General features: G+C 42.7%; 4 protein-coding genes, 1 long non-coding RNA gene, 5 other non-coding genes and 1 pseudogene across 12 annotated transcripts; 1 reads left to right on the top strand and 10 right to left on the bottom strand.

Moving 5' to 3' along the window:
• Nucleotides 1–5,871: 5,871 nt before the first annotated feature.
• Nucleotides 5,872–6,906, bottom strand: LOC141988057 (mitochondrial ubiquitin ligase activator of NFKB 1 pseudogene; annotated as a pseudogene).
• A 37,523-nt stretch (nucleotides 6,907–44,429) lies between these two features.
• DYM (dymeclin) lies at nucleotides 44,430–436,517 on the bottom strand. 3 transcript variants are annotated; one of them, XM_074952349.1, is made up of 19 exons: nucleotides 436,336–436,517; nucleotides 398,701–398,772; nucleotides 393,182–393,371; nucleotides 365,644–365,696; nucleotides 364,571–364,664; nucleotides 362,493–362,626; nucleotides 347,458–347,530; nucleotides 323,134–323,259; nucleotides 319,969–320,111; nucleotides 240,646–240,828; nucleotides 235,928–236,106; nucleotides 225,619–225,744; nucleotides 191,548–191,661; nucleotides 189,096–189,190; nucleotides 161,026–161,190; nucleotides 139,255–139,357; nucleotides 100,549–100,731; nucleotides 89,482–89,595; nucleotides 44,430–47,079 (listed from the first exon to the last, which is right to left on the bottom strand). In XM_074952349.1, the coding sequence occupies exons 3-19, from the start codon at nucleotides 393,319–393,321 to the stop codon at nucleotides 46,930–46,932; spliced, it is 2,175 nt and encodes a 724-aa protein (XP_074808450.1). In that variant the 5' UTR covers nucleotides 393,322–393,371; nucleotides 398,701–398,772; nucleotides 436,336–436,517; the 3' UTR covers nucleotides 44,430–46,929. The 3 variants fall into 3 exon arrangements, with proteins under 3 accessions (XP_074808450.1, XP_074808451.1, XP_074808452.1); XM_074952350.1 differs by lacking the exon at nucleotides 398,701–398,772; XM_074952351.1 differs by lacking the exon at nucleotides 161,026–161,190 and having other exon boundaries at nucleotides 436,336–436,515.
• Nucleotides 436,518–440,942: 4,425 nt separating this feature from the next.
• On the bottom strand, nucleotides 440,943–445,432 carry C5H18orf32 (chromosome 5 C18orf32 homolog). The gene is made up of 3 exons (XM_074953889.1): nucleotides 445,165–445,432; nucleotides 442,809–443,062; nucleotides 440,943–441,838 (listed from the first exon to the last, which is right to left on the bottom strand). Exons 2-3 carry the CDS (start codon nucleotides 443,034–443,036, stop codon nucleotides 441,764–441,766), a joined length of 303 nt encoding a protein of 100 aa, XP_074809990.1. The 5' UTR covers nucleotides 443,037–443,062; nucleotides 445,165–445,432; the 3' UTR covers nucleotides 440,943–441,763.
• A 4,368-nt stretch (nucleotides 445,433–449,800) lies between these two features.
• RPL17 (ribosomal protein L17) lies at nucleotides 449,801–456,376 on the bottom strand. The gene is made up of 7 exons (XM_074952352.1): nucleotides 456,317–456,376; nucleotides 455,122–455,174; nucleotides 454,996–455,036; nucleotides 453,044–453,178; nucleotides 452,272–452,370; nucleotides 451,107–451,298; nucleotides 449,801–449,894 (listed from the first exon to the last, which is right to left on the bottom strand). Exons 2-7 carry the CDS (start codon nucleotides 455,159–455,161, stop codon nucleotides 449,847–449,849), a joined length of 555 nt encoding a protein of 184 aa, XP_074808453.1. The 5' UTR covers nucleotides 455,162–455,174; nucleotides 456,317–456,376; the 3' UTR covers nucleotides 449,801–449,846.
• On the bottom strand, nucleotides 450,907–450,971 carry LOC141988317 (small nucleolar RNA SNORD58). The gene has a single exon (XR_012639738.1). It is a non-coding gene; the product is annotated as a small nucleolar RNA SNORD58 (small nucleolar RNA).
• Nucleotides 451,554–451,619, bottom strand: LOC141988316 (small nucleolar RNA SNORD58). The gene has a single exon (XR_012639737.1). It is a non-coding gene; the product is annotated as a small nucleolar RNA SNORD58 (small nucleolar RNA).
• LOC141988313 (small nucleolar RNA SNORD58) lies at nucleotides 452,438–452,504 on the bottom strand. The gene has a single exon (XR_012639735.1). It is a non-coding gene; the product is annotated as a small nucleolar RNA SNORD58 (small nucleolar RNA).
• LOC141988312 (small nucleolar RNA SNORD58) lies at nucleotides 453,936–454,002 on the bottom strand. Its single transcript, XR_012639734.1, has one exon. It is a non-coding gene; the product is annotated as a small nucleolar RNA SNORD58 (small nucleolar RNA).
• Nucleotides 455,276–455,342, bottom strand: LOC141988315 (small nucleolar RNA SNORD58). The gene has a single exon (XR_012639736.1). It is a non-coding gene; the product is annotated as a small nucleolar RNA SNORD58 (small nucleolar RNA).
• A 12,190-nt stretch (nucleotides 456,377–468,566) lies between the features above and the next one.
• On the bottom strand, nucleotides 468,567–476,490 carry LOC141988059 (uncharacterized). Its single transcript, XR_012639644.1, has 3 exons — nucleotides 476,139–476,490; nucleotides 475,403–475,498; nucleotides 468,567–468,826 (listed from the first exon to the last, which is right to left on the bottom strand). It is a non-coding gene; the product is annotated as an uncharacterized LOC141988059 (long non-coding RNA).
• A 13,229-nt stretch (nucleotides 476,491–489,719) lies between these two features.
• Nucleotides 489,720–505,703, top strand: LIPG (lipase G, endothelial type). Its single transcript, XM_074953890.1, has 10 exons — nucleotides 489,720–490,131; nucleotides 492,120–492,316; nucleotides 493,967–494,146; nucleotides 495,319–495,430; nucleotides 498,833–499,057; nucleotides 499,540–499,782; nucleotides 500,374–500,494; nucleotides 501,229–501,447; nucleotides 502,057–502,161; nucleotides 503,820–505,703. Exons 1-10 carry the CDS (start codon nucleotides 490,038–490,040, stop codon nucleotides 503,839–503,841), a joined length of 1,518 nt encoding a protein of 505 aa, XP_074809991.1. The 5' UTR covers nucleotides 489,720–490,037; the 3' UTR covers nucleotides 503,842–505,703.
• The last annotated feature ends 71,013 nt before the right edge of the window (nucleotides 505,704–576,716 follow it).

Here is a 576,716-nt window from a genome sequence, read left to right on the forward strand (position 1 = left end):
GTAAAAGCTAAGGGGTAGATGGGGCCTTCATCTTACATGGTGTACCCCTCCTTCCCGGTGAGACGGTGCAAGACCTCCCTGATCGCAGCTCTGGGAGTTGAGAGGAGGAAGAGTAGGGGCTATGTGACTGTTATCCCCGCCCACCCACTGGCTCTTCCCCATTACATGGCAGCCAGCAGAGCTGCCTGAGTGCCCAAGAGGGAGCATGCTACACTCTAAAAAGGACACCCCTCCAGTGGGAGAAGATTATTAATTGTAGGAGAGGCCCCAGCTGACAGAGAGGTGCTGTGCAGACCCTTAGTGAGGGACAGTCCCTGCTGCAAACAGCTCACAATCTACATAGATAAGGCAGGCAAAGGGGGGAAAGGGAAACAGAGGCAGAGAGATGGGAGGTGGCTTGCTAAGGTCACTCATCAGATCAGCAGCAAACCTAAGAGTAGAATCTAGGTCTCCTGGCTCCAGGTGCAGTGCCTAGTCACTGGACCACACAGCCTCTTGGTCCTGGAGAACAATAGTGCCTTGGAGACACAATGCCCCCGGAGCAGTTCAACTATCCACCTCCCTTACTCTGGTTTCTGCCTAATGCTATTGCCCAGCTGTAAGTAAGGCCCTGGACATTTAACCCTTGGGCTGCACAGCATGTTCCCACGGGGGTCTCTGAGTATCTCTAAAAACAATGCAAAGCGTGGAATCTAGAAACCAAGGTCTAAAGTCTTAGTTTAAGGAAGAGCCTAAGGATCCCTTTGCCAGGACAACGCTGTTAATGTTAGTTAATGTTGGAAAGGTGCCATGGAAGTGCCTCAGGATTAATAATAATACTGCAACTGCATATGCCACATTGATTCACGACAGAGAAGTACCAAATGAGGCCCAGTGCTTAGCACCCTCCCCCGGCTTTCTCTGCCCCTAGGGCCAGGGACTGTTATAAAAAGCCAGTCAGCTGCGAACCAGCTGAGCGCAAACAGCAGAGCCGCTAACAGAGGGAGTTTGCCTGGGATCTGTCTGAGAGGAGGTACACTAAGGGCTGCATTAGGGAGGCTGTGTTGGTGAGTATCTGAGTGTCTGTTGTGGAGACAGTTTGACAGTTTGACCGTGTGCTTGATTGGTTGTTTGAAAAGTGTGAATTGGGAGTGCTTTGTTCCAGGTGAGCCTTGAGTGGGCCTGACTGTTATAAAAAGCCAGTCAGCTGCGAGCCAGCTGAGCGGCGAACAGCAGAGAGGCTAACAGAGGGAGTTTGCCTGGGGAGAGCCCACTGAGGCTTACATCTTGCAGGCTTCTCTGAGTAGTTACTACAACTCCTGAGGAAGCTCGTAGAAGGAAGGTAATATGGGTGGGGAGTGTTCATCTGTTGTGACCTGCACTGGATGTGCCATGTTTGTCTTTCTTCCACAGGACAGAAGCGACTTTGTCTGTACAAAGTGCAAGCTGGTCTCCATATTGGAAGAGAAGGTTCAAGGTCTGGAGAAACAAGTATCAACCCTGCGTTGCATAAGAGAAACTGAAGATTTCCTGGACAGATGTCAGGATATGCTTCTATGGACACAATGTTCTGAAGATTCAGAGCAGGCTGCACAGCGGGGACAGGAGGACGGTGAAGAAATTTGGCAGCATGTGACCTCCAGAAGAAGAAAGGGGAGCATCCATGTACCAGCAACGCAGATACAGGTAAGCAACTGTTTTCATGTTCTCTCCACAGGTACTAGTGCGGAGAGTGGACTAGATGATACATCTGAGGGAAGGGAACAGAAGGAGACTCTGCCGATTGGAAGGTATGAGATGAACTGTCCTAGGGATGGGGGTTCCACGACCACCGCTCCCAAGAAGAGGAGGCGGGTGGTGGGGTTGGGGACTCTCTCCTCAGGGGAACTGAGTCATCTATCTGCCGCCCCGACCGGGAAAACCGAGAAGTCTACTGCTTGCCAGGAGCTAGGATTCACGATGTGACAGAGAGACTGCCAAGACTCATCAAGCCCTCGGATCGCTACCCCTTCCTGCTTCTTCATGTGGGCACCAATGATACTGCCAAGAATGACCTTGAGCAGATCACTGCAGACTACATGGCTCTGGGAAGAAGCATAAAGGAGTTTGAGGCACAAGTGGTGTTCTCATCCATCCTCCCCGGGGAAGGAAAAGGCCTGGGTAGAGACCGTCGAATCGTGGAAGTCAACAAATGGCTACGCAGGTGGCGTCGGAGAGAAGGCTTTGGATTCTTTGACCATGGGATGGTATTCCAAGAAGGAGGAGTGCGAGGCAGCGACGGGCTCCACCTAACGAAGAGAGGGAAGAGCATCTTTGCAAGCAGGCTGGCTAACCTAGTGAGGAGGGCTTTAAATTAGGTTCACCGGGGGAAGGAGACCAAAGCCCTAAGGTAAGTGGGGACGTGGGATACTGGAAGGAAGCACGAGCAGGAGAGCGAAAAAGGGGAGGGCTCCTGCCTCATACTAAGAAAGCAGGACAAACAGCAAGTTATCTCAAGTGCCTGTACACAAATGCAAGAAGCCTGGGAAACAAGCAGGGAGAACTGGAAGTCCTGACACAGTCAAGGAATTATGATGTGATTGGAATAACTCACGTGACTGGAGTACTGTCATGGATGGATATAAACTGTTCAGGAAGGACAGGCAGGGCAGAAAAGGTGTGCGAGTTGCATTGTATGTAAGAGAGCAGTGTGACTGCTCAGAGCTCCGGTATGAAACTGCAGAAAAACCTGAATGTCTCTGGATTAAGTTTAGAAGCGTGAGCAACAAGGGTGATGTCGTGGTGGGAGTCTGCTATAGACCACCGGACCAGGGGGATGAGGTGGACGAGGCTTTCTTCCGGCAACTCACGGAAGTTACTAGATCGCAGGCCCTGGTTCTTATGGGAGACGTCAATCACCCTGATATCTGCTGGGAGAGCAATACAGCGGTGCACAGACATTCCAGGAAGTTTTTGAAAAGTGTAGGGGACAATTTCCTGGTGCAAGTGCTGGAGGAAGCAACTAGGGGCAGAGCTCTTCTTGACCTGCTGCTCACAAACCAGGAAGAATTAGTAGGGGAAGCAAAAGTGGATGGGAACCTGGGAGGCAGTGACCATGAGATGGTCGAGTTCAGGATCCTGACACAGGGAAGAAAGGAGAGCAGCAGAATACGGACCCTGGACTTCAGAAAAGCAGACTTTGACTCCCTCGGGGAACTGATGGGCAGGATCCCCTGGGAGAATAACACAAGGGGGAAAGGAGTCCAGGAGAGCTGGCTGTATTTTAAAGAATCCTTACTGCGGTTACAGGGACAAACCATCCCGATGTGTAGAAATATGGCAGGCGACCAGCTTGGCTTAACAGTGAAATCCGTGCTGATCTTAAACACAAAAAAGAAGCTTACAAGAAGTGGAAGATTGGACAAATGACCAGGGAAGAGTATACAAATATTGCTCGGGCATGCAGGAGTGAAATCAGGAAGGCCAAATCACACCTGGAGTTGCAGCTAGCAAGAGATGTTAAGAGTAACAAGAAGGGTTTCTTCAGGTATGTTAGCAACAAGAAGAAAGTCAAGGAAAGTGTGGGCCCCTTACTGAATGAGGGAGGCAACCTAGTGACAGAGGATGTGGAAAAAGCTAATGTACTCAATGCTTTTTTTTGCCTCTGTCTTCACGAACAAGGTCAGCTCCCAGACTGCTGCACCGGGCAGCACAGCATGGGGAGGAGGTGACCAGCCCTCTGTGAAGAAAGAACTGGTTCGGGTCTATTTAGAAAAGTTGGACGAGCACAAGTCCATGGGGCCGGATGCGCTGCATCCGAGAGTGCTAAAGGAGTTGGTGGATGTGAATGCAGAGCCATTGGCCATTATCTTTGAAAACTCATGGCAATTGGGGGAGGTCCCGGATGACTGGAAAAAGGCTGATGTAGTGCCCATCTTTAAAAAAGGGAAGAAGGAGGATCCTGGGAACTACAGGCCAGTCAGCCTCACCTCAGTCCCTGGAAAAATCATGGAGCAGGTCCTCAAGGAATCAATCCTGAAGCACTTAGAGGAGAAGAAAGTGATCAGGAACAGTCAGCATGGATTCACCAAGGGCAAGTCATGCCTGACTAATCTAATTGCCTTCTATGCTAGATAACTGGCTCTATGGATGAGGGGAAAGCAGTGGACGTATCGTTCCTTGACTTTAGCAAAGCTTTTGACACGGCCTCCCATAGTATTCTTGCCAGCAAGTTAAAGAAGTATGGGCTGGATGAATGGACTATAAGGTGGATAGAAAGTTGGCTAGATTGTTGGGCTCAACAGTTAGTGATCAATGGCTCCACGTCTAGTTGGCAGCCGGTATCAAGTGGAGTGCCCCAAGGGTCGGTCCTCGGGCTGGTTTTGTTCAATATTTTCATTAATGATCTGGAGGATGGTGTAGATTGCACCCTCAGCAAGTTTGCAGATGACACTAAACTGGGAGGAGAGGTAGATATGCTGGAGGGTAGGGATAGGATACAGAGGGCCCTAGACAAATTAGAGGATTGGGCCAAAAGAAATCTGATGAGGTTCAACAAGGACAAGTACAGTTAGGACGGAAGAATCCCATACACCGCTACAGACTAGGGACTGAATGGCTAGGCAGCAGTTCTGCAGAAAAGGACCTAGGGGTTACAGTGGACGAGAAGCTGGATATGAGTCAACAGTGTGCCGTTGTTGCCAAGAAGGCCAATGGCATTTTGGGATGTATAAGTAGGGGCATCACCAGCAGATCGAGGGACGTGATCGTTCCCCTCTATTCGACACTGGTGAGGCCTCATCTGGAGTACTGTGTCCAGTTTTGGGCCCCACACTACAAGAAGGATGTGGATAAATTGGAGAGAGTCCAGCGAAGGGCAACAAAAATGATTAGGGGTCTAGAGCACATGACTTATGAGGAGAGGCTGAGGGAGCTGGGATTGTTTAGTCTGCAGAAGAGAAGAATGAGGGGGGATTTGATAGCTGCTTTCAACTACCTGAAAGGGGGTTCCAAAGAGGATGGCTCTAGACTGTTCTCAATGGTAGCAGATGACAGAACGAGGAGTAATGGTCTCAAGTTGCGGTGGGGGACATTTAGGTTGGATATTAGGAAAAACTTTTTCACTAGGAGGGTGGTGAAACACTGGAATGGGAGGTGGTGGAATCTCCTTCCTTTGAGGTTTTTAAGGTCAGGCTTGACAAAGCCCTGGCTGGGATGATTTAGTTGGGAATTGGTCCTGCTTTGAGGAGGGGGTTGGACTAGATGACCTCCTGAGGTCCCTTCCAACCCTGATATTCTATGATTCTATGACCCAATGCTGCAGAGAAAGGTTTAACAACCAACCCCATATGTTTTGTGGTGGTGGTAGGAGAACAAGGAGAGGACAATGTGGACATAACTGCTCACTCTAATTAAATAAAATCTTTCATGAAAATATTTCCATTCATATGAGGCTTTGTAAAAGCCCTTAAAAAATCCCTAACGCTAAATTCAGCCCTAGAACTACTTGACAGCATCACTTTAATCCTGCAGTCTACAGGCCATCTCAGACTAAAGCTTTTTCTAGCCCAGATATTTCAGACGCTGAAATCAAGTGGGATCAAACCAAATCTACAGTGACTGCAGATCCAGTTACAATAAACCAGTAACACAAAATACAAAAATCAAAAGATATGTAGATACCGACGGTAATAAACACAAGGGATTGGAAGTGCAGAAAGAGAAACATATTAACTCACCGGCCTAATAAAAACTTCATTTCTGGAGATTGCATAAACCATCCTCAACGTCTATTGGGGGTAGTCTAAAGGAAACTCAATGCACTCATTAGCTGGATTTGCTCCCTTTAGGACTAGTTCTTTGATTAAGTTATAACCTTTATGTCAGTTCTGCCTCTACAGTAAAATTTCTACTTTTGCTTTTTGGATCACAAGGCAGTCTCACCCGCTCACTCTTCTCCCAACAAATTTCACCCCCCAGGAACAGCACCTGCCCAAGTTGCCAGACAGGCCAACCAGCTGGAGGACTTGAGAAAACCCCTTAAGAGGGGAAATGTTTTTGCAAATTGCTCCAAAGCCACAATCGTTTAGCTGTTGTATAAGGGAACCACCCTAGCAATTGCCTGCCTACAAATAGGGCATTTCTTTGGGTCTGGAAGTGCCTGGTAGCACTCGTCACATGAGCAGACGTGCCCGCACTCCAGAAACACACACGACTTAATGTTACTCAGACAGACGACACAGACATTTTTTACAGTGTCCCCACCCTCAGTGTTCATGTCATGCCTTAGCTGTTCCTGAGTCTGCCTGAATTCATCTTGCATTTGTTTCAGGCGCTGCTTTTCCCGAAACTCCCGGTACTGCTTCCTCAAAATGAAGAAGAGTGTGGCGCAGGTTGCAAAGCTGAAAATGACCGTCAGGATTTTCCAGAGTTTGACATTTGATTCTGGCTTCTTCAGCAAGGAGTCAAAATCCAGGCTGCTCAGATAATACTGCAACCCTTGCTTGGGCGGCTGCAGCTTGATAGTGTTGTTGTCTAGGACCAACTCTCCCACTCCCGTTAACATTGCTCCGACCTTCAGCATCTCTTCAGTTTCTTGGATGCCTTTGGGACGTTCGCCGCTAATGTAATGGCCAATCACATCCGTGAAGGACTGAATAGAGGGATGGAACTTTTCATACACTGTCTCCAAGCTGAGTTCTGCAGATCCAGGGGCTTTACCACTCGTACTGTGACGTTGGCACCATCCTCGTGCGGCACCAAGTCAAAGGGCGTTGCATTGATTCTCTGGTGGATGATCTTTTCACAGTCATTCCAGATATGGGTTGTTCGATTCCACACCATTTTATGTTCCCGTAGTGTCAGCCTTTGAACTACCCCCTTGCAACTGTCCACAAATTGGCTGTTGAGAGTTTCCTTAACAGACCGCACAACACCTTCAATAACTGCATACGGTTGCAGTTCTGCGGAAAAGGACCTAGGGGTGACAGTGGACGAGAAGCTGGATATGAGTCAACAGTGTGCCCTTGTTGCCAAGAAGGCCAATGGCATTTTGGGATGTATAAGTAGGGGCATAGCGAGCAGATCGAGGGACGTGATCGTTCCCCTCTATTCGACACTGGTGAGGCCTCATCTGGAGTACTGTGTCCAGTTTTGGGCCCCACACTACAAGAAGGATGTGGATAAATTGGAGAGAGTCCAGCGAAGGGCAACAAAAATGATTAGGGGTCTAGAGCACATGACTTATGAAGAGAGGCTGAGGGAGCTGGGATTGTTTAGTCTGCAGAAGAGAAGAATGAGGGGGGATTTGATAGCTGCTTTCAACTACCTGAAAGGGGGTTCCAAAGAGGATGGCTCTAGACTGTTCTCAATGGTAGCAGATGACAGAACGAGGAGTAATGGTCTCAAGTTGCAATGGGGGAGGTTTAGATTGAATATTAGGAAAAACTTTTTCACTAAGAGGGTGGTGAAACACTGGAATGCGTTACCTAGGGAGGTGGTAGAATCTCCTTCCTTAGAGGTTTTTAAGGTCAGGCTTGACAAAGCCCTGGCTGGGATGATTTAACTGGGAATTGGTCCTGCTTCGAGCAGGGGGTTGGACTAGATGACCTTCTGGGGTCCCTTCCAACCCTGATATTCTATGATTCTATGATTCTATGACCCCATTCACCTTCCTCCTGTAGCTGCTCAGTTCAAGCCCAAGGGACCTGGGGCCCCCTCCCATGCACTCCATACGCCCAGCCCAGCCCAGCCCACACCCCGGCCTGGCTCCCTGCACCCTGCACCACAGCCCAGCCCAGCCCAGCCCACACCCCGGCCTGGCTCCCTGCACCCCGCACCCCAGCCCACACCCCGGTCTGGCTCCCTGCACCCCGCTCCCCAGGCCAGCCCAGCCCAGCCCAGCCCAGCCCACACCCCGGCGTGGCTCCCTGCACCCCGCGGCCCAGCCCAGCCCAGCCCAGCCCACACCCCAGCCTGGCTCCCTGCACTCTGCACCCCAGCCCAGCCCAGCCCACACCCCAGCCTGGCTCCCTGCACTCCGCACCCCAGCCCAGCCCACACCCCGGCCTGGCTCCCTGCACTCCGCACCCCAGCTCAGCCCAACCCAGCCCACACCCCAGCCTGGGTCCCTGCACCCCGCACCCCAGCCCAGCCCAACCCAGCCCACACCCCAGCCTGGCTCCCTGCACCCCGCACCCCAGCCCAGCCCAGCCTGCACTCCAGCCTGACCCCGCACACACTGCATCACTAGCCCACCCCAGCCTGCACCCCCACCTGGTCCCCTACACTCTGCACCACCAGCCCCCGCCCCCTCTACCCCCTGCCTGGTCCCCAGCAACTCCCTACCCCTCCCACACACCTTTCTGGGTGAGTTCCTGGCTGTTGAAGCATCGGCCGCGGTGCAAGTCGCGTGCAGCTGCGGCAGGGCGCCAGGGCTGGGCCCCAAGTGGCAGGTGTAGGCCGGGCACAAGCCTAGAGCCAAGTGGGTGGCTGCATTTGTGGCCTAAGGCCCAGCAGTGCAGTAGTGCCAGGAATCACGCCAAGCTGCTCAGCACCAGAGCCATAGCCAGGATCTTACCCGCAACAGGAGCGGCTGGGGAAGGGCGAAGGTGCTTCCCTGGCAGCCGGGCTGGTGGCCACTCCCGGCTCCTCAGAGCCCCTGGAGATGGTGGCTATGTAGTCTGCCTCTCTGCAAACTGTGGTGTAACTAAAATGGTACCTACAGCAGGGCGCTCTCTGCTGGTTGGCCCCCATAACCTCGTGGGTCCTGGTGTAACCGCACCACTTGTACCATTATAGCTACACCCCTGCGGCCAGGACTGTGTTCAGGGTGTTCTACCTTTCCATATCCTGCATGAATCCAAGTACAGGTTCTGTGCATCACCTGATGATGAAGGATGCCATGTGTCTTTTTTGGGAAGCAGAAGGCTGGGTACAGTGTGCCCTGTGCTAGAGTGACCAGTTAGCAAGTGTGAAAAATCGGGACGGGGGGGGCGGGGAGGGTGGGAATAGGCACCAATATAAGACAAAGCCCCAAATATTGGGACTGTCCCTATAAAATCAGGACATCTGGTCACCCTACCTGTGCTGGCTGAACTACAATCTTGTGCCAACAGCTAGTACAAACACCACATAACCCCCCAAAATAAATCTTAGTGACCTATGCCATAGACCTGATCACAGAAGGGACCACTGCGATCATCTAGTCTGACCTCCTGTGTAACACAGACCTTAGAACTTCCCCCAAATAATTCCTAGAGCAGATTTTTCAGAAAAATATCCATTCTCGATTTCAAATATTGTCATTGATGGAGAATCCACCACGACCTTTGGTAAATTGCTTCAATGGTTACTCTCCCTCACTGTCAAAATTTTACACCTCATTTCCAGTCTGAATTTGACTAGCTTCACCTTCCAGCTATTGGATCATGTTCTAACTTTCTCTGCTAGATTGAAAAGTCCATTATTAAATATTTGTTCCCCATTCAGATGCTTATAGGTCGTAATCAAGTCACCCCTTAACCTTCTCTTTGTTAAACTAAATAGATTGAGCTTCTTGAGTCTATCACTATAAGGCAGGTTTTCTAATCCTTTAATCATTCTTATGACTCTTCTCTGAACCCACTCCAATTTGTCAACCTCCCTCTTGAATTATGGGCAGAACTGGACACAGTATTCCATCAGCGGTCGCACCAATGCCGAATACTGAGGTAAAATAACCTCTATACTCCTATTTGAGGAGTTCTTGTGGCGCCTTAGAGGCTAACAAATTTATTTGGGCATAAGCTTTTGTGGGCTAAAACCCACTTCATCAGATGCATGGAGTGAAAAATACAGTAAGCAGAATATATATTATAGCACATGAAAAGATGGGAGTTGCCTTACCAAGTGTGGGGGGGTCAGTGCTAACGAGCCAATTCAATTAAGGTGGAAGTGGCCTATTCTCAACAGTTAACAAGAAGTGGTGAATACCAAGGGAGGGGAAATTACTTTTGTAGTGCTAACGAGGCCAATGCAATCAAGGTGGATGTCACCCATTTACAACAGTAGACAAGAAGGTGTAAGTATCAGCGGAGGGAAAATTACTTTTTGTAGTGACCCATCCATGCATCTGATGAAGTGGGTTTTAGCCCACAAAAGCTTATGCCCAAATAAATTGGTTAGTCTCTAAGGTGCCACAAGGACTCCTCGTTTTTGCTGAAACAGACTAACACGGATACCCCTCTGACTCCTATTTGAGATTCCTCTGGTCATGCATCCCAGGATCACATTAGCTCTTCTGGCCACAGCATCACATTGGGAGCTCGTGTGCAGCTGATTATCCACCATGACCCCAAATCTTTTTCAGAGTGCCCCATCCTATAAGTATGGCCTATGTTTGTTGTTCCTAGATGTTTACATTTACAATTAGTGGTATTAAAACATATATTGTTTGCTTGCACCCAGTTTACTAAGCAATCCAGATCGCTCTGAATGTCCTATTCATTATTTACCACTCCCCCACTTTTTGGGTCATCTGCAAACTTTATCAGTGAAGATTTTATGTTTTCTTTCAGGTCAGTCATTATTATAAACTTCCCCTTTCTTCCATTGGTTATATATTCATTTTTTATAGCTGCCTTCATTTCCCCTCTAAACTAGGTCAGCTTTTTAACCAATACAGCCTTCTTCCTAAACTAAAAAGAGAAGGAGTACTTGTGGCACCTTAGAGACTAACCAATTTATTTGAGCATAAGCTTTCGTGAGCTACAGCTTCATCCAATGAAGTGAGCTGTAGCTCACGAAAGCTTATGCTCAAATAAATTGGTTAGTCTCTAATGTGCCACAAGTACTCCTTTTCTTTTTGTGAATACAGACTAACACGGCTGCTACTCTGATTCCTAAACTAAGGTATCCTTAAATTATTCCCAAATATCATTCACATTTTTCTGATTAAATTCTTCCTCCCAGCTGATTTGGCTCATAATTGTTTTCAGCTTTGTGAAATTGGCCCTATTAAAGCAACAAGTATATATATTACTGGTCTGGACTTCATTCTGCTTGCACATTATAAGTGTGATCAAGTCATCATCACTTGTGCCTAAGCTACCATTAATTTTTAGGTCTGTGATCAGTTCCTCTTTATCTATTAGGACAAGGTCTAATATAGAATCCCCCCGTGTTCTCTGCAACACTATTTGAGTCAGGAAATTGTCATCTATAATGTTTAGAGATTCCAAGGATGTACCATATGTCACTGAAACTGAAGTCCCCCATGATCACACAGGTTTTTTCCCCCCATACTTATAGATAGGTGTGTAAGGAGACAGTCATCCTGTTCCCTAATGTGACTTGGTGGTCTATAGCAGACACCAATTAGGGCCCCATCTTGTGCTTTATCTGTTAGAACATTGATCCATAAGCATTCAAGATAATTTTCTTCCAAGTAATCAGTGATTAGGAAACAGGTAATGTCATTTTTAACAAAGAGTGCCACTCCCTCTTCTCTTTTGCGCACTGGATCCTTCCTAAATAGGTTATAACCATTGATCTTAACATTCAAATCATGTGAATCATCCCACCAGGTTTCAGTAATACCAGCTAGATTGAATTTATGCTAATAAATGAACAATTCCAATTCCTCTGTTTGTTACCCACGCTCCTAGCATTGGTGTATAAGCAATTCAAGTATTTCTTCTCTTCATGTCCTTTGGTTCCTTGATTAATTTTGTTCTCAGTGCTCATAAGTTCCCTCTTTTTACCCTCCCCTTTTGTTTAAACTAATAATTTAATACTCTTCTCACTACTCTAGCCAGCCTATCCCCAGGAGATTGGTTCTCCTTCTACTGAGATGGAGGCCATCCAAACTATATAACCCCCTCTCACTATAGAAGCCTGACCAACATTCCACAAAACCAAAACCCTCCACCACTTACCTAGCCAGTGGTTCCTTCACTTGTGGGACAGCGAGGATCTTAGAGAAGATTGCTTGTCATTCTTCTTCAGCATACTTCTGTCTTCCCTGAAGTCATCTACTATCTGCAAGATATCCCAAGAAATACTGCCATTATTACCGAAAAGAACCATCACCAATGGATCCTGGCCTGTCAACTTCAGAAGCCTATCCAATCTTAGAGTGATATCTCACGTCTTGGCTCTGAAAAGGCAGCACACCATTCTGTTGACCACCTGTCCATTGCAGAATTTCTTTTGGTTCTTCTGAATATTGAGTCTCCAAGAAGAAATGGCCATCTGCCCTGGATGCTTGGAGAACTCTTTGTGGGCAAGCTTGATTTTCTTACAGGTTGGGCTGAATTGACATCCATGCATGTCTTGTACATTTCTCCATTCCCTTGGACCTACTGGATCTTGAGAGATATCTTCCAAAGTTTCCATATTGAGGACCTGGTATCAATTTGAAACTTCTAGCTGTATGGAATTCCTCCTGGTCCTCTACTCTCTGGTGGCCACAGCATGCCAATCTGTGTCCAGCCATGTAGAATATTGCCATGATCTTTTGCCACTGGTGGTTATGAACTGCTAGGCTTCCTCTCTGACTTCCTCTTGCTCCAAATCCTCGGTGGCCAGCTCCATTCTTCCTTGAACCTGGTGTACTGGTGGTTCCTGAACCTGGCTGTATAGGAACTCCTCAGCTTCTCTGATTCACTACTTCTCCAATCCAAGAATTTTTCTTCCAGCACAGCCACTAAATTGGTACTTCAGGCACATGAAATCCCTGCAGTCTTCAGGCTGGAAAGAGTACATGGCACATCTGTTGCATGTCACCACTGTTCCATCACTAGCCATCTTTCCAATTTCACCCATTATGAACTAGACTCTTCCATTAAGAGATTAAAAAATGGACTTTCCTAGGCTCACACCTGAAATTCATATTTAGATACAGATTGATTTAGTTGGTGTTGGTCCTGCTTTGATCAGGGGTTGGACTAGATGACCTCCTGAGGTCTCTTCCAACTCTAATATTCTATGATTCTTCTATGATACATCTTTGGTCACCATCCACCTAGAACACTACACATTTTGGAGGTTTGTCTAGCAAAATTGTGCTTCTGCCAAGAACGTAGCCCTGCTATTGATGCCAGTGCTTCCTTCTTGGATGACAGACAAGAAGCACAATCTGGATCTTCACACTTCAGAAAGATGATCTCTTTCAAGCCTCCCCTAAAAATAGAAGTAGTGATGGAGAAGAACAATCAGTACTATGTTTCAGCTCTGTGGCACCAGAGTTGTGAAGAGAAGTCACTCCAAGTAATAATAACCCATCAGCAATGGGACAAATCCTTTACTGTTCTGGGGCACCATACAGGTTGATGAAAGAGCTCAAATATGATGCAGGAGTGGTCTCTTTATTTTGCTGTTAGCATCCACTGTGGACAAGATTCTCCTCTCAGAGCTGTGGTGGAAAGCAACAGCTATATTCTGCTTTCCTTACATGTGCAGGAATGGGACTTCCACACTTGGAGGGAACAGCCTAATATTAGTACAATGAGCATGCCTTATGACCCTGTGGAAGGAATTTTGACTTCTTTCTTCTTTCTGGATGCTGTAGAAAAGTCAGATTGCATCTACCACATTGGAGATACTCTTCAAGTTCACCTGTTCACTTGTGTGGAAACAGCACTCCTCACAATGTGCTTTGGTCACTTAGAGATTATGTGATTTGCTACCTATCATCAGCTGTGAAACAGTTGCTTTAAATGTATGCACCTAATTTCTCCACATTTCTTAATATTTTGAAAAGAAAAAAGCAGTGTAATATGTTCATTACATGGGCCAATTCTTCCTCTCTTAACATGCATCTCTTTATCTTACCTATAGACCACCTATCACTAAGGCTATGATTTTGGAGTGGAAATTTTTAGTAAATTTCATGACACAGGTGCAGAAAAAAGTGATAAGTCTGCGAAAGGGGAGAAGGGCATTGGAGAGTGAGCTCACCTCAGTGGCTTCGGCTAGGCTAGGTCTGGCTTCCCACTATGGGCGTTGTGACCTGGTGCATGCGGTTGCAGCACCACTCAGGTTTGGCTTATCCGCCCGTCTGTAGATAGAGACAGAAGGGCGGACAAACTGAACCTGAGTGGCTTTGTAACTCTGTGCGCTAGGTTGCAATGCCACTGGGTTTGGAGGCCTAATCAAATGTGTTTTTACAGCCATTTCCAAGATTTCACAGGCTTTACTCAAATTCATGAGTTTCATGGCACAAAGTCATAGCCTTAGCTACCTTCTCCCCTTTCCTTAACATGCACATCTCTCTATCTTGCCTAGCCCATCTGTCATCTCCCCTTTCCTTAACATCCACTTTGATCTCTCAGCCTTACCAACAGACTACCAATCACCTCAATATCTACCTACCTAGGTACATATATGACCCTATTGCCATAATAGATTACAAGTTTCCTATGGTGTTCCTATAAGCCCAGCAGACATCTCCTTACACCTGATTTATTAATGTCTCTGTATTACAGTAGCATCTCCTAGCCCTCATCAGATCAGAATCCTTGGACAAATACAGAGCAGAGGGACAGTTCCTCTTGCGATACATTTACAATCTAAAGCCATGGTCCTGCAAGCTGCTCTGTATGGACCGACCCTTGTGCCCACGCAAAGACTCACTGAAGATCCTGGGGCGTCATGTGTATGTGAGGGTCAGCCCATGCAGGGCAGTTTGAAGGATCAAGGCATGATTGAAGCCAAGGCAAGATTCGACAGTGAGGATAAGAAAGGGGAGGAAAGAACGGGAGCGGAAGGCCAAGGAAAGTGGCAATGAGAGCATGTGTTATCTTAGGCCAGTGACAATACAGCTGCTGTGAATGATGTGTGACTTTCTTTTGTTTAACTGTAAGGCTATGTCTACACTACAGCTTATGCTTATAATCTGTGTCGCTCAGCGGTGTGAATAAACCACCCTCCTGAGCGACATAAGTTACGCTGACGTAAGTGCTTGTCTGCACAGCACTATGTCAGCAGGAGAGCTTCTCCCACCGACACAGTTTCTGCCAATCGGGAAGGTGGTTTTATTATGCCGACTGGTGAACTCTCTCCCATCAGCATAGAGCATCTTCATCAGATGGGTTGCAACAGTGCAGGTGGGTCAGTATAGTCGCGCCGCTGCAGCACTGTACACGTAGACATGGCCTTAGAGTCACAACTAAGAGAAAAATTGCCAAAGGCCCAAGGTTCAATTTATATTAGATTTTCATTCAAATCTAATATAAATTTGGGAGGCCTGTGCACCAGTGGAGAGGGCACCGGACAAAGAGCCAGAAGAGCTTGTTCTAGCCTGTACTCTGCCACTGACCTGCTGTGTGACCTTGGGCAAGTCACTGCCCCTCTTCCAACCACCTTTTCCCAGCCACACCTTGTCTGGTTAGACCGTAAATTCTTTGGGCCAAGGACAGTCTCTCACTGCGTGTTTGTACAAGACCCAAGATGATGGGACCCTTGATCTTGGTAGAGGCACGAGCGGCCAGTGATCTGGCCTTTGGGGGAGGCTAGCCCCCAGCCCCTCCCCTCGTGCCCGAGACCCCTTCCCTCCCCTTACCTTTTGCCTCCCTCCCCCGCAGGAACCTAGAGAGCACCACCACTGTGGTCCCCGGCCCCAGCGCCAGGCAGCGCAGTCGCAGCACTCCCAGCCCCAGTGCGCCGGGTGATCAGTTCCGGAGCTCCAGGCAGCAGCGCCCCCAGCCCTGGAGTGCCGGGGTGGCACAGTCCAAGCGCCAGGTGAGCAGTGCAGCCCCCGTGTCAGCCGCCTGGAGTCCCTGCAGGAGGCAGGCCAGCTAGCCCCAGTCCCAGCCAGCCTGGGCCAAGGCAGAGTGCTGGGAAGTGCAGGAGGGAGCCTGGGGGCAGAGCATGGGTGGAGCCATACCAGGTTGTTTGGGGAGGCACAGCCTCCCGCAGCCTACGATACCCGCCGCCCATGGCTCCAGGCACTACAGCAATACAAATAAATACTAATGACCATCTCAGATACTCTGCGCAGAATAGAAGGGAGATAAAATCAGAGCAGTTTGCACAGAACTGTATGAAACCTATCCCCCATCCTGCTGCACAGTTTGTCTCCTTTCCTCCCCTCTGCCTGCTGAAGGGTAATCTCATGTTTGTCCTCATTATCCTGGGCAACTGCTCTTTATGCTGAGACCTTTTGCCACTGATGAGTTAATCCAGATTATTCTTGCTCCAGTCAACTCCACAACTAGCCTTAATTAACTGGAACCCCTGATGCTGTAAGCAGCTGTAACAGGCAGTAATCACCCTAAACTGATCGTGCAATCATGGCCACGCCAAAAAGATGCAAAAGGGCCTTTCTGCATTGTTCCTTTAAGCTTTTCACAACTTAATTCCTGAGTGCTTTACTCGCATTAGTAGCCCTCCCCCAAAACCACACCCATTAAGAGCCCCGGCTCCAGCAAGCCCCGCTTCACAGTGCATTGTGATAAAGAGCAGAATTGAATTCAAGTGGGAAATGATCCATTTGCTTCAGCACGTTGCTCGGAGTATTATGTGACAGGGTTGGGCCGGATGGCTACAGGAGAGTAATACAAGGCAGATATATTAGCCCCAGGTTAAGTAGGTCCCTTTTCCCTGGGTAAGGTAACAGGGAAGGTTCCAGAACAATCAGGAACCTTCTGGAGACAATTAAGACAGACAGGCTGATTAGAACACCTGCAGCTAATCAAGAAGCTGCTAGAATCAATTAAGGCAGGCTAATCAGGGCACCTGAGCTTAAAAAGGAGCTCACTTGAGTTTGCGGTGCACGTGTAAGGAGCTGGGAGCAAGAGGCGCTAGGAGCTGAGAGTGAGAACGCGGACTGTTGGAGGACTGAGGAGTACAAGCATTATCAGACACCAGGAGGAAGGTCCTATGGTGAAGATAAAGAAGGTGTTGGGAAGAGGCCATGGGGAAGTAGCCCAGGGAGTTGTAGCTGTCGCACAGCTGTTCCAGGAGGCACTCTAGACAGCTGCATTCCACAGGGCCCGGGTTCCCCCCAAACCTCCCAACTCCTGGTCAGACACAGGAGGAGTTGACCTGGACTGTGGGTTCATGAAAACGGCCAAACTGAGGGCTGCTGTGAAGCTCCAAGGTGAGCAAATCAGCCAATAAGCACAAGACCCACCAAGGTAGAGGAAGAACTTTGTCACAATTACTATGATCAAATTACAGCTAACAGGAGACTATTAATGTGCAGTGCGCACACCAGAGTTAGAGGAATTAATGTATGGATAGATTTGGTTTAGAATGGATTCAGGAACCCATGTTTGCATCAACGGATTGATTAGGCCCATCTAGCTAACCCTTGTATGTGGATTCTGTTTAGAGATTTCCACCACCTGCCCCTTTACATGGATTTCTGAGACTGGCTTTCCTTGGAGCCTGCACTTAGCTCTGCTAATACATCCCTGCTATGCCCTGTGTTTGTCTGGGGAAAAAACAAGAATGTACCTTCTAATTATAGGCAACTGGAAGAGATTTTTGGATGAATGAGAATGAAAATTATGAATATTTTGTGGTAGGGAATAGGGACTGTCCTTTCTAAATGGAGACAGAATATTGGGGGGGAGGGGGAAAGACTTTTCTAGTTACCACCAAAGAATATATTTAAATAATGCCTAGAATTTAATATAGCCCTTTAGAGTCATAGTCTATTTTACAGATAGGAATAAAATGAGGCACAGTGAGATTAAGTGACTCATCGAAGGTCACAGAGCCAGGAATAGCTATTATGATTTAAAAAATGGGTGTTTGTACACAGTACATCTCTCTGTGTAAACAGCAAAGTGATTTTCACGAGCTCTGTGTAAAGATAGTTGTACCGTATTACCTATAACAGTATAATTAAAGCAGTAGAACCCTCCTAGTGTGGACACAGTTACACCAGTGTAAATGTGCTTATGCTGGTATAGCTATTCCTATTTTGTGAGGGCAATACCCTAGACTGGCAGAAGGCACTTTTATACCGGGATGGCTGTTTCCACACTAGGGGTTGTACTGGTATAGCTATATTGGTAAAACCGAAATAGTTTACACCAGTCCAAAAACTGTGTCTAGAGGTTTTAGGGTTGGATTCTGCCTACCCCTGTTGACAGTGAGTATTACCTTATTCTGTGAGTCGTCTCTGTGAACTACCCTGGAGTAAAGTATGGCAGAATCTGGCCCTCAGGGAATCCTCAGAGAACGTTTAACATCAACAAAGTGTCTTTTCTAATCTGCCCTCATAACAGCCACTTTTTTACATAACCTTCTGGCTCACAGAGCTGAATGTATTTGTTGGCCAGACTTGGTCCTTGACACCATCTGGAAGCGTGGAGAGGACATCTGTGATGTCAGATAGCTGGGTAAAGGAACGGGTTCGCTGGGAGCATATTCTGTGAAGTCACAGATTTAGCTGTATTCCTTCTGCCTTGCTTGGCACAACACTTGAGTGGAATGGCTTTGGTTCAGTACACTTGCAAAGCCATATTGTTTCCAAGGCTGGATTAAGATGTAGGCACGTTAGGGACATGCCTTGGCCCCCCGATCCGGGAGTCATGTGACGGTGACAGAAGCGCAACAAAAAATATGTTTCTAGCTCTCCTGGTTGCAAAGAAAAGCTGGAAAACACATGCAACTAATGCAGTGACATCTGCCTAAGTCTGCAGACAGTATGAGCCTCACTCTAAAACCTGGTGGGCTCAGATGGGGTCCTGCTGACACCCCCCAGCAGCGAATCCTGGGGTTTGTTCCTCATTGCCACTACCTTAATGGATCTGCTGGGGTAGTACCAGCAGAGCTGCTCCCCCCATACCCCACACAGATCCCTCTACCATTGGCTCCGTGGGGCTGAGTCTCCCCTTCTCTTGAACAAGTAGCCTGGCTAAAGACAGAGAGAGCAGGGAGGCCCCATCTTGCCTCAAGAGGAGAGGGAGTGCTCCCCTCTCCGCCACCAGCTCAGCAGATGGCTCATGTTCGGGGGTCACTCTGTGTCTACCACCCCAGGCTGAGGCATAGCCATGATACAGAGGTGGGGCCTTCCCAAAGCAATGCCATCTGGATAGCTCTTCTAGATGTATTTTCAGCAGGACAGCAACACAGAACTCTTACACGAGAGCCTGTTTTCATGAGGTTTCCTGCCCAAGAGGTTTGGAGCTAAGGATCCAGACAGAACCATTGCACCTTTGCAGGGTTCACCAGCACAGGTTTGGGGTAGCAATGGTTTGAATTTCAACATTCTTGTAGAGGGTCGCCTGCTCTCCCCTCTCCCCCACATGGTTCTCCAGACATGCATTCGCGTTTGTGACCTGGTCCTCCAGCCAAATTGCCTTTGAGGTGCAGTCCCCTTTCGGGGGTGTGGGGGGAGGGTCACCTAGTCCTTCAACCTCTTATCGTTCCCAACTCCTCCAGCACCCACCCACGATGACTGGTACAATCATTCTTTTGCTGCCAGGCGCCTGAAATCTCGCGTTTACCCCCTCACCACTTGGGGTTCCACCTCCTTTCTGCAGTTGCCTTTGTCTCTCCCCCGGGACTACTCCCCTGGGACCACTTCCAAATAATCCTGGGCCCATCTTCCAAGGTCCTGCTGCCCAGGGTCTTCTCTTGTCCTTGCAGTCCCAATGTCCCAGTCCTTCAGCAAGGCCATCTAGCCCATGTCATAGGGTTGCCAATTTTCCAATCGCACAATACCAAACACCCTAACCCCGCCCCTTCCCTGAGGCCCAGCCCCTGGTGTCCAAAATCTGAAGCAAGATCTAGACTGAGTTTTGCAAATGGCTGGCATGGTGCAAAGAATGAAAAGTTTCTATGAAATTGTGTTAGGAACTGATGCAATTCCATGGCAGGGCAATGACAGACCTGACAGTTCTTTGAGTGTCCCTCTGTAACGTGCCCATCACGGTGGTGTCTGCTGTGTTATAAAATTGTATTAAGCAAATTGGATGTTTGCTATCTTGGCCAACACGCTAGGGATTGAACCAGGGACCTCCAGAGCTGAAAACATGATCTAGCTACAGCCTGAGCTAAAGGTTTCCAGCCGGAATGGTCAGAGACTCATGTCCCTTGTAGACTGGCTCCAAAGGGGGACCCAGTCAGGTACACAACATTCTGACACTTGGACTGTCGTCTTCACCTTCTCAGTGAAACTGTGTTTGGTACAAACTCCTTCTCACCCTGGCCCCTCCTGCCACCCGTAGGGTGATTACTGAAATGGGGGAAAGCTAATACAAAGAGAGGGCTCCTACAGTTTCTTCTGAAGGTGGAGAGATCTGTGGCAAATGCTATGAATAAAAATACTAAACATCCTCACGCCAAGATTTCAGAGAGTGCTTTTTCAAGACTCAAATCAACAGCATTTCAAAGGGCAACTTCCCGCCCTTCCTGTCAAAAGCAGCACAGTGAGTGGGTGCAGAAAGCAAGTGATGTCATCTAAGGCTAAGTCTACACTTAAAATGCTACAGTGGGACAGATGCAGCTGGGCTGCTGTAGTACTTCAACGTAGACACTCACTACAGTGACGGGAGGCGTTCTCCCATTTCTGTACATAATCCACCTCCCCAAGAGGAGGTAGGTAGGTCAACAGAAGAAATTATTCTGTCAGCCTAGTGCTGTCCACACTGGGGGTTAGGTCGGCTTAACTACTTCTGGCAGGGGCGTAGATTTGTCACTCCCCTAAGAGACATTGCCATGCCAATGTTAATTTTCAGTGTAGTAGATCAGCCCAGAGTGTAAGGACTAGAGGGTGTAGGTCTCTCTCAGGCCTGGTCTACACTAAAAAGTTTGGTCAACCCAGCTACATCGCTCAGGGGTGTGAAAAATCCATCCCCCTGAGCAGCAGAGTCAGGCCAACCTAATCCCCAGTGTAGACAGCATGAGGCTGATGGATGAATTCTTCCATTGACCTAGCTACTACCTCTCAGGGAGGAGGATTACCTACGCCAAGAGAACAATGCTTCCCATCAGCACAGGTAGTGTCTACACCGAAGCACTATGGTGACGTTTCAAGTGGACACAAGCCTTCAGTGTTTTGGGGCAATTACTGAGGAAGACTATTATGTTCTCTAATGTTTCATTAAAGCTTTCAAAGGTGGTTAGGAAATCCAGCACCACAGCTATGGAATGAGTCATGGCATTCTTTGGTTCCACAATACTTATCTATATGCAGGCCCTGTGGCTGGCAGAAGCCGGAGAGAAGCTATGTAGCCTTTGCAAAATGTAGGTCCAGATCTGAGACTTTGACCCCAAAGTGCAGGAGGTGCTTGGCTCTGGAGTTTTGGTTTGGGCCTCTCTGTAATACACAGGCTTTACTAGGTTTTCTAAGTGTTTCGAGAATACACTCTCACAATTCTCTGTTCTGACTTTCGCAGCCGAAAAGGAAGGAATACTTTGTTTTAATTTAATGGGAGGGCAGATTTATACAACAGCACAGTGGATGGTAACATCACAACAGTGAGCTCGGCAGCTGCACAAACACAACTAATCTACCGTTGTCTAATGCTTGTAGCCACAATATAAACAGACATACACAGTCATGTGCACTAGTGACTTCCTGTCCTCATCCTCCAGACTACAGCTGGAAAACTGGCTAGACTGAAAATACCATAAGGCTGCTGAAACTAGACGTGTTTCACTACATGTAAACTGAATAAGGTAGGGTACCAAACTGGGTCAGCTAGAGCTGGAATGATCAGAGTCGGGAATATCCTCTGCCTAGAAATGTGCTCTCTGTGACTCCGCTTGTACTCCTGACACAAAAGCTAGAAACGAGCCCCACAGAAGGGAGGTTTTATGTAAAAGTAATGCTTTGAATCTACATAGCACCTTGCACTCGAGGATCTCACAGCACTTTACACACATTGCTTCAGTCTCACGACTGATACTATTACACCCATATTACAGACTGGGCCAGAGAATTTAAATCACTTGTCTAAGCTAACAGTGGCAGAACCAGTAATAAAGCCTGGGAATCCTGGCTCCCAGACCAGTGGCAGAACCAGACACGACTCCAGCCTTCCTGTCTTCCAGTCCTGGGCTTTAATCACCAACACTTTACAACCCCTAAAATTGCCCCAGGTGCAACAAATCACCAAAACAGAGACCATTTGTGATATCCAGTCATGATCACCTTAATGGATTCTAGCTGCATTGATAGGAAATGTACAGTGTGAGGTCTTGATGGCCCCTAATCTGTCTGGGTTTCCCCAGCGTCAGTCACTTACTGGCTGATGTTCCATTGATACTTGTGAATTACTTGGGAAGTGCTGTTGATGAAGGTGATTTGGGGATGACTTATTTTATTGTCTTCACTGAAGCCTTCAGTTTGCTGTTGAAAATGGCATCTGGACAGTTATTAGGTTTCCCCCAGCTCTGCCTCCCCATGCAGATTAGTGTTATTAACAGTCTGACATGGATGCATCCAAATCAGCTCTCCACCCATCAGCCAAACTGTACATCTTAATGACAAACCCAGTGCTCACAACAAGCAGAGGTGGTTCCACATCACAAAGCTCAGGCAAATGCAGATTTCCCCAAGGCTTCAGGGCATTCCTGATCCCAAAACGTCATGAATTCCAATACTGTTAGCTTGTAACTCATTGTTCAGTGACATAATAGGTATTCACTATCATTACATTCACATCCCTCCTTTAGGCTCAATGCCCACAATGAGCGGATCAATAATGATCATTATATACATATAATTGCTCCACACCACAGAATCATCGACTCAGAGATGTAGGGCTGGATGGAACCTTGAGAAGTCATCAAGTCCAAACCCCTAAGCTGAAGCAGGACCAAAGAAACTCAGACCATCCCTGACAGGTGTTTGTCTAACTCGTTCCTAATAAAACCTCCAATGACAGGGATTCCACAACGTCCCTTGGAAGCCTCTTCCAGAGTTTAACTACAGTTCAAGTTAGAAAGTTTCCCCTAATATTTAGCCTAAATCTCCCTTGCTGCAAATTAAGCCCATTACTTCTTGACCTACCTTCAATGGACATAGAGAACAATTGATCATTGTCCTCTTTAAAACATCCCAACCCTAACATATTTCAAGACTGCTATCATATTCCCTCCCCAAGTCTTCTCTTCTCAAGACTAAACATGCCCAGTTTTTAACCTTTCCTCCTAGGTCAGGTTTTCTAAATCTTTCATAATTCATCCGATGAAGTGAGCTGTAGCTCACGAAAGCTCATGCTCAAATAAATTGGTTAGTCTCTAAGGTGCCACAAGTACTCCTTTTCTTTTTGCGAATACAGACTAACACGGCTGTTACTCTGAAACCTTTCATAATTTTTGTTGCTCTCCTGTGTCCAATTTGTCCACATCCTTTTTAATGTGTGGTGCCCACAACCGCACAAAATACTCCAGCTGAGACTTTTTCCAGTGCCTGTTAATATACCCAGAATGACTAGCCTTTTTGTAAATGCATCACACTGTTGACTCATATTCAATTTGTGATCCACTGTAGCCCCCAGATCCTTTTCAGCGGTACTACCATAGAATCATAGAATATCAGGGTTGGAAGGGACCTCAGGAGGTCATCTAGTGTCCAACCCCCTGCTCAAAGCAGGACCAATCCCCAGCTAAATCATCCCAGCCAGGGCTTTGTCAAGCCTGACCTTAAAAACCTCAAAGGAAGGAGACTCCACCACCTCCCTCGGTAACGCATTCCAGTGCTTCACCACCCTCCTAGTGAAAAAGTTTTTCCTAATATCCAACCTAAACCTCCCCCACCGCAACTTGAGACCATTATTCCTCGTTCTGTCATCTGCTACCACTGAGAACAGTCTAGATCCATCCTCTTTGGAACCCCCTTTCAGGTACTTGAAAGCAGCTATCAAATCCCCCCTCATTCTTCTCTTCCGCAGACTAAACTATCCCAGTTCCCTCAGCCTCTCCTCATAAGTCATGTGTTCAGTCCCCTAATCATTTTTGTTGCCCTCCGCTGGATGCTTTCCAATTTTTTCACATCCTTCTTGTAGTGTGGGGCCCAAAACTGGACACAGTACTCCAGATGAGGCCTCACCAATGCTGAATAGAGGGGAATGATCACGTCCCGTGATCTGCTGGCAATGCTCCTACTTATACAGCCAAAAATGCTGTTAGCCTTCTTGGCAACAAGGGCACACTGTTGACTCATATCCTGCTTCTCATCCACCGTAACCCCTAGGTCCTTTTCTGCAGAACTGCTGCCTAGCCATTCGGTCCCTAGTCAGTAGCGGTGCATGGGATTCTTCCGTCCTAAGTCCGTTCTTCCATCTCCCCATTCTGAAGTTCTGCATTTGATTTTTTTTTCCTTCTTAAGTTCAGTACTTTGCACTTGTCTTTACTGAATTTCTCTTGTTGATTTCAGACCAGTTCTCCAATTTATCAAGGTCATTTTAAATTCTAATCCTGTCCTCCAAAGTGCTTGCAGTCCCTCCCAGGCTGGTGTCATCTGCAAATTTTATAAGCAAACCCTATACTCCATTATCCAAGCCAGATGTGCACATGCCTAGCCCAAGTAACTACAAGATAAATTTGTCCTTCTTCAACGCATCCTTTTACTATTTGTGCTTACTCACCACTTCATATTTAATATCCGATTGTGAGCACTTTTGCATGCTATAACAATTGCATATGGCTACTTGGATATGATTGTGTGTGTTCATAAATTGCAAGTAGTAAAACAAAATATTACATGAAAATGGCTATGCATCACAAGCACACTTAATTATTGTATTGATTATACTTATGTGGCCTCCATCACTATAATATTGAGTGTTTCACAATCTTCAATGTATTTATCTTCACAACATGCCTATGAAATAGGGCAGTGCTATTATCCCCATTTAACAGATAAGGAACTTGAGGCACAGAGACAAAGTTACTTTCTCATGTTTCCCAGTCCCAGGCTACTACCTAACCACTGGACCATGCTTCTTCTCTTCTAGACCAAGATCCATAGCTGGTGTATACCAGAGTAGGACCAATTTAAACCAGAAGAGGGCCTGGCTCATAGTATTTAATGAGAATGCTCTCCATTCTATTGGATTTTTAAACCAACGTCTAGAATTTGAGAGAGAATATATCTATGAGTGATGGGCGTCAGCTAAACCTCACCCTATGGGAAAGTTCTATGGAACTCAAGAGAGAATATATCTGTATCAGCAACATTCCCAAAACACTTTCAGAAAGACAAGGTATGGTGTCTTCAGCAATGTAAGTTCTCAACAGTTCTTCCTTTTGGGGTTCGGCACTTGGGGACAGGACTCAAACTCTTTCAATTCATTGCATGTTTGGAACTAAGAACTACCAAAGCTCAAGAGAAGGTGCTGGGAGTCTAGCTGATAGGTATGCCTACTGCTGCTCTCAGCCACAGTCCAAGCAGCTTTTCATGCTTTCTGTCAAAAGAGACGACAGTTCTCAATAGCCCTTGAGTCTTTGTAATTCCCTAGTCCTAAAAACAGCTGCAGTACATAGCATGTTGCTTTGCCATTCTGACACAAATGGGAGGGGACAGAAGTAATATCCTACTCAGTCTCCTTCCCCAATCCCTAGCTCCATTTACCATCCACAGCCTATCTGGATACTTCTGCTCTGTGATCAATTAATGTTGGCATTTAAGTGATTCATCATTAGGCTTCAGAGCGTACACCTCATTGAGATGACTGGCGCAGTGGTCACCTCCCAATTTTTCCCCAGTCTGTCTGTCTGCAGACTCAGGCACACAGCCCTGCCTTGTTTCACATCTGGAAGGTTCCCCCCCGCCCCCCACCCATTAAAAAGGAATACAAACAAGCCTGAGCCAAATCTCACTAAAGTCAGTGGGAGCTTTGCCACTGACTTTAGCAAACTTTGGATCAGCCCCTATTCATTTAAGGAAAGCTTAAACTCTGTTGAATTTGCTGATGCTGCCTGAAGTGCTCTAATGATGTTCCAACCTATTTGACACATCTATTGTAACAGACAATGTATTTGGCTGGGAGACATTCCTTGATGTTTGCCGGAAGAAAAATGTTGTCTTTCCCAAGCCAGAAGGTGTAAAGGTATTGGGAAATTAAGTTCAGCCTTTCCTGGAATGGCCTATAAATATAAATTCCTTGTACAGTCCTTGCCTTCTGTTCATTAGAATTACCTCAGCTGCCTCCGTGCTCTGACAATACTTGCCTCTTGAAATATGCATCTAATAATAGTGTTTGTAAGGAAGTATCCTGGAAATTCCCGACATGTTGCCTATTCATACGGCTGGCAATGCACAGACCTGCCAGACGGGCACCTTTAATCATCAGTTACTTTTAGTGAGCAGTGTCAAGTCTGTGCCTGCGAAATACCTGTGATTAGCAATATAACTATAAAGGCCCAGTAGAGTTCAATATTAAAGGATGCAGTTGCATTTCCTTTGGTTTATTACAGGTCTGTAACAATTGTAAAAATTGATGAAATCAGCCCTCACAATTAGTCAGAGACTAACCTATGTTTGATGTATTGGGTCAACACACGCACTCTTACACATTCAGATGCATGCGGTAATGCACACCCATGCACCGCATACATATTCATAGATGGATAGCATGGATGGCCAGCTTCAGCTTTTTGTGCGTTGCTGTGATGGTTGTATGAGGATTCATGCCAAGTCCCCCGCAGGGCCCTAACAGTTAATGATGCCTATAAAGCCTCATGGTGCTTTGAGTGCTCAATAGGAAGTATGCGTGCAGACAGGGAGAAACTACAGGCCCAGACAGCTGAGGATTTGAGGGAAGGACGGATCTGAGCTCTGCTGGGGGTGAATGGTTGCCGGAAATGTCTAAGACCAGGGGTACGCATACCACTGAGCGTATGCAGAAGTCTTCCAGGGGGTACATCAGCTCATCTAGATCAGTGTTTCTCAGCCTGAGGGTCACGACTCCTGGGGGGGGCAGCAGGATGGGTTTAGGGGGTTCGCAAGTGCAGGGCCAGTGTTAGGAGATGGCAAGCAGGGCAATTGCTCAGGGCCCCGCCAAACTGTTATGTGCTGGAGGCCTGGGCAGACTCCTGAAAGGGGTAGTCAGAAAAGGTTGAGAACCACTGATCTAACAAACACTTAGCACGTGGGGGGAAATCCATCCCTGTACAGAAGTCAGTACGTGGTGTATGTAACATTTAAGTTCACCTCAAGCCTTCTAAGCGGGACTCATATCTAAAGACCATCAAGGTCTTTCCATTGTCTTTAGGGAACTTTGGATCAGGCCTTTGGTACACAGGCTTTGTGCTATTCCTCTCTGCATAGGGGTGAATGTCACCATGAAAAGCTAATTGTACTTGTAGCCCCTTTCCTTTTTGCCAGTGAGAAGAAGAAGAAGGAAGATGCTACACTACACATCAAGGGCTTGGTCCTGAATGGTGCCGGGAGGTGAGCTGAGGACTTCATTGGGAGCTGAGAACGCAAACTACTTGGCAGGATCATGAACATATTGAAGGTGAGCTGCAAAGTAGGGGGAAATGTGGCTTTGTGCCCTTTTTAGGTATTTATTTTGGATTTTCATGGTGGCTGAAGGAGGCCAGAAAGGATTTTTTCTTTTTTTTTTTAAAAGAAGATATATATTCTTAAAGTCTTGTCCTTCCTGTTTTTTCTTGGAAGACTCTATGGATGACTGGAGACTTTGTAGAATCCTGGCATCAGAGAGAGTTCAGAGGAATGGGACGTTTACTCTGATTGTTCAAAACTTAGCCTTGATTCTTCCCCTTCACCCAACCCCCACTCTGCCATTCTTCCTTGTCTGTCAGAATGTCCCTGACGGCGGCCAGTGCAGGAGAGAGTGGACAACAGTCCACCTACCTTTTTACCAGCGAAGAATTCCCTTGCACAGGGCAGAATCTCCACTGGTCTTTCCCTGCCACTTTAAGGCCACTTTGTACCACTTAGCGTGTTGCAAAGTGGCCGTAGCAGACCAGAGAATCTGGCCCTTTGTTTTTTGCTTGTGTTTAACAACAAATAATTCAGGCCAATCTAAATTAGCAAAGGTTTGCTGGTATAACCATGCTGGTTTAAGTACACCAGCAAACCCTCGTAGTGGAGAGACAGCTTGTACCAGCAAAAACATGTTTTTGCTGCTATAGCTTTGTGATAAAGTTGCCACCTGAACATGCCCCCTTCCTGGCTGGCATGGCATTGCAGCACCTTTTCCCCACCTCCCTTTGAACTGCTTCAGATGTAGGCCACTTTACAGAGTCCTATCCCTCCTGGGGCCTCAGAGTCTTTTACCAACCTCCAACAAGAATATGAACACAACCAAACCTTCAGCCTGGCTCTTTCTCACAGGTGCACCTCCACTCCTCGTCTGCCCCCATGCCTCTCCCCAGACTCTTGGGCCTCCATCACCCCCACTGTTCAGGGGCTGGCACGCTTCTCCTCTCACTCAGGGGTTCAGGCAGCCTGCCACTCATCAGGGTTCCTACCTCTGTTCAAGCTTATGGCTCACCCTGGGTGTAGCCTGTCTCCCCTTTCTGCTTCTCAACCTTCTTTCAGGCTGCTTTCCACCTCCTCTCCTCCTTCTCCAATTAGCTCATCCAGCTCTTTGGGAAAATCCCCAGCTCTTCCCTAGCTGGGTCTGATAACTAAATGGAGCCACCTGATCTCCAGCCAGTCAGGATCAGTTGTATTGAAGCTAGCTGATCCATCATAGGCAGAAACCTTAAGGGCAAAAGCCAACACTAGGGCTTTTACCAGCATAGAAATGTCACACACAAAAATCACACACCAAACTGACATTGCCATAGCAGGCAAACTTTCTAGTGCAGAACTGGCCTAAGTCAAACAGCTGTAAGAACAGTTGGGAGAAAAGCCATCTTTGGTAAACTTTCAATGCTCTTTGCAAGTAGGGATCAGGAAACCACATAAATTACCAGTGAAACCTCAAGCAAAGCCAGGGAAGAAGAGACTTGACATCCAGATGTTCCTAAGGCAAAAAACACAAGCAGCAAAACCAATGCATTTTTAAAAGACAAAAACTAAACAACATTTTTAGGTCTCCTTTCAAAGGGCCAGAAAAGGCACATACTCATTTCCTTTCATCCTGAGGCATAGAGGAAGACTCAGGCAGTCAGTCAGACAACATTATTGTCTGAAGAGATTGGAATGGAAGATTTCGCATCATGGTTTGTAATGGGCCAATTCTTATCTCAACACACTGTTCCACTATTACAGGGTGGGGTGCAAAGAAATCAGAGGGTTTTTGTTTTTTGTTTTTTTTTTGAGTCTTAAGTCATGCTAAGCTGCTCCCATTAACCATGGTGGCTGTAGCTATGCAACTGAAATGCCTTAGTCTTCGGTGTACTGCCCCTTTAAATCTTTAAAAGCTCTCCCTGTTTGCAAAACTCAGCAGCCAGGTTGCTATTCTCAGAGCTACTGCACAGAGACAAGAGGACACGGACACACACTGTATGTTCTCCAGGGGAGACTTGGGTTTTGTCCTTTCTTGATGTTGTTTTCCTTAGTAGAAAAAGAAAATGTGTTTTAGACTGAAAGCTAGTGTTCTCTCTTTGTGAATGGAACATCAACTGAAAACTTTCCTCCCACCAATAAGTAATACAAATGTACACAAAAGGATCCTGTGCAGTATTGGCCAACCCCAATCAATCAAAAATCACAAATCAGGCCCCCCAAAATCCTGAGATTGGCTCATAAATCATGAGTTTTTAAACATAATACAGCAAGGTTTCTTTTTATTTGCCTCTGCTGTTGGAAACTTTGAGGGTCATATTTTCAAGCTGCTCTCTACAACCATAAAGGCTAGAAACTTATTTTGAAAACAACAACAACCCCCCACAAGCTGAGATTCTTACATCATAATGATGACCGAAGAAGGCGGGGCTGAAAGAAAAACTCCAAACATTGTGAGCTGGAAACACTACCAGCATCATGTCTTTTTATGGTACTTACATGTAAAAAAGGATAAATCCTTTAAAATTATTCATCTAATTTGGTTTGCAGGAACACAGTCCACTCAGAACTCTGCTCTGCAGCAGAGGGAAAAAACACAAAACATGTCAGCAATTAAAATTCCACTTTTACAAACTTGATTTTAAATTGCCCAAAGGACATGGAAAATAGCGTGACTTTGAAGATGCGCACATATCTCCCCAACTGCTGTAGACACCTGCGTTTACAAGCTCCCCAGCTGCGAGATTATGCAGACTTCCATCCTCCTCATTCCCATCCCTACATGTATTCTTTAAGGCGGGGGGGAGGGGGGAGGGAGAAAAAGATAAAGACAGACTGAAGTTTATGGATGTTGTTTAGGTCAATAATTTATTGATTACAGACTTTGAGGTGGAAAGGTTGACCTTTCAAATGGCAATTGGCGCCTGCAAGATTTGATTTAGGGGAAGGAAAAGAATTTAAATTTAATTTTCACTTCATATTTTGGTTGGGAGAAACTCGCAGGAGAGCAGATGCCAAGGACTCTTCTGCTGTTTTATTTTAAAGGTGTGAGCAAACTGCCTTGCTTCAGAGAGAAAATTGCACTGTTGGTCCACCTCACTTGGTTCTGCTCTCCCTCCCAGCAGTACAAAGGAGTTTACAAAGCCCGAGCAACTAAACACAAGCAAGTGGACTATCTGTGCCCTAGTGGAATACAAACACTAGATCAAACACTGGCCCCCCCTATAACTGTTGGTCAGTACTGACCTGGGTGGGATTGAAATCAGTGACAGAAGAGAAAGATGCTTTCCCCTATTATCCAGTGCAAAGTGCTCAGATTTTTGTGTTACCAGGCAAACTATTTAATGCAGGCTCTCTTTAAAGAGTGTGTCATTATATAAACCAATGGCAAGAATCTGCCTGGAATACTGCATACAACTCTGGACATTTCGCCTCCCAAAATATACAGCAGAAATCAAAGGGATCCAGAGAGGGGTAGTAAAAGTGATTAGAGGCTTGGAGGCTTTATTAATTGGGACTCAAATGATAAAGAACTAAAGGTGGGTAATATAATTAATGCAAATCAACATGAATTTATGGCAAATAGATCCTGTCAAACTAACTTGATATCTTGTTTTGATGAGGTTACAAGTTTGGTTGATAAAAGTAATAGAGTTGCTATAATATACTTAGATTTCTGTAAGGCAGGGGTCAGCAACCTTTCAGAAGTGGTGTGCCGAGTCTTCATTTATTCACTCTAATTTAAGGTTTTGCGTGACAGTAATACATTTTAACGTTTTAGAAGTTCTCTTTCTATAAGTCTATAATATATAACTAAACTATTGTTGTATGTAAAGTAAATAAGGTTTTTAAAATGTTTAAGAAGGTTCATTTAAAATTAAATTAAAATGCAGAGCCCCCCGACAGGTGGCCAGGACCCAGGCAGCGCGAGTGCCACTGAAAATCAGCTCACATGCCGTAGGCTGCCTACCCCTGCTGTAAGGTATTTGGCTTGGTACTGTATGACATTTTGATTAACAAACTAGAGTAATATAAAATTAACAGGTTTCAGAGTAACAGCTGTGTTAGTCTGTATTCGTAAAAAGAAAAAAGAAAAGGAGTACTTGTGGCACCTTAGAGACTAACCAGTTTATTTGAGCATGAGCTTTCGTGAGCTACATCTCACTTCATCGGATGCATAGCATATCGTGGCATAATGACAGGTTTCAGAGTAACAGCCGTGTTAGTCTGTATTCGTAAAAAGAAAAAAGAAAAGGAGTACTTGTGGCACCTTAGAGACATTAAATGGATTAAAAACTGGCTAACTGATAGGTCTCAAAAATGTAAACAGAGAATTGTCATCAAGCAGGCCTATTTCTGGGGGGTCCTGCAGGGATTGGTATTTGGCCTATGCTATTTAACATTTTTATCAATGGCTTGGAAATAAACATAAAATCATCACTGATAAGGTTTGCAGATGACACAAAAATTGGGGGAGTGGTAAATAATGAAGAGAACAGGTCACTGATTCAGAGCAATCTGGATCATTTGTAATCTGGGTGCAAGCAAACAATGTATGTTTTAACATAGCTAAATTTAAATGCATACTTCTAGGAAACAAAGAACACAGGCCACACTTACAGGATGGGGGATCTATCCTGGGAAGGAGTGACTCTGAAAAAGATTTGGGGGTTGGTGGATAATGAGCTGAACACAAGCTCCCAGTGTGACACTGTGGCCAAAAGAGCTAATGCCATCCTGGGATGCATGAACAGGGGAATCTCAAGTAGCAGTAGAGAGGTTATTTTACCTCTGTCTTTGGCACTGCTGGAATACTGTGTCCAGTTCTGGTGCCCAAAATTCAAGAAGGATGTTGATAAATTTGAGAGGGTTCAGAGAAGAGCCACAAAAATGATTAAAGGATTTGAAAACATGACTTATAGTGCTAGACAGAGCTCAATCTCTTTAGCTTAACAAAGAGAAGGTTGAGGAGTGACTTGATTATAGTCTGTAAGTACATACATGGGGAACAAATATTTAATAATGAGCTCCTAAATCTAGCGGAGAAAGGTAGAACACGATCCAGTGGCTAGAAGTTGAAGCTAGACAAATTCAGACTGAGAATAAGGTGCTAATTTTTAACCGTGAGAGTAATTAACCATTGGAACAATTCACTAAGGGTCGTGGTGGATGCTCCATCATTGAACATTTTAAAATTAAGATTGAATGTTTTTCCTAAAATATCTGCTCTAAGAATTATTTTGGGGAAGTTTTATGGCCTACGTTATACAGGAGGTCAGATGATCACAGTGGTCCCTTCTGGAGTTAGGATGAGGAGAAATCATTGAACAGATAAGCAGGGATGTGATTGAGGTGTACAATATACTAAAAGGTGTAGAAAAAATAAATTATGTTCTCTTCCATACCTCTTCCATAAGATGAGAATAAGGAGAAATTCAAGAATGACAGGCAAGGGATATTAAACCAATAAAAGGAAATAGCCTGTTATAAAATGCAGTTAACCTATGGAACTCACTGCCACAAGTTATATTTAAAGCCAAGAGGATTCAAAAGAAGATCAGACATTGACATGCATGATGACTAAGGTTAAGATTTTGTCACTGCTATTTTTAGTAAAAGTCACGGACAGGTCATGGGCAATAAACAAAAATTCAAAGGAGCCCATGACCTGTTTGTGACTTTTACTAAAAATAACGGGAGGGGAGGGGTTGAGGGGAGAAGGAATGACAGTTGGAGTCCCGTGGGCGGGACTGGCAGCCCGAGACCCGCCGCAGCGGGGCGGGTATGCACAGCTCTGACTCCAGCCATGGGAGGGGCATACAGCCCCGGCTCCAGCCCCAGCTGCAGCTGCTGACAGCTGAAGCCAAATAAGTCACAGAGGTCTGGTGAAGTCACGGAACCTGTGACTTTCATGGACGAAATCATATCCTTAATGACGAGCACACCTGTGCCTCCATTATCTAGGAGGATAAAGCCTCTGGGATTCAGGGCATAAGCCAACCACGATGGAGTTTTTTTTTTTTTTTTTTGGATAATGTGGCTTCTTTTGCCTCATTATGTCAGATGCCCCTGATGCCAGGGACTGATATAAGCCCTCAAGCCCAACTTTCCTCTCCTCTCTGCAGAACTGACCCTTTCCAGAGATGAGATCTGTCATCAGGCAATGGAGGCTGTCGGGCCAAGAGGTGGTTGACACTCTGCTGGGGCAATGTAATTCAAAGAAAACTCCTTGGCTGCAGGACGGTAGACACTGAATCCAGGATAATACACTGTGTGGCTGATATAATAAACTAAAGCATGTCACTCATACCGAAGAGCCCCTGCTTCGTTGAGAACATGCCGCTCACTGTCATTGTAAAATGAGTTCAAAAACCATGAGCTGAGCCCACAAAATAGCAGGTTGGTTTTTTTTAATCACATGGTTTCTAAGCCAGAGTGCCCCTGGGGCTCTTTTTGTCTTCCGGTGTCACAGTCTTTAGGAGTCACATCTTCAAGCTTTTCTCTACAACCCTGAGAGCTTGAAACTTACTTTTTTTTTTTTTTTTTAAAGGAAAGCTGAGATTCGCACCTAATCATTGGACTGTAGGAGCTGGAAGCCTTGCAATAAAATCACGAGAGCTGGCCATGCTGCACAAATCACAGAAAACTCCTACCTAGAGACACACTGTGAAACACTGCACTAGAACGTGAGCCATTCCCACAGTTGGTTCAGGGAGCACTGGTGCTGAAAGCTGTTTTCAGCTAAGTTCCATAAAGTAATGTGTAGACAGGGGTTAGGAGCGCCCAAGTGCGCTTGGTTGGTCGACGGCGCTCTCTGGCAGCCCGACCTGAATCTACTCCTACTCGTCCCAACTAGGCAAGAGCCCTTTTAGCTGAAGTGTTAGAGTCCTGAACCGAACTGAAGGATCAGGACACAAGGTCCAGCTCCTCAGAGGCGAGAGGTGATTTAGCCAGTAAATGGGGCCTTGCCTTTTCTGCACAGCCTGTGGGTATTTAAATGCAAGAAGGACAAATTGAACAACGAACACTGACACATGAGAGCATAATGGAAACCTGCCAGGTATGGAATTCTCATTGGCCAATTTTATTTCCATCATTTCTTCAGCCTGTTTTATAAAGCCTCACACAAAGCAATGGCCTATTTATAGTCTCCCCCTCTCACCACAGGCTGTACGTATAGTTAAAGTTGGCTGAAGCTCAGGGCAAACATTCCATAAATAGTTACTATTTACCCACCTATTTTGACAACAGCTTATTTTGTACACAGAATTATTCCTAAGCTTTATTTGGAAGTCAGGAGTATTGTTCTAAAGCAACTGTGCATGGGATGGAGAAGGACTGAACAGACACACATAATAGTGAGGCTGGGCTCCTAATACTCCCCACTAGGTTTAAAATACACCGATCTGAAGGGTGGCAAGTTTTGATCAGTCAAGGCCCACCACTCAGCAGAACATTTGAGGCAGTGGTCCGAAAAGAGCAACTCCTTGTATTGTAAAACCTGAACAAAATCTCCAGAGAAACTGGAGGGTTATGGGTTCTAATCCAAAGTCCGCTGACGTCCATGGAAAGCCTCTCATTGATTTCAGTGGGCTTTGGCTCCACCCCTTGGAAACTCAGAGAAGCTGGCAATGGGAAGTGGAGTGTTCAGATCTGACCCAGCTTATTGCTTGGCTATGAAATGAGCTGGTGGATCCACACCTGAGGCAATTCAGACATGAATTGTTCACCCTTGGGGGAGTTCTAGCAGAGTGACTAAGGCCTGAGCACAAACAGAGCTACATGGCCCCTTTCAGAAGGGGTTCTCGCTAGAGCAGGGCTGAAGCCCATTAGCTAGGCAACGTATAGGAATCTTGCCTCATCAACACCTGGGCCGTGCTTGTCCTGGAAGGAGAGGACTTCAGTCTTCAGAGATGTCAGTCCAGTACTTTACACCAAAACTGTGTAAGCCAATTAAATTAGCTATTCTTCTTCCTTTGCATCCATATATCTACTCCTGTTTGTCACTGCTGCTCATTGTGACAACTTTCGTGAAGATGGGAGTGGCAGTGAACACTGAGTTTTCTAAGGCTCTGCCTACATTAAGGGCATTTCTACTGGCGTAACTATAATGGTATAGTTACAGCGCTACACAATGGAACTGCAGATGGACAGCACCAGCGTAAAGCGGGGTTTACACCATTGCTGTTCATTCCAATATGAACGTTCTTAATGTAGACAGGACCTTCTTCTTTGAAGTATCCCACACTCCTTTTGGTGCTATTAGGTAATAAAATAAACAGCAACAATAATGAATTGCCAGTACCAGAAACCTGATTCTAAGGATTACTCTCAGTTGGTCGGGAAAGAGAAAAAAAATGCCATGAGCTCAAATTTCAGAACAAATATTTGCAACAAGCTGCCACTCCCAAACCAGCTTCAGCCCAAGCAATTGTCAGGAAATCATTTCCAAGAAATAAACTCATGCTCTGAGAGCAAGAGGCAAAATTTCCGGAATGAATTAATAATAATAATAATAGCAGCTAGCACTTTTCATCGGTAGATCTCAAAGCGTTTTCCAATGGCATTGTGAATTATTCACGCAGCTCTATTTAGGAATAGCAGTAATATTGCCTGAAGCTTCCCACAGCACTTTACCGATGTCTATGTAAAGATCACTCCCCCACCCCTGAAACGCAACCAGCCGTGGGGTACACTGTGTCAGCCCCTCTGCCTCAGCAATGCTAACCAAACATAGGATCTCTTAACAAAGTGCAGGTGGAATGAATGGAGGTGGAATATAATTCCCGATGGTGGAGGGAGCTGGCCAGGATTGTGGGGCTAGTAGCACATCTCTTCTGAAAAGGCTGTAGGAGTTTTATGATGAACACAGTCAGGATCGCTGTTTTACCTCTCCCTCCAAGAGATGCCACCTCCACCAAGCACAGCATCCCCTACTGCTACTCTGGGGCATGGGGTCAATACTGAGCCAGAGGGGGAAACGCCAGAATCTGTAGCACCAACCCCTAACTCCCTGCAGCCCTCTTCAGTGTCTCCCATTGTAAAGCTCTAGCTGATGCAAATCCACCAGGTTTCAGCAATAGGCTGGAGGGAGATTATTTAGGAATGGATGGAGATTTGAAACTGGCTACCTGCTTTGCCTGGCACCTCTTCCTCATCGCATGCCCCCCCTGCCCTATCCACACCCTGCTGACAGCATGGGAGAGCTAATGACTGCCCGACACGTTCCCCCCACATCTGAGATGATTCTTGCCCTTGCTCCTCCTGGCACACGTGGCCAAAGTGAGGAGCTGATGGTATGAGCTCAGCAGAGGGGCTTGGCTCTCTGCTCAGGGCACCTGTTTCAGGCAGAATGGAGAGTGTTGAAGCTGGGTGTCTGGAGGCATGGACTCGTGGCAGAAAGCACACCCCCACATCACTGGCAGGAAGAAGGGGGCAGGGCAGGGCCAGGCCCCCCTCTTGTCTCCGTTGACTTCAGTAGACTGGAAGGTGGCTCAGCACTCCGCAGGGCCAGGCCCTGAGGTCCCATGGCTAGTGACTACAGTTTGCCTCTGAAGTGGTTTCTTCTCCTGGTGTGTGCTGTACCATAAAACAAAGGCAGGGGAAAAGTACCATATTTGTCTGAGTTCATGAGCAATAAAAACAAGAGAGGATTGGGCTCATCCCGTGTTTTCAGGGAGATGGAGTAGCCATGAGATCAACCCCGGGCATCCCAATGCATAGTTACTGTAACGACCACGCCGGCGTATGGTACGTCTGTTGCTTTTTGAGACTGGGGATCCTTTTTAAGGAGAGCAGCATCTCCAAGGATATCATGAAGCATCGGCTTATGGGATGCAAACAGCAGCAGCGGGAAGTAGACAGATGTTTCCCGTTTACATCTTCCAGTGTTTCATAGAGTTATTTTGTTCTTTGAAAAATATTTTTTGTAGTAACTTAATTTTGTAAATGAACGGAGGGGACATTCTTTTCTAACCGGGGATAAAGTTGCTGGAAACGTCACCCGTCAAGGGGCAAAATAAAAGGAAGATGTTTCCCATATCTGAGTTCCAAGCCATAATCTGGGTGCACTGTCACAAGCGAGAAATGCCCGTTCAGAAGTCCACATAACTCTCCCCTTATTGGGATGCTTGCTCACTGTCTGTCTTGTAGCTGATATTACAGGAGCAGGAACAATCCACACGAGGCAATCACATTGCTAAGCATTAAGGGGCTCTCTGCTGTAACCCCATAAGCTACATTCCCACCCACAAGAAGGGAGTGTCTCTCTCACAGGAATTCAGTATTACTCACCCAATAGGGCAGGCAGCCCCTCTCGGAAAGCAGACTGCTAAAGCTCCACCGTTGCAGCTCTGTTTATCCTTGTAAATTCGTCTTTAATGCCACAGATGGGCCAAGGGGCCGGGCAGGGCTCAGATCGCTCCCCCTGGCAGGAATACCCAGTGGAAACCCAGGAAGGATTCCAGGGGTGGGGCTTTCCTCCTACAGAATGAGCAGCAGTTCCAAGCTCCACAGACTGCCCAGACGGGTAGCATCCGCATACACCATTCCCCACAGTTTGGATCCAGGATTTTGGTTTGGGCCTGCACATAACATTGGAAGTCACAGGCCAAAACCAAGACTTTGCTGCTAATGAAGGAAAAGTCTCTTTCTAGTGACTCTGTGAACTATCTTCAATTCCCAGTGGCTTGGGAAATGACAGAGGTGATCTACTGTGTTCTCTGAATTCTCAAACCTTGGCTTCACTGGGTCCCTATATGCCGTTCCCTAGAGATACTCCAGCTCCTTATGCTGCCTAGAAGGCTGTTTTTGATGTCAACTTCTATTTTGTTCATCTGGAGCTCGATCTTCTGGCCAATATTAGGCTCAAGAATGAGTGTGTGAGGTGAGGTGATATCAGCCACCATCCATCCCGGCAACTCAGATACATCAAAGCCCCCTCTAGAGGGGCAAGGAGCTATGACTGGGGAATGGGACGACCAGAAGCAGGATGGGGAAGGCTAGGGAGGATTCACCTGGGTAGAAGGGGAGGGTCAGATTCATGGAAGTACATTAATTCTTCCAAGAACCCCGTAATGCTGGGGAGGACTCCTCTTGCTAGGGATTCCAGGGGCAGTGACTGTGGGGGTGGGGGAGAGCCCTGGCAGCCTGGTTCCCATACCCTGTACTGTCAGAGATTTGGAGGGAGCTGCCCCAGGGCCAGTGCCAAGGTACTGGACCACAATTCTTGAAGGCTGGGTTGCTCTGCTCATGGTTGTAGCTCCCTCTGGCATGCTCAGAGTCAGCCTCTGTCTCCAGAAGCCGAGCCTGGGCTGGGAGCAGGCTGCCGCCCCTCCCCAGCCAGGCTTTCTCCCAGGCAGCTGGCTATGCTGCACAGTCAGAGCAGCGACCAGGAGTGGGTCCATCCCACTCCCGGCCCGGGCCTGGCTGCATGACTGTGCCGGGGATGGGGGAGAGCCGGCACAGTGGGAGGACAGAGCCCCTTCCCCCTCTCAGGTAATGTGGGATGGGGGTCCTGGAATGGGGGCAGGGCAGGGAGGGGACATATGTGGAGGATACATGTCCTCCCCTTTAGCTAGTGTCCCCCCCCACCCAGTATGGGGAGGCACCAGTTGCCTATGGAGGCAGTTGTTTCCACCACGGCAAAAGTGACGCACACATCGGCCCTCTCCTGCCGCACGCTCCTCCCCTGTTCTATGGAAGCACACTCAGGGCACTGAAAAATGGTTACTTCCCATGTGTTGCTCATGTCCATTCCAATGGAAGTCTGTTTGCCCCAAGCACGGCCACTGGAAAGTATTTTCCTCAGTGGTATCTGTCAGGGCAGCTCTGGTGCCCCCTGGAGTCGCGCCCTCATGGTGCTGATATATAGGGTCCCACCACCCCCTCAGTTCCCTCTTACCGCCCATGCTGGTCGCTGGAACTGCTGTTTGTCCTTGTGTTTTCCTGCAAGTACCTCTCTCAGTGGACTTTGTTGATTTATCTAAAGTTTACGTTTCAGTTAGTTAGTTAGTTAGCAGTTAGTTAGACCCCGCTTACCAGAGTTAGCCCTTTCCCTGCACTGGGATATGCCTTGGTCGCCGGGGTTCAAGCCATGCGTGTCGTGTCGTAAGCCGATGCCAGTTAGTGACCTACATTCCAGTTGCCTCAAGTGTCTGGGGGAGGCCCACGTGCGGGAGCATTGCAGGATTGGCAAGAGCTTCAGACCCAGAACAAAGGAGAACAGGGACACCAGGCGCGCACACCCCTACGTTGCAATGGACACAAGTAAGAGCTTGAAAAGCTAGATAATTCAGAACGATCTAGAAAATAGGTATGGTTTTAATTCAAATAAATTCAGAACTGGATCCAGGGAAATTCAAAGAGAAAAAGCATAATTGCTGGGTGTATTTTCCAACAGCAGCCTCAGCCACCTACTTTGCTTCCCAGGAACGTGCACTGTGAATAGTAACAGGAACAGCTCCCTCACCTGCTGCTCACTCTGCTGTTTCCTTTACTGCTTCAAGTGCCCGGAATAAACTCCTTAGGTCTTCATTCCAGCCTAGACAGTCCAGATACAAACGTGCTTGACACTAGTGCAGATGTTCTCAGCCCCGCAGCCACAAACCGGTGTCAAGGGGTCAGGATTGTCCTGCCTTCCCATAGCAATAAAGGGGAGAGGGTCAGGGCCCCGGTGTGGAAAAAGGGATGCAGCACGGAAAGGTGGAGAACTACTGCACCAGTGTACGTTGGGGACAGGGGAATAATGGATGGAGGTTCCCTGCTGAACAGAAGAAGGGGGAAATCTGCAACATGTGCCAGGTGGAGCTAAGATAAAGCAGGCGGCATCCTGACTCGCCAGGGGGCTCAACATATCCCCAGCTCAGAGCTCCTACCCCACACTACACAGCATTGATGCATGAATAGGAAATGTCAGGCTAGCCTTTCAACCTATCCCTGTTGTCTTGGGGCCCAACGGCCTATGGCTGCAGGTTTGGCAGCACCGTTTGAACTGGTCCTGCTGTTCACGTGGCAAATTAGGGAAGTCCTTAGGGTGAGGTTCCTTCGCAGACCTGTGGGTAGCTGGTTTCCCAGTGTAATCTGAACTTCTAATGTGCTGAAGGCACTTCACCCCAGGAACCACAACGTAGCCAAGGAGCCGGTCTATCAGGATTTTCTGGCACCTAGGCTCTTCCCCAGGCTACTAGCTCAGAGTGCTGCAGCAGGCAAGGTCTGGACGTGTGCATGGAGAACAGGCTAGACGGCTTCCATGAGAATTTATTTCGGTCTTGCTTAGGGAACAGGTTTATCTCCCACTGTGCTGGGCTGGTTATTCTTTAAACAAACAATTGAGGCAAAGAGAAGCGTTTTTCTAGACAGAACTTCACCTGTATAAGAAGGAATGGTGTGTGTGTGTGTGTGTGTGTGTGTGTGTGTGAGTGAGAGAGAGAGAGAGAGAGAGTGAGAGTGAGACACAGATACTCTGTGTGTGTGTGTGTGACACAGATCCAACAAAAAGAGGAGGAGGACTTGTGGCACCTTAGAGACTAACCAATTTATTTGAGCATAAGCTTTCGTGAGCTACAGCACAAGAGCAGCAGGTTGTGGAATCCTCATCATTGGAGGTTTTTAAGAACAGGTTAGACAAGTAAATTAGAGCTAGAGATGGTCTAGGATTTACTTGGTCCTGCCTCAGTGCAGAGGGCTGGACTAAGCTACCTCTCAAGGTTCTTTCCAGCCCTACATGTCTATGATTCTATAAAACCAAAATACCTACACAGTACATAGACAAAACTCCTGTTCTTCCTTAAAGCTGATGGGCAAGTCAATGTGTTAATAAAATGAAGGGTGATCTTGCGGTTAAGGACTTCGGAGAGCTGGATTAAATTCCTGTCTGTGAAACAGACTTCTCTCTTTGACCTTGAACAAACCAATTACTTGCTCTGTGCCTCAATTTCCCCATCTATAAAATAGAGAAAATTCTTCCTTTCTCCCACACTTTGTCTGTTATCTACTTAAATGGTATCCATTGTGTGTATGACAATGGGGCCTCAATCCCTTTTGAGGCCTCTAAATGCTTGTATAACACATATAAATAAAAAATAAGCAGCAACCTGCACGCTTAGTAAATCTACTGAATTTGCAACCACCCCTGCAGAGTAGCAGAGGACTACAGAAACTCATACCATTAAGCAGGGGCGACACAAATGCCAAGTGGTTTCCTTCCCTGCCTTTCCTCAGTGTGGCTTCATTTCTCTCTCTCCAGTCTTCTTTAAGATTTGCTGCAGTAGGTTTGAAGTGTTCAGAGGTGGATGTTCGGGGATGTGGCTGGTCTCCTGTCCACCCCTGCTGAGGGGATGGAGCATAATGGATGTTTTTGCAATGGGGGAAAAATATACAAATTAGACTCCTGCTGCCGAGGTGTTTACAGAATGGAATGATGAACGGCTTCAAAGCAAAAAATGCAAGTTTTGTAAAAACAATGAATGGGCATGTTTAATACAGCGATGTAGATCACCTAGCACGCTAAGTGGCCTATAATATTACAGTACTGAAGAATGTGTAAACAGCCCCTGGTATTGAGAGTTTCTTAAGTGTATAAATGTTCAAGTGCCTCTTCCACAGTCAGCTCTTAGGTGACTGATTTTTAAAATTAAAGCCTCCATATGTACATAATGTAAAGGCTGGGGAGTAGGAGATCGGAGCTTTCAGACGAATACAAAAGTAAGGTCCTGCCCCCTTGTGTTGGTTGAAGGTTCCATGGCCCTCTTCCCTGTTCTGATGTTCAGTCAAGGATGAAGTGACCCCCCCAGTTTGTACATAGCTTGGTAAAACACTTTGGGATGAAAAGCACTAACAGATAAGATCATTTGCTATTATTAGGTCCCTAGTTTGAATCCAGCCCAGGTTGGTAGTGAATGAACATCATCTAACTACTCTTTGGTGCCATGAGTTGGTGGTCTTGGTCCAGGTCAAAGCGGATCAGCATCCTCATCATAGATCTGTAGCAGCCTTGCTGGCAAGTAGCGTTAAATAAGCCAAGAGATTACTGGGCATGGATAGGAGATTGAACTATCCTCTCATTGCTAGTGGAGATCTTTGTAGGGTGGAGCCGTAGCCTAGCAGTGGGGACCATGAGCATTTCATAGAGTCCTCAGAGGGGGTTTAGACAATCACACTTGAATATTCTACATGTAGTCAATCTTGTTCTGCTGTTGCTCAGTTTGAAGCTGCTCTCTGACTAAATAGAGGAGTGGTTTTCAAACTGTGGGTCGTGACCCAGATGTAAGGTACTGGGTTGTGGTGGCTCTGGTCAGCACCACCGACTGGGCTGTTAAAAGTCCCGTCAGAAGTGCTGCCCGGCTAAGACAGGCTAGTTCCTACCTGTTCTGACACCGTGCTGCGCCCCGGAAGCAGCCAGCAGCAGGTCCAGCTCCGAGGCGGCAGGGCCACGAGGCTCAGCATACTGTCCCCGCCCCGAGTGCTGTCCTCATCCCCGGCCCCACCCCAGAGCCAGCACCCCCAGCCCAGAGCCCTGACCCCCTCCCACACCCCAACCTCCTGCCCCAGCCCTGAGCCCCCCCAAACCCAGAGCCCCCTCCTTCACCCCAAACCCCTCATCCCTGCCCCCCCCAGAGACTGCATCCCCAGCCCAGAGCCCTGACCCCCTCCCGCACCCCAACCCCCTGCCCCAGCCCTTAGTTCCCTGCCACATCCTGAACCCATTCCCGGGCCCACCCTGCAGCCCTCACCCCCGCACTCCAACCCTCTGTCCCAGCCCTGAGCCCCTCCCATACCCCAACCCCCTCATTCCCAGCTCCGTTGGGTCACAAGCATCAACAGTTTTCTTCAACTGGGTCACCACAAAAAAAGTTTGAAATCCACTGAAATAGAGGACTCCCATTTTCCCCAGTGCTGTCAAATCTGGCACCTTTCAACAGCACAAATATTAACTTAAGAAAGATTGAAGTCTGCCATTGAGTTTGCCAAGCCGTTCAGTGAAAACTTCATGTACAGCTGAACATTTCACCAGCCTTGCCAAGTCTCATTCATTCCAGATTAATTTTAAGGCAGTTTTTAAAGTGATGATGAAGGATTAATGCAGTGTTTCAGCAGCATTTAAAATCTCTCTCTCTTTAAATCTTTCATTCAAATTGTCCCAGCTTGGCTATTCTGGAGTGTATTTGATTTGTGACTTGGAGCGATTGAGGGACAATAACATTTTCATTTATCTGAGTGCTTATAAGTGAATGTACAGTGCGTGGGTGGTTACAGTACGTTCCACTTTTAGGCATGATACTTGAAAGAATTCATTTGCAATGAAACCGTACCAACCTAAGACAGTGTCTGAAAAGTACCTGTCCAGCAACAGCATAACTATACGGGGAGAGGACGCTGTGCAGCCACAGCTTCACACCAGCCGTAGGAACTTCCAGACCTGTGGGCTGATTGCTCGTGGCATGCAGGAGAATGAGCATGAAAGGGACACGCAGCAGTGTGATGCTAAAGTCAAGGAGCTGAGGCAGGCGTACCAGAAGCCAAGGGAGGCCAACCGTCACTCTGACGCAGTGCTGAAGACATGCCACTTCTATAAGGAGCAGCACGCCATCCTTGGCGGCAACCCCACCGTTCCCAGAGGCAAAGGGTGACCAGTCGCACAGTGAGATAGCTACCCATGATGCAACGCTCTCTCTGTCGATGCAAGAGCCACGACTGTGGACGTGCTCAGCCGACACAAGGCGTGTTGTGTGGACATGCTCCACCGATGTTATTAATGCAACTTATGATAGTTGACAAAACTTAGCTCTCTAGTATAGATATGGCTTGAGATTCTGGTAAGAAGACAGCAAGGTGGGGGAGAGGTCATCTATTGAAATTGTGTGTCCAGGAGCAACAGGAAAGAATAAACACAATTTAATTCCTCATATTAAATGCAGGATTTAAATGATCTCCTATTTAGTAAAATTAACTCTAGTTCTCTGTATTGGAAACCACTGATAACGTTATAAAACTGCATGCATGTTAAGTCTAAAAAGAAAACCCAAACCCTCTGGGGCCAAGTGTTATGTGCAGTAAGTAATTACTATGCAAAACAAATACAACAGTCTGTGGTTTTTTGGGGTTTTTTTTTATTACTACATAATAAATCTTTCACACAAAAATAATGAAAAGGATCCCTCAGGTGGTACTTTACAGATCTGAAGGAAAACAGAGTATTTGTGAACGCGTCAGACTGCAGACTCCAAGACATTTCTATACCTGTATAATGCTCAGAAACTTGAAAGAATTAATCATACTAGGATGGATTTCATCCTACTGTTTCAACTTTGGATTCTGGCTCCCGCTGTTACAAACCTGCTGGCTTCATATGCACTGCATTTTAATTAACTGCACAAGAAAAGTATTGCACTGGAACAAGCATGCTTCTTGTTTACATTAGTGCAATGTCATTAAGGACAAACTGAAATTATTACACGTGACTCCTTCATCGATTCAGTAGTCTTGTTTGACCTATCTATATCAGATTGCTGCTTTTTACATCCCGTGCTTATATAAAGTTCTTTTAAAGAAAATCAGATTTTCTCAAAGTTGACACGCCAGCCAATAACCAGGAGGTCCTCGATGTCCCCAGCTACCCTGAAATCAATGGGGGTGGAGGATGCTCTTTACTTGCCAGGATCAGACTCTCAGTGCGGTTTAAGTGACTTGAAGAACTGAACCAGCCAGTTAGTCTCAGAATCCACACTTCAAAGTGCACTGTTAGAATGATCATTCTAAGGGCCGTGCAGCTCTCCCGGCTCACAAACACTCTAGTCCTTTATTTAAAGGTAAAATTACACATCACTACAGCAAACACAAAAGCCACTCATTCCCCTTTGACTTTTGTTCAGAGAGGTAAAAAACCAAACAACCCCAAAATGTAACACAAACATACCCATATCTTCAGTCACAGTTCAATTGTTTCCCATATTTTACACTCAGAAGAGTCGCAGCTCCTGTCTTCATGTTGCCTCTTCCCAAAATGACCTCTACTCGAAAGCACTAGGAATGCTTATGCTGTGCACGGCTCTTTGTACTTACGGTTTTAATTAAATAGGGAAAGGAGTTTTTTGAAAACCCAGCAGTTCCATTTATCCAAAAGGACTTTGCTTCCAAACAAGCAGGTTAAAAAAAAAAAAAAAAAGTACAATTCCAGCTTCTTCAGCAAAAGAAAATGAGCACAAGAAAGTCTGTTTAAAGCCACTCGAGGATTGTGTGAGAAAGCGAATGCGCACTATCCTCTGAGTCCTTAAACAGAACATGCGGGGTCAGGCAGTGAATTGAGGGATTTGCCATATATGTGTAAGCATGAACTCCTTTATCTTTATATTTTGGCATGCAGTACACTTGATTTAGTGACAGAGACTTCCACAAAGCAGCCCAAGGTGTAGCAAGAGTTTCTGTGAGCACGTGGAAGTGAACACTGTCAGGAGCTTGTCCCAGAGACAAACAGATCCTTGACATGTGGGTGGGGGAGGGGGGGGAGAAGACATTCTGTTAAAATAATGTCAACCTATTTCTTTTGGTTTTCTACCTGCAGAGAGAGTATTTTAATTATTTTCACTAAGCTAGGTACACCAGGAAAGAATACTTTAAAACATTCATTTTAAAGTGTTCCACATTCTGTTAAAACCATACCTCTGCTATAATCCCTTTAGCAGCAAAAAGGGGATTTTTAACATAAAGCTTCACTAGGGATTCCCATCAGACACTACTGAAAGTGCACAAACTGTTTACGTGACATAGCTCTACTTTTACAAACTCGAACACTCTTCTCTGGAGATTTGTTTATGTGGTCAATTTCCAGGAAAATCTTTTGTACAGAAGTACCATAATGTGAGTCTGCGAGGGACTTTCCTTTGGAAGCTAGTGATTCAAGCCCCATAAAGAGTATTAACCATCAAAAGTGTTTTGATAGCTCTTCAAAAGAAAAGTCTCCCAGTTGAAAACCACCCCCCCCACAGCACAGTATTCTCTCTGTCTAGAAACCTCATTTGATTAAAATGCAGCCTAGTTCACTCTGATGACATTAATATGGATATTTTAGAGACTGTAGACATTACAATGTCACCAAAATAAATGGCCATGAGAGGAGACGTGGTACTGGTGAGATGAACAGTCCATTGTAGAAAATGATAGTGTTCAAAGACTTTGACTCAAAGAAGTCAAAGGTAATAAAAACATAAATGCCACTTCCAAATCAACTAACACCCTTGATTTTCCCATTCCCCCGTTTTAGTTGTAAAAGCTATCAGTTTTCTTGGTGCTGGTAACATCACACTGCATGTCTAAGGCCTCATTTTCATTGGAGAAGCTCTAGGTTTTACGAAATAGAAATAAAAGTTTGCAACCAAGCTTGTCAGTTTCTCTCCCACACCACAATCTGCTTCCAGTGTGTCTGCTGTAGTCTGGTACCAAAATGTCAAAGTCGCACTGTACAATAGTAGCAAGCTTTATTCTCGCTAAGCTTCAGGTTTAGAGGACGCAAGCTGGGAGGGGTCACATATTCACACGCAGTTTCGAGTTTCTTTGCTTGTAATAAGACAGAGCAGAGCTGGCTCTGCTGTTTGGCTTCTTCTCCCTCAGCCAGAGTCCATAGTAAAAAGCTGGATGTCCTGTGGGTTCCAGTACAGGGCCACAGCAGAATTGTACACCAGGGACCAGACATAGGGGATGAAGAACTCTTCAGGCTGCTCCTCCTCCACGTACTTAAACTTCAGTTCTGGGAATTTCTACAACAAGAAACAAAAGTCTGTTGAGTGAGGGTTTGCATCAATTCGTAAACCTGTAGACTGCGTAAGAGCTCAAGTAAGTGGTGACAAAAAGAGCTCTAAGGGAACTGAACCGTCAGACCTGAAAGGAAAATACACTTAACAAGGAGGTTAAAAGACCAGCAGAGTTTTCCCTTTTAAATGTATGCTACATTGACACGTGCTATATTTAGCTCTTTGCTGTTGGTTACACACCTCACTCTGGCTGCTTCAGTAGATCTCCAGGAGTCACACACAAGATGGGCCATTAACTAACACTAAGCAGATGGAACCTTATAAACATAAAAAGTTGCGAAAAGGAAAACTGTAAGATATAGAAGCCCCAGGTCAACACTGCTGTCCATGCACATGCAGACCTGGCTATTTCAGTCAATATAAAAATGAATTATGCTATTATGGTCCATAGGTCCTTGAGAAGAGACTCATTTTGACAGGCCCTAGGAACCTGTATGACACTTTATGATTTGTTTTCAGGAATGTTATGATAAATTGACTTATTTCTCCAATTTTTAAAGATTGTTCTATACACAGATGTCTCCAGTATAGAAGCTAGCGCTCTCCTTCCAGGAAGTGTGGTCTGAGGAAAGAAGTGTGGTTAGATTAGGGCAGCTGGGTGCCTGGACTCCTGTATATTATTCCTAGCTTTCCCAATAACTCACTTTGTGGCTTTGGGCAAGTCATTAATTTCCCGTACCTCAGTTTCCCCATCTTTAAAGAGAGAACAGTACTAATCCATCTCACAGGGCTGCTGTGAGGCCTAATTAAATTGCTTGTAAAGCCATTTGAGCCCTTCAGATGAAATGCATTAAATATGTATTCCATTCTATTTAATCTAAGTTCTCACACTATTCCCCTCTGAGAGCCTTATTACCCTGTTATCCTCACACACAGATGACTCCTCCTCCCCCAAATTACTGGCCAGACTGTAGCATTTCCACAATTAGAGAAACAAGGTAGGTGAGGTAATATCTCTTATTGGACTAACTTTTGCTGGTGAGAGAGAAAGCTTTTGAGCCACACACAGCTCTTCTTCAGGTCTGGGAAAGGTACTCAGAGTCACAGTAAGTGCAAGGTGGAACAGATTGTTTAGCATAAGTAGTTAGGACACATTCTAAGGGACCATTCAAGGTAGAGTGGCCTGTTACCATCTTGCATTTAGCTGTGATGCTGAGAGTACCTTTCCTAAATTTTAAGAAGAGCTGGGTGTGGCTGGAAAGCTTGTCTCTCTCACCAACGGAAGTTGATCCAATAAAAGACATTACCTCACCCGCCTTGTCTCTCTCATATTCTGGGACTGACATAGCTACAACTACACTGCACACAATCATTTCCACAATGTCTGGTGCTCTGCTGTACCATCTGCAAGTAAAACACTTTCCAGAATTAACATAGCATGGATGTGCCATGCAGCCCGTCCCCAGTTAGCCTGTGTCCACAGTCTCCAGTCTCTTTTCTCTCTTCCCTCCTATAGTGTAATGTACAGCACAGAAAGTCAGCCCACCAGAAAGCCAGCATAGACAGTTCCTAACAAGGCACCTATTAGTTGACTATCAATAAGCACTTTTTTTTTTTTTTGGAAGAGATGGACCTATTTTTATATTGTGCAATTCATTCATTTTATCTACTTCTAAATGTTGCCTGTGTCAACAGCCTGGCAGGGATGCAGATAAAAGCCACATTACAGTAATCATTGGGGTAAGATAAAACATGGCTCATTTCATTGTTTATAAGGATGTGGCTAAGGCTAAGAATAAACTGCCATGGTGCAACATGATTAGAACAAGGATGACAATGGCTTAGAAGCCTCTGCCCATTAATAATGAAGGGATACCTTATCACCTTTCTCTAGCTCAGACTGTCAGTGCTTCCTCGTGTTGGCCCAACAGACTCCTCCCATCAGAATTTCTCTCTACAGAATGGAGTTTTCTTGGCCCCTTGGCTTTCAGGTTTATTTACATTTATTCATCTTGTTTGTTTGTGCTCTAGGGAGCAACAAAAACATAGAAATTATTATTTCAGCTATTTCCCTGTGTTGTCATCACTGTAATGTAATATAGTAGTTTGATGCAAGCAGTACCTTCCTATACTGTGAATCCAACAAGCCACAAACTAGTCTGGCCTTAGCTTGAAGCGTCTTGTATTAGGAACATTTTGTAGACGGACAGAAAAGCGAACAGCCATGCCCTTGGGCTTGTATAAGGTGTTGGGTTTAGTACATTCAAAGCAATGCCAAGCACACCTTGCTGTGCGCTGCTCTTTGTCAGAATGTGCTGACACCCTCTTCTAGACTGGCACACGATGGCTCTGCTCACAGTGGGATCAGGATGGAGAGAGCTACAATCCTAAACACAGTTCTAACTCGTTTGGTTCTGATCCTAGTATAGCCCTAAGACAGAGCTATCTTCAGTACTTTTACGGCCCCCATTACTGAGTATCTGAGCGCCCCACAGTCTTTGGTATATACTTCTCCCCAATACCCATTAGTTGGACAGGATTATTATCCCTATTTTACAGATGGGGAATCGAGCCACAGAGAGACTAAGGCCTGATCACACTACATGGTTAGGTCAACGTAAGGCAGCTTACGTCAACCTAGCTGTGGATGTTTCTACACTTAAATTTCAAGCACACTGATGTAAGTGCCCTGCTACACCGACTTAATAACACCATGTCCCCGAGTGTGTAGAGTCAGGGTTGATGTAATTAGGTCGATGTAGCAACAGAGTGGACACTGCTGTTACATATGTTGACTATTACTGGCCTGCAGGAGGTGTCCTATAATGTCCCACACGGACCGCTCTGGTATTGTTGTGAACTCTGCTGCCCAGGGGTCAGGTACACAGGAAGCTGCCCCTCCCCTTTAAAACTCCATGCATTTTTGGCATTCCTTTTCCTGGTTGCCCAGTTTGACAAGCACACCTAGCAGCTCTCTCCACTGTTGAGTGCAACTGCCCAGCTGACCCTGCCGGCTACGTGCTCCAGACTTGCTGCTGCCTGGAGTAGACAGGACGTATTGGATCTCCTGGGCCTGTGGGGAGAAGACACAGCTCTGATTCAGCCATAAAAACATGGACATCTATGAGTTGCTTGGGGGATGTAGGAGGAGGGCTACAACAGGCAGGGCCGTCCTTAGGCATATGCAGCTGCGTAGGGCACCATGAAATTTGGGGCACCAAATCTACTTATCTACTTCTAAATGTTGCCTGTGTCAACAGCCTGGCAGGGATGCAGACAAAAGCCACATTACAGTAATCATTGGGGTAAGATAAAACATGGCTCATTTCATTATTTATAAGGATGTGGCTAAGGCTAAGAATAAACTGCCATGGTGCAACATGATTAGAACAAGGATGACAATGGCTTAGAAGCCTCTGCCCATTAATAATGAAGGGATACCTTATCACCTTTCTCTAGCTCAGACTGTCAGTGCTTCCTTGTGTTGGCCCAACAGACTCCTCCCATCGGAATTTCTCTCTACAGAATGGAGTTTTCTTGGCCCCTTGGCTTTCAGGTTTATTTACATTTATTCATCTTGTTTGTTTGTGCTCTAGGGAGCAACAAAAACATAGAAATTATTATTTCAGATATTTCCCTGTGTTGTCATCACTGTAATGTAATATAGTAGTTTGACGCAAGCAGTACCTTCCTATACTGTGAATCCAACAAGCCACAAACTAGTCTGGCCTTAGCTTGAAGCATACGCGGCAGCACCAGCCCCGGTGAGCAGCCCTATCCCTCGGCCGCTCCCCCACACGGGCTGCACCCACTGCAAGAGGCAGGGCCATCCCCAGTGGGGTGTGGGGCCCCGGACAACTCCCTCTGCCCCACCTCTTACCCTTCCTCCCTGCTCCGCCCCGGCCCGCCCCCATTCCACCTCTTCTCCCAGCGACCCCACACTCATCGGCAGCGGCGGGAAGCGGAGCAACCTGGCCCAGCCTGCTCCACTCTACCAGCTCCCAGCCACGTCGCTCCACTTCTCGCTGTTTTTTTCTATGTCCCAGAGCAATCTAGCCTCCAAGGAATTGTCACGTTCCCTGCAGCTCCTCTTGCAGCTCTGCAAACGCTGCAGAATCAGGCACTGAGTGCTTGTGACCATGACAATAGTGCAGACCTGTGTGGGCTCTATGCTTCTGTCATAGATGGCAGACAGTGAGAAGGGACATGCGATTTCACAGGGATTTTGAAAAGAGGTGTGAAATATTACAGGACTCAGATGAAATTATGGGATGGAGAACACTGCCTTATGTAAAGTTGAACCCTTGCTCCCAGTCACCCCTGAACGACCTGTTTCACTCCCTTGAGGCATTGCAAAAACTTCCCAAAACACTCTGAGCTGGACGGTGGCGATTTGCACAGTGGGATACTTACCCACGGTGCACTGCACTCTGTGTTGATACAAGTGCTCCTGGTGGATGCACACTGCCAACACAAGGAGCACACACACAAGCGATATAATAACTGCGATAGTTGTATGCCGACATCACACAGGTCAACATAATTTTGTAGTGTAGACATGGCCTATGTGACCTGCTCACTCAGGAAGTCTGTGGCAGAGCAGCTTCCTCTTCAAAGCCCTCTCACAGCCTCAAACCAATCTTATTCCCTCCACCTCTTCTCCCCAACAATCTCCTCCCTTCTCTCAAATCTCCCCAATCTCTTCTCCTCCTCCCAGTCTGTTCCCCTTCCCAAATCTTTTCATCTCTCATCCTCTTCTCTCCCGTCTCCCTCCTATTTCCTCCACTCATTATCCACTCTCAATGCCATCACTATGCCCCAGAAATCTCTCCTGCTTACCAAATCCTTCCAGTCTGTGCTTACCCAACATTTGCTCCTTCCTTCTGCCAAGCATTCCAGACTTCTCCTTCCCAGTGTTTCCTCTCTCACTTCACTCTCTCCCTCCTTAATTCCAAATGCCCTGTTTTTCATCCATCATCCCCAACCCACACTCTCCTTGCTTAGAATTCTGCTCTGCATATTTTCATGTCTTCCCATAGATAACACTCCCTGAGATGTCCTGGTGAACTTCACAGTAACCGGGCATCTGCCTCACATCCCCTCTTCATCCTCCCTTGATGCTCCCCTAGGTTTCCCTTCAACTACTGGCATCCCCCATTCCTCCTCATTCCTACAGTCCTCCTGGCACTTCTCTTTTCCTTTCTACCCTCAGGATTCCCTGGGATTCCCTTCACACTCCATTGGTATCCCCAATTTTCATGCCATCCTCAGTTCCCTGAAGTGTCACTCCTTCCCCACCCACTCCCAAAACCTACTGGACTCCTGCATGACCTACAACCCCCTTAAAAATCTCTTGCCCATTAGCACCCCACACTTTTCACTAAATCCCGTGTTGCCTTCCTTCTTGGCATCCAAAATCTCAAGTCTTTCTCATCTACCTTACCCCTGGCATCCTGTATCTCAAGGATACTTCTGGTATGTTGACCTCTCATCCTAAGAATTACCTTCCTCCAAATTTCCATCCTGCTGATCCTCTGCATTCCCCCTAATTATTTCCTGATTTTGTGGTCAGTGTAGACAAGGCCAAACCATGTTCAGTTTTGCACCAGCTAACTCAATGCTTAAAACTCATATTTAAAGCATGATTAAATTTCCTAGTGTAGACAAGTCCTTAAATAGCTGCCATCTGCCATGCCAGAGGTGGTTGTGCTTCAGGGTTGAGAATGTATGTTATTAAAGTGGTTTTGGATCCTTTGGAATGAAAGGATAAAAACATAAATTATAATAAATGCTGCTACTGAGGTAAACAAAACTATATATATTATATATATATTCCTCCCCCACAAGTCATGGCTTAAGAACTATCAACAGCAATGCCTGAGACGTTCAGCTCTCCCTATACCACTTACCCTCAGTTGAAAGGAAAGTGTAGAATATTCCTGATGGTGTTAAATTTTTCTGCCAATAGCTGTTTTTTGTTGATTTTCTCATCAAGACTTTCTTCAAACTGATCAGTGCTGTCATTAACTGTGACTACGGTAGCAATTAAATAATCAATTTAAGGATTAGAAATTATAACCCATTGCAATCAAATTTGTCTCATTGTCATGCTGAACTTTTTTTCTTGAAAATTTTTCAGGTTTGGCTTGAAAATTTAGATGTCAATAATGAGATTTTAGATATCTATGTTTTATGTCAGCGTCTCTATGGTTTGTAGTTACGGCATGCAATTTCCGTTATGTCTTCACAAAATGAGTACAAGTAATGACAGATATGACCAGACTTTGATTAAATACCTAAGCAGTAGACACTGGATGGCTCACTGGGCTGATGATGAGATATGGAGCTTTTCACTTCTAGCTGACTAATTCAAATCCCGCCTCCGTAAGGGAAGTATAATTATCAATGGCTGTTTAGTGGACTGTGTCAAACTAATTGCTGGCCTAATGTGAAAAGGTATCCACAACATGCATAAAAGGCTATCGGAACTGACACCCTTTCTGGCAATTTCAACAAAGAGGCCAAGAAGTGAATGTGTGTGGAGTCTGAGCCATCTTGTTCCTAATGGTGGCCCCTCCACAGGGCTGGCCTTACCATGAGGCGAACTGAGGCAGTTGCCTCAGGTGCCAGACTGTGGGGGGGCGCCACTAGGACCCAGTGTGTAGAAAATTGTGTCTGCTGCTGGTGCATCTGTATTCTCTCTGCTCTAGATGCACAGAGATGGTGGAGTGCTGTGCTGGAGGAAGGAGGGCACAAGAGACATAACAGGCAGGCAGGAGAAAAGGTGAGAGGGAACAACAGAAAGCAGCAGGAGCTACAGGGAGAGAGAGAGAAGGAGGATCCTCTTATGTACCTCTCTAGCACCCCCAGGAGCCTGGACTGATTAAAACCAGCTACTCAGGGAGCTTCCTGTTTCCTGCTGCTTCCGTGAACCCACCTGAGGAGAACAGGCAGTCAGCTGAAGTGGTAGGAGCCAGTTAGGCCCTTAAGACGCTGGTATCTTCCTTCACTCAGGCCCTGCTACCAGCCTGCTTATTTGTCCCCTTCAATTGAGTGTTGAGAGCCACTATAGCTGGCACAGAACCGTAGTCATGAGTGAAAGAAGAAAACGCCCCTCTGGGGCAGCATTCAGAAAAAGAAAGAAAGCAAAGGAAGCTTTTCTATCTAAACAGGAAGGAGCTCTCCTGAGATACATAGACACAAATGTTCACGGTGAGACTTCCGGCCCCAGTGAGGATGTGAGTGGTGAGGAGATGCCTGATCTTCCAGTTAGTCAGAGTGCAGGTGACCTGGCAGCTACATCCATATCTCCATCTCAAATGGATGTAACCATGCACATTCCTGAAGAAAAGTGTAGATCAGAGAAGAGTGTGGTGGAGGCACAAGAAACAGCTGCTGCTGAGTTTAGTTCCCTAAGTCTAGATGATCCAGGACCCACTTGAGTAGTAGCCTGAGGGACTTCCTTGTACTGCATGGGCCACAGCAAGTGAAAAACTTCATGTTCCCCAAAGACAATGAAAATAGAAGTTTCCATCCAACACATTACTGGCTTGAAATCCCCAATGGTGACAAAGTGGAGAGGCCATGGCTTATGTACTCAAAACCCCAGAATGCAGCATACTGTTTTTGTTGCAAACTCTTACAGTCTAATGTTCTAGCCACACTGGGTTCTACAGGAACAAAGAACTGGAAAAATCTGGCTAGAAATCTGGCATGCCATGAGAAGGCAGCAAATCTCCAGAGAGCATTCCATAGGCGGAAAGAGCTTGAGATGAGACTAAGGTTAAAGGCCACCATAGATGATCAGCATCAAGAGAAGATTACATCAGAGTCTCTTTACTGGCAAAATGTTCGGAAAAGGCTCATTGCCATTGTGAGAATGCTTGCTACCCAAAACCTAGCACTGCGTAGCACTTCAGATCAGCTGTATGCGCCAAACAATGGAAACTTCCTTAAAATTGTGGAGCTGATGGCTCAGTTTGATACTGTACTCCAGGAGCATCTAAGAAGAGTCACCACCCAAGAAAAGTACACATACCACTACCTTGGAAAAACAATTCAAAATGAGACGAGAAAGTTACTCACTTTGTAATAACTGAAGTTCTTTGAGATGTGTGTCCCCGTGGGTGCTCCACTCTAGGTGAATGTGTAGCAGTACCCACTATGGTCGGTGGGACTTTGGAGATGCGGCAATGAGTACTGTAGAGAGTACTGTATGGCCTACTATGGTGTCTACTGTGGTATCTTGCGTGATAGCATAGTGCTTGGCAAATGTGTGTTCAGATGACCACGTAGCCGCTTTACAGATGTCAGGAATGGGTACGTTATGTAAGAAGGCAACGGACGTCGACGTAGCTCAGGTGGAATGAGTTCTAATGCCTTCGGGCGGCTGAATATTTTGAGTGCGGTAACAGGATCTGATGCAGTCAGAGATCCACTTGGACAGACATTGTTTAGAGATAGCCGTATCTTTCAATCTTTCAGTAATGGAGACAAAGAGTCGTGGGGACTTACGAAATGGCTTAGTTGATTGCTCGCCTGACGTCGAGAGTATGCAGGGTTGCCTTGTGCGGAGTCTTGTGAGGTTTGAGATAGAAAGTAGGTAAGTATATCAGTTGGTTAAGGTGGAAGATGGATGCCACCTTAGGGAGAAATATAGGATGTGGTCTCAGAGTGACTTTGTCTTTGGAGAAGATTGTGTAGGGAGGATAGGCCATCAGGGCGCTTATTTCTCCTACTCTCCTTGCTGATGTTATTGCAACTAAGAAAGCTACCTTCATGGACATATGAAGAAGAGATGAGGTAGCCAAGGGCTCGAATGGAGGTTTCATGAGACTGTGAAGAACGAGGTTAAGATTCCATGTAGCTGCCGTTGGGTATATTTCAGGGTAGAGATTTTGCAGGATCGTGAGAAATCGTTTTATGGTGGGGTGGGTAAAGAGTGAGTAATCTTCTAACAAGTCATGGAAGGTAGTAAGAGCCGCCAGGTGTACTTTGATGGAGTTGAGCAAGAGTTCATCCTGTTTTAATTGCAGAAGGTAGTCCAGGACACTAGGGAAGGTCACAGTATTGGGTGTTAAGTGATTACATGAGCACCAGAGGGCGAAACGCTTCTACTTCTGCAGGTAAGTTTTACGAGTGGAGTCTTTTCTACTATGCAGGAGGACGTATTGGACTTGCTTGGAACAGGCTAGTTCATGGGTTTGGAACCATGAAGGAACCAGGCTGTCAGGTGGAGCTTTCGGAGCTGGGGGTGAAGGACCCGTTCGTTGTCCTGGGAAAGGAGATCTGGCCTGCTGGGGAGAGCCTGTGGATGATGGGAGGACATGCGGAGTAGGTAAGGATACCACGTCTGTCTCGGCCAAACCGTGGCAATAAGTATGACCCGAGCCTCATCGTCTATGATCTTCCGAAGAACCCTGTGTAGCAGAGGGATTGGTGGGAAGGTGTACAAGAGAGAGTTGTTCCATGGGATGAGGAACGCGTCTCCTAGGGATGCAGTCCCGAGTCCCGCTCTGGAGCAAAACAGGCGACATTTTCAATTCTGGGTTGTGGCAAAGAGGTCTATTGATGGGGTGCCCCAGAGGGAGAAGAACTGTTGAAGTATTGAGGGGTGCAGTTCCCATTCGTGTTCTGTCGAGAAGTACCTGCTGAGTGCGTAGACAGTAGTGTTGTGGCAGCCGGGTAGGTAGGAAGCAATGATTTGTATTTGATGTTGTATGCACCAATTCCATAGACAGATGGCGTCCATGCATAGGAAATGTGATTAGGCACCCCCTTGTCTGTTGATGTAGAACATACATGCTATGTTGTCTGTTAAGACCCAAATAGATTTGTTCTTTATGAGGGGAAGAAAGTGAAGGCATGCTCACCTCACTGCTCTGAGCGCTAAGATATTTATGTGTAGGCACGTCTCTGATGTGGACCATCGGCCTTGTGCCCTGTGTCCCCCTAGATGCGCTCCCCAACCGATTAGGGAAGCATCAGTGGTGAGCATGAACATTGGGGATCGTTGCTGGAAGGAAACACCTGTACAGAGGTTTTCTGGTCTTGCCCACCAATGTAGGAAAGTTAGAACATTGGGAGGAGGAGTTAGCAGCATCCCTAAGGTGTGTCTGTTGGGTTTGAAGTTGAGCCAGCCCTGAAGACATCTCATGTGTAGCCTGGCGTACTGGACCACGAAGGTAGTGGCTGCCATGTGACCGAGGAGCTGTAGACAGATTCTTGCCTGCGTCCTGGGACGAATAGAGAGCGTGCATATAAGCTGTGTGACAGTGAGGAATCTGTGATTTGGGAGCGAGGCTCTGCTTTGGATTGAGTCCAGATGAGCTCCAACATCTATCTGTTGTGTAGAAGTCAGGGTGGATTTTTGGACGTTTATTTGGAGGCCTATGCTGTGAAAGAGGGAGATGGCGAAATGGGTAGCTTGAAGTGTCTTGCCACAGGAGTTGCCCTTGATGAGGCAACTGTCCAGGTAGGGGAAAAGCGTGATCCCATGTCTATGGAGGTGAGCGACGACCATGGCTAGAGTCTTGAAAAAGACTCTCAGCGCTGTGGAGAGTCTGAAAGGAAGAACTCTGTATTGAAAATGGTCGTGACCGATTGTGAATCGTAGGAAGCATCTGTGAGCTGGATGAACTGATATATGAAAATAAGCGTCCTGTAGGTTGAGGGCTGTGAATCAGCCCCCTTGATCCAGTGAAGGAATTATTGTGCCCAGTGTGACCATCTTGAATTTTTGTATTCTCACAAATTTGTTCAGTCGGAATAGGTCTAGTATAGGTCTCCATCCCCCGGTCTTTTTCTGGGTCAGAAAGTAATGGGAGTAGAACCCTTTCCCTCGATGTTGTGTCGGCACAGGTTTCACTGCACCTAGTCGAAGAAGGTGCACCACTTCTGCGCGAAGTAAGTGTTTGTGAGAGGGGTCCCTGAAGAGGGATGGGGTGGGTAGGAGGGTAGGATATAAATGGGATAGAGTAACCGGACTGAACTATTTCGAATACCCAGCGGTCCTGTGTAATCCGCTGCCAGGCATGTTGGAAACTCTGGAGACGGTGGCCAAATGGGCAAGTAGGTGGTGGAATCAAGGGGTGGTCGTGCAGACCCTCAACCAATGTTTCAACATTGTTTTTTATTCCCCAATGGGTGGGAGGTGGTTGCTTGAGCTTGATTTTGTCTGTGCTTAGGGGGTCTAGTGTGATTTCCTAGTTATGTTGTATAGTTTGGGTTGAGGCCGATAATACTGTTGTGTGCGTGGTCTTTGGTAGGGTTGGTATAGTTGTCTCCTGGGAAGAGATGGGTGAATGCCCAGGGTGTGCAGTGTCGCTCTAGAATCTTTCATGGTGTGAAGGAGTTAATCTTTTTTCTTTTGTGTTCTGTTTAATCTGTCTGAATACTGGAAAAACAAACATGGAGGCCAAGATTTTTCAGAAATGGCTATTGATTTTGCATGGTTCAGTTTCTGGATACCGAAGATGAATTACTTCAAAGGGCCTGGATTTTCAGAGGTTGGGTGCTCAGTGCTTTCTGAAAATCAGAGGCCGAGTCTAGGACACTTCAAGCTGTGCATCCAAAATCACTAATAACTTTTGAAAATCTTGTCCAGGGACAAATCAGCACCTAGTTCTTTCTCCTTAGCTCTATTCACTTGTGTTTTCTCTCAGCTGGCTAACAGCTACACCCTTCAACTAAGAGAAAGCATGTAGAACACACAAAAATTAATATTCACCTGCCCTTTTGCAATTAATCTTTGAACTTACTCTCCTGACCTAAACAGGTCTGGGCATTCTATGCATTTGTAGGCAGCCACTACCTCATTAAGCAAAGACAATCCAATAAACCCAAGCTAGTTTAAAACAGAAACAATCCTAAAGACATTCAGGTGCTTTCAATTTTAAAGGCTGGGGTGATGCTAGGATTTTAACTGCAGCCTTCGATCCAGACAGCAAATTTATCAGCTCAGATGAATCAACCTACCACAGTGGCCTATCTTGCTTTCTTCTGCTAGAAAAAGCAGAAGTCAGATTTAGTGGTTGGAGCAGCGGTATAACTAGACAGAGCAGGAGCTACAGACTGTCTGAGCTGTCTATCATACGACTCGATGAAAAACCACAGGAAGTCCAATGAACAGATGTAGAAATAAACTGCAATAACTTTACTACCACAAAAGTTCAACAACATTTTTCCTCCTGCACCTAAAGATGTGAAAGATAGTATCACGAGTAGCCAACTACCCCGGCATAGCTCCAGAGGGGCTAATGCCATTTAAAATTCAATACCTCCTCAGTACATTTAAAAAAAAATAAAGTTATGATTTAGGGCTCAATGTCATGTCAGTGGATGATCTCCATTTAGAAACAAAACATAAGCAATGGCAGATAGAACTGGTCTACGACTGAGTAAATTGGTATAGGTGGTCTCATAATAGCCTAGGTATTGCTTTGGATGAAAAGCTGGCCCAGTCACATGGACTGGGGCAGTAACAGGGGAAGGGCAAAGTATGAAAATATGGGGTTACCTATATGACATTAGAGACACTTCTTTTTCTCAAATATTGTATATGTATATTGTTTCTAGAAAGAAACTGCAAAGATGCAGGCTCCTAAGTCATTTAGGTGCTTTTGAAAACATTAACCTAAGTCCCATTTTAAAAAGAGACTTAGGCACTTAACAGCCAAACTCCTGTTGACTTTCAGGGAGACTGAAACTCTTAAATCAGTTTGAATATGGGACATAGGTGCTTTTGAAAATTGTACCCTTAGTCTCATTTAGCAGCCCTGTGGCATATTGTCAAATTACGGGCTTGATACTGCCTCTGCTAATAGGAGTGCTGTGTGGGGAGCAGCTGTGTGATCAGACTCTGCATTACAATTCATCAAAGTTAGCAAAAAGAATTAGCTAAAGATTCAGCATGATAGTGAAGCCTTACTGTTAATGTTATATGCATTACAATGAAAATTTATCCTTACATGGCTAATTAACGTACTGGAATGACAAAATGAGGCTTATCTATTCTTACAGCATGTCAGTCCCCCACAAATATGCCAATATACAAGGTGTTAAAGATTTCATCTGCACAAGAAGACCAGCTAAACAGCCCAGAAAAACCTAGGAGCTCTTTTCCCAGACTTTATCCCAACAGTCTCAATTTATGCCAAACTAATAGCTGACCAATCAAAGTGATGCAACAGCTGTACTTTGTACCCATTCCCTGGAATGTATAAGATGACTATGTGCTTTGGAGGTATCTGGCTTTCCATCATTTCTGGAAGGCTGTTTCTCATCTGCTGTTTTAGGCTACCAGACGATATCCCTGAAAGTGGTACTTCAGTTCTTTCTGGGGAGGCCATACTGTTCCTCTCTCTTTGGTTCCATCAGCAATATCTGCATGGCTTCTCCTTTTGCTGCTGACAGAGAGTCTATCTGACGTGGTTCAGTTAAGTGTCAGTGTGGTGTGCACCACGTCTGCCTCAGAATATTTTTTTCAGATTTACAGAATAGATACCAACTATGAAAAACTCGTGTTGCGAGAGACAGAGGAAGCCACAGGAAATGTACTAGGCAAAGCAAGATTTGTAGATTTTATTCAAGGATCTCTGTGTGTGGGCTGGGTGGGGATCATCACGGAGGGAGGGAAGCTGCAAGTGGGAAGTCTGTCTAGAGAATGAGGAAAAAAAGGGAACCTGAAGCGTGAAAAAAGGGAAGGCATGGAAAACGGCTGCATGGGTTACATTTTTTATATAGTTTAAACAATAGCATGGCCTGTACAGAAAATTAGTTTAGGAAAATGGTATTTTTGTGGGGTAACTCAATTGTCCAGGTAACCCATGCTCATCTTAAGTGAAGTGACTGTAATTATGACACATATTTACTATTAGTTCTAATAAAACATGTACATTTACACAGCCCTTTACAAATCCAGGTACAACACTCCCTGCCCTGAAGAATTTACAATCTGAAGAGACAAAATGTTTCAATAAGTTTAGGTCGCTGATACGATCCTTCCTGCAGCCGCACAGGAATGGACCAAATGACGAATGACTGCTACGGCCAACTGTTCAGCTAAGTGCTGAAGAAGCAGCTACAGTCGGAACAAGGTTGACATGTTATAAGATGATAGCCCTGGAAGAGAGGTGTAAATATCCGAAGAATGGAAATCAGTGGATTGTAAAAGAAGAACCACAGTCATAAAGAGGAAGAAAAATATTGCCAGCCATTGCAAGATCTGTTTGGGTCCAAAACAGGTTTTCCTGAAGATACAAGTGAAGTCTTTATCTTGTAATGGAGAGAAATACAATGGTGGCGCTGCAGGTGATAATGAATAACTTCATGACATATAAGTAAGAGCGCTTCATATAAGTAAGAGCGCTGAGGAAAGTTTTCAAGGCTGAAACCCTGGGACACAAGTCAGGGGACATTTTAAACCCACTGAATAAACAAGCAAGCAAACTACTGACAAAATTATATAAAAAGGTTCCAGCTTCTGACTCTGCTGGAGCACGTGATATCATTAGGCACAATAACTGATAGACTACTCAGACAGATAAGTAAAATCCTTTGGATGTTTTTGAATTTGGGGAATTAAAAACTGAAAAACAGAATAATCCCTAGACCTGTTTCTCACTGGCATTAAAATATATCGCTGCAAATCATCAGCTTTCCTACCGCACAAATGGAGATGAGCCTATTGGACAAACACAGATAACCTTTATTGACATGAAATGGATATATATTGCTTCCTAACTAGAGATTTGCAGAGAATGCACATTTCGTAATGAGTAAATGCTATTTTTGTCAGTGATAAGGAAAAGGTAAATGAGTTTACAGCTCAAACTTCTTGCTCTTCATTCAAAACTCATACAGCTGTAGAATGCTGGGTAAAGCTTTTCACAACAATGAAAAAGCAGTGTGCTTGGAGAAACTATTCTGATTATAAATCTGAACTGTTTATATCACATAAGCAACCACAGATTTACTGTTAAATATACAGACAAGATGTTGATATTTGTAACTTGATCAAGAGTACAAAAATATGGCTCCTGGTTTACAAACCCTGCAAATCTTATTCAGGCACGACCCAGACTAAAGTCAGGAAGAGCTGTGTCTGAGCGAGACTATAGAATCAGGCCCTCAGACGTGCCCGTTCGTCCGTCGACATAGCTACGGCATCTCAGACTCAGACTTGTAGACTTTAAGGTCAGAAGGGACCATCACGATAATCCAGTCTGACCTCCTGCACGTTGCAGGCCACAGAACCTTACTCCTGTAATAGATACCCATAACCTCTGGCTGAGTTACTGAAGTCCTCAAATCATGATTTAAACTCTTCAAGTTACAGACACTATACCATTTACACTAGTTTAAACCTGCAAGTGACATGGGTGGATTAACTACGCTGACGGGAGAAGCTCTCCTGTTGCCACAGTACTGTCTTCATCCGCTGCAGCCTTTTAAGTGTAGACCTGCCCTAAGGGTGAAACCCTGGCCCTATTGAAGTCACCAACCAGGATTTCACCTTAAGTCACTCCCATCCTTCAAGTGTTTTAATGTGTTCTAGTTACATTAAGTGAATTCCAGGAAGTTAACTTTATAACCAGAGGACCTGTGTGTTCTGCAGAATACACAGGAAGCAGAGTCCTTTCATAACTTTACTTTTCTGAGTAGAAATGTGTTTTAAGACCGCCCTGATCAAGATGTAGGGTGGAGTGAAGTTTTGGAATAGCCTTCCAAGGGAACCAGTGGGGGCAAAAGTCCTATCTGGCTTTAAGATTAAACTCCGTAAGTTTACGGAGGAGATGGTATGATGGGATAACATGATTTTGGCAATTAATTGATCTTTAAATATTCATGGTAAATAGGCCCAATGGCCTGGGATGCGATGTTAGATGGGGCGGGATCTGAGTTACTACAGAGAATTCTTTCCTGGGTGTCTGGCTGGTGAATCTTGCCCATATGCTCAGGGTTCAGCTGATCGCCATATTTGGGGTCGGGAAGGAATTTTCCTCCAGGGCAGATTGGAAGAGGCCCTGGAGGTTTTTCGCCTTCCTCTGTAGCATGGGGCACAGATCACTTGCTGGAGGATTCTCTGCTCCTTGAAGTCTTTAAACCATGATTTGAGGACTTCAATAGCTCAGACATAGGTGAGAGGTTTATCGCAGGAGTGGGTGGGTGAGATTCTGTGGCCTGCATTGTGCAAGAGGTCAGACTAGATGATCATAATGGTCCCTTCTGACCTTAATATCTATGAATCTCTAATAGGAATTAAAATGGAAGCCAAATAATGTAATACAGACTAGAAATTACTGTGTTTTTACGTGGTTCAAAATTAATCTTGTATCTTTAAAAAAAAAGTGATTTCTAAGACTTTCATCTCTGGCTTTGGTAAATGGATCATGTTTAAAACGTGCTCCCTTTCAAATATGCTACATCTAAACTCAAAACAAAGAAATCGACTTAAGGAAATCATGAATCCCAAATGCACAAATCAGGCTGGGTAAAGAGGGGAAAAACTCCTCAAAGGTGTAGACCTGGAATACCAACAGGATTTGTTCTGAATCCAAATTGCAACTAGATCATACTGCCAAGATAGGAAATAAAAAGAATTCCTGTATGTGTAACCCACACACCTCCTGGGTGTGGTGTTCTGCCCCATCTAGTGGCACCGAGACCACTTTGAGAGACAGATAAAATGAGTCTGCTCTACAGCCTCAGGTAACAGCCAAATGGCTTTTAGCTCATGCTGTAGAGGCTCATGCACTAAACTCCAGAGGTCCCCAGTTCGATCCCGCCCCGATGACCTGGGTCTGTTGGTGTTACACGTGGGCTTATATAAAGTGGGATTGGGGTTCCTGAGCACAGTGGATCAACACTGTTATTAGTAGCACAGGCGTTTCTGTAACTGTAGTTCAGTGCCTTGGACAAAGCTAAGAGTGCCCTCAGATTCATAGTTTCACCTGTGCAGTGCAATGGCTGCTAATACAAAACAAAAGGAATATTGGATAGTTCAGAATTTGCCAGAGGTTTCCAGGGTCTTATACAGGTATATTTCTGCTTGGTTTCAGTATTTAGTGAAAGGAGCACATTTATAGAGGAGCATGTCAGAGATAATAAAATTGGCTTGGAATCCAAGAACTTACCTATATAAATCAGGGCAAAAATCTTTTTTGGACTCCTCACACAGAAGATTTTGTATTGCGTATTCTGTGTTTGTAGCTTGCATTGACATTAATGGGAATTTGACTTGGTGAATGAGTGCAGAATACACAACACAGATTTGCACATTTAGGGGCTTCCTTGGGACTCAAGATTCCTGGTTTCAATTCCCAGTTTCACAGCAAACTTCCTGTGTAACCTTGGGCAAGTCACTTGGTGTGTCTCTCTGCCTCAGTTCCAATCTGTAATATGGAGACAAGAGGACTTTCCTACCTCAGACGAGTGTTGTGAGGATAATTGCATTAAAGATTATGAGGCACTTAGATACAATATGATGACGGGAGCCATATAAATACCTATATAGACAGACAAAGTGCAGTGCCAACATGCAACAAATGTCCAATATAACAGATGAAAAATGGGCTGGGACCATATTGCAACACTGATACCACATTCAATCCTAAGGGACTTGAGCATCCAGTATAAATTAAGGTAGATTTTTGACATAATTTTATGGCTATTAAAGCAAGTGAACATCTTTCCCCTTTAACGACAATCTAAAAAGGCACAAAGCTGCAACAGAAATATGATCTCTCCCTCCCCAGGCCAGCAGGAGGTGTGGAAGTTAGCACTTAGCATCTGGGGAAAAGCGGGAGGGGGGGGAAGGCACAACATATCAGCTCAAAACTACTCTCTTGGTCAATGAAGGGAGTGGTGATGGCTTTCTCGGGGGAGTTGCATCCAGCCCAAACAAATTACCTATTGGTACATAGGAAGAAAAAGCCAATCCTGTCCAAGCCTTGTACAACAACAAGAACTTTGAAGTTGGTGTCTCTACAAATTATGACAGTTTATAAACAGGTAAATGCTCTTTGAAGGTTGCAACTGACACCACAAAGGAAAGGGTTAAAGCAACTCTTGTGCGGGTGCTTTCATTTTGTCCTAAGTTTAATGTTTTAATCTTAGCGCGGTTACTATTACTGAGCTCAGTTTCTGGGTCTGTCATCCTGATTGCTGGGTGTGAGGACAGAGCACCCGTAGATTTTTTGGAAAACGAGCACTACACTGGATCTCCCTGCAGCAGTCTCTCTTGCTGATCTAGGAATGGCCCCAATGGACTGTGAAGGAAGTACCAGCCAATTAAGCCCTGTCTAGACTGCAGATACAGCCATGCTTTGGTAATGAGTGCATGAAACTCATCTGGCCTGGAAACAGGACTCAATCGTGTCTCCACAGCAGCTTTCCACAACACACCCATGTGTCAACTGTGTCTGCATCTGCACTTACACCAGCCACACTGTGTATCAGTGCATTCTGGGGATAGTGTTCCTGGAGGACACGTGCACAGAATGGCACCCGCAATATACAGATCTATACATGCTGGGCTATATCAGTAGAGTACTATGGATAAAATTACAGCCCTGTCTTCACTCTGTACCTCACAAAATATGCATTTTTACAATATTACAAACAATGACAAAGATATTCCAATTGTCTTGTCAGAAACAATAACATGCCAATTATCTTCTCAAAAGTTAATCACTGCTTTTATCTCTTGTTAAGCAGATTTGTTAAAAATCTTAGCTATGAAAAATTAAACTGTCTTGAAAAAGAATTGCAAAAAGTTTTAAAGGGGTCTCTAAATGTAAAACACACACAACAAGGTTCTGAGAGCAAGAAACAACTGAATAATGAATTCACTCATTATATTTAGTTGTTTATTCAGAGAAGAGGATCTAGTGCAATGTCCTGTACATAAATTTTATAGCCATCCACACGTTAGTGAAATATAGGAAATAAACTTCATATAAAGAGAGCTACTGTACTTTTATCTTTAAAGTCACAATAGCAAAGTGATGATGCTTTCACTGCTATTTTGATTTTGAAAGATGACTGGTATAAAACAGAAGGAATGTTGTTTACTAGGGAAATATTTTGTGCTAGAGATACCATCTTCTAATCTTGCTCCACCTATGTTAACATACACGCCCCATATCTAGTGCTCCCCATAACAAGAGTGATGTTCTTGTACAAGAGCAATATCAGATAAAAACCCTCATTACAAGCTGACCTACCCTCCTCTCTCCTTGTCCCAGATACTGTAATCTACCAACTGCACAAATAAAATTCAGACTGAACCAGGGAGTTCTGATCAGCAGTATAAAATAATCATACTGTATGTTTATTTCATTCCGTAGCAACAAAAGAAACAATTAAGCTTCAAGAACATGACCAGCATTTTATGTTTAAGCAATAAGCCAGAACAGGGCATGCATTACTGCTCCTGACACGTGATTCAGATGTGCTGGGAGGTAGGAATGCAAATTCCGATCTGGCTCATTATTGGAGCATTATTTACAAACATGGCAATTTGGAGCATGATTGTGTTTTCAAATTCTTTTTCTAGGTACTGATACGGCTGTAGTAGTTTTCACAAGGGAGGAAACAAGAGGAAATTTTTGTTGTCCTTGTATTAAATTGTGTCTTTTTTGTTTATCACAAAGAAGAGTCACTGATCACCCGTGAAACCTCTGGTGTTTCTTCCCCCTATTTCTGATTGGTGCCCGTAATGAAACAGAAGGGGGAAAGGGATTTGGGAGTACAAACTACACTTTAGATAACACAGTTAAGGAGGTTTTTTTGAAAGTTACCATTTAAATTGCAGCAAGGGAGGTTTAGGTTGGATATTAGGAAAAACTTTCTAACTGTTAGGGTGGTTAAGCACTGGAATAAATTGCCTAGGGAGATTGTGGAATCTCCATCATTGGGGATTTTTAAGAGCAGGTTAGACAAACACCTGTCAGGGATGGTCTAGAAAATACTTAGTCCTGCCTTGAGTGCAGGGGACTGCACTAGATGACCTCCTGAGGTCCCTTCCAGTCCTATGATTGTTTCTGAGACTTCCCCATTATCCCAGGATTTAGTTATGGAGGCTTCCCGTTTCACCCACAGAGGCAGGGAATAAAGTGGTCATCAAACTCCAGGGACTCAGTAGATGAGCTTCCCGAAAAATAAAGTGTAGGAGGTTAAAACAGAGTTTTGCAATTTTTTCTTTTTAGCTGTGTAAAAGTTGTAATGCTCCCAAGTCCTAGAGGGTGGCAAGAGGAGGAGCACAGTGATTCAGTTTGCATAGTTTTCTAGTGACGAGGTCCCAGATGTGCTTTCACTGGAAGTTGGTGAGTATCCACAAGGTTCAATCAGCCAAACGACATTGCTTTGGGCAACTATCCCTGATGTCACTCCATCCAGGTCCAAAACCCCCACTAATCTTGGTTTCACACAGTGAGTGGAGAAATATAATCTCTGTCCCCACCCCACCATGCCAGAGCCAAGTTGAACAAGTTCTCCATTTGTCTTTTTATTGCTGACTTTTACAGCCGATTTACTTCTGCATCAGAGGGCTCCGTGCAGCTCATTTTGTAGTTTTACTTTTACATAGTAGTAGCCCACAGAGATGAAGACAGAACTGATATCCTCTTCCCCCACCCCCACCCCCTAAGTATGTCGCCTGCATGGCGTGCCAAGCCTGCAACATCCTCCCCCTTAAAAAAAAAAAAAAAAACGTGTCTAGGAGAAAGCAGTGGTGTATATTTCTGAAGGAAGAAGTTCTTTTTGATTTTCTACATTTTAATCTGAAGGAGCCAGACCTGTAAATATTACAAAATGATAACAATTACTTAAGAACAGAGACAGACTTACTGTCACCAACTGTTAACTTTCTGATCAGGGCAGCCTAGGAAGTGGACCCTTATCTGTCTTAAGTTCAGGACATGCTGACTAACATCCCTGTTCAGTCTGCAGACCTTTGGCTCTGTAATCTTTGTGAACTGGAAAATGTACACTATGACTGACATACTCCCTTCTGAACTAGAGGCTCAGCAAACAGAGAACCGTGCTCTGAGATAAGCAGGGCCCCCCACTAAAATGTAAGAAATCAAATTAATTTGTATTCAGAAGAAAAATACAGAAGTGTAATGACAGCAAAGCCTCTCCAACTTTACTACATAGTGGAAAAGAGACTTTGGGTGAGAGAGTAAACCAGAGCGCGAGAGACAGACAGACAGTGAAAATATGCATTAGCTTAGGGTGGAAGGCATTTATACTTGTCTGTGTTTGGGTGACTGCATCATTTGTGAATAGCAGAGTATAGGAGGGTCTTGAGTTGGTGGCTGGGTCACTCTTATAAGTGAATTGCTCTCCATTGTATCTCCCCATACTTAGCGGTTTATATAGTGGAAGCTTATAGGGAAGCTATTTTTTTTATTGACACAATAGCCTTGCTCTAAGTGAAGGTTTCACTGGAAACAGAAAGGCTCTTTTCACATTGTAATAATACATGGGAACAATTTGGGCCTTCTATTTTGCTTCACTGTGGATGGATTTTCTCTATATCCACTCACCCTAAGTGAGTTCAGAGTCCATGTGTCCCCTATCCTATAGATGTTATATCTATGGCCTGAGGAAAGTGGTTCATAGGATGCTGTCCCCTACTGTGGCTGATTTTTAAGGCAGTTTTGGTAAAAGAATTACGGTGGCCTTTTATTACTCCACAAATCTGCTCTCTGTGTGTATGCAAGTCACATCTGCTACCTTACTGCCAACTAGTTTTTACTGCTGTTAGCACTGAAGAACAGAGCTGTGCAAACCCTAAGGAGAGACAAGGTGGGTGAGATAGTATCTTTTATTGGACCAACTTTTGTTGTCCCTCTCACCAACAGAAGTTGGTCCAATAAAAGATACTACCTCTCCCACCTTGGCTCTCTAATATCCTGGGACTGACACAGTGCCAAACATTGCAAACAAACCGTAATGAGATCAGTTAGTGAGGAGTTCATGAACAGTACCCAGTTGTTTGGTCCACAGGGCTTGGGACTACATCAGCCACCAGGGTTTTGCACGTCTCACCTTGAGTAAGAGATCGAATTTGAGGGCTGGGCTCCCTCTCCACTTGCCCTATTCTTTGGCCAGGAGATTGCCTGCCTTGATTTTTGGGTATGCCAGTTGACTGTACTTTCCAGCAGTCTCTTCAGTGAGATGAGCCCCATTATCCTACCCATAAAAGTGGCTCTGTAGAGAAGTAGTCTGCACCTTACTGCAACAAGACTTGGGAAACATTCGCTCTGCAGCATCTGGATCTTTGCTGAGCTGGAAGAGACACAGCATGTCTTAGCTTAAACTCTTGCTGTGGCACATGAACTCCCATAGATTCTCTAGCAGGGGTGTTAGTAGGAATTTGGGGATACATCCAGTGAAATTCATAGTGTTTCCCTGCTTACTCTACCACCAGTGGAAGTTTGATGGATTGTGGAATGCAGCAGCTGTCACCCCTAAAAACAATTAGACTGCCACCTGACTCAAGGGCAGAGGGACAGAAACTGGCTAATTGGGCCATCAGAATTCACAGAGTTTGTTGGGACAAGGGAGAAGTGTGTGAACATGACCAAGGACCTCAGCTCCTGTTTGCAAACCTGCACCACGGGCTGCTGCTTCAAACGTATGGACCTTAAACACAGGCTAAATTCACATGGATTCAAAGTTCACTACAACCACTTCACCTAGCTTGACTGCATAGCTAGAGGAGAGCTATGGAGCACTAAACAAACTGCCCCTAAATTCTAATTGCAGAATCTTTATTACAAATGCTGGAATAGTTGAAAAAGTGAACCTCATAGCTGGCTTAAAAAAAAAAGTCAACAAAAACAATCTTTCTCAAAAAGAACAAAATCAGCTTGATAAAAGCATTTGCAACTTGTACTGAAAGTTATTATAGAATTTAACCCATGGATTGGAATGCAGTTGAAGCAACTATCAGTCAACAAAGTACATTTGTTCCTTATTTTCATTTTTGGGTGGTTACTGTAAATATTCTAAAATTTATCTCTACTTAAGCATTCAGAGGAAAGATATTTGTATTGTTCTTAGTGGTTAAACATAAACCAAAACTGCAACAAAAGTTGTAGTCTTGCCTAGAAATCATAAGCCATATCTCAACTTTATTTTAGGCTTCCTAATTTAAACATAAACACTACAGTGAAAATTTGTCTAATCTCAGAAAAAGTCTTATAATCTTCTACTCCATTATCTAGACCATCTGTCAGTCCAGGCAGCTCTGTTCCATACATTATATTCTTCCATGTGCCACATGTTACTGGAAGTTTAATTTAAAAATGTCATAGCAGGAGAGTTAGTGAATGGCAGTTAGGATTGTGTGATGGTTTCCATTCTAACCTTGTATTCAGTTGCTTGTAACTGTGAGTTTTGCAGTTTCTGGGCTACAGCTTTCCAGACTTGGCCTCAGCCCAGTTATTAATATTATTTTTTGAAGTCTGGAAAAAAGTGATTCCGCCATTTTTAAACACAAGACTGAAAAGAAAACACTGACTTTATTATAATAAAATACAATAATGTAAATTATTATTAAAAATGAGACTCTTTTGAAAAGCTCTCCAACCCGAAAAGCTGAGGGTAAGAAGCTAACACATGGTAAGGAGGTAGCCCTCAATGAAAGGAAATGCCTTTGAGTATTCTTGTGAAATTTTCCTTTGATTTGACCCGAGTTACAAGTCCTTTGGAAATAACATGTCATGCCTGCGCAGTGCATTTGACACAGGGCTTTTCACTACACTAATAGTGTGTGTAGCTAAGGGAGGCTGCACAGTGCATGGTGAACTAGTTTAGCTAGATAGAGAAAAGTGTCATGAGGAGAAGGGATCTATGGGAGACGTCAACTTCTTCAACTGTGTGGCTCCTAAGATTTGTAAGAGAGGGGCTCTTCCCCACAGTGCTTGTAAGGGACAGGGCGTTCTGGGCTTGTTTAGACTGATAGTTTTGGATTATTGACAATTTGTTGCAAAGCCAGAGGAGCTTTGAAGTCCTGGATATTAGTGACAATCCTTTTATGCGCTCTTAAAAATGTTTGAATCATCCTTAAAAATAAACACGGCTTAAATGACACGGAGGTAAAATGGCCTGCAAAGTCAGAGCAATTTTGTGAATACCTGGGAGTTTGTTCATGCTCCATTTTCCTGTTTGAACAAAGTCCTCTAACCTCGAATCATTTACCTTAGTGTTTTCTTTTGTCCTGTATCTTACAGTATTCTTTTTGTTTTCGCATCAGTTTCTTTAAGTCAACGCCTAACCAAAGCAACATATCTAATAGAACCGGTGCCAGATAACCAAGAGACACTAAATTGCAATGGGCCACACAGCATGCTATGCTTTGTGTGTAGTATGTCAGGTCTTTTGCTCGTCACTTCATTTCTATGAATTCAGACCTTCCTATCTTTCTGCAGCGTTGAAGGAACTTTTAGGGCCCACTTAAACTAGTAGGTTGTTTTTTTTAAACTGCATAGACAAATTGATGCCAGACAAGGTAGACTGACTTACCAGCTATGCCATCCCAAGGCCTGCCTAGAAAATCAGTTTTTCTATTGCCGTACTCATTTCCAGCTGATCCTGTTGTAGCACTTCATACTACAATGAGAAGTCTAGTCTAGACTGTAGCTTGTGTAAAGAGAGAAAGAGAAACATTTGCTTTATTTCTCTTGGTCATTCAAACTCCCTTTAAAGACGGGAATTCGTATTTAATGGGCTGCCCCCTCTTCCACAAGGTTTTCAAAACATCTAATTGTAAGGTCGGGTCGCACATTCATCATGACAGCTTAAACACAAACACAGAGCCTTGGCTTTTGCTAGGACTGTTCAATCAGTGGCTGTTCTTCAATAGGGAGGAAAACAAACCTTTGTAGGTGGAAATATGAAAACACCCCCCCCCACCCCCACCCTGACAACGTCCCTGACAATGTCCCTGAAAGTCCTGCGGATCAAGCCTTCTCTCCACATCCCCTCACTTTACACCCCCGCAATGCAGCCGCCTTCTTTATGGATAAGAACTGGGCGAAGAGTCCCTCTGGAGCCAGTCAGTGACACTCAACCGAAGGAGTCATCAGACACTGAACCCTCCCTTCTCAAGGCTAAGTCTGCTACCTTTTGATTGAGGGAGGGAGAACTGATGAAATGGCTCTTCCAGTGGCAGAACAACTATTGCTAGGCCACCACAGAATAAGTTATGCATTATTCATTATTATCACTATTTACATAATCAAGTTTTGATACATGGAAATTTTCATGATATTGATTTTGCATTTGTATAGCACCCCTGACATTTGAGAACATAAACCAAATGTTAACTGCCTAGTGGTGAGGAGATAAGATCCTCCTTGGGCAAATTATTGCACGATTGCTCATTATGGGAGTTCTACAGATGGCAGAACAAGGAGTAATGGTCTCAAGTTGCAGTGCGGGAGGTTTAGATTGGTGGAATCTCCTTCCGTAGAGGTTTTTAAGGTCAGGCTTCACAAAGCCCTGGCTGGGATGATTTAGTTGGGGATTGGTCCTGCTTTGAGCAGGGGGTTGGACTGAATGACCTCCTGAGGTCCTTTCCAACCCTGATATTCTATGATTCTACTTTTTCCTCTGATGTGCCTGATACTGATCACTGTCCAAGAGAGGACACTGGGCTAGATGGACTTGGCACAGCCCTACTGGCTTTAAAATGTTGGAAATTAGCAGCTACAGTAACAGCCAATGTAGCAAGGGGCACAGCAAAACTGTAAACACTCCCAACTCCAACGTCAGTATCACAAAAGGCTCCAGAATCTCTAAAGCTAAGCAAACAGTTTGGCCACTGGATGCGGAACACTGTAAAAAGTTTTAATTGCAATTATTTGAAAAGTTAGAATTCGTTTTTATGGGCCAACCACGCGTTAGTTCATTTGCACTGTTTTTTCTATTCAATTCTATATAGGCTTTTATACGGCACTCATCACAGCAGCGTCTGAGTGCTTGTATTTCATGCTTCAACAGGTAACATGTGAAGCATCAACAGTGCTGGCCAGACCATGTTTGTCTGGAGGGAACTGACTCACACGGCTATTCCATAATAATGTGGCACTCATGGAATAAATCCCCTGGGTAGACACTCTGTTCCGGAATAAAAGTGACACATCTCATCCCTGAACTGTGGAATCACTATTACTTCAGTTAGTCACCTGAAACCTACCTCTGCCAATGCACCTCAGTGCTTTTGTGCAACAACCTACCCCACTCCAGTCTTTGGCCTCTGGATCAAGGACTGCCAATCATATCAAACTTAATTATTTGCATATCAGTAATTCCTACAATGTGCAAAGTGATGTCTTTGAACAGGAAATACACTGTCCCTGTCACAAAGAATTTACAATCAAAGAATACAAGCAGCAGCTTATGAAGGGTAGGGCAGAAGGAGAGGCAATCAAGACATATACAAGGTGGGATTTGCAAAATCACTAACTGTCAGCCAACTGACTTCCACTGAAGTCCATGAAAGTTTTACCAGTGCCTTTGAAAATCTTGACCATAATGTTTATGTATACTGTATTTATCTTGATATACTTAAATTACTATAACCTACTGCCCCTGGACCTGTCCATTCTCAACTGCTTGATATTTTGTAGGCATTAAGGCAGAACTGTATTGTGAGAAGGAGGAAAGGGCACTGTCCTTACAGATCAAACAGTGTTAAGCTCTATGGTGGTTTTATGATGGCAGGTGTCCATTTGGGATCATTATGAGCCCACCAAATATTTTTCCACTGTGAGGCAAGTCTGTATTTGAATGTTGGAGCCCCTGGGTGAAAGACTAATGATATTTGTTTTCTGGGGCACCTTTCACCATTAGTTCTTTCATTTGTAACAGGAAGGATGCCAAATGCAAGCACTTAGGGCTTTTATTTACTTTCTGGCTTGAGTATCTAGGGGGAAAAAAAAGATGAACCAAGTCTCTGTTTGAACTTTTCAGTCGTATGTTCTCTACACTGTGTATGTGTTTTAAGAATGTCGCTTGTTAGCAGGAACGTTTTGTTTATACAATCATAAGAAAAACAAAATGGCTACCTATGTAAGACTTGTCAGTACAATTTTAGCTGCAGACACAGCTTTGAAAATGTCTGATTTTTATGATTCTCAATTACATCAGTGACAAGGCTTCACTTGATGAGACAGAGTCATTCATTTATTCTCTTTTGCAACGGCCTGTCCCTTCAGGGTCCAGACTGTGAGCAAGGCCACTAGTTGGCGCCAGCCAAGGACTGGTCTTGTGACACCACGTCAATCTCAGTAGGTGGTAGACGAGACATCCAGTTCTCTGCAGCAGGTTGCTGGGTAGCTGTATTTAATAACAACTTGTTAATGAAAGAAGGATCCAAAACACTGACAAAGCCTGAGCATAAAGAACCCGAAAATATTTTCCTTGTGTCCCATTCTTAATGAAAAAGAGAAAGAGCAATAATGATGAGACTGCAAAGGATCCTGTTTACAGGATCTTGTCATAAGAACTGATGAAAATTAAATAAGGCTGGTTTTAGTTGCTACTGCCATCAATTAATGCGGGAACCACTTCCAATCATAATAATTACCACATGTGCACTGTGCTTTACCTCTGGGCCTGTTAATTCCACACATAAGAGGATACAGCTATAGACTGCATTAGAACACATTGATGTCACAACAGAAATGCTCTTATTGTAATATTCTGTTACATAAACTGAAATGATTTAGGTGATAGGGAAACAGGAGTCAGCTCTGACCACCAGACAACTTGCTGGTGATCAATCCTCTCTGTGCTCAAACACAAAAACAGTATTGCACCAGAAGAATGACAACAGCTCCCTTAGCTGTCTAGCAGACAAAGCCTTCACAGTCTTGAGAGACAGATGCTGTCTCCTACATAGTTGCAACATTGTTCCGGGTACGTTTTGTATCAATGACTCTCCCTTCTCACTGAGATCTGCCAGATTATCGATTAATGTTCACAGCAGCAGTAAGTGCCACACAGAAGTGTTATATAAACTGCTGAGCAACCCTTACATCTAAATATAATGTGATATTTCCCAGTAACTAAGTTGTATTTTAATTTTATTTTATCAATTAACTTGAATTTATAAATGTATATCTGATTTTACAGGTTTAGTATAATCTATGGAAACTATATACATAATAAAAGATTATGATACCCCAAATACCTTTAAAAATTGTTTGTAGCCAGTAGTGGTTTGTAAATAAAAGTAAAATGCAAAGTTAAAAGAAAAGTGCATCCAAAGATGACTATATCCTGTTTATACTTTTGATGGTCAGTACATCAGAATAAATTAAAAAAAAAAAAAAGACCTGGTCCAGTTCTGGCCAAGATCACACAAATTAGATTATCTACTTTAAGAGTTAAACTTCCCAGTAAACAACAAAACCTTATCTGTGTTGTTCAAATGCATGCTTCTCTCAATTTTGTTCCTTCCACTTTATGCACAAGTTGATCCATAACATGAAGAATATGCTTAACTTGCCATCACACTGAATCACAAGTTAAAACCATTCAGGTATGATAAAACTGAGAACTGGTTGAAAATCATTTCTAACTATAATGCAAAGGAACAAACCTGAATGTAAGGGTTCAAATGATCAAGTTCACTATCTTCAATAAGTTTATATAGTGAGAATGCATGTCAGCAACCTCATACAATATTTAAATGTAAAAAGGACATGAAGTCTTCTTAGCAAAGTCATAAAGAAACTAACAAGAGTAAACAGTTAATGTGTTCTTGCTTCTTCTGAAATTAGGAACAAACCAGATTTCGTCAGTGAGGTTTGGCAACGTGAGAAATCCTGTAACCAATTTCATTTCCTGATAAATGAACGGTCCACAGGGGAAAGTCAGCCAGAGGGTTTCGGAACTGTCGAGTGCTCAGACATTACTGAAAGACTCCTTGAAGGAGCCAGACAGTCTATTGCTTATCACTGCTGAGCCAAATAGCACCATGCAAACATTGGAACGGCCAGATTCCATTTAGAACTCTTACTGAAGCACAACATGATAGTACTTCATCAACATGTGGTATCCCCTTAAAAAATGAAACGGCTATAGTACACCTCCTTTATTATGCTTTAAGCCACTGAGCTGGAAACACATGATTGAATAAAACACACACTGGTATATGGCTTTTAACTGTCTTTATTGTTTATGTATTTTAAAGCCAAGCCCTAAAAGCAACTTTGTATGTAGAATGAGTTTAGATTTTTATTTTATTTATGTATTTTAACTGGAGAAATATAAGTACAGAAAATAAATAATTCAAGTATGGATATATTTTGGCAAGAGAGCGACTAGGGAAATTTTTCAAAGGAATTGACCGGCTATGTTGCTTGCAAAGTTGAGCAATCTCTAGCATTTTGGAGTTTCTGGTTTTAATCTAAGTAAACCCTCTCTGAGTGCTTTTCTTTTTTAAAGTTATCATAACTAGTATATGTGATCATTTTACAGCACAACATTAACAGTATATATCACATCTACCTGCAAAGTAACCAGAACTCTTCAACTTGCTAGACAAGCTGTGGTATGTTTTTAGATATGACAGTATATTTAAAAAACATATTTCAAAATGGAGCTAAACTGTTTGTTCATTTTTATATTATTACAAATTGATTCACAACTCAAACATTTTTTACAGGAAATTCACGTAGGTTGACATGTAGAGATTTAACTTTTAAAAGTCCAAAGCCTGAGCTTGTAAAAAAAGTATTGCCAGTCTGATGACCCCTGAAGGGAAGATAAAAGAAAAAAATAGCCCAAATAATAACTTCAGGCCTTCATTACAAAATACTGGCTAACTTTTCAAGTGGCTTGCAGGCTTAGATTAGCAGTGGAGTCTGTAGCTGATTAGCTGCACCCTCACAAACAGATGTCACAGTAACAGGGAGAAAAAGGCTATAGGTTCTAGAGTTTACAAGAAAGAGCACAATTTCACTGATGAACAACAAAATATTAAAAAAGGAAACCAGGAAAGTCAGAGAAATATTATATGCTCGCTCTTAGCCCAAATATCAGAACTCATTTTCCCTGCATCTTCTATTGCCGTAGTAACCACAGGAGAAATTCTTCACTTCAAAGGAAAATTTTGCTCATCTGATTCATTTCACACTATCATGATATAATCATACACTGATTTGCTGGGATCTAAGGTATATTGTACTTGAGGTTCAAACTGAAGGGATGGTTCTGTGTTTGATAAACCCAGGGTGGATACATTAAAAAAGGAAAGTTCTCCATGTTAAGTATTTACCATTTAAACCCTGGTTTGTAAGCAAGGTACATGAATACCAGAATGCACCTTGGAGAGAGCAGCATGGTTTAATTTTAGAATTCAGAGCTAGGAACTCCAGGAGTCATAATCCCAGTTGACACTGAGTACCTTCTGTGGCCTTAGTCAAGTAACTTAAATCCTCTGTACTTCAGATTCCCCATCTGTAAAATGGGGAAGATACTATTTACCTTACCTGGACACTGGGAGGATTAGTTATGATTGCAAAGCATTCTGAAGATAGAAAGGAGCATCTAAATGCTAAGTATTATTAATACCCTTTGGTTAAAGCAGTTAGTGCTATATACACGTTACATATATATGATTTCTCTCCCCTCCCCCCCCCCCCCCCGCCCCTGCTCCACAATTCAAGTATTAAGGTATTGAAAATAGGAAGAGTATTTTCTTCTCTCTTCAGCAACAAACATAGCTCACTGGCTGTGGTATGAGAATGAAAGGCAATACTACAGGTTATGGTGTATTGTAAACTGGGTGACTTAACTGAAAACCTCTACTGAAGGACAGAAATTTATAAATAGCTTCTGAGATTACTAGCCAAAGCAAAATGAAGACATTTCAGCACTCTCTCATTGTAAGCATAATGCAATGCAAATGAGATGATTCCTTAGGCAGGTTCTATGGAGTATGTGATTTACCAGCAACTTCAACACTCAGGCACCCAACAGTTAGATTGGGAGAGAAAAGTGGTAATATGGTACTCAAGACTCACCCACAGCTCCCTCAAGCTGAGATTTCCTCATTAGCCATGCCACTAATCCCATCTTTTCCCACCCACTCAACATTACTTTGCTTCCATAACCTCTGCTATTCAGTTCCATTAGAGTGCAGAGCAGCAAAGGGAAATTGGCAACATGTTTGAAGCACTAGGGTCTCCTAAATTCCACATTGCTGCTCCACTTACATATGCATAAGAAGAAAAACATGTTGGCGTGCTATACGAGATATACCAGTCCTGTGACCCGAATGCATGGCAAGATGGACAGAGGTGTGGATTTAAAAGTGGATACGGTAACTGAGGGAATAGCGAGTGTATACGAGTAGTGATTTGACTGGATAACCATGAAATATTTACTGATGCAAGAGTTGTCTGTGAGGGGATAAGGCCAAAGCAGTCCGGACACAAATCCAACAAGTGCTCTTTTAATCAGCCTGTTGATCACGGTGATGGATGCCTGCCTCTACTAAAGAATAAACATGATCGCTGTGCAGCATCCTCAGTCCCTGCTGATATGGGGAGTAAGACTCTGGTCACCTACATCTAGGCAACAGCAGTGCAGACTACTATTGCTAAGTTGGCTCTACAGGTGACACATGATTAGAAAAGCAACATGTATATATGTTCATTGTGAAATATTCTGGTAAAATATTGCACCAGTGCCACTATTACAAAATAGTGGTCATAATAAAAATGAACAACATATGCTTAAATAGCATCATTTATCTGAGTATCTCAAAACACTTGATAAAGAATAGGCCTGGATTTATGAAGTAGGCAAGAATTAAACTTGTTTTACAAAGAGGGAAACCAAGGGATTGAAACTCACAGTTTCACAATGAGCCAATAGAAGAGCCAAGTAAAGAACCCAGGAGACCTGAATCCCAGCCCCACAGTCAAGTCCCCATACCATTTGGGGGCCTGATCTACTCCCACTGAAGACTCCTGTTAACTTTACTAGGAGTTGGAAAAGTCCTTGTTTCCTATTATTAAACTAGTAGTAATGGTTCATAACATTTAAAACTACAGGGCAAAATCCTGGCCCCACTGACTTAATTAGGGCCAGTAGTTCAACCATGAATCTTTAAAATGCTAAGGAATAGGAATGCATGTTTTAGGAGGGAAACAGAGCTGAAGTTCTCTGTTTACTCTTGATCTACAAAGAAAAAGTTTTATGGAGTGCTCTTTCCAAGTTGAAGGCATGATTATTATTTTCTGCTGGAAAACATTCTGGCTCGTTTACAGTGAGAATCTAATATTACATGGGAAAGAGTTTAAAGAGCAGAGACTCAAGAGGTTGCTAATGCATATTTTCCTATGCTGATGCTGTAGTGATGTTTATATTACTCTTTGATAGGGAGGTGTCAGAAAAGCATTACTGTAGCTTTGACTTTGTGCCAGGAGTACAAGTAAACTAAAATTGCTGTTTCTTACTAGCCCTGGTTAGCAATGCCAATAAGTTGCTTTTTAATTCCTCCCCTCGGCACCCCACCTCCCATTTACTAGGTTTCCCCACCATCACTGCTGGAAGAATCCATAGCAGGCCCTTGAAACAAATTTAAGCGAAAATGCTGTTTTAATTCCAGAAATTACTGACAGCTGCAATATAAAAGCAAACCTAAGTTGTTTGGGTTCTCAAGAGCAGCCACATATTTGAAATGAGTTTCCTAAAGCCACTTGAGGGTTATTTTTGCACATAAGCCTATAAAAATAATTTAATAAAAATGTATATTCTAGAATTTTCATATCCAGAAGACACCTGGGGAGAGGTGGACTGCACATCCCCTTTTCAAACAGTCTTGAAAGTAATGTATAAATATGGTATCAGTTACAACATTAACTAACTCTCTTTGGGAGTGCCACACAGAGGTTGTGGATGCCATGGTATACACTACTGCTGCTAGACCTGGCAATCTTTTGACAGATAACTCGACTGTAACTAGGACCTTATGTGCAAAAGTACTTTTCTTATACCACCAAAGTAAGCCAAATCTTGGAATGTGCAACATTTAAAATTCCATATATAGGTTTAGTGGAGCAGTAATTGTATCGGGCATTTTCGTTGCTTTTTAGATTTAAAAATTCTAACACAAAAACAATCTTTTTTATATCAATATGCTTTACAAATGACTCACCATATTAAGCAAACATTTTAAAAGTCTAGAGGTTCAGTAATATGAAGCTTCTCACTTATTGAATGTTTCAAGCTGAACTACATTCCAAACAGTCACAGTATACATTTATTTCACTTTCCTTAAAGCTTCCAACTTACATGCATTTTTACAACTTATACTGGAAACATGGCTTGGAAAACAGTTTTGTTAGTAGTTGATCACTAACTCATCCCCCTCATCTACAGTATTTGCACTATATATATTGTATGGACATAGAAATAGGCCATATTTTCATCTCTTCAGAGCCTGCTGAAATACATTTTAGACGAAGAAAGTTTCAGCGATGGGTTTTTGAGAGCATCATCACAACTGAGGTCAACCCATTTTTCAAATGATTGTGGATCTCAAAACTGCTGCTGAAAAGTTATTTCCGTGAACTTAATCATAGAATATCAGGGTTGGAAGGGACCTCGGGAGGTCATCTAGTCCAACCCCCAGCTCAAAGCAGGACCAATCCCCAATTTTTGCCCCAGATCCCTAAATGGCCCCCTCAAGGATTGAACTCTCAACCCTGGGTTTAGCAGGCCAATGCTCAAGCCTCCCCCCTTACTTGCCATAGCGATGTTGATGTAGTGCTGTAGACTATGTCTATACTTACAGCACCGAGTAGAGCACACACACTGCTCGCCTCCCTAGCAAGGGTATAAAGAGCAGTGCCACAGGGAAAGACTCTAGCAGTGGGGAAAGGCTCTGATAGGCAGGAGGCAGTGGAGAAAGGCTCCAGCAGCTCCCTATGGCAGGCAGCTGACATAGCTATTTCCTGCTGCCTCCCCCTGCCAGAGCCTTTCCCTGAAGCAGAGAAAGGTTCCAGGATTTGGGAGGCAGCAGGATACTATGTTGCTAAAAACAGCAGTGTAGATGGGGGAGGCGCTGATTGTGTGTGTAGAGAGCCTTGTACGGTATATACCTTAAGGTTCTGGCGTGTCTTTGCTCCATTCACCGAAGCAGGGCCTCACCATTTACACTGTTATTCATACCTGTGCTACAGTGCTGTAGCTGTGTCGTTGTTGCACCCATATCATAGACATGGCCTGAGGCACTCTCATTCCAAAATAAGAGTGTCCACACATGGAGTTAATCAGGAATAGCTATTCCGGAATAACTCCCCTTAAACTCCCCTTTAGTTAAACTGGTGTAAATCCCTGTGTGGACTCTTATTTCAATTTAGGCTCTGTCTACACTACAGACCTTACAGCAGCACAGCTGTACCACTACAGCCACACCGCTGTAAGGTCTCCTGTGCAGCTGCTTTATGCTGACAGAAGAATGATCTCCCGCTGGCATAATTAGACCACCCCCAACCAGTGGTGGTAGCTATGTCAGTGGAGAGCGTCCCCGCCGACATAGCGCTATTTACACCGGTGCTTCTGTCGCTGAAATTTACATCGGTCAGGGGTGGGTTTTTTTTAAACCCCGACGGACAAAAGTTTTACCGACAGAAGTGCTAGTGTAAGCATAGCCTTAGTTTAAGACAATTAGGAACAGGTTTAAACTAAATGGAAATAAGCCACTATTAAATAAGAGCTTCCACACAAGGGTTTTCAACCACTTTAACTAAGGCTATTTAATTAAACCAGTGCAAGTTTGTACGTAGATAAGCCCTTGGGCACCATCCTCAATGGGGCCATCTACTGTCATAAGTCCTGTCACAACACTTCACATAATTGTTCCTGGAACACCTGACTGTCCCAAAGCATATTTGTTGAGGGACGAGCAGCACATTCTTCTCTGCCAAAAGCCTGTGAGAATATGACCTCTGGGTATGAATGCTTTCAAAAGGAACATGAATTATTATTCACTGCTTCTCAAACAGCTCCAAAGTGAGAAAGTGATGTCTCTAGGGGTATGTCTACACTATAAGCGCCACAGTGGCAAAGCTGCAGCTTCTCTACTGTAGCATAGGCACTTACTACAGCAACAGAAGGGATTTTTCTGTTGCTGCAGTAAATCTGCTCCCTCGAGAGATGGTGAGCTAAGATGACAGAAGAATTCTTCAGCCGATTTGGCTGTGTCTGCTACAGTGGGGGTTAGGTTGACTCAACTATGTCACACCGGGTATGAGAACCTAAATTTTAGCTGCAGACCAGGCCTTAGTCTCTTTCACTATGAAACAATGACATTCAGCCCAACGTCTGAGTTGCACTGCTTTGGTCTGTAGACATACACTAGAACCGTGCTTTCATTTTTAGTCATGGTCCATGCTGCCCCAATAAAACCACTACGTATTGTTTTTAGCATCAGTTCTGGAAAGCCGCAAAAGCAGTTTGCCAAAAATACATCCTACATTCCTCCTTCCAGTTTGATATTCCTCAGGTTAAGGGTTAACAGCAGCTGTGGGTTAGTAAAGGGAAGTCTGCATTACAGCTGCCTGCATAATGTCAGATCTAAGGATGTATTAGACACAGTCAGTTTCCAGTACTGTCAGATCCTTGACCTTTCAGAGCAGAAAAACATAAATATGGAGAAAAATCTGATGAATTTATTTTAGGAAGTTTTCTGTCTCCCTCACCCAGCACTACGCCCCAGAGTCCCTAGTCTCCATCATTAATCTGCCATTTTCTCCTTTGCAATGCCATGTGGCATTAATTTACATATTCTTATGCAGTGCCCAGCGTCCATGGCAGCTGGGCACTATTACAACAATTAAAACAAACATAAAACAGTCACAGGCAGAGACAACCCGTTTAAATTAGTAAACCGTATGTCTGCAATAGCTTAATTAAAGGCCTGTGTAAACAAATGTGCCTTGCATTGTGCCCTGAAACTCCTCGAAGTCTTGTTCTGGCACAGCACAGCAGCATGACCTCCAAGCACTGGGGAACTCAGTGGGGAATGCCCTGTTGCAAGGACTCCTACAATGAAACTTCATGAATCATCAAAAGAGCAATCCAGCTGATATCAACTGGTGTCATGGTTCACAGAGTGAGGGATGATCTCCCATGTAGTTGCACCCTAGACCATGTAAGGTTTTACAGATTGTAACCAACACACTCAATTACATAAGAACGGCCATACTGGATCAGACCAAAGGTCCATCTAGCCCAGTGTCCTGTCTTCCGACAGTGGCCAATGCCAGGTGCCCCAGAAGGAATGAACAGAACAGGTAATCATCAAGTGATCCATCTCCTGTTGCTCATTCCGAGCTTCGGGCAAACAGAGGCTAGGGGCACCATCCATGCCCATTCTGGGTAATAGCCACTGATGGACCTATCCTCCATGAATTTATCTAGTTCTTTTTTGAACCCTGTTGGCCTTCAAAACATCCTCTGGCAAAGAGTTCCCAGGCTGACTGTGAGTTGTGTGAAGAAATACTTCCTTTGGTTTGTTTTAAACCTGCTGCCTATTAGTTTCATGTGGTGAACCCTAGTTCTTGTGTTAGGAGGAGGAGTAAACAACACTTACTTATTTACTCTCTCCACAAAAGTCATGATTTTATAAACCTCTAACATATTCCCCCTTAGTAGTCTCTTTTCCAAGCTGAAAAGTCCCATCCTTATTAATCTCTCCTCATATGAAAGCCATTCCGTACCCCTAATAATTTGTGTTGCCCTTTTCAATTCCAATATATCTTTTTAGAGATGTGACGACCACATCTGCACGCAGTATTCGAGATGTGGGCATACTATGGATTTATATGGAAGCAATATGATATTTTCTGTCTTATCATTATCCCTTTCTTAATGATTCCCAACATTCTGTTTGCTTCTTTGACTGCCGCTGCACACTGAGTGGATGTTTTCAGAGAACTATCCACAATGACTCCAAGATCTCTTTCTTGAGTGGTAACAGCTAATTTAGACCCCATCATTTTATATGTATAGTTGGGATTATGTTTTCTAACGTGCATTACTTTGCATTTATCAACATTGAATTTCATCTGCCATTTTGTTGCCCAGTCACTTAGCTTTGAGAGATCCTTGGATCTTGGACCCAAATGCAAATAGGTGGTCAATCCAGAGCATGGAGCACTGGTTTAATGTACTCATAGTGACCCAATGTACTCAGGACCTGGGTCTTTTCATTTTGCACCAGATATACAATAAACACTGAAGAGCACATTGCAGTAATATAGTTGGAAGATAGCAAAGGCAAGCATAACCGTGGCAGTGTCTGCATTCAAACAGAGGGCCAAGCTGTCTAGCCAGCCTTAGATGAAAAAGTGTTCTACAGGCCAAGGCCAGTATCTGAGAATCCCAGTGCAATGGAAGACCGAGGATGACTCACTCTAGTATCGAACTGCAGTTGCCAATATATGTCAATTATTTGCAAGTTACACCGATGTGGGGGTTGATTTCATACTGCACAAGATTTATGAACCCAGTATTTCTTTGCTGAATGGCACTCCCCTCACTCTTCATGGGCTCAGGCAGTACCGGACTATGAGTCTCATAAAGGGGCAAGGAAGTGAACAAAAAATGCCAACGCCCTTCTGATCACCCCAGAGGAGAGAACAGAACCCTTCCAGGCTTCTGAGAAGTCAGCAGCAGGACCAGCAAATTGCCTGCCCTCTGCATTGTAAATTCAGGAGCTTCCTCCCTCCAGCTTCTGGGAGGTCAAAGGCACTTTCCTCGAAGGGTACGTCTTCGCTGCAGAGCTAACTTGAGTTATCTACATTCCAGTTACGCCTCTCAAGTTAGCTTAGCTCAAAGCGAGCCACACTGTGAAAACACACTTGAGTTGCTGCAGCCACACTAGCACCACACTCACTTGTGCATGATGCTAAGATTTCTGAGGGCACATGCTAGGATTTTTAGGACTGCAGTAAGATAAGCTGCTCTACGAATTCTTTCACACTGTATTGTGGGAGAACTTGTCTGTCCTTTCTGAGCACATGGGGGGACTTGTGGGAAAACACTGGAGAACTAGAGGCAGTTGAGTGATGCTAGCCTGTGTCGATGCTGCAGTGGTTATGTTAGCAGCAGACATGTTGTGCTCACTCTAGCTTAAGTCTATACCCCCTCTCTTGGGCCAGCCAACTTGAGTGAAAAGCACCACTGCACTCAAATTAAGGGCTTTTGTGCATGGACAAGAGTCAAGTTAGGGGCAACTCTTGAGCTATAACTCGAGTTAACTTTGCAGTGCAGACAAGCCCTACAATTTAGCGGCCAGAAGACGGAGTCCTCCATTGCCACCTTGGCCCAAAACCACGATTTATTTTAATTATAACCACAATTTCATTGTCTGTCTTCTGATGGACTAACTTTTGGGGTTGACAGTACTCCTGCAACCAGCTGGATGGTATGCCAAGGCTGTACTGCAGTTCTGGGACAGCTGTTAGGCAGCACTCAGGAACTATCTTGTCTCCAATTTCCCATTCCCTCCCTACCCCCTGCTATCTGGCGACTAAGGGCTTGCTTCCTATGTAACAAACAGGAGTTGAAGGACCTGGAACTGCTCAGCTAAGAGAGGAGCAAGCCGCAGAGGGTATGTTTACACAGGGATTCTGGAGTGAACCTCCCAGCCCAGGTCGACAGACTTGGCCTAGCAGGGCTCATGCTAGTGCCCTAAAAATAGCTGTATAGACAGTGCCTTGAAATTGAGGCATGGGTTGGAGCTCGGACTCAGAAGTGACCCGAGCTGGGAGGCTCGCTCCAAAATGCTTTGTTGACATACCCTGAGACGTGCCCGGAACACTCAAACCCTGGTTTTTTGTTCAGTCAGGGTCCAGGGATTGGACGGAGAAAGGTTTTTTTCCTTTTCCATTTTGTTGAGTGAATTTTATTGCTCGTAAAACTAGAACAAGTTCTAATGACTGTTACATGCTTGACTCATATCAGAGAGGCACAGTGTAAGAGCATAACTGCTTCTGTCGAGCACAGGGAGAAATGATAAAGAAACAGAGAAAAAAGAAGCAAATACAAATCAACGCAGTGGGAAAAATCAGGCAGGGCGGAAACCCAACTTAAGCAAGTGATTGTAAAAATAAAATGATTTTAGTTTAAATGGCTTAGCCAGTGGGGAATTTCTTTCAAAAGCATGAAATGTGGTCTCTCAAGTGTGCTCACTCCATGAACCCAAATGTCAGCTTCCAGTTAATATCTGGCATTCAGAACAAGTTTTCCCACTTATTGTAAAATAGCAGTTATCTGCTGGCTAACTCCCATTGAAAATCCTGAGATAAATCCCAGACTCCAGACACAGTCTCACTTCTCTCACGTTCCTAATCCTCAAACTATAGAGGATTCACTGAAAGGAAGAAAAGACAACTTGTGAATCTAAAAGAGAGAGCGAGACACGAAGGCCAATTTTCACCTATCACCATGATCTTTAAATTGCCCTTAATAAGCTTCTGCAATAAAAAAGGGAGCCTGGATTGTGGCCTGCTTGTCTGCAAAGGAGACAGCTCTATCTATGAGCTGTGGTTTCCACCTCAGTCCCAGGCTTATTAGCTTAATTTATCTTCTCTCTCAGGCTGAAAGAGAAATAACCAGCTCTTGATTTCAGCACCTGCCCTTTATCTCTCTGTTTATGCAGGAGTCTTCTAAAAGGCTAATTACTCAGCTTGGACTTTCCCTGACTTACACAGTGTATGGCTAAAAGCACATGATTTAAAGTAATGTTAATTACACTAGGTTTATCTTGAACAGCAGTGAGGTTGCTTCTTGTAAGGATACTAAGACACAGAGCCTCCAGTTCTTGGCATGTATTTGCCAAATTGATTCAGGGGATGATTTTTCACATATTTACCTAAAAAGGTCAATTTAATTAGCAATCTGAGATTTGCGGTTGAGTTACAGGTATGTGTTCCTGTCAGTCACATGCCACTTCCCAGTGTGAAAGTGACGAGGAGTGGCATGGAGTACAGTGAAACGCATAAGCACCACTGTGCAGATCAGGGTCATGGCTGCAAGTGCTTTTTTTTTGGTTTACATTTTTTCGTACTTCAAAAATGGCTCCAACAATATGCTCAAAATCTAAGTAAATCTAATTAATCTGAAGTTATTTCTTCCACTAAGCCCACAATAACCGAGTCAAGAATGGAGCTACCAGGATGCGCGTCTGCCTTGAGTCAGTGAGGGAAAGGACGGCTTCAGTCCTCACCCTTCCACCCCAGGGCCTGTTTACTGTTCATCAACCTCACTCAACATCAGGGATTACTGATGTTTGAGCACTCAAGATGAAACTCCCTGTAGACGGAGCTAACCATGGCATGCAGTGCCATACCCAGAGAGTCATTCACGGTATTATAGGATTAAGGCACTCTCCTTTGTCTGGTAGTTGAAGCTCTGAGATTCTTTTTATGGCGCAGTGCTGCTGCAGAAAAAGAGGGTAGATGCTCAAGCTGCCCATCAGGCATCTACTCTAGCCTTGGGCTAGGGGTTTCCCAGGTGAAAAAGTCAGGGGCTAGAGCAGGAAGAGCTATGAGGCACCATGGACAGAGAGAGAGAGAGAGAGAGGGGCACAAAATAGCTTCTTTTGAGGGACAGGGCTGAGGGGCCTGCCCTGAGGTTTCTGCAAGAGACAGTTGCTTGGGCTACTGTTTGTTACCACCCACTTGAGGAAATGGGGCTTGTGTACATTTTATAAACAAACATACAGACACACAGACACACACACACTAAGGAAAACCTTGACTCTGAATCACTGATATCTGCTCCAGACAAAAAACTGACCTGCTCTGATCTGACCTTTGGTCAGCAATGGGGCAACAATACTAAAGTCAGTATTTGGGAGCGAGTGTTGTCTAGTGATCAGAGTAGCAGACTGGCAGTCAGAATGCCTGGCCTCTCTTCCTGCCCTGTCTCTAACTTGGGTGGCTTTTGGAAAAAGGTAATGAATAAACCTCAGATCTTTGTGTACTTCAATTCACTATCTAACAATGAATTTATGTCAAGCAACACTATTAATCTTTTGATTACGTGGAGCTTTTATTTATTCATACAAGAATGCTTTTTCTCTAACAATTCCATACATGGAATGGAAATGACTCAAGATGTAGTGTTCATTTTCAGACAGTCTTTGTGGTACCAGAGGAAGTGGAACAAGGAAGATGAAGGAAACTGTAACAAAAACATGTGCTTACATAGGCTAATTACATGCACAGCTAGATGGTTTCTGGGATTTTTTTTTTAAATAAGATACAAATCAATAAAATATCAGTAGTCACAACTGGTCATTCATCCTCTGCCATGCACTGTTATCAGTCGATAGTTTCCTGAAAGTACCACACTAGAAGCGGATCTGGAGGAGGAATCTGATGAAGGACAAAGTAGTGGCTTTATAGACTAGACAGGGGAAGGAGTACAATGCGTAAGGGACAGCATGGAAGAGAGTGCAAAGGTGGTGGTGTAAGATGTAGATGAATGGGTGCTGGAAGGTGCCATTGTCAGCGGAACAGCAGTAGAGAGAAACAATGCAGTAATACAAGATTGGATACTGAGGGAGGGTTGGGCTGTGAAGAGCCTTAAATATAAGGATTACAGCATCTATTTGATGTAGTGGAGAAGGGGGAGTGTTTCAAAGACAGGAGTTACATCTACCTATCTAGGTACTTATATGGCCCTCATTTCTGTAGTATCACACAATCATTAGTGGATTTTACCATCATAACACTCCCCTGAGAGGTAGGAAAGTGCTATAATTCCCATTATACAGATGGGGAACTGAAGCTCTGGGTAGATTAAGTGGCTCGCCCAGGATGCTTGTGGCTGAGCAACATTAGGATTGCCCAGGCCCTAGGCTTGTTTCCACTAGACCACTTTGTTCCTACCCCCAAACCATGGGTCAGGAAAATGATCTTAGCAGTGTTTTGAATGGACTTGAAGGGAGCAATGTGGGTGTCTGGAAGGCCAGAGAGGATGACGATGCAGTAGTAAAAATGGGAAATGAGGAGGGCCTGGTTGAGAATGTTTAGTGTGGTCAAAGAGAAAAGACTCCATCTTTGAGACATTATGAGAAAGCCCCACCCTGGACGTGTTCTAATTTCTCTAAATCGTAGGCACCAAAATTCACTAGCAAATCAAGAAAATACATTACACACACACACACACACACACACACACACACACTCCAAACATAAGCTTACAGTCCAAACTAATGAGGTATTTTAAATTAAAACACAAGCATATTACAATCCATAATGCAGTACTGTATGACCTGACCTCAAAAGAAAAATGACATTTTGACATAATTAATTGGAACACTACATTTGAATTGACTAAGTCTTTGCCACCACTTACTCTTAGTCTGTCTTTGGGCAATGCAACAGCTCCTTGTTTGATAATTTCCAGAACTCTCTCCACTGACAGCTGGGCTCCAGCTTGCTCTAACCGTGAGCTGAAAAAGCTGATCACCTGAAATAGAAAGTGATAACATATAAACAAGTGCAAGAAAGAGATAATTTTACCAGTTTACGAATGAAACAATCATTTTCTCTCCCTCTCTTGATCAGAATATCTTTAAACTGTTCTTTTCAAAGCACTCATAATTACTTATGCCACAATCAAGAGATTTGTTGATTTATGACAAGTTAATAAAAGTTATCAGCATTCTTCAACGGTCAGTGTTGGTGGATGATTAATTTAATACAGTTTATTTAGCAATGCAATTCAGTTAATAGATTTACAATTTTTAGTGCCAGCATCAACACATCTGTTGACATTCTGTTCATATATATTATGTTGCTAATGCGCACACGTAGAAAGTTTCCTAAACAACAGAAATCTGTGCAATACCTGATTTATTTCTTCCACTATTATATATACAAGAAAACTTCTGGGTAAAATGTGACTGAAACAGGCTTATAACGAGTCAGTTTCTATTGAAACAAATTCATGGACTACCTAAGGCTTCACAGTGGATGTCACATTGCGAAAACAATTTTAAAACTAGACTGGAGAAAGGATTAGCAAAAGCACTGTTGGGAACAATCTTGCTTTGGCAATCTAACCTCTAGCATAATACAGACCATAAAATGTTATCCAATGATTCCTGCCTCAGGACCAATAACTTGTGGTTGAAGCAAAGCATCAATTTTAGAAAATGGGATAGATTAATGTTTCCATCACAGTTGGACCCAAGTATTCAGAGATGCCAACTCTCACATTCAAAGTAGTATTTTGGTGCTAGCTTGAGATTTTGCTGCTCTTGGAAAATTGGGAAATGAGCACTCTTCCCAGACCCATACACTGAGAACAATCACTGAACAAACTACTGCCCTGGTTCTCTGCCTCTCCAGCTATAAGCTGGCTGAGCCCCAAGGAGTGGGTGATTATTGGGGTTAAAGAAAAATAGAATAAACCCATCAACGTAACTAAACCAGAGGCAGAGTGAGCAGAGAAACGAGGCACCCAGGGAGCACAGGGTTTGGGACTCAGTGTTAATAAAGGTGGAGTGTGGAGGGAAGAGATCCAAAACCCACACGAATCACAGACCATAGACAGGTGGCTGGCAGTATCGCCAATCCCAAGTGTCCAAATATCATGAGTCAGGTCCCCCCAAATCAGGAAATTTTTTTTTAGTTTCATGTGTGCACCTCTACATTTTGAGCCTTTAGGGTCCAACTTTTCAAGCTTTTCTCCACAACCACGATGGCCAGAAATGTACTTTTGTTTTCAAAAATGGAAACTGAGATTTGCATGTAATCACATGACTCCCAAGGACTGGGGATTTAAAAAAATCATGAAATATGGTGCTAAAACTGCGAAAGTTGGCAACACTAGAGTGGAACTTCAGAGGTACCCAAATCACAGTGATTAAAACTAAGCATACATCCAGGTTCCCCACATGTCTACCCTGTTTGTCCCTTCCTATTGCTGCTCCCCCAAAGTTCTGAACTCCTCATGCATCCCACTGGCCATATTTTATTCTCCCTTCTCTGGTCCAGCTTGCCCTGTCAGTCAGGGGTTCAGCCCCATCATTCACCTTCAGGTTCCAGTAGAAGCAGGTGGTCCGGCCCCAGTTCCTGATTTGGAACAACATTGAACAATAATTCAGTCATCCTACATTTCTCTAGCTCCTTTCATCCCCAAAGAACCTAAAGCACTTGACATTAGTTCATCTGGAAGATGGTGGCAACCATGAAGCACAGTACAGTGTACAAGAGGGAAGAGAGGAGAAATTCTGACCAAGGACACAAGATCCTGCCTGCAGTTCTACGAAAAAGGGGGATAATTCAGAACCCAATTCCCAGAGCACAACCACATGTACTTACTGGGCCTACAGAAATACCACAAGTCTGCATGCACAAGTGAGTAGTTGGATGTCTAATTGACTATCTCCATATGCAAATACCCAAATCAGTGTACATATTCCATATGCAAATACGTCTGTGTACATGTTCCTGTAATGTGGGGATGCAGTCTAGATGGGTGAAACTGTGTGCGCCGTTTTAGAAAAGCAGTAATTCCACATTATGCATCTGAAGCTTTACAACTCTAGCACACTGAAGTAACCTTTGTTAATCATCTCCAAGTTTTTTAAAAAACGCGTACTGTATTATAAAATCTCAGCGGAGCTGCCTTTGTTCTGTTGAGTGAGACACACAGCTGGAGCCAGGAACCATTAACCTAATTATGCCTCACAACTGGGCTGCTGTTAGTAAAACAAAGACAGCTGATGGTTTGATTACTTTGGGATTCAAATTAGGTACTCCTTTACCCTGAGCCTGCAAACTCTGCCTCCTTTTAGAACAGGTAGATTTGCCAGGCTGCAGAGCAATCTTCTCTGGAAATTGCAAAGTACAAAACAAATTAAATACAAAAATATTATATTACAATCACTGCAGGGATCCTTTTCACAAGAGAATTTAAGCAATGGTTTAAAGGGCAATAATACAGTTAAAAAAGTGGTTTGAATATGTCATTATAAAGTTACAAAATCTTTTAACTTTTAGTCAGTCCCATCAAACCAACAGACATATCTTTTACACCACACATAAATATCTTGTCCTTAAGCAATGTGTTATGCAAAGGACATAAAATTATTATGTTTGAAATGTTCTGTCAAGCAAATAATGCTAACAGCTCACTGGCTAAGATGGGAGTTTAATTAAATAATGGGAAATACCCAAAAATACTGGGAGCATGTGAACACTTGATAAAGTGGATCAATATATATTTATATATTTAATCTTGATATGTCTGGCCTACATACAATAAAATGTTTTAATATGTGTATTTGTGGCTTCACTGAACAAAAAAGTTACCTCATGCATCTAACCAAGCTATATAAGATCGCTCCACTCAAAATGATTTCTGTTGAAGGAACTGTGGGCAATCTTGGTACTGTGTGCACCATTTTGTGTAAAACAATGAGGAAAAGATACCAATATATGTGTAAGTAATCTTGTATTTCATATAGAGGTAAGTGGGAGGAAGAGCTGCTGCTTTGGTCAATTTTTACTTTTATCTCCAATATTGTGTTTTCAATGTATGTCAAGGCACACAGAGCTTTGGATGGGTATTCTTTGGTGTGGAGTTTAAGACTGAAATCTAAATAAATAGATATATTAAGATAAAAATATACAATTGTTTAAGTGTTAGGACCTTATAGTTATCGATTAGATGGCATAGTTGAGTAATTCCATTTTTAACCCAAATATTAAAACCTCCCAAGTGAACCACTGGGTTTACAAAAAAAGAGATGCACTATATATGGCATAGTATACAAAGTATTTCAAGCCACATAGCTCAAGTCCGACTTTGATGGCAGCTTCTCAGAGAAATGAATAGGTATATCATGTGTTGAGGTGAATGGTTAAAAAAACAACAACAGTGGTATGGTATTGTTCAATATTCAACCAGTATGGGCGAAGAAAACCATGGTACCTACAAAACAGCTAGGAGAGAAGACCACCACCTTTCTTCCTCCAAGCCACTTCTCTACTGTAACACAAGGTAACTGATTCTATACAGTTTATTAATCCAAACAAACTTGGAGATGTATTATGGTAAGATGTTGTGGGTGGTAGTTTAGACCGGTTTTTTGTTTGTTTTAAGAAAAAAGGAAAAATCAGATACAAATAATTCATTACAGACAGAAAATCATTTTTAGAATTAGGAGTTATTCAATAAAAGCTAAGTACAGTAAAAGCCGTTTTATCCGGCACTTCACCAATCAGAAAGCTCTATAAATCAGCATTTCTGATCTTCATTGAAATTCCGGTTTATAGTCTGGTTGGCGTGGGGCCGGCAGAGGGTTGGGGTGCAGGAGGCAGTGTGGAGCGTGGGCTCTGGGAGGCAGTGTGGGTGCGGGAGGGGGCTCAGGGCAGTGCGTTGGGGCACAGGAGGGGGTGTGGGGTGCTGGATCCGGGGGGTGCGGGGTGCTGGATCCGGGGGGTGCTCACCTTGGGCAGCTCCCCACAAGCGACAACCTGTCCCAGCTGCTCCTAGACCAAGGCGCAGCAGAAAGCTCTGCGCACTGCCCCCATCACGCCCCGAGCACTAGCTCCACAACTCCCACTGGCTGGGAACCATGGCCAACGGGAGCTGCAGGGGCGGCGCCTGTGGGTGGAGGCAGTGTGCAGAGCCACCTGCCGTGCCTGCGCCCAGGAGCAGCTGGGACAGGTCGCCGCTGGTGGGGAGCTGCCCAAGGTGAGTGCACGCCCAGATCTGGCACCCCGCATCACTTCCCACATCCTGTGTCCCCTTACGCACCCAAACTCCCTCCCTCTTAGTTAACCGGCATTTTTCACTTACTGGCACCCCCCACATTCCCTGAATATGCTGGATAAAACAGCTTTTACTGTATTTTCCAGTGGTCAAGATGCTTAACTAGATCCCACTCCTAAATAACTATATTTAAATAAATCCTGATAATTAACTGAAACCTCAACTCAACCTCTTGCTTACTTAAAAGAAGGCTTGTGAAATTGAAAGTGCTTCAGTTTTATCATAGTTAAACATACATTTTTTCTACCTTTTGCAAGGAGGGTTTGAGGCCAAAAGAAGAATAGTTTCCATGTATTGAGGACCTTTATATTCCATAGTGTCCATTTTGATATCTTGGAAGTGATTGTTCTCTCTAATCATTTGAGCAACTGGTCTGATGGAAACAGTAAGTAACTTCAAAGATGACAATGGGCAACCCAGGCTAGTCCCTCTGAATTATTTAAAGCCCTACAAATTTAAATATACAAGAATCCTGTCTACAGAAGGAAGATGACCCATGGTAAAAAGTTGTTCCTCCACCCTGGCCCAACCTTTAAAAGGGATTGAATAATCTTTGGTGACCAGTGTAGTCAGGGCCAAACCGCTTCCCTCCCCTATTACAGAAAGCACTTTTCTGTAATGGGTATTCAAAGCAGTTTGGCCTGGTTGACAATAGTGCCTAAACAATTTTTGTCCCACTTTGTCAATTTCCCAGTAGAGCTGCACCTTTAGTTCCTCTTTTCATATCACACAACTAGATTGCAAGTATAATTTATGATAAAGGTGTTTTGGTGTTTTTTAAGAAATGGCAGAGAATCCAAAATGTCTATCATTTTGCCTGTCTGCTGAAGTCATTTGACATTTTGAAATAAAGAAATATTTATAAAATGCGTATTAAAAACCAAAGCTTCTAAAAACATATCCACTCATCTGCATTTCCTCAGCTTGGATTCTATTTCAGATTAAGCTGAAGTGCTGCAGAGCCTGTGAGCCTTTGCAGTGCAGCCCTGCTGTCTGCCTAACTAGCAATCTCACAACTCAACTTTCTTTCAGAGATAAAAACAACAGCAGGATTCATTGCTGCCGTCTCAGCCCACAATTTTCAAGGTTAACTCTGTGAAAGAGGAAAATAGCCTGCAATAAATACAAAAATCTTGACTTTTTTAAAATGGTGAAAACAGAAAGGCACTTGTCTATTCTGAGGTTTGATATTTTAGATTTGCAGCATGGGTCATCACACACTGAGTAACATGCCAAACCCTCAAGCAAATCAAAAGAAGAAGGGGACAAAACAAACCTCTCATGAGAGCAGACAGTAAGGATCAGCACCTCACCTAAGCAGATCCCTTAGCAAGACATCGATCAATACATACAAGTAACACATGGCTAGAGTATGGTGACTGCTGTTGGCCCCTGCTGGCCTGCAGCACAGGTGAAACAGACCCTCTGACTATCTCTTTAGCCCTAACAAAAGTGGCCTCAGGCATCAGCAATGAGAACTGTGCAAAAGGTTCAACATCAAACCCAAAGTAACAGTAAACACACCTGGCGGGACCTTAAAGCTCAGAGTAGGTTCACTGAATAATCTGAGAACCTTCTGTGGGACTCTGGGACCATTTTCAAGTGACCCTTTCACGGAAAATTATTAAATATTGTAAGAATGCTACAGTACTGGGTAAGTTTTACAAATCAAAACCAGGCAAATTATCATGAAAAATCTTTCATTGGGAATATTTCAACAGACTCTTGTAATCAGCAAGGCTGCAATTTTTCCAGCATACATTTTCAGAAAGTGGAAATGTAGTAAAAAAAAACCTAACTGAACAAAAGAAACCCCACAAGCCATTAACAGTGTTTGGTACCAAAAATAACCTTTGCATTCCATTTTTAATGCAAAAGAGTGCTCATGCGCAGTGTAAGTTCTGTAATAACAGGCCCAAAAATAAAAGCTGCCATATTAGAGCCAAGCCAAATCTCCTAATTTAGAAGTCTCTAACTGGGGAGGGAGATGGGAGCCATGAGATACACCGGGGAATTAAAGTTCTCACTAGGAAACACTGGGCTGATCATCTGCATCATGACACTGATGCTGCTGAGCTCCTGCTCTCTATCAGCCTACCTATCATACAAGGATTTTAGCAGCTCCTAATGAAGTTTGTTCAACTACTTATCACATCCATCCAACTCTCACAGCAGTCGTGAAAGTAATGAAGTCAATGACTCTCCATGACATTCCTGGCACAGGTCCAGCCCTAGCAATTACCTGTTAGGAGCCTCTACCAAACTCCAGGGACATATGAGGCTGTTTACCAAATTAGGGATCATTTGTGGAATAAAGACAGGTACACAGTCTGCAATGCGGGGTTTCAGTAGTAAGTCGGAATAGAAATCATACCATTCCTCTGTGCTAGATGAGCCAGAGCAAGAATATCCCATTTAGCTCAACAAGATACACAATATCCCAGGAAGATGACTTTCTAAATTTAAAAGTAAATTAATAGGAAATGGAAGGTATTTTGATTTCAGTCTATTGTTTACAGTATGCCCATATGTTCCCAGTCATAAGTGTGCCCCCATATGTTCCCAGTCATACTGTGATGGTGATTACTAGTTTGTTTATAAAAGATACAGAGAAGGGAAATATAATTAATGTCAAGTTAACATTGGAAAGTGCTTTTTACTCTGCTTACCCTTAAACACCTGCCATAAATATAGAGGTTACATCGGTATCTGCAACATTACCTCTAGGGAATAACTTGAATACTTCAAATACTGAGGCAAAGTTATTAGTTATCTAAGGCAGCTGAGCAAGTTTTTAACAGTGACCACTGTATGAAAAACTCTACAGATTTTTCACACTGGATAAACCATCAGCTACCTTCTGCACTGAACGCTTTCATGCTGCTTACAGTTTAAGTGGGAAAAATCCTATGTCCGGTGTAAAGGGAGAATGATTCCACTCTGTAAGCAGCATTTTGCTGATGACTCCTGATCCTGCCAGTTGTGCGAGGAGTAGCGCTACTGCACGAATTGGGGTCTGCATAAGTGATGAGTGCAGCACCCCTGCTAGCAGGAGTCCCCAGTGGCACCTGGTGTGGAGAGCTACACACGTTTGCCATGTGGTAGGGGTCAGATAGGGGTGATGATGGGTGGAGTCGGCATGTGGCATCACAATCTCTGCAGAGTTAGAAAAGTGATTTAGAAGGCATGAGGAAGATGCCCTCCCACTGCCAAATATCCCTACAAGTGGAAGCTTAGGGGCCATCATGTAGCCAGGGACTGGGCAGCTGCACCCGAAACACAAAGACTCTGAACACAGGCAGCCCTGCTGGAGAAAAGGCATGTCTGAAGGCTGGCCAGCCTTGGTGTCCCTACCACTGCCGGTCAGAGAGAGACTCCAGATGGAATCCCCCTTTGCAGTGTTGTGAAGCCATTAGATCATCCTTGGCACCAACTTTCCATGGGGGGGGGCTGTTTCCTGCTGCATGGGCGAATCCCTGCACAAAGATGGGCTTTAGATTGTGTGCCACTCCATAGGGTGGTCAGCATCCTCCCACAGGACTCCATGCACTCTGCAGCACCCTGAGAACCATATAATGGCAGGATCAAGTCCACAGAGCAGAGAAGGGAAATGTAGTGGCAAGAGCACAGTTCTGGGAGTCAGGGACACTTGGCCTCTATTCATATGCTTACGCCTTCTGTGGTCTTAACCTCATTGCCTCAGTGTTTCCATCTGTAAAATGGGGGTAATACTCCTTACTACTCTCTTGAGAGTGTTGGGAGGACTTGTCCATATGGTTTCGCAACTACAGTCTAAAAAAGACTGATTCTTTTCTCCAGGGAAGGGCAACTGTGCAGGCACTACTTCTGGACTGGGGGTGAGGAAAGGAGTCTATTGAGTCCAATCATTTATTCAGATGGGAAAGCTGACAGCTCTCACCATCTGCTAGCTGGTGACAGGTACATTTTAAAAATAAAATTTCTGACATCTTTGCTTTCCTAACAAAGAAGTTATTTAAAACTTCAAGACACTCCCTTGGAAGGCTTTAAATAGTTAGAAGGCTTCAGAACCTGCCTGGCATTATCCTATATCCTAACATTAAAGGGTTTTGTTTAAATGGTTACATTAGTAAATCCACATTTAACTGTTACATGGGGAAGAACGCCTCTGTCTTCCACAGAAGGCGTAGCCTAGTGGGCATGGGTTTGTCAGGCAGCAATGCCAGGGCTCTATTCCTGGCTCTGCCTCTGACTCGCATGGTCACAGACAAGTCAAACCTCTTGATAAAATAAGTACAGAGGCTACCCACCTCACTGGGGAACGGTGAAGGTTAGTTAGTTATTCAGTTAGTGTTTGTCTAGATGGAACATTGTTCCCATTCCCACAACCTGCAAATGAAGTACTATAGGTCACCTCTCCTAGCCAATCTGGCATCATTACATCCTCTGAACACTGTAGCTGCGAAAGACCCTGGGGCATTTTGAGGTCTGAACTCTACCCCTCAAAAATCTTTGGCAAAATGAGAACAGTGGGGGGAGGAGAAAGAACAGCAATTGAGCCACTTCAGAGAAGGATGAAAATGGCTTTGCTTATGGATCTTTAGAAGTGTGTCAAACTCCTGTGGTATTTTAAAGTAAAAGTAACCCAATACACGACTCACAAACAGGCTTTTAGTAACATCACATGAAAAATTAGCTACCCACTGCAACAAGAAATTCCACATGCTGTAGAGCTTAAAGCTCCAGCAGCTTGAATCCACTACTCTTAGTAGGACAAAATTACAGTAAATTCCTGATAATTAGGAGTCTGATCTTGGAAACCCTGCTGTGCATGTAGAATGCCTATTGAAGTCAAAGGGAGCTCCTGGAATTACTGTGGGTATTCAAATGCTGTATTTGTAATGTCTCATATAACAAGAGCTGCTTTAACAATTTTAGTGCATCTCTTCTCATTAGTGACCTCAAATGTCAAAGGAGCAACTAATAAGGACTACATGGCATGGATATCAGCATTGCACAATTAAGAGAGAAGTGGGAGAAGGAAAATATTTTGGTACACAGCAATCTGTAATTATAAAGCAGGTTAATTAAAACTGAAGGGAAAAATGAAAACAAGTTTTGTTTTATACTCAAACATTCATGGTTTTCATTTTATTTACTTTTCCACAGAAAGATAACAATTATGCTCAGGTTTAGATACGGTGCAGTTGAGGAAAAAAAGCACTTAACCGTAGCTAAAGCTTCAGCGGGTCATGTGTGTTCCCCACTGTATGCAGCAGATACAATGACATAAAAGTGGAACATTGCAGGTCCAGGGAAAAGATTGGATAGGGAAGGCGGCACACCAGCTGCTCCCTATACCACTGGCTCTGGCCTCATTTTTATGAATGCCAAGTGCTCCTGCAGAATATAAATATATTGTTTGTTTGTTTTTTAAAATCAACCAATCCTCTGTCCTCCCTTGCTATGATCAGGGCCAGAATGAATCTGTACCATTTGGCTAATCTATACCTACTCATTTGGTTACCCAAACTGAAAGAGGGCGATGGATTTGAAATGTGGTGAATTACCATCTACATTTCTAAATAAGGCTGCTAATGCTAATTTGGCTCTTCTAGTAAAGAAGAAAACAAACCATTGGTGAGATTAAATTAAAATATCAGTATATCACTCAATGAGTGTAACTAGCCAACAGTATGCCTGAACTATGGCCAGAAGAGATGGTAAAGAACTATTTGCATTTAATTACTGTATAAATATCAACTAATGAAGGCCAAAATACTGATCTACTGAACCTTAACATTTGTTATTTTCTAGTAAGTATTATCATCCAGGTCCTAAATATATGAATATTAAAGACACCATTAAATTTCATATTAGAAAATACTTAACTACCAACCCCTTTTCCTACCAAATCCCCCATCACAGCAGCCTGCTACGTATGGAGCCACATACAAGGGTCTAACATGGCTCCCTACAGAGAAAGTGAAATTCATCCTTTCTAATAACCAGCACAGGTCCACTTGAGAGTGGCAGTAGGGGCTCTTTCACCCTACAGGGCAATTAGGGCTAAGAATTCCATTTTATGCTTTTCCTAAACTCCTACTCACCAGACTCTTCTGTAGGTCAAAGCAGCACAAGTTCAGATAGGACATGCTGCCTGCCTACAGTTAGCTGAAGGAGAAACTCTCCTACACAATTTTTTCCTTCACTTCCACCACTGGAATATTGACAGATATAAAGAGTAGCTGCCACTAGCCTCCCTTAGAAAACTGAAAGGCAACTACTTGGAGGGGGTTCCTTCCAGAAGAGGATTTGTTGCAGCTTGGGGAAATCCTCATTAGTGGGCTCCCCAGATCTCATGGCACAAGTCATGGTGTCTGCCAAGTAAGGATGGAATCCAGTACAGTTCATGGTGGAGACCCTGAGACAGAAGGAAGGGAGAGGAGTTGAGAACAACCCAAGTTCCACCCCTCTCTTAGCTTCAATCATGATTTGGAAGCTCAATATTTTTAATAGAGTCTAAAAATATCTAGCAAAAGAAAGGGATATATAAATGTGAAAAAAATCACCACTTCTCTCAAAAGCATATTCAGCTAACAATGTGTTTAAGAGACTTGTTTTACTGCTTGCAACTGATTAATAAATATTACTTACCAGGTCTATATTTTGCATTATGTCCTGGAAGGAAGGGTGAGTTCGAAACTGTTCAAACAGATCCCGCTTGTAAAGCAGTGCATACACCAAATTGGGGTTATGATGGAGAGAATTTGTCAAGCAGGAATTGATAATCTCTAACATCATTCTGATCACTTCTTCAATCACATTCAGGTCTTGTGCCTTTAAGAAACAAACAAAAGGTTAGCATGCCCCTTTCCACTATATATTAGGCAGAAATGATAGTACTCAGGTATTATTACTAATGTAGCTGTTAGCTGGCTGATGTCTCATCAATATGAACAAGTCTTGCATTCTTGCTTGTCTGGTAACATAGCTATGCTTTCTCCTTTATCATCCAAACTTTTACCTTAAAGGTCAATGGACTCTAGCATCCACTTTGCAGAATGCTCCCGCCCCAAAGAATTTTAGCCACAGTAACTGCCGTGAGTTAAATTCACTGAAGTTATGTGATTTTAGTCAATTTCAACTCACAGCAGGTGCTGCAGGTAAATGCAGGTCAGTACTGGTGCACTGCATTTTATTTTCTGTTCAGCACTCATTGTGGAAAACAAAAAGGAGAAAGACAGAGAGCCAGAAAAAGTCAGCAAGAAGGAAAACAAAAGATGGCAGGGAAAAAGAGAAAGAAACAAAAAGTAGGAAGACAATCTGGACCAAAACACATTCCTCCTCCAAACTTTTCTATTGCACATTATTTTGGCACTCTACGCTACTGAAGTTGGTCTGTGAAAAAGTCGCCTACTGGTAGTGCACTAGGCCACCATACTTTAGATCAATTGCATTTGACAACCAATCCAGACAATGACCACCCATAATCCAACCTTCCATTCTGAACAAGATCACAGAGACGCTAGCAAAATTCCATCTCCAACACCACCTGACAACATCCTACACTCCTCTCACTGGGCCTTCACACCAGGATATGGCATACAGACAGTCTCTGCATTGGAGAATAGTCCTCTCTTGGTTGTGGACAATGGGCAAACCTCCCAACTCATATTGTTCAACTTCTCAGCAGCATTTGACACTGTTGATAAAGATACTTTAGAGACCTGGTAAGGGAGAGCAAAAGCACCCCAAGATGGCTTCATTGTAAGGAGAGTGATCACTTTAGATAAGCTATTACCAGCAGGAGAGTGGGGTGGGGGGAGAGAAAACCTTTTGTAGTGGTAAACACCCATTTTTTCATTTTTTCATGCTTTGTGTATATAAAAAGATCTTCTATACTTTCCACAGTATGCATCCGATGAAGTGAGCTATAGCTCACGAAAGCTTATGCTCAAATAAATTGGTTAGTCTCTAAGGTGCCACAAGTACTCCTTTTCTTTTTAAGATGGCTTCAGTCTTTCCTATTAGCCTGAACACTTGATTGAGAATATTAGCTCACGAGCCTAGCATTGGTTTTGCCTTCTACATTTCAGAAAAACCCATTAACTACCCAATAGCACTTCCCTATTTCATAATGGAACTCTGCTGAACTCTGTGTGGGGAGTGAAAATCATTCCAGTGCATTTTACTGGACTTTCAATCTGCAAATAGTGAAGTTTCTTTCCAGTATAAAGCAATACCACTTTTTAAAATCCCTTCAGATTGCAGCGATTATCACACATCAGTTAACACTGCCTCCTTTGCCAAGGCATCATGAGGGGAGGGATAGCTCAATGGTTTGAGCATTGGCTTGCTAAACCCTGGGTTTGAGTTCAATCCTTGAGGGGGCCATTTGGGGCAAAAATTGGGGATTGGCCCTGCTTTGAGCAGGGGTTGGACTAGATGACCTCCTGAGGTCCCTTCCAACCCTGATGTTCTATGACATATTGGGGGGGAGGGATAGCTCTGTGGTTTGAGCATTGGCCTGCTAAACCCAGGGTTGTGAGTTCAATTCTTGAGGGGGCCATTTAGGGATCTGGGGCAAAAATTGGGGATTGGTCCTGCTTTGAGCAGGGGGTTGGACTAGATGACCTCCTGAGGTCCCTTCCAACCCTGATATTCTATGATTCTATAAGAAAAGTTGCCACTATTCCACCTGGGGGAAGACAAGGGGACAAAAGGAATTCAGGACTTCCATTTTGCTGCAGCTACTTCCTATCCACAGTGGAGTTAGTCTCCCTGCAGCTTCTCCGTATTGGAAGTGAAGATATGTCTACCTCTTTTCCCCCACCTTCATCTCCTCCACAGCTTCAAGTTCCCTGTGCAACAATGTCCCTGCCCCCACTTTATTCTTCAGTGAAGTAAGCAATGTAGATCAGATAGACTCCAGTCTTTCATGTCCGTTTGTCTCCCATGTATACAAAGCAGGTCTAAATTATAAAGTCCTTATGAAATGCTTGTTGGAATAACATTGTACCGTGCACATGTTCTAATTCATTTTTAATTCTCAGCATGCCAGCTGTTTTGACTTTTTTATTCTAATGCAAGAGGTTTCTTTTGAAGGGGGGTTATGGTCCTCGTTCCAGTCCTGAGGATATCCCATTTTTTTACTGCTTTGGTGTCACCCATCTTGAAGGTCCTTTGTACGGTGGCCAATAGAATCCTGGCAGAAACTCACTGCAGAGATGATCACTGTGGCTATTTAATCAGCCAAAGGGATCATAGTGTTTTGTGATAGAAAGCAGTCTCGGCGTTTAGGACAAGATGTGCTCTCTCTGTAATAGTCCCAATACCTGGCTTTGAGTAACTAAGTGCATTTTAGTGAAAACATGGAATAATTACTTCAACTGAGTTATAGTGAAAAATTCAGACCTGGCTAAGCAAGGTGCATCTCCCGTGACATCAGCTGAGTTGTACCTGCTTAATTAGGTTTGAATTTGTCTCAACGTTTTTTGAATTATGGGAGGATAAATCGAATACTACGGTAGGATTTTCAAAAGCTCTCCTTGCTTGTTTAACTCTACTCCCACTGAAGTGGGGAGAAGACGAAGGATAATCCAGCAATTAGGACACTAGCTTGGGACTTGGGAGACACGAGTTCAATTCCCTGTCCCACCACAGACCCCCTGTTTGACCCTGGACAAGTCACTTAACCTCTCTGTGCCCAAGTTCCCATCTGCAAAATGGGGACAACAGCACTTCCTTACCCCATGGTGGTGTGAGAATAAATAAATTAAAGACCTTGAGGCACTCTGATACTACAGTAATAGAGGCCACATAAATTCCTAAAGCAAACAGTTTAAAGCTGATAGTAAGACTCCAATTGTCTAAGACTTTAAGAAGGTTAAAATCACTAAATGGCTATTGCATGGTAACATTAAATCACTACCAACCTGGACTGAATTCGTTAGCAAAGAGGGGAAAAGCCTTGTATCCCATTACTAAACTGATGAACTATCAAGTATTCCAAAGCAGTCATTAAAAAGTCTTCCGGGGTAAGGATTCGGTTTGCTAAGCTTTGAGTTACTAGCAAATTTTATGACAGAGTTGTAACCCTCATGCCCTCTCCAAAACACCTGCACCCTTGGTTTCACGATGGACAGAAAGCAGATCTTACTATAGCAGATATATCCTGCTGCCTAAAACCTGGATGTAGACACATACCCAATTCCCACAAGTAAATTTTTTTTTAACCAAAAATGCTCACCTAAAACATGGGAAGTAAAGCTAATTTAAACAGAAAAATATTAGTATCTAACCGGCATGATGTTTACTGAAAAACAAACCTGTTCACTGCTAAGCACACAGTCTGCATCAAACAGCTAAAAGAACATGAAGTAACTCCTCAGTAATAAGGTCTCAGGTTACTTAGCATTTAGTAGGTGGAATTTCCTTTCTCTCACATTTTAATTCCAAGTATAATTAACAAATAGGGGGAACAGTGTTAGATGTCATATTTCAGATTTCTACCTGTAACTTTCTACATATATATTATGTAGAATGAGCTATATAAATGAATGTTAAAGAAAAGAATGGTTGATAATCCTATTATTCCACACATAGCATTTGCAAATTTGCTGCTATAATTTCTGATTAAAGCATTTCTACAAACAGGGAAAAAAAACCAAGTTGAAAGCCAAGGACAGCATTTGGATTGGAGAATGCAGACATGCTGTCAGAGCTGATAAAATATTGCACTTTTGTTGCTTTGCATCACTAGTATCAAGCTAAGGCACCTCTGCATCTAGATGTGGCGTCAGGAAAGATATAAACGAGGTTATAAAAACATTTCATAGTTAAAGAAAAAAGTTTTTATCACCCTGTGTAATAACTTTCAGACCAGTTTCAACACAAGGGAAACACGGAACGTGTGTGTCTGAGATGATGGCTAGAAACAGCAAAATTTTAGGAGCTCTTTTCTTGAGTAGATTAGATGTTATCCATAAGAAAAAGAAAACAATTACGCTGATATTTTTGTGCCAACCAGTCTAGCTGTTATGTGGCAATGGTGAATCCAAACAAGACACTAGTTTGAACTAGTGAAGTTTCTACAGTGCCTAAAGGGCTGAGTGCAAATTCTGCATGTTCTTCGTAATTCAGTCTACCACCACGTTTGCTGACTGTTAATTACTCATTAAGATACCAGTATCAAAAACATCTCAGATGCATAGGGCTCAACTAGATCAGGACCCTTATTTGTGCTGTCAAATGTGCTCGGTGATATCTTGGATTTATGCAAGGCTTTTCACACAAAAAGATCAGAAAAGAGATTTGACTATTTTTAAATCTATGCATATAGAAATCACTCAATCTACCAGTAAAATGGGATTTGAAACTCTAAGAGCATCACTTTGCAACTGCTTGTGACAGGAAATTGGCACTGAAAGCAGGGCAAAGTAGGAACAACAGTTGCCATTAGCATTTGCCAACAGAGCCCACAGAGCGGTAACCTTACGTACCACAGGTTTTCCCTTCTACTCAGGATAGGAAATAACTTTGGTAACTTTGTTGGCAAATATTTACTTTTTAAATAGACCCCTGGCCTGGGGCACAATTCAGCTGGTGCTGTGCAAAGGTGGCCGAAAGATCAACTTTGGAGTCCCTTGATCCTGGTGCTGCTCTGTGCAGCCTGTTTGTTTTGTGTAGAGAGAGAGAAAGGAACAGGCAAAGGAGATTCAGAAAGAGAAGAGAATGAAAACAGAGACAACTGACAGACACAGAAATGGGCGGATAACAAAATATATGAGCAAGCTAGATAATCACTGAGGAAAAAGATACAAATGAGGGTGCAAACACTAGAAAACTGGTGGGCAAACCTAGATGGTCTAGTCTCCATCCATTCTAAATCACTGATTTCCTTATTTCTTAATATAATCCATTTCATGAATAGCAGGACAACACTCCAGGCATTGCGTTTCAGATGATTCAATGCAATCCTTAAAGCCATTTGGCCCATAAGTCTTGTTCCTTAAAACACCAGCTGCAGTATAATTGTTCAAAAGTGTACTGCTTAAAATGACATTAATACCTGCCTAAACATTCAAAACTGGGTATCCAAAGCTAGGCTCCTTAAATCCACGTTTAGACATCTAAACAAAAGTAGACTGATTTTCAGTAAGTGGAAGATACAGATGCTCAATGCATTTGGAAATTTGCTCACATTTAGTTAAGTGCCTAACTTTTGGCTTCTAAATTCTAATATTCTGGCCATAATATTTATTGATCGATCTTCTTTTTAATTTTATGTTAAACACTTAAAAAAAATACCTTAACAAGTTCTATGGTGAGTGAAAGTGAACTCCCAACCTCTAAAGTTTTTGATTCCAAAGTCAATTTCCGAGGAAAAAGATATCTCCTTTGCCAATCTAGACCTACCTTGTAGGTTTTTTATTCTTGCTTTTTCCCCACTTCAGACTACTATTAAAAATCTATCCAACAGGAACTAAGATAAACTACCGGTACTTTGTTTCTTGGTTCCTTTCCTATGATGCTAATTTAACTTTAGATGGAAAATTTTAGTCACATAAGATCAGAATTTTGGTCATTTATGAGAGTTCATTCCCTTATCCAAAGAGACACTAATTGATTAATCCGTCTCACAGGCTGAAATAAAGCTTGTGCTAAGCTCCAGAATGTGTGAGAGGGGTGTTCTTTTAAAGAATACTAGATTTCTAGACGAAACCATTCTCAGTTCATTTTCAGCCTATACCAATTTGCGAACTACATTTTTACTTCAGTTAGCCTTCAGCAGCCACTCAGGGCTTGTCTTCACTGCTGAGCTAACTTGGGCTCTTACTCAGGTGTTGCCCTTAACCCAGTTCCCATCCACACAAAAAACCCTCTTGCTCAAATGTGGTGGTGCTTCCAGCCCAGAGTAGCTAGCTCATCCTGAGGTACAGGCTAAAGAGAAGGTTACTCATCCTGTGTAGTAACTGAGGTTCCTCAAGATGTGTGTCCCTACGGTTGCTCCACACTTTAGAGGTATCTGTGACCCTGAGCCTAGGATCAGAGATTTTTAGTAGCAGTGCCTGTTTGAGCCGCACATGTGCTTTCCCCATCTCATACCATATTCGGCGGCTATATAGAGCTATGTGGCCAAACCGCCTTCAGTTTCTTCTCTACCGCAGACCTTGTGTCTAGAAACTCCGAAGTAGATGGGAGGAAGGTAGGTCGTGGAGCACCCATGGGGACACACCTCTCACAGAACCTCAGTTACTGCACAGGGTGAGTAATGAATAATAAATAATAATACTACTTCTTCTAGTAGCATCCCGATGGGTGTTGCACTTTAGGTGACTGTAGAACAGTGCTTCTTGTTGGAAAGATGTGGATTTGGAGTTGGATTCGTTACAAAGATAAAACAGTCAGTCCCAGCATTGCATCAGATGCTGAGTGATTGTGTAATGTTACATGAATGTGTGAGTGGATCCCCAGGTCATAGCTCTACAAATGTCTGTGATCGGTATATTGTTCAAGAAAGCTATAGACATGGAAAGTGATTGTGTGGAGTGTGTTCAAGTTCTTGGTGGGGGTTGCAAGTCATGTTGATGATAACAAAGGCTAATGTATTCGGAAATTGATTTAGAAAGTCTTTATTTAGATACGGCTGATCCCTTAGATCGCTCCGCAATTGAAAGGAATAGCCTTGGTAATTTCCTGAAGGGTTTGGTCCTTTTGAGATAGATGGCTCATACCTTTCTAACATCTAGTGTGTGGAACTTTGCTTCCCTTTTATTCGCATGCGGTTTGGCGAAGAACAATGGAAGATGGATCGGCTGATTCAGGTGGAAGGATGAAGGTATTTTAGGTAGGAACTTTGAATGTAGTATGAAAGTGACTATCACTGAAGAAAATTGTAAAGGGGGTTATGCCATGAGAGCCCCTATTTCCCTCACTCTTCAAGGGGATATGATGCCCACAAGAAAAGCAGTCTTCATAGAAAGATTTATGAATGAGCAGGTCACCATGGGTTCAAATGGGATCCAGAGAGGCATCTTAGAACTAGGTTAAGGTCAAAGGTGGAGTAGGATCTCAAACTTAAGGGTAGAAGTTTCGAATGTCTCTGAGAAACCTTTTTGTTATAGGATGGGTGAATACTGAGTGTCTGTTGATCTTGTGGTGGAAGGCCATAATGGCCGCAAGATGTACTCTCAGTGAACTTGAGGATAATCCTGATTTTTAAAATTCTAGTATATAGTCCAGCACCAGTGACAAGAGAGAGGATATAGCCATAATGTGTTTACTGTCACACCAGATCTGGAATCTCTGCCATTTGTTTTTCTGCTATTTAATAGTATCTCTTTTAAGTCTTCTGAACAGGTCATGTAAACATTTTGAAACCATCAAGGAACCATGCTTTCAGGTGGAGAATTTCTAGATTAAAGTAGTGAATATGGATACAAAACTTGTATCCGTATCCAATACGCGATCCCATATAAAGTGGATATCCACAGATTTTCAGGGCTCTAGTCATATACCCTAGTAGTTGTAAGCAGGTTCTGGCTGATATCTGCAGGCTGGTGTGAACTGTCGAGATCAAACTGACTGGTTGTTGTAGCACGTAGGTCTGGGGGAGGCACCGTGGAGCCTCCACCAAATTCTCAAAATTGATGTTTTGAAGTGGATAGTTGAGATTTAGATGCTTCTTACTTACAATGTCACCTGAAAGTGAGAACAGGCGCTTGCATGACACTGCTGTAGCCAGCGTTGCAAGGTATTTACGGGCCAGATGTGCTAAACATTCCTATGCCCGTGCATGCTTCGACTCGGAGGCTCTTAAGTTTTACATTGTTTTGATTTTGAGTGCCGTGATGTATTGCACTTTCACAATAACGAGATTGCACTACAGTACATGTCTGAGGTGAATTGAAAACTACTATTTCTTTTATCTTTTTTACAGTGCAAATATTTGTAAAAAAAATATACAGTGAGCACTGTGCACTCTGTATTCTGTGTTGTAATTGAAATCAATATATTTGAAAATGTAGAAAAATATCCACAAATATTTATAATAAATTTAAATTGGTATTTTATTCTTGTTAAACAGTGTGATTAAAACTGAGATTAATTGCAACTATTTTTTAAATCTACTTAATTTTTTTTGCATTAATCGCATAAAATAGAGAGAGAAAAATCAAAATAGAGAGAACAAAATCAAAAAGGATATATTATAGGAGGTGCAGTTAGCAACTTCTATACTTAAGGTCGTCTGAAGCTTTCCATTATAAGGCCCAGTTTTCAGTTGCTTATAACTTTGCCAAATATACCTGTTCAGGCTGAAATTTTCCATCTGCACTGAGCACGCTCCGTCCCTTTCCAGCTCCCATGTGCGGACCAGACTGTACATGTGCCATCCCAACAGAGTGAATAAATATGCTCCATCTTAAGGTCTGAAGATGACTTCCCCTGCAATTGCAGCTCTCGGGTGCAGTGGGTCACTCTGGTGCGAGGCACCAGAACCAAGACCAGGGACACACATTCTTCTGTGCTCTAAATTCTCCCCCCAGTCAATACCTAGCAGGTTTCCTCCATCATGATGCACAACTTGAATGCAGAAGGAACAAGAGATTGGGAGGGAGGTAGACTGACATAGAGCCTCAGGGAGAGACTGGGAATAGCTGGGCCAGGAGACTGGGAGCCAGTAGGTGAAGGGAGGGAAGGGAAGCCTGAGCTACAAGTGAAATAAATAGGAGCAGTATTTTGAATGTATAAAGTCCTATATAATGCTAAGTACTCTGAAAAATCAGGCCCAGATCAAATTGGGCATCCCAAATCAGTGGACACTTTTGACCTTCTTCTCTCTATACTGGAGGTTCTCAAACCCCCCTCACCCTCTTTTTTTTTTTTTTTTTTTTTTTTGCTGAGGCCCACTTCAACATGCTATAAAAAAGCCAAGGCCTGGCCGGGGCGGGGGGAGATGATGAAGGGAGCGCGGGCTCCAGGCTGTGGGGCAGACTCTTGGGCATAGGCATAGTTTTACTTCGGGGTGGGGGACGAAGGGCTGGCGGGGCTCAAGCCAACTCCACACAGCAGGGTCCAGGGAAGAAACGCCACCTCCACCCCCGGACTCACTCAAGAGACCACCCAGCCTGTCTGGGCTGTGGGTGGATGCAACCAAAAATATAACTCAAAGGGGGGACTAAGTTCAAAAAGTTTGAAAACTACTCAGGGTTCAGGGAGGAGGTAGCTAGGGGCTGTGTGAAGTGAGGGGAGTAGCTCAGGGTGCACGGAAGTGGTAGTTAGGAGCTGTACAGGCAGGGGGCGGTAGCTCAGGGTGCAGGTAGTGGGGTAGCTAGGGGCTGTGTGTAGGCAGGGGGGTAGCTCAGGGTGAAGGGAGGGGGTAGCTAGGGCTGTGTGCAGGCAGGGCGGTAGCTCAGGGGGTAGCTAGGGGCTGTGTATTGGCGGCGGGGGCGGGTCCCAGTGTGGCTCCCCAATTCAACTGGGGGAGGCACTGGGGTTCCTGGCTTCAGCCATCCGCTGCTCCTGGCTTGCGGGGGAGAGCCACCGGCTTCAGCCCCACACCACTCGCACCAGCTTCAGCCCCGCGCCACTCCCAGCTTCTGCGCAGGGGTTCGGGGGCTGCGGACCCCCTGTTGAGAACCACTGCATACCACAGTCTCCCATCTGTAAAATTGGAATAATAATACCCCCTCATATTATCAGGGGTGTTTTAAGCTCAGCATTTCTCTCAAGATTTAGGAAGGCCTGACTCATCCCTGTACTCCAACATCTGGGAGAGGAGGATCAGTGTCTTCTCAGCAATCACTGCCTCCTTCCGTCTCTCTTTGAGGTTCAGGACTGAGGCTTTAATCCATCCTAAATCCTTTGCCTCATTTTCCCCCGCTTGGATTCCCCCACTCTCTTGGGGTTGCTAAGCCAGCCTCCTGATCAGAGCATGATGGGGATAAATCTTCAAAGGTATTGACACCTATATCGTTTAAATACCGGTGATTAGCTACTTACAGCCATTGATTTTGGGTCCCTCATGATGTGCAAAAAATCACTCAGGACTGATTGCATGATAGTAATCAAATAGAATGAGGACTGTATAATATTCATAAAAATAATACAGCTATCTCCCATCTTTATCACACTGCCCATTAACGTTGCTGGGCTTTGAACGAGATTTTTAGTGCTCAATTTTGCAACCTTAATGTTCCTTTAACATAGCTGTCTGTGTGCAATATTGTATACAACAGGAGAGTTTTACAAAATAAAAATTTACAACTCCTATTAAACTTAAATCTGCAACCTGAACCATAATACCATGACCAGTTCCATTAATATATAGATATAGTTTTAAGTGGGTACTGCTAACAATGGAAAGTACAAGGAAATGTCCATTACATATACCAAAAGGCATATGAGTATGTTGTATTAACCAGTGATGAGCTGCCAAAATCTTAACAGCCGGTTCCCTAAAAAAAGTTCTGATTTAAGGGATGTGCCCCAGTATGTATTTTTTGTACCAACAGGGTTACCATATGTCTGTATTTTCCCGGGAGGAATTTTTAAAATTAAAAAATTCCTCCCGGATGGCGATTTAAGAACCAAAAAGCCTGACCTGTCCAGGACAATACGGGTGTGTGTTAACCCTGCCTAAAGTTCTTTTTTAAAAAGATGGGCCTGAACTAGAAATGAGTTCTGTTTCACATGTGTGGGTCCCCGCCACTCCCTGGGGGTGTGCTAGGGAGACCAGATGTCCTGATTTTATAGGGACAGTCCCGATTTTGGGGTCTTTTTCTTATATAGGCTCCTATTACCCCCAACCCCCTGTCCTGATTTTTCACACTTGCTGTCTGGTCATCCTAGGGTGTGCACATATGTGGGTCCCAGCTGCTCCCTGCCCCCCTCATTGAAGCAGGTGTGCAGGGTTACTGCCCTGGGAACTGCAGGGCACCAGTGGACGTGGGGCCAGCTGCAGACAGGGGCGTGGGGCAGGGCTAGCTGGAGGCAGGGGGTGCAGGACTGGTTGGAGACAGGAGGGTGCGGGGTTGGCTGGAGGCAAGGGGGTATGGGGCTGGCTGGAGACAGGGTAGGGGCTGGCTGAAGGCAGGGTAGGGGCTGGCTGCAGGCAGGGGGTGCAGCAGAGGCTGGTGTGGACAGGGCAGGGGGTGGCTAGAGACGGGGTGGCTGCGGGCAGAGCAGGGGGTGCGTGTGGCAGGGGCTGGCTGTGGGCAGGGGGTACAGGGGTGGCTGGAGACGGGCTGGCTGTGGGCAGGGTGTGCGGGGGTGGCTGGAGACAGGGGCTGGCTGCAAGCAGGGCAGGCAGTGCGTGCGGCACGGGTTGGTTGGGGGCAGGGGGTGCAGGGGTGGCTGGAGACAGGGGCTAGTGCGGGCGGGGGTGCCGGGGGTGCAGCAGGGGCTGGTTGCAGGCAGGTGGTGCGGGGGTGGCTGGAGACAGGGGCTGGCTGCAGGCAGGTGGTGCGGGGGTGGCTGGAGACAGGGGCTGGCTGCGGGCAGGGCAGGGCAAGGGGTGCGGCAGGGGCTGCTGGGGTGACTGGAGACGGGCTGGCTGCGGGCAGGGCAGGGGCTGTGTCAGGGGCTGGTTGCAGGCAGGGGGTGCGGGGGTGGCTGGAGGCAGGACAAGGAGTGCGGCGGGGGTGGCTGCAGGCAGAGGCTGGCTGCGGGCAGGGTGGTGGGTACTCACGGAGAGAGCAGCAGGACGCAGCCCAGACCCAGCAGAGCAGCCGGGGACCCACCTGGCATAATCGGGAGCCCCAGGGCCAGGGGAGCAGCAGCAGCAACAGGGCTCATGCCCAGGGCCAGGCGGCAGCTCACATGGCTCCCGCAGCGCAGCGCCCCCGGCGGCCAGAGGAGGAATTACATCACTTCCCGGCCGGAGCCCATCAAAGCCTCAGCACCCCCTGCAGGGAAGCGGGTTAACAACCGGTTCTAAAACTGCTTCAAAATTTAACAACCGGTTTGCGCGAACCGGTGCAAACTGGCTCCTGCTCACCACTGGTATTAATCCCAAGGTGGCAGCTGTTTCTTGAAAATAAATACAGGATTATAAGGAGCTCTGGAGCTTTTCTATTAACTATCTTCTCCTGGACCAAACTCTGCTCTCACCAGAGATGCTCGAACAGATGAAATTTGGTAATTGATAGCTAGGATCCACCTTTATCCATAGAAAACCCAGACTGATATTAGATGGATGTTCTTGGCTAATTCACCACTATGTTTTAATGCAGCTAGCTTCATAAATGCAAATGATTAGGTTTTTGGACGTTTAGCAGTTGGTTCTTCCTTGCCTACTTCTAATTTAATTACCAGAAAGTCTGGTATCAAGGCACTATTTTACATCCAATAGACAAGTTGGCACTTGGGGGAATTTTACTTCGATAACATCATTTAACAGCATCCACAATCACAGTGCTCATTATGTAAACTTCCTTTTCCTCTTTGGAGGGGAATTTATAAAGTTAACTGGTTTCAAATCATTTACTTTATTTTTAGTTACTTTAAGAGAAGCATATGTATCTTGTTTGTATTAGCTTTGGGGAGCTTCCAAGAGGGTTGTCTGAATTTCCTGCATTTTCAGCAGAAAATAAAACCTTTAACAAAATGATGTGGCTTTGCCAAAGGGGTGGGGAGTTGGGGGAAAGAAGGAAGTGCACAAGAAAGTTGCTTTTAAAGTTAATGCACAAATGGTCTTTAAAGCCAATCATTTAGTGATTCAGCTCTGTTATCTTTGTGTAGCTAATTTACTGGCATATATAATACTTTGTGGCTCTCATATCTCAAAACCTGACTAGCTTTCAGCCACAATGCTGAGTTGTTGTGGGGAGAAAGAAGGGGACTCCACTGTTAAGAGAAAAATTACATGGCTCATAAACGAATATACCATCAAAAAAGACTAAATCAGAGTGCTATGTGCATCACTCAGAATTGAAAATGGGGTTGTCACTTTGGGAGCAAAATTTATAATAATAAATCATCAGCCCCATGGATTTAATATCCCTGGGACTATGGCTCTTTCACTATTATTCGCTTTCTGTCATTCTATTATTAAAAATGAGGTTTTTAAGAAGTGATGTCCATCTGCCTTCTCCATAGTGTACGCCTGCCTATAGCCTACCATGATAAATTAGATTCTTCAACAAGCAATGTGTACTGTCACTCTCCATCATATGGAAGAACTCTTTCAGTGATGGGAGGCAGAAGCTTTTTAAAACTACAGCTGTCACTCAGAACAGCAAGGGAGAAACTGGGGGAACAGAAGACAAGCTGTGTTCCATACCAGAGAAAACAGCCAGCAACCAGCCTGACCCAAAGTAAAATATGTGCCAAATGAAAACTGGCAAGGTGATGACCCCAACAACTATGTTAACTTTGCTAACCCTTTTAGATGGTTTAACAGCAACAGATGCTGACAAGAGCCCTCAATCAAAAATTGTCTGTGAGGATTTATAGACACCCAAGTTGAACTCCCGCTCAAGTCAAGTGGGTAGTCTGCAATTAAAATGCATGTTGGAAGTCCATGCCAAAAGTCATACTCTTCCTCCAGTGCATCATAACAAATCTAAATTAGAACTGGAGTCTCCTGCAGATGACCTTTAGTGATGACAGATTATCTTAATCGATGCAGGCAGCCTTTATCGTCTCACAAAATGTATGAGTGTTTGATCTCATCATTCCTTACACGAGTAACTTTATTTCTCTATACGATAAATAGTCAAATCCCTTCTCTGAGCTGTCCATACTGCGCAAACACTGTGCATACCTCCTGTCTTCAGGACAGCACACCGCTGCAAGTCAAATGAATTGACCTGTACTTTTTATACAATTTACTATATTTTATCATCAACTGCTATGTGTCCCTTCAATTTCCAGTTAATCCATAACTTGATGCCTGGACACATCTCTGCCTTCTCCTCTTCAACCCATGCACTTTAAAACTAGTCCCAATCCTAAACAGTTGCTTTCTTTATTCATGATAAAATAGCCTCTCAAGTAATCAAAACTTTTTTGACATCCTCCTCTAAAAAGCTTCTTACAATCCACCAATTCCGTGACATACCTCACTGATGATATCCAGCTACTAGTCCATCTTTGTTCTGAACATACTCTATCCTTATTGACTCAGGCTTTTGCAACAGGAAAACTGTTATATATTTGATCCCACTTCCCTATTAAACATCAACATATAAAGCTTCTGGTGGTATATAAATAACTGACGGATTGTTTTAATGGATTAGTAAACTACATCATGGAAAGAACTAACTGCCTAGCCACTGTTGAGCCCAATAACTTAAATGACGCTACACAATGTACTGGTTTCAGATTCAAGTTGACATACATAGCTTAGCAACTGTAAAATGTCTACTGTAAAACATTTAAGACGTGAAATGTAACAGTTAGAGACCTGATGGACTATTGTTTAAACACACTTACTTGAGAAGCTAGCAAAAACACAACCATCTATCAACTTCCAGTATCCTGGACTCCTCTGAGTCAGGCTTCAGACTCTCTGGACTAGTTCCTCATTGACTGCGGAGTACAATTTTAAGATCTCTGTCCTGCTATTTGAAGTCCTTCATTGAGTTGGCCTAGGTAGCAGATACTGTCTGACCTTGCATGACAGATACATTCCATTACACAACTGAACTGTCAGCCCATTTTGAATTTTGGGGGAAAATTTATGAGTGTGGAAGATGGAAGTTTCACAGAAGCTGGACAGAGACTATGGAATGTACTCCACACAAGAGGTAAGAACAACTGTGGACCTCAACACTTTCAGGACTAATCTAAATAAAATTCATTTTTTTTTATTTAGCTTTTCTCTCAGTAAGTCACACATACATAATACTATACAGTGACTAATCAAAGTTATTTCTCATACAAAGTGAGAAAGAAGAAAGATAGTTATTATTGCTAAATGGACTAAAATACTAAGTTATTAGGATAATGGGGTCCATATAAGTAGATAAGTTAGACAGGAACACGTGCTTTTGTGATGCAGCATCTGTGTGTTTCTATAATGTGAAGTAACAACAGAAATAGCAAACAGAATATCTTATGTGAAGTACTAGTAGCTTGATAGCTACTGTCCCTTGTAATGCATGCCATCTCAGTAGCCTCAGAGACATTTGTTCTCAGACTTCACATAGCAGCCAAAAAGCCTTTAAGTGCTTTTATCTTTAGTGTGAAAATTACTTTTGAAGTGATTGCATGTGGCACAAAGAAGTTAGCCTGAGTTCACAAAACAGAAGTTTCAAACCTTTATGACATTTTTTTGATGCCAGAAAAACAAACAAAAATGTTGTTGCTTCTGAGACTGTCTAGAATCGGGGTTCTCGGGACAAATTTTTTGGTGGCCTCAGAATGCGGCCACCAACTCTTGCTGGTGGCCGCTCACACACTTTCTCCTAAAATACTGAATTAGCTTTAGGAAAACCAAATAAATATGCACATATACACATCCAACTAATTGTAATTTATTTATAGCTAGTGTGACAAAGTTCCTCCTCTGCCTTGGTGGGTCCTGCGCTTATTGGCGGATTTGCTCGCCTCAGAGATTCACGGCAGCCCTCAGTTTGGCCACTTTTGCTAGTGGCTCAAACCTGCCGTCCACTCAGCTAACCTCATCACTGGCCAGCATGGGAAAAAGGAAGGAGAACAATTCCCGCAGTCTCTGCTGGCCCACCTAGTGGGTTGGGAGACAGGCCAGGGACCTTCCCCTCTGGTGGGACCCCACAGTCCCGGTCAACTCCTCCTGTATTCAATAGGGAGTTGGGGAGAATGGGGGGAACCCAGGCCTGCCCTCTACTCCGCGTTCCAGCCCAGGGCCTTGTGGATCACAGCTTTCTACAGTGTTTCTTGTAACAGCTGTGTGACAGCTACAACTCCCTGGGCAACTCTACTTCATCATGGCCTCCTCCCAACACCTTCTTTATCCTCACCACAGGACCTTCCTCCTGATGTCTGATAACGCTTGTACTCAGTCCTCCAGCAGTACGCCTTCTCACTCTCAGCTCCTTGCACGGGCCTCACTAACTGAAGTGAGGTCCTTTTTAAACCAGGTGCCCTCATTAGCCTGCCTGTCCTAATTGATTCTAGTTGCTTCTTAATTGGTTCCAGGTGTCCTCATTAGCCTGCCTGCCATAATTGGTTCCAGCAACTTCCTGATTGTTCTGGATCAGCCCATTATCGTACTCAGGGAAAAGGGACCTGCTTAATCTAGGGCTAACATATCTACCTTCTATCGCTCTCCTGTAAACATCTAGCCTGACCCTGTCACACTAGCTAATAAGTCTATTGTGAAAAGTGATATTAAACATACAAGTATCACTTTTCACTGCAGACGTACTCACCCCGGCAAGCCTGGGGACAAATTAAGGCCTGGATGGAGGGTTGGGAGAAGCAGCAGGGGGCTAGAGCCTGAAGCCCTGCTACCATAGTCCAAAGTCTCACGGCCAGAGCCCAAAGCTGTGGTGGGCCAAGCCTGGGGCCTGCCATCATGCAGCCAGAGCCCAGGGCTGGAGTCCGAAGGCCAGAGCCCAGGGCCAGAGCCTGTCATCCCGCCACCCCAGGGCTGAAGCCTGAAGTCTGAGCCCTATCGCCCTAGGGAAAGTGGGGAACTCACTGGCTGCCTACACCTACAGCATTGTGCCCCATGTGTCTCCAGAGGGGAGCAGGGCCTAACCCCTGCTTGTGGCCCTAGTAACCAATACCAAGGTAGTGCATGCAGGTGCTATGGAGGAGAAAGGGGTGCTACTTTGCCCTCCCCCCATCCCAATCACAGCCCAGGAGACTGTGGTTGCAGAAAAAGTCCCTGGTGGCCGCGTTTGAGAAAGGCTGGTCTAGAATGTCCATATGGCAACTCCTTGCTGTAAGAACAATAGTTTGCTCAATGAGAAAGATTTCAAAGCCGATCCATTCAAAATCAATCTATGCTGAAGAAGAGACGAGTAGAACATCACCACAAAATCCAAGGAAGAAAAAAATAAATAGGCCTGCTTTCTATTTCCATTTTGTGCAGAGTTTTTATTACTTGTGTCATGGTGGCACCTAGAGACCCTAGTCAAGATCAAGGCCCTATTGTGCTAACCACTGAACACATAGTAAGTGACAGTCCCTGTCCCAAAGAGTTTACAATCTAAATAGACAAGACAGACAAACGTGGGAGGGGAAACAGACACAGAGGGCTGAAGTGACTTGGCCAAGATCACAAAGCAGTTCACATGTAAGAGCTGAGAATAGAACCCAGGTTTGCGGAGTCCCTGTCCAGAGCTCTGACCACTGGACTTCACTACCTCTTTGTTGTAGTTCAAATGACTGAGTACAGTTTACAGTTGCTTGTGATCCTGATTCCCTAAAAAGAATTTCACAAATTAAAAGTTAACTGACAAGACAAACTACCCTAAGGACTTCTTTTTCAATAGTCTCTTTTCTACCACTTTAACCTATATATCAATGTTGTAGTAGGTAAATGAATAAAGCAACATTACTGTGACGTTGCACTCCATATGTTTTATGAAAATATGGAATATGTAAATATGATGTAAATATGCTTGATGCAAAAGGTCTCTTGTAAGGTATCATAATAAAGGTTATAACCTACTGAATATATTCCTCCTATTTGTATGCATGTATCATTCTTGTATCTGAATCTAGAAATATGAAGTATAACTCTGAGGTCCCTGTAATTATGCAAAGTGTGGGCCATTAATGGTGGTTTAGAATCTTAATGGCTCCCATTGACTAGAACAGTTGGTTGTAAATGGTTTATTTACCTGCAAACCTTCCTATGTACTTGTGGGCCAGCCCATAGGGAATGGAGACTGGGGTCTTACAGTGACATGTAACCATGTCACCTGATAATGAAATCCATCTTAAATCTGGTACTTTTCCATTTAGAAGGAGGGGTGGGGACCCAGAGAGACAAAAGATTCCCGCCTTGTGCCAAAGCTATAAAAGGGGGTGGAGCAGGACAAAGGGAGTGGCCAGTCATGAGAAAACCCCTGCTTACTACCTGAGATGTCTGCTGGATCTAACAAAGACTGTACCAGGAGAAAGGATTGGGCCCAGACTAGGAAGGAGTCTAGTCTGTAGAAGAAGCTTATTGGAACATCTTTGAGGGTGTAATCAGCTTCTTAATGTATTAGGCTTAGACTTGCCTGTTTTGTCTTATTTTCCTTTGTGACTTTCTTTGTTTTCTCTGTTATTAATTGAAACCACTTAAATCCTACTTTTTATACTTAATAAAATCACTTTTGTTTATTAATAAACCCAGAGTAAGTGATTAATACCTGGTGGAGCAAACAGCTGTGCATATCTCTCTATCAGTGTTATAGAGAGAGGACAATGTATGAATTTACCCTGTATAAGCTTCATATAGAGTAAAAGGGATTTATTTAGGGTCTGGATCCCATTGGGAGCTGGGTGTCTGGGTGCTGGAGACAAGTAACCTGCTGAGCTGTTTTCAGTTAAATCTGCAGCTTTGGGGTCATGGACCAGACCCTAGGTCTGTGTTGCAGCAGGCTAGCCTGTCTGGCTCAACAAGACAGTGTTCTGGAAGTCCCAAGCTGGCAGGGAAAATGGGCTCAGAGGTAATTTCAGCACATCAGGTGACAGTCCCAAGTGGATCTCTGTGACTGAACCCATCACAATTACCTTCTGATAAAAGGCCTCCTGAAAATATTAAAGAAGACTGAAAACAGAACTATAATTTAGCCAGTTGCATTTCACATGGGAGGTGCAGTGGATACACAAGAAAGCTTTTGAATGAAGGTGCTGCACATATTAGCAATACACTACAAAGAGTTCAGGTCCAGATAATAAGCACTTGATAGGAATTATGGTACAAGACTCCCAGACTGTAAGAGCAAGAATATGCTACTTTACAGCCATCATTTTACCCTGCAACTGAAGCTAAATCATGAGACCCCGAGGAACGACAACATGGTCAGAAAATTAATTCAGAAGTGCAACACTTTATGAGAGCTATTGGCATACACACTGTACCTATCTTAATGAGTTAAGTGTTATTAAATATTTAGAAAATACAGTTGGACAGACACAGATGTTAGAAACATACTGTATTGTGAAGCAAAACTGCAATATTGGCCTTTGAAGTGGTTTGCAGCCTAAAGTGCATATAGGTAAAGCCTTTTAGAAGAATTGCCAAAGTGATTTCATTTCTATAGCTTACTTCCTCTTTAAAATGGGCCTATTGCTAATTACAGTTTTCATCATCATCCACTAATCTATCAAGGAAGAGACTAGTGTTTATATATATATATATATATATATATATATAAAAATAAAAGCAACATAAATAACAACAAGAAGAAACTACAAGAACCTCTTCACAGATTGAGGAAAGTGCAAACAGGAAGGAGACAGGAGACAGACTTTTGAGAGCTGATAGCAGGCAAGCCAAATGACCAGGGCAACTTTTAGATTAAATGTTGTTTTTTACTGCATTCCTTTTTTTTTCTTTCGTGGTGCATTCCCCTAGACACTGGATAAGAGCACTGTATGATTTCAGATAAACATAGGAGTTGATGACGCTACTCAACTTCCTGCCTAATGCACTGGGAGCACACATCAGACAGCATTATTAAATGATGCTGAAAAATGGACTTTTCAAAATACGATTCCAAAAGGCAGGATATAAGAACAACTTTCGAATGTTATTTCCATTATATCCCTATTTGCCAGGATGAAAAAATAATGAGATATTTATACATATTTATTAAAATTCTCTTCATTTAAATAAAGTTACTGCCATATCAATTAAGTGCAACAAAATATTTCTGAAGAATCATCTATTTTGGGTACAAAACTTATTCTAAGCAGTACATTTCAGAAAATATAGAACTGACAGATATAGGTAGGGTAGCAGAGTGGTGTATGTAGGAGAGAACAGAGAGGTAGATCATATATACTGCACATCCATACGGGCGTCATTTAATTGCCTGAAACAGAAACCCAGTCAGCAGTGATAATTATTTGCCTAGAAATTAAGAGCAGCAACTCAAGGGTAAGTTTTCTGATGAACAGATAATAGGAGTCAAGAGCAAGGTGAGATGATAACTTTATGATGAAAAACTGGACTTTATATTTCAGGAAAATTCAATTATGCTTTTTCCCAGGGCAATGTAACATAAGTCTCGCCATGGTTTTGATACACAGCAAGTTGAAAGAACAGTGTGGGAATGGGAAAACTCACAATCACTGGCTCAGTCAACAGTTTTTGTTTTTCTCCAGGCTGGATAAGTGCTGGCAACAGTGGGTGATCTTATGAAAAAAAAATTTTTTTTTTTTACAGGATGGGGGCAGGTTGCTGGTGAGCAACTCAAAGCCATGCCCTAAGCAACTACAATTTAAACTTTGGTGTTTACCTATAATGCAGAAAATAATTGCTACTGTAATAAAGGTTTGGAAATATAACTGGAAAGACTTTATCCCGTTCTGTAGGAGAGAAAGGGAGATTTACTTTTTGTTAAGAGCAAAGAAGAAATTCTCTAAGTTCTGATGTCTGGGTTAACATACACCGACGTGCTCATGTGGAACGGACTCTGTACACACTATCCCAGATTTGCATCAATCAAAGAGATGCAGTAAAACAGGGTGTCTTTGAAATAGATGTCATAGACTTCAATAGCAGTCTACAGCTCTCTAAGCTTCGGCTCAAGTCTAAATATGAACAGCAGCAATTCTGGAAAATCTCCACTACATTCCAGTAACATATCTGAAGGGTAATAAAAATCTTATTTGCCTCAACTCTGTTTTAAAAGTAGCATTACCAGTAGTCGGTTAATCACATACAACTCCCAAAGGTTCAGAGGAGAAGAATATGGCAGTATTAAATCACTTGAGGTAAAATAAATCTATTCTCTTTATGCATGTTTTAAAAGATCTTGGACCCGAATCTCCACTTTGTTCCATTGGTTTTATACCTGAAGTTTCACAGCATAAAACCAGTGTAAGAAAGTGAGAATCAGGATTTCAAAAGATGATTGGCCTTTCTTCTTTTCTTTCTCTCTCTCTCTTTTTTTTTTAGATTTAGAAAACTATATTTGTGCTTTTATGAAGTTTCAAGCATCCTAAGAATGAATGAGACAATGAATAGTTATTTATAATTACATGCAAAAAAATGAAGTGGAGGAAAAATTTAAGATAAAACACTCAAAAGCCAGGAAATGAGAAATTAAAGGTTGAAATCGCAACCTTAACTCTGGCCCAATGGGTATATACATCCCAATGCAGTCTAATTACATAATACTTATCAAATACGATGCTTCATTTTTCCCATAAGTAAAAAGAGGGCAATAATATTTACTTAACTTATGGGGGTGATGTGAAGAACTATTTATAGTATTTGTAACACTCTGAAAAGGTAAAGCACTATTTTAAAATTCAGCCTGGGATTTTAAATGAGCCTAAAGAAATTAGGCAAAGAGTCCTGTGGCATCCTATAGACTAACAGACGTATTGGAGCATAAGCTTTTGTGGGTGAATACCGACTTCGTAGGATGCACCTAAAGAAATTAGTTATCCATCGCCCATGGAATTTCAATGGGATCTGAGTTCACTTAGGCTGCTTTGAAAATTCCAGCTTGGGATTCTAGTTATTCTTATGAATGCAGAACATCATATTTATGTGCTTGCAGTCATTGTGGGACATTTATAATTATTATCCAGTTCCAAAAGAATTGTTTAAAATCATTACTTTGTCCCCATTTCAGGGTTGGTCAGTAGTTGCTGTATTTGCACTAATTCATTTTGCAGAAGAATTCATATTTACAAGAACTGAGCACATGAAATGCACAACTTATTCTAATAACTCATTTAGAACATAAAACCATAAAGAAATGAGAAATGAGATAGAATTTAATGAGCAAACAAACAAAACTGAACCATGTCCTTGCAATAATGTTTGGGCAAACTGTATCCTTAAGAAGGGCAGTAGGAATGAAGATTAGCTTCTCCTAAAAACGGTCCTCTCTGTAAATTTTTACATGAGTATATTGGTAGGGTTCTTTTCGGGGGTTTGTCGAAGGAAGACAAGGTCCACAGATGACTAAAAATAGAGAAACATTTTTTTAAATGTCCCATTTTCTGTTTCTTCATATTGTCCCTTGGGTCAAGTGACTTAATCCTCTGTTGGACGAGCCACTTTCCAATAAATTACTTGGCTTTCCACGTGAGGCAGCAGGGCTTGTATGTAACTGACAAGAGTACCTGGCTTTGGTGGGATGTTTTATCTTCCTGTATTTCTGCCTATCTTCTCCATTTTCCTCTTCCTTCCCCTTTCTTCTCCCACTCCTTTATTCTTTCAATCTTTTCCATTTTTTCTGATCCCTTAAGCACACTTCCCTCCCTCCGTCTCAAACCTTGGCCATAGTCCTCTAATATCTGCTCCCTTGGCCATTCACACTTCAAGCAAGTCTAGCATTTACACATTAACTATAGTTCACATGTAATGCTGCAAATCCTACTAACAACAGACGTTCATGTGAGAAGCACTACTAATAGGTCTCAATGGGACAGCGTGCAATGTTGTTCTAGGGGACAAGAATGTGCAGTGATGGACCATGTTTCCTGTAGCCTCAAATGAAACCTTTACATTTTTTTTAAACAGATTACTGCTTGGATTGAGATTTTATAAAGTTATGTGCAAACAACTATTTGACTACCAGTAAAAAGCAAACAAACCAGTGCATGTGCACTCACTGTGACGATAGTACTTAGATACTACAGTGATGGGTACCATTAAAAAAACCCTTAGAACGAATGAGTTTACAAGTATTCTTACTTTCATTTTATTTTTGAGGACATCCAACTGACTGTGAACCTCAGAGTTTAAAAAATATTTTCACACACAAAATCCTCCACCCACATGCTCTCAAACAACCTAGATATCAGGTTACTATCAAGGTGAATATATTTGCAGGCCTACCAACTGACAGAGTTTAAGGTATGGCGATAATTTTTTTCTTTAAAAGAGGCCAGGAAAAAATATAAAAGAACAGCTGAATAATTCCAGCAAAATATCTACATACTGGGTTAAGTTTCTACCCCCTGCTCTCCCAAATTTTGATAAATTGATTGCTGCTGGAAGACATGAGACCAAAACTTCCTTCACAGAGAGGAGTGCACGTTTTTCTTATGTCTCTTACTGTGCTGTTTGTACAGTGCATAGCCCTGCTGGGCCCTATTGGAAAAAGAACTATAATTTACCCAACCAATACATCTCTCTAGCCCTACAAATATTTATACCATGCCCACCATTCTTGTACCCGAGCACTGAAATCTTCAAATGGACAGACCAGCTTTAAGAGTGAGTGGTTAGTTCAGCTTCCATGTCCCAATGAATCCTTGGCATCTCTGCTTATGCAGCTAACAAGGCAATCAGATCCCTTGTATGGTTTAAATAGTGTAAATGCCCTAGAGACAGAGTTTTGCCAATTAGTGCCATTTGTGGTGCTGGTGGTTTTTGTGATGTGGGCATATATGGTTTCAGACCTAATATTTTCATGTTGACAATCAAATGGTCATCAGATTGTAACTTCTGGTCACTTCCAACCTGGGCTGGAGTTGAACAAGCAACCCAGAGGAGAAAGGCTTTATATACTCTTTTATCCATGCCCTAAGCACCCAGTCTACTACAGAATATTTTCTGTCTCTATGTTACTAACTTCCATTTACTTGCAGCTCTTTTTTATTTTCTATTTCTGGCCACTTTTTCTAGAGAGAGGTCTCTCCATTGCACACAACTTCCAGCCAAATCACTGCCCATAATACAACTCGATAGTGAAGGAAACGCCAGAGAACTTGTTTTATTCTACTTACACAACAGTATAACTTCTTTCCAATGCATACAGATATTGTTTAAAAATGCCAGTCATCCAACTAGAAGAGTTCAAAGGCCCTATTGGTTAGTCGCTATGTCATAAAACAGGGATTAAAGGAAAGCTAAGAGTAATTAGAAATAAAGGGGCCAGGTCTTTTGCGCTATGAAATTTCACCAGTATCTCAGATAGAAAAGATAATAGAATATTTCAAATTTTAAAGAATTTATTTTAACAAAAGCTTGAAAAAGCTAATATTATATTCCTTTCAGTGTCTCTGTCACCTACTTCCCCTCTCCCCATCTTTGTATGTTTATAAAGAGAAATATTTAGACATCTGTAAAATAAGGAAACATACTTTGGGCTTTCTAAAGGTTATTTTCTTTGTTCCAAACTCTGCTTTATGACTGTTAACACTCTGTTTTACTAAACTGATGCAATACACAGATGCTACAAAAATAACCTCACTCTTTCCAGAAACGTTGGAAGAATTAGGAACTGCTCCTGCAAACACTTAGACATATTTTGGAGAACTACTGAATACGGAATTTCTCACTCCCCATGGATCCTTGATAAAGCTCAACTCCACAAAGAATAATCAACCTTTCAGAAAATGTCCTGAGCAACCCATTCAGACCGAGGAATAGGTCACACCACAGACAATTAAAACATTCTCAACCAACAGCATATACTGTATTACTGGCTGTTGCATTCAGACTCTCCTACACTGATGCTTTCATCTATAGGTCTATTACTATAAATCCACTCTTGGATGGCAGCGGGGAAACTTTTCAAAGGCCAATCAACAAGTAAAAATGAGGAACAAGCTTGTTGGGGAATGTGAACATGAATACTTATATAGCATTTGTATCTAAGGAATTCAAAATTCTTTACTAACACAAATTAATCAAGTCAGAAGCTTATTAACATAGGTCAGCACCTTCATAGAATCAAAGATTATTATGGTTGGAAGAGACCTCAGGAGGTCATCTAGTCCAATCCCCTGCTCAAAGCAGGACCAACACCAACTAAATCATCCCAGCCAAGGCTTTGTCAAACTGGGCCTTAAAAACCTCTAAGGATGGAGATTCTACCACCTCCCTAGGTAACCCATTCCAGTGCCTCACCACCCTCCTAATGAAATAGTGATTCCGAATATCCAACCTAGACCTCTCGCACTGCAACTTGAGACCATTGCTTCTTGTTCTGTCATCTGCCACCGAGAACAGCCTAGCTCCATCCTCTTTGGAACCCCCCTTCACTTGCAAGCCAGCAGTAAATTGTGTTTATAAAGAGAAGGCCTATGAAGACTCTCTTCCTCCACAATGGTGGTGTCTTCTATCAAGAGTTTAAACAGAATCATCTTGGGTTTTTTAAACACTGGACTGCATCAGTGTTCTAAATCCATTTTTTTAAACCCAGGCAACTATAATATTGATGTGGAAAGCCGTGCACAAAAATGTACCTTTTAATGGGGTTTTTTTGGGGGTCCAATATGAGAGCACTCTGTAGTTTCTAAAGCTATTATTCCACAATTTATTTAGCTAACTAATCACTTTCACCTTTAATTATGTTCACATGAATTGCTTCCCCAATATATTTCTTCTGAGTGTAAATAAAAATAAAAATCTTCTAAACCCTTTTTCTCCAGAATTATGACAATGAAATCTGAGGAACAATAACCACCACATTTCAACGGAAAATGACAAATACAAATTTAGTATTTAAGTCTCTTCAAATAATTATAGAGTTGTTGCATCTTTATACTTCAATGTGTATTAATGTTATATATGTAGTCTATGGAGAGAAACTTTTGAGATGCAAATCTAATTGCTATTGCTAATTGTTCTCGCCATTTCTTGAAGTTTATTTTCATGCCTCATATGTCCAAAGGATGCAGCTCTTTTGACCAGAAGATCATGAAACATTTCTACTACACAGAATATCCTTAAAGCAAATGTAGATGCTAACATAACTCAATTTCTAGGTAACATAAGATATATCTAGTATATGAAACATAGACGATATGACACATTAGACTTTCATGAAATTCCTGGTGTTATACATCAAAAGCATTTTCTTGAACTTAAAATTGTCCAAAAATCCTTCAACTACAAACTTGTTACTAAACAAAAAACAATGTGAAGCGCAACTGCAAAAAACAAACAAAAAAATCCCCAGACAAAACATACTACAGTCTTCTGTACAAATAATCAGAAGTTTAAACAGTTTGAACCAAACCAGCATTTTGTCATATAATTTTAGGTTAATTTGTTCCTTTTGTTTAGGGGTAAATCATGCAGTCTTTACTTAGTAAAGATTCCAAATGGATTCAAGGGGAGGTGCTGAGTAAGAATTCAGAAGGAACTGCAGAATTTGGCATTTACTTAATAAAGGAGCTCATTTTGGCTCTTAAGTTAGACAGTTATTCAAGTCTGCCCAAAAATTGCTACCTTTTAATTATATAAAAATTGTGGGATTAGGTAGGAGTAATTTTCTCTCATGCTAAAACATAATTCATCTGGGGGAGAGGATGAGTAATACTTAGAAAATATATTTATAGCCTGCAGCTCAGCATTCACAGTGGAAGGAAGAGCACCCTAAAAAGAATCTGATATTAAATGGCAATTCCATTTATAAGCCAACAGTGTAGGGTTGTCAAGAATCAGACAGCAACCAGAATAGTCAGACGGGGATTAAACTGATAGCTAAAGAGAGGGTAAGAAGAGGGAAGATACAAGCACTCAGTACACAATCAAAACGCAGAGAACAACATTAATCAAGGAACCAAAGGACATGAAGAGAAGAAATACCTGAATTGCTTATACACCAATGAGAGGAGCCTGGGTAACAAACAAGAAGAACTGGAATTGCTCATTTATGAGCAGAAATTCTATCTAGTTGGTGTTATTGAAGCCTGCTAGTATGATTTGCATGATTGGAATGTTAAGATCAATGGTTATATGTTACCTATTTAGGAAGGACTGAGTGGGCAAAAGGGGAGGGGAAGTGGCACTCTATGTCAAAAATGACATTACCTGTTTCCGAGTCACTGATAACCCAGCAAGAAAATGATCCTGAATGCTTATGGATCAATGTCCTAACAGATAAAACACAAGACGGGGTACTAGTTGGTGTCTGCTACAGATCACCAAATCACACGTGGGAACAGAATGAACAGCTCCTTATGCACCGATCTATACCTGCATGATAATGGACGACTTCAATTTGAGTGACATATGCTGGAGGTTTCATGCAGCCAGTACTATAACATCCTTCGAAATTCTAATTATAATAGATGACAATTTCCTAAGTCAAGAAGTGTTGCAGTCAACACAGGAGAATTCTATAATTAAACCTCGTCTTAACCGATAAAGAGGAACTTATAGACTTTAAGGCCCGAAGGGACAATCGCGATCCTCTAGTTTGACCTCCTGCACATCGCAGGTCACAGAACCTCACCCACCCACTCCTGTAATAGACTGTCTGAGTTACTGAAGTACTCAAATCATGTTTAAAGACTTCAAGTTATAGAAAATCTACCATTTACTTCAAACCAGCAAATGACCTTTGTCCCATGCTGCAGAGGAAGGCAAAACCCCACCAGGGTCTCTACCAAATTGACGTGGGGAAAAATTATTTTCCTACCTCATAATACAACCATCAGTTAGACCCTGAGCATGTCAATGAAACCCACCAGCCAGATACCAGGGAAAGAATTCACAGTAGTACCTTAGAGTCCTCCCCATCTATTGTCCCATATCTGGCTGATGGAGATATTTGTTACTAGCAGTTACAACAGGGCCACATGCCATTGTAGGCAATCTCATCATACCATCCCCTCCATATCAAACTCAGTCCTGAAAACAGTTAGAATTTATGTCCCCTTGAAAAGCTGTTCCAGAATTTCACTCCTCTGATGGTTAGAAACCTTCATGTCATTTCAAGCCTAAACTTGTTGATGGCCAGTTTATATCCATTTGTTCTTGTGCCAACATTGGCCCTTAACTTAAATAACTCCTCTCCCTCCCTTGTGTTTATCTCGCTAATGTATTTATAGAGAGCAATCATATTCCCCCTCAGTCTTCATTTGGTTAGGCTAAACAAGCCAAGCTCCTTAAGTCTCCTCTTGTAAGGTAGGTTTTCCATTCCTCTGATCATCCTAGATGATCTCCTCTGCACCTGTTCCAGTTTGAATTCATCTTTCTAAAACATGGGAGACCAGAATTGCACAGTATTCCAGATGAGGTCTCACCAGTGCCTTGCATAATGGTACTAACACTTCCTTATCTCTAATGTAAATACCTTGCCTGATGCATCCTAGGACTGCATTACCCTTTTTTCATGGTCGCATCACATCAATGGCTCATAGTCATCCTGTGATCGCCCAATACACCCAAGTCTTTCCTCTCCTTTGTCACTTCCAATTTATATGTCCCTAGTTTACAGCAAAAATTCTTATGGTTAGTCTCTAAGTGTATTACCTTGCCTTGCACTTTGCACTATTAAATTTCATCCCATTTCTATTATTCCAGTTTTAAAGGTCATCCAAATCTTCTTGTACGATATTCTGATCCTCCTTGTTAGGATATAGATATTCAGGCCTGTCTGTAAAGGCCTATACTCTAAGAATTTAGGTATATTCTTATCACTTGGCTAGTTATAGAGATATAAAAGAATCAAAAACACTGTGAAGGTGTAAGGGCCTTCTCTTACTGTGACAGTCTGAGGCCCTGTTCTTAGGCTAAGGCCTTTGGCTAAGCAGCAGAGGAAGCCATAAGCTGGGAAGCGACCGGTCACATCCTCACATTCCAAACTAGTCACATTGAAAGAAGGTGCTATTGGGCTGTTAGGAATACAATCCTGTCCTGATAGTGCCTATCACCTCCAGAGAAAGGGAAGTGCCTAGAAGATGTAAAAGGAAACTTAGTTTGATAGCATCCTGTCTGGCATCCTCACTTATCAATAGCTGGGATGTGAAATCCTCACTTCTGTATTGTTTTGCCATTATAGTTCCCACTTCGCTGTTGTTTGTCGGTATAATCTCTGGTTTCAGAGTAGCAGCTGTGTTAGTCTGTATTCGCAAAAAGAAAAGGAGTACTTGTGGCACCTTAGAGACGAACAAATTTATTTGAGCATAAGCTTTCGTTAGCTACAGCTCACTTCATCGGATGCATAAAGTGGAAAATACAGTGAGGATATTTATATACACACAGACCATGCAAAAATGGATGTTAACCATACACATTGTAAGGAGAGTGATCACTTAAGATGAGCTATTACCAGCAGGAGAGTGGGGTGGGGGGAGAGAAAACCTTTTGAAGTGATAATCAAGGTGGGCCATTTCCAGCACATTTCCAGGAGTTAACAAGAACGCCTGAGGAACGGGGGGGGGGGGGGGGGGGAGAAATAAACAAGGGGAAATAGTTTTACTTTGTACATTGGTCAATCTGGACAGTCTCTACATAAAAGAATAAATGGACACAAATCAGATGTCAAGAATTATAACATTCATAAACCAGTCAGAGAACACTTCAATCTCTCTGGTCACTCGATTTCTGATCTAAAAGTGACTATTCTTCAACAAAAAAACTTCGAAAACAGACTCCAACGACAGACTGCTGAATTGGAATTAATTTGCAAATTGGATACAATTAACTTAGGCTTGAATAGAGACTGGGAGTGGTTGAGTCATTATACAAAGTAAAACTATTTCCCCTTGTTTATTCCTGCCCCCTGCCCCCCCCCCCCCCCCCCCCCGTTCCTCAGACGTTCTTGTTAACTCCTGGAAATGTGCTGGAAATGGCCCACCTTGATTATCACTTCAAAAGGTTTTCTCTCCCCCCACCCCACTCTCCTGCTGGTAATAGCTCATCTTAAGTGATCACTCTCCTTACAATGTGTATGGTTAACATCCATTTTTGCATGGTCTGTGTGTATATAAATCTTCTCACTGTATTTTCCACTTTATGCATCCGCTGAAGTGAGCTGTAGCTCATGAAAGCTTATGCTCAAATAAATTTGTTAGTCTCTAAGGTGCCACAAGCACTCCTTTTCTTTTTGTATAATCTCTGTCTGGTTCTGTGATTGTTCCTGTCTGTTGTATAACTAATTTTGCTGGGTGTAAACTAATTAAGGTGGTGGGATATAATTGGTTACATAATCATGCTACAATATGTTAGAATTGGTTAGTTAAATTTCAGGAAAATGATTGGTTAAGGTATAGCTAAGCAGAACTCAAGTTTTACTATACAGTCTGCAGTGAATCAGGAAGTGAGTGGGTGTGTGGGTGGGGGAAATGGGAACAGGGAATGGGGGTGGGGAAATTGGAATCATGTTTTGCTAAAGGGGGAAATGGTAAGAGGGAATGGGGGTGGGGAAATTGGAATTATGTTTGGCTAAGGGCAGGACTGGGAACAGGGACACAGGTGTAAGGCTCTGTGGTGTCAGAGCTGGGAAGGGGGACGGACACTAAGGAAGGAAACTGGAATCATGCTTGCTGGAAGTTCACCCCAATAAACATCGAATTGTTTGCACCTTTGGACTTCGGGTATTGTTGCTCTCTGTTCATGTGAGAAGGACCAGGGAAGTAAGTGGGTGAAGGAATAAGCCCCCTAACACTCCTCCGTATTGGCAATACCTCTCCATTTTGTGTCATCTGAAAATTTTATTAGCACACTCCCACTTTTGTGCTATGGCTAAAAAAACAATCTGGTTTAGGGGGGAAATAGAGGCAGCTGTACAAATTAAAAAAATAATATACAACAAATGGAAGAAAGGGGAAGTTGATAGTAATGAATATAAATCGGAAGTTAGGAACTGTAGAAAATTGACAAGGGACACAAGGAGAAATCTATGGCTAGCACATTAAAGGACAATAAGAAGGTGGTTTTAAAATATATTAGGAGCAAAAAGAATCCTGACAATAGTATTAGTCCATTACTAGATGGAAATGGTAGAATTATCAACAACAATACAGAAAAGGCAGAAATGCTGAATAAATATTTCTACTCTGTATTTGCGGAAAAACCATAATATAGTCTCATCATATGATGATGATAAGACTCCCTCCATTCCACTAGTATCTCTGGAGGATGTTAAACAGAAACTATCTAAAGTTAGACATTTTTAAAGCAGTAGGTCAAATAACTTGCATCCAAGAGTTTTAAAAGAGCTGGTTGAGAGGTCACTGGACCATTAATATTGATTTTCAATAAGTCTTGGAACATTTGGGAAGTTCCAGAAGACTGGAAGAAAGCTAACATTGTGCCAATTTTTAAAAAGGGTAAATGGGATGACCCAGGTAATTATAGGCCTGTTGGCCTGACATCAATCCTGGGCAAGAAAATAGAGCGGCTGATACAGGACTCAATTAAGGAAAAACTAAAGGAAGGTAATGTAATTCATGCAAATCAACATGTGTTTATGGAAAATAGATCCTATCAAACTAACTTGATACATTTTTTTGATGAACTTGCAAGACTGGTTGATAAAGGTGATAGTGTTGTTGTAATATACTTAGACTTCTGCAAGGTGTTAGATTTGGTATCACACATTCTGATTAAAAAGCTAAAATGATATAAAATTAACTTGGCACACATTAAATGGATTAAAAAATGACTAACTGATAGGTCTCAAAATATAACTAAATGGGGAATTGTCATTGAGCAGGTTTGTTTCCAGTGGGGTTCCACAGGCATTGGTTCTTGGCCCTATTCTGTTTAATATTTTCATCAATGACTTGGAAGAAAAATAAAATCACGACTGATAAAGTTTGCAGATAACACAAAAATTGGGGGAATGGTAAATAACGAAGAGGACAGGTCACTGATTCAGAGTAATCTGCATCGCTTGGTAAACTGGGAGCAAGCAAACAATATGCATTTTAATATGGCTAAACGTAAATGTATATCTCTACAAACAGAGAGTGTAAGGCCATACTTACAGAATGTGGGACTCTATGGTGGGAAACTGACTCTGAACAGTGAACTCCCAGTGTGATGCTGTGGCCAAAAGAGATAAAGTGATCCCTGGATGCATAAATGGGAATTTCAAGTAGGAGTACAGCGGTTATTTTACCTCTGTATTTGGCACGGGTGAGACCACTGCCGGAATACTGTGTTCAGTTCTGGTGTCAACAATTCAAGAAGGATGTTGATAAATTGGAGTGGGTTCAGAGAAGAGCCATGAGAATGATTAAAGGATTAGAAAATATGTCTTTTACTTGTAGACTCAAGGAGCTCAATCGATTTAGGTTAACAAAGAGAAGGTTAAGGAGTGACTTGATTACAGTCTATAAGTTTCAGTGGTTTGAGCATTAGCCTGCTAAACCCAGGGTTGTGAGTTCAATCCTTGAGGGGGCCATTTAGGGATCTGGGGCAAAAATTGGGGATTGGTCCTGCTTTGAGCAGGGGGTTAGACTAGATGATCTCCTGAGGTCCCTTCCAACCCTGATATTCTATGATTCTAAGTACCTAGATGTGGAACAATTTAATAATGGGCTCTTCAATCTAGCAGAGAAAGGTATAAACACAACCCAACTGCTGGAAGCTGAAGCTAGACAAATTCAGACTAAAAATAAAGTGTAAATTTTTGACAGCGAGGGTAAATTAACCATTGGAACAATTTACCAAGGGTCATTGTGCATTTTCTATCACTGACAATTTTTAAATAAAGATTGGATATTTTTCTAAAATATATTCTCTACGAATTATTTTGGAGAAGTTCCATGGCTTGTGCTATACAGGAGATCAGACTAGATGATCACAGAGGTCCCTTCTGGCCTTAGAATCTAGGAATAATTTAGTGCAAAACTGGGTCACCATCACATTAGAGGGAGCCTAAATTGCTAGATTTTGCATACCTTGAACAGACATTGCCAAGTTAAAAAATATCACAAATATTGGATATTGTTTTATATACTGCAACTTCCAATAATAACTTACTAAAACAAATAATCATTTTATTTCATAATTACACTAGAAAACCACATTAAGTGCAGCCATAAAAAGGTCTAAAATTCAAGGATAAACATTTAGGAGTAAGTGAATACTAACAATGCCATTCATTCATTAATATGATGGAACTAAATACTATCATTTTGGTAAATCAAACCCTGAAAAGCTTAAATTATGTCGGGACCTTGACAAGTAAAAATGGAAGAAGTTATACAGAAAATAATTCTGGAAAGAAGCCGACAGAGCTTCAATGGAAAGAACAGGGCTAAACAATAGATTTTAAATATGACTCTTGAGTAAACACTATGCCAGAAAGATTACTTTCTTTTTTATATTTGATGATGAGAAGCCTTTTCTCGTTCAGCAAAAAATGACTCAACTTCTACTGCTAGCATAACAAAGGATACAATTAAGGAACTCTAATGCAATACACAGTCACTATGTAATTACTGTTAGACAGTATGTCGACAGACTATTGTCTAGACCAGTGGTGGGCAACCTGTGGCCTGCCAGGGTAATCCTCTGGCGGGCCGTGAGGCAGTTTGTTTACATTGACTGTCCGCAGCTCCCAATGGCTGCAGTTCGCCGTTCCCGGACAATGGGAGCTGCAGGAAGCGGCATGGGCCGCAGGGATTGCTGGCTACCGCGTTCTGCAGCTCCCATTGGCCGGGAACGGCAAACTTCAGCCACTGGGAGCTGCGGGCGGCCGTGCCTGCGGACAGTCAATGTAAACAAACTGTCTCATGGCCACCAGCGGATTATCCTGGCGGGCCGCAGGTTGCCCACCATTGGTCTAGACATTATTAATTGTATCATAGTAGCTGGATGGCTAACTGGTTTAGTTTCACCTCTAAAACACTACTAAAGTTACCAGATTGTAGCGCAGAAGACTGTCTTCTTAGTTCTATTTCTCATTAATCAATCTATTCATTTAATGATAGGCAGCTCACCTTCGTAAGAAATGCTTATTGCCCACTGTGATGCAGTTCTTCTTTAGATGCTGAGAATATCACAAGTAAAGTCTGTTTACCTTAATATAGCTCTAAAACCAAACTTTTGTTAGGTGCAGCTGTGCCTATGGGTTGTACTTATGTAAGCATACAAGACTTTACATGGTGCCAAAACATTATGATCTCTTAGTTACAGTTTTTATATTGTCCAGATTGAGTGACTGAAATTCTTATATATTGGCACTTTGGTAGACAGATTAACAACTCATTTGTCCAGGTCACAAAAACCACCACCTCAGCTGGTACTACTGTTGGCAATCTCAGCTAACAGATCAAGTGATTGTCTAAAGAGATCACAGCTGAGAGAACATCACAGAAATTTATTCCTAAAGGACAAGGACAGGACAGGAGATATGGTGGCATGGTAGGGTGAAATAATTTATGTTATAGAGCATTAGCTTTGCTTCAGCAGTTTAACAAAACTGAGATTAAATCACACATACTGAAGATAAAGCTTGTCTAGTTCTTATATGCAGTCATTTTTTATCAACAGCAACGTCATTAAATCCTGAATAAAACATGTAGCTTTCTATATTGTTTCACCTTGTTTAAAAGATAGCTAATAATATTTCTGTTCAGAGACCTTCCTTCAGCTAGACTTTACAGATCCCAAGACATACAAGACAAATATGTAGATTTGACTTCTAACACACTGATTGTTTTAAGGAATTAAATGAAATAAGGGAACCATTTAACATCCACCCATATATGAGAGCGCAAGATTACAGATGCTTTGGTTCTCAGTTGGGGGAACTGAAACGAAGGACTATTAATAAAGTACTTTCAGCTTTGACTATAATCAACTGTAATAACAAGATAGAAGTTACAAAAAATTCTTTTTGTTGAAACCACTTTTGTAATACTGCTTTTTAATAACCCTCATAATGGCCGAATTAGAAGGACCCCAACTGAAGTCATTCATCCCACATAAAACAAACATTGCTTTTTCTTCTTAGCTTTGTTTTACAAGCTACATTATTTCCAGATGATGCTTGAGGGGCCTAAGGGTTTCAAGAATTAGATGCTTAAATAGACAGCTGCTTTCTATTTACCATATAAATCAAGGATAAATCAAAGAAGAATCTAAATGGTGGACTTCATTTATCGCCATTATAGAGCACAAGCTGAGAAAGAAAAAGAATAGAAAGAGAAAAACATCTCATCAAACAATTACAAAGTTTTATTTAGATTATTAACAAAGGAGGAGGAAATGCAGCGACATTTGTAGAATCCTGGGCTTCCAAATAACATTAGCTCTGCACAGCAGGTAAGAAATAATTCACTAGACTGGGAATTGGCCAGGAAAAATTCAGCTCTGATCAGCAGTTCTTACAAATCCATCAGGCTTTGCTACTGGACTCAAATTGCATGGCTTACTTTGCTCATATTATTTAAACTTTCCTTATTGACTATAAAAGTAGATCAATTTCTAGGCCTTAACTAATGCAGAAAAGTAACATTCTGGACTGTGCTTTGGAGGATGGATCATGAGAGCATTTTTTGTATTTAAAAAGATGGGGTCATATGCCCCACATATGAAAGATCCGTTGCAAAGGAACTTTCTTGCACATTTCATATGATTTGGTCACATGACCTTCAACATATGGCACCAGAGGGCTCTAAAAGACTAGGAATTTCTTGAGACCAACTTTAAAATGTGTCCAAGAAATAAATGTTTAGTAAAAGTATGTATTGACAACTGTGTAGTTACTCTATAGATCTTGTGGGATGAAAAAATAATATTTTGTACTTGTACAGCACCTTTCATCAGAGGGATTTCCAAATGCTATATGAATAAGCCAGAGGTTTAATTGCTAGAGGGTACTTCCGGCCACTGACAAGCTTTTAATTGCCTTTGAAATGACATTCAAGTGACATCCCCAAAGATGGGATAATTTAGAACTCCAGCACCTAACTGACAGGTTTCAGAGTAGCAGCTGTGTTAGTCTGTATCTGCAAAAAGAAAAGGAGTACTTGTGGCACCTTAGAGACTAACAAATTTATTAGAGCATAAGCTTTTGTGAGCTACAGCTCACTTCATGTGTGCAAGGATGTATTTCTAGGGTTCGCTTTGGGAAACATCCACTTTTTTCTACCTCCCAAATATAAATGTCAAATTTTAAACTCAACTGATTTCCAGAAATTTCCCCATGTGGCCAGTTACCAATTTATCTTGGCTATTTGTGGATAACCTAGCCAACTAGAAGATTGGTGGCTTAAATTCTTAGTGCTGGTAGTTGGCTAGTATGAAAATAAAGGGGTAGATTTGCAGAAGAATTCAGCAGCCAGCAACCTCTGAGTGCTCAGAACTTCTGGAAGTCTGACCCCAATTATGGGTGTTAGGCACTTCCAGAAGTCTGCTCCAAAAGGCCTTCAACTTGCCACTCAACATCTAAGACCAAATACTAGTAAGCAGCAAGTAAAGCACCTGCTGCCATAAGCCCCCTATCCCTGTGTTGCATATAATTGCAGTTAAAATTAATGTGGACACTGAACAAACCAACATGTCTAAATGTGCATTGAATATCACGTCAATTTATTAGAATAAAAAATTATTTTTAAATTTAAATTTTGTTCCTTAGTGAGTTTTTCAACTTCTACCTAAAATTAACTATTTCATAAGACTTGGGGGAGAATTCTAAAGATAAAAAAGATCTTTAATCTTAAAAACTAGATACAATCCCCCAGGCCCCTAAACATAACCATCACATTCCCCCTGTCTGAGGTGCGGGGGGGGGGAAGGGGAGAGGATGGACAGAATTCCAAGGAGAAAAGGAGGACTTGTGGCACCTTAGAGACTAACAAATTTATTCAAGGATAAGCTTTTGTGAGCTACAGCTCACTTCCGATGAAGTGAGCTGTAGCTCACGAAAGCTTATGCTCAAATAAATTTGTTAGTCTCTAAGGTGCCACAAGCACTCCTTTTCTTTTTACTTATAAAATTAGAGCACCAACCCATTGAGACTCTTGCAAAGTCTAAAGGACATCTGTTTGTTCATGCTTACCCAACTGAAAGAGCTTTTAGACTTATGTTTTATTCTCTTTTAATAAAACACATGATATGGTTCTTTCCTTATGCTAAGAGGTGACTTTTTGTTTTGTTTGTTTAACACCATGTTTTGAGTTACAAATTAGTTGATATGTTAAAGGTTAGAGTGCTACTTCTCAAAAGCACAACAGACAAATCAGAGAGCATAAAATCACTGTTGTCGTAAGAAGTTACTCTGAAATATGGCATCACAGGTGGCAAGACTAAATAGGAAAAAATGCTGATGATTGTTTACTCAAAAACTTAGCCAGCCCTCTGCTTTTGAATAGCAAAATGGCATTGTTTGTGTATTGCATATAAACAACTCTGGCCAAGACATGCGAGTCAAGAGATGTTGCTAGTTAAATTAATCATTTTGAGCCCCCAAAATATAACCTGTTAGATAAAAAGTAATAGTTTCAATAGCTATTAGCTAGTGTGTTGAGACCACAGCCTATCGTGCTGACCAATATTGTTTCCTTGTACTCCCCTATTAGTCTGTCTGTATTCATCAGTTGTCTCTTGTCTTATACTTAGGGTCTGTAGGCAGGGACTATCTTTTTTTCTATTTGTACAGTGCCTACCGTTGGGTTCTGTTCCATGACTGGAGCTCCTAGGTTATATGATAATGCAAATAATAATAATAAAAGATGTTCTAGAAGGTACATAGGCTTTTAAAAGCTTGAAATATGTGAAGATGGAGTTGTACAGTTTGTAATCCCTCAGAGTTTGGTTTCCTGAAACACTTACTAAAACTCAAGGTAAAATATGGTTATATTTCCATGGTCAAACTCATAGCAATTTATAAATGAGGAAAAACATTTTTGCACAAGTTTTATAAAATAAAATGTAACAATGTAAATCAATATAAACCAGAGACATTTGAAAAGAATATATAAATAATACCATTTAAGACCTGGGAGGAACTTTCTTTGTTGTATAAATTAACAGTACAGTAAACAAGGAGTTTTCTGACAGTCATGCTATCAATTTACAAATTATTGTCCCGTCTGAAGATATTGGCTTAGAACAGATGAGAAGCCATCCTTAGAAGTGCATGTGCGCATGCATGTTCAGAAAACACCAGTTTGGTCTACAACTTCATTCATATATTGGGCACTGCTGTTTCACAGACGAATTAGGGTTTGTTTCAATAGCAGATCTGCATAATATTTTAGGCCTTTTAAAATATTGGTAGATGCCGAAGAGTTTTTTTTTTTTAAAGTATGCTTTTAACTATCTCTCTCAAATGCATCTGATTGCAACTCTTTTGAAAACTGCAAGCTGACAGGCTATGGAAGGTTTCTTAGCTTTGAATAGCTGTGGTTTTGTTTTGCCATTTGTAAGTATATTTTTCATTTTCTTACTAAGTTTCAGACATGATGTCATTTTGAGAGGTTCCTATATTTTGGTGTTGGTGGTTGCCTCATTGTCACACACTTTGATAAACTTCTGCAGATTTAGGGATGTTGCTGCTTCTATTTTGAGAAGTTCACTAAAACATTAAGTTCAATACTCACGTAATCAGGAAGTGGAGAGTCATCTGAACTGAGGGAACCTCGCAAGGTTTGTGTGGCTTGCTCCAAAACTTTGTTGTGTTTTTTAGACAACAAAGAAAACAAACTGAAAAAGAACACAAAAATCGGAAAATGTTTACTATAATAAGAATTCACAAGCGACCCTCTACTTCCAGTAAGCTAGACTATTCAATTAGAAGAAACTCTCCATAATATTTCCTTGAATTGGGAGATTTAAAGAAAAATACAATGCACATCAATTGTATGGGTAATATATGCTTTACATCTTAGGTAAGCGAAAAAGAACTTTGAATTCCATACTACAAAATATGGAGAAAGAATGTTAAGTTTTCATGCTTAAATATTCAAAAGTCTGGGAATAACAAAGTTAAGATTGTATGTGCAACTTAAATTCTGCTCCTGTGTATCCATAACAATTAAGTCTTCAAGCTCACTATCTCAATGCAATATACTTATTTTCCACAACCTTGGATACATGTAGTATCTTGTACATTTCCCCCCACTTTTTATGTTTCAGTTTGTTAATGTTCTAGTACATTAAAAAAACCCAAGTTAATAAAGATATGTATTTTACTAATTTAGTCAGCACTCCCATACTATACGTTTTCTTTTCAAGGAGCAGCAGAGACTTCAGGTGCAATTCAGAGGATGAGGAACCAAATTACAAAGGTAATTCCTCTGTGAATTTAGAGGGGCTTTGTATGTCTGCATTGTTTTTTATTATTTTTAACTTCTTATACTTTGGGTGGAAATTTCAAAATCATCTATGTGACTTACATCCTTATAAAAAGTCTCACTAAAGACATTCCCTTATGCTCAGAAATCACTTTGGATCGTTTAAAAGTCCTGTGCTTAATCTTTACTAATTGGGGTAAGCACTGTGTATTCCCCAAATAAATTATTTTACATGCACTACCTGGCATACATAGTACTACAAGATGCTAAACAGATGTATTAAGTCTGAAGAAAAATGTAAATTAAGCAGTCCGTAACTGTACAGATTCATAGACGAGCCCAGAAAGGAACACTGTGATCATCTAATCTGACCTGCATAACAAAGGCCATAAAACTTCCCTGAATTAATTCCTATTTGCATTTGAGCCTAACTTTTAGAAAAACATCCGATCTTGATTTAAAAAGTGCTAGTGATGGAGAATCCACTATAATCCATGCCAAATTACCAATGGTTAGTTACCCTTACAGTTAAAAAAGGGGCACCTTATTTCCAGTCTGAATTTGTCTGAGCTCCTCGGCAGTGAATTTACTGGTTCAGGTTAACTACATAGATGAAAGTACTACTTTAGAAGTTATGTATTTTAAAGGGACTGCTCTTTAGTGCCACTGGTGTTCCTTTCTTGAGTGTCTTCACTGTACCCTTCACTATTTTGTACATCACCTAATCTTTCTCTTCAGGCTAAAGAACTTCAACAATCTGGCTTCATATGTAAATCCTGCGTAGCTCTAAACTGTTTTGTTGCCCTTCAAGACTTTGTTGGTCTCTGCTACTGTAAATCATTCTCTAGGTGAGGTGATCAAAGCTGAACACTGTACATAATAGAACATCAAAGTGACACAATGGCCAAGAATTATGGGGTTTTGTGTGTTTAACCTGATCTATTACATTATCATAAAAATAATTCACAGGCAGTTGACTGCTTCTTACTTTCACTTCATGCATGTAGGTCCCTTCACCAGGATATCCGTTTGTTTTAATTTTTCAGATTTTAAAACTTTACCCTACTACACCCCGCAAAAAATTAAATCAAAATTTATTTTCATTAAGGTTAATAGATGATTTACAAGTTGGGTGGTTTGATGGATAAAACACTGGCCTTTCAATCAATCAGTTTAAATCTATCCTTCAGCTCTCAGTCACATTAAACTCACAGGTTCAGCTTCGTTTTCAGACGTATGGGTATGTTCCTGGACACTGATGTTTAGGAAGAGCGTGACTATAAATCTTAACACTTTAAGCAAATTTAATGGGGAATGTAATCGTTATGCCATATATTTATTGTAAACACAAAGACATCACAATACTGTACTGCCTTGTCTAATGTTAACACAGAGATGGTGCTTTAAAGACACAGAAGGACAGGTCTCTGCCTGAGCATCGTACAATCTAAGGGAGGCAAGGCATAGGGAGACAGGATGTAGTCAAGGAAGTGGAAAAGCAAGGAATAGTGTTGCATATGTTAAACAGACAATTTCTTGGCTTTCTGTTGTGCATCACAGTGTTTGATGGAGAGATATGAAGGAGGAAAGCTGCTTGAATGATGTGGATGAGAGAGGTCATTCCAGGCATACAGGGCAGTCATGTAAGGAAGCATGGCAGTGAATGTAGGAGGACGTAAACTGAAGGTGAAGGCAGAGGGAAGGCCTTGATGTCAGTAGCAGTAGGAAATAAAAGACTAGGGTAAGTGCTCAGCACTTTCTGACAATCAGAACCCCTGTAAGGTGCCTCGAGTTGAGTATCCAAAAAATGGAGACCTCCAAAATTACTAGTCACTTTTGAAAATCTTGGCCTAGAAGAATGCAGGAGCAGAGCTGTGTACAGCCTTGAAGTGTTCAGCCTCTGGGGTTGACAAATGTTATATTGCCCTACTTATATCATACATTTACTAACTCACAAGTCATACAATTTATTACTGTCTGGATCCCTGCTTTATGAAGCTCCCCAACCTGTTTATTACAATTTCTAACTTTTCTTTTTCTCCCAGGCAGTTAGCTTACTACTTTTACCCTCAAATCCATTCACCACCTCTATTTTCGATCTCCCCATATATTATATTTTACACACAGAGACAAAGGACAGACACTTTTGCTTCTCTTTGATGGCTATAACCATTCTGAAAGTGTGATGTGCCACCAGAACAAGGTCAGAGAGAAACTCAAAAGACACTTGAAAATCAACCATGTTTTAGTTCTGGATATGGCTCACAGACAGCACTGGTCTCATTGGTCAATTATAGCCTGTCTGAGGTAATCAAATGTCCATGCAGATTCTTTGAGATCTCTCAGTTGCCTTTGATACCACTGACGACAAGGCTGCAGTTCTTGGCAAGGATAGAATAAACCATGCTTGAGTGGCTCCATTCCTTTATCTCGGAGAGAATCCACCCGGTAGCACTGCTCCAAGAATCCCTCTTTTGGAGGGTACCATAGGGCTCTTCCTGTTCAACATGCTTGTGAGACAATCAGAATATACAGTGACACAGTCTGAGGCTGCAGTGCTTTCAGTTTGCAGATAGATCGATAATTGTGTGATATCGCAACTGTTGAAATATTCTCAGTTGCTTAAACTACTAACTCCTGGATTTAAAAGGGAGGGGAACTGGAGATAAGGCACTCAGATAGTATGGTAATAGGCACAGTGTAAGTTAGATTGATTTCAGAGAGCATTTCCAGAGAATCCACCTCAGTTTTGGAACCTGCTTCCTCACACTGGTTCATCAGAACCTGAATTTGTTAAGCTCATATATTTCCCTGCCACCCCAGCATGTTTTTCTGGAATTGTAGACTGAGTGAGTTTTATCTGGATGGTTGGAGAGTTTGGACTGGTTTGTGTCCTAATTTGTATGTTTTATTATATAATTCTTCTACATGTACCCAGAGCTCTGGATGGTCATAATTGTAAAAAACTTTTTTTTCTTGGTGCAGTCAACTATATCCTAGAGGTGACATGATTTACCATAAGTAGAAGTGGTCTGCTGTTGTACATTCTTTTATCATCTCCTGCTGGCTTATTTTCAGAGCATTCATAAGGATTTAGAGCTGGTATAAGATTTCACAAAAATCACTAATATTAATTAGTCATTTATTAGAGAATATAAAAGTGGCAACACAAAACAGGGTAAATAAAAGCTAGTGACACCCACTAACAATGAAGTGGTGGTGTTAACATTGGGGAATGCTTGGCAATCTCTCTTGATGGGCACCAGGGTGCAGCAGCAGAGCCTACTCTGTTCATATGTTACATTTATATAAACAAATATATACATTTATATAGCCAGTTTCATAAAATAGTATGCAAGAGGCAGAATATTTCCTGGGTTAATATACTATAGATACAGAATCTTTTGGGGACCTGAGAGACTGTTTTAGTGCTTTGAAGAGCAGAGAGAACTCAAAACTTTTCTCTCTGCAAAAGTGTTGATCAGAGTTTGAGCAAGTCTTCTTTGCTCTTTATTTGCTTAAAATACAGTCAGTATCTTTTACAGCATGTAGAGTAAGTTGCTCACCCTAACAATATCCTGTTTCTTTATTGTTATCCAAGAACCTCTGCAAAAGGCAAGAGATTTTTGCAATATTCTTCTGAGGGAGTCAAGAGGAATGAATTAGTTTTTCAAACCCACACCTTACCTTTTCTCTTAAGAGCCAATTCAATGTCCTATCCGTTCCCAACATCTCTTCAGTCTGTGTCATCTTAGGAATAGTATTAATAGCTTGATTTCTATAACACTTTATATTCAAATTTCTTATCAGTCATTATCTAATAAATCCTCACAACTACCTTTATGATAGCTGTATATTGTCCTCCCTATGTTACAGATGGAGAAACTGAAGCAGAATAATGAAGTAACATGCCCAAGACCAGAGGGAATCAGGATCAGAGCTGATGTTAGAAATACAGCTTCCTGAGTGCTAGCCCCAGGATGAAACTATCACTGAACCACACCTCTCTCAATTAGTCTGATATACAAATAGTGTTAGATAAGAAGATTAAGAAATACTAATCCTTTGTGATAAGTATAGGTGGTGATCAATACCTACAGCATTCAGGATAATTCAATAGATCTGAAGACAGTGAAAATCTGCATCCCAGAGAAAAGATCCATCTGCAGTCTTTTATCAAGATATCTACCTGGTTAGGCCTCATATCAGCCTCCCACCAATCGACAACTGTTATAATTGGAAACACTTGGATAAGACTACTGAAAGTGAATAAGAAAACAAAAATAAGATCATCCAGGAGAGTGGCATACACAGCAGCACAGTTCCTTTTCTCTTCCCAAATCCAGTTGCTGTATTTACACAGTAAATTGCTCATTTGCAGACAGATTTTCAGCTTGTCTAAAGCTTGGCTTTGAAAACTGGTTGTTTACCTGCAATGGGGAATGCAGTGTTACTTCTGCAGTCATTAGTACTGCTAATTCAGTAGTGTCATCAGAACCATCTAGTGCTGTGCAGACAGCACCTTTGGTTAAAACTGATCTAGAGGTGTCTAGTGCAGTGAGTTCAAGGGCAGATTAAACAAAGTGTCTCAGTCTATTTTGGAAGGTACAGTTCATTTCAAGAAGAGGAAGAATGCAGCTCTGGAAAGAAGAGGGACTTCACCATAAGTAGCTTTTTGGGGAAAACCCTGTGAGCTGCTTTGGCTGCAAAGGGAATTTAAATACAAAACACAGAATAAGGCAGCAGGATTTTGAGTAATGCATTTCTTCAGCATGTGAGAATGGAAACATACACAATATTAATCCTCCTGCACAGAACTGGAAAACATATGGCAAAATGAATCCCCCTCCTCCACGATCCCCCTGGAAAATAGAGGAGGATGAGTGAGGAGAGGGGAAGGAACAGCAGAATTAGAGAGAGAAAAGAAAGGTTGCCTCATTCCCTCTTCTTGTCTGATTTTCCCTTTTCTTCCTATAATTTAAAAGGTCAGATAATTTAATTAGGAGATTAGCTGCTGAAACCTCCCCTATCAATTTCTACTTCTGAAACATTGGTGGGTGTGTGAGAAGGTGAACTAACTATTAATTTCACAGAATTCGTGGGATGCGATGAAATTAGGCAAAGGAAAATGTAGGCTGAGTATCAGGAATAACTGCTGAACACTTACATCTCAAGGAGTGTTGAACAGTGCAATGGCGAAGTCTGGGGAAGCCTCATCACTCAAGACACTTAATGGATTAGAATAATAATTTGCACTTTGTGTAGCACCCTCTCTCCGAGCATCTGAGAGCAACTGGTAAATATTAATTTAGCCTCAGAGCACCACCTAAAGGCAGTATTGTTATTCCCATTTACCCGTGGCAGTCACAAAAAGGTCTCCTAATTCCCATTCATATGCCTTAATCACACTTCTACTTCTGCCTATTTAAGACTAGACTGGACACAACAATGGAAAAACATATAGTAGGAAAAAATCCTTCATGGTCAGGGTGGATAGACTAAATGAGATGACGATAGTGTGGGATTTTCCATCATTACTTTCTGTGATATGTAATTTATATATTAACAATGTACTCAAGTTCAGAACAGTTAAAGCTCAAATACACAGGGACCTCCTTACCACATTTTCATAAGAATGCTTATGGATCAATGTTTTAATGACTCAATGGACCTCCAAAATCACACTAGAGAACAGGAAGACCAACTTCTTAAGCACATATCTATAGTGTGTAGGGGAAAAAAACCCCTGAGTTATCATGGGAGACCTCAAAGTTTCATGCTGCCAGTACTAAAGTGTCCTTAGGCAATTGTCATAAATAATTGTTAGGAATTCTAACTCGGAAGGCGTTGAATCTAACATTAGGGAACTGTATATTAGACCTGATCTTGACAGATCAATTCCTCTTTATAGCAGAACTAAAAATTAGTGGTTGAATAGCTGCGAGTGATCATGAGTTGATTATTTTGTTTATGTATAACAAATGTAAAGTCCAAAGCAGTAAAATATATATATGCTGCTTTTAAAGGATCAAAGAATTAAAACAATTATGCACCAAATCAGCTGGGATAAAGAATTTTAAAAGACAACTGTCAATGATAATTGGAAACTGTTTAAAATCATTTTACTAGACACCCAATACCACAATTAAGAAAGAAGGGAAGCCGGATTAAAAAAACAACAACAAGCTGTCTTTGAAGGGATGTGAAAGTAGCTATTTTTAAAAATATATATAACAAATAGAAAAAAAGGGGAAGTTGGTAGTAATGAATATAAATTAGAAGGTAGGAATTACAGAATATTGATAAAGGAAGCAAAAGAACACAAGCAGAAATCAATGGCTAACAGAGCTAAAGAAAATAATGAGTTTTTAAAGTATATAAAGAACAAACAAGTTCTAAAAATGATATTGGTCCCACACTAGAAATGGTAGATGAATAATAATGCAAAAAAGGCAGAAGCGGTCAATAAATATTTCAGTTCTATATTTGGTAAAAAATATATGATGTATTTATATCTTATGATGAAATACTTTCCATTACAACAGTAACTAATGAGGATGTTAAAAAGCAGCTACTAAAATTAGACACTTAATATAATATACATTTTTGATGTAATATAGCTAAGACTTCTGTAAGGCATTTGGCTTGGTTCCACATGACATTTTGATTAAGAAATCAGAACCACAGAAACTCAACATGCTATACACTAAATGGATTAAATACTGGCTAACAGATAGGCCTCAAAATGTAATTGTAAATGGAGAATAATGATCAAGTAGGTATGTTTCTATTGGTCAATCACAGGGATCAATTCTTGGCATTATACTATTTAATATTTTTATTAATGACCTGGAAAAACCCCAAAATCATTACTGATAAAATTTACCATGGAACAAAGATTGGAAGAGTGGCAAATAATGACAAGCATAGGTCACTGATATAGAACAATCTTGATCGCTTTGTAAGAGAGATACAAGCAAACAATAACCATTTCAATATGGCTAAATTTAAATGTATACATCTAGGAACAAAGAATGAAGGCATATAGTCACAAGATGGGGAACTCTATTCTGGAAAACAGTGACTTGGGGTGGGGGATCACGGTGAATAATCAGCTGAACATGGAGCTCCCTGTACAATGGTGTGGGTGAAAGGACATATGTGATCCTCAGATGTTTAAACAGGAATATTGAATAAGCATAGAGAGGTTATATTGCCTCTGTATTTGGCACTGGTACAACCATTACTAAAATACTGTGTCCAGTTCTAGTATCATACTTCAAAGAGGATGCTGAAACACTGGAGAGGGTTCAAAGAAGGGCCACAAGAGTGATTAATGGATTGGACCATGTGCATTATGGTGATGGACCTCAAGGAGTTCAGTCTATTTAGCTTATCCAAGAGAAAGTTAAGGGATGACTTGATCACAGTCTATATCTACATGAGGAACAGAAATTTGATAACAGGGGGTTCTTCAATCTATCAGATAAACACATACTAACATTCAACAGCTGGTAGTTGAAGGTAGACAAGTTCAGAGTGCAAATAAGGTGCTAATTTTTAACAGGGAGAGCAATTAACCATTGGAACAACTTACCAAGGGTTGTCGTGCATTCTCCATCACTGGAAAAGTTTTAAATCAAGACTGGATGTTTTTCTAATAGATATGCCTAGATCAAACAGGAATTAATTCAGGGAAGTTCTATGGCCTCTGTTTTGTCAGAGGTCAGATTAGATGATGACAATGGTCTCTTCTGGCCTTAAAAAAAAAAAATCTATGAATTTAAGGAACGCCCTACAACAAATACTAAATGAAAAGAAAGAGAGAGGAAAGGCTGCAGTAAAATTTGCATATATTTTTATTTTGTGGTTTGCCATCAGACATAACCTAAAGAAAGAGGCAGACAAGACAAACAAACCTTTGTGGGAGATGGGTTCTCTGGCATAAAGAAAATCAATATAATTAAAATGGGTAAACTGGCAAAGGTCTCATCAGAACTACACTCTTGCATTAGCACCCTCACAGACCCACGCAACCATACAGAAAGGCAATATTAGCATTGGATCTGTATTGCTATTATCCATGTCCCTATTTGTAATTAAAGCTGCAATGATTAATCAATATATTTAATTACATAAATCATGTATTTTCATTTGAAAATGTTTAACTGACTATTCAGGCAGGCAGTGACATTAGGCTTCAATCCTGCAGCTGCATGCATGTCAGCTGAAGGACTCCTGTGTGAATAAGACTGTAGGATTGGGGACATAATACTCTAAAGTTCCCTGCCTCCTCTGATGGTAAGAGGAAAAGTCAAAAATGACACTGAAGTTTGGAGCCTGGGTGATGAGGAAGATGGTTGTGTTAGCAAAAACAGCAGAGAAGAGAGGAAGAAGAGAAGGTATGGTAGGGAAGAGGAGCAGCTCAGAGTTCCCCAAACTGAGTTTAAACAGGTGCTAGGACGTCCAGGAAGAAGTGAGAGGTTGAAAGAAAGGGGTAAGGTCAAAGGAAGAAAGGTAAACTGAGAGTTACTGGAACAGAGAAAATAAACAAAACCATGAGAGAGAAGAAAAGGGAACCAAGGACAGAACCTCTCCCTCCCAAACACAAACACTCTCTCCCTCCCTCCCCCAATTTTCAAGGACGGTAGTTAACTTTAATTTATCAGATCAATCAAAAATAATTAGTAAAATCTCTGAGTATGGGAATACTCAAGAACTATAGCATTATTTGTAATTGGTGTGTGGAGACCCAGAGGTCTCATGTAATCCCCCTTTCAGGAAGTACATGATGATAAACTGAGCAGCAGCTAAACACACAAAAAAAGCCATGCAGCTGTAAACACAGCCTAGTGGGACAGAAATTGGATGAACATGGTGTGATATGGAATTTGGGGGACACTTTAGGATATTATGAATACCAATATTGTAAAATAGCAATGAGTTGTGCCAGATATGCCGTGTAAGGTATCTGCAAAAATGTTCTAATTTGCCAAGTATGGTAATCTTGCGAATGTGTTTGTATCACCTTTGTATTGTAAGTTATATGTATGGTATGTCTGTAGTTCCAAACTTGTGCTGTGCATCTGGGTGACATCCCCAGACAGATTGGCATCAGCACTGCCTAGACTGCTTCATGGCCCACCAAGGGGCATCAACTGTACAATGAACCCATTGAAAAGGCCAGGGGCTACACCGTATGACTCAGCAAGGCATGCAGGGGCATGCCTATGGATAGAATTCTAAGGCTTCCAGGCCATGTGCTGGGCAGCTTGTGTTTGGAACAAAGGAAATAGAAGCTGCATGGCAAAAGACTATAAAAGGCAGCTGCATCTTCTCCATTATGTCTTCATCATTCCTGCTTCTTACCTTTGGAGTAACCTTTCTACAAAGGAAGCTCTGAACAAAGGACTTCCATCCAAGCTGTGGATGTGTTCCAGAGGGACTTTCAAGCCAGCAAACTCACCAATACTGCTAAGAACCTGATATATGTAACTTTCAAGTCTCTGTATGTATGTGACTGCTTTACCATTTAACCTCTCTCTTCTTGTTCTTTCTTTTTTCTTTATAATAAACCTTTAGTTTTAGAGACTAAAGGATTGGCTGGCAGCGTGGTATTTTGGGTAAGATCCAAACCTATATTGACCTGGTAACGTGGCTGACCCTTTGGGATCAGAAGAACATTTTGTATAGTGAGCAGAGTTTTTTAAATAACTTCTCACTGTCCTGGCCCTATATACTGATTGGGAGCCAGAGAACTGGAATACAATAAAGGGGACTGAGTGATTTCTTTTTAGCTTCTTGATGACCAGTGTAGGGGATCAGAAGCACAGTTTGTGACTGGTTGAGGAGTTTAACTTTAATGTTACCCACTAGTCTTAGGAGTATCTGTTCTCCCTTTTGCAGCCTGCCCTGACCTTGGCATTTCCAGTGTGGGCTGCCCTAGGCACACCTGGGGCACACGTGGGTAGTTATGTACTCTAATATTACAGTAATATTCTCTGAATTATTGTTTCTCTTCTCTCTCATTTTCACATGCCAAATGTATTACTGTCCTCAATTTAAAAAAGTAATAAAGTTACAAAATTAAATACAGGCCATAAAGGCCACACATTATAGAACCACACCTTAAACAATGGTATTCTACAGCTTGTATTTCACCATCATAATTCCATTAGAAAAGAACCCCTTTATATAAAGACATGAGAATAGCTTAGACTCAAAATTTTACCTCTTTTAAAGTTAATATAATCTTATGGAGAACGTCCTCTATGTTGTAGCTGTACCTTTGGTTTCTGAGCTACTGTTTAATGCATCACTGAAAGAAAGATAATATCTACATAGGGTCCCATTATAAACAATAATTTATACTCCCTCTGTTGGCTCATTAGTCACAATCAAAATATTACTCCACAAGTTTTACTGTTCTAAGCTTTGTTGTTTTCTGTGTTGCTGTTGCCGCTGCCGCGTTGGTCCCAAGATATTCACGAGACAAGGTGGGTGAGGTAATAGTTTCTATTGGACCAACTTATGTTGGTGAAACAGACAAACATTAGAGCTGCACAGAGCTCTTCTTCAGGTCTGGACAAGGTAATCAGAGGATGGAAATATCACGGATGTATCTCACGGGTCCTATGCATGACTATCACAACATGTGGTGTACCTCATACAGTGCACTACATGCCCCAATAACTACTGTGTGGTTGAAACCAGACAATTGCTACTCTTTCAAATGAGCTCACAAAGCTTGTCTCTTTCACCAACAGAAGTTGGTCCAATAAAAGATATTACCTCACCCACCTCGTCTCTCTGATCTAAACTTTTGCAAACAAATGAAACACCTTCAGTTATTAGTTTAGTGCACTGGTTATTATTATTTATATTAGGGTTGGAAGAGACCTCAGGAGGTCATCTAGTCCAACCCCCTGCTCAAAGCAGGACCAACACCCACTAACTCATCCCAGCCAGGGCTTTGTCAAGCCAGGCCTTAAAAACCTCTAAGGATGGAGATTCCACCACCTCCCTAGGTAATCCATTCCAGTGCTTCACCACCCTCCTAGTAAAACAGTGTTTCCTAATATCCAACCTAGACCTCCCCCACTGCAACTTGAGACCATTGCTCCTTGTTCGGTCATCTGCCATCACTGAGAACAGTTGAGCTCCATCCTCTTTGGAACCCCCCTTAAGGTAGTTGAAGGTTGCTATCAAATCTCCCCTCACTCTTCTCTTCTGTAGACTAAATAACCCCAGTTCCCTCAGCCTGTCCTCGTAAGTCATGTGCCCCAGCCCCCTGATCATTTTCATTGCCCTCCGCTGGACTCTCTCCAATGTGTCCACATCCCTTCTGTAGTGGGGGGACCAAAACTGGATGCAATACTTCAGGTGTGGCCTCACCAGTGCTGAGTAGAGGGGAATAATCACTTCCCTCGATCTGCTGGCAATGCTCCTACTAATACAACACAATATGCCGTTGGCCTTCTTGGCAACAAGGACACACTGCTGACTCATATCCAGCTTCTCATCCACTGTAATCCCCAGGTCCTTTTCTGCTGCTTAGCCAGTCCGTCCCCAGCCTGTAGCGGTGCATGGGATTCTTTCTTCCTAAGTGCAGGACTCTGCACTTGTGATTGTTGAATCTCATCAGATTTCTTTTGGCCCAATCCTCCAATTTGTCTAGGTCACTCTGGACCCTATCCCTACCCTCCAGCATATCTACCTCTCCCACAGTTGAGTGTCACCTGCGAATTTGCTGAGGGTGCAATTAATCCCATCATCCAGATCATTAATGAAGATGTTGAACAAAACCGGTCACAGGACCGACCCCTGGGGCACACCGTTTGATACCGGCTGCAAACTAGACATGGAGCCATTGATAACTACCTGTTGAGCCCAACAATCTAGCCAGCTTTCTAACCACCTTACAGTCCATTCATCCAATCCATACTTTTTTAACTTGCTGGCAAGAATACTGTGGGAGACCGTATCAAAAGCTTTGCTAAAGTCAAGATATATCACATCCACCGCTTTCCCCATATCCACGGTGCCAGTTATCTCATCATAGAAGGCAATCAGGTTGGTCAGGCATGACTTGCCCTTAGTGAATCCATTTTGACTGTTCCTGATCACCTTCCTCTCCTCCAAGTGCTTACTTGGTATTATTTTAAATGTAAATGGGGCATCAGTGATGAATGCATTATAAGACCAATCCACGATGTATTCACTCAAGTGGATTTCAGTTCTAACAAGTAAATAAAAAAGCATACACATATATCATACACTAGTATTATGATTGATATTAGCAGATTCCAAAGGTATTGAAAACAGCTAATTAAAACTAAAAAAAAAATGATTTCCTGCTAAAATACAGCCAAATAGACACAAAAAGCATAAGAGAGCAGTGAAATAATAACTTTCATTTACTCAGCCCAAAAATATGAAGATCAGGTAATTTCAGCAGATAACCATTGCCCATATTACAAACACAACCATTCAAAGAACTTCATTACAAGACTGCCCGCTACCCAGGTTACAAACAAGGTTTCAGTCTTTGGCATAGGATGGATCTTAACATTATTTTATAACAAGAGCTAGGTCAGACCATGGTGTATTCAAGGTCTTTAAGGTGGTCATATTTCTAGTGTAGTCAGGGACTAACATTTTTCTAAAAGAACAGTTTCTTTACAGATTTCATCAGTCTTAAGATTTATAAATGCTATACAAGCAAATATCCATTAATGGGCATGCTATTAAAGGAACGAGTTGACTTTACAATAGGTAAAATATTTTAAAATTAAATTACCCTTCTAGTAGGAGAACAGTTACTAATCCATGTATACACTATCTCTGCAGCAGACTATTCATTTTATTTGTTACAATCCATGGGAATATGTATATTCTAAGAAGTCAGTAAAAGGAGTTTTTCAACAAATATATACACAAACTTCAGGATTGCTGGGAAAATCAATACAGATTTGTCTTATGATTCTTACTAACATACAGTACTTGCAGTTGTGCAAGTTTTTTCCATCTGTAAAACCACCATGGCATTCTTTTAAAAAAAAGTCTCAGGCCCCGAAGAGCACAGTAATTAAATTTACATTGTCTTCAGTTTGTATGGAAATTAACCTCATTTCCACAGAGGAAACAGGGTTTGCTCTTTGTTCCTTCACATTTTATTTCAGCATTTTAATCTTTCCTTATGCAAAAACAAACCAACCAACCAAAAAAACCCACAAAAAACAAAGAACACCCAAGCAAATAAAAAACACCAGCTTTACTACATTCTGTACCTGAAATTACTCCATTTACAAATTAAGAGGAAAATTCTATTCTCCAGATCACACTGTGTCCTCATTAAAGCCAATGGGAGTCGCAGGTACACAACTAAAGGTAGAACTGGGCATAATGATAAAGCCAGCAACTGCAGGATCCCAGATACAATACTATAAAATGTATAATGCAGCACTCTAAGTGTATGCTTTATATGTTCATGGAGAATGCTAATCCCATTGCTCTGGGGAACACATGGCAACATAGATGAACCCATCAATCACAGATCCCCATAGCATTCTCAAACGGGATGCAAAGCCTTTGCCCAGAGAATACAAGAAATATTGGTTTCTAGACCATGCTGATATGTCTCATACCGAGACATTAATTTACACAGCAGACAGCAAAATTTATGCAAATACCACAATGCTCACTTCACTGCATTAGTAATTTGGACTAATTTCTACCGCAAACTACTCTGAATACTAAACAAACTTGCAAATCTAAACTATTTACCATACATGTAGCAGAACAGCCTTCCAAAGAACAATAATTGGATTTATATTTGTATTTAATAGCATCTACCCAAGCTCTAGGTGTTTTTATAATTATAGATAATATATAAAACAAAAAGAAACAATACGCACCACCCCCAACCCCATTTTGCCTCTAGCCCAGATCCATCCCCATTCCCTCTCTAGCACCAACCCTGCTTCGTCCCCAGCTCTAGTTCCACTCCACCCCAGCTCTGCTCTCATTCCTTTTCCGCCCCCAGGCCAGCTCCTCCCCCATCCCTAGCTCCGCTGCTGTGGAAGCCTTGGCTGAGCACTAATGGGGGAAGGGGGTAGACGCAGATAGAGTCTGTTAATGGTGCAGGGGAGGGGCGCGCAACTGGAAAAGTTTGTGAACAATTGCTCTAAGGCATGTTTTCCAATCCTTTAATCGTTCTCATGGCTCTTCTCTGAACCCTCTCCAATTTTTCAACATTCTTCTTGAAATGCGGACACAGTACTCCAGCAGTGGTTGCACCAGTATCAAATACAGAGGTAATGTAACCTTTCTACTCCTATGCGAATTCCCCTGTTCATACATCCAAGGATCACATTAGCCCTTCCAGCTACACCATTGTCCAGGGAACTCATGTTCATCCTAGATGACCCCCCAAGTCTTTTTCAGTTATTGCTTCCCAGGATAGAGTTCCGCATCCCGTAAGTATATAGCCTGCATTCTTTGCTCCTAAATGCATGCCTTTATGCAAATTACCACTCCCTTACATTTGACCATATTGAAACACATATTGTTTGCTTGCATCATGCTTACCAAACAATCCAGATAGGTCTATGTCATTAATCAGTCATCTTCATTATTTACTACTCTCCCAATCTTTGTACCATCTACAAACTTGATCAGTAATAATTTTATGTTTTCTTCCAGATCATTGATAAAAATATCAAATAGCATAACAACAAGAATTGATCTTTATAGGACTCCATTGGAAACACAGCGATAATTTTCCATTTATTGTTACAATTAAATTTTGAGATCTGTTAGCCAGTTTGTAATCCATTTAACGTGCCATGTTGATTTTGTATGCAGTATTGGTGTAGCTGTGTTGGTCCCAGGATATCAGAGAGACAAGGTTGGTGAGTGTCTTTTATTGGACCAATTTCTGTTGGTGAGATCTGAAGAAGAGCTTTGTGTAAGCTCGAAAGCTTGTATCTCTCACCAACAGAAGCTGGTCCAAAAAAAGATATTACCTTACCCACTTGGTCTCTCACTTTGTATGGTTCTAATTTTGTATAGTTCAGAACGTTATGTGGTACTAAGTCAAATACTTGTGGCACCTTAGAGACTAACCAATCTATTTGAGCATGAGCTTTCGTGAGCTACAGCTCACTTCATCGGATGCATACTGTGAGCTGTAGCTCACGAAAGCTCATGCTCAAATAAATTGGTTAGTCTCTAAGGTGCCACAAGCACTCCTTTTCTTTTTGCGAATACAGACTAACACGGCTGTTACTCTGAAATAAGTCAAATACGTTACAGAAGTCTATTATAGAAAGCAAACTTGTAATCTCATCCAAAAAAGATAGTTTGACAAGATCTATTTTCCATAAACCCATGCTGATTGACATTAATTATAGTACTCTCTTAATTCTCTATTTAGTCCTGTATCAGCCATTCCATTATTTTGCTTGGGATGGAAACTTAAAATGCACACACCATTGCAACTATAACTGAAGCATTGCTACTGCAATCTTATGAGCCCAAGTTATTAGTTTATTTTATTTCTCATTTATGGCTTGATCTGCAAAATGCTGCACATTCCTGTAAAGTGTGATTTCCCTCAACTCTCAGGCAAGTCCCACTGAAGTAAAGGTGAATGCTCAGTTCCTCCCCTAACTGAGCACTTTGCACTTTAAAAAAATATACATTTTTAAATATGTCTAATGATTTTGGATGCCCAACTTGATAACTTAAAAGGACTTGATAATCAGAGGGCTGATGCAGTCTCAAGTTTGGTACCTAAAATCACTAGTCACTTTTGAAAATTTACCCCCAACTTCTTATTCCTACCATGATCATCTGACAGTTATTCTTTTTATTCTGGAGTTATATTGACTTTTCTTTCTGTTTAATTCCTTCTAATCAGACATTGGGATTGAATTCCAACAGTACAAGGCTCTGTCCTTTTTTGTCTTGATACAAATCATAGACTGCAATGACTGCACACGTGCTTAACTTTATGGAAGTGAATAATCCCCATTGACTTCAGTGGCACTGGAACTTCCCAGGTCTGTAAAGTGAAGCATATGCTTAAGTCTCTGCAGGACTTTATGAGGAAGGCTTTATGCCAGAATACCTCCAAAAAAAAAAAAAAAAGGGGGCCTACATAATCTTACTGTGTGGTTCCTGTGGTTACATAAACCTAAAATAAAATTATAAACAATATTCACAATAGCTAAGACTAAAATTTTGACAACATATTCCTTTCCTTTTCTTCCTCTAGCAAAAGCTCAACTCAAATTAATCCCAGTAATTTTTTCTTTCACTCTATTACAGTGGTTCTCAAACTTCATTGCACCGAGACCCTCTTCTGACAACAAAAATTACTACACACCCCCACCTCCCTGCCAGGCGGAAGCCGCAGCCTGAGCCCCGCTGCCCCAGGCTGAAGCCCTTGGGCTTCAGCTTCAGCCCCCGGTGGCAAGGCTCAGGCTTCTGCTTCAGCCCCGGGTCCCAGCGAGTCTAACACCAGTCCAGGGGACCCTATTAAAATGGGATTGTGACCCACTTTGGGGTCCCAACCTACAGTTTGAGAACCGCAGCTATATTACTTCATGAATTTGCTTACTCAGTTTACCAGGCTCATCAAAAACATATTTCCTGTTCGTTTTCTCTCTCTCCCTTCCTCCCACACAGAAAATAAAACTGCCCTTAATTTGTTTAGCATCCCCAAAACCATTATCTTGTTAGCTGCCTTTTGCTAATACATACTTCAAGGAGTCTGTTTGACTTTCTAGAGTTATTCTCTAGGGTTGACTGTAGCTCAAAGAGGTTTGAAATAGAAAGTGAAGTATACATGACTAATAGAACATCACACAATGAATATGTAATCCAAAAGGAAACCCTAATGGTTGAAGTGGGATAATACATTTCATTTCATGAGTTAGAAATACCATGGAAATCAATAAATAGTACAGCCACAACAGAATTATTAAGACAGTATCAAACAAATGTAGAGACTATGATCCCAGCTTCAAGTATTTAAGCTACATGAATGTATGGTATAATAAAACACCCAATACGCGTGTCCCCACAAGTCACCAGAGTGACACTGTCATTAAGACAGAGCTGAAACTGCATTCCCTTTTAAAGTGCCTCGAGAACAGGTACCACAGGCTGACAGTGCTCAGGCAATACAAGTGATAATAACCGAATACATCCATCCCCACCTTTTCTTCTTTTAAAAGCCCATTAATTTTAACCAGTGTTTGTTGTTCAACAAGTGTGGTATAAACATGTTTACAAACCCAAGAAACAACAGGCCACCAGAAGCTTTTACAAGCCACCAGTCTCAAAATGTGAAAATAGTGTTCAATAAACACCAACTAAAGTACATTTAAAAAAAGATTAAATATAACTGGCAATGAATAAGAGCAGGCATGAACTGTGTTAATTTTTATTAACTCAGTCACCTCTAAAGGTTCTCTGATGCCCTTCCTTCTCCCTTTCCTTTTTTCTTTGGTGGATGCTCTCCCTCTACCCTCCATTTAAAAAAAATTAAAATGGTATCATTGTTCACAGTACACATGCAAATAAAATGCCTGATCCCATGTGGTGCTATGGAGGGGACCACCACCTCACAGGAGCAAATACACGGCTTCAGAAGATTAACACACTATTTGTACAGTTTTTGGAGACTGATTCTATTGTCCTTACTCAGGGAAAAGTCCCATATACTTCAGTGAGAGTTCTGCTGGAATGAGGACCGCAGGGCTGTAGCGCAGTAGGAACTGTACTACAGCGCAATGGGAGTTTTGGGTTGCTGGGCTCAGGATTAGCAAACTGTTGTAATTCATTGCTTCCCATGCTCACTTCTGATTTCTGGAGTATAAATAATATTTGCAACCTCTAAGATAGGATAAAGTTATTGATAATGAATACTACTGTGATGTTTGTACAGAATGTGTGCATGAACCCACACTGTCAATAAGAACATCTAAGTTTTAGATGCTTTTCACTAACTCCTTTTATACCAACACATAGAATTTGATTTTTTTATCTACAGATTTATACAGAGTTTTACTTTTAGCTGAGAACAGCACACATACTGGTAGGTGTTTCCATTCCCAAATCATTAATTATCCATATAAAAAAGAAATAGCTAGCACAAAAAAGGCATTTGAATATTTTCATGAGCAGGGTTCTTTATTTGAAATATCTTTGGTTTTAACCACTTCAGTTTGTCTTGTAAAAAGATAGTTTTTTAAACTGAAAACCAAATCCTCAAAACTTCTTGGGCTGATATATTCTGATACCTCTCAACCAGTGTACAAGTCACATTTCGTAAAAGAATAATGGCAAGTTAGTTGATAGTTTATAAAAATTTATTTACAGTATTCCAGTACCAAAGCTGTTTCCTTCCACTACACATATACATACATGCTTTGTTATTGTAAAGCTATTTTAAGTGCTGAGCTGTTGTCACTTTTTGTATTTATTTATTTTCAAGAACATATGTTTTGTATGGGAAAAAAGTGCACACATTTTGTAAACAAAATGCAAGATTTTTTGGCCTTTCCAACACACTGTAATTCATAAGTATAATTACTGGGTAGAACCACTGATGATTTTCACAATCCCAGCACTGGATTGGATCATTTTGACTGCAACATTTTAGAAGAGCTTTACAATTGTGCTGAGTGCTGATTTAAAGGTTCTTTCTATTCTATATAGGTTTTTATATTGCCCCACACCACTGTATTATCTATTGGGTGTACGCTCCACTCTTCCACTCACTCCCGTAATTGCCAGCACAAGCATAACTAATCTTCCTACCCCTGCATCTTATTTGCAGGAGTCTTGGAAATATCCCCATGGTACTAATCTGCCTAAACCACTGCTGCAGTAATCTCTGATTCCACTTGGATATTTCCAAGTTGTAACCCTCTGGCAGAGCTACTATAGACAGGCATGAACAATAACTCAGTATTAGTGCTAGCATCATGATGATACATGCATGCATAAGCAAGGACAGGAGCAGTGTCAAGAATCGATTCCAGTGCTGTTGTCAGTGAGAACTATGAAAATATAATATGTAAGACCAGAAAATTTGAAACGGAGCAGTTTGCTATGTGGTACTTCAATAATCCTGACACAGTTATTCAACACTTTCCACCTTTATGTCTTTATGGAGGTTTGGTTCATTTTCAGCTTTACTGTGGAGACTAAGTACCATAACGATCAGTGAGCTCTGTTCTTTTGCTCTAGAAACCTGGGTTCAGACCCTTCTGTTACTAATACAAACGAGTTTGGGGATCTTAGTATTTGTCCATATCATAAAACCGACATACAAATTGGCATGGTCTTAGGAGAAGCCCCAGCTTAGAAGAGCAGGGACAAAGGAATTCAGGACTGAAGTGCTTTGGAAAACCTTTGAAAGGAGCATGCACAGAACCTGCCTATTTGATGCATGGCTCCAGCCAGTGATGTTACTAGTTCTTCACTTACACGAGCATCAAAAGTATCCAACCGGGACATAATTGCTGTTCAAGACAGCCCAAGTGTTACACAGAATGGGCATAAATGTGTTCAATTATTCTGGATTAACACTAGTGCAACTAAATACAATTTGGCTCAACAATATCCATTTTAATAGATTTTCTAGAGTTCTGCAGATTAATTAGCATTTTTAGTTCATAAACTACAGTCAGGGGCCTCAAGCCAAAATGGGCCCTTTGGGCACTACCCACAATACATATATTTACTAATAATACAGATATTTAACTAACAAGTGAATACACGGAATAATTTTATATGAAACCATGTCATTATGTGTACAGGATTTCAGTCCCTAGCACAGCATTACATTTAGTATGTGAATTTTTCTTCATTATTACTACTACTATTACTTTTAAGCAATGCCTTTGTATTCTTTAATTTTTTTTAAAACAGTGTCTTCTCTTCCTAATTAGTTGGTGATTGCTTCTGGGATAGCTAGATTTTCATTGCCTGTTAGGATTCTTTGGCATAATTCCCCATCATTATGGACTACTATAAAATTCATACAAACAGAGCTATTTCAACTTGCATGCCACAGTTTCTTCGTCCCTTGATAATCAAGCTGGTTTTACTTATGTTTACTGTGTGGTCTGTTGCTATTGTATGCTTGCTTTGCTGGGAAGCTGCATTTCCATTCTGGATTCTTTCCATGTTCTGGTAAATTTTTTCATGCAATTTTTGCCTTGTTTTCCTAAAACTCTTCGCATCTTGGATAATACATTAAATTATCTACCTAGTCAACAGAATAGTATGGGTAGAACTATTTTTATTTTATAAAAAACACCCTTATGTTTTGTCCTTCCTAGTAGAGATTTTAAAAATTTCTTTCTATTTTACTATTTTTATGTATGATCTAACAATTCTGATTAGAAAGATGTTGACTTTCTATTGTTATTTGGGATGGATGGCTATTCATTACTCGCCCCATTATGTCTAATCTAGTCTACAACTATATGTCAAAAAATGGCAGCTCTCAGGTATGAGCGATCATGAAAATGAAATGAAGTAAGTTGCAAGAAAAGAGAGAAGGCTCTATCTCCATTCCCTAAACCAACATTGCTGTACAAAATAACTGCAACAACAGGACTCAGGCTTGTGTTTAAGACAGACGCATCGCTATACCAGCTCTACAGTGCAAAGCAAATACATAATTATGCAGTAGCTTGAATATTATAGCCCATGAGTCTTATATTTTAAATATTATGGCATTTGGGAAGAATATTAACATAATTTATATCTAATGTAAAAATCTAAAGCTTCCACAAGCTACACACAACTTATGAAAGCTTGTGCTCGACTTATGGTGACAGACACTATGTTGTGTACCACAAAACCTAACCCTAGGTCCTCTATTTATACCACACTTGTTATGACGCATATCTAGGATGCCATTAGTTGTATGATATTAAAGATACAAATAACCCCCTTGACCATTTCATGTTTTACATCTGTTCACTTAAGCATGCAAAGATCAGTCACACACAGCATGCAGCATGCAATAAATGCAGAGCAGAGGTTAATAACCTGGAAGCATAGGATCTGAGAATGTGAGAACAAGTTAAAGACAAAAGTTCCTCTCCATTGTCACTGAGGGTCGAGAAGCAATGCTGCAGCGTAGAGCAGTGAGAGTGAGGAAAATACAGTTTGTCCAAGACATATACATATCTCCGCAAGTGGCGGCAGGCATAACTGAAAGACAAGGGTAAAGGGAGAAAAACAGAAAGAGGAATTTTCCTTTAAGAAAGCCAATTAATGTTTTGTCCAAAGAGGTTTTGTGCCGACACTCAGCAGAAGATGCCAAACACAGCAAAGTAGCAGTTCAAACTAAAACAACAAAAAATTAGAAAGGCAGAAAGAACTGATCATCTGTGGTCATGTGCTGGGGAGTTTGCCAAGTTTGGGGGCTTGTAAACACACAAAAAAATTAAATAAAATTGTAAGCTAACTTTTAACTTGGCTTGAAGACATGAACACATGAGACTGCGGACCTGGTTTACAATGTTATCAGAAAAAAATGAGAATATTCACAGAATTTAACTGGCTTCGTGGAAAATGACATCTTACCCCACTGGAGTGAAAAAGTCATGTAGAACTACTGAATCATTACTCTGAAGTACTCATGCACTCTAGAATTCCCGCAGTGGAGACAGCCTATCGGTTATTTGAACAGGGTTGGTCAGTCCTTCCATGAGAAACCTCTTGTAATTACTTTCAAGAAATATACACTTCTGTCTTAGAGTTGGCAGATGGCGAGAGTTCTGGGGAAATCACTCTGAGATGTCTGGCTTTAGTGTTAATAATACAACATGTAGACAGAAACCCTGAAAATACATTGATCACTGTTGAGTCAAAGTTCATACAATCTGTGTCAATGCTGCTTCACACGGTGTTCTCGCACTCATGAATTTATTGGAGGAGAAGCTGATCAGTAGAACAGTTCACCTGAAATATACTGTACTGCTGTCACACTACCATGTGCACACACTTTAGATCCACAAAAAATTTATATCATTACAGTTACTGTATAGTAAGGGAGTAGTATATGCACACAACAGATTAGATCACACACACGCAGTGACCAAAGAGACGACTCGCCAATCTACTCAGGGTACACAAAGTGGCACATTCACCAGAAAATTCCTTAAATTATCTTTAATGCTAATATTTAAAGAGAGAGGAAATGTTAGTCAGGAAAAAACCTGGCTCACCATAAAATGCTGAATGGTATTCCATGTATTCTACTGAAGATTATTTACCAAATTACTTTCCTTTTGGTTTAATGTTCTGTGGGCAAAATTCTGCCCTCTGTTATGGGGCACACTAGATGGAGAAAGAAAGCGTAACCACCGTTATTACCGCTCCCCCACCCAGCAATTCAGCACTCAAAGTTCTAGAGTGATAGATTAGTTTTCAGTCTGGACAGTAGACCACAACCTTATGGGGCTGCTAGCTTGGGTTTAAAGCACCACCAAATTCAGGAGAGGTTTGTGTGTGTGGACTGGAGAGAGGGTTAGGGACAACACCAAAGAAAGAGCCCAAGTTAACTCTGAAGTGAAGGCATACTCTCAATGTACAAACCTCCCCAGAACCAGATTGCAGTTTAGATTATAAATTCTTCAAAATATGGGCCATGTCTTTATATGTTTGTACATTTCCCGGCACAACAGAGCCTCAATTCTGATTGGGATCTCTGGGCACCACTGCAATATAAATAAATAACTAATAGATGGCTCTGGGACTCTTTTTGTGATGAGCATTGCTTTGCTATCCCCACTTCCATGGTTCCAAATAGCAAGGCAAGACTGTGCCATGTATTTGTTAGGTCTTATTTATATTCAAAGTTGAACCAGTTTAAACTATAAACTGCCACATAAACACTCATTCATATAAACCTGGCTCATACTGATTTAACTTAATTTAGCATTGAATTGATTTAAGCTATTAATACAAGTTTAAATATAAGATTAATATACATTAAACTGAATTAAAGAATGTCCACAGTGTTTTGTACCACTTTAACTAAATCAGTTTTTAAAACGACTTCAGGTTAAACTGGGCCAACTCTGTATATAACCAAGGCATAACTCTCTCCGTATAGTTGTATGTAAAGAAAAACAACAGTGAAATTTGGAAGCTAGAGCTAATACCAGTTTAAACATGGATCTTAACCAGAGTCTGAAAACTAATGGTCCAATGGGCATTCAAGCTAGAATCAAATGCTATGGGAAATTTTGTTATTTTTAATACTTTTTATTGGGTTGACTACTTTCATTTTAAAGCAAATGCCTATTTTGTATTTGCAATTTATTATTAAAATTTCTGAAAAACAAATTATTACAGCAAATGAAAAATACTGTTAAATACTGAGGGGTAGGGATATGTGCATTCACACATGTGTATGCATACTCTCTCTCTCGATATATACACACTGTACATAGATATAGATAGATATTTAATCCTAAACACAAAAAGCCCAAGCATGTATTTTATCCTTTAAAAAGAAAAAGATGCACCAGCACAGCAAATTAGATTTGTGCATTTTCCTCTTTTAAATAGTAAAACATCAAACTGAATATCTTGAGATTTGATAGCAAAATGTTAAGGAATCAATATCAACTCCCAATAGTTCAAATTTGGAACCTCTGGGTAACTGGAGCCTGGGAAATCATTAAGTGTGGTCTGGAGTTATCCCATCAAAAACAGTTGTTCTTACTTAAAAGATGAAACTTTGCCATTTTCTGAGATAATGAAAATAGTAAAACATCTCTAGTGTCTTCTCACCATATAAATATTTCTAGGGTTATATGCTGTATAAATCTGAGAAGTTATTAGTAATAAAATATTCTCATCTGCTCCATTAAATCTAAAGATATCAAATTCTTAATGATCTGGAATAACTACTACTCAGTAAGAATCAAAATAAGACACAAAACCAGGGGGTGGGGAAACTACGGCCCACGGGCTGGATCCGGCCCGTCATGGCTCCCTGCCTACCCTGGCACAGCTCCCGGAAGCGACCGGCACCATGATCCTGTGGCCCCTGGGGGAGGGGGAGCAGAGGGCTCCGTGCGCTGCCCTTGCCTGCAGGCACCGGCCCCCGCAGCCCCCATTGGCTGGGAACAGGGAACTGCGGCCAATGGGAGCTTTAGGGGAGGTACCTACAGGTGAGTGCAGTGCACAGACCCCCCTGCCTCCCCACCCAGGGGCTGCAGGGACATGGTGCCAGCCGCTTCTGGGAGTGGCGCGGGGCCAGGGCAAGCAGGGAGCCTGCCCTGGCCCCAGTGCGTGTCGCTGCCACCCCGGAGCCGCTCCAGGTAAGCAGCGCTGGGCCAGAGCCTGCACCCCAAACCCCTCCTGTACCCCACACCCCAACTCCCTGCCCTGAGACCCTGACACACCCTGCCTGCACCCCAACCCCCTGCCTTGAGCCCCCTCCCACACTCCAACCCCCTTCCCTGAGTCCCCTTGTACACCCCACACCCCTCCTCTGCCCCAACCCCTTGCCCTGAGCCCCTTCCTGCACACCGCACCCCCTCCCACACCCCGCACTCCAAACCCCTGCCCTAGCCCTACATTCATGGCCCTGCATGCAATTTCCCCACGCAGATGTGGCCCTTGGGCCAAAAAGTTTGCCCACCCCTGCCCAAGACCTTACAGTGCCAAACCAAAAGAAAATGAAATGTGCACAGAGAAAGTCATTTAAATAAGAGATTAACATTACTATTTCAGAAACCAAAGTGACAGGAACGTAAGAATGGCCATACTGGATCAGACCAATAGTCAATATAGACCAGAATCCTGTCTTTTGACAGTGGCTAATGCCAGAAGATTCAGAGGGAATGAACAGAACAGAGCAATTATCGAGTGATCCATCCCTATCATCCAGCCCCATCTTCTGGCAGTCAGAGGTTAGCGACACCCAGAGCATGGGGGTGCAGCACTGACCATCTTGGCTAGTAGCCATTGATGGACCTATCCTCCATGAACATATCTAATTCTTTTTTGAACCCAGTTATACTTTTGACCTTCACAACATCCCCTGGCAACTAGTTCCACAAGTTGTCTGTGTGTGAAGAAATACTTCCTTTTGTTTGTTTTAAATGTGCTGCCTATTAATTGGATTGGGGGTTCTTGTGTTATGTGAAGGGGTAAATAACACTTCCTTATTCATTTTCTTCACATCCATCATAATTATATAGACCTCCATCATATCCCTCCTTAGTCATCTCTTTTCTAAAATGAACAGTCCTAATCTTTTTAATCTCTCCTCATATGGAAGCTGTTCCATATGATTCATCATTTTTGTTGCCATTCCCTCCACTTTTTCTAATGCTACTATATATCTTCTTTGAGATGGTGTGACCAGAACTGCATACAATAGTCAAGGTGTGAGCTTACCAAGGATTTATATAATGACATCATGATATTTATTGTCTTATTATCTATCCCATTCCTAACATTGTTCACTTTTTCAACTGGTACTGCACACTGAGCAGATGTTTTCAGAGAACTATCCACAATGACTCCAATATCTCTTTCTTGAGTGGTAATAGCTAACTTAGATCCCATCATTTTGTCTGTATAGTTGGGATGTTTTCCAATATGCATTACTTTGCAATGATCAACACTGAATTTCATCTGCCATTTTGTTGCTCAGTCATCTAGTTTTGTGAGATCCCTTTGTAATTCTTGGCAGTCTGCTTTGGACTTAATTATCTTGAATAATTTTGTATTGTCCACAAACTTTGCCACTTCACAATTTACCCCTTTTCCCAGATCATTTATGAATATGTTAAACAGCACAAGTCCCAGTACAGATCTTTGGGGGACCCCCTCTATTTATTTCTCTCCACTGTGAAAACTGACTATTTATTCCTACCCTTTGTTTCCTATCTTTTAACTACTTACTTATTCATAACAGGACCTTCCCTCTTATCACATGACTGCTTACTTTGCTTAAGAGCCTTTAGTGAGGGACTTTATCAAAGTCTTTCTGAAAGTCCAAGTACACTATATCCACTGGATCATCCTTGTTCACATTAGTTGACACCCTCAAAGAATTCTAATAGATTGGTGAGGCATGACTTCTCTTTAGAAAAGCTGTGTTGACTCTTTCACAATATATCATGTTTATCTGTGTCTGATAATTCTGTTCTTTACAATAGTTTCAAGCATTCTGCCTGGTACTGAAGTTAGGTTTACTGGCCTGTAATTGCCAGGATTGCCCTCTGGAGCCTTATTTAAAAATCGGCATTACATTAGCTATCCTCCAGTTATCTGGTACAGAGCCTGTTTTAAGCAATAGGTTATACACCACAGTTAGTAGTTCTGCAATGCTAGAAAAAACAGAAGGAAAGGGAAGGCAGGAATCTAATAGACACTAAAATCAAGGTGAAAAGAGTTAATAATATGCTAACTGCAAAAACAGTAATTGCCTTTTAAACCAAAATGTACCTAAAAAGTTCAAGCTGCAGCAGAGTTAGGTGAAGGAATCTTCCATCACTTGGGCATGCCTGTCTGCTCTAGCTGGAGGTTTATTTACCTTCTCTGACCCACAGTTCTGACATCTACTGCAATGCTCTCTCCCCTGCTTGTGGCCTCTTCTAATCTGGCCCAGAGATATGTGTGAGATAAGGAGGAAGCCTGCAACAGCCACTGCTACTATCCACTGCCTCCCCATTCCATAAAAGCTCCACCGGAAGATTTTAGGCACCTCCCCAGCCTATCTATAATCACTAGACATGTGAGAAACATAAGTGTATTTTTACTATCCTCTTGATATCCCCCTCATCATGTCTGTGATCCTAAAAGCACCCCAATGCCAACTGGCACACAGTTATGATACTTACCCAAAGGGGGCATGTAATGTATCTCTGGAAAACTCACAATTCACTGATCATTAATATTACTGTGTGGTGTATGTGCAAAGTTACAAACGTGTGCTGACATTATGTTCTTAAAATGTCTCCCAGATAGGACACAAGGAATCCATCTCTCCCCACACAAAGGAATGTGGTGCCATCTGCTTGAATGTCTCTCCAAGGTAAATTGAGAGACACTGGACATGCATTTACTTAAAAAGTAAACAAATCCATCAAGCTAACAAGAGGAGGTTGCAACCACTCATCTATCACCAGGAGTGGGTGGGTGAGATTCTGTGCCCTGCGTTGTGCAGGAGGTCAGACTAGATGATCATAATAGTCCCTTCTGACCTAAATATCTATGAATCTATAAGCAGGAGAGGAACCAGCATGCAGTCTTCACCAGACTGCATGGCATCTCTTCCCAGCAGGAGAAAAGGAACTTTATCTACGAACACATTTCAAAGGCTTACTGTTCTATAAAGACGGAGGAGCAAACCCCTAAGTTATCCTTTTACCTGAAGAGATAAAGAAACTGAGCACTTTGGACTCCGTAAAGGATCCTAACCAGAATTAATGACCCATTGCTGGAAGAGAGACTTGGTGAGAAACGTTCCTTTTTCTGGAACAAAAGACTCCACTTTGTTAAATCAGGTTTTAATCTTATGAGCATATTTTGCTTTTGCTTGCTTGTAATCCTTTCTAACTTTATGACTTATACTTGTTTCAGAGTAGCAGCTGTGTTAGTCTGTATTCGCAAAAAGAAAAGGAGTACTTGTGGCACCTTAGAGACTAACAAATGTATTTGAGCATAAGCTTTCGTGAGCTACAACTCACTTCATCGGATGCTTGGTATCACTTAAATCTATGTCTTTCTGATTAATAAACTTGTTTTATTTTTAATACAAAACTGCTCAGGATAATTAAGTCGCAGGCAGACTGTGAAGAGCTACAAAAGGATCTCTCAAAACTTGGTGACTGGGAAACAAAATGGCAGATGAAATTCAATGTTGATAAATGCAAAGTAACACACATTGGAAAACATAATCCCAACTATACATATAAAATGACAGGCTCTACGTTAGCCGTTACCACTCAAGAAAGAGATATTGGAGTCATTGTGGATAGCAGCTGAAGTTTTATAACAAATATACAGAAGACTCAAATGCAAACTGTACTGAGCCAATGTCCTTATGAGTACACAGACCTAAACTAACGAACTGACTGAGATGTGGCACAGAAAGTGTGTTTCAGTTTGTGAATATTGTGCTTCACCCGTTCTGTTAACACAAGAAAGTCTAAAGCAGCATATCCAGACATATTCAAAAAGGAAATAATTCCAAATATTAACATTTCAGTTATTGTAGTTCATAATCTGGCTCTCAACAAATGGCAGGGAGATTTTATGAAGGCTATAAATCTTTAAAATTACTCAGAAAAAGTAAGGTTTTGATTTTAAGTCTTCAAGACATGCATGCCACACATATTAGCTCAGAGAAGCTAGATTAATCTGGAGCCATGAAAAAAAGCCAATTCTACAAAGCCTGATTAAATATTTAGGTCATATTGTTCCTGCAGCAGGGTCTGAAAAATATACACTACACAACACTGTCTGCTACATGAAGAGTTAGAAAGATCTTAAAGGTCTAATCATTTATCTTTTCAAATGACGGTCATCATATGCCATGAGACCCCCGTGGAAAAACCCAGCTAAAATTATTTGGTGAAGGAATTGTGAAAGTCCACAGTGTTTGTGAGCATCCAAACGATACACATATGTATCAAGAATGTGATCTAGTAGTGACTTACTCAGACGGTCCCAAAGAGTGACAGTAGAAATGTACACCATGTAGACCCAAGAAGGATACAGATGATGATGATGACGACCTATTAGATCATCCAGTCCATTTTCTGGGGGCAAATGCTGGATTGTTCCACATGTTCACATATTAGCTTAATGCTACATTTCATCTTAATTTGTTACATTTCTGTTTTTCAGGCTTGTCTTGTTCTCCCTTCCTCAAAATGAAGTTCTTTTATTATTAGGAAAACAAATAATCTCACATTGGCATAGACTCAAGTTTAATGATACCTGCAAGTACAAAACAGAGTCAGTTTTTCCCCTGGTTTATAAACTGTCAATTCACATAATGGTTATTTTGCTCATATACATGCTATAAACACCTTCCTCCAGCTACTGGAGTTGGCATAAAAGCATGATGGCTCAAGTTGTATATGGCGTCTTGGAAATAGGCATGTACAGTATAGTAAATAAAATTTCTGACCATAATGCTCTTTTAGATATATACTCTTCCATCTTGCAACTAATGCATATTGGCAGTGGTATCTAAGCACTGAGAATGATATAAACGTTTAGTGCATATTTGTTTGTGTATCGAGCTCCTTTTTGCTACTTTGCCTCATCAATTTCACATGCTAAGCACAGTCAGCCCAATTCAAATACTGCAAAAATTGGTGTTAAGAATTCAGTAGGTAGTAACTGTTCCTTTGGAATCAACACCAAACCAGGGCCCTGGCATGAAGCTAGGAGGCACTGCTGGAAATGCTCTCTTTTGGATGAGAAGTAAAATCAAGGCCCCGGCAGTTTGTGATCATGAAAAGATTCCACGGTACTTTCTGAATTTTTACCCCCCCTTTTTTTTGGGGGGGCAGTAAAAATGAGAGTATTAATTCCTAGTCTGCTGGCCAAACTATGGTAATTATATTCTGCTTATATACATCCTCCCTACAATTTCAGTTGCATACTGGATTTTTCTTCACTTCTTATCCTAAATTATCAGGTAATTTCCCTGTACATTGTTAAACAACTTACATACCCCACTCTATGGGAGAGCACTTTTCTGAGCTCTTGATTTTTATCTGCCATACAGGGGTGAAGTAAGGCTTAATTAATGAATGACCGGAAAGCACTGTGAAGTCCTGGAAGGGAAAGACCTATAGCACGGCAAATTATTATTTAAATTCCAGAAAAAGGAATAACTTGTGCTAATGCATAATGAGCATGAGTTCCCACACCCTTGAAGAAACACTCTGTCACAGTATCAGAAGGGTATCTGTTAGTCTGGATCTGCAAAAGCGGCAAAGAGTCCTGTGGCACCTTATAGACTAACAGACATATTGGAGCATAAGCTTTCGTGGGTGAATACCCACTTTGTTGGATGCATGTCTCTGTCACAGCAGATCCCTATTTAATGAATATAATAGGCAGCAGGTTTAAAACAAACAAAAGGAAGTACTTCTTCGCACAAGGCACAGTCAAAGGAATGTTGTTAATTCCAAAACCATAACTGGGTTCAAAAGAGAATTAGATAAGTTCCTGGAGATGGTCGATCAAGATGGTCATGGATACAACCCCATGCTCTGGATGCCCTTACATCTCCAGCTGCCAGAAGCTGGGACTGGACATACCAGATGGATCACTTGAAATTGCCCTGTTCTGTTCAGTCCCTCTGAAGCATCTGGCATTGCCATTGTCAGAGAGCGGATATTGGGCTAGATGGACCATTGTTCTGATCCAGTATGACCATTCTTATATTCTTATTTAATAATGTGACTAATGATGAAACACAAACAAAAGTCTTATCAGAAGGGTATTACTTCCATACTATTGGCATTTATTATGGAGGAATATGGAAAATGGATACAGATTTGGTGATTCATTGGCTAGACTGAAATTCTAGTTATACATTTACAAGAAAAAGGAGTCTCATTATATAGAGTCCACATTACCTTTCTGAACAAAAGGATTTCTAAATTAGAACCAGACAGAAGGAAGTGATGACCCATATGAAGAAAAATAGGAAAGAGATGAGAAGAGGTGTTTACAGGGTACCAATGTTAAAGACAAAGCACAAAAAAAGTTTAATCATGCAGATGAACCAGCTCTTTAGAAGAAATGTATCCAGGGCAGCTTAAGGAATATTACTACTGGAATGCTACCTTTGAAATGTATTTATCCGTTTATCTTTCGGTTAGACACTTGTGATAATTCACAAACTCTACAGAGGATTAAAGGAATTTCTTAGTACACTGGTATTAACACAGACACCAGCATTTTTGTGCAAAGCTGCAGTCTGTATGAACTTGAAAATCCTCAGTCATGAGAACAAGTATTTGCATGAGCCAGCTGGTTTCCGAAAGAGGGCCTTCCAACTGTAACCTGACAAGTCTTTAGAGCTGGTTTTCTAAGCCATCACCCCTTTTACCAGCATCCTCCCATCTCTGCCCTAACACACACATTGACTTTGGGGAAAGAGCCACTTGTGGACCCAAAAAGTAGTTAATGAGTCAGTAACACCTCTTCACATGACCTCATTGCAAGGTTAGTCATTCATTGCAGACTTAAGTTTATTTCCACCACACAAAGCCTGCTGTTATTTCCGATATTTACTGTAAACTATTAGCTTTAGAAATGCTGAATCATAAAAGACTTATAGAAAACTTGATGCATGCTGTAATTGTCAAATCCTACATCATTTCAAGCTTCTTTCCTCTGTAGCTACAGCTTCATCCTTCATTTAAATCTGCATTAGAGACTGTAAAAGCCAATGTTCCACCTTTGAGGACTTGGCAAGTTGAGATATAAGCATATGGAGTTAGTAGATATCTTAGATGAAGTGCTTAACTGGACAGACAGATCCAGACTTCTCTTATTTGAGATCGCTCCAAGATTCCATCCTTAGCCAGGATCCTTAGGATAAAGTTGAGGTCAGAGTCAGAATTACAGATTCTTGGGGGAAGAGTAGATCTATTTGGGATGGAAGCTATGGCACTTAGACTCTGACTGATACAGTTTATTTGGGAATGCTACCACCCTCTTTTATTTCCTCTTCAGCAGCTACTTCCTCACACATACCTATCCTGATCCTGTACTTCCCACACTCTCCATAATCCCTAGACACAGTGATTATATCACTCACTGTACTGCAATGGTGCAATAAAAATAATGCCATTAATAAAGTGTGAAGAGCAGAGAACAAATCTCACAAGACAAATCATGTTTTATAAGCAGTTGAAAATTTTACTGTGCGTTATTCTTTACACAGAAAAGTAATATAGTCTTTAATTAAGCTGGTAAGAGATCATTCCTAAATCTTCAATAGTCATTCCCTAATATAGACCAGATTTTCACTCCCAAAAAGAAAATTTATAACAGGAATCATTGTGTGTCAGACCTGAACTAAGACCACATGCACTATGTGTCAGAACTCCTACTGATGCTTGCAGAAATAGTCGACAATCAAACTACCACCCAACTGGAGATGATGGACAGGCTCAACCAAATCATCACTTATCCTGAATTTCTCTCCTTCTTTCTTTGTTACAGAATGTGGCTCATAGTTCTATAAATATGTTTAATTTAAAACAGACTGAGAAGATCTGGTCAGGAATGACTGCTGTTTCTAAGGTTCTACTGGAATAACAGAATTGTTTCTAACATTCTACTGAAATGTCTTTTTTTTTTAATTTTCTTTTTCTCATGCTCAGAGAAAACCCCATGTAAGGCAATCATTACCACACACGGTCGCCTTTATTATTTTTTTTTAAAGGAAATGATGCATTAACATGTAGGATTTACATTTTCAGAGCATTGCACTGCAGATTAGACAAATCCCAAGTAAAATAATGGGACACATGTTAACCACTTTTGAACTATGTTACTGTGCTTTCCAAAAACTGAGAAAAAGTATAGTGTCAACAGGGTGTGCATACTGCTGGTAGTTCTTCCAATCTCCTTCCTAGCACTGTTTAACAAGAGAGAAACCTAATGTCACGAGTTTTGGGGGCTCAAGAGAATACAGAATTGCTCAGCAGCAAAAACCAGAAAACAGAAGACAGTCAGTCAGTCATCTTCCTCAAGGTTTGTCCTTGAAGTTAAAAATTGAACGTTCACAACAAATAAAACAGACCATCCAGCAGAATAGAGTCAGAAGACGCCCAGGTTGGGGTTGAACTCTATGGAGTCAGGTAGTCTCTCTTCTCTGTATCCTAAGCACTCACTCTTACAGACCTAGGCCTAGGCAACCAGCGTAAGGAGAGTGGAAAGCTGAGTTGGCATTAGCCCCCTCTTCACCGAAGACCAGTGAACGCACGCTGGCACCTCACCACACATGAGATGTTAGATCTCAGATCTCCCTCAGGTTGAAAGCTGTAGATTGGATACAAGCCTAAGCTTTACTTAACCCTCTCCCAAAAGCTTACAAATAACTGGCAGTTGCTTAAATGCCAATTTTCAAAGCAAATATAATGCAAGCTATTCTATTTGGAAGTTGTTTCTTGCCATCAAAGACTGGAATATCTTGGTAAAATATTCTAGTATGATTGAGAGGGGTAGACACAAGGCTAACTACTTCTGTAAAAGGGAGAACAGAAGGAATTTGTGGATTGTTTTCTGGCTGATAGGACAATATGCAACACAGGATCAGATAAACTGTATTTGTTCTAAGAAGAAAAGGAGTACTTGTGGCACCTTAGAGACTAACCAATTTATTTGAGCATAAGCTTTCATGAGCTACAGCTCACTTCATCGGATGCTCAAATAAATTGGTTAGTCTCTAAGGTGCCACAAGTACTCCTTTTCTTTCTGCAAATACAGACTAACACGGCTGTTACTCTGAAACCTGTATTTGTTCTAGTCTTTCCTCTCTCACTAGCCAAGTCATCAGAAGAAGGAGAGATCAATGACAGTGCTACCAATGACTGTGACTGTTCTTTTGGCAACTACCACTCACCCCCAGTGATTTACAGCAAAAATAATTTCTTTAGAAGAGCACCTACTGTGCTTTCCTCCATAACAGTTACTTCTGTTGAAACAATCCATTTACATATGGTCAGACTCATACTGGCCTTAGAAGAGGTCAGAGTTCAGCTTTTATAAATATAATTTTATAAAGACATGAGAACCATCCTTTATTCCAAGAGGAAGAGTTCTGTATTTTAAGATTTGATATTGTTTCATGATCCTTATGCTCAGGGCTCAGACAGCAAGGACAGGAATAGCCAAATACATAGTTGATGTCAAGTCTCTGGACATTAGCCTGGTTAGACTTCATGAGTTACTTGCTGCTGGGTGAGTATATTGAATACATTTTATGCAATTAAACTCCATAATTTCCTTTTATCAAGAATTGAAAGATAATTCTTTAATGTATATGGGAAAATTAACCTGGAAAAAAGGTTACTTCCCTGTACAGTAACTAATGTTTTTCGAGATGTGTAGTCCAAACACATAGTCATAATTAGGTGAATGCATGTCCAATGCACACAGAGATTATCTAGTCAGCAGTATTCACCAGGGTCCTTCTTGTCCTTGTGCACTTTGGGAGGGTATAAAGGGTGGAACTGCCCTGACATACCCAGTTCCTCCGCTACTGCAAGTGTCTGTGCTCTCAGGACTCTGAAGAAGCGAGAGGCGTGTGGATTGTGGAATATGTAAATGGATTATACATCCTGAAGAGCAGCCAATAACAGCTTTTTCTTTGAGTGCTAATCTGAGCACATATTCAACATTAGGTGACTCCCTAACAACAGTTGTTACAGGGCGGTGGATACAAGGAGTCTCTGTGAAAATGGGTTGCAAAACAGATCTTCCAAATCTTGCATCATTACTGGCTCCCTGCACCAGGGCATAATGTTTTGCAAACGTGTGTGTGGAGGACCAGGTGGCTGCGCTGCAATGTCCTGAATAAGGAGGTTCACTAGAGAAACTACGTAGATGGATTTTGCTCTGGTGGAGTGAGCATATACCCATTTGGACGGTTGCATGTCTGCTAGCTGGCAACATGATCTAATTCATTGGATGATACAATTTGATATTCTGAGAGTAGAGATGGCCTGTCCTCTGACCCTCTCTGCACAAGCCAGAGAAATCCTGGGAGACTTCTGGAAAAATTGTGTTCCATCCAGGTAGAATAAAGTGGCTCTATGTATGTCGAGAGTATGCAGTCTCTGCTCCATTCCACCAGGCTTGGGAAAGAATCACATAATCATAGGACTGGAAGGGACCTCAATAGATCGTCTAGTCCAGTCCCTTGTACGTGATAACAAGACAACTCCTGATAGATGTTTGTTGAACTTGGTCATAAAAACCTCTAATGATGGTGTTTAAAACTCTGAATCTATGAATCTACAGCTGCTGGAATTTCAGCTTCTGAATTGCAGCTTCAAGTCTCTTAGAAATATTGGGTGAAATCCTGGCTCCACTGAAGTCCATGGCAAAACTCTCATTGATTTCAAAACAGTCAAGATCTCACCCATTAACTTAACACATGACATTTTTTTATTTAAGATCAAATCTTGAGCACTGATTGACAGCTTCTAAATGTATTTTGTACATTTTGCCAATCCCCATATCAGACCAGAGAAGCAGCAGTAAGTGAAGAAAATGGTCATAAAAATTCTCTCTCAAGTAGTGTGGCTCTTAAAGTAGATACAAAAAAGGGTCAGATAAGACAACAGGGTGTTTTCCAAAGCTCAGCCCATCTTCAAGTCTGCTCTCACTCTGGTCTCAGCTCTCCTTCTCAAGCAAGTGACTGTTTCTCATTATCATGTCTCAAGCACTTGCAGAGCCAAGTCATGTAACAATTTAAGGACCGCTATGCCATAATACACTGCAGGGAGCATGACTAATTGCTAGTGAAAGAAAAAAAGAAAGAAAGAAAGAACCTCCCTCTTATCTACCGCTTTTCATCAGTAGATCTCAAAGCACTTTAGAAAAGAACTCAGTATCATTATCCCCTTTTTAAAGAAGGGGAACTAAGGCACAGAGAGGTGAAATGATTTGCCAAAGGTACACAGCAGACTAATGGAAGAACTGGGAACAGAACCACGTTCCCCTAAGTCTCAGGCCAGTGTTCTATACGTTAGACAACAATGCCTCGAAGTTCTCTTCTGCCACAGTTCCAGCCTGAACTCATGGCTGTCATCATTTTCAAAGCCGGAGGAGCTATTCAGAACCTAGGTATTTGCCAGGGTATATTCTATACTGTTTCATACCCATCCAGTCCATTTCAAAATAAATCTGAGAGTCTGTCCATGTGGGTAATCTCTATAACCTATGACTGCCAGGCCTCTAGGCTCAGAACTCCCTTCTAATGAAACGTTATGTGCTTAGCCACTTACACAAGATGAACAACAAGAGTATTAATAACCCGCCAAGTGCCCACTTCTGAAACCCCAGCAGCTTCGACCAGGATTAAACCAAGGTTCAATGGTATTTCCATGTTGGAAACAGCTGATATTAGCCTAAACCTCCTCTCCATATGTTCCACACCCAGCAGACATGCCCACCACGTGTAGCACTCCTTTTTTGATGATGCAGCTAAAGCAGCAGGGATGTCACCCTAATGCATATGAGCACCACTACACTAGATGTATAGTAAACTGGACAGTAAGGGGCAATTTCATGGTTAAAACTACAGTAGAAGAGTATTTCACTCATTCACCAATCAATTTAATTAAACTTTACTTTGCAAAGACATTTGCAGGAGACATTTGTGCCCCTTTTCAATGTCTTATCTTTCCCCTATTTTAACAATAGTATCTTCATTTTTGCTACATCACTTTTTATTAATTGCAGTGACACCTCCCAATAGTGATCAGCTTATCGAACTCCCCATGGCTGAACTAGGTCAACAACCTACTAATACCGCCAGCATATGTTTCTTTTTTTGTATTATTACCTCGAGACTTTCATGTATTGTTCCTGCATTCCTCTGACACACAACACTACATGTGCATTCTTGCAACTAAGGGTATGTCTACACTGAAAACAAAGGTACATTCTTAACTCAGGCTAGCTAACCCACATTAGTTAACTTGGGCAAAAACAGCAATGAGCATCCCCATCAAGTCTATCCTCTTGCACTCTCTGTCCCTGGAGGTGGATTTATACCTTCCCTGCCTAGCCCTGTCATTTTCTCCCGTCACCATCACGGAGTTAGGGGCCAGGTGGGAGTAGAAACCCTCAAACACTTGCATGGGAGAAAAATAGCATTTCTCCTAATGCTTTGCAGTAGGGAGCAATGAAGTATGAAGTATTTCAGAGGGCCATTGTAGGCTCCAGGAGAGCCTCATTTATCAAGAGGGCTATTCTCCCTGGAGCTGATGGTTGGAGAATATCCACCAGCGTATGCATATTCTCCTGTGGGAATTCCACTTGGACACCCAAGGTAGCAGCCATATGCTTCATGACTTAAAGTCCTTGGGCACCGAGGTAGAGGAAGATGACAGCACAGTAGAGTCATCCAGGGAAGACGAGGAGGTGGTTTGCTGCACCAGTGACAGATCCTTCTCTTTTACCACAGGATCCGGTTGGAAGAGCCCCATAGGGCCAGGGGAAACAGACTCAGTGGTCACTTGCAGCTGAGATGACAGGAAAGTGGAAGCCACTGTCAGGACCAGTGATCTTGCATTGGAGTGGGACCTCAGGGACTGAGGAGTGTCCCAGGGATTGCGAAGAAGCCATAGGGCATACAAACAAGGCACAGGTGGCCAGTACACACTGGGCCAAGAGCCCTTGTCTTGACTGCAGGACACATGCCAATCTCAGTACCAACAGCAATCCAAGGACTGGTGCCTAGCCGATGAGGAGAGGGAGGGCAACTTTGAACTGGCTCTTGAGGAATCCCGGAGGTTCTGTGATGACAACAGAGGAGCCAGCCCCGATTGGGAAAACAACCAGTCAGATTCATCTGAAGCCCAGTAAGGAGGTGAAATCAGTGCTGAAGAGGAGTGGGGAATCAGCGCCAGTGGCACCGAATGAGACATTCCCACTGGGTGCCAGGAGAGGTATCAGCACCAAGGCTGGTACCAAACTCACTGATGGCATGCACGAGTGTTAAGATGGCCTTCAGTGTTGGGCCCAGCCTCGAATCCATAGTCTGCGGCCCAGATGACATGAGCTGCAGTGCTGAAGGACGCGTCAGCTCTGCGACATAGGCAGAAGATGCCAAGGGCACAACATAGGATGAGCTAGTAGAAGCTATAGCATTGGAGAACTCCTGAACCAGCAGAGAGTCTGGGATTGAGGGTCAAAGCAGATCTGATGCCACCTGGCATGCCATCAGAATGGAGACAGCATGGTGGCTGACATCATTGGTACTGGACTCAATGGACGCCCATGGCCAGAACCAGAATCAGTGGTATGGGGCCTTGTTGATCTTGGCAGTGGGAGCAGTTGGACGGACCTGCTCCATCCCACATGCCAGAGGGAGTATGGTGTTGGTCAGCACTCCTCCTAGAAGAGGAGGAGGAGTCTCTCCAAGCCCTGGAATGGTTCAAACTCATTTTATGGGACCTCTTCCTCGCCACACCAGAGGAGGGTGAATGACCTCTTCCTCTTGGGGGAAACACCAGATCCCAAATGTGGGGAGGCATCATTTGCCGGATCTGAAGGCAACTGCTGATCAGACAAGGGCCCCGGTGCCAAAGCAGGCCTCATGGCCTGCTTCAGAAGGTTCTGCTTCAACCACAAGTCTCTTGCCACCTCTTTGTAAATGAGTTGCAGAAGAAGCACTCTCTTTAATGTGTCCCTCGCCAAGACACAATAAGCACCTTATGTGGGCACTGCTGTTGGGGGGTGGCCCCCTTACACAATGGACAATGCTTGAAACCTGGTGAGGGCACCACACAGGGCAGCCAACTACTCTACTAACACTTAAACTAAACCGAAGGAACTACTATTACTATATACAAGAAACTTTCTAAGAAAACAGAGTGAAAGTGTGAAGTGGACACGCCAAAGAAAGCTCCAACTCTCGTGATGGATGGAGAGAAGGAATTGAGAGGGTCAGAGGTGGTACTGCTCTTATATGGCCAGGGGAGGGGATATGGCCACAGGTCATGAGCGCTGTCCCCAGAGGTGCAGCTAGGTAAAGTTCTCTGGCTCTGGTGTGCTTACACCCACATGCAATACATGGCTGCATTTATTTGAAGAAGAACAGAACATTTTCCTTTTAAGTTCTGCTCCCTGAAAAGTGCTGTTGTGGGTAGCCCAATTTCACTGCATTTCTGCCCTGTTTGTCCACTACTATGCCTATATGAAACAAGAAGCCATATTTTAAAAAAGTTTCCCTCTAGCATAGTGAGCATCAAAGAAAAAAATTAATAGGCAGGAAGACTGGAATGCTCACATTGGGTAAAGCAGTGTGGTATACCCATTCGTTTATCTTCCTGTGCCAGCAGCCTAATGCGTTCTGAGCTAGTAATTATGTTTTGGTAATGTCACTGCTAGGAAACTTTATTAACCAATCAGAGACTTCTAATCTCCCACCATATTTTTAGACTATTAATTTCAGGACTCTAAGTCCGACAAGGCCCCTAATACGCAGCTCAGATCACATGTATCTTGCTGCTGTACAAATGTTTTTACTTCTCGATAGAAAACATGTACTGTACTAATTGAACAAACCAAAGCTTGGCCAAGTCAAAACGTCTTCCACTTCTAAATACAAAGATCCTGTTTGAAGGCTAGGGTTTGGAGTAAAAAAAACACCCCCCCCAAAAAACACATTATTACTACAATTCACATCTGAGGAATTGGTGAGAGACATTAAGCTATCTTGAAGTTACTTTTTGCTTTAGATCCTGCAAGGTGCAGATATCCTTCAACTCCTCTTGAAAGAAATGGGAATTGGAAGTTCCAAGCACATTACAGGATTGGTCCTTATAAGACTGATTAACTTCAAAAGGCTGCTATAAATTAACAAAACCAAATGAAAATTCAAACTCTATACATACAAGTTACCCAAGGCATTAAGCTCCATTTCTCAATCTGCACCCCACCTCTTCTCTTTGTTTTCCGTTCCAGTGGGTTATTTTATCTCTAGCTGTTTAAAATATTTCACCAAGATAAACTTCTAAAAATGAAACTTCTTATTTTTATAAAATTTGCAAAGGTCACAAACAAAACAAAAAGCAGCTCATGAAACGAGATCTAAATAATACAAGCATTTGTGAGTTTCTGTACTTCTACCAAGCATAATACAGGAAGTTTGATTAATTTCATTCTTGTTTTTAACTTGCGGAGTAACTGACAACAGAGAAGAAAATATAAGCAAGGGAGTATGTTCTCTTTCTTTAGAAACAATACGCAGGTCAGAAGCTAGCAGCACATTTAATATGAATATACATAGCCTGTAAAAGAGCTAGGCAAAAGTATGAATGGCTTCAGTAGTTCAATCACTTAACTGACAATAATCACACTTACACAATTGTTTTACCGTAATCTACCAGTATAATTCTGGACACTACATTTGTCAGCGGTCTCCAAATACAAAAAGAGTTAGACAGTGGCAGATAATATCCTTTGCACATTGTGGAAAAATAGCCTGTGTGTAATTAATGAGCAATGTAACCAATGAAGAGGATCCTAACAGTTAAGAGACGGGAAGGCTCTTCACATACACAAAGCAGGACAGTCTTCAATACAGGATGTATCCAATATTAACTGAGTGCTGCCCTGGATTTTATTATCAATAATGTTATATCTATTTCCATTCCCAGCTGCTGAACATAATGAAAATATTTACACAAATCTGTCAACTCTGATGTTTGCAGGAATGTGATGTAAATTTTCTGATGTTATAAAGTTATATTTTTTTGAGATCCTAGGTGCACTGTATTAGATATTCTCAGTCTTTAATGGACAATAGTCTTCATAATTTAAAAAAAATTGGCAGTCTCTGCTCAGAAAAGAATTATGAAAAAGCTTGCATGGAAACTGAATTACTTCTCACATTAAAGAAGAAATTATTAGAGCATCTGGTGAGGCTTGAATTATGACTGACTGCATTCTGTTGTATGGCTAAGCTATTGGCTATTTTATTTTAAAACTGTATATCCTAAAATAAAAAAATATGTAGTTGTAAAGTATTATCTGCTTTTTAGGGCTTTCCTGTGGCCCTCATAGAGGGCACCTTTTTATTATGAGTACAACAGTTCCTTAATTTCCCTTCAGAGAGACATTTGTATTCTGATGGATTCAGAGTAAGAATCTAGATATAAATATAATTCTGCTTTATTCCTACAAGAGAACATGGAGCAGTTCGGGTCCACTGGGTGCTGAAACAGTTTAATCACAGTGGCTATTCGATTGTGGGGTATGAAAAGGAGGGATGAACACAAAGAGTACCCCATCGAATATTTAACACTTGACGTGTGATACTATATCATGACATACAGAGTACAGAGGGACCAGAGGATGAAGAAGAACAGGCTACTCTGCGATGAGATTACCTGCTGATCACCTTGGGCAAATGCCCCAATCCACTGAGGTCAAGAACCTATATACTGTACTGGCAACAAGAGGAGAGGAGCACCCTAAAGGTTGGGGAAAAGGAGCCACCTGCCCTGAGGCTGGGAGACTCATTGCCTCCACACTCATAAAGGAGAAGAAATAGGATATTTGTGGTTGTGGACTCCCTTCTGAGGGGAATAGAAGCATCTATGTCTTGACCTGACATGATGTCCTGGGCGGTGTGCTGCCTGTCTGGATCCCATGTCCGAGACATTACAGAAAGGTTGCCAAGGTTCATCCTTCAGACCACTACCCCATTCATGTGGGAACTAATGATACTGCCTATGACCTAGAGCATATCAGCAGTGACTACAGGGCTCTCTGAGCGAAGGTGAAGGAGTCGGGGGTGCAGGTTGTATTCTTGGCCATCCTCCCAATTAAGGTTAGGGGCCTACGCAGAAACACACACATCCTGGAGATGACATTAAGGGTCCCCGCCTTGCAGAGCACCAGAGCTTGGGCTCCAAGCCAAACCCAGTCGTCTTCACAGCAATGGTACAGCCTCACAGCTCAAGCCCCAGGAGCCCAAGCCAGCTGACCGAGCCAGCCGGGGGTGTTTAATTGCTGTGTAGATGTATTCTGAGTCACCAACCTAGTGAGGAAGGCTTTAAAATAGGTTCAAAGGGACCAGGAGACAAAAGTCCACGTGTATGTACAAAAAAGGGTGACCTTAATAGAGGGCTAGATGCTGGGGGTGGGAATGGAAAATTACAATAGAGCCACAGGAGCAGCAAGAGGGAAAACAGTGGGGGATCTCCTCAATGGTTTAGATGTCTATACAAAAATGGAAGGAGCATGAGGACTACACAGGAAGAACTGGAAGTATTAAGGCATAAGCTAAATTATGGCTTAACTGGCATCACTGAGACTTGGTGGGATAAATCTCATGACTGGAATTATTGGTATATAGGAGGATAGTTTGTTCCGGAAGTTCAGACAGGGAAAAAAGGGAGGAGGTGTTGCATTAATCATCAAGAATATATATACTTGTTCTGTGGTCCAGAGGGAGGTGAAAGGCAGACTAGTTGAACGTCTTTGGCTGAAAGTAAAAGGGGAAAAAATGTCATCATAGAAGTCTACTACAGATCACGAAATCAGGAGGAGGAGGTGGATGAGGTATTTTTAGAACAAACACACACCCAAAACACAAGACCTGGTATTAATGGGGGACTGTAACTACCCAAACATCTGTTGGAAAAGTACTCTGGGAAAATACAAAATGGTCCTTGGAATGTACTGGGAACAACTTCTTGTTTCAGAAGTGGAGCAAGTAACCGTCTTAGACTTGATTCTGACTAACAGGGAGGAATTGGTTGCAAATCTGACCTGAGGTGAAAGTCAATTTGCGTGAAAGGGAGCATGAAATGATACACTTCATGATTCTAAGGAAAGGAAAGAGTGACAGCAGCAGAATAAGGACAATGGACTTCAACAAGGAGGCTTTAACAAACTCAGAGACCTGGTAAGGTCAGGTCCCCTGAGAAAAAAATCTAAAGATAAAAGCGGTTCAGGAGAGCTGGCAGTTTCTCAAAGACATACAGTGGAGTCGCATCTTACACAAGGGTTAGGTTCTAAAGTCAGTGCGTAAAGCTAAAAATCACGTATAGTCAAAATTACCCTTGAAAATCCCTTAAATCGTCCATAAAGTACAGTATACTGTACATGGTTTTGTGTATACAACTCTATACAGTAATATGTATAAATGTATAATGTATACAGTAATGTAGAGTATATAATAAAGAGTACATATGCAAAATATAATTTTACTGTACTGTATTTCTAATTACAGGGTAATTACAGGGGGGTAATTACAGGGAGTCATCAGGGCTTGATGTCGATCCAGGAGACGGAGGTGATGGAGAGCTTGGGTGATGGAGAGCGAGTCGTAGACGAAGTGGTTGGCTCCGGTTCAGCTCGAGAAGTTGATTACGTAGGCTCATCTGCTGCTGGTTGTTTTTCCTTGAAAAACATGGTGATCGGCAACTGTCGCTGTTGTCTCTTGAGCTGCTCAAACATTTCTTGATACGGTCTCAAATCGTCCGTAATACTACGTGTGATTTTGAGGCTTTGTTTCATAGAGGGATCGTATTCAGAAATTAAATCATTCTTCCTTTGCAGATGCAGCTTCACCAGTAGTCTGCACATTTTTGAGGTTGAAGTGGTTCCTAAAACTGTTAAGCCAACCTTGGCTGGCTTTGAATTCCTTCTCATCAGAAGGCTGTCCCTCTTCCGTGAGAGGTTTGAACAGCGCATAGAGGCTAAGAGCCTTTTCTTACAACGTGTTGCCATTGATAGGCACACGTTTATGGTTCATGTCTTCCAGCCATAAGTTTAATGCTTTTTCAGTCTTCACTAAAGTCTTATCACACACCTGGCTCGTCACCTTAGCAGTTATAGGAGCACTTGATGCCATGGCTTGACAAATTCCTCTCTCTCGAATTTGATGGCACGGATGCTAGATTTGTTGCAGCCATATTTACGTGTCACGTTGGAGACCGACATATCGTCTCTCAATAAGTCCAACACAGCCAGTTTTTCCTCCAGCATTGGAACAGATCGCTGTTTCTTCGGTTGAGCACCAGATGAAGTAGTTGGCTTGCGTTTAGGGGCCATGTTGTACGAAAAATACGTATCTTTAAACACTAGACTCACACTCAGTGCGGCGAGATGCTCACACTATGAGAGGCATGCGGGAACTGAGACCGACTGAGGGAACAGCAGATTCACGTCTCCCATCTCACGCTCACTCTGGGGCGTACGCTCATTGAGTGGAATGGTGGTCAGAATCGCCTGCACTATTTACAGGTATCTTGTTATTTTTCTTTTTTTTTGCTGAGTGAGTATAGCTGAATTCGCGTAAGTTAAATGCGCGTATGATGTGGCTCACCTGTAATATTACAGATATGTAAAAGCAAACTATCCCAGTGCAAAAGAAAGATAGGAAGAATGGTAAGAGGCCAATATGGATGCATCAGGATCTCTTTAATAATGACCTGAAAACCAAAAAGAAATCCTACAAAGTGGAAACATGGACAAACTGCTAAGGAGGGATATAAAAGAACAGCACAAACATGTAGGGACAAAATCAGAAAGGCTATGGCACAAAGTGAGTTATATGTAGTAAGGGACATAAGAGGCAGTAAGAGGAGGTTCTATAAATACATTGGGAATAAGGGAAAGACAAAGGAAAGTGTAGGTCCACTATTTAGTGGGAAAGGAGAGGTAATAATGGATGACATCAAGAAGACTGAGGTGTTTTATGTCTATTTTGCATCAGTCGTCACTAAAATCGTTGCAACCAGATACATAACACAATTAATATTAACTCACACCAAATAGGGAAGGAACAGGTTAAAAAACATTTAGATGTATTCAAGTGGGCAGGGTCTGACAAAAATCACCCTAGAATACTAAAGGACCTAGCTGAAGCAATCTCGGAACAGTCAGCAACTATCTTAGAGAATTCATGGAGGATGGGTGAGGTCCCAAAGGACTGGAGAAAGGCAAACATAGTACCTATCTTTAAAATGCAGAAAAAGAGGACTCGAGGAATTACAGACCAGTCAGCCTAACTTCAATACCTGGAAAGATTCTGGAACAAATTATTAATCAATTTGTAAGCACCTAGATGATAATAGGGTAATAAGTAATAGCCAACATGGATTTTTCAATAATCATGCCAAACCAACCTAATTTCCTTCTTTGACAGGGTTACTGGCCTAGGGGATAGGGAGAAGCAGTAGAAATGATATATTTTGATGTAGTAAGGCTTTTGACACAATCCTACATGACAATCTTATAAGCAAACTAGGGAAATATGGTCTAGATGAAATACTGTTAGGTGAGTGCATCATCGGTGGAAAGACTGTACTCAAAGAATAGTTAGCAATGATTTGCTGTCAATCTGTGATGATGTATCCTTGTGGAGTCCCGCAGAACTCAGTCCTGGGTCCATTACTATTCAATATTTTCATTTTTGACTTGAATAACGGAGTGGAGAGTATGCGAATAAAATTTGCAGATGTCATTAAGTTGTGAGAGGTTGTAAGCCCTTTGGGGCACAAAATGAGAATTCAGAACCACCTTGACAAATTGAAGAATTTGTCTGAAATCAACCAGACGAAATTCAATAAAGACAAGTACAAAGTACTACGTGTGCTGAGGAAGGCAAAATCAAAAGCATAACTAAAAAATGGTGAGTAACTGGCTAGGCAGTAGTACTGAAAAGAATTTGGGAGTTATGGTGGATCACAAATTGAATATAAGCCAACAATGCAGTCGCAAAAAAAAAGTGTAATACCATTCTGGGATATGTTAACAGGAGTGTCATATGTAGGACATTGGAGGTAATTCTCCCACTCTATCTGGCACTGGTGAGGTCTCAGCTGGAGTACTGTGTCCAGTTCCGGGCACCATGCTTTAGGAATGGACAAATTGGAGTGAGTCCAGAGAAGCGTAACAAAAACGATAAAAGGTTTAGAAAACCTGACCTATGGAGAAAAGTTAGTAAAACTGGGCTTGTTTAGTTTTGAGAAAAGAAGACTAAAGGGGAACCCGATAACAGTCTTCAAATATGTGAAGAGTTGTTGTAAAGAGGATGGTGATCAATTATTTTCAATGTCCACTGAAGGAAGAACAGAAAGTGATCGGCTTAATCTGAAGCAAGGGAGATTTAGGTTAGATATTATGAAAAAGCTTTCTAACTATAAAGACAGATAAGTATATAGGTGTCTCAGGAAGGTTTTGGAATCCCCATGACTGGAGATTAACAGTTTTGACAAACACGTGTCAGTAGGGCTTAAATTCAGCTGAAGCCATCCAGAGTGGAGCTCCAGTAAATATTTTCAAACCCGTGGAAGCCCCAGCATGCTCCATGGGGCTGAAGCCCCAAGGCAGCCTGTGTGGCTGAAACCCCAATCCTGGTGCCTTCCTGTGTGGCTAAAGCCCTGAGCCCCGCCCCGCAACTGAAGCCAAGATCCCTGAATTGGGGTGGGGGATGGGGAGCTCCAGGAAATAGTCTCTGAGAAATTAAGCTCTGCCTGTCTCAGCAAATTTAGACTATAAAAACATTACATTATTACTGTTACCCTTGTCTTAATTTGTTCTTCCCTCCTAGTGTTGTTCACAGTCACTTGTTGTGTCCTGTCTTCTGTGTTTCAACCCAGCAAAGCATGGCCTCGATGCCGACAGGACCCCACGGGCACCACTGGAATAACCACCACCTTTCACTTAGCGAACAATCTGTAAATCTGTACAATCTGTAGTGAAGAATTCTGTAAATGCAATGAGTTCTCAGATTTTTCCACCTGCCCCGAAAGATTACCAACATACTGATTTTAGGCATGTTCCTGCAGTTGTTACTCAGATATAACTTCTACTGAATAAGAACTGCAAGGCCAGTCCCTAGTGGTTTTGACCTTATTGTTATTATTTGTATTGCAGTAGCACCCAAGAGCCCCAGTCTTGGACCAGGACCCCAATGTGTTAATCACTGTACAAACACAGAACAAAAAATGATTCCTGTTTCTAAGGGATTACTCTTTTGAAAAACTACAGTTTTGAATTCCAGTATTATTTTGACAGGTTTCAGAGGGTAGCCGTGTTAGTCTGTATCAGCAAAAACAATGAGGAGTCCTTGTGGCACCTTAGAGACTAACAAATGTATTTGGGCATAAGCTTTCATGGGCTATAACCCACTTCATCAGATGCACGAAAGCTTATGCCCAAATACATTTGTTAGTCTCTAAAGTGCCACAAGGACTCCTCGTTGTTTTTAGTATTATTTTGGTTGCTCCAACTCTGATTTTTATTCCAGCATGAGTAGAATTAGACATACTATTTCAAATGCGGCTTTACTAGTTCCTTATACAATGCAAGAATACTGTGCAATATGCAATTTTGTACATTTAATTTAAACATGACAGAGATTTTGCTGTTTTTTCCATCATTACGCATCATGGCTTTAAATACATAACCGTTCTATATGTGTGAGGGAGAAATACAATGCAATTTTGTATCACACCTTTCATATAAGAATACAGAGCAACTAGTCTTCACATCCAAATAAAAACAAGTAGGTTCATATATCAGAGCAGTTATATCGTGAGATGGATGCAGTGGATACAAAAAACCCAAGCTCATAGTGAATTGTTGTGTATGAAGCGCCTAACATTATTTGGTTGAGTTACATGTCCTTGCCTGGGTCTTGAGATAGGATCTGAGAAATGTCAGGGAGTCAATCTGCTGCCTAGATGGTGGGAACAGCATGCAGGAAGGATCCAGTGATCACTGTAGAGACGGTTTTGGTGGAGTGCAGTGAGAGTGACTGGTAGAGAGACAGTGACAAATGTTTGAAATGCAGAGGGATTGGAGAGTGGAAAGGGATGAAAAGAAAGGCAGGGAGGGAGGGAAGTATACCTCAGTGGTTTGAGCATTGGCCCGCTAAACCCAGGATTGTGAGTTCAATCCTTGAGGGGGCCATTTAGGGATCTGGGGCACAAATTGGGGATTGGTCCTGCTTTGAGCAGGGGGTTGGACTAGATGACCTCCTGAGGTCCCTTCCAACCCTGATATTCTATGATTCTATGAGAGAGATTGGGAATATAGGAAAGGCAATTCTCTGCAGAATGTGGAAGAGGCTGTACATATCATATTCTGAAATGGGTAAAAAGTCTGCAAGTTTTCCAAGGACTGAGGTGATATATGCTTGTTTTCAAAGGCATCCATTAGTCTCATTATTTCACATTTCACAGGTTGATACTTGGAAAGTTGGACTTAGAGACCATAAAGGGTAATATGTAAGAATGTTGGATGTAGAGACCAGGAATCAGGAAATGAATAAGAATAGCAGCACAAGAGTTATTTAGGACAATATCAAATATAGGCAACAATTAGAGTTACAGACTTAGTAAACACTGTAAGGAAGAGAGCTCAGATTTAAGTTGAACTTGTACTGTAGGCTACAGCCATTGTGCGTGAATAGAAGACTTGTGTTAAGCAGGGAGATGATGATGGCATACATAGAAGTGAGCACCTCAAGAGCAGGAAGGACCATCACAGAAATAGTCCCACAAAACCAATATTTTTAAAAAATACTGTACTTCTTGTTAGTCTAGACTTTTACAAAATACATACATACTTATCAAAGAAATATGTGATATTTTGAACTTATTTTTGGCATAAAATCTATATTTGCCAAGCACTGTAAAAATTTTCCCTCAGGATGTAATGTCATGGACCTTTTTGGTTTCCTTTGGAGCACTGAGTAGATGAGCTGCTAAAATAAACTGGACACTTCCCACATGAGTACCTGTAATTACATGGTGGCCTCTGGAACTGGTGGAACTTGGTCCTTCCCATCTTCTATAGCTAAGACTCTATGAAAGCAGTGTCCCTTTTATTAGAACACAAGCTGACATTAACTGACTTGTTACAAGAAAGGCTAGTGAACTTGACCATTCAAAAAGGCACAGAAGTAAGTAACTGCAAAAAGTGCACAATACCCCAACACAAAGGGATGGCTATGTTTTGTCTACGTTAAAAATAAAGTCCTCCGTCCTCAGCACAGGCAGAAATATAGTAAGTTGAAAGTCCAGTTAACAATGTTCTGGAGAACTATCACCCACTGCATTTTTGTCATAACAGAACAAGTGACTGAAAAATATTCCAGTTTAAAAGCAGTTGCTATGGCTGCTCTATGGAGAATAGAAAAAATCAAAAGTTTCTTTGATAAAGATTCATAATATTTTTCACTAACTCAAAATGTAACCCAGACTTCATGAAGGGAAATAAGATTTATCTGGTATAATTTAATTCCAATTTCACTTATATCTATTCAGTCATAGAAAATCAAGTCCCTTTTCCTCTGAATTTAGTTGGAAGACCAGTTTAAATATTTTTAAAAGGCTTATATTTACCTGATGATTCTCTGAGCAGCATACTGATGAAGGGAGCGGAACTGTGCTGACATATTTGCTAAGGCTGCCAGACAATTTGTATGAAGGTATTTGTCCTGTTGGAAAAGAGGGGAAAAAACACATCAAACTGTCCTTTTCACATACACTAAGACCTGTCATAAGAAACCACTCAAAGGACTAACAAACATCCGTTGCTTAACAGAGGTGGTCTTCTAATAAAGGTGGAGCAGAATTACACTTTGTATATTTAGAGATGCTTTAATAATGGTCTCTTTAGACATGAATTTGCCTAATAAGGGTGGGCTCTTGTACAGATTTCACTGTACATATATATTTTAAAATCAAAGTTGATATACAACGGGATCATGAATATAATTTGATAAATGGTAGAGAAAATAGTCTATACTGCTTTTTAATTCTCTCTCCTTTCCTTTGCCCCAATTCTCTCCAACCTTACTCAACCCTTTTTGCCCCATACTCTGACCTCCATATTAATTATTTCAAAACATTCAACTTCTCCACAACTACCACTAATGTAGTATGTCATAAGTTCTGCTCCTGTATAGTTGGAGTTTCTGAAGCCCATTTTAACTGCCATCTTTCCAGATAAATGTTTAAACATTGGCTCACTCAAAGTCAGAGAACTGCATAGCACAGACAAAACGGTGGAACCCACAATCCTATGGCTTATGCAATATTTATCTTGCTCGCAGGGGAGAGGCAAGTAAACATGGATTGTGCTATTCTTCAAGGGAAGAGAATAAATCTTAAACAGCATATTGGAGGGATTAATTTATTGTAATAGATATTAAAAGTGGTAGGGGTTGCTTATTGTATCCTCACCTTTTGCAGAAAATTAGATTCTCCACTCCCAGGCTTTATCTCTAGTCATATGTTTGACCAACCCCTCTACAACATGGAGCAATGTTTAATGATTTCCTTCATTAAGAAGTTCCTCTTCCCTACTCAGGACTAAAATGTGCATTTATTCTCCTTAAGAGTAACACAGACCCCCAATGCCACATATAAATTCCAAGTATCTTCCATTCTAATTGATGTAAACATGGAGTGGCCTCTGGCTCCTTCTACTACTTATTCTGCCAGTGCCTGGGGAATCTGTATATTATGGAAATCAGTACAGTAGGCTGAAATCAGATATATAATCAAAATTCCATTTCCTATGTCACCTGCACTTGCCTTGCCTGTAACGAGGCTAGATAGAATTCCTGTGCTCCCATGTTCAAAGTATAAAGCTCCTCTTGTGAGCAAGAAGATTCATTCAGCATTGCTGGCTAGAACTTACCCAGGACTCAAAAAAAAAGGGGGGGGGGCGAAAGAATGGGGGAGTTTCTGGTTCCAGCTGAATATTCTGTAAAGCCTCTAAGTTAAACCAGAGGGTAAATCTGATAAATATTTGGAATTTAATACCAAAATGCAGCCTATTTACAAGAAACCATTTACTGGTTAAATGGCTCGCAAACCCTTATTCCTGTTTATGAAATGTTACTTGACAAAGTACAGCTTACATTTAATCCAATATAAACTCTGCAACCAGTATCAGCTTCCTTGCCTTCCATCTCATTGTGTCTGTTATTTCATGAAACAGAAATTACAGCCAATTAATGTCTGTTTTAAGTTGTTAATAGGGGTGGTGTTAATATTATTACCATACAATTCTCTCATCTATTTTTTGGTGTGACCACAGAGATGGTGATTTTGGTTTTAAATTATTTGATCTAGTACAACTAACACCATGCTTTAGTTAATTTTATTGCAAAAACTTCTCAACATTTTCAGCAATGAAAGAAACGTACAGAAGCCTTTAATATAGTTTACATGTCTGCTACACACATTAGAGAGATACACTTGAAGTGCTCCTACTTTGAAGATCCACAACATATAACCTAATGGATTTTAGGGAAGTCAGAAGTGAAATAATGCATGATGGGGAATGTATCTAAAACAACCATGTTTTGCCACAGATCTCTCAATTATACTCGTAAGAATAAAAGTAATTTTCTTCCACCCCAATTTCCACAACTGTTTATAAAACTATACTATCAAATAACAAGGAACCCAAATCCATACTTCTGGATAATTTAATATAGGTAAAAAATCCCACACATAATTTAATGCTGATATTTTTTTCTCTCATCAGAAATCTATTACTTTTTTCAGGAACTATGCAACTACTACTACGACTGGACTTTGTATGTTAGTAATCAAAGCAGCAGACCTGAATGATATCACAGAAACTGCTTTACAAATTCAGAAGCACTTCATACTGTACCTGAGTGCTGACCTTTTTTCTGCCTCCCCCACAGTGTTTAGGTGCTCATTTGCTGCAAAAAGGTTCACTTTTGGTTTTTTTACCTCTGTTTGGAACTGAACTCCAGCTGACGGAAGACTGCAGATATACACTACATATGTAAGTTCTAAATATAACTCTTACCCTTGTCCTTGTCATGTTGTACTGAATGGTTCTTATCACCACCAGTATCAGGAGACTCCCCAGTGAAATCTCGGTTAGAACACGCTCTGAGTACCAAGTGATATTTTTCAATATCTGCAATGAGGAAAAAAAATAGGTTTCAACACCACATTTCAATTGTGAGTGAGATGACATAAAATCATGCAGTTCTCTGGGCTCTTGCTTCCCTCAAGACAAATAAATTACCCTCCAAGTTCAATACACTAAAATGTACTCTGTTCTAGAGTTTCAAAAGATATTGCAGTAGTATCCAACTTGCAGATCTCATTAACTTTGTTCTGCAGGTCATGTGGTGAAGGCACAAAGAGGAAATACGTGAATAAAAAATTACTGGTGTGCTGAACTAACTTTAATTAAGCAGTATAAGTGTACACACACACACACACACACACACACACATATATATATATACATGTACATATATACACACATATGTAGCCACACCCGCACACATATGTGTGTGGAGAAAGTAAATAAGGAAGTGTTATTTACTCCTTCTCATAACACAAGAACTAGGGGTCACCAAATGAAATTAATAGGCAGCAGGTTTAAAACAAATAAAAGTAATTATTTCTTCACACAACACACAGTCAACCTGTGGAAATGTTTGCCAGAGAATGTTGTGAAGGCCAAGACTATATAACAGGGTTCAAAAAAGAACTAGATAAGTTCATGGAGGATAGGTCCATCAGTGGCTAGGATGGGCAGGGATTGTGTCTCTAGCCTCTGTTTGCCAGAAGCTGGGAATGAGCAATAGGGAATGAATCATTTGATGATTACCTGTTCTGTTCATTCCCTCTGGGGCACCTGGCATTGGCCACTGTCAGAAGACAGGCTACTGGGCTAGATGGACCTTTGCTCTGACCGAGTATGGCCGTTCTTATGCAAAGTGAAACCTGTCTTGAAAGTCTATTTAAGAGACTAGCAAAGATCAGCTGTTTACCATGACTAGAGCTCCTAGGTTCTATGGACAATACTAATAAATTTATAATAGAGGTATCTCATTAAAGGTGGAGAAGAATTGTACTCAGTGCATTTGGGAATACTCTGGGAAAACTAGTGAAATAGGAAGTTGTCTAATAAGGGTGGTTTCACGTAGAGTAAATGAAAGATATTAGTATGAGTTAAGTTTCAATGCAATATATGAGATTTACAAAAAAATATAATAGCATAAAAATGCATGCAAAATGTATACAACGAAACCTATGCAATAGTTTAACAATTTATTAGCAAACCTCTTGTCTTGAGACCATTCAAAAATAATCTCAAAACAACAGAGTACTGTTCTGCTCCACATTTATTAAACAGCCACCCTGTTAAGGGACAGATTTGTCAGCCCTCCGAATGGTCATTTATTGCAGGTTTAAATCAACATTAGTAATAAAATGAGACAAGGAACAGCCTCTTGTTAACAAAGCCAGTTCAAAACTACAAAACCTTCGCTTAGCATGGATGAAATTTCAAAAGCCCAATTTATTTATTTACCAATAAAACTTACAGAATTTTTTAATATTGCCCTCAGAATTTTTAATTTTTTTGGTGCAGAATTTTTAATTTTTTGCACAGAATGCCCTCAGGAGTAAGTATGATAAGTAAATCCTCGTGGCAGATGTAGTTTTCAAGTCAGTCAATCAGTCTCAGATCCACTGAGTTTTCTGCATCATTTTATCTCCCCAGAAAGGGAATTCAGTCTACGTGCATCTTGACATATTTACAAGTTATGAGATAATTTACAAGTTATGAAATAAGAGTACATAGAGAGGTCTATGCCAAAGGAACAACAGAGACTATGGCTATCTTTTCCTTCTCCAGTTGTGGTTTAAAGGAATTGTTATGAATCATTTTGTTAGCTAGGTTCCCCTTCCGCATTCCTGGAACCAGACCATCTTTTACAAAGTGTTGACTAGAAAGCGTTCAGACTCAAACACACCCTTTAAAAATAACATTTTGTGCATTTGTGTTGCACCACATGCACAAGTATTCACTTCCTTCCTATAATTAAACTTCTAGTTTAAGAGTCAAATTAAAAGCAGCCCTTGGCAGAGCTCAAATTGGACTGGTACGGACCAGTACATCAGGACTAGAACATTTTGCCAACGTATCAGCACTTCAGTGACTCCTGAGTCTTCAGTTATTCTTCTAAAAAGAAAAGGAGTACTTGTGGCACCTTAGAGACTAAACAACTTATTTGAGCATAAGCTTTCATGAGCGACAGCTCACTTCATTGGATGCATACTGTGGAAAATACAGAAGATGTTATACATATCTTCTGTATTTTCCACAGTATGCATCCGATGAAGTGAGCTGTCGCTCATGAAAGCTTATGCTCAAATAAATTGGTTAATCTCTAAGGTGCCACAAGTACTCCTTTTCTTTTTGCGAATACAGACTAACACGGCTGTTACTCTGAAACGAGTTATTCTTCTGGGAGCCCAGGCTGTATCCAAGTTCCACACCCTACTTCAAAGGAGGGATACTACTACTGGCCAACTTCCCTAAAGCCAATCCAGTCTAATAACTACTTTCACTCTACTGGATGGAGCCCAACCTCAGCATAAGGAATAGGAGGGTGGGAAGATGGGAGAATATACAGAGGCAACATCCCCACTTGTCTTTCAGGGTGATTGTGTTCATCTTCTCATCTCTTCTTTGGATGTCACCAAGAAAGACCAATACTCTCTCTTTTCCAAGTAAAGGCTCTTCAGATGACAAACATATTCCAAAGAAGCAGCAATGAAAAACTGTCCTCTCGTCTGCTGACTTTTACAGCTTCTAGGGTAACAGACTGAGAGGGAAATCTTTCCTCCAGAAGAGAAAAGGATCAGGAGGTGGCAGCCACTATCCTCAGAAAGAAACAGAGACCTGAAGGGGTGGTCACTACAATACACACACAGACAAAGGGAGGAGGTGACACCTGATACTACTTCAGGTTCTGGAATCTTTACACTCACTTCCTCTCTGGGATTAATGGGGTGGATCAAGGATCTGCATATACACCCCTCCCCCTTTCGAACAGGAGTCACAGGAGGTACCTAAAGCAAGAGGGAGTCATATGGGAAAGGCTTTAAAATGTTCTATATAGAAAGTGTCCGGGTTTCACAAAATAAAATGCATTCGGTGAAACTCCAGAAAGTTTTTTAAAAAGTTACAAGATGTCTTGTGAACCAGAAGTCCTAACATATACAATTACCAGAAAAAGAGGGCAGCCTGTGTTCTGAAGTCTACAGGGGATTCTGGAGGAATGCAGCATTAAGGTTGTTAACTCTGCAAAAAATGTGCCACAACATTTGGAATGAAAGCAAAAAAGTATAGGAGGTTGTTATCAAAAAGTACACTAGGGGTGTCTTACCATTACACTTAACATTAGTATATAATGGCAATTTGGTATACTGGAAATCATGGCATTGTAATTCCACACGATTACAGGGCAAATGCATTTGAAAATAAATGCACTGGTTGTGCCTCAACAGAGAGAGCCCATTATTCTTTGGTGATATTGTAGTCCTGGGACATACGTTAGTCTGCAAGAATGTACCTCTCTAAATATGGATGTCAGAGCTCAGGGCAAATGCACCACTCAAGGGTTCAGCAAGAGTACCCAACTCTCAGGCTTCCAGCTCCCCAGCTGTTGCCTCTCTTGAGTGGAGATGCACATCTCTCCTCCTTCTGACTGGCTATACCCAGACTGCCCCATTCCCTTGCCTCTGCTGTGTAATTCCCAGCACAGACAGGTTCCCTAGGCCACCTGCTTGCTTTCTCTTCAGAGATAGATAACAGATATAATTTACCACACTGTTCTTTCTAAGCAAGCCTACTCTATTCTTAAGGTACAAAGCATTACAGAAAAACATTAAAAACAATAAAAGAACCTACATGTATGTTAATAAACTTATCAGAGTTCATACCAACTCTCACAGGGGCTCTGGCAACTGCAGTCTTTTAATAACCCATTGTAAGGTCATCCTTGTGGTAACAAGTTCATCAAAGCTTCAGCTCAGAACAAGCACAGTGTCTTATGAAGCCTCAGTAGGCCAAGTTTTTCCTATCCTCCCCTAAGGATTGGGGGCCTCTGTGGATCAGGGGTCTTGTCCATTTGCTGGATCAGGAAGAAGGCCCCAAGTCAGCTGAAAATCAAGGTTTTTACCCAAAAGTCTGTTCTTTGTCTATTGGTCTCTGGAGAATTCTGTTTGAATTAGTATATGCATATCTCTCCAGGGGAACTTCAAAAGCTAATAACAGAGGAAGTTCATTAGTGTCCCCCCCTCCCTACTAGAGAAGGTACATACAATGTCACAACAACACATATACAATTGTACTTTTAATAAAATTTAGTTCTAAAGATGTTAATTCAAACTCAGCAAGGTTTAACTTAACTCAGTAAAGTTTATCTTAATTCCATAAAGTTTCTTGAAGATACTGTCAGTCTGTCACAATGGGTATTTAAATAACAAATGAATGGCTTGATTTTTAGAGATATGTAGCACTCACACTTCTCACCGATGATAGTGGAAGCAGCTGTGGGCAGCATCTCTGATAGTCACACTATTTCCTTCTTTGACAGAGTTACTGGCCAACTGGATAGGTATAAGCAGGTAACATGACTTGTCTTGACATTAGTAAAGCTTTTGATAATCCCACATGACATTCTCATAAGCAAACTAGGGAAACATGATGTAGATGAAATTACTACAAAGTGTGTGCACAACTGGTTGAAAAATCATATTCAAAGAGCAGTTATCAATGATTCGCTGTCAAACTGGGAGAATGTATCTAGTGAAGTCCTGCGGGACTCCCACCTCCTGAACTATTCAACCTTTTCATTAATGGAATGGAAAAGACAGTTACCTTTTTGTAACTGGTGTTCTTCGAGATGTGTTGCTCATGTCCATTCCATTGTAGCTGTGCATGCTCGGTACATGCACCAGTGCCGGAAGTGTTTCCCTCAGAGGTATCTGTTGGGGACCGGCTCTGGTGCCCTCTGGAGTGGTGACTGTATGCCGCGGTATAAGGGGCGCTGCCGGTTCCCCCAACCCTCAGTTCCTTCTTGCTGGAAACTCTGACAGTGGGGAAGGAGGATGGGTCATGGAATGGACATGAGCAACACCAGTTACGAAAAGGTAAACATCTTTTCTTCTTCAAGTGCTTGCTCATGTCCATTCCAGGTGCCTCCCAAGCAGTACCACCGGAGGTGGGTAGGAGTTCATGGACGTGTCGACTGTAACACAGCTCTGCCAAATCCAGCATCATCTCTGGCCTGCTGGGTGATGGCGTAATGTGCTGTGAACATGTGCACTGAAGACCACATGGCGGCCCTGCAGATGTCTTGGATGGGTCGGTGTGCTACGAAGGCTGCTGAGGACGCTTGTGCTCTGGTTGAGTGGGCCCTTAGGTGGTGGTTCGACCGAGCTAAGTCATAACAGGTCTGGATTCAGGAGGTGATCCAGTTCAAGATCCTCTGAGAGGACACCGGACACCTTTCATCCTGTCCACTGTTGTGATGAAGAGTTGGGTCGATATGCAGAAGGACTTGGTGCGCTCCAAGTAGAACGCTAGGGCGCACTGACCAACCAAGGTGTGCAGCTGCTTCTCCTCCGCAGTTGAGTGCAGCTTTGGACAGAAAACCAGGAGAAAGATATCCTAGTTAACACAGAAGTGGAACACTACCTTAGGCAAGAATGTGGGATGGGAGGGTCGCAGCTGGATCTTGTCCTTGTAGAAAACCGTGAAAGGAGGCTCCGAAGTGAAGGCTTTAATCTTGGATACTTGCCTCGCCAAGGTAATGGCTATAAGGAAAGCAATCTTGACAGATGTGAAACGGAACACGAGACCAAGGACCCAAAGGGAGGCCCCAGGAGCCTTGAGAGGATGATGTTGAGGTCCCATTGCAGAATCAGGTCCTGGACCAGTGGGAAGAGTCACTCTAGTCCTTTTAGGAACTGGATGGACATGTCATGTGAGAACACCAATTTGCCCTGGATATGCTGGTGGAAAGCCGATATGGCTGCTAAGTGCACCTTGATGGAGAAAGCGTGAGGCCTTGATGCTTAAGGTGTAGCAGGTAATCAAGGATGGATTGCAAAGACAACCTCATTGGGGAGATGCCCCACGCTTCTCTGCCCAGCAGGAGAATCACTTCCACTTTGCCAGGTAAGTCGCTCTGCTGGAGGGTTTTCTGCTTTCCAAGAGGACTTGCTGTACCTGAGTGGAGCAGGCCCTTTCCTCTGGGTTCAGACATTCACCAAGCCGTTAGGTGAAGGGAGGGAAAGTTCGGGTGCAGGACCCATCCGTCGTCTTGCGAGAGGAGATCTGGGCGGCTGGGCAATGGCCATGTGGGAGCCACGGCCAGGTCCATGAGCATGCCGAACCAATGTTGGCAAGGCCACACTGGGGCAGTCATGAGACTCATGCTTTGTCTGTTTTGACTTTTGCTAGTATCCTGCTGACCAGTGGAATCAGCGGGAATGTGTATGTCAGATCCCCTTCCGATGACAGAAGGAAGGTGTCAGTGAGGGAGTCCCTGCTTAGGCCCTGGAGGCAACAGAACTGCTGGCACGTCCTGTTCTGTCTGGTGGTGAACAGATTCACTCGGGGAGTTTCCCACCTTCAGAAGAGGACCTGGACAACCTCCGGGTGGAGGGACCACTCGTGGTGAGAGAAGGAGGATCTGCTGAGGTGATCCGTCAGCGCATTCTGGATGCCAGGGAGGTACGATGCCTCGAGGTGGATGTCGTGCTGGATGCAGAAGTCCCACAATTGGAACGCTTCCTGACACAGAGCCAACGAGTGAGCTCCCCCTTGCCTCTTGATGTAGAATATCGAGGCCATGTTGTCTGTGAGTATCCATACCACTTGACCGGAAAGATGTGGCAGGAAGACTCAGCAGGATAGGCGGACTGCTCCGAGTTCCCTGACGTTTATGTGCAATGTCAGTTCCTCTGGGGACTATATTCCTTGGATCCGCAGCTCGCCGGATGTGCTCCCCAACCGAGGTCGGAGGCATCCAATATTAGAGTTACCAACGATTGAGGACTCTTGAAGGGAACTCCTTCTAGGACCACCCTCAAGTTGGTCCACCACTGCAGGGAGGTAAATACGTTCGGTGGGATTGTGATGACTTGTCCAGATGATCCCTGGACAGGGCATAGACTGTTGCCAGCCACCGTTGGAGGGGTCACAGTCTGAGCCTCTCGTGGTGGATGACATAAGTACACACCAGCATGTGGTCCAACAGCCTGAGGCAGACCCAGGCTGTGGTGAGGGGATATGCAGAGACACTGGCAATGAGACCTGCCATCGTCTTGAACCTGTCCTGTGGCAGAAATGCTCTGGCACGGGTAGAGTTGAGGACAGCTCTGATAAACTAAATTTTCTGTACTGGAATTAACGTTAATTTTTCCTCGTTTATCAGCAGGCCCAGGGCACAGCACATGACCTGTAGTTCTGAGACGTCACGCTGGACCTGAGACCTGGAGCGGCCCTTGATGAGTCAGTCGTTGAGGTACGGGTAAATCTGGATACCCCAACACCTGAGGTAAGCAGCCACCACAGCCATGCACTTGATAAACACCCTTGGGGCTGTAGCCAGGCCGAATGGGAACACCATAAACTGGTAAGGAGCGGACCCCACTGTGAAGCGCAGGAATTGTCTGTGTCTTTGGCATATTGATATGTGGAAGTAAGCATCCTTCAAAATAGAGGGCAGCGTACCAGTCTCCCAGATCCAGAGGGGATGATGGAGGCCAGGGAGACCATGCGAAACTTCAACTTCTTGAGGCATTTGTTGAGGTCTCGCAGGTCCAGGATGGGTCTCAGACCCGCTTTGGCCTTTGGGATTAGAAAGTACCAGGAGTAAAACCCCTTGCCTCTGTACTCTTGAGGGACTTCCTTCACAGGCCCCACTTGCAGAAGGCCTTTTACCTCCTGCGTGAGCAGGCTCTCGTGAGAAGGGTCCCTGAAGAGGGACGGGGAAGGGGTGTGTGTGTGGGGGGGGGAAGAAATAAACTGGAGGGTATAACCCTGAGCCACGGTGTTGAGGACCCAGCGGTCCAAAGTTAGGGAGGCCCAGGCAGGGACAGGAGGTTGGAAAAATGCCAGGAAGCAGGATCCGGGATACAGGCTGGGAGTGTGCCCTCTGGCGCACCCTCAAAATGCCCACTTACCACCCTGCTGGTTGCGGGTGGAGCTCGACTGAGCAGAGGACGCCAGCTGGTGGCCTTGCCAGCATTTATAGCCTTTGCCCTTCTTATGGGAGGGATCCAACCTGTTCTGGTTTCCAAACCCTTGGGGCTGCTGCGGCTTAAACCACTTTCTAGCCAGGCCTGGGGCGTAGAGGCCCAGGGTCCATAATGTTGCCTGGGAGTCCTTCAGCCTTTGCAATTTTGTGTCTGTTTGTTCAACAGAGCTTGACCATCAAATGGGAGATCCTGTATTGACTGTTCGACCTCCGTCAACAAGCCCGACGACTAGAGCCAGGATGCCCTTCTCATCGAGATGGCAGAGCTCATGGTTCTGGCCGCAGAGTCCACCACGTCTGAGGCCACCTGGAGAGCTGCTGTAGCCACTGCTTTGCCCTCATTGAGGATCACCCGGAACTCCTTCCTGGGGTCCTTGGGCTGCGAATCCTTGAACTTGGCCATAGACTGCCACATGTTAAAATTGTAGCGGCCAAGCAGGCTCTGATAGTTGACCACCCATAGCTAGAGGCGCAATGATGAATACATTTTCCTTCTGAATAAATAGAGTCTCTTTGAGTTCTTGTTTTTGGGGAGGTTGCATCTGGTTGGCCCTGCCTTTCCCGTTCATTAATGGGTGAGACCACCAGTGAGCTTGGGGCAGGGTGTTTGTACAGGTAGCAGGCACACAGTACTTTTGTTCTGCCCTTTTGGAGATGGGAGCAGTGATGAGGGAGTCTGCCACAAGGATTTTGTAATTTTTGTTACCACCTTGTGCAAGGGCGCAAGGGCTGGAGCCACCAAGCTGAGGACATCAAATAGAGAGTCTGAGGGTTCCTCCAGCTGCTCAGCATGTAACCCCAAGTTTGAGGCGACCCACTTTAGTAGCTCCTGATGGGCTCTGGAATCATCCTGTGGGACTGGACAAGGGGCCCCTGTGATCGCCTCGTCAGCCAAGGATAAGGAGAAAGCAGGCACAGGAGGATCTGTCACCTCAGATGACTGTTCAAGTGGTTCCTCAACGGGGCCTGGGTGAACCTGAGGAGTCTTTTCCCCAGTCACCTTCATATCAGGGGGCAGTCGGGAGATGGGGGCCGATGGTTTATTCGAGGCCACCAAGGCCGACCAGAGCCCTTGCAAGGGCTGCGGGAACCCCCAGGGATTTCAAGGGTGCCGGGGGTAGGCCACTGGCCCTGGGGCCACAGTGCTTCGGGCAGTACCACACACATAATGGGTACCCCGATGTGGGACCCTGGACCGCTGGTAAAGACTTCTGCTCGGGACCAGAATCTGAAGAGAACGGATTGCGTCCGGGGGGCCAGGATGGTGCAGAGGCCGACTGTTCATCCCGGTCACGTCACTGCTGATCCAGATGCAGCAACGGGGAACTGCCTGAGCGCAACAACTCCTCATGCCGAGATCACAGAGACCGGTGGCGTTCAGTGGATCAGTGACGGTAAACCAGTGATCTATACCTCATGGTTTTTGAGCAGTGCTGGTCTGTCAAATGAGAGCGGGAGGGAGTAGGGCACCGAGCTGGGGAACGTCGGTGCGGCCATGGCGACCCATACCGGCACTCAGGCGACCAGTAGTGAGGTTCCTGGGACCATCGGCAAGAGTCTCCAGAACGGTGCCAAACACTAGGGGAGTGGCTCAGGCGTTCCCGGTAGTGGGGCTGCAGGGATAGGCTCACCTCCATGGTTCTGGGTCCTGTCACCGAAGATCGGCGTTTCGAGCCCAATGAGCGGTGTCCTGAGTCTGGAAACTGGCGGCAGGAACTCCACTGGGCGGGCCGCCCCATGTCTGAAGGGTAGTAGCTCTATGTGGACAAGCATTGGCGGGACACTCCATGTGGCGAGGAGCAGTGATGGGGACCGCTGGAAAGGTCCCAGGGCAGGTTTACCACTGGAATGGGGCACTGCTGTAGCTGGTGTGGGAGGCACCTGTAGCACTAGGATGTCCTGTGCAGCCCATAGGGCCTACGGCTTTGACGGCACGTCCAGGTGCTGAGCGCCTATGCCTCTATCTGGGGTGGCAGGCGCGTCTCAGGGTGGGCTAACCCACTCCACCCGAGCTGGGGCCCAACTCCCACTCGGAGGTGAGGAGCTGCCCCTGTCAGGTCTTCGCTCTCCTCTAGCCCTGTTTTTCCCTTTAAGAGATGTAGGCAATCGTCTCCTCCAGGCCTTTCTTTGCTTTCTTGCTGGTACCGGGGAGGGGGATCGGCGTCGGTCCAAAGATGGCACCGGCAGAGCACTCCACACCGATGCCGCAGTGCTGGGAGCAGAGTTCGATCTGGACTGTTCCGGTGCTGGTGCCAGCGCTGACTCCATACGGAGTGCCCAGAGACGTATGTCCCGCTCCTTTTTTGTCCGAGGTTTGAAGCCTTTACACTTGTTGCTGATGTGGATTTCGCACAGGCACAGCAACCGTGAGGATCGTTGATGGGCATTGGCTTTTTAAGCAGTCACAGGGTTTGAAGCCTGGGGATCAGGGCATTCTCCATCCCAAGGCTGAGTCCCATCCTGGACTAACTGACTAAGGGAAACTACTAACAATTTTCAACTATTTACAGGAGAAAAGTTTGTAACAACAGTTTGAGAAAGAGAAGGGTTGCCGAAGCAAGAAGACATTCTAGCAACTTCACTGGTGGTAGGAAGGAACTGAGGGTGGGGGGGACTGGTGGCGCCCCTTATATCACGGCATACAGGTGCAAGTGATGCCCCAGTTACAGCACTATGTCCAGTTCTGGGTGCCACACTTTAGGAAAGATGTGGATAAATTGGAGAATGTCCAAAGGAGAGCAACAAAAATGATAAAAGGTTAGGAAACCAGATCTCTGAGGAAACGTTATAAACAGTGGCCATGTTTCTAAGAAAACGAGACAGAAGGGACCTGAAACAGTCTATATGAAGGGCTGTTATAAAGAGGATGGTGATCAATTGTTCTCCATATCCACTAAAGTCAGGGCAGGAAATAATCTGTAGCAACGGAGATTTAAATTAGATATGAGGAAAACCTTTCTAACTATGAGTATAGCTAAATACTGGAATAGTTAAGTTCTGAAGTAGGTTATCAAGGGATGTTGTGGAATCCCCATCACTGGATCTTCTTTAAGAACAAGTTACAGGAACACCTGTCAGGGATGATCTTCATATATTTGGTCCAGCCACGGAGTGAGTAGGTAACCTCTCAAGGACTAGATAACCTCTCAAGATCCCTTCTATCCCTACATTTCATGATTCTATGATTACTTTACAATCTAAAGTTTAACTGCACACCATACACATCAGTAAAGTGACTGGTTGGTTGCTAGCTGTTGAAAGAGTAACAGAACTGCAAGCCTAAAAGTACATCCCACATTTGTAGCTTTCCCAGACTTAATGTGTCCTTTGAAGTTCAAATGTCAAATTTAGGAGAATAATGAATGCTGTAATACACAATATTCAGGTCATTTACTGATCACATAACATTCCACATCATTACGCTCCCTTTGCTGCTACTTAAGCTCTTAAATTCCTTCTATTAAAGGATTTTAATGTCAAACGTTATTTCCTAATTAATATATGATTTAAGAAAAAATTGTTAAGCTATGTAAGGTGCCTAATGGCTTGTTTCACACTTCAATGGACTGTGCCAACTTTAATTTTTATCTGAAGAGGATGGTGGACTGTCTGGAACTATTTTGTACTTGTGTTCTTTGCCTTTCCATGCCATCCCTTCTCTGCCCTCACCCCAAACTGTCACTGGCATACTTCATCTGCAGCTGAACAAGCAAGCAAGCTACTTCCGTCTGGAGCTTCTGACTGCATCAGTCCTCCCATTAATACTAACCATACTTACATACACATTTTGAGGGAAGAGTAGAACATCAAGGACCAACTGTCCACAACATCATGTTCAGCACTCTTCTTGCAAATAACCTTTTCTTTACCTCTCTCTGAGAAGCTCCATCAGCTCAGATATGAAATCCAAAGTCAGTTTATTAACATAGCTTTCCCCATTTGGCCCATACTCTGGATCTCATATCTGTTCAGACAATTTTGAATGACATTTGCTTTAAATTAGCATTTTGGCAGATTACTAGATTTCTACAATGAATGGTAACAAGGGCAAAAGTATTTTATAACTGAGGTGGAAGAAAGCCCCTATAAGGAACAACATAATATATAGCAAGGACTGGCCATTAACTTGAATCTAGATCACTTGTGCGTCTCCTCAACATATACAGTAACTCCTCACTTAACGTTGTCCTGGTTAACGTTGTTTCGTTGTTAGATACTGATCAATTAGAGAACATGCTCGTTTAAAAATGCGCAATGCTCCCTTATAATGTTGTTTGGCAGCCACCTGCTTTGTCCACTGCTTGCAGGAAGAGCAGCCCATTGCAGCTAGCTGGTGGGGGCTTGGAACCAGGGTGGACTAGGAGCCCCCAAGCAGGCTATCAATTGCCAGGCAGTTCAGCTGTCCCTCTCCCCACTGCCATATGCTGCTCCTGCCCTCTGCCTTGGAGCTGCTCCTGGGAGCCGCCTGCTTGCTGTGCTGGGGGGGAGGGGGAGGGAGGAAGGGTGCTAATGTCAGGGTGACCCCCTCCCCCCACTCCTGTACCCCATCTCCACAGAGATGGGGAGGGGACATGACAGGGCTCAGGATGGAGGGAGCTTGCTGGCAGCAGCTGCTGTCTCAACTTGCTGATCTACTTAAAAAGGCAGTGTACTCAGAGTGGGGTCAGCGTAATTAAAGGGGCAATGCACATCTCTCTCAGACACACACAAACACGGGGTGTGTGTCTCTGTCTCTCTCACACACACATGGTGTGTGTCTGTCTCTCTCTGCCATGCTGTGTCTCCTCCCTCCATTCGTACTGCCTTGTAGAGTGTGAGGCTACATTAACAACGTGTTAACCCTTGAGGGCTCAGCCCAGTGCTAGTTCATCATTTAGCAGTAAGGCATTCCCTGGGAAATATCCCACCCTCTTCCACCCTCTGACTCCACCACCTCAACCAAGCTTCACAATCACCATTGCTGTGCACAGTATTAAATTGTCTGTTTAAAACTTATACTGTGTGTGTGTATTTTTTGTCTGGCAAAAATTTTTCCCTTGAACCTAAACCCCACATTTACATTAATTTTTATGGTGAAATTGGATTTGCTTAACATCGTTTCGCTTAAAGTAGCATTTTTCAGGAACATAGCTACAACATTAAGCAAGGAGTTACTGTAATACTGGAAGCCAGTGATTCAACTTCTATCCAGTTTGTTTCATAGCTTTACTATGGAAATTATGAATCACAGAATCGTATTAGGGATGGAAAGAAACATATTGCCCATTCTATTGCCAATACAGGATTATTCCCAAACAGTACATTCTCAAGTGCTTTGTCCAGTCCAGTTTTAAGTGACTAAAACAATTTAACTTCCCATCAATTCCCTTGGAAGATTAGTATTCTACAGCCTAAACTATCTAAATGTTAGGAAATTTTTCTTAATTTTCAGCCTATTTCTTCCTCTTTACCCAATCTCATCCCAATTCTAATTAGTTATACTCTGCTGGACTATCATGGGCATTTCCTTTCCCGCAGCATTTATGCTCTCCAAATAAATCATATATTCCTCCCTCCCCTTTCCCCGAGTTATTTTAGTCTCCACCTGACCACACTTTACATTTTTTATTCTTGTAATTTTTCCTACTTCCAATTTAAAAACTTTTTAAGTAACAAAGTGCACAGAAACGTATGGTATATTTTAGGTGCAGTCTCAACAGTGACTTCTTATAAATTTCCTGGTCCATAACACAACGCCTTTGCAGGCTGATCAAAATGGAATCAACTCCCCACCCTTCAGAAAAAATCATCCCATAGGAGGCTCGTATTCAATTTGCTGTAGATCACCACCCCAGGTCTTTCTCATTATGGTTGCTCTGCAAGTATCTCCCCCACTCCTGTTAAGCAAAACCCTTTAAGTACAATTGTTTTATTAATGTACTACTTCACTCACTCTTCCAGATGCCAAACCAAGGCATCTCCTGGCTACCTCCCCCTCTTTATTTTATACTTGCACTAGCACCAAAAACTCAGAGTTGCCAATAGTCCCAATTTAGCTAGGATAAGCCCTAGGACAAAACCTTATTCATATTTTCTGTCCAATAAAGCTAGACTTAACAAGCCACATCTTTTCAAAAAAATAAATGACTAACTTACCTAGCAGTCAAAATATTTTGTTCATAAATATATTGAAGCATCACAGATTTACAGATTCCAAGGCCAGAAGGCACCATTCTGATCATCTATTCTGACCTTCAGTTCACAGAAATTCCCCAAAACAATTCCTAGAACAGATCTTTTAAAAAATCATCCAATCTTGATTTAAAAATCCTCAATAACGGAAAAGCCACCACAACCCTGGTTAAGTTGCACCAATGGCTGGTTACTGTCACTGTTAAAAATTTATGCCTTATTTCCAGTCTGAATTTGTCTAGCTTTAACTTCCAGACACTGGATTGTGTTATACTTTTCTCTGCTAGACTGTAGAGCCCATTATTAAATATTTGTTCCCCACCTAGATACTTACAGAGTGAAATCAAGTTACCCCTTAATTTCTGCTGTGTTAAACAAAATAGAGTAAAAGAGCTCAATCTATCACTATGAGGCATGTTTTTCTAATCTTTTAATCATTCTCATGGCTCTTCTTTGAACCCTCTCCAATTTATTAACATCCTTCTTGAACTGTGGATACAAAACTGGACACAGTATTCCAGCAGTGGTAGCAGCAGTGCCAAATGCAGAGGTAAAATAACCTCTCTATTCCTACTCAAGGTTCCACTTGCATCCTAGGATTACACTAGCTGTTTCGGCCACAGTGTCACACTGGGAGCTCATGTTCAGCTGATTATCCATCATGATCCCTAAATCTTTTCCAGTCCCTGCTTCCCACAAAAGGAACCTCCCTTCCTGTAAGAATGGTCTACATTCTTTGTTCCTAAATACAGACATTTACATTTAGCCATACTAAAATGAATATTGTTTGCTTCTGCCCAGTTTACCAAGCAATGCAGATTGCTCTGAATCAATGACCTGTCCCTTTCAGGATTTACCACTCCCATAATTTGTGTGTCGTCTGCAAATTTACAAATCCAAAACACCTTTACAAACCCACTTCCTAAGCCTATCGGTACATGCATTTGCAGCATTTTCACTACTTCAAGAAAAATAAAACACTTTACCATTAATGCAGGAACACTGAGGACCATGCATGGCTGCTAAATACTATGTATTTTGCCACTACTGATTCTTTCTTTGTTTTATAAAAACAAAAAAACAACCCCCTCTCTCCTCCCCAAACAAATAAGTTGTGCATTGGTAGCATTTAATCACAATCCCAAGTTTTTAATTTTTTTTTAAAGTAATTTAAAGTAATTTTTTAAAGTCCCAAACATAGGATAGTTTTCTTGCAACAGAAGAGCAATAGGATATGTGATCAGTACTATAAAAAGATTGTCAGGGCTGTGCGGTGGTTTTAAAACCAGAGACCAAGACACACAGTAATTATTTTGTTTTTAATTTAGACACATTTCTTTGGGGAGGGACAAAGAAAAAGACTGGATTTTGTAGAAAGAATATAGTAAGAGGATGGCTCTTCTCATCCTCCCTTCTTATCCATCTTTCTGAACTTTCTGAATTCACCAATCTTCTCTTTTCTTTGTTGAATTTTCTGAAACTTCCTGGAGTGTGTGTTTGGGACATCACTAATGCCATTATGAGACAGTAGAACTCTGCTGATCAAATTCCAAACGGATGTCAAACAGCAAAGGAGTTTTATGTTTCAAAATGTATGTGTGTATTTTAAAGCATGCATCCCTTTTCCAGCCAGTGACTATAGCTTTTCCTCAGTATGTCTTTACATATACTCCCTATACTTCCACCCACGAAACTCCATGAACTAATCAAGTTACTTCTTCTACAGCCTGCAAAGGAAGAAAGATTTTTAGTGTTGCTTCTATTTTTATATACATGGGGTGCACTCAGACACCAAGAGGCCATATTAGTATATAGGACAGACAGATTAGTTTCTGATTGCTTTATGACAGCCATCCTGTGAAGTACAGAAATACTCACAAAGCAAAGGGGAAATAATCTATGTGTAAATCAGCTTCTTTGAAGATGTTGTGACAAATATGGCAATTCCCAGCAATATCCTTGAAAACCCTTATTTAATTAAATTTAAGTAGCTTTGGAGTTCATTGTATTAAAAAGACAAAGTTTATGAATAATAGTGGAAAATGTATGTAACTGGTATAGTGGGGACACATGACCAATGTAAGCCCTAGGAAATGTTAAGAGCTTCAAAGGACTATTAGAAACAATGCGCGAAACAAGAATGAACTTTTGGTTCAATCTCAAGGGGTGAGGTGACTGCAAATGTGCCACCTCCAGTTATGCAAAAAACTCAGTCTTTTGAAACTACGCCCTGAGGAGGGGACCTTTGTCTGCTGATTATTTGTTCCCAGAGTCTTAGGATCAAAGGCCCAAGCTGTATACAGGAATGGCTGACTGATTCATCATGGTGCTAGTTGTGAGCTGAGGCTGCTCCGAATTTGTAATCACAGAACAACCCCTTAGTGGGGTTTGAAGCACTGACTCCTGTCAGAACCCTTGTTGGAGTTGGGGGTGATCTCTCATAAGCTTATTAGCATGTGTGTAGGTTCTTTTATTGTTTTAATATGTTTTCTTTGTAATGCTTTCATTTTAAGAATAAACATGCTTGCTTAGAAAGGGCTGTGTGGTAGCTTTTAACTGCTGGCAGTTATGCTGTTTATAGCCTCTGAAGAGAAAGTAAAGCACAGATGCTGGTCTTTTATGCAGTCTGGATTGCTGGGAATAACACAGAGTAGGCAGGGAACTGTGCAGCACAGAAAAACCCAAGTCGGGGGAGAGAAACACGAGTCACTGCCCAAGAGAGGTGACGGCTGAGGAGCCAGGAGTCTAGAATGGGTGCTTTTGTTGGACCTTGGAGAGAGAATATAGGTGCAGTTAACCTGAACAGTGACAGAACTTGCACCCTTAAGTCTCAAACTGTAAGTACAAGTCAGGCCAGGCATCCCTTAGCAATGGGGTTTAGTCTTGTTAGCTAGGCATGGTTCCCCCTCCCTCTTTGCCTAATGCCAGTGCCTAAGCCATTAAGAATATTCTTGCCAATTCCAAACAAGAGAGAAGTAAGAGTTACCCTATGAAAGCCAAATATAAAACACCACCCCTAAAGATGTATGATATAATCACTCAAAAAGTCAACATACGACCTCCTAAGGCAAACTCCTTAAACATTTAGGAAGTGTGGGGTGAGTGAGATAGCTATAATTCTGTTGCTGTGAAGGTAAGTAATTTACTCTCTCTCTTCTTCTTCTTCTTCTTCTTTTTTTTTTTTTTAAAAGAGTAACATACCATCTCCTCCATAAACTTATTAAGCTCAGTCTTGAAGCCAGTTCATTTTTCTGCCCCCACTGCTCCCCTTGGAAGGCTGTTCCAGAATTACACTCCTCTGATGGTTAGAAACCTTCGTCGAATTTCAAGCCTAAACTTGTTGATGGCCAGTTTATATCCATTTGTTCTTGTGTTTCAAAATAGAAAAACTGCACACAATGTTAAGACAATGAACAATTCTGCTTTTGTGCCACCACTGATCTGCTTTTGTTGCACAACTGATCTCTCTATCTTCCTCCTACTACTGTATGATGCACATTGCTCTATTCACCTAACTCGTCCTGAGGTATCAACCTCCTCCAATAGAGGCCAGCCCTCTGATCCCTTACCACAGTGCCAGGTACTCCACTAATTCTACCTGTTTTATAGCCACTGAGCCACATGCTTTTGGGATTTGGTTATGAACAGGGCTCCTTTGCAGAGCATCTGAAGTGCAGCTCTGACACGTATACTAGGGGCACTAATTGGGCCACCAACACTAGTACTGACAGCACAATGTATGTAAGGATCTGAGATGAAGATCTGACACATTATATTACCCCAAACGCCTTATGGGGTACTACACAAAATTACATTACAGCTATCAAGAAGTAGGTGATCCATTTTATCTACATGTTAGTCAACAGATTCCAACTGAAAGTCCAAGCAAAAGAATCAAGTTAATAGAAATGACTGTTTAGAGGAATAATACTTTGCAAACACCAGCTCTAAAAACATTCTAATTTTTCAAGGTTCCACACAGTTTTGCACTTGCCTATCCTCTCTGCATTTATTTCCTCTTACACCACCATCTGCTTTCTGTGCTGCATTCACTGTGCTCTGTTAACTGTTTCCATGTCTCTTTGGTCTGCACCCAAATTCATGTTCTCTTTCATGCAATCCAATATGCCTGAAATAGCACTGTAATTTGGCTCTCTTCCAGACCTCCTTCAAAAATTTCTTAAAGATCCATCTCTTTCATGATGTAGTCCCACTACAAAGACTATGCACTTCCTTTGATGGCCCTATTTGTACTGTTCTGCATTGTACCATCTAATGCCTTTTAGACTAACCTCTAGGAGGCAAAAAGAATGAGGAGTACTTGTGGCACCTTAGAGACTAACAAATTTATTTGGGCATAAGCTTTCGTGACTAAAACCCACTTCATCAGATGCATTGAGAGGAAAATACAGTAGGAAGATATATATAAATACAGAGAACATCATGTGCCAGCAATGCCCCTCTGCCATGTACATTGGCCAAACTGGACAGTCTCTACTCAAAAGAATAAATGGACACAAATCAGACGTCAAGAATTATAACATTCAAAAACCAGTCGGAGAACACTTCAACCTCCCTGGACACTCAATTACAGACCTAAAAGTGGCAATTCTTCAACAAAAAAACTTCAAAAACAGACTCCAACAAGAAACCGCAGAACTGGAATTAATTTGCAAACCGGACACCATCAAATTAGGCCTGAATAAAGACTGGGAGTGGATGGGTCATTACACAAACTAAAAACTATTTCCACATGCAAATTTCCCCCCCTACTGTTACTCGCACCTTTTTGTCAACTGTTTGAAATGGGCCATCCTGATTACCACTATAAAAGTGATTTTTCCTCCTGCTGATAATAGCCCACTATAATTGATTTGTCTCGTTAGAGTTGGTAAGGCAACCCCCATCTTTTCATGTTCTCTGTTTCTATCTATCTACCTACTTACCTACTGTATTTTCCACTCCATGCATCTGATGAAGTGGGTTTTAGCCCACAAAAGCTTATGCCCAAATAAATGTGTTAGTCTCTAAGGTGCCACAAGTATTTGTTCTTTTTGCTGATACAGACTAACACCGCTATCACTCTGAAGCCTCTAGGAGGCAAACATTCTTGTCTGTTTAGCACATTTACACTTTGTAGACCACCATACAGATCAATTCAACAAGAGCCACACCATCACAGACTAGATACCAAACAAATACCATCACAGACTAGATACATTTAAAAAAGGTCTGGCCAGGGAAGGAAAACTTAGTGCTACTAATATAATTGTGGTGTGTTAATGCCTAAACGGCAGCCCTGGATATAGGAGATTCCTTTCATATATGGAGACAAAATAAGTGATTGATCATTAAAACAGGGACACATTTTCAATAACTATGTGTTGTAAAAGTCATCATGGAAATGTTAAAGAATGCTATCTGGCTAACAAATGCTGACTCTTATTGTATGGGTAAATCACAAAAAATGCGGCTCTTTATCAGTGATAGAAATTCAAGGTAAGCATAATCAATAATGAGAATAAGCTGCTCAAAGAATGAAGTGAGGAAAGTACAACACGGTTAGACTAAGCAAGAAATGGTCATCATCAGACTAATAGTAGTTCAGAACATGGAAGAGACATAGAGGAGATAGGTATCCAAGGATGAGTGAGGAGGAAGAAAAGGGGTAGACTGTAGTTTGTAAATCAGAAGTAACAATAATGCATATCCTAAAAAGGAAAGGATTTGTCACTAAGTAAGAAAAAATGAGTAAAAATATGTATTAACATGGTTCAGAAAGACTGAGTAGAACCTGAAGAAAAACCTGAAAAATAAACTTTCATAAACAGTGATACAGAACACAAAAACAAATGAAGAATGAAGTAGTAGTTAAGAGCAGGCCATCTTCTGTCAGCACGTTCTAATTTCCCACACTGGAGGAAAGGGAAGGCAACACTGGGGGAAAAGCCACATGCCCTCATGTTATGTTACACAGTTGTGTAGTGCTGGATGAAGTGATGGTGGTGCTACAGATGTGATTAAGTGTGAACATTTCCGGTAGGCATTTTACGCTGAAAGGGCTTGGAAACTCTAAAAGAGAGAGACTAAAGGGAAATTAATATTTACTGAAAGCATAAAGAAGGCTGAGGAACTCAACAGGAAGCATGAAAGTACCATAAAAAGTTTTTCAGTTGCAGTGTATATGAATGGATGAGGGAAAGGTATAATTTATGGTTTTATGTGGCCATTTCTACTAGTTTGAGATTAAATTGACAGGGGTACAAAATTAAAGCAAAGCATGCATGAAGTTTTGGAAAATTAGAACTACACATAGAAAATGAAAGCCATGGTATCTGTAGGGAAGACAAATAATGAGAGACTGAAAAAGACACTATGATAAATTGCATAAAATAGGCCTATTCAGGGCCAACCCTAGACCAAATTGCTCCCCAGGTGAGGAATGTCTTCTGCCCTCCCCCCGCCATTTGTTAAACTTTTGAATACCTTATTTTTTTTGCATTTGTAGCTCATTTCATGACTTTATGCATGATTTGCATGCATGATTTATCCCTGTCATAGAAGACGATAAATTTGCATGCTAGGATCTGTAAATCTGTATTTACTCATACCATATATAAGCAAATAAAAAATAATTTCCTCTAAGCTTATAGAAACTTCTTAATTTTAAGAATAACTGAAATGTACTAACATCAAGAAACTGAAAGATATACCAACACTGGGTGTACCAATGTTAAATAGTATTACAATAGGTGACAGCCTTATAAAGTTAACCCTAGTCCTTTAGTTCTAAAGGTCGCTTTTCTCGCCTTTGCCCTTGCAAATTGAAGCACAGCGTCACAGAGATCCAAAGACTAGCCAATGGTATTTTCAAGCAATAAAATAGCAAGTCATGTCAGTCTCTTGTTGGCTATCATTCATCGAAAATATGTTTTAACGAGCCTGAGCTTCGAAAAGCTGTGCTCACCACTCATGACTGTGACTTACAGCATGATCAGAATCCTCAAAGCTACCCACACATTAGGAAAAGTGTCCTTGAACTCTGCATCATGAATGAATTGGAGAACTTGGAGTGGAGAAAGCCTTCCTCATGCTGGGTTGCAAAATGTGACGGATGTTGTCCAATTCGACAGAGACGTCTTTATCATTGATGTCTGAACATTCCCCAGGTGTCAGCGTCTGGTGAAGGCCCATACAATTGTTCAAGAGTGTTTTCCTGTGTGCCAGCAGCTTACTAAGGTCATACAAAACCGCTCAAGGTCTTTCCTTGGTGCTTCATTTGTCTAAATCCTTCTTTGATGGACACTTGAGCAGTGTCAACGAGCGTGCAAAAAGAAAAATCCCTCTTGAATTTTTCTTCCGAGCTTCCTATCTTCTCATCTCTGTCCTCGTAGCCAAACTGTCTCTTCTTCCAATGAATACAAGTTTCCTTGAAGACAGGCTCAACTCCTAAGTTTTCCACCATTTCTTTGGCAGCAGTGATGGCATCTTCAAATCCGTTGTCTCTGTAGGCCACAATGAAATCAAGGCAGTTTCTCATGAAAGCGGTAGTGGTCACGATGTCCATTGACTGAGTCTGTAAAGGCTGGCTTACAACATTGGCTTGGAACACGATATCGTGTCAAACCACAATTGAAACCAGAAATCTGAAGTGAGTGATCTGGTTTGCCAGGCTTGGTTTGGATTCTGACCTCAGTTTTACTTGACTGCACCAGTTCCATCAGGGTGTCGTAAACCTCAGCCACTTGGTACCTCACTGGCCTTACACCGGTAATGCGGCTCTCCCAGCAAGTATCACTTAGCAGCTCCACTTAGCAGCTTCACAGTCAGATTTGTAGCATCGTCCGTGAGGATTTTCCACCTGATAGTTGATGCTGAAAACACGATGTATACACTTTGCAGTACTCCGAAGAGAAATATTGAATCTAAAGATGATGATGCTGTATCTGACACAACCAGGCTGAGGGAATGGCATCCACAAGGCATGAAGAAAACTCTTGGATTCAGTGTAAGGATACTTGCCTTGACGCCACTGTTTCTTCCCTCCTTGTTCACACTGTTGTTGTACCCTTGACTGTAACAGTCCTGAAGCTTTATTTTATTCTCATTCAAAAAGTTCATAAAGAGTTTTATTAGGCCTTTTCCAGTAGAATCATCCACAGACCGGAAACAGATAAAGTGTTCCTTTACTTGGATACAACCATCCTCGTCATCAACAAATCTTACTGTAAAAGACACTGTTTCACTGTGACTAATGTTGGGAGTGCAGTCCATTATTACAGCACAGTATTTTGCTTTGCTGAGCCACATCAGTATGTTATCAAGCACTTTCCGTGCCATAAGATCAATCAATTCATTTTGAATTGTTTTGCTGCAGTAATGGTCCACAGTTTCCTTACAAACTACTTGATGTAGGTATTCACTCATGATATTACCTTATTTCCCAAGGAGCTCTACCAAACTGAGGAAATTACCATTATGTTTAGTGAACAATTTATCTGACGAGCCCCAGAAAGCCAAATTATTCTTTGCAAAGAAGAGGGTAATTGAGAGCCGCGCTCCAGCACATTCCTCCGAAGCTGGGTTTCTGCATCAATAATGTGCTGGTTTTCTGTGTCTATGCATTTATTTAGCTTGAGCATGGACTTGACTTCCATCCATTTGGAGTAGGCCGTAAAATGTCTGGGAACTTTTAATGTCGCTTCAGAGCATCAGCTAAGTTTTGCCAATAATAGTATCAGGAAAGCGCAAGCAACGATTTGGGATTCTTGTCAAATATTTTGAAACAAAAAACAACACTTTGTCACTTGATTTCAAGTAAACTAGCCAATGCCAATTCAGTTTCTCACCATTCTCAAGCACTCTTTCGCAGTGTGACTTTGAAAAGTGTCACTTCTGCTCATTTACTGGAAACATCATATCCTCGATTTTGCCCAGCCCGTTCAAAATTGTACAATCAATAGCAGCAGAGTTTAGGATCACCGGCCAGAAACCAGGATCTGACGTATCAATCTGTGGTATGCAATTTTCCTTACTGCTGTTTCTGTCATCAAGCAAGGCTGATTCTTCTTTATCATTTCTCTCCTTTTCATGTAAACCAGGTTTTTTGTCATTACTCTCCTTTTCATGTGAGCCACATTCTTCACCATCATCACTTTCCTTTACCGCTGCAGAAAAAAAGGACGGATTTTCCATCCCTTTCCTCACATTTCCGTTCCTCATCTTCAGGTAAACCTGCTAATTCCTTAGTAACAGGACTTCCATCATTTACGCTTTGCTCCTCAATTTCTTCTGCACTGAGACAATCGCTACTGCCTAAAGCCAGGTCTATGTTGTTCTATTTCAGATATTTTCCCACTGAATTTGCCCTTTGCTGAAAACTAGATTGCAATTGAGCTTTTCGCTTCCTATACTGAGCTCCTCAAGGCTTCTTAGGGGGCATCTTTAATTTTCTACAGGCAAAAACAGCGAGCATTAGGGAAAGCAAAAGACTATATTCTGCAGTATTATAAAGTCATCAAACATTACATGTTAAGCATGGGAAAAAATAACAGTATTTCTTTTATATTGTTGCATAGATAAGGGTTTGATAGCTATCTCTGGCATCTCATTAAATATGTCCTTTATTAGTTGCTGCTTACACTTTTCAAGTCTTAAAACACAAGTACATTTTCACAATTACACAATAAAATAAGGTTCATAATATCGCAGCTGTGCTCTCACTTCACTTCAGTTCGTTCTTATATCTCCCTGACTGATTGGCGACATCCCACCCCTTATATACCCGCAGGGCACAGCTGACAACATTCTTGGAGGTTCAAGGAAAATGTAGTTCTCAGAAAGACTGGAAGGTTCCACGAGATACTACAAAGTCCAGAATATTCTAGGAGGTTAGTGAAAAATGAATCCACATATGGAATACCTGAAACATTTTACTTCAAACGTTCTATTTTCCCTTTTGTCGCTAACAACAAAAACAGCACCCTGAACCTGGCACCCCCCATGCCCAGCAGCCCAGGTGCTTGCCTGCCCCTAAATCTGGCCCTGGACCTATTGGTCCATAACACATCCGATGAATAAAGAGGATTATCTTAAATATTAATGGCAATCTACACAACAATATTTAATAATTATTTATAGGACAGTTCCTGCCCTAATTTGAGGGAGACACAGTGAAGTGCAATGATGCTGGTGATGAAGTGGCATTGTGCCAGAGCCATCCAAGTGGCACAAAACAAGAAGGCACAGGGGAGGCTACAAGCAAGTGATGTGCACACTGAAGACTGACTTCTTCTAATGCTATCCTAACTGCTATGTACGGACATTGCTCTGATGTATATGTGGAAGAGACAGGGAGGAGAGGCACCCACATGCTCTTCTCCTCACAACAGCACAGAGTAGAATTTATTCTTAAATATCTAATGGTATACAACACAGCTCCTGCCTGGGTATTTTAAACTGGTCATTGCTGAGCATTTGGCTTGGATGCTGAATGTGATTACTCAGTTGTTACGTACTATTAGTTACAAGTAGTAGTTTAACATGCAGAATGTTATCTTGAATTAGTCTGTGCAACCTTAATTCAGCCCCCTTGTTCACACGCATTATAATGCAGTCTAATCACATGATTACATACTATTTTTCCACAAGACCACTGCCTCACTCTGTGCACAGGATGAACCTGCTCTGGGGACAAATTGTCTGTTTTCTGTAGGATGCCTGTCTCACTTGTTGCAGAAGTTGGAAGACATGTAGTGAATGAGATAGAGGTCTAAGGGAAGAGAAAGGATTGCCTCATGGTTAATGCAGTTGAATGCCTTGGAGAATTGGAGAGCTTGACTTGCAACCTTAAGAATGTTCTTTTAATATAGAAATTGCAAACAAAAAACAGTTTTTTCTTAAAAAGGCGAAGTGAAAAAACAAATTCCATCATGTGACATCATATCCACATGGTTTGTCAGCAGGGTTGGAACCTTTAGATCCACAGACCTCTACCGCTTGAGCTAATGGAGGAACTGATAGGATGACAACCTACTATTGCTATATGGACCATCACTAGAGAGAGATAAGACACACTTTGCCAGTGTGTCGCAAATATTTGCTGACAGCAGGATAATGGTGACAGTCAGGAATCTCAGGTTCAATTTCAGGCTTTGGAGAGGAAAGTGTTCTGTTTGGTCACAGACAGTTCTGCATGTTCCTCCCCCAACCTTGACCCCTTTTGCCCCTTCCCTATCCATCTTGTCTCTGTCCAAGTCTGCTCTCTTCCCCACCCCTGGCTCTTCATCCCAGGCCCAATCTCCTTGCTCAAATTGTCCTTGTCTCCTAGTTTGCCCCTTCAGGCTTTCAGTCCATGTCCAGTCTCCCCACAATTCTCAATTCAAGCCAGTCACCCCTGCCAGCTCCTCATCAGATCTTCCTTCCCTCCGCCTGCCACTCCCATTTTTACACTACGCAATAGCTTCCAGTGCCAGTCTTCCTCCCAGGGTTCCAGTTCTAATCTCAGTCTCCCCGCTCCCAGGCTCCTTGTCCCAGTTTCCCCCGACACTATCTTTTTGCAGTCAGTCAAGTTATTCCCCACAACCTGGCTCCTTGTCAGATCTCTTTTTCCTCCTTTTCCTGCCTCCCTTTTCCCCCACCCCACTTAGCTCCCAGTACCAGTCTAAAAATTAATGGTAGCTTAGATACAAATGATGATGACTTGATCACATTTATAATGTGCAAACAGAAAAAAAGTCCAGACCAGTAATATAGATACTTGGTGCTTTAAAAGTGTCAATTTCACAAATCTGAAAACAACTTTCAGCCAAATCACGTGGGTGGAAGAATTTCATCAGAAAAATGTGAATGATAATTGGGAATTATTCAACAGAACTTTACTAGATGCCTGCTGGTCTGGCTCTTGTCCCCTCTGTATTCAGGTCAGTCAGATTCCTCCTCAGTGCTGCCTGGGCATCAGCAGGAGTGTCACTGACCACACAGGAGAGAGGTTCCCTGCTCTCAGTTCTGATATCCAACCTCCCATCCCAAAGCAACTGGGACAGCAATTATAAGGAAAGTCTGGCTTTGCCCCTGTAGCACTGGTCTGGTGCATGCTCAGTTGCTCTGTGCAGCTGGTGCAAGTACAGTCCAGTCAGCACTAGGAGCTGTGAGAGAATAAAGCATGCTCAGTCACTCTGTGGGGATGGCACATGTGCAGTCTGGTTTATACTAGAAGTTAATGCCCAGTGAGCATGAAATGTTTTGGACTGTTACATTCAAAGATCTCAGAAGTCTCTACTGAGCATGTGCAAATGGAGATTTTTCAAAAGTTTATATCTTAGCCAAATTCAGGCAGTTTTTCACCGGATCAGAGGGATGGGATGTCTATCCTACATTAGCACAAAAAAAGTTATCAGGAGCTAAAGAGCTCAATTAAGATACTGGCCACACCTGGAGGATGTGCCAGCCCCAGTTACTGATGAATTCCATCTCGGGAAGGAGCTGGGGGCTAGTGTAAAGAGAAGAAGTTTGCAGCAAAAAGGGTCTGCAGTAGAGAGAGGGAAGGAACTCTGCAGTCACCTTCTGGGATCAGAGCATGGAAAGAGCCCAGAGAGGCAGTTGAGGGCCCAGCATGTGATGAAAGATCAAGCCTGAGGATGACAGAAGGAGGTTTAAATTCATACTTTTACACTGGGATTTATAGGAGGATTCCAGGGAAGAGCCCTTTGAGTCCTAGCCCTGCAAGAAGGGCGAGTTTACAGAGGCTTTAGAGAGGCCTGCTGATAGGCTCAGATAGAAGGAAGCCCTAGAAGTTAGCAGGGAGTGGGTTTGAATATAGACAGACCTTGCTTGCTAACTACAGGGTCCCTGGGCTAGAACCCAGAGGAGAGGGAGGGTCCGAGTTCCCCTACTAGCTACTGGGGAAGGTGGTGGGAAAGCTCCCCTGAAAGAACAGGATAAGGATAATAAAACCCTGAGAGAAGGGTGTGGACAATGGGGCCCAGCGTCAGAGACAGAAAATCTGACATAAGGGCATTGGACATTCTGCTAATCTGGAAGTGATGGATTTAAACGCAATGGGGCTGGAAGGCTGAGTTGCGAGAGTAGCAGCAGCTCAGGTCTGGTCTACACTACAGATCTATATTGGTATAATTACATCACTCAAGGATGTGGAAAATCCACCCCCCGGAACGACGTAGTTATACTGACCTAACCCTCTGTGAAGACACAGCTTCTCCCGCTGACATAACTAATCCATCTCCCTGAGGGGCGGCAGCTATGCCAATGGGAGAGCTTTCTCCTGTCAGTGTAGAGTGCCTTCATTAAAGCACTGCAGCAGCGCCAATGCAGCGTTTGAAGTGTAGACTTGCCCTCAGTCTTCTCTAGTGCCCTTGGTCAACAGTTGCTCCAGTCCTTTGGTGTTCTATCATGCCCATCCCCAAGGAGGGGCTCTTGTGATGAGTCCACTCTTCCACAAACAGCAAAAGACACATCCTTGACGCAAAGGCCACCCCATGGTCCAAAGTATGGAGCTTCTCAAAGAAAAGGTCACCCAAATTTTTAACATGTCCTAAACAACATGCTTTTCCCTGTCCTCATTCTGGAAATTGCTAATCCATTTCAGTTAAAACTTTCCAAAATATTCAGCCTGAGGTGGACACCCAGAGAATTTCAGGCCCAATGGTTAAAGTTTGCCAAAGCGGTAGAACTGAAAATAGAGTCTTATAATGGAAGTGTCAAGCAACCTTAATAATAGGCTTACTAGCCACACCTATAATATAATTTCCCACTCATCGGCGTTTAATAGCACTGTGTAGAGCTATGTTCAGTCCTGACCTACAAGATACTCGGGTACTCTACTTTTAAGACTCTTATAATAATTACCTAACTATATACTCAGCTGACTCTTCAGCTCTAGTAACTTCCTAGTGTCAAATCAAAAGGCATACGAATAATCACACACACACAAAGAGTAAAGGATGTGGAACTCTCCTTTCTACTGACTCTGAGAACACACATTTGAAGTTCTATCACTGCTACATGAATCTTTAGGAAGGAGGAACTAGTGATATTACAGGTACAGTTCAGGTGAAGATAGATAATAAACCAAGTCAGTTCTGATGGCTAAGATGACCGATTATACTTTTAATGAGCCTAGAAGGGGGAAAAGTAACCTGGATACCATGAAACCAAAACCAGCACAGTTGACTGTAAGGCTGAGTGCTATATACGCACACAGAGATTTCACTGAAACAGAACACATCAAAATAATAGCCTGCATTCCAGAGTAGCCCCAGAACACACTAATATGACTTTATTCCGCAAGAAAAAATGTTTCAGAAATTTTGACTGAATCATGGTGGTCAAAAGAACAAACCTCTAACTCCTGTATGTCATGCCTACAACTCTTTCATTTCATATTTCGGTTTACACCAATTAGGCCTTTAAGATACAAAAAATTCCCAAGAAAGAACGCTTGGTTTCTGAAACAATAGTAGTATACAAGTGCATTAAAAACATGTCACCAACTAACAAAGAAGCACAGAATTCGGCAGTGTCAAATGTTGTCTCTTGTCCTATACTTAGACTGTAAGCGAACTGGGGCAGGGACTATCTTTTTGTTCTATGTTTGTACAGTACCTAGCACAACGGGGTCCTGGCCCGTGACTAGGGCTCTGATGCGCTGTGGTAGTACAAATAAATAATGATAATAATAATAATAATAAGTCATCTTATAAGGGGACTGGTAGTCAGGAGATCTTGGTTACCAACTCTGCCAGAGACTCATTAGGTCATTAAGTAAATAACCTGTGGCTGATTTTAGAGGTGCTGAGCACCACAATTCCAGCTGAAGTTAAAGGGAAATGAGAATACTCAGTTCCTCTGGAAACAGGGAACCAACACCTGACTCTCATAATCAACATTTTTTTTAAACAAATGGGGAAAATGAAACTTCTGTCTTTGTAAAGTGCTTTTAAATGCTTGACAAAATGTGTTATTTTCACACACAATAAAATTTCATTACATGACTGTTCAGCTTCAAAGTAGCTTCATAAAAAAAAATCCATAAACTCTCAGTAAAAAACAGGAACTTTAAATTAAGGTTTAATTAGAGAAATTGTGACATTTCTGCCTCTATATTCTCACTGAAGCTTACAAATTAATGGGTATAAAGAGTAGTCATAACAGAAAATACATTTCTTATCAAAATGACAATGAGCTACAAAACAGAAGCAATTACTAGCCCAACCGTGTATGTTTTCTTGCATTGTTCAACTATTCTACAGCAAACAATCTCACAAAAAGCAACATGACTAAGTAAGCAGCATAAAATGCTCACAACAAAACCCCAAAACACATTCAATTTATCAGGTTTTAAGGTTTCATAAATTCAAAATTTAGTTAAGGTTTTAAGAAAGTTTTGCTAAGGGTCAAACATTTTGAGACAGAATGCGGACCCAGTTTCAAACAAATCTGGTACGATTTATGGATTTGCACTGAAAATGAAAATAAAACCTAAAGCTTTGCACACAATACCCAGAGAAAAGTCTGCAAATTTTGACTTGAGTTTTGCTCTGAATTCTCAAAGTGAAACCAGGGCTGTAGACCCAAGAGAACAGTACTTCGAAAATGTGTTTGCATGAAACTCTGAGAACTGAAACCTCAGAATTTCCCACAGCTCTGATTATGAGGCACTTCTTCAGAATCTGAGGAAGACTGACTCAGTGTTAAAATTTTAAACTGCAACATACACAACATATTTCCAGTTATTATTATTTGATAACAGCGTCATAGCACCACTGAGGTTTGGCCCAGCCCCCATGGCGGGGTTGGGGGCAGAGGAGAGGGGTGTGTCTGGGTCAAATTTGAGTGAGTGGCATTGCAAACCCCATGCACCAGAGGCCAGGTCACAATGCAGAGAGCGGAGAGCCCAGCCCAGCCAGCCTGCGGGACAGGAGCCAGCTCAATTGGGACCTATTCTGGCTTTCTTGTGGTTTCTTTATTTCCCCCAATGTCTCACAACTCCCCTGAGGTCACAACCCACAGTTTGGGGAACGCTAATTTAGAGAGCTATAAGAAGGTGTTCGTTAGTATTTGTACAGTGCTATGAAGAGTTACAGAAGCATTTGCTAATGGGCAGCACGAAGTCACTGAAGAGCTCATTTTAAGCATACTGTTGCAATCTGGAAACAAAATAACATTTAGAAATAAATATAGCTGTCTGTAGGAAAATAGTACCATAAAACTTTGTGACACTGCATCTCATTTGAAGATCTCAATTAAATTATGGTTTCATGTTGCTGGGGGGTGGGGATGGGTGGGAGGGAATCAATTCACCAAAGACCCATCCGTTTACTCCATTGTTACTACTGAATTAAAGTGGGTTCTGTGCGAGTCCCAGGGGTCTGCCCGCACGGAGTCAATTGCAGAAACAAGATCTATGTTTTGATCACCTCTTCCATGCAGCTAAGACCACATTTATTTTAAATAAAAACCCTTTAGCAGTTAGAAGAGTTTCTGTGGTTTCCTGGGCTCTTTACCAGTCTGTATAATCACAGAGATTTATAAAACTGTGCTTACTAAAATTGATCTTAAAAATCAATCAATAAATAAATGTGGGTGTAATACCACAAAGGAAAATATGCCCATAAATGGATCACACAGTAATGACTGTTATAAGAACATTACAGGATATGCATCAGCACAGAGAAAAACAGGTCGACTCAAAATACATTAAATTATTCTCTTATTTTCTCTGACTTCGGCCAAGTGATGGAAGAAGCTTCCTGCTGAAATTGCTAAAATGCAATAAATACTTACAGTGAATAAGAGCTTCATTCAGGTTGTATGACTGGTGCTAGACATTCACATTTTACAGACAGATTTAGATAGCTCCCTTCTCTTCATTGATAAGTTTTTTTCTTCCCTATGAGAGCCTCTCAGCATTTCGGGAGTTGTGTGTTTGAGATTTAAGACATTTAATCAAACTAATTAACACTATACAAAATCTATTTGGAAGCTAGTCCCACACCTTTCACACTGAGAATACACACCTAAAAACATTGAAAAGGATGTAAACTGGTGTCAGATGCACCAATGCATTCTTACACCTGATTTCTAGAGGAAAAGAAAAAACATGGCTTTATCTGTCCTTTTATTTTCTTCTGACAGCCATATACAGGTGAGTGGGTCCTCAGGAACTGGCATCAGGAAGATCCTTTCACAAACTGTCCATCAGAACAGGGTTGGGCTTAACCTGCAATATTCATATCTGGATTTTGAAATCCTCCTTCTCTTCCCCTCTTCCACAAAGTTCAGTGATGTTCAGAATTAGGAACGAAACAAGAGAATCAGAAAATGCTGCTTGCCCAGGGTCGTGGGTAAAGCAAATGACTGGAGGGGAATTTTCTTGAAACACAAGAATCCTGGGGCCTCAGGGTCATAGTCTTTGACCCACTTCTAGTCAAGTATGTCATGGCTGCTAAGGCAATGTTGTAGTGTCATGGCTGCTAAGGCAATAGGAACTTGCCTGCACACCCATAGCTGAATTCTCTGGGTGAGGGCAGGAGATAACCAACCTCTCCTCTTCATTGCACCCGTCCATCTCTGTGACAAAGTTTTGGATTGCACGGGGAAACAAAAGCCCTGGAGTTCAATGTAAGCAATGCTACAGAAGTAGCAAAGGTGCATTTTGTTTGACTTTAGGCCTTATGCACAGAGGGGAGTACAGACCATTCATGGGGTCTGAAAGAAGGGATAGAAAAGAGGACTGCACAGAGGAAAGGAACAGAGGAGGGTCGAAAAGGTTGGATGATGCCCAGGTCTGCCCTCTAACTCAATGCCAATGTGTTCCTTCAGCTGTCGATAGAGCAGCATGCAACTCCTTGAAAGTCATCCATTTTTGGCCCTCTTCCCAGATGCAGCGAGAAGCTGGTCACATGAGCAGTTCACATGTACAGGACTATGGGCTCAGGTAGCAGCCCACAGGCCCAGGATTCTCTCCCCCATTCCCATAGTACTCATTTAAGGAACAAAAAGATGTATGTCCTGGCTGCCTGGAGCCACCAAAGGATATCCTACCAAGCATCCTCAGCTGAAGAGGGAAACAGAGGCATAAGATAAGGCAGCAAAGAAAATAGTGAAAGAGAAGATATGGAAAAGAAAAGAGAACAGAGGCAGAGAAGGGGAAGCATGTGAAAACTGGCAGGAAAAAGGAGGGCAAATACTTGTTTTAATTAAAGAGAGATAGTAAATATCACTCACATTATAAAGCCACCATTACACCAATGTTGGCAATCTCAGCAGTGATTACAAGGATTAAATGGACATAGAAAGCGAATTATGCTCTCACCCCCTGGCTTAACCTACACTGGCCATTTTAGGAAAATCTGCCATGTTTGCCAAAACAATGAGAGATCTGTTGACAGAGCATGTTTAAAGCCTTTAAAATAAATGAAGAAAGATGAGGCAAGGAAGTGATGGCAAGGTGGTGGCGTACTGTATCTCAATAGTTCAATAAACTCAATTCATGAGCAAAAAACTTGAATGTTAAGGAGATACTAAATCTATAGACACTGCATCCAAATATATACACCCATGCTGTGTGGGGCGGAAGGAAAAGTCTCCAGAGAAATGTTGGCCTCAGCAGTTTGCATATTTGCCGTCTGTTTTCATCCCAAAAGTTGCTTATTAGTCCCAAGAAATTTCACATACACACAAAGTCCTCCTGTTTTCTACATATAGATCTACATAATCTCCTATGAGGCTACAGAAATTTGTGACCAAAATTCTCTCTCTCGGGTTTTTATAAACCTCTATCATGTTGATAACCTGGGGAAAAAGTCACATTCCTGCTAAGACAGGACAAACTTACCTGTGAGAAAGATTCTGTTTAACTACCTGAACACTTGCTTTCAGCTTTTCACATCTCCTTTATGAATCAATGCATCACATAATCCCAAGAGATACTTTGCATGTCCGAGCCAAAAATCAGATAAAATTAGATAAAACTTCTTCTACATTGTGATAGTTTTACAAGCTAGGAAACTAGAACGACCATCCCAGTCAGTCTCTAGCACAGTTGGTCAAGGCCAATGAAATCTATGCAGAATTTGGACCATGTTATATGGCTAATATAAAAAAGATATTAATCTGGACGAAAGACAGACCGGAGATGCCAAGTAAGGAAGTTACATCCAGTTTGGGAAATAAAAACTCCCACTAAAGTCCCTTCAGTTGAAATATAAGCTGCTTAAGTAAGGTTGCTGTGAAAGCATAGGACAGTTTACCCATCATTCTATTTCTTTTTCTTCCTTGGCAGTATTCTTGAGGCAACCTGCCTGCCTACTTCCATGCTCAGTTGGAAAGAGGAAAACCAGAGAAGAACAAAGTTATCCTAGTGGCAGGAAAATCATTTGTACACATCACTAAACAAAGATTATTGAAAGGAAACTTGTAACCCTCTTTTAATTAGTCCTGTAGGAAATGAGTATATATCCTCAAATCTTGAAGAGCAAATTTAATCTGTAAACCAGTTCTACTGAGGAGACAATTATTGTCCTGAAATGTGCAAGCTTATTTCTATTCAGATAAACATCTAAATGATTTTTATTTTCTAAGAGTTATTTACCATAACAGTAACTCACCACTTCATGAATAGATCGATTGAAGCCATCATCCTCTGTAAGGATCAACAAAATTATAAGAGCCATGTAGACATGGTGTGAATTCCTTTCTTCAACTTGATAGAGAATCTCAAGAATTGGCAAAACCTTGAGGGGGAAAATAAGAATGCATTAGTTTAGCCTTTCAATCATCACAAACAATAAACACAGAAGGTTTTAAACCCTCCTTGTGTCATCCTGTCCTTCATAATATCACAGCATCCTTTACCTCCTGAAATAGCCACCCCTAACTACTGATGTAAAATGCTCAAAGGCCTTCCATCTGCTTTTTATGTCTCCGTCAGAGTCATTAACAGTCTAAACATATTCTTTCTTGTAGTGAGACATTGAATTTTAATTCCTAATCAATGGAATTCCTAGCCACACCAATTACTATAAGGCTCTGAAAATTCCATCTCCCATCTGATAGAAAAACTGTTTGCTGAACCAAATTTATACCAGTCCACAGCTAACTCAGTTGAAACACAGTTTGCCTGGCTACAATACACGGGGCCCAATCATCTTCCTCACAACATTTTACAAAGGTTTAGTCAACACAGAACTATGGTTTGAAATGGTTTTGTCCCATCCATCATAGCTAGACAGTGTTTGAACTGCACTATTCAGAACCATTGTACAACCAGAGGAGGGCAAAAACTGGCACCTTAATCCAAACCTCTTGGAATTTAAAGGGGTGGAGGTGACCAAATTAGAATCCCCAGATCTGAAAAACAATTTGGGTTGGATCCAAAACCAATAAAAGCCTGTTTTTCCAATTCTAATTCATATACTGCCAGTGTTTCAGTGTTCCCATTCTTATGGGAGTTCAGCCCAAGGTCTTGCAACATTTCCACAAGATGGCCAGCTTGAGCCAAAGTCTTGAAAGAAGGGCTGTCAGGATTTCATTGCCACAGAATTAGTACCTAAACTCTAGTCTTGATTTGTCCTCAAACTCCAGCCTAAACTTAATACTGTCTCCTCACCATTTCTTTGAATATTAGCTTTACATTGGCTCAGTATAATTTCCCCTTCCCATGATTCCTAAATCTCAAAATAATATAGTAAAAGGACTTCAGAAGATTCTTATTTCCAAGAGTGAATGAGGCACAGAGAACTCTTCCTAAGAGATTATAGATGCTTAAAGACTTAGCTTGATGTTTTAAAAAATAAACCGAACATAGCAGGATGAATCATGTGAAACCTTTTCTGGTGACCAGCCAGTACTCTGAATGCATCATATGCCTCTAAAATTACCAGAAATGTTCTGTTATAATCACCAAGTTCCAAAACAGTTTGTTTTGGCTCGACACATTAAAGACATTTTTACAGTTTCTTATAAAACCAGTGGGTTTGTCTTTATGGGCTTCTGGCACATACCTTTTCTGGGGCACATTAACCAGGATGAAGATAACACCACAGGAAAGAATGAGACTTTTTTAAAAACACGTTTTTCCCATCATTAGAACTAAACATCTTTCTCTACAAATTCAAAAGTTAGGGATTTCAAACAGTCACTTCTTTGCTGTTAAAAACAGTTCATTTTTCTACATCCTGCAATAGTAGGGATTGAGATTTTTTTTCTCTGAACTACATGATCATTGAAACGAAGACAACATTGTTATAACATTTGTATTGCAGACAGCACAATATCAGTGCTAAAAATAAAATATATTTACTTCCCCATCCCTCAGTGGGAAGCAGTTTTCCCCATATCCTTGAGCAAACAGCTCTTCATTTCTATCTATCCCTAAATATAACAAGTACCATTGTTATGGCTGAAATGGACAACTCTCACCAGCGTTAGATGCCACTACAATTCCTTCATTAGAAACTCAGCATTTCTGTTAAAGAATACGAGACACTCATCTCCCAGCTCCAATCAGAATCAATGTGTGCTCACTCGCTCTCTGTTGCATTCCCAGGAACTCCTGCCTTGAGGCGAGGAGAACAAGTTTAGAGAAGGACTCAGTTCTCCTGGATGGTAGCACAGAACACTGCCATCTAGATCACCCCTTCTTTGATATTTTTAAGCATAAGAAAAGCAGATAATGACTAAAGACATTTGTTTTTCTGACATGAAGCCTAGAACTCTTTAGTGTTATTACTGGCTTGTTCTGTCTTTCACAAGTTTTTCAACTGAAAAAGAAAAAAATTCAAAACTACCTCACACAAGGCTTACTGCCTGAGCTCACAGCTCCAATTGCTTCCAACTAAAATACAGTAGAACCTCAGAGTTATGAACAGGTTGGAATGGAGGTTGTTCGTAACTCTGAAATGTTCGTTACTCTGAACAAAACATTATGGCTGTTCTTTCAAAAGTTTACAACTGAACAATGACTTAATACAGCTTTAAAACTTTACAATGCAGAAGAAAAATGCTGATGTTAACCATCCTAATTTAAATGAAACAACCACAGAAACAGTTTCTTTACCTTGTCAAAAAAAAATTTAAACTTTTAAACTTCCAGATCCCAACGAGAGACTGCTGAATTGGAATTAATTTGCAAACTGGATACAGTTAACTTAGGCTTCAATAGAGCCTGGGAGTGGATGGGTCATTACACAAAGTAAAACTATTTCCCCATGTTTATTCCCCACCCCCCACCGTTCCTCAGATGGTCTTGTCAACTGCTGGAAATGGCCCACCTTGATTATCACTACAAAAGGTCGTCTCCTCCCCGCCCCCGCTGGTAATAGCTCACCTTAAGTGATCACTCTCCTTACAGTGTGTATGGTAACACCCATTGTTTCATGTTCTCTATGTATATAAATCTCCCCACTGTATTTTCCACTGAATGCATCCGATGAAGTGAGCTCTAGCTCACGAAAGCTTATGCTCAAATAAATTTGTAAGTCTCTAAGGTGCCACAAGTCCTCCATTTCTTTTTGTGAATACAGACCAACACGGCTGCTACTCTGAAACCTTTATTCTTGTAGTAGTTACATTTAACATAGTACTGTGCTATACAGTATTTGCATTTGTTTTTGTTTCTGCAGCCTGATTGTGTAAGTCTGGTTCCAAATGAGGTGTGTGGCGACAGGTCAGTTCGTAACTCTGGTGCTTGTAACTCTGAGGTTCTACTATATGTATACTGCACATGGCTTTGCATTGCATACGTTCAAAATCCAAATCCTTTCCTAGTGCTAGTACAGTTATAAATTCCAATAGAGGATAATTCTCTTTGCACAACATAAAGTAATATAAAAGTACTGCAGAGTTTCATTTACAATTTGCAGTGAAAACAACAAAAAGCTTTTTGAAGTTTTCCCCAAGGTAAATAGTGAGGTAAATACTTAGTTTCTTGGATGGCTGCTAAGTGGAGAAATATAGGAACATCAGCTTTTTAGTCCTGTAGGATTTATTACAGTAAAATACTAATATTTATTAAAAGAAAAGGAGGACTTGTGGCACCTTACGAAGTGAGCTGTAGCTCACGAAAGCTTATGCTCAAATAAATTTGTTAGTCTCTAAGGTGCCACAAGTCCTCCTTTTCTTTTTGCGGATACAGACTAACACGGCTGTTACTCTGAAACCTGTTAATATTTATTACTAATCAAAATTTAATATGTTGCCATGCAAGTTATAGGGCCTTGTAATAATTGTCAAGCAGACTTGTTAGTGCTGAATAACACTGAACCAAGCACATCTGGGACACATGTTGCTTCAGAACCGCCCAAGATACATATTATCTTTATTTGAAAGGATGTTAGTTAATAAACCATAGCTGGAGAAGTGTATTCATGTTCAAGAAGCACCCACGGCACTAAAGGTGCAGGGATAACTGAACTAAAAGCACCCTTATTGGCATTGAGTGAAATATTGTATATCAGCTCAATCAGCAGTAATTTGGAAATAAACCAGACACCCCTGTTTCCACCTTACACTCCATTTATAACACAGCTTCTAAAATTAGATTTCTTCATTATCATTCCGATCATGTCACCTTCTCTTTGAAGCCCTCCACAGGTTCCCCAATTCATTGCAAATTTAACTTCCTTGTCCTCACCTTCAAGGCCTTTCATATCTGTGCCCCTCCCTACTTATATATCCTTATCTCTCAGCATTTTGCCCAAGCCTCCTCTGCTCTGGGAATTAGGCCAGACTTAACACCCATTTGCTTCCCTAACAACTGTTATTGTGCCCTCTTCCATGCTGCCCTTTGCATATTGAACCTGAAATGATTCATAAGTGGAACCATCTGAACCTTAAGATTTCTGGTTCACTGCAAATTTAGATATTTTTAAATTTCCTGTGAACCAGAAATTCTGAAACATTTTTGTTTCTGAAACACTGACACATGGCCTTTGCAAAACTAAATATATTCCCCCAGGACCCTGCCAGTTGCTACTGAAATTAACATGCATCTGATCAGTATCACTGCTGCAGTTGTGAAATTGACAAGAATCGTATCAGTTTCAGTCAGCAGCTTCTAGGGCTCCTAAGGTCTGCAGTTCTGGGGCAGCCCAGCCCTGCAGACTGCTTGGGGCTAGGGATCCAGGATTCCACAGTCCCCATCCTGAGGCAGGGCTGGCCTGGAGCCACAGAACCTGGAAGCCCGGTGTCCCCAGCAGCCTACCAGGAAGCAGGCAGGGCTGTGACAAAAATCTGCATGTGATTAGATGAAAGTTCATGAACCAAGAGGTTTCCACAAAACATTTTGGATTTGATGAATCAGTATCTTCCAATTAAGCTTTGTTTTGTTGGAAAATTCCCAACCAGCTCTATTCATACCTTTTCCTTCTCCAAACTCTCTTCAAGGCCCAGTCCTGCTATAATTTTATAAGAAATTAGCCAACAAATTTTGGTTAGGTTGCAGGTATTAAATGGGGATTAATGTGGTAATTAAAATACATATTTTTGTCTCTCTCTTTTTCCTCCTTCATGTACTATATCTTGTGTTAGTTTGTAAGCACTTCAGGGAAGTGACAGTCTTTATATGTGTGCCTCTGTGTGTGTGGACAGCACCGGGCACACAGTGGATAGTACCGAAATATTATTAATTATCATTAATAAAAAAATTGCTAAATCACTATATACACCAGGGCTTGGTCACAGACAAAATATTTTAAGTGCAGTTGAGATCTCTTGCATTTAAGCATAACCAAAATTCTTACTTCCAGACTTCTCAATAAATGCATTTTCACATACTAGAGTTAATAAAAATATTTCTATATGAAATATATTTATGCTTATAAATCCATTATTTAAAAATAAGATATTAACATGCTCCTTTCATTCAAAGATCTTGCCTTATACTACTCTACTGCATATGTGGTACTGATATTCATTGAATAAACTCTTTTACTTCTACAAAACATGAAATAAACTGCAAAAACATGTAATAAACCATTTATTCTGCACAATGGGCCCACCTTACACACACTAACTCACCTCTACTGGGTCTACTTCTTCTTTCCTTGTCGCTGAGTGGTCTTTAATCAGCCGACATTTTTACAAAAAGAATTCACCATTAAAAAATTACTTCTAGTCCCCCAAATGTGGGCCAAATAAAAACAGACACCGAAAATTATAGATACTATAGTCGGTCCAGGGCCAGAGACTATTTAACCAGGAAAAAAAAAAGTTTTTATATACATCTTATCTAAAGTACATGACAAAATATACAATGGTGTGAATATTTATGATCAATATGCTCATACCAAATTTTTGCCAATGAAAATTATAACAAAACATCATATTCTATAATAATACATCATCTCATCCATTCCTTAAATACAATCATTTCTGGGAGGAGAGAGGCAACTAATGAATAGTCCATAGCAACACCGCACAACTGTACAGGACCCAAAACAAAGAATTACTGCATCCATTAGAAACTACATTTAGCATACTTAATATTGATTTGCAATTACCCAACTAATATTTAGCCTTGAAAACAGGGTTAACAATCCATATCCTTACAGAAGGAGTCAACATTTTTCATGAACACAAGTAATACACAGCTTGTTTTTATATCTGAAAAGCTGTTCCATGACACCATGTTGGGGCACTGGCTTTGCAAAGTGCCACCTACTGCAACACCAGCATCACTTCTTGCAACAATTTGAGAGTATTTCCCAGTGATCTCCTTTCCAAATATGAACTAGGGATGCCCCTTACTAAATTTATGTGCTTTATTACCCTGACAGCGAGAAAGTTTTTCCTAATGTCCCTTGCCGCAATTTAATCACATTGCTTCTTGTCCTAACCAAAGAGGTTAACAAAAACAATTTTTCACCCTCCTCCTTGTAAAAACCTTTTATGTTACCATATTCCCCCTGCCTCCGCCTTGCCCCCCCGTCTTCTCTTCTCCAGACAAAACCACCCAACTTTTTTCAATCTTCCCTCATAGGTCATGTTTTCTAGACCTTTAATCATTTTTGTCGCTCTCCTCTGGACTTTCTCCAGTTTGGCCAAATCTTTCGTGAAATGTGGCACCCAGAACTGGGCAAAATGCTCCAGTTGAGGCCTTATCAGTGCACAGTAGAGTGGAAGAATTATTTCTCGTATCTTGCATACAACACTCCTCCTAATTAATGCCAGAATGATGTTTGCTTTTTTTGCAACAGTGTTGCACTGTTGACTCATATTTAGCTTGTTGTCCACTATAAGCCCCAGATCCCTTTCCGCAGTACTCCTGTCTAGGCAGCCATTTCCCATTTTGTATGTGTATAATTGATTGTTCCTTCCTAAGTGGAGTACTTTACATTTGTCCTTATTGAATTTCATCCTATTTATTTCAGACCATTTCTCCAGTTTGTCCAATTATTTTTCATTTTAATCCTATCCTCCTAAGCATTTGCAACCCCTCTCAGCTTGGTATTGTCCACAAACTTTATAAATGTCCTCTCTATGCCATTATCTAAATCACAGATGAAGATATTGAACAGAAACGGACCTAGGACCAATCCCCGCAGGACCCCACTCAATACGCCCTTCCAGTTTGACTCTGAACCACTGATAACTACTCTCTGGAAACTGTTTTCCAACCAGTTATGCACCCACCCTATAGTAGCTCTATCGAGGCTATATTTCACTAGTTTGTTTGTGAGAAGGTCATGCCAAGATAGTATCAAAACCCTTACTAAAGTCAAGATATACCACATCTACTGCTACCCTGCTATCCACAAGGTTTGTTACCCTGCCAAAGAAAGCTATTAGGTTAGTTTGACATGATTTGTTCTTGACACATCCATGTTGACTGTTACTAAAACCTTATTATCTTCTAGTTGTTTGCAAATTGATTGCTTGATTATTTGCTCCATTATCTTTCCAGCTACAGTATGCAAGTTAAACTGACTGGTCTGTAATTCCTTGAATTGCCCTTATTCCCCTTCTTATAGATTGGCATCATATTTGCTCTCTTCCAGCCCTCTGGAATCTCTCCCATCTTCCATGAGTTTTCAAAGATAATCGCTAATGGCTCAGATATCTCCGCAGTCAGCTCTTTGAGTATTTTATTTCATCAGACCCTGCCGATTTGAAGACACCTAACCCATCTAAGCAATTTTTTACTTGTACTTGTTATAGGGCAGAACAGGCAGTTCCATACCCTGGTACATATATAAATATATATGATTATTCAGTGATGTTTTCTTCCATTCTGTCAGCTTTTCAGAAAGCAAGACGTTTTCCTTTGCATGTTATTTCTGGGCTTTCAAGCAGCTTTTTGGCAGCTGACTTTATTGGGAGAGGGAGGAAGGAAGGAGGATAGTACACCATGAGATTCTATATCACAGAATAAAAGATCTGGAGTAGTTCTGACATATAATCCCTAAGGTAACCTCCAAATTCCACAGTATATCAATTAAAATAATTTAAAAAAACTAGCAAAAAGTAGCAAAAACCCCCAAACTTATGAATATTTTTCCATCGAGACAGAAAACTAGTACACTTAGTGCCTGTCACATTGACAGCCTGGAAACTTAATGCCGCTATTGATCCACAGAACTGATCCACCAGAGTGACTCAGCCCTGACCTAGACTGTTCAAGTAAGGGGGGATAGAGAGTCTTCAGTCTTCATTGGTAGTTCAGTAGCTGGCTTCCTTTCTGAATTTGCCAACAAGTGTGCCTATGAGTGCTAATTTTCATCATGTCCTTATCTGTCCACTAGGAATCAGACCGAGACCAAACACATTCCATACAGGTCCCCAAACAGCCTTCAGATGCTCACTGAAATCCAGCCTAGGTTGTTAGGCTCTCTTTTCTTTTACCAACCCCTGAGACATCCAATTCCATCCTTACAAGAATTTTTATAAAATAAGATTTGCATAAAAGATTGCCAGCACGTCTGCACTATATAGAAAAGTGATGTTCTATAAACTGCCATACTACAGAACCACAGATCAGGTAGGATCACACTGGCCATTAGCTGCAGCTAGCGCTGCTGGAAAACAAAAAATTAATTTAACAAAAAAATTCAAGGTTTGAACATTTGTTTCAGCTTTGCATTGGAATGAGACAGACCTGTTGAAATTTTTCATGAAAAAATAAAGAGAGAGGAGCCACACACCTCCTCAACCCCAGAATAGCCAATAGCCGAATCAAGCAGAGCAGGAACTTGAATCTAGGTCTCTCCAACATCTCCGGTTAGTGTCCTAATCACCAGACTATTGGGTATTCTGGGGAAGGTCTTTCTTTTAACCCTCACCCTGACAAGAAACCTCCCCAGCAAAATGTTTCCACAAAATATTTCAGTTTTGACACAGCATTTTCCTGAATAAAAAAAGTTTAGTTGAAAAAAGTTCCGGACCAGTCCAAGTCATGACCTCAATTCAAAGCAGTTTTTGCTACCATAACATTTCTAACTAAACTTTGACAGCCTCCCTCCCAGAACCTTTAGAATTGCCTGTTTTATTTCTGTACTCCAGAACAGGTCAACTTTCATTACATTAATAAGCCAAGTAGTTACACTCTGCAGTTAAAACTTACTTAGCTTTGCGGTCTGAGTATAATTAACTGGAAATAATAAAACTGATTAAGTTTCTTGAGCATATCCTGAAGGTCAACAGATTTGGGCTATATCAAACCAACTGTAGTATGTGAAGGGGAAATGAGAAATTGTCCAGTAAGGATCATTAGGGAGGAAGAGTTTAAGAGCCAGAAATGAAGATCACAGCATTTTGCTCACTACTGATCCTTAACAGAGAGGGGGGGAAAAGCAGCACAAGAGGTCTGTTCCTAGTATTTTAAATGTGGGGTATGTGCATGCACAAACAGGGCAGCGGAGGGAAGAGCAGAAGAGAAAAGATGGTGATCTTAGAATAGCTGTTCTGGGTGGACACCACCTCTCGTGCTCCTCTATTTAGGACACCTGAAAACAGGAAAGGGGTAAAGCTAGTAAATGGCTTCAGAAGATGCTGCCCAATTTGAGCAGAAGTGGCTTTACCATGGTCAGGAGAGGCTATCCCAGTTAAATAACAACTCAGGAACAGTTTGGAGGACACTGTCGAAGCTGTGCTCCTTATTCTAGGAAATACCATAAGAAGTGTGGACAATTCATCACACCTTTAACTAATAGTCACAAATTTTTACCTGTTGACACTCTAACACATTTAGATCTGTGTTGACTAATAGTTTCCTGGCTAATGAAAGCTTGAAACACAGTTTATTTATATGAATTCAAAGTTTTCCTTTTGATTTCTCCTCACATTATTCATTAAAGAATACCAACTAATGATATTTATATCTAAAACAAATGGAAGACCATCATGTCACTAAGGACCAAATTTATATAGGCCTATTACAACATGTCACATTATACAAGCACATGCGGAGCTGCATGCTGATACTGAATCTGTCTGTGCAAATACAGGTTTCTGCACATGCAAGTTTGCAAATGCATTTTTTGAATCCTGTTAAAAATATCAGAGTCATAGAGTTTAAGTCGCAAAGGGACCACCAGATCATGTAGCCTGACCTCCTGTATATCACAGGCCACTAAACACCTATGGTCTTAACTCTCCTGCCATCTTGGCCCATCCATGCCATTCTTATTTTATGCAATCTCCCCCCTGCATTTTAAACATATTAAATTTCCCTATCAATTTTGCTTACATTCCAGAGATTTATACTTTTATCAGTGCTATCTCTTAATCCAGTCACATGCTGAGCATAATAATATGAACAAGACATGATGAATCATGGACAAGTAATTCACAATCCATTGTCCTATAGAGGTTCTCTCTACCCCCAGAGTATTGAGTAACATCACACAACCATACACAAACCTCCACAAATCAACCCCAATTGCCAAATATTAAGTATTAAATATGCAGTACAATACTTACAAGATTTTCCATATCAGTGCGGGCCAACATATATGTCCGAACATTGCTGTTCTGATGCAGTAATATGTATAAAAGGAGAGTTGCTTGATCAGATTTCTGCTGTTCACACAAAGCTGTGTACAAACTGTTAAAATTAATCTGGAAAGCATGTGGACTTGGTGAAGGAAAAGCAGTGCTATCTGGAATAAAGAAACCAAAAACATATTTAAAAAAAAAATTTACCACCTCGGCTTCTGTTTGTTTTACAGACACTTTCATGTCTGACACAGGCACCACAGAAAGAACTGGAGCTAAATACCTGCAGAAATAATCTTCAGTCAGTCTTGGTTCAACTTTTACTGGTGACCATAAACCTTAGCCAAGTCTCATAAAACTTTAGTTATGTCAAAGTTACAACTGTTTTCACACATGAAAATTGGTGAACCTTCCTTATACCCATATTAGTCTTTCTTGCTCCTCCCTCCAACTCACAGTCAGTCATGCCTGTAACAAAGCAGCCTTGTCACCCTTTATTTCCCTTCCTGATTCTCAAGGTAAGAAAAGAAGGCACCTCAGGAAATGCTGGGTAATGGTGAAGCTACAGGGCTTTTCTTAAGAGCTAGAATTCCAAGGGAACATGAAGGAGTAGGTTTGTTTCTAGTTCCAAAATGATCCAACTTCAGGGTTTAGTTTACAGTGCTCTAGGAGTATCACATCTGTATTTACTGGTATGTATTAATCCTTCTAAGGGCTAGTCTACATTGAAAACTTAAATTGGCTTAGTTACGTCTCTCAGAGTTGTGAAAAATCCATACCCCAAAGAGACTGAGCTATGCCAACCTAACCCTCCATGCAGACAGTGCTAGGTCAGCAGAAGAATTCTCTCAATTTAGCGACTATCTCTTAGGGAGGTGGATTAACTACAGCAATGGGAGAACCCCTCCCATTGCTGTGGTGAGTGTCTACACTGAAGCATTACAGTATTGCAGCTGTAGAATTTTAAGTGTAGACATACCCTAAGTAATCTATGTTCAATGGCCATAATATAGGCCTTGGTTAGACTAGAAAGAAAGGTGTGTGCTGTTTTAAATTAGATTAGCTAATGTGATTTGAAACATCACTTGGCACAGTTTAACTCCTTGAAAATTGTGTCAGGTGGTTGTGGTGTGTATGGCATAACTTAGGGTGAAGGTGGAGATGGAAACAGAACAGAATATTATGAAAGTAACAGTAAAAAAGGTTGAAAACTGGTTTCTGTGTGTTTCTATGATGTTTGTGGAACTATGTGACTTTTCAACTATATCTGAGATATAAGCAGCTCAGAAATGTCCATTTAAAATAAAAAAACTTGTAAGTGGATACATGGAAAAAGATATTTCTTGCTATATGAGCTTCCAGAATGCTGCACTAAGTCAACTGGACATAGCTTTATTTTCAGAGAAGGTGAGCTGTCTGGAGCACCAGGAAAAATTAAAGCAGCCTTTCAAGATAACACTTGCTCTCTTGCCCAGAGTAATTTTTAAGATAGAATGGAAAACCTAGCGGGTGGTTTTGTTTATTTTTGTTGTGGTTTTTTTAAAATTGTGATCACCATGGTGAAGGTAGGCAAGCATATGTGTGTGTGTCTGAGCTGATTTGCTGATTACTTTCCATACCAAGCTTTCAAAAGCTGAAAATTGGACTAAGCAGTTTTAACGTTGTTTAACGTAACAGCGTCAGCTATAGAGTTTCCAAAGCGATCAGAACTTCAGAATCTACTCTTAATCTCCCCAGGACTTGAATTAGCATATTAGGGGTGCTGGAGAACAGCTAATACTTTGCATGTGAATCCTCTATTTTTCATAAAAGCAAGATAATGATCAAATATTACACATTATACCACCATGAAAACAGTAGTGACTTCAACATTCTCACCAGCTATGCTGCTATGGAAAAGAACTGCAAGCCAATATGAATTTAATCTTCAAATGAGCAGTCCTTCTCTACTTCTCAAATGAGCAGCACTTCTCTACTATGCTTTTCAACTTTTCTTAATAAACCTTTTCATCTGTGCAGCGTATGCATCAAAAACACTCCCGTTTTTAAAAAAGCCACTACTTTTCTCTTCCTTTTCCTTCCATATTCCCAGAATAAACTATTGTCAGGTTGTATTCCATTAATCCAAAACAACTGCTACTTTGTGAAAATATTTTTATTAAAATTTAAAATGTAAGTGTAGCTAGAGATGACGAAGCAGATTAATTCAACACACTTTACTAAAGGAGCACTTAGATGCTATTGTCAGCTGAGAATTCTACATGTCTCAAGGCTCAAGCTGTGTGAATTACTAAACAAAACACTAACAGTTGCAACTTTTCTTTACCAGTTTTGTTATAGAGACACTTACAAACCTTTTTAAAAATTGCCAAAAACTACCAAAAGAATCTTTTAAAAACATTATGGAAGAAGAGTCCTAAAGAATTTAATAAAGACAGATAATCTTTCCAAGCCTATTTATGGACTTCAATAGCAGGGATATAATCTGTATTATATTCCATAGAATGGTTTTAAAAATTCTATAGAAAAGATGTAGTTACTCTTTATTAAATTCCACAGGTTTCAGAGTAATTTCTCTAGAACACTATTGGTTTCATCCCCAATAAATTAGACAGGATATCTTCATAATGAAAAAAGATAATTCTTGTATTATATTCATACCCTTTATATAGTTAAAGTTGCAACAAGGCTTCCATTATGATTCTTGTTAAGAACATAAGAACAGCCACATTGGGTCAGACCAAAGGTCCATCTAGCCCAGTATCCTGTCTTCAGACAGTGGCCAATGCCAGGTGCCTCAAAGGGAATGAACAGAACAGGTAATCATCAAGTGATCCATCCCCTGTCGCCCATTCCCAGCTTTTGGCAAACAGAGACTAGGGACACCACCCCTGCCCATCCTGGCTAATAGCCATTGATGGACCGATCCTCCATGAATTTATCTAGTGCTTTTTTGAACCCTGTTATAGTCTTGGCCTTCACAACATCATCCGGCAAGGAGTTCCACAGGCTGACTGTGTGTTGTGTGAAAAAATACTTCCTTTTGTTTTGTTTTAAACCTGCTGCCTATTAATTGTATTTGGTGACCCCTAGTTCTTGTGTTATGAGAAGGAGTAAATAACACTTCCTTATTTACTTTCTTCACACCAGTCATGATTTTATAGACCTCTAACATATCCCCCCCACAGTCGTCTCTTTTCCAAGCTGAAAAGTCACAGTCTTATTAATCTGTCCTCAGATGGAAGCCGTTCCATACTCCTAATAATTTTTGTTGCCCTTTTCTGAACCTTTTCCAAGTCCAGTAGATCTTTTTTGAGATGGGGTGACCACATCTGCATGCAATATTCAAGATATGGGCACACCATGGATTTATATACAGGCAATATGATATTTTCTGTCTTATTATATATCCCTTTCTTAATGATTCCCAACATTCTATTCACTTTTTTAACTGTCGCAGTACATTGAATTGATGTTTTCAGAAAACTAGCCACAATGACTCCAATATCTCTTTCTTGAGTGGTAACAGCTAATTTAGACCCCATCATTCTACATGTATAGTTGGGATTATGTTTTTCAGTGTACATTATTTTTGCATTTATCAACACTGAATTTCATCTGCCATTGTGTTGCCCAGACACCCAGTTTTGTGAAATCCTTTTGCAGCTCTTTGCAGTTTGCTTGGGACTTAACTATCTTGAGTAGTTTTACGTCATCTTCAAATTTTGCCACCTCACTGTTTACCCTTTTTCCAGATCATTTAGGAATATGTTGACTAGGTGATCTGGAAAAAGGGGCAAACACTGTTGTTATGCACGTTTGTTTTCCCTGCCTCCCAGTTTTTCCAGAGGAATAAATCTGATCTGAAGAATTGTCTGGTTATCGTTGGGAGGAGCAGAATTAGTTTTTTCTAATTGTTCAATGCAGATACAATGTTTCCCAACACTTAAAATGAGTCTAAATAAATTACACAAACACTGCAAGTAGTCAGCACGTCATTTAAAACAGCAACACCAAGAATAACATTATGAAATGAGGGCCACGGTAGCCCAAGGACCCTGTGAGGACTAAGAGCTTTTCTGGATAATGAAAGCAGCTCCGGATCATGCTGAACTGATTAAAATTTCCTGCTTAAATAAGCGAACTAGTTTAAAGGAGTATAAAACTTTAAGTGTCAAACCAGCTCAGCTACAAACAAGTTCACATCTATGCATATAAAACTAACCAATGAAATATGGTCCAGGGTGCCCAGATCTCCCAATGCCCTATAGCGTTCCTAAGGCCAACAGGATCCTTCTGGCTACCTGACTTGCCCCCCACCACCCACCCCCTCACCTTCCCATTTCTATTTCTGTCTTGTGAAGTTGCAGAGCTATGCAGAAGAGAAAAGGTCTTAAAAACTTTGCAAGAAAGCAAGCTATAGGAACTCCATTTTCCAAAACTGAATTGCACAGTACCTTTCAGTGTTTAAACACCCTTCCCCCCCGCCACAGTGTCTTTTAAGTTTCATGGGCTGAGACATGCTGGCTCAGGAACTTCACAGGACCTATGGAAGAGAAACTCCCTTTCTGTACATTTCCTGGGTTTACAGGACAGAACCTGTATTATAGCACACCTTGGTAAGAAAAATGGTTTAGAAGCCAGGATAACACAATGCCTCAGTTGCTTCTATTCACACTAGAAGATTAAGAAAAGGTACAAACCTTGTGTGTTCTTGAAGGACATAATAGCTTGTCTGTATGGGTTTGGTGTATCTGGAGCATCAGTCAAATTAGCTAGCACAAGCAGAAGCAGAAGGCTCTGATTAGCTAAAGGTGATGACTGTTCCTGCTGTGGTGCTGGTTTACTTCCTACTCCACCCAACGTGAATACTGTCCACAGGCCAGCTAAAGGGAGGAATTGAAGAAGACAGTCCTCTTAGTGAATGTTATTAAATATTTATGGTGTGCTTTAAGGGGCACACCCGTCTTTACAAATGAGTAAGAGGTTTCTTTTGGTGTACCCCAAAGTACAGCTACAATACAGAGAAAAACAATTCATCCTGAGACAATAAAGGGACAACATTGATCATGAATTTGATGGTGGAAGAATCATGAAAGCACATTTCAAAGGAGTAGGGGGAGAGCATTTGGCAGATGAGAAAAGTGTAAGAGGTAATAGTGCAGGAGGAGATGAAAGATGTGATTAGGAGAAAGAGGCAGCGCCACAATGGTGCAAGTCTCTGAAGGTAAAGAGATTAAACCTGATGTGATAGAAGACACAAAGCGTATGAGGGGATTCAAGAAAGGGGCGCTGACATAGTTGGTGCACAGGAAGAGGAAGACGAATTTGTTCAGTATTTTTGCAATCAGATAATCTCCTTTAAAAACGCAAATAGATTCCAACATGATGCATTTCTTAATGTGCTTTTTTATTAAAACCAGAATGTTATAATAGATTCCAAGGCCAGAAGGCCCACTGTGATCATCCAGTCTGACCTCTTGTATAACACAGGCCATAGAACTTCCCCAAAAAAATTCCTAGTGAAGATCTTTTAGAAAAGAACCCAATCTTGATTTTAAAATGTTTAGTGATGGAGAATCTACCATGACCCTTGGTAAGTTGTTCCAATGGTTAATTACTCTCACTGTTAAGAATGTATGCCTTATTTCCAGTCTGAATTTGTCTAGCTTCAACTTCCAGCTAGTGGAATGTATTATACCCTTCCCTGCTAGACTGAAGAGCCCATTATTAAATATCTGTTCCCCATGCAGGTACTTATAGACTGTAATCAAGATAAGCTTAGGAGGTTTTTCATGCAGGTCCCCACATCTGTACCCTAGAGTTCAGAGTGGGGGAGGAACCTTGACATGAAAAACCTCCTAAGCTTATCTTTACCAGCTTAGGTCAAAACTTCCCCAAGGTACAAAATATTCCACCCTTTGTCCTTGGATTGGCCGCTACCACCACCAAACAAATACTGGTTACTGGGGAAGAGCTGTTTGGACACGTCTTTCCCCCCAAAATACTTCCCAAAACCTTGCACCCCACTTCCTGGACAAGGTTTGGTAAAAAGCCTCACCAATTTGCCTAGGTGACTACAGACCCAGACCCTTGGATCTTAAGAACAATGAACAATCCTCCCAACACTTGCACCCTCCCTTTCCAGGGAAATGTTGGATAAAAAGCCTCACCAATTTGCATAGGTGACCACAGACCCAAACCCTTGGATCTGAGAACAATGAAAAAGCATTCAGTTTTCTTACAAAAAGACTTTTAATAGAAATAGAAGTAAATAGAAATAAAAAAAAATCCCCCCTGTAAAGTCAGGATGGTAGATACCTTACAGGGTAATTAGATTCAAAACATAGAGAACCCCTCTAGGCAAAAACCTTAAGTTACAAAAAAGATACACAGACAGAAATAGTTATTCTATTCAGCACAATTCTTTTCTCAGCCATTTAAAGAAATCATAATCTAACACGTACCTAGCTAGATTACTTACTAAAAGTTCTAAGGCTTCATTCCTGGTCTATCCCCGGCAAAGACAAAATATAGACAGACACACAGACCCTTTGTTTCTCTCCCTCCTCCCAGCTTTTGAAAGTATCTTGTCTCCTCATTGGTCATTTTGGTCAGGTGCCAGCGAGGTTACCTTTAGCTTCTTAACCCTTTACAGGTGAGAGGAGATTTCCTCTGGCCAGGAGGGATTTTAAAGGGGTTTACCCTTCCCTTTATATTTATGACAAGCCCTTTACTCATTCTCATGGATCTTCTCTGAAACCCCTCCAACATATCAACATCCTTCGTGAATTGGAGACACCAGAACTGGACGCGGTATTCCAGAAGAGGTCACACCAGTGCCAAATCCAGAGAAGTAAAATAACCTCTCTACTCCTACTCAAGCTTCCAGTTTTTCCATCCAAGGATTGCATTAGCCCTTTCAGTTACAGCATCACACTGGGAGCTCACATTTAGCTGATTATCCACCACAACACACCAACTTTTTCAGAGTCACTGCTTCCCAGGATAGAATGCCCCATTCTTTGTTCCCAGACGCATACAATTTACATTTAGCCACATTAAAATGCATATTGCTTGCTTGCGCCCAGAACACCAAGTAATGCAGATCATTCTGTATCAGTGACTGGTTCTCTTCGTTATTTACCACTCCCCCTATTTTGGTGTCACTGTGACAGGATCCCCAGGGTACAACCTGGAACTGGCCAACTGCTGTGCCCCCTTAACTCTCCAGCCTGGGCTTTCTCTCACAATGCTTTGCTAGTGACATGCAACAAACCCTTTCAGGTGCTGTTATCACTCAGCACAACAGCATGTGGAGCCCCACACTCAGCTAGATTGCATGAATGCTGCTTGAGCCACTCACGAATCACACAGAGAAAGGCACCAGAAAATCTCCCAAGCCCCTAGCTTTGGACCCCACAACTGTACTTTCTTTCCCTGGTCAGAAGCCTGACCAGTGTAAGTTCATTACCTAGTGTGCCCCTCCCTCCATGTGGAGAGTGCACACATTATCCTTTGTAACCTGAGCTGATATTTACCAACCACCTCATCGAAAACACACAGTTTTAGGTAAAATATAAAACAGATTTATTAACTACAGAAAGATAGATTTTAAATTATTATAAGTGGTAGGCACAATAGGTCAGAGATAGAAAATAAAAGGTAAGCACACAGTCTAAATCTTAAACCTTATTAGACTAGGCAGTATTTGGATCAAGCAGTTTTGTCACCCCACTAGGTGCTACAGTTCTTAGTACACAGGCTTGCCCTTTAAGCCTGGGACCAGTCTCCTCAGTTCAAGTCTTTGTCTTCCCAGCATTCTTGTTGCTTCCAGTGTAGGTGTGGGAGGAGAAAGGCCCAAAGCATGACATCACCGTCCCCTATTTTATATCCTCAGTCCATGTACCAGGAAGACACTAGCTCAGGCATGCCTGGTGGGCCTTGTTAAGTCACAGCATTGAGCCCCCCCCCGCCCCCCGGTGTGGTCTTGTACAATTTAGTCATAGAGTTGAGCAGTCCCCATTGTGTGGTGCTTGCACAACTGTCATTAAATTGTAAATCCTTTGTTTACTATTCTGCTGGTCAATGGCTGGCGACGATCGTTCAATGACCACCCAGCTGATATTGATTGGTATTAATTATACTATCCTCCTTTAATTCTTTATTAATCGAGTCCCGTATCAGCCACTCCATTATTTTGCCTGAGATCAATGTCAGTCTGACAAACCTATATTTACCCAGGCCATCCCGTTTAATCCCTATTACCCTTTATAAATATTGGCACAACATTAGCTTTCTTCCAGTCTTCTGGAACTTCCCCAGTGTTCCAGGACTTATTGAAAATATTAACAGTGTAGCAAGCTCCTCAGCCAGCTCTTTTAAAACTCTCATACGCAAGTTATCCAGATCTACTGATTTTAAAATGTCTAACTTTAGTAGCTACTGTTTAACATCCGCCTGAGATACTAGTGGAATGGAAAGTGTGTTATCACATGATATGACTACATCACATTCCGCCCCCCCCCAATACAGAACAGAATTTTTTTGCGTTATTTATGACAATTTTACCATTTCCATCTAGTAATGGACCAAAACAATTGTTAGGAATTTTTTTTGTTCCTAATATACTTATAAAATGACATCTTATTGTCCTTAACTCTGATTGCCTAAGCAGTTTTCTTCAATTCCTAGCTTCTAATTTATATTTATTACTATCAACTTTCCCTTTCTTCCATTAAAAAATTTTTTTTTATAACTTTCTTCACTTCCTCTCTAAACCAGGTCGTGTTTTTATCCAATACAGCCTTCTTCCTTGATAGTGGGTTTTGGGGCATCTAATAAGATGTTCTTAAACAATTCACAAGTTTTAGGAGAAGCACAGTTAGCTCATGACCAGGGAACATAATAATTGCTAGTATTTGTTAAACTTTAATAGCCAGATTTACAGTTATGCAAAAGACAGTAACACTGTACACTTCATTGTGGAGGAATGTCATGTCTTTCAAATTCCATACAATGTTCTTAATGGGGACAAGGCAAAACTAATAACGATCAACCTCAGTTCTGTTTTAATCAGATCCACCCTTTGATTTTTAAGTTAGGATTTAGAATAAATGAATGAAACTTGAGACAGTGGGAGGCACTTATGCTACCTGTTAGACTTTTTTAATGGATTACATAGAACACATGCAGTTATGGAAATACAAATTTAGCCTGCAAAACTAGCAGACAATAGTTTACCTTTGACCAATTGGCTTCTGCTAAGCTTAAAGTACACAATTTACTAATAATTCTGTTGGGAACCAGTCACCTTTCTTGATTGATGCCTCTTAGTAAAGTGGTAGCTTCCCCACACAACCCCCCCCTCCCGCCGCCAAAGTAATTACACCTCTACCCCGATATAACGCAGTCCTCAGGAGCCAAAAAATCTTACCGCATTATAGGTGAAACCACATTATATTGAACTTGTTTTGGCCTCGAGCATTTCCGTTATTAATAGTCAGCAAATCATTTTTGTTAGAACTAACACGGTGTATGCAGTAAATAAATCTGTTCTACAATGGTTAAATTGTATCTCCTTTCTTTAATTACAACAATTATTTTATAAGCTTACTTAAAAGATACAGTGTATTAACAACACAGGTACTAAACACTATTAAATGCAACTATGTGTGCTAGGTGGACTGCGTGTAATGCTTAGGAAAATGCAAAATTCACATAAAATATCAGAAAACAATTTTAATTACACATCCTTACAACTTGTTGTAAAAAAGGATTTTAGCAAATAGGAGCATGGGCCACTTTGTCACTTAGCCAACTATGTTATATGTAGATTATTAAATAATATGAACTGTTAACTATTAAATAGTTTGAAAACATTTTGGAGATGGGAGTTTTTACTTATAGAAAAGATTAAAATGAAGCTAAAAAAGGTAAAGTCATCAAGTTCTAGAGACATTGATAAAATGGTAAATACCTTTTTTTGGTGTACAAGATGCTTTCTTATTTAAGCTGCACCTCTTAAAATTTTTTTAATTAAAAAAAAAAACTTGTTACACTTTGTTGCTTCATGCTACTGCGAGCCTTCTTCTTCACCAGGTCAATTATGGATTTTAACTGCAGTATTTGCAGTCTATCCACATCCTGGCTTTCTAGCCACTTAAGACCAATGTCTAACCCTACAACTGCATCAGCAGCTTTGGGGGTGTCTCCGAGGGTTCTTCGTCACTATTGACAGGGTTAAACACATTTTCTGAGGCACCAGGTGGTTGAAGGGCAACATTATGAATTATATCTACATCTGTAAGTCGTTCATAGGTTGGACACATAGCATCCACCTCCATCCACTCTTGATCATCAGCTATCCCACTTTGAGCCATAAGTTCCCTGTAGACTCGTTCTGCCTCCATGGCCTCTTCTTCCATAAAACCTTCAAAGTTGTTCTCATCTTCGTCTTCTTCCTCATCTTGGTTGTCATTGCTTTCAGTGACAAAAGCACTTTTGAGACCACGATGCCAACATTTCTTTATCATTGAAGGAATGACTCCTAGCCAGGCTGTCTCGCCTAAGTTAAATACATCCAGCAAATTCAATTTCTTGATTACATCCGTTATGCTACTGTTGCCCTTAACAATTTTCTTTACTAAGGCTTTACGATAGTTCATTTTAAATGTGGCTATAATGCCTTGATCGAGGGGCTGTATTTTGGACGTTGTGTTCTTAGGAAGGTAGCTCATCTTTATCTTCCCATCTTCGCTGGTTACGGTCTCAAGTGGGGGGTGGGCAGGACAGTTGTCAAGTAGGAGCAATGCCTTTGGCTCCAGGTTTTGTCTGCGTGGGTGGGTCCGGACAGCTGGTACAAAATATTTATTAAACCATTCCTCGAAAATATCCGATGTCATCCAGGCATTTTTTGAATGGCGATAAATGAATGAAAGCGAATCCATGTTCTTATGGTGGAAAGCCCTAGGTGACCTGGATTGGTCTATGCACAGAGGTTTAAGTTTATGTGAACCGGTTTTATTCATGCAGAAAAGTATTGTCACTCTCTCTTTTATCACCTTAAAACCTTCGACCTTTTGTTCTTCGGTCCTAGAAGCAAGTGTTCTATCTGGCAGCATACGGTAACATAAGCCGGTTTCATCAGCTTTATAGATCTGCTCCGGAGCATAGTCACCCTCAATGATAATTTCTTGTAGCTTTAGCGGGTATTCATTGCAAGCTTTTATATCTGCAGAGTGTGAACGCCATGACGTTTTAAAAAATGATTAAGCCATCCACTGCTAGCTTTAAATTCGTTACCTTGATGTGCAGAAGCGTCCTCGCCCAAGCATCTAAAATCAAGATCCTTCTTCAATTTCTCCGCTTGTTTCCTTATAATGTCACCGGAAATTGGCGTACTGTCAGCATGTCTTGGGTAAACCACATAAATACTGCTCTATCTAGTTGGTTATCCTGGGCAGTTTTTAGGCGCTTCCTTTCCAGGCCTTCGCTTTCATCCAGTTCAACTAGCGTTGGTTGTAATTTTTCCTCATCTTTGATCCACTCCTCTTAATGTTGATTCCCCCACTCCTAGTTCTTTTGAGACCTTCACTTGGCTCATTCCTGATTTCAGTCTGTCCAAAGCTTCCAATTTTTCTTTGACTGTCCATGCCTTTCGTTTCCGTGGCTGTGAACTACTTGCCATCACGTCAATGGTATTTTAATATTGATGCTAACAATTTTTTTAATTGTTTAGAAAATGTCAGCGCAGTGTTACAATCTTTCCAAAACACAACTAGTGAGACAATTTAAGCTTAGTCTATACTGCACACAATTTAGAAACGAGATTAAAATAGGCGGGAGAGATGAGAACGCCTAATGGGACCATGGGCAGGCAACATACATTTACCCCTGCCTTCTCATTGTTGCATATTCGTTCCACCACTTTGATACATGCACATTTGTAAAGACAATGTACTGTATGTACGTAATTTGATACAAGCCACATTTTAAGAGCCGAGGCGCCGACCACGTATGGTTTTGTAACAACTTTAAACTGACAAGGAGGCAGCAGGTTAGTCAACGACGAAGTTAGACCGAACTCTCCTTTTTGATAAATTAGTCATGGTTATAAATACAAAGGCTGTTTTTATTATAATGGCCACTGAAAATTAGCTACCACCTCGCACATGGGTTTGTTGTCCGCAAAACGAATTTAAACTTTCAGTGGTTTTAAACTATCAATGGATTTAAACTGTCAGCATTATAACTTTAATTAAGACTTGCAGACAAGACTGTTTTTTATGCAATGAAGATCGGAGTGAAAGTTTAAAAATGCTGTAAATGCGCTCGGCTTTGAATTTTGACTTTTGATCCAAGAAAGGCTTGTAAAAACATACATACTGAATATGTACGCAGTAATCATTAACTGTATAAACTGGGATTAAACAGAATAAAAGTACTGTATGTTGTAGACGAGACAGAAAACCATTTTTGCTTTACCGCATTATATCTGAATTCATGTTATATCGGATCGCGTTATATCGGGGTAGAGGTGTAATTACAAAAAATTACATTATGCAATGCTATGGTTGCACAATTAAGCACTCAAAAGAAAGGAAAAGCAAAGGACCTTAACTCTAGCCCCTTACTTTAAGCCATTATGATACAGTCTTTAATTACACAATCACGTTATTATAAATATACATGTATATCTAAGATAATTTCTACTATTTTATATGAAATAGTATGTCGTCATGTAGCTGAAGAGTTTCTGTGAAAGAGTTAAGATTATGCATTAAACTTAATTTCCATATTTTCCAAGCTTTGGATGATCAAGAGTGCTAATTTGCATATTATAGGTTCATTTTAAGTTAAATGTGTTAATATCGTAAAACATCATACTTGAAATGCCCACTTCTTATTAAAATACTGATGATTAACTAAGTTGATCAGCTACATTTCTGTTTAGCACTCAATACATCTCCCAGCACAGCCCTGTTTCCCCACATTGTATGACAGAAACTGACCATTTCTTCATAAGGATTAAAACGCTGCTTGACCAGCAAAATCTTGAAACTCATAGCTCAGGATCATGAAATGAACAATCCCAGCATTAGAAATTCTTACTCATCACCTGTAAACTAAAATTTTGATTTACAATAAATACAATGTATTTCTCCAATGTAAAAGAAACAATTGAGGCAATTTAGTCTTCTTTGAGACTCTAGACACATTGGACATGAGAGCTCATACAGATCCTTCTGAATTTAAAGCAGAAATATACTCTACCCGATAGAATCATAGAACAACAGGTTTAGAAGGGACCACAAGGGTCAGCTTGTTTAACCCCCTGCAAAGATGCAGGATTTGTCGTGTCTAAACCATCCAAGACAGATGGCTATCCAGCCTCTTTTTGAAATCCTCCAGTGAAGGAGATTCCATGACTACCATAGGCAGTTGTTCCATTGTCCTACTATTCTTACAGTAAGGAACTTTTTCCTGAGATTTTTATCTGGTATGCTGTTGTTTGAACCCATTGCCTCTTGTCCTGCCTTTTACGGCAAGAGAACAATTTTTCTCCATCTTTTTTATGGCAGCCATTCAAGTATTTGAAGACACTATCATGACCCCCATTCTCCTCTTTTTCAAACTAAACATACCCAGTTTCTTCAGCCTTTGCTCATATGGCTTGCATTCCATCTCTTTGATCATCTTTGTCACTCACCTATGGATCCTTTCCAGTTTTTCTACACCCTTTTTATACATTGGTGACCAAAATTGGACACAATACTCCGGCTGAGGCCTAACCAGTGTCGACTGAAGCAGTACTATCACCTCCTGTGACTTGCATGCTATGTCTCCGTTAATGCAACCAAAAATGCATTTGCTTTTTTTGCAACAACATTGCATTGTTGACTGCTGTTGAGGTTGTGACCCACCACAACTCCCAGATCCTTCACAGCAGTGCTAGTGCTAAGCCAGTTATCCCCCATCCTGTATCTGTGTATTTGATTTTTCTTCCCTGAGAGTAGCACCTTACATTTGTCTTTGTTGAATTTCATTTTCCTGTCTATAGCCCAGTTCTCCAATTTATCAAGATCCATTTGAATTTTAGCTCTATCTGCCAAAGTGTTTGCAACTCTCCAACTTTGTGTCATTTGAAAATTTGATCAGTATGCTCTCTACTCCTACATCCAGATCATTAATAATAAGTTAAACGCCACCAGACCTAGAACAGATCCCTGTGGAACTCCACTTTTGAGACCTCCTTCCAATCTGACATCATTCCATTAATAGTTATTCTTTGTTTGCAGTTGTTTAACTAATTATGTATCCCTTTAATGGTAGTTCCACCAAGCCCACATTTCGCCATCTTACTTATCAGAATGTCATGTGGGACTATGTACAAAAACAGCTTAAACTATAGTTGGCCTTGTATAAACTCAAGCCACCGGAATGGCACTTTTCTTTAAACACAGTTATACATTCAGATTCTGTAATAAACCAACACTCACTTCCTCAAGCTCACTGCAAAGAAATTATTACAATGCCAAAAGAAAGATAAATAATTCCATTCAACATTAATTAGTTTGAAGGAGATCCCTTAATGAAGAGCTATTATAATTAGATACTTCACAAAAACAATCATGTTACATGCATCAGCCTTTATCAGTAAATTTTTGATCAGCTGCTCCCAAATTGAAACAATGCAGCTGAATAAAAATGCTGCTCATCCTCAACACTGAAGTGTCCCTTTAACTCACATTAGAGCCATTTGGAAGTGTAATTTGGCTGGCCACATTTTGCAAAGAAGGTTAAAAAAAACGGAGATAATCATTTATTTTATCTTCACTCATTAAACAAATCAGATTGTAATACATTTCCCCCCTTTTAAACCACAACTATTATGTATTTATTATTCTCAGCTAAATCAGAATTTTTATTTTCCACCATCCCCTCCCTTCTGTAATAGTATCTGCAATTACTACACCTTTCCTCTGAATTTAGGAAAAGAGGTACACAGCCAAACTCATGACAGTGATATATGACCCAACTATCCTCCTGAAGCTCTGTCTCTCAGTTGGCAACTTTCTCACTTTGGAAGAGCAATATCATCCTAAAAGAGACATATAACATTCACTTCAGATCCATAGGGCATCTCAAAATTTGGCACTGAATGTTATGAGTGGTTGCTCCCAATGTCCTCAAACCAGCAGAAATTCTTAAACTATTCCTTCCCGATTACCAGGAACTCAAAATACTGAAACAAATAGTCGGAGAGGCTGGAAAAAGCAGATTCAGGAGCTATATAAAATTAAATATAAGAACAAAACCAGTCTCATATCCACCTTAAACACCTTAAGCATCTGTCATGAGAGTGACAGACATACAGGGTGCACATCAAGAACGCTACATTTGGTGAAAAAGAAAAGGTTGTCAAGACCCAATAAAAAATGGAGAGTACCCTATTAATGTGTGGGCTGTCAAGAGAATGAATGGTATGTAATACTTATATGCTGTAACTGACATTCTCAAAACATTGGCTGGCAAGATATGTCACTCAAAGGTTTAATAGTTCTTTACACCCGTTGTCAACATTTTAAGAGAAAACAATAACTAGCAAGTTCTGGTTCTTAAAACTAATCTGGTCCTACAAGTAAAATAAAGATATTTAAGGTACATTCCATATCCTCAAATCATCAAAATATCAAATTGTAACATTGTCTTTGTCTTTTTTATTTAGTGTCAGGTAATAAGTTAATAATTTTAAACAACAAAGTTTTCAGATCAAAAATTTGTTAAACTGGAATTAAAATTGAGCGGTGTGTGTGTGTGTATACACACACATATATCAGTAAGTGAATGTAAAAGCGGCAAAGAGTCCTGTTGCATCTTGTAGACTAACAGACGTATTGGAGCATAAGCTTTCTGGGTGTCACAGGACTCTTTGCTGCTTTTACAGATCCAGACTAACACAGCTACCCCTCTGATACTTGACAGTAAGTTAAAGGTAAAACTACAAAGGGATGTTGCAATTATCCCCAAATAAGCATTGCAAACCCAAGAAACTCAAAGCCAAGGTTAAATTTAAAAGAAATCCAAACATTAAAGGTACAGAAATGCACAACTAAGGCACCCACACAGCCTTAAATCTGCCCTATACTGACAATCAGCAAAAAAAAAAAAAAAAAAAAAAAAAAAAGGGAAAAAATGCCTCTTTAAAAAAAGAGTTGAATCTATTTGGGACCATAAATATAATTATTCACTATTCAGAATTGTATTGTTATTGGATTGTCACTGTGCCACAATTTTTGTACACTCTTCATGCAGTCTTTGGTTTCCCAGTTACCCATTCCTGCTGGGCAGAAACAAGAAAGCCCAGGACAGGGAAGTCCCAGGCTGCAGATACACAGAGCAGTAGAAAGTTTGTTATATTATTCCATATTTAGTTCTGTTCATAATAAAGGGTTTATCTGGATATCGGTCTGTTCATGAGTAAGATATTACACTCACTACAGCAGAGAGTGAAAGTTGTTTGGATGACTTAACTGTGCATTTTCATACCATGTTTGGATTTCTTTTCAAATGTAACCTTCACTTTCAATTTTATTTGCTATTAGTTGTTTTATGAAGATCCAGAATGTGAGAATTAAATAGAAGTTTTCTTAAAGGCCGTTTCCATCCCAGAAGATGACAAACACTAGCTGCGACTCCTAGCCTCTAAAATACCTCTTTCCTGTTGAAGATTTCTATATTAGTTAACACAAAAGGCTTTGCTTCAACTACCCTAGTTGTCAGTATATAAAAGCAACAAACCCATAGCCATAAAAAATTATTTCTCCATGTGTTTTCAATAAGCATATTTTTGGGTGTTTTATTTACATTTATGCCTTAATGTTGCATGTAAGAATATTTGCAGTGAATTCTATAATTGAAATTCTCTCATATGATTCTACTGATGCATTCGACAACAGGGTACCCTATTACTTGTGTTTTTTTCCCCTCTAACTATAAAATTGCCAACAAATTTCTAAAAAAATGATTTTGTTTTGGCAAATACACAGAAGAGTCTGGAGAGAACATTTTGTTTTGATCTTAAACACTAATCATTTTTTTCCTCTGGCAGCTCAGAGAATGGAAAATTTCTTACTGATAATTTCATTTCTGCAAACAGCATCTCCCATAATTCTGGACTTCTGGGCTACCCTCCTCTCTCTGCAGCTTCCTGGAGGCAGATTAGTGCTTTGGCTCCGCACATTCAGGCCATGCCCCCTCTGCTCCCACTTGCCACCAGATGAGTTATTCCCAAAATGTAAAACCTGCATAATATCAGTACTTACAAAATATTCCAGATAATGAAATAACTATGTACATGAGACCAAGGAAAAACTATCCTATGGTAACAATTCCACTTAATGTTTGACCTTTGGCTCACAAGCCATTTAGGTGGGAAGAATTTTGGGAGATGCTGCTGGCAGAAAGGAAATTATCAGTAAGAAATTTTCCATTCTATAGCCCAGCTTCTCCCTCAATTCTGGATATTGGGGAAGTATTGAGCAGAGAGCAGATGTTTTCATAACCATCCCTAAAAGAGTTCAATAGATAAGAAGTACTCCCCTTTAATATAGACTGCTCAAACTTCTATATTATTTCTGGACTGCCACCTCAGCACCTTCCTGCCAAAGGAGGCCTCTGCAGAAGACAAAATTCCACTTTGTAGTGCTTAATGAAGATGTTAGCTATAGAACAAGGGACCAGTTTGCAAATTTCTGAGGTGAATGAACTTGCTCGTGCCACTGCTAAGGATCTCATGGAGTGAGCCTTGATCCCTTTTGGGGCAGGAACCTCTGATGATCTGTCTAATCCACCTTGCGGAGGAGGTTTTGGAAACTCCACATCCCTAGCACTTTGGGTGGAAGGACACAAATGGGAAGTCCGATCTTCTCATGGATTTTGCACACTTGAAAAAGATTTTCAACACTCTTCCAAAATCTAAGGTGAGCTATGCCTTTTCAGTTGGCTATTGTGGTTTTGGACAAAATGAAGGAAGCACAACCTCTTGGAAGGAAGAATTCACCTTAGAAAGGACTCTGGTGCCCTAAGAACCACCTTGTCCTCCCGGAATATACAGCAAGGCTTCTGTATAGATAAGGCTGCCAACTCAGACATTCGCCTGGTGGATGTGACAGCTACTAAGAAACAAGTCTTAATGGATAAATAAAGAGCCAACACTGAAAGCAAAGGTTCACAGGGATGGTTTGTCAGTGCCCTCAAAACTAGAGGTAGGTCCCATTTTGGAAAGTAGCCTGACCACTGATCTGGCTAGTCAGACTGCTCAAAGGAATCTGGCTACCTGTGGACTGTACACCTGGATGCTCGAAAATCCTACAAATAGCACACTAAAAGTGGACCTTACATGCAATGGTGCTGGGATGAAGGCCTCTGTTTAGGCCTTCTTGGAGAAAATCCAGAATGGCTAGAATTCCAGGATCTCTGGGATCAGCACTGTATTCTTGGCATCAGTTACAGAATGTGGTCCAGATAAAGGAATATGCTTTTAGTGTTGATACCCTCTTAGATGAAAGCAATGTCTTGATGACTGTGGAGGACATACCTCCTAGTGATTCCCTCTCAATAGTCAGGCTGTTAGTTGAAGCAGTTTCAGTTCCGGATGAAAAAGAGGACCTTTCAAGAGAATGCCCAGTCTCCATGGAAGCTGGGGTGGGGATTCCAGTTTCAGCTCTATCAGGTCTGAAAACCAAGGTCTTCTTGGCCAATGAGGAATTATAAGAATTACAGTTGCCTGTTCTTGTCTGATTTTCTGAACCACTTTCCGCAGTAGCGGAAAGCATGGAAACGGGCAAAATAGGTCTTGTGTGCAACTGTGTGATAAGGCACACAGGGATCTGCCTCCCTTGTGAAGTATATCAGCCTCTTTGTGTTTGTGTGATTTACAAACGGGTCAGTTGAAAGGAGAGTAACCATCTGACAGATGAGACTGAAACCTCTTGATTCAGGAACAACTGTGAGTTGTCAACCCTGAGCCTTCTGAACCAGTCTGCCTTTTGGTCCAGATCCCCTTTGATGTGGATCATTCTGAGGGAAAGGAGGAACTGTTCCACGCACTTCAGTATTTCCAGGGCTTCTGAGTGTAGTGTCAGACTCATTGTTCCCCCTTGATCATTTAAATACGTAACCACAATACTAGTATATGACTGAATCAGGACATAGTTCAACCTTAGGGTGGGCTGGAACCTTTGCAGAGCTAATTCGACCACTCTCAACACTAGAGGTTTATGTTGTCAGACTTTTCCTCCTGGCTCTAGAGACCCTAGGTCTCCAAGTGAGCTCCCCAGCCCTCCAGACTGGCACTAGTTGTGAGGACTAACTAATGTGGAAGGCAGATGGGCATGATTTTGCAAACGTCATGGATTGACCAACACTGTAAGGAGCTGATTTTTCCTGCATTCCTAGGAGTGTTCCCATAACTTTAAAATGAAGGCTTGAAGACATCTGATGAGTGACTGTGCCCATGAAGCGATCCCTATGCACGACTCCAGGAGTCATAGCAGTTGGTAATGCTATGGTAGAGTCTCCTGTGGCTCTTGAGCAAGATGATAAATTTCAGAATTTTCTGAAACCTTTCTTATGATAGGTATATCCTTGCTACCAATGTGTCTATTTCTGCCCCCAGGTGGATTATTCTGGTGGATAGAACCAAGGAACTTTTCTTGGCATTGGTGATGAAGCCGTGCACCTAAAGGAGATTCAACATCCAAGATATGGCCCTGTGCGATGGAGCTCTGATCAGAATGTCGACTAAGAAAGGGTATAGGATGGGCTCTCTGTGACCTGAGTCTGGCAATTATCATTACCAACACCTTGTAAAAACCCTGGAGACCAGAACAGAAGTGTGCAGTACTGATAAAGGTTCCCATCATGAGCAAACCTCAGAAATCTGTGGTAGCACGATCTGATGGGGATATGAAGATATGCATCTGGTAGACCTACAAAAGTCAAAAAGTCCTCCCTTGACAGAGATGACACCATTAAGACCAGGGCCAAGAATGAGACTTTTGAAGTCAAGAATTTTGCACAATGGAAAAAGATGGAGCAGAACCCAGAGAACCTTTCTTCTGAGGGAACATTCTCCACTACTACCATATCCAGATTAGTTAATTCATTCTGGATCAGACTGTGTTTTACAGGGTACTGGGAACTGGGTGACTGGATGAAAAATGGATGGGATGGAGCCCTCAGCTCAAGGGAGTACCCCTGGCTGACTACCTCCCTGGTCCATTTGTCTGTGGTTGATGAAAACCATTCCTCTAGAAAATGAGAAATTTTGCCTCCTAGCTTCAGTTCTGGGTAGATGTGATCTTTGTCATCAACTAAATTTGGGGGGTGGAGGAGTGAGGTCCCTCTAGATTGTCTCTCTGCACCTCAATGCCACTGTTTTCCCTCAGATAATCTGTTATCCCTTTGCTGATGTCTCTGTAAGGGCGAGTGAAAGGACTGTCTCTGTCTGAAAGCGGTCTGTACCCTCTCCTAGGGATACTTACTGGGGCAGGGAGAGACTGTTTGGATTTTTCCACATCATCTGCCACAACATTCTCCAGCTCTTCTCCAAAGAGAAAAGAACTTGTAAAGTTGGCCGATCATAGGACCTGCTTAGAGTGAGTGTCCACCTTTCAGGGATGGAACCATAGGTGGCACCTGGCTACTGAACTGGAAGCCACGGCTTGGCCTGAGAACCTCAGTGCATCCACTGAGGCGCCAGCTACAAACACTGTTCCTTGGGAGACTTCTTTAAAATTGAACCAGAGGCTGCATGATTTCTGACCTTAAGGGCTTTGAGATCTTCCAGTCAGGAAAGAGTTACTCTTCCAAAACATGTAGCTGCTTAGGATGCTCAGAGGGTGACAGAGGAGGCTTTAAAGGCCTTTTTGAGCATGGCCTCCATCTTTCTACCCGTCGGGTCCTTAAAGTAGAACTCCCCATCTGAGTGAATATCCATAACCCTGGCAAGAGATGCTATAACGATATCCACCTTCTATATCTTAATAATAGAGCCCTTTGGCTCTTGAATATTATAGAGCCTGAGGTTGCTCTGGTTAACGTGCTTGCCCTTATCAGGCTTGTTCCATTCATCCCTAATCACATCCTTAAAGGAGGAATGAAAGAGCATTGCCACCTCCAGGGAGGATTGTGAGGCAAGGAATTTACTCTGAGGCTAACTCTCAGGAGCCTGCTCAGGTGGGATTTGAATAATGGAAACAACCTTATTGCACACAGCTTGAAATTTTCCAAGGGGAAAAAACCTTTGCTGTATTTTTCCCCACCCTGTTTAGATTCAAAGCCAGACTGCTCAGCTTACTCAGTGGAGAATGGGGAGGATAACAAGTCAGAGAATTCATCTCTCCTGGATTTTTCGTGCTTTTTCTTTCCTCTTTTGACTATTTAGCACATCAAGAGTGCAAAGGTTCTGCTGCAGCTCTAGGGAGGACTCTTGCGGCTGCCTTCCTTAGGGCCTGGAGCCCTCTCAAGATGTCTGACAGAATCCTCTCCCCATGGGTCCTATTCCCCCTAGGAGGGAAGAATTTGTTGTCAGAATCCTCTTGATGAACTTGGGAAGGAGGAGGGATGATTAGAAGCTTTGCTTCTTCCCCAGGTGCTCATGACCCACTTTAAAATGTTGGGAGAGGGGGAATGTGCGGCCCCGCAAAGCTCCCCTCTTTCTTCTGCAGGGATCTCCTGTGACTTATTCCTTGAGTCAACTGGTCAGGGTCCTCCTCACTTTTAGAACCTCTCCCTGCTCTGGACTGGGATTCCTAGTTCGCTTTTTACCATTGAAGTCACTGTGAGTAGGATATCCCACCCCATCTGACTCGAAGCCTGAGGTCCTAACAGAATGAGGAATGGAAGGCTAGGTGCAGGCTGGGCACAACACACCATCTGCCAAGCCTGGGAAGGCTGCTGCACAGATAGAGCACTGCTTGGATTTAGCCCTGTGCTTTCCTTGCTGCTGTGTCATGCGTGCAACGGATAGAGTTGCTGGCAGGCAAACACTGCAGCAAAGGCTTCAGGGAGGGTTAAACCTCCAATAAGTTAACTGACCCAGAGAGAAGAAGGAATGTCAGACAGAGAGAACATTGTTCCTCATTGCCCAAAAGGTGGGACGAAACAGCTCAATTTTCAAAGTAAGGGCAGGAGCAACAGAAACCATCCATCTGCTGCTGCAAAGGTAGAGAATTTGCAGTAAGTCGGAGCGGAGGGGGCGTGGCCAGAGTGTGCGAACCCAAAATGCTCAACTGTCTCCGTGAAGCTGCAAAGAGAGAAAAGCAGCCTAGAAGTTTAGAACTGTGGGAGACACTAGGTTGCAAAATTCTGTCCCCTCTTGTAATAATGGTTTAATGTCAAACATAGCATGTAATCAAACATTTTTTCCTTGCTATGTTCCAGTGTTTCAAGCAGCCATTTTATGTTTAAATCGAAAATACTGATGAGAGTTTTGCTTACAAACCCAACAAGGTCATACCTTCTGATTCCCTCACGATAACATACAATCATAGAACAGGAAGGGACCTCAAGAGATCCAGTTCCCTGCACTCATGGCAGGACTAAGTAATATCTAGACCATCCCTGACAGGTGTTTGTCCAACCTGTTCTTAAAAACCTCCAATGATGGAGATTCCACAACCCCCCTTGGCAATTTATTCTAGTGCATAACTACCCTGACAGTTAGGAAGTTTTTCCTAATGTTCAACCTAAACCGCCCTTGCCACAATTTAAGTCCACCGCTTCTTGTCCTATCCTCAAAGGTTAAGGGAACAAATTTTCTCCCTCCTCCTTGTAACAACCTTTTATGTACTTGAAAACTGTCATGTCCCCCCTCAGTTTTCTCTACTCCAGACTAAACAAACCCATTTTTTTCCAATCTCATAGATCCTGTTTTCTAGACCTTTAATCATTTTTGTTGCTCTCTTCTGGACTTTCTCCAATTTGTCCACATCCTTCCTGAAATGTGGTGCCCAGAACCAGACACAATACTCCAGTTGAGGTCTTATCAGCACGGAGTAAAGCAGAAGAATTACAAAGAGTCTTGCTTACAACACTCCTGCTAATACATATCAGAATGATGTTTGCTTTTTTTTATAACAGTGTTAACACTGCTGACTCATATTTAGCTTGTGATCCACTGTGCCCGTGCCCTCCCCCACCCCAATCCCTTTCTGCAGTACTCCTTCCTAGGCAGTCATTTCCCATTTTCATAGAATCATAGAATATCAGGGTTGGAAGGGACCTCAGGTCATCTAGTCCAATCCCCTGCTCAAAGCAGGACCGATCCCCAATTAAATCATCCCAGCCAGGGCTTTGTCAAGCCTGACCTTAAAAACTTCTAAGGAAGGAGATTCCACCACCTCCCTAGGTAACACATTCCAGTGTTTCACCACCCTCCTAGTGAAAAAGTTTTTCCTAATATCCAACCTAAATCTCCCCCACTGCAACTTGAGACTATTACTTCTTGTTCTGTCATCTGCTACCACTGAGAACAGTCTAGAGCCATCCTCTTTGGAACATTTTGTACATGTACAACTGATTGTTCCTTCCTAAGTGGAGTACTTTACATTTGTCATTATTAAATTTCATCCTATTTACTTCAGACCATTTCTCCCGCTTGTCCAGATCATTTTGAATTTTAATCCTATCCTCCAAAGCACTTGCAACCCCTCTCAGCTTGGTATCGTCCACAAATTTTATAAGTGTCCTCTCTATGCCATTATCTAAATCATTGATGAGATATTGAACAGCACCGGATCCAGAACTGATACCTGCGGGACACCAATCGTTATGCCCTTCCAGCTTGACTGTGAACCAATGATAACTACTCTCTGGAAACTGTTTTCTAACCAGTTATGCCCCCACTTTATAAATGCTCCATCTAGGCTCTATTTCACTAGTTTGTTTATGAGGTGTAGCGAGGCGTAAGCTGGGCCCCTCTGGTTTCTGCCCCTGCTTCCCTTGCAAATCAGTCAGGGACACCTCAGGTTGATGCAAACGCCAGTGTTCTTTATTTACAGCTGTTTCCCCCACCCCTCTTTTACCATCTATGTACAGGTTTTTCACAGCCAAACTCTGCCAGCAGCAGGCCTGGCCAGCACCAGACTAGAGGGCCCCACCCCAATTCGTGACTGGCCTTTCTCTTCTCTACTCCTACTCTAGCTTCCTTCCTCACAAACTTTATAGTCTGCGGCTAATTAGGCTGGCAGCTGTTCCTCATTGCCAGGCAGGCACAGGGCCATTCAACCAGCTCCAGTCCATTTCCCTTGATTGGGGCTGGAGTGGCAGAGGGCTGATTAAGCCCTCCTTATCAGCATCCTGTCACAGAAGGTCACGTGAAATCGTATCAAAAGCCTTACTAAAGTCAAGTTATACCACATCTACTGCTACCCTGCTATCCACAAGGCTTGTTACCCTATCAAAGAAAGCTATTTGGTTGGTTTGACACGATTTGTTCTTGACAAATCCATGCTGTTACTTATCACCTTATTACAGGGGTTGGCAACCTTCGGCATGCGGCCCATCAGGGTAATCCGCTGGTGGGCCGCGAGACATTTTGTTTACATTGGCCATCCGCAGGCACAGCCCCCTGGAGTTCCCAGTGGCCATGGTTTGCTGTTCCCGGCCAATGGGAGCTGCGGGAAGCAGCAGCCAGCACATCCCTGCAGCCTGTGCCACTTCCCGCAGCTCCCATTGGCCAGCAACAGCAGACTGTGGCCACTGGGAGCTACAGGGAGGCCGTGCCTGTGGACGGGCAACATAAACAAAATGTCTCATGGCCCGCCAGCGGATTACCCTGATGGGCCGTGTGCCGAAGGTTGCCGACCCCTGCCTTATTATCTTCTGGTATTTGCAAATTGACTGCTTAATTATTTGCTCCTACTAAAACCTTGTCCCTATTGCTTCAATTCCTGTCTTCAGGATCATCAACTTTCTGTAATAAAAGAATCTGAAGCTCCATCTCTGTGTGGTTATGCTTTGAATAAGAAGGGAAGAAACCTTCTGGATGCAGGGTACATTTGTTCAGCAGAGAATTTCAGGGCTTTTATGAAGTGATTGGAAACATTTTCTCTATCAGTAAACACAAACTTGGGATTTTAATTTAGCTTGACAATTTGTGGAACAGTATCAAATGCATGAAATGAGATTTTATGACAATAAGGAACCTCCATTCACTATCCTACATAGTCCTTTATATAAGGAGAAAACTAAAGAAATTCAGTGCTAAAGATTGTATTTCCATTATCCAGGAAAAATAGGACACATCTGGGTGATGTTCATGTTTGGGCTTCCACTCAGATAAGTTTTAAACTTTGCTGCACACATTTATGCTTTCATGTGATTAAACAAAATTTTTAATGGCTTGGTTTCAAGGTGAAAGATTTTACGTTTGAATGGGGGATGGGAGAACGGAGAGCCTACTTAAAAATATTTAGATTCAATAGAAAATGTTGCACTGATTTAATTTTTGCTGACTCTCATGTTAGAACCATACATTATTTAGACATACACAATATTTCCAAGAGTTTTGCCCCTCTGGAAATTAGTGGCTTCATTGCAACGGTTCTATTGAGTTTGGGGCTTTTCCTGGGATACTTATTAAAATCAGGTTTCAGAGTAACAGCCATGTTAGTCTGTATTCACAAAAAGAAAAGGAGTACTTGTGGCACCTTAGAGACTAACCAATTTATTTGAGCATAAGCTTTCGTGAGCTACAGCATCCGATGAAGTGAGCTGTAGCTCACGAAAGCTTATGCTCAAATAAATTGGTTAGTCTCTAAGGTGCCACAAGTACTCCTTTTCTTTTATTAAAATCAGTAGTTAATGGTCTCAGAATGAATGTTTTGTTCTATTTCATGACCTTTAGTTTAGTAGGGGATAAAATGGCCACTTCTGAGCCTTCTTCCTGGAATAAGAACTAATTCAGCATGAATTCCCTTTGTTGCTTATTTCATGTTTCTGACTGGAAAAGAAAAATGGAAGGGGAATTTAAAAATTCTTTCAGAAATTTTTTTTCCTATTTGCTGCAAGAATCCATTACTGTTCCAACATCTACTGCTACCTTCAAGATTTAAGTTCTAGCACCATCTTACTTTGCTATTAGAATCTTACAAAGCAGGATCCTGTATCATTCAGCCACACATTATCAGTCTCCACATTTATGACAGAATGCAAGACAAACTTTCAATGAACTTTCATGGGTCAGTCAACTACACATTTTCCCAAGTCTCAAACAATTTTCCATTAAACTGACTATCCATCATTTTAAGTCTAAGCTTAACATTTTATTTTAATTCATGCTGACATAATCTTTTTGGACTGCTCATGTTTCTCATCACCAGAGCCTAATAGTACAGCACATCCATTTTTCCCAGCAGCCTCAACCTCTACTATACATTCTCTACTCTGCCATTGAGTTTATTGATTTAAAAAAATTGACACTAAGTGCCAGCTGCTGGCCATCAGACTTTTTCTGAGAGCCTTCATTAGAGCCTTGCATGAAGCAGATTTATTTGGCAGCCTCTAGCCACTTTTTGGCTGAAGGAGAAGATGTAGGCATTTTAGAGACAGTAGGGCCTAGACATCCTGGTAACTTGTTTTGGTCTCATTTTAAACATTTCCAGTCTGACAATCATATCCCAAGCTACCAACTAGAAAAAAAAATACTTACAGATTGGATTTCAGGGGAAAAAAATGAACATACATCTAGTTGCACATGTGAACTCAGCTCAAGAACTAGCTCCATGTCAAGTCCCAACATTTGGTGAAACTTTTGGAATACAGGCAGTTGTTTTCTGCTGCATCCCAAAAAGCTTACTGTGAAAGTAAAAGTTGACTGTGAAGGACAACAGCACAAAAAAGTTTCTTCAAACACCCACCTAATGCTATCAAGTCCTTCTTCCACCAAGAACAATGACTAACTGTTCTTAAAAAAAAAAAAAAAAAAAAACAACAACAACAGAACTAATATTTAATTATTATGTCCAGACAGCAGCTTTAGGAACTTCAGGGTATTTATTTAATATTCAGCAGGCATACCAAATTTCTTAAATCAATGGTTCTCAAATTGTGGTCTTAGAAGAACTTGCTCATGGCCTGTGGAGAGCTGGCTGTTCACATGGTGCTCTCATTCTTGTTCCCAGCTGCTATATTGTATTAGACGAAAGCTAAACATACATAAATATTTTCCTAATATTACTTTTCCCTGTAAGCAATTTCGCTAGTTGCCACGGGGATGTTATGTGATAATAAATGGGAAAGGAAAAAGTGGTCCATGGAATCATTAATGAGAGAGGACAGATCCACAAGGCCATCTCTGTATCAAATTGTGATTCCCATAATGAAAAGGTTTGAGAACCCCTGTCTTACATCAAAGAACGTTTTTATAATTTCTTAGCAATTTTTTTTAAATCCTGAGACAGATTTTAAAGAACTAAAATAAAGCTAAAATTGGGGATCACCAGCCTAGCCCTGTCCTGTTGATTAATGACTTGGATACCATTGCAGCTAAATACACTTAGGAAATTCCCATTACAAGTCTCTGAAAGACTCAGCACAGAGAGAAACTGGCAAAGCTGAAACAAAGGAAACATGGGGTAATTTCATCTGGACAGTGATCTTTTAGGTCAAAAATCTTTCATCCTCAAAATTATCCTACTGCTCTTAAAAAGTTTAACACACTGTTATACAAACTACACAGAGGGATCACTTCATCCAATGAATCAAAGTAACTAAGAGCAAGGCCTCATAAATTAGGACAGGAGTAGTTATATCCTTCATGCATTGTAGTTTTGAGGCAGTGAAATTATAAAACTTCAGAGGGACAACAGTTTTTTAAAATATTTAGAATACTATCTACAGTAGACACAAGTTTTAACAGAATAACATATCTTAAAAATCTGACAATATATGTGGTACTATATAACACAAATAATAATAAAATCATAATAATAGCAACAGAATTTCTAATTTTCAGCAATATTTAACATGCTTTGTGCAATCATAAGTGTTTAGCTAATCCACTGCCTGGCATTTGGATAAGATAATTAACCAAAACTAGCTTGCAACATAAAAGAAAGAACATTTAAAAACTAATTATGAAAGGCTAGTTTCTAGCATACACAGAGTCTGGTAAAAAATGTTCAGTTTTTAAATACTTGTAGACTGGCTTATTTTTAAGACATTAGCACAGCATGACAAGAATGAATGCAAGAGAAATACCGAATTTAAAGAAATTTGTGCAATGTTTTAAATGTTTTGAGATGAAAGCTAAATAGCAGCAAATCTTTATTTTGTTTTTACCTTTTGGAATATAAACATGCACAATAACTGTACATATCAATGTAAGTGCATACCAGATGGAGGCATTAGGACCATTAATAAGCAGAATCATATCAAGCAAACATTTACTCCGAAATCTTATGTACTGTGCATGCAATATTTTAGTCTCATGATTTTCATGAACTTTAATAGGAGACTCTCATAAGATTTTAATAAGGGTGGCATTACTAAATCTGCACACACCATTGGAAAAATATAATTCTCTGGGTCTAGACTAATTAAAAAAAATCTCCCTTCAAGTACACATTAAGGGAGTTGTTTTTTTAAAGGGACAGTTTGCAGAGAAGCTACTTTTCACAGTATGTGTCCATCTTTTGATCAAATCAACATAACAAGTCCATTAATATTGGGTCACATGCCAATATTTGACTGTCAACAGGACATTTGGTTATTGGTACAGAAGATTTTTCTTGGGTCAGAGTTCTTTAACACATAATACTACTCTAAAGCAGAAAAGTACTCTCTCCCTGCTGCCAAGGGAAACAAACTAAAAACTTCTAATCGGTCAAACTGTGAAGTGAGAAATCTACTCCACTTTTGATCATAGCTTTCCTGGGAACAGCACAGTAAAAGTCACCTGATTCACTGCTATCCACATGGTTCCCAATAACCCAATGTAGTTGCAGCATGGGAAAGCTGTGAAGCTTTCTGAACAAGGCCAAAGAGCATCAATTTACACTTAATTTACAACTGGAAGATTCTCTCAGTCACAATGGCCAGAAAATTTAACATTTTTTCAATGAGAGTTCAGATTATACAGAAATTATGGCACACACCAGAGATCCTTGGATGAGTAGATTTTTCAAAGCGTGCGTATATTACCACCACTGTTCCCTCTAAGCTGTGCTCATGTGCACGCGCACACAAAGATCCTAAATCCTGCGCGCACGGCGCAACACTGCGCTCACAAAAAATGAAATACTACATCGGAACCAGGCCGAAATATCATTTATGGGCGACTTTTGATATTGTTTGCCCACCATCTATCAACACAGCCAGATTCTACTAGCTGGCAAGGGGAGGGGGGAAGGGATAATGTATAATGTATAAGCATTTTCTTGCTTGGGTGCATTTGCCTCATGGCGCACAAATTTGCCTGTCAAAGATTAGAGGGAACATTGATTTCCACTGAAAAAGGTGTTACTAAGAAGGATGAATGTGTTTGAGGAGGCCAAGGCTCTGGTGTCATTAACAATCTGGAAGCAGCTTTTCAATAAATTATCTTTCCCCTTCCCAATGCAGGAGTCTTCCTTACAGTACATTCTGCTATTCTGTCCAGTCTAATTTTTAGTAACCAACAACGAAGTTTGAATAACTTTAAGAAGAAAGTTCCATGATCTAATAAACTTCAACTGTTCCACTTTATCCATTTACTCCTACAGGTAATTCTTTCTATGTAATACCATAACACCCCTGGCCCCCCCTTGGTGTTCAGACCCCTTAAATAAAGGCAGACAGTCATTGTCTCTTTTGTTGTTTAGCCAAACTACACATATAGGGTTTTCCTTTAAATCATTTCTTTTGAAGTCACTTTTCACTTTTGTTTCCTGTGATTAATCCTAGCTCCAGCACTCTGTGACCTCAAACATCACAATGAAAAAATATTAAAAATAAATTGCTAGCATGTAGAGATCACTGCGTATCACGCTGACCTATACTGCCTCATTGTTTACTTGTACTCCTTTGTCTGTTTATATCCATCTGTTGTCTTTTGTCTTGTACTTACATTGTAAACCCCCTGGGGCAGGGAGAGTCCATTTGTTCCGTGTTTATACAGCACCTTGCACAATGGGGTCCTGGTCAATGGCAAGGGCTCCTAGGTGCTATAGTAATACAAATAATAAACAGCAATACATTTGACAAAACAAATGAACATAATTATATGTAAAGAGTACACTCTCAATAGCTGTATTTGTTTTCCTTCATCCTCTACCTTTTCTCCTTTCTCACTGTCCTCAATGATTAGTCCCTGTTTCATTACAACACCTAATTTAAAATAGGCTTTTTAAGACAGGAATCTTCGCTTTGTCTTTAAAGACTCAAACATCTTTTTTCCACTAAATGCATAATGATAAATAATTGGTCAGTCCTTCCCAGCCCAGTAATAATTTTTAATCATGTCTGAGTTCCCTCCAAATGGTCAACCTCTTCCTGGATACACTCAATTATACATATTCCAGGTGCAGCCTCATCAATGTCAAATAGCACATTTTAACAAAAACTAGGGATGTCAAGCTATTAAAAAAATTAATCATGATTAATTGTGCTGTTAATAATAGAATATCATTTATTTAAATATTTTGGATGTTTTCTACATTTTCAAATATATTGATTTCAATGACAACACAATACAAAGCGTACAGTGCTCACTTTATTTTTTTTTGCACTGTAAAAAACAAAATAAATAGTATTTCTCAATTCACCTAATACAAGTACTGTAGTGCAATCTCTTTATCATGAAAGTTGAACTTACAAATGTAGAATTATGTAAAAAAAAAAAAACAACCTGCATTCAAAAATAAAATAATGTAAACTTTAGAACCTACAAGTCCAATCAGTCCTACTTCTTGTTCAGCAATCGCTCAAAGAAGTTTGTTTACATTTGCAGAAGATAATGCTGCCTGCTTCTTGTTTACTATGTCACCTGAAAGTGACAACAGGTGTTTGCATGACACTGTTGTAGCCGGCACCGCAAGATATTTACATGCCAGATGCACTAAAGAGTCATATGTCCCTTCATGCTCAACCACTATTCCAGAGGACATGCGTCCAAGCTGATGACGGGTTCTGCTTGATAACGAACCAAAGCAGTGTGGACTGATGCATGTTCATTTTCATCATGTGAGTCAGATGCCACCAGCAGAAGGTTGATTTTCTTTTTTGGTGGTTTGCATTCTGTAGTTTCCGCATCAGAACGTTGCCCTTTTAAGACTTCTGGAAACATGCGCCACACTTCATCCCTCTCAGATTTTGGAAGGCACTTCAAATTCTTAAATCTTCGGTCGAGTGCTATAGCTATCTTTAGAAATTTCACATTGGTATCTTCTTTGCATTTTGTCACATTTGCAGTAAAAGCGTTCTTAAAACGAACAACATGTACTAGGTCATCATCCGAGACTGCTATAACATGAAATATATAGTAGAATGCGGGTAAAATAGAGCAGGAGATATACAATTCTCCCTCAAGGAGTTCAGTCACAAATTTAATTAACGCATGAAGAGGCATATGAATCTTTAACATATCTGGCACGTAAATATATTGCGACGCCAGTTACAACAGTGCCATGCGAATGCCTGTTCTCACTTTCATGTGACGTTGTAAATAAGAAGTGGGCAGCATTATCTCCCATAAATATAAACAAACTTGTTTCTCTTAGCGATTGGCTGAACAAGAAGTAGGACCAAGTGGACTTGTAGGCTCTAAAGTTGTACATTGTTTTGTTTTTGAGTGCAGTTATGTAAAAACAAATCTACATTTGTAAGTTGCATTTTCATGACAAAGAGATTGCACTAGAGTACTTGTATGAGGTGAACTGAAAAAATACTATTTTATTGATCATTTTTACAGTACAAAATTAATATAAAGTGAGCACTGTACACTTTGTATTCTTTGTTGCAACTGAAATCGATATATTTGAAAATGTAGAAAAACACCCACAAATACTTAATAAATTTCAATTGGTATTCTATTGTTTAACAGTGCGATTAATTATGATTAATTTTTTAAATCACAATTAATTTTTTGAGTTAATCACGTGTCATAACTGCGATTAATCTACAGTCCTAACAAAAACATTTTTAAACATTATTGTATTTAACTCCTGTGGAACAGTGTTAGCTGGTCACAGCTAGGGAGAAGGCAACAGGATGTGCTAAGAAATGAACTATTGGACTGGAGGGAGCTTACTAGTGGAGTTTCTCAAGGATCAGTCTTGGGTCCAATTTTATTCAATATTTTTATTAATGACCTTGGCACAAAAAGTAGGAGTGTACTAATGAAATTTGCTGGTGACACAACATTGGAAGTCATCATTACTAAAGAGAAGGATCAGAATATTAAAATGGAACATCTGAATGAACTTGAAGACTGGAATGACAGAAATGGGATGAAATTCATTAGTACAAAGTTTAAGGTAATGCACGTAGGGTCTAATAATAAGAATTTCTGCTATAAGGTGGGGGCTCATTAGCTGGAAGTGAGAGAAACCTGGGTGTTTGGGTCAATCACAAAATGACTATAAACCACCACTGTAATGTGATTCCGAAAAAGACACGAAGTCCTAGAATCTATTAGGCCAGGCATTTCCAGGAGAGATAAAGAAGTATTAATGCTTTTCTAGAAGGCACTAGTAAGACCACATCTGAAATACTGTGTACAATTCTGGTCATCCATGCTCAAAACAAATTTAAACTGGAACCGGTGCAAAGAACAGCTACTAGGATGACCAGGGGAATGGAGAGCCTATCTTTTGATAGGAGACTGGAAGACATTGGCTTTAGTCTAACAAAAAGAAGGCTAAGAGGGGATATGATTGTTCTCTCTCTAGATTCATTAGGGGGCTGAATACCAGGGAGGATGAAGAGCTATTTAAGCTAAATAACAATGATGGCACAAAAACAAATGGATATAAACTGGCCATGAACAAATTCAGGGTGGAAATTAGAAGAAGTTTAGAAGAGTGGGATTCTGGAACAACCTCCCAATAGGAGTTGAGAGGATTAACAACTTAATCAGAGCTGGACATATTTATGAGTGTGATTGTATGACAGGGTTGTTTGTGATGGTAGGGGGCAGGGTTTCGCAGCCCTGGGTTCACTTTCCCTTCAGCTCTCAGAACTCAACTTCAGAGTTTCAGAATACCACCTGCAAGGGCCAGGAAGGGATTTCCCATCTTCTCCAACTAATGCATTGTGGGTATTTTTCAAATATCCTTCCTCTGAAGCATCAGGCATGGCCATGGCTGAGATGGGACATTGGATGGGGAGGGCCAGGGCCCTTAGGTAGCACCAAGCATTCATTCTCTCTCTCTCTCCCCCCCTCTCCCTTTCTCAAGTGCTTGGCTGGCTAGTTCTTTCTCTGATGCTTAGGGTCTAACTGATTGCCATATGTGGGGTTGGGATAAATTTTCCCCCAGGTCAAACTGGCAGTGACCTTGTGGGGTTTTCGTCTTCCTTTGCAGTATGTGGGTGTTGGTCACTTGCCAGGATTATCTGGGTATATCTCACTTAATCATTTCCCTGGCATTTTGGGGGCCTCAGAAACTGGTGTACCTTGGTCCTTCCTGTTCTCTGCATGTAGCACATACTAGTCTAGTCTCTTGTGGGCTGTAATTCTTTGGTCCAATTTCACTTGTTGGGAGAAGGCCTTCAGGCCAACCCAGGACACGCTGGAGGGATTATATCTCTGGCTGGCCTGGGAACGCTTGGGAATCCCCCAGGAGGAGCTGGAACCTGTTACAGAGGAAAGGGAGGTCTGATCTTCCCTACTCTCCATGCTGCCACTGTGGCCCTCACCAGGAGAAGTGGCATAACGGAAAAAGAAGAAAAAAGAAGGTTTAGTGCATGGGTGCTGGGTAGTGTTGTGGGCCTATGATATACAGGAGATCAGACGAGATGATAGGCCTTAACTCTGACTATATTAGTGCTTAAAGATGTCACTTAAAACATGTTAGTTAACCCATTTTTAAACATGATCTATATCCCTGGTTTACACATAGCCTCAGAGAAGGATAATCCTGTTTCTAGTTGTAATGTTATGCAAGAGATACCATAACAACTCCAAACCCCAACATGTTTCCTACCTAGAGCATGCTTCAGAGTAGTGGGCATATCATGAGATACCCATCTGAAAAAACTGCATCGGACAGGCAAACTGTATGACAAACTCCAATTCAAAAAGTTTTAAAACTACCAAATTATAAAACTGAATATGGAACAAACAGTGAAACCATCAACTCACTCTCAATCAGTGTAGCCAAAATGACAACAGGATGAGTAAGAACAGCTGTTCTTTCCAAAAAAGGACCTAATTCATCAATGTAGGCACTATGCACATGCTTGTGTGTCTTTGCTGAACTGGGCCTAAATTAGTTTCGTTTTTTTGTATCTTAGTTTACAATTAATAGTAACAGGAAGAAAAACACAACAAAGGTTAAACAGCTAATGTGCTAGACCATTGCTTATCACACCACACAATCCTGTCATTGTTTACTTGTGCTCCCCCTTTCTGTTCATTGGATCCACCTATTGTCTCTCATTTTATACGAAGATTGTAAGATCTTTGGGAAAGGGACCATCTTTTTGTTACACATTTGTACAATGCCTAGCACAGAGATCCCTAACTGAGGCCCACAGCTACTAACAAAATACAAATAATAAAGAAAGTTTTACAACATTACACAAAAACATAGTATCACCACATTAAGGCTGCTTTTAAACCTTAGAAACCTGGGAAGGTGCTGCTGCTGATCGAGATTAAAAGTCTATGAGAAGTGTGGGAAAGACTGCAATCCACCTAGTTTGGGATTCAATTACATAATAACTGACTCAATCAGCTATCAGGTCTCAGAACAGTAAACCCCAAGCCAAAACGAAAACCACAAAATGAGACATAAGAAAGAGGAAATTTTATAGAAAACTCCCCTGGTTTCTATGCACTGTCCTACTTTGTGACTCTTCCTTTTCGGTTTATTGTTTGGTTTCGGAGGGGCAGGGAGGGAGAGCACATTGTAGCTATGTGTAACTACATTTAGAATCAATAATATGATCTGTCAATGGTTATCAGACAGAAACAAGAAAGAGAAACATAGCATGTCCTGGCAAAAGACAGCAACATTTATTTGCAGTATTGACTGTGAAAACAATATGATCCAGCTGGTCTGATGGAGAAAAATACTACCAAAAACAACACATGCTTCAGAGACTGGACAAAGGAGGAAAAGTACAGACAACAAATTTACAAGAAAAAGGATCCAAACATGTAAACTGACTATATAAAAACATATAAATAACTGTTGTTTCCCAGTAAATCATCAGGAAATGTTTGTATAATAGGTTCTTGATATCTAAAATTTGCAAGTCTTTTACCTTCCAAATTCACCTTTACCAATTTGTGTTTAAAGCAGAGTCAAGGGGAAGGACAGAATAAAATCCATCTATATTTAAAAAGGTTCTTTTGCAGAGTTTTCTGGCAAAAATGAGAAATATTGGCACTCAAGTCAAATCCAGCTTTTTCACATTTACTTTCATTTTAGAAGGTGTTTAAAGTAACAGATCAAGTGGATTGGATTGCTACAGAAACATTTTTAAATGATTTCATGACCAAAGTGTAGATATATTTTAAATGAATGTAGATAACTTCAACCCTACTATTGGCATTTTAAAAATTCAAAGGAAAATTTTAACTTAATCTATGAACACCAGAGAAATTTTTGGTTAAAACAAAAAATAGCAAGCCAAATTTCTCTCCGTTACATTATGTTTTATTATTTGCAGTGAAATCTAGGAACTGGAGCCCCAGTGCTAGGCAATCTATACACATGTAATAAAGAAAAAAGCTAATGTCTGCCCTAGCGAGCTTACAATCTTAGCATATGACAAAAGACTCCAGGTGGGGGGGGGGGGGAAGAGAGGAGGAAAGAGTTAAAAGTATAATAAACCTGTTTCACTAAGGGTATGTCTACATTACGAAATTAGGTCGAATTTATAGAAGTCGGTTTTTTAGAAATCGGTTTTATATATTCAAGTGTGTGTCCCCCCAGAGAAAATGCTCTAAGTGCATTAAGTGCATTAACTCGGCGGAGTGCTTCCACAGTACCGAGGCTAGAGTCGACTTCCGGAGTGTTGCACTGTGGGTAGCTATCCCACAGTTCCTGCAGTCTCCGCTGCCCATTGGAATTCTGGGTTGAGATTCCCAGTGCCTGATGGGGCTAAAACATTGTCGCGGGTGGTTCTGGGTACATATCGTCAGGCCCCCTTCCCTCCCTCCCTCCGTGAAAGCAAGGGCAGACAATCGTTTCACGCCTTTTTTCCCGAGTTACCTGTGCAGACGCCATACCACGGCAAGCATGGAGCCCGCTCAGCTCACTGTCACCGTATGTCTCCTGGGTGCTGGCAGACGCGGTACTGCATTGCTACACAGCAGCAGCAACCCATTGCCTTGTGGCAGCAGACGGTGCAACAGGACTGGTAGCCGTCATCGTCATGTCCGAGGTGCTCCTGGTCGCCTCTGTGGGGTCGATCAGAAGCGCCTGGGTAGACATGGGCGCAGGGACTAAATTTGGAGTGACTTGATCAGGTCATTCTCTTTAGTCCTGCAGTCAGTCCTATTGAACCATCTTATGGTGAACAGGCAGGTGATACGGATTGCTAGCAGTCCTATTGCATCATCTTCTGCCGGGCCGGCAAGAGATGAGGATGGCTAGCAGTCCTATTGTACCATCTTCTGCCAAGCAGCCATGAGATGTGGATGGCATGCAGTCCTTCTGCACCGTCTGCTGCCAGCCAAAGATGTAAAAGATAGATGGAGTGTATCAAAACAAGAAATAGACCAGATTTGTTTTGTACTCATTTGCAAACCCCAGCCCACCCCGCCCCCCGGTAGGAGACTCATTCCTCTAGGTCACACTGCAGTCACTCACAGAGAAGGTGCAGCGAGGTAAATCTAGCCATGTATCAATCAGAGGCCAGACTAACCTCCTTGTTCCAATAAGAACAATAACTTAGGTGCATCATTTCTTATTGGAAGCCTCCGTGAAGTCCTGCCTGAGATACTCCTTGATGTAAAGCCACCCCCTTTGTTGATTTTAATTCCCTGTAAGCCAACCCTGTAAGCCGTGTCGTCAGTCGCCCCTCCCTGCGTCAGAGCAACGGCAAACAATCGTGCATCTGAGTTGAGAGTGCTGTCCAGAGCAGTCACAATGGAGCACTCTGGGATAGCTCCCGGAGGCCAATACTGTCGAATTGTGTCCACAGTACCCCAAATTCGACCCGGCAAGGCCGATTTAAGCACTAATCCACTTGTCAGGGGTGGAGTAAGGAAATCGATTTTAAGAGCCCTTTAAGTCGAAATAAAGGGCTTCATTGTGTGGACGGGTGCAGGTTTACATCGATTTAACGCTACTAAATTCAACCTAAAGTCCTAGTGTAGACCAGGGCTAAGTAGCACTCAAGAAAAGAAGGGCTATGGAAAGCAGAATACAATTGTCCTAGGTGATTTTACTACACTAAAGCAGCTACAAATACTGTAGCTTGATAATTATGAGAGAGATAATAGACTAATCTGAAGCTGTCGAGGACATAGCCACAGTGATCATGTTATGCTACACCCAACAATAATTTCAGTGTAACCACGTCAAAGATAGCTAGAGAAATGTGATGAATTGAAATCAGGTACCGAGGTTTTATGTTTTGAAATAACTTGGCTTCCTAAAGTTAAGGGAATATTTTGAATCTTTGGGTCTAGATTTTCAAAAGTGCTCAGCATCCACAAGTGGGACCAGATTTCAAGAGCAAGCAGTCCTTGTTTAGGTACCTAAGTGAAGAGGCTGGATTTTCAAGCAATCATCTTCCTAAAATTTGCACTAGAACAACAAGAGCTGCTGGATACTGAGCACTACTGAAAGTCTGCTCTCTTGTTATTAAATTACACACAGGTAAAAGTTTTAGAACTTTGTCTTACTTCAGAGGATGTTCTGGATTTATCCCAATTCCCTTGCCCCCAAATTATTTATGGTACAATGTGGGTCTACAGTGCTCCAAGCATGTGTTATCCAAATCACAAATTCACAGAGAACTGTGTCAGTTCCCATTTGAGAGGGCAGGTGGAAAGTCTTTTAATGACCACCACTAGTTACTGTCAATGCACAGGTTGATTCAGGATATTCTAGAAGTAGGGTAAGTCAGCATGCTTTCCTCAGCAAAAGCCTTCCCCTCAGCAAAAGCTCTAGTCTGCACTAATAAAGAAAGCAGGATTCCTGAAGTACTGCCACAGGCTTCCCACCAAGCAAGTATAACTTATTAAAGAGACACGGTGGGTGAGGTAATATCTTTTATTGAACCAACTTCTGTGGATGAAAGAGACGAGCTTTTGACCTACACAGAGCTCTTTTTCTGGACTGGGAAAGGTACTTGCCTCTCTCACCAAACACAAGTTGGCACAAACAAGCTATTACCTCACCCACCTTGTCTCGCTAACATCCTGCGACCAACATGGCTACAACAACACTGCAAAAAACTTTTAAAAGGCAGACAGAAAATTGAAGAAGTCAGCCTACAACCAAAATAATTTGTGGCTAATCTTTTTTCACAAGGTTTATGATTCCTAGAATGTCAGCAAGAGGAAGACACTGAGAAACTATGTTGACCTCCACAGGCAAATGAATGGATGAATTTCACTATAGCAGTCCTTGCTTGACAGCCTGGGATGCACCAATAGTTGCTTCAAACAGTGATGCTCTCTCACATCACTGGACAGAAAAGCTGGAAATGAAACACAGTACCTTTGAAAGCCATCCCAAGGGCATCCAAGTGCAATACCAGTAGAAAGGCTTCCTGTACAAGCAATTTTGCTCACTAGGAAGTCCAACTCACTGAAAGTGAATTCTGCCTCGGAAAAATTATTTGATCCTATGCAAGAATTTTATGGATTTCCCTAAGATTAAAGACACAGCTGAAAACAAATCTGCACAACCCTCTCTTTCCCTTACGCAGCAGTGCCTATCCATTACAAAATACCTATACTAAAAGAGGTTAAGGTGCCACAGTCAAGTACTCGGAAGTTAGGAAATGCCAAAATTAAGAATGCTTGTGCAGCCTTAATTGTCCTGCCCCTATTCCCCTTCTCCTCCTCACCCCTCTATATTCCACTCAGGCAACTTCCTCTTCCGTTATGCCAAGTATCAGCAGGGGGAATTAAGAGTACAGAAAAGACAGTCTCCATGGTCTCAGTTCTGCTGCTTGGAGTCACAGGTCCCCAGCTAACCATAAAGAGCAATTACTAAGCTCCTGCAGCCCTGCAGGGTTGGAGCATGCTCGGTGAACTCTAGGGGCGCACGTATGTTCAGTGTGGTTGTCATGGTGCTTTGTAGGGGTGGGACACATTCCGTTTTCATGAAGTGTTCAGACTATTTTTCTCCCAGCTCCCTCTACTGAGCATGTGCAAACAGCTATTTTTCAGAAGCTTATAACTTTGCCAAGTTTGGGTAGATTTTTGTGGGGATAGCAAATGGTACATCCTTGTCCCCAGGGGGGCCCTGATATGCCAAATCTCAAGTGCAGTTCCAAATCATGCAGGCACCAGAGCTTCTCAACAAAAACAGTTGCTTTCCAATGTTAAATTGTTAAAACATTTTTCCTTAACCTTATTCTCAGAAATGGCAGAACCATTTTTGTTCAAACTATCCCCAAAAATTTAGTCTGAGGCAGACACCCAGCATGGAAAATTTCAGCTCAAATAGTTAAAGTTTGGCAAAGTTATACACAACTGAAAATGGAGTCTCATTATATAAAGTATCAGGTAACCCTGCCCATGGAAATCACTACTAGCTCTGCCTATAATACAAATAATAAGTTGATGGGAATGGCACTTGTGTGAGAGATTTTGGTTCTGACAATGGTGCTACAGTGACTGGCCTGCAGATTGAAGTCCTATTCCTAAAACAGGTGTATCATGGTCAAAGGAGTAAAATCTTCACCACAACTTGCCTCAACCTTGACTGCATGGGACTACCTCTAAGGCTGAGTGAGTCTAGTCCTTGGTCTCCCTGTTCTTTCTTCAAGAACTTAAATGATTGCCAGTGCTGACAGGTTGTTTTCTATTCACGGCTGCCTCTTGCTTGGCTCTAAGAACTGAAATCAACGCCACAGACATCAGATGGTAACAACTTTCTGTCACTAGTCACCCAGGCTGGATTGAAACCAGTGACATGGAGATGTAAAACATGATACCCCATTATCAATCCTCTGATCCATCTAATCCAGGGGTGGCCAACCTGTGGCTCCGGAGCCACATGTGGCTCATCAGAAGTTAATATGTCGCTCCTTGTATAGGCACCAAGTCCAGGGCTGGAGCTACAGGTACTTTCCAATGTACCGGGGGGTGCTCACTGCTCAACCTCTGGCTCTGCCACAGGCCCTGCCCCCACTCCACCCCTTCCCGCCACCTCCCCAAGCCGCCATGCCCTCACTTCTCCCCCCACACCCTCAGAGCCTCCTGCATGCCATGAAAGAGATGACTGGGAGGTACGGGGAGGAAGGGGGAGGCGCTAATCGGTGGAGCTGCCGGTGGGTGGGAGGCGCTGGGAGCGGGTGGGGGGGGAGCGGATCAGGGGCTGATGATGTATTACTGTGGCTCTTTGGCAATGTACATTGATAAATTCTGGCTCCTTCTTAGGCTCAGGTTGGCCTCCCCTGATCTAATTCCTATTAAATCCCTTCTTTTTTGGGGGGGGGGAGGGGGGTGTAGGGAGGTCACGTTCAATGGATTTGCAGCAGCATATTTAAATATGTAAAACTTAATAGGGTACAGACCCTTAGACAAAATGGAATCTGATTCCAAGCATTATTTTTATACATATTTTACACAAACAAAAATACAGACGAAAAATAGCACAACACTGAAAACATGGAAAGTGCGTGCCAACTTTCACCAACTTCGGCAGTTAAACCTTGAATTAGAAAATAATACAAAGAAAGTTTTGGTTCTGGGCAATGATTTGATATTTGCCAATTGCACTTAAATATATTAATCAAGGGTAAGGTCTGACTGTATACAAGGATTTGCATTTTCCCCATAGGACAGTGTTGAAATCATATTTGTCTTAACATTTTTTCATGTACATTCTCAGACCTTAAGACCTCCTAAAGGTCTTGTCTTTCCTTCACTGTCCACAAATTGTTACCACAGGGCAAGGGATCCCTTTGGCTTCTTCTCTTCATAAACATTTCATAATGATGGTTGTCATTAAAGGTCTGGTGTCAGCTCTCTGTGAGAGATGTTTGGAAGTACATATGGGGTATTTTCTATGACTCAGTCTTAGATTATACTGTTTACGGTATTTCTAAGCCTACACTTAGAGAAACAGAAATTACTAGCTTACCACAATTTTGATTCCCCACCAGACTAGATCAGGCACTGGATGTTGCTTCAAGTTACATTATCGTCTTCAAGACTGAAAGACTGCACACTGCTCTCCTACCTACCTGATCCACTTTCTTTTCATAAACTGAATGTGTCAGTTTCTAGCTAAGCTCTATCTTGTGCCAGAACTGTTTTGAAAGCCCGTGCATACAAACCCTTTAGTATATTACACAAAACCTTTGTAGGCCTTCAAAATCTGTGGCTGTCGCTTTTATAGAGAACTGATTTTTAATGAATAAATGGTTTTGTGTAGATGGATATGAATATTTTAATATTTGTGAAAATACTGCATTTTTTCCTAGTGTTCACTTATTATTTGTGCAATTGTCAGTTTCAGTTAACTTCATGAAAAACAGACAAACTGGTATCAGTGCCAAGCTCTTCAAGTACTTACATCCTCTGTCTAATAAGCTATCTCCAGCTGCAGTGTACAGAACTGACAGGGTGAGTTAAGATAGCAAGGTCTTGTGACCGACCCCTGTACATCACTGGCACCAGAGAGACTAGACCAAGGCTCCAGCCTCCAAGTCTTGGCATGACTACTTCCTGACTGACTGGACACACTTCCAAAGCTTCCAGCTCCTCTTTCATTCTCTCTTCTTCTTGGCTGGTCCCTTTTACCTCCTGTAATCACATTTACTGAGGTTGGTTGTTTATTTAGTCACTTTTGACAAACAACTTAAACTCCATATATTTAAACAGTGTGATAAAGTTCCTCCTCTGCCTCCGTGGGTCCTGTGCTTATTGGCGGATTTGCTTGTCTCAGAGATTCACGGCAGCCCTCAGTTTGGCCACTCGTGCTAGTGGCTCAAACCTGCTGTCCACTCAGCTAACCTCATCACTGGCCAGCATGGGGGGAACGGAGAACAATCCCCACAGTCTCTGTGTCCCACCTTTCCAATTTAGACCTTCCCTTCTGGTGTTTCTCACAGTCCAGGTCATCTCCTCCTGTGTCCGATCAGGAGTTGGGGGGATGGGAGGGAACCCGGGCCCACCCTCTACGCCGGGTTCCAGCCCAGGGCCCTGTGGATAGCAGCTGTCCACAATGTTCCCTGTATCAGCTGCGTGACAGCTACAACTCCCTGGGCTACTTCCCCATGGCTTTTCCCCCAGCACCATTTTTATCCTCACTGCAGGATCTTCCTCCTGAAGCCTGATCACGCTTGAACTCTTCACTCCTCCAGCAGCACGCCTTCTCACTCCCTGCTCCTGGCGCGCCCCCCACTAACTGATGGGAGGTCCTTTTTAAACCAGGTGTCCTGATTAGTGAGGAGGGCTTTAAACCTAGTGAGGAGGGCTTTAAACTAGGTTCACTGGGGGAAGGAGACCAAAGCCCTCAGGTAAGTGGGGAAGTGGGATATCGGGAGGAAGCAGGAGCGCGCGAGAGGGCAGGGCTCCTGCCTCATACTGAGAAAGAGGGACGATCAGCGAGTTATCTCAAGTGCCTTTACACAAATGCAAGAAGCCTGGGAAACAAGCAGGGAGAACTGGAAGTCCTGGCACAGTCAAGGAATTATGATGTGATTGGAATAATAGAGACTTGGTGGGATAACTCAGATGACTGGAGTACTGTCATAGATGGATATAAACTGTTCAGGAAGGACAGGCAGGGCAGAAAAGGTGGGGGAGTTGCACTGTATGTAAGGGAGCAGTATGACAGCTCAGAGCTCAAGTATGAAACTGCAGAAAAACCCTGAGTGTCTCTGGATTAAGTTTAGAAGCGTGAGCAACAAGGGTGATGTCGTGGTGGGAGTCTGGTATAGACCACCAGACCAGGGGGATGAAGTGGATGAGGCTTTCTTCCGGCAACTCACGGACGTTACTAGATCGCAGGCCCTGGTTCTCATGGGGGACTTCAATCACCCTGATATCTGCTGGGAGAGCAATACAGCGGTGCACAGACAATCCAAGAAGTTTTTGGAAAGGGTAGGGGACAATTTCCTGGTGCAAGTGCTGGAGGAACCAACTAGGGGCAGACCTGTTCTTAACCTGCTGTTCACAAACCGGGAAGAATTAGTAGGGGAAGCTAAAGTGGATGGGAACCTGGGAGGCAGTGACCATGAGATGGTTGAGTTCAGGAGCCTGACATAGGGAAGAAAGAAGAGCAGCAGAATACGGACCCTGGACTTCAGAAAAGTAGACTTTGACTCCCTCAGGGAACTGATGGGCAGGATCCCCTGGGAGAATAACATGAGGGGGAAAGGAGTCCAGGAGAGCTGGCTGTATTTTAAAGAATCTTTATTGAGATTACAGGGACAAACCATCCCGATGTGTAGAAAGAATAGTAAATATGGCAGGCGACCAGCTTGGCTTAACAGTGAAATCCTTGCTGATCTTAAACACAAAAAAGAAGCTCACAAGAAGTGGAAGATTGGACAAATGACCAGGGAAGAGTATAAAAATATTGCTCGGGGACGCAGGAGTGAAATCGGAAGGCCAAATCACACTTGGAGTTGCAGCTAGCAAGAGATGTTAAGAGTAACAAGAAGGGTTTCTTCAGGTATGTTAGCAACAAGAAGAAAGTCAAGGAAAGTGTGGGCCCCTTACTGAATGAGGGAGGCAACCTAGTGACAGAGGATGTGGAAAAAGCTAATGTACTCAATGCTTTTTTTGCCTCTGTCTTCACGAACAAGGTCAGCTCCCAGACTACTGCACTGGGCAGCACAGCACGGGGAGGAGGTGACCAGCCCTCTGTGGAGAAAGAAGTGGTTCGGGACTATTTAGAAAAGCTGGACGAGCACCAGTCCATGGGGCCGGATGAGCTGCATCCGAGAGTGCTAAGGGAGATGGCGGATGTGATTGCAGAACCATTGGCCATTATCTGTGAAAACTCACGGCAATCGGGGGGAAAAGGCTAATGTAGTGCCTATCTTTAAAAAAGGGAAGGAGGATGATCCTGGGAACTACAGGCCAGTCAGCCTCACCTCAGTCCCTGGAAAAATCATGGAGCAGGTCCTCAAGGAATCAATTCTGAAGCACTTCGAGGAGAGGAAAGTGATCAGGAACAGTCAGCATGGATTCACCAAGGGCAAGTCATGCCTCACTAATCTAATTGCCTTCTATGACGAGATAACTGGCTCTGTGGATGAGGGGAAAGCAGTGGATGTGTTGTTCCCTGACTTTAGCAAACCTTTTGACACGGTCTCCCACAGTATTCTTGCCAGCAAGTTAAAGAAGTATGGGCTGGATGAATGGACTATAAGGTGGATAGAAAGCTGGCTAGATTGTCGGGCTCAACAGGTAGTGATCAATGGCTCCCTGTCTAGCTGGCAGCCGGTATCAAGTGGAGTGCCCCAAGGGTCGGTCCTGGGGCCGGTTTTGTTCCATATCTTCATAAATGATCTGGAGGATGGTGTGGATTGCACCCTCAGCAAGTTTGCAATGACACTAAACTGGGAGGAGAGGTAGATACGCTGGAGAGTAGGGATAGGATACAGAGGGACCTAGACAAATTAGAGGATAGGGCCAAAAGAAATCTGATGAGGTTCAACAAGGACAAGTGCAGAGTCCTGCACTTAGGACGGAAGAACCCCATGCACCGCTACAGACTAGGGACCGAATGGTTCGGCAGCAGTTCTGCAGAAAAGGACCTAGGGGTTACAGTGGACGAGAAGCTGGATATGAGTCAACAGTGTGCCCTTGTTGCCAAGAAGGCCAATGGCATTTTGGGATGTATACGTAGGGACATTGCCAGCAGATCGAGGGACGTGATCGTTCCCCTCTATTCAACATTGGTGAGGCCTCATCTGGAGTACTGTGTCCAGTTTTGGGCCCCACACTACAACAAGGATGTGGATAAATTGGAAAGAGTCCAGCGGAGGGCAACAAAAATGATTAGGGGACTGGAACACATGACTTATGAGGAGAGGCTGAGGGAACTAGGATTGTTTAGTCTGCGGAAGAGAAGAATGAGGGGGGATTTGACAGCTGCTTTCAACTACCTGAAAGGCAGTTCCAAAGAGGATGGATCTAGAGTTGTTCTCCGTGGTCCCAGATGACAGAACAAGGAGTAATGGTCTCAAGTTGCAGTGGGGGAAGTTTAGGTTGGATATTAGGAAAAACTTTTTCACTAGGAGGGTGGTGAAACACTGGAATGCGTTACCTAGGGAGGTGGTGGAATCTCCTTCCTTAGATATTTTTAAGGTCAGGCTTGACGAAGCCCTGGCTGGGATGATTCAGTTGGGGATTGGTCCTGCTTTGAGCAGGGGGTTGGACTAGATGACCTCCTGAGGTCCCTTTCAGCCCTGATATTCTATGATTCTATGATTAGCTTGCCTGGCATAATTGAATCTAGAAAGTTCTTAATTGGCTCCAGGTATCTTGATTAGCTTGCCTATCTTAATTGGTTCTAGCAGGTTCCTGATTGCTCTAGGGCAGCCCCTGCTCTGGTCACTCAGGGAACAGAAAACTGTTCATCCACTGGCCAATATATTTGCCTTCTACCAGACCCCTATATCCCACAGGTCTGGGTCTGTCACAATAGCTATACACTAAAATACTTAATTGTATTTTTATCAATTAGAATTACATTTGACATGATTGTTTTTTACACCTCATAATAAAGGTTATTCTGAGACAGTAATGTTACCAACATCCTTGAAGGGAAAAAAATGACATTGATTACCCAAGTATTATACGGCACTTAAAACATAAAATATTACCCTTGCAAAGAATAGGTACTGTACAGCTACAGACCCATCCTTACAAGTTAACCATTTTAGTTCTTGAAACAGGGACCTTATATAGTAAGTTATTACACACACAGCAGTAAGTTTTATAGATCCTGAAATAAGGTCTAATGGTTACAACATGGCACTAGCAGTCAGGACTCTGGGATTCTGGTTCTAAAGCCTGTGTAATCTTAGTCAGGTCACAACCTTTTCGTTTCCTCTCTTTCCCCACCATCTATAAAAGGAGAGTAAAACCTAAATACACTTGTTGGATAATCTGTAAAACATCTGGATGCCCTCGGATTGAAGGTGCTATATTTGGTCTTGTGGTTTAAGGCACTGGACTGACATTCAGGAGCTATGGATTAATTTTCTGGTTCTGAGACTTTCTGTGCAACCTTAGGCAAGTCACTTAGTCAACAGAGCAATAAACAATACCATGAGTCTTCTTCATCGAAGCCATAATTCAGCAAGGTACTTGATCACATGCATTACTTCAAGCACTGAACAGTCCCTTTGGCCCTAATGGGACTACTCCCGTGCATAGTTCTGCACTTGCTAACATACCTTGCTGAACTGGGGCCTGAAAGAGTATTTCTGAACATAAAACTGGTTTCCAGAAATAATTCCTGAATTAAGACTAAGGAACAGAGGCCATGTAAAGTAAATTGTCCAAGTCACCTGATTACTATTTATATAAACAAAAGCAGAGAGTTGCATGAGGCTATGGTACAGGTCACCTGACAGACTAACCTTGCTGAAGCTACAGACAGCTACTATGTATATATGATTCCAATTTGCTTTAAGAATCTGTAATGATTCTAGAGAAGCATTAGAGAAAGAATGAGTGAGTTCCAGTCCCAATTTATGGATGGATGCACAAGAGTAGAAGAGACCTACATTTTGGAGAATAACTCCACCGTGGATATGGAAACTTTCAATGACAATGATTTTGAGAACTGGCTCTGAAGCAGAAACGAACGCAAGCATGAAAATCCAACAAAAAGATGGATCATATTAACAGAAATATTATAATCAGCAAGGCACCAAAATAATCAGCACCATAAAATAGCCAGCGTCCAATTTAGAGGTAATTTGTGAATTGTATGAACAACTGTGAAGCCAGGATGGAAACTGCACAAACCAAAAAATAGTTTTCAGTCCTACTAAAAATCCTCTCTCCTTTCAGACTCTTGTCACATATAATTTCATTAGCTCTCAAGATGCCACAAGATCTTCCAAGACAAGACCTGATTGTTCAATAATAAAAATTATAGTTTCCCCAAAAGGCAAGTAAATAAGCCACATCTTCCAGTCAGTATTGAAAAATTAATGAAAAGACCCATAGGCTTCATATTGAATAGCTCATGTCTTTATTTTCAACACAAGATCTCATTTTCCAAAAGCTTTTTTTTTTTTTTTTAAAGGGACTTGCCACTGACTTTCATAAAAGTGTACATTAGAAGCTTATAATCAAACCCAAACCTGTCTGACAAACTTACAAGTTATTTATTGGTCAAGCAGTCAAATAATTTATTTCAAAGTATTTATAGATATGCCTTTCAGAAGTTTTAGGTACATTTGTTTTAAAAAGAAGAATTAAACTGATCCACTGCAACATCTGTGGTGCCTGGAAACTTCTCCATCCATGGCAGGAATAATTTGTCTCAGACTGCTCTCCCCCTGCAGACTACAAATTTTGTACACGTGAAGTCTTGCCACAACCAATTTCTCTCTGTTTCAGAAGCAGAAAATCCCTACTCCAGAACAGGATCTGGTATCCTTCCTTCCTTTCTTTTTTACACACAAATCCACTTGCACCAATATTATATAATTAAAATGTGAATTAATCCAAGGAACAAAAGGTTTATCCAGCCCCGAAGCATCCTGTTATATTGTAATTGAGTGTTTTTATAGTGCGCCCAAAACTGACTTGATATACTTCCATAACATTATACATGTATGATGTGGAAAAAAAATACAATAAAAGATTGTGAGATACTCAGATGCTACAGTACTGACTCTTTGTAAATCACTTATTGATCCAGCAAGATAAACTAAAGATGATGTAATACTAACAATACAGGTATAATCATTAATTTCTATTAGTGTAGCATCTATAAGCCCTAGTCATGAACCAGGACCCCACAACACTTCAAGAATAGACATGGGTATAGCTGTATAAGGGTGTTTACACTGTTACAGCTTATTTCCTTAAGGGAAAGATGATAAACTACAATATTAGTTGTGACAAAAAGAAAAGGAGTACTTGTGGTACCTTAGAGACTAACAAATTTATTTGAGCATAAGCTTTCATGAGCTACAGCTTACTTCATCGGATGTTCACGAAAGCTTATGCTCAAATAAATTTGTTAATCTCTAAGGTGCCAAAAGTACTCCTTTTCTTTTTGCGAATACAGACTAACACAGCCGCTACTCTGAAAGTTGTGACAAAGTTCCTCCTCTACCTTGGTGGGTATTGTGCTTATTGGCGGATTTGCTCGCTTTGGAGCTTCACGGCAGCCCTCAGTTTGGCCGTTGTCGTGAACCCACAGTCCAGGTCAACTCCTCCTGTGTCTGACCAGGAGCTGGGAGGTTTGGGGGGAACCCGGGCCTGCCTCTACTCCAGGTTCCAGCCCAGGGCCCTGTGGAATGCAGCTGTCTAGAGTGCCTCCTGGAAAAGCTGTGCGACAGCTACAACTCTCTGGGCTACTTCCCCATGGCCTCCTCCCAACACCTTCTTTATCCTCACCATAGGACCTTCCTCCTGGTGTCTGATAATGCTCGTACTCCTCAGTCCTCCAACAGTATGCGTTCTCACTCTCAGCTCCTAGCACCTCTTGCTCCCAGCTCCTTACACGCACACCACAAACTGAAATGAGCTCTGTTTTAAACCCAGGTGCCCTGATTAGCCTGCCTTAATTGTCTCCAGAAGGTTTCTGATTGTTCTGGAACCTTCCCTGTTCCCTTACCCAGGGGAAAGGGACCTACTTAACCTGGGGCTAATATATCTGCCTTCTATTACTCTCCTGTAGCCATCTGGCCCGACCCTGTCACACAGCATAAAACATCTTTATACCAATATGACTACATCACAGTCAGGATTCCCAATTCATCTACTTCAGTAGAAAGTCTCACGTCCCTAATGAAAATAATTAAATTGGTACCAAAACCATGTGTAAACCAGCTTAGATGCTCAAGCAGTTTCTATAAGCCTCTCTAGCTAGACTGATCGGTATTAGGTGCAGACATGCATGAGAGAAATAAATGCTGTAATGTTTAATTGCTGCTCCATTAACTGATTAAGTAAAATCTTCATTTAAGACATCAGTGCTGTAGTTAAAAGGGACCCCAAAATAAATTCAGAACAAATTTCTGAACACACATATTCAATATATTAACCATTATGGCGCAAGCTTTTATTACCTCCCACACTTCTCACACACAGACATTAGAGTTTAACGATAAGTCGCCCACATGCATGTATGATTATAATTTATGGATGATGGACCATGTTCAATTCTGGCCAAAAGCATTTGGCATTCTAGCAGATTATTATGTCCCTTCCTACGCTTAAGAAAGGATACAATAATGATTTACATAATGAACACCACACTTCATAAGGAATTATGTCTAGCACTACACCCACACTACCAGAGAGAAATATAAATTACCTTTTATAAAGTCTTTCTTCCTTTTCTGCAATCTGCCTCCTAATGAGAAGAAATTGTTAGCAAAAATGTCAAGCCTACAAAATGCAGGGATTGTCAAAATCTAACGTTATACAGTGTGTGCAATAATTACACATTTGAATTTGAAGGTTGCCATCTGTAGTGGTTGGCATGTGTTTATTCTAAAGCACTCTTCAATTCTTAGTGAAAATTAAATTTCAAATCCACTAAGTTTATGGGTCAAAACGTACTCAGAAGCAAGCATTTCCATAGATCAGATGCTCCATGAACACAACTTCAATTTTCAGCTATGCCAGTTTATAGCACATAGAGATGATCCTGAGAATGGTATGAGTGATCTAAACATCAGAGAAAGTCACAATGCAAAGTTTAAAAGGTCTATGATTGGGTAGGAAGAAAGAAGGCTGAAGAAGAGAGAGGAGGGACATGGCAACGGAAAGAAAGAAAGAAGTTACTCACTTTGGGCAGTAAATGTGTGTCCCTATGGGTGACTCCACTGTAAGTGTGCTTGTGTCCCTGTGCTACTGATCGGTAGCAGTGCTCATTAGGCCCGCACATGCACTCTCTTCATGCCCTGCCACGAGGCTAGCCAGTAAGAGCAGGTTAATTCCCCCCTGCCCCCGCAGGTCCTTCTCTACCACAGAGTCATTGACAAGAACTCGGAACTAGTGGGGAGGAGAGTGGGTTGCGGGGCACCCATAGGGACACACATCTTGAAGAACCATCGTTACTGCACAAGGTGAATAACTTCTTCAAGTAGTGTCCCTATGGGTGCTCCACTGTAAGTCACTCCTGAGTAGTATCCCTCCTGGAGGGCTGGGACACTGGAGTTGGGTCAGCTACAATGACAATACTGTGGAGCTGAAGATGGCATTGGAGGCAGAGTCCCTAGTAATCGCATAATGTTCTGTGAAGGTGTGGACTGATGCCCATGTTGCTGCTCTACAGATTTCTGAGATAGGGACATTCCTGAAGGCGGCAACAGATAAGGAGGTTGACCTCTTTGAGTGTGTGTGAATGCTATCTGCAGATCTGATAGCTTTGTCTAATGCAGTTCAAGACCCATTTGGAGAGTCTCTTGGCTGATATTGCTGAGCCCTTAGATCTTTCTGCAATAGAAAGGAAACATTTAGGAGATCTCCTGAAAATGTTTGTCCTATCCAAGTAATATGCTAGAGCCCTCCTGACATCTCGCGTGTGTAATACAGCCTCCCTGTTGTCGCAGTGAGGCTTGTGATAGAAAATTGGAAGGTGAATCAATTGGTTCATGTGGAATCCCCTTACCTTAGGGATGAATTTTGGATGTGGCTTGAGAGTAACCTTGTCCTGAAAGAATACTGTGTATGGGGGGATGTGCCATCTGAGCTGCTATTTCTTCTATTTTCCTAGCCGATGTGATTGCTATCAGGAAGATCGTCTTCACTGAAAGGTATGCAAGCAAGCAGGTGGCCATAGGTTCGAAGGGAGGTCTAGTCAGACCTTTCAATAGCAGGTTCAGGTCCCACATGGGAGTAGAATGTTGGTCGGGTGTGATATCACTGAGTAATCCTCTACTTGGTGGTGAAAAACTTCTATAGCCACCAAGGGAGCAGAGAGATCGTTCAGAATTTTTTTTAGAGTCAGTACATAGTCTAAGATCTCTGGAAGAGTCACAGATGTCAGGGAGATTTGATGAGAAGTACACCAAATCCAAAACCTGGACCACTTTTGTAGGTAAGTCCGGTATGTTGAGGACTTCCTACTGTTTGATGTGTCTTGTATCTCCTTCAAGCAGGAGCTCTCTATATTTTGGAACCATGAAGGATCCGTGCCTTGACACAAAGAATCCCCAGGTCAGGATGTAGAAGGCATCCTTTGTTCTACGAGAGGAGGCATGGAGTGGATTGGAGACACTGGCGGGCAAGTCGCGAGTTGTAACAGGTAAGGATAACAGGTCTGTCTCAGCGAAGCAAGGAGCAATCAGTATGATGTGTGCTCCTTCTCTTTTTATTTTTAATAGGACCTTCATCTGTAGAGGGAACAGAGGAAAGGCATAGAAAAGGTCCCTGCCCCCAGGGAGAAAAAAAGTGTTGCCCCATCCCTTTTCTGGAGCAGTAGCGTGAACATTTCTTGTTCAGGTAAGTGGCAAACAGATCTGTGGTAGCCAAATTGACAGGAAGCAGTGTTCAGCTACAGTGGTTGGGGGGAGTACTCTATCGACGCCTCGAACAAAGCATTAAAATTGATGATTGGAAGCAGATGGTTCGAACATGGAAGACTGTGGGCCAGATGGTTTATGTCTAGGGAACTTAGTTTACTTCTGTGGCTCGTAATAGCACTGAGTTGGGTATTGGGAGGTGCGTGGTTTGTGCTGGGGCTGCAGACTAAGTTTTCTCTTTTGTCCTGGCATGCAGATGCCCAGCAAGCAGAGAATGGCCCTAGATTCTTTTAGGGTATGAAGAGAGGCATTCATCTTCTCTGTGAAGAGCTTTGTGCCTTCAAAGGGAAGGTCTTCGACAGTTGACTGCACCTCTTTAGGGAAGCCCAACAGATGTAGCCACGATGCACATCGCATAACCATCGTAGTGGAGATAGACCTGGTCACTGTGTTGCTGCATCGACAGCAGACTGTAGCATTTTCTTGGCTGACCCTCCTGAATGATGGCTTTGAACTGATGGTGGTGCAACTCAGGCTGCTGATCAATAAAGTTAAGTTTTGAATAGTTGACAGAGGGCTTTGTAATTGGCAATTTGAAATTATAGCGTGGCTGAGGAATAGACTTTCCTCCCAAAGAGGTCCAAACACTTCCAATCCCTGTCATAGGGAGTGGACCTCATTTGGTGTAGATGGCCACAAGAGTTCAGTGTCCACCATGATGGAGTTAGGTGGAGGGTGGGAGAAGAGGAATTCCATCTCCCTACCTGGGACATAATATTTTTTGTTGGCCTGCCTGTAGCTAGGCGCCACCGATGCTGGGGTCTGCCATATGGTTCCTCCCTTCATATTCATGCTGTTATTGTAGCCTTGGCTGAGGCAGTCCTGAAGTTTTATTTTATTCTCATTCAAAACGTTCATGAAGAGTTAAGCCTTTTCCAGTAGAGTCATCCACTGACTGGAAACAGATAAAGTGTTCCTTTACTTGGATACAGCCATCCGTGTGGTCAACAAATCTTACTGTAAATGACATCTTTTCCGTGTGACTAATGTTGGGAGTGCAGTCCATTATTAAGGCATAGTACTTCACTTTTCCAAGCCGCATCAATATGTTATCAAAAACCTTCCTTGCCATAAGGTCAATCAATTTTTTATGAATTTGTAACCCTTCTGCCAGGTGGAGCAAGTAATAATGCTTGCCTCTGGAGGCAATTCCCCAGCTCTGTTTTCTCTGTCAGAAAGTTTCCCATCCCGATATTCAGCCTAAACATGCCCTTTCTTAATTTATTCCCATTATTACTAGTTATATCCCTCATGTTTGTGATGCTATGTAATATCGTTGCCCCATGGCTATGCAGAAATGAAGGTTTACCGCCTGCTCTGCCTTTCTGAATGCTGTCCAAACCTGTATCAGCTCTTTCTTTTGTCGCTATATCACAATACAAATGTAGTTCTACTTGGCTGTCACCCGCAGGTCTCTTTCAGCATTAATAATTCCAGGTGCCTCCCTCCTTTTGAATATGTATGATGGATTATTTTTCCCAGAAGTAGCTGAGTATATTTTTCCAAGTTGCTTCCTAGATTTTGTTTTCTGCCCATGCATTCTAAGGCCACACTACCTACCTGCATAATATAGGCCATAGAATTTAATCCAGTACCTCCTACATCAAACTCATAACTGCTCGTGAAGGTGACGTGTATCTTTCAAAGACATCCAATCTTGATTTTAAAGACTCTAAATGATGGGGAATCCATTATATCTCTTGGTAGATTATATATTAATTCTGTACCTTGCTCCATTTTTTCATCTGTCCTGTCAGGTTTTAGTGTGCTGTTCATGCCCTTTTCCGGATTATTAGCAAGACATTATATGAGACAGGTCTTAAGATCTAAATCTAGAACCAAATCTGACTTGCTTGGCTTTCATTTTTAAAGCAGCTTCTAAGACTCCTGCTCTTGGCTAAGGACTCTGCAGCTTGTATCAATGAGGTATGCAAAATATCATACGGATATTGCCTGTGTCAAACTTACTGATGAGGGCATCATTAGTGCTTTTCCTTACCAAGTCAGTAAGGATTGGAAGGGTCTTAAAGGTGTCCCACCTTACTTTAAGGAATGTTTTGCTTCCTGAGCACTTGAATGGGCATCTCTAGATGCAGCTGTGTCATGTGTCTCTTGTAACAAATCAATGTTTATATTTGTAAGCCTTTTTCCTCCCTTACACAAGGACTCTCAGGGGAATAATTCCAGGAGAGGCCATTAGAAAGCTCCACAGGGAAGTATGTATTCTGTTTCCCTAGTCTAAGTATGAACTTGATTTTTGGTTTGGTTGTGAACTGAAGCACAAAGTGTCAGAGAGATCGAAAGACTGGCCAATGGCATTTTCAAGTGATAAAATAGCAAGCGATGTCAATCTCTTGTCGGCCATCGTTGATCGAATATATGTTTTAATGAGCCTGAGCTTCGAAAAGTAGCGATCACCACTCACAACTGTGACTGGCAGCGTGAGCAGAATCCTCAAAGCTATCCACACATTTGGAAAAGTGTCCTTCAGCTCTGCATCATGAATGAATTGGAGAACTTGGGGTGGAGAGTGCTTTCCATGTTGCCAAATGTGACAGGTGTTGTTCAATTCAACATAGAGATCTTTATCATTGACATCTGAACATTACATTCCCCATGTGTCAGTGTCTGGTGAAGGTCTGTACAACTGTTCAAGAATGTTACTAAGGTAATACAGTTCCCACCCCCGCATCCCCAGGTCCTTTTGTGGTACTTCATTTGTCCAAACCTTTCTTCAAGGGACACTAAAGCAGTGTAAACGAGTGAGCAAAAAACCTCCCTCTTGAATTTTTCTTCCCATCACCTCATCTCTGCCCTGGGTGTCACTGAGGGGCCAATAAGATCACTTCTGCTTCCTCCTTTCTGCTCTTTTGTATTACCCTGGTGATGATGGGAACCGGATGAAAACCATAAAGTAAGCCCTTTTGCCACCTGAGCAATAGAGCATCTATGCCCAGGGCTCTTGATACCCCTTTTCTTGCTAAATATTGGTGAACCTTCCAGTTTGCCTTGGATGCACAAAGATCCAGAATTGGACCTCCAAATTTTTTTATGATCAATCAGAAGGATTTGTTGTGAAGAGTCTACTCCGCCTGATCAATTTTTCTCTGCTCAGGTAGTCAGCCTTCACATTGCTGGTGCTCTTGATATCCAAGGCCCTGATACCCAGTAGATGGACTTCCACCCACCGCATCAATGATGCTTCCTTTTGTAGGTCCCTTAAACCTCGTACCTCCCTAATGGTTTACATATGACATTGCCGACGTACTGTTCACTATTACCAGAACAAAACTGCTCGGCAACACTAGGACCAGCTGTTGAAGAGTATACTTTATTGCTTGGGCTCTACCAAATTCATGGTCCATTTTGGTCAATTTCACAGTCATAGGATTTTTTAAATCGTAAATTTCATGATTTCAGCTACTTAAATCTGAAATTCCACGGTGTTGTAATTGTAGAGGTCCTGACCTAAAAAGGAGTTGACGGGGGTGACAAGGTTATTGTATGGAGGGTTGCGGTACTGCTACCCTTACTTCTGTACTGCTGCTGGTGGCAGCTCCCTTCAGAGCTGGGCAGCTGGAGAGCAGCAGCTGCTGGCCGGGAGCCCAGCTCTGAAGGCAGAGCCACTGCCAGTAGCAGCGCAGAAGTAAGGATGGCATGGTATGGTATTGCCACCCTTACTTCTGCACTGCTGGCTGCAGAGCTGGGCCCTCAGTCAGCAACCACCATTCTCTGGCCGCCCAGCTCTGAAGGCAGCAGCGCAGGAGTAAGGGTGGCATGGTACGGTATTGCCACCCTTACATTTGTGCTGCTGCTGGCGGGGCACTGCCTTGAGAGCTGTTGTCCAGGAAAGGGTGCACCTGTATCCTCTTCTGCCTGAGAAAAGCCACCAGAACAACAAAGACTTTTGTGAACATTAGAGGCATGGATGACAGTCTAAAAGGCAGTGCTTTGTATTGGAAACAATTGGTCTCATGAGCAATTCTTCAAAACCTTCTGTGCACTTGGTGAATTGGAACATGAAGATAAGCAACTTTCAAACTGACTGACACAAGGTAATCCCCCTGGCAGATCACCTCCACTGCAGACTTCAAAGTCTCCATCTTGAATCTGGTCCTCCTTATGAACTTGTTCAGGTATTTTAAGTCCAACACGGCTCTGTCCTCCCTGGATCTCATGTGTACCAGAAACAAGATTTAACAGTGGCCAGAGACTATCTCTGCTTCAGATATTCTCTATATTGTGCCACTTTACAAAAGATGATTCATGCCAATTAACATATTTCAGTTCTTTAGCGGAGCTGAAGATACTAGAGAAGGGAGAAAACAACAGGTTGGAATCCTGGAAAATCCGATGGCATTCCCTTGTTGAACCACGTACAGAACTCATCTGTCCAACATGGTGGGAGATTATAGGTCCTTGAATTTTAATAGTCTCTCCCCGAGGAGTTGCTCACCAGAACTCTCCTGACAGCAGTCAGGCATTTTTTTCTAGTGTTGGAATTTTCATTGTGGGAAGATTGATCTCTCCCCTTTCCGGGCTTAGACTTGTTCCATTTGCTTCTGCTGTAGTCTCCTTCCATGAAAAGACTATTTAGACCTATAATAAGGCTGGCTACCCCCTTTTCCACATTTGGTGTCCCAGATGCAGGTCTTATTTTATTTTCCTGAGGATTTTGCCACCACTTTGTCTAACAGCTCCCCAAGAATGAACCTCCTACATATTTCCAAGCCACTAACATGATTTTGGCCCATATATTTCCTTTCCAGGCTCACAACCAGAGGTGCCATCTGGTATGTTGGTGGCTATGGCATGTGCTGAAAACATCAAAGTATTCCTAGCTGCATCGGCTATGAATGCTGAAGCCCTAGAGATTTTCTTTAACTCCAAACCTAACTGCAATGATCTCTAAGGCCTGGTCTACACGGGGGGTGGGATTGATCTAAGATACGCAACTTCAGCTACGAGAATAGCCTAGCTGAAGTCGACGTATCTTAGATCGACTTAGAATCACTTACTTCGCGTCCTCGCAGCGCGGGATCGACGGCCGCCGCTCCCCCATCGACTCCGCTTCTGCCTCTCGCCGTGGTGGAGTTCCAGAGTCGACAGCAGAGCGATCGGGGATCGATTTATCATGGCTACACTAGACGCAATAAATCAATCCCTGATAGATCAATCACTACCCGCTGATACGGCGGGTAGTGTAGACGTGGCCTTAGCCTTTTTTGGCAGTCTGGCTGCCAAACAGTTAGTCCAAGCCAGTACTGCTCTTGTAAATATGTTGCCGCAGCAGAAGTCCTCAGAGAGGAAGGCTTTTGGTGCTGTGATATTTTCATTCTGCGGTCATTGGGTTCTTTTGGGAAAAAGTCCTCTTCCATCAGTACAGCGTCTGTTTAGTGCTGAAACTGCTCCACCCTCTTTCAGAAGAGGCACAAAATCTGCTTTGCTATGGTGCATATTGTAGAATTATTTGGCACACCAGAACAATCTGACAGACTGTGCTAGTGTTTTCCATTTGGTCTTAATTACTTTTGCCAAAAAGACGTGAAGGGAAATGAGTGGTTCAGATTTTGAACCAGTTGGAAAACACTTTTTTGTAATTTCTGTACCCATCCTCCTTCCTTTTAGAATCTTTTTCTAATGGGCTCATCCGACAGAATACCCAAGTATCTAATCACCTTTTGTAACATCTCAAATGATTCATTAGGAAAAAAGATCCTCCTACTTCGCTTCATCCCACAATTCAGACTCTGAGATTAAGAGTTCATTTTCCTTTTGTGAAGAAGATCCTGACTTTCCTCTTAACTCCCCCCCCACCCCGTTGGACTTAGATTGAACAGATTTCCTAACCTTCTCCTCCTTTGGCAACGCCCAGGAAGATAAGGATGAAAATGAATTAAATGACAATAAAGATGAAGAAGAACCAGACAAAAAATTCTATGCTTTTTCTTTCTGTGTAGGAAAATCTTGGGAGCAGAGCCTTTAGCTCTGGCACCCTCTGGTGATGAGTCAGATGAACTGCTATTCCCAGAAGAACAGGCCAGTTTTCTCCTAAGTTTAAGAGTTAAGTTCTAGAAAAATTTTACTCCCTACCGGATGTGGGATTTGGGAACCTGAGTCAGATGGCTCTGCTAAGAGGCAGCTCTATATCTTAGTCCCTTTGAGAGTGAATAGCATGCCCATAAGGGGACACTGCAGCTGCTGCCTGGAGATCACAAGATGGCGACCTCTAAGGTGAAGGTGTTTTCATGCCAAATCCAAGGGCTCCCTTGTCCAAAAGGAAATTTCTTCCTGAAGGGGAGAATCTCTTCTTCTTCCCTTTAAACCTGAGCCACAGAAGCTAGAGTTCAAGCACAAGACAGTTCCTACAAGTGGAGTTTTCAAAGCCCATCACCAAATGAGAGGTCATCTGCACCCTACTCACTGAACACAGAATTTGGCTTCCTGCCACCAGAAGAAGCATGGCCTTGCTGTTAATGTTGTGGACTGGGAATCGATAGACCTGAATTCAATTTCTGTTCTGCCAAAGGCATGCTATGTGAACTTGAGTAAGTCACTTAATCTCTCTGTGCCTCAGTTCCTGATTGCAAAACGGGGATAAACAACACTTCCCTACCTCACAGCAGTGTTGAGAGAATAAATTAATTAAATATTTGTGAGATACTCAGATACTACAGTTATAAGGGCTATATAAGTCCCTTGAGTACATAGAGATTCTTATCCTGTGTTTCTGATTCTCTGTCTCATAGACCGTAGAATCTCAGGAAGTGCTTTCCCAGTGTGGGAAAAATTGAGATGGAAGGGAGAGGCTTTGAGAGCCAGTAATCTTCAGTCTATACACTCATCCCATTCTCTTATGGCTGGGTACATTCCTGTAGTGAGAGCAGACTGCAACTGTCAATCACTTGCTCAGTGTGCTTATAAAATTTCCAGATGACACCAAACTGGGAGGGGTTGCAAGCATTTTGGAGGACAGGATTATAATTCAAAATAACCTTGACAAATTAGAGAACTTGTCTGAAATCAGTAAAATGAAATTCATTAATGACAAATGCAAAGTACTTTACTTAGGAAGGAAAAACCAAATGGACAAGTACAAAATGGGGAATAACAGGAGAGATGGCAGTACTGCTGAAAAGCATCTGGGGTTTAGAGTGGATAACAAATTTAATGAGTCAACAACATGATGCAGTTGTGAAAAAGGCTAATATTCTAGGACAGAGGTGGGCAAACTACGGCTTGTGGGACCGTCCTGCCCTGCCCTTGAGCTCCCGGCTGGGGAGGCTAGTCCCGAGCCCCTCCCCCACAGCCTCAGCACACCGCGCCGCCAGCGCGGGAGGGGGCTGCCCTGCAGCCTCAGGGGAGCAGACAGGCGGTGCAGGTGCGCGGCGAATGTGCACAGAGGACTCAGGAGGAGCACTGGGAGGCCGCGCAGCCGGCCGGAGGGAAGCCGCGCTTTGAAGGGGAAACTGCCGCTTCACTCCAGCTGCGTGGCTGTCCCTGCTCCTCCTGAGTCCTCCGCCCATGTTCGCAGGGTCACATTCTGAAAGGGGCTTTGGGGGGGTGTGGATGGGTGGGTTCCGGGGGGGGCCTGTCAGGGGGCGGAGGTGTGGATAGGGGCGGGGCAGTCAGGGGGGTTGGATAGGGGCAGGGGACCCCAGGAGGGGGCGGTCAGGGGACAAGGAGTGGGGGCGGGGGGTTGGATGGGTCGGGAGTTCTGAAGGGGGGCAGTCCAGGGGCGGGAAGTGGGAAGGGGCAGATAGGGTTAGGGTTTGGGGAGGCACAGCCTTCCCTACCCCTGTCCTAGGATGTATTAACAGGAATATCATATGTAAGACATGGGAGGTAACTGTCCTACTCTCCTCAGCACTGGTGAGGCCACAGCTGGAGTACTGTGTCCAATTCTGGGCACCACACTTTAGGAAAGATGAGGAAAGATTGGAAAAACAGCCACAGAAACTATAAAAGTTTAGAAAACCAGACCTAGGAGGAAAGGTTAAAAAAAATGGGCATGTTTAGTCTGGAAAAAAAGATGACAGTTCTCAGATATGTTAAGGGTTGTTACAAAGAGGACACTGATCAACTGTTTTCCATGTTTACTGAAGCGGGGACAAGCAGTAATGGGATTAATCCATAGCAAGGAAGATTTAGGTTAGATATTAGGAAAAACTTTCTAACTATAAGGATAGTTAAACACGGAATGGGCTTCCACGGGAGGTTATGGAATCCCCATCATTGTCCAACTGTTCTTAAAAAGCTCCAAACACCTGTCAGGGACAGTCTAGGCATACTCAGTCCTACTTCAGCGCAGAGGACTGGACTTGACATACTGAGGTCCCTTCCAGCCCTACATTTCTATGATTCTGTGGTTATTCACTGGGAGAATCTTCTTAGACTTTAACTGGTGGATCTGCAGGCTATACATTTTATTTAGCTCCATTCACCAATTTTTAAAACTTGTATTGGTAATATTCTTCCCACCTTAATTGTCTTTTTTCCTTTCCTGTGTTACTGCATATAACAGGGGTGGCCAAAGTTACTGACCCTGTGAGCTGCATGCAACAATCTTCAGAAGTTCGAGAGCCAGGATACACCTGCCAGCGTTCGGGGCTTTGGCCCTGCAGGGAGTGGGGATCTCAGGGCTTCAGCACAGTGGGATGTGCCTGCCAGGGCTCACAAGCCAGTCTGGCCACCCCGATATGATATCCTAGCAATATCCTTTGGATCAATGATTTTAAATGTGTTTACAAAAGGACAAATTTTTTTCTTACCTGTAACAACTATCTTTTCTCTGAAGAGACAATGGCCAGCCCAAAGGAATCCTTGCTAAATTACCTTGGTTTACTTTACTGGTTCTATTTTTGTTATAGATATGCAGCTTTGCAAATAGTTGTCTTGGGATATTTTCGTTCTGCAGCTATTAGTTTGTAAGGTGTGATGCCAAAAATATTGAGCAGAGCTGCCCCAGGGGAAGAGCAATTCTGATGGCATCTTTTCCCACATATTAATAAACACAGTTTACTAATGTATCTATATTAATGTAGCATGTATCCTTGGGGCATTCCATGGCTAGCCTTCTAACATTTTGAAAATTGCCTATTTATTGCTACTCTATTTTTTTTATCTCTTACCCAGAGTCTCATAAAAAGCTATGACTAGCATTGAATTTTTCTTGTTACAGCTAGTATAAAAATTTACTATGAAATTAACATATTTAATCAATTTTCCTATATCTTGGCTTGATACTGCACTGTTGAAGTGAATGGAAATTTGGCAACTGGCTTCAATGAGAGCAGAATCAGACCGCCTGTTTGGTAACACAATATTTGTCTCTTTGGATCCACTTTATTATAATTTCCATTTCAATGTCTGCCATAATTCTTTGTAGGAAATTAACAGCAATTACTGTAAAACTTATTTGAGCCTTCACTGTTAAGTTTTCTTAGTGCACAGAGACCTATAGTCTTTCACAAAGTGCCATTTAATCACCTAGATATCAAGTGCAAGATATCAAGATATCAAGATTCTCAAATGCAAAAGCCAAACATCATGAAACATGTCAGCAGAGGATGGGACAAGGTTTTCTAATGGCTTGGAAAAAAATACATAAAGTTTCAGGGTATGTCTACACCGCAATTAGACAGCTGCAGCTAGTCTATGCCAGCTGTCTTGGGCTCACAGGGCTCGGGTTAAGGGGCTGTTTAATTTGCAGAATAGACATTTGGGCTCAGGCTGCAGCGCAACCTCTGGGAGCCTCCCACCCCACAGAGTCCTAGAGCCCGGGCTGCTGCCCGAGCCCAAACACCTACACCGTCATTAAACAGCTCCTTAGCCTAGCCCCGTGAGTCCAAGTTAGCTGGCATGGGCCAGCTATGGGATTTTAACTGCAGTGTAGACATACCCTCGGCCACTTGGGAGAAATCTGACCTCTATCCCTTTTATTTATATTGGGACTGAGAGAATAACATGAATCCTGAAGCAGACGTATCCCTGATATCAAAATCCTGCAGAAATGCAAGAACTGCTCTCACAGGATAAAATATATTAACATTTCACAATGTAATAAAGGAGTACACTTTTTTCTCCATTTCTTTTAAAAAAAATAAGTAATTACATTTAATGTTAAAAGCTGACTCTCTCATATAAGGAACAACTGCAGACTCCAAGATCACTAATTTTTTTAATGCATAAAAATCTGCTAAATCTTAGCAAAAAAATCAAATTAAATAACTTAAAAGCATGTAGAAAAGGGATGACTTCAAGGTGCAGAATCATAGTGACTGTACTCATGTTGGTATAGTTACAATTGTGTGTTAGCATTTCCATTATAAACCTCTGATGGGGGAAAAATTTCAATCTGGGCTGAATTCCAGAAGCTAAATTATTTGTTTTTTAAATAAAGTTGTAAGGAAATTGACTCAGTTATATATAAATGGTAAGACAGTTAAACAGTGATTTCAGATGCTTTTGGGGCTTTCAGTAGTTCCTAAAACATTCTATCATTAAATTAAATTTTTACACGTAATTAAGTAATGTCCTAGGTATTGGGGTTTGGTATTTTAGTTTAATGAAGTACATTATACCATATTCCATGCACCAGTAGCTGATCAATTTCTAAGCAGAAATTCTTGAAAAATACAGTATAGATGTCGATATGGTCTATTTGATCAATAATACTTGTACTAAACATTTTCATGATAATTGTCCTGAACAGGCAAAATACTATTTAGAAAATACATGCTGAACATAAATGTGTATTCAGGCATTTTGAAAGGCAAACACTCACCAAAATATACATCTGCTCAGGTGTGCAGAGTGGCTACAGCTGATCAAAGGGATAATTGCAGCAAAGGCACCCCCAGTCTTGATGGGAGGTATATGATGGACTACATGGACATACTTTCCATGGAAATGGAGCATTTCTTTAAACACACAAATTATGATTTCAGCAATGGTGGTAACCTGCTTCCTACTGTTGACCCATTCTCATCCCCAGGCTAAGGGGATGTGCAGAAAAGGCGTGGGTTTTGTTGTTGTTTTTTAATTAAATAACATTTGAAATTCAGGAAACCATGAACATTCTCCAGTGCACATATGAGTAATGTATTGGTGCCTGCTATGGTTAGTTAGAGACACTACTTCATGCCTTCTAACACACAAATTCATACAAAACTTCATGCATGCATTATTGGACTAAACATATCTTCTTATGTTTTAATCCTATACTTTGCCCCATCTTCCATCTGGTTGAGATGGAACTGAAATGTGAGATTATTGATTCTCTGACAACTGTTGATCACACATTTGGTTTTTTGGAAGTGTTAAATATAATTTACTTTTCATTGTTCCCGGTATGGTAGGCAAATGAGCAATGAAGAAGGTGTGTTCTTATTTCCTCCATTACTAGAAATTACAGATTGTGAAAAACTATCAGGAAATGCCCTTCGGTATTCAACTTTTTCCATGAGAAAACTAACAATTTTGGCAAAAACTAATTGAAGCAGATTCCTCTGCAACAGAGTTAAAAGCTCCCCCCCACACCCCTCTTTTTCACAAGGTGATCCCACTGAATGTCACTGGGACTCTGATGGGCACACGGGTGTGCCTGTGTGCATCACATTACAGGATCATGGCCTACTTTGTTTATGTCTCTTAACTCCACATTGTCGTCTGAGCAGTACGCCTAGAGGGCACATCTTATACAATAATGATTGGTTCTATTGCTCATTAATTTCAGTGGGGCCTACCCACTTTAAGATCAGAACTGCCTAAATATACTGAGGGGAGAACAGCTAACATGGTTTTCAGCAAATGATTCCTTTCTCAAGTTGATCAATGTGCCAATCCATCCCACAATTTCCATCTCAGTTTCCCAAAGCAGCACATTCAGAGAGATTTGTCTAAATCACTGGTGCCCTGTTGGCTAGTAGGAGGAAGACTACTTTTCTTCATCCACACTGGCACTAAATTGATTCAAACTGTTTCAATTATGCTTTAAGTGGTTATTACACCTGCTGAAAAGTAGTCTGCTCTAACCACTTACTAGACAATTGTAAACTGAGGATTTTTGAGTGTGGAAATAGTGTATTACAATCATCACAAGGCTTTAACCGGTTTAAATTTCTCTAGTGTAAACCAGACCTTAGATACTGGTGATATACTCTATTATGGCAAGGACCAGACCTAAATAAGTAGTTCCAGAGACTTGACAGTTTCAATATACTTCCTCCTTGCCACAACTTCAGCAAGGTGTGCATGTGTTGTGGTGAGAGGGGTTGAGCGGGAAGAGTAGGGATGATGGTTTTTTCCCTGCTTGCTCATTCCACGACACTCTCAAGAGGAAGAAAAAGCAAGACTCCTGAGCTGCTGGATCCCTAATGCTCCAGAGGAGAGAGTGAGTTTTTGGTTGGATTTTTTTTTTTTTAAAAAGATTTTCCCCAATTTTCTTGGGCCACTGTACTAAATGTGAACACCCATCCGGATACCTGTCTTCAGGGCTCTCCCAGGAGTTTTCAGAGACCAGCCAGTAGAGAGATTGGAGGTCCTGTAGTAGCAAGAGCAAGATCTGATCCAAACTGCCATCTGGATAGGCCTTTAGATCTCACCACCATCACCACAGTGCTCTTATACCAAGAAGGGTGTAGGGGATGTTCATACAGGAGGCAGCAACATAGTGGGCATTTTCCAAGGTCACTCTCCATTCTTTTAAGTTTACTTTATACCATTTATGAGGTGCAAAGTGAATTAAGTGGAGTGGAGAATCTGGCATTCTATATTATAAATAAAATATGGCTTCAAAATGAATGCCAGCTGCAGCTGATTTGAGTAGCTCTATTGCCATATACAAGCTGTCAGCAGAGCCTGAGTGAATTACAAACCTACATATACTCCAAGGACACATCTTAGGCCTTATGTAACGTATAACAACAGCTGTTTAATAAAAAAATTAATAGTAGTTTATGTTCCTGTCTGAAATAAATGGACTTACATTGAACTGATTAAGTGTTTTGTGTTATAGTTGTTAAGATTCAAAATAAGTTATTCAAATAAATGAGATTACTGTGTTATTTTGTGAACTAATATGCAGTCTGGTTGGAAAATGAAAGTTATTTTACTACATTGAAGTTGAGATCTTATTACCATGTGCACATTCACCGATTACAAATTTTCATTATGCTGAACAAATAGCTTCAAATCACTAATGAAACCAGGAAAGATGTAAGCACATTAAGCTTTTGTAACAAACAGGATTTTAAGATTATTATGGAAGTGTCAGGAGCAACTCGAGAGTTAAGAGTGTATTGAACTTTTCACTTGATATAGGATTCAATCTCTCTTTTTCCACAGTTCGTTCATTGAATTTAGTCTCCAAATTTGCCACACACACTGTTCAGAGGAAAAGTGGCAACGTCTCAACTCTGTTGCTGTTAGAGGCTAGGACAAAAAGGCAAGTTTGTCTAACAGGCAGAGTTTGGATCTCCTCTGTCTGGCAAACCTCTTATGGTTCATCAGAGAGAAACCCTGCTCACTAAACTGTAGCAAGTCCATCAAACCAGCGGTGCCACTGGTGAACCCTATCAGATCCTTGAAAAGTTGTGGGAAAGAGGTTATACATGGGGTGAAGGAAGAAACGCAGGATCTGGGGACTAGCTAGCTGTGTAAAGGCACATACTTAAGTGCTTTGCTGGATCAGGGTACTCAGCACCTTGCAGGATCAAGCCCTAAATAACGAGCCTGTAATAAAGTATGACCTGACAGACTGCAGCTGAGCTACAGAGACGTAGGGAATGGAGCTAGGAAGCATGGCTCCATGCCATTCAGCCTGCCTCCCTCAAACCACCTCCTCAGTTCCATGCTTCTCCACCTGTTCCACTTTATAGGACTGGGAAATGAGGCAGGCTGGAAGGAACTGAGAGAGAATGGGGAAAAGGGAAAAGGTTCCTATATACTCCCTTCCAGCCTCTTCCATCTATCCACCCATTCTCCTTCCTATATTCCTCTTTAAATTTATACTTTTTTAAAATTAAATCTCTCTGATTAGATATGGGGTAGGCAACTGGTGGCACGCGAGCTGATTTTCAGTGGCACTCACACTGCCCGGGTCCTGGCCACCGGTCCAGGGGGGGCTCTGCATTTTAATTTAATTTTAAATGAAGCTTCTTAAACATTTTAAAAACCTTATTTACTTTATATACAACAATAGTTTAGTTATATATTATAGACTTATAGAAAGAGACCTTCTAAAAACATTTAAATGTATTACTGGCACACAAAACCTTAAATTTGAGTGAATAAATGGAGACTCGGCACACCACTTCTGAAAGGCTGCCGACCCCTGGATTAGATGTTGGTAACTACCAGGTAAAATTATAGTGCAACTATAGTACTTCAGAGACTTTTTAGAGCCCCTGGCCTGTTATCACTAAAATTGATGGCTAAACTCCTCTTGACTTCAGTGGGAGCAGGACTGGGCCCTTATAGAAAACATTTAAAGTTACAGAACATTTAAACATAATTGCAAATAAGCATTTTAAAAGCTGGCACGGTTAACTAAGCGATAGTTTAAAACAAGACTATCACCTTACAAGGTGAAAAACAGTTTAAAACCATTACAGCTGTACATCTTGGTTTTGTTAACTCCAGCTTTAAAGCTGTTTTTGTTAGGCTCGGTCTACACCACTTGGAAGGCTTTGCCAGGACATGTCTACCGTTATATCAATAAAATACTCCTAGTGTGGACACAGCTTATATCTGAAAAACTGCGCTTTTGCTAGCATATCCCAAGCTTCTTTCCCCTTTCTCCTCCCCATCAAAATGTGTTATACAGAGCTATGTCAGTCACAAATAACCCCTCAACACACCCCTGATTGGCATAGTTATGCCAGCAAAAGTTTGTAGCATAGATCTGGCCTTACTTCATTTCCAAATCCACAAAGGAGTAAAATTACTGGAAGGTGAAAACAAATTCCTGTTGGGATACTGGTTAAACATCCCTATAACTCAAAAATATATTTTTAAAAGTGGAAATCCATTCTTTTCAACAGGACGTCTGTTCCTAGGTGCCACATACTTTTCCTGTTAATAGTGTTTTTCTTTCCCCCAAATGAGTCATTCTGGAAAATGCCACTCACTTGAACTCGAGAGGAAACTGACAAGCTAACCCAACTGTCATGAAAAATAATGATTGTTGCTATATATTATTACTACCACATACCAACCATCCCCCAGTTGCAACCACCAAAAAAAAAAAAAATCCCAAATCTACTCATCAATAATCACTGGTTTTAGGAGGAGGAAATAAAATTAATCTGCAACAGTTAAACAGTTAGTTTTACCACTACACTGTTATTTTGCTAAGCACAGAATCACTATTTTGGCCTTATAATTTGGCTGGGAAACTCTTTCACAGAAATAAGGAAAAAATGTTTTCAATGGCTTGTTCAAAAGGAAAAATAGTCATTTATCAGAGGTTATGTAAAAATCTCATACTTGTGATGAAAATTCCAGTTTGGCAGAACACATTTAATTAGAGCTGGCTCTTTTAAAACATTAAATACAAAATAAATATGTTTGCTATAATCATGTGAAGGGTTTATCCTAATCCAACAAAGACAAGAATTTTCAGAATCAAAGCCCTCATAAAAACCTTAGCTCACCCTTTATTGGACCTAGACATTGTAGGAGTCATGAAGAAAGTGCACAATGGATAGGAAACATGGCTGCAATCCCTAGGACCAACAGCATAGATTAAGGATATAATGAAGGCTTCCACATTCAATTTGATATTTTCCAGTATTTTAGAACTTTTTTATTCCCCCATAAAAAAACTTTGTTAACTATGAACTAACATTGCTGAAGTAAAGAGAAGAACAAACATTTTAGTTCATACAGACCATATTGCAAATACGCACAGACATCCACGCAACACACGCACAAAAGATAACACTTTGTATACCTAACAGGTATGAAGTTGGCACTACTTTTTGTATATATGTCCCTGTCTTCCATCTCTTCTCTTGGTCATTAGGTGCCGGCTGAGGTCATGTCTACACTACAAAGTTATGTTGACGCAAGATACTTTGGCATAAAGCCAATAGCAGATTAGAAACTGGGCAAATGGGGCATGTGCCCAGGGGCTCCGGTGAATTGGGGGGCCCCCAGAAAATGGGAGCCCCTATACCCATGCTGCTCCGCCCCACCCAGCGCTCCTGCTGGGGAGTGGGGTCGGGTCGCTTGCCCTGTTCTGCCTGCCTGGCGCTCCTGCCAGGGAGCGAGGGAATCTCCCACACCACTTCCCTGAAGGAGTGCCGGGCAGGCAGCCAGGCAGGGTAAGCCCCCTGCACTCCGACCCCATTTCCCTGGTAGGAGTGCGGAAGGGAGCCAGCAGGAGGAAGGGGTGGGGAGGGGCCCCCCACTTGCTCTGGCCCAGACAAAAACCCCTAATTCACATTTGCATGAAGCTGTTGCAGTTAGTACATTACTTGTGCATGTGCACACTTGGCTCCTTGTGTCGGTAGTGTGCATACTCACCAGGAGTGCTTGTATTGATGCACAGTGCAGTGCACAAAGGGTAGAAAGCTCATTGTCAAAGTCACCACCATCCACCACACCAGCTTTTGGGACATCTTGGCAATGCATAATGAGCCTGAAACAAGTCACACAAGGATGACGGGAAGCATGGGGTCAACTTCCCAGTTTACAGCTATCTCCATCCCATAATGTCATTGTTATCCCATAATTTTCACACTTTTTCCAAAATCCCGCAAACCCGCATCGTCCTCCTCAGTGTCCACCATCTTGGACAGAAGCATGGAGCCTGCACAGCTCTGCACTACTGTCATGAGCGTTGCAAACACAGGTTGCACAATCTGCAATATCTGCAGATCGGCAAGAAGAACCAAATCAGTGGTGAACATGACGATTTCTTGAAGAGAAAAGGTGGGTGAGGTTAATATCTTTTATAGGACCAACTTCGGTTAGTGAGAGAGACGAGCTTTCGAGCTACACGGTGTCTTCCTTGGGTCTGGGAAAGGTACTCTGATCTTACAGTTAGCTGTGACACTCTAACAGTGACACGTAAGAATTTAGCACATATTCTAAGACAAGGAAATATTTCTTGGAGGACAGTCTGCTGTGGGTCATAGTGAGAACCAATTCACAATTGTTGGTAGCATTCATGGAGCAGCTGCAGATGGTGGAGCGACGCTTCTGGGCCTGAGAAACTAGCACTGACTGGTGGGATCGCATCATGATGCAGGCTTGCGATGATGAGCAATAGCTGCAGAACTTTTCGATATGCAAGGCCACATACCTGAATCTGTGCGCTGAGCTTGCCCCAGCCCTCCAGCACAGGGACAGCAAAAAGAGAGCTGCACTGACTGTGAAGAAGTGAGTGGCAATCACACTGTGAAAGAAAGCCTGCAATGCCAGATTGCTACAAGTCAGTCAGAAATCAATTTATAGGCAGGAAATCCACCATAAAGGTTATAGATGCCTTCTGTGTCTTGCACAATACATGTGATGCAAAGGGAGAAAGTTTACACTGGAGTCGAGGGCGCAGCTGGAGTGGCTGTCTGCCAGACACAAGTGCTATTACAAGAGTTCCGCACAGAGGTATAGAGCTCAGGAAGGCTTCAAAAGTCAGTTTTAATAGTTAGCCACAGTAATGTGTTTTGTTGTAGTGTGCTCTACCTGGCGCTGCTCTTTTGTGCCATGTTAGGAATTGTCTGCTGATTGCTGTACACGCAGGAATATAACATTTTCAATACATCTGCTAATTTTGTTTGTGGCTTATAATAGACATGTATTTTGTAACAGAATTCAGTATAAAAAAGAAACCGTTAAATTTTAAAACAAATATATTTAAAATTTAATAAAACTAAATAAATTAAGAGAACAGAATTTATGAAGGGGAAAGAACATTTATGTCCATTTCAGTTACACATACACCAACCATGGCTTTCACAGGTCACTGTAGCTGTGCTTGTCTTTAATAGCCCCCAGAGTGGAGTGGTAGTGCAGCAACTCCTGATGCCACCAGGAATGTTATGGGGGGGGGGGGGGCATAGGGAGGTCCCAATGTTGAGTTCTCAGTGGGCTGCAGAAGGAGGAGAGTCCAATATTTTTGAACCTGCAGGTCCACCAGAGTCTGCAGCATCTGTGTTTGCTGACTGAGAATCCCCATCATATCCTGGTGCATTTCCCAATCCTTTTCCTGTGCCTTTCTTCTCTCCACTATTTTTCATCTCCAGGCTATCTCCAACATTCATCCTCCAGGCCCTATGCTCACAGCCCGATGCAGCACAGGCTTGCAGGATCTCATTCAACATGTCATCCTGAGTCCTCTTCTTTCTCCTCTTCACCTGGTTCAGACATTCCATGGGAATGGAGGGGGAGACACTGAAGGCCACAATAGCAGCAGCTGCAGATAACACACACGGATGTGCCCGTGTCAGTCTATTCACTATAGAAAGCAAAACTTAAGATGCAGAACTAACTCCCCTGGCTCCCCTAAAGTTTTAAGCACTAGATTCTCACCTCTGCTTGGGACTGCTGGTGCATGGCGCCTGTCACAGCACCCACCATGCTGAATATGGTTTGCTGGGTGTTAGGGACATGAGGATGGAATTGTTCAGTTGTTCAGTTGTAGTATATGGCAACAGCATTGAATATTGGCACTATTTTCCACAGACGGTGCTGATTTTAGCAGATATCTCACTCCTGAAGGTAACAGAGAGAGACAACAGAGCTGCTGCTGGCGTCTTGAAGTTGCCCGGGCCCAAATGCTGCTAGCCTGTATACTGCAATGAAGTTATCGCTGACTCATGTGGGAAATTGTCCTATCATGGTGGAAGAAATAAGGCAGCCATCTCTAGAAACCTTTGGCACAGGATTGCAGAGTACCTCCATGAAAATTTCATTGACATCTTTCAGGAGGATTTAAAAGACATCACTGTGTCCATAAACAAATTGCTCCATATGCTCCCCCCCACCCAAATCTACAGGGGAATGAAAAGCAGATAATGCTACCTCTCTTTGTTGTACTGTTACCTCTTCCCACATGAGTAAATTAATGAAAAGTTAAAAGGAATGTCCTACAATTTGGGGGGGCGGGGGGGAGGAGAAGAGGAGGCAGGAGGGCATGCGCGCGCCGCGGGCACTCCGGTAACAGAAAATTTATCTACACACCTACCCAAGGTTTCTTCCCCTGCATTGGGCTTGCCCGTGCTTGATGGGCTGGACTGCGCTGGAGTCAAAAAATGGTCCTGGCTCACTGCACAGCTGGATCTCCTGTCCCCCTCACTCCTCCTTGCCGTTCACAGCAGGTGGCTGTGTCTCAGTCTTCTCAGAGGTATCCACGGTGGTGTGTGGGATCTCAGCCAAGTATGACAGCAACTTGTTATAAAAGCAGCAGACCTGCAGCTTGACACTGGATCAATTGTTGGCCTTCCTGGGCTTCTTGTATGACTGCCGTAGCTCCTTAGCTTTCATATGGTCCAGCTTTCACTGCAATCCCTTCTCCTGTATGCCCTGAGCAATCTGTTTGTAGATGTCCATATTTCTACGACTGGATTGGAGCTGTGCCTGCGCAGCCTCTTCTCCCCACAGCCCAAGTAATCCAACATTTCCTGTCTATTTCTGGCAAAAGCGCACCAGGAATGTTTAGCCGGCATGGTCAGCGGGGCAGTTGCACTCAGCAATGGAGAGCTGCTAGGTGTGCTTGCCAAGACAGGCAACCAGGAAAAGGAATTTTAAAAATGCATAGGGCTTTAAAGGGGAGACGCGGCTTCCAGTCTACATGACCTCTGGGCAGTGCAGTTCACTACTGTAATCAGAGCAGTCAGTGTTGGGCACTGAGGGACAGCTGCTGGAGGACTGTTAGGGTTGACATAGGTAACACCGTGTCTACACGTGTGCTGCATCAACCTCTTTATGTCGACCTTCGCTTAATGCTGCTCAGGGAGGTGGTGTTATTAGGTCCGCATAATGGGGCACTTACATTGATGGGAAACAAATTTTAGGGTAGACACATGCATGACTAGGGTGATGCAAGGCAGCTTACGTCGACATAACTATGTAGTGTAGCCCAGGCCCGAGGCAGCACTCCCCTGTCAAACTCACCAGCAAACATGCAGGTTTAATTAGAACCACACATATATGGGACATGTTGGAATGTTTGTTTACATTACAAGTAAATGACCCTATTACTGAAAACCTACATTACCCAACATAACAGATACAAAAAGTATATAATCTGCATAGTGTATGCCAGTCACAATAGACACATACCTCTCACTTTTAACCATAAAGCACACTACACATATACTGTTAACCAAGTTCACCAATACAGCCAGTGAGACAAAATTTAACAATTACACATTATGGTCATGATTAAGGCTGCCTGTTTTCAGATAAATTTGATGAAGTCGTGTGCTAGGTCTTGTATACTGTGGATGTCCCAGCATGAATATATTTTCAATATGGCATATATGAATTCAACCATTTATTTAACTGATTTTGAGGCATGGGGATGGTGAAAACCTCACTTCAGCAGAAAACACATTAGACTAATTTACCTTTATAGGCATCCCCAAAAGTTATGCTTTATAAATCACTTGTGCTTAAGACATTGTAACAATGAGTTTCAAAGTCAATCAGAGCCAGGAGAATAACGGAATTTTTTGGTTCACTGGTAGTACCAAAATATATACAATTGGGGGAGGGGGAGAATCATTTTGGGGTCAAACAAAACATTTAGTTTGACCCCAAAACAAAAATGTTTCATTTTGACTTTGAACAATTTTTTACTTCCAAAAAAATATTATAGGGAAATTTGTAAGCAAGAAATTAATCAAAAAATTTAAACGTCTAGTTTAGAAAATGTCAAAACGAATCTTTTTAAATTTTGCAGATATGTATTTTAGGGCTTTTTCCAAGTTTTTTTAAACCAAAATAATTTAGCAACATTGAAACAAATTCATAAAATGTTATGGTGCCACCAAATCTGCATCTTCTACTGAAAAAAGTTCATAAAAAAATTTCACCCATTACTGGTCACAACACTTACGAAGATCTTCCATGAGCACCAGGACACCACCTGTTCTGTACATTGCACATAAAATTTACAGAACAACTATTTTAGAAAAGGGTTGAGAGTCTGAAAATGCTACTAAGAGACAGTGGAGCCTAGTGGTTAAACCACTCAACTGGCTCTCAAGAGACCTGGGTTCTATTTCCAGCTCTGCAACTGCCCGCTAGATGACCCTACGCAAGTCACTTCACCTCAATTTCCCCTTCTGTAAAGTGGTGATAAAACTGACCTCCTCTGCAAAGAGCTTTGAGATTTACTGATGAAAAGCACTACTATGAGCTAGGTATTATTATTATTTGGTCTCTCTCTGCCTGCAAAGGCAGGGTCCCTTATTTACCATGAGTCCAAATATAACAGATTTAGAAAAAAATTAAAATGTAGAATTCTAAGAATTATCTATAGAAGCTTTGCTGTACTGTCCAGAATGCCCTAAATTCCAAATTCAATCACTCAGGCGCTCCCAGAGCTAGAAGCAAGAGTCTCTAGCAAGCAGAGAATCTCTCCTTTCAAACAATATGAAGCTCCTTTTTCTGGTTGTGAGATATCACACATTAAACCTGTCTCTTTTTCAGGACTCATATCCCATCTTGGGTCTCAGATTTCTTTAATTCTGTGGGGAAATTCCACATTGGAGGAGACAAATATTTTTACGGCAAGGTTTTGTTTTTGTTTTTTTTAAGGTGGTTATTTTCAGCTGGCATGGATATGGAATATTAGAATAATCTCAGTGAGATAAAATAGTGATCAGAATGCAGGCAAGAATTCTAAACTGCATAGTAAGTCTAAATTCTGACATGGATACCACCACCCCATGCGGTGTGTATACACTAAGGGGACAGTCTTTTAATGTGTATGTAGCAGGGGACCTCTGCGTATTAACATGATACAAATAAATATACATCATCTCCAGATAATGTGAAATTTACTGCAGAACTCTTGGTAAACAAGCTGGACTGTATGGTCACCACTGTTATTACTATTTGTATTACCATAGCATCTAGTCATAGACCAAGACCTCATTGTGCTAAGCGCTATACAAACACAGAACAAAAAAGATAATGCCTGCCCCGAAGTGCGTACAATATAAGACAATAGACCACAAATGGACAGACAGACAGACGGGGTAGCACAAGAAAACAATGAGACAGTATTGGCCAGCACTATAAGCGGTGGTCTCAACACATCAGCAGCCTAACCACTGCCAGGATTTGCAGACGTCATAGAAAAGGGGGATGTTAAGGAAGATAATGAATCAGTTTTGTGAATGTTTACATGGAGCTTTTCCCAAGTCTGAAGGGCAGCATGGAAGAAAGCACAAAAGGACTTCTTCGAAAATTTTACATGTAGGAGATGGAGACTGATCCTTGCAGCAGCTTTCTATATGGATATGACATAGTGTTTACTTCAGACCATTTACTTCAGCTTGCTTCAGACCACTTCTCCAGTTTGTCCAGATCATTTTGAATTTTAATCCTATCCTCCAAAGAACTTGCAACCCCTTCAGCTTGGTATTGTCCAAAAACTATATAATTGTACTCTGCCATTATCTAAACCATTGATAAAGATAGATACTGAGCAGAACCGGACCCAGAACTGATCCCTGCGGGACCCCACTCATTATGCCCTTCCAGCATTACTGTGAACCACTGATAACTACTCTCTGGGAACAGTTTTCCAACCAGTTTTGCACCCACCTTATAGTAGCTCTGTCAAGGTTCCTCCCCCACTCTGAACTCTAGGGTACAGATGTGGGGACCTGCATGAAAACCTCCTAAGCTTACTTTTACCAGCTTAGGTTAAAACTTCCCCAAGGAACAAATTAATTTTATCCTTTGTCCTTGGAATATCCACTGCCACCACCAAACTCTAACTGGGTTTACTGGGAAACGCAGTTTGGACACGTCTTTCCCCCCAAAATCCTCCCAACCCTTGCACCCCACTTCCTGGGAAAGGTTTGGTAAAAATCCTCACCAATTTGCATAGGTGACCACAGACCCAAACCTTTGGATCTGAGAACAATGAAAAAGCATTCAGTTTTCTTACAAGAAGACTTTTAATAGAAATAGAAGTAGATAGAAGTAAAGGAATCACCCCTGTAAAATCAGGATGGTAGATACCTTACAGGGTAATTAGATTCAAAACATAGAGAATCCCTCTAGGCAAAACCTTAAGTTACAAAAAAGACACACAGACAGAAATAGTCATTCTATTCAGCACAATTCTTTTCTCAGCCATTTAAAGAAATCATAATCTAACGCATACCTAGCTAGATTACTTACTAAAAGTTCTAAGACTCCATTCCTGTTCTATCCCCGGCTAAAGCAGCATACCGACAGACACACAGACCCCTTGTTTCTCTCCCTCCTCCCAGCTTTTGAAAGTATCTTGTCTCCTCATTGGTCATTTTGGTCAGGTGCCAGCAAGGTTACCTTTAGCTTCTTAACCCTTTACAGGTGAGAGGATTTTTCCTCTGGCCAGGAGGGATTTTAAAGGGGTTTACCCTTCCCTTTATATTTATGACAAGCTCCAACTAGGTTGTAGTTCCCTCGTTTGTTTATGAGAAGGTCATGCGAGACAGTATCAAAAGTTTTTCTAAAGTCAAGATACACCACATCTACCACTTTCCCCCATCCACAAGGCTTGTTACCCTGTCAAAGAAAGCTATCAGGTTAGTTTGACATGATTTGTTCTTGACAAATCCATGCTGACTGTTACTTATTACCTTATTATCTTCTAGATGTTTGCAAACTGATTGCTTAATTATTTGCTCCATTATCTTTCTGGGTACAGAAGTTAAGATGACTGGTCTGTAATTCCCCAGGTTGTCCTCATTTCCCTTTTTATAAATTGGCACTATATTTGCCTTTTTCCAGTGTTTTGGAATCTCTCCCATCTTCCATGACTTTTCAAAGATAATCGCTAATGGCTCAGATATCTACTCAGTCAGCTCCTTGAGTATTCGAAGATGCACTTTATCAGACCCTGGTGACTTGAAGACATCTAATTTGTCTAAGTAATTTTTAACTTGTTCTTTCCGTATTTTAGCCTCTTCTGATCCTACCTCATTTTCACTGGTATTCACTAAGGTAGACGTCCAATCACCACCAACCTTCTTGGTGAAAACCAAAACTAAAGTCATTAAGCAGCTCTGTCATTTCCACATTTTCTGTTATTGTTTTCCCCCCCTCATAGAGTAACAGGCCTACCTTGTTCTTGGACCTCCTCTTGCTTCTAATGTATTTGTAGAATGTTTTCTTGTTATCCTTTATGTCTCTAGCTAGTTTGATCTCATTTTAATACCAGGTACTCAAGTTCACCCATTTTAGTATATAGACTTCCAGCATTTGTATGCAAGTACTTACAAAATGTGTCACTTTTTAGCTGTCTGCCGTTAAGTGATGCAATTGAATGGGACTCTTTTTCATTTGATTGTTTCCCTTCAGTTCCTACCTGCTCTTTATCAACTTCTATACTCTCCTCCTTACTCAGATATAGAGAATCCACATTAATAGATCTTCCTTTAAGGGATGTCTCTGTCCACACCTGTCAGTATTCCTCCAGCTCTTAATTTAAAAACTCTTCTACAACCTTTTTAATTTTTCATGGCAGCAAACTTGTGTTTATATTTTCAAAATCCTTATTTCTTGTGCCCTGCCAGTGTATTTGATGCTGTATAAAACAGAGGAGCACACAGAGCTTAATTTAGAAGTGTCAGGAACTGACCAACATGTAATTTACACTACCACTACATGGCCTCTTATTTTCACTTATGATCCATACCCCCAAAGAAATTTAATATTCTAAAATGACAAAGAATACAAATCAGGCACACAAAACACTAGCTGACTCACGTATGGATACAACTAGATACTCCTGGGGGAATTCTGCACTACTGCGCATGCGCATAATTAATGAGCCCTGCAGATTTCTAAGTTTTTGCACAGAAAAAAGCTTCTGCCGAAATGTTGCTGCAGTTCTGCCTTTTGCCCACCAGAGGGTGCTGTGGCGGAAGAATGGCAGCAGCTCCCAGCAGAAAATAACTTCTTTACTTCTGCCTTTTACCCACCAGAGGGCGGTGTGGTGATAGAACAAAGCTGCCGCTCCCCAGTGAAGGAAGAGAAAGAGAGCTGCCTTCTTTGCAGCGGGCCCGCTCCGGAGACAGGGGCTATGGAAAGACAGTGTGGGGTTGCTGTGGGGTCAGTCTGAGGCTCATAAGGGCTAGTGGGGGAAGACAGACTGGGGCAGGGGCTGAATGGGAGTGGAGGCACAGGGCCACAGGGGGGAGGGAGGTACAGAGACACCTGGGGACAGGGGAGTGGCTGGATGGGGGCACAGAGACACATGGGGACAGGGGGAGAGGGTATAGGGACACAGGGAGGCCAGGTGGAGGCACAGAGACATGGGGATGGGAGAAGGGTACAGGGGGCCTTAGGCACAGGGACTGGCTGGGTGAGGGCACAGAGACACACAGTGATGGGTGAGGGGGTAAAGAGCTACACAGGGACAGGGGAGTGGCTGGGTGGGGGCACAGAGACACATGGGACAGAGGCAGATGTGCCTGACTGAATGGGAGAAGCTAGGGGTCAGCCAGGGTCTGCACGGGGGAAGCTCCATAACAATCCCTCCCCACCACTCCAAAAAACCTGTTCCATACTTTTCCCACCCATACCCAACAACTCTCCAAGTTCACACCCAAGCTCCTTCCTAGCAATTTACTTCCCTCTCCCGCAGCTCCTCTGTTACCCCTGACTCCCCAAGCCTTTGCACTGCTTCTGGGGGTGCGGAAAATACGGTTCTGTATTGTAGTTTAAATAAATTATTACTCAGAGTTCTGTATTAATATACCTAGCAAGGAATCTATTTGTCAAAAAACATTTCCTGAATCTTTTTTGTTGTCTGTATTGTTACAGACTTACTTGCTGACAGGTATTTTGAAATAAATGGCCAACATAATTGATACTGGTGTGATTATATTTGTGTTATTTTGACAAATAAAATATGCAGAATTTTGCAGAATTTTAAAATATTGTGTGCAGAATTTTTATTTTTTTGGCGCAAAATTCCACCAGGAGTAAACTAGAGCAACACTTTAAAAGAAAAAGGACAAGACAAGCATGTCTTTTTTTTCTGGGATTTCATGGGAAAACAGTGTTTTAAGAAAATACTTAAGACTGATTTATCATGAGATGGAATAGTGATTTCAGGCAACGAAAGCAGAAGCATGAAAACTAGTGTGGGAGGACACCAAGGGAGCTGTTAGAAGTTTTGTTCAGGAAGAGTGAAGAGGGGAGAGGCATAGGAGGAGCTGAGAACAGTGCACATGTGTGCGGAACTTCAGAGGTGAGGACAAAATATTTGAACCTGATAAGGAAATATAGTAAGAAGGGATTCACACAGAGGCACCATGTCATTAGAGCTGCATGTGAAAAAGAATTTGTAACAGTGGCAATTTGAATAGATTGGAACAGGGCAAGCAGATTGCCGTATTGTCTATATCATTGACTTGAGGACACACAAATACTGTAATCTGTGATGCTTAACTTTCTTGTATTCCAGCAATCCCATCCACTGCACACAGGCCCAGTCTACACAAGTGCTGTATTTGTTTACTCCTGAGGAAATTTTGTGCCAATAAATTAAAAATTCTGCACCCCAAAAAAATAATTCTGTGCACATTTTAAAATTCTGCATGGATTTTATTTGTCAATACATAATTGTGAAGGCTCCACCATGGCAGTGGGGAGCACAGGCCACTGGCTGCACAGAGATGGGAGATCACTCTGTAGGCCCCCCACCCACCCCAGAACACAGACCCTGCAGTGAGGCTGCACCTGACTCTTGACAGTGCACTGTCCAGAAACAGCCCGGGGCCCTACTCCTCCACACCAGGTGCACGAAGACAACAAGCAAGAGGGACAGAGTCTCCCATGCATATCCAGCCCTGGGCCCCAATTCAGGTGTGGGGCAAGTAGGCTCAGCCCAGCAGGATCCAAATGTGGAGGAGCTTGGTGTGGGGTGAGAGGGTTCATTGTGGGGCAATCTGGGTGCAGGCAGCTTGGTGAGGGGTCTGAATGTGTGGGGGATCTGGATGCATAGGGGCACATTGAAGATTCCAGGTGCAGGGGGATCCTCTAATTTTTTCCACCCATGTGTGGAATGAATTTTGTTATGTGAGCCAATATCAAGGTAATGTGAGGATGTGCGCCACCAGTAGAAACAAAAAACCTAGATATAACATATATTTTTAAAAGGTATCATAGGGATAATTACTCCAGTTAGGACAGGTTAGGCATTTTAGAACTCAGTACTCAAAGAATTAAATTTAAGCATAAGGGAGAAAAAAAATCATGAAATGCATAGACCAGTCAAAAAACTAAAATAACAGCACTTTGAAAGAATAAAGTTACAGAGAATATATGTGCATTGCAGGAAGTACCAAGTAACAACAAAAACAATAACACAAATATGTGTTGGGAGGCGATTGTGAAAGAGACAGAGAGTGTGTGTGTGCGCGCGCGCGCGCTGGCTGCTGGGGAAGTGTATGAGAGACCTTGCACTGTCTCTTTAAGCAGAGAAGCACTCACCAGTGAAGGTTCCTACAGACCGCAGCGACGTCTAACTCCTAAGTCCTGTCCCCCCTCCCAAGCTCTGCGGAAATGTGGAACATGGAGGGAGGTGAGGTGGGGGGAGGGGACACCCTGACATCAGCACACCCCCCACTCTGCCCTGCGCAGAAAGCAAGAGGGTCTTCAGAGCAGCTGGCCAAGGGCTCCAAGGCAGAGGGCAGGAGCAGCGCGGCAGCAGGGGGAGGGGCACCTGAACACACGTCACTCCTGTGCACGGTTCTACTAATCCAGTGTGTGGCACTTGATTGACTCTTGCATGGCCGCACAGCTTAAAGGGAACTTTGGTCCTGGGAGAGTGGGCCTTGGTGGGGTGGGGTCCAGGTGCAGGTGGTTGGGGCTTAGTGGCGGGGTGGGGGTGAAGGCTCGTCGGGGTAGTTCAGGTGCGGGGGGGGGGCTCATTGGGGTGCGAATTCAAGAGGGAGCTCAGCAGCGGGTGGTCTGGGTGCAGGGGGAGGAGCTCATAAGGGGTCCAGACTCCGGGGAGGGTGAGGCTTGGCGGAGTGGGGGTTTGGATGCAGGGGGTGAGGGTCGGCAGGGGGGGTGTGGGTATGGAGGGGTGGGGCAGATGGGAGAACAGCTCCCCATACAGTGACCTTTTCCCCCTCATGGCTGAGGAGCGATGGGGCCTGTGGAGCTTCCTGCAGCCAGAAGGGGAGTCTAGGGGTGGATCTGACGTCCTCTCCCACTCCCAGCTCAGCTGGGACTAGCAGCTGAGCCCAGCGCAGCGTGCGAGCCCACAGTGATTTGCCTCTCTGCCAGCTGCTCTGGGTGCCTGAAATAACGGGCCCGCACTGCGGGGGAGGGGTGTGACCACTCTTGTGGCTTCCCTTTGCTTCCTCGTCAGAAGTCATTTTTCTGCAGAGAAGTAAAGAAATCTGCAGGGGACGTGAATTCTGTGCACACACAGTGGCACAGCATTCCCCCAGGAGTAATTTGAGATTCATTTCAAAACACAAGTTCACCTTGCCTCCCCCAGATTTTGAACAATGATTATGTTACACAAAGAAAACAATGAATCCATGTATCAGTACATTCTGAAAGTGACTTTACACATGGTTTGGTCTGTTGACACTGGAGGCCAAAGAGCATTCAAAATTTGTCAGAGGGGAGTAAAGTCTAAATAGGATTTTGAATTTGTTCTTTTCAAATGTCTCTCTCTCTAGGATTCATAGGGCCAGTGAGAAAGTTCCTACAAGGTCAAGCGTCATATGATGGAAAGCTGAAGGGGTAAACAAAACATCTGTAGAGGTCAGCTTGCTTAAAAACGATTGAAGACAAAAAAATCCCTAATTTGTCCATGGTAGCTGATGTCCCTTTGAAGTGTGCAGATACTGGAGCATGATTTGAAAGACTGAGACTATGGAGGAAGACATGGAGAGAAACAAAAAGATTGGGAGGAACAGCAGGAATCAAGAAAATATATAGTAAAGGTTGTTTTCCATGTCATAAACAAGATCACAAACCATACAGAAACTCACCTTTTAAACAGTTTTTAAGTAGTTATCACTATATCGTTCTAAGACTTAAATAAGAGGAAGAAAAGTGGATTGGTGGGTAGAACAGGGACTGGGGTGTCAGGACCCTCAGGATAACATGATTTTTATGAACAATGTATGTATACATAAATGTTCAGTTATTTAATAAAGAAGTGTCAAATTATATTGCAAGGGAAACAACTGCTTTATGACAGATTCTGGGCACCATTCAAACATTGTCAGTGTCAGTATATTTCCCTGTTAGAAAACTGTAAACAGAATTTGAAACTAGAAAAGAAATATGGGCTAACAGATATAAAGATGTGTGTGACTATATCTCTTTATGTGTAAATAGCACCATGTTTAGCACTATGTACTATAAAGACATGCTCTTTTACTGCCTCCGTGAGGAGATCCAGATACACAGTCCCAGTTGGACTGTAAAGTATTTCCTGGCAAACTACTCAGGTCTGAACTTTAATACTCCTCAGAGAAGCAGTCACTGAAAGGATTGCACAAAAGAATAAAATAAAAAGTCTACAGTCCAGTAGCAACACACTTGCACAGAGTAGTCATTTAACTAGTCAGATTAAAAAAAAGAAATGTACAATGTTTATTTAACGTAGGAGATATATTCTCTTCTTCCCATTATGTAGCACTACTCATCTCAAAGGACTTTGCAAACTACACACTGAACACACACATGCAGAAATACAACCCCCCTTGGGGGTTGATGAGGGCAACAACAAGCCAGAACTCAGCACAAAAGTAAGACAGATTAAAAACTTATCAAGGACAGTAGGAAAAACCCCTACTCTTAGGAAGATGACATAGGACCTTTAGTATCATCTCAGCACACAGTACCTCTGCGTTTTTAAGCAGAAGACCAAACCACAAGAAGCTACATTGTACTCAGTTTATACACCTTGCTTGTGATGAAAGTAACTAACCATCAGAATTCTAGAATCTGGACATGTTGGAGCATAAGGTCTGGTCTACACTTCAAACTTAGGTAAACATAGCTCCACAGTCCTGAGTGCAATAGCTATGTTGAACTAACCCTCAGTGTAGATTCAACTAGGTCAAGGGAAGAATGCTTCTGTCAACCTAGCTACTGTTGCTCAGGGAAAAACCTGTTACAGTGACGGAAAAAACCCCTTTAAATCGCTGTATTCTAGGTCTACAGTATGGCTTACAGTGCCACATAGTGCCCGTAGTGTGCACAGATAAAGTATTGCAAAACTGACATTAGGCCACTATCCCTCCAGCTCCATCAAGCAAGTACAACAAATAGATAATTATGTAAGTTTGTTGCTTCCTATTCAACCAAAAAAAATAAAATGTATAATCCAAGATTAAAATGATCAGAGGTATTAAAGCAGGGGTGGGCAAACTTTTTGGCCCGAGGGCCACATCAGGGTGCAAAACTGTATGGAGGGCTGGGTAGGGAAAGCTGTGCCTCCCCAAACAGCCTGGCCCCTGCCCCCTATCCGCCCCCTCCCACTTCCCATCCCCTGACTGCCCCCCCTCAGAACCTCCAACCCATCCAACCCCCCACTGCCGGCTCCTTGTCCACTGACCGCCCACTCCCGGGACCCCTGCCCCTAACTACCCCCCAGGACCCCACCCCCTATCTAGCCCCCCCTCCGCTCCCCGTCCCCTGACTGCCGCCCCCTAGAACCTCTGCCCTATCCAACCACCCTCTGTTCCCCGTCCCCTGATCACCACCACCCCCAAACCTCCGCCCCCTGCTCCCTGTCCCATGACTGCCCCCCAGGACCCCTGCCCTTTATCCAACCCCTCGGCCCCCTTACCATGCCACTCAGAGCGCTGCCGGTGTGGCTGCAGGGGAGTAGGGACAGGGGAGGAGGGGCCAGGGGCTAGCCTCCCAGGCCAGGAGCTCAGGAGCCAGGCAGGTGGGCCAGATGTGGCCCGCGGGCCGTAGTTTGCCCATCTCTGTGTTAAAGGATCAATCAGTTTATGGTCAACATTTTACATATCGTGCAATGTGTAATTTGGCAGAAGTACAGACAATTATTTCTAATTAATTTTTCTTCAATACACTTCCAAACAAGAGGAAAATGAAAATAAAATGCATGTGACAACCTTTCCACCACATGCAATGCTGCAGTTAAGACTTATCCGCAATCATTGCAGAGACAAAATTACTTCGAACTATAGCAGGGATCCAGAAAAGAATGGCTTACAAGACTGATTCATATCATATCTTGGGAGAAGCTTTCCCTTGTTATTACACTTAACATATTTAATGTAATTTTTCCTGTAGTACAGTAATTTAAGAGAAAACAATAACTGCCATAACCCTTAGAGTCTTACATCTTCAGAGTGGTTTCCCAATATTCACTACTTAAACATAAAGCCAAAGAGGTAGAAATTATGGCAGACTATTATTCTTTAAGTGCTATGGCGATGGGTTCTATAGAAATATTCTAGATTGATAATGACTGGAATACTTAAGAGTGGCAGAGATTCTGAATTATTTCTAATTTTGCCGAGTTCCAGCTTTACCTTCCAGATCTGTCCTCAAACCTATTAAAACCTGCAAAAAAAGTCCTCCCCTCCGCTGCTGGGCCCTGCTCCTGCTCACTCCTCCCTGCTACTGGTTAAGTCCCCACAATCAGAGGTACAGGTATTATTGCTGCAAAAGGAAATGAATTGCATGTATACAAAAATTTATTTCACAAACTACAGATTTAGGTAGCTGTTTAGAGGAAAGATAAGACTTACTTGCCACCCCTGATGCAAAACCATAAAGCAATCCTCCTCCATTTGTCTGCTGCTGGAAGACATGGGAACCTGGGGGAGGGCTTCTCTCTTGTCTAATGAAGTTATATAATAATGTTTTCACAAGTCTGCTGGTGTATGGGAGACTGAAAAGAAAGAAATCTAATATTTATCAAAGTACATGAAGTAACTACATTGGGAACTGCACTAGAACTTAAAAGAGACATTAATATAAATATATTTGCACAACAGGGCAGGTATTAACCATGTGAATAAAAACTCAGAACTGGAATATTTAGCACCACTACAGTGCATTCCATCCAAGCAACTTGATCTCTGCGGACATTACCTAACCCACAGAAGCTTAATTCAGTAAACATCCCTGTTTTACAGATGGGGAAGCTGAGGCAAAATGAAACTAAGTATCTTGCCTGAGGTTAAATAAGACATAAGTATGTTTAATATAATTTTTCCTGTCCTATAGTGATTTAAGAGAAAAAAATAAATGCCATAAATTCTTAGAGCCTTGCATCTTCAGAGTGGTTTTCCAATATTCACTACTTAAACATAAAGTCAAGAAAGTAGAAATTATGGCAGATTATTATTAAGTGCCATGGCAACGGGTTCTAAAGAAATATTTGAGACAGATAAAGACTGGAATAGTTGATAGTGGCAGAGACAGCCAGGAATAGATCCCAGGTATCTCCTCTCGCAGCCCAATGCTTCATCCACAAGTCCATCATTCTTCTCTTTAATAGGGAAACTTAGTGAGGTATGCATCTTGACAAAGTTATAGGTTTGATGCCTCCTTTTATTCTCCAGAATGTAAATGGTAGCCAGGGTTATAGACACTTGTTTAAAGACTCTCTCCTGATGCTGGTCATTTTCTCCATCTTAAGGACATTAAAACGTATTAGAGTGGATTGATTTAAATCAAAGCAATTTAAATCACTGATTTTAAACAACAAGCAAGAAACCATGATTTAAGTAATAGATTTTCATTGTGTTTTGCATTTTTACATTTCATTTATTTTCCTAAAGACAGGTTGAATCTCACTGGTTGATAACTATTAAAATGTTTGATTTGCAACTACATAGAACATTTACACTAAATTTAGTGTTGTTTCTTGCTAACCAGGAGGATACACTGTATACTCATTTATTTAAGCAATTGTATAGCTTAACTTCTTACTAGTTGACTAATATTTTACTTGTGATATGTGTCAAGCTCTATTTGGCTGGAAAATCAAATTAATTTGAAAATGAACAAAAAACATTTTTTATTAAATAAAACTGCCTTAAATGTGCTGAATACATATAAAAAAAAGTTAATGAAAACATATTTTTCATTTTAAATTAATTTTTGTAAACCAAGGAAGTATTTGTAGTTAGTGAATTGAACTGTTGTTTCTGATCACCACGTCCTTAAAGATTATAGAATTAGTAGCTCTCGTCCTCTCACATTAGCTTTTATCCATAGATTGGAAGAGGAAAACAAGCTTTCCTGCTTTTTCAACTCTCATTTGGTTTATTAACTTTGAATAAACTAGTTCAATAACCTGAAATGAAGAAAATATTCTCTGTGTGGCTGCAGATGAGGTTACTGCTTTCAAAAGCTGATTTAGCACCTTAGCAAACTCTGGTTCCCCATGCTTAGACGGTGATTTCCACCAGTTCAGTGGCCTGACTCCCTTTGAAACTTCGCAGCAAACACATACTGCTTCATATTTTTGTATTTAATTTCAATGACTGTAATAGATTACAAATTTAGGTCTTAACGTATGTTGTCAGTTTCAAATTTAATTTTAATAGATCTATTTTTAATTAATAAATCTCTATTTAAATTAAATTTTTAAAAATCTGGGTTTTTTATCCATCCCGACACTTATGTTGATTTGCCCATTGCTGTACATGTGTGCCAAGCACTCCATCAGCTATATAGAAAGGAGCAAGCAGCAACAGCAGGTCTACAGGAGAATTACTGCCTACAGCTAATATTGCCAATGTTTATTTTTTGTTTCTCTTACAGTTTAAAGCTAGAGCATAAATAGCACACAGGAAAGTGGTTTTTTTTTAAATATTCTTTCACTTTTAATAATCTATGATGTTATCAGTATTGTAATAATACTGCAACAAGAAGCTCTGCACAAGTGGACTCCTGCCGAGCACCACTGACTTCAACAGGGCACTGTATAGAATCACTTGCAGGACTGGGGACTACAGACTTATGTTTGTTTTCAGTATGATTTTTAAACTGCTAGTGTCCCTTCAATTTGCTCCATCATATTTCGCCCCCCAAGAAGAACATTTTTATTCAGTGAAAGGAAATATACGGTACTTATTCCATTATTCCTCGGCATTTTGGCTACACAAAACAGGTAGACTGTATTTTCTCCAACATTTATAGTTACGAAACTAGTTGCAACCAATTTACATTGATTAGTGAAACACATGACCTCACCTCAGTGACTGTTAGTGGTAGAGAAGAGAGTTGTTGGAACTAAATGAATTAAAGGGAAACCACCGCAATATGTTTAAAAACAATTCAGAATTAATTACCTAAATTCTCCAATGCCAATGGGACTACTCATGTAAATAAAGTTAAGTACATGATTCAGTGTTTACAAGATCAGGGCCTACTAAGCCTCTGTCTCTCACTTTCCCCATCTATACAAATTGGGTTCACACTTCCTTATCTAACAGAATAATTCAGGAGCATTTTTGAGGCACTCAGGTACTACAGAGAGAGGAATACTATAGAAAAAGCCCACAGATAAATATAAAAACAAAAAGTAAATGACTTCTTTTAAAATAAAAGTTTTAAGTAATTAATAAAATTTATAAATGACACATATCAAGTTATAAGGTCCTTCCAACCCTGATATTCTATGATAAGGGCAAATGGGATCCAGAATAAAGCTGTACTGAAACCAGGGTATGGGGAACCTTAAATGTGAAACACTTCACTAACATTTGGCAATGTTTTGGGTTTTTTGTTTTTTTTTGTTTTTAAAATGGCAGAATAATGCAATAAAACTTATTATATTTTCCTCTCCTTACACTGTCTACAAGTACAACAATCTATAAACACAAAACAGAAGTTTATCAACAGCATGAAAAACTATTTGCTTTTCTCTGTGTCGAATGCAACACTGTAATGTGACGTACCATCGGCCACGCATCAGGTATTTATGAATGATGCTCTCTCGCAGAATTTCCTTGTGAAATAGTTGGCAGGAAAGGAAGACAAGAAGTGTCGTCACAGCTTCCAGGGAAATGCTGTATGTTATGTCTCTGCAGGGAGAAGAGAGAATAGTCATAAGGATCAAGCTATTGTTTCTATTTACAAACTGACTATTACATTATGAGAAAGTGCTCTAAATTCACATGTTTATACAATGCTTAGCACATTGGGCCTGTATCCAATCTATGCCTGTTTCCAAAAAAGAGACCACCCCCCACCCCACGCCACCCCGCAAAAAAAGGAGACTGTATTTAAAAATACCCCACAATTAAATACCCAAAATACACAAGCTAAAATTTTAAATTTTTGACCAAGCTTAGTCACTCACTAAAATAATGCATATATCTTAAAAAATTGCTCTGACATTTGCACTTCATATGCATTTGTTTTAAAAGTGAACAAAGAACAGTGAGAGGCCAGCTCTAATACAGGAAATATTTAGGGACACCAGAGGGCACTGAGACCAATGTGGATGCAGGTTGCTTGAGCTCTAAAGAGGCCCACCGGAATCCACAAACATTGTCCCCTAAAACACAACATCTAACCCCAAGAAATATTGCACCACACTACTGAAACCCCCAAGATGCCCTGTAGCTCGCATCTTCCCCTGATTCCAAAAGCACCAAAAAACCCCAAAGATCTGCCTCCCCGACTTCTACAATCAAGATAGTGCCTGAGCCTGATGGAACGCAGCTGATGACTGTCCCACAACAGGTGGCTGCAAATACTGTTGAAATTAAATCTACAGTTTCCACCCTACAGAACACCATGACAGAGATTCAGATGGACAGGTGAAGCAGAACACAGAGTTTCTGAAGTGGAAGATGACTTCAAAGAAAACAAATTTCTGAAGCTGAGCACCTCGCTGGCACCATCCCACCCACGGCTGAGCAAACAAAAAACAAAAAGAAACAGTCAGCCAATCAGTGATCACCTTGCTCCCCCAAACCCTGGAATTTGCCCTGGATGTGAACTTCACAGCAACATGAATACCACTTAGTAAAAGGAGTGAGATGTGAACCAAAGATCTTCTAACTCCCAGACCAATGGACATTCCTGAATGCCAACAAGTATTTCATGAGGGGAAAGATGAGTCTCTCTCATGATGTGCTACCACCAAAAAAATGCATGGCACTTGGCTGGTCTGTCACTAGTCACTTTTGAAAATTTTGCCATAGTTACTATTCTCTGAAAACTAGAATCTTTACATTATGCTAGACCTATCCCTTGACCTATATATAGTTCAATGTCAAAGATACCATGACATTTTTCCTTCCTTTAAAAATTAATTATAGTGTAAAATCAGGCTCTTTCAAATAATGACAACTAAAAAAAAAAAGTTATGCTCTAGTGCACTGAATGTGAATGGACAATTGAATTTAAAAGCAGGCTGGACTAAAACTCACTGCTCTGCTAATTAGTCTCAAGATTACACTGGAAATGATCCAATTTAAAAAATGCACAAGTTCTCTCCCTATGAAAAAAGTAATGTGATGTTTAGTACACCCAAGAATTTTTGGTTTCAGAGTAGCAGCCTTGTTAGTCTGTATTCGCAAAAAGAAAAGGAGTACTTGTGGTACCTTAGAGACTAACCAATTTATTTGAGCATAAGCTTTCGTGAGCTACAGCTCACTTCATCAGATGCAATTTTTGGTATTCTCAAGTTTACTATTTCAAAGACTGCCAATAATTTGCATTACTATAAATCATAAGGAATGGCTATTATGAAATACTTAGAACATATACAATATTGCATAGATATTCAGTAACCAAATCTCCTAATGTCCCACTGTAGTAGATATTAAGCACATTAACCAAGAGGTTAATATTTGCTCACAGTCATAGAATATCAGGGTTGGAAGGGACCTCAGGAGGTCATCTAGTCCAACCCCCTGCTCAAAGCAGGACCAATCCCCAATTTTTGCCCCAGATCCCTAAATAGCCCCCTCAAGGATTGAACTCACAACCCTGGGTTTAGCAGGCCAATGCTCAAACCACTGAGCTATCCCTCCCCCTGAGCCAGTAGTAGAAGTGAAATTACACTTTCCTGGCTTCCAGTCCCATACACAGTCCATTCAACTATGCTACCTCCAACACTGAAATACATTTTACAAGGTTAGGCAGACTAGCATTTTCCTTTTAGTTTAAAAAAAAAAAAAAAAAAAAAAAAAAGACTGACTACTGTTTTATTCTTGCTCTCACTATTTACATAAACATTTTAATCCATACATTTTTATTGCACACTTCAGTAAGATATTTCTGCTTTAATAACATTCTTCCTTAAAAATTGCTGGCACTAATTTAATTAGTTTTAGTTTCTGTGAGTTGCCTGACTTTTTGCCTACTACTTAGAAAGTTAGCCATTGAAAATGTTGATAAGATCCAAGATCAGACATTACACTGTGATCCAGTTCCACCGCAAATTCATCTAAGCCAGAAACAATGCTGAGCTAGGAGCTGCTAGCAGGTTCTCGCCAGATTGTGCTGCATAATAATTGACACCTACATCAGTCCCAATCAGAGCACTGCAGCCGATTACACCACACAGGGATTAGATATCCAGGGCTCTTTACAGGAGGCATCTACGTAGAATTTACTGTGTCTGGCTTTTTAATGACCAAAAAAATAGAATACATTCAAACGTGCACTTTCCCCAAGGCTGAAGGGTATATGGAGATTGATTCTCTCTCTCATCGACAGAATGAACAGGGAGGCTGATTTGCCCTGGATACAGAAACTACCATAAAATCTAGCACACTTATGTGTTTTCACTGGGAGCATATAGAAAAATGTTTAAGATATACCCCGAGAATCTAGGATGTTCGAATTATATACAATTTTTATGTATTCTACCTATAATTCTTTTCCAATAAACGTCCAGCAATATAACTGTCTCCAAGCCCTGGTCTATACTACGGAGTTAGGTCGAATTTAGCCGCATTAGGTCAATTTTAAAATGAATGCATCTACACAACCAACCCCGTTCCGTCGACCTAAAGGGCTCTTAAAATCTACTTCTGTACTCCTCCCCGCCGAGGGGAGTAGCGCTAAAATCGACCTTGCTGGGTCAAATTTGGGGTAGTGCAGACGCAATTCGATGGTATTGGCCTCCTGGAGCTATCCCAGAATGCTCCAAGGGGACCGCTCTGGACAGCACTTTGACTCCGATGCACTAGCCAGGTACACAGGAAAAGCCCCGGGAAATTTTGAATTTCATTTCCTGTTTGGTCAGCGTGGCGAGCTCAACAGCATAGGTGACCATGCAGTTCCCGCAGAATCGCAAACGACCTCCAGCATGGACTGAAAGGGAGACACTGGATCTGATTGCTGTATGGGGAGAAGAATCTGTGCAGGCCAAACTCCGATCAAAAAGAAGAAATGCTAATATATATGCCAAAATCACACAGGGCATGGTGGAGAGAGGCTACAACAGGGACACACAGCAGTGCCGTGTGAAAGTTAAGGAGCTCAGGCAAGCCTACCAAAAGACAAAGGAGGCAAACGGTCGCTCCGGGTCAGAGCCCCATACATGCCGCTTCTATGATCAGCTGCATGGCATTTTAAGGGGGGACCCCACCACTACCCCACCACTGTCCAAGGACACCTCCAAGGGGGGAGTCTTACGCAACAGGGAGGAGGATTTTGTGGATGAGGAAGAGGAGGAGGAGAATGTGCAGCAGGCAAGCAGTGAATCCATTCTCCCTGGCAGCCAGGGCCTTTTTATCACCCTAGAGCCAATACGCTCCCAAGGCGGGATCCCTGACCCTGAAGCCAGAGAAGGCACCTCTGGTGAGTGCACATTTGTAACTACAGTACAAGGCTTAAAAGCAATAGTGTTTAATGTTTGATTTGCCCTGAAGAATTCGGATGCATTAGCGGCCACTACAGCTATTGGAAAAGTCTGTTAACATGTCTGGGGATGGAGCAGGAATCCTCCAGGGACATCTCCATGAAGCTCTCCTGGAGGTACTCTGAAAGCCTTTGCAGAAGGTTTCTGGGGAGGGCTGCCTTATTTTGTCCTCCACGGTAGGACACTTTACCACACCAAGCCAGTAGCAAGTAGTCTGGAATCATTGCAACACAAAGCATGGCAGCGAATGGTCCTGGGTTTTGGTCGCATTCAAGCAACATTCAGTCTTTATCTCGGGAGAGTTATATAATTCATGGTCATCTGGTTGAAATAGGGGAATTTTTGTAAGAGAACAGTAAAAGGACCCCATTCAGGCTGGGTTGTTTGTGCTTAGCTAAAAGGGATCATCCTGGAGAACAGCCACGCAGCGGGGTGGGGGGAGGGGCATGCTGCACATCCACCCTAAAACCGCAGCCCCTTCTTTCAAATGTGAAACCCAACCGGCATTGCTTGCTATGGGAAAGGATGGTGCTGCAGTTTGAAACCATTCCCACATGTTATGAAGGAGGAAGAAGCCAACCCCGCATACCAAAATGCTTACCAGGGCTGTCTGGAAACCAAATTCTGTTGCCCAGCCATGTGAAATGTGTCACCAGACCGGCAGGCGCTCAATGTAAAAAGCAAAATGCGACCTTGTACCTAAAGCACAAGTGCTGTGAATTGCTTGATTCCTTTGGAAAGAGTCTCCCCTTTGTTCTCAGAAATGTATCATCTTAAATTTTACTCTCCCTTTTTATGTCCCCCCAGGTGCAAATGTTTCTATGCTCCCTCCATCATCTCCGTCCCTGAGATTACTGCAGATTAGAATGCAAAAAAACTGCACTCGCGATTACATGTTTTCCGAGTTCATGGAGTCCTCCCGCACTGGTAGGGCACAGCTTAATGCACGGAGGCATTCAGTGGCAGAGGCCAGAAAAGCATTAAGTGAGTGCGAAGAGTTGAGGCAGGAGGTGATGCTGAAGCTAATGGGGGAGCAAACGGACATGATGAAGCATATGTTGGAGCTGCAGGAAAACCAACAAGAGCACAGACCCCCGCTGCATCCATTGTATAACCGCCTGCCCTCCTCCCCAAGTTCCATATCCTCCTCATCCAGACACCCAAGAACGCATGCCGCCCCCCCAGAGCACCCAGCCACTCCACTCCAGAGGATGGCCCAAGCAACAGAAGGCTGTCATTCAAACAGTTCTGATTTGTAGTGTGGCTACAATAAGCAATGTAGCCTTGTCCTTCCCTCCTCCCGCACCACACCCCACCCAGGCTATCTTGTCAGTTATCTCACTTCTTTTTTTAAAATGAATAAAGAAAGAATGCATGGTTTCAAAACAATAGTTACTTTATTTCCTTTGCCAGCTGTGATTGAAGGGGGGAGGGTGGTTGGCTTACAGGGAATTAAAATCAACAAAGGGGGCGGGTTTGCAGCAATGAGAAACACACACAGCTGTCACACCGGAGCCTGGCCAGTCATGAAACTGGTTTTTAATGCCTCTCTGATGCGCAGTGTGCCTAGCTGTGCTCTTCTATTCACCCTGGTGTCTGGCTGCTCAAAATTGGCCGCCAGGCCATTTGCCTCAACCTCCCACCCAGCCATAAACATCTCCCCTTACTCTCACAGATATTATGGAGCACACAGCAAGCAGCAATAACAATGGGAATGTTGGTTGCGCTGAGGCCTAACCTAGTCAGCAAACAGCACCAGCGAGCTTTTAAAAGTCCAAAGGCACATTCTACCACCATTCTGCACGGCTCAGCCTATAGCTGAACTGCTCCTTACTACTGTCCAGGCTGCCTGTGTACGGCTTCATGAGCCAGGAGAGCAAGGGGTAGGCTGGGTCCCCAAGGATAACTATTGGCATTTCAGCATCCCTAAAGGTAATTTTCTGGTCTGGAAAGTAAGTCCCTTCTTGCAACTGCTTGAACAACCCTGAGTTCCGAAAGATGTGAGCGCCATGCACCTTCCCCAGCCATCCCACGCTGATGTCAGTGAAACGTCCCTTGTGATCCACCAGTGCTTGCAGCACCATTGAGAAGTACCCTTTGCAGTTTATATACTGGTTGGCAAGGTGGTCCGGTGCCAAGATAGGGTCCGTCTATTGCCCCACCACAGTTAGGGAACCCCACTGCAGCAAAGCCATCCACTATGACCTGCACATTTGCCAGAATCACTACCCTTGGTAACAGAACGTCAGTGATTGCATTGGCTACTTGGATCACAGCAGTCCCCAAAGTAGACTTGCCCACTCCAAATTGATTCCCAACTGACCGGTAGCAGTCAGGCATTGCAAGCTTCCACAGGGCTATCGCCACTCGCTTCTGAACTGTCAGGGCAACTCTCATCTTGGTATTCCTGCGCTTCAGGGCGGGGGAAATCAACTCACAAAGTTCAAGGAAAGTGGCCTTATCCTGCGAAAGTTTCGCAGCCACTGTGAATCATCCCATACCTGCAACACTATGCAGTCCCACCAGTCTGTGCTTGTTTGCCGGGCCCAGAATCGGCGTTCCACTGTATCAACCAGCCCCACTGCCACCATGATGTCCCAATTGCCACAGCCCGTGCTTTCAGGAATCTCTGTGTCCATGTCCTCATCACAATCATCCTCGTGTTGGCGTCTCTTAGCCCTGTTCTGCACATACTCCAGGATAAAGCGCAAGGTGTTTACAATGCTTACAACAGCAGCGGTGGGCTGAGTGGGCTCCATACTTGCCCTGGTATGGCGTCTGGGTAACCCAGGAAAAAAGGCGCGAAACAATCGTCTGCCGTTGCTTTCACGGAGGGAAGGAGAGGCGACTGATGACATGTAACCAAAACCACCCTCGACAATGTTTTTGCCCCATCAGGCATTGGAAGCTTAACCCAACATTCCAATGGGCAGCGGAGACTGCAGGAACTGTGGGATAGCTACCCACAGTGCACGGCTCTGTAAGTCGACGCTAGCCACGGTATTGAGGATACACTCCACTGACTTAATGCGCTTAGTTGGGACATACGCAATCGACTGTATAAAATAGATTTCTAAAAATCGACTTCTATAAAATCAACCTAATTTCGTAATGTAGACATACCCCAAGTCATTTATTCCATGAATTAGCGGGTTTTTTTCCTGTGGCAAAACTACATAAGTGGAAATACAAGTTTGAGGAGAAATTAGGAAGTCCCTTCCTCTTTCTTATATTAGTCAGACTTAAAAAAAAAATAATTCTAAGATGTTAGTGTAATATATTATGCCACTTTCGAAAAAGCTTCTTTTCATATTATTTAATTGTTCAGAAGCAAAACTGGTAAAATTCAGTAACTGGAGTTATTTTACGTCTTATTCCCATGTTCTTTTTTATTCAAGCCTATATCCCCAGCATTGTCATAATTAAGGGATGTTTAAGTGTATGTTCCTTACTTTCAGCTTGCAGAAGAGCAAAGAAAATCTTGAGTGCACACAGAAAAGGTAAAAAACATGAGGCAGTCAGTTCATACACACAGCACATCTGGCTAATTAAGTTACACATTACATTCCAGACTCTGGCTTCCTCCTGTGTTATGGGTTTGTTGTTGTGTTTTGGTTTTTTCCCTCCATAAGAAAGGATTACTCACCCTGTGCAGTAACTGAGGTTCTTTGAGATGCGTCCCCCTATGGTCACAAGCAGTGCTCGTTGGACCACACATGCACACCTCCCTTGCTATGCGCAGGACGTATATATAGCGCTGTGGAGTCCGACCATGCCCAGTTCCTTTTCTGCTGCAGAGCTTATGTTTTCAGCGCCAAAGAAGAGGGGAGGAGGACGGGTAGGAACACACATTTCGAAGAACTTCAGTTACTGCACAGGTGAGTAACTCTCTTCTTCTTCTTCTTCTTCAAGTGATGTCCCTATGGGTGCTCCACTGTAGGTGACTATAAAGCAGTGCCTCTAATTGGAAGGCTGGGGCTTCGGACCGACACGTACTGCTGAGGATAGACATCATGCGTAATAGTGTAGTCATGGGTGAAAGTGCCTGTTGATGCCTAGGTGGCAGCCTTACAAATGTCATCATTGGGGACATTATTAAGAAAGGCAATCAATGTAGATAACAATCCTGTGGAATGTGTTCTGATTGAAGTAGCAGGTTGTCTATCGTGGAGTTCATAAGATAAACGTATACACTGTGAGATGCATTAAGAGAGGCGTTGTTTAGATATAGCAGTGCCTATGGATCTTTTGGTGGTGGAGAGGAATAATCGTGGCAATTTCTGGAAGGGTTTAGTCCTGTCCAAGGAGAATGCACGCCTCATGTGTAGGGTGTGTAGAGCTGTCTCCTGTTGATTATTGTGAGGCAAGAAGCAAGGGAGGGGTTATCGGTTGATTTAGATGAAATTATATTGGGACTTTAGATAAGAATCTTGGGTGTGGGCATAGTGTAACTTTGTCTTTATAAAACACTGTGTATGGTGGAGATGCCATGAGGGCCGCAATTTCGCCCAACCATCTAGCAGAAGTAATGGCGACAAGAAAGGCCATTTTCATTGAGAGGTGTACACAAGAACAGGTTGCCATTGGTTCATTCAGGGGCTTAGTCAGAGAATGTAAGACTAGGCTGGGGTCCCAGGCTGGGATCAGCTCTGGTATATGGGGATAAGATTTTGAATACCCTGCAAGAAGTGCTTCATGAGTGGGTGTGCGAAGATTGAGTGGCTGTCAATGGGGGAGTAAAAGGTTGTGATTGCCACCAAGGGTATCCTAATAGAGATATTGACCAATCCTGACGGGTATCCTAATAGAGCTATTGACCAATCCTGACTGTTTAAAGTGTAGAATGTAGTCAAGAATAAGTGGCAACAAAGAGTGCACTGCATCAACCTGGTGTGAGGTGCACCAGCAGTGAATCTAGTTCACTTATAAATGTAAGTGTCTCTGGTTGTGTCACACCTGCTATTCAAAAGTATCTGTTTGACTGTGTCTGAGCAGGTTATTTCCAGATCTTGGAACCACAGAGGAGCCAGACTTTGAGGTGGAGCATCTGTCGATTGGGATGGAGGATGCATCCTGTGTATCATGAGAGGAGACACGGCGTTACATGAAGAGAAATCAGTCAGTATACGATCATGCATAGAAGGTAAGTATACCAGACCTTTCGTGGCCATGTTGGAGCTATTAGTATGACATGAGCTCTGTCCTTCTGTATTTTGCAAAGTATTTGGAATAGGAAGGGAAAGAGAGGGAAGGCATAAAGGAATGGTACATGTCAGGTTATGAGGAATGCGTCTTCAAGCAATCTGCGCCCCAGTCCCGCCCTGGAACAGAATTGAGGGCAGTGGGCATTGTGTTGAGTGGCAAAGAGATCTATGGTGGGATGGCCCCATTGGTTGAATATGGGTTGAACTGCTCGCTTATCTCGGGAGCTATGCGGCCGAAATGGAGATGTTGTTATGGACACACCAGTCGCACAGTTTATTCACCTTCGAGCATAAAGAGTGGGACTTTGCTGCGCCCTGCCTCTTGATGTAATACATGCAGGTGAGATTGTCCGTCATCACTCTTATGGTATGAGAAGAGGTAGGAAATATCAGCAGGCATTGCAGACCACTCATAGCTCTAGGAGGTTGATGTGTAAGGTGGATTTGGTAGATGACCATCTGCCCAGCACTGTGTGTTCGTGTAGATGTGCTCCCCAAATGATTAGGGAGGCATTGGTGGTTAGGATCATAATTGGTGATGGTTGTAGGAAAGGAACTCTGACACAAACACTGTGTCCACCAAAGTAGTAAGTCCCTGACTCATTGGCATGGATAAGATTTTGTGGAGGCTGTGTTTGTGGGGGGAGATATACTGTGTGGAGCCATGCCTGAAGACATAGCTTGTGCAGTCTTATATGCCTCACTACAAAAGTGGCTGCTGCCATGTGGCCTAGAAGTTGGAGGCACATTCTTGCAGAGATCTCGGGGCAGACCCATACGTTGGATATCAGATCTAGTATGGCTGAGAATCTGTGAGGTGGTAGGAAGGTTCTGGCTTGTATGATGCCCAATTGTGTGCCAATGAATTCCAGGTCTTGTACTGGTGTTAAAGAGGACTTTTCTAGGTTCATGAGGGGGCCTAGCTTTGTAAACAGGTCCATTGTTATGTGGATGGCTCAGAGAGCATCGGTTTCAGATGGGGCCTTGAGGAGACAGTTGTCCAAGTATGGAAAGATGATGACACCTTGTTTCCTTAGGTAGACAGTGACTATTGCCAGGACCTTAGAGAATACCCAAGGGGCTATGGATAGACCAAAAGGCAACATCTTCTACTGGTAGTGGTCATCGCCCATGACAAATTGAGAAATTGTCTGTGGGCAGAGTGTATTGCGATATGGAAGTATGTGTTTTGGAAGCTGAGGGCCAAGAACCAGACCCCCTGTTCCAGTGTTGGGATAATAGAGAGATGCTAACAATCTTGAAATATTGCGGTTTGACAAACTTGTTTAGATTGCAAAGGTCCAGGATGAGTCACCAGCTTTCTTCTCGATGAGGAAACAATGGGAGTAGAAACCCTATCCCCCGTGTTGGAAAGGGACTGGTTCTATGGCTCCCAGCTGCAGAAGATTATTTATTTCTCTCCATAGAATGAATTCATGAGAAGGGTCCCTGAAGAAAGACGGAGAGAGGGTTTGGCAGGGCAGGATAGATAGGAAGGGGATGAAATATCCTTCCTTGATCACCTCTAGAACCCACTTGTCCAAGGTAATTAGTCTCTATGATGGGAGAAACTGAGCTAGTCAGTCACCAAACTGTTGGGACGTCAAAGATGGTGGGAATGACTGGAAGAGGGAGAGGCTTCTCGGTGCCTTGACCACACCTTCAACATTGTTGTTTCGGTGCGGGTGCATGAGAGGTAGCCCCTGAGGAGTGGGTGTACTTTAGAGAGAGGCCTTTGTTTATGGCGCTGGAGTCATAATGCCATTGAGGAGTATATTGCGGTGGTTGGGAGCGAGAGGGGAAATAGTACTTTCCCAGACATCTCTTTGGCACAGGCCTGTAGGTGCCAAGCGATCGGAGTGTAGCTCAGGAGTCTTAAAGGGAGTGCAGGGAATCATCCATGTGCTCCAAGAATAGTTTTTGTCCCTCAAAAGGTAAGTCTTCCCCAGTGGTTTGGACCTCTTTAGGAATACCCGTGGATGGAGCCATGATGCACACCTTATGACCACAGGAGCTGCAATGGATCGGGCCACGATGACTCTAGTATCCTTCAGTCTTGAGAGACCATGGGTATGCACCCCTGAGATATAAAGAATTTACTCAGTTGATTTTATGGCAGCCGCAAACATGGCTGAAGAGACCCACTTGAGAGAGAGAGTCTCTGCCGCATCTGTCACATTTAAAGGTGATGTTTCGAGCCTTTAGGCTCTGCCTTCTACGAGCTCTTTTCTCCTCTGCTAAACTGGACGGCTTCCTCTCATAACTCCGGAGACCTCTGTTAAGCTCTTGTTTCCAAAGGCTGCGGTCTTGCGTCTGATCTTCCCATTTGTCCACATCCATGTCCATTTCTTTGAAGGCTCACTTGCACGCATCCTTGAAATGCAATTTTGGGCGTCCTTTGGGTCTTTTTCCAGATGCCAATTTGCTGTAGAGGATGTCTTTTGGAATGCACCCATCATTCATTGGCACACATGCCCAAGCCAGTGAAGGTATCTCTGTTTGAGGAGTGTTTGCCTGGTGAGTATTGCTGGCCCGTTTGAGCGCCTCAGTGTTGGTGATTCTGTCCCTCCAGGAGATTCCAAAGATTAGACAAAAGCTATGCATATGAAAGCTGTTGAGCCTCTTTTCCTGATGAGAGTATAAGTCCATATTTCGCTCCCATACAAAAATGTGCTGATAACACATGTACAATATTCACAGATCTTTGTGCGTTCTGTCAGTTTGTTGTTTTGCCATACCCTCTTGTTCAGTCTAGACATTGTTGTGGCAGCTTTTCCAATGTGGATGTTGAGTTCTGTTTCAAGTGAAAGGTTGACTGTGATAGTGGACCCCAGGTACGTAAACTCATTCACCACTTCAAGTTCATAGTTGTTGATCTTGATGGAGGATGCTTCCTCAACTCCTTGGCACATTATGTTAGTCTTTTTTAGGTTTATAGTAAGCCCAAAGACTTGGCAGGCTTTGGAAAAACTGTCCATTAGGCTTTGAAGATGAGCTTCTGTGTGGGTTGTCACTGCTGCATCATCAGCAAAGAGGAGGTGTTGGATAAGGGCCTCCCGAGTCTTGGTTTTAGATCTGAGTCTCGTAAGATTGAACAGCTTTCCATGAGATCTTGTGTGCAAGCAAATTCCCTCAGTTGATGAACCAAAAGCTTGTGTCACTAGCAGGGAGAAGATCCCAAACAGCTGCGGCAAATACACAACCTTGCTTAACTCCACTACAAATCTGGAAAGCCTCAGACACTGAGCCGTCATGTTGGACGGTGCCATGAATGTTTTCATGGAAGGATCGAATCATGCTTAAGAGCTTGGGGGACATCCAATCTTTTCTAGAAGTGTGAATAGTCCACTTCTACTGACAAAGTCAAAGGCTTTGTGAGATCGATGAAGGCTATGTAGAAGGGCTTTTTTTGTTCTCCGCATTTCTCTTGTAGCTGTCTCAGCAAGAAGATCATGTCGATAGTAAAGCTTTCAGCTCTGAAGCCGCACTGTGATTCAGGATAGATTCTGCCTGCAATGGTCTCAAGTGTGTTCAGGACAACTCAGGCAAAGGCTTTTCGCATAATACTTAGAAGGGAAATGCTAAGATAGTTGTTACAGTCACTCCTGTCACCCTTGTTTTCATAGAGAGTGTGATGTTGGTGTCTCATTTCTTTTGGTACTTGGCCTTCTTTCCAGCACAGGCAGAGCAACTCGTGAAGATGTTGCAGTAGAAAAGGTTTTCTGCATTTTATGACCTCGGAGAGTATGCAATCTTTTCCAGGGGCCTTTCCATTGGGGAGGCTATCTATGGCAAGGCTAAGCTCCTCGACAGTTGGTTCATCGTCGAGTTGGTTCATAATAGACAGGCACCTCTTTAGGAAAACCCGCCTCATGCATGCCTCATGACCACAGCAGTTGCAATGGACAGGGCAGTAGTGTCTGCAGAGTGTAATGAGGCTTGTAAGGCTGTAAAGGCTAGGAGGTGTCCTTCCAATATTAGGACAGGAATTGCTCTTTCTTGGCCTCCAGGAGGTCATGACAGAGTTCCTTCAATTTGGAGTAGTTTAAGCAGTTATACTTAGCCATCAGAGCCTCGTAGTTCAAGATTCAAAACTGGAGCATAGCTGATGGATATGCCTTGTGTCCATATAAGACTAGACATTTCCAAACTCTGTCTGGATGGCTAGCACAGGATTGGTAATGGTGGCCTCTCTCTTGCACCGTATTGACCACCAGAGAATTTGGGGTAGGGTGCGAGAATAGAAATTCAGCATCTTTTGCTGGAATGCAGTACTTTTTGTTGGTGCATTTGCAAGTCATAGGGATGGATGCCGGGGTCTGCCAGAGAACTTTTGCAGGGTTCAGAAGAACTTCACTGATTGGTAGAGAGATCTTGGAAGAAGAAGAAGTGTGGAGAATATCAAGCAGTTTAATGCTGCTGATCCTTGACTTCCTCCAAAGGAATCTGCAGGGAATCTGCAATCCTGCAGAACAAGTCTTGAAAATGTCCGAAATTTTTGGCAGATGTAGGGAGTGGAGGTATGATAGCCTCATCAGGTGAAGAGGAAAAGAAATGTAATGTAGGAGGAGCTTCCTCCTCCTGTTCTTCCTCCTCATCGCTGGGGAAGGGATGTGTCCTCCGTGGGGGAGAAAGGGAAGAGTGCTGTGAGCCTGGAGAGTGGGGGGAGGTCATGCCGAAGAAGAAGAGACTCAGGAGTGTCTGATACCAGAAGGTCTTTTGAGTATCTAAAGTCTACTGGAGGGGGGGAAGGACCATTGGTTCCAATGTATGACTCAGTGCCAAAGGAGTGGTGTATTCCCCTAAGGTGTCAGTAGATAGAGCCAGAAACTTGACTGGCAGCAAGGGCTTGCTCGGTGCCGAAAAGGATGCTGGTGCCATAGCTCCTGCAATCAGCTTGTCTTGATCTCCAGAGGTGATTGACTGTGCCGAGGGCTGCCTGGTTAGGCTGCCTGGTTACCGTTTCTATATTCTGATACCAGAGGTACTTGGGTGGGCCCTAGAGCTGTGTCCCGTCAGATGCTGTTGAGGCAACTGACCTTGCAGGTGATGGTGTTCTGGTGGGCTGTGCCTCAAAATGTGAGGTGGGAGCCTGTTTCTTCTCACCCGAGCAAGAAAGGGACAACTTTCTCTTCGTCTACTGATCCTCATTCCTCAACCTGGCAGAACGTGAGGGCCTCATAGGAAGAGAGTCCAGGCCCAGGTCTGATGCAGGCCCCAGTGATTTCCCCATGATGAGAAGTTTTAAGCAAATGTCCCAGTCATTTCTGGCCCTGGCCATGGCAGTGAACATTTTTGTGAAACATATCCCTCTCCAAGACAGCAAATACAATGCAAGTGGCCATCCATTACTGGGAAGGTGGCCCCACAAAAGATGTGCCTCTTAAGCCCGGGGGACTGAGGCAGAAGGGTGAAGGAAAAAAAGCTTCCCAGTCGTGAAGGGCCGGGGGGAAATTAAACCTAAGCTATGAAATAACTGTAAAGGTAAAGAAAAACAAAAAACTGGGGGTGGTTGTTTTTTTTAGAGTAGAAGAAAAAGAAAGAAGAAAATACTAACTACACGACATTTAACATGGAAGGCACTAACTACTGAGGAAATAGGAGAAGTAGACTCTGCTGTGGATTCCATCCACAAGGCGGTAGAGAAGGAACTGGAGGTGGTCAGACTGCACAGAACTATATACACATCCCACTCACAGCATGGGAGGGGGGAGGTGTGCATTTGCGGTCCGATGGGCACTGCTGAGGAAGATCTCCAATCCCAGGTGCAGGGGCTGCCATGCCTACAGTGGAATACCCATAGGGATATCACTCGAAGAACCACCAAACTCTCTCTCTCCGCTTCCCACCTTTTAATTTTTTCTTGAACTTTCACCATGCCAATTCAGGTTCCTATAAGTATCAAAAGGTTAAAATGTAACTAATTTTCTAATTAAGGATGGTTGCCAAAAGGGCTGAGTCACACAAAAAGTTTCAAATCATACAGGAACCAGGTTTTATTAGAATGCTTCCTCGGGGCCCACAAGAAAGGTGAAAGAAAAGTCACCACAGAGAATAGATCAGTTTTGAACACTGAAAAGAAGTAGAGTATCTGATCATTGGACTCTGAATGTAAGTATAATAGGTCAAAGTGAACATAATATTTCCTCTTGGAATCACTTCCAAATTTATGCCCAATGATGGCAAACACACAGGGTGGCAGCCAAGAAGTACACTACACTAGTTATAACTGACTTGAAACATTTGGGAAATTTCTAAAATATGCACTCAAGAAATATGAATTGAAAGCAAATGGCACCCACTGGCCTTTTCTACTACTCTCTCTCAAATGAAAGAACAGGAAATATTCCCATCTAGTTCTCTCATCTCCATAGATAGGAAGGGAGTGCGTCTAATGAACAGGTCAGTGAACTGGGAATCAAGATTTATGAGTTCTATTCCCAGATCATCTCTGGCTCCTTGTGTGGTGGGCACAAATCTCAGCCTCCCTGTACCTCAGTTTTTCCATCTGGGCAATAAACTCTCTCATCCTGGTAAAAATAGGTAAGAGAGGATTTCATTAAAACCCTATATAAGCATTTTATTAATGCTTCAACTGATCCTTCACACCAACAACACAGGTTTTCCTGAAAATGTTAGCTGTAACCAAATCTGAGATATTGTCATTTATGTAAGAGAAGACTTAAGACAAATGCCTAAATACCTAGCCATATATGATCACACATTAAAGTTACTACAAAAGGAAACTGAATTCTGAATGACAGGTTTCAGAGTAGCAGCCGTGTTAGTCTGTATCCGCAAAAACAAAAGGAGTACTTGTGGCACGTTAGAGACTAACAAATTTATTGAGCATAAAGCTTTATTTAAGTTGTCCTAACTCTCATCCCTTGAAGCTGATATCTGGCATCATAATTAAGCTCCTACACACTCAGCTGGGATCAGTAACTATCAGTACATTGTTAGATCACCGGTTCACCTGAGATAGCTGCTAGGTCACAGGCAAGGTTAAGCCCAGCTTTCCTTAAAGGGCCAGTCAAGCCTGTGACACACCACCACAGAAATGTCTTACACATTAATCACCAGACCACCACCACCAACATTCTAGCTTTTTGCTATCTGTTTTTATAGTAGGTTATCACTAAACCATGGTGACATGGGAAGGAGGTTTGAAATCGGTGTGCTGATGGTTGTGTTCTGAACAATCTAACTGTCTCATGATTTGGACATTTCGGTTATATTCAAAGATGAGACTGACTAGGAGGATTTTTTCCCTTTATAATTAAGATAGATTTTCCTAAATAAAGGGTGAAAGTCAAACAATTCTCAAATACTACAACTATCATGACATTGGTAAAGTCTCTTAAGTAGTTCTCTATCTAAATGGAAGTCTTTACATTATTTTTGGAGAGTACCAAAACTAGCATCCAATATAGCAACCTTTTCAAAATGTAAAGGAGGGGAAAAAAAAGCTTAGCTTCCTCCCTTTTATATGATTACTGAGGAAAAAAAGAAAAAAGGAATTGTAATTTTCATTATGTATTTATGGGGTTTTTTTTTTTTTTTTACAGTGCCATGAAATTATAAAGTGCTATATAAATGCTATTATACACACTATAATTTTGCAATCTCTCTCTCAAAAGTTACTATATCTAGATCACACTGTGAACCTGCCAGCTGCTACATTTCATTTTTAAATTCCAGGAAATGCAAAGAGCATCTTAAACCAGTAAAATCTTATTAAATTGAAAATGGTCCTAATTATTTTCAAATTTGGAAGATTTTAGCCAACAGCAGGTTTTTTTTAAAACTACAGAAAATAACGGAATGTAATGGAAATGTTCGCTAACCTACAGTGTGCACTACAGGGTGCTGCTTAACAATGGTGTAACTGGATCAGAGTATTTCATTCTTTTCCCAACATGTATTTATAGTTCTTAATGAAGTGAAAATGTACTAATAATAACCAGATGTTCTGTTACGTACACCAATTCCTAACAAGCTGCTGAAAGATGCCTCTATAATTTAACGTTTTTGGAACTCCATCTTACAACAAAATGTTAGTAACAGTTGCTACACAAAGCATATTGGATGACATATTTAAGCAGCACTATACAATGGCCAGTGTAGTAATACTTGTTAATGCACACCTTTGGGTGCGCATAGTAACAAGAAGACCAAAGGAGGAGCAGTATCTGCAACACACCTGAGGCATCCATAAATCAAACAGCGTTGAACAATAACTTGTCTCTTACTGGGATTACACAATGCTGACTTTTAAAGAGCAATAATGTTCTTTAGGCCATATTCATGTTTTAAAATTAAAAGTTTTAAATATTAAAAGCTTTTCCACTTAGCGTTTTGTGAATGACACTGGCTGCCTATTATTCAGCAAGGGTAATTCAAGGTCTCATTAGTAAGCCTTAAATAATATAGGCTGCTGTCATATGATCCATATGCCACCTGCTCCAACCCAGCTGATGGCAACTTCCATGATGAGGCACAGGGCAGCAAGCAATCCTCAGGTAGACACTAATTTCAAGAAAATGGGGCTTCCTCCATCCATGGCTACAACACTGAAATGTTCTCCCATCGTATATCCCAGAATACGTCTCTGGATCCTTTCCAGACAAGGCTCAAGACATTTTGTTTCTTCATTTACATTTTGTGGGAGGCGTTTGTATACTTGAGAGTAGGAGGTTGTTCTAGATTTCTGTTTTGTCTTTTGCTGGAGCACATACGTTATTAATACTAGGCTAGGCTGAAAAAAAGCTTTTCTAAATTATCTAGAAATCAAAATTAACTTTAACTGGCCCACTCCTACCATGGTGTCAGTACCTTTAAGTTAGGCATTATGGCTCTTAACTTTCTAGAAAGTTGTTTTATACACAAAGCTAACTTTAATAGAAGCGGTGGTGTCCGGTCAATTAGGAAACAAAAGAACTAAGTCATATCAATATTTGCATACAAATTTCTTAACAAAAAATGGTCATGTATAACACCCTAGAAAAAGGATCTGCATAGACAAATTACCCCAGAGGAATGGGATTTTATGTGGCAAAGAAGACCAGCAACCTCAATCTGTAGCGTGATCACATAAAATTTTTTTACGATACTGTTTCAATGGTACTTCATACTAGTCAGGTTAAAATGTATATATATAGATTTAAGGGGGATAAACGCTGGAGAAACTGTTGTGAAGGAGGAGATTTCATGTATATATGGTGGACGTCCAGTTATTAGAGAGAGTATTGGAATGGAATTCCTAACCAAATATTACAAACTGTTGGCTATCTATTCCAAATAATCTTTTTCTAATCCTCTTGGGGCTTCTTGGTACAAATGGTCACACAAAAAGAAACAGAGAATTCATCTCTTATCTGCTAGCAGCTGCTAGACTACTGGAAAAAGTCCAGTCATAGAGGAATGGTCAATAAAACTATAATAAGTTATGGAAAAATTAAAATACCAATTATGTATCCACCAAAATAGACGACAAATAGATATTTGTTATCATTTACTCAATGCTCAGTACATTTGCCTGCACCAAAACCCAGCACAACTCTCCAATGTTTTTGAATATTTACATTTGATAGATATGGTTGGTTTGATAAATGTGTAATCAGAAGTTTCACTCAATTTACTAAAATCACCAGAAACATCACATTCTTGTAGCTTAAAGAGGCTCACTCTATAAGTAGATAACACCTTAAGTAGAGAGCTCTGATGATTATATTATTGTAGAACATTTCTCTAAACAAAAGCTCACGGTTCTAATGATTATCTTTTTGTCTCTGACCGATACATGGCAATGATTTGTAAACCTGTAAAAACTTTCTAAATAAATAAATAGATCCAAAAAATTGGGAGGCTATGCTGCCCATTGCAATTTTCAGACTCCTCTCCTACATGCCCCCAGAGTGTCTGTTCAGTCATCTACATCCAATTCAAACTGAAGCTCTCTGGGATACCTGAGATTGAACCTCTGTGAAGAAGTCTTCCCCAGTTTATCTTACAATCATAATTTCACCATGGTCTGTAATTCAAGTATTCTCTCCGCTCTGTAATGGAGTTTGAACAGCTCCATTCACAACAGGCTGGTTCTCTATTGAATAATGTGTTCTCCAAGAGATAATTTGCAATAACACACACTGAAATGCAGTCACAGAGAAAACAGTTACTTTCCAGTAACTGCGTGGAATGTACTGCCTCTGTGGGAGTCAAATGTCCTGCCAGGAGAGCCATAGAACCATTTAAGTAGTAAAGCAGCTGTGGGACATGAAAATGTTACTCCTGTCCTGCATTCTGGACACAAGGAGGCTACTATATAACTATCCGTCAGCTTCTCCAAGACAGGTCATTAAAACCTTTTACTAAGGGGAGGAATGCAGTATAAGTAAGGATCTAAAGAAGGGATATATTCAGAGAGCAGTTACTGGTAAGTAACCTTTTCTTCATGAAATTGCCTATTCAGAACCCCCGAGTAGGGCAATAGCTAGCAGTGACAATCCTCTGGAGGTATAGTGATGACTACTAATGGATGTTCTACTGAGCAGAGCTTCCAATCTGAACTCCCCATTGAAACACTGATGGTCTATGGAAGTGAGACTTCAAATCCAAGAGCAGGTTTACAGACCACAACTACAGAGACACTAATAATACAAGTTGCAGAAGCTGCCCACCTTGTAGTGGAATGGGCCCCAAGTCCTCTGCTATTGGAAAGCCAAGCAAGTCACATTAAGTCTGAACACGTAACTTAGTCGATTTAGACAACCTCTGTACTGAAACGGCTTGACCTTCCAAAATTCACATACAAATTTGTGGATTTTCTAGATTTATTTCTGTCAAGGCAATAATTAAACGCCTTTTATGCCCAAAATAAGGAAAAAATTGATTTGGTAAATCTGACTTGCAGGTAGAGAAAAATTTAACTGCCAAAGAACTTGATGAGCTGGATAAAAATCTGAAGTTACCATAATCCAAAAAAAAAAAAAAAAAACCTTTCAAAGCTACCACATCTTTCTGAAAAACAGCACAACAGAGTTTGCAGTTCTGAGCCCCCTCTGGATGATGTTATAGCTACTAGGAAGACAACCTTCAGCAACAGTTGAATTTGAAAAGACTAAACTAAGAGCAAATCCTCAATGAGGATTTTTTTTTATTGTGTATTAGAGGGAGCAGTTTTCCATGTATTCCCCTCCACCAAATGACCCGCAAAAGAACTTGCTGGCTGGAGCAGTTTTACATTGTTAAAGGTAAGCAAAATGAACATTTTCTTAAGTATCCATATTTGTACTTAAGATGTGTCACAACTGTCAGCATCTTAACATACTACCTTAGGAATATTTTGGCTAAAAAAAAAAAATCTAGCTCAGCATTTCAAATAGTAGGTCCTGACCACAAGGGGGTCACAAGGCTATTGTAGGGCGGTATTGCCACCCTTACATCTGCACTGCCTTCAGAGCTGGGCGGCCGGAGAGCAGCAGCTGCTGGCTGGGTGCCCAGCTCTAAAGGCAGCGCCCCCACCACTAGCAGCGCAAAAGTAAGGGTGGCCTGGTATGGGGGCAGGGGGTTGCCACCACCTGAAATATTTTTAAGGTGTGGGGGGTCTCAGCAAAAAAAGTTTGAGAACCTGTGATCTATATGCAAAAATATTTTGCATGTGTATTACTCACAGAGTCAAGAGTACGAACATAAAAAATGTAAGTTTATACTCCAATTAGACACCTGCAGTTGGCTCATGCCAGCTGACTCGAGCTCATGGGACTTAGGCTAAGGGGCTGTTTAACTGCAGCGTAGACATTTGAGCTCAGCCTGGAGCCTGGGCTCCAGGACCCTGTGTGGTGGGAGGGTCCCAGAGCTCAAACATCTACACCTCTATTAAACAGCACTGCGAGCCCAAGTCAGCTGACATGGCCCAGTCACCAATTTTTAATTGCAGTGAAGATATAGCTAAAGAGAAACTAAACTATAATGTTTCCCACAATGTTGTCAACTTTCTAATCACACAAAACCGAACAACCTTCCGGCTGCCCCGCCCCTTCCCCAAGGTCCTGCCCCTGACCCACCCCTTCTCCGAGGCCCACCTCCCACTCACTCCATCGCTCGCTCTCCCCCACCTTCACTATCTCATTTTCACCAGCTTGGAGCAGGGGGTTGGGGTATGGGAGGGGATGCAGGCTCCAGGGTGGGGCCAGAAATGAGGGGTTCAGGGTGCAGGAGGAGGTGAGGGCTCCAGTTGGGGGTGCGGGCTCTGGGGTTTGGCCAAAGGGTTCGGAGTGTGGGAGGGGGCTCTGGGCTGAGGAGGGGGTTGGGGTGTGGCAGGGAGTATGGGCTCTAGGCTGGGGGTGCAGGCTCTGGGGTGGGGCCATAAATGAGGGGTGCAGGGTGCGGGAGGGGGCTCTGGGCTGGGTCAGGAGATTGGGGTGCAGCAGAGGAATGAGGCTCCAGCTGGGGGTGGGGCTGTGGGGTGTGGGCTCTGGGGTGGGGCTGGGGATGAGAGGTCTGGGGTTCAGGAGGGGGTTGGGGGGTGAGGCCAAGGAGTTCAGAGTGTGGGGGTTCCAGGCTGAGGCAGGGGGTTGGGGTGTGGAAGGGAGTACAGGCTCTAGGCTGGGGGAGTGGGCTCTGGGGTGGGGCCAGAAATGAGTGGTTCAGGGTGCAGGAGGGGACTCTGGGCTGGGACAGGGGTGCAGGAGGGGGTGCGGATGCCGGAAGGGAGTTTGGGTGTGGGAGGGGGCTTAGGACTGGGGTGTAGGAGGGGGTGAGGGGTGCAGGCTCCAGGCAGCGCTTACCTCAGGCAGCTCCCAGGAAGTAGCCGGCATGTCTCTCTGGATCCTAGGCAGAGTCTTGGCCAGGTGTCTCTGCGCACTGCCCCCGCTCACAGGTGCTGCCCCCGCAGCTCCCACTGGCCGCAGTTCCCAGCCAATGGGAGCTGAAGAGCGATCACAGAGTCCCTTGTAGCCACCCCTATGTCTAGGAGCCAGAGGGACATGCCAGCTGCTTTCCGGGAGTCTGCCAGCCCCACACCAACCGGACCTTTAACGGCCCAGTCAGCAATGCTGACCGGAGCTGCCAGGGTCCCTTTTCGACCAGGTATTCCAGTTGAAACCAGACACCTGGCAACCCTATTCCCACAGAGCTAAGTGTTTTTTTGAAAGTATGTAAAGAATCCACCAACCCACTACATGTTTCTTCCTATATTGCTGCTGGTGTAATTGTGGCTTTCAACAACTACTACTATACCGAACAGGTATATTCACAGAAAAGGTGGAGACGCTGACACTAGGGTCCAACTGTTGAAAAGGGTTAAGTCAACTTTGGTTGTAGAATATGTTTACAACTAGAATGATAGAATATATGACATTGGGCTCCACACAGTATATGATAGTGGACTGCCTTCCAACAAAAAGATACAGGACTTATGAATGCCTCCATGTGTCTCAGCCCTTTCACCTCTTAGTATTTCCTCCAATTTGTTCTGAACAAAAAGTGTAACAGTTTCAGGAAGCACTGACAATGCCTCTTTGCTCTGCAGACTGACACTCTAAATCATACCATTAATTCATGAAACAGTGACAGCCCAAAACACTGGTGTAACGCTGACAGAATTCTATTTAATGAGCACAATATTTCAAAAACAGTTGTATCTTTATCAAACAGATAAACAAATAAGCAAACAGATTTGTCAGCTTTCCAATCAGAAGCACAATTAGCAATGTAAACACTGAGGGCTGGTCTCCACTATGGGGAGATCGACGCTGCAGCAGGGATCGATTTAGCGGACCTAGTGAATACCCGCTAAATTGATGGTAGAGCGCTCTCTGGTCGACCCCAGTACTCCAGCTCTCAGAGAAGAGTAAGGGAAGTCGACAGGCGAGCGCCTCACATCAACTCTGCATAGTGAAGACAGCGGGGTAAGTCGACTCCAGCTATGTTATTCACGTAGCTGGAGTAGTGTAACTTAGGTCGACCCAGTAGTAGAGACGAGCCCCGAGTCTGCAACAATGAAGTGAAATGCATACAGCAACAGATAATCTGAGAAAAGTTAGAAACACGGATTCCACTGAAGTTCTTTCAGAACTGACTACATTTCAATTTGGGCAATACGTATTTTAGGCACAAGCTACCAGGTGATCACACACATGAAAAGTTAATGTTGACCAAAGCTGCCTTGTTAAAATTTATACTGGAGAAATGAAGTTTAAAATTAAGAGAGACTGGTGTGGGGAACACATTATTTCAAATAAAAGAAAGCAAGTACCATTCCATAAAAATGAGGTTAGAAGATAAAGAACCTATTATTTGTATTATCCTAGTGCCTAGGAGTCCCAGTCCTGGACCACTACCCCATTGTGCTAGGCACTGTACAAACACAGAACAAAAAGACAGCCCCTAGTGAAGAATGTTTCCAGGCACATCTCCCAGATGAACAGGTAATCAATGTACATTTTTTACATGGTAGAAACTGTGAAAATGCAGTATCACATAAACATGGTACCAAATCTGTTGGATTTCTGGAGATCTGTAGAAACAGTCTGCCCAATAATTTCTTTATTATTCAGATTTCAATTCAACTGTAGTTTGGAAATAGAGCTTATCACTATTACCTTTTAGATTAAAAAGAGCAACATAATTTTTAATTTAAAAACCCAGAACCCTGCATAAGTGCAGGAGGCAAGAAGCCGTTCTCTCACACATTGTTGTGTCCCTATGCTGCAGGCAGGCACAATTACAATTCTGTCACGCAGGAGTTTCAGGTTAGCACCTATAGTAACAGCAGCCTTCACCTGAAGGGGAATGATCCTGAGTCTCACCCCTGTCCCCACCATAACAGTGAGTGCTGCTGTTCCCAAGCACATAGCACCTTTTCAGAATGTAGTAGCTGTGCTTTCTGTGTACTCCCAGAGGTACTGTGCAGGGTCAGAAATGAAACTACAAAGTAAAATGGCACAGGGCAGAACAGATGGACTGAGGAGGGCTGCATGCCCGCAGTTTATCTAGGGCAGTAAAATACTTAGATCAGATCCAGAGGACAATATATCACTATTTATATGAGACATGATGATCTTGCAATTGGCTAATGCTCAAATAAAATAATTCTTTTTTGCACAGTAAGCTTGGGAATGATGAGGAACACATTCCCTCCACAGAGTACAAATCCCAAGTTTCAAACAGAAATCCCTGTCAAAAGCACTTACAGAAGGGGAATTTCAACAATGAGCTGAATGAGGCAACACAGCAACTCTTCTATAAGGTCTTCACATTCCACTCCTGAAACAGAATAAAAGGACACTCTTTGTCTCTGGAATTTCAAACATATGAAAAGAAACTACAGATTCAACTCATACTGAAACTTTTTAAAGTTAGGTATCAAATTACTAGCATGGGAGCAACCAGGCAAATAAAATGATATAATGTTAATGTGAGAGGGAGTATGCCAATATCACTGTTAAGCTCAAAGCACCTGGTGCCTTGTCTACACTCTAACCATGCTGGTGCAGTCAAAGATGTACAACTCCCAGTCTCCCCTAGTCTGGCCACAGTTATATTTGAATAAAGGTGCCTTATACCAATACGGTTATTTCTGTAGGCAAGGTTAATAAGCTATTGGGGTATAAGGAACCTTTATATTTATACTGATAATTGCATCTACACCAGGAGTTGTACTGGTACAAGTATTTCAGTAGAAAGATCACATCCCTAACTGATATCAATGGTACAAAAACTGTGGGCTAACTAGGCCTCAGTGGCAACTAGTTATTATTTATGTGTATTATCGTAGTTCGTATGAGTTTCGGTCATGGACCAGGATGTCATTATGCTAGGCCCTGAACAAACAAAGAATTAAGACCGCCCCTGACCCAAAGAACACTAAAAGCCTGAGCTAATTAAAAATTATGTCCAGTCAACCTGACTCCTGAGTGCTTAAACATCCACCTCTTACTAACGGTTTGATTTCACTCAGTTTGGGTGATTAAGATGAGTGGTCAGTTTCACTTTTTCTTGTGAACCGTCAATTACGAGTCATTTCTCCCCTTTGAATCTCAATGGCCCTTCAGGGCATGTTGAAAGACCCATCACCTCCTATGGGCTTTTGGTGTTGAGGATTCTGATGAAGGTTGGTGTTTGTGGATATTAATTCAGGTTTGATTTAATCTCTGGTTAATATATTTTCTAGTTTAAAGGTAAGGAGTATCTGTTTGGTGAACCTTTTTAGGCAACTGTATTTTAATTTTATGGCAAAGGTGCATTGGCCTTACAATATCTGTTTTCTGGGAATTATAAATCAAGACTATTTTGCTTTCATATTTTTTTGCACTAGCGCAATACAATGTTAGGACTGCACACAACGCAGGGAATCCTGGTTTATAAGCCTTTTGACTTAAGTTTTGTAAATGCTTATTTATCAATATTGGGGGAGGGGTGGCAAATTTGACCTCACAGTGACCCCATAAGGCAAGCCAGTACTGCCATGGCAAGTTTGTACAGTCGTTTACCGTAACAAACCAAACACTCGGACCCTGGCAGCAAATCAACAAATACTGTGTCTCTTTGATGGGGCATTCACCGTACACTAACCCTGGAGGGGTTAATTGAGGCAACAGAGGCCAATTAGCCAGAGGCTGCATCTGGAGGGGAGCTAGGATGCAAATGAGGCTTAACTAGGAATGAAGCTCACCTGGGGAGAAACAGGTTTCAGAGTAACAGCCGTGTTACGAGCAGAACAGTGGGGTGGGAGGAAGTTTTGTTTCATGGTCTCTGTGTGTATATAATGTCTTCTGCAGTTTCCACAATATGCTATGCATCCGATGAAGTGAGCTGTAGCTCACGAAAGCTCATGCTCAAATAAACTGGTTAGTCTCTAAGGTGCCACAAGTACTCCTTTTCTTTTTTCTTTTTATCTCCCCTTGTTTTTTTCCTACAAACCCCCCCCCCCCAAGACGTTCTGGTTAAACTTGGATTATTGCTGTGCACATTGTAAGATGAGCTATTGCCAGCAGGAGAGTGAGTTTGTGTGTGTGGTTTTTGGAGGGGGGTGTGTGTGGGGGGGTGGTGGTGGTGAGAAAACCTGGATTAGTGCTGGAAATGACCCACCTTGATTATCATGCGCATTATAAAGAGAGGTTTCAAAGAGGGATGGGCTATTACCAGCAGGAGAGTGAGTTTGTATGTGTCTGGGGGGGGCGGGGGGGGAAGGGTGAGAAAACCGGGATTTGTGCTGGAAATGGCCCTCCCTGATGATCACTTTAGATAAGCTGTTACCAGCAGGACAGTGGGGTGGGAGGAAGTTTTGTTTCATGGTCTCTGTGTGTATATAATGTCTTCTGCAGTTTCCACGATATGCTATGCATCCGATGAAGTGAGCTGTAGCTCACGAAAGCTCATGCTCAAATAAACTGGTTAGTCTCTAAGGTGCCACAAGTACTCCTTTTCTTTTTTCTTTTTTCTGGGGAGAAACAGTCACACTCCCTGATTCAAGGGGAGAGAGTAGGAGCCTGTAATAGGCAGAGTAGGAAGCAGTCCAGCGAAGGAGCAGCAAGGGCAGGCAGAACAGAGACCCAAGCTTCTGTGTGGAGGGTTCCGGTACTGGAACCCGGTGTAGAGGATGGGCCCACGTTCCTCTACACTGGGGGAGTGGCATGCTAGGGGCAGCCGATCTGGGGACTGCCAGGGACAGTTTGGAAGAAGACTTTGATAATACCCCGGAAGGGAGGGGAACTTCAATCTGACTTGGCTAGAAGACTAAGCCACAAAGAGGAAAGTGCTGCATCTTTGGGAGCATGAGACACACCATGGAGCAAGTGAGTGGGACAACAAGCTGAATAAGGAAGGGGCATCGGACCATGCGGCAAGCTAATCCCCATATGGGCCACTAGGAGGCACCAGAGCAGCAAAAGAGTGCCCGTTACAGTCTCCCACAAGCCTACTATGCAATAAACCATGAAGTATCCTTACACAGTCAGCAAAACCACAGGAAGGGAAAGCTGGCTATCATGGGGCTTTGCCACAATATGGAGAGTGGGCGTAGGAGTGCCAAACAGAAGATGCATAATGTAGATCCTTAGGATTCATAGTCTCCAGTTAAAATGTAAGGTGATAGACCCAGTTATACACAGAGAACAAGGAGGGGCAAAGGACTTTCAAGGATTCCAGTTACATAATTGTATATATTTATTTTTATTTGATTAAATGCTCTGGATGCATGTAAAAAAAGATTACATATAAATAAAAATGAACAGAGTAAGATCACATCATGGTCCAAAACTAAAACCCCCTAAACTGAAGGTTCTCCCATCACTCTAAGGCTTTGTCTACACTCTGCACCTTTTAGCGACACGGCTGTGCCGCAACAGCCATGCCGCTAAAAAGGCACGCAATGTAGCCATTGTTTGTCGGCAGGAGAGAGCTTCGATGGCGCTATGACGATTTATACTAGCTGAGGATCTCCAGTCTAAGGAGGCACTTTTAATCCAGTTTCCCTCTAGATGAGGCAGCTGGGGAAGAGCCAACACAATTTAGCTGGTTTAATCACTGACCACATTTCTGAAGAAGTTTATTTGTTTAGCTGATTTAACAGTAGAGATGCAGAACAGGCCCACAATGCCCAAAGGAACAGGTTAGTTCACATCTTTTTAATAAATTCTAGACAGGAGAACAGAAGGGACACTTCTCTATGCATACTATTCATCATTCCAAATCATGGCCTTCCCTCCAAAAGAAATTCAGTCCACATTTTACATTAGGAGACTTAAGCAATTCAATCTCCAGTTTTATTATCACTTAACACTTTTTAAGGAAAACTGTATTTATTTAGTGCAAAGCTTAGCACATTTTAAGAACAAGGCCTCTGCCAGAGCCCATCAAGAATTATTCTCTTCCAAAGAAATCCAATAGGGTTTTATTTGCTAGAACAAGAGTTCTTCACTGTTTAACTCATAAATGCATCAGGGGCAAGATATAAAATACTCACCTCACACTTGGTGCTTCAAAAAATGTCTCTTAAAAGAATTCCAGGTATTTCTAATTAATAAGAGCACCAATGTTTTACATACATACAACATAATTTAAAAAAAATTCTCTTATGGAGCAAAACTCAATTACAACCTCTTGGAGATTAAAATGTCACAGCTCTAAGCAAGTTTCAGATGTATTCTTGAGTCAGCAGGGTGTGTCTGTGTTTAATTTAACATTTCATATTAGAGAAAGATACTTCGGAACATAATTTACTCTCATTTTTCTATTTTTAATGCTTCACAGCAGGCAAATCTTGTCCTTCAGCCTATCAGATAAAGGGCAGCAGAGCATTAAAAAATTCCCAAACATTGGTGTACTTCATATGTTCAATTAAACATGTTTACAACAAGCACAACTTAAACTATGGTAGTGCTATATAGTAGTACTCGTGCTATTCTGTTTAACCTGAGTTTGCTCCTAATTTCAGGGCTCAATTTAAAGCAGCACACTATAAGGACTACTCACAATAAAGCAAAATTATTTCTTTCCACAACTGGTTTATTAAAAACACATTAAAATTGTCACCTAGTGAACTGCACATTCTAAAGGAAATCAGTTTTTTATTACGGAAACATGGTTTCCTTTATATAGAATCCCCCACGAGTAACACAATGTAGCTCCTGTTAGCAACAAACCAGGATTAGTAAATGAGCATACTTAACCTTGGACTTAAAACCACAGCCAAAAATGAACCCTAGGTAATGTAATCTAAGATAAGTTTCAGTTTGGAATTACCTAACTTTTTGAATCTTGGAAATGCTAACACTGCAAAATTGATAAACTGACCAAAACTTACAAAGTATTCTAAAAATTCTTCCTAGCAATTGGAAATAAAAATAAAATCAAGGGCACGTCAGAAGAATCTTTCCATCATGTAGTAAACACATTTTGTTAGGGTAGAGTTCAATGTGATTTGAACTATTATAAATCTACAGAACATGAAGATGTCATTTTTTCTACTCCACTGAACATAAAGGGTAAACATCTGCCTCTAGCATGTTCATGTATTATGCAAGAAGTTATCCCTTTTTAGTTAATTACTGTAACCAATGGCACTCGGTTAAAACAATTTATGTATCCTTTTCCAGACTGGGACATATGCATTCTTGTTTAATTCTTGTCTTGCCAAGACAATGAAACGGATGCATGCCAAATCTATAACGTGAGAGAGAGCTATAAAAATGGAACACTAGGTATTTTCATAAACAATGTTTTTTCAAATAGTAGGATAGACAGAATACACACCCTACTCATTCATATTAACAGATTAGATGCTTGATTAAAGGAGAGATGTTCCCTCTCGAATCATACAGGGGATAAGTGAATCCAGATAACATTCGAACCAATTTGCATGGAGGGAAATCAGAGGTACATCATCTAGTCTTAGTAACCGTGCTAAAGTAATAAACAATAACACAAAGATAGAAAATTCAGAGTTAAGGCTTAAACACCATTTAACAAACCAGCTATGTAAATTCTTCAAAACATGGGTTATTTTATTTATAGGATTTTGTGACAGGAATAATACTTAGCATTTAATATTTTCAAAACCACCCATGATGCAGATGGCAAAAACAGACACTGGAGAGGTTAAATGACTTGCCCAAAGCCAACTAGGCATTTTTCTTAGTGTGCTGTACTGTTGCTAATACTGGTGCAGCTCCACCAGTTGCAGACATAGAAAGAGACACAGCGATTCTCAACCAGGGGTACGTGTATCCCTGGGGGTACGCAGAGTTCTTCCAGGGGTACATCAACTCATCTAGATATTTGTCTAGTTTTACAACAGGCTACATAAAAAGCACTAGCGAAGTCAGTGCAAACAAATTTCATTCAATGATTTGTTTATACTGCTCTATATACCATATACTGAAATGTAAGTACAATATTTATATTCCAATTGATTTATTTTATAATTATATGGTAAAAATGAGAAAGCAAGCCATTTTTCAGTAATAGTGTGCTGGGACACTTTTGTACTTTTAGGTCTGATTTGGCAAGCAAGTAGTTTTTAAGTGAGGTGAAACTTGGGGTATGCTAGACAAATCAGACTCCTGCAAGGGGTACAGTAGCCTGGAAAGGATGAGAGCCACTGCTCTAGGTAGACAAAGCACTGGCAGCCATCAGGTTTTAACCACTGTGTTTTCTACACTTGATCTGAGCTGCAGCAACAGCTGGTTGATGGTGTGCATTAGTGCTCCTACTGTTGTTACTATGAGTGGTAGCAATGGTGGAAAATTTTGGGAAGACAAATCTAGTGCAGAATCAGTCAATGACAGAGCCCAGATTACAACTCCATCGTGCCCGGTCCCTACATAGTCACTAACTCACATCATCTCTACAGTACCTGTGAGGTTGCAATTAACAGTGGACAAGTCAAGGAAAGCATTAGCCTACACTTGTTATACTACATACAAAGACATGGCCCAAATCACTTTTATTAATATTTAGCACTGTCTTCCTGGCCCTGGAAAACCTATCAGCTCCACTAAATGATGGCTGCAATTTTGAAAATATGTGGTGTGACTCAATCAGCCAATCCAAGAAGTTTCTTTGCTACAGATCACACATGCATGCCCGCTCCCTGTTGATGCATGCTGTAGTAGAACTGACGCTCAACCTGAGCTGCTGGGCAACTGGGCATGTGTCTGACTGGTTAGTCATTTCCTTGGGCTACTTGCCCTGTCTGTTCCCAGCTGTATGCATGCACACTGAGTGTCTGCCGCCTTGTAGAGCAACTTTCTTGTCCCTACACTGGCAGCAGCATGTGAAGTCTGAGGCAGCTCATACAGGAGAAACCATAGCCTCTGCTAGCTGCAGCCTGAAGGTCACTGGTGAGGGAGCTAATCAGGAGGCAGCCTCAATTCCTGCTGCTGCCTTCTTCTCTGCTGCTGCCCAGAGCTCATAGGCTTCCCCCTCCAGCAGTCCCAGATGAAAATCTAAAAACAAGTAATAAAATAAGTATTTCCAAACCACTTGTGAAATAAGACTAAATCATTACATTACTTCTTTAAAATCCCCTATCTGCAAAAATGTAAATATAAAATGAAGCAAAAAGCAGCCACGTTGTCAATCCGATGGGTCAGGTCTGCAAGAAGAGAGACAATTTTCCATGGCTCTTTTAAAAAGTAATCTGTGTTTTGTTGATGCTCTGGGAGGAGGGGGAGAGAGAAGGTGTTTCCATTTGGTTTACTATAAAAAAGACCCCCAGAAAAGCTGCTATTCTCTGGGTCACAGTCTGATCTACTTGAATTGACACAGTATCATCAGGCTGCATTTTCTTGATTCATGATTCCACACTGGCAATTTCAATGCTTACGTTCCACTATGTGATTAATGAAAGTTTCTGTACTCATCGAATGGCTATAGTAAATATAGCTGCTGGGTTTTTTCCATTAAACACTTGTTTGCATGGAAATATGCAGTAACAGAAAACACTACATATGCAAAAGATCAAGTGTGTTTTCAGAGAAACTGTAGCTTTTAATTTCCTGCCTTTTCACTTGAAATTCTCAGTCACATTCCATGAGCAGTTTGGGGGGGTTTCTGCAGTTACTGTAATATTTTATAGTTATGATTAGCAGCTCAATGAACTGTAACTGGCTAATACAGAAAAAATAAGAGTTTCTGCTGCAGGTCAGGGAATGGGCTACATGGATTTACAGTTATGTTGGTACAGATTCTGACATTTCCTTCCATATTCTTTATGAAAATATGCTTATAATATGGATCTGACATAACTGAGATATACTTTAGGTAAGATGGCTCTTGTAAGGTACTGTTGGAAAGGTTATGATTTACTGAATGTGAGTATCCAATGTGTATGCAGATATCATTTCTGTATCTGAAGTTAGGAATATTAACTATGTATCTGTATTTCAAATGTGTTACTTTGGGTGTCACCCCCCACCAGCCCTTCAGATACAACAATGGAAAAGCCAGACAGGGCTAATGGGCCAGCGGCAGAGGCAATGAACTGTGAAAGAGCTTAGTCTTCGTATGCACACTCCAGACAGCCTACAAGTATGGCTGCCACAGGCCTGCAGAGACATGGGTCTGAGTCACCTGGTACTGGACCCACCCCTTGGAATGCCAGTGTTCTTCCACTGGGAGACAAAGGGTTCCCATCATACACAAGAGCTACCTAAGGCAGGGAAGTGACATCATTGTGGTTCTCCTCTGCCTCCCCACCCAAAGAGACATTGAAAAAACACCTGAAAGCAAGAAGTGAACTGAGGGGAGACGGACTGAACCCAGGCTGGGAGGACATCCAGTCTGTGAGTGGAAATAGCTAAAATCTCCAGCTGCAGGCCAGTGCAGCTGCCTTTCAAGACTTTCTGTAATCTACCTGTGACAATATCTAGGATGAGAAATTACATTTTGTAACCTGTTTCTTAAGTATCTTGAGCTTAGCTTGCATATTTCATTTTATTTGCTCAGTTATCTGCTTTGTTCTGTTGGTTATCTCTTATAGTCACTTAAAATTCACCTTTTGTAGTTAATAAACTTATTTCTTGTTTATAATATAACCCCAGTTGTACAATTCACAATTTGGGGTGGGGCAGGGGTGTTAAGAGGTTGTGCATCCCTTCTTCCACATTGAGGGAGGAGACAGATTTCATAATATATCTTTGGGTCTGCACACCAAGAGAAGTGGATACCTGAGTGCTGGAGACAAGTCCCTTAAGCTGAGCTTTCACAGAACTAATCTCAGTGTCTGTTCCATTCTGCAGTTTGGTGTGGCCCTCCCTGCGTGTGCTGTGGAGGAGGCTTAATAGAATTTCTTGGTTCAGCAAGACAGGTAAAAAGGGTACCCAGGCTGACGTAACAGACAGGCTCAGTGGTATCTCAGCATATCAGGTGGCATCCTAAAGGGGGACAAACCATCACGTATCTATTTCAAGTGAATTTTGTGTGTATGAATGGCACTGGATTGAAGGCCATGAAGATAAAACTTTCTACCCATAGAAACAGCATGGTACAGGCAGCAAAAACTTCACTAATGTGTCTGATTGACAAGAGATTAACTCTCTAGGTTCAGATGTGTCTGTTCAGTCCTCTGCTTCTCTGCTAAGACTCACAATAAGGAGCTAAAAATGTGATAGAAGATTCTGAGATATGGTTACCTGCTGTCAGCAAAGAACAAATGAAGTCAACTCATTTCCACAGGATGCTGGACAGCCACCTGATATCAACTACTTTCACTCAAAATTCTAGGCCAGACAGAAAACAGCAACCTAGGGTGAATACCCTGACCCCACTAAAGTCAACTGGAGTTTTGTACCTGACTTCCAATAGAGCCAAGATTTCACCCCTACAGATGAAAAACTCACTATCCCATTGTTAGTTCACAAGTCATCCAATCCTCTATACAATGTTAGAATTTAATTCCAAGTAGAATGTGAAGTGGCTAGTACACCATGGCACAGGTAACAAAAGGAAAAATAAATTATTACCAGAGTTCAGAATCTCGTTCAACTAATGGATAATATTTATTTCTTTTTACTCTTAAAATATAATATAGTCTTGAATTTTACAGTCACCAAAACATTAAGTAATAGCAGTGACTAGGTCATCTGCAGAGATTGAACCCAGGACCTCTGGGCTTAAAAACATGAACCTCTTCTGCTTGTACTAAATAACCAAGTGCATTAGATAGAAATTTCTGAATGCAGTAGAAGACCCTATGTGGTCTAGCCATAGAAGGGAGACAAATGCCACTGTTATGTTTCAATTTCCCTCTTATGTTTGGTTCTATAACTTTCCTCATTATAAGCCGAGCACTGTAATTGCAACAGTATGCTCTTCTAACAGCCTTTCTTCTTATACACTCTTTGGAACACAAAAGTTGCCACTGGGCACTTGAATTGATGCTAAATACAACAACATGAAGCTCTTTGAACCTAAAATACAGTCTGCTGAGAAAGCACAAGCTGGACTCGCTTGCATAGATCACACACTATACATAAAATGAGTAGGTACCATCTTTCAGATGAGACACTACTATCCTCTATCTAATAATTTGCTGTCAAAAACTGTGCATTCGATGATCTGCCGAACACAAAATGCTTACATATTTATAAAAGATAGTGAGTGCCCAATGGCAACAATATTTTCCCACACATCATTACTCTAATACATTGTACAATCCTTTCCCTTTAGAAACAGCAGAAGTCTTGCAGCAGGTGTTAATGTTTTAGTTCATTATAGCAAGACTATGGTGTACTGCAATGCTATGTTCTCAGTTTGTGCCAAGATCCCAGGTATCTAAGTTAGCCACATTAAAATCAAGGAGTGCTTTTTACTAAAATATGGGCCTCTGGCTAGAAACACTAGAGAACAGATGCTAAAAAAAAAAAAAAAAAAAAGAGAGAGTAGGAAAGCAGACTGTACACAATAGTGACTTACAGGGTGGCTTTTAGGGGACCTTGGAAGAATTTTGCCAAGGTGACCTTGAAAAGAGGTAGCTGCTCTCTCAACCTCAAGGTGAATGACACATAAGGAGAAGGGCTGGAATCACAGGAAGCATGGATTATTCTGAATGACCATGGAAGGTGATTCTTTGAAAGTGGATTACAATTAACTTTACAACAATAATTTCTACTGATTAAATAAAGTTATGTTTGTGGATGGAAGAAGTCGATGTGGGCCATCTAGTGTTGTGCACAATCAATAAGGAATAACAGTAAGCCCAACTGTACCTCAGGCTGTAATGCTAAAGGTCCTTCATAAACCATAACAAAGCTAAAGCTGATAACATCCTCAGAACCCAGATATGGAACTAATGTCTTCATTTATGTACATATTATTTGTACTTTATTTAAGAATATGTATAATAAGGTTTCCCCAAACGCACTGCCATCTGAAAGAGGGAGAAATACCAATAACCTAGCGCAGCAGCTGAAAAGCCAGTAAGAACTGTTCAAAATGGTTTCTTTTTAATAAGAAAACAGTTCATCATATGTAGTGCTAAGTAAATAAGCAAATACAAAATGCAATAATAAATCAGCGTATACTTTGTGACACTAGGGGGAACTCTAAGGTACCAGGAATGAAAAAAATTACTTCGGGAAGCTACTGTTAGTATAGTTATACAAGGGACCTTAAATTCATTACATTTTTTCCTCTTTGCTTTACTAGGTCAAAAAACAACAGCTTTTTTCTTTTTTTATTATATTCTTTTGATGACACTTCAGTCATTTATTTTTCCAATATCCTAAATTTACAGACTGTAAAAATCCATCAGCCTACTACAGTATTAGATGCATAATCGTAATACTGTGTAAAACTGTTTAGGATCCTCAAATAAACCAGTATTCCAGTGAGTTTTGTAAGAAATAATCCCATTTTACAGAGGGGGAAACTGAAGCACAGAAGTAACTGGCCCAAGTCCACAGCAAAGCAGTGACAGAGTTGAAAAGGAACCCAGATTTCCTGAAATCCGGTCCCCTGCTCTAACCAACAGACCACACACTGCTACCCTTTTAATTTATAGCATTCAACTAACGATCTGCTCATCTAAGATGAATGCTAAGTAACTTTGTCTATACTAGTCCATATGCACAAACTTATACTTAAACTTCATAAATATCTTTATGAATTAGTCATATAGTGCTAAATATTGTGTAAGTACTGTACAGATATCTAGACATCTACTGTACAGACATGTAGCTCAGTGATATTAGTCACTCTGAATACTGTAGAATATGGAATTCCCTCATTGTTAAGAATAAAAAAATTACTGTGGTTCTGACTGTAAAATAAAGCACTTAAATGTCACTTTTCTCATGTGGCATTTCCCTGTCTGTTGTTACGATACAACTCAGCAACATTTCTTTACCAGGTGAAAGCCCACATTCACTCTGCAGTGATAGTTTATTGTAAGCAGGCACTGCTTGTTTAATGTATCAGCTAGCTGACCTCATTCTTAGAGATTACTCATCACAGCTTAAAGACATTAAACCATTTCAATATGTAGCTGTTAATCTTTTGGCACCAGAAGTCTGGTTTCCCCAGAGCAACAGCAGGCGCCAAGGAGTTAAATAGATTTTAATGAATGGTTTTCACTAGTCTATGCACAAACAATTATTATGTCCTCAAGACACATGCCCTTGCTTGGGCTGACTGTTTGAAGGAAGCCCATATTCAAATGCTTGTGCGTTCTTTTTTCCACAACCCACACACATTGTATTAGAATTCTGACACCAGCCATCCATGCTGAAGAAAGCAAAGTAATTAGTTTTATTCAATAAGCCACATATGATTAGAACCTTAACCAAAACTTTATTGTAAAGACAGGAAATTGAGAGGCAAGGTTTGCACACTAACCTTCACTCTGCCTCCTTGTGTGTGCACTCTACAATAATGTCTCATTTCAGGATGACAACACTATTCAAAACAGTCTTCAGCAAATAAAAGCATTATAATGAAGAATGTTTTTATAATTGTAAATGGAATGGATACACAGCGTTCATGTTTTTAAAAGACTTTTTGTAATACATATCAGCAAGTGATAAGGAGAATAACAATTCAGGTTGCTAGAGTAAGCTCAGCTCTTCATTTCCTTACTTCTGCAATGAAAATTATTTCTATTTTAAGCGGTCTGGGGCAGTTAACTGATATTTGTCAATGCAACTTATGCACTGTGACTGCTATATAAATAATAATGCCTCAACATTTATATTACACTAACCAATTGTTGCATTATGAAATGCATTTATGACTCTATTATTACCTTTTCAACAGAACCACAGAAAAATTGTAAGAGATTGTGTATAAGAGATCATGCAGCCCAGCTTCCTATCAGTGCAGTCTTTTGCCCATCTTAAATTTAAACACTCCACGCAATGGGCTTCCATTACTTTAACTGGAAGACTATTCCAGTCTCTATAAGTTCCCACAAGAAATTTTTGGTGGCCGCTCTGACAATTTTTCCTAAAATACTTAATTAACTTTAGGAAAAACAAATAAATATGCACATATCCAAATCATTGTAACTTATTTATGTAGGGTTTTTTTATAGACTCAATAATAAAAATAATGTACAGTTGTCTCTATTCTTTACTGGACCTAAACAGAATAGAAACAAAATAATGTGCTTTGCACATTCTTGTCTATTTTGTTGTTTCTTTTGCTTTTTAGATTGCTTTTTTCTTAAGACTTGCTAGCTAGTAAGGCTGCTGCTGTGAAAACTTATATATGTATATTTGTATGTATAACTTTTCACAGCAGACTTACTAGCTAACTGGGAGGCAGTGAAAAGTGATATTAACAAACGTACAAATATTGTTTTTCACAGCAGACTTACAGAGCCCCGGCAAGACAGGGGACAAATTAAGCCACGGATGGAGAGGTGGGTAGGGAGGCAGTGGGGGCCAGGGGCAATGGGGGAAGGGGTGAGCGCAGGGCTCCCAGGTGGGGATGGAGCCTGAAGCCCTGAGGCTGCAGCCTGGCACCTGCCACCCCAGGGCTGCAGCCAGAAGCCCGAGCCCCACCACCCCTGGGAAAGTGGGGAACTCACATCAGCTGCCTGCTCCTCTGGCATTTGTGGCTGCAGAGGAGGGCAGCCCCCAAATCCCTTCTGGCAGCCCCAGGGGAGGGGCCACTGTTTCCCCCCTCTCCTCCATCACTGCGCAGGAAGCTGTGGCTGCAAGAAAAGCCTCTGGTGTGTGCATGCGGGCATGGTGGCCGCATTTGAGAAACACACTCTAACTGGTTTCAATGTGAGGAAGCTGTTCCTAATTTTCGGCTTAAATTCACTTTTCTGTATTTTCTTGTTGAGTCAGACTTTTTTTTTTTTTTTTTTAATAGTTGTATTCCATTATCCATGAGTGAATTTTACCTGCATCATTTATTAATGGCTCTACTGTATCCATAGTGCTGCTCTTTCCCCTTGATATATTATTAAAGCCCTTTATTCCCTTTGGCTGCTCTTTTTTATGAAATTCTGTCTTTTACATATAAAATTGTACATTCCTTTAAAAAAAAATCAAAAAGATGAAAAATATAATACACAGACAATGAGGAGGAATTTCAGATACAACTGCAGGAATAGATTCCAGCAGCTGTGGTCTGAAGGACACACCAGAGTGTCTATCCCTAGAGGTTTCAGAGTAGCAGCCGTGTTAGTCTGTATTCGCAAAAAGAAAAGGAGGACTTGTGGCACCTTGGAGACTAACCAATTTATCTGAGCATAAGCTTTCGTGAGCTACAGCTCACTTCATCGGATGAAGGCTTTCCTTCCAAATCCTAACAAGAATTATTTCTATTTAGCTTATGATCTTGGCAGAGATCATAGCACATCAGCATGGGCAGAGGGGGACTAAGGTTTTGTTGGTGCATTATTTAAAACACTAGGGAGCACAATCATCAGCAGTGGGAATCAAACCCAGGTGTCTTATATAAAAGTCCAAAGCATTGCCATTAAGCCAGCAGGCATCCAGCAGGACACTAGAAATTAGAGATAATGGATCTGAACATTCAGGAGAGATCCCTTACAGGACAACATTTTTGCTTCATATTAGTAATACAAAAGAGGATCAAATACACATTTCTCACAAACATTTAAGGAAAAAGATCTCTAGATGTTAGTGAACTTGATGAGTGGCTGGTTTAAGAAAACCAAATGCTTTCAAATTCCCCCAAATTACTCAACATGCAATTTCCTGAGAGACAATAAAATCATTTTTTCCTACCATGGAAGCACAATATACAGTGCTGATCCTAGGTATATTGCAAACGACTTTCTGGTTCTCACCATCTCCCTGTACTCAACAAGGCAGATGATATTTCTCCCTGATTCTCCTCTTTTTCACCCATCCCTTCTATCCCCCTTTACTAGGCTTGGAACCTAGTTCTCTGATTAGGCAGGTCTTATACCTTGGGGTTGGGCTCATGGAGCACAAATATGGATGATGCTGTCTTCTAATCAGATAGCTTTCATCTGCAATGGGAGCAGAGGTAAGCCCATGCTGAGTGCTTTTGAAAATCCCACCCGACACACTTTCAGGCTCTCCTCAGGTTCAAAGTTTCTCCATCTGGTTTTTCCATGGCTGATGAACACCTCAGTATATAGCATAATTACTTTACTATTTCAAATTTTAAAGTGACATTTGGACTTGAAGCTGAACTGGGTGCTATAGTAATAATAAAAAACATTTTTCAACAAACTCACATCCCAGGGGCATTGCTTGTTTCCATGACAATATTTAATACCTACCATATGAGCCTGGCATTCTCTCCTCATAAGTAAAATGAAGTTGCAGTTCCTCTTCTGACATCTGACATATGAACACTTTTAACAAACAGCAAATAATGAACAATGCATTGTGGGCCTGCCAAATAAAAAGATGGCTAGAAGGGAAACAGAAAAGTAAACAAGAGTCAATAATGTTTTACTTATTAATGTTCAGCAATAGTCATGACCACCTGTGTGTAACAGTGAATGGAAAGGTCTCTGTAGCCCATATGCGGCAAAGGCAAGTCTCAAGTGTGGACACTCAATAGCAAGGAAAATGTATTTAAACAAACGCTTCTTTTCAAGAGGATGCAGCCTTCTTGCTACATATAGTTTAGTACTATTATTAAAAACATCATAGTTACTATTAAGTGCCATTCTCTTCAGGAAATTGACTAGCTACCCTATTATCTTTTTTAATCTCTACATCCCAGAGGTCCCCAATCTGTGGGGCACGCCCCCCTAGGGGGGCATGGAGGAACGTTTGGGAGAGCGTGGCTGTGGTACCAGCCTCAGGCCCTGGCACCTGTGCTCAGGGCACCAGCTGCCAGCTCAGCCCTGGCCAAGGTTCCGCTCCTGCTCCCAGCTATGACCCCAACATCAGCCCCCTTATCCCTGTCCACATCCCTCATTCCCACTCCTGGCTCCAGGGGGAGCAGGGGTGGGGGCACGGACAGGGGAAAGAGGAGGTGCAAGGTAAAAAGTTTGGGGACCCACTCCTACTTACAATTGGGCAGATCTTCTCAAATGAATTGAGACCTCTACAAATATCTCACTCTTTCTGCATGGAAATTTATCCCCAATCTTATCCCTTTACGTGCACAAATATTCCTCAGGTGACACTCGAGGTGGAAGACGCTCAGTGGATTTCAGGAGCAACAGCAGTAAGTCCAGTTACTCTTCACAACTTTGACCCCAGATTTCTAGGCATGAAGGCAATCCAGCAGGGAACTGTTTTATGTCTCTCTGGGTCCCTATGTGCAGCTGCAGGGGGACCCTGTCAACAGCAATATATGCAGCTCCTGCTGAAGCCATGCTGTCAAGGGGCTGAGGGGCCAACACAGAAGCAGCCAAAAGGAGGACTTCTTTCCTCTGGACATAAGACAGATTCTTTCTCAATGGATCCCTAGATTAGAAGAGGAGTTGGCCTCAAAATGTCTGCAAACTCCTCTTCCTTCCCCTGCCAGGAAAGAAGTTTCCAGGAAAAAAAAATTTTTGGAAAGTTTCCTGGAAAACTATACTTCTGAAAGTATAACCTCTTGAAATTTTCATCCCCCACTGGGAGGGAAGAGGATTAGAAAGACAATCTGATCATACAATTTGAAAGCAGTGGAATTTTATATCATTTTCTATTCTGGCCTGGTCAGAGTTTCAAGTATTCTAGAAATAATGCACTGATTTTAAAATAAATTTAGATTAGCTAAAAAGCATTATCAGATGGTTTATAATATGCCTTAAAAAAGCATTTAAGTTGAAAAATAAATGTTTATTTTGCAAAATAAGCAGCCAGTAGCATGGCATCAGAGCCACTGCTACTACAGTTTAAGGGAAACAAAATCCCTAGCGCATCACTTGTTCTCTTAAATTTTATTTATGCTCCAAGGAATTTTGAGTCACAGACTATGAACCTAGCAAAAAGGGGTATTTGCACAGCAGTTTTATTGTCTGTCATGCCCACCCACAGAAAGGAATGGGGCTGCAGTGCCTAGGACTGCAGAGTGGGAAGGGAAGAGATTAATCCAAAGTTACATAAACATATGTTTGTTGCAACATTTAGACCCACTCACACCAGTAAAGCAAATGGAAAATTTCTATTCATCTGTAATGGCACAGCTTTACATATTATGCTCCATTCCCAATGCTTGAAATACACAAGATACTTGTTCCTCTGAAATTAGTTTATCTTTTAAAAACAAAAACAAACTTTAAGAGAACCTGAATTTTCACCATGCCAATTAAGGTATTTATGGAGCAGCCATCATTGCATTACCCAAGCGCTATCAACAAAATGAACATTTAAAACATAAAAGGGAACACCCGGCATTTCACTGCCAACTTACTTTTGACATTCCGCTGAAATTTTTAACTCTTTGGTTCTAGAAAGGAAAACTTTAATCAATGCCCCAAGATTTCCTGTTCGAGGATTGTTCTCAACTAGATGAGGGATTGAAAAGATTAGAGTACATTTGTAATTTAAGTTAGGATAATTAATTCAAACACAGGATATATAGAGTGGGAATTACTCTCCATTGCACATTTTATGTATTTTTTTAAACAAACAAATACACACACAACAAGTCTACTTTTTTAGTTTTTTTTTTTTAAAACAGTCTATAGTTAAAGATGAAAAAAAACCTCCAAGATTCTCCTGTCAATGTTTCTGCTATTACAAGATTGTTCACTACACTACATTTTCCAACCTACATTTAAAACATTCCAAACAACGGACCCACACCGTTTCTTTCAGGGGACTATTCCACACCTCAATAGATCTCACTGTCAGGAAAGTGTGCCTGACTGTGACAATGGCATTTCATTCCTCACCCTTTCTACCATCCCTGGTTCTTCCCTGCATAATCTCTCTCTATCAGCATTGTTATCCTTTCAATATTTTAGAAGTTTCTATAGTGTAAAGAACAGAGTTAACGTTGCAAGTTAAAACTTAAAACATCCAGGGAATCAAATTAAAATTCAGAATGAGAAGCAGAATATGCACTCATCTTCTAATTCAAGTGTCAACTCCACATGACAGGTATCACACACTAGACTCCATCTTTGCCCACTGACACTCTATATATCGTCCACTGATCTTCTACTTCTAAAGGGGCAATGCTTTAAAAATCATTATTTAAAAGAAGTCTGCTCAATTACTAAAATAACTATGCCCAAGTCACTTCCGTCTGTTGGCAACACACAGAATAATGTGACAATGTTACATTTAAGCAACACAGATTAGTAGAATGTGTTTTCATCTTCCACTTGGGAGATAAATATGATTTTAAAAATCTCATTATTGAAATGCACATGAGCAAAATTAAATAAATACAGACATAGAAGTTTACATGAACACTGATTTATCAGAAAAGTTGATAAACACAGAAATATGTGAAGACATCAAAATAATCTCTCTCACCTAAAGACTTGCAGATTGAGATGGTGGCTTCTTCCAACAGCTTTAACTCGGCACTGAAGACGAAGAAAGGAAGCATTTAGTTATATGAGCAATAACAATCCCTGAGCCTATAGAGGCCTGCCGCTTGTAGAATACAATTACTGCATTTAAATAAATTTGTTATAGTGCAGTACTGCAATTCCTATGAGCTTGTAATTTAAAAAAAAACGAGGAGTCCTTGTTGCACCTTAGAGACTAACAAATTTATTTGGGCATAAGCTTTCGTGGGCTAGAACCCACTTCATCAGATGTATGAAGTAAAAGATACAGGAGCAGGTATAAATACATGAAAGGCTGTGGGTTGCTTTACCAAGTGTTAGGTCAGTCTAACGAGATAAATCAATTAACAGCAGGATACCAAGGGAGGAGAAATAACTTTTGAAGTGGTAAGATAGTGGCCCATTACCGACAGTTGACAAGAAGGTATGAGTAACAGTAGGGAGAAATTAGTATTGGGGAAATTAAGTCATCAGCCACACCATCCGGGGCTCGTTCATCTGCACATCTACCAATCTGATATATGCCATCACGTGCCAGCAATGCCCCTCTGCCATGTACACTGGCCAAACCAGAGTCTCTACGCAAAAGAATAAATGGACACAAATCTGACATCAGGAATCATAACATTCAAAAACCAGTAGGAGAACACTTCAATCTCTCTCGTCGCTCAATAACAGACCTCAAAGTGGCAATTCCTCAACAAAAAAAACTTCAAAAACAGACTCCAACGTGAAGCTGAAGAACTGGAATTAATTTGCAAACTAGATACCATCAGATTAGGCCTGAATAAAGACTGGAAGTGGCTGGGTCATTACAAAACCTAAACTTAACTTCCCCAATACTAATTTCTCCCTACTGTTACTCACACCTTCTTGTCAACTGTGTGTAATGGGCCACTCTCTTACCACTTCAAAAGTTATTTCTCCTCCCTTGGTATCCTGCTGTTAATTGATTTATCTCGTTAGACTGACCTAACACTTGGTAAAGCAACCCACAGCCTTTCATGTATTTATACCTGCTCCTGTATCTTTTACTTCATACATCTGATGAAGTGGGTTCTAGCCCACGAAAGATTGTGCCCAAATAAATTTGTTAGTCTAAGGTGCCACAAGGACTCCTCGGTTTTTTTTGCTGATACAGACTAACATGGCTACCACTGAAACCTGTCATTTTAGTTACTCCATTTACCTCATTCATACAGACTGCATGCATTATTTGAAGTAGTGTGGCCATACAATGGACAATTAACATTCATCTCACTTTGACAAACAATTCATATTTAAAGCGGGCAGATAATTTCTATGTCCTAAACTTCACTCGTTCGATGCTTGTTTTGGAATAAGCCCCTGAAAATAAACATAGGTCTACAGTTTCAATTTGTAGAAAAAGTTTTGCTTTTGTACTAGGAATATCGTTGCATCATGTGTAGATATAAAAGGAAGAATGTAACCTTTTTCTAAAACTGAAAGTGCCTCCATAAGCAAACATTTAATTTCAGACTTAGTACTGTAACCCAGTTTCAATAATTATTGCATGTGGTTACAACAAATGCAATTGTAAATCACGTATATATCATGAGGACAGGATTTTTACAAGTTCACTAATTGCCAGATTTCACTGTAAAATCCTTATAAGTAGCTGTTTTGATATAGATATGTAAAGGGGGGATGGCAAGGAAGAGAGAAGGGAACCAAACAATCTTAAAATAATCCCAACTATGTGAAACCTATAAAATACACATACACCACTAGAGGTGCTAAGTTTGTAGGCCTGCAAAGCATTGTACAAATTAACTAATCCTCATATAATCCTTGTGAAGTAAATCAAGTATTTGCATTTTAGAGACAGGAAAAACAGAAACAGTATGTAGGCATCTTGCCCAAGGCCACGTTAAATGGAACGCCTCTATATTGCTTCTATATTAGATATTTAAGGATCTCATCTCCTGCCAATATTACCAAGGAAAGACAAGATTCCTTAACAACAGAATGTAAATTTCCCCTTTTCCAATTTAGTGTTATTAACCTGACAAACTCCATTGAAAAGAACAGATTTAAAAAAATGTATTAAAGCTAATGTTAAAATTATATAATACACAGGTTAAGGAAAGAGCGTTTATACATCTGGGTATAATGCTTACATTATCCAAAAGTACAAATTTTGGTTTAAAAGTCATAAAATACATATAGTACATAATCTGCAGTAACCCAAATTAAGGTTAATAGATTTAATGATACAGTTTAGATATTAGCATCCAAATATTCAGGTACATCACTCATAAAAGGTCATACTGAGAGTAGCTTGTGGAAAGGAAATATAGCAATGAGTGTAGATTGTCCCTCAGTAATTGAGCATTTAGGATAGGTTGTCCCTCAGTAAATACAATCCATCCCAGAAGTATTTCACTATAAAGCCAATAAGGTTTTTTGGGTGGGGAAATGTCTTTTACACTTCCAGGCCCAGCTTGTTTGTTTTAAGAAACCTGGTACAAAGAAACATGCTATGATCAGTAGAAAAGCTGGAGTCTATTGAACTTCCATTTTCAAAACCCCCGGCCTAGGATAACTGCAGTTCAATGAGTTTTCTGACAAGCTGACAGTCTATAGGTAACTGCCTATTATCCCATCAAAAAGAGCTAGATATATTTAACAAGTGCAACTATGAAATGGGATTTTGTTTTTTAAGTTTGTCACCTTCTGAATACAAAGAAGGTAAATATCACAACATGAATTTTCACTAAGCAGCAAGAGACGTTTAGAGGCGGAGCCGAGTCTAGCAAGTAAAGAGGACAGTTAAGAGACTAGATTTCTGCTCCTCGCTCTGTCATCAGCTCACTCAGCTATCCTTGAGCAAGGCACTTATCCTCTCAAGGCCAAATTCATTGCTGGTGTAAGTAAACAATTCTAGTGATCTGAAGCTGTCATCTATAAAATGGGCATAGCAATACAGGAGGGAGCATTGTGGTCAGTCTTTCAGAATGAAATGAGGGTGGCACAAACATCCTAAATGGATTTGGGCCAGGGGAAGGATATCATATCAGCCCAAGGCTGAGAAAAATCTAGAGGGCTTTTGTTTGCTTTACCATAGAGGGGTTGAATAGAAAACTATGCTTTTTCATTCTCTCCTCTTTCTGCCTCTTTTAAGCTTCATCTGTCTTGATGTATCTTTTCATTCTCTCTCCACAGCCCCAAAGGTTTCTACACACTAGTTTCTTCCTACTGCACTATTATTTCTCAGCTCCAGCACACACCCTCACCTAGTTCTCTCGCCTCCGTAGATTCTCTCAATTTTGTTCATTTTTTCCCTTGTGCATTTCCCATACATCTTTGTCCTGCTTGTTTAGAAGGTAAGCAGGCAGACTCCCTCTGCTTATCATCTGAAACACAGGTTACCAAAGGGATGTGAAGGGTGAGCAGGTGAGTAGATCCCAGTATCACCTGCCAATGCAGGTATGTTAGTAGGCCTGGGGAAAGTGAGGATTCAATCCTTACTGTTTTCAAAATGCTTTGAGGTCCCTCGACAGAAAATGTTATGGAAATGGAAAGTATTTATGTTTAAAAGTTATTCAGCTCTCTTTACAATGGGAAATTAGGGGAAAGACCGACTTTAGTGGTTTCAGAAATCACTAAGCATAAACTAACCTCGTTGCCAGTCTCTTTTACAGTCAGAGGTTCCCAAAGACAGGAGTATACTTTCTCTCTGGCAGAAAGTGACTCAAGAGCCTTCTTTAAAGCTCAAATCTCCTCTACTTGTGAGATATTTTGCCCAAGCTGTTTTTGTACATTCCAGTTTGCACGCTCATATAGTAATTATGTATCATCCCACATGTTCTCAATAGAATTCCTCCCTGTAAAACCAAGAGAGGTGCATCCAGAAGCCCAAACCTCTCCAGTGGGTTAAAATATAAAACAGATTAGTTCCTGGGAGGTATGGCTCTCCCACTCACCCTCAAATCACGCAAAAGAACTATAGAAAAATAGGATTTAATGGATTAGCCAAACCAATCACCATACTCCAAGGAGACCTCCAAATTGAGATTCCATAGGAACTGCTATACTGCATGAGATCCATGGTCCATCTAGTCCAGTACTCCAGTCTCTGACAGTGGCCAGATGCAGACGCTTCATAGGAAAATGCAATAACCCTTTACAGTGGAAAGATATGAGATAGTTTGCCCCCATGAAGATCTAATCTTAATCCCTAAAGGTTAGATTTTGTCTTAAACCCTGAAATATGAGGTCTTAAATCCCTTACAAATACTCTTATTTTACCCATTATTTACCCACCTATAACAACTCTGGATATATTCTGGTTATCCATATAAACATCCAATCTTACTGAATTCTTGGCCTCAATAACGTCTTGCAGTAATGAGTTCCATAGTCTAACTATATGTTGACTAAAAGAGTACTTCCTTTCATCTACAAGTTGACAAAGTAAGGCGCATATCTGCAGAAACCTGGGGCCCAAATGCTTCTGTGGAGAGCACCCAGTTCCACAGCTGGGTTGTGTGCAGTGACAAAAATGAACCCTGGAGAAATCTTTATCACCCAAAAACATCCCCAAACTTCACCTCACTTCACTAAATGCCATAGCATTTAATATGGAAGTATATTTGTGGGAGTAGGAGAGAAAATGGGAGGACAGTGGACAGGAAAGATCCATAGATTGTAAGGCCAGAAGGGACCATTGTGATCATCTAGTCTGACCTTCTGTATAGCACAGATCACAGAACGTCTCCAAAATAATTCCTAATTCACTCCTGATTTAAAATGGTCAGTGATGGAGAATCCACCACGACCCCTGGTAAATTTTTCCCATGGTTAATTACTCTCACCATTAAAAATTTATGCCTAGCTCCAACTTCCAGCCATGGGATCATGCTATACGTTTCTCTGCTAGACTGAAGAGCCTATAATTATACATTTGTTCCCTATGTAGATACTTATGGACTGTAATTGAGTCACCCTTTAACCTTCTCTTTGTTAAGCTAAATAGATTGAGTTCTTTGAGTCTCTCACTATAAAGCATGTTGTGTAATCCTTTAATCATTCTCCTGGCTCTTCTCCGTACTACCTCCAATTTATCAACATCCTTCTTGAAGTGTGACACCAGAACGGGACACAGTAGGCCAGCAGTGGACACATTAATGCCAAGCACAGAGGTAAAATAACCTCTCTATTCCTACTCGAGATTCCTCTGTTTATGAATCCCAAGATTGCATTAGCTCTATTGGCCACCGTGTCACACTCGGAGCTCACGTTCAAAGGATTATCCACCACCGCCCCTAAATCTTTTTCAGAGAGTCACTGCTTCCCAGGATAGAGTCCCCTATCTTATAAGCATAGTCTACATTCTTTGTTCCTAGATGTATAGATTTACATTTACGGGACGATCACAAACAGAAATCCACTCTGTGACGCTTCCCAGGTGTACCCAGGGTTGTGAGGCACCTTGCTACTACCTGCTTTTAGCATGAGGAAGCCTTGTCTGTGCCTGCAATGAGTAGATCCCCAACTCCTCTGGCCACAGAGTATTTCTGAGGTATGTCACTTTCTGTTGACCTACCTTAACTTCAAAACCTTAAGAACATAATTTCCCATATAGATACATAACTCCTTAAATATTATCCATACATACATTTCACAATGACTATGATGACCAGTGGGCTACTGGCTCTCAGAGATCACACTGCCACCCTTCAGTGAACTATTATGCATATATCTGACCCAGGAGATCCTTATAAAACCATATGCACCCACTGTGCCCTCTGCCCACTGGCAGCACACGGTGTCTGGGTCACACACTCCTAGCTAGTAAACATTCATGTACACCTAAGGATAAGCCAAACCCATCTATATCCATCAACTTCAAAAATCATTTCAGAGATTCCTAGTGAAGCCTCTTACATCCTGAAGAGCGCTTCCATGTTCCAAATGGATGATTTACTCTCACTTCCATGTCTCCTCCACCTGCACACACAGACTAGCTGCACATTCTCTTCCTAACAAGATTAAGGTCTCAAATTGCATGACACTCAAGACTACATTCACATCAAATCCAATTCTGCTGTCCACAGGTGTTTCTGCCTTCTTGGGGGCTAAGATGCCAGTGTGGCTTTGACTGCATGAAAAAGGAAGCTCAGTTTCCAGACAGGGGTTTTCTTTGGTCTGTAGGCACCCATTTGGAAATGTTTTACGGGTCCAAAACCCAGGATGTCAAAGAAGGCATCTACAGTCTCTGTGCAGAGGCAGTTAATTCAGAGTCTGAACTGTAGAAATGAGACAACTGTTTTAAGCAGCATTTTTCTAGCAGGTCTGAGAATACAAATACAGTCAAGTCAGTTTAATGTCTGAAGATGAGATATGCTACATAACATATACTAAGTACTTCCAAGCACTCTTTATCTCATCTCAAAGCACTTCAAAGGTGAGGGATTATCACTGTCACCAATTTACAGATGGGGAAACTGAGGCACAGTGAAGTCAAGGATGGTGTCCAAGTTCACCACAAATCAGTGGCAGAGTCTCTGTCCTAGTACCCCTAGTATACAGCCTTCCATAAGCATTAAGTCTTATCATAATCAATTTGCTAAGTCATTTCCCATCCTTACTGAGTATTAGCTTATTGGAAAACACTGGCTATCTGACAAACAAAATCGAAGTAATTAAAGATGCGAAGACCAGGCTGCTAGATCCCTGCACAGATACAAAATTTATATCCATGGATGCAGATATCCGAGAAGCTGCAGGGCTCTAGCGACAATGAGTGAAACCAGCAGGGCCATCGCCTGCAACCAGGCCAGGATCCGCAGCGGTGAAAGCAGCAGCATGTCAGGTTGCCGCTCGCAGGAGCCAGAAAAAAGAAAAGTTTTGCCGACGCAAGCAGCAGTGTGAACGCGGCTTTGTCGGCAGGAGTGCTCTCCTGCTGACAAAGTTTATGCCGCCTGTAGGGCTGGAAATATTTTGTCAGCAAAAGTGCCAACAAAATACCGCAAAAGAGTATTCACACACGCTGACTTTTAGTGACAAGGCTGTCGACACAGCCTTGTCGCTAAAAGCTGCATGGTGTAGACAAGCCCTTAGTTAGGAGGGGAATAAACCTGGAGCGAATACTTACATTCTTCAAGCGTATGGGAGCCAATGAATAGGGTTTTGGTAAGATCTTCAGTCAAAGGAGTTATTAAAAAGGTTTCCAGTAGTAAAGCCAGTGTTAATGCTCCACGACAGAGTAACTTCACCAGTGAGATGAGCCATCAAATTGAAATTTTTTTTTTTAAATCAGCAGATTATCCTGTGCATTAGACTATTTTGCAGCACAGTGAATTGACTGCATGCATGAGAGAGAAAGCAGTCACCTGGCACAACGTCTAATACTCTGCCTCTACAATTTTAATTTATGCTTGTTTGACTATAGAGAAACTCACATTTGCATTGTTGCCTGCTTTATAGTAGCATTCTGTAGCTGAATTTCAGAAAGATTAAACTTACTTGCCAATACATATTTTTTGAAATGTTAAAATTTCATCTCTGAGGTGGTCTCTTATTTCAGCTCTAGAAACACAGCTGTAATTGAAGACAAATGGTATAAAAATGGGAAACAGAATCAACGCCTACAGACATTACAATTTACTGGGTCTGAATGAAACAGGGACTTCTCTCAATTTTCTATCTAAAAATCTGTCCAGCTGGCTGCTTGTCATCAGGATGTATTCCTTCCAGACACTGACAGATTGGGAGAACGTTTATTGCACTTCAACTACACTTGGGGGGTGGGGTGGGGGTGTCTCTTTGGACGCAGTATAATCTGAATCCAACAAAAAGGGAGGGGAGGAGTGTGGTGTTGTTTTTTTTTAAAATAGGGGTGCTTAAAAAGACACCAAAGGCTCTTGTAACTCAGATTACATGGTTAATATAGCTTTTTTAATTGCTACAGGATTGAAACTTTCAGTATAAAGGGACAATAATCTCATAACTGAACCTCTTGTATTTCCTAATTTTGAGCGTTTATCTTTGCAACCATAACACTTTTAACATAGTTTTTGTTCCCTAGTTATTTTGAAAAGCAAACTGAAAAAAACCAAAACTACCACCATTCTGTAGAACCAGACAGACTTCCTGCTTTGGTCAAAATGGTTGGACAGCACAGACTTCTCTACCTCTTTAGTCTTTTTCCACTGAGACTAAAATATAGAGTTAAAACCTTGAAAACCAGACACACCCAATTTCCTCAAGTTCAGACAACAAGAAGAAAAACAGAATTGTATTTTGCCATTTTAAAATTTTACACTTTAGGTAAAAACATGCCTGCAAAATCTCAGCACAAGAGTTATAAGCACCTGGGGGGAAGGTTATAATGGAAGTGCCTCCACCACAAATACAGCATTGCTACCGTGCCCAAATATTGTAACCCTATTCCTTTACGACTCAAAATTATTATTAGGCCCCCAAGGATGCCTTATGAAGAGGGTGCAGTGTACACCTAAAAAATCAGCCCATTTTTAGGAAGCTGAGGCAAAGCTTAACAGGAAATGCAAAGTAAACTGCCATGTAAACTGTAACAGCCAGCTAAACTCAAGCAGGGGAAAAAAATACGTGCAAGAAGTGGAAAAAGTTGCCTGAATAATTTTTCTGTTATGAAGACAGAAGATAGATTATATTAACCACTTATGCAGAAAATGCTTCTGCATGTCATCAGCCAAGATTCATGAGGTGGCATGAGAGCAACAACACTAGCTATTGGATTTGCTTTGCACCACATCCCCCCCGGAGATGCTGTTTAGTTAATGAATGAATATAAAGACGGAAACTTATCTTAAGCATGGATCCTTTCATTAATCCACAGTGTAGCAGTGTTAGACTTCAAACCATTTTCCAACACTGATGAACAACGAGAGAATATTTTTCAAGGAGTAAAGCTCAGGTAGTGGATTGATCACAGACCGCAGTTCAAGAATTCCAATCCCCCTTCCCTGCCAAAAAAATCTCCCCATAAAGTAATGGCAGCCTTATTGTCAGGTAGGACTTTTTTCAAAAAAGTATTTATGATTTCAGGTATAAGGTTCAGTGTATGCTTAACGTCATGTAGTTCAGAAGATTACTCACCCAGACATGAGAACAAATTTGAGAAATAACCTATGAATCAGAATCACAAAAGTAATATACACTCTACCTACCTATCAAGTATGTTTGAAGCAATAATTCATCCCAGGAAGATGTGTTTTATACACACAGAAGAACAATCAAAGAGCCCTCAACTTTATCAGGTAAACTTTTGAGAGTCCCTGTACATTCGTCACAGAATGAAAGGAACCTAAGCTAGACTCCATCACTTTTCACAAAGCAATCACTCTATATTTGACCTATCAGTCCTCATCCGCAAAGAAAACCTGCACAATACCACTTTCAAAAGATTATCTTAAATTCAAACTTTACTAGACACTAAAAATCATGGACTGAACAGACACACTGAATTTATGGTTTATTACAAACAATCTATAACCCACTAACAACCCTCCCGCCAGGTACTCCCCCACACTCCTTTCTTCCCTATGACTGGAGGGGTGTAAATGGGCCACTTCAACTTGAATGGTCCCTTGAAATGTGTGTTAACCACTTATGCTAAACAATCTGTTCCAAATTGCATTTAGCTGTAACTTTCTGAGGCTATGTGTATACTGCCTACCTTATAGTGGCACGGCACAGTGTAGCCACTCGTTGCTGGCAGGAGAGAGAGCTGCTGTTGGCAAAATAAAACCACTCCCAGTGAGGCATATTTTGTCAAAACTTTTGTCGGTCGGGGTGTTTGGATTTTTTTTCACACCCCTGACCGACAAAAGGTTTAATGACAAAAGTGCAGGGTAGAGATAGCCTGAGGCTACATCTGCACTACAGCACTTGCAGCTGCGCCACTGTAGCATTTGTGGTGGAGACGCTTTAAGCCAAAAGGAGAGAGCTCTCCCGTCAGCTTAATAAACTCCTGCTGCCAAGAGAGGCGGTAGCTATGTCAGCAGGAGAAGCTGTCTACACCAGTGCTTAGGTCGCTCAGGTTTAATCACGTAAGTTACAACAAGTTACAATGTTATACCAAAGTAACCTGTAGTGTAGACAAGGTCTGAGTAAGTTTCCCAGACCAGAAGATGAGCTCTGTGTAAGCTCCAAAGTTTGTCTCTCTCACCAACAGAAGTTGGTCCAATAAAAGATATTACCCCACTCACTTGTCTCGCTAATAACCTGGGACCGACACAGCTACAACAACACTGCATCCATCATCATTGTTGGATTACTCTCCACAGACTATTCTCAAACAATAATTAAATTTAACTGAAATCAGTGATGCTATTAAACTGGATATGAATATTTTTCTAGGTTAATTTTTGAAATATTTATTTACATCTTCATTGAAGAATATTGTCCTAGAGACACTTTTTCATTCTTGTTTTACCAAGTTACATCCTTATTATTAAACATTTTATGGGAAAAAACCCAACAGATTACTTTAAACAATATTTGATCACTGCTCTACATAATGAACTACCACACTAGAAACAGTAGCTTCAGTCTGCACTTCCAACGTTTCTAGGCCAAAGGAATCCCTGGTGAATGGAGCCCTCCCGTAGAGTGTTTGCAGTTACTACATGTTCAAGAGATAAGGATCAAGGAAAGAAGGTCTACCGGTGAAAGTCTTATAAATCCCCCAGTAGAAGCAGGAGTTACTTAAACAACTACTTCAAAGTCAGGATATCAAAGTCATAAATGCAAGGTGAAGAAATTCTCAATTAATTCTTATTTCATTCTGATTAACATTATCACATTGGCTAATATAAATAGATGGAAGTCCACTGTATGGATATAATAGGTGTTAACACTGTACTGAAGAGGAGGAAGAGGCAAACAATACACACATTAGTCATTAACAAGTTGTATATTTTACTCTAGCATGACAGGTCAGTTAATTACGTGCCTGAATTTTTACTGAGCCAGACAGCCTCCACAGGTTGAGGGCAGCCACAAGAGAATAGACGCTGCTTAGAGCAAGTACCAACATTACCAGTCAAGTGGGCTTTGGGGGGAGAGCACTGAGGCTTGTGATTCCGAAGTACATGCTATGCCAATATTCATGCATTGTTCTCAGCCAGCCTTGCTCAAGGAGAGTTGCCTATCACTAGTAATGAGCAAATAGCAGCATGAACAACGACCACTGCTTTTTCAAAGTATTGCTAAGGAGAGACAAGGTGGGTGGTATCTTTCACTGGACAAACTTCTGTGAGAGAAAGCTTTCTCTCACCAACTGAAGGTGGTCCAATTACCTTTGGAGAGTGCCTTTGGACCTTCCAGTGGTTTTGATTTTACCAAGTTGTGAACACTCTCCAGGTCGGGGAGGGGACAGGGATAATTTATTTGCACAGAATTTTATTTTTAAAAAACAGTAGCAGCACTTTAAGCAATATTCAAAACAAATGTACATTGATTTGTACATGCTTAGGAAGCTAATTTAGCAATGCACTGAACATGCAAAAACCCACTCTTATTTACCGCACAACTTACCATTGCATACATTTTGGGTTTTTTGAGGGATGGGGGGGAAGCATTAATTGAATATGTTCACATACAAAGCAAAAGTCACTTGAGAAACATTATAGCAAGGAAAGGTCAACCTTTCACAATTCATAAGTGAGAGAGTACAGTGGAACCCCACAGCAGATGAGTAGAGCTGGACAACATTTTTTAGATGAAACTAATTTGCTGAAATGCAAAATTTTGTATTGACCACAACATTTCATGAATTTGGGTCAGTTTTGGCAATTAAGTTTGGTTAAAAAAAAAGAAATCAGAAATGTTGAAATGGTTTGTGACAGACTGACAATATCCTGATCAAACCCTATGGAATTAAGATAAAGTTTACTGAGTTAAGTTAAACCTTACTGAATTAGGGTCACTACCTTTGGGGTCCGTTCTCAAAATGCAATTGTGTTTATGTTATTGTGGCATTGTCTGTATCTTTTCTAGTAGGAGAGGGATGCTAATATATTTCCTCTGTTCAGCCCTTTGACGCCACCTCCCTGGAGAGGTAAGTAACTAGTCCAAACTGCTTTCTACAGTGACCAACAGACAAAGAAAGGATTTTTGGATAAATAGCCAAATTGATTTTAAACTGGCTCAGGGCCTTCTTCCTGAACCAGCCAACAGACAAGACCTCTAGGCCATCAAGGGCTCCAATTCTTAGGGAAGTAATGGATGAATTGGCCTACTGAGGCCCCATAAGACTGGGTGCTTGTTTTGAGCTAAAGCTGTGATGAGCTGGTGACCATAAAGGAAACCCTTTGGGTAGGATGTCGAAGGACTGCTCCCGCCAGAGCCAATGTCAGAGGTGGAGTGATGTCTAGTAAGCTTATTAGCACGTGTGTAGGTTCTTTTATTAATGTTTTCTCTGTAATGCTTTTTTACCTTAAGAATAAAGTAGGCTTGCAGAGGAAATACTATGTGGTAACTTATAACTATGGTAATTGCACTGTTAACTGTTGTTGAGGAGGAAAGCAAAGCAGGCCCGCTTAGGCAGCCTGACTTTCCAGGTGAATTCACAGTACAATCAGGAAGCTGTGCAGCCTAGAAATACTCTGGACAGAAGGAGGTAAGACAAGTCACCACCCAAGAGAGGCGACAACCAGAGGAGCCAGAAGCCTGAGAGTAGGTGCCCTTGCTGGACTACAGAGGCAGAATATAGGGGCAGCAGCCTTGAACTGTGACATGGTTCATTTTTTCATTTCTGAAATGACACATTTTGATATTTCTGGCTAGATTAACAAAGGCTGAGCTGCCATTCACAAAACCAAGAAGGAGGATAAGGACCCCCTTGTATCCAATGGCCAAATGGTTAGAGCACTCATCCAGGATGTGAGTGACCCAGGGTCTAAACCCCCTTTTGCCTGATGTGAGGCAGGGACTTGAACTCTTGTCCCCCACTTCTCAGGTGAGTGCCCTAACCACAGGCTATAGGAATATATTCTAGGTGAGCCTCAATCTCTCCTGTGGAAGCTGCTCCACTTGGTATAAACAATTAAATACTCATTCAGCCAGAGAGCGAGAGAATGACTATAGCCTGGTAGTTCGGGCACTAATTTGGGAGGGAAGACAGCCAAGTTCCAGTCCTTCCTCCCACGTCCTGGGTGAGTGCCCTAACCACTGGGCTACTGAGTTAATGGTGGGTAGGAGACAACCACCCCTTGTGAAATGTGCCTATATCCCTTGTGAATCTCACCCTTTGTTTCCAAATTTCCTTAACTTTTATTAAAACCAGTTTAAAAGGCCCCAACATGATTTTATTATTATTTTTCAGAACTGCCAGTGAACCAAACAAATCTGTTGTTTGCTCACTCTTATTATGAGCCATTATCCAGACTGATTTCAGAGTAGCAGCCATGTTAGTCTGTATTCGCAAAAAGAAAAGGAGGACTTGTGGCACCTTAGAGACTAACAAATTTATCTGAGCATAACCTTTCGTGAGCTACAGCTCACTTCATCGGATGCATCCAACGAAGTGAGCTGTAGCTCACGAAAGCTTATGCTCAAATAAATTAGTTAGTCTCTAAGGTGCCACAAGTCCTCCTTTTTTTTTTATCCAGATTGAGTGACTCTTGTATTACGCTAATCACTATTCACACACAGTATTTTGTTTGGACAATCCAGAATTTTGTTTTGCTTTGTTGAACTCGCATTTTAATCTGTTAGCACCTGATCTTATATTTATGTTTTTATTTTTTTTTTAATTTATTTTGTGTTTCTATTTCTGTAATCACTTCTTATAGCACAAGGAGTTTCTTCCATTGATGAGTAATCTCCCGTAAGAAACAACCTTTTTAAAAAGCAAAGATTGGGGAGAAGACCAAGAAAGGCAGTTTACTGGCCAAAATTGATGGCTATCATTCCTTGTATGTTTTTATATTCAGCTTGGTCTCATCTCTAGTTTAATATTAGTAGAGGGCCAGATTCTGCTCTCAATTATTACAGCATAATTCCAGTCCAGAATCGTATTAAAATCAATGCATTTAATCTACAGTAGCTCCAGTTCATTTCAACTCAGTTATGTTGGATTTATACCAGTGTAACTGGCCCAGAATCTGGCCCAGAGACTTCAGCAAAAGTGTCACAGTAACAGAGACTGAGTGAAAGTTGCTGCCTGACCATGTGAAAAGGTTGACAGGATAGAATATTCTTCTTTTGAGAAGCCACTCTCCTTTTAATTTAATGACGTCAAAGCATTAGAAACAGAATCTCTACTTTAAAAAAAATCACTGTGCCTCAAAGTATCAGTCAGAATACCACCCACACGAGTTGCAGTTACACACATGCTACAACACTGGCGAGTCTTCATAAGGCATAAATAAGACCCAAACTGTAGTACACAACCACCCCAGGGGGAAGAGGGGTGTTAAAAGAGAGGAGGAGAGGAAGCTTTCCTGACAGCTTTTTCCCTTATGCAGTGTTGTTGTAGCCGCGTTGGTCCTTTTTCCCTTGACTAAGCAAAGCTTTTCCCTTGCCATCATTCACAAAACAGAGAAGAATCAGCCCATTCAGTAAATTCATACTGTGGGAATGCTGACTTTAATGGACTATTCATAAGAAAGACATCGAATGAAAAGCTGCATATAATTTATTGTACCAATTTTAAAAATGCACCATATTAAGGCAACATAAGAGTTGTTCATTTTATGTCTTTCCATTAAAGAATCATGCACACTATTCTTCAACCAGCCATTTCTAAAACTCAAGGGAAAGAACAAAGTGGAACGTTAAATATTAAGCTTATGATTTTCAGCAAGTTCTGCTTTAATTAATTCTGTTTTAGCTTTCCATCATGAAAACATTGTAACTAACAACAGTCCTCAGAATAAGGTCACATTCCCCTCAGCAATGCACTGCTCTGCCTGACTCGAGAGCAAGGCTCACACATCACATGTCATGTCCCATGGCTCTTGGCCTAAAACCAGGCAAAGCTAGATAAAGGCCTACAGATTGTTAACAGTTCTTCTGCATACAAAAACATTATTTAGGCTGATAAGTCAAGCAACTAAAAGTTAGGAAATGCCAAATTTATAGCTGCCTGTGTAACCTTAATTCAGCCCCCTTGTGTGTCCATCCTTTGAACTGAATGAGCCAGGAATCCGGTAGAAAAAAAATCACATGTAGATCAATGATACTGCCAAGATCAAAATCACATGTAGATCAATGATACTGCCAAGAATGACCTTGAGCGGATCACTGCGGACTACGTGGCTCTGGGAAGAAGGATAAAGGAGTTGGAGGCGCAAGTGGTGTTCTCGTCCATCCTCCCCGTGGAAGGAAAAGGCCTGGGTAGGGACCGTCGAATCGTGGAAGTCAACGAATGGCTACGCAGGTGGTGTCGGAGAGAAGGCTTTGGATTCTTTGACCATGGGATGGTGTTCCATGAAGGAGGAGTGCTGGGCAGAGACGGGCTCCATCTTACGAAGAGAGGGAAGAGCATCTTTGCCAGCAGGCTGGCTAACCTAGTGAGAAGGGCTTTAAACTAGGTTCACCGGGGGAAGGAGACCAAAGCCCTGAGGTAAGTGGGAAAGCGGGATACCGGGAGGAAGCACAGGCAGGAATGTCTGTGAGGGGAGGGCTCCTGCCTCATACTGGGAATGAGGGGCGATCAACAGGTTATCTCAAGTGCTTATATACAAATGCACAAAGCCTTGGAAACAAGCAGGGAGAACTGGAGGTCCTGGTGATGTCAAGGAACTATGACGTGATTGGAACAACAGAGACTTGGTGGGATAACTCACATGACTGGAGTACAGTCATGGATGGTTATAAACTGTTCAGGAAGGACAGGCAGGGCAGAAAAGGTGGGGGAGTAGCACTGTATGTAAGGGAGCAGTAATGACTGCTCAGAGCTCCGGTACGAAACTGTGGAAAAACCTGAGTGTCTCTGGATTAAGTTTAGAAGTGTGTGCAACAAGAGTGATGTAGTGGTGGGAGTCTGCTATAGACCACCAGACCAGGGGGATGAGGTGGATGAGGCTTTCTTCCAGCAACTCACGGAAGCTACTAGATCGCATGCCCTGATTCTCATGGGTGACTTTAATTTTCCTGATATCTGCTGGGAGAGCAATACAGCGGTGCATAGACAATCCAGGAAGTTTTTGGAAAGCGTAGGGGACAATTTCCTGGCGCAAGTGCTAGGGGAGCCAACTAGGGGGGGCGCTTTTCTTGACCTGCTGCTCACAAACCGGGTAGAATTAGTGGGGGAAGCAAAAGTGGATGGGAATCTGGGAGGCAGTGACCATGAGTTGGTTGAGTTCAGGATCCTGACACAGGGAAGAAAGGTAAGCAGCAGGATACGGACCCTGGACTACAGGAAAGCAGACTTCGACTCCCTCAGGGAACAGATGGCCAGGATCCCCTGGGGGACTAACATGAAGGGGAAGGGAGTCCAGGAGAGCTGGCTGTATTTCAAGGAATCCCTGTTGAGGTTACAGGGACAAACCATCCCAATGAGTCGAAAGAATAGTAAACATGGCAGGCGACCAGCTTGGCTTAATGGTGAAATCCTAGCGGATCTTGAACATAAAAAAGAAGCTTACAAGAAGTGGAAGGTTGGACATATGACCAGGGAAGAGTATAAAAATATTGCTCGGGCATGTAGGAATGAAATCAGGATGGCCAAATCGCACCTGGAGCTGCAGCTAGCAAGAGATGTCAAGAGTAACAAGAAGGGTTTCTTCAGGTATGTTGGCAACAAGAAGAAAGCCAAGGAAAGTGTGGGCCCCTTACTGAATGAGGGAGGCAACCCAGTGACAGAGGATGTGGAAAAAGCTAATGTACTCAATGCTTTTTTTGCCTCTGTTTTCACTAACAAGGTCAGCTCCCAGACTGCTGCACTGGGCATCACAAAATGGGGAAGAGATGGCCAGCCCTCTGTGGAGATAGAGGTGGTTAGGGACTATTTAGAAAAGCTGGACGTGCACAAGTCCATGGGGCCGGACGAGTTGCATCCGAGAGTGCTGAAGGAATTGGCGGCTGTGATTGCAGAGCCCTTGGCCATTATCTTTGAAAACTCGTGGCGAACGGGGGAAGTCCCGGATGACTGGAAAAAGGCTAATGTAGTGCCCGTCTTTAAAAAAGGGAAGAAGGAGGATCCTGGGAACTACAGGCCAGTCAGCCTCACCTCAGTCCCTGGAAAAATCATGGAGCAGGTCCTCAAAGAATCAATCCTGAAGCACTTACATGAGAGGAAAGTGATCAGGAACAGTCAGCATGGATTCACCAAGGGAAGGTCATGCCTGACTAATCTAATCGCCTTTTATGATGAGATTACTGGTTCTGTGGATGAAGGGAAAGCAGTGGATGTATTGTTTCTTGACTTTAGCAAAGCTTTTGACACGGTCTCCCACAGTATTCTTGTCAGCAAGTTAAGGAAGTATGGGCTGGATGAATGCACTATAAGGTGGGTAGAAAGCTGGCTAGATTGTCGGGCTCAACGGGTAGTGATCAATGGCTCCATGTCTAGTTGGCAGCCGGTGTCAAGTGGAGTGCCCCAGGGGTCAGTCCTGGGGCCGGTTTTGTTCAATATCTTCATAAATGATCTGGAGGATGGTGTGGATTGCACTCTCAGCAAATTTGCGGATGATACTAAACTGGGAGGAGTGGTAGATACGCTGGAGGGGAGGGATAGGATACAGAAGGACCTAGACAAATTGGAGGATTGGGCCAAAAGAAATCTGATGAGGTTCAATAAGGATAAGTGCAGGGTCCTGCACTTAGGATGGAAGAATCCAATGCACCGCTACAGACTAGGGACCGAATGGCTAGGCAGCAGTTCTGCGGAAAAGGACCTAGGGGTGACAGTGGACGAGAAGCTGGATATGAGTCAGCAGTGTGCCCTTGTTGCCAAGAAGGCCAATGGCATTTTGGGATGTATAAGTAGGGGCATAGCGAGCAGATCGAGGGACGTGATCGTTCCCCTCTATTCGACATTGGTGAGGCCTCATCTGGAGTACTGTGTCCAGTTTTGGGCCCCACACTACAAGAAGGATGTGGATAAATTGGAGAGAGTCCAGCGAAGGGCAACAAAAATGATTAGGGGTCTAGAGCACATGACTTATGAGGAGAGGCTGAGGGAGCTGGGATTGTTTAGTCTGCAGAAGAGAAGAATGAGGGGGGATTTGATAGCTGCTTTCAACTACCTGAAAGGGGGTTCCAAAGAGGATGGCTCTAGACTGTTCTCAATGGTAGCAGATGACAGAACGAGGAGTAATGGTCTCAAGTTGCAATGGGGGAGGTTTAGATTGGATATTAGGAAAAACTTTTTCACTAAGAGGGTGGTGAAACACTGGAATGCGTTACCTAGGGAGGTGGTAGAATCTCCTTCCTTAGAGGTTTTTAAGGTCAGGCTTGACAAAGCCCTGGCTGGGATGATTTAACTGGGAATTGGTCCTGCTTCGAGCAGGGGGTTGGACTAGATGACCTTCTGGGGTCCCTTCCAACCCTGATATTCTATGATTCTATGTAATTAAAGACTATCATGATGTATATGGACAAGGGGGCTGAAACTAGGGGAATTTCATGGGATAAAGAAAAGGCACTTCTGTAGCCTGAGGAGAGTCTGCCTGATGAATACCCACAGCCTGACTGCAAACAGAGTATTAGAGCTCCTCAAAAATAAGGATGCAGAATCGTCTACAATGGAAAGTGTTGGGCAACCTAACAGAGGTCGCTGCTTGCTCCCCCTATAATACCACATACACATGCAGTGCCCACCCTCCGTTACCCATAAACTCTGCTGAGGTCCCACTGGCAATGGCTGCCAAATGTCACTCTATAGAGCGAGTCACACGTTTGCCCCTGCAGCTTATCACTCATGCCGCAAGGGGCTGTAGGTAGCTAGCAGTTTCCCTTTCAGCTCCTTCTTCTGGCTATTACACACTTGTCTCCTTGGCTCTACATGGCAGAACCCCATCATAACAATCAAAGGAACACATAATAGTCATAACAACAACACCAATATCACCCGCTTTCTTCACAGATGGCATGTTGCATCTTGGTGTGCTTCCTCCTATGTGTAAGGGGCAAAGAGCACACATAGCTGGTGGGGTGGAGAGGAAGGAGGAGGAATCCACTGTAGCAGGTAACAGATAGGAGTTTGTTGGCCTCAACACCCAGGAAGTTTTAGAGATCTGGAAGAGAGAAGAGATCTCCCCTTAAGCTTCCCCACTCCTGACACTACTAGCTAGAGCAGTGGTTTTCAAAGCCGATCTGCCGCTTGTTCAGGGAAAGCCCGTGGTGGCCAGGCCAGTTTGTTTACTTGCCACATCCGCAGGTTTGGCCGATCGCGGCTCCCACTGGCCGCAGATCACCGCTCCAGGCCAATGAGAGCTGCGGGAAGGGCAGTCAGCACGTCCCTTGGCCTGTGCCGCTTCCCCCAGGCCAGTGGGAGCCGCGATCGGCCAAACCTGCGGACGCGGCAGGTAAACAAACCGGCCTGGCCCGCCATGGGCTTTCCCTGAACAAGCAACGGACCGGCTTTGAGAACCACTGAGCTAGAGGACTAAACTTAAAAAGCCAAAGCTGACATGACATATACGTCCTCATAGGAGATGGCATCCACCTTAACTTTGTAAGAGCTTGCCCAATTTAATCCAACACCACTCATGAAAACTATCCCCCTGAAGAGTCACCATCAGTTACCTCAACTTAGCATTGATACGGTTTTCATTAAAACCTGAAAACTAGCATCTACTGATAAACCATCCAATTCTGCAAGAGACTACAATGAAGAGGTATAATTCTAGAATTAACTAAAAAAAATTCTGCCATGTTTGACAAGTGACAAACCTGACCCCTTCAAGCCATTGTTTAAAATGACTGATCCCCTGGGGTGAACAGGAATAGCCATATTTAATACCCACTGTAATAAAGCATGGTTAACCCCTGATTTCTTAACAAGGTTGACCTTGCTTTTTTACAATGAGTGTTGAACTCTTATTTTGCTCATGTGAGTAAGATCATCCAGCTCAGCCACTGGTTCAAGGTGGCATGCAGGGAGCAATGTTTGACACCATTTGTAAAACAGTAAAACTTCTTAGGCACAGCTTAACTAGAAACATTCATGTTTCCTCATAATTATTAAGCCACATAGAAGACAGTACTATGTCTCTAAAAATACATATCTATTCTAGTTGTCATGCAAGAGCACCATCTGGTGTTCAGTATACTGAATTCTTCACACCAGTTTTTATTCCTGATCTTGGTCACTCCAGATTATTATACAGAACCAAAACATTTATAGGGCCTGATACTGTGAAACTCACTCAAGTAAAGGTTGCTGAATAGACCCTAAGAGACAGACTTTCCTCAACCTCAAAAAAACAACCCAAACATTTCTCCATCAATCAGTATACTGTTTAATATTTTCAAAATATTAAACAATACACTAAAAGCCACAATATAATTTTAACACTATGTACACAGCCCTTAATACTTAGCAAACAACTATGCTTTTCCTCAGTCAATTGCACGAAGAAAGTACAGAAGTGAGTTTGTCACAACTTTATTCTTCCTTCTCACTACGCTTCCCACCTACCAAACCCTTATGATCATCTACAAGCAAACCAACCCCTTCATATCCCTCCTTTAGATCCTCCATTAGGCTCCTGAATATTCCCCCATCCAACCCTCCTCTCCCCAGAAGACAGAACATTCCCTTATCTTTCTAGATAAGAGCATAACAACATGCCTTCAGGATGCTAATTCCCTCCATTTTTCTCATCTGAACATCCATTTGCAGACCAACTCCCACATAACAAATACCTTTTGAGATGATCCATCTCCCAGTTGCCTGAACTGTCACCTACACCCATGCATGAGGCTCAGTCCACCTGCCAACTATAAGAAACCCTACTGAAAATTCCAAATAGGCACCCCATACCTGTCTTATACCCAGTCCTTGGAACATCAAGTTTACAGCCACCTAAAAGCTACGGTAAATAAGGGTTGGACTGATGTAACATCATACCCATATTTTACTACAATTTCTAATATAATATCTTCCCATCTTTATTCAGTCTGTCATTCATGTTCAAAATTTAAGATTTTAAGATTAGTAAAACTCTCTCTACAATTCACTTGAAAAATAGCTCCTTATGAAAGAAGTATTTTTAAAATGACAGAAAAAACATTAGTCCAGAATGGATACAGCACATGTTTTCAGTGAAAACAGGTAAAAGCTAAATATGTCATCTTAGACTGCAGACAGTTTGGTGCACTCAGCATAGCCAATAAAATAGTTTGGATCTAGTTGCTTCAGATCACTAAAGAATGCATGACTTCTTTGTAGCAGACAATGCTTCCACTAATTAAGAGAGAGCCTGCTATCTTCAAACTCAGCAACAGAGAAATCAGGGACAGAGCAATGCTTGGCAAGACCAAGTCAAGTGAAGGGCCCTTTGGGTGACCAGAAGAGTTGAGCCACAGCTGCAGGTTGAATGAAGAGGTGAGGACAAGGAAACGTGCAACTACAGGGAGCTGGATGGGTCATCAACATGGAAGTTACCGAGAATATGCATGTGAGATTGTGATGCGAGGAAGAGAGACAGAGGAACCAGAAACAAGAGGATCAGTGGGCAGAGCTGAGTGGACAAAAGATGACAGCAACATGGAGAGGTACGAAAGACGAGTCAGAGGCAGTGCTGTTCAAGAGGAGGAAGGGGTTGGAAGCAGCAAGTCCAATCCAGTATAGGCAATGTGAGAGAAGGACAGGCCTTCGTAAGAAGGAAGCTGTAGAGGCAATATCAGACAAAACAAAAGGGATCCAGGTCTCAGAAAGTCAGGAACTGGAGGGAGAAAGATAAGCTAACATCATTGATAATGGAGATCTCTTTAGAGATGGAGCAGCCATTCCAGAGACAGCAAGAGAAAGGGAAAAGGAAGTGGGAAGATGAGCATGGGGTTAGCAATGGTGACATGAGGGGGAACGATGGTGATGAGGAAAGATGTGGGACGTGGAAAGGGTGGAGTTGTGGCAAATGTCATCAGCGGTAAGGAGGTGGAGGCTGAGAAGGCTGTGAATGTGGAATCTGGATTTGAGCTGGTGGGAGGAGTGTAGGTAGAACTCTTGGGAACTTTAGTGGGATGATGATAACAAGGATGGAGAAAATGGAGCCTGTGGGAGGGAATGGAGGAGGAGGGCAGATGCAATGATGCAGAAGATGGGTATAGTGAGAGCCTTGGTTAAGTGGCAAATGGACAAAGTTACCCCAAAAAAGTTTGGAAAATGCTGCACAAATTTCCACTACCAGGTAGCTAGACTGTATTACCCCAGAAACGGTGGAAGAGGCGGTCAGGCTGCACGATTGTTCTGTGAGGCCGACACATAGCTTTCAGGCCCTCCTCTCACCCTTAAAGAGGCATAAATAAGACACCTTCAAGGAGAATCTAGACCACATGCATCCTATCTTGGGTGCATCATTATTAAAATCTGCCAAGAAGAATAACCAAATTTATGACAGTGCACTAATAATCTACCCAGATCAACCATTACTGAGGAAAAAGCAAGAACATAAGCATGGCCATACTGGGTCAGACCATTGGTCCATCTAGCTCAGTATCCTGTCTTCCAACAGTGGCCAATGCCAGGTGCCCCAGAGGGAATGAACAGAACAGGTAATCATCAAGTGATCCATCCCATCGCCCATTCCCAGCTTCTAGCAAACAAAAGCTCAGGACACTATCCCTGCCCATCCTGGCTAACAGCCATTGATGGACCCATCCATTAATTTATCTAGTTCTTTTTTTAACCCTGTTATAGTCTTGGCCTTCACAACATCCTTTGGCAAAGAGTTCCACAGCATGACTGTGTATTGTGTGAAGAAATACTTCCTTTTGTTTCTTTTAAACCTGTCTATTAATTTCATTTGGTGCCCTCTAGTTCTTGTTTTATGAGAAGGAGTAAATAACACTTCCTTATTTACTTTCTCCACACTGCTCATGATTTTATAGACCTCTATGATGTCACCCCTCAATCATCTCCTTTCCAAGCTGAGAAGTCCCAGTATTATTAAGCTCTCCTTTTTGGAAGCTGTTCCATACCCCAAATCATTTCCCCCCCCCTTTTCTGTACCTTTTCAAATTCCAATATATCTTTTTTGAGATGGGGAGACCAGATCTGCATGCAATATTTAAGATGTAGGCATATCCTGGATTTATATAGAGGCAATATGAAATTTTCTGTCTTCTTATCTATCCCTTTCTTAATGATTCCCAACATTGTTAGATTTTTTGACTGCTGCTGCACATGGAGTGGATGTTTTCAGAAAACTATCCACAATGAATCCAAGATCTCTTTCTTAAGTGGTAACAGCTAATTTAGACCCCACCATTATATATGTAGAGTTGGAATTATGTTTTCCAATGTGCATTACTTTGCATTTATCAACACTGAATTTCATCTGCCATTTTGTTGCCCAGTCACCCAGTTTTGTGAGATTCCTTTGTAACTCTTCAGTCTGCTTTGGATTTAACTATCTTGAGTAGTTCTTTATTATTTGCAAATTTTGCCACCTCACTCTTTACCCCTTTTTCCAGATCATTTATGAATATGTTGAACAGTATTGGTACCGATGCAGACACCTGGGAGACACCACTATTGACCTCTCTCCATTCTGAAAACTGACCACTTATTCCTACCCTTTGTTTCCTATCTTTTAACCAGCCACTGATCCAGGAGAAGACCCTTCCTCTTATCCCATGACAGCTTACATTGCTTAAGAGCCTTGGGTAAGGGACCTTGTCAAAGGCTTTCTGAAAATCAAAGTACACTATATCCACTGGATCCCCCTTGGCCACATTCTTGTTAACCCCCTCGAAGAATTCTAGTAGATTGGTGAGGCATGATTTCCCTTTACAAAAACCTTGTTGACTCTTCCCCAACAAATCGCGTTCATCTGTGTGTCTGATAATTCTGCTCTTTACTATAGTTTCCATCAATTTGCCTGGTACTGAAGTTAGGCTTACCAGACTGTAATTGCCGGGACCACCTTCGGAGCCTTTTTAAAAAATTGGTATCACATTAGCTATCCTCCAGTCACTTGGTTCATAAGCTGATTTAAGTGATAGATTACATACCACAGTTAGTAGTTCTGCAATTTCACATATGAGTTCCTTCAGAACTCTTGGATGAATATCATCAGGTCCTGGTGACTTATTTCTGTTTAATTTATCAATTTGTTCCAAAACTCCTCTAAAGAGACCTCAATCCGGAACAGTTCCTCAGACTTGTCACCCAAAAAGAATGGCTCAGGTTTGGCAATTTCCCTCACATGCTCAGCTGTGAGGACCAATGCAAAGAATTCATTTAGTTTCTCTGCAATGGCCTTATCGTCCTCAAGTGCTCCTTTAGCATATCAATAGTCCAGTGGCCCCACTGGTTGCTTAGCAGGTTCCTGCTTCTGATGTACTTAAAACAAAATTTTTGCTTTAACTTTTTGAGTCTTTGGCTAGCTGTTCTTCAAATTCTTTTTTGGCCTTCCTCATTATATTTTTACACTTCAATTGCCAGAGTTTATGCTCCTTTCTATTTTCCTCAAAAGGATTTAACTTCCACTTTTTTTAACGGCTTCTATTACTTTGTTGTTTAGCCACAGTGGCACTTTTTTGGTCCTCTCATTATGTTTTTTAATTTGGGGTGTACATTTAAATTGAGCCTCTATTGTGGTGTTTTTAAAACGTTTCCATGCAGCCTGCTGGGATTTCACTTTTGGCACTGTAACTTTTAATTTCTGTTTCACTAACTTCCTTGTTTTTATGTAGTTCCCCTTTCTAAAGTTAAATGCTACTGTGGTGAGCTGCATTGGTTTCCCTCCCCACCCACAAACACACAGGGATATTAAATTTTATTATATTATGGTCACTATTACCAAGCATTTCAGCTATATTCACCTCTTGGATCAGATGCTGTGCTCCACTTAGGACTAAATCAAGAATTGCCTCTCCTCTTTTGGTTTCCAGGACTATCTGTTCCATGATGCCATCGTTTAAGGTGTAGAGAAACTTTATCTCTGCATCCCATTCTGAGGTGACATGTACCCAGTCAATATGGGGATAGTTGAAATCCCCCATTATTATTGAGGTTTTTTTATTTTTATAGCCTCTCTAATCAACCTGAGGATTTCAGTCACTATCACCATCCTGGTCAGGTGGTCGGCAATATATCCCTACTGCTATATTCTTATTATTCAAGCATGGAATTACTATCCATAGAGATTCTACGGTACAGTTTGGTTCATTTAAGATTTTTTACTTCATTTGATTCTACGCTTTCTTTCACATATAGTGCCACTCCCCCACCCAGCACGGCCTGTTCTGTCCTTCTGATACATTTTGTACCCTGCTATTACTGTGTCCCATTGATTATCTTTATTCCACCAAGTTTCTGTGATGCCTATTATATCAATATCCTCATTTAATACAAGGCACTCAAGTTCACCCATCTTAATATTTAGACTTCTAGCATTTGTATAAGCGCACAAGAAGTTTATAGAAATAAGCAGAAAAGCCTGAAATAAGATTGTGTTCCACTGGACTGAGTATGACAGAGAACTGGCTTTGGAAGCTACTCAAACATCTTCTCTTCTGCAGAAGGAAGCCAGGAAAGTGTCTGATCAATGGTATGATTGAGATGGAGTTAGACAACTATATGACAAAATCTTTTATATTTGTGGAGATGAGACAATCCTTTCAGTAACTGTCATTCAAGTATTACCTGTTGCATTGGTAAAAACAGGCTTAAAAATAGGCAGAAAGAAATGGAAAGATGACAAAAAGCAATTGGCCTTGTCTTGGGGGCTAAATGTGAACCCAAAGGACTGGGTTCACTTTCAATACTACTTCTGTGATTCTTCACAAGTCTGATATGGGAGTTGTGAAGAACAGCAAAGCCAAGCTTTGTACTGCACCATATGCATCATATCAAGAGTGATTCTGTTACCCTGAAGCCAGGATAGACTTTTTGCCCTGCTTCCAGTTGTCCAGCAAAAAAATTTAAAACTTCCAAATGCCACTAAACATAAAAATAATAAAATATTTTTCATGATTAAGTGCTAGGAAACAACTGTGATGAATACTCCCTTGTACTCACACCCTACACACTATTGTAATAATCTTTATACAAAGTATGCCCTGTGAGGTATCATTTAAAAACTCATAATTTGCTGATCAGTATTGTCCTGATAAAATGTGCGTGACAACACTGTTTCAGATTCCGCGTTATGATCTTATTAAACACATGTTCCAAACACCCCAGCCCTGCCCGAAGTCAGGTTTGTCCTAAACAAAAGAAGGAATGTGTGCTTTACTTCTTAAATGCAAATTAAGGCAACAGAGTCATCAAGCAGGGAGGGAAAACAAATGAAGTTCAAATTGGTGAAGAAAAAAAAAACAGAGTAGGGAATATCCTTCCACATAGATTCTTTGTCTCCCGATCCTCAGCTGGAAATGTTTTCCAAGGGGTGGACTGAAATTATTAAAAGGAAGAACAAATACCCCAAGGGACCCTCCCCACCCCCATTCTTTCTGACCATTGCATTTACTGCATCTGAAAAGACAAAGGAAACAGCTGTTGGACTCTGTGGGAGGGGTCCTGACCTAAAGAGTTTGGTCAGTAAGACTGATGAAAGCATGTGGTGAGAAAATTTTGTTTTGAATCCAATGTAATTTGTTAAATTAGGCACCAGTAAGCATTCTCTCTCTATTTTTCTTGTAATCGTTTCTGATTTCTATGCCTCATTATTTGTAGTCACTTAAAATCTCCCTCTTCGTGTTAGAAAAGGAGTGCTTGTGGCACCTTAGAGACTAACCAATTTATTTGAGCATAAGCTTTCTCAAATAAATTGGTTAGTCTCTAAGGTGCCACAAGGGTGATACAGCTACTCATCACACCAGGGTGATACAGCTACTCATTAGTCTGGATTATATCCTGGTATGTCACAAGAACATAAACTATAAGGGACCCTATCCAGTAACAAACTTACAGCCCAATCACCTAAGATGCTAAATACCCTCAGCTCCCATTAAATTCAATGGGAGTTTAAGGGGCTCAGCAATGGCAGGATTAACCCATAACTTCATCACTGCTTTAATCTGCTAGAGCTGGAAGCTATAGGTCCTGCAAAGGGGGCACCATCTGTTATTCTTCAGCATTTCCAGCGACCTATTTAGACAAACAGCATTATAGACCTATTGCTGACCTTTCTTGGTTGTGAGGAGAATGAAGACTAATTACAGCTGCAATGAGGAGGAAAAGAAGCGGCAAGAATGAGAGAATATGGTGGAATCATACTCCAACAGCCCACATTCAGGTGTACTTTCCACATACCTACCTCCATAAAAGAGAAGAAAAATAAGTCTATTTTGCATTCAGAGTTATTAGGCACCATTGCTCATGTATTTGTCACAAACGTTCAGTCCTTCAGCAAGCATCCTCTTACCTGCTTGTTGGGGCAGTAAAGCTAAAAGAAAGCAGCTGATTCCAGAATGGGTCATTCTCAGAGACAGCCTCAGCTCCCGATAATCTTTTTAAGTACTCATTTTCTGGGAGTTCACAAATGCTGCTACTGTTTGCGCCCATTTTCTTATTTTGTAAGTTCCTTTTTAAAGCTTCATTCCTTCAACAGAAGCCTACAAAAAAGAGAGAGAGGAAATATTTAAATCCTAGTAACAGGAATACACATCTTTGGCACACATAAGGGATATACAGAACTTACCGAACTAGAAACCAATAAATCTCTAGTTCTATAACTACAACAGGTGCTGAAAAGACACAAAACTGAAGAGCACAGGAACAGGCTGGAATAGTTTACTTTCAACAGTTTAGGACAGTAAGATATAGTTAATATCCAAATTTTAAAAAATTGATTGGCATACATTCCAGGCCTTCTCCACTGAATTCTTCATTAGCTGTGGTCAGAGAAAGAACACATTGACACAACAGCTGTAAGCAAAAGGGAAAGTAGCAGGAAACTTACAATTTAAGCAGGCACATTAGTTAGAGCACTATTCAAAAATTTAGCATTTTCAAAGTCGTGCACAGATACTCAGAGTACACCTACACTGCACACTACTGGCAGAGGTGTATAGTGCAGCAATGAAAAGCAATCTGTGTTCACACTGCACTGTGTAGCTACCCATGTCAGTGAAAGTCTCTAGCACAGGGGAGGTGGCAGAGGATGGCTTCAGCAGCACTGCCCCCACTGCCAGAATCTTTTCCTGCCCCAGCTACGGGGAGGCAGCAGAGAGGCAGCTGGACACTACATTGCTAAAAATAGCAATGTCGACACGGAGGCACAGCTTGGGCAAGTAGAGAGCTGTGTAGGATATATACTCAAGTACATACCCACGCCCTTCTGGGGTGTCTTTACCAACCTAAGCAATGCCTCACAGTCTACACTGCTATTTATACCTGTGCTAGGGGATATATATATACATACAACGCATCGCCGAAAGCAGCATGCAATGTAGACAAACCCTTGGGTATGTGACTGCCATTGGCAAGAATGGGAATCAAGCAACTAAATTCCTGTGAACCACTGATGATTTTCCCCTTCTCTATGTTCAAAACCACATCAACGTCACATAGATATTATCACTTCTAGGCGAATAATTTAAATCTAGATCAGGCGACGAGCCTCCTAATGTCATTAGTGTCTCATAGCTATTCGCTGACCTATGTGAAATGAGTTGGTTAGTCCCAATCCAGTTGTTAGTGGAAAGGTCTAAGACCAAATGTTCATGAAGAATTAACTCATTTTCAGAGGTGATACTTGCAGAACTAGGTAGCAGCACACAGTAGGTTATATGGGGAAATAATCACATTATCCTTGGCTGTGCTGTACCTGTTCTGTGTATTCTTCCAGACTGTCAATTATGCTTTCCCATTTTTACAAACGTTAACTAATTAATCCACTAGAGAAGTAAGAAACTAGCCAAGTGCAACTGAAGCTTAGAAGAAGGTATTTGGATTAAAAAGGAAATATATGAAGACCTAATAAAACTAACCTCACTAATCAGTCAGTCAGGACTCCAGACCATCCAAGCTGTATAAGCACTTAACAAAATGCCCCACCCCTATAGACATAGCACCCTTCCACTGAAATCTCATAAGATCCCACAAACTGAGCTATAGAAGGCTGTGTCCATACTTGGACAAGAGACTTTCAAGGAACTCCTGTGGATAGGTAATGCAGAAAGAGACACTGGCAATCAGTAAGTGGCTCTCTCTCCTCTGACTCCACATTGAACCAATGCCCAGCATACGTTCATGGTGCTCTGTACTACTGGAAGTGCCATCTTTCAGATGAGATGAAAATCAAGGTCTTATGGATCTCATGGATCCTTAATAAGAGTATGCATGTTAACCCACAGTGCCTTGACTGAATTCTAACTTGGATAATTATTTTCTGCCTACATACACTCCCCATAAAGTTTCAGGTAGATATGATATTCTTCATGTCCTGCCCTAAACCAGTGCACTGTTAAATACCGGCTATGTTTCATTTCAGAAGTGGGTGCACTTCAGGGGTGGTAAAATGATCCCTGTACAAAATGTATAACTGTTTAAGTTTGCAAACTGGTTTGTCATCCTCTGGGTTAAGAGGTGCTATTGTGGAATCCTGCATGCTGGTTGGGTGGCAACAGGATAAGGGTTCACATGCATAAGTGATATTAGGAGCTGATCAGCATCTTGAATGATTTAACTTAACTGTAGTGGGATTTTGAGAGAGAGAGAGAAAGAGAGTGTGTGTGTGTGTCAGTGTCACTTGTCCATGAACTTCTCTAAACTATCACCATACCTGTTACTGAGAGACATTTCACTGCTAGAGTAATACTAGTTCTAAAATCAGTACAAAATAAAAGATAAAACAGAAACAGCAATTTCTTTCATTTGCAAAGATACTACAGCAGTTCTTTCACTCAAAGAGAGATGCTGCCCACCACACACATAAATAACTGATGGAATATTATATAAGGCTTCCCCAAATACATGAAATAAATGCACAACTCCTTGCAGAAGTAAAAAGGGAATGTCAGTTTCTTCATAAAATTACAACTGTTTAATTTTATTATTTTTTCAAGAAAAAATATAAAAGCAAAAACAATGTAATTAACATGACATTTAAATTAATACGGAAATTATTATTACCAATGTTGGGATAAAGAAATACAAACACAAATTTCTTGTTTTATGCTTTTAGCTTCTGGTATTGTTTGTTTAATGCTGGCCTCCAACCAGCTAACCTATCCCACACAGGAAGTGTCACACTGGACCAAACCCAAGGCCACAGCGAGTTCAGTATACTGTCTCCCAAAGTGGTCAGAACCAGATGCCTCAGAGGAAGGTGTAAAAACCCCACAGTAGGCAGACCAGTAAGAAGATCAGGTCCCATCCTGATCTCTAATAGTTAAAGATTTGCTTAAGCCTTTAGCATGAGGTTTTAAATCCCTTCCATATTTTTTTATCATTAATTATTACAACTTTGAATATTTGATATCCATATAAATGCAAAGGAAAATAATTTTTCTTCCCATAAATTATAAACATACTGGAGCAATACATGCAAGATCTTTCCACAGTTTTGTATACAAAAATCTGCCCTGCTTCAACAGTCTGTGTACTGGAATCCAGGAGCTAAATTTTCCCTCAAATTTCAGCATGTGTTTATTTCCTTCTTTAAAAAAAAGGAAAGGAAAGGAAAAAGGAAAGGAAAAAGGAAAGGGTTTTTCTGCTCCTTCACTGAATTTATATGGGTCTTTTGGTCAGGACCGCGGCCACAACCATCACCAAACATGCCCAGGCCCATTCTTTCTCCGCCACCTTCTTCTCACCTCTTCAGCTTTGCTGTTATTACCGGTAAACACCTCTTGCAGAGCAGAGGCAGAGGATGCATGTAAGATTTGCCACAGCAGCAATGTCTTAGAGCAGTGGTGCCTAAACCTTTCCTGTTGTGCCTCCCCTTACCAGTAATGGAGTCTGTCTGCACCCTCGCTCCATTACTACACAGCCAAGGCTCCTCAGCAGAGGAGCATGAGTTCAAGGCAGAGGTGGGGGTGGAGCTGGGGATGGGGGAAGAGCTGGGGACAGAGGTGGAGCTGGCCAGGGAGATGAGAGGGCATGACGGCAGAGCTGAGCGGCAGGTGGAACAGAGCTGCGGCTTGGCACAAAGCAGAGCTGAGGGGCGCTCCTTTCCTGCCCCCCCTGGGGTTTTGCCCAGGCCCTCCCAAACATTCCTCCACACACTCCTAGGGGTAGGATATGTACTTATATGTATGCCCCGGGGGGTGGGGGAGGGGCACAGTTTGGGAACCACTGCTTTAGAGCAATCCAGCTGGCCATCAACAAACCAATGAAACTGACTAAGCACAAAGCAAGGAAACTGAAAATAAATGGAGAAAAACATTTTCTCCATGTAATTTTAGAGATTACTTGTCATAAGCACTAATGTTTGCATGGAATTGTGATTTCCAAGTTGATGTGGTCCCTTTGATACCCTAATAAATCTAGCTCAGGTAAAGCAGTTTCCCTTCTCAGAGCGACTGTTTCAGGTTGTCTGCAGATTCAGGCAGACAGCACTGCATCCATAAAACTTTAAAAACACAAACTAAATGTCCATTCACAACTATGAAGTCTACAAGGGGGTGAGGGTATTAATGAAAACATTGTAATAATCACAAATTAATAGATTCTAAAGGTAGAAGGGACCACTGTGGTCATCTAATTTGCCCTCTTGAATAACACAGGCCATATGACTTCCCTGAATTAATTCCTGTTTAAAACTAGAGCATATCTTTTCAAAAACGATTCAGTCTTGATTTTAAAATTGCCAGTGATGGAAAATCCACCACAACCCTGTGTCAAGTTTCAGAGTAGCAGCCGTGTTAGTCTGTATCCGCAAAAAGAACAGGAGTACTTGTGGCACCTTAGAGACTAACAAATTTATTAGAGCAAAAGCTTTCGTAGGCTACAGCCCACTTCATTGGATAGATACAATGGAACATAGAGTAAGAAGATTATATATATATAAAATACTTATCTATAAATACATACACATACAACATTTGCACCTTATTTCCAGCGTGAATTTGTCTAGCTTCAGCTTCTAGCTATTGGATCTTGTTATACTTTTGGTGGATACATTGAAGAGCCAGCCTATTATCAAATTTCTGCTCCCCATGTAGGTACTTAAATGATTAAGTCACCTCTTAATCTTCCCTTTGTTAAGCTAAACAGATTGCTATCCTTGGGTCCATCACTAGAAGGCATGTTTTCCAATCCTTCAGTCATTCTCGTGGCCCTTCTGTTAACCCTCTCCAGTCTATTAAGATCCTTCTTGAACTGTGGACACCAGTACTGGACACCATGTGCCCAAAGCGGTCACACCAATACCAATCTGAATTTGAGTCTAGGCTCAAATGTAGGCTGTATAACTCCAACATGAAGGCTGTATCTAGCCTCCAAGCCATGTGTTTTGACACAATTGTATTAGCATATTAAACATATACTGATTATAAACTAACATTCAATCTAATGCAATACTGACTCTCACCAAGCACTCTCACACTAGGCTTGCACTTCTACTCAGAGACCTACAAGAATTCAGTCAACTAATGATGGCAAGACTGAGAAACAGCTGATTATTATACATTAGGTGGAAAAGTTCAGGTATGTATGTAAAGATTGCATGTAAATTGTATATTTTTGACTGTATCTCTTACAACTGAAGTGATGGAAGAAGGGTAAGGGCAGAGATAGTATTGCGTGTTTGTACATCACCTAGAACAACAGTTCCACATTCCTGATTGGAGCCTCTGGGCAATACTGTTATTAATAAGAGATTAACTTTTCACATTTGAAGCGGCTGCCAAACATAGCAAATTAATAAGTGCTAGCTTTAGTTAAAATGCTGAAATGTTGATTTACTTCTGTTTCTACATAATAAGAAGTGCTTCTTACCTTTGGAACTCGAAGATTGCCAGAATGAGCCAAACAGATGCTCTTTTCCTTTAAACAAGGTAGATTAGAGCACTACAAAAAATGAGAAAATAAAAGATATCTATATAATACTGTGTATTCAGCATTAATCAAGTAGTTATACTAAGACGTCAAAGTATTGATTCACTAAGTGAGCATATTGGTACTTTGAGAATTATACTTTATAGAGCACATTTCATCTGGAAACATTATGCAGTTAATGAATAACCATTCTATATTCACTAGTGCATTCTATTTTATGATCGTATAATCCTAATGCAAACCTTGCCATCAAGTTAGTGGCAGGTTGCAATACAAAGAATTCCCCAGGCTGCTGAAGGCCCAGAAGAGCATTTAAAAGTCTCTGTTCAGACATTCATATTTTCTTTCACATTATCATACTCATCCAGTAAGACCATATCATCTCACTCTGAATGCCTTGTGATTATTCGTATTGCAATAGCACCCAGATGCCTTGATCAAGATCCCTTGTGTTAGGTACTACACAAACATGGCCCTTATCCCAAACACCTAACAAGAGTAGGCTCACAGAATAGTCCAATTGACCGGCTTCATTTAACTAGTCAGGTGCACAGTTACATGTGTAAGTGCTTGCAGAATCAGGGCCTAAGTTTATAGTTCACTGGCTCTCCCCAGTCTATTGCATAAAGTTTTAACTTCTTGCCTTTGCCTTCAAGCTTCTGTATAACTGTCCCTGCCTAGATATCCAATCGAGTCTCATCACATCTTACGCATCCTTGAATCTTCTACTCCACCAACAAGGCCAGCTTCTACACTCCACTTGTCTGCTTCTCACCATAACAATGCTTTATTCACACCACCCCCCAAATATGGAATGCCCCTCATTGTGATCCATCAAGTAAAAACTCTCAAGATTCACTATTCCTACTATTCTCACAAGAAGACAATTATTAATTATTATTATTATTATTATTATTAACAAAAAGGTCTAAATGAACCAAGACGGATGAATGCCTTAACTGACTGACTGCATGACTGTATCGCTGTAACCTCTGTCCTTCCTTAACCCAGCCCCTTTCTACACATCCCATCTCACCATATTTTAAAGTTAGACTGTAAATTCTTCACAAGCAGGGACCACATTGCTTTGTGTGATCAGTAAAACATCTAACCCACTTTTGGGCATGGTGTGACTTTTTTCATTATCCACAAGTTTTAGTTGCTGTTTTTCTTCCAGTTCTAACACTTCCAAAATCTGGACGTGAAGTCTCTGCAATGGCTTACTCTAATTTTTAAACTCACTTCTATGCAAGGAATACCAGTATCATTTATGCTGAACAATTTTACAGCCTGGCTCCTTTAAGAGTGAAGTGAACTGTCAAGTGACCTGTGCACTACACAACCTAACAGTTCTCTGAGCTCCATAGGCATTAAAGACAAATAAAGTAGGGAGAAGTTTGCAATAGAAAGGGACCTTGGCCCTGTAAAGCTTTAACAAGAACACTACTTTCCACCGTAAAGCTGTACAATTCAGAGCTTCAGCTTATCTCAAACTAGGTAAGCTACACTATTTGCTTTCTGCTCACTCCCACGTGCAGCAAACTGGGAAAAGAATTTGCCACAAAAATAACTAGAAGTCACAACCCAAGGTCTATGGCAGCTCATCAGAGCTAAAGGACACCTCCCCCCCCCCCCCCCAAGTGTCCTTGGTGCCACTGCTCTTCCAACAAAGCTGTGAATATCATGGTTCCCCTGATCAGTGTTGTCTGTGACTTGTCTGACACACTGAACTTGTGCAGTTCTCCACTCTGGCAGGTAGGCTTAGTTTGGTTTTGTTTTGTTTTGTTTTTTTGACAGAGGGCGGGGGGCTTTTTGGCACCATTAGCAAGGAAGAAGGATGAAGGAATCTCAATGGACAACTCTCTTCCCTTAGTAGATGCTGCTAACTTGCGCTAGACAATCATTACAAACCAACTTCATGCACTTATCCAGCAGTAGCAGGAGAGGTGGTGAAATGTTTCAAGCAGTGTAGTTAGGGGTTGCCTTCTGTGCAACTGTCAGGGTGGATTTGATTTAAATCACTAGCCAGGAAGACTCAATTTAATCATGGATTTCTACATAAAAGTGCATTCTTGTTGGTTGCTATAACCTTAATACATATTCTTCACAACTCAGAGATAGATGAGACCCAAACTGGGTCTCTTTTACGGCCTGCTGCCATTATAGGTTTTCCCTTCTAGTGAGAGAATGGTATAGTAGATCTCAAATCAATGATGGCTACTCTCAGAAAGACCTCAAGACTTTTGGAATATTTTGCTCAAACAGTTTCACTTCTGTTTCTACTGTCTGTCCCTCCCTTTTAACATCTATCTCCAGACTTCTCCTTGTCCAGATCTATTGTGTCCCCAACAATCTTCTCTTCATTGAACTTTTTGAAACTTTGCACTTTTAGAGAGAGGTAAGGGATTGACTCTATACACAAATTTGCAGAGGGACAATAGGGTTGAGGTCTGTTATTTCTCACCTCTAGATATTATTTATTTAAAAACTTTTTTGCTGTTAACAAGCATGTTATCTCTGGAGACACAAATCCACAGTTTGAGAACTGCAAAACTAAGCATCTCTGATGGTATCTTCTAGACTGAGCACTTAGTCCCATTGGGTAGATAGAAAGATTAACCTAAATAATCTATACAGAAGCCCCTGGAACCCCATAACATTAGGTCCCTAATCCATGAACTATTGGAACTCATTTACAAAACTTTTCTTTAACATTACATGAATATACTGTCTCATACTATAGAATTAGAATTTATAATCCCTATTCCATGGTGAAATATCTTTGAACTACAGACGCTCCCCAGGTTACGCAAGACCCGATTTATGCAAATCCGCACTTATGGAAAAAGCTCCGTAAGGTAGAAATAGGAGTTTTTTGGGGGAGGGAGGTTTGGCATAATGGTCGGGTATACGTTTCCGACTTACGCAAAACTCAAGTTACGTAAGGCATTCCGGAACGGAATGATTGCGTAAGTCGGGGAGCATCTGTATAATGTATCTTAATTAAAACTATCTTTAGATAGGCTAGGAAAAAGCCTTTTATAAAAAAAAATCTGATTTTTTTATTTTTTTCCACTCTGGCAATGGTCACGATTGTCTTGTCCACAGTTCAGTTTCTATTCCGATTAATTCAATAGGCCTCCAGGGCCTTTGCCCATTTTACCTGTGCAACAGTTCAACTAATGCTTTGGCAGCACAGAACATTCCCATGGTCCATTAGCCCTTTGAACAAGCAGCCCCTTTCACTACAATACCCTGATGAGCTGAAAACTTCCTTGCTCTAAACCAGTGGTCACCAACCCGTCGATCACGATCGACTGGTCGATCCTGGAGGCTCTGTCAGTCAACTGCGATCTCCGTGGCCAGCAGCGCAGCGGGGCGCAGGCGGGCTGCCTGCCTGCCTGCTGTGGTCCCATGCCGCTCCCAGAAGTGGCTGACTGTTGGCATGTCTCTGCAGCCCCTGGGAGGAGGGGAGGGGGTGAGGCAGCAGCTCCCAGCAGCTCCCCTTGGCTGGGAACCATCTCTGTGGCCCCTGGAGGGGAGGGGGCAGTGGGTCTGCTCAATAACGATCCAAGGCAGTGCGAACTGATGCACATTCATTTTCTTTATCTAAGTCAGATGCCACTAGCAGAAAAGTTGATTTTCTTTTTTGGTGGTTCAGGTTCTGAACTTTCTGCATTGGAGTGTTGTTCTTTTAACTCTTCTGAAAGCATGTTCTACACCTCCTCCCTCTCAGATTTTGGAAGGCACTTCAGATTCTTAAACCTTGGGTCGAGTGCTGCAGCTACTCTTAAAAATCTCACACTGGTACTTTCTTTGCGTTTTTTCAAATCTGCAGTGAAAGTGTTCTTAATATTAACATGTGCTGGGTGATCATCTGAGACTGCTATAACATGAAATATATGGCAGAATACAGGTAAAACAGCAGGAGACATGCAATTCTCCACCAAGGAGTTCAGTCACAAATTTAATTAAGACTTTTTTTTTGTAACGAGCATCAACAGTATGTAAGCATGTCCTCTGGAATGATCGCCAAATCATGAAGGGGCATACAAATGTTTAGCATACCTGGCAAGTAAATACCTTGCAATGCCAGCTGCAAAAGTGCCATGCGAACACCTGTTCTCAATTTCAGGTGACATTTTAAATAATAAGCGGGCAGCATTACCTCCCGTAAATGTAAACAAACTTGTTTTTCTGAGCGATTGGCTGAACAAGAAGTAGGACTGAGTGGACTTCTAGACTCTGAAGTTTCACATTGTTTTGTTTTTGAGTGCAGTTATGTAACAAAAAAATCTACATTTGTAAGTTGCACTTTCACGACAAAGATTGCACTACAGTACTTATATGAGATGAATTGAAAAATACTATTTCTTTTGTTTATCATTTTTACAGTGCAAATATTTGTAATCAAAAATAATAATACAAAGCGAGCACTGTACACTTTGTATTCCATGTTGTAACTGAAATCAATATATTTTACAATGTAGAAAAACATCCACAAATATTTAATAAATTACAATTGGTATTCTATTGTTTAACAGTGCGATTAGTTTTTTAATCGCGCTTAATTTTTTTAAGTTAATCACGTGAGTTAACTGCAATTAATTAACAACCCTAAGTTAAATCTGTGTGTTCCATCCCCTGAACTGAGGACTGACTTTACAGTTTAGGAATATGGTACCCACCCATATAATAGTACTATGTCTCCTCACTGTTTATTTTTGTTCAGTAACTGGAAAATAAAAATTTGAGGGCTATCACAATAATAGGGATGACATTTTAAATGCATGAATTTGACAAATTTTCTCTTTTCTAGTGATTACCTAACCAAAAAAAATTAAATTTATTATTGTTGGAAGCATTCCTTAACATCAGAATGTTTGCTTACTACTGTATGAAAATTCCAGGGCAACTTTGTCCATCTCTTTCTTTACCTACTACACATATGTATCTAGAAATAAATTAAATTTCAAAACTTTAGCAATTCACTTTAAATTATGGTTAAAACTGGCAGCTGCGTATGATGTAAATCATGTCAAACCAAGCACTGTTTTGCAATCCAGGCAGATTTACCCAGGTTAGAGCTGGCGCTTTCCAGAAGAGACTCCCCTTGATACAAAAGCTGTAAGTATACTCATTTCAACCTTATGGCCCACTTTCCTCTCCCAAAGAACTTGCCTACTGGCCACAATACATTTCCACAAAGGAAATCTCAACTGTGGCATCTGCAGTGCCTTGTAAGTATGGGAAAGATACTTAGACGTTCATTAAGTTTGATACAGATATAACCTTTTTGCATAGATCAAATGTTAGAGAGGCAATTATTTTGGCTGCTGTAATCTGGCCACATGTGAGTGTTATGCAGACTCTAAAATAGAGCTAAGTGTCACTAGTTTAAACATAGCTAGAAATCTGTACACTATATAAAACTGCATACTGCACAGAACAAAAGTAATCCAACTTTGTTTAGCTTTTTTTTACATTCATCTACATTACCTTGTACTCCACATTATGATTTATGTCTTGTATTTTACCCCCAACCTATACCACCAGAGTCAGCTGCTCCCACCACTTGCTCTAAATGAAAATAACTTTGCCAATCAGTTTAATTACTGCAAGGTACAATAGGTTTCCTATTTTGAACACATTTTCAGGCTCTGAAAAATGAGGATGATCTGCTTTATTCACCCTCTTGGATAACAGACCATCAGACACCAAATAGGATTTCTCAGATTTTAAATATGTCATTGTATCTGTTTTATATAAAAAGCCTTGCCATTTTATTTTTATGATGCCTAAAGATGAATTTGCAAGCCCAACTCTCAGTCATAAGAGTATTAAAGCATTAAGAGTATTAAAAACACATTGAGATTGAGCACAGCTGTCAAAAAATTCTAAGTTAATATAAACTGATATTTGCTAAAGAAAACTTCTGCTGCACTGAAACTCACAATACACTGAGCACCAAATACAGTAAGTAGTAAAACATTTTAGACATCCAGGGTCAAGCCTCTCAGCACTAAATCTACAGTTTCCAAGGAGCTTTGCTCCTCATTTTTCTCCCCCCAGCTAGAAGAAAAAATTGAGATCAGACAGTTAGTTTCTCCAGTACCAAGAAATGTCCAGTAGCAGAACTGCAGAGGGAACAGGGGGAGAGACAAGTGGACTGAGCTCTCATGTGATCATGGGAAAGGTTTAAACATACACAAGGTTAGAACTGTGCTCTCCACAAACAACTAAAAGGTTGGGATGAAGGGTTCTAAAAAGAGTTCCTCAGGGCCTAAATCACACAGTGAGGGTTTTCAAATGTATTAAATATTTCCTAGATCTGGGCAATCTATCTATTCCTACAAACACCAAAAGCGATTACTGCCACTGCCTAGAACTAGCATGTTACAACGTATTATATGCAGTGAAAGAAACTAGTTGTAGGCACGTTTCACAGTAGCAGCCGTGTTAGTCTGTATTCGCAAAAAGAAAAGAAGTACTAGTGGCACCTTAGAGACTAACCAATTTATTTGAGCATAAGCATCCGATGAAGTGAGCTGTAGCTCACGAAAGCTTATGCTCAAATAAATTGGTTAGTCTCTAAGGTGCCACTAGTACTTCTTTTCTAGTTGTAGGCACAAAATTTAGATTGCAGAATCAGTACCTCACGGCCCAAGGCACTAGAGAGATGCATAATGAAAAGACAGTGCTTGACTTACACCCTAATAGAAGATATAAAACGTACTGTGATTAATTAGAATATATTTTAAAATAAATATTTCCCAGCCTAACTGTGAACCCAAGAACAACATGCTAGAGCAGGGGTCGGCAACCTTCAGAAGTGGTGTGCCGAGTCTTCATTTATTCACTTTAATTTAAGGTTTCACGTGCCAGTAATACATTTTAACCTTTTTTAGAAGGTCTCTCTCTATGTCTATATATAACTAAACTATTGTTGTATGTAAAGTAAACAAGGTTTTCAAAATGTTTAAGAAGCTTAATTTAAAATTAAATTAAAATGCTGATCTTATGCCACCGGTCCGCTCAGCCCGCTGCCGGCCTGGGGTTCCGTTCACTTAGGCCGGCAGCAGGCTGAGTGGGGCCTGTGGCCGGGACCTCGGCTGGCAAGGGGCCGGCAGCCAGAACCCCAGACCGGCAGCGGGCTAAGTGGGGCCAGTGGCTGGGAACCCAGACCGGCAGCGGGCTCAGTGGCTCAGCCTGCTGCCACTCAGCCCTCTACCGGTCTAGGGTTCCATCCGCTGGCTCCTTCCAGCCAGGGTTCCGGCTGCCAGGCCCACCCAGCCCGCTGCCAGTCTGGGATCCCAGCCCTGTCCATATAGAATGGGTACCTACCTTCTCCCTGGTTCTATCCCATTCTCTTCCTCTCTCTCTGCACTGAGCTGAGGGTGGGAGTGCACTGAGCACAGGGCTGGGGGTGAAGGAGCAGGCTGGGGGTTGGGGTGTAGGGTCTGGCCAGGAGCTAGAATGAGGGAGGGGGCTCAGGGTTGGGGCAGGAGGTTTGGGTGTGGAGCGCTTACCAGGGCAGCTCCCATTTGGTGCGAGGGGTGCAGGTGGGAATGTGTGTGGGGGGTGTGTGCAGGAGCTCCCGTTTGGTGCTCAGGGTGGGGGTGGGAATGCGGGGGGTGCAGGAGTCAGGTCAGGGGGCTAGAGGTGTGTGAGGAGGGTGCAGGAGTCAGGGCATGGGGTGTGCTGGACTCAGGGCTGGGGTCATGGGGGGGTGCAGGGGTCAGGGCAGGAGGCTGGGGTGTGTGAGGGGTGCAGGTGTCAGGGAATGGGGGTACTGGGTATGTGTGAGGGGTGCTGGAGTCAGGGCTGGGGTCGTGGGGGGTGCAGGGGTCAGGGCAGGAGGCTGGGGTGCGTGGGGGGCGCAGGGGTCGGGGCAGAGGGCTGAGGGTGTGGGCTAGGGTCATGGGGGTGCTTCCAGCCCCCTGCTGTGAAACTGCTCTGGGCAGGGGGCTGGAGGGGATATGCCCTGATTCCACCTCCCTTCCCCAAGGCCCCGTCCCCACCTCTTCTCCACCTCCTCCCCGGAGCAGAGAGCGCTCTGCAGTTCCGCTTCTCCCCCTCCCTCACAAGGGACTTCTCCTCTCCCTCCCTGCCACCGATCAGCTGGAGGGGCAGGAACGCAGCACTCTGGTGGAAGAGGCTGGGGAGGAGAGAGCCTGCCTGCCCTGCAGTAGCAGCCGGCAGGACCAAGCTTCATCACCCTGCCCCTGTGGGGGGGGCGGAGGGGGGGCAGCGGAGAAGAGCGGGCAGGAGTCCCGGCCTGGGTTCAGCAGTGAGCTGAGCGGGGCCAGCGGCTGGGACCCAGCAGGCAGCAGCGTGCCATTAAAAATCGGCTCGCATGCCGTATTTGGCACGCTTGCCATAGGTTGACGACTCCTGTTCTCCAGTAAGGAAACTAGAGAGTAAAAGTGACTAGGAAACGTCAATGACAATTACCAGTTTTGTTTCACTGTAGAGGCTGAGTATTTTATTCATTTCCTGAGCACCGTAAGTGTCCTCTGCTCTATTAAATGCAAAAAGAAAAACAGCAAGAATTGGAAACCACTCCACTGCAACTGAGGCATAATTAGTAAGGGCGTTGATAACACAAAATATATACACACAGACAACTCTCTTAAAGATCTCATTCTAGACTCTGCATATAAAAAGATCATAGATGCACTGGAGCACTGAGGAGAATCCCTTAGGATTCCAACAAGACGACACTGGGGAAATTTCTTAGTGACTATTCTCATGGTAAACTGCTACAAACAACAGATACTAACAGCACAGGGCCCAGGCTTCACAAGCATACAAACAAAAAGGTTCCCTAGACAGAGATGACCACAGCATGACTATTTAACCATGCACTGAAAGTCATTATCTTCGCAACTTTGGCTGCTACAACACATGTCTTCAACACATATGGGGATAGCAAGCCCAATCCTTTCAAAGAAGGAGGAAGACTCAGTGAACAGCAAGGATAAGTCTGAGCATTTTATCACTATACTGGAAACTCTCTACAGAGATAGTGCTGGGAGTTACTGCAGTACACCCTGTACTCGCACTCCAAAGCAGCAAAGCAAGCCAACGGACATGCGCAACAGTATGAGAATAGTGGGTACCGTGAAAATATATGTTACTGATGGTTTCATTAAGTCAGAACACTGCAGTGTGTGTATGAAACACCTATGTGCACCACACTAAATCCGGGCAAAATTTCCTGCATTCTCTCCTATGACACTTTGAAAAAGCAAAGAGAAAAAGGAAGAAAGGAGAACCACTTTTTCCAGTTGTTACAGAGCTCATCTGGGAATGAGGAACCCAGAGTTCATTTCCCTGATCATCTACAGACTTTCTGTCGGCCCCTGGGCCTCTCTGTCACTCTATTTCCCATCTATAAAATAGGAAAAATACCACTTCTCTACCTGTGAGTTCACATACCTTGGGTCCGCTATCGCGATCTACCTTTCACTTGAAACAGAACTCAACATCCGCGTTGGAAAAGCTGCCACAACAATGTTTAGACTGAACAAGAGGGTATGGCAAAACAACAAACTGACAGAACGCACAAAGATCTGTGTTTATCGTGCATGTGTTATCACCACATTTTTGTATGGGAGCGAGACATGGACCTTATACTCTCATCAGGAAAGAGGCTCAACAGCTTTTATATGCATAGCTTTTGTTTAATCTTTGGAATCTCCTGGAGGGACAGTCACCAACACTGAGGTGATCAAATGGGCCAGCAATACCCACCATGCAAACACTCCTCAAACAGAGATGCCTTCACTGGCTTGGGCTTGTGTGCCAAATGAATGATGGGTGCATTCCAAAGGACATCCTCTATAGCAAATTGGCATCTGGAAAAAGACCCAAAGGACGCCCAAAATTGTATTTCAAGGATGCGTGCAAGTGAGACCTCAAAGAAATGGACATGGATGTGGACAAATGGGAAGATCAGACTCAAGACCGCAGCCTATGGAAACAAGAGCTTAACAGAGGTCTCCGGAGTTATGAGAGGAAGCCGTCCAACTTAGCAGAGGAGAAAAGAGCTCGCAGAAGGCAGAGCCCAAAGACTCGAAACATCACCTTTAAATGTGACAGATGCGGCAGTGATTCTCTCTCTCAAGTGGGTCCCTTCAGCCACGTTCGCGGCTGCCGTAAAACCAACTGAGTAAATTCTTTACCTCTCAGGGATGCGTACCCATGGTCTCTCAAGACTGAAGGATGCCTACTACTATTACCTGCAAGGATAAATTAAAGATTGGAAGGCACTCAGATACTGCGATGATAAATTGTTTTGAATCTCATCTTACTCTTTTCACTAGTATGTTTATCTAAAATAATGAACATTGTAAATGGAACAAAGTACAGATGGCAGCACCAACCAAGGCATAGCAAACACACTTGTTATTGAACTATACTGAAATCCAACAATATTTAGGTTTCAGAGTAGCAGCCGTGTTAGTCTGTATTCGCAAAAAGAAAAGGAGTACTAGTGGCACCTTAGAGACTAACCAATTTATTTGAGCATAAGCTTTCGTGAGCTACAGCTCACTTCATCGGATGCAAGTGATGAAGTGAGCTGTAACTCACGAAAGCTTATGCTCAAATAAATTGGTTAGTCTCTAAGGTGCCACTAGTACTCCTTTTCTTTCAACAATATTTAGTTAGTCCTCCCTTATCATCCCCATTTACTCTGGCAGATCTGCTAGGAGGAAAGGAAGATTCCTTCACTATAGATTAGTCTTTTAGACACTTTTTAAGAGTACTGTATCACCAGCTCATGATGAAGGATTTTTCTGCATTTCAAAAACATTTTTAAATCTCACACATGTTTTTTGGAATTCCCCTTGTTTAAATGGGCTCTGGGCCTATCAAGTTAGGACCCTGCCACATAGAACATCCCTCCAAATCTCTTCTCTCACACACACACACACACACTCCAATGTCCCTCCAAATATCTCTCTCTCTCTCACACACACACACACACACACACACCCCCCAACTCCAAACCCTACCAAGTCACAATTCCTCCCCTCCCAAAAAGGTCACCACCCCTAAAATACCTGCCCGGCCCCTTTCCCAGTGGAGACACACCTGCCCAAGGGAGGCCACTTCCAATGTGTCTCCCTGTGAGCTGGGGAGGCTCTGCAGAGAGGGCGGGTGTAGTGTAGGAAACTACTCTCTGTAGAAATGTGCTACTTATGGTGTACTGAGCATGCTCAGTAACATCTGCTGAAGCCACTGCCCTTCACCCTGCCCTTTCTAGACATAAGATTCTGCTGACTGCTTTTTAAAAGGGTTAAAAAGAGACAAAGGAGGCAAACCGGAAGAAGGTGACCAGGGTCTAAGCAGGCGGCGAAAAGTGACTCATCGGTGTGGGGGGGGGGGGGGTTCAGCAGCTGGAGGCAGGGTTAGGGTAGGGTCTGAAGCGCAAAATTGCGGGGGGACGGACCCAGGGTTAAGCCCAGGGGTAAGGTGCTGCCAGAGAGCAAAACCCCAGCACAGGCAGGGGTATGGGGGGGTAACAGTTACCCCAGTGGACTGAGACACCAGTGTTTGCAAAAATGGGGGGGAAAGGGGGCAGAGGGGCTTTTTTATTTACCCTCCCACAGGACAGTACCTGTCAGCATGGGCTTTCCAGGGCTAGGTTCTTAAAGGCACAGGCATCCCAAAGCCTAGTCACTGCAGCTCCTCTTTGTCTGATGTAACCTACTGAGGTGCTGCAGTGACTTAATTGACTTAATTCAGTGAAATATTTTACATATACCACCCTCAGAAACAAAGAATCCCTAATACGTGTATCTGACTGCAGAGAGTCTCATAGCAATTCACCCATTTGTCTTTGCTGCTGCTGGGACTCTCGGGACTTCATCATTTAGCTTTGTCATTGTGCAGATGCATGTCATTTCGCTATTTAATTTATATTTTAACAGCAAATACTCTTTGCAAATATGTATAAGTAAGTTTATGCTAGTAGTTTTAGCAATGACATCTGTGTTTCTAGTATTGCACTTGCTATTTTTTACTGTGATTTCTAATTTGGAATTTTTAATTCTAACTTTTTCTTCTTATTTTTAGAGCAGAAGTTTATTCTGTTGGGTCATGTGAGTTCCCGTCTGACTGAATTTATGGACTGGTCTCAAAAACTTTGTTTTCATTCAATCCACCAATGGTGATTGAATTTTGCAACTGTTATTTTGCCTATCAATCCAGCCCTTAGTGTTTTTCCGCATACCACTGCTTGTGTGTACAACTGGATTCTCAAATATTCAATAAAGGCAGTATACTATCTCCTATAACAGCTTTCTCAAAGGAAAAAATCTATTGTAATTTTTGCTGAACATTAGAACTGCCATAATGGGTCAGACGAATAGTCCGAGTAGTCCAGTATCCTGTCTTCTGACAGCGGCCAGAGCCAGGTGCTTCTAAGGGAATGAACAGAACAGGCAATCACTGAGTGAACCATCCCACTGTCCACTCCCCACATCTGGCAATCAGAGGACCGTTTAGGGACCACAGAGCCTGGAGCTGCATCCCTGATTATCTTGACTAATAGCTGATGCACCTATCCTGAGGGACTGACCTAATTCTTTGTTGAACCCATTTATACTTTTGGCCTTCAAAATATAATGAATACACATCTACAACCCCAAGATACTTTGACAACCACAAGAATTCTGAAGACATGAGTTATACACCCTGAAGTCAAGACATTTTAATAAATATATGATATTTTGTTCTTATGCACCTCTTTGTTCCCGAGCCTTTAGGGTGCAGTAAGGCCAGTTCCACAAAAGCTGGAGCCCAAACATATGAATGAATCTTAGTCTACCCTCATACTTTTCCTGTTACCTCTCCCAAACATTTCATATACCTAAGGTCATATCTACACTACAAGTGTATGTTAACTCAAGTTACGGCAGCATAGGCTCACTACGGTTACTATGTCACTTGTGTGCATGCCTACTGAACTCCTTGTCTCAGTGTGAGGGTACTCACCAGAAGTACTTGCACAGAGTCAGAGTGAGGTGCACCATGAATAGATATCCCACTGTGCAACTCATCACAGTCCACCATACTGTATTTTGGGAAGCTTTGGTTTGGCATTGTATGCTGGGGCCCAAACAGATCGCACAGGGGCGACAGTACTCATGGGATCAATTTCCCATAATGCATTGTTAACCATCCCCTAATTTTATATGTATCCCATAAGTAAACTTATATATAATGTTTGCACCTTTTTTTTTTTCTAAACCCACAAACCTGCCTCGCCCTCCTCACTCCCTGCCATCTCACACAGAAGCATTGAGCCTGATGACTCTCCACTATTGTCAGGAACGTTGCAATCCCAAGGTGCATGATCCTTTAGTATTTGCAGAGCAACAAGCATAGAAGTGGGGTGTGACACTATACTCCATATTCTTTATGAAAATATGCTTATGATATGGATATGACATAGCTAAGATATACTTTATGCAAGATCATTAATAAAGTTATGACCTACTGAATGTGTTTATCCAATTTGTACGCATGTATCATTTTTGTATCTGAAGATAGGAATATTGACCACGTCTCTGTATTTCAAATGTGCTATGTCGGATGAGGCCAGACAATGTGAGTGGCTCATTGAAGAAATGCACACAAGCATAAGGAACTGTGTGCAACAGAAACCTCTCAGAGATAGCTCTACACAATGGGAACTGTTTGACACAGGTCACAGCAAAAGAACCTTCCAGCAAGTGGGTGGGAAGATTTAAAAAGGGGGACAATGACAACATGAGGGGGCCTCACTCTCCCTTGCTCTGGGAAGACAGGCACTTCAGCCTACTGAGAATGAGAAGGATCTGACATTATCAACCATTAAAGAATAATTCAGGTGTGTATAATATCTCTTGTGTCTACACTTGCAGACATAGGCCTTTTCCTCACTGCTAAAAACTAATGAAAAAAAAAAAAACACAAAACAAGTTAAGGTTTAACAGTGAGAAAAAAGGCTCAAGAAAATGTCTCAAAAATTAAATGAGAGAGCAATGAGATGACACGTGAGCGCCACGGCTCTGAGTGTAATTTTTGTGGTGATACCTTTTTGCTCCGTGTGTGTGTGTAACAGTGACAAAAGTGGAAGTCTGTATAAAGCACAATGGCAGATTTTCTGCCTATGAGCTTGCTTTCAAAAGGAATTAATATGTATTTCACATAACATTTATAATGCTTTTCACTACTCTCAATATTGTGTGTGCATTCAATGTTTCTTTACTAATAGACTGTATGACCTACTATGCAGTGGAAAGGGACTAATAAAAGATTTCTTTTTAAATGCTCAGACTTCCATTAAGGGTTTTTCATACAATAGCTATGAAACAGTGTGTAATGTTCTCTTCTGTGATCAATACTCAGGGAAATCTTTTGAGGAAAAAATTGCACAGGTATTGGCATATAAAAGGAGTGACACATCCAGAAGGAATGAATAAAGCAGGAAGACTTAACCTGCGTCGATTTGCTGCCAACTTTTCTTTGGAAGGTAAGCAATTCTTTTTCTCATGTAATAAATACACAGAACACAATAGAATCTTCAGCATATACATGATGGTCCTGATCTCGCAACACTGGGATTACTCGAAGTGTTAAATTTACCTTCACTGGGACTAGGATTAGTTTTCTTCACATTTCCAAGAAAATCTCCTTTGCCTACTGCAACAGGGCCTCCTCGGTTCCACTTCTGTCTTGGTATACAAACCACGCATTGATCCTTGTTCTGGTTCAATGTAGGCATATTCCAATATTTGTGATTCTGTTCATAAGAAATTGTAAACCTGCAATATTGATTCATAATATTTATTAAATCTGCATTTATAATTCTTCTATTTGACATAATTGTAAATCTGCAATATTGATTTACAATTCTGTATTAAAGCTTGCAAACCGTACCTTGCAAACCGCTCAATTGGCTTTGCTTTCTCTAAATTGATACTTTCTCACTTGTTATTAAGATTGACGCTTGTAAAACTAAACGGCTTAATTGACTCTGCTTTCTCTGTATTGGCGCTTTTCATTGATTGTAATTGAGATTGACGCTTATAAATGTAAACCAATCAATTAACGTTACTTTCTCAGATGGTTATGTTCAATTGGCTCTACTTTGCAAACAGATACTTTGTGATGGAGATTGACATGCTTGTTAACTAACTTCACTTTATGTTCAATTGGCTCTACTTTGCAAACAGATACTTTGTGATGGAGATTGACATGCTTGTTAACTAACTTCACTTTATGTTCAATTGGCTCCACTTTGCAAACGGATACTTTGTGATGGAGATTGACATGCTTGTTTGTAACACCCATGAAGAACCGCGAATTGGAGCGGCACTCATAGAAATGTCACATAGAGACCCCCCACCCTCTATAGTTTGGATCAGGAATGTTAAAAAACTGGGAGTCTCAAATAAATAACACCTTTGTATAATAGAAGAAAGGCAATACCGAAGGAATGTTAAAAGACAGGGAGTCTCAAATAAAATAACAATACTCGGTGAAATGAGAAATACGTTTTTTTATTAAAGTAAGGAATGTATGTGAATGAATGGTGGGTTTTGAATAATCAGGGAAGTGCCAGCCTAGGAATTTAACATCGATTGGCCGAAGAAGACGCCAGGTGGAGACAACCAGAGAACCCCACCGGAGGGCAGACTGGGATCCACCCGACCAATTCAAAGGATGAAGAAAGCTGATGAGCACCTGACAGCCGTCCTGGAGCAGTCATGACTAACAATATGACAAAGCAAATTCCATGGACTGGCATAGGAAGAAATTCCTATAAAAATGGATACTAAGGACTGAGAACTTTGAGTCTCCAGTTCTGCCACTACCCTTCAGGAGCATCGGATGCGCATCTGACACGGACTCGGCTCCACTCTCGTGTACAGGTTACCTGGCCAGTACCCTGTCACGAGCAACCTCTAGGCTGGTAACTATAAACCCCTATGCAGAACTGGTATGAATGAATGAATGAATGAATGAATGAATATATATATATATATATATATAGTTAAGCAAGGAATAAGTAACGATAGGACAGTGTGAGTTTTATATTTCTTTATTATATTTACAATAAATGTGGCATTTTGCCTTTCCCCTCTAATAAGATCCTGCTGGTTTTTATTTTTTATTGGTACAACATTTTGGTGTAACATTTTGGTGGAGAATTGCGAAAGGGGGAATATTGGTAAAAAAACCTCAGTTATTGTAAATATTGGTGTGCACACCGCCAGCTCTAGTGAGCTAGGCATTTCTATTAGGTTAACCAGACCTGCTGGCCTCCGAGAAGGTAGCAGGGGACCTGCTGGCCTCCGAGAAGGTAGCAGGAAAAACAGATTAAACCAGACCTGCTGGCCTCCGAGAAGGTAGCAGGGGACCTGTTGGCCTCCGAGAAGGTAACAGGAAAAACAGATTAAACCAGACCTGCTGGCCTCCGAGAAGGTAGCAGGGGACCTGCTGGCCTCCGAGAAGGTAGCAGGAAAAACAGATTAAACCAGACCTGCTGGCCTCCGAGAAGGTAGCAGGGGACCTGCTGGCCTCCGAGAAGGTAGCAGGAAAAACAGATTAAACCAGACCTGCTGGCCTCCGAGAAGGTAGCAGGGAGAAACAGGTTAACCGGACCTGCTGGCCTCCGAGAAGGTAGCAGGGAGAAACAGGTTAACCAGACCTGCTGGCCTCCGAGAAGGTAGCAGGGAAGAAAAAGCATAGATTAAGCACTGAATAAAATCAGGAGTGATAGAAAAATTAAAAATTTGTTAGAATGTTAAAGAAAAAACAGGGTAAAGCAGGTATGGAGGGAGGAATGAAACCGGAGGGAGCTCCAGCCTCCGCTTTCATTAGAGAAATTACACCTTTCAAACAAGTCCTCCAAAGATATGGACATAATCCATGGACTGAACAAGTCCTTGTAGATGTCTGTACTATATCAGACCTAGAGGATAGATTGGCTCAATACATCCTCATGTACAAACCTTCTAGTGCTGCCAAACGAGACGCAGCAGCTATTTGGCTATTATGGGAGGCATGTAATAACAGTTACCTCCGCCTAACTACCTGTAAAGAAAATAAAATTTCTCTGCAGGAAAAACTAACCCAATTGGAAAAAGGGATAGAGAATTGGAAAGTGGTGGCAATAAACTCACAAAGCCAGATGGAAATAATAAAAGAGGCACTGCAGGAATACAAAAGTAAAGAGAGATTCCTGACAGAGCAAACTACCGCATTTAAACAAATAGAAAAAGAAAACCAAGCCCTAATTAAAGAGAATCAGGTCCTACAAGGGATGGTTAAAAAGCTAACATTAGAACAAGGCAGAACCCCGGTAAACCACAGTCGTTGTGAATCTATCATCAAACAGCTTAAATTGAAATTGGGCTTTGCCACCCGTCAAATTGCGGCTGTTAGCTCAGGAGAATGGGACCCTGCCGACCTTAATCTAAAATCAGATTGCGGGGGGGAAGCCTGGGATCACTGGGATCCCCAAGGAATTTGGGAGAAAGATATTTTGGACGACCTAAAGGAAAGTCCTTCAGCCTCAGTGGCTGCTTTAGAACGGCGCACCATTACTACCCCCAGGGCGGACGCTGAGGGAGGGGGTAATGAACAAATCACAACTATCCCGGTGTCAGCAGCAGACCTAAAAGCAATGGCGGACCACCTAGGTACACTAAATAGGGAATCCTTTTCCCGGTGGTGTACCGATGCCTTCCTATTAGCCGGGAGGGAGAGATTAACCACTACAGAGATCTACCGGCTTATGGGGATATGCGCAGCTCCAGAAATAAGAGCCACACTGGACCGCATTAGGGTAGAAGAAGCTACCAATGAATTATCCCTAATGGCGATTTTCGGGGAACAAATAGGCAGGAGAAATTTTATAGCCCAAGCTGTGGCTTCAGCCCAGGGTCCCAATGAAGACCCAGAAAACTATCTTACTCGATGGGCATTAATGCAGGTGATGGCCGGTCTAGTAACCGTGGCTGGCATTGCCAATTTATATACCTTACCATTCCCCATCTCCTCCCTGAGAGATTGTGCTGCGTCACTACTACCATATTATTCAGGGAAACTGGCTGTTTGGCAGGATGGCCATCCTGCTACTTTAGAAGAATTAAGGGGGATGGTGCAGCAAATTACCACACATGCAGGACCAAAACCTAACATAAAAAAAGAAAGAGTGGCATATGTAGCTGCCATGGAGCCAACAGTCACCTATTCAAATGAAAGTGGGGAAAAGGGAATTTTAGCACCCCGTGGAGGTTCCTGGAGAGGGAGGTCTCGAGGACGGGGAAATTATCATGCAGGAGGGAGGTTATATCCAGAAACACACAGAGCTCGAATAACTGAGGAGAATAGACCATCTCAGGGATGCCCCGATAAGCTCGATCCAGATATGCGTCGAATGATGTGGAGATTGTTAATGCAGCTGGGAGGGGATCGGGAAAAATGGGACAAGGCTCCTATGGCTGATATCATGAGGGAAATCCTAAGACTGCAAAGCCAGCAGAGGAGGGTATCTGGGGTAACCACCCCAAGCGCTCCTCCGATGGATTTGCCTCCTCCCCCTGCAGAGGATCAAGAATACTTCTAGGGAAGCCCGCTGAGTGTAGAATCCCCACCTGGTATAGGAGCACAGCAGTGGAGATTCATAGGAAAGTTAACATGGGATCCAGGAGGAAGACCCCACATATACATTCAGCAGGGAGACCAAGCTCCTACCCTAGCCCTAATTGATACCGGAGCCTCAGTCTCCTTAATTAAGACAACCCCCCACAATGGCAGGAAGGGGCAGGAGGTAATCCTGCAGTCATTTCAGGGGAAACCCAGTATGGGACAAGAATGGACACAAGTCCCTTTCACAGTACAAGGTTTCCCGTCCTCAGTGCAATGCTATAGCACAACTGGGAACTTAATTCAAACAAAATACATGACTAACGATGTAATTCTAGGAACGGACTGGTTGTTTAAAAACAATATCCTAATCGATTTACCCCGGAGTGCCCTGTGGAGGCTGGAAGCTCTCCCCCCTTTTTTATCAAAAGAGAGCCAAAACAACGTGGTTTCCAAAAGAGGAGACCGATCAATTGCAGCCCTCACTGCCCAACAGAAAGAGGAGTGGCGTGCAAAGTTTCCCGTGGTCTGGACCCAGAAGAAAACAGATTGTGGTAAAATCAATGCTTGTGTCAAAATTATAGGGGAACTAATACCGCCCCAGAAACAATACAGGTACCCCAAAGAAGCTGAAGCACAATTGATCCAGATCATCAAGGACCTGGAAGAACAGGGGGTTATTAGGAAAACTAACTCTCCCTTTAACTCCCCTGTGTGGCCAGTCATAAAGGCAGACGGACAGTCCTGGCGACTAACTATTGACTACAGAAGGATCAACAAAGGAAGCATACCCATGGCTCCCATTGTGGCAGATATGACACAAGTTATCCAAAAAGTACAAGCCACCTCCAGGTACTTTTCAGTTATAGATCTGGCTAACTGTTTCTTTGCAATACCCTTACACCCTGATTCACAGGACCGGTTTGCCTTCACCATAAGGGATCAGCAATACACATTTCAACGCTTACCCCAAGGATTCCAAGACTCTCCAGCTATTGCCCACAGACATGTGGTAGATATGCTGGATCAATTAAGTCCAGCAGATCGACTACTCGTTTTTTCCTATGTGGATGATATTTTGGTTTTCGGGGAGCTCGAGACGCAGGTACAAAGGCTTACAGAGGATGTCCTCACACTGATCCAGGACACCGGATTCAAGGTAAGCCTGGAAAAAGCACAATTGGTGCAAACCCAGGTCAGTTACCTAGGGATTATCATTGGTCAAGAGGGAAGGCAGGTAGATCAAAGGAAGGTGAGGGCATTAATTGAAATGCCAGCTCCTACCGATGTACACTCCTTAAGGGTTTTGCTAGGGGGATTCAACTTTTTACGGCCCCATATCTATAAATATGCAGAGATCACCCTTCCTTTATGGAAATTACTTAAGAAAAAGACACATTGGGAATGGGGTCCAGACCAGGATACGGCTTTAAACACCTTAAAACAAAAAGCCCTAACCGCCCCTGCTTTGCGCTTCCCGGATGAATCAAAACCATTTGTCATCCGGTTAGCAGCTAATGAAGTGGCCATGGCAGCCACCCTCTTACAACAAAGTGAGAACCAGAAATTGGTACCCGTAGCATACGAATCTAAGAAATTGCAGGGAGCGGAATTAAATTTTGACACTTGCGAACGGGAGTGCCTGACAGCAGTATGGGCTGTTCAATCCTTTGAGCCGCTTACGGGCAGTGCCCCAATTACAATACAGAGCACACATACACCTCTGAAATACATCCTGTCTGGAAAGTTGATAGGAGGCAGGGTATCTAATACCAGGATGGCGCAATGGACCCTAACCCTGGTAAACAGAGGAGTCCGGGCTGACACAGTGGCTAAACCTGACATGCTGACTCATGCTCTTATCGAAAGGGGGACTAAGCATGAATGTCCGCTAGTTACACTAGAACAGAGAATCATGCAAGCCCAAGCGCCCCCCCTTGAAGAACTAGATACAGTGGGTCGGGAAAGACACATTTGGTTCACCGATGGCAGTTCCATGGTGATCCATGGCAAAAAGAGAATCAGATATGCAGCCATAAATTTAGAAGAAGAGGTGTTAACAGGATATTTAGATCACGGCTCGGCACAACATGCCGAACTCCATGCAATATATCAAGTTTTAAAACAGTATGCAGCAGACAAATGCCCCAAAACTGTATACATCTATGCTGACAGCAACTATTGCGTGAATGGAGTGCAATATTGGATGTTTGATTGGCAAAAGAATGGCTGGAAAGCCGCGGATGGTAAAGAAATAGCGTACATAGAGGAATGGAAATGGATTTATGCCTGGGTTACCTCTCATCCCGATCAGTTAAAAATCAAACATGTAAAGGCACATGGGAAAGGCTCAGCAGCTGAAACCATCTGGAATAACCGTGCCGATGCTATAGCCAGAGACTATGAAGGGATAGCAGCAGTAACCCGAAGGCAGGAACAGAAGGTATTAGGATCAGTCCACGTCCCAGGAAGAATTGAAAGGCAGGAACTGGTGAATATAGCTCACCAATTCATGCACGAAGGAGTGGAGGGGACGTTGGGAAGGTTGAAGCAAGTGGCAGAATGGAGGGGGATGAGAGATGATGTAGAAACATGGGTCAGGAACTGTGTTCAGTGCGCCAGAGATAAAGCCCGACCCCCATACCAGCCTCAACTGCTACATCAAAGAAGGCTGGGTCCCTGGCATAGGATCCAAATAGATTTCATTGACAAATTACCACGAAGTAAAGAAGGATTCCGGTACTTGCTAGTAATCATAGATTCGTTCTCAGGATGGGTGGAAGCTTTCCCTACTAGGGACAATAGCGCTCGTACCGCGGCTAAGAAACTATTCTCTGAAGTAGTTTGCAGATATGGGACTCCCGAGATTATTGATTCAGACAACGGAGGATCATTTGTGGGAAACATATTTACCCTAATGCTTAAAGCTTTGGGGGTGTCACACAAACTTCATGTTCCATACAGACCCCAGTCCTCGGGACAAGTGGAACGAATGAACCGCACTATTAAAGAAGCTCTCAGGAAAGTTGTGGACCGCACCGGTAAAGACTGGCCTGAGAAGCTTCCACTAATACTGGCAGCTATCCGCAGCAGCAACAGGCTGAGAACTAAAATACAGCCTTACCAAATCCTCTTCGGGCAGGCAATGAGGCTGGTCATTAACCCTGAGCAAACATCAGATACGGAGATAAACAATCCGCTCGGAGCTCATGAGCACTGGCAGTGGCTAAAGCAGCTGCAGGAAGATAAAGCCACCTTACAGCATAGGGTGAGCCAAGCCATTGAGCTCATGAATACAAGAATGGAAAACAAAAAACCTGGGGACTCACTGTTATGGGAGCCAGGGGATCAGGTAATGTACTTAAGGCTGGGCAAAAGGGATCACACATTAGAGTCGAAGTGGACTGGACCCTACTCCATAGTTGATCGCCTCAGCCCTCTCATTTATCGCATAGACAAGAATGGGAAATTAAAATGGGTTCACGTTTCACAACTCAAGCTGTTCTCATGACTTAATCCTCTCACACTGTAATTGTATTTTCAGACACAACACCCTGATAACAGTTGTGAACCAGGACCTGCAGACGTGGTACGTTTATTTTCATTCCTGCAGGCACCAAAGACTGCTGCTTAAAACCGCCAGCTCTGATCCTTATCAGAAGGGCAAAACAATGCCTCCAACGAGATGGAAATCAGAGCTGCCACAGAGGCGGCAGCCCCCGTTCTGGATCAAAGCGTTAACCCTACTTACAGTGGTGAGCACACGACACTCAGGCGCTTTCATGACCATCAATAACAATGATATCCATGCTCCGGGATACATGGGACAAGGTAAATCAATTCTCACTGCCTTACTAATACATGCACAAGCCAACAACACACCATGGCTTCCACCACAAGAGACAGACATTCACTTAAGATGGGTTGATCTAAAAACTAATCTCACATTAACAACTTTAGGGGAAACACGTATATATTGGAGAAGGGGAACTGGGGCTACAAGTAAATATCTCAGTCGCCGCAGGAAGGAAAAAATATTGGATGGTGGGGGTACGGACGGCAGGATATGTGGGAGATACCACCATACTTTCAGACTACCCCTCGCTCCCTTATATATGGGAGGGCTTTATAAAATCCGGGGACCTTGTAACCGTAATTGTAGTCTACTGCCCAAGTCACACACATGCAATGACATTCCCAGATGGGTGTGAATGGACTTGGGAAAAAGAGTATGTGTTTATAAGAAACACCCCGGTACAAATGGCAAAACCAGCGTTATTTAAAACTCAGACTACCCCGGTAAAAGCCTTGGTGAGCCCCCTGCTGGTTAAAGTAAGAATTGACATGGATTGGACACGACTAAATGTATCAAAAGTAGAGCCCAAGTGTATGCCTTTTTCTCTCCCCATACTAATAGCCTGGCTAAAGACACATAAGCTGTCCCCTCCAGATACCCCTCACCCCAGAACTAAAAGAGACATTATGGATACCATGCTAGGCGGGTTCGGAGCAGGAGCAGGACTTGCCAACTCAGTAGATTTGGAAACTATTAAAAACAAATTAAACTCCCTGGCTCAACTACAGGACAACCTGATACAAAAACAAGTACATGCCAATGTAGACTTGGTCCAAATTGGTCTGGGCAACTTAAAGGCGCAGTGGAATCTCTGGCAATGGCTCAATACTACTACATGGCTTATGCACAAGAAAAGTTTAGATATAGGAAACCACACGGCCATAGCCATGGGATGCACTGAAATGCAGATACTTGCCCTAGCCACGCTGGAACATGAAATGTTCTGGGTCATATCGGGAAATATTAAGGTTTTGATGCATTTGGTAAAACAAAGAAAGAGATCTTTATTTGACACTTATCAATATGACTGGATGCAGTACGTTTCCAGTAGCGTAAAACCAGACTTGTTAATAGGGGAAATTGTTGTCAAAATTGCACACCAACGGTCCCTGGAGGCAAAGGTATGGAAAGTTAGCCCACTTCCCATATTACACATGGGATCCTTCTGGCTACCCCAAACCTCGAGCCAATGGGCTGGGGAGGGAGGGAAGCTATTGGACACTAGAGGTTGTACCGAATGGACTCCTCAACAGTGGGTGTGCCTCACCTTGCCTGTGGCTCCAGAACCTTGTAGTAAAGATACATCACTAGGATCATGTATATGGGACGAATTGGACAATGAGACCAAAGTATTGTATAATGGACAATGTGTGTGTATTAATTCTTGGGAGGAAGTATTCTGGGAAGACGGGAGTGTTAGCAGTCCTCCAGTAGATGAATGTAAGTGCAATGTAAGTGCTATATTCACTAAAAGCCACACATACTATTTACCACAGCCAAAAAAGTCTCAGCTAACATTAAATGCAGAGTTGGCTGAATTCTCCATTGACCTTGGAATTCAATGGCACGACCTTACTGATAGTCTAATAAGAAGTAAAGAAGTGACACATTTTCTAGAACAAACAAATGATCAGGTGGGAAATCGAACTATTCATATTATACATACCAATGGGGACATGTTAAGAATTGCCACAGCAGAAAAACAAATAACAACTTATCACTGGTATGATATATTCTCTGGATGGTCCCCAACCACCACTGGTATCCTATCAGTAATGCTACATCCCTTGATAATAGTTTTATTATTAAATTGTATCTGCATAATCGGAATGTGTGGTATGGGTTTTTGGATAAAAAGAATGTACACTCGATTAGAATCGCAGAGTCAAATAGCCTCACAGTACCTCCTCTTGAACAGGCTACATAATAGGTGACACTGACGATTATCTGTATATCTTAGTGTCAAAAGGGGGATTATGTAGGCATATTCCAATATTTGTGATTCTGTTCATAAGAAATTGTAAACCTGCAATATTGATTCATAATATTTATTAAATCTGCATTTATAATTCTTCTATTTGACATAATTGTAAATCTGCAATATTGATTTACAATTCTGTATTAAAGCTTGCAAACCGTACCTTGCAAACCGCTCAATTGGCTTTGCTTTCTCTAAATTGATACTTTCTCACTTGTTATTAAGATTGACGCTTGTAAAACTAAACGGCTTAATTGACTCTGCTTTCTCTGTATTGGCGCTTTTCATTGATTGTAATTGAGATTGACGCTTATAAATGTAAACCAATCAATTAACGTTACTTTCTCAGATGGTTATGTTCAATTGGCTCTACTTTGCAAACAGATACTTTGTGATGGAGATTGACATGCTTGTTAACTAACTTCACTTTATGTTCAATTGGCTCTACTTTGCAAACAGATACTTTGTGATGGAGATTGACATGCTTGTTAACTAACTTCACTTTATGTTCAATTGGCTCCACTTTGCAAACGGATACTTTGTGATGGAGATTGACATGCTTGTTTGTAACACCCATGAAGAACCGCGAATTGGAGCGGCACTCATAGAAATGTCACATAGAGACCCCCCACCCTCTATAGTTTGGATCAGGAATGTTAAAAAACTGGGAGTCTCAAATAAATAACACCTTTGTATAATAGAAGAAAGGCAATACCGAAGGAATGTTAAAAGACAGGGAGTCTCAAATAAAATAACAATACTCGGTGAAATGAGAAATACGTTTTTTTATTAAAGTAAGGAATGTATGTGAATGAATGGTGGGTTTTGAATAATCAGGGAAGTGCCAGCCTAGGAATTTAACATCGATTGGCCGAAGAAGACGCCAGGTGGAGACAACCAGAGAACCCCACCGGAGGGCAGACTGGGATCCACCCGACCAATTCAAAGGATGAAGAAAGCTGATGAGCACCTGACAGCCGTCCTGGAGCAGTCATGACTAACAATATGACAAAGCAAATTCCATGGACTGGCATAGGAAGAAATTCCTATAAAAATGGATACTAAGGACTGAGAACTTTGAGTCTCCAGTTCTGCCACTACCCTTCAGGAGCATCGGATGCGCATCTGACACGGACTCGGCTCCACTCTCGTGTACAGGTTACCTGGCCAGTACCCTGTCACGAGCAACCTCTAGGCTGGTAACTATAAACCCCTATGCAGAACTGGTATGAATGAATGAATGAATGAATGAATGAATATATATATATATATATATATATAGTTAAGCAAGGAATAAGTAACGATAGGACAGTGTGAGTTTTATATTTCTTTATTATATTTACAATAAATGTGGCATTTTGCCTTTCCCCTCTAATAAGATCCTGCTGGTTTTTATTTTTTATTGGTACAACATTTTGGTGTAACATCAACACCCTGTGCAGTTTATTTATAATTGAGTCCCACCTACAGCTGCCAGCTGTCCAGTTTTCTACCGGAATGCCTGGTCGCAAACGGACCCTGGCAGCTCTGTTTGCTGACCAGGCCGGTAAAAGTCCAGTCGGCGGCGCAGCATGGCTAAGGCAGGCTCCCTGCCTTCTGTGGCTCCGCATGCCTCCCAGAAGCAGTGGCATGTCCCCCCCTCCAGCTCCTAGGCAGCCAGGCGGCTCTGTGCACTGCTCTGCCCCTTCCACAGTCACTGGCTCCGAAAATCCCATTGGCCCAGAACCGTGGCCAGTGGGAGCTGTGGGGGAGGTGCCTGTGGATGGGACAGCGCGCAGAGACGTCTGGCAGCACCTCGCACAGGAGTCGTAGAGGGGACATGCTGCCGCTTCTGGAAGCCACCTGAGGTATGCACCACACCGAGACTGCACCCCTCACCCCCTCCTGCGCCCCAACCCCCTGCCCCAGCCCTGATCCTCCTCCCGCCAGCCGAACCCCTCGGCCCCAGCCCAGAGCACCTTCCTGCACCCCAAACCCCTCATCTCCAGCTCCATCCCAGAGTCTGCACTCCCACACACAACCCACCCCCTGCCCCAGCCCTTCCCTCACCCTAAACCCCTCATTTCTGGCCTCATCCCAGAACTCACCCCTAGCCCAGAGCCTGTACCCCCTCCCGCACCCCAAACCCTTGAGCCAGCCCAATGAAAATGAGCGAGTGAGTGAGGGTGGGAGAGAGCGAGCGACAGAGAGAGGGGTGATGTAGTGAGCGGGGGGCGGGCCTTGGAGAAGGGGCCCAGCAGGGGTGGGGCCTCAGAGGAGGGGCAGGGCAAGGGTGTTTGATTTTGTGTAAGTAGAAAGTTGGCAACCCTAGTCCTACCACCTTCACAGCATACCTAGCGCCTTCACAAGCAAGGGGAAAGCAATTGCTCTCTCCTTCTCACTGCCTTCTTTCCCCCCTTTCCACTTCCTTCCTGTGCCTGGCTAATGGCTTAATTAGCCTTTCTGCTGCCCCACCCACAAATTAGGCACAGGGCTGCCTCATCAGCTCCAATCAGCTATGCCTGATTGGAGGTGCTATGAACAGAGTGCTGACTCAGGGTTTCTTACCTAGCACTCTGTCACACCTACATATGTAGGCACTGTAACAATGTATTTCTCAGTTATATAACAAGAGTATGAAATATAAATATTACCAAAAAAGCCTAAATTGTATCTTTATTTCTCAAGTATGTTATCCAGTGTATCCTACAAACAACAACAGTCCATAAATGTTCATTGAGCAACGACTTCTAGTTTAAAATTTTTATTTAACATCTACTCATAGTCATATATTGAAATGTTTCACAGTAACAGCCGTGTTAGTCTGTATTCGCAAAAAGAAAAGGAGTACTTGTGGCACCTTAGAGACTAACCAATTTATTTGAGCATAAACTTTCGTGAGCTACAGCTCACAAATGTCACTCACTCACCCCTTACCAAAGGCAGAATGACCCATTCTGTATTCAGCTATCTTGTATATGCATATGCCTTATAATGAATCTAGGACTTTGAAAATATCTGATAATTGCTTAAGCTCAGCAGGTGATGTCATCATATCTCCATCTTCTTTGATTATCAGAGGGGACACTTTTCCATTCCGCCAAAGGAAGCAAGGTTGTCGTTGTGCACACCAGGAAACAAGCCCTACAACTCTTTGAACAGTATCATGACAGCTCACAGGGTAGACATCAAGGAATAGTCAAAACGACAATCGCCATGAACACAAATTACTATTGGCCTGGGATGACAAAAGACATTGCCGATTGGGTCTGCACCGGAATAAAACTAAATTCTGGAATATTTACTTTATATTTTAAAGACAAATTTTACATTTACATTGCAAAGAACAGTAATTATACTTTTGCTGTAAAAGTACAATCCCTTCCCTTGCAATAATATTTTCGTACAAGAATTTTAATGTCATCCTATTATTCCGTCTAAACTAGGTCTCGCGATGTCTGCATTGCCAGAAAGTGAGAAAGGAATTAAAGCTGGATACCACCCTGAAAAGCATAAAGGTGAGTTTTCAACCCTGAGACATCTACTAAATTTCTTCAGAATTTCCTTTTACCTTCCTTCCAGTGTCAAAGCATTAGGAATGTTCTTAGTGTGAACTGCATATATATGACATCAAGTCTCATTCTCTTCCCTTAAAAACCGTTAAGAAATCTTATAGAGAGTCAAAGGTAATTGCTTATTATCCATTTTTACCATTGCTACACAATGAGGCCTTTAATTCCCAGCGAACGCAATGGATGTCAGTGGCACAACAGAGTGCAACAATGAGCTCTATTGCTCCTTGCACTTCTGTATTTCTGCAGGTTTATTATTGTATCATTTTTCTTATAAGTATTCCTATATTACTTTTTTGTTGACTTCTTTTTGTTTATTTCTTTTTATTCTGTTTTTACAAATGGAAATTAGATTCTGATAGTGTGGTTGTGTAACCCACATCGCAATGTTCAGTATGCTTACTACTTATGAGCTTATTGAGAATATGAAATAAGAGAAATCCAAAATATGACTCCAACCGGTTCCCTTACATACAGGTCATTCGGCCCTTTGAATTGGTGGGAATGGATTTAATAGGACCATTACCAGCAACAAAGAAGGGATACCAGTATATACTGACAGCCTCAGACTATCTTACAAGATGGGTTGAAGTATTTCCACTTCGAAATAAGTCAGCATATGAAGTGTCAAAGAAAATGTACAAAATTATACAGAGATTTGGATGTCCACAGCACATACTGACAGATCGTGGGTCAGAATTCATTAATGAGGTAAATACTTATTTCTGAGGTTGTTTTTGACTATGTCTTAAACCATACTTTCAGAACACAGATAGTTGACAGTGAACATGGGCTTCATTGCCCTTGTGAGTTTTTCTTTATGGGCATTTTTGCTGACAAGTTTCTATGAACTCCCACTCAACTTTGGCAAGGATTACTGCTGGTCACCCCATCAGAGTTGCTATAACGTTTTATTCTTTGGTCTCTTTTTAGCCACCAAACCTGTCCAAAGGAAAGGTTATGGCATAACTTTTTTTCTTTCAGTATAACCGAGACATTGGCAAAAAATTGGGAACACAACGTAGCTTCATCAGCCCATAGCACCCACAAACCACTGGATTTGCTGAAAACACAAACAAATCCATTAAAAGGTAATTTTATGGCTGGGAAAATTACAATATTAATAGCAAGGAGAATGCACTATGACAGAAGCTACAAGTTGCTTCAAAATTTTAGTACATTGCAAGTCTATTGTCTTGCATTTCAAGAAAAAAATAATCATACCAATGCACTAGGATGGCCTCTTTTCGCCCTTTGGATTGCATATAATTTCTCTCAGTAAAGACAGTCCTTTCCCCTCCCCCCACAAATAATCCATCACCATTTGTTACAGAGCATTGCGGAAGTTGGTTGATGACACTGGGAGTTATTGGGATGAATTTCTTGGTGACATTTTCTTTGCAATCAAAACCAAACATAACAACCAAAATGTCACCCTTTCGACTACTGTATGGCTTTGAAGCAACATTGCCAGACCAAGTCTCAGACAATTATACGGTAAGTGTCTTTAAGAACCATCAGCTTTCAGGTGCATGTGTTTATTCTGTGATTGTTCATTTTACAAACACAACTCCTTTTCTATTTGTTTACAAAGCCAACAGATTTTGAGAAACTCAGTGAGGAATACTACAAAGAGTACAGCATAAATATGAAATCTAGCTGTGATGCTGACATTGAACTGGCTATTAGTAATATCTCTAAAGCATAAGAAAAGCAACAAATACAGTGTGCCAAAACTAAGACTTGTAAACATGGGAAAACAACATTTGAGGTTGGGGACAGTGTCATGTTACTGAATGCGAGAAGGAAAACAAGAAGGGGAGGGCTGCTGCAACCTACCTACCGTGGACCATACAAAGTTACCACTGTAGAGGGCAAAACAGTTAAATTAGAAACCATCTCAGGGAAACTTTTAGGATCTATGTACAGTATTTCCCATTTAAAACTATTTGAAGAGCCTCCAACATTAGCTGCTGAAAACAGATCACAGGAAAACATGGAAATGGAAACTGCAATGGATGACACTGTAAAAACAGTCACCTCAGAAGAGGTAGGAGAAATGGGAGGCAATGTATCTCACAAGCCTCACGACAGCCACGTGATAAAGGTAGAGGTCACAGACACAGAAGAGGAGGAGTGTGTAGTGGCAGAAGTTGCAAGCACTCACCCAAGTAATGTTGATGACATGCCTATGGAGGATGATAAAGACAAAGAATGGTTTCTCAAAGGTATTGCTTACCACACATTTGTTTTTAAAGAATTTGTTAACACTTCCATTTATGAAGCATGTCAATAGCTTCCATGTAAGAACGGTTTCATGATGGTCAAACAGAGGAAAAAGTAATTGCATTACCATGCACGTAATATGCATTTGGTTTTGTTTTTTCGAGTAAAATTCGTAATGACACACAAGATTGCAGACAGACTGGAGGCCAAAGTAAGAAAAATCAGTTTGTATGACACTGCATTTTGTGACCTGATGCTAGAAAGATGACTGACCGATGACATACGTTGAAATAGCTATAAACACAGAAAGTGACTGGATTGATTGCTCAGATGTTTTTCAAATGTTAACTATTCTTTCAACATCTGTTGTAGGTTATTGATGCGTATCTGCGTTGTGTGGTCGAGAAAGCAAGTGGAAAGATAGGCCACTTATTGTGATGCTACATGGAAATAGCAATTATATCAATTATCAGACTATCAGATGAATATGTGCTAAGACATGTTTAACTGCACATAGAGGTTTGTAGTCACAATTCCAGGCTAATTGCTGCATCTCACTGCACTTACTGCTGCCAAACATGTACTCAGAAGTAATTTGAGGTATATACCTGAGATACAATCCGTGACATGTACAGAGCCACATTAGTTTTGATATACAGCTCAGTGCAGCCATGATAGCAACACAAGTATATGCACTGCTTAGTCAGTTCTTAAAGTAAGTACAACAGAGCACATGCGGTCTTAAAAACGTAAGATTTGTCAACTATCTTACATATGTTTTTTGTAAAGTAAGGATCTTTTCCATGCCCTTTTTTAAAAAATGAATTCCATTGTGTTTTTTGTGTGCCACATTAACAATTTCCTGGAGTGTTAACAGGTGCAAGCCATCTCCTCAGTAGTTGCTACTAGCATTCTGTCAGGCAGAGCAAGCCAAATGAAAATGGAGAAGGTAAATGTTAACAAGCTTTCGTGCCCAACATGGGCAATTCCCTTTTTCAGAAAGGCAGTTAAGCACAGTCTTAAGAAACAGTAAAAACTATTATGGCAGAGTTCATTCTGCTCCTCGGTGGGTTTCCCGCTTCCACTTAGCGGCAGGCGGGAGTATTCCTCTCTCCCTCAGAATTTCCCCATGCCCCTGGGCTTGCTGTGCACACCTTGCCTGAACAGGGTTCCTCCCAGCACCCTTGACGGGGGGAGCGGGAGGGGAAGCTCTTAGTCTGTGGTAGCCCCTCCAGACGTGGTGGCGACAGACCAGACACCCAGTTCAGTCTCTCCCCTCTGGTGGCGTTTCTTCCCTCAGACCTCCAGGTTTTGGAAGGGCTGTTCGCCCTGTTGGGCAGTGTTTCCCCTGCCCTTCGCCTCTGTACCTGTGGGGTTTCCCTCCTGGTGCTTGTCAGCGTCTGCACGCCCACCTTTCCAGTGGTACGCCTTTCTCCCACAGCTCCTATCATGCACCTCTAGCTGGCTGGAGGGAAGCCTCTTAATAGGTTCTGGCAAGCCCCTTGATTTACCCCAGGTGTCCCAATTAAGGTGAAGTAACCCCTGCTCAGTTACCAAGGGAAAAGGGGCCTGTTTATCCTGGGGCTAATATACCTGCCTTCCACCACTCTCCTATAGCCATCAGGCCTGACCCCATCATACTATGCTATGTTAGGGAATGAGTAATAGTAAGCATGTCCTGAAATTGGGAAATACAATGTAATCCACACTGATTGCTTTGCTTCACAGGCAAATGTAACTGCATTTTTAATTCTTCTTTCAATGATCACAGAGTGGAATTCTGCAAAGTGATATAGTCGTGCTTCCTTTCAACTCTCCAAATCACTGGGTTATTGTGGTAAGATGCTTTCTAATGTTATACTTTGCGATTGTCTGCACTTAATATATTATTACATAGGATTCAAATAGAGCTGTGTACCAGTGACATAATTTCCTGTTATACTGGGCTTTTAATAACTTCAATACATGGAAAATGAAAATGGAACTGTAATGTAAATCTTGAAATTCTGCAGTTTAGAAAATAAAACACTAGTGCAGAGATTGTGTTATTCTGTTTGCAATGTAAATATAAGGAATATAGTCTGCACTGTTGTATTCAAGGAACTGACAATAGGATTTTCTCTTCTGTGTTAGTGACACACTACCAATGATAAGATCTGCATGCAATGTTTAGAAAAATCATTAGAAAATTGTTGCAATTATCATATTTCCAACAAATACGTTGATGCATGTTCACTTACAGATAACACGAATGGAAACCAAAGAGTTGGTAATAATTGACCCCTTGGGTAATGAGATGACATATGAAAGAGAATTCCTGAGGGACTGGAGGTGATTTTTACTTTCACAGTTCACATGTATTGTTATTGTGAAAATTGTTTTTAAAAACTGTTACAATGAGGATAATATCTTCCAGATAGCGACAAAGAGAAATGGAAACACCATGCACTTGTGCTTAATAATGGACATTGAGTGAACTTGTGAGATTTGAGCACAGCTAACTACTGCACTGAAAAAAGAAAAGGCGTACTTGTGGCACCTTAGAGACTAACAAATTGGTCACAAAATACTAGCATTTAGCATGAGTTATGAGGTGTTAGTAGCAACACTGGCCACAGCAAAGCAAGTGATATATGTAGCATAAGACTCAGATACAATTATATGAAACCAAGTGTATACATGTGATCATTCAGTCCTTGCAAGCAGAGAAAGAAAGGTTTACAAAACATGTACAGAAATTGCAAGAAAAAGCAAAACCCTCTTATATAGTTGGCAACTGTACTTCCTTCAAATTTCAGGTCTTTCCTCTACCAACAAACAGCAAAACTGTCAGGGAATTGGAAAACCAAAATAGTGGAACACAAGAGACAAAGTGATGGGCACAACTGTGGACCACTAATCCTAAAGGTATTCAATACCAGATGTTCAATATTGATTGTTAATGATACATGATGATGATGTTTTTTCCAATTAGAAGTGTTATTAGTTTGCAGAAACATATTTACAGTATAAAGACTACAGTACTATAGAAACCACACAAGCGGCTCTAACTACATTTAGAAGAAAAATAGCAATTCTTTTAATGAAAGAGTCAGGTAATAACTTTGTTACATATACTTAATGGGCCCATAGCATATGGGAAGATAACTGAAAGAATGGAATAAAGTCATATCACAAAGAGTTATCTTAATACACCTACAATGGGATGTGTCACATATTTGATTCTCTAATGGTGAATCTGCATGAATAATGTCTGTAAGTACTATTAAAAATGTGGTGGGAGTGAATGGTTGCTATTGATAAAGCAGTGAAATCTATGTCGATATCTTTATAGACCACCAGCAGTAAACCAAAATTTGGAAAATCATAGAGTGAGGCTCCAAATAAAATTTCAACTATGAGCCCCACACCCCACCCCCAAAAAGGAAAAGTATTTGCAAACCAGTAATTTTTTTGGTGTAATTGATACTAATGAATAAATCAAGCCTTCTATTTACAGTTTTGGTCACAATATAACCATAATTTGACAACATTTTATTGATTTTTTCAGAGAGTGTGGAGGACTACTGCTTATACTGCAATTATGTGACTTGCAAAAAAAAAAAATAAAGATGGCATGATGGTAGGAAACACAAAATGGTATGAGAAACACACACCATACATTGGAGCAGAAAAGTAAGGAGAATATTTTTATGTGCAGTACAAGAACAAAGCTCATGGCCGAAGATGTAGCCAGTTGCATATTGTCCCAAAGTAATAACCTGCCTAAGGATCACGATTTTTGTAATAATTCCACAGTAGCAAGTATTTCCACTGCTGCTGATAGTCATATCTTGAGTGATTATATGTTGAAACAATATTATTTTGTAACTTTTACCAGTTAGTTGAAATGATCTGTACAATTGTTAGTTTTGTGATTTAATTTTCTCATCTATTACTTATCAAAGGTGCAGTGCGACTCTTGTAAGAGGTGGGCACATGTGCACTCCTTCCAGAGGGAATCAATGAAGAAAACCTGACTGATAGGAAGAAAGAGTACAGATGCAACAAGTGTTCATAGTTCAGCCATTTAACTAAAATGTACATTGTAGAATGATTTTGTTAAGAGGAGTATTTTGGTTTTCTTCAAATAACACTGCTGCAATATAAATGAGAAGTAGAGAAATGTAACAGTACTATACATTTCAGTAAAGAAAAAAGTGTTAATAACTGTATCTATAAATATGTCCAGATGCTTGTTTTTTTTTTAAAAAAAAAAACTGTTGGAATGAAAACTAAAATGTTCTTGTTTATATATCTTGTTACAATAGTAAAGGTTTTGTATTTTGAAAAATACCTCTCTATAGTTGAGTCCACATTTACAATGGGGATTTCACAATGGTAACAAATTGTGACAAGGCATCAATCATCCCTAAAGGTTTTCTACCTTTGAACTTTCTCATGCTGTGCTCTCAGGTTGATGTCCCGTCACATTCATAGCAAATTGGGCCAGAGGTACCCTCCTCCGTCACACTTTGCTACCCCTGGACCAGAGGAGGGGAAAGTTGAGAGGAGAAACTGGAGGCACACAAAGTGATGTGACTTGCCCAAGGTTACACAGCAAGTCAGTGGAAATCCTGGCTCACTTCCCTATATTTTTCTGCAGAATCCCAAGTTATAAACTTTCTGGATTCCCCTTGTAAATTCTTCAAAGGCCTCTCTGGTATACTCTCCTGCTGTATTTCCAGCAGCAGCTATTACCTGGCAGGTTCATCAACTGAAACTCTCATCTTTCCAAATGTCATCTTGTGTGTATTTCATTTTGTGTTGAGTGAGAGAAGCCATATGAAAACAGGGAGTGTGACTGGGATGGGCATGTGCAGAGCTGAGCCAAAAGCTCTGGGAAAGAGAGAGAGATCTGTGTGGTACCTGTTTAGATCACATTCTGTCAGCTGCAGTATTCAGCATCAATTATGCTCCTAATGTAAACAGCAGGATAGATTTGTTTATTTTGCTAGACTGCTTCACTGGCTCATTTGTTTGTTCATGGGAGAAGCCTGAACCTCTAAAAAGTTATTCACCTCACCGAAACCACCACATTGGTTTTTCCATAGAACACTTTGCCTCCCCACTAGGTCTGTCTGAGTTTGAGATCCTCAGTAGTAACAGTTATAATCATCCTACGTCATGTTTTATAGAGATCATGAGCCCTTTACCAACTGCAGGCTCAGTTATAGCTAAAAGCTTGAACAATGGGGTGGAGGAGGAGAAGGTGGTACATCTTCAAGCAGTGGTGGTAGGAGGGGTGTTTGTGCTGGTGGAAGCGAGGGGAAGCCTCGGGGCCACCAGGAGCGCTGTGGAGTGAGGGTTGCCCTCACCAGTATAGAGTAGATGTAGCAGTATATACACCACACAGTGCATGGCTTCTCTGGGGTGCTCAGTATAGCTCAAGGGTGGGCAAATTTTTTGGCCTGAGGGCCACATCGGGGTTGCAAAACAGTATGGAGGACCAGGTAGGGAAGGCTGTGCCTCCTCCAACAGCCTGGCCCCCACCCTCATCTTCCCCCTCCCACTTCCCGCCCCCTGACTGCACCCCTCAGAATCCCCGACCCACCCAACCCCCTCTGCTCCTTGACCCCTGACTGCCCCCTCCCAGGACCAACCGCCCCTAACCGCCCCCCCCGGGACCCCAACCCCTATCCAACCCCCCTGCTCCCTGTCCCCTGACTGCCCCGACCCCTATCCACACCCCCGCCCCTGACAGGCTCCCCAACCCATCCAACCCCTCCTGCTCCTTGTCCCTGACTGCCCCCTCCCGGGACCCCCCGACCCTAACTGACTCCCCAGGATCCCATCCCCTATCCAACGACCCCGCTCCCTGTGTCCTGACTGTCCCCGCTCCCGCCCCCAAAATCTCCGCCCCATCCAACTGCCCCCTGTCCCCTGACTGCCCCCTGGGACCTCCTGCCTCTTATCTAACCCCCACCTCCCCCTTACCATGCCTCTCAGAGCAGCAAGACAGGCTTACTGGAAAGCCTGGGAGGTGAGCGGGCGCAAGCCGTGCTGCCACTGCGCATGCAGGGGAAGGGGGACAGCGGGGGAAGGGCCGGGGGCTAGCCTCCCTGGCCGGGAGCTCAGGGGCCGGGCAGGACAGTCCTGCAGGCCGGATGTGGCCCGCGGGCCATAGTTTGCCCACCTCTGGTACAGCTGTAGTGCCTTCTGCCCCTACCCATCTGCCATCAGGCAGCCGCAACATTATGGCTTCCACATGCATGGGAGTATTTTGGGGGGAGGGAAAAGACTTTTTGCCCTCTTCTCACCTCCACCACCACCAATGTCTCTGTGGGATGGCAGCCATATTTTGACCTGTAATAAATAGATAGGAACTACTTCTGCCAGGAAAAATTTCAGGTGAGCATAGGTGGCCCTCAGTAAGGGAAAGAGGAAATCCAAAATACTTCTCTCTCTCCTTTCTACCCAGCCCCCAGAGAATAAAATATAGCTGCATGGAGACAAACCCATCTGGCTCATCTTTACCATACAGACTTCAAAATGTCTTTCTGAACAAGCCCTTTCATCTCCAATGAGCTATTACCACAGGAGCTCCCTGGAATCTACACTCCCTCTGATCAGAAACCTTTCTCAGTCGAGGCAACAGGACAAGTGCATTGCTGCCTGTGCATGCCTGCCAAGGTGACGAACTATAATGGTCGGAGATCGCACCAGCACAGAAGTATACTGAAGGGAAGCCTAACGAAATTCAGAGTTTAAATTATCCACCTGTCCCACATCCCACTGCAATGAATCCAGGCAGGATCGTTTGGAAGCTGAACACTTTATGCTTTCACCCCACAGCACTGTCAAGTTTTAGCAAATTAGGACACGTCTGCACATAAGAACAACCCTACGTACCAGTAACTGCTAATGGCAACAATTCACTACCTCTCCCTGCTCCAGGTAGCACAGTCCGACAGTGTGAGAAACTGCTCGCTGGAGGAATTAGCTACATCAGGTGTAGCACGTTCCTACAGGGAGCAGTTCCTTACATTACACCACTTCTTCCTCCACCTGCCACCCGCTATCGCCCGCCCCCGCCCCCCATCGCAACACCCAGTCCTACTCCCCCCCTCGCCCCCATCGTCGCCCCTGACACCGCCCCCGCCCCCCAACCGCCATCTCCCGGGCAGCAGCGACCCCCACCCAGACACAACCAACCGCCAGCCCCACGTCTCGAGCCCCAGCCAACCCTAAGCCGCCCCTCCAGGCACCACCCCCTCTCCCCAGAGATGCTCAGCCCAGCACCTTGGGAGGGGGGAAAGGGGGCGGAGACTCACCTGGCTCCCGCTCCCGTGAGAGGGGGCGAGGGGCGGCGGCTGTCGCGCCCCTCCCCGCGCGGCTGACGGGCGGGCTGGCTCGCTCTCCGGACACCCCGCACACCCCTTGGCTCCGCCAGGATCAGGCCGCCTCCATCTTTCCACGTCGTCACCGCCGCAGCTTCCCCTCCCCCCGCTGCGTCCGTCCGCGGCCGGCGACAGGCGAGGAGGAGCATGCTGGGAAATGTAGTTCTCTGCGGGGGGGGAGACTCTACGTGAGCGCTGGAGCAGCAGCCTGCCTAACTCCTGCTGAGCGCGTCCACGTAGGGGGAGAGGGGGGCCTGCCCCAGGTCGTGTGCCCCTAGGGGGAGGGCGGGGGACCTGCCCCAGGTCGTGTGCCCCTAGGGGGAGGGCAGAAAGAGAGAGGAGGGGACCTGCCCCAGGAAGAGAGGGGAGGGGACCTGCCCCAGGTAGTGTGCCCCTAGGGGAGGGGAAGGAAGAGAGGGGAGGGGACCTGCCCCAGGTAGTGTGCCCCTAGAAGAGGGCAGGGGGAGAGGTGGGGGACCTGCCCTGGGGAAGTGCCCGTAAGGGAGGGAAATCTACCCCAGTTACCATTCACTGGAGGACAAGAGAGGGGCTTGAATCAGGCATTTCTCCCTTGCAATGGGGAGAGGGAGAACTGTCCTTGCCTCAGGAGCATGACCTGAACGCCTTTTCCTACTGCATTATTCAGCAAAGTTTCCTTGCCGTGTTCTCCATGTTGCTGTGTTACAAATTGTGCTGACTTACTGTCAGTGCCTTAAAGTTTATCTCCAGGGTGTGGTGTAATTTACCCTTAATATAAGATGCTTTAAATATTGGTTAAGGGGTCTTAAATCACAGGGTAGGGCATAAGCCAAGAGAAAAGGGAAAGGCTCAGGCCTGAATTTTAAACTTGCAATTAATGTTCAAGATACATAAGACAGCAGAAGTCATCCAGAGACGCCTGGTATAAAAACCTAACAAGAGAGAGGCAGTATTAACAACCTGATGTGTTAAAAAATTGTGAGACAAGCTCAAGAGATTGGGTTCATTCGATTTAAAGAATACACGTTGGACTTGTTTTATTTGCATTCTGGTTTTTGAAACTATTAGCATTCATACTGGACTTTTTAACAGAGAAAGTTAGCAAGGATTGTGGTGGATTCTCTACTGCTGACAATTTTAAAGTCAAGATTAGATGTTTTTCGAAAAGATGTGTTCTATTTTTGAACAGGAATTAATGCAGGGATATGGCCTGGGCTATATAAGAGGTTAAACTAGATGATCACAGTGGTCCCTTCTGTCCTTAGAATCTATTTTTTCATGTTTTTCTTTCACAACTGTGAGAAGTTTATTAGAAACTTTCTATTAAACAAATGCCAATATTCTCATTTACCATGTGACTCCAGGAGCTGAAGCTTTAAGAAAGACTATCTAATCTTCTATCTAAAGTACTTATACAGCTCTCATCACTATAGTACCAGAGCACTTCACAATCGCAACAGCCCGGTGAGATAGGAAAGTGCTGTTATCCTGACTGAGGCACAGGGGCTAAGGCTGTGTTTACACTACAGATTTACAGCAGCTCAGCTATACCGCTGCAGCTGTACCACTGTAAGATCTCCCATGTAGCCACACTATGCCGATGGGAGAGAGCTCTCTCCTCAGCATAATTAAACCATCCTCAAGAAGCAGCAGTATCGATGTTGACAGGAGAGCAGCCAAGAGGTGTTTTGTTTAATAAATGCTCCCAAGAGTAGAGTGAGATCCCAGATAATAAGATCCAGGATGATTCACTTTGCACCTGTTAGTTAAAAGATTGTCAAATACTCAAACTATAACTGGGGATTGCTTCATCCACTAATAAATGCCATTACCTTAGGGGTGGAACACAGAAGCTGTTTAACAGTGTATAACCATATTTTAGGATGGAAAGAAAAAAATTGTATCCCCTTGATTCTACAGGGGAATTTAAGTAGGTAGAGTATAGCTAATTTAGTCAGGACATTAGAATTAATGTAAACTCATGCAAAAAGTACTATGGGATCTTAATGATCTCGTGTGGTTGGAGTCCCAATTGTATGTCTCCTCCAAAACCACCAGCAGTACAGGGGCCCACTAGACTATCACCTACTGAGCCAAGATGGCTGAGATAATATCTTTTTGTTGGACCAACTTCTGTTGGTGTAAGGAACAAGCTTTCGAGCTCCCACCATGCATTTAACTGTGACATTCTGAGTACCTTTCCCAGACCTGAAGAAAAGCTCTGCGTAAGCTCAAAAGTTTGTCTCTTTCACCAACAGAAATTGATCCGATAAAAGATATTACCTCACCCAACTGGTCTCTCTAATATTTTGGGACCAATAGGGTTACAAAAACACTGCAGATATTACCTACTGCATCACATACACTACTGGCTGCAGGATTTGGGTTTTCTTTGGTTGTCTCATATTTAATTGCTAATTGCATCCATGCTTAGCTTATAAGATCTGATATGTTCACAGTCCAATGTGGAGTGATGTGACTCCATCAGTCAATGTCTATATTTAACTTGTTTAGATTTTAGTTTTTAAATCATTATTGTTCATACACAGTCCCCTTTACATTGGGACATTTATAACCTTGACTCACAGAACTTGGGTCCTATTCATGGATTCATATAACACCCACTTTCCTATAAGACTGGAAACAACTATAATATTGCAGTTGTCATGCTTCTGATTAATTCTGCTTATAGCCAGAGGCTTTTCTCATTACCTCTTGAGATATTCTGGGATATTCCTTAATGTCTTGGCCTAATTTCATTTTCTGATAATAGTACAGTACTTTCAATTCATGGGAATTCAGATAAATATAAAAAGTGGAAGGAAAAGCAACTGTTACAGAGATAGGAACATAGGATTTGGCATACTACATCAGATTCTTGGGTTATCAGATCACTTACCCTGCTTCTGGCAACATCCAGTGTGTGTATGTATATAGCTATGTAGCACATTATTTTAAGATTTTCTATTATGTCCATCAATATCTATTCAATTAAGTATCTCATGCTTCTGCTGAGTGAATAGTAATAATCTAGTTGGGAGCCTCCCAAGAAATCCAGGAGGCCTAAGAGAGAAGCAGGGAGGAGTGACTGCAGAAGGGGAATGTGTGAACCATATCCCATGACTCTGCAGACTGGCTGGTGCTGTGACAAACCCACCAATCTCAGCATCAGCTCCAGCACCCTCTGTAGAATCCATTTTATGGATTCCTGCTTGCAGAGACTCTGCCTTCACCTGTGATCCTCAGGGCAGAGCTGTTGCCTCATCTGCCACTAGAGGCCATGTTCCCCTCCTCACCCCATTACCCTCTGCAACAAGTGTCATTTCCTAGCCTACAAATGCTTGACTTTGCAACCTTAGTGTTTTGAATGTAATTTTTCCTAGCAGCTTCATTGCAGGGAAGATCCTGCATGGCCCCTACAGCCCTGAGCTAGAGCATGCTCAACACAAATGGAATCTTTGGAAGAACTGTGAAGCCAAAACAACAAGTCTGACTATCTGCATACTGAGATCTTTCAAAGGCTTATAACTTGGGCAAGTGTTCACAGGGACAGCAACAGGAACAAGAGACCCGGGTTAAATTTCAAGTCCCTGCTCCAAAGCTCATTAGCCCTAAAGCTTCTCAACAAAATGGGTGCAAAAAAATTTAACCTGGGCAAAACAACACTTTCCCCTAATCTCATTCTTGGGATCAACTGAATGATTTTTTTTTTTTTTGAAGTTAAAGTTCAGGCTGAGACAGGCACTAAAAGCATGGAAAATTTCAACCTGAATGGTTGAAGTTTGGCAAAGTTATAAAAAACTGCAACAGGGTTTTATTGTGGAACTTTAACTACAGGTGTTACCCGTGCCATACAGAATAAAATAATCAACTGTTAAGTGGAATATTAAAATAAGAAGTTCAGTTCCCCCTCCCCTCTACCATGTATTAGTCATACAAGAATGTTTCCTATTATCTTTTCAAGTTCAGTTTTAGGACATCCCAAGAGATGGGGCTCCAGGCACATGCATTGGAAGAGTGGGCCAGAGCCTGATATACATCAGTAACTTTTCCTATTTTCATTCCATTACTCCTAGTTATGCCCTCCATGAACCACCCAAAATAGTTCTCCAGACTGATCACATATTTTTGGACTGTTCAGTAGGAGCCCCTCCACCCATGGGTCATTATTGCTTCTGTCCTCTGAATTGCCTCAGCTCATGTACCACTCCAAACAGAACAGTATCCCACCTGCACTGGAGAGGTATACAGAAAGGGACTATTACCTTTACACTCTGCAGAGCTGAGAGCATGTAAAACAGCACAGTTTCCATTAATGGAGCACAGCAGGACAGGAAGCAGTTTTTTCTATTGGGGGTCAGACCTGGCACAGCATGAGAAGTCAGGAAGCCACCACAAACAAAGCAAGCAGTTCAGATGCCATCCCTGCAGTGGGGTCCCAGTCTATATAATATTCCCCTGAGCTTTGAGACCTTTCCATTACGAGAACAAAAATTTTAAAATAGAAAGAAAAGGAAACTAGAAACATTTTTATAAGAAACAAATGTTTTAATAAAATGCCAGTTTGTTTTAGTTAAGTTACACAAGCAGGTTAACCAGATTTTTCTGGACTCATTCTGAATTTTACAATTCTGACATCTACCATCTTAACTACAGCAGCTTGCACACAAAAATAGTAATTCTCTCATGCTACGTCCCTGCCATTCCTCCAGGCTTGCTTTCTGCTTCCACCAATAAACTAAATATATCCTGTAAATACTGCACCTATTCTAGCTTATTGATTACCAGGTGGATATCTTTTATAAATTTTCTTCAGAGCATTGCCAAGAAACACGCTGGTGTCCTCAGTACAATCCATAACATCTTTAGCAGGGATGGGGAGAGTTATAGCTCTTAGAGCAAGAGATTGCATGCTACTCCATCAAACTATATTGGATGAAACCCTAACCTTTTGCATGCGGCTCTGAGAGCAGAGTACTGAGCTACAATGAAGTTTGAGTTTCAGGAACTGTTGTAAAATACATAGATTTTAGATTAATTACAAGACAACTATAAGAATTTGACACATTTACCATGTAAAGCTTCATTTATTGATAAAAATAAATTAATCTAGGATATCTAACCATATCATCTGAACTGCATTACAGATGCAGAGAATTTCAGTGAGGAAAATGTAGTAAGGAATAAGAATAGTTTAAAACAACTTCTCAAACATCTTAAAGAGAAAGCTGCTAAATTCACACATTTCAGTGGCAGAGGAAACCCTCTGCTACAAACAACTCATGCTTCCTTTCAGGTAGAAGGGCCACCAAATCTCAAAGAGGAAACAATATCACCAGTTCACATTGTGCAGCAATGAGAAGTTCCTAACGAACAAGTTCCTTTAATCAGTCTTCTTGTCAGAAACTTCCGTTGATCCCTCCATAGTGAATCCATTTGCGACCCCATTGCTTTCAATCTGAAATTGGAAGTAAAAGATAGTACCATGAACCCATGTCAAAGAAAAAAATTCTTCACATTCAGAACCCTAGAGTTTAGTTGGGGAGGAAAGAATGAAGGGAAGAGTTCAGAACATCTGCCTCAGTTCTGAGAAATTTGCACTAACAGACTGAAATTTAAAAAAGTTAGGTACAGCCTTATATACAATTCTTACTTTCTAAAAGGCCAGAGGAAAAAAAAATGTATATAGAAGAGCTTATGCCCATTTCTTTGGATATTAAAGTGCAATTATGGTACAAAAATGTTACCATGTTAAAAAAAACCACAGCACTTGAAACATGTTGGTCAGTACACACTATTGTTTACTGCGACTGCAGAGCCAGTACAGGAAACTGGCTTCTGTTCTGCTTAATGCATCAGATGAATTGTCATTTAAGATTTAATTCCTGAATTTTTTGGAGTGGAAAAGTAAGGAGTCAGAAAAGTTTTTAAGCAGAACTATTAGCTATAGCTGGGATAGAGCATGCCATTCTACAATGATTCTGTTCTCTCTAAGAGGTCTCGGAAGTTGATTTGGGGCAATAGTTCTTCCTACTTGAGAAAACTGTACCTGGTTAAAAGAAAAGTAGTACTTGTGGCACCTTAGAGACTAACAAATTTATTTGAGCTTAAGCTTACGTGAGCTACAGCTCACTTCATCGGATGCATCCGATGAAGTGAGCTGTAGCTCACGTAAGCTTAAGCTCAAATAAATTTGTTAGTCTCTAAGGTGCCACAAGTACTACTTTTCTTTTTGCAAATACAGACTAACATGGCTGCTACTCTGTACCTGGTTAGACATTCACAACCTTTTCTGTCATATCTGAATTTCCCCCAAAACAATCCACCATGCCCTTGTGACTTCCAGGTTGGATTGTTATAGGGTGCTCTACTTGGGGATTCCATGCTTAGCTAGCTACCTCCCTCCCATATGCATTAAAATATCTTACCTTATACATTCCAGAATCATCTGTTGGGCCTAGGTTTGTGGTTGAAGTCCCCAGAATAGTTCCAGTACTGCCTCCTTGGCCTTGTTTGGTGGCCCGTGTTCCCTGCACAGCTTTCCTAGGCCATATGCGCTGAATGAAAGGTGAAATTATAGGGTAGACATATGGCTCAAGGAATTTCTTATAGACCCAGAGCAGAACTGGAATGACGATACAAGGAATGCACACCATGGTTCTTTCCAATCCTCTGACAGAATCTGTTGATACAAGAGGCAATAAAATAGCACTGAAAACCAAGGGACTGACATTTTAAAAAGTCCTAAAAAAAAATTACTTATAAAAATCTTTGCAATACTTTAAGTTTAAGAAACCAGTTTAAGTCTCTAATTTACATCAACATGTCTTCTGCTTACTATTCATCCTTCCAACAGCTTATACAATAGAAACAGTGGATTTGTTTCTATAATGCAGTGTTCGGGTTGCAAACAATGTGCGCGCGCCGGGGGGGGACACACGACTAGTCCTCGACTAAATACTGTTTTCACTGAAACATTTAGAACTAGTGAAATTTAGAAATTCATATTAGTTTTCGTAAACATTACCCAAACTTTGGACCTGAACTATCTGAAATTGCCTTTGTGTTGTCCAATTCCGCTTTGCCTGAGGACCACAACAAAACTCCCATTGACTTCACTGGGAGCAGAAACTAAGAATGGCCACACTGGGTCAGACCAAAGGTCCATCCAGCCCAGTATCCTGTCTACTGACAGTAGCCAATGCCAGGTGCCCCAAAGGGAATGAACCTAACAGGTAATGATCAGTGATCTCTCTCCTGCCATCCATCTCCACCCTCTGACAAACAGAAGCTAGGGACACCATTCCTTACCCATCTTGGCAAATAATGAATTTTATTCAGTTCTCTTTTAAACCCTGTTATAGTCCTAGCCTTCACAACCTCGTCAGGCAAGGATTTCCACAGGTTGACTGTATGCTGAGTGAAGAACTTCCTTTTATTTGTTTTAAACCTGCTGCCCATTAATTTCATTTGGTGGCCCCTAGTTCTTATATTATGGGAACAACAGCTTTTCCTTACTCACCTTCCCCACACCATTCATGATTTTATATACTGTACCTCTATCATATCCCCCCCCCCCCCCCAAGTCTTCTCTTTTCCAAGCTGAAAAGTCCTAGCCTCTTTAGTCTCTCCTCATATTGGACCCATTCCAAACCCCTAATCATTTTAGTTGCCCTTCTCTGAACCTTTTCTAATGCCAGTATAGGTTCATCCTCTTGGTAAAGTTGAACCACATACAGTATTTAAAGTATGTAACTTAAAATAAGGATTTAAGAAAAACTTCAATCAAGATAATGAAGATCTTAAATTAGTCACCCTGTTCTGCCTCCTCTTCATGTTGTATAAAGGGGACCTGAAAATTTCCCTGCTTATTTCTTTATATTAGAAATTCAGGTGCTATCTAAAAGACTAAGAATAGAGAGTTCATGAAACAAGCAAATAAGAAAGTGAAGGCTGAGCAATGGAAAGGGGAAGGGATTTTAGTCAATGTTAAATTCTTTGTTTTCATAAACTCTATTTAACATTGTGGATAGAGGAAATCTTTGTTAAACCTCAGTCAATCCCAACTCTTCCATTAAGTTATGCATGCAAGCAAACAATGTATGTCTAGACACCCCTTCTCCCAAAATGTCTTCCAGCAAAGACCAGAACTGGCATGCATTACATTTCAATGGCCAGATGGTTTCAAGGTTAGTATTCTTTTTACACAAGAGGTTTTTTTTTGGTTGTTTGTTTTTTTGCAGCCACAAAGCTGGAATTGTTGACTGAGAAGTTTTCTATTAGAAAACCAGCACAAAGGATTGAAACCAACCAACAAAAACGTGAACTCTTTTCCTGTTTATGACACACAGATTCCTAAAAGGATTTATTTCCAGAAGCTAGAGAGAAAGGATAAGCACAAAAAACGCCAGGGGTCCAGCCACCTCCACAAGACCAGAGGCAACCCTGGGCATAGGGCAAGAAGGGCCTGGCGTCTTTCACCGCCTCCACCTCGCCTGGGGGGAGGGCGTCCAGGGCACCAGAAATGAGGGGAACGAGGAAAGCAGGCAGGGGAGGAGGGAATCCGCGCAGGGACAAGCCGGTGGGGCGGGGGCTCAGTCAGGGACGGCGGGCGCGGGGAGGGGGGGTTCTCCCTTCACCGGGGGAAGCCATCAGGGAGACGCCAGCTCCCCTTCCCGCAGGGGCGGCGCCCGGCAGGAGGCGCGGGGAGGCAGAGGGAACAGCCCCCCATTATGAACGGGGGGGGAGGATGGACAAGGGACTCCCTAACCGCAACGGACCCACCTGCCGGCTCCTTCTCCCACAACGACCCCAACCGCAGCCAAGCACCACCCAGGCTGTGAGCGACGCCGCGCCGGAAGCCGCCTCTTCACTTCCGCCTTCCGGACGGGATTGATGACGTTGCCGGCCCAGCGCCAATGGGAAAAGGAGCCCCGTTGATCACGTGCGCAAAACATGATGGGTGGGCGTGGCCGTGGCCGCCAACCGCCAGGACACCAGAGGCAAAGCGTCAGCGGCCAAAGCTGCGGCGTCCGGACCGTTTCTACCCCCGCCCGCCGTGTCTCGAGCCGGCCGGGAGCGCCAAGAGCCGCGGCCGGGGAGAGTCCAGAGGCGGCTTAGAGCGGAGCGGAGCGGAGCGGACCCCCCCCCCCCAGTTCCGCTGAGCCGCCAGGGAACTGGAAACAGGAGCTACCGACCCCAGCGCGTGCAACGCTAGAGCGGCGTCTCCCCGCAGCGCAGGCCAGGTCATTGTACGCCCCCCCTCACCGGCGTTTAGTTGCGTCACAATCACTGTGTGCGTGTGCGCGCGCGTGTGGTCCACGTGATCACCTTCGGATGCCCACTGGGAGCGAGCCTCGGCATTCCCGGAGAGGTCCCCGAGCCCAAAACCCCCCGAGCCGACCGGAAGCGGGAAGGCAGGTGTTGATCCTCGGGCCTCGCTCTTGCCCCTTGTCATCCCCTGAAGCGGTGGGTCTCGAACTCCTCTCCCCCCACGGACCACTTGAAAATTGCTGCGGGTCTCGGCGGACCCCTTAAGGGCCTTTCTAAATGCGTGTACCCTTAACCAACTATTGCAAAGCGCTTTGAATAAAAGCTCTGGATAAAAAACCTTAATAAGCATTTTTTTTTGTTCTACAAATAAAAGCACACAACTGATATTTTAATAGCCGTACTCTTACCTTTCTAGTGCCACGGATGTGCCCTTTCTCCCCTGCCGCGGCCGCCCCGGAGCTGGGGTTGGGAAGGAGGAGGGTCTCTCCACAGCAGCCACAGCCCCGGAGCTGGGGAAAGTCGCCTCTTTCTCTGGCTGCCGCAGCCCTGCATGTCCCAAATTCCCCCCAGTCCCTCTTCTCACCCACTGCCCCCTCTCACCTACCCCCTATTTCCCCCAAGGCCACCACCTCACCTTACATGTACGTCTTCTCCAGGGTCCAGGCACCTGATTAGTGAAGGCATGCCTGCGCTGCTCCACTAATTAGGTGGGTGGCCCTTCGTTCTCTCTGGGCAGCCACCCAGGCGTGCACTTTAGAGGGAATGATCTGTGGACCGCTTGAATGGAGTGGTCCGTGGACCACAGTTTGACAATAGCTGCCTTAAAGCACTTTATAAAGGAGGTCAGTCTCATTAGGCACCATATCAGTAGTACTGTTCAATGCTTGGGAAATGGGAATAGGGTTACCACCTTTTCAAAAGGCAAAAGTGGGACACAAGCAGGAGCCCTGACCCCAACCCTTCCTCTTTCAGTGAGGCCTCAGCCCTCACTCCCCCATAGCCTCAACTCACTGCGCCGCCAGTGCTCTGGGCAGCAGGGCAGCGTGTCTGGCTTTGGGCGCTGCAGCTGCCAGACATGCTGCTCTGGGCAGCATGTTAAGGGGACGGGGAGGTTGGATAAGGGGCAGGGTGTCCCAGGGGGCAGTTGGATGGGGTAGAGATGGGGGGGGCAGTCAGAGAACAGGGGTGTTGGATAGGCATGAGAGTGTCAGGGGGCAGGGTGTGGTTAGGGGGCAGGGAGCGGGGGGGGGGGTTGGATAAGGGGTAGGGCCCCAGGGGGGCAGTTAGGGGACAAGGATTGGGGGGGTTGGATCAGTGGTGGGTTCTGAGGGGGGCAGATAGAGATCAAGGGCCAGGCTGTTTGGGGATGCACAGCCTTCCCTACCCAGCCCTCCATAGTTTTGGAACCCTGATGTGGCCCTCAAGCCAAAAGTTTGCCCACTCCTGTGTTAGAGGGAGGGGCTGTGCACTTCTTGGGTTGATAGTAATTTTCATCTGCACGAAGAACTTAAAAAGGTAACCTCATTACACATAAAGGGTCCAGATATTTTCAGTGTAGTTGAGGCAGTTGCAGATTTTTGAAAAGTTGGTGGCTGTTGTTACAGATGGAGCACCTGCTGTGAGTGAACTAACAGTCAAGTTTCAACATGAACCTGGTTGTGAGTTACAAACTTGATTGGAAGTGGTAACACATCACTGTATCTTCACAGATTTGTGGCTTTTCTCAAAGAAGTGGATGTAAAGTGTGATGGCTGAACTGTGATAAATGCTTTTTGAGAGGTTTCTTGCACTTCAAAGAGATAATTGCTTTTCTGAAAAACACTGCAAGTTTTGATACTAGATGTTCCTGGAAAAGCTGGAATATTCTATTTTTCTTTTCAATAGGGTATTTTTTATTGACAAATGAACCTCTGAATTATTGGAATCCGCAATTGCAAGGCATGGACCAGACTTGTCAGACCTCATTGATCACTTGGATAGTTTCAGAAGCAAAGGTGCACTTTTCAAAAGACTCAGCTGTTGCATTTGGATTTTGTCCACTTTACAACGTGCTGCACTTGCATGCAGCATGGCACAAATGCAAGTCAGTTTAGCAGGTACACTACTGATGTTGAAATCATGCTTAATATCAACAAATTTTACAAGTTTTCAGCCTCATCTGATCCTTTTTAATGATCCACTTGCAGCTGTTGTCAATGACCAGCCTTCTGAATTGCAACAGTATCTGCAAACTGCAGGCTGATTTTTTCTTGGGTGCAGCCACTGAAAGTGATATTCAGTTTTGGAAACTGCTTCAGAGTCCTGTTTCCCAAATCTGAAAAAGTGGTTGTCGAAACTGTTCTATGTTTGGAAGCGCTTACATTTGTGAAAGTAACTTCTCTACACTGAATCACTTGAAGTCAGAAAAGGAATTGACTGAAAGATGAAAACACTCTGCCATCTTAAGGAGTTGATGCACTAAAATTGATAGAGATAATTTGATATATACATTGAGGCTCACCCTCAAGTTTCACTGTAGATACTGTAACAATAAGCAGAGAAAAAACATGTTGCTATTTTCATTTATTAATCCCCTGCTCTTCTGCATATTGAAAAAGATTAATGAAAGATGTTTAAATGTTTTCTTAAATTAAGAACTTTGGTTTTACACTGTGAATAATTTAGCTGTATGCTAACATACTGTACCGTCAAACATTTGAGTTACGCAATAAATAAATCAATATTGATTATATAGTCCACCAAAGGCTTTTAGTGGATTTTGTTGCCCTTTACTACCTTAAAGTTGCCCATCTCTGCTTTAAAATTAGGATTTCACCTTAAAGGCTGACTTGTAATTTTTATATTTTGTAGAAGAAATAAATCTAATAGCAATCAGTTCAATTTTGTCCACGCATTTACTTCAGTACAACTCAGAATATCAGTTTGAGTACGGTGTTTTTAGATCAAATATATTCCTCAAACTTTGCTACATGAGAGATGTAAATACTTTAAATTTCCCCAAGGTTTTGGGGAGAATAGAAAGGAAGACTACTGAGATTACGAGAAAACAGGCTAGGAATAATTCCTAATTTCAGGAAAAACTTTTTCTGAATGTTTGCATTGTAGACAATATTATAAAAATGAACAATGTCATAATACTAACAAATCCCAAACATGTAATTGTTTTTACAATAAAAATGCAAGACTTCAGATGTCAAATGGTGCTATTTAGAGTAATTCTGCAGGTTAACAAGCAAATTAATCTATTCCCAGAAGAATACAAATACACCAGGGACAAGACTGATCAGGGGATTGGAAGCCTTTCAACTATTATCACCTCAAATCCAGCTCTGGTCATTGGTAACCAATGTAACTAATGAGAACTTAGCAGCCTAGGTGAAATAAATGGTTGGACTCAGTCCATGCTCATGATGGGACAGCTATCTACACAGAAAATCATCATAATGTACCCATGTGCTCCCCAGATGCCAAGGATCAAATGGGTATCAGTCACCTCCTAAAAGTGGTCTTCCAACAGAACATGATTGAAAAACTGATGGGACAGGATGGAGAAATCTGCACTAACACGGCACATGCTGCACTGGTTTGTGGGTAAATAGAAGAGTTAAATCTACTGAAATGTATAGCCATCTTTCAGCAATAAATTCAATATATGCAAAACTAAATTTCCTGCCTCAACTAAGACAACTACAAGTTATTCAATCTACTGTTCTCATTTATGAAAGCTAAAATAATATTGCTTCCAAAGTGATGTAGTGGGGATAGAAATGAAAGACCAGGCATAGCTCTGGACATTACACAACTTTCAAAGGTAAGTTCATTAAAAAGCAGTCAAAACACTTTGTAAAATAAGTTTACACTACCAGTTGATTTTACTGAAACTTTTGTGATGTGTCTTATAATGAAGGCCATAGTTAATAATCCAAACATACAATTTTCAAACTCCAATCTGGGAGATAATTTATAAATAACTGTTTAGAAAGGAGTAGGGAAAGAAGCAGTTTTTAAAGCCTTGAAGAATCTCAGATAGTAACATGCAAATATTTAAATAGAGCAAAAAACCCCACCCATTAAATATTACAAATAAGTTATGCTCAACAAAGCAAAACCCTGAAAAAAGTTAATTCCCCAAGAAAAGAAGCACACATGATATCAGTTTTCTTTTTTATTTATGTACATCTGTTTTGTCAGATTTACTCCCGAGCCATAAGTTTTTGCTTCTTCAGCTTCTTTTGAGAGATCTGAAAAATAAAAAGGAAAGAATGAAAATCTGTATCTACAAAAGAGATTATACCACCACTCTGTGTGTGACCTATCCATCCTCATCCTCAAAGGAAACCTGCAAAACACTTTCAAAAGACAAGCGTGGGAGCTTAAATCCATAACTTTGCTCGACACTAAAAATCACGGTCTTAATAAAGACACTGAATTTATGGCTTATTACAAAAAAATCAGTAACCCACTATTTCCCCCCCCCCTTTGTCCTATAACTACAGGGGTATTTTATCAGGCCACTTCACCTTGAGTCATCCCTTAGAATACATGCTAACTACTTAAGCGGTTCCAGTGGGTCACGACCCCATTTTAATGGGGTCGCCAGGGTTGGCATTAGACTTGCTGGGGGCCAAGGGCTTCAGCCCTGGGTGGCAGGGCTCAGGTTACAGGCCACCATCTGGGGCTGAAGCTCTCGGGCTTTGCCCCCCACCCCCACCTGCGGTGGCAGGGCTCAGGCTTCAGTCCTGCCTCCTGGAGTTGTGTAGTATTTTTTGTTGTCAGAAGGGGGTAGCAGTACAGTGAAGTTTGAGAACCCCTGTCCTAAACTGTTCAATCTTCTATTTAGCTGTGACGCTCTTAGTACCGTTCCCACACCTGAAAAAGAGCTGAGTTGCTTGAAAGCTTGTCTCTCTCAACAAAAGTTAAATAAAAGGTATTATTACCTCATCCACCTTGTCTAATATCCTGCGACCAACACAGCTACAACAACATGGCCTACAATTAGGCCACTGTCATTCTCAGTTTCACATAAGAGTTTGGAAACCTTAGAAACATGTACTATTTCACCAGCTGTCCTCTTAGTGTGGCTATTTTACCTTGACATTATCATGTGGATTTTTCTTCAGGAATAATTAGAAGTATTATTTTTAAATCAGGGACTGGAAAGCATACAAATGAAAACCATCCCTTTCAGTGAAGTTATGTACAGAGAATCCTTTCATATTCTGAATGGTATATTTAAATTGTAACACTATTAAGGTTGCTCAGAATGCATTTTTTTCATGGTTATTTCTAAAGGTGTCCTAAGATAGTCATAATAGCAACAATTTTATCTGAAAAATGCAAATTTAAAAATTCAGATTTGTTTAAAACACACTGACAAATGAACAAGTCTGTAATACACAAGTTCAGAGCAAAACCACTCAATAATACCACCACTAAATAAGTTATCTTCTTACCTTTTTCTTCTGAGCAACTTCCTCTTCTGGCTTTGGAACAATCTGTTCCTTCTCAGTGAGGATCATCTCAATATGACAGGGGGAGCTCATGTAGGGGTTAATACGACCATGAGCTCTGTAGGTACGCCTGCGCATTTTGGGGGCCTTGTTGACCTGGATGTGCTCAATTACCAGAGAATCCACATCAAGACCCTGAAAAAATGCAACAGAAACTTGTAAGGTTTATTCTAGGTTTATTTTCCTCTAGTAACAAAACATTTGTTTGTACCAAAAATGGCGGAACACGAAAACTGGAGTTATTGCATGGGAATATGTGCTAGTTTATCATGGCAAATCTCACAAAAGTACATAACATTTTTATGCATTTATAAAGTGGAAGAGCCAACTAATAGCTCAGGAAGACTAAAAATTTCAGACTGCCTTTTACAAAAAACATTCAATATTATGATGGCTCAGAAATGAAGTTTGTTTCATTGTTATTCGAAAGGTGTCCTAAGATAGTCATCACTGCCACCACAGGTCACTACAATTTAGTGTTACAACACTATAAACAAAATGCAAGTATTCCATGTGTAAAACAAACAAAAACCAAACAAAAAAACCACAGACCTAACTGTGGATCTTAGACTCATTTTTGACACATGTACTCATTCTTTATGTAGTCAAGTTGAAAATTTAGTGTATGAACTAGGTATAATTTATAAGACTTCCCACCTTGTTCTGTGCTCCAAAGATTTGCATAATTTAAATGTTAATAGATACGGCACCAAACCAAAACCACAGATCCAGACCTGAGTACACAACTCAAAGCTCTCCAGACTCCTCTGACCTTTCAGATTTTTAACCATTGTTTAGGAGTATTTGGATCCAAGATTTTGAGCTGCTTTAAACCCGTAGTACCCAAACTTTTCCTCTCACATCCCCCTTTATCAATAATGGAATGTGTCCACCCCCTCCCCGCCAGGCCAGGAGCAGAGCTGCAGCCAGGAGCAGGGTCTGGCGGCCAAGCTGCTGCGGAGCAGCACTCCCAACCCCCACCAAGGGGGCTGGTCTGGGCCCCACTGCGCTCCCCCGACATTCCTCCAAGCCCCCATACGGGGCTAGGCCCCACAGTTGGGGGACCACTGCGTTAAACTGTACATGTCCATTTGCATTTTCAACATACCTTGAGTTCAGCATTACTCTCAGCATTTTTGAGCATGTGCAGTAGGAACTCCGCACTCTTTTTAGGCCAACGCCCCTGTGTCCAGCCCCATTGCTTGGCCTGGAACGTTAAAGAGTTTAGTTGTAATTTTACTCAAAACAAAAACAATCACCTGTCTTTTACAAAGGTTGCTCAGAATACACATTTCTTTTCATGGTTAATCCAAAGGTGTCCTAAGAAAGTCATCATAGCAACCACAAATGCACATAACTCTATAAGCAATTCTAACCCAAAAATATAGGATGAAATCCCTTTTTTGCTTTTCTAGCTAACACACCAAAATGACTGTACTTTCTTTCCAAATGCAACTAGCCCCCCACAAGCTTTCCATTCCCCTTTACCAGTGTCCAGGATCAACCAAAATACATCTGTCCTCTCATTTTATATACATGTCCAAGTTGGCTTTGTGTGCACGTTTTTTGTTTTTTTTTAAAAGATATGAGTGCTATAATGTCAGCCTCCCCAATGCATGTCTGAACACATCAGTTCTGACTTACAGTACTGCTAATGACTGCTGCCCTGGACCTCCTAAGCAAAGGCTGCCAACTATGTGAAGTTATACAGAGGTTTACATTCATTAGAATGGACTGAGCTCATACTTTTTTGTTTATGATCTAAATACACCATTTTTTGCTCGTCATCAGTGGTGGGCTACACACAATGCAACCTAGCCCTCTTCTATCATGAGAATCAATTATTCAGAGTCTTTCCAAATTTCAATCTCAACTCTTACCTGAGCACATCTGCCAACTCCACCATTGTAACGACGGAAGGGAACACACTGCTTTTTTAGGGTCACATCCTTTAAGTATTTAGTGGCTTTCCGGATATGCATGCCCTTGATAGCTTGAGCTGTCTCACGAGTGTTCTAGCAACAAAACAAAGTATTGTACATTCATGGATAGGTTTCTCTAAGTTCTTTTTTTATTGGCAATTTAAGTATTCTTCCATCTAGGCACTCAGCAGAGAAGGGGAAATAGCTGATTAGTTCTAGTTTGTTTTGTTGCATAATTTGTCTCTGCAGAGCTTAATAAAACGCAGAGTAAGATTATTTTTTATTTAGTTCTGAATGCAACGAGGTTAGCAGACATTATCTGTCTAGTACTGAATTCCATAATCACGGACTGACTTATGAATGTTGTGCTTCCTGCACCATAAGCCCCATCCACTTGCCACTTCAACTGACAGTTTTGTGGTTCTTGTATAACCTAGCTGCTCCTTGAGGTCACTGTGGGGGACCAGAACTTTCAAGCAGCAGTGACCAAACCCTTGATTATAGTTCCTATTAATTATACGACTACTGATATTTGGACAATGTTTGCCAAAATAAAATGCATAAAAATTTACAAATATTCAGCTGGTTCAGACAAAATATTCACATAATACACTCTATTATAGTGGGGACTGGGCTAGTTTAATGCTATTTCATCCACTACTTCAGAGCCAAATAGCCAGTAAAGGCTATTCTCAGAACTGAACCAAAACACAATTAGAAAATCAAGGAAACAAAAAGGGGTCATATTAATTTCAAAGCCATATAAGAAAACTGAAAGGAGGAAGATGAATTAATAGCTATCAAATGTAGGAAGATGCATGACAGACGAAATTTAACCTCTGGAGAAGTAGCTGCTCAGAATTCCATTTTCTTTTCATGGTTAATCCAAAGGTGTCCTAAGAAAGTCATCACTGCAGCCACACAACACTGTTTCTCCAACAATAAAGAATGCACTCTTTCATATGTAGCCAGATATTACACTGCAATTATGCAAATATTTTTTCCTTGATGGTCAGTATGACATGGGTAAGACTAGCATAATGGTCTTTACTAACAGTAAAAAATAATTTAATGAAATTTAACAGAACTTCTCAGATGTCTCTATCCCTAAGCATACAAACAACAAAACATTTAAACCAACATGTTTGAACACTTTTCCATTGCCCGAAACAAAAGAATTAGACTAGATCAGGGATCAGCAACCCTTGGCATACGACCCATCAGGGAAAAACCATTCCGGCCCACCAGTGGATGTTTACCTGAAGCATCTGCCCGTTCGGCAGATCACAGCTCCCACTGGCTGCAGTTCGCCATTCCAGGCCAATGGAGGCTGCGGGAAGCGGTGTGGGCCAGGCCGAGGGATGTGCTAGCCACCGCTTCCCACAGTCCCCATTGGCCTGGAACGGGGAATCGCAGCCAGCGGGAGCTGCGATCGGCCAAACCTGAGAACACTGCAGGTAAACAAACCGTCCGACCTGCCAGCGTATTTCCCTGACAGGTCGTGGGCCAAAGGTTGCCAATCCCTGGACTAGATGAACCACTGGTCTGATCTGATATATATCAATTCCTACGTTCCCATTATAAGCAGCTGCTTTTCCCACTGTGTTGTATAATAATCAGACAGCAAACTCCTTGGGACACGGACTGTCTTGTTTCTATATTTATGAACACTACCACTACAAATAGATTTAATAGATTCCAAGGCCAAAATGAACCATTGTGATCACCTAGTCTTACACAGTAGAACTACCCATGTGCTGACACTACTTTATTCTACTGTACTTGCATAAGTAGTAACTTTAATGAATTCATGAAATACAAAGGGAGAAAGCATTTTCTTCTAAAATTAATGTTTTTTCTATTCCTTACATTCTCAAAAAAAAATATTTCCAAACATACACTCCGCATACCTTGAAGTGGACTCGAAGGTTAGAACCCCTTGACTTGCATGCTATGGAAACAAAAAATAACATTTTGAAATTACAGAACCTGATTGATTCCTGAAAAGTGCAACCAATACTTGAAAAAGCACTTACATTTGGTGGGGTTCTCTGGATCAAGTGAGTAGCGGACCATTTTCAGAGCTTACCTGTGGAAAACATTAACAAAGAGATAGATTTCAAAGTTCTATCACATGCGTGTCCAATATGCAGTTATTTCTTACTTTGGCTGAAATAGCAGAGAGAAGCAGCTGCTCAGAAATCCATTTTATTTTCATGATTAATCCAAAGGTGTCCTAAGAAAGTCATCACTGCAGCCAGAACCTTCTCATGAAAGCTGTTTGTAAGAACAGTTTGTGTACCGTTTGATATAAATTAGAATGGAAACACTGCCAGCATGCATTTTTAAGAGGGTAAATACACTATACACATGACCTTAAAACCTACTCCTTTCACAAACCACTCACATTGTGTGTGGCCTGTTGCAACACAACAGTAAAACATCCTTAATCTATCAGGAGTTCTGGGAGATCACACACACACACGGGGGACTCATGAATTTTTTTTTTTTTTTTACACAGAACCATTCTTTGAGGTGGATTTCCATACTGAAAACTCGTTATATAAACCACATAGACATACATGCACCCACAGAGAGAACGTGTAATTATAAACAAGTGTTACCTAAAACATCTTAGTCCCAGACAGTTTCAGACAGAAATCTAGCCACTGCCGTAACATTTTAGCCCTAGTGCACTGGGCACCGGTGCTCAGATCCTACAGCAATGAGCGCGAGCACAAGAACGAGCACGCAAATAGTCCAGCCAGCGAGTGGGCTCCTTGCAGCCTGTAACAGCCTCACTTCCCCGGGGTAGCTAGGGCTCTCACCCAGACGCTAACGGGAGAGGCAGGGGCAGCGATTAGCGAGCCACGCACAGAGCGCGCCTCCGGCTGCAGTGAGCCAGCCCAGTCCCCCCACCCCGGCGTCCGAGCCCCGACATACGGACTCTGTCGCCCCGCGCCCTCTCCGCAGCTCCTCACCCGAGCTGGCACATCCGGGTCTTTCGGAGCCTGCATGCGGGGGCACTCAGAGTCCGCCATTTTGCTCCCCCTCCCCCGGCCTCCCTGTGGCGGCCCCCGGGCACGGAAATATCGGTGCCAGCAGGCGGCTGAGCCCGTCCCCTCGCCGCCCGGTGCCGGCTCCGGGACTCCCAGGGCAGGATGGCGCCGAAGGGCGGCGGATTGAAGCCGGGTCCGGGGCAGCCGGGCGCAGCAACCAGAACAGACTCACCTCAGGGGCCGCCCGCACCGGGGAAGAGAAAGAACAAGGGCTGCTGGGAGATTTCCTGAAACCTCGAAGTCTCGCGAGAGTCTAGGAGGTGGGATGGGATTTCAGTTAGGGAGTGCTGTGCTGGAGCTGAGCTGGGCGATAGACGAGAAGGGGACCAAGGGAGCGTCTGCAAATAACATGTATTTGGGTAATTCAAAGTGTGCTGCAAAAGACTAAAACTAGAGGTGTTGGGGGTTTTCCCAGTACTGAGACCTCCAGCGTCTAAGAAAATGACAAAACTGTCAGTTGTGTGATTTCAAACTTATAATTAATATGCATTTATGTAACATCTTTCATGTCAAAAATCCCACAGAGCCTGGAATGCAGAGGATACCAGGTATAATCACGGAAAGTGGGTCAGAACCAAACCCCCAGATCTTTTTTGTTACTTATTTGAATCCTGGAGTGAGGGTCCTGGGCACAACCAGACTACAAAATATAATTTAATAATAAATTATTAACAACAGCAACTAATAAAAAAGTCCCCACACATTATGCACCAATCACAAAAGTCTTAAGTGGCTGATGCAAGAAAAATTCTGTGGCATCCTTGCAGAAATTAGGTATGTGGTCATAAACTGTCCTTGCCATGTAGGGTTACCAGATAGCAACTCTAAGATGCCACAAGTACTCCTCGTTCTTTTTGTGAAAAAACAGTACAGCGGGTGTAGGATAATAGGCGCCTATATAAGAAAAAGTCCCCAAAAATGGGACTGTCCATTTAAAAACAGGACAGATGGTCACCTTATTGTCATGAGATGACTTTCATACACCTCATGATAATTTGGTGCCACTGATTGTACCTATTCATATGCGTAGATTGTATACTCCTTGGAAAATGGATTCTATTCTTTCTTCAGTACATCTAATTTTCTTTTAGTCAGGATAACTGGACTACTGGATGGGGTGAAGCAGTAGATGTGATATTATTTGGATGTTAATAAGGCTTTTGACACAATTTCACATGACATGCTCAAAAGGAAATGAGAGAAATATGATATAGACTAAATTACTATACAATGAGTGCATAAGTGGTTGAAACTTCTCAAAGAATACTAATCAATGATTTACTGTCATAGTGGGAGGACATATCTAGTGGAGTCCTGCAGGGGTCTGTCCTGGGTACAGCATTCTTCAATATTTTCATTAATGACTTGGCTAATGGAAGGTATGCTTATAAAATTTGCAGATGATATTAAGCTTGGCATAGTTGCAAGCAATGTGGAGGACAGGATTAGAATGCACGAATTCCAGAGATGGACTGCTTCTGCACACCGGGAGGCTGATCTTGCTTCCCCTTGTGTACTGATGTAGAAGACCATTGTTGTAGCGTTGTCTGAAATTATCAGGACATGGTGAGAGCAGATGAACAGAAAAAAGGCCTTTCACGTGTTCCTTACTCCCTGTAATTTGAGGACATTGATGCGCAGTCTGGCCTCTCAAGTTATCCACATTTCTTGTACAGTATGGTTGCCCATATGCAGAGCCCTGCGCTGATACAAAATTTGTATCAACATCCGATCTGCGATCCTCAAACATGGTCTGCAGATATCCACATCTGGATATAAAGCGGATATCTGCAGATTTGTAGGGCTCTATCCCTCTGGACTCCCCAACCTAGTAGGGACACATCCATAATGATGGTCTTGTCCGGCAAAGAGGGGAGAAAAGAGCCAAAACTCAGTCATAAGTGCATAAGTGATGAGGATTTGTCAGGACAGTACCTTGGTGGGATCTGCCAACATAAGGTTCATAGAATGATGGTTTGGGGAGTAAATCGACTGTAGCCATGCTTGAAGGCAACTAAGGTGGAGTCTTGCAAATGGAGTGCATGAGGCCATGTGGGGACAAACATGTGTTGACCAATACCTGAGGGTAGCTTGTGTTGTGAGCTATGATATTGTTCATGGTCCGGAATCTGTCTGTGGGCAAGTATGCCTTTGTGGTGATGGAGTTCAAGGCTGCTCCAGTGAAGTCCAAAGAATGTGTAGGGGTAAGAAGAGATTTTTCTGTGTTTACGCAGAGTCTTTACCAAAGTATTTTTAGTGGTAACAACTCATGTCAGGCATCATGGACTCCTCGTTTTCCCATACCATGAATACTGGGTCCTTGCCACCAAATCTCACCAAGAAGCCTGTACTTCAACCCATAGGCGCCGACTCCAAGGGTGCTCCAGGACAGGAGCACCCACGGGGAAAAATTAGTGGTGCTCTGCACCTACCAGCAGCCAAGGTTCCCCCTCCCCCGCGCTCCCCACCTCCTCCTCCTCTGAGCGCGCCACATCCCCGCTCCTCAGTCTACCTCCCAGCGCTTCCCGCCTTGCTGTGCTTGGAGGGAGGGGAAGGAGCGGGAATGTGGCGCACTCAGGGGAGGAAGCGGGGAAGAGGCGGGGCCATGGAGGGGCTTTGGGGAAGGAGTAGGAATAGGGGCAGGGAGGGAGGCAGAGCTGGGGAGGGGACTTTGGGGAAGGGGTTGGAATGGGGGCGGGGCAGGGGCGGGAGTCGGGACGGGGGCAGAGGGGAGTCGAGCACTCACTGGTGGGAGCAGAAGTTGGTGCCTATGCGTCAACCTCTCTCATGCCCAGTTATCACAACACTGCCCAGTGAGCCTCTCCCAACAGAGAACTGATTCGTCCTGGCAGGGACTCTTGCACCCGCCTCTCTAGTGTCATTTGCAATATGGCAGCTAGTCCTTCCTGTATCTGGACTCATACCGCCATACCAGGCTTCATCTGCCAGGCACAGTCCTGCCCACCAGCCACAGCTTACAGAGAGTCAAACTCTCTGGCTGCAGAGGTTTTAAAGAGTTTATAATGCAATAATTTTTGAAATATTCATAAACTTGTCCATGGTACCAGTCAGCTGCAATAAGGGACAATCCATGTGTCACGGAGTCACATCTCAGTGCTCTGAAACTTCTCTGAATGAAGTTCAGACAGGACTCTAGTGCAGTGTGTCTCCCTTTGGGGCACACTTTCACCAGGGCAAGAAGCCTCCTCGGCTTCAGTGCTTCCTGGGTCTGACCTCGGAGCATTCAGCACCCCTGTTCACACTGTGAGCTCCCTGCAGTGAGTCCACCTGGATGGGACACCTGGGAAAGCATTACATGCCCCCAAAGGAGCCATGCACTCCAACTTCACAGTCAGAAGTGACTCCCAGTCAACGTTGTAAAACAGAACGGTTTATTAGCTGTCAGGAACACAGCCTAGAACAGATCTTAGCACAGAAATCAGGAACATTCAGTAAACTACATCTTGGGGCAGCTCCAGGGCCTGGGCTCTCTCCCCTGAGTCCCAAACCAGGAGATTGACTAGTTTCCACCAGCCCAGCCTCAGACATCTCCACTGCCCCTCCTCCAGGCTGTCTCTTTCCCATGCAAATAGGTCACCTGGTCTCTTTGTTCTCCGTTGATTCTTGCAGAGGAGGGGGCCCGGCCATCAGTTGCCAGGATACAGAGTATCAGCCATTCGCTGTCCCCAGGCAGCCAGGCAGCAGTCACACCTCCCCTCTAGGGGGTCTCTGCAACAATCACACCCCCTTATCCCGCTACCTAGATACTTGAGTAATACATGGGGAAACTGAGGCATGCACACAGAGTGCAGAGAAAACATTAAGAACATTTGCACTTCGTCACACCTACTCTGAAACCTATACACTTTATGAGGCCCAGAGCCCTTTTCTCTCCTATCTCATCCCCTCCCCCGCAAAAAGTTATACAATTTTCAGATTCTTTTAAGCAGGGGTGGGGGTGGGAGAGGGATGGAGAGGTGTGCTGTATCTCAGGAACTCCTTGACAAAATGATCCCAAATTTGCATTACAAACTCCACTAAAGGCCCTGTTGTGTCATAACATTTCCAAGACAATATCCTAATGCATGTGAGTTTTAGAGCAATTTAAATATTAGAAAACAGTTCTTTATTGGTGGGTGCCTAGTTCTGACCCTTGGTGCAGATATGAGTGCAAAGCACTTTGGGGTGGATGCACGACAGTTCATGTATCAGCCATTTCCTGTCCTTAGAACAGCTAGAGAACAAAGAGTCAACTTAGTTTGGATTCATAATAAACCGACAGTTTTGGATTGAGATTCACTCACTCAGAAGATGGGTCTAAAAATTTTTATTGAGGCAAAACACTCAGCAAATAGTGATCAATTACGCACAATTGGGACGCTCATCAGTATGATCTCATCACAATCGCCTCCAGCACCTGACAATACAGTTTCAACCAATCTTTGTTACACACACTGTATCTTTTTATACATATATATTAGTCTCTCATTTCCAGGTTAACTCTCCTCCTCTGTCAGTACAGGTTTACTGTTAGTTCAAACCAGTCTTTTCTAGCTTTTTAGTTACTTTATCTTTTCTTTTTCTCACAAACATGATTACTCTGCAATTTCTTACAAATACGCAGTTCTACTTACGCCTGCACTGTTAAATGTTATCAGAACAAATTCTTAAGATCCACAGCAGGCTTCTGTCGGGCCTAAATATGCCTTTGCATGATATCATGTGTATCTATGTATGTTTCCTAATATTGTATGCTAATCTCCATCCTGGGGCATTTCCCCAGTGTATCTGTCACTTTGAATATTTCAACTAGCCTGTCTTAAGGTCAACAAATGTTCTGGACATCTGCTTCTTAAGGCCTGCACATTTAAATGCAATAGTGGAATGACTCAGCTTAGTTGTACCACACGATTTAGGGCAGCAGCCATCAGAAGGGCATCAGGTGATACATTATGGATCTCATACTGGGGATCTGGAAAAATTACCTTGTCCCCTATTCGGGTAACCTTTCTTGGAACTAAGCAGAACATTGGCCAGTCATCAGAACATGTTTGTGTTCTATACTGGAAGTGTCTGACCTAAAGGTTACACAATATTTGCCTTCGTCAGCCTTTGCAACCTTGGTTTGACCTTGCCCCATTGCCTCAACCATACTGTGCAATTTCAGGTTTTTTTATTCAAGGTCAATCCACACGCCAGCAATGCACTTTGCAATACATCACAACCAGGTACCATACCTCTAGGCACAACATGAGGTATCTGGGGCTTTCCAGCCTCCCCCACCTGCCATTAACAGTATCTGAGGATGAGGGACATATTCCTTTAAGATGTAACCTGCCATGGTAGGCTCCAGCATACATATGGACTGGACACTACGCACTCGTAATGCCTCACTTAGTCCTGTGTCCAATGGTACTGCTAGTACCATAGGAAGGATCCATTGTTCATCAAGCTTGCACCTAGTCTCAGCATAACAGACCCTTGAGTAGTGCTTAACTCTGTTCCAATCTACTCCTTTTATTTTTGTCTGTTGTTCTAGCATCTTATTTGTTATGAACCCAGGCACTTCCCTACCTTGAAATTTCCTGTAGTCCCACTTGCAGTTCCTGTATTAAGCAGCTGCCATACCATAAACAGTAACTGCCTTTGATATATTAGGATGGTTCTTGATTTTCCCCATTACACTGATTGCTGTTTCCACTTCCCTAAACAGCTGTCCTGTTATCCTAGCATCCCAAACACCCTTTCAATCCTCCCCTATATCCTCATTTTGTTGTTTGTTTAACTTTGTTAACAGATTTTGTAACTGAACTCTCATTTTCTGATTTTCCTCCCACAATACTGTGATATCCATGTTGATGTTCCCAACCCCTTAACTCAGAGGTCTCCAAACTGTGGGGTGCACCCAGCTAGGAGAGCCCGGAGGAACATACAGAGGGGTACACTGGGACCCGGGCCAGCCCCCACAGGGGGTGGGGAGGGAATGCCACCCAGCCCCCCTTAGCTCCCAACTCTGCTCTGGCCCCGCCCGCAGCTGCGGCCCTGGCTCCCAGCCAAGCCCCCGCCCCCAGCCTCTGCCCCTGGCCGCAGCTCCATTCCCGACCCCAGACCCTCCCCCAGCTGTGGCCCCAGCCTCAGCCCACTTACCCCTGTTTGCGTCCTTCCCCCCCACCTTGGGAGCCACAGCCTTGCTCCTGGCCCCGGTTTTGGTGCGGGGGGAATGCGGACAGCGGTAAAGGGGGACATGACCCTGAAAAGTTTGGCAACTACCCTTGCCCTAACTCCTAGTACTGTTTCTATATCTCTTATCTCTCTTCCCCTGACTCTTTCCCTTCTCAGGCCACCAAATTTCCTCCAATTCCACCCCCCCACCACCTCCAATTTTGCACCACTTTTGCTATCACTTGCATATCGACTTACACATATTTTGCATGACAGAGCTGCTGTAGTAATGTCAAATTGATTAAATTCAATTCTACAGTATCAGTTGGTACTGTACATTATTATACATCATTTGATATTCATGATTTATCACTAATCCATTGTCAGATCCTGCTTCCGTTTCTGGGCATGGTTCATCATTTTGCTTTACTTCTGGAGTAGGAGGCATTGTTACTCCAGTATGCTCAGGAGTGGTAGTGGTACTCTGCCAGTCCTTATTTACATTCAGAGAGAAGGTCAAAGGCTCAATCACTTTCCTGGCACGGTAGGTCAGTGATCTGCTAAAATAAATTATTGGAAATAAAATACTTCCCACATGTGCTAACTGTGTGCTATGAATGGTTAGGTTAGCCACTACTGTCCCATTTAAAACCCACTGGTCTTTCTAGGTCCCCCTAGGTCCCCTAGTCCAAGTCCCTGCTCCTTAGAGCTGCTTGTGCTGCAGGATCCTCCACCTTGGCTGGGGTCCAGTCTGTACCAGAACACTGTAGGCTTTCCTTCATGATAACCTGGGAATCATAAAACTAGGGTGGCATTTCCCACCTCATGCACTGTCACTGCCTTGTTCCTCTGCTGCATCACGAATTCCACGGACCCCAGTGTAATTCATTTTATGCCTCTCATGGTGATGGAACACCTGAAAAAGATAACAAATATTCTCATTTCCCTCTTTTTACAGCAGTCTATTCACTTCTGTCCTCCCCTCTATACGGTATCACCTGCACACCATGCATTCCTCAATTCACCACCCCTTTTTCATTCTTTACCTGAACTGGATACACTGCTGGACTAGCCTTGTCCATTACACAGGAGGGATCCTCCCAACTGGTTTTTGGAAAGGGCTTTTTGTCTGAGACATACTGCACAAGTACTTGATCTCCCACTTAATGCTCCTTGCCAGAAGCTTGGCCATCAAAATATCTTTGTCATTGTTTGTTGGACCGCCCCTAAATTAAGCAGCTCACATTTCTAAATTGCAATTTTATTTTTATATTTCATCTTAGAACAAATTTTTCAAGGTGATGTTTTTTGTTTTTGGGTTTTTTGGCCAGGGATCTAACTGCTATATTTTAGCAACATTCTGTTTTACTGCCACTTTAACTTCTTTATTCTTTCCTGAGTCTCAGCCAACTTAGATACCCGTACCTCTGCTCCTAAACTTAAACTGTTCTTCTGAAAGGCAGTGTTAGCTGCTGTGTTATTCATTTTTCTTCTTCAGCTTCTTAGGTATTCCCCCCCCCCCCCGCCTTTAAATCATCAGCATTCTCTTTAACACACTTTTTAACACTTTTAACACTTGCACCACCTCTGATTGTCATCCCTTCCAAGCTCTGCAATGTTCCTAGAGTTTGAGCAAAACTCCTTTTAACTTCACATTTCTTTTTCTTAGATCACTCAGCTTCAGTTTGTCATTGTAAAACAGGCCACTTCCTAACACCTCACTAGCTGCAAAGTTCTGAGATTGTAAACTTTTTATCTTTTCGCCCAGTGTGACAGTTTTCAGCCAACATATTCAGCACCTTTAAGCCTATCTCTGTGCCTTTTATACTCATTTTTCAGCCCAGCACATTGTGTAGCTGTGTCTGCTGAGAGTCATGGGCCACAATGTTACCTATCAGCTCTGCGTTCTTGGAGAACCAGCGTGCAGTACCCAGCTTGTCTGAATCATGAAAGACCTCCCCCCTGCCAGCCTGTCCTTGAACCAAAGCCAATCAGAAGAAAGATTTACAAAAAGCAATGAAAAGGCAGTGGAAGACACACCTAAACCCCTGGGACAAGGGTGACAGGATTAAGGAAACTCCCCTAGCCTCATCTGCATCAAAGATGGGACAGGGAGGCATCTCTATTACCATACCAATGGAGAACAGAGCTTCCAAGGCAAGAACTGCACTGAACTCTGGGACCAGAAAAGCAGGGAAGCACTGCATGATGGGGAATCTCTGCTCCAAATGTTAATGAACGCATGCCTGCACGCTCTCAGCTCAGTAGTTATTAGACCAATTCTAGTAATAAATCCTTTATTGGTATCCAAAATACTGAAGCTGCCTAATTGCATTGTGAGCTCCCTCGAAGGAACACTGCCCATAGCCAGGAATGATCAGTTCCCATTGTCTAGCCTAAACAAAACAATTTTGGTATACTCCCTTCAGCAATTAGTTTACCCACAAACAATACTAGTGTTCTCCCTTGAACCATTGTTCTTTCCCTACAAAAACCCCTACCCATGCTCAAGTAAGTGTTCTGATGCCTGGATCCAAAATCTGCCTCGATTTCACTGGGACTTCCTTCATCTTCTCCTGACTGATCGTGCTGGGGGCTCTGCCTGTCTCCAGCACTCCAGACCCTCAGCTACCACCACCACCTGGGACCCCCGATCGATTCAAGCTTCACAAAGTGGTGAGAACCTAACTCTCTCTCTAGGTATAGCCTTCTGACCCTGACTTGTGTGATCAGTTATAGTTTTCTAAAGCTGACTTTTGTAATCAAATTTAAGTTAGATTTAATATTTTAATTATTTTGTTTGTTTGACTCCCCTTGTATGGTTATTACCTGGCAATAAATAACTTTCATGGTTAAGCTGGTTGCTTCTCTCTCTCGCTCTCTCTGCAGCAACGCTCCTCGTACCTAAGCTAAAGATCCCTGCAGCACCCAAAAATCCGGTGGGGTTTGCTCATCAAGTGGGTTACTACCAGAACAATTGTGACATGAAAGTGGGGATAGGGATGTGCTGAACCTGGGACATATGAGGGTGGCAAATTGAAAGTGCTGCTCAATCCAGCCTGCTCAGGTGTACTCTATTCTGGTGCAGTGCCCATGGCATATGAGGGTGACAGCTTGGAAGTGCTGCTCGATCCAGCCTACTAAGTCCAGGGACATAGAAGGGGTCAGGTTGGGAGTGCTGATTAACCCGGTCCTCTCAGACGCGTTCAGTTAATGTGTGTGTGTTCATCTGATTCTGTGGCTGGAAGATCCCAGCCCTGGGGAACCTAGGTCCTGCAGGATAGCTCCATTGGGCGGGAACTTACAGAAGGGAGGAGTAAAGCTCCGTATGAGAATACAAGTGACACGAGCAGTACATTGATAGAATTACAGACCCGCCCCCCCCCCGAAGAGTAACCCTAATAAATGAGTGTACCCCAAAGTAACGGGCAAATCTGGTAACAACAAAAACATGAGAAACGGAAAAACTCTATAATTACATTTAAGGGCTTAGTAAGCCAGTGATTGGCTCCTTCCCCTATCATTCCAGTCATGGTAATACACTGGTATGTGACATCCCCTGCCTGAATTCTAGGCATTGAAGAGAGACACCCCACTATCAAGCAAAGCTGGCTTATGAATGCCTTTGATAACGGATGACACCATGGGGCATCCCCAAACATTCAAGGTAACGTAGGTAAGGTTCCTGGATGAGTGGGAGGAGGCTGCCTTGCTATCCCTATTTGGGGGTGGAGGAAACGGTTCCAGCCAGCAAACTGCTCCCTGCTCCCAAGGTCAGTTCCTGAAGCCTCTGCACCTCCTCCTCCTGTTCCTCATTACACCTCTCTTCCTCAAAGGGAATCCATGGGCACTCACGGCTACCGCCTTTCCCTTGTCCATGCCCTCTCCAATACCCATGGGCTCCCGCGTTACTCTCATTGGGTTCCTGGGCACTTTCAACCCTCAGAGCTTTAGTCTCATCCACTCGGACCCCATTCCAGGGCATGGCAAAACAGCATATTTTGCTTTTACAACCAAAATCTGAACATTAGTACAACCTGTATCAAACACCACATGATGGGGTGTACAAACCCCACACTGAGAAACAAGAGCTTGAGGGCTCATTTTGGGCTCAGCCAGCCCCGCCCCACCACACCTGCAGCAAATACTCCATCTGCTGGAGGAATTAAAAGGCAGCATATTACTCATTTGGCAAGCAGCTCTGAAGGTGAGCTGAGCCGAGCCGAGCCGAGCCGAGCCAAGCCGCACCGCACCGCACCGCTCTGACACAGCTGCCCAAAGGGGCCCTCCATGAGGGAAGGGAGGACCCTCTGCAGAGACAAGCAGAGAGGGAAGTATCCTGTGGCCCTGGACAGTGGTGACTCCCTCTTGCTTCCTTTTGATTTGGATTTTCCCACCAGTCGAAGGCCTGGGACTGAGATGACCCCAGAAGGGGAGACGAGAGGAAGAGGCCCAGGGAGGACAGCCTTAAGTAGTCTTGGTTGCCAGGTTACTGGTAGCTGAAAGAGCTCTGGGCCAGAGCCCGGTGGAGTGGGAGGGCCTGGGCTCCCCTCCCCACAACCCCTTTGGCAGTCTGGGGTTGTGGCCGTGACTCCTAGGCCACATTTCCCAACCAGACCGTGAGTGGAGACCAGTACACACCATTTCAACTACCTCTCTCACCTCTGGAAGGAGCCCATCTATAATAAGACGTGGGTAGCCTGGATCATCATGAGCTGGATTATTCGTAACCAGAGAATAAACAAAAAAGAGTCAGACCTTCTCTACACTACCAAGTTTTGTTGACAAAAGTGACACTGACACTCAAAAATTGGCATAATAAAAATTGGAAAGTCATGTTCACACTCGCTCTCTGTGTCGGCAGAGTGCGTCCACAGTTGGGGCACTATCATCAACAGTGTGAGCAATTTACTGTGGGTACCTATCCATCTCAACACCTTCTGTTGCTACGTGTTGTGGGAAGGCAGAACAGATCGCAGTGCATCTTGGGACTGGGCTCGGTGTCCCATGATGCATTGCTTTCTGTCCCAGCACTTCATGGGCTTCTGGATTTCTTTCACAGCATTTTTCAATGGCCGTTCTTTGCTGTGCACCCCGGCATCTTTGTGAGAAGGGATGGATCCCGCACTGCTCTCCTATGCTCTGTTAACTGTCATGAAGACATCACGGATGGCAGTGCAGTTAATCACAAAGTTCCTAACTGAATAAGACTCCCAGTTGCCTGACATGCTGTGTGATATGGATAGGAGCAACTTTATATTGCTTTTGGCATTCAGAGAACAGATGCATAGGATAGACCGTTGCTTCTGGGCTCGGGAAACAGGCACTGAATGGTGGGATTGTATCGTCATGCAGGTGTGGGATGACGAGCAGTGGCTACAGAACTTTTGGATGCAGAAAGCCACCTTTCTGGAATTGTGTGCGGAGCTTGCCCCAGCACTGTGGCGCAAGGACACCAGAATGAGAGCTGCCCTATCAGTAGAGAAGCATGTGGCAATCACTGCGTGGAAGATGGTGACTCCAGACTGCTACTGGATGACAGTGGAATGTGCCTTTGGCAGATTAAAGGAGCGCTGGCGAGGCCTTTATGGCAGGTTAGACCTTAATGAGGATAATATTCCCATGGTCATAGCCGCGTGATGGACGTTGCATAATCTCTGTGATGCTAGGGGTGAAAGGTTTGCTCAGGGGTGGAGTATTGAGGCAGACCACTTGGCTGCTTATTTTGAGAAGCCAGATACCAGGGCTATCAGAGGGGCCCAGAGAGGGGCAATTTGAATCAGGGAGGCTTTGAGGCAACACTTTGAAAATGAGAACCAGTAATGTATATCTCTGTGATTGGCGCTGCAATGTTACATTACGTGTAGTTTTCCTAGGAAGCAATGGTGAAATTTGGGGCTTTATGTTCCAGTAAGCAGATGATTAAACTGCCTGGGTATGTAATGGAAGTGCCTGCTATCTCAATTTGTAGGAAACAAATAAACATGAGTTACCATTCAAAAACTTTGCTTTTATTGCACAAGAAACAACACACATAAACACACAAAGATGCTTGGTGGGAAAGGAGGTACCAGGGAAGGGCAGACTTTCACAGCTGTGTGTAGGTCCAGCTATCATTTTGCAAGTTGTCCAAGAGGGTGCAGTGAAGGGGAAACCAAGAAGTCTCAGAAAGCGGAAAGGCTGTGCGGGCAGAGTTGAGGGGAGGCATGGAAAAGAGTTCTGAATATGCTGCAGGGGAGTGCGGGCACAGATCTGCTCAGTCTGCAGCATTATTAAGGACTTCAGCATCTGCATTTGCTCCTCCATGACTTTAATCATCCGCTCAGTAGCGTCCTTAACAAACTCCTGATTTTCTTTTCTGTCCTGCCTTTCAGCTTCCCTCCACTACTTGTGTTCCCTTTTCTCTGCATTGGAGAAGTGCAGTATCTCCCGGAACATATCTTCTTTGCACCATCTTGGGAGCTTTCTTATCTGGTGGAGACGCCCAGCTGGTGTGTGGGGGTGTTCCTGAAGGCCACATCTGCCGAAGCACAAGGAACAATGCACAGAAGCTGATTGTTAAATTCACACACAGCATTGAAACATTTCAGTAAAATACACCTTTTGCAACATAACAATCACTTTCTCATTGACCCTTGGCAAGCGCACATCTCTGCGAACACCCAAAGCATGGTAAGTGTTGGCAGGGAGGGGCGGGGTCCGGGGACAGACCAGACGTTCCACATGGGGAAAAGAGCACTCACTCAGCAGGTGGGTCAAACAAATTTTATTATGACAAAACACTCAGCAGGTAGTGATCAATTGCCCCCAAGTGGGAACTCAACGGGACAATCTCATCACAGTCGCTTCCAGCACCAGATAATACAGCTTCAACCTTCCTTTGTTACACAAACTTATTTATGTCTTTGTTATCTTTTCTTATACATAGGTATTAGTATCTCCTTTCCATGTTAACTCTTTTCCCCCATCAGTTCAGGTTTAGTGTTAGTTCAAACCAGTCTTTTCTAGCTTTTTAATTACTTTATCTTTTCTTTTTTACTCTGCAATTTCTTACACATGCACAGTTCTACTTATGCTTATTCTGTTAACTGTTATCAGAACAAACTCTTAAGAGCCACAGCAGGCTTCTGTCAGCCCTAAATATGCCTTCACTCCGGACATACAGGGGAAAGTGTATGAAAGGAAATATACCAAAGTAACAGAACTTGTGTTCTTTGCTTTCCACCCCTTCATTAATGGTTATACCACGTCCTTGAGCCACAGCAGATCACCCACACTGCAAATGCAAAACCCTTGAAAAAAAAAAACAGAAGCCACTAGGTGGAGCTGGTTAGTAGCCCTATAAAATCAGCTAACTATCTACACCAGAGGTTCCCAACCTTTTTCTTTCTAAGGTCCCCGCAACATGCTATAAAAACTCCACGGCCCACCTGTGCCACAACAACTGGTTTTCTGCATGTAAAAGCCAGGGCTGGAGTTAAGGGGTAGCAAGCAGGGCAATTGCCTGGGGCCCTGTCAAGGTTCCTTCCCAACTCTGAACTCTAGGGTACAGATGTGGGGACCTGCATGAAAACCTCCTAAGCTTACTTTTACCAGCTTAGGTTAAAACTTCCCCAAGGTACAAACTATTTTACCCTTTGCCCCTGGACTTCCTCTGCCACTACCAAATGTTTATCTGGGTTTATTTTATTAGGAAAGCGTTGTTTGGAAATGTCTTTCCCCCCAAAATCCTCCCAACCCTTGCACCCCACTTCCTGGGGAAGGTTTGGTAAAAATCCTCACCAATTTGCATAGGTGACCACAGACCCAAACCCTTGGATCTTAAGAACAATGAAAAAAGCATTCAGGTCTTACAAGAAGAATTTTAATAGAAGAAACAGTAAAAAAGAAGTAACAATAAAAAGAATTACCTCTGTAAAATCAGGATGGTAAATACCTTACAGGGTAATTAGATTCAAAACATAGAGAATCCCTCTAGGCAAAACCTTAAGTTACAAAAAGACACACAGACAGGAATATCCATTCTATTCAGCACAGCTTAATTTCTCAGCCATTTAAAGAAATCATAATCTAACGCATATCTAGCTAGATTACTTACTAAATTCTAAGACTCCATTCCTGTTCTGTCCTCGGCAAAAGCATCACCCAGACAGACCCTTTGTTTTTCCCTCCCCGCAGCTTTTGAAAGTATCTTGTCTCCTCATTGGTCATTTTGGTCAGGTGCCAGTGAGGTTATCCTAGCTTCTTAACCCTTTACAGGTGAGAGGATTTTTCCTCTGGCCAGAAGGGATTTTAAAGTGGTTTACCTTTCCCTTTATATTTATGACAGGCCCCATGCCACAGGGCCCCCACGAAGCTACATTGCTCAGGCTTCAGCTTCAGCCCCGGGTGGTGGGACTCAGGGACCTGGGCTTCAGCCCCAGGCGGTGGGGCTTCGGCTTTCTGACCTGGGCCGCAGCGAGTCTAATGCTGGTGCTGCTTAGAGGCCGCCCTGAAACCTGCTTGAGGCCCTGTAGGTGGCCCCGGACCCCTGGTTGAGAACTACTGATCCACACATCATTTGCAGGTTAGACTGGTGTGTTTTGCAGACTGTGGGACAACAGCTGTATACCGCACCAGTGTGACTTTTATTTAAATCATTTTATACCATGGAACAAAAAGTGAAAGTAAAGTTTACTACACACTGGAGTGCTACATAAAATTATGTATGTCTAAAGCTTAGGCTGTGATCGTATATGTAAATAAAACACAGTAGATGACAGAATACACAGATGAGAGTTTCAATGTAAAACAAATTTGCTCCAGTAATGTTGGTGGGAAGCACACTGAATGTGAATAATTTGGGACAGCCTTTTAGGAAGCAACATGCCTTGTGTATACATAGACACCATGTATACAGGAACATGTGTATGAAAAGCAGGAGCTATCTTGCAATAGCAGTATTTTGGAGAGCTTGTGTGGAGACTAGCTCCTGACAGACTTGTTTGTACTAAGAAAGAGATGTCTTCCCTAACTACAAGAAATACTTAAACCCTACGGTCAATTAAGACCTGCCAGCTGTTTACATCTCAGTGTGCAACACAGTTGTGTGCCAAACTTCTTAACGAACGAAATCAGACATAACCATGACTGAGTTGAAGACATTCATGGTGCCTTGTGTTTTGTATGTATATGCCTGGTTATTGTAGCAATGCCACATTTATTCTAGTTTTCTTAACTACTGGCTCAAGGTCACTTCTATTTACAATAGGAAACAACTAAACTTTAAGAGTGAGAAAAGAATAAGGAGCAAATCAGAGAGCAGCAGCTAGGTGGCAGATTAGGATGACAATAAAAATAGACTGGGAAAGTGTTTCAACAGGATAAAATAAACCAATCTGAGAGATGGAGCAAGGATAATAACTTTTCGGGAATAATTTCTTTTATAAATTGCAAGTGATAATAAATAAATTAAAAGCTTCAGAATAAAAGAAGAGAAAGTTGAATGGCTGTATGTTAATAGCGACGATGTGAACTTCTAGAGTGCATTTCGTCCACCTATCACTCCATCCACCTATCTTTATCAAGTGCCTTGTACCTTGGCAACTAAGCACAGTCTCTCTGCAGGATCTCAAAGTAATTTGCAAGTGCTGATGAATTAATCCTCACAATGGGGAATTATTATCATCCCCATTCTATGGATGAGGAAATTGAGGCAGAGAGAGGCAGCAGCCCATATTTTCAGAAACTCCCACTAACTTTTGGCACTTAAATATTTGGGGGTCCAGTTTGAAATACCTATTATCCAGTTCTCAGAGGCATTGATCACCTCCATCGTCCATCAGCTTCAACTGGAGCTCAGGTTGCTCTACACCTTTGACAGGCAAGTCCTAGTTGGACTTTCTAAAATGGAGGCTCCCAAATTGGTGGGCATTTGTTAAATTTCATCCTAAATGGCTTTTCCCAGGTCACATAGGTGATCTCAAATGAGGATTTATAGCTAGACTTTTGTGACTCTCTCAGGGTATTAAACTGTAAATCATGTATACATATTTGCTACAATGGAGCTGTACCCGTATCTAACAGTTGGCTCAAGGTGAGGGTCGTTCCAGACAAGATTGCCACAGGCAGGTCCTAACAGCTTGTTGTCAAGATATCTGGAATCACAGTCCTTTGTAAACGGGACAAACCTACAGATAAGCAAACAAAAACAAAAAAAGAGGTATGGTATTCAGTTCCTCTGAAAATCAGCCTCTAAGTGTCTTATTTTGAGCTCTGAAAAATGTGAGAGTTATTCAAAGATGAGAAGCAGCTTTTGAAAATGTAACCTGGATCTCCCGGTGTCTCAGTTGCCTCTTCTATAAAATGTGGACAATGGTAATTTCTAGGAATGCTGGAAAGTTTATTTAATTAAGGCTATCAATGCAATTTGAGAGCCGCAGATATAAGTTACATATCAGGGACTTACATGGGCCTATAACCACAAGGGGCCTTAGGTGCTGCAACGCTGAGCCTACGTCTTAGGTGTCTAGAAAAAAATCACAGAAACACCTGTGCAAGTCACAAAGCCTGAGCTAAGCAATGAGGCTCCGTGTACAATGAATGGCAGTGATAGGCACCTTAGAATGTGATCCACAAAAGCCAGCACACAAAGCAGGGAGACACCTAAGCCAGCCAACAGGGGTATGTACTGAGCCCTGCTCTTGCCCCTCTCATGGAGATGGAGATGGCTAAGTCAGGCACCTTCTGGTAGCCCATCTGTGCTTAGCAATCCACGAATGGGAACCCGCTGCCTGGAGTCAGGCAGTTTAGGTTCCTGAGCCACTTCTTGCAGGATTGAATTAGGTCTGTGCCTTGCTCCACACACAATGGTGGTGCCACCAATGCTAACCTTATAACTTTTAGCCCCCGGTTAGAACACTTGCCTGAGAGGTGGGAGACCCAAGTTCAATTCCCCTCTCTGCCAGAAGGAGAGAAAGGATTTTAAAGACAGTACTCTGATCACAAGACTATGGGATATTCTGATGTGGGACTCCCTCAGTCTCTCCTGTTGAAGCTGTTCCACTGTGAATAAATAATGAAAGCGTGGTTGGAGCAGAGTGACTGGACCCAGGGTCTCTCACCTCCCTAACCAGTGGGCTACAGAGTCATTCACTCTCTGGCTCAGTGGTCTCCTCCTGCTGTCAAATTAAACTGAGCATGCACATAACCAAACTCCTGACCTTCCCTCTCAAACCTTCTCCACTTCCCCTCTTCTTCATCATTGTGGACACTACCCTTTCTGCCTGTCATTCAGGCTGGCAGCTGGAGGTGATCCCTTTCCCTGGCCCCATACATGCCATGTCCAAGTTCAGCTATTTCTTTCTCTGCAACATCTCCAAGATTTGTGTTTTCTTTCCATCCCCACAGCCAAATCCCTTGTCCAGGCACTCATTGTAGCCTGCCCTGACTGCTGCCACATTCTCTTCTCCAAAACACACACACAGTTCCACTTCAGTCCACACAAAATGCAGCTCTAAAGTCATTTTATTTGCTTATTGACTTGATCACGTCACTCCCCTTTTTGAATCCCAGCCACCGCTGGCTCCCCATCTGCTGTTGCATGAAATATAAACTACTAGTCACCTCCTTCAAATCATCTATCCTTATTTACTTGTCCTCCTTGGATAACTTTCACAACGTTCCCTCCTTCCCCCTCTCCAGCCCCTCCACTCTGCTTGAAAGACAGACAGACAAGCATACAAATATAGGCAATCATAGAATCATAGAATATCAGGGTTGGAAGAGACCTCAGGAGGTCATCTAGTCCAACCCCCTGCTCAAAGCAGGACCAACCCAACTAAATCATCCCAGCCAGGTCTTTGTCGAGCCGGGCCTTAAAGACCTCTAAGGATGGAGATCCCACCACCTCCCTAGGTAACCCATTCCAGTGCTTCACCACCAACCCCTGGGGCACTCCGTTTAATACCGGCTGCCAACTAGACATCAAGCCGTTGATCACTACCCGTTGAGCCTGACAATCTAGCCAGCTTTCTATCCACCTTATAGTCCATCTATGCTTCCTTCCACATGACCCCACATTAGAATAATAACAATAACTCTCTTATAGCACTTTTCATCAGTAGATCTCACCTGTCAGTATAATTATCCCCGGTTTGCAGATGTGGAGACAGACACAAGGAGGTGAAGTGCCATACGCAAGGTGACCCAGCGGGCCTCTGGGAATTGAACGCTATGACTTCTCTGAACTCATCCACCAGGTCCCTATTTGCTCCCGCTTTTAAATTCTTAAGAACCCACTTCTGCTGTGCTGCCTGTTACTGATTTGTATAGAAAATTCCTTTCATTGCTCCCCTACCCTGACCTCTATCTACTTGTCTGCCTGCCTGTCCTTGGGCTGTGAGCTTCTTGGGGCACAGACTGAGCCTTCTTGAATGTCTGGCAAGCGGGGAAACACACATAAATAATTAATAATACATACCCCAGGCCCTTACAGTAAACTTGCTCATTTTAATAATATCCATATAGAATACATACACAAGCCACTGATAAAGGGAGTGAGTTATTAAGATAAAAGTTAAGCAATAAATGGTAAACAGCCAGAGTGCAAACAAGAGTTCTACGGTGGGGTACCATTTTCAGATCCTTCCTGATCCTTTTCTTCCTGCACATAACAACAGGTTCTTCACATTTCACATGCAATTAGCGTGTAGATTTGTTTATATTAACTTTCGATTGTACATCCAGGGGTCAGGCTGGGGGGAGGGGAAAGGTGGTGAGGCTCTTCTAAGCTCTGCCCAAATGAGTTGTTAGCATGAGATGCTGCTCACAGTATATTAGGCAGATGCTTAAGACAGGATAATGCGTGTTCTCTGAATGTCACTGGCTTATCTTCAGTGAGGTTGAATGTGTCCATACTGGCCTCTGTCAAGCTCCATGTTAACTGGGGGGTGGAGAGGGAAATGAGGTTTCTCCTAAATACCACCTACTTGTGGCAACAAAACGAGAGTTGGAGCAAATTGTGCAAATCTGTGAGAAATGAAATAATTTAAAATGTCACCATTGTAAACTAATGTCTGCGTTAAGACTTTACTGAGAAGAATAGGAGAGTTCACACCTGTCAGAGGTATTGTTCCAGGCAATCTTCACGGTCCAGTAGACATCTCTGCATTAGTTTATCCTTGGTTCACATTTTGAGGTTCTCTTTGCAACCCTAACAATTAAAGACATATTTTATATATATCAAAGGAACGCTGGAATTCAGAAGAACAAGATAGTCATTTGAGAGAGGAGCTGGCATGTAGTACAGCCTTGGACTGTGTATATCCAAGAGCTGAATTTATACCTCTCTGTCTTGCTCTTATTGAAATAGAAGACACCATGTTAAGCTCATTTGTAGCTTAAAATATCAACACATATCCTCTAATATGGATGACAGGGAGTGTAGTAATCCATTGTGACCCTTCTGCCAGGTGGAGTCGACAGCAATAAGGGACAGGTTCAATATCTAGGGGTTCCTCTTAGCAATAAAAAACAGAACCAGTTCGAGCCCCGACCCAGTAATCTGGGAACACTTGACACCACCCTGGGTGCCTCTAACAGGCAATATTTCCCCACTCGCAAGCACTGAGTCTGTGGTAACAAAAGAGAACTTTTAATAAAAGGAACCAAGCATTCGTTTGGGAAAACACCACAACCACATTCAAAAGTATGTAACCATAAGCAAAAACCCAACCCCACAGTGCGCTGGGCAGTGCCCTTTGCCTAGTTTCTCACCCGGTGATGGGAAAGTCCAAAGAATGAATGTCCCTTTAACACATCACTCCCCTCTCCCTCCGCTGCACCCCACTTACCATTGGTTAGCGAAGATCCAGGGTTCACAGGCGTTCACCTCCCTCCCCAGTTGGGGGAGGCGGGGGCATCGAGCACTGTCTGTGGTTGCTGTGTGCCTCTGCAACTGGCTGGTTGTTGCTGCCCCCGCTGCTTTTCTCTGCTGCCACTGGTGGCATGCTGCCTCTGCTTTTCTCTGTCGCTGTTGGTCACATGCTGCCGCGGTTGGACACTCACTGCCCCTTCTGCGATGCCATGTTTGATGTTCCACTGCTTAACCCAGGTCTTTTGTGATTTCAGCTCTTAGTGACGTCATCGGGGAGCAGAGAATCTCACTTCCCACACACTCAGAGCTCAGTGTGGACTGTCTGAGCCTATTACAAAAGCTGAGGAGGCAGACACGAATAGCAGGTTTTATAAATCCTCTCCCTCTATTTAATTCCACCTTTCCAAACTCCATGGAATTCATGTCATCCTCTTAGGAAATGTACCCCATCATCAAATGGTATGCCTGATAGCCACATATACAGTCACAAAACCAGGGCAAGTGAATGCTCATTTGAACAATGTACTGCAGTCTGTTTTGAGCCTCAATCTGAATGTTCATTTTGGTGGTGTAACCCATGTGCCTAATAGGTAGGTATCTCTTTAAGAGCTCTGTAGAGAAGGAGGGATGGGAATCAGTTGTGTCTGAGGCTATGGCTACACTACCACGGTAAGTCGACCTACGCTACGCAACTCCAGCTATGTGAATATATTGATTTATCATCACACAGTTCTGTGCCTATTCAGGCCAAGACTATTTCTTGTATTATAACATGCAGGCCAATGACCTGTCATGAAGCAGAATATATCCCAGTATTTCCTATCAGTGGGGAAGAAGTTGCCAATGTAGATGCATTGGCGAGGGATTTAAAAAAAAAAAACTCTAATGTTTTTAGGGGTATCTCTTCCTGATGCTAAATGTGGAGTAAAGAAAGCTGATAATGGTCCCTTGTGCTGTCATTGTGTCTGGTTCTGTGATGCTGTCTACACTGGGGGGCGGGGTGTCGGTGGGAGAAAATCTCTTGTCGACTTACCTTATTCTTCTCATCAGGGGTAGATTACAGGGGTCGACTGGAGAGCGATCTGCAGTCGATTTGGTGGGTCTTTAGTAGACCGGCTAAATCGACCGCCAGTGGATCGATTTCAGAGTATCGATCCCAGCTGTTGTGTAGACCTGCCCTGAGTGATTGTTGCTCGGCCATTGGTTATCAGCCTTTTCCATTTCCAGAAAATTTCAAATGGAGGTGCGGATCCCTTTGGAAATTCAACCTCTGGCCCCTGGACCCCTAGCATAGAAGCCTTCGACTGAAAACGAAGTGAACAGAATTCAACTACCAATGTTGCATGTGCTCGGCATGGCATTTGATGCACCATGAGAAAGGGTGCTAAACTGTGGGCTGCTTCAGTAACGAGAACACTTCTGGGTTTTGACCAGTAGGTGGGGATATTCACATACTTTTGACTGATCAGACAAAACAGCATGCCTTTTCTGGGGTCTGAAACTATTTTCATAGTCACCTTTCGCGGACACCTTAGACACAGTCTGCAGAACTCCAGGGGTCCACGAACCACAAATGGAAAACCACTGTGCTAGGCTGATGTACAATTAGCACTCCACACCCAGAAGTTTCTGGATCGGGTGTGGTAGTTCTGGGTATGCTCAATAGGTTCCCTGCAGCTGGACTCAGACTCCATGAGAGCAAATAGTCATGGGAGCTTCTTCACAAAAGGCCATGTGCCCCGCGTGGGTTAGGAGAAGCTGAACCAGAGGAGCAGAAAGCAGGCCGTTTTCCCTAGCTCTGAAACATTTTGCAGCAGTTTAGTGATGTTGTTAACTCTCCAACAGGGAAGCACTGGCACTGTTAGTTATGGAAAGAGGAAATTGGGAGGGAAAACTAATTTCTTCTATTTAATTTTAATTGTACACTTGGAATGGTGCTTGATTTTAGCCAAACCGTTTTAGTTAAATGGTCTCAGCCAGTATGATTCACCAACTCTTCTCTTATTTAAGATGTGATGGTGTGCAAAGAGTCATTTATATTTTGCTATTCTCAGTTTCGTATTTTTCTTGTTACAGGGGTTTTTTTTAAAAAAAATCTATATATTTAAACTGAGTAATTGGCTAATTAGTTAGCTGACTAGCTAACAGAGTGATTTCAGGAGAGAAGGAGGAAGAGTCTGTATGGATTCCAGCTTAAGATTTCTACAAGCAGGTGGAGGGAAATTACTATTGCAGTCATGGGCGCCGAGTCTACGGGTGCTCCAGAAAAAAAAAAGTGGGTGCTCAGTGCCCACTGGCAGCCCCACAGATCAGCTCCTCCCCATACCTCCCAGCACCTCCCACCCAGTGCGATTAGCTTTTCAGCGACATGCAGGAGGCACTGGGAGGGGAGGGAGAGGAGCGAGACAGGAAGAGGTGGGGGGAGGGGCAGAATGGGGCAGGAAGGAGTGGGGGCAGGAAGAGGTGGGGTGGGGGTTGTTAGGATATAGATATTCAGGCCTGTCTGCAAAAGCCTGTACTTTAAGAATTTAGGGGTATTCTTATCACTTGGCTAGTTCTAGAGGTATAAAAGAAAGAATCAAAATCACTGTCTGCTGGTGTAAGGGCCCTCTCTTACTGTGACAGTCTGAGGCCCTGTTCTTAGGCTAAGGCCTTTGGCTAAGCAGCAGAGGCAGCCATAAGCCAGGAAGCGAACAGTCACATCCTCACATTCCAAACTAGTCACATTGAAAGAAGGTGCTATTGGGCTGTTAGGAATACAATCCTGTCCTGAATACAATCCTGTCCTGATAATTCCTATCACCTCCAGAGAAAGGGAAGTGCCTAGAAAATGTAAAAGGAAACTTAGTTTGATAGCATCCTGTCTGGCAAGAACTCACTTATCAATAGCTGGGATGTGAAATCCTCACTTCTGTATTGTTTTGTCATTAGAGTTCCCACTTTGCTATTGTTTGTCTGTATAATCTCTGTCTGGTTCTGTGATTGTTTCTGTCTGCTGTATAATTAATTTTGCTGGGTGTAATCTAATTAAGGTGGTGGGATATAATTGGTTAGCTAATCATGTCACAATATGTTAGGATTGGTTAGTTAAATTTCAGTAGAATGATTGGTTAAGGTATAGCTAAGAATATTACTATATAAATTAGGGGCAAACAGGAAGTAAGTTGGGATTCGAAAATAAGGAAAAAGGAACTTGTATTTAAGCTTGCTGGAAGTTCACCCCAATAAACATCGAATTGTTTGCACCTTCGGACTTCGGGTATTGTTGCTCTCTGTTCATGCGAGAAGGACCAGGGAAGTGGGAGAGTGAAGGAATAAGCTCTCTAACAGGGGTTTTGGGGGAAGGGGCGCAGTGGGGTTGGGGCCTGGGGTGGAGTGGGAGTCAAGCACCTGGCAAGAACTCAGGACATCAGTTCCTCTGGTTGCAGTTCTTTTGACCAGCAGCCTGTATAGATTTTGGTGATCAAAGACTGTAACTGAGACTCAGGTGAACTCAACCTAAGATTTTGGGAACTCAGTTACTTCTCACTGTGTTTCTGTGCGGACTGACCTGTTTAGATTTAATTTTGTGTTCTTTATTTATGTTTATATATCGATGAAGGTAATAGATGTGGATTATAAAGTAGCCATGTTATGTTATAGATATTAAGTTATTATGTTTCTTTATCATTATACCATTTGATAAAGTTGGTATTTAATAATTAAGTAAATTTATTTTGTTCCTTTTGGACTTGGTTGTGGGAGGCTGACCCTGTGCAATCCTTGCTGAAAATCCCCAGTGACTGAACTGTGGGTCTCCCTGTGCTTTTCTGTGGGAGTTGGGGTTTTTTAGGCCCTGGAGAAGGGCAGTGAAGTAAACTCTACCCCACCGAAAGGTTTCATTGGCACTCACACACACCCTCCTCAGGGACTGGGCAAATCATCCCCAGAGATCTGGAGGAAGAGAGTGAGAGGGCCAGTCTAGTTCAAGGGAGCTATAAACATATGTAGATAAGTAGCAGGGTATCAGAATTTCTGCAGGGATGGGAAAGGCAGCTGGTGCATGTAGAAAACTGGGAAGGAGAAGAAATATTATTCTTTAAGAAAATTACTGTTACTGGATGAGGAGAAAAGTGAAGATACAGAAGCCAGAAAAACACCATTGTGTATTCATCCCTCTTCCCCACACCTTCAAAGGGTGAGTGCAACTGTAAGGACCAAGTCAGTACTAGGGGTCTCTGAGACAAAGAACTGGTGTTGGAGAGGAGCAATAGCAAGCAGACACCTGCCTGGAAACACAGTAGCTAGAAAGAGGAAACTCTTACCTGAGACACTTTGGAAGAACACTGTGAGTCAAGAGCAATCTGAAGATTAAGGCAAGTCAGAGGTCTTGGGGAGAAAGCAACTAAAAATAAGGATCTAGCTTGGCCTGCACTGGTTAAGAAGGCCAGCGGGAGCAGGGGTCACAGGCAAAGAGCCTGTCTTTGGTTAAGGGTCAGCCCACCACAGACTAGGGACTTGCCACAGGGGAAGAGGGGGTGGATTCAGTTCAAAGCATTCTGAAAATCTCACTGCTGACAGAGATGCCTGGAGGCAAGTACACCCTGTAACTCTCCTCACTGTCTGAAAACATGAATGGGAATTAACGTTTTCCAGGAATGCATGGATTTACTCTTTAGACTGCAGCTCTTAGGGCGACAGTGGGCCTGAACACTGCACCAGGGGAGCATGTGCTTGATAAGAACACCAAACAGATGCCGGGGGATTTAGTGATGGACATGAGGCCCATTACAGGTTTTCAGATCCCTGGCAGGGTCTGTTGTAAATATCTATTCACAATTAGAGGCATTCATTTAAGGATTATGTGCTGTGGTAAAGTAAATTTGTAGCTAACAGAACACTTAGGGGCCTGACAGTTTAGCTGGCCATCTAGCTGCAATTTATCCTCCTTGATCACTTTTACTGCATCTAAATATCAGTGGGGATATTGAACCTGAATGATGCTGCATAAAAAACAGATTATGAGAAAGGTGAGAGGGGGTTACCTTCAGCAAAGACAGCTTGGCAGAGATCAAACTGGGCCTTCAACAGAGGATAATGCCACGGATGATTGTGGCCTGGCTTCACCAAACCTCCAGGAGATAGCTTATTCTGTAAGCAAAAAGACGTGTTTATCGAAGAACATGAAGGAACCGAAGCGTTGTCCCTCTGCTGGCGTCCTCATAGCCGTTCAGTGTCTGAAAGGAATCACTATGGGGAGCAGGGGGAGGAGAGAAGAAATGTGTTGAGGGTGGTTCACAGAGGAATCGCTTTGAAATAAATGGGATGGAATTGAGGCCTCATTTACGCTGGGATTTCCAGCCACAGCTGCTAGTGTAACTGCCCCAGTGCAAACCCCTAGTATACACAGGCAATGCCATGATTAACACTAGTGCAGCTTAACACAGCTTGAAACTGGGGCAAACCACACACATCAGCTCAAATATGGATTTATAGAGGTATGCTGGTGGTCAGCTACCGATGGCTGTGACCAGGGCAAATTCTCAGTGCAGACAAGTCCTGAGCTAGTGAAAGCATCCAGAGTGGAGCTAAGCCCTATTGCCTGAGACATGTAAAATTAAACTGGACAAGTCATAAGAACGGGAGCTGTAGGAAATGACCCTGCCATGAGAGGTAACTAGGTGACCTAATGGAAAAGCCTGCCCTAATTTCAATGGTGGTGAGATTCCAAAGGTGACCTAGACTGAGGGCCAGCCTTGTGGAAAAAGTGGTAGAATCCCAATTGCTGGAAGTAATCAGAGCTAGAGCCAGGAAGGTTAACTGGCTGGAGGTAGGCAGGTGTTGACTATGTAAATCACTTGAAAATATTAAGCAGGGAACAACCCTGCATTGGCAGTGAGAATGGTCTGAAGCAGTGGTTCTCAACCTTCCCAAACTACTGTACCCCTTTCAGGAGTCTGATATGTCTTGCACACCCCAAGTTTCACCTCACTTAAAAACTACTTGCTTACAATTACAGACATAAAAATAGAAAAGTGTCACAGTGCACTATTACTGAAAAATTGCTGACTTTCTCATTTGTCTATATGAAATTTTAGTTTGTACTGATTTCACTAGTGCTTTTTATGTAGCCGGTTATAAAACTAGGCAAATACCTAGAGGAGTTGATGTACCCCTTCGAAGACCCCTCCGTACCCACGGTTGAGAACCACTGGTATGAAGGATCTTATAAGCTTTTTCCATCTCTACATTCTGCTCTTTGGTAATGAATCTACCGTGTATGTGCAAGCAAAGGGAAACAATGACATTAGGGTCACCTGCCAATTATGCAGAATTTTCTGGGTTCCTTTCCTTTACTCCACTCAGACATTTCCCCCTTAAAGCTTTGTCTACACTATCATTTTTGTTGGAAAAATGCTTGTTTGCCAGGGGTGTGAAAAAACATACCCCTAAACAACATAAATTTCACCAACAAAAGCACCAGTGTGCACAGCACTATGTCAGTGGGAGATGCTCTTCCATCAACATAGCTACCACCGCTCGTTGGGGGTGGTTTAATTATACCAGTAGGAGAGCTCTCTCCCATTGGCATAGAGCGGCTACATGAGAGATCTGACAGATGTGCTGCTCTAAAGGCCTGTAGTGTAGAAATAGTCTCAGTCCCAGTCTAGTCTCCTTTCTCTATTCCTTTGTCCTTGGTCTTTCTCTACTCTCCCTCCCTTCCATTCACCAAAAACCAAACTGTCCTTTCCCTGCCAAAAAACAAAACAAAGGAAACCACCAGCCCACGCTAAAATCTCACCCCCATGTTGGCTGTACTCAAGTGTTTTGTATTTCTAACTATTGGGGCACACTCTGTCCCAAAACGCAGTTTTTATCAGAAAAGATGGGTGGGTAATGCTGGTTCAGGCCTGCTGGGTCCAGGCCTACAACTCTACCTTCATTTCATACACCTCTCTCCATTTTGCACAATCATAGAATCATAGAAGATTAGAGTTGGAAGAGACCTCAGGAGGTCATCTAGTCCAACCCTCTGCTCAAAGCAGGATCAACCAACTAAATCATCCCAGCCAGGGCTTTCTCAAGCCGGGCCTTAAAAACCTCTAAGGATGGAGATTCCACCACCTCCCTAGGTACCCCATTCCAGTGCTTCACCACCCTCCTCGTGAAATAGTTTTTCCTAATATCCAACCTAGACCTCCCCCCACTGCAACTTGAGGCCATTGCTCCTTGTTCTGTCATCTGCCACCACTGAGAACAGCCTAGCTCCATCCTCTTTGGAACCCCCCTTCAGGTAGTTGAAGGCTGCTATCAAATCCCCCCTCATTCTTCTCTTCTGCAGACAAAATAAGCCCAGTTCCCTCAGCCTCTCCTCATAAGTCATGTGCCCCAACCCCCTAATCATTTTCATTGCCCTCCGCTGGACTCTCTCCAATTGTCCACATTCTTTCTGTAGTGGGGGGCCTAAAACTGGATGCAATATTCCAGATGTGGCTTCACCAGTGCCGAATAGAGGGGAATAATCACTTCCCTCGATCTGCTGGCAATGCTCCTACTAATGCAGCCCAGTTCCCCAAAATGTACAGGTGACCATTGGGCCATTTATCTGTGCCAAAGTTCTTAGGCCTCAAGCATTATGCTAACTGCTGAAGCCAATGTCTTACAAGATACAGGCCTGCAGGTCCCATGCATTACTGCTAGTTCTATGGGCTACAATGTACTTAGACTGTAAGCTCTTTGGGGCAGAGACTCTCTCTTTGTCCTGTGTACAGTGGGTTCTTGGTCCATGACGGGGGCTCCCAGGTGCTACAGCAATGCAGATAAACTGGAAATTCCCTTTCTTATTGTAATAGTCCTGCGAAACCTGGAACATTTTGTTCAGTGGAAGTTATCACAGGGGGACCTTATCCCCATCGGATCTACAGAACATCCAGCACACAATTGACACTGTGCAAATAATAATTAGCAACCACCCAGGGCTCCTGACTCGTGCTCAGTCAACTACTAGACTGTATAACTTAATGACAAGGGTCAGATCACATTGCCCTTACCCTTCTTGACTACGCTTACTCCACAAGTAGCCCCATTGACTTCAGTGGTGTTGAACCTGACATCTGAATCTGGCCCAAGATGTGTAACAGGCAACATTTCCCATGGGCTAGTGAAAGGCTTTTGCTTTTCTGAATCCTGGCGGAGAAGTAGGGCTCTTGCCCGGTTTGGAGAGGAGGACGTTCTGGAAAAGAATCAGAAGGAAAACTGCTGGGAAAGGAGATGGTTGTTCTTTTGTATGAAGCAGGGAGCAGTGCATTGTGTGTGCTGTGGTGCTTTCTTTGGAGATACACTAAGTGCCCTGCGCAAGATCATATAAGAGTGTAATGGAGTCAGTGTCTGCTCAGACGCCCCTGACACACAGGGTGCTGGTAGGTGCAGTCAAACGGAGTTCTTGGGAAATCGAGTGGAAAGAGGTCTCAGAGGGAGTCCCAACAGTAGAGTGCACGCAGCAGCACTCCATTTGCCACACTCCCTTCAGATCCTTTAGCCAGGTCGGTGTCCCTGCCCAGCAGATGCACATTCTCTGCCCTTTCCCTGTCCCCAGCTCCTGTGTGCTCCAGGGTTACTGCCGGTCAAAACCGTCCCTTCCCCCCATCGCTCCATTCATTCCCCAGCACGAGTCTGCCCCGCCTCCGCTCCCATCCGTCTCAAACCCGGATTAGGTGGAGGGAGCTGGGAAGGGAACCTGGTAACCAAAGTCTATCCCATTAAATCCTGATGCCCAAATTGCATTTTATAACTAAACCTTTAAAAAAAAAAAAAGAAAGCTGTAAATCCTTCATTCCACTCCCTCTCCAACTGGAGAAGAGGAATGAACATAAAGGGAAGCGGGAGGGGGCGGGCGGGAGAGCCGTGGATAATATATACGAGGAGAGGTTCTGTGTATTGGTGTGCATGGAAGAGAATTGAAAAGGAACCCTAACAACCTAGTATTAGGTGTCAGAGTAGCAGCCGTGTTAGTCTGTATTCGCAAAAAGAACAGGCACCTTAGAGACTAACCAATTTATTTGAGCGTAAGCTTTCGTGAGTTTTCGTAAATAGTAAATTCGTAAACTAAGGTGCCACTAGTACTCCTTTTCTTTTAACCTAGTATGAGGTCATTACCATACCCTGGATTTCTGATCAGAGATTAAAATATAAAACTCTGTTTCAGTTTTACTTGTATCTTTGGTGTGCAAATCAAAAGTCTTTATTGGAATACCTCCCAATCCCATTGTTGGGCCATTAATTTCAATAATAAATACCCTGCTAACCCCAAATAGCCCAAAGCCATCATACTAGCTCATTTTAAGAGAATGACTTGTTTGTTTGTGACTAAAGTAAAATACCTAAAGATGGCTTGGCCTGCAGAGAGTTCGTCCCAGTACGGAATCCAATCCACATTTCTTATCTACTTTCCTGCTTCTGTCTATTATATAGTTAGGCCCAAGCTAAGAAGTTCTTCTACTGACCTGGATCCAAAGTTCAGGAGGGGCCATTCAGACCCAGCGTTCCACTTTTGCCCCATCTGTAAGGTTAATGAGGCAGGTTTATAGTTATAAGAGAGAATAATTTGCAGATCCATGTGGAAATGTACATGCATTATCTGGCTAACTAAATGCACTAGTGCTGGGTAAGGGACTGTTTTGTTCTGTGTTTGTACAGCACCTAGCACAATGGGGAGCTGGTCCATGACTAGGGCTCCTACGTGCTATGGTAATACAAATAATAGGCCTGCAGTATTGAACGGTTTATCTAGTGTTAATGAATGAAGTTCCTTGGAATTGCTCAGGATGAGAGTTTGAAGTAGCTTGTGAGTTCACTTTCAGCCCCATTCACACAGCTTGTTGCTGTTTATCTCCCATTAAAAATTTCAGTCTAGATATGTTACCTGGACCCCCTGAAGTTCTTTGATCTTTTTGATGAGATTTCACAGGACCCTCACTCTTCACTTAGCACTTATATGGCATGGGTTATTCATAGATTTAGCACCTATATGGAATGGTTTATTCATAGACCTCATAGTGTTTAACAAAGGGAAGGAAAGTGTCACAACCCCCATTTTACAGATGGGGAAACTGAGGCACAGAGGTGGCAAGGCCACATTTTTGAAAAGTGACTTCTGGTTTCAGATGCCTTACTTGAGACACCTTAAAGGCCTGATTCTGGGCATTGCTGAGCACCTACAGCTCTTAGTGACTTCAACTGGAGTACAGCACCTGTGTAAATCAGATCAAGTGTGTCATTGGTGGGCACCCAAAAATGGAGACACATTAAATGTGAGGCCACTTTTGACAAACTGGCCTTGCCCCAGGACACACAGTGAGTCAGTGGCAGAGCACAGAGTAGAAAATAGATCTCCTGGAAGGGCTTTAAATGTCGAGAGGGAACAGTTTAGAAAGTGCATGTAAATGTCGAGAGGGTAACGATTTGGAAAGTGCCTGGGGGAGGCAATTCCATTTGAAAGGTGGCATGGAAATAAACGCTGTTGGTTTTCCAAGTAGAATACACTCCCCCAACCTCAAAACTTGACTCCCTTCCTGTCTTTTCTGCGGGGAGCTCTATTCTGGGTTTACAGATGGGAGACAGGTCAACCCCCGCCTCTCAGGACAGGGCTGAGATGAGGAGAGTAGTCATTTCTCCAGCCATTCAGGTTACTGAGGGGAGGGGTCACTGCAGACAGTATTTTTGGTCCTTGCATTTACACTGTCCAAGCCCCTAACTTCAGAATTAGCCCCTCCATCACAAGGCCCACATTCCATCTTCCACTGAGGCAGCCAGGAATTACTCTGCCGCAATTATTCCTCCTCCTTTCCCTCCGTTGTCAGATAGTCTTTGCTGTGGGAAAGCTAACTGCAGTGAATGGTGGTGGGATCCATGTGTAACCCTTCAACCAGGTGGAGCTGGCAGCAACCAGGGCTGGGTTCAATATCTAGGGGTTCCTTTTCAACAATACAACACAGAACCGGCTCAACCCCCACCACTCAGTAATCCGGGAAAATTACACACCACCCCTGGGCACCTCTCAGAGGCAGTACTTCACCTCTCACAAGCATGGAGTCTGAGTGTAGAAAAGAAAGTTTTAATGAAAGAAGGGAAGTCACCCAACATGGATTAGGGAAAATGCCCCAAGCAGGATTCATAATCATAAAACCATGAATAAAACACCCACCTGACCGAGATTGGGCAGCGTCTTTTGCCTCAGGTTCTTGAGTCCAACAACCAAAAGGTCCTTTAACATACTGCCCCCATTCTCCCTCCACCACATCCCACTCACAGTGATTGTCCTTGGTCAGCGAAGACACAGAGTTCAGAGCTGTATCTGTTTGAGTTCAACTCCCACCCTGTGGGGGCTGGAAGTGAGAAGGCACCTTGCTCGCTCCACCATCTGAGCGCTTGCTCTGGTGTCGCCACCCTGCTGGTCGCTCCAACCCGCTGGCGGGGTAACCCAACACCACAGCTCTGTCTGCTCATACCTAGGCAAAGTGGGTGTGTTCATGTAAATACAGTCTGGTCCTGAAGTCTTTTCCCCTCCCCAGCTCATCACTAGCTGTCAGGGGAGAGTTCATTCAGACCCTGCATACACATGGTTGTTCCCCTCCTTCAGGAGCAATTCCAGTCTTGGGCCAGCTGCCAGTAAGCTCCAGGCCTCGCTCTTTGGAGTGCCACCCTGAAGGTTGCCACTTTCAGGGTAGAGCAAGAAGCAGTCAGTGCTCCACAATAGGGAGCAGGCAGTGGCCTGGTGAGTCAGTTCCCTTGGGATATTGCAGTCAGAGCATTGCAGTGGGAAGCAGCAGTATCCCTTCCAGTACCCTGGGCTGGGGGTTGTTGAAAAGGGCACAGATGCCACCTCTGGGCTTACTGGGGGAAAGTGTTGTTAAAAAGCAGCCCTGGGGGGGATCCAAGAGAAGTCAGCAGCCATCCACAGAGATGGGAGCAGTGCCATATAATCATAGGACTGGAAAGGGCCTCGAGAGGCCATCTAGTTTAGTCCACTGCACTCGTGGCAGGACTAAGTATTATCTAGACCATCCCTGACAGGTGTTTGTCCAACCTGCTCTTAAAAACCTCCACTGATGGAGATTCCACAACCCCCTGAGGGAATTTATTCCAGTGCTTAACCAACATGACAGATAGGAAGTTTTTTCTAATGTCCAACCTAAACCTCCCTTGCTGCAATTTAAGCCCATTGCTTCTTGTCCTATCCTCAGATTTTAAGGAGAATAATTTTTCTCCCTCCTCCTTGTAATAACCTTTTATGTACTTGAAAACTGATAACATGGCCCCTCTCAGTCGTCTCTTCTCCAGACTAAACAAACCCAATTTTTTCAATCTTCCCTCACAGGTCATGTTTTCTAGACCTTTAATCATTTTTGTTGCTCTTCTCTGGACTTTCTCCAATTTGTCCACATCTTTCCTGAAATGTGGTACCCAGCACTGGACACAATACTACAGTTGAGGTCTAATCAGCACAGAGTAGAGTGGAAGAATTACTTCTCGTGTCTTGCTTACGACACTCCTGCTAATACATCCCGGAATGTTTGCTTTTTTTGCAACAGTGTTACACTGTTGTGTTGTCTCATATTTAGCTTGTGATCCACTATGACCCACAGCTCCCAGTGCTCCTTCCTAGGCAGTCATTTCCCATTTTGTATGTGTGCAACTGATTGTTCCTAAGTAGAGTACTTTGCATGTGTCCTTCTTAATTTCATTCTGTTTTCTTCAGACCATTTCTCCAGCTTGTCCAGATCATTTTGAATTTTAACCCTATCCTCTAAAGCACTTGCAACCCCTCCCAGCTTGGTATCCTGGCAAACTTTATGTGTCCTCTCTGTGCCATTATCTAAATCACTGATGAAGCTGTTGAACAGAACCGGACCCAGAACTGATCCCCTGGTGATGGGTGCACTGGGACGATGTAGACAGACATGGGGGCAGTGGCTCAGGAAGTAGCTGCCCTGGAGGGGGGTGTGGGGGGAAGAGGAGCAGGCAAGGGGCTGGGTGGAGAAGGCAGTAGCATGGCGGGGGGGTAAGGGTGTTGAGTCAGAAAGCAGCACTGGGCCAGGGACGAAGCAGTAAAGCATCAGGGCTGGCTCCAGCAACTCTGGGACCCCCCGCTGCGGCGCCCAAGTCTAGGTCTAGAAGCGGAGTCCCCTTTTCCCCACGCCGGCCCCCTCCCCCAGAGCAGCCGCGGAAAGGGGGCGGACTCAGCCTCCCCCAGGCGGGGGAGCCGTCCCTGGCGGCGCCCTGTTACACCGGAGAAGCGGAGCGGGAGGACGCGAGGGCGATGTGCCCCAGCCTGGCTCTGACAAGCGGGAAGATCCCGCTGCCACCCCCGGGCACAGGACCGCACGGGGCAGCTCAGCCGGCTTCTAGCGGCCCCGCGTGGCGGCAGGGCGGGCCGCCGCCGCCGGCAACGCCACGCTGCTCCCCGGCCGCCCCCCTGCCTCGCTCCGCCGCGGGCTGGGGGCTGCCGACTTCATTCAGACTATTTGGAAAACTGCCGCCTCGCGTCCAGGGAGGGTGTGACCAATCGGATCCCGCAGCCATGCATAAATTAGTCAAAACCATCTGGCCATGGGTCAGGTGACTCCCAATTCTGACTGTAACAACTACCCCCCAGCCCGCCTCTTGGCAGGAGCAAGGCTTCACCGGCAGCACTAGGCGCCTTGCAGTTGCTCCTCTCCCTTTCTCTCCTTCGAACTAGCTACGTTCTCGTTCCTCCTGGTGGAGGAGGGAGGCTAAGAAGCCGGGTGCATCTATCTCCCCGGCTCCGGTTGGAATACGGCCAGCAGCAGGAAAAGAGAAAAGACCCCCCCCTCACACACACGCGCGCAAAAAGAAGAGATCCTGACTCGTTTCAGCAATGAGAAGCTCTGCTTTCCTGCTGCTCGTTGGAATTGTCTCTGGCATTGCAGCGAGGGACTCCGCACCGGTTGCAAAGGAAGACCTGCTGAAAGGTAACTGACGCCGGAACTTAGTGTAAGGATCAGTGCAACAGTGATTTCATTGACTTAACGCATGGACTAGACATAAAACTACAGTCAGATTCCAGTCATTGATGTGCCCCACTTATAACTCCATGGTGACTTTAGCTTGTTCTTGTCCGTGTTCCTTTGGTTGGTTCAGTGCCCACTTTCATACCTTTTTGTACTGGGTATTAAATAAACTGGTATTGTAAAAATAAAGTTCATATAAGTTTAGTTTAGCATAATGGTTTAGTTCAGGTGGATTTCTCCTACCAACCACAGTCTTGATACCTACGAGGCACTAAAGTTTCAGATTGAAGGGGATAACTGCTGGGAGAGGTGGTTCTATTACTGTAATAGCAAACCTCTTAAGAGAAAACTTGATTTCTTTTTCAGTATTTGATAAGACGAGCGTGTAGAAAGCTGGAACATGCATCACGCAGTGTAGGCATGGGGTAGAAAATCGAAGTAGCCTTTTTCAGCTGAACAGGTAGACGAGCTAGTGCTCTAGGAAATATATGAAAGTTCCCCCTGAACGCTAGAAATATTTTACTCACTCTACAAGCTTTAAACAAACTGTTATGTAGATAGTATAGCAAGGCATAAGCAATACCCTCGAACAGCACCCCTAACTAACTGTCACTTCTTGGAGCCTGGATACAGGAAACCTGTTAGACACTCTCACATGCACACCTCTTCATAGCTAGTTCTGCTCACGTGTTCTCCTGAGCTGCTGAGTCCTGGTGCATTCTGTAACGTGATAGAGACAAGGCAAATAGCATGTTGAGGTGATCAAGACGCGTAATCTCATGTTAACGTGTGCTTGGTCCTACATGTTAGCTGTAAAAATCTAGTAAAGGCACAGTGATATAAAGCAGGTGTACTTCCACTGAAGTCACAGGAGTTGCACGAGGGCTAAATTTCCCTTCAGTTTATAAAAGTTGCACTTACAGTAAGACTCGACGCCAATTTTGAAATGAATTCTAAACTGATTCAGTGTCAAATATAGCACTTGTTGCTCCACAGAAACCCAGCTGTTAATCACCCCCTGCCTCCACTTAAAGTTCAGATGGGAAGGGGAAAGGCAAATTCTGTAACCCTTTCTCAGAACTGCCATCAAAGTCAATGGGGATTTTGTGCTAATAAGGGCTGCAGCATTTTCCATGGATAATTAGATTTTGGAAGGTCAATACATTTTGGCCTATTTGAGCTGCAGCAAGCCATGCTCTTGAAAGCCAATCAACATTATCTACTCTGCATAACTGACTTACACTAATTAAATGAACAGCACAGTATCCCCCCATGGCATCCTTCTGGACACCCTCCCTCCCTCCTGTAATTCCATACCAAACTACTGTGGCTAGCAGACTGAAGTGACTGGGCAGCTCACCAATCTGTAATCAGGATAGTTTGCCATACTGTGTAGGAGATCCTGCGTGAAGTTCAATTACAGGAAAGTGGCTGAAGTCCCAATCTTCCATTAAAGAAGCCCCAGGCCTCAGAAAAGTTTGGATATTACCGAGAAACCTGTTTTTCAAAACTTTAGAAGAACACGGCATGAAGCTTCTTGCTTTGACAGAACAAAAGCCAGCTGTTGAGCTGGAAAATGCTGCTCTACTGGATGGATGATAAGTAGGGGGATGTAGTGTCTGACTTTGAATCACTTGCAGAGGATGTAGACAAGGACATTTAAAGAAGTTGAGGTATCCTCCCTATGCAGCTGTCTCTGAAACTACATGCCAGCTGGTGTCTTTTAGAGGTTTCTTTAGAAGTACTGTATTTTGTGTGAACCAGAAAATCACCTCTCCTTCCTCAAATTGAAGAAGTGGAGAATCTGATTTCCCATATCCCAGCCTTCGTTTGACACCAAAAGGGCAGCAAACTCTTAAAATACTCTACTTCTAAATCCTACCTTGCATCTACTTTGTTGAATAAGACCATAAAAGTAGTAACCATGCACCCTGCTGATCTGTCTCCAGATGACACAATTGCTGAGCTGCTGAAGAACGAAAAAGAACTTGCACAGGCTCAGAAACTACAAGTGAAGTTTAATCTTCGCTCCTCCACAGTTCCAGGGGATGAAGACTGCTTTCTCTCCATAGGCCAAGACAAATGTTTAGAGGACTGCAAATTCAATTTGACAGCTAAAACCTTCTTTATTATTCATGGATGGACAGTAAGTATGGGGAATTCAATGTAGCTCTAGGCACTGTTTAGTTTTCTTTGTGTTCTTTAATTGGGCAGCACGAATGGCTCTAACAATATTATTTGGTATGCTTGAGTTTCCATGCATGTGTCTCTGTCGAGAACAGAGGCGACCCCTAGAAGGGGTGTTGGAGGGGTCAAGTGCCCAGAGGCAGATTAAGATTTATTGGGGTCCTGGGCACAAAGAACATTTGGGTCCCTCCGCATCTCCTCCTGCTTCCCGCCATGGGGCCCCACCCCCTGCTCGCCCCTTTCCCCCAAGGCCCTTCCCTTGGCCTGGCCGGAAGCTGGGGCCGTGGTACGAGCAAAGTACAGAACACAAAAAGTACAGTAGCCTGTATATTCTACACAGCCTCTATATTCTGCCCAGGGAGCCTGGGCCATTGTTGGGAGCCCTGGACCTTCCACCTGCCATGAGTGGGATGCCCTGGGGTGCAGGGGCACAGGCCAGGGGCTCTCAGGCACCTCAGCCCCCTGCCTGGAAGATGGAGGGCTCTGGGCTCCCCATAGCTGCCCAGGCTCCCTGGGCAGCTCTTATCACAGTCTAGGGCGGTGGCCCCCAAACTGTGGGGTGTGTCCCCCTAGAGGGGCACAGAGGAAAATTTGGAGGGGAGGGGGCAGCATAGTGGGTCGGGGGAGGCACAGTGGGGCTTGGCTCAGCCCCCATGGGGGAAGAGTGGGAGCGCCACCCAGCCCTGCTCTGCCCCCAGTTCCACTCTGCCCCCACCCCAGCCCTGCCCCAGCCCCAGCTATGGCTCTGCTCCCAGCCACGGCTCCTGGCTGTGCCCCAGCTGCACCTCTGGCCATGCTGCCGACCGCAGCCCCACTCCCAGCTCCAGGCCTCAGCTTCGCAGCAGGGACGGGGAGGAGGGGGATGACTGAAAAAGTTTGGGGACCCCTGGCCTAGGGTGACCAGGTGACTGTTTTGGCCCTGGATATCTCAACTTTTTTGGCAAAATTGGGCATTTGACCCCTTTGCTCTTGCCAACTGATCACCAAAAAGGGGCTACGAGAAGGGGGGGTGACCGGCAGGATCAGGCCAGCCCTGGGCGGAGGAAGGGGGGTCTTGGACGAGCCACTTGTCCATCTCTGCATGGCGGAAGGTGTCACTGGGCAGAGGAGACCTGTGAGGCGGTCATGTGTTCTCCCCTTTAGATTGTGGGCCCCCCCTACCCCCGTCCTCCAGTATGGGGAGGCACAAGTAGTCTCTGGTGTAGAATACAGAGGCTACTGTACTTTTCTTGTTCTGTACTTTGCAACCTCCTACTACTTATGCTTGAAGGCATAATTAGCATAGTGATGCAATGTCGCTAGCACTTATAAGAACTCTGCAAAATCATACTGACCAGCCCGGGTCTTTTATCCTCATTTTATATTTGTGCCACATGAAGCTGACCGAAGAAATCGAACTTTCTAAATGAAGCGTGGAGACAGTGTTCAAGAGAAGACCTCTTTTTTTATAGAGGTACTAGCGAAGTGCTGGATACAAGCACTGGTGCCTAGTTAAAGCTGTAACTGTAAAAAGTTGACCATGTAAATTTTAAAGCTTAAGGCTAACCTAATGGCATGTGTGTGTCCAGCTTTCTATGACCAGGAAGAACTTATATTTTCTCTCTTGTAGATGAGTGGCTTGTTTGAAAACTGGCTGGAAAGCCTGGTGGCCGCTCTTCAGGAGAGAGAGAAGGATGCTAATGTGGTGGTGGTGGACTGGCTTGGACTTGCCCATCAGCTCTATACTGATGCTGTGAACAACACAAAGGTGGTTGGAAAGGCCGTTGCAAGGGTGCTCAACTGGTTACAGGTAAAACTTGTAATACTGCCCCCTGTGTTGTAGTGTACTGTATCGTTCAATTTGCACAGGGGAAGGGAACGTACACCACTTCTAGCACTTCTGGAATGTGAAAGATGGTGTAATTCTTGATCTCAGTTCAGTGGCACAGTCAAGCACAAAGATGTGCCAAATTCAAACCTTGTGTAAGCAGGAGCAACTCTTAAGTGATTCTATTCCTGCTTTAGTGAAGATACATCTGCTTACATCAGGACTGGAATTCTGGCCAATGGGATGACCTTATCTAATGCTACAAACAAGAGCAGATATACAGTGCTTACTGAATTTAAAAGTTTAGACCCTTCACTTGATGAAAATTAAGGCCCAAGTTTTCAAGAGGTGACCAGTGACTGAGTGCCTCTATTTGCGGGTGTCCAGATTGAGACTCTTTGAGCATGTGTTCAGAGGTGCTGAGCAACAGTGCTGGAACTGGGGTAGGGAGGCATGCCCCCCATTTTTTAACATGGGTGTAGTTTGGGGGCAGTGTTGTCCTCCAAACTGAGCTGATCCCCCACCACAAATCGCAGCCCCCCTTGCTGGTGCCTCTTCATGCCTACCCAAGGCTTGCAGTTTGGGGGGGGTGGGAAGTGCAAAGCTACCCCAGCCCCCCCAAATGATGCCCATGTAAAAAAGGGGAGGGCATGGCCCCCTGGTTCCAGTGTCCGTGGGCCGTCCTCACTTCTACAAACATTCTGGTGCCCTTGGTGCTGAGCACCTGCAGAACCAATTGACTTCAGTTGGAATTTGGATGCTCAGACCTCTGAAGAATCAGGCTCAAGATGTCAAGTTTGGCATCCAAAAATCAGTACCATTGCTGGAAAAAATAAAAGCTACCCTGCTAATGCTGCTACTAAGTTACTAAAGTTAAGTGCACTGAAGCCCAGACTCCTCACTCCAGATAGTAAAGGTATGCTTTGAGAAACTGTGACTGAAGGCTAGAAACAAGATGGGACTGACTAGTCTCCAAACGACTGAATCACCTTGCCGGTGTCTTGAGAAAACATATCAGTTACAGGCACGATCCAAAACCACTTTTACACTGGGGATGTCTAGACCTAAACTTTGCAGTTTGAGTCCCTCTGCTAGATATGAGTTATCAACTCTCTTGAAAATATGAACAAACTTAATTATTTCTACACTTGCAGGAAAAGCAGAACCTGCTGCTTGAGAACGTCCACTTAATTGGGTACAGTCTTGGTGCCCATGTTGCTGGATATGCTGGTAACTATGCAAATGGAACAATAGGCAGAATTACAGGTAAGGCTGTCCTAAAACTGCTACCATGCAATACTTTTGTCTCCTCCTGCAATATTAACAGGGTTGTCAGAACCTCAAAATCTAAACTGCTTTGTTGAGATGTCTAAGTCTGGGGTTAGTAATAATTAAAGTATCCAACTTATTTTCTTTTGTAATTCTCCAGTCACGCTCCTCACTGATGGCTTTTCTTGCATCTAAAGGATATTAAACTAAGGTGATTCTACCTCCCACTTTTTGCCAGAAAAAAAGATCCTTGGATTTTTATTAGTCCTGATGCTTTCTCATGAAAGTGAGACTGCTGGCACTAACTGGCTTCAGGTCCCAACTAGGTGTGCAAGTTAAACACGGATTCACTCAAATGCTCTCAAATCCATCCCTGCTATCAAAATTCTAAATCTCTGAGTAGACATGGCCTACAAGCTAGCCTAAGCATGAGAGCCATTTGCTTCCCTTTTGGCCGACTTCAAATTTTAAACTCCGCTCTTCCTTTGTGAAGAGCTACTTTGTCCCACCATGACTCACTTCCTAGTAAAGTGCGATTGGTTCAGAAAGCCAGTAGTCTAAAGAGAAACTTTCATCTTTCCATGTGGAATGACTTGGATCTTGTATAGATTATTTGGAAACATGGTGGGGAGGGCCGCATTGGGAACAGGACTTTCCCTGCAATAATGTGTATAGCTTAATTACCTGCTACAGTAGGGATAAGATATGCATCTCCCCATAAACACTTGCAACAAAACCAGTATAAGTGACCGGGGAAAGCAGATAATACTACCATTTGAATAAACTAGTACTTAATGTTAATAAACAGTGGAAATTGACATTTCCACCTGGTGACCTCCAAATGTCACAAGCCCTCAATTTAGAGACAACTAGGTTCATTTTTATTAGATAAGGCAAAATAGGGTAGTGGGTAGCAGAGGCTTATAACTAGGACCCTACCAAATTCACGGCCATGAAAAACGGGTCTTGGACTGTGAAATCTGGTCTGGTGTCGTTTTACCCTATACTATGCAGATTTCACAGGGGAAGACTGGCGTTTCTCAAATTGGGGGTCCTGACCTCAAACGGAATTGCTGGGGGGTTCCAGGTTATTTTAGGGGGGTCGGGGTATTGCCACCCTTACTTCTGCACTGCCTTCAAAGCTGGGCGGCCAGAAAGCAGTGGCTGTTGGCTGGGCGCTCAGCTCTGAAGGCTGCCCCCCCGCCAGCAGCAGCACAGAAGTAAGGGTGGCAATACCGTACCATGCCACCCTTTCTGGCTGCCCAGCTCTGAAGGCAGCAGCGCAGAAGTAAGGGTGGTAATACCACACCGTGCCATCCTTGCTTCTGCTGGCGGCAGCTCTGCCTTCAGAGCTGGGCTCCTAGCCAGCAGCTGCCACTCTCCAGCTGCCCAGCTCTGAAGACAATGCAGCCACCAGCAGCTGCGCAGAAGTAAGGGTACCAGTACTGCAACCCCCCCTTCAATAGCCTTGTGACCTCCCCCCCCCCCCCAACTCCTTTTTGGGTCAGGACCCCTACAATTACAACACTGTGAAATTTCAGATTTAAATAGCTGAACTCATGAAATTAACGATTTTTAAAATCCTCTGACCATGAAATTGACTAAAATGGACTGTGAATTTGGAAGGGGCCCTACTTATAACCAGGTTCCTCAGGTTAAAAATTGCCAACGTACAGGATGGTTCAGACAAAACATTTTGGTTTTGACCCATCTTTAGTTCTTAGTGTTAACCAGCTACTCTTGTCTAGACCTTATTACCATAAAGAAATTTCCTATTGTCCAAGGCATCAATATGGTGTTACTAATAGGAATTTGGATCCCTTGAACACTGGGAAAGGTCAGTTGTTCAGATTTTCTTTACTGCCTCTCTCTCTTCTTCCCCACCAATCTCTCCTCTGCCAATTTACCTTCTGGATTCTGCAGTGGTTCCTCTCCCCTATAGAAATTCATGCTTCATAAACTGTCTCCTTTGCCCCTCCCGTACTAATGAACCTGTCTCCAAGTCACATCTCTTATGCCCCTACATGAAAATCTCAACTAACACACCTACCCACAGAACTTACCTTGTGTTGGAGTTACTATTTATGCAGGGTATTAGCACAATGCTAACTTAACTATAAACTCCTTTATTAAATCCAAAGGCCAAATGTTATTTATACAATTGCTGTAAACATGCCTAAATAAGTTATTACATCCAAACAGCAACAAAATATTGATAAGCATTTGATCAAGATACTAAAACAGGCTAAACCCAGGGATGCTTAGATCCATATTGGTCGGCTCCAGTGTGGTCAGGCAGGTATTAGCAATGAACCCTTTAAGAGTTTATTTTTTTTATACCCTTTAACAAGAGATGTCATTGCCAATTACTGATGTCAGCGAAAAACAAATTTGAGACAGTTTACCCTCATTTCCAGTCTTAGTCCAGATAAGATTTACAACCACCTTTCTCCAAGGCTATTCCTCCCCTCCTCCTTTCTGACTAACGGGTTTTATTTGTTGCACCTGGGTTCACATAGGCTCTAATTTTTGAGATAACACTGGTATGTGGGGTGGGAAGATCCATGTTGGCTCATTTTAAGACAGACAATGTCTTATTTAAAACCATCTGCAGTCGCCTCTATCAGTCAGAGACCTTCTTTTTAGAAACTGCCCTTATTTCATTAGTTATTTTTTGAACCTGCCACCCTCCCTACTTATAACTCATTACTTTCAAGGCCTTTCTCTTAGTTGCTAGTTAGGGCCTTTCTTTACAACACATTTCTTTAACCAAATTTAAGCTAAACTTTACGCCTCTAGTTTTATATTCATTCCACACCATGTGAAGGGATAATAAAGTGTCCTACAGGGTAAAGGCCTTCACTTGTTCAATCCACTGCTCACTCACCGCTCCTATTGAAGTCCAGATGTAGCCCTTAATACCTAAGCACTAACAGTGACACATTTCAGAACTGTATCAACACAAACTTCTTCCATTCACAACATGAATAGTGGCTAAACAAATGACCAGCTTTCTCTCCTGGTGATCAGACACCTCGTGGTGGTACTTGCCCTGGTTGCCACGCCATTGGACCCCTCTAATACAGACTCACAAGTGCCTAGTGGCTGGAGTGTCCGGCACCATGGACATTTCACTACCTTTTTTTTTTTTTTTAAACTTCTGTTCTTTGCATCACAGCTTCTAACAGCAGCAGTTTTGAAGGAATGTCCCTTAATAACTTGGGAAGATTCCAGACATTAATGCACACACTCACTCCGTGTGACAGTGATTGAATGAAAATTGTACACTTGTTTTTCTAGATTGTACCCTGGGGGGTAGGGTCTGGTTGCGTCACCCTCTGCTAGGAAAGTACCTAGCAGATTTTTTGCTGCTGCTGTATTGTGCGCTCTGCTTAACAGGCTTGGATCCAGCTGGCCCTATGTTTGAAGGAGCTGATCCTCACAGACGTCTCTCCCCTGATGATGCAGACTTTGTAGACGTTCTTCATACATTTACGAAGGAAACACTGGGTGTTAGCATTGGGATCCAGATGCCTGTGGGTCACATAGATGTTTATCCCAACGGGGGAGATTTCCAGCCTGGTTGTGGATTAAGTGATGTTTTGGGAGCAATTGCATATGGAAGTAAGTTCTTATTTTTCCTATTTAATAATTGACTGGGGGAGGGGGGGAAGAGACACACACCTTACATAGGCAGGTGTATTGGAATAATAGTTACAATCTAACAAGAGGCAGTTCTCCATCTAAGCTGTCTTTAGACTGCCCTCTCCTCTTGAAATCAGAAAATCTTGTTTAAGTCTGGTGTTAAGCATCAGGAGCTGAAAAACGAATTTCTACTTCAGGCCATGTTATACTGGCTCTGAAGTCTTGCCTTCCATCTCTACAGCTAAATGTGTTTGAACAAAAGTCTGTCAGCCTTAAAGGTATTGTATTTACGCCTCATTGTTTTTAATTGAGAAGCGTATCTGGTTTTGGTCAGACTTAACTTATATTGAACTACGATTAGTTTAACTCACTAACTTTTGCAGCAGATTGTAGGTGTTGGGGTGGTGAATGCTAAATTGCTGAAGTGTATCTTACCACCACAACTTTCTCTATTGAGCTAGATATTGGGGATGTTGTTAAATGTGAACATGAGCGAGCTGTACACCTCTTCGTGGACTCCCTTGTGAACCAAGATAAGCAGAGCTTCGCCTTTCAGTGCACCGACTCCAGCCGTTTCAAGAAGGGAATCTGCCTGAGCTGCCGAAAGAACCGCTGCAACAGCATTGGCTACAATGCCAAGAAAATGAGGAACAAAAGGAACAGCAAGATGTACTTAAAAACCAGAGCAGATATGCCTTTCAGAGGTAATGTTTTTTTAAGCTACTGAGATCATAACCCACTCATCTCTCTGACAAAAATATTCTGTCCTCTATAAAGTTATCTCCCTCTGTTTCAGAATGCTTGAATTCAGATTTAGAATTTGGAGGGCTTAGCAGAAACTAAAATAGTACAGATGTGCAACAGATGGTGACAATAAAAGCAACTTTCATTAATACACATGAATAAAATCTGCTTCCTGTAGCAAGATAGCAACATTTAATATTAAGGAAGAACATTAACACTCTACCTCCCCACTAAAACAAATGTTTCCCTGACTACTTCTGTAAGTGGACACTTTCAACAATGTTCCTCTATGTAGGAACTGTGTGGGGAAGGTAGAAGATCGCTAGGATTCTGCTGCAACACAAGGCTCAGGGAATGGTCCTAGAGTTCCATCTGTGGCTGAGTAATTATCAGCTTTCTAATCTGAGCTCAGGCTCATAGGCCCCCATCAAGGCTACTTGTATGGGTGATCTTGTCTCTGCCAGCTGGCACCATCTTGCAAACCACAACTTGTCATGGAATAAACAATGCCCTCTATTCACAAACTGGACTCTGTGCTTGTCTCTCTTCAGTTTACCATTATCAGATGAAAATGCATATCTTCAGCTACAAAAGTTTAGGAGAAACGGAACCCACGTTCTCAGTCACCCTTCATGGTACCAATGGCGAGTCTCAACCCCTCTCTCTGGAGATGTAAGTGGAGTTCAGCTGACTCATCTCCCTATTTTGATCAGAACAGTGGGAAGGACTCATGGAACTAGAAGCAACGGTTAACAATAAAAGTGGAGTTGAGAGAGAATTATTGCTATTGTTGCAGTTGAGCCTAATATCCAAAGATCTGCTGAATGATGGTAAAGCAGCAACCTAATTAGTGCCAGATTTTATTCTTGGGGAGATGAACTGCCATGTAGGAGACAGTAGATTGGCTTCCAGTCTGATACACAAATCCCTGGGCTGTAAGGGGTAATGTGCCTTGTTTCCTCTTTTCTTTCCCTACCACCAATCTTACCAAAGACCTCTCCTCTGCCTTGCATGATGGAGGATTTTTATGTGGTTTAAAAGCATCCCCCTGTAGTCTGTCCTTGGCAAAAAGGATTCCTCATCCGGGGGGATTACAAAAGGGGTGTATAGTTCCTTTACTCCCCCAGAAGGATGATGTGAATTGTAACTGCATGTTGCCTTAGGAGGTGCTAGAAAAATGAAGGAGCCAAATATGAGACACCCCACAAGGATAACACTAAACCAGATAGCCAGAGTCACTTTCTTTAATCAAACCAGTAACAAACTAGAACCATGATCTTCAACTGCCTGTGTGGAATGCTTGATGCTTTCTCTAGAACTCTTCTTTTCCCAACACAAGTGTTTGAGAAGTGCAGTAAGTTGCTTCATTAATGAGGAAGAATGCTGAGTCTCTGCCTATTTTTCAGACTTGAGCAAATTGGCCTGAATTCTACTAACCCCTTCTTGGTCTATACTGAAGAAGACATTGGTGACCTCTTACGGATCAAGCTCACCTGGGAGGGATCTTCTCAGTCTTGGTACAATCTGTGGAGAGAGCTCAAAAGTTACTGGTTCCGATCTGCTAAACCTTCCAAAGAGCTGCAGATCAGACGTATACGTGTGAAGTCTGGGGAAACGCAACAGAAGTGAGTAGATCAGTATTTCTTTAGGGAACACTGGTGACTTGATGTGAGTTTGAGACTTCGGAATCAAGAGTGTTCAGATGTGTCAAAGACAGCAAGAAAAGTAGCTAATGGCTGCTCAGTGAGGGACCTTTGATGGTTCAAACAATGCCTCTGTCAGATGGCACCCTGTAGCAGGGCTTACGGTGGTAAACTTCCTGACGTTGCCGGTTAGAGAACAGGCTTTCTGTGAAGCTAATGAATTCAGAAGAATGTACATGCTGTGTCAAGGACTTGGCTTCTTACTGCCCCTTACGTTACTTGTAAAGCACTAAACTAGAGAAGGAAACTAATTATTGTGAATGCCATTCAATAGCAGACTGATCACTGTTAAAAACTAATACTCTAGAAGGAGTGGTGAAACAGCATTCTTGAAATAGAAATGGCCCAAATCTGACAAGAATTGCCTTCCTGCCAGTGAACAGTGCTATAACTCTTGCTGACCCCTTCGCTGTCTCTAGAAAAGAATGATGGCTATGTGTTCCATTTAGAAGCTACTTTCTAAAGTGTATAAATAACTTGCATCGATTTGTATGTGTAATGTCTCCATGGCTTCTGACCTTTTCCTTTCAGGTTAACTTTCTGTGCAGAGGATCTTCAGCTGACCAACATATCTCCTGGTAAAGATCTTTGGTTTGTGAAATGTAGAGATGGATGGCCAACAAAAAACCAAACAAGGTAGGGTTTAATTAAATGCTTACCTTTTGAAATCCTATTGTCTAAGGCATTAAGCTGTGTATAATGAGGACAAGTATAACCAGATTGACACTGAAATTTCAGTAAGTGGGGAGAAATTTGCAACAGATGTTCTTACAGTCTTGAGCTAGAAAGCTTAATAAAACTCAGTGGACTCCTAATTACTAAAGGCATGTTAATGAAAACTCAGCTGGCCCATTTAAGGCTATATAACAGCTTCTACAAAGGAGGTACTCTAAACTCTAGTGCACCCTCCTGATCAATTCGGATTGCTCCTGCAGTGTGACTTTAAATCCATCAAGTGTTAAGTAGTGAGGATTTGATGACTAACTATCCTATGTAGTAAAAAAAAAGTCCAAATTTGTTCTAGATCACTCCACTGACTTCATTTGAGATACACTAGAGGTGAACTTGGTCTAGCACCTCTTGGACTTAAAGTCCAAGCTGTAAAAGAAGAGTCTGTACAACACTAATCAAAATGCAAACTGTTAGAGCTTTTGCAAACGCTGTAACAAAGCCCTGTGTAAAAAGTTTCCTTGCACAGTGACCTCAGATGGCAGAATTCTGTCTTTGAGCAATATCAGATGGTATCTACTGCCAGATTTGGCAGAAATAGTGAATTGCTCTTAGTGTTGCTGCTGTGTGTATTAAGAATTTCACAAATGAGATCACGTGCAAAGGCCAATATAAAATTCTCATGGCAAAGGAATTGGAGAATGTGCTAGCTGAAACAAATACCCAGAGCTAACCCAGAAGATACAAAGGCAGGCTGCAGTAATGCACTTTCCAGTAATGCCTACATAGCAGAAAGACAGCTGGCAAACCAGACTCTTCCTCATGGTGTAGGTTCACTCCTGGAATTACTGCTTTGGGGCTGGAATCTACCACCTTTTCTCATCTGGTGTAGTAGCTTACTTGACAAGTAAGTAGATGAGTATTAATGGATGGGCAGATTTAGGCCCTCAGGGTATATCTACGTTGCAATTAAACACCTGTGGCTGGCCCGTGTCAGCTGACTTGCGTTTGTGGGGCTTGGGCTAAGGGGCTGTTTAATTGTGGGGTAGACCTTCAAGTTTGGGCTGGAGCCTGGGCTCTGGAACCCTGCAAGGGGGAAGGTCCCAGGGCTCTGACTCCAGCCCGAGCGTGAATGTCTACACCACAATTAAACAGCTCCTTAGCCTGAGTCAGTTGACATGGGCCAGCCACAGGTGTTTAACTGCAATGTAGTTATGCCCTCAGTGAGTTGTAGTTAAATTTGTAGGTCAAAGTATCAATCCATTCCTGAATACAACTGAATGTGCAGGCTCTAGAGTCAAAGATCTTAAACATATAGTTTGTCTATTAGCAATTACACTTTTTGCCTTGGATCACAGCCATCTGCAAGTCTGTCTAAATGCACGTTACACTTGGTACAAGTTGGAGTTCCCATAAAAGGTTCCAGCTCTCTGAAAGTTATTGTAGGCAAAGGTTCCAAATAAGAAAATACTAAACTGCACCTAGTCTTCAGCCTGTCTCACGTGTCCATGGCTTGCTTTCTTACGAACCCATATGTTACAATTTTGAACTTAAAAAAAAAAGCCACCTTTGCATTTTACCAGGTATTTCTTCCTTTCATCCATTTCTCCCCACTCTTTCCTTAGATCAGCTTTGAATCGCCTCTGAAGGTTTTTCTGAAGACTTGCACAAAAGGACCTAACTATCCAAAACATATGAGAAGCCTACTGCAGAAGATTACATAGGTGGAGAGACATTTATGCAGTTTGTCTTAGTATCACTTACTATTCAGGACAGAGAACTCGGTCTCGTTGAACTGATGCAGGCAATGTTTCTGGTGAGGAGTGATCCATATGCACTCAGTTGCTGTCCTAGAATAACTTATTAAAATTACTAAACTCACCCTACTTAGGGGAGTCTGGTTTATGTGCATTAACCTAATTTTCCTGATCTGTGTTATGCTCTGCATAGTCTGTTCCCAGTTGTCCCAGACCATTGGAAGTATCAACAAAGTTGAGATAAATCTGTGCCTTGGTTCTAGTCTACCTATGTGCCGTAGAAGTCAAGGGGAAATTGATTTAGCTGATCAGAATAGCTGGTGACTAAGCTACTGAGAATGCATAACAGTGTATGTACAGCTTAGGAGTACTACAGAGTCTAAAATTGCACTAAACGATGTGGAAGAATGAGTAGCCCAAACCAGCAAAGTGTAAAAAGGCTAAGCACAAGGTAATCTCTCCTCTAACTTCCATCTTCTCTCCATTCTGTCCTTTGCTTTTCCCAGAGACCATTACTGTAGATCTGCCAGATATTGTAGTACACATGGCTAATCCTGTAAAAAAGTCCACTACTCCATCCCCCTCTGTTCTGTCGAACGCAGATCCTGAAGTTACTGGCAGCTACTTTCCTTTAAAATGTTTGTTCTGATAAACGTCAGTATTTTATTTAAACAAGGACTATCCAGTACTTGCTTCATGCAGATCTTATCCTGAACCATAAAGAAGGGCAGCAGCCATCGACTTACTGTATACTTGGAGGGTATCTGTACTGCTACAGCCAAACTTGACATCATTCAGCAATATGTATTTTGAGGACGCATTCACCTCTGCAAACTGAACTTGAATGCAACTGTAGCAGCAAGGCACATTTTAAGGTTTTGTGTGAGTATGTGCACACACATGCACTTGACAGGGTTTGGGTACTAATTTAACCTACAACATATAACCAGGCTTCCACCGCAAAAGTGTTTTAAAGATATTTTTATTCCATGATTCCAGCTAAGCTTGGCTTTGTAATGGAATTAATTTAATCCACCCTGCAGGAAACTACTGTTCTAAAAAGGCCAGATTCTTGCAGGTACTCAGTCTGCTTAGGCCAGAGGTGACCTGACTGTCTGTCTTTTCAGGGGGTGGGGGCATTTTAATATATTTGGGATCACTCTTGGTTTTGGTGTGAAAGTGCAATGCTTTCTACACAAACACCAGAGCTTGCTAGGCGGCCTGATGCTTTAAGTTATGAAGACCGTCATCAGCCACGTCTCTTTAATGGGCCAACAAGGGTGCGTTAGTTTGGCTTCTTTCTGAGTGTCTCATTCCAACCAAAGTTAAAATAACCATACATATTTGGAGAATAGCGTGATGTTTGTCTTGGTTATATACAGTCTTCAATAATTGAAGCCTCTGGTAACTATCTGTGATTTGTCGCCATGCCATATATTTATACAGTGGTCTTGAAGCTCTATTTGTATATTATGTTTTTTGTATGACATTGAACACTATTTATTTCTGAAATGTACATTTGTAAAAAGTTTAAACTTTGCTTTGGAATAACAGTTTTTATAAACTTTAAGCAGAAAAATAAACAAGTCTCTTGTAGAAATAAGGTGCACAGTTTGTAATTCTGGGAACGGAGAACACCCTGTAAGTTGGCCATGAAATCCTTCTGCCTATTTTATTCAAACTTGTAAACAATGCAGGTCAAACACTGTTGCCAGTGAAGTCACTGAGAACAGGATGTGGTTAATAAATTCCAAGGCCAGAATGAATACTGTGATCATCTAGTCTGATTTCCAAAATAATTCCTGGAGTTTATCTTTTAGAATAACGTCCAACCTTGATTTAAGAATTCAGTGACATAAAATCCACGACATTACTTACTGTTAAATTCGTGCCTTATTTCCAGTCTGAATTTGTCTAAGCTTCAACTATGGTGTCTGAGATCAGTGAACATAAGGGTAATGCTAGCCATTGGGACTAGGGGAAAGAATTTCTAGTGGAGGCAGGCAAGGAAACACACATTCTACTCCATCTCAGCTGAAAAGTTTTCTATACTTTAGTGAGGAAGCTTGGGTGCTCTCCCTGCTACAGCTTTGCCCACATTTAGATTAGACTCTCTCACTGAAGTGAAGTTTATTACACTTGCTTTAAGAACAAAAAAGCAGTCTAGACAAGTTACTGCAGCAGGACAATTTGTGAGACTTCAGCCATTCCAAACACCCATATTTACATTCCTCTACCTTTTTCTCTCTTTTTTTTTTTAAAGTTAGTGACAATGTTCTGTAACAATCCTGCATTGCCAAAGGGATGACCCTCCCTTTGAAAGGGAACTGCAAAGTGAGTGCGTTTTGAATTTGCACATCTGTGTAAAAAAAAAAAAAAAAAAAAAAAAAAAAAAAATACTGCTAATCAACTGCAAATAAGTTATCCAGGGATTCTAATATGATACTTCCTAGTGTTTCATTCTGAGATCTTTAGTGATCCAGAAATCCGATGAAGTGACCTGTAGCTCCCGAAAGCTTATGCTCAAATAAATTTGTTAGTCTCTAAGGTGCCACAAGTCCTCCTTTTCTTTTTGCGAATACAGACTAACATGGCTGCTACTCTGAAACCAGAAATTTCCAAGACGACCTTACTAGGGGAGAAGGAAACAGGCTAGTTAAGAGTTACTGTTTTCAGCCAAGACAGCACTTTTCCTTATCTCTTAGCCTGATCCACATACAAATTGGTGCTGAACTAAAGATCTGAATTTCTACTTTGGCTAGGTAACTTCCCTCTAATTTCTTTGTGCTTGATGGGCTGGGTTTTGCTTTCTAGAAGCCTATTGTGCCTTTAAGCAACTACCACCATTTTGGTAGTGAACATGTTTGACTCCAGGGGCCAGTGCTGGTGTTTAGCAGCCTCCCCAAAACTTGCCAAGACAAACTTGTCCTTTTTCCCACTGGTCCATTGATTTCTTCCATTAATCTTACTTTCCTAAAATGAGATTTTTTCAGAAAGGCTGAGTATGGGCCGAAGACTACTCCCCTTGACTTCAATCAAAGCCAAGTTAGGTCAGCACTAAGCACTTATGAAATTCACTCTAACTGTCCCAAGAATAGCTTAACTCTCCAAATCTCCCCACCTGTAACAAGGCCAGTGCAGCGATCTTACCAAATCATTTTGGGCAGGCTATCCTTGTGGCTTTAAGGAAATCCTTTGTTTGGGTCACTGATGGCACATATCCCATCAATACAGTGGTTTTGCAGAGGAAGTAAGTATCTAAAACCTGTGCCATACCCCCTGAAGGATTTAACTCAGGGGTGAGTAAACCTTTTTGTATGTTAAAAACAGAGGTATGGTTGCTTATGCAAAGAAAATAGCTACTTTTTGGAAAGGCAGTATAGAAATGACCAAGTGGGATGGTTTTTTAATGCACATGCTTAGAGTCAATCTCCATCCAACTGACAACTCTCTTGTAACAATGCCACACACAATTCTCCAGAGTAACCCCACTCTCACTCCAGTTTTTTAAGCCCCAATACCAGATTGTTAGCAGGAGTACTTCAGATTTTCTCATCTTATCTAGATGTTACAGCGGGCAAGTGGTACCATCTCCCCACATGCAGACAGTTCCCAAATGATAAAATCTTTATAGAGCAAAATCAATGCCTTAAATTGAACTGGAAGCCAGTAGTGGTGTTTAGCACTGGAAACCATGGAGAATGGGCTACACAGATAGTCATTTTCCACAAGTGAAGCTCCAAAGATAGCCTCACGTGTGCCATATTGCAAAAATCTGAGGAACTGAAGGTAATGATCCTGAAACAACAATGGTATGAGTTATGATTTTACTCTTGCTAGAATGTATACATCCCAACACAAATTATACAGGTCACTGGCTTCCAAGGAATTTTTTCTTGGCAGTGAACACACAGAATTTAGCAACTTTTTAAAATCTGTGCAAAAGTGTCAGCAAACTTTATACCGCAGATAAGAATGGGTATAACAGTCTTTCCTAAGGCCTTGGCTACATTACAAAGTTTTGTTGGCAAAAGTTATGCCGCTTTAATGAAAGCTCTTTAATTAAAACTGCTGTTACATGTCCACACTAGCTCCTTGTGTCAGCAGAGTGCATCCACACTAGCAGCTCTTGCATCGACACAGAGAACAGTGCACTGTGGTAGCTATCCCACTGTGTAGCTGGCCAGAGTGCTTTGCGAAGAGTTTGCAATGCCTCATGGGGCAGGTACAGTGTCACATGATGCAGATTTCTCAATCCCATCTGTCAGCCGCTTTTCAACTGAAGTGTAGGGGGCGGGCGGAGGGAGAAGGGTGCGTTTGGGAGGAGATGGGTCAGACAGCAGTCTGACCGACCTATCCTGAGGCAGGGGAAGGGGGAACAGCCCCCCAACATAGCCCCCAGATCTGCTACTCGACACAGCAGTCTCTTCCCCAAGCAGCCCGCTCTGCCTGCCGAGTTCTCCCACAGCATCCTTGGCTACCGGAAGTGGCATCCTGAGCCGCTCTGTGAGCTCTTGGTATGGAGGAATGTCAAAACAGCACAGCAGTTCCTGCCCTCCTTCCCCCCCGCCCCTTCCGCAGCAGCAGTCTGCCTGCCCCTGTGTTCCAAGTGCAGGGGAAAAGAGCAGTATTCCACATTAATGATTTGCTCTTTGTTCCCAGAACAGAGCAGCACCCACAGCTGTCAGATACTTCCTGGAGCTTTGAAAGGAGAGGGGCGCATGCCTGCAGGGCAGCAGAGATCAAAACAGTAAGCAGAGCGGTCACTGCAGGCACTGTGGGATACTGGTGGAAGCCAGTTATGTCGACAAAACAGCAGTGTACGCGGACGCTTTGTCGCTTTAACTTTGCCACACCAAAAAGCTTTATGTCTCTCATTGAGATTGTCAAGGTTCCTCCCCCACTCTGAACTCTAGGGTACAGATGTGGGGACCTGCATGAAAAACCTCCTAAGCTTATCTTTACCAGCTTAGGTCAGAACTTCCCCAAGGTACAAAATATTCCACCCTTTGTCCTTGGATTGGCTGCTACCACCAAACAAATACTGGTTACTGGGGAAGAGCTGTTTGGACACGTCTTTCCCCCCAAAATACTTCCCAAAACCTTGCACCCCCCCTTTCGGGACAAGGTTTGGTAAAAAGCCTCACCAATTTGCCTAGGTGATTACAGACCCAGACCCTTGGATCCTAAGAACAATGAACAATCCTCCAAACACTTGCACCCCCCTTTCCTGGGAAATGTTGGATAAAAAGCCTCACCAATTTGCATAGGTGACCACAGACCCAAACCCTTGGATCTGAGAACAATGAAAAAGCATTCAGTTTTCTTACAAGAAGACTTTTAATAAAAATAGAAGTAAATAGGAATAAAGAAATCCCCCCTGTAAAATCAGGATGGTAGATACCTTACAGGGTAATTAGATTCAAAACATAGAGAACCCCTCTAGGCAAAACCTTAAGTTACAAAAAAGATACACAGACAGAAATAGTTATTCTATTCAGCACAATTCTTTTCTCAGCCATTTAAAGAAATCATAATCTAACACGTACCTAGCTAGATTACTTACTAAAAGTTCTAAGACTCCATTCCTGGTCTATCCCCGGCAAAGGCAGCATAAAGACAAACACACAGACCCTTTGTTTCTCTCCCTCCTCCCAGCTTTTGAAAGTATCTTGTCTCCTCATTGGTCATTTTGGTCAGGTGCCAGCGAGGTTACCTTTAGCTTCTTAACCCTTTACAGGTGAGAGGAGATTTCCTCTGGCCAGGAGGGATTTTAAAGGGTTTACCCTTCCCTTTATATTTATGACAGAGATGGTTTTGTTTTGTCAGCAAAACAGCAGAGTTTTGCGGCCAAAAGTAGCTTTGTAGTGTGCACACCTCCCGTTTTGTCGGCAAAACGCAGCTTTTGCCGACAAAACTTTGTAGTATAGACAAGGCCTAAACAAGAACTGACCCAGACTCCAAACTTAAAGTCAAATGGAATCAGATCTCTTTCTGAGGTTTGAAAAAAGAAAAAAATACTGTTGTACATCCCTACCTTTTTTGTTCTAGGTCACTCTGCAAAATGTTTCACCCAGCTCTAGGATTTTCATGGCCAGCATTACAAAGAAGACATAGAAGGCAGAGTATTCCAAGTAAATTCCTTCTGACACAGATTGCCACAAGAAGGAAAACTGGGGAGGGGTTGAAGAGATAAGATTCTTGTTACGAACATAAGATTCCACCAATAAATTCTTTCCTGGTCACACTATTCCATCTCTTATAATCAGTGATCCTAGTTATAAAGGGATGGGCAAACTGGCTCAGATAAAAAAAAGAAACAATCCCAAACCTGGACCAAAGTTAAGTCTGGTTAAATTTTTCATGTGCAGCCTCCTTTTGGCTAACAAAATATCAACAGCAAGGCTGGTTTTAGTTTCAGATGAGCAAAATATACCTCAAGAAGTGGAGTACGTTGTGTGACATTATTGAATTAAAATATGACCAGGCAAATCATTGTTGCTACCACTGTTATATAATTGAAACAAATTTTATACAAAGTGTGACACATGGCCAGAAAGGATTAAGCAGCTTGCAGGCTAAGTGATCCAAAGCCAACCTTTAGAGACATGTTAGAAGAGTATGTAAATAGTAATTATGACCATTCCATGGTAGATAGGCTAGAATTTTGAAATGCAAACCTATATTGTATGTGTGTACTCATATCTTGGTAAAGGTTAGCCATGTAAACAGACAGTTCCTGTCTGTCACTACAGCTATTAATTCAGAGAATCTTGGGTGCAATAAAGTCATTGTCTATATGTCTCTTTGAAGTTTCTGACAGACTGCCTAATGAATAAATTGCCTTATGTTAATTTGTGTAGCTAATTACCATTGGTGCTTAGGAAATAAGTCTCCATAATTGCCTATTGTTCACTGAAGGACTCCAACCTGTCAAAGAAGGCCTGAAACGGTATTAAAAAAGAGGTTGGGTCCTGATCCTTTTTATCTCAGATCTACTTGATGCTTCAAGCAGGGGAAGCTTAAGCCCAAGATTGAGATCTCCAGTCCTAACCTGGAATCACCCTGAACATAAGCATTGTATGTATACTGATCTTTTAACCAATACTCTCCCTCTTTTCTTTTTTGATAAATTTTAGTTTAGTTAATAAGAGTTGGCTGTAAGCATGTATTCGGGTAAGAGCTGGAATATTCATTAACCTGGGAGGTAATGTGTCCTATTCTTTGGGATTGGTAGAACTTTCTTATATGATGAATAAGATTTTCAGTAATCCTCATCATATTTGACTTGGGTGTCTGGGTGGAGGACTGAGGCTGGGTTGCTTTAAGAGAACTGTGTTGTTGGCTTCTGGGTAACCAGTGAGGTATTATAGAAGCTGTTTTGTGCTGGCTTGGTAATGTAAGTTTTGGAATATCCACCAGCTTTGGTGATTGTCTGCCCCATTCTTTGCAGTTCACCATAATTGAGTGACCTCAGTGGGCTCCCCCAGGACTCTGGTCACACCTTGAAATCATCCTTATTAGTCATTTTCCTCTCAGAAGAGACTGCCCCATAGTATCCTGAAATGTTAGGCAGAAGAGGACCTGTGTTTTTACAGATCTCCATGAAGTAACCACGTTTTGTTATTCCCTGGAATGATCTTTACGGTCATCTTGTGGGAGAGCTCAATTAATAATACATGTAGAACCATAGACCTCAAATAAATATCAAATAATGCTAGCAAGTACATTAATATTGACATATCTGTTTTACAGATGTGTAAATTAAGGCAGAGTTCACTGACCTCAGTCAAATGCATTTGTTGGTCTCAGAGCTATCAAACGGGAATCCTCATTGCAAGACCTACCACTGTAATGGGTATTAACTTGCACCATTGCAAAGAGTCTCAGAAGAGAGGCCAAGAACTGACTGGGCATGGAGACTGTGCCTCAATCCTGCCCAGGAAGCACTACCATTGGATGGGAACTTTGCAGTGCTGTCTCCTGTTCTGTGGGTAAAGTAATGCCCAGTGCTGTTAACCCAGCATCTTCCAAAGAGGATATAAACTCTGTAAAAAACAGCCACCCCCAACCTGAGGCAGAGAGAAAATTAACTGCCTGGTCCAACTGTTACTCAACAAATCAGTGGAAGAGGCAGAAACAGAACTCAAACGTGCTGATCCAAATCAACTGCTAATCACTAGACATGCACTCTCCCCCAAGAAGCTTCTATACATATCAGACAAATAGTCAGACTTTTGGGCACTTATCCAAAATCCTCTTGTTTTCACCCATCTCCTGCTTATACATCTGCCCATACAGAAGAGAAAAGCAGCTGAAAACCCCACTCCTTCCCATCCTTGGTATGGAAAAGAAGGGAGAAGCATTCAATATTACTTCAGAGTGCTCTACCAGAAACTTTTAATTAACACAAAGAGGTTAGCATTTGTGTACTGAATATTTTCCTTAATTATGTTAATAAATAAAGCCCAAACAATCAAAGTCAAATGATATTTTGGCTTGCATGTAAGCAACATCTACAGAGTTTCAACTTGAAGAAACATCTGCTTTTGTTTTTGACCTTGCATGCAAACTAAACATTGTGCAACAAAAGAACAACAAACTCTTGGGTTCTTTTCAGATGAGTAAGTATCCAAAGAAAATAATTTACAATTAAATTATTAGTTGCTATTATGATGTATGTAGCACCTCAAGAATAAATGAGGCTATACAGAAGGTGGCCCTTGCTAAATAGATAATTATAGAATCATAGGACTGAAAGGGACCTTGAGAGTCCAGTCCCCTGCTCTCAAGGCAGGACTAAATATTGTTTAGACCATCCCTGACAGGTGTTTGCTCTTAAAAATCTCCAATGATGGAGATTCCATAACCTCCCTAGGCAATTTATTCCAGTGCTTAACCACTCTGACAGGAAGTTTTTCCTAATGCCCAACTTGAACCTCCCTTGCTGCAATTTAAGCCCACTGCTACTTGTCCTATCCTCAGAGGTTAAGGAGAACAAATTTTCTCCCTCCTCCTTGTAACAACTTTTTATGTACTTGAAAACTTATGTCCCATCTCAGTCTTCTCTTCTCCAGGCTAAACAAACCAAATTTTTTCAATCTTCCCTCATAAGTCATTTTTCTAGACCAGAACTGGACACAATACTCCAGTTGAGGCCTAATCAGCACGGAGTAGCGCAGAAGAATTACTTCTCATGTCACTGCTGCTTATGCATCCCAGAATGATGTTTGCTTGTTTTTTTGTTGTTGTTGTTTTTTTGCAACAGTGTTGCTCTGTTGACTCATTTAGCTTGTGATCCACTATGACCCCCAGATCCCTTTCTGCAATACTCCTTCCTCAGCAGTCGTTTCCCATTTTGTACTTGTGCAACTGATTCTTCCTTCCTAAGTGGAGTACTTTGCATTTATCCTTATTGACTTCCATCCTAATTACTTCAGACCATTTCTCCAGTTTGTCCACATCATTTTGAATCTTCTAAAGAACTTGTAAACCCCTCCCAGCTTGGTATTGTCTGCAAACTTTATAAGTGTACTCTCTATGCAATTATCTAAATAACTGATGAAGATATTGAACAGAACCAGACCCAAAAGTGATCCGTGCCCTTGTCCCAAATGGTTTACAATTTGTGGCCCCACTTCTGCACAGACTTATGCACAAGTTTAGCTTTAGCCACTGGAGTAGTCATGAAGAAGTCAATGAGGCTGCTCAGAGCACATAAAGTTAAGCAAATGCATAAGTCTTTGCAGGATCAAGGCCTCAGGGCCCAATCTGATTCCCATTGAAATTAATGGGATTCTTTCCATAGACTTCAGTGGGAGTTGGATGAAGCCAAAGGCATGACTCTGCCAAACACTGATCCTGCGAGGTCACAAGCATTCAACTCCCATTGAGGTCACTAGGGCTCAGATCCACAAAGTGTTGCTATGTCTAACTTTTAGGTGCCCGGCCACCCAGTGGAATCCACAGACCATGGGTTAGATGCCTAGGTTCCCTATAGAACGTGTGGGAAGAGACAGATGCCTGAGAATGGGATCCACAAAAGCCAGCACACTAGGCAGGGAGCCGCCTAAGCTAGCCAGTAGCAGATGCAGATGAGAGGGAGTTTAGTGCTTAAGTTGGGTCTGGAGGGAGGTGCCTATCTCTGCTTGGGATCCCCAGGAGAGGGTTCCCGGCTGGAGTCAGGCACCTGAGCTGTTTCTTCTAAAAATGGTGAAGATGCAAAATGGGGGGGCTCATTTGGAAAGAGAAGGAGAAGGATGACAACTCCCTTGTATCTTTTAGCACAGGGGTTAGTGATCTCACCCAAGATATGGTTCAATGCCCCCTCAGTGAGGAGAAGGGATTTGAACAGGGGTTCCTCAGCTCTCAGTGGAGTGCCCCTAACCACTGGGGTATAGAGCTATTCTCACTATCTGAGAATTTTTTTTGGCAGAGGAAGCAGATGGGGCTTCACTGATGGGCCAGAGTCAGGAAAGGAGTGGAAGGCTGCACCAGTGAGAACTGACCCCCTCCCCACCAGACAGAGTACCCTTCAGAGTGGCCCCTCTGCTTTCTTTTCATGGGGGGGAAGCGAGAAGGGCAGGGAGCTGGGTCCACTACACTGAGACCATCTCCCCTTCCCCCACCCGTGTGCATGGAGCACCTCTCCCCCTGCCCTTTGTTTTCAGCTTTTACTGACCCCCCCCCCCATTTTTTAAATTTTAGAACAAACACTGATAAATTCCTGGGAAATAAAAATAAAAACAGAAAACAAAGGGCCTTAACAACATCCCATAGTCTAGGCAGGAAGCAACCAAATTATTTTTTGTCAAGGTCCAAATTTCTTGGTCAAGGTACAGTCGAGGTCCAGACTCCAGATAAAATACAAAACGAACAATAATGATAATAATAAGTAAATAAAAAGATTTCATGGTCCATTCAAAAGCATCCGGTGGTCCAGATTTGGCCTGCAGTCTGCCCATTAACTACCCCTGGTCTAGTGGTTAGGGTACTCACCTGAAAGGTGGGAAACCCCTATACAAATCCCCTCTCGTCAGGCAGAGCAAGAAATTGAACAGGGGTCTCCCACACCCTGTGTCAGCATCACGGAGTTCACTCACCAGAGTGGCGCCTCCTGCTGGCCATCTCAGGGATTAGCTCTCAGCTGGTGTGCCCTCTCCTGGTGACCTTCCCTGCCACCTTCTCTGTCTGCAGAACGGTCTCAGCCCAGGAACCGCAGCGTCCTTTTCTTGAATCAGCCCTCTCACCATGTCAACATCTGTGTTTTCCCCCTTCTGGGGGCAGGGGTTCAGTATCTCCATGAATAGTCCAGGCACTTCCCCAGTGGCGAGTGGGAGGGGAACCCGGGCCTGCCCACTGCTCCAGGTCCTGGCCCAGGGACCCTGTAGATAGCAGCCTCCTGCTGCCTCTCCTTAACTTCTCTGCCAATACTGCTTCAATTCCCTGGGCCACTTCCTCCAGCCCTATCACCTTTTTCACCCTCTTCTCCAGTCCACAAGTCCCAGCAGCCAGCCAGGAGCTTACTCATGCACACCTGGTCCCTGCCAGCAACTGCTCTGTCCACAGTGCTACCTTCCTACAGCCCGCTGGGGACACAGTCCTCTCTCCTTGGGCTCCCTGCAGCAACTGACTGCTTGTGGCCCTGCAGCTCCTTTTATATTAGCCTAATGGGCCCTGATTGGCTGTTCCATGCAGCCTCTTTCCAATTGGCTTCTCCCTGTGCAGCCCCCCCTAGATTGCTTTTAATGCCTTCCTTTCCGGTGTGGGGTGAACACCCCATTCCAGGTGAGTTGCCTAACCACTGGGCTAAAGGTTATAAGGGAGGCCACCAGCCCACCTCCAGCTGTTTTGTGTAGAGTTAGGCATCCTCTCAGCACACCTACCAGATCGGGCCCCACAGGGAAGACAGGAGAACAACGCCTATTTGCACTTTATTTGATGATCATCCTGAGGATTAGTCATGAGATAGGCCTCCAGTTGCTTGAGGCACCAGTGCACATACCCAGAGGCAGAAAGGTAGGCACCTAGGTAACGTTCACAGCAAACATTTAGGTGGTGAGTGAGTTTAAGCACCTACAGGGTGAGGCAGCAGCTCAACATGGCTTTTCTGGATTGCAGTAGAGCCTAAATCCAGGATTTAAGCACCTAAATCTCTTTGTGGATCTGGGCCTAGGTGAGGAGGGTACTCAGCACTTCACAGGATTTGGCCCTAAAAGGCACAAAGCTAGAGGATTAGCTTCACATTTTTGTTGGGTCTCATCTTCCCAGCACCCCCAGTTGCTGTCTTAAACTCTTGTCTTAATTCCAGGCAAGTTGCAGTAACAATAACATCGTAACTTTGACTGATGATAGTAAAATAACATTGACTGATATGGTAGTCCAGCCTACATGTACTTAAAGGGACACCATTAACTTTAAATCTAGTATGCTTTTTAAAATTGAGCCCAAAGTAGCTCCAGATCCTATAATTGTTCCAAAGTCCCTTTACTGACTTCTTTGTCTATTTTGTTATTTCTTTTTAAATGTTCTTCTCTCCCCTGTTGCTGAGTGAAAGGCTCCTCAGAGACAATTGGGAAAACTGACTATACAGAAGAAAGAGCAAAACTGATTGTCTGTAACCTTTGGGTGGACTAGAGTTTATGTCACCGCCCCTCTCCTCACAATTCATCTGGAAAAGCACATGGAGACCCAGAATTCACTCACAAAGGATTTTCAGCAAGGATTGTACAGGGTCAACCTCCCCACAATCAAGTCCAAAAGATCAAAAGGAATGAACTTAATTATGAAGTACCAACTTTATAAAATCTTACAATGATAAAGAAAATAATAATTGCTTAATTTCGACTACATAACAAGACTACTTCCTAATCTACTTACATTATCTTCACAGGTTTCAGAGTAACAGCCGTGTTAGTCTGTATTCGCAAAAAGAAAAGGAGTACTTGTGGCACCTTAGAGACTAACCAATTTATTTGAGCATGAGCTTTCTTGAGCTACAGCTCACTTCATCGGATGCATACTGTGGAAGCTGCAGAAGACATTATATACACACAGAGACCATGAAACAATATCTCCTCCCACCCCACTCTCCTGCTGGTAATAGCTTATCTAAAGTGATCATCAAGTTGGGCCATTTCCAGCACAAATCCAGGTTTTCTCACCCTCCGCCCCCCACACACAAACTCACTCTCCTGCTGGTAATAGCCCATCCAAAGTGACCACTCTCTTCACAATGTGTATGATAATCAAGGTGGGCCATTTCCTGCACAAATCCAGGTTCTCTCACCCCCTCACCCCCCTCCAAAAACCACACACACAAACTCACTCTCCTGCTGGTAATAGCCTATCCAAAGTGACCACTCTCCTTACAACATGCATGAAAATTAAGGTGGGACATTTCCAGCACAAATACAGGTTTTCTCACCCCATTGTAGGGAGAGTGGTCACTTTGGATAAGCTATTACCAGCAGGAGAGTGAGTTTGTGTGTGTGTGTTTTTTTGAAAAAAAAAGAAAAGGGGGGGGGTGAGAAAACCTGTATTTGTGCTGGAAATGGCCCAACTTGATGATCACTTTAGATAAGCTATTACCAGCAGGAGAGTGGGGTGGGAGGAGGTATTGTTTCATGGTCTCTGTGTGTATATAATGTCTTCTGCAGCTTCCACGGTATGCATCCGATGAAGTGAGCTGTAGCTCACGAAAGCTCATGCTCAAATAAATTGGTTAGTCTCTAAGGTGCCACAAGTACTCATTATCTTCACAATTATACAGCAATATAATAAAAACATGTAAATCTAAACAGATCAGGCCCCACAGAAACTCAGTGGGTCCAAAAGCCGAGGTTGAATTCACCTGAGTCTCAGTCTTTGTTCATCAACTCGCTATAGTTCGCTGAGTGAAAAGCACTGCAATCACTTCCCTCCTCTTGCTTGCAGACATCTCCAGTCGGAACCCATGCAGACTTTGTCCCCCTCTGCTGAACTGCTAGAGTCACTCAATTAGCTAATCAGCTAACTAAATAACCAACCAATCAGTATTAAGTATTAAATAAATAATAGTTACCAAAAAACTACAAAACTGAGAACAACAAATTAAAGATGACTCTTTCCCCATCATCACAGTTATATAAGAAAAGAGTTGGTGACCCATACTGCTTAAAACAATTTAGCTAAAAATCAAACGACATTCTGGGTATACAATTAAAACGAAAGCAGTTCATTTTCACTCCAATTTCCCCTTTTCATAACTAACACTGCCAGGGCTACCCTGTGTTGGAAAGTTAACAATAGCACTAATCTGCAGCAAAATGCTTCAGGCAGGGGGAAAACTATCTACTTTCTGCACCTGTAACTGAGCTTCTCCCAACCTACGTAGGGTCACACGTCCTTTTGTAAAGCAGCTGCCCAGACTACTTGCCTTCAGTGAAGTTGAGTCCAGCTACAGGGAACCTGTTGAGCATGCCCCAAACTACCGCGCCTAATTCCAGAAATTTCTAGGCATGAAATGTTAATTATGCATCTGCCTAGCAACAGTGACCCAGACACAACTCATTCCTCCCCTCTTCTCTCTAGATTTCTCAAAGAGATATCTGTCTCCCTATTAGGCAAGCAGGTTAGATGTACGTGAAGTGCTGTCAAATGCATAAAGAAAATATTAGAGAGGCAAGATGGGTGAGGTACTGTCTTTTACTTCCTTTGGTGTCTGTAGCTCAAAAGCTGGTCTCTTTCACCAACTGAAATTGGCCCAATACCTCACCCACCTTGTCTCTCTAATATCCTGGGACCAACCCAGCTACAACAATACTGCAAACAATTAAAGACGATATTGGAATATAGGTGTTCCTCTAATTCAGTGGTGGGCAACCTGTGGCCTGCGGGCTGCATGTGGCCCGTCAGGGTAATCCACTGGCGGGCTGCCAGACAGTTTGTTTACATTTACATGGCCGCCTGCAGCTCCCAGTGGCCGCAGTTTGCTGTTCCCAGCCAATGGGAGCTGCAGGAAGTGGCAGCCAGCATGTCCCTGCAGCCAGCATCGCTTCCCGCAGCTCCCATTGGCTGGAAACAGTGAACCACAGCCACTAGGAGCTGCGGGTGGCCGTGCAAATATAAACAAACTGTCTCGTGGCCCGTCAGTGGATTATGCCAATGGGCCACATGCAGCCCGTGGGCCACAGATTGTTTTCATTTGTGGTCACCTTAGAAGTTATTTGTAGTAAAAGTATGGTGGGGAATTAGAGTTGTGAAGTTTAAATGGATGGTGTCCCTTTAAAATATCAGTGCTAAATACCCGATGTCATTGTGACAAAAGGAACTAGAGCCTCTGGTCTCATTTCAATGTTGATACCAAGGTTGTATAAGGTTTAAACAAACATCCTGATGGATATGAAGACATTAATTAAAACCACATCCTGTACAGCACACTGAAGTCAAAAGCCAAATCTTTCACTGTTTCATTGGTTTCCATCAATCACTGTTGTACTATGAAACTTGGCCTTTTCTCTCAGTCTGTAGAGCGAAAACTCTCCTCTAGGCCCAAATCATCTCGCATCTTAACTACTAATCTCCTTCTCTGTAGCCTTGACAAATATAAACTTGCTCTGTCAGGCTGCTGCCTCCTCCCACCTCTTCCCTGGCCATATCAGGTATGTTCAACATGCTTCTGTCAAAATCATTGCCTCACCACTCCCTTTAGATCCCCCTGGCTCCCCTTCATGCACGGACAGTGCTTAAAGTAGCCTGAAAAAAGTGTGTATGTGTGTGTGGGTGTCTGTCATAACCCCAGATGAAGAAAATGTCCATGCACTTGATACAGACAATTCACAATCTCTTTTATACCTGTATTATGTAATTACATGCAATTTTCAGCCCAGTAAGCTATTTATATGTCATTGTTACTGTTTTTAAATGAAGCAATAGACCTCACACAAATTATTAAAATATATCCTGTGAGTTTGGGACCTGAGGGGTGCAGTGAGATCAATGATGTTTAGGGTCTCTGAGCTTTGGGGGGGTGCAGTTACATTCACTGGGGTTGCAGCCTCTGGGAATGGGAGCCTATCCCTACAGAGTTCTGGGTGGCCAGCAGGGGAGGGTCTCTCTTCTCCTGGCCCCTCCCCAGCTTCTAGGCTGTGCTGGGGTCAGCCCCCCCACACTCCCAGAGCTGCTACATCGGCCACTCCCTGGAGCTCTTGCACATCGCAGCCTACAGCTCATCTCAGGCCCCGTGTGTGTGTGATGGACAGGCAGACAAGCCAATGAGTGAGTGACAGTGACCGCCCATAGGGGTATAGTGCAGAACCCCTGCCAGGAGCAGTATGGGGCAGCATCAAGAGCCCAGGGCACTGGTAGAAGAAGCTCTGTTCCCTGCCCCCAAGTTTTAATTCCCCGCCCCCCCCCCGGGTCTGCAACACCCTGTGGCCCCACCCACTTTCAGCACTGTTCACAGAAACAGACACAACTTTGTCTTTACCTTCAGGGGTCAGCCCCACACCAACAGGCTATCAAGTCATTGACCCCCCCTCCCAGCTGTGCTCTGCCGACAGTGCCAGCCTTCATTGCCCTCTTGTCTAATTTTCCCTCAAACACCTTTTGTGTTTTCTCCCTAGCCATCCCCTATGCACCAGACAAGCTCCCCATATAAAAAAAATCCATACAGCTGCTGCATCGTCATTCTTCAGTTCCCCCCTTAAACCTGACCTTTGCAGCAATGCCCACAGAATGCTGGACAACAGCTGGGCAGTTGGTGCAGCTTATTATACTGAGCATGCTCATTTTTGACAGGGTCACTGGCCTAGGGCATAGGAGGGCAGTGGTAGATATAGTATATCTTGATCGGAGTGAGCCTTTTGACACGGTCCCGTATGACTTTCTCATAAGCCAACTAGTGAAATGTGATCTTGATGAAATTACTATAAGGTGGCTGCATGACTGGTTAAAAAACTGTACTCAAAGGGTAATTAGTTGTCCATGGTTTGCGGTCAAATTCAGAGGGTGCATTTAGTTGAGTCAGTCCTGGGTCCAATACTAGTCATTAGTGACTTGGGTGGATGGAGTGGAGAACATGCTTATAAAAATTGTTGGGGGGGCGGGGGCGTTGCAAGCATTTTGGAGGACAGAACTAGAACTCAGAACCACTTTCACAAATTGGAGAACTGGTCTGAAATCGGCAAGATGAAATTCAGTAAAGACAAGGGCAAAAGTACTACACTTAGGAAGGAAAAAGTCAAATGCCCAGCTCCAAAATGGGGAACAATTGGCTCGGCAGTAGTACTGCTGAAAAGGATCTCGGGGTTCGAGTGGATCACAAATGGAATGGGAGTCAACAAAGTGATGTGGATGAAAAAAAGCCTAATATTATTCTTGGTGTATTAACAGGAGTGCCATATGTAAGACCTGAGAGATAATTGTCCTGTTCTATTCAGCACTGGTGAGCCCTCAACTGGAATACTGCGTCCAGTCCTGCGCACCACCATTTAGGAAAATTGGAGAGTCTAGAGGACAGTCACAAAAGGTTTTGAAAACCAGATCTTTGAGGAAAGACTTAAAAAACTGGGCATGTTTAAGCTTGAGAAAAGAAGACTAAGCAGAGGACCTGATAACAGTCTTCCAATATGTTAAGGGCCGTTTTAAAGAGGACAGTGGTCACCTGTTCTCCATGGCTGCTGAAGGTAGGACAAGAAGTAATGCACTTAATCTGCAGTAAGGGAGATTTCAGTTAGATATTAGGGAAGAATTTTGTAACTAAAAGGATAGTTAAGCTCTGAAAATAGGCTTCCAAGGGGAGTTGTGGAATCTGTATCACTGGAGGCTTTTAAGAACAGATTAAACAAACACCTGTGAGGGATGGTCTACATTTACTTGGTCCTGCCTCATCACAAGGGGAGATGACCTTCGAGGTCCCTTCCAGATCTACATTTCTATGATTCTGTTGTTATGATGTTGTAACAATGCTGCCTCTGGCGGGACATAACTGAGAGTAGCAATTCAGGACAAATTGCTTAGAGCAGGGCAGTTACAGCCCAAGGTTGGGTTTCCTTTACTGTTAAGGCACACCAAACCAGCCAAACAGAGGGGACTTCGGTCTCACCCCACTGGCTAACCATAAGTCATACAAGCAATTCCCTTAGACACTCCAGTTTCCCAGTATCACCACCAGTGCCACTTGTTATGGGGACGAATGGTTATGAAAACCAACATCCCAGTAAAAGAAAAAGGGTTCTCCCGATCCCAAAGGACCAAGCCCCAGACCAAGGTCAATATACAAGTTAGATCTTCCCACAAATCACACTGTTGCCAACCCTTTAGAATCTAAAATCTAAAGGTTTATTCATAAAAAAGATATAGATGAGACCTAGAATTGGTTAAATAGAATCAATTACATACCATTATGGCAAAGTTCTTGGTTCAGGCTTGTAGCAGTGATGGAATAAACTGCAAGCTTACATCAAGTCTCTGGAGTACATCTACAGCTTGGATGGGTCATTCAGTCCTTTGTTCAGAGCTTCAGGCTGTAGCAAAGTTCCTCCAGAGGTAAGAAGCAGGACTGAAGACAAAATGGAGGGGTTTCCCAGGCCTTTTATATTCTCTCTCTTGTGGGCAGAAACCCCTTTGTTCTCCTGTGCAAAATCACCGTAATAAGATGGAGTTTGGAGTCACATGGGCAAGTCACATGTCCATGCATGTCTCAGTTCTTTTACAGGGAGAGCAGCCTTTGCTCACATGCTACCTTGAACGTTCCCAGGAAGACTTCTCATGTGGATTGGAGTCTCCCAAGGTCCATTGTCAGTTAGTGTTTGGAGTCTCCCAAGGTCCGTTGTCAGCTAAGTGTTTCTTGATTGGGCACTTAATCTGCAAATTCCTTTCCAATAAGATGACCAAATGCTTCACGAATGCTACTTAGAATCAAACACATTGAGATACAAGTATGTAGCCAATATTCACAAGTTCACCTACAAAAATGATACACACATACAGGTAGCATAATCATCACCAGCAAATCATAACCTTTTCATAGACACCTCACATGACAACCTTTGTACAATATTTGCTGCAAATATATAATAGTGGTTGCAACAATGATATATACGGTCACAATTCATGTCAATAATGTCACAGGTGTCCTCCTCACTTTATTTGTTTGCCAGATTCAACTGTTGTTTCAGGTCATATGGGAATACTATAAGTCCTTCAGGGCAGGAAGTGTCTTTTTTATGTCTATACAATGACCAGAAAATGTGGCCCTGATCCCAGACTGGGGCCTTGAGGTGCTACTGCAATACAAATAATTACCTGAGGTGACTGGATAGCTCAAACGTTTTTTAAAATGGGGTCCACCATCCATTGCTGCCAGTGTTTGTTCAGCTCTTTGGGTGACGCTTCTGTTGACAAAAATGAGCTTCTTCTATCTCCTCCCATACTAACAGGAATGGGGCACATACAGGTCCAGAGCCTCTTGGCCGCCTGGGAACCTGACCCTCACCAAAATCCCACTGGCACTTTGTTCCCTCCAAGTGCAGTTCCAAAGATGAGGCAGCTGAAAAAGGATCCTTTTCACTGTTGTCTCTGCCTCTCCCCCTGATTGTCCGGTTCTGTGCGGTAGTGAGCAGCCAAGCAGGGAACCTGCATGGGGAACTGAGACTTGAAGAGGGACAGGCTCAGCTGCCTAAAGACCAAGCAGGATCCAACACAGAAACTGGGGGAAACACTGCACCCTTCCTGTGACATTGCAGCAGGTAGGCCCAAGGCATGACATTTGGAAGCCAGCTCTTTTCATAGAATCATAGACTATCAGAGTAGAAAGGGACCTCACGGGGTCATCTAGTCCAACCCCCTGCTCAAAGCAGGACCAATCCCCATTTTTGGCCCCAGATCCCTAAATGGCCCCCTCAAGGATTGAACTCACAACCCTGGGTTTAGCAGGCCAATGCTCAAACCCCTGAGCTATCCCTCCCCTCCCCCCTTTTGGTCAGTGGATTTTATGATATGGAGGCCAGTCCACTGAATTGGTTTGAAACCACTGATATTTTTCACATAAGCCACTTAATTGTGGGTAGACTATAAAGACTTTCAACCACTATTTGCCCTACCAGGGTTTGGCCAACGGACCTGACAGTTGACCGTTTAGGTACCCAAAGCCTATTACCCAACCCCTGAGCCATGCAGTCTTCCCAGGTCAGCTGCATTTAAAGTTTTTAAAAAGCAGTTGCTCCAGAAAGTTACCCACATCCAAGTGTGTGTGTGTGTGTGGGGGGGGAAGAGACCTGAAAAATGTCCTGCAGCATAAAATCCTGGGTTTTAAACACATCAGTAACTCAATGTAATTTTTACTAAGAACAAACCTAAGACATTTCAGCTTGAAGATCAGTGATTTATGACCCCCTGAAAACAGGGTCTCGGAATAAAATGTGCCTTCTCCACTGTATCTTTAGAACAACTACCATGACCATGGACACCGTTGCAGAGTGGTGAAAGATCTATGGACACCACTGGAGACTTCAGACTGGCTGACATTAATGTCTGACCTGTGGCTAGTATCCAAATGATAGGATAACGATTATTGTGTTTCGAAAGACAAGTGATTGGGAGTAATGACGCTAGAGGGAAGGAGGCAGGAAACAAGGGACAGGAAATGGGAGGAGTGAGGCTTCTATGGTACGAAGAAAATCAGTGTGTTTTTCCTGTACCTAAACCACATTGTTTTAGCAAAATAAATGTTTTGTTATAGGAACTTACCATCTCTCTTCTTTCTTCCCACAGCGGAACTCACCCCCTATAATGTGCATCTAATACACAGTAATGTCTGTTCTGATGTTTTAAATATAAATTCCAGCTCACATTGGAGTCAACAGGAGTCTTTCCATCAACTCCAAAGGTCCTCAAAGTACTTAGTGCCCCTGACATCCTGTGACTTCAGCAGCAGGTGAGGTTGCTCAGCATCACCCAGGAGTTGCTCAGTACCAAAGCAGAGGATCAGGACATTCATTATTAATCTGACTACATTGAGAGAGTCTGAATTAAGTACAGCCCCAATCCTGCAAAGACTTATGCACATGCTCACTTTATGCACTGCAAGAACTGCTATTGATTTCAATGTGACTACTCACAGTGCATAAAGTTAAGCAGGTGTGTAAGTCTTTGCTGCAGAGAGGTCTAAGGTAGCAGATATCTGGGCATGCCAATATCAGTTACTTTCCCATACAGCCTGGCAAAGTATATGCACAGCAGTCTAAGGACTTCTTGTTTTAGCTCTTATGCACCCTGCATGAAAACCTAAGACTAGTATTTCTAATGTAATAACACACAGACAGACGCTGCAGCCTGGTCTACACTAAAGTTAGGTTGACATAAGCTGCCTTGCATCGACCTAGTTGTGCATGTGTCTACACTTCAATTTGTCTCTCACGGATGTAAACGCCCCCTTACAGCAACATAGTAACACCGCCTCTCTGAGCGGTGTGGAGCCAGGGTGGATGTATGGAGGTCCATGCAGCATGAGTGTTGACTCTGTTACTTACGTTGACCCTAACAGTCCTCCAGCAGCTGTCCCACAATGCTCAACACTGACCGCTCTGGTTACAGTTGGGAACTCCACTGTTCAGGAGTCATGGAGACTGGAAGCCTCCCCCTCTCCCCCCCAACCCCCCTTTAAAACCTTGCAAATTTTTGAAATGCCTTTTGTTGATTGTCCAGCTTGGTGAGCACAATTACCAGCTCCCCATTGTTGTGTGCAACTGCCCAGCTGACCACGCTGGCTACACACTCCAGACGTGCTCTGGCTTGGAGTAGACAGGATGTATTGGATCTGCTGGGCCTGTGGGGAGAAGAGGCTGTGCAAGCATAGCTACGGCCCAGCCATAGAAACGTGGACATCCATGAGCAGATTGCACAGGGGATCTCACAAAACTAAGTGAAAGTGAAGGAACTGCATCAGGCATATCAGAAGGCCAGGGAGGCCAACAGCTGAGCTGGTGCTGAGCCGCAGACCTGCCACTTTTACAAAGAGCTGCATGCCATACTTGGTGGACACCCCACCATCAACCACTGCCCCACTCTGGATACCTCCAGGGGGCCTGAGCCACAGGCCCATGGCATGAACAGCAAGCACCACAAAATTAATAGATGCACTGATAAGGTTATATTCGTAGATGTGCACCAAGCACCACACAATTCCTAGCAGGGCCAGCTAGAGCACAATAAACCACAACACATTACCATGGCTCACTGTTAAAGTGCTCTTTCCAAGCCTTCCTGAGCCACATAACTCCATGTTGAGCTCTTCTAACAGCCCTTGTGTCCGGCTGTCCAAACCCAGGAGTCAGCCATGCCACCCCAGTGGCAACTTTTCCCCCTTTGCTTCACAGATATTATGCAGGATACAGCAGGCAGCTGTAACCACCGAGATGTTTTTGCACTGAGATCCAGTCTTATAAATAAACAATGCCAGCGTCCCTTCAGTCTACCAAAAGCACATTCCACTGTCATTCTGCACCTTCTGAGTCAGTTTTTGATTCTTTCCTCGGTAATACTGAGGTGGCTAGTGTATGGCTTCATGATCAGCAGAGCAAGGGGTATGCTGGGTCCCCCTAGGATCACTAATGGCATTTCAAGATCCCCAGTGGTAATCCACCACGCAGGAAAGAACATCCCTGCTTGAAGCTTTCTGAAGAGTCCTGTGTTCTAAAAGATGTGAATGTCATACACCTTCCCTGACTAGCCCACATGATGTTGCTGAGATGTCCCCAATGATCCACCAAAGTTTGCATAACCATGGAAAAGTAGCCCTTTCTGTTGATCTACTCTGTGGCTCGGTGGTCTAGTGCCAGAATAGGGATACACATGCCATCTATTGCTCCACCGCAGTTCAGGAATCCCATAGCTGCAAAGCCATCCATTATGTCCTGCTGAGAGTCACATGTAGTAGGAGACGATTAATGACCAGGCAGACTTGCATGGCACCACCTCCCCCCACACACAGTGGATTTTTCAACTCCAAAATCATTTCCCGCTGACTGGTAGCAATCCGGCACTGCAGGTTTCCACAGTGCAGCTCTCATTTTGGTGTCCCTGTCAGTACAGCTCTCATTTTGCTATCCCTGGGCTGGAGGTCTGTGGCAAGCTCTGCACACATATTAGGGTGTCCAGGTTTCCAGTTTTCGACTGGAACACCGGGTCAAAAAGGGACCGTGGTGGCTCCGGTCAGCACCACTGACCGGGCTGTTACAAGTCCAGTCGGTGGTGCAGCAGGGCTAAGGTAGGCTCCCTGCCTACTGTGGCTCTCCATGGCTCCCAGAAGCAGCGGCATGTCCCCTCTCTGGATCCTAGACGTAGGGGCAGCCAGGGGACTCCATGCACTGCCCCTGTCCCAAGCACCAACTCTGCAGCTCCCATTGGCCATGAACTGCAGCCAATGGGAGCTGCGGGGGTGGTGCCTGCAGATGGGGCAGCGCGCAGAGCTGCCTGGATATACCTCCGCTTAGGAGGTAAGCACCATCTGCAACCTGCACCCCTCACCCCCTCCTGTACCCCAACCCCCTGCTCCAGCCCAGAGCACCCTCCTGCATCCCTCATCCCTGGCCCCACACCGTAGTCTGCACCCCCAAATGTAGCCCTCACCCCTGCCCCCCACACCCCAGCTCCCTGCCCCAGCCTGGAGCACACTCCAAATCCCTCACCCCTGACCCCACACCAGAGCCTGTACCCTCAACTGGAGCCCTCTCCCCCCCACACCCCAATCCTCGGTCCCAAACTGGAGCCCCCTTCTGCACCCCAAGCCACTCATCCCCAGCCCCACACCAGAGCCCGCACCCCCAGCTGGAGCCCCCTCCCACACTCTGAACCCCTCATTTATGACCCCACCCCAGAGCCCACACCCCCACCTCCCTCACCCCAACCCCCAGCCCAGTGAAAATGAGTGAGTGAGTGAGCGAGGGTGGGGGAGAGTGAGTGACTGAGGGAGGGGACATGGAATGAGCAGGGGGCGGGCCCTCAGAGAAGGGGAGGGGCAGGGCAAGGGTGTTCGGTTTTCTGCAATCAGAAAGTTGGCAACCCTAACACACGTGGAGGAAGGTGGCTTTGTGCCTCCGAAAGTTCTGCAGCCACTGCTCATCGTCCCAAGCCAGCATAACGATGCGATCCCACCAGTCCGCGCTCAGTTCTCAGGCCCAGATGCGAAGCTCCACCATCTACAGCTGACCATTGAACACCACTAACAACCTTGAATTGGTTTTCGTTATGTCCCACAGCAGTCTGTCCTCCAAGAAATCGTCAGGCTCCCCACAGATTCAGTTCTTTTAACAACTCTGCAAATACCAGAGGATCGTGCGTCCTGTGCTTGCAACACTTGTGACAATAGTGCAGGCTCCATGCTTCTGTCAGACATGCCAGTCAGTGAGGAGGACCATGTGGGTTCATGGGACTTTTTTAAAAAGACATGGAAATTATGGGATATAGATAACATCATGGGATGGAGACAGTTGCATGCTGGGAAGTTGACCCCTTGCTCCCAGTCACCCCTGCATGACTCATTTCTGCCCCACCATGCATTGCCAAAACTTCCCAAAAGACAGTGCTCTGGATGGTGACAGGTTGCACACTGGCATCCCTGCCCACATTGCACCGCACTGCATCAACACAAGTACTCCTGTTGAGTATGCGCAGCAGCAACTCAAGGAACCAAGTATGCATGTGCACAAGTGATATACTAACTGTATATCGGCTTTATGCCACCATAACTTGCATAGACCAGAGTTTGTAGCATAGACATGGCCTGTTTCTTCACCAACCTCTCCTTGCAAGGCTGGCTAGGAAGTGAACAGCCAGGACACCAATGTTGGGAGAGGGCTTTCGGTGGAGCCCTCAACTCTATCCCTTTTGGTCTTGAAAATCTGGGACTCTTTACTGTAAAGGGGGTGGTCAGGGAAGACAGTGTTTTCTCCCTCTGGCTACTCTACTGGGATCTCCTAGTCCCAACTCTGTCTCTCTCTCCCCACCTGCTTCTTTCAGACTTCAATCAAACCCTTTGCCTTCTACCTCTGCCTACTGTGTCCTCCTCACCCCCGTTCACTCACACTCAGTCCCACCAACCCAACCCAGCCACTGTGAGCCAAGTCCCTGTCCCATCCCACCACTGCTCCCACAGTGGTAAATTCACCCCTCAGACCACCCCCCCTCCTCTATTTCTGGGTCTGGAGAAGCAGATACAGAAACAGCATGGAGAAATTATGGCTGCATGGGGTCACATTACCAGACTCTGAGGAGCTAACCTGATTAGGGCGTGTGTGTGTGTGTTTAGCTGTAGTCATATTCTCACATGGACCATATACAGTCTATATGATCAAAAATAACAGTATTTTCTTTTCTAGTTAATTTAGTGCTGGTGGAAGGTGCTGGATCATTAGCAATCTGGGATGTATTTAACGTGGTGACCCACAAGTAAAAATCTATATAGACCCATTCCACACCCTTAAAAAGGGTATCATGTGCCCCTGTAACAAAATGGGTGGCTAGCAGGGGCTGAAGTCAGGCTCAGCACATATCACTGCCCGCTGAGCTGAAGGGCTGATTACTTACGGCAAGGTGCTGATTTGACAGCATATAAGAATGACAAGTTCTAGCCACAGCACACAGACTAGGCTTCAACAAAGAACGCAGTTATGAATGGGAATAACATGCTTGTCTACATTATCTGAGACAAAGTTAAGTGGGCACTTATGCTGTGCTTCAGGGCCCAAAGCTCATCTTCAGCTAAGATCAAGGAAATTATTTTTCACAGGTTTGTCAATAAACAACGGTTAAAGGCAAGTTGCTCTGTTGCAGGCCAGATTCTGCTCTCATCAACTGGTGCAAATCCAGGGACTCTATTGACACTGCTGTAATAAAAACAAAAGCTGGTTCTTAATTAGCTTACTGATGTATACACTATTGGGACTTGACCTTTTGCTGTGTTGAGCACTTTCCTTTCCTAAAGAATCAGAAGGCACTGAGGGTGGGATCCACAAAGGGACATGGGTGTTGCAACACTGAGCATCACGGCACCTAGATAATCACAGGATCACCACCAGGGTCCACAATGCCAATTTATGCACCTGGGATCCCTATACAATGAGTGGGAAGAGAGAGGCACCTAAGAGTGCGCTCCACAAAAGCCAGCACACTAGGCGGAGCGCCACCTGGGTTAGCCAATGGGAGATGCTGATGCAAGGGGTGTGCGCTAAGCCCTGCCCATCTCTGGGGGATAGGTGCCTTTGACAAGGTCCCTCACCAAAGGCTCTTAAGTAAATTAAGCTGTCTTGGGATAAGAGGGAAGATCCTTTCATGGAATGAGAACTGGTTAAAAGACAGGGAACAAAGGGTAGGAATAAATGGTAAATTTTCAGAATGGAGAGGGGTAACTAGTGGTGTTCCCCAAGGGTCAGTCCTAGGACCAATCCTATTCAACTTATGTATAAATGATCTGGAGAAAGGGGTAAACAGTGAGGTGGCAAAGTTTGCAGATGATACTAAACTGCTCAAGATAGTTAAGACCAAAGCGGTCTGTGAAGAACTTCAGAAAGATCTCACAAAACTAAGTGATAGGGCAACAAAATGGCAAATGAAATTTAATGTGGATAAATGTAAAGTAATGTACATTGGAAAAAATAACCCCAATTATACATACAATATGATGGGGGCTAATTTAGCTACAACTAATCAGGAGAAAGATCTTGGAGTCATCGTGGATAGTTCTCTGAAGACGTTCACGCAGTGTGCAGCGGCAGTCAGAAAAGCAAACAGGATGTTAGGAATCATTTAAAAAGGGATAGAGAATAAGACGGAGAATATCTTACTGCCCTTATATAAATCCATGGTACGCCCACATCCTGAATACTGCATACGGATGTGGTCTCCTCATCTCAAAAAAGATATACTGGCATTAGAAAAGGTTCAGAAAAGGGCAACTAAAATGATCAGGGGTTTGGAACAGGTCCCATATGAGAAGAGATTAAAGTGGCTAGGACTTTTCAGCTTGGAAAAGAGGAGACTAAGGGGGGATATGATAGAGGTCTATAAAATCATGAGTGGTGTGGAGAAAATGAATAAGGAAAAGTTATTTACTTATTCCCATAATATAAGAACTAGGGGCCACCAAATGAAATTAATGGGCAGCAGATTTAAAACAAATAAAAGGAAGTTCTTCTTCACACAGCGCACAGTCAACCTGTGGAACTCCTTGCCTGAGGAGGTTTTGAAGGCTAGGACTATAACAGGGTTTAAAAGAGAACTGGATAAATTCATGGAGGCTAAGTCCATTAATGGCTATTAGCCAGGATGGGTAAGGAATGGTGTCCCTAGCCTCAGTTTTTCAGAGGGTGGAGATGGATGGCAGGAGAGAGATCACTTGATCCTTACCTGTTAGGTTCACTCCCTCTGGGGCACCGAGCATTGGCTACTGTTGGTAGACAGGATACTGGGCTGGATGGACCTTTGGTCTGACCCAGTATGGCCGTTCTTATGTAGGTCAGCTTAGTGATCCATGAATGGGAACCCACCACCTGGAGTCAGGTGCCTTAGGCATCTAAGCTGCTTTTTGAAGGAATGAGTTAGGCGCTTGCCTTGCTCCACACAAAACAGCCACAGGAGGAGGTTGTGACCGCCTTATAACTTATGACACCCAGGTTCAATTCCTCCCTCTCTGCCAGGGGCAGCGAAGAAAGACTCCTAGTCAAATCCTACCTTGCAGGAGCAAACTCTAACCACTGAGCTATGGGATATTCTGATACAGGGATCCTTCAGTCTCATCCTGTTGAAGCTGTTGCACTGTGGATAAGTAATGAGTGTCACTGGAGAAGGGGAACTGGATCCAGGGTCTCCCACATGTGGGCCCTAGCCGCTGGACTACAGAGTCATTCACACACATGCACACCATTCCACTGTGGTTAGATATTTAAACAATCACTGGGCCAGAGAAAGAGACTTAGGGCTTGTCTACACTTACAGCACTGCAGCGGCGCAGCTACCTGGTGCGTAGTGCAGATGCTACCCACGCCGACAGGAGAGCTTCTCCCATTGGCGTATGTACTCCACTCCCCCGAAAGGAGGTAACTGTATGGATGGGAGAAGCCCTTTTATCGACAGAGCGCTGTCTACGTCGGGGGCTAGGTCGATATAACTGTGTTGCTCAGGAGTGGGAATTTTTCCACAGCCCTGAGTGACAGTTATACCAATATAAGTTGGTTGAGTATACCAGGGCTTAGATGACTGTACCTCTGTCTTCCCTCCAGATCAGGGGTGGGCAACTTTTTGGCCCGAGGGCCACATCTGGGTATGGAAATTGTATGGCGGGCCATGAATGCTCACTAAATTGGGGTTGGGGTGCAGGAGGGGGTGAGGGCTCTGGCTGGGGGTGAGGGTTCTGGGGTGGGGCCAGAAATGAGTTCAGGGTGCAGGAGGGGGTTCCGGGCTGGGGCAGGGGGCTGGGGTGTGAGAGGGGGTGAGGTCTCCAGCTGGAGGTGTGGGTTCTGGTGTGGGGCTGGGGATGAGGGATTTGGGGTGCAGGAGGGTGCTCCAGGTTGGGGTTTGGGTCATGGGGGAGTAAGGGCTCTGGCTGGGGGTGCGGACTCTGGTGTGGGGCCAGAAATGAGGAGTTATGGGTACGGGAGGGGGTTCTGAGCTGGGGCAGGGGGTTTGGGGTGTGGGATGGGGTTGGGGGCTCTGGCCGGGCGTGCAGGCTCTGGGAATGAGGGGTAGAACCTCAGAGTTATGAACAGCTCAGGAATGGAGGTTGTTCATAACTCAGAAATGTTCATGACTCTGAATAAAACGTTATGGTGGTTCTTTCAAAAGTTTACAACTGAACATTGACTTAATACAACTTTGAAATTTTACTATGCAGAAGAAAAATGCTGCTTTTAACCATCTTAATTTAAATGAAACAAGCACAGAAACAGTTTCCTTCCCTTGTCAAATCTTTTTTCCCTTTTATTTTTTTAATAGTTTACATTTAACACAGAACTGTACTGTATTTGCGTCTTTTTTTTTTTTTTTTTTTTGGTCTCTGCTGCTGCCTGATTGGGTACTTGTGGTTCCAAATGAGGTGTGTGGTTGACTGGTGTGTTCGTAACTCTGAGGTTCTACTGTATTAGTCCAATCTTTGCTACCAGTCCCAGTTGACGTAAACTGGTGTAGTCCCAACAAAGCTATTCTAGTTTACACCAGCTGAGGATCTGTCCTGTAGAATTTAGACAGGCATTGAATGCCAGGTGCAGGGGAGATTTCCATGCTTATATTGCCCTGCAAGAAGAGCATTTGTTCTAGCTGGTTTGTAAAAAAATCTGGATTATTAATTCACTGTACAGTATGCTATGTTGTTTCAACCACCCTTTCATCCTCTTTATTATTTCAATCCAGGATCATTTTTCTTTTTAACAGACCCATATCATTAAGATGTACATTGTTTAGTCCTCTGGCTGACAAACAGAAATTGTTTTGAAAATTCCTTCTGCGTTTTTTGGTTTTGCTGATTAACTTTCATTAAAAGCATTTTTTATTAAAAAGAAGCTAAATCCGTTTTTATAATCCTGCTGATTTACCTTCTTAAACAGCTTGAACAGCATTTTCTTTTCCTGATGCAAAATGGGGTGCAGCTTGTGCCAAGTTACTCACACTGCTTTGCCCGTGCAAGGCTATTTCATAGCATTGCTGGGGACTGAGCGTCAGGGAATAAAACTGGAAAATGTAGATGGGTTTGAGCATGCACCGATTTAATTTCTTCAGTCTGCTGTTGAAATGTTTAATTATTATTTTGATTAGCTGGAGGGCAGCTATGGTCCTGCGGATGTGTATGTGTTGGAGTTACTAGACCGGGGTTCTGTTCCCAGCTGTTCCAGTGACTCGCTGTGTGAACTCTGGCAAGTCACCTAGGTCAACATAAATAGTGACCAAACAAGACAGGGTATCCCTTAGATGCCAGGGGTTGCTCATGTGTATGATCAGATGTGAGCCTACTGCAGAATATGCACCAAGCATGTGCTTGTTGGATACTGTCACCTTATTAAGGAGTCCTGCTGCAAATTCTCCAGAGGCATGGATACCACTTTGAATGGTCTGCCAGCCACAGAAACTAAAGTGGATTAAATTGCCTCTGGTGCGAATACATAACTGCAAACCGGATTCAAGGCATGGTCGTCTCAGTTATGTATCCAGGGGTCTCACATCCAGCTTGTGATTTCGCCACGATGAGAAGGAAACTCTTTGAAAATGAAGGTCTGACTATCTATGGCAAACACATAGACCCACAGGATAACATATTGAAAAGGAAACATGATGGATACTGGGGACCTCATAAAATGCCATGAGTGAGCCCAAATGTCAGGCAGTAGCCCAGCAAAGGGCAGGAGCTAAAACAGAAGTTGGAACCATGTGAGTCTTGCAGAATAACCAGAAAGACTCAAAGGCCCTCTCAGATCCACCCACATTAGCTGATGGGCCGTGGATAAGAATACCACTGGCCCTGTGACAAGAAAAAGGCCATATCTATCTGGTACTCATTGACTCGTTTTCTATATTTGTAGAAATTCTGCTTCTCATTAAACCTGCAAGTCAAAAAACAAAAGAAAAGCTACATGGGATCTTTCCTCATTTTGGCATCTAAAGGAAATAGTCACTGATAATGGGCCACACTTAACAACTGTGAATTACAAGCCTTTGGAATACAGTGTGGCATATTTCAGGCATATTATTTCCAGGCCCCCACACACACCAGGGAATGGAGTGGCAAAGAAAGCAGTACAGATTGCTAGGAGATTTTCACAGCAAAAATCCTATATTAATTCTGCAGAGCTAAATGGTAATCTTTCATTAGTTAGTGGAGTTAACCCAGGTCAGCTGCTTATGGGTACACAGATGAGAACTACTCTGCTAATTGTGGAAGTAAATTTTGTCTTCAGTGCCCCAAATTTAGAGGTGTTGGAGCTCACCTAGGTCTAGGCAGCATCCAGAAACTGTCCCTAGCTCTGGGTCTCTGAGGCACTCTCCCAGGGTGTGGACTCCCTGCCTGAAACCCTTCCTTGGAACATGGGGCTCCCACAGTCCAACCGCCGTAGGCCCCAAGACCAGTGCTCTGAGGCTTCCCAGTTGCTAAGGCAGACTTCCTCCACCACAAGTTCCACCACCATGGACACTCCAGTTCCCAGTTTAACTCTTTGGGTCTCATGGCAGGTAAAGTAAGGAACACAGGCTTCGTACAGGAGTTTCTAAAGGCCAAGAACTTTTACTCTCAAAGCACACAAGAGTTACAGATCTTTAGGTAAAACAACAAAAACCTATACACACTCTCTCCCGAGTCTATGCTCACCCCTTCTGTGAATACTTAGGGCCAGTCCATGCATAGGGTGACCAGGTGTCCGGTTTTTGACTGGAACATCTGGTCGAAAAGGGCTCCTGGCGGTTCCGGTCAGCACCGCTGACCAGGCTGTTGACAGTCCTGTTGGCAGCGCCACACATCCTTGCTATTTATTAAGCACTGACATTGGTATATTGTACAAAACACACAGGAAGACATGGACCGTGCCTGAAGGAGCTTCTGTCTTTCTAAGCTAACATATCTACTTTCTGTGGTTTAACTGTAGCTGTCCATCACCCTGGTATCCAAGTGGTGTAGAATGTTAGAGATTAGGGTGCCCTAAATGGCAGCGAGACATAAGAATTGCCATGCTGGGTCAGACCCCTGGTCCATCTAGTCTAGTATACTGACTCCATCAGTGGCCAGCATCAAATGCTTCAGAGAAAGGGTCAAGGAAACCTCAAGTGAGCAATTATGGAATAACTTGCCCACAGGGTTAGGAAGAAATTTTCCCTATTACTTAGAGGCTGGCTTATGCCCTGAAGCATGAGGGTTCCTCTGTCTCCTGGACTTTTGGATATTTAAAAACATCCCTGCTAGTTAAATTCTGGATGTTCTCATTATCCAAATAAATGTCCATTCCTTTTTTGAATCCTGCTCCTCCCTCAGCAGTGCCACAGTCATCAACCAGGGGACTCCCTTCCTTTGGGCTCAGTGCAGTGCAGGCTAGCAGTAGCCATACGCCCATGCTCCCTGGACCTGTGCCGCCACACTGGGCCAGCTGTCTCCCTGCAGCGGCCACATGTGCCCTGGCCTGCAGCCTGCATTCTCCCTTCTCCAATGGCCTTCCCATTCTCCAGTCAGAGGGAAAGGGGTGGCAGCAGGAAGCAGGGGTGCGTTTTCCAGCTAGCTCCCTAGTCAGCCCTGGCTCTAGAGGCAGAGGACTGGCCCTTTCACTGTTGGGAAGTGGAGTGGACCCTCTCCAATAGCATTTGGAAAAGAGGTTTATTCAGCTTTACAGTAACAGCCATCAAGCTATCTCCTAGATTGGCTGGGTGGAACTCAAGCTGGGGACCAGTTCAAGAGAGTCTCTCTGCAATTCATGTCTGCATCCTCTATGAAGAAACTCTGTGTTGAACTCTAGGCTGTTGCCAAGGAAAATAAGATTTCATTTACTTTTCTTAGTCTCTTGTAATATAGTCTTTTCATAATCAGTTTCCAGGGTCCACATCTGCAAAATAAATGTTTTCTTGGACAACTTAAAGGGTAGGAGGGTAACTCAATTCTCCCTCATCTGGAAACACCTTTTAATCACACACTTTATAGTTATAGAGCACCTTTAATCCCGGATGATGCTGAAGCATTTACAGGCCATGGGCCAAATTCTGCCTTCAATTATATCTGTGCAACACTAACTTGATTGCATGAGGGCTTCATGGATGCCAAGCGGAGCAAAAATTGCCACAGTGTCAGTATAATAATAATACAATGAACCAAATTCGGCTCACATCGACAGTTAATAGGATGTGGATCTACTGGTATAAGAGGGCAGAATCTGGCACATAGGGCCTAATTATTGTTTGTATTACAGAAGTGTCTTAAGGCCTTGACTGAGCTCAAGGCCCTATTGTGCTAGGTGCAGTATAAACTCATAGTAAGAGACAGTGACTGCCTCAAAAAGCAGACAGACTAAGAGCTGGTTTGCATTAGAAAGTTGGGTTGACCCAGCTATATTACTCAGGGGTGTGAAAGCCCCAGTGCAGACAACGCTAGGCTGATGGAAGAATTCTTCCACTTACCTAGCTATCACCCCTTGGGAGGTGGACTTACTACAGTGATGAAAGCACCCCTAAGTGTCTACACTGAAGAGCTACAGTGGCACAGCTGCAGCGCTGCAATTGTGCCGCTGTAGCATTTCTAGTGTAGACAGATAAGACAGAAAGGGCAGGGGTGGGGGAAGGAATAGGGGAAACAAAGGTACAGAGAGGTGAAGTCATTTACCCAAAGTTACAAAATAGAATCCAGGTACCATGACTCTGAATCCCTTGCCTTATCTACTGAACAACCCCGCCTCTTCATCTATATCTCCAAGTTCTACAGAGAATACTGAAAATAACACAACATTTCATGGGTGTGACAGAACAAAATTCAGACCTAGAGACACAATTCACCCACAACTGGAATGCAGCTGCCTCTGGTGTGAAACGTGCAGCTGCCATTCTATACCTGCTACATTGCACCAAGAATTTGAAGCCTGTTCATAGAATATCAGGGTTGGAAGGGACCTCAGGAGGTCATCTAGTCCAACCCCCTGCTCAAAGCAGGACCAATCCCCAACTAAAATTATCCCAGCCAGGGCTTTGTCAAGCCTGGCCTTAAAAACTTCTAAGGAAGGAGATTCCACCACCTCCCTAGGTAACCCATTCCAGTGTTTCACCACCCTCCTAGTAAAACAGTGTTTCCTAATATCCAACCTAGACCTCCCCCACTGCAACTTGAGACCATTGCTCCTTGTTACATCATCTGCCATCGCTGAGAACAGTTTGGATCCATCCTCTTTGGAACCCCCTTTTAGGTAGTTGAAAGCAGCTATCAAATCCCCCCTCATTCTTCTCTTCTGCAGACTAAACAATCCCAGTTCCCTCAGCCTCTCCTCATAAGTCATGTGTTTATGTTGATGTTTAGTGTCTTAAAATAAGGAAAATCCCTTTCTATTATCATAACATTGTACTTGACATCGAACGAGGCAACTAAGTCCTAAGAAATATTTAGAAAAAACCTTATTAGCACTTTAAACATCATACTCCACGTATGCTTAAGGGTCCTGACTGCATACAATGCCTACTCTTCAGTAGGCTCCAAGGATAAGTGCTATTTGCCATGGGTCTGATGGGGCTACTTTGTGAATGAAAAGGTTTTCATTTATTCCGTGGTGCAGGTTTGAACCCATTATATTAAATCCTACATGAGTGGAGTTCGTGTCAAGGATTTAGTGTGGGGGATGGGAGTTCATTTTCTTTTATCCTTACTGTCACTAATTATTCACAGAAATAAAGGCTGCAACAACTTATCCTTGGATACCAGAAACAATTGACTTTCCAGGAAGTTTCTTCCGAATCCGAATAGAAAATGTTGGTATTCTCAAGAATTCTTGAGATATAAAACCTGTGATACTCTCACTAATCCAACTGCTTTCTCTGCCAAAATTAACCAGTGAGCTTATTTCTTTTTTGATATGTCAACTGTGTGATTCATTGAAGCTGGAAATGCCTTTTTCTCATGACAAGAGAAAAAGGCATTTCCTTGTGCTTGGAGCAGAAAGCTGGAATGAGATAAATCCAAACTCATGACATACAGTGGGCTATGGGGCAAACTCACCCCATTCTCATTACCACATTAACACTATGACCTTGTGGTCCTCTTTGGCTGCTCCCAGCCCAAGAGCTAGGAGAAAGAAAGCAGGAGAACTATTCTGCTTGAAAAGCTGAGCTGAAGAACTGCCAGGTGGAGCCCAGCCAAAAGGCAGCAGACTGTGACAGAGTGACCTATAGCATTTAGACAGCAGCAGTTACTCAGGGAAAGAATCTAGCCAAGGAGGCAAAAACACACACACAAGCGGATGGAATTCGGCAGAGGGTCAAAGTCCAATTTAGGTACTTTATAACTCATTTAAATCTTGCCTCGCTTTCCAGGGCAGCACAATGATGATGTGTGCACTTGAATCCCTATCTCTGCTAGAGATGGAGGAGGATTTGCATTTGAAGTGACTCACTGATCCCATTCCCAGGAGGTTTACTTGAGGCATAGTTTAGCAGGATGCGTGGGTTAGTTTATTTGCCCCTGAATTTGGCACACACTGACTGCTCCATATTCACAAAACATCTGACAGGACGTCAGCACTGAACGCAGGCTTGAATTTCCCATGCCTCATGGAGAAATTATGGGCCTGATTTCTCCTGGGGCTGAGCAATCCCATTGCAGTCACTGGGAACTGAGGATCAAGGCCTAGATAGAGTCTCTGCCCTTGCGCTAGGATTTGGAAGAGCTGAAAGCTTTTCTTAGCAATCCTGTCACTCTGACCCAGGGGGCAGTGGCTCAGGCTAGCCCCCAGAGTACAAACATGCCCAATCCCCTGAGTATGGACTCAGGCATCTAGCCCAGGCTGCCATGGCCACACTTCTATTTTTAGCACACTAGCTCAAGCAGAGCTAGTGCGTGTCTGTTGACCTATGCTGGGAAACACTCATCCACAGTGAAAACACATGCATGGTCATGCTACTTATCAGTCATTTGTAACAGAATACTTGAAAGTCAGAACACGCAGTTGGAAAGATAATTCTCCATTGATTTGTAATTTTGGATTTTATCTGTATAACACAGACGTCATGAAATGTGGCCATCTTAATATTCCTATTCCTCTAACCTGAACATATGCTGCACATTAAATCCCCTCACTATTTCATATATTCAAATGTTTGTGTGCTTGATTCTCTACTAACATCCGAACTCTACACATAGTGGACTGGTGAATCTGCTCTGTATATTTAAAATTCCCGATATACAGGGGATTGTGGGAGATCACGCCCCCAATTTTGATATTTTTCCACATAAGACACTTTGAAAATATGCATGAATGTCCAAAAGCAAATTACCAACAGGAATTTAGGGGCTACACAACCACCTCAGAATCAGAGTGCACTACTCAGTTCATGGATTAAACAAACTGATGGATTTTGTGAACATTTTTATTTTTAAATACCGTGGTTGTAGGTGTTGCACTCTGTGTATGTTTCTTCCTACATCATTTTTGAATAGGCAGAAACCAGGACTGTCGCGCGACTAAAAAAAATTAGTCACGTGATTAAAAAAAATGAATCATGATTAATCACGCTGTTAAACAACAATAGAATAGCATTTATTTTAAATATTTTTGGATGTTTACTACATTTTCAAATATATTAATTTCAGTTACAACACAGAATACAAAGTGTGCAGTGCTCACTTTATATTATTTTTTATTACAAATATTTGCACTGTAAAAAAACAAAAATATTGTGAATTGAAAAATACCTCATACCACATACAAGTACTGTAGTTCAATCTCTATCATTAAAGTGGAACTTACAAATGTAGAATTATGTAAAAAAACTGCATTCAAAAATAAAATAATGTAAAACTTTAGAGCCTACAATTCCACTCAGTCCTACTTCTTGGTCAGCCACTCACTCAGACAAACAAGGTTGTTTACAGTTTGCAGGAAATTATGCTGCCTGCTTCTTGTTTACAATGTCACATGGCAGTGAAAATAGGCACTCTCATGGCACTGTTGTAGCTGGCGTTGCAAGGTATTTACGTGCAGATGCACTACAGATTCATATGTCCCTTCATGCTTCAACCACCATTCCAGAGGACATGCATCCATGCAGATGATGGGTTCTGCTTGATAATGATCCAAAGCAGTGTGGACTGATGCATGTTCATTTTCATCATCTGAGTCAGATGCCACCAGCAGAAGGCTGATTTTCTTTTTTGGTGGTTTGTGTTCTGTAGTTTCTGCATCAGAGTGTTGCTCTTTTAAGACTTCTGAAAGCATGCTACACACCTCCTCCCTCTCAGATTTTGTACGGCACTTCAGATTCTTAAACCTTGGGTTGAATGCTGTAGCAATTTTTAGAAATCTCACATCGGTTACTTTTGTGTTTTGTCAAATCTGCAGTGAAAGTGTTCTTAAAACGAACGTGTGCTGGGTCATCATCCACGACTGCTATAACATGAAATATATGGCAGAATGTGGGTAAAACAGAGCAGGAAACATACAATTCTCCCCCAAAGGAGTTCAGTCACAAATTTAATTGATGCATTATTTTTTTTTTTAACGATCATCATCAGCATGGACACATGTCCTCTGGAACGGTGGCTGAAGCATGAAGAGGCATAGGAATGTTTAGCATATCTGGCATGCAATTACCTTGCAACGCCGGCTACAACAGTGCAACATGAATGCCGGTTCTCACTTTCAGGTGACACTGTAAATAAGAAGCAGGCAGCAGTATCTCCCGTCAATGTAAACAAACTTGTTTGTCTTAGCGATTGGCAGAATAAGAAGTAGGACTGAGTGGACTTGTAGGCTTTAAAGTTTTGCACTGTTTTGTTTTTGAGTGCAGTTATGTAACCAAACAAATCTGCATTTGTAAGTTACACTTTCACGATAAAGAGATTGCACTTCAGTACTTGTATGAGGTGAACTGAAAAATACTATTTCTTTTGTTTATCATTTTTACAGTGCAGATATTTGTAATAAAAAATATAAAGTGATCACTGTGCACTGTGTTCTGTGTCATAATTGAAATCAATATTGAAAATGTAGAAAAACATCCAAAAATATTTAATACATTTAAATTGGTGTTCTATTGTTATAAATGCGATTAATCGCGATTAATTTTTTTGAGTTAATCACGTGAGTTAATGGGGATTAATTGACAGCCCTAGCAGAAAAGGATTTGACTTCAGAAAACTTAGGAAGTCACTAATCCCTTCTGGGGTCAGAGGAATTGGGTGTAAAAATTCTGAACATCCAGTCTCATTTTGGAAGGTATAAAAATATATTGAGAGAAGGAAATAAGGGCCAGCAGACATTTCCTTTTGTTCACAGGTGCAATAATGCAATTGAAAACAATGGGGGTTTTAGTTTCTGCGTCTATAGTTCTACAGATCCAAACCTCCCGTGCTTTTTTCTTGTGTTTTTGATTTTTATTTTTCTACAGCACTATATTGAATCCACTCCTGCCTTCACCCCAGGGTGACTAGGATCTATGCAGCACCTTCCCCGCCTTTGAGCGATACAGTCTTGGGGAAGAAAAAAAAGGTGTCAGGGCAAAGCCAGTCTCAGATCTGGGGCCTGTGAAACGTAGCCTCAGCAAGAACTAAAGGGTACTGATCAAGTGGAGTCCCACGGGGATTGATCCTGGGTCTGGTTCTGTTCAATATCTTCATCAATGATTTAGATAATGGCAGAGAGAGGACACTTATAAAATTTGCAGACAATACCAAACTAGGAGAGGTTGCAAGTACTTTGGAGGTTAGGATTAAAATTCAAAATGATCTGGACAAATTGGAGAAATGGTTTGAAGTAAATTGGATGAAATTCAATAAGGACAAATGCAAAGTACTCCACTTAGGAAGGAGCAATCAGTTGCACATGTACAAAATGGGAAATGACGGCACAGGACAGAGTACTGTGGAAAGGGATCTGTGGTGGTGGTGGAGAGGTACTGGATCACAAGCTAAATATGAGTCAACAGTGTAACATGGTTGCAAAAAAAAGCAAACAGCATTCTGGGATGTATTATCAGGAGAGTTGTAAGACAGACACAAGAAGCAATTCTTCCGCTCTACTCTGTGCTGATAAGGCCTCAGCTGGAGTATTGTATGAGTTCTGGGCATTGCATTTCAGGAAAGATGTGGAGATATTGGACAAGGTCCAGAGAAGAGCAACAAAAATGATCAGAGGTCTAGAAAACATGACCTATAAGGAACATTTGAAAAAAGTGGGTTTGTTTAGTGTGGAGAAGAGAAGACTGAGGGGGGACATAAATCTTCAAGTACATAAAAGATTATTACAAGGAGGAGGGTGAAAAATTGTTCTCCTTAACCTCTGAGGACAGGACAAGAAGCAGTGGGATTAAATTGCAGCAAGGGTGGTTTAAATTGGATATTATGAAAAACTTCCTCACTGTTAGGGTAGTTAAGAACTAGAATAAATTACCTAGGGAGGTTTTGGAATCTCTGTCTTTGGAGATTTTTACGAACAGGTTAGACAAACACCCATCAGGACTAGGCCAGTTATTATTTAGTCCTGCCTTGAGCACATGGGGCTGGACTTGATGACCTATTGAGGTCCCTTCCAGTCCTACTCTTTCATGAGTCTATGATTATGTAATCAGGTTGCTTTCTCCTTTTTTCCTCTGGACATTCTCACCTTCATGCTGCCTGGCTATTTGCTCTAACCCCCTCCTTCACAATCTCTCCACTTCACACTCACTCTACCTTCTCTCCATGTTCTCCTCTTCTTTCCTGCCTGACCCTCATTTTCCCCTCCTTCTATGTCCCTTCTCCCTTCCATCTAGCTAACCCCCTTTTAACCAAACCCCACCCTCAGAATTTTAAAACCAAACCCAACCCCTCCACCCCGACCTCACCTCAAAGTAACAATAACTCACAGAAGTAACATGCCATTTGCAAGTCTAGTGGTGCCAGCTGCCATGATTTTATCATGAGTCTTATGACATTTGGTGTATTTTTTAAAGCTATAAGTGTTATGATGCTTTGGAGGCCTCACTCATTACTTTTGAATGGTTGGGGTTGGCAGTACTGCAAACCTTGACTCTGCTTGTATGTTTTATCCCTTCCCCTCTAACCTGTATCTATCTTTTCTATTTAGTTTGTAAGGTCTTCAGGGAAGAGACCGTCTAACTACTCTGTGTTTGGGCAGTGCCTCACCCAATAGGACTGCATTCCTCGTTAAGCCCTAGGCAGTACCCGTAATTCAAATAATAAAAATACATATTTCAATTCAACGTTAGTAGAAAACACACCCATAGTTAGTGAATAGAAAAAATTTATGGCAGTGTGCCAATTTTTTTTGGCAATGTAAATTGTGGTAGGTTGTGCATAAAAATGCAATGCCAAGAACAAACTAGTAGTCCATATAGTCCAATATACTGCCATGGTAAGGTCTGAATTCTTCAGATATAAGACATAGTCCCCTTGTATAACAAATCTTAATTGTGAAACACTATGCTATGGGGAGGAAATTTCCTCTTGGTGAGTAGTTTATACCCTGATGCATGAGGTCTGATATCCTTTGTAATGTTACACAGGTAACATTCATCGATTTTAAAGTCAGAAGGGACCATTGTGTTCCTCTAGCCCGACTCCCTGCATAGTACAGGGCAAAGCATTTCATTTATCTATTCTTGCATCAATCCCTATAGTAAAGGGCCTGAAGACAGAGTAAGTGCTTGTAGTATAATTAATTTATATTAGTCATATAGAAGTCTAAGCTACTAAGCTATATAAATGTCTAAGTCTACTAAGCTATTTGCCTCAATAGTGTCCTGTGATAGCATTTTCCCTATATGGTATTAGTAGGTTCTTGGCAAGTCAGAGTACAGACTTGAGGAGTTCTTCGTAATAATTTATTTAAAAAAATATATATATCTATAAAGAGAAGGAAACATGGATGGGCAAGAGATAACTTTTAAACAAGCACTTTAGTCCCATGCATAGCCATAAAGCCCATTCAAAGCAAGGGTCACCATGGCATGATAGATTATAAGGCTCATTTTTTTTAGAAGGTTCCTCTTTTAACCAGTTGTTGTAAATTCCGCCTCCTTAACTGAATCAATAGCTACAGGTGTAGCCAATGCTCTCCTCCATCTATGGATGAATGGGAGACTGCCCCCAGCGTGTTGCATTTAGACTTGGCCACTGTCATTCATTCATTTGCAACCAGTAGCCTTCATGACTGAAGTGGACTGCACTGTCCCTGCACTTGAAGCTGCTGATTTATTTATTTTTAAAGAAGCTCCAGTTGGCACACAGTGTAACATTTCAATTATTGAGCAACAGACTACCAAGGGGATAGGACTCTGTTCCAGAGGCAATACTGGGGTAAAGATGAAGGCTTTATTCCTGATCTTTAAAGGCCTCCACAGAAATGGGCTAAGCTTCTTGAAGACCCAGCTCATTCTCCAAGGGGTTGACTGTGTGTGGCAGCTATGTTTCATTGCAACAATGGAAGCATACATCAACAAAAACCGCTATCTGCATCTGCGCAGCTTATGACCTGGCCCTGGTGACTGGATTCAGGGCAAATCTCCAGTGTAGACAAGGGAGAGGAGCAAGATTTGGAGATGGAGAAAAGGGGAGAAGAAAGGAGTATACAGGCAACAGGGTAAAAATAGTAACCCAAAAGGGTAAGGGCAGAAGTCAGTAATGGGACACAGGAAGCTAAATACAGTAAAGTAGCAAGTGGATGGGAGGAAACAGACTTGTGTCCTAGTTTTTGTTCAGAAATATTGTCACTCTAGAGAGATGTGGCTGAGTAGAGCCCAGCACAAGAGAAACTATGATGTGGCGCAATCTCAAACAGTACTTCAAGGACACGGACAGGCCAGAAACAGAGAGATTAAGGTCAAGAGTGGAATCTGGTTATGGATGACATGCATAAACAAACATGGAGTGTAACAAGGGACCAGGCTAAAGGATTTCAAAATAAACTATGATACTTACACCATTATCAGTTCCCAAATACAGTTATGCTGACCTGGGTGGCATGTCCCAGCGACAGTCTCCCACATAAGAGAAACAAGGTCAAGTACAGTCAAACAATAGATAAGACCTATTGAACAGGACGCCATGGTCAATACAGGAAAAATAAAACAGCAGTTCAGTTAAAAAGTTAATTAAAACAACAGGGATTGGAGGAGAAGCTTCTTTGAATCATGAGAGGTCCAGCCAGTAAAAAGCGATTAATAAAAATCAGGGCTGAAGATTCAGATTCAGCTGCATGTAGAGCCATTGAGGCACCAAAATAAATGTCTAGATTTTCAAAAGAAAATGCCAAATGTGGGTGCCGAGGCCTCTTGGACATCGGGTTGCAAGTGTAACAATGGAAACTGCCGAGAGCTGAGCACTTTGGAAAATCTGCCTGTGACAGGGTGCTGTTAGCAGCTATAAATAGAGCCATAGGCACCGAATCTGTGGGTACTCCAGGGCTGGAGCTCCCACGGGGAAAATTAGTGGGTGCTCCACACCCACCGCCAGCCAAGCTCCCCCGTCCTCGCCTCCTCACCCCTCCTCCCCCCGAGCGTGCCACCTCCCTGCTCCTCCCCCTCCCTCTCAACACTTCCTGAGCCCCCACCATCTAACAGCTGTTTGGAGGCACTTAGGACTTTCTGGAAGGGAGGGGGGAAGAGCAGGGATGCGGCATGCTCAGGGGAGGAGGTGGAGAAGAGGCAGGGCAGGGACTTGAGGGAAGGGGATGGAATGGGGGCAGGAAGGGGGCAGGGCTGGAGTGAGAAAAGGCAGGGTGGGGCGAGGGTGGTGTAGGGGCGGGGGGGGGCCCCCCGAGCACCCACCAGGCAGAAGGGAAGTCGGCACCTATGAACAGATCCCTTTGGAGGCCAGCACACTGGTGACCTAGAACACCAAGGGCACTGGATATAGTTAGAGGAGGGACTCAGGTAGTTTGGGTTTGGAAGGACAGAAAGGATCACTTGTACCTGTAGAGGGCCTGATGAACTACTTACGTTTTTTAGCTCACCAGCTGGGTGGCACTGAGAAGCAAGAAAGCCGTTTAAAAGGCTGAGCCAGGGAGCAGCAAGGGAATTCCACATAACTGCTGCTGTGTTGTGATGTACTTCACCTGGAGCATAAACAATAATAAAGACACTTGATGGAGGTACTGTGGTGGCCTGAGTGCTGCTTAAATCACAAAGAGGGCTTGCCAGACAGGGTCTCCAGGAGCTGAAGGGGGAGCCCGTTCACACCGCTGCTTATCTAGTACCTAAATGGGATCTGAGCTCTTTCAAAATCAGGCCTCAGCTGTGGGTCCTGAGCACTCGAAAAATCCCACCCACAGCTCTCAACAATTCAGCGTATAGGGATTGCATCAAAAGGTTTTTCTGTTGTCTTTTTCGTTCTGTGGCTGCGTATGTGATAACTTTATGTAGAGTGAAAACTGATCTATCCAGCTATTGAACCTGGCCAATGAGCATCAGGTAGCTCGCATGGGTTAAAAAGTGCTCAGTTTGCTGGTAAAGGTTCTACTTGGACCATTAGTCTAGTCTAGTATCAGTTACATATGTTTGGAAGAGTCCGACTTTTAATACCCACCTGCGTCATATGGCATAATAGCCCAGAACCATTAGACATCTTCTCCCTGTGGTGTCAATTTAGGTTCCTTTACCACATCCAGGATAGAGATGGGACACTGTTCCCCTGATGTGGTATTACTCCAAGAGAGTTTCATTTTCCCAGAACCTTTAGCAATATCTTCCTCTTATAAAGGAAGATTTTGACATGGGATATTTCGCATGGATTGGACTAAAATAATCAAATGTTAACATATTTCTAAGGTATTTATTGCCATGGTATTTAAGTAATGACAAAGAATAGTGACAGCAGAATTAGTATCAGCTGAACCTTAAAAAGTTCAGAGTTAGGATTCCACCTGGATAAGCACCCAAAAGTTCAAATGTTTATCAAAACTCAATGAGCCTGAAGAACTTGGCAGGAGAACAAGCTGACAACCTATATTACTGGTACGTTCTGCTTCCAGTTGGAATGGGCCCAAACTACAAAGTTTGGCTTTGGAACTGAATTTCAGAGGTGTTCAGTAAAATCTAGCCATGATATTTGTATCCATATTTATGATTATTATTATGGTGGTTGCTCCTAGACACCTCAGTCAACTCAAGACCTCACTGCTCCAACAACTGGGTGCTGTACTAACACACAATCCACGTCCCAAAGGGCTTACAAGCTAGAATTTAAGATTTGGATCTGAGCTGCACTTGACTTAGGGGGTGTTAAGATCTGGGCTTTTTGGTCTGAATCCATCTTTAGTTTAAGCACTTGTCATTCTGGTCCTATCTGGAACTTGGAGATGCAGAAGTACAGACAATTAAAAATAATGGGGAGAAAAATAAAATTCTGGTTAACTTTAAAACAGGGAGCTTGGAACCTGGGCAGAAGTTCAGGGGGTATCACAAAGAGCACTGGGTGGAAAATTATTTTCCCCAATCTGTAAAAATTTTCAAGATTTCAAATAGTTTTCCCATTCTGAATCAGGACAAAAAAGTAGAAGTCTCAATAATTTATGTGACTCTAAAATCTGATTTTTTTTCCCAGTGTGGATCAAAACATTTTCTTAGATCATTTCCTAAAGTTTTGTTTTGATTTCAACCATTTTCATTTTTTTTGTACTCTAATTAGCCTAGATTTTAAAACAAAGTCGTTTTCCCCCTTCAAAAATGACAAGACAACCCATTTGGACAATTTTGACATTTTTTAAAAATAAATTTCAAGTGGAGAAATTTGTTGAAACTGACCCTATCTCCGCAGTTTTCACAAATCAACTTTTTCTTTGTTGAAAAAGGACAATAAAAAATTCCCAACCAGCTCTAATCATGATTACCATCTGTTGACACAAAACTCAATCAGAAAAAAGCAATTTCGTGTTTCTTCTAAGTGGGTAAATAAAAATTAAATACATTGCATCTAAACGAATTCTTACTGTGTGTTGACTAAGGGTTCTCTGTCTGATCTCTCCCAGATGTCACAGTAGTGTTTTTAGGGGGTAGTCATGTTAGACTTCCCTCCCTTACCAATTATGGTTCCTTAGAGATTACTAAATGGCCAACACAAGAGATCACAGCAAAATGTTAGAAGCAAGTATATTCACAAATCTTACCTGTCAATATTAAACCCATAGTTTTTTGTAACATGCACTGGGGATTAGCAGCCATAGGTTTAAACTATATACACAATAAACATAAGGAAGAACACTTTATATTGTGCATATAGGAAACGGTCTAAAACAACTTACATTAATCAAAAGAATGGCGACTTTTCTGACTCCACTCTTTCTAAGAAGCAGTCTATCAGTCACCACTTAGTTATTTTATTCTCTTATTCCAGAAACTCCACAGGAGTGATTTTGAAATAGGCTATTCAGGAAAAAGTTGAGATGCCTTTCTCCTGTCCACTGCCTTCACTCTTTCAGCATTTGTATCTGTACCATAAATGTAATCAGCCAAAAATAAATGGCCTTTGTGAATGTCTATTCATTGAAATAAGTACATTTATATTTATTTCATTGTAGACACTGTCAGAGAGATGCTCACATAAACATGCATATCTCTGATATGTTGCACTCTAACCACAACCAAGCAAAAATCTACACCAAGACTCCTGAAAACTCTAATGTTTGGATCTGATCTTCATGGGTGACTCATTCATATAATGGATCAGTTCCAAATACGAGACTGAAACACACCCAAACTGCAGACAATCTGGAAGCAGATTTGGGAGGTTCACCTATCTTTATTTTTAGATTAATAGATTATAAAGCGAGACAGGACTATTAGATCATCTAACCTGACCTCCTGTATAAACACATCATAGAATTTCATCCAATTTCAATTTCATTTTAATTCAGTTACTCCTGTATTGAGCCCAATAATCTGCTTTAACATATCTTCCAGACAGGCATCCAGTCTGGTTATGAAGAGTTCAAGAGATGAAGAATCCACCATCTCCCTTGGTAGTTTATTTCAATGGTTAACAACCCTCACTATTGATATTTATTCCTCTACAACGATCACCAGTTCTCAGTGAGCATTGAACCTAGGACCTTCAGCACCTAAAAAGTAGTCAGACCTAAATACTAAGGCAGGGTGTTACACTTGCACCATATGAACTATACTAGCTGCTAAGACTATAGCTAAATTCATCCCCAATGTAACCCAATGGAGTTACACTAGGGATGAACTTGTCCAACTCACAGTAAATAGTGGGTTTTCCTATCGCATTGTAATATATGTTAGTGAAATCCCCACTGTATAGATCAGATATGGACTTCTCAGTCTGTACACTCCTCAGGGCAGGGACTGTGTCTTCCTCTGTGTTTGTACAGCACCTAGCACATTAAATCTCTGGTTAGGATTGGGGCCTCTGGGCAATACTTAATACCAATAATAAATATTGCTGCTATTTATAATGGTAAAAATGCAGCAGTGTTTCTTTGTTGAGTGCATAGAAAGACCCTGAAACATTTTTGAGAGGAAGATAGATGTCTCACGCTCATATTTCAGAAATGTCTGCATAGCTTCACTAGAGAACTTTTCAAAATGTCTTTGAGGACGAGACCAAGCAAGAGAAATTTCAGCTGAAGTGGCAGCTTTGTGAAATAGTTATCATCAGAGGGTTTGAGAACAAAACAGTTCTCTCAAGATTAACTAAACAAGTGTGCATTAGCACTAAAGTGGGGCTTGGTTCTAGCAGAACTTCTGCTCCTCTCAAAAACAAAACAAAAATAAAAAACTGGACCTCCCCTGACACACCTGTCCCCATCCTCCTGGCACATTATCACCACCGCGGCAAAGAGTATGCTAGAGCAGTGCTACTCAAAGTGGTGGTCCGCAGACCGGTGCCAGTCCACAAGCCAGGGGCTGCCTGTCTGCACGCACGTTGAGAAAAAATATTGCCGGTCCCCCACATCAGATAGTTTGAGAAGCACTGCTCTAGAGTCTCTCCACAAGTGGCTAATTAAAGAGGCCAGTGGATGTGTCTGGGGTTAGAACAAAACATCCCCTATGTACATGTTATTCTGTCCTTGTGAATTATGGAGTCATATTTTGGCACCAACCACTGAAGTGTCTGGTACCAGCCATGGTCTCAGACAACATAAAGGACTAGATGGGGCACTGCTCTGAGCCAGTATTGCAGTTCCTCTGTAGCTCCAAGGATCTTAGATTAATCCTTCTCCTCTAAAGCATTGCTTCCATGATGAAACATACAGTAGGCCTTATTCTCTTACTGTAAGAAGAAGTCAATGGGAGTTACCCAAATCCTGCAACAGAAGAACTGGCTCTGTATGTCCCACACAGATATATGAAAATAAAGAAAAGAAGATTGTTAAAAGCTTTCCCACTTCTGGGTCCCATTTGTACTTTTGCAGCTATCCAGATGGTTATAAGTTAGGGCTGTCAAGCGATTAATTTTTTAATCGTGATTAATCACGTTTAAAAAATTAATGACGATTAATTGCACTGTAAAACAACTATAGAATACCATTTAGAAAAAGGGAAATAAGGACAACCAGGGGAATTACAGACCAGTCAGCTTAACTTCTATACCCGGAAAGATAATGCAGCAAATAATTAAGCATTACATTTGCAAACACCTAGAAGATAAGGTGATAAATGACAGTCAGCATGGATTTGTCAAGAACAAATCATGTCAAATCAACTGGATAGCTTTCTTTGACAGGGTAACAAGCCTTGTGGATGGGGGGGAAGTGGTAGATGTGGTATATCTTGATTTTACTAAGGCTTTTGATACTGTCTCGCATGACCTTCTCATAAACAAACTAGGGAAATACAACCTAGATGGAGCTACTACAAGGTGGGTGCATAACTGGTTGGTAAATCGTTCCCAGAGAGTAGTTATCAGTGGTTCACAGGCATGCTGGAAGGGCATAACGAGTGGGGTCCTGTAGGGATCGGTTCTGGGTCTCTGTCTGTTCAATATCTTCATCAGTGATTTAGATAATGACATAGAGAGTACACTTATAAAGTTTTCGGACGATACCAAGCTGGGAGGGGTTGCAAGTTCTTTGGAGGATAGGATTAAAATTCAAAATGATCTGGACAAACTGGATAAATGATCTGAAGTAAATAGGATGAAATTCAATAAGGACAAATGCAAAGTACTCCACTTAGGAAGGAACAATCAGTTGCACACGTACAAAATGGGAAATGACTGCCTAGGAAGGAGTACTGTGGAAAGGGATCTGGGTGTCATAGTGGATCACAAGCTAAATATGAATCAACAGTGTAATGCTGTTGCAAAAAAAGCGAACATCATTCTGGGATGCATTAGCAAGAGTGTTGTAAGCAAGACATGAGAAGTAATTCTTCTGCTCTACTCTGCGCTGATTAGGCCTCAACTGGAATATTGTGTCCAGTGCTGGGTGCCACATTTCAGGAAAGATGTGGACAAATTGGAGAAAGTCCAGAGAAGAGCAACAAAAATGATTAAAGGTCTAGAAAACATGACCTATGAGGGAAGATTGAAAAAACTGGGTTTGTTTAGTCTGGAGAAGAGAAGATTGAGAGGGGACATGATAACAGTTTTCAAGTACATAAAAGGTTGTTACAAGGAGGAGGGAGAAAAAAAATATTCTCATTAACCTCTGAGGATAGGACAAGAAGCAATGGGCTTAAATCACAGTAAATGTAAACAAACTTGTTTGTTTTCATGATTGGCTGAAGAAGTAGGACTGAGTGGACTTGTAGACTAAAGTTTTACATTATTTTGTTTTTGAGTGCAGTTATGTTACAAAACAAAATCTACATTTGTAAGTTGCACTTTCACAACAAAGAGATTGCACTACAGTACTTGTATGAAGTGAATTGAAAAATACTATTTTTTATCATTTTTACAGCGCAAATATTTGTAATAAAAATAATATACACTTTGATTTCAATTACAAACCTGGAATACAATATATATGAAAATGTAGAAAAATATTTAATACATTTCAATTGGTGTTCTATTGTTTAACAGTGTGATTAAAACTACGATTAATCGCGATTAATTTTTTTGAGTTAATTGCGCGAGTTAACTGCGATTGACAGTCTGCAATCTCCTGATTTTCCCTGGTCTTTGCACTCACAGAATAAACACTTGATTGTGTTGTGTCTGCCAGCTTGGAGCCAGACATCAGAATGGATTTAACCAATTAGCAGATTTCCGCTTCAAGAGACTGGACGTGCGGCGGGTAAATCCTGCACATTACCACAGCTGATAAGCTAAACCAGGACTCCTGTGATCTTTACACAGCCGTCCTGCCAGGCGAGCCATAAAAGTGTCTCCCTCTCGGTAAAGCAAGAGGAGCAGTCTCTTAGCTGGAACCTGATCTTTCATATCTTACAGAGTACCTTAGGCTTAGAGCCAATACAGCACTTGTGTTAACAGCATGCCAGGTTCCAGATCATATACTCATTCGTTACACACAGGACTACACAGACCCGTGATTAGAGACAAGAGCTTCTGTCTGGGCAAATAAAAACGAGGGACCTGCTGCCAGCCAACAGTATGGCGCCTATGTTAGAAAAATCAGTCTGATGCCTGGAAAGACCTCTCCCTGCAGGTTTCTCTGCTTCATGCCAGGTGAGAAGATATTGTTTTAAAATGCGCACGTGGTTTTTTAAAAACGAAGTTGCATATCAGGGAACAATAGACTCCAGAATATGATTTACACAGCTGTCAGCTGTGCTGCAACATTGACAGGCACCTGGGAGTCACCCTTACCCAAGATCCAATAAAGCAGGTTGTAATTGTTCTCATTTTTAATATGAGAGTGTAGCTGTAGAGACTGCAGGTCCCAGTTTGCATTGCTCCATACGGTCAAAGGGCCGCCCTCAATGCATTAAACATGCTAGGAAGGCAGGTGGGGGTCACCGGGTAGAACTGTCTGGCCGCTCTTGTAATAGAGCGTATACAAAATAAATGCGAGACGTAGTTTTGCTTATAAACACCCAAAGACCAGGACACGCAGCAAAATCCATTCACCATTGGGCTTAGTTCACTCCTTCTACAGGTGTAACATAGGGTGCGAGGCTCCCAGACAGGGTTTAAACTTCACCAGTAAGAGGTTTGAAGCTGCACCTGGTGCCCACCTTTGAAGGGATCTACAGCCAGCTTGCACAGCCCCCATGTGTTACTCTGCCCAGGTGGAACTGCTGGGGGAGGGATGTGGTGCAATGTGCCCATTTCTTTCCCCTTAATATTTCATTCATCTTGCACAGAGGAACTTAGGGATCTCAAGAGGAGAGAGACTAATTGTACCCTGGGGTCAGGGTGGAGAGCTGCCATTCCTTTTGGCAAGATCTCCTTCTGGACAGCTGCCTAACAGAGAGCAAGGTGAACACTCAGTGTGTGACATTCACTGAACCAGCCTGATGTGGCATGTGACAGGCTTTGCTGGTGCCTTAGGCATCAGGTGATTGCTTTTCTCAGTGGTGATCTCCATGAAAGGGGGCTGCATGTACTTTTACAATCAGATGCTCCACTGAGACACTACGTCCATTGTGAGTCATCTGATCTACTCAGTCACAGTGCTGCCAGCCTCAATCATTCACAAATCAGGATTCCTGGCCCTTACCAATAATCATGAGATTGGCTTAAAAATCGTGAGATTAAAATGGGTTGTTTTTCTTTGCCTTCTCATTTTTTAATTTGTAGGCTACAGCGCGGTCACATTTTCCAGCTTTTCTCCACAATCATACAGACTGGAAGATTTGTTTAGTTATTAAATGCAAGCCGAGATTCTCACAACTGCAAGAGCTGGGTTTTTAAGAAAAAAAGAAAGAAATTTCAAGACTTGCTATAAAATCACCTAGATGATCCCCTAAAGGATTCCTTTGGTTTTAAAAATATCAACACTCCAGGTCATTTAGATGGTAAAAAAAATTACCAAGATGGCTGTGATATAGGACCAGATACCAGACGCATATAAAGACAAATAGGGGCTTTGTAGTTAAACTCTTAAATTTTGTGGTGACCGCCTCAGCTGCTTTGGATTTTCCTTTTTCACCCCCTCAAAATTCAGAGGAATTAAATGCAGGAAAACAAAAACAAACAAACACCCCCCACAACCAAGCTAATACTGAATTATTGTTAAAGGCAGAAATCTCTCTCTCTGCAGCCAGGGAATTCTGGAAGCGAAGGTTATTTCTACATTGTTAACCTATGGGCAGGCAGATGCCATTTAACAGAAATGATCTTAACTGACCACATCCCCAGGAACAGTAAGAGCCAGCATTAGCTCTATGGGTTCTTTCCCTTTACAGGAGTACAACAGAGTTTAACTTTAATTCTTCAGAATTTAGGCATGCAGTACACATGAAGGTCTTTTAATACTGCCACAGCAGTGTAAATGGGCCTCATTGTGAGAGAAATAGCCCTAGGAGTTCTACAGGACTGGAGTGCCTAGTTGTCCAAGCCACTGATTAGCCAAAGCTTCAGACTGTCCCCTGGACCTTTGGATAACATGGGTTTACCTGGATAATATTTTTTACAAGGAAAACTTCATGCACATTGGTTCTTACTCTTTGTGTTATTAATTAGAGCTGGTTGAATTTTTTTCATAAAACTATTTTGGTGGCAAATGGCTTTTTGAGTGGAAAAAAAAATTGAGGAAAGTTTTCACTTTGGAAAAAATTTTCCACCTATGTAACAGAACCCCCAAATTGAAAATTTTTGGTAAAAAGTTCGGAGGTTTGGTAAAAAAAAAGTTTTTGAGAACTGATTCCTCACCCCCCATGTTTTGTTTGTTTTTGTTGAAAAAACAAACAGTTTTCAAGGGAAATTAAAAAAGAAGAGATTTTTTACCAAATATTTTCTGCAAAAATATAATCAGCATTTTTCAACCCGTTCTGTTATTATTGTGTACCAGTTAATGCTGCATGAGAAAACTTTTGAAGTTTCCTGTCTTTTGATTGTGTCACTTTGCAGCTTTCCCATAGCCTCAATTCTAGAGGGTTTTTTCCCCCCAATCAAACTTTACCTAGAGCTCCTGCATTGCTTATTTTTCCACTTACACCTATAACTCTGTGGTATGCCCCCCAATAGGCTCTGCTTTGTTAAAAGCTCCTTCCTGCATGATTCCCACTGAAGTCAAAAGGAGTTTTAATCACAGCATTTCTACAGAATTGGGCCCTGTATGAATGAATAAAGATAACTTGGTACAGTGAAGTGAGAGAAGTACAATGGCACATGTTTCACAATTCAGCCTTTAATAGTGTGTGCTGACTCAGAGCACAAGAGGAAGAATTGGACATAGTGTAAATGCTACACTGCTAAGCAATGTGCAGTGCTGGTATGCTGGAGAACGTATTTAGTAAACACCTTGCCCCCTTCTCCTCTACAAATCTAGAACAAGATTTATTAAAAACTCAACACTGGGATCAGGCATTTTTCTCCCAGAAAAGATTACAAAACACAATTGCTGTGTTTGCCCAAGGTTGCATGTGTCTCTACAAACAATAAATATGATCCAGACAAGGTCATAAGCACGAATAGGAACCTTAACTCAGTTTTAGCTCCAACCAGACTCGCTAACTAAACTCCTTCTGCCTGCTGATGTCTTATGACATTGGCTCAAATTCAGCCCTGGTAAAAGCACTGAAGTCAATATAGTTGTGCCTGATTACATGAGGATTGAATTTGGCCCATTAGAACTAACGGGGTCTCAACCAACCTCTTAAAATTGTGGTCATAATTTTCTGCACCAGCTGTATGTTTCTGGGTGTGCAAAGCCTTTCATTTGTGCCTGTATTGGATGGATATATAGATTATATAATCAATTTGCATGCAAAAAGCTACTTGTATTCACAAATTAAAGTGTTGAGTTTTTTGCACACAAAATCCTAGTAATAAAAATCTGGCCCATCAAAAATGATTATGGAAAGTTGTGCCTCTTAGAGCAATTTTTGAAAATGTCTAATTGTATGTCGGTTTCAGAGAGGTAGCCGTGTGTTGTATGTAGTATTTCATAGATCTTGGCAGCCTACAGAAAACAATGGACAATCTGAAAAGGAAGAGCTCTGTGTAAGCTCAAAAGCTCAGCAACAGAAGTTGGATGAGCAGCTGGATGAGCAGAATGTGTAATCGCATAAGTAAATTCATATGCGGAAGCACAGTGAAGTTGTTTCATGTGCTTTAGCAATAAAAATGATCATATAATCAAACTTATATACACAGCTGCTTATTTTGCGCATTTTTTATTTTGCTTACTTTGCATCCACTGTGTGTATGCAGCAGGGTGCTGTGCAAGTAAAGGAGCCTATTTAGCATGCAATCGCCTGGTTTTGTCCATACACAGGCACAATTTAAAGCTCCTATTGTTGAAAGTCAGCATATCCTGTATGGTCTACATTAGAGGGTGGGCACCTGTGCTTCCCCACTCTGGCCTTGTCTACCAGAGGCTTTTGTGCCACAAATTTTCTACCACTGCTACGATCAGAGGGAATCCAGTGGTAGCAACCATGAATACATTCACATGGAAATATTCACAGGATTAGATTTAGTTTAGGGCAGCAGGGAGTGATTTAGCTGGTCTAGTGAAGTCCCGCTAAATCGATGGCAGCGTGCTCTCCGGTTGACCCCGATACTCCAGCTCTCCGAGAAGACTAAGGGAAGTTGACTGGAGAGTGTCTCCCATCTTCATTGCTCTGTGTTGACACCAGGGTAAGTTGACCTAAGCTACATATACTCCAGCTACGTTATTCACAAGGGGCCACAACAGTGGTTCCCCTAACCCACCCAGCAATATTGTTAATCTATCCAGCTATACTCTTGGCCCAGCAGAAGAATCTGTCCTATCTTGGGGCCTCTCCTTCTGCCCCTCCACCCCCACGAACAAGATACAGTTCTGTGGTGACCTAGAATCCTATTTTCGACATCTCCAAATCAAGGAATATTTCTAACACACCTCTGAACAGCATACTAACCCACAGAGACCTTCCTACCAACACTACAAAAAGAAGGATTCTGGGTGGACTCCTCCTGAAGGTTGAAACAGACTGGACTTCTACACAAAGTGCTTCTGCTGACGTGCACGGGCTGAAATTCTGGAAAAGCAGCATCACTTGCCCCATAACCTCAGCCGTGCAGAGCACAGTGCCACCCACAGCCTCAGAAACAACTCTGACATCATAATCAAAAAGGCTGACAAGGGAGGTGCTGTTGTCATCATGAATAGGTCAGAATATGAACAATAGGCTGCTAGGCAGCTCTCCAACACCACTTTCTACAAGCCATTACCCTCTGATCCCACTGACAGTTACCAAAAAAAACTACACCATCTACTCAAGAAACTCCCTGAAAAAGCACAAGAGCAAATCCGCAGACACATCCCTAGAACCCCAAGCAGGGGTATTCGATCTGCTACCCAAGAACCATAAACCTGGAAATCCTGGACGCCCCATCATCTCAGGCACTGGCACCTTGACAGCAGGATTGTCTGGCTATGTAGACTCCCTCCTCAGGCCCTACGTTACCAGCACTCCCAGCTATCTTCAAGACACCACTGACTTCCCAAGGAAACTACAATCCATCAGTGATCTGCCTGAAAACACCATCCTGGCCACTATGGATGCAGAAGCCCTCTACACCAACATTCCACACAAAGATGGACTACAAGCCATCAGGAACAGTATCTCCGATAATGTCACGGCAAACCTGGTGGCTGAATTTTGTGACTTTGTCCTCACCCATAACTATTTCACATTTGGGGACAATGTATACCTTCAAATCAGCAGCACTGCTATGGGTACCCGCATGGCCCCACAGTATGCCAACATTTTTATGGCTGACTTAGAACAACGCTTCCTCAGGTCTCGTCCCCTAATGCCCCTACTCTATTTGCGCTACATTGATGACATCTTCATCATCTGGACCCATGGAAAAGAAGCCCTTGAGGAATTTCACCATGATTTCAACAATTTCCATCCCACCATCAACCTCAGCCCGGACCAGTGCACACAAGAGATCCACTTCCTGGACACTACAGTGCTAATAAGCAATGGTCACATAAACACCACGCTATACCGGAAACCTACTGACTGCTATACTTACCTGCATGCCTCCAGCTTTCATCCAGACCACACCACATGATCCATTGTCTACAGCCAAGCTCTACGATACAACCGCATTTGCTCCAACTGATGTAGTGAAGACAAGCCCTTAGACAACATAGTGCTTAAAATGCTGGCAGCTGCCTGGAGCCCTGTCTTTATGAGATCTGCATGCAACACAGCTTAAGAATGCATGCAAAATATGCAGTTGCATATCAGTCACTTGTTCTACTTGTTCTGCGATTGCACATTTTTCATGCAGTTAGTTACCTAGCTGCAGCCACATGGATGCCACATAGACAACTCTTTTTGAATACTTGATCCTACACTCAGGGTAATGTAGCAGGCACTGTATGTGGTTAACCTGACACACATTAGTTGGTTTGCATTTAGCTTGTCCAAACCTATATTTTTGGACTGATAACACAACAGCTCAGCTGACCCCTGCTTATTACAGATACCAAACACAAATGGGACAGACAATATAAATAACAGATGTTCAGCTGCATGCTCTGTCTTTCCACTCACCTTCTCTGTTTACAGCCACTGTGTTTCTGTTTACATCCAACAATGCTCTGGATAAGTGTGCTAACTCGGACTCAGAGAGGCCTTTCATGGGGAGCAGCTGTCTTTCCTCACATGGGCTCAGAAGACTAGTGGAAGCAATAGTAGATCTGTCTCATTCCTATTACTGGCGATGCCTGACCTTGCCTCAAGAATTAAACGTTACATCAGTTGATTTAATCTTAAAGAGACACCATTCCCTTAAACAGGGATATATCAGTAGGAGTAACAACTTAGATTATTAAAACTGAAAGATTTAAATGTCTCGTTTAGACTGCCCTTGCAGTTGAATCCATTCTGGAGGACTTTTATCCCCTTCAGGAGCCCAATGGCTCAGAAGAGCCACCCTTACTTCTCTGCTGCTGCTGCTGGCGGTTCTGCCTTCAGAGCTGGACACCCAACCAACAGCTGCTGCTCTCCAGCTGCTCAGCTCTGAAGGCAGCACAGAAGTAAAGGGTGGTAATACCACGACCCCACTACAATAAGCTTGCGACTCCCTTTTGGGTCAGGACTCCCAGTTTGAGAAATGCTGTGTACTTTTGTATACTTTTACCCTATAGTATAGTATAGGGGTAAAAGTACACAAAAGACCAGATTTCATAGTCAGTGACATGTTTTTCATGGCCATTACTTTGATAGGGCTCTACCTATAAGTGAACTCACTGTGATGCATGAATAGGGCCCTACCAAATTCATGGCCATGAAAAATGCCTCAGACTGTGAAATCTGGTCTTTTGTGTGCTTTTACCTGATACTACATAGATTTCATGGGGGAGACCAGCATTTCTCAAATTGGGGGTCCTGAACCAAAAGGGAGTTGCAGGGGGCTCACAAAGTTATTTTAGGGGGAACGCAGTATTGCCACCTTTACAAAACTGGGCAACCATGTTGGATCATATTAAAGAAGTTCTGTATTAAAATCACAAATGAGTTTGATTCCCCATAGTTTAAATTCCAGGGTATTACTAATTAAGAGGTCTCTTGGTTTTTGGTACTGTTTCTCTCCCTCTATGTGTGGAACTTGCAAGCTGTTAATTGTGTTGGTACATTCTAAGACAGAGTCTGTTCTCAAAGCAATTCACAGAGAGAGAGAGAGACCCAAAGCAAGACTCTAACAACAGAACCAGCACCCAGAGACTCCCCGCCCTTTTGTTGTATTAACAATTGTGATTAAAATAGAGATAGAGGATGTATGTGGATGGATGCTTGATGTGGATAATAACTGAATGATCAGGGAGGTGCCAGCCTAAGAATCCAGTGTCCATCGGCTGAAGAAGGCGTCAAGTGGAAATAACCAGAGGACCCCCGGAGGGCAGACTGGAATCCACCCAACAGCCTCAAGAATGGGAGAACCAAAGAACAAGATAACATCTAGCAGCACGGAGCCGTCAGGAATGTGCCATCTGCTGATTGATTCAGCAACAGCATGATGAAGCAATTCCCATAGACTGGCATAGGAAGAAATTCCTATAAAAATGGACTCTAGAAAGTGAGAATTTTGGGGTCTGATTCTGCAAACCAACTTCCAGGAGCATCAGATGAGCATCTGACAAGGCCTGGCTCCCTCCTCATGTCCAGGCCACCTGGCCAGTGGCTTGGCATGAGCAACTCTAAGGCTGGTAACTATGATAACAACCTTGCAGAACCTGTGTGTGTGTGTGTGTGTGTGAATGTGTGAATAAATATGAGATTGAATGGAATGTTATAGCTATAACTAACTGCTTACTATGATAACAACCTTGCAGAACCTGTGTGTGTGTGTGTGTGTGTGTGTGTATGAATGAATGTGTGAATAAAGATGAGATTGAATGGAATGTTATAGCTATAACTAACTGCTTACTATGATTCTTTCTGTATTCACAATAAATGTGGTATTTTGCCTTTTTCCCTTTAATAAGATCCTGCTGGTTTTTAATTTATTGGTACAACAACCAGAGAGCAGCGGCTGTTGGTCGGGTGCCCAGCTCTGAAGGCCCTGCCCCACCAGCAGCAGCGGTGCAAAGGTAAGGGTGGCAATACCGTACCAGGCCACCCTTACTCCTGCGCTGCTGCCTTCAGAGCTAGGTGGCCAGAGCGTGGCAGCTGCTGACTGAGGGCCCAGCTCTGCAGGCAGCAGCGCAGAAGGAAGGGTGACACTCCCATACCATACCAGCCTTACTTCTGTGCTGCTGGCTGGTGGCAGTTCTGCCTTCAGAGCTGGGGTCCGGGCCAGCAGCCGCTGCCCTCCAGCTGCCCAGCTCCGAAGGCAGCGCCGCCGTCAGCAGCCGCACAAAAGTAAGGGTAGCAGTACCGCAACCTCCTGCACAATAACCTTGCAACCCCCACACAACTCCTTTTTGGGTCAGGACCCCTACAATTACAACACTGTGAAATTTCAGATTTAAATAGCTGAAATTTTAAAAATTCTACAACCATGAAATTGACCAAAATGGACCACGAATTTGGTAGGGCCCTATGCATGAGACAGTATTGACACACTCTCTCAATAATGCTGAATATATTAATGATATCTTTTATACTGTGAAAAGGTTTTCAAAAGGAGGTAGCTTAAGTCCTATTGCTTGAATCAGTTGAGACTAGACAGGACAAAGCAGTGGAAGACACCCAGGGAAAATTTTGTGCAAGTTGGGAAAGATATACAAACAAATTGAGGAACACGTTTATCCAGATTATTAAGAAATAATGGCTCACATCTGCATTTGCCTACAGAAGGATTACAAAATAAACCACACATACAGTAAAACTAAAGCAAACTCCCACAAAACCTAGACTATTCAATCAAGGCTGAAATTCAGTGATTAACTACCTGTTGTTATTGCAATGTATAGTATATGTAACATGCTGGAACATCCACCACGTATCTGGAGTCTGTTGTCATACCAGTTTTCTTCGCACCCTTCAGCGTCTGGGGGTTTCTCCACAAGAGAGAAAACATCAGTAATGAAAATATCAATCTAGGCCCAATGACTCAGAGAACCAACCTCTCTGCCAAACAAAAATGGGCCGAGGGGAAAAACCCCCCAGAACAAAGAGCAAGTGAGATAGGAGGACCCCCCAGAAAGGTCCAGAATGAATGACTCTGACAGAAAGGCTTAAAACCTGAGCCATGAAAAGATCCACTCTAACAAACATTCTCAAGGAATAAGTTCAACGGACAGGGTCCCTTACAGGAGAAGGCTCTGTTTCCATCCAACGTGTTCAGATAGAACCTCAAGAGAAAAAGAGAGCAAAGATAATCCAGTTGACCTCAGCAGTCTTGGAGGGACACAGCAGGAGAGATTAGAAGTACCTCCAGCTTAGGTACACAATGCTTGTGTGAAGGACAGAGCTTTAGAAATAGTTGTGAATTTCCTTACCTATGCAGAGGTTTATTTGTTGTCATTTGGTTACACATGTAACAATAATACCTAGCTCTTCTGTAGCACTTTTCATTTGTAGATCTCAGAGTGCTTTATGGAGGGAGGCAAGTATCATCCCCATTTTACAGAGTGGGAAAACGGAGGCACAGATTTGCTCAGGGCAGTGGTTCCCAAACTTTAACAACCTGTGAACCCGTTTCACTAAAATGTCAAGTCTCACGAACCCCCTCCTAAAAATCAATATTTCCAGGGATTTTCTCCTTTACCTGAGTATAAATTATAAAAGCAGTGACCCTGGAAATATAAAATTTGTTTTTATGACATGCTTATTACACAGTATTTATTATTAATTATTTTTTATCATGATAGTATTTTTATTACATTATGAAAACAGCAAAACAATTCAAAGATCTCACTTTTGTAGCTTGTATCACTTTGAATAAGCCTGTTATAAGACAAGGCTCCTATGTTTCATCAAGAAGTATCAGATGTGAAACAGCATGAAGATATTTAAAAAGCCAACTCAAAGAGTTCCTCCTACACAAGCGTTCAGGTCTTGAGCAGTCCAGGCAAACAACGCACGTTACAACAAAGCTTAAACTTGTTCTTCATAATAATTTTAGAAACACTAGCTGCCTATTTAATTTTAAAAACAGCAAAAGATATCCACCTCCCTTTCCATTTCTTATAAGGAGTCTTGAAGTTTAAATCTCCTCAGTGTGATAGATATGCTTGCTTTGATCTGCTTAGCTCTTGGAAGTCCAGGGGCTCCAGGCTACTGGCCCTGTGCTGCCCGGGGTCCCTAGGAGAGCTCTGGCTGCCATTATGGAATTTTTTCCCCGAGAACCCCCTGTAACATTTCATGAACCCCAGTTTGGGAACCACTGGCTCAGGGTCACCCAGCAGGCCAGTGGCAGAGCTGGGAATAAAGCCCGAGTCATAGTCCAGTGCTCTAATAAACAAAGGGAAAAAGCCCTGCTAATGGATACATGTGGTATTGCAATCCCCAAGCATTCAAAAGACATGGGTCAGGCCCCCACCCCTCTGAAAAAGCATGGGATTTTTAGAAAATAAGTGTTGGGTTCTTTTTATTTGCTCTCTAGTTATGGTGGGGCTAGTACCTCGACGGTCCCTGAAGTCAAGGGGGCAGGAGGTAACACAGCCTCTCTACACCCAAATCCATCTTCTAAACCCCTCTGCAGTTAGCACAGTGTGGCCCACGGGCCAGAGTCCATCTACTTCCCCTCCCCTAGTGGGGTAATATGGCCTAGCGGCTGAGGTCCATACAATGCGCCCCTAGGGCAGCCCGGCCCAATAGCCAGAGTCCATCTAATTCCCCTCCTCTGGTGGGGTAATGCAGCCTAGCGGCCAGAGTCCCTACAAGGCACCCTTGAAGTCAGGGCTATGCAACCTAGCGGCCAGAGTTACTACAACTGCCCTTGGGTCAGGGCTATGTGGCCTAGTGGCCAGAGTCAAAGAAGTAGGCCACCACCTGGGGTGGGTGGTGGCAGAGGTGGTAGGGAGACCCAGCCCCTCCTTCTCTAATGGGTCCCAGCCCAGGGCCCTGTCAGCGGCGAGTGTGGTCACCACCCAGTCAGTCAGGATCCTTCCACAACATCCTGACAATCTTCCCGTGCAAGGTACCACTCACTCCACCCCCCTGGGCCACTTCCTACCATGTGTCCTTAAGCCGGGGTCCATTTGTTGTTGAGGTCTCCAAGCTCCTTGGCGCAGGTAACTTGTTGGGACTCTGACTCCTGTTGACTAGCTGTAGGCAACCGGTCTCTGGTCTGGGACTCAGACTCTCTGATATCTGCAATCAGGGGCTGGAGCCTCGACCGAGCATCCTTCTTCCCCAGTGGTCAGTCCTGACTGAGCAGCTCTGCAGGCTTTTATACTTGACCTCCAGGTGGAGCATGCCCCGGCAGAGCCTCCGGGGCAGGGCTTCTTCCGCTAGGAGAGAAGAGTTAACCCCCGCCGTACAAGTGCGGGGCCGATCCACCCCGTCACACTGGTGTCTCAACTTTTAGTGTACAATCACTTCACATTTTCAAAGTTTTCTTTGCAATTATGAGGGCTAGAAACTTAACTTTTTCCAAACGGGAAGCTGAGATTCTGATGCAATCACAGGACTCCAGCAGGTGGGGCTTTAACTCTCTCCTGTTGAAGCTGTTCGACTCTGGGATAAATAATGAAAGAGTCATTGGTTCAGGGAGACTGGACACAGGGCCTCCCAGATGAATGCCTTAACCCCTGGCCTACAGAGTCTTTATCACTCTCTCTGACCCTAAGTAATTGTCCCTCGTGGAACAATCACTGGCTCTAGGCACTCAGGACTAATTAAGTGGTTTACTACCCTGGATAGTTCCTTAGGGTGCAATTTGGCAGCTTCCACTGCAGCAGAGAAGAAGGTTCTCTTTCTGTAATAGCCTCAGCATAGAACTTTTCCATGTCTTTCCATGTGTTTCAGCCTGTTCATATCATCGCTCTGGGAGCTGTTTGAATTAATCCTTGTAGTACATACTTTCTTGTCTGTAGAACACTGAGATCCTTGGGTGTCAGGTAATATAGAAACAGAGTTTTTAAAAAAAGGCATTTTAATAGTGATGGGTCTGAAGGGTGAGGTTTGAATTCAAATCTGTACTTTACACAGGTGCGTGCACACGTGCATGGACATACACGTAAGAGGTCAGACTTGGCTTTCCATGTTGGTCCCATCGCTAGTTCATAGTTGTGCAACCCCATCTCAACAGCTTTCCAAGGAGTAGCAGTAGCCTAAAGAGTTAAGCACTAAGCAATCTGGATATTGCAGATGGTATCTACCATGAGCCAAAGCAAGGCATGTTGCAAAAGGAAATTGGTTGGCAGACTTTGGCTGTGCGTATCTCGCTTTCCTTGGTGAAGGGGTTGGCCATTTTAAACATTTTTTAAGTCACACGTTGAGGGGAAATGCTGCCTGGAGAGGCTTAATGCATGGGTCTATTTACAGTTTTTCTTACTTTTTGCTAATTGTTTTTGTTCCTCCCTTCCTCACATTCACTCTTCTGTGAATCAAAACTACAATCTCTCTCACACACCCTCTGCCCCTCCCAACTGCTTCTCTTATCATTTGCTGGCATCGTTTAACAGCAAAGAGTTCTTATGTTTCAGTTTCCAAGAAAACTCTGCCTCTGCCTTAAAAGTAAATGGCCTGAGTGTAGCTAGTCCTTTTGCATGTGCACATGGGAGTCTTATTAGATCTCAGGATCAGGCAACTTTTAAACCTACCAATCACAACTGAAAACACACATGAAGTGTATTGGGGGTGGAAGCAAGAGGTCAGAGGACAAGATAACACTACTAGCATCTGTTCATTATTGTAGCCAAGGCTGTGCGGTGGTTTGGGGGTTGTGTTTGTGGGCAGTGACAAATCTCTTTTGCTCCTGAAAAATTCTCTCCAACCTGCCTGCAGTATTTCTCTGCTCATGGACTTAGATCCTGAGCTGTGGCCAAGGAATATTCAACACAGCTCAGGCATGGAAAGTAAAAAAAAGTATATTTAAGCTACCTTTGCACCCCTGCCCAGTCCTGGAGCTGACCACCCACAAAGACACTCCCTGAATTGTCCACCTAATTGTGACAAGCTGAGCACCTAAAACTGAGAAATCAAAAATTAGTGGACACCTTTGAGAATTTTGGCACTGTAAAGTTAAGTTTTCTGAAACTATTTAATGTTCAAGTTAGATATTTGAGCAGACCTCCCCTGACATTCTATTGATGTACCCCCACAACTCCAGCTAGAGTCACAGGAAGTTATTTGAGCCCATGAAGCTGAGGAAGATAGAAGCTTTACAGGGGACACTTGAACCAGAGATAGACATTCTATTGCACTTGTAAGAGCAGAAACACAGTTTGCATTTGACTCATTTTCAGTTTTGAATGGAGCCAGTGTCTCTTGTTGCTGAGTGGCCGGATAGCTACTTCTGAAAAAAACTGTTTATCTAAGTATTGGTGGAAGGTCCCAGATGGATAGCTGCTGAGCTGAAATCCTCTGATTATCTGCAGCCCCACACTACCAAGGCCTTTTGTTAGGAGTGAGAGAATAATGTAGTCTCCACACTGATTTAGTCCATGGCTTCTCAGTTGAAATTGCTAATGGAGTTTCCAACTGAGGTGATGGGTTCTGAGATATTGGCACATTGTTTAGTAGTAAGTGGGAAAGACCACAAACTCATTTAACCAAACAGCTGTCTGATGTTAACAGTTCCACTCACCACCACTCAGAACTGGATTTGAAATGGTGATCTCTCATTACAAGTCACTTGAGCCATCCAGTCCCCCACTGCCAGAGACATTTTAAGCAAAATGTCTTTGGCTTGAATGTATGATATTCATCTTCATGCTGATGCAGAAAATCTACTCACATTTGAGAGAAAAGAATCCTGAAGGTACTGTTAGTCGTGTTTTCATTATCTGTAGAACGTAAATTGTTGCTTTAATTTATTGCTGCTTAACTTTCACTTGAATACCAGCCAATCAAATATTGTCTGAGCTTTGTATAGTGTGAACATGTGTGATTAACCTCAAATATGTTGTAATAAACTTAAAGACTTCCCAGAAACCATGGCCAAGATCCACTGGTTATTGTGGACCTGCAGATTTCGCCTATCAAGGCCGAAAAAGTTTCTTTCTCATGGTGAAATGAAGTAGAAAGATGGGCCTGTCTCTAAGTAAGGTATGTAGCATGATCGCTTTATACTGGGGTGAGCTTCGTATCCAAGAAGTCACTTGCTGATATGACTGGAACCTGAAATGGAGTTTCAAGAAGCATTTAGCAGATGGAGGCATTTGAGGGCATTTTCAGGGGGTGGGCAGGAAAGAAAGTGTAACTGCTTTGGGGTTTAGAGAGCATGGTCCCTTTAAAACCTTGTCCTGAGGCAGAGGAAGTGCTGGTTGTGGCAGGGGTTTGGAGAGGAGGAGAGCAACTGGGGAGCTCCAGACAAGATGGCCTACAGCCAGCAGGCCCCTCACATAATGAAGCAGCTGAGAACAAGCCCAAAGCCTGGGAGGGACTGATCGGCCAACCGGGGACACCCCAGGACAGGAGCCAGGAGGAGCACCGTGCCAGGGAGGAATCACATGAGAAGGACAAACCGGAGCCAGACCTAGTAGCACCGTCTCCCAGAGCTGGATGAGACAGAGTGCTGGGGCTTGTGACTTTGCACTGGGATAAAGGAGGGAGCTGGAACTAGCTAAGTGGGGAGGTTGTCACTCCGTGGGGGTTTGCAGAGAGCAGCAGCAGAAGGCACTGGAGGGGTTTGTTGGGAAAGTTCATTGGCACCAAAGACAACCAGGAACCCCCAAGACTCACTATCAGATTAGAAACCTGCCCAGGATTCTTGAACTCTGAGTACAGATGCGTTGCTCGGTATCTGCCCTTTCATATTGTGGGCCCACGGGTCCTTGTGTTAGCTGTAACCCTGCTATACCACTCCCTCTATCTCCCTGCTGTTTTTCTCCATTCATCCCTCTAAATATTTCCCTTTTCTATATTTTTTGTACTATTTTCTGTGTGTACACACACCAGGGGGTTTGGAACAGGTACCCCTGGGGTGGCAGGGAGTTTCTCTGCAGGGTTCCGGCGCACCTTTTCTTGGCTAGAGCTGCTTGCAGAGTGGACTCTATCTTGGCCATGAGGGCTCTACAGTTACACAACAATGTAACTGTCCTTTCTTGCTTCAGTAGGTACTGAGGGGATAGTCCTGTCCCCATTTAAGTCAATGGGGAAACTGACTCTAGTGGGGAGCACGACTGGAATTGAACATATTTGTAGGGCTTGATTAAGAACATAAGAATGGGTCAGATCAAAGGTCCATCTAGTCCAGTATCTTCCGACAGACGCCAATGCCAGGTGCCCCAGAGGGAATGAACAGAACAGGTAATCGCCAAGTGATCCATCCCTTGTCGCCCGTTCCCAGCTTCTGGCAAACCGAGACTAGGGACACCATCTCTGTCCATCCTGGCTAATAGCCATTGATGGACCTATCCTCCGTGAACTTATCTAGTTGTTTTTTGAACCCTGTTATAGTCTTGGCCTTCACAACATCCTCTGGCAAGGAGTTCCACAGGTTGACTGTGTTGTGTGAAAATATACTTCCTTTTGTTTGTTTTAAACCTGCTGCCTATTCATTTCATTTGGTGACCACCTAGTTTGTGTTATGAGTAAGCAACACTTCCTTATTTACTTTCTCCACACAAGTCATGATTTTATAGTCTATCATATCCCCACTTAGTCATCTCTTTTCCAAGCTGAAAAGGCCCAGTCTTATTAATCTTTCCTCATATGGAAGACGTTCCATACCCCTAATAATTTTTGTTACCCTTTTAACCTTTTCCAATATTACTTTTTTGAGATGGGGCGACCACATCTGTATGCCGTATTCAAGATGTGGGCGTACCATGGATTTATATAGAGGAAATATGATAATTTCCATTTTATCTGTCCCGTTCTTAATGATGCCCAACATTCTGTTTGCTTTTTTTACTGCTGCTGCACATGGAGTAGATGTTTTCAGAAAACTATCCACAGTGACTCCAAGATCTTGTCCTTGAGTGGTAACAGCTAATTTAGACCCTATCGTTTTATGTTATTATGATTGTTTCCCAATGTACATTTCTTCGCATTTATCAACATTGAATTTCATCTGCCATTTTGTTGCCCGGTCACCCAGCTGTGAGATCCTTTTGTAGCTCTTCGCAGTCTGCCTGGGACTTAACTATCTTGAGTAGTTTTGTATCATCCGCAAGTTGTTCCACCTCACTGCTTACCCCTTTTTCCAGATCATTTATGAATATGTTGAATAGGACTGGTCTCACTACAAACCCCTAAGGGACACCACTATTTACCTCTCTTCATTCTGAGAATGGACCATTTATTCCTACCCTTTGTTTCCTATCTTTTAACCAGTTACCAATCCATGAGAGGACCTTCCCTCTTATTCCATGACAGCTTACTTTGCTGAAGAGCCTTTAGTGAGCAACCTTGTCAAAGTTTTCTGAAAAAATCTAAGTACATTATATCCATTGGATCCCCCTTGTCCACATGCTTGTTGACCCCCTCAAAGAATTCTAGTAGATTGGTGAGGCATGATTTCCCTTTACAAAAACCTTGTTGACTCTTCCCCAACAAATTATGTTCATCTATGGGTCTGACAATTCTGTTCTTTACTATAGTTACAACCAGTTTTCCCGGTACTGAAGTCAGACTTACTGGCCTCTAATTGCCAGGATCACATCTGGAGCCCTTTTAAAAAATTGGCATCACATTAGCTATCCTCCAGTCACTTGGTACAAAAGCTGATTTAAATGATAGGATACAAACTACAGTTAGTAGTTCTGCAAGTTCACATTTCAGTTCCTTCAGAACTCTTGAGTGAATACCATCTGGTCCTGGTGACCTATGACTGTTTAGTCTATCAATTTGTTCCAAAACCACTCTGACTCTTCAATCTGGAACAGTTCTTCAGATTTGTCACCTAAAAAGAATGGCTCAGGTTTGGGAATTTCCCTCACATCCTCAGCTGTGAAGACCGATGCAAAGAATTCATTTAGTTTCTCCGTAATGCCCTTACCATCCTTGAGCATCTCAATTGTCCAGTGGCCCCACTAGTTGTTTAGCAGGCTTCCTGCTTCTGATGTACTTAAACATTTTTTTGCTATTACTTTTTGAGTCTTTGGCTAACTGTTCTTCCAATGCCTTTATGGCCTTCCTAATTATATTTTTACACTTCACTTGCCAGAGTTTATGCTTCTTTCTATTTTCCTCACTAGAATTTAACTTCCACTTTTTAAAGGATGCCTTTTTGTCTCTCACTGTGTCTTTTACTTTGTTGTTTAGCCACAGTGGAACTTTTTTGGTGCTCTTCCTAGGTTTAATTTGGGGTACACGTTTAAGTTGAGCCTCTATTATGGTGTCTTTAAAAAGTTTCTGTGCAGCTTGCAGGGATTTCTCTTTTGGCACTGTACCCTTTAATTTCTGTTTAACTTCCTCATTTTTCTGTAGTTTTCCTTTCTGCAATTAAATGCTACAGCGTTGGGCTGCTGTGGTGTTTTCTCCGCCACAGGGATGTTAAATTTAATTACATTATGGTCACTATTACCAAGCGGTCCAATTATATTCACCTCTTGGACCAGATCCTGTGCTTAATGACTTGTCCTATGAACAGAGCACCACTAGCAGCAAGGGAAAATAGAATCTCATTCCTAACTGGAACAATAATATTGTTTGTTTTAAAGTCTATATGGATAATTATGATGCTGTTGCTGAATAGTGAACTGCATAACCAAAAATACATTACACAATTATGTTTGCTTGCTCTTCTCTCCTTTGATTTGTAAGAAGGGCTTCATAATAGTTTTTATTCCCTTCCTGCCACACAACCTCTTCCTGGGGAACTTTGCCAGGCACAAAGGTCCTTTCCTCCTTGCATGCCTGGTGTCAACTCTGGATCCAACTGCAGGCCATCCAGTTGGGGGTGGGGGAAGAACATGGGCTTGCCCCTTTAGGTTCCCCCTTAAAAAAGGTCACCCTGCAGCTAGGACAGGGCTGGCAGCACCATGGCACCACCCTCCTCTATACTAGCCCACAGGGTTGGCTGAACACATGGAGGGAGCATGCTGTAGCATACTAAGGGATGGTGCAGGGTGCTTATTCCTCTTGAACACCAGAGTGCTCCCGGTAGGAATGTGCCTTTTGAGGCACGCTCCCTCCTTGAGCTGCTCTGCACTGCCCCTTACTCAGAGCAGAGGCTGGTTCAAAATATTATTAGTATCACCAGGAACTTCAACTACCTAACGTTGATTAGGTTCTGCGGCAGTAAATTTAAGTTCATTCTGGTATGAGAAGGTCCTCAATTCTTCATGACTTGCCTACAAGGTAGGGACTTTGGGTGGGCAGGGGAAATCCACGAAGGGACTTAGATGCTGCAATGCTGAACATCCCAACATCTAACTTTTAGGCACCTAGAAAAAAAAAATCACAGGTACATGCAGTGAGCTACACAACCGAGTTAGGCACCTAAGCTTCCCTGTACAATGAATGGGGAGAGAGAAGTGCCAGAGTGTAATACACAAACGCCAGCCCACTAAGCAGGGAGCCGCCTAAGCTAACCAGTGGGAGACGCTGACTAGAAAGCTAAGGACAATCCCACTCTCACAGATAGGTGCCTGCATAAGCTCAGCGATTCACAAATGGACCTGCCCCCTTGAGTCAGAGAGCTGAGGTGCCTAAGGGATTTGAGGGAATGAGTTAGGTGCCTGCCTCATTCCATATAAAGCAGGGAGCAGGACTTGTAACTTTTAACTCCATGTTTAGAGCACTCACCTGACATGTGGGAGACCCAGTTTCAATCCCCCCCCCCCCGCACCAGAGTGGGAGAAAGGACTCGAAGAGGGGTCTCCCACCTCTCAGAGAGTGCCCTAACCACTGAGCTATGGGATATGCTGGTGGGGAGCTCCCTCAGTTTCTCCCTGGAAAAATAATGAAAGACCGGTTGGAGCAGGATGACTGGATGCAGGGTGCTCTCTCTTGCCCAATGACTGAGTATCTATGACCCAGTGACTATTCCACTGTGCAGAGAGGCGGCTGAATATCTGCCTTCCTCTGGTTTGTGAATCACTGTAGTGCTTGGGCAGGAGATGGGTGTCCTGACACCTAGAATGAGGCTGTGATGAGTTGGACCCCTTGGGAAGCCACCTGATGTGCCGAGATACCAGTGAATCTACCTGTTCTTCCAGCATGGGCCCTCTTTAACCTGTCTTGCTGAGCCTGGCTCTTAAAACCTCCTCCAACACACACACAGGCAGGGCCACATCCAGCTGCAGATCAGCTCTGGGAAGACTCCGCTTAAGGGACTTGCTCAAGCACTCAGACATCCACCTCCCTTGGAGTGCAGACCCAAAGATAGATTATGAAATTTGCCCCCTCCCTCAATGTGGGGAGAGGTGTGCACACTTCTTGCCCCCCAGTTAGAAATTACAGAAACTGGGTTTAATAAACATTTTTTATTAACTATAAAGGGCAGATTTTAAGTGGTAAAAGGGGTAACAAACAGAACAAAGCCGATTCCTAAGTAAATGAAATCGAACATGCAAACTAAGCTTAAGTTTCACTTGGTTACAAATAGTATTTCTCACCCTAAATATTGTTGCAGGCAGTTTGCAAAGTTTCTGTGGTTCAGAGTTCCTGTTATATTCCTTTTCAGATTGGACCCCTGTCTCAGTCTGGACTCCCCCCTAGCCTTCCCTTTTGCAGTCTTTCTTCTTGGGTAGGCAGGCCATGGAGTGGAGGAGTCCTGTTTGCCTTCCTCCCCACCCTAAAATAGGATTTCCATAAGGCGGGAATCCTTTGTTTTCCAAACTTGACCCCCTTTCTCTTACAGTGGAAAGTTACAGGACGTCTCAGGTAATGTTTTAGTATCAGGTGAGAAGACCACCTGACCCTGTAGTATCACAGCATCCATGAGTCAGGGGCAGTATGGAGGGTCACAGGAAGGCCAGGCTTTTCACAGTCCATTGTCCTCACTGATGGGCCATCCGCCCTGTCTGGCTGTTCCATTGTTGTACCTGAAGTGTTAGCAGTGGGCGTCACCCAGAGTAGCATAGATGAAATACAGATACAGAGTCAATATTCCTAACTTCAGATACAGAAATGATACAGGCTTACAAATTGGATAATTGCATTCAGTAGATCATAACCTTTCCAATGATCTCACATGAGCCATCTTGCATAGAGTGTATCTCAGTTATGTCATTCATATTATAGCATATTTTCATAAAGAATATGGAATGACACATCACAGAGGCAGCAGTGCATGTGCTCAGAGGCAGGAACATAGGTGTCTGGGGAACTTTTACTCTGAAAAACTTAGGCGCCAACGTGAATTTAGGGTCTGGTAGAAGTTTTGTGGATCACAGTGGAGCCAAAACTGCCTAAGTACTTCTGTGGATACCATCTTAATGTTTAATTTTCTTCACAAAGCGATCCTACCCTCCACGACTTCTTCCCTAGCATGTGGGGCTTTGTACAACATTTTAAACTAACAATAGGCTCAAGCTACAGAGTTTGGGGCCTAAACAAAACAAATCATCTACAAAACCAAATTTTACCTCTCACAGCGGCAAGCTAGGCCTCCCCAAAAGCTGTAGCTTTCTCTTTTATCCTCACTATTCCTCCCTCCCTCATCTGTTGTCTTTTTGTTGTCTCTTTGGTCTCACTAAAATGTACTCCCTTGGCGGTAGGCACCGTGCACACTTGTGGTGCTACGTGTAATAAATTTTGATGCAGAACTGGATCAAAACAGGAACTGCCTCGAAATGTGTGTATGGATCCACTTCCTACAGTTAAGCCACAATAAAAATATGAATAGTGAAATCAGGAAACCAAGATTGTTTATTTTGAACAACTTCCTGTGGGTGAAACTATGTAACTGATTTTGAGGTCAGCAAGCCTGATGCTCTTGTTCCCTGCCTCCCAACAGACCCCAAGAAGTCTCAGTTTAGTTTTCAGGCCCCCACACTCTGAAAGCAAGATTAATATGTTCGTCCACTTCAGAGAACGCTCATCCTACTTTATGGACAAAAACAAAACTGACAAAACAAAAAACAGGTTGTCATCCCTGAGAGAACAGTAACGGCAAAAGAACCAAGAAGTCCTCCCCTCCCATCTGCCTTGATAGAATTTGGACAAATTACCTAAACAGAAGCCCTGGACGCTCTGAACATCTCAGAATAGATGTGAAACTGCAGAAGGGAACATCTAGAGCCAACAACGTTTTCTTCAAAGAAAACAAACACCTAGACACTGTCAATAAAGAGTGAGCAGTCCAACCAGTGCTCTATATGGTTGCATCATGACTTCTGTTTAAGGGTCAACATTTCTAAGTCCCCTCTAAAATTGACATGCTTAGTAGGATTCCTTTGAAATCTGGTGTGCCTCTGGAGGGCGTAGGGTAGGTTTAGTGACCCAAATTTGAGGCAATTTGTGCCAGGAGTTGGAGATATAAGCCTTGAAAAAATAGCCAAAAATATTCTAGGTGGGTTTTATTGCACAGAGCTGGAGACCAAATTATTGATGTGATGTGGGTGAAAATGGTCTTACCCTGTGAAGTTTTACCCAAGGGAGTCCATGGCAGCTACCAAATCTTGCGGGGGGGGGGGGGGAGGGAGAGGCAAAATGAAAAAAACATTTAAGAAAATGTACTTTTTTACATCACATACACACCAATACAGAGCAACAGCTGGAGGGTTTCCATTCCTACCATTTTATATGCTTTAAAGCTCAACTCTTGTAACTGCTCTATAATCTGAATGACTACTTGGCTTGCTTTGGTATTTGGTGTTGCTCATAGAGGCATGGGGTAGTGTTACTGATATACATTTATGGTTCTTTGATCAAGGATTTCCATCCAAAACAGCTTCCTTCTGCTGCCTTGCACTGTTAAACAGAGATACCAATGACCGCATGATTCACAGACCTCATTGAGACTGATGGCCATGAATTCACCCTTCAATTAAAAGAACTAAATGATAAATTAATCACAAGTGCCCATCTAAGAAAGTTTTGGACTGCATGGCTAAAGGTTGCTAAAATATTGGTGCATGAGTGGTAATTTTACTTTTTGGGGGGCAGGGGAAGTAGAACATAATACAAATATTTTGGGAGAAATTAGACATGTGACTGCTTCCTGGGAAGGGAGGGGTATTAAGGGGGAGAGGGATTATAGGTGGAGAAATAAATGGCAACTGGTGGTAGGGGAGGAGAGAAGGGTTAGGGGCTCAGGTGAGGGAGGGATATTTTCCACTCCCATGTGTGGGCTCATATCTGGGGGGAATCTTGCCCCCTCTTAGGGGTTTGAGCCCCCTTATGAGATAGGATATGGGGGGGCTTTGACAACCCTGAGGGCCAAGGCCCTCTTACTGTCCCTCATGTCTGTGCCAGGATCTGGGGTGCCTATGCCCATCTATAGGGTTTGGACCCCCTTCCCCATTCACATGAGCCAGATTCAGGGAGTACCGGAGGACCCTTCCCTGTCCCCCATATGAGCTGGGATCAACAGAAGTCCTGCCCCTTTGGGTGGGGAGCAGAGAACAGGCAGCCCTGTATAGAGGAACCCTTTTCCTCCATCCTTCCTGTTTAACGGATGGGAATTCCAAGTGCTCTAAAATTCACAGGCTTGCACAGATTTTCTTGAAATTTGCTATACCTTGTGGGTGTGCAGAGTTCATGACCCACATTTGGAGTCATTTGAGACAGGGGCAACAGGATAAGCCTCCCCAAAACCATTTTTTCCAAAGAGTTTTAGGTGTGCTGAACTAACCACTCTTCCGCTCCTCCTTAAGTGCTACAGATATGCTTTTACTTGACCCTACCTCAGAGCTACCGCTGCCTCAAAAGTCTGGCCTGCTTTTCCTTTGAGTTTCTCCCCACAAGAGTACTCCCTCAGCTTTCTTTATAAGGCCCAGATGCCTAATGATGCTTACCTAGCTCCACCTCCCCAGCCAGGACTCAATCAATTACAGGTGCACTAATTGGCTTTTACACCTGTCACCTGTTTGATAAGGGGTTCAGCCCCATCACAATAGCACAGAAACATTACAAGCTCTGACACAGCACTGTTTCTCAGAGATGGGGTACGTCTTTTGGACAGGGGTCAGACTCAGAAGCTCTCTCTCTCAGATAAAACTGTCAGTATTTAGGAATAGAAACCCAGTCTGTGATTTCTCTTACCAGCCCTGCCACAAACTCCACCCATTCTAAAACATGAGCAGGAATGCTGTTTCACTATAACAGCGGTTCTCATACTGTGGGTCGGGACCCTGTTTTAATGGGGTCGCCAGGTCTGGCTTAGACTTGCTGGGGACTGGAGCCAGAGTCCGAGCCCCACCGCCTGGGGCCAAAGCCCAACAGCTTCAGCCTGGGCAGCAGGGCTCAGGTTACGGGCCCCCTGCCTGGGGCTGAAGCCCTGGGGTTTTGGCTTTGCCCCCCACCCCCACCCCAGGGCAGTGGGGCTTTGGCCCCCCCACCCGGGGTGGCAGGGCTCAGGCAAGCTCAGCCCCCCCC

The sequence above is a fragment of the Natator depressus genome, chromosome 5 (assembly GCF_965152275.1).
Source record: "Natator depressus isolate rNatDep1 chromosome 5, rNatDep2.hap1, whole genome shotgun sequence".
NCBI classification, from domain to species: Eukaryota; Metazoa; Chordata; order Testudines; family Cheloniidae; genus Natator; species Natator depressus.

What these genes read in the sequence shown, in the direction of transcription:
- DYM (XM_074952350.1), bottom strand. Translation starts at nt 393,321, where the DNA reads ATGGGCGCAAACAGTAGCAGCATTTGTGAACTCCCAGAAAATGAGTAC. An exon ending in TTTTGCATCAGGGGTGGCAA is followed by an intron (nt 240,829 to 319,968) that starts GTAAGTCTTATC and finishes TCCTCCCTTTAG; the next exon opens with CTGGCCTGTGGACAGTATTC. An exon ending in GTCCTTCAAGAACACACAAG is followed by an intron (nt 236,107 to 240,645) that starts GTTTGTACCTTT and finishes TCTTTATTCCAG; the next exon opens with ATAGCACTGCTTTTCCTTCA.
- C5H18orf32 (XM_074953889.1), bottom strand. Translation starts at nt 443,036, where the DNA reads ATGGTGTGCATTCCTTGTATCGTCATTCCAGTTCTGCTCTGGGTCTAT. An exon ending in ATGATTCTGGAATGTATAAG is followed by an intron (nt 441,839 to 442,808) that starts GTAAGATATTTT and finishes TTCCAATTTCAG; the next exon opens with ATTGAAAGCAATGGGGTCGC.
- RPL17 (XM_074952352.1), bottom strand. Translation starts at nt 455,161, where the DNA reads ATGGTCCGCTACTCACTTGATCCAGAGAACCCCACCAAAT. An exon ending in GAGTTGGCAGATGTGCTCAG is followed by an intron (nt 452,371 to 453,043) that starts GTAAGAGTTGAG and finishes TTAACGTTCCAG; the next exon opens with GCCAAGCAATGGGGCTGGAC. An exon ending in AAGTTGCTCAGAAGAAAAAG is followed by an intron (nt 449,895 to 451,106) that starts GTAAGAAGATAA and finishes TTTATTTTTCAG; the next exon opens with ATCTCTCAAAAGAAGCTGAA.
- LIPG (XM_074953890.1), top strand. Translation starts at nt 490,038, where the DNA reads ATGAGAAGCTCTGCTTTCCTGCTGCTCGTTGGAATTGTCTCTGGCATT. An exon ending in AAAGGAAGACCTGCTGAAAG is followed by an intron (nt 490,132 to 492,119) that starts GTAACTGACGCC and finishes ATCTGTCTCCAG; the next exon opens with ATGACACAATTGCTGAGCTG. An exon ending in AGCAGATATGCCTTTCAGAG is followed by an intron (nt 499,783 to 500,373) that starts GTAATGTTTTTT and finishes GTCTCTCTTCAG; the next exon opens with TTTACCATTATCAGATGAAA.